This window comes from Rhynchophorus ferrugineus, unplaced genomic scaffold, assembly GCF_030347505.1.
Source record: "Rhynchophorus ferrugineus isolate W39M unplaced genomic scaffold, kcgeb_rfMv2 rfM9, whole genome shotgun sequence".
Classification (NCBI taxonomy): Eukaryota; Metazoa; Arthropoda; class Insecta; order Coleoptera; family Curculionidae; genus Rhynchophorus; species Rhynchophorus ferrugineus.
In genome coordinates, this window is record NW_027472588.1 from 27497023 (window position 1) to 27942558 (window position 445536).

Here is a 445536-nt window from a genome sequence, read left to right on the forward strand (position 1 = left end):
AAAGGTGTAGTTTATTATGAGTTGCTAAAACCAAATGAAACTATTACTGCTGTCATGTCTGCTGACGCGAAATAAATAAATTAAACGACCTGTTGCAAAAATATCCGCAAAAACTAGTAACAGAAGCAAAGTAATCCTCTTACTTGACAACACTCTGCCATGTTATATGCTTTGTAAAGATTACACTGCTGCAGTCCAAATTAGAATTTCTACTAGACCCAGCGTACTCACCAGGTATAGTGTCTTCTGTTTATCATTTATTCAGGTCGATGGAGCAAGACTTGACTGCCACACTATATTCTGAATAAGTGCTAAAATGGTTTTATTATTTGATTGCTACCAAATCAACATCGTTCTTTGGAAACTGAATTATCAAAAAAATTAAGCACCCTTGACGAATATCAGTTCATTTTATTATACATTCAAATTTTTTCGTAATACTGTACATTATATTTTTAGGTTGTATGATTTAGAAAAAGTTGTGACAGCGGTGGGATTCGAACCCACGCCCTTGCGGACTGGTGCCTAAAACCAGCGCCTTAGACCACTCGGCCACGCTGCCGTGCCCTCTTGTTAATAATAAAGATTAATGAATGATTTTTTAAATTTATCAATCAAAACAATTGAATTAAAAAAAAATATGAATAATAAGAATCTCACAAATTGTATAAAAAGTTTAATTCAGAACCACTCTTGCCAATTACAGACAGAAATTATTTAGTTAATCAGTAATGTAGATATGACGTAATAATAAGCCTGAAAATATTGATAACATTTCATACTACATAAAACAAACTACTACATCAATTGACTGTTAAAGTGAAGAAAAATAATTACCGAATTACTACTATTATATTTTAATGTTTGTATTAAGTTGCACAAAAAATAATCGTTTTTTTCTTGATGGCATAAAAATGTATTTCTCAAGTAAAACTTGTTCGATGAAACCACGCCAGAGCGCATTAGAATTTTCTATGTTAAGAATAAACCTCACACTGGTCGACTAATCGTTGAAAAATTCGAAAAAAGGACGTCACTTGTTTATTAAAGCTTAAGTATGCAGTTTATTTCAATATGCAACTTCTGATTTAGGAGATTTTAAATATTACACATAACAAAGGGTCAAGAAAAAATAAAGAAAATAATGCAATATCAAACTTGTTAGTTAAATAACTATAAATCAACATAAGCCATAATGGATACCTCATGATCATAACGTAATTAACATCGTAAGTCTATGAATTATTTAAATAATAACTAAGAATTACATGAAAAAGCAAACTAAAGTTATGTATTTAATACAAAACATGTTTTTAAAACAGTAATGGTGCCAGCAAGATATTTTAAGATAAGAATAATTTCAAAACTACTCCAGCTGAAGTTTTACACAGAATATCTTGAATCAATGCTTATTTTGGTGCTAGTTCGGTAGAACTAGCTTTTATTTACTATCACTAGCTTTTCTATAATAATAAAACTACAGATAGGACTTTTATCAAGCTCCTAATGCGTTAAAAACAAATAATTGTCGATTTTATACAACATATTTTTTATTAATCTCTTAGAATTTAACAATCCCAACAATCTGCCCGTGGACAATAAGTATTATTATACATAATATAAAATATAACTATCCTGTCATTTAGAAGATCAGTTCAGTAAGTGATCTACTGTACTAATTATAATCTAAATCTTATAGTAGATACTATTCTAACTTATATTAAATTCTAACCAAACTTCTTCTAAAGACTGTTCTAACTTATACTAGAGATTATTAAATCTCACTCTATGTGTTTATTAATCAGTTCGTATGGTGGTTTATGCGTATGGAGCCTATGCACTACACTGTCATCACGCACATTTAACTGCTTGGCGAGTGCCTTGGGATGCACTAAAAGTCCTTAAGAGCACTTCGCACTAACCCTTCGAATCACACTCGTTATGGGTTTTAAGGAGATTTCGCGCTGAATCAGTTTGTTAGACACGTATTATGCATTCCTAGATATTTAATGTTGTCTGCTTGCGGAAGTTCATAATTATTCAATTTTACTGAGGGACTAGTTCTTCTACAAGGGGTGTGATACGCAACGTTTTCAACCACTAAAACACATATATATTGACATTTTGCAACCATAACTATTATGAAAAATATTTATGAAGTTCAGAGCTGAGTTATAAGGGATCAGATAATTTGAAACACAATATTATTTATCATCCATCCATCTAAAAAAATTAAATTTATTTCAGTTAACAGTAACAGCTAGTCATTTCTATCATCAATCGCTCGCAATTATTATTTGGTGCTCTATGGTAGTGTATACTTCTCGGCTCGGCTTCCCTTCTTCATTTGTTGGTGTTTGAAGGACCACCAGTAACTTTTCTGCATGTCTCACGACTGTTAACCGTGGATGACATTGCCTCAGATATATTTATGAACTTACTCACCCTGATCTTATTGTTAATTACTTTTTTGTACTGATCACTGCGGCTTTCATCCAAAAGGACAATTTCTATAACCAGTCGATCAAAAAGTCTCTGGGAAAGTCGTTTGATCCTTATTCGACAAACATACCAAAACCAGTGCAGTCTAATTCTTTGAATTTGATCTTTAACTATACGTTGTAGTAGAGTTTTAATTGAATAACTTTTCGCAAAGCAACCCACTAAATTTTTAATGATGAGTCCTAGTAAAGATTCAGAATAATAAGAATGAGAGTAGTTGAGAGATTCTGATTTTATTTTCTGTGTTAATGAAAGAATTGAATATAGAGCATAAATATTTTCAGTTATTTTTAGGAATTTATTTTGCGGCTAAGTACAATATTTTCTGAAACCAAAACTCCAAGTTAAGTATCTTAGGTTATACCTGCCTAACATTTAGTAATACTAATTTCAAATTAGTTGTACGGTATATTTCCCCTCGAGTAAGTGGTTATCGCATTTCAGTCAATATAAAATACAGCGGCCCCTATCAAATTCATTCATCGTCTCGTGAAAGTAAAAAATAATCAAAACATCAAACAAAATATTAAGTTATTTTTATGTTTCAGCTCGAAAAGCGCTCGAGTCTTCTTCGGGATTTAATTAATATCAGATTTCATCTGAATTTTAAACAGCGGTATCGAACGGTTTTGATAACAGCCCATTAAGAAATTATGGTGATTTTAATAGACGCCCCAAGGTAGATATCGTTCCCCCTTCTGTTTGATTTTATCATAAGAAATTTTCGAAGTTAACTTTATATAATGAGCAAAAATATTTTGAGTATTTATGATATTAATGGCGAATTAAAGCTGCACATTTTTGAAACCGGTATGAACATATATATTTATTCTAATTAAAAAAATTGTAATTTAAAATATTTATAGTAGTTATGTTTATATTGTCTTCTTTTATATATTGTGTTTTAGCAATACTTAGTAGTAAAACAGCCCTCATACTGCTGCTATAGTCGTGGGTTCGAATCCTGCTGGGGCATGGTGGTAAAGGTATGTTTGTCATTAGCTAGAAGGCAAAAGTCTAGAATCCGACTAGGAAAATGGTTCCAGTCGCATCGGTAACCAAGCTGTATGAGACCGGGATGATCCGTCTTCTGGGATGATCCCCCAATTTGTTTGCTGACCAGTCGGTAGGCTAAACCACGAGGACCGTAATTCTGAGACAACGTGTAACAGATCCAGATAAAACTTGGTTGGTAAAAAGCAGATTTAAAATATGATTTAAAAAAATATGACATTGTAAAATTTTAAAATGAAATATTGCTAATGTTTTTCACTTAAAAATATAAATTTTCATATTCATATTTCTGTTTGCTGATAAGAGAGCTTTCAAACATCCTTCTAATTATCCATTTAAAACATATTCTTGAAGATTCTTTATAATTCTGATTTAATTTTTGTCAATATACTAAGCTTTAGTGTACGTATCTTTAGTGTAAGGCGTATCTTTCTATGATGATACATTTTACAAAATAACTTATTTCTAAAAATGTATTCACTCGAATATTACAATCTAAACCGGCATAGACGGATCAACAGCTCCGTATTTAGGAATGAAGTATTTACGTTTAATGTAAAACCAAACAGCTTTTGTGTAGATACCGTAATTTCAAAGTTCTCACTAGCAGCAGCTAATTTAAAATATTTTGTCTCTAATAGTTTCGATTCAAAAAAATTTAAATGAGATCTACAGTTTGGTGTAAAGAAAACATAAAGCATTGAAGTGAAAGGTTACCAATCTCCGGAGAGTGAGGAAGGTAGGGCAGTTAAAAATGACATAAATTGGTAAAAAGCATCTAAGTTGATAATTATCTCAAAAAGATTTTCTCAGTCATAACTGTCAGAACAAAGAATAATAAAAACAAATATAACAACAAACATAAGGACGAAATCTGAACAAACTCATTAGTGACGAAACATTGTACAAAATGTTCAAGATTCTATATCTTATAAATAGGTGTAAGATTGGATGCAGTTGTAGATGTTATAAAATAAAAAAAGTGTATTAATGTGGTAGAAATAAAAAGTCTGTGACCCAATCTCGTCCTCATTTTTGATCATTAACGATATTGAGAATGACTGAACAGTTCAAGTGTTTCTAGCAATCTACAGTGTTAATGACAAATAACTTCTGAATTATAAAACTTACGAAAGCTGAGTTCTAAGTCGCAATTAGTTATATAATTATATAACTTTCTAGTGTATGAATGAAGTTGGACTGTTGTGAATTGTCAGATGAAAGCCACTAAATTAATGTTAAACTGTTCTGCATACATAACAAATTACTGTAGATCTTTTAATAAAAGCGTCTTCATTATCAATATTGAAATCAAACTAAAGCGAATTTAAATATGATTCGTAGTTCAATAACTGCGATATTCGACTATTCAACTTGTCACATCAAAAGAAGTTACAAAATTTGTCTAACATCATAACATCATAAATACTAACATCAGCCCAAATAAAATATCACACTATGATTTATTAACCGGAAAAGTGCAGCAGTATCTACTAAGAAGAAAAATTACAAAACCATGGATTAATACAGCATGATCATTACAAAATTCTAGTAAAACATGGCCCAAATATATGGGAGGCGGCTGAAATTATTATGTTCCCAAAACTAGAAAACCATTAGAGGCAGTAAAATTATCATTTTTTTGCTGCTTTGGTAATACAACGGCATCTAAAAACTGTTGCTGAACAGTATGAAAGGTATTATAGAAGAAACTATGTAACAGCTATACATTAGTTTGATCTTACATTCAACACTCAACAATTAACCGGACACATTCGATCACAGACGTGTATAAAAAAAGTCTATAAAGTCCACGAAACTATATAACTTACTTTCGTATAATCCAAGCCTCATCCATAAATAAACTCTTAAAATATCACTTCTCAGCCAAAATATGTATATTTTAATAAGTGAAACCCAGTCTACAACAAAATATGTTAAAAAAGGTGTACTACAAGAAGGTGTATTGTAACTAATTCTTTATTTACATTGTATATGAAATCAATACAAATTAAACATCTTACCATAGCTACATTTTCTTATTATACATACTGCTATACTTGCTGTTGGAGACAATAGCGAAGAAGAAGGCGAGTGGCAATATAATCGTATCCAGGTATGGAAAATAAAAGTAATGACCCCCATATAGTAGCAAGGTAAAATTGAAAGGAGCACATTAAAGAAAAGAAAGAAATTGGAATTTAAATATAATAAGATGTTCGTTAACCAGATGAAAATTTTAATAATCGATCATAATAAATTCCAAAACTCACATGAATTTACGGAATACAGTTTTGAAAAATAAAACAGGGACATGAAGTAAGAATCCATTCATGTTCTAACAGGATACAGATCAACTTTTGTTGACCTATATTCAGAGCGCTCTAATCTTCTCTAGTCTAAATTAATTTCTTCTTAGTGCTTTAAACCATATATACCGTATGTAAGAGCTCGGCTTCACCACAAAAGATTGATAGAAAGCTGTACATTCATTCTTTGACAAGCTTGTTCAAACCATTACAATCTGCTTCTTCGAATTTGTTTTTAGGCTGTGTATTTATTGTCGTATATTTAATGAATAACTATTAATATAATTACAACGATATATAAGTAGCAAATTAACAAATTCGTCAGAAAACTATTTAAATCAATAATTGTAAAAGTTAGTATTACTCGAACCAGGTCAACATTAACTTATCATAATGTTTATTTAAATATTAAAATCAATAATTGCTCCAACATTTATCAAGTACGCACACAGAAAAACAAGCTGTTAAAACAAAACAAAATAAAAAACAACAAACATAAAAACAAAAAAGTCAAGAAGAGCGGCCCACACACATTCGAACCTCCCCAGTATTGATTATTAAAAAGCCCATAGTCAGTTCAGAATCAGTCAAAAAAAGGGGGCGAAGGGCCAAATGACGGGCGTGTCAATACATCACAATAGATTTTTCAATTTAAAAAATGAATGCGAAAAAGGGAGGCCCAATAAGAAAAACCCTCGACAGTTTCGGCCGTGATAAATGTCAGTATCGACATAACATATACATAGCTTGTCAGTAGAACTTAAAACTGATTGACACTGATTACGGGTCTTTATAGACGTCCATCTACGCTACTAATTAATCTCGAGTTCATAAATAAAATCCGAACGTAATTCAGATTCAAGTTGGCGTTTATTTTATTTGTGTTCGGTTTATACTATCAACTAGCTGCCGTTTGAAAGAAATCGAGGGGGGACTGTATAATTTTCAAAAATAGATGATTTTTAAACTGATGCCCACATTAAATTTCTCAGATTCCATTTTGCTTTTTTTTAGTTCTAAACTATTATTGTGAAAAATTATTTAACAAAGTTTAATTCTAAATTGTAGAATAGTAGGTAAAATATAAAATACGTGTAGTAGATATAGGATAAATAAGGCTTTTGATTAATTTTATTTAGTAGTTTATTTATAGGACTATTATGAACATATTTTATTTTAAAATGTTTTTCTTTTAGGTTAAAAGTCCAAATTTCATTATTTTTAATTTCTAGTTAGTGCCTTATTTATTTTTTGGAGTCGGTTCAATTTTTTATTAATTCTATTTTATTTTTCTCTTTTTTGTTCTCTTTTTAGTGTTAGATATTTAACCAAAAATTATCCGGGTATTTTAGATAAAAAATATGTTAAAAAATTGCTCCCCTCCCCCCCAACAGATCCTTATTTTCTTCCAATGGGACCACCTCGGAAGTGCAATTTATCGAATAAAAAAGAATCTTGAAAATCGGGCAACAGTTGACGGAAATATTGACGAATATACATTTAAAAATATATATACAGCTGAACATAGAAACTCCTCCTTTTCCGAGGTCAGTATACTCAGAGGACATATAATATATATAATGTAATATATATGACACAAGTACATAATATATATATATATATATATATATATATATATATATATATATATACATATATATATATATATATATATATATATATATATACATATATATATATATATATATATATATATATACATATATATATATATATATATATATATATATACATATATATATATATATATATATATATATATATATATATATATATATATATATATATACATATATATATATATATATATATATTTATGGGAGAGAAGAATTTAGAATGAATCGTTCATATTCCGTGAACTTTGAAGTCCGTGAATTTTTTAACAATATATAACTATAATAATTACATTACCTGTGATCAGTTCGAACTATATTAATCCCCATGTATCTGGTATTAAATACCTAATTATCTTATCTATACAAATTTATGTTCTCTTTTATTCATTTTTTATAACAAATACAAAGGCAATTACTTTAAAGAAAATTCAAAAAACATTTGGCAAGTAGAAATTAATAAAACAATTATGCATTACAATGCAGTAATGTCAATCCATTGCTTCTAAATATGTGTTTCTCGTTTTTATTATAACATTTTCTAAACAATTTTATTAAATTATTTGTTTAGCAATAGCAATAATTAATGGTATATTACATTAATTAACTAATTGGGTATAAAAACCAAAACATGTTTCTTATTATAACATATTCGAATATAAAAAATATTTTGCAACATAAATATCGGCAAAATAAGTTATAAAGTTATAAAATTGAATGTGTCATTATGTCAACTATAATCTTGCAATCTTTCAGTTCATTTATAATACATATTTCAAGTATTCTTATAAATGTAATTCTACAATAAATAAAATTGTAAACATAAACAATTTAGGTAAAATGATATTTGTTTGAAACAAGATCATTGATTGTAACCAAGGATCATTTTAACATTAAAGGTTTTTTGAAAGCAATGTTGATACAAGCATGATAGCAACTTTCCAAACCTATTTTACTAAGCCTCCTCAATGAATTTAAAATAATTCGCTCACAATGACTTTATAGGTTTAGAGAAGTCAGAAATCGGAAGAAACTGAACCAAACGCATGGGGAGCTTATCAAATAAATAATATTCCTTGTTTACAATTTCAATACAGTAGAAAGCACTTGTAGTATACAATGTCACAATTTTAATGTTTGGTGACTATAATAATATTCTTGTAGATAATCTATTTTCAATCGGCATATCCATATACTATATAAATATATATGGGCATACGGAATTGAATTAGGAGGATAGCCCACGAAGAATCATATAAATACATTACGCGTTATCTAGAAAAAAGTCCTAAAAAGTATTCTAGGTGCACCAAGATACTATAGGACTGCTTACTTACTATTATAGGATCACTTGCTGCTATACTACATTGAACTTTCAGATACAGTTTGTCATAGAGGAAATCAAGAGATTCGAAAAGAGACATGAAGATTGACACCATTCTCATGCCAATATCAATGTAACTCAAATCTTCGATAACACCAGAAAAGGACTTTTTAAAACAGGACAGAATAAATTTTATTAGAGATTAAGTTAGGGCCGATGGATTCTCCTATATTTAAGTTATTGTAAAGATAAATTGTCGGTTATTCGGCGACGGCTGGTAACAATGTAATAAACAAATTTTAAAAAAGTAATTTTGTTCATTATATTCGAAATTTGAAAATTGTTTTTTGATATTTTTGCAATAATTAACTACATTTTGATGTTAAATGTACTTAGCAATACATTTTTTGGTAATGCAAAGTAGAATATAATTTAGTTTCAATTATTATGTTAATTTGATTTTTAAAAACAAGTGATATAGATGGTTCAGAGCGCGAAGACTTCGTAGGTGCGGCATATACTTCAAGTCAGTTTGAGGAGCAGTTTTTGCTTTCATCTGTGAGCAGTATTTTCTCCGCGAAGCTGCTGGCTATCTACAAGGCCTTATCTGTCTTGGAGAAGTCATATGATAAGCGCACCAATACTGATAATAATAGATTGAAAGAGTTCCTTGGAGAACCTGAGATCGGCAAAGACAGCCCACCCTCTGGTTATATATATTAGAGAGCTGCACACTACATTTCAAAAGACGTAAGTAAGGATTACATACTTCTGGGTCCCCTCCAATAAAGGAATATACGGAAATGAAAAAGCCGACTTTCTGCTGAACAAGAAAGAAGACTCGACCAAACTAAATGTACTGTTTTGCAAGGATGACGCTACAACATACATGAAAGTTCTCTATAAACAATTGGACCAACTAAATTGGGAGCTACTTACGAAGAACAATAAGTTATGGGGGATCAAGAGGATATTTCACCAGCTTTCCAACATCAATAACATTAGTAGATTCAAATTGAATATGATCGCTAGACTGCGAATAGGGCACTGCAGACTTACACATGAACACTTGTTGAAAGGATGATGCCCACCCCTGTGTAACCAATGTCAGACTCAGCTGAACATCAGCACATCCTTCTAGAATGTTGGAAGCATGGAGTTCTAAGGCTAAGGCAGCAACACGGGATGCTGAGGTCATTGAAGCAATTACCATTGAAGAACCCAAGCATTTAAGCCTACTGATTAACTTTTTGACAGCCTCGGGACTTGCTCCAGCACATACAACATCCACTGAGAAATTAGATAAACTTACATATATATATATATATATATATATATATATATATATATATATATATATATATACACTGTTCGTGTTCTCTTATGTTATGTATTTACCGTATGACGTAAAATATTTAAACTAAATGCTACATTGTAACCGACCCTAAATAGTCCAAGAGGCTGCTTGGTCGAAAAACAAGTTAACAAATAGATAAATAACAAATTAAAACAAGTGATAAAGTTTATTGACAATAACAGTAAGCAAAACTAGAGCAGCTACAGCAAGTAATTCCTTAGTTTCAATATATTCTGCTCTATATGGATTAGGAAATCTTCTAGGAATGACCAGTTTTAGAACGTGTAATAAAGACATTACTAATTTCCATATAAGCCAAATAAGAAAGGAGAAGACGTAAAATAATGAATAAACCCAGTTATTTCATCATGTACGAAAACTGCTGTTTTCATAACATTAACATTCCACGATATAAACCGTCCAAATGAAAATTGGACGGTGAAAATGGCCTTTTTATTCGCGTCCATAAAGGATTAATTGGAGTCTTGTTTATGTCACATAATATACAGCGTATAATTTTCCGTTTGGCCGTCGCTGGTGACAGTATAGAGCGACCTCTAATTGTGGCAATAAAGATGCGCCGTTCGCATATCTTCTGTCCCCTTCGGTCCGCCGACTGGAAAAAGGTCGATATTTATACGGGCCGACGACGAATATAAACATGAAATACCAAACGAGGTTGTTGACGAAAAAATGGCCATACGACTGAATTGTTTTATTTTATACGGCGCGGAATAATAACGCGCCGACTGCCGCGAATAGTTGAGGAAAATTTACGCCCAGCGGCCGAGACTCTCCGAGACCATCTCATTGTTCTCGATGAATATGCTAAGCGACCTGGAGGAATCTCGAAGGCCGCCATCGCCGTATCGCCACCACTCTGCCCCCTTATACTTATTTTAATCTGATTTGATTCATTTATAAAACTTTTTTAATATAATAAAAACACTCAAACTCTCATCACCAAAAATGGGGCATATTTTATTAATCACACTGATTACAATGTACACAGTAAAATTACGATCTGAACACTTACTTATTTAATGAATAATTTTAAGCATTCCTGAATAACTATAACTAAAAAAGATTAATAATTTTCCATCAACTGGTTTATAGTATATTAACGTGCATGCTAACGGTATGTTCTGCTTTTGCACTTACACCTCACTACACCAAGTCAAAAGGATTGGTAACCTCGAGATGTCTTATCCAGTCATCACTGTCGAGAAGAAAGAAACGTCAAGAAATGGCTGTCTTCAAATGCACCAAAATCCCAAACCTTTGTATTAACCAAAAATTAGTATGGATTAAATAATTGTAATTTTTCAAACAAATTGTACTGATAAATTTAAGCCTTAGATATTTTATGTAATCTTCATGCATACATTGGAAACATTTGATTCATTCTCCACCCTTCTTGTTTTGTGTACGGAAAGCATGTTTGACAAAGTGTGAGTTTTATTATCGTCGTTATCTTCTTCGTCGGTAAAGTGAATTGTTATAAGATGTTTCCTCGTCAAAAGACTTTTTGTCGCTTTTTTCGCTTTTTCTAATTTTTCTTTTTTCCCGCTGTTTTAGTTCTTTTACATTTTTTTTAAATTATTACTCTTAGTAGTTCCGCAATCTGCCTAGTGTGCAATAAGTATTTGCTATATTTATATTATAACTTTATCGCATGTAGAAAATCACTATATTAAGTCATATCATGTATAAAATACTATTTTAATTAATTAATTTAATTCTATAGCTTAGTCTAAAGTTTAATAATCAGATCGTATGATGTTCGACGTTTTAGTCTACGCACTTCACTGACATTTCGCATATTTATCTGATTTGCCAGTACATTGAGATGCACTGACACTCTTTCAAACTGCTTCAAACAAACACGTTGCATTGCACTCGCTGTTGGTTCCAGAGCAACATCGCGTAGTATCACTTCATTTGAAACATAGTACGGAGCATCGACAATCGCACGCAACATTTTATTTTGGAACCGTTGTATGATAATATTAGACTTGCTAACAGTTCCCCGTAGTTAGATTTCATATGAATAAATAACCTTGAGTATAGATTTAGACAATAATATTTTGTTATCTAATGATTGATGAACTTGGATTTTCGCTCGATAAGTCAATACATTTGGTAGAGTTTAAGTCCAAGTTATTTCCGAGTTACGATTATCTGCCTCTTCCAAGTTAGGCGTCGATCTAGGTAGATACCAAGATATTTAGCATCCTCTGCTTGCAGGAGTTGACAATAATTGATATAGACTGGTGAACATGTTCTTCTATGGAACGTAAAATAATATGACTGAAAATGTTTTACTTCCGTTCCTTTTTTTTTGGTACTCTATCATCATACCCAACCTGCTTCTTTTCTGGATCTATCATTTAAGTTTTATCATTATCGTTATATTATTACTAATATGAAATGAATTGGGTATGAGAAAGCTCTCTGCAAAGTGGGTGCCGCGCGAGCTCACTTTTGACCAAAAACAGCGACGAGATGATTATGAAGATGATTAAACGTAATAAACCTGAGTTTTGGCTTCGATGTGTGACAATGGATGGAACATGGCTCCATCATTTCACTCCGAAGTCCAATCGACAATCATCCTAGTAGACTGCACACGATGAACCCGCTCCAAAGCGTGAGAAAACGCAACGAAGTCGGCTGACAAGGTTATGGCATCTGTATTTTGGGATGCGCATAGAATAATTTTCACTGACTATCTAGAAAAGGAAGGACCTAAGTTAGTCCTAGGGCTTGTTTCTTTGTCTCCTTCTATCTTGCATATATAATTAAAATTATTGAAAGAGATATTCTTTTTTTAAACCATATATCAAAGTCTCCTTTTTGCAAACGAGGGTATATTTAGACTGGACTTACTTCTAACGTGGGCTCCGTACCACGGTCGTCAGCATTAAGCCTACTGACTAGCCAATGAACAAGTTAGAGGTCACCCCAGAAGACATCCGGTCTTACCCTGCTTGGTTGTTGGTGTGACTGGGATGGTTGTTCCTTGTTCAATGTTCCACTATTACCTATAAAGATATCTATCAATCAACTACAATTACAAACATAAAGTACATCCATGCCCCAGCAGGATTCGAACCCTCGATTATCGCAGCACTAGGAGGACCGTAAGGTCACCTTGACCACTACACCCACGAAAACCTTTCCTTGAAAAGTCTAATCTAGAAATTTGAAAGAATCGTTTTTATTTTCAAGTTTGCAAAATTTAATACTTTCAAAATTGACCATATTTTCGTATATATAACTGCTTTTAGTGATACGGCATCAAAAAACGCATTTTTTCTGGAAACTAATTTTTGGATAAACGTACATATTTATATAATATTCAACATATTACAAATTGTAAATATCTAGTTGTATTATCTTAAACTTAAAAATAAAATATTAAAATGGGCGTTAACTTGTAGTGTGATAATTCAAAAAAATATCATAATAATTAACAATTATTTAATTAATTAACAAGTAACATAATACAAGAAAACGCTGCCATGAAGGAATAATTTTATTTATTGTACTAAAATAATGAAATATACATTGTATATATTTCTGTTTGCTGCGGCTGGTACTATATGAAATAAACAAACGAGGCAATTAAACAAGGCCGCTAACCCAGTAACCGTTTGACAGGATACGATGCAGACCCTTTTCGTCGCAGTAACGGAGACTCTAAACTCAGTATATGCTCAGATATGTGAACCTCCCCATCCATCTACCGCCACATCGTAGACTCTCTATCATTATATAAATACACCATTGGGAATGGACATATTCGGCTCGGGCTGTCACTCATTTATCTAAGATACCCCACTATTTAATCACTGCTATCATTATTCCTTCCTCTCGTGCCCAGCAGGAACAGATACATAATCGTTACAAGCCGCTTACGAGCGCCGGATCATTATTATTATTATTCCCAAAACGTTTGAGAAGAAGCAATAATTGTAGCCGGCAAATAGCGGCAGGGGTCGAAGGAGAATTACCAAAATTACCTTATTTTAACGACGTCGGACGGAAAGACCATTTTTCCAACTAATTGTGGATTGTTTCAAACTTATGGAAACTGTAATTATTATACAACTAGGTGTAATATATCAGTGGATGTATTACGAGCCACCCTTGTTGTATGAGTGGTCAGTAACAGACGTAATATGTCTTCATTTTCGCCAACAGTTTAACTTACTTTAAAACACGTATTTTTGGTTGGTTGGAAAAATACTAAAAAAAAATGCAAAGTAAATGAATTTTTGAATATCCCGCGCAGTAACTTTAAATGTATCAGTCCTGCATCCAACTGTCATCTACTAATAGACTACTGTGAGATTTTAACCAAGCTGCGTCATATAGTTTGTTTGACAAAATCTATATATTAATCGGCGAAAATTGTGTCTCTCTTTTTGAGAAAAACTGGGGCACCGAGAGGCTGAAAATTTGGCACAGCTAAAGCTTAAACGAAGGGTGAATTTATGGGCCTAATATTTTTATATATTCCAGTAAAACAAAAGACACCTATATCGAGCAACTAGGAATAGTCATCAGATCGGTGACATAAATTATATAAACAGACCCTGCGGGTAGTCTTGTGGGTTGAGAGTTAAGCTCTCCGACACTAACATACTAGGATTGAATCCCGCTGGGACCGAAAATTATCAAGAATAGTTTATAAAATAAAGATAGTGTTCGTAAAAATTAAGTGAACTTTTAAAGTCGCTAAACAACACGACTATAAATAAGTAGCTCACTTAACTACTTACATAAAACCTACTTAAAAATATTATATTTAAACAAATATTTTAAGATCTGGACAACACGCTTCCAGCTTCACCTCTTCAACGGTAGCTTATTTGTTGTTTCTCGTTGTACGTAAATCAACCACGGGCGTGTAATATTTAAGATCAAAATCTGGCAACGTTGTACCGCAAAATACCCGCTGGAAATTTTGGATCGGAATCCTTAAATTTTACACTTGAGGCATTGTTAAAAAGTTAGTGGTTAAAACACTATTAAATGCACCAATTTAGTTTTAAGCAGTATCTTAAAAGAAAGTCTGAAGTTTGGATAAAAAAAACTATTAAGAATAGTGTGTTCACGTAAATTTATATTTCACATTTTTTTGCAGAGAAAACAAATTAATGTGTCCGCTTTATCGGAAGGTGTGAAAGACAAACTCATCGTAAAAATTTCATCCCATCATAGATTAATAAAATTAGAGGACAAATAAAAATAATCGTCAGCTTTCTTTGCTTACAAGATATTTATGTTTTGGAAATCAGCGTTTGATTTAGTTTGATGCCTGATGAAGAAAAAGGAAAAGAGAAAAATCGTTCTTACTTAAGGACTGTTATTAATTAATATGGTTCTGGAGACATAGTATATTAGAGGTAATTTTAAAGGCTTATAAGAATTTTCAGTAAATTGTAGTGGTATTCTGATTAATCTCAGCCTTTATTATTAAATGTATTTCTTAACAAAGTACTAACCGAATATTCCAGATAATGAATACGTTGATTTGTGCATTAAGAGTTAAAATGAATGTTCCATAGAATATTAACGGTTATAAAATAGTTTCATAGAATTTTAATTTCTCATTTATTGGTGTGCTGCTAGTTCTCATGTGAGATATAAGACAAAGTAGAAATCCAAAGATATATAGAAAGCCATAGAAAACAAAATCAAAATTATCTGCCAGGGCGAGATTGAAGAGTGAAATAATTGAAGAGCAAAGAACAATGCAATTTTATTTAAAAATTTATGTAAAAGATTTATTTTAATCAGCATGGTATATTTATTATTTTTGTAACATATATTTTCGGTGACAAATATGGATAAAAGATAAGGACTATTTGAATACATAAATAAAATAATGCAAATATGTAGGAGTTAAAATGAAACTACATAATTTGAATATATGGAACACAGGACTAATAGAAAAAATTATGAATTATTAACAGTGTACTTGTAAACATTTTAACATTAATAAATATTAAAGTGTTTAATTAAAATCAATATGATATAAATTTTAGGTTTCCAAATTGTAGAACATAAATTACCTAATTGCCTAATATAATAAAATATATAATATATAATATATAATATATAATATATAATATATAATATATAATATATAATATATATATATATATATATATATATATATATATATATAATAAACTTAATATATATATATATATATATATATATATATATATATACATATATATATATATATATATATACATATATATATATGTATATATATATATATATATATATATATATATATATATTTATATAAATTATAAAGTCAAATTATATATTATTATATATAAGTTTTATTGATAAATTATCTGTTTTAATATACAAACATGTATTATTTCATTTCTCATTCCATACTTATGTTTATTTACATAAAATTAAAGAAAGATCATGAATTTTTATATTTAATGCTTTAAAATTCTTGCTTAGAAAAATTATATTATAATGTTCAGTAGCATAATAATTTACACCTATTAATATTTGTTAAATGTTAGCTGAGTTAGTGAGTGTTAGCTCTTGAGATTGTTTGCATTTTAATATGTTGTAATATGCAGACATTTATTAATTTAACTAGCGTTATATATCAAATACATATCTGAGTTTATATTGAGAATACTGTAACAACAAGCTTTAGTAACATATCATTTTTAAATTAGTCCTTTTACTCTGTTATGAGAGAAACATGATTAATTTATTATATGGTGGTCGAAGGCCACAGGGCGATCACTAGTTTTAACAAAAATGGAAAAGTGGTTGTCGTATGCCGATTAAACGTTACTTTTCTCGAAAAAAAAACATCAGCAACGGTAACAAAAGGCTTGATAAGTACTATGGAGACTTTGCACTAGCAATTTCAATGGTTAGGAGTAGCGTTGGGAACTATCGACTGAAAACAGTCGAAACACTAGATAGTCGCAAGACATTCGAAACAGTCGATAATCAATAAAATAGCGACTGAAAATAATAATTGCTATTTTTGCTTTTTGAATTCTTGTCTGTATAAATTGTGAGCTAGGAAAGGACGGAGATAAATGCTTGGAGCAGTTAATTTTAAAGTAGTTATATTTTCCAAGGGTAGTATGAGCAAGACAAAGATGTATATATACTCATTCACGTGCTAACTTAAAAAAAGGAAAGAAACCATTACTAATTTCTATTAACATGTAATAAATAATATAATTTTTGTTTGAGAATATTATCATGTTCAACTTTTCTCCCGTGAAGCGATTTCTTCGATCGTATTTATTTTCCCAGATTTTGAAAATACTCATTCTGAGGGGACAGATGTTGCGGGTATAGAGGAATATTTTACGTGTAAGTAATATAATTCAGGTAGTGTCATTTTATGGGCTTGCCTAAAACAGTTCGGTTTGGGTTTTCTAAATGCCCAATAAATGGCATTTCCATACTGCTTAATCTGTAAAGTTGCTGCAGTACTTGGAGTAATTACTTCTTTCGTTCTAGCCATTTTTTTATCAAAATATCTCCAGATGTCAATTCATTCTTGGTCAGTCCACTTATGTTACATATAAATCTATATAAGCATAAATTCGGCACATTACTTTTAAGGTCGCGGCTAGGACGACACAGACACATTGTCAAAAGTCAGTCGAATAAACTAGTAGAACCCAAAATAGTAACTAAAAGTAAACGACTGAAACAGTCGATAGTAAATAGTTATAAAATCAGTCGGACTGAAAATAGCTATTGAAAACAGTTGAACCAAAAATAGCGACTGAAACAGTCGATAGTAAAAAGTAGTCAATCACTAAACAGTCGATAGTCGATTTCAGTCGATTGTACCCAAGACTAGTTAGGAGGTAGTTTACAGAACTCTATTGTGAACTCCTCTAACGTCTCAATATCGTAACTTAATAATATTAAAGGAAAACTGTTATTTTGTCTAGAGAAATGTCAAAACTATCAAATTTAAGATATAGGTTAGGTTGTTCAGTTTGCATTTTTACCACTAGATATCACTGATTCAAATGCACGGAGGCTAATATTTAGTTAAAAATGCTAGTCCAAATAAACTACTTAATGCCTTAATCTCTTGCAACAATCACAGTAGCATCTATTATCAGGTTGCTATTATGCTATTGATTTTATTTTCTAAATTATATGTAACATTTCATATTAAATTATTGAATAAATTCGCACTGTGCACTGCACCATCGCCACAAACTAAAAATTACTTATCAGGGGATCTAAAAATTTCAGTCCCCCACCCTTTTAAGCCTAAAAAGTAATATGAATACAACTCTTGAACAGCACAGGGAGTTCAGAAATAAACCAAGAAAATGTTACTTTTGTTAGGATACAAAACTAGACAACGAAAACCTAGAAAAGATTGGATCGTTAAGAATTTATCAAATGTTGTAATATCCGCCTGGTTTATCAGAATTGTCTCCCAGATATTCTGGTCCTCATCTCACATTAAAATATGTTTCCCATCAAATCTTTGTCACCAAAGAGGTAATAGTCATCTTATTTTGCAATCATAACGTAGAAATTGGAGATATTTGTAACGAATTTATTGATTTACTCTTTTTTTATCAAGCTTTCAACATTTTTTGTTCTCTTTCTTATCAACGAAGGTTTATCCGGATTGGACCTACTGTTTAACATGGGCTCCAAACTACGGTCCTCGGCATTAAGACACCTTGTCGGATTTTCCACTGCTACCTGTAAAGACATTTATAGTTACAGTCACAAACATAAAGTACATCCGTGCACTAACAGGATTCGAACCCGCGACTGTCGCAACAGTAGCGTGTCGCCCTACGTAGAATGATCGTTCTGTCGCCGTAACTACTGCACCACCAAGCTGGCATCATTTATTTTAAAATTTACATTTACATTACACATACTAGTTGCCGAATTTCACGTAGCCAATCTAGTAATTTTTTTAAAACAAACAACAGCTTATTATTTTCTAATAGGAAAGGCCTTTTAACGGGCTTTTAAAGGGAAACGATAATCGTCCTTTTTATTATCACCACGACACCGTAAAAGGAACAAATGGTTTATATTGTTAATGTACAATTTTCGTTTCTATCTGGTATCACTATGCCGTTAGTCACCCCACTTAAGCATTTTCCTGCATAATGAAATTACCGTAGTTCTTCTTCGGCCAACCGTTTAGCGTGTTAAAAAGAAACCGAACGAATATATAATGTCCATAGTGGCAAAACATGAAATGCCGCTTACGTATGCGTCTTAATAGCACAAATAATTACGCGAATGTCGTGTTTTCCTTGTACAACTTTTTCGAACCACCTGCTCATAATTATTTCTATCAAAGTTTCGGCTCCCACGCTTTAAGGCGATACAGTTGGTTAGATCCAGCGCAACGCCTTGGGGCACTGCTTTGTAAATTACAGCTGATAACGTTCCTTTGTTTCGGCTGAGAATAAACAGTTTTATTTTCAACATGAACTTTCGTATCATCTATTAGTTCACTTATCGATTTATTTCTTCTGTTTGTCGGATATTATTCTTATTCTTTCTGCAAGGTAGATACAATCATGTGAGCGTCAGCTGTCTAACACCTTAGTTTTTTAAAATTATTTATTACATTGTTACTAGTCATTATCAAGTAACATACAATTTAGCTTTACAATAACTTAAATCTAGGTATATATCAAGGAGGACCTATCTTAGTCTCTAAGCTACTAATGTTATGTATTAACTGTGCTGCTTTTCTATTAATTGCATCTGACTGCAATGCCTACAAGCTCAAACGGTTTGGTTCATTTCATGAGTCTGTTTCTTGTTCTGATGTTATACAAGAGTTACATTACTTCGATATTAACATGAGGATGGAGTCTCCCCTGATGCCTCCTTGCGATTCTCTTGATTTCCTGAGTTGGTATCTGGAGGTCTGGGTGTCCAATCAATCCTGTAATATCTCGGTGTACCTACAATACTTCCATCAAAACTTTGTTGTGAATAATTTGTATTGTATTTATATTACTTTTTGCAGAAAATAACTGAGTTGTGTTTGTCCATATATGTTTCAATACTCGCTTGTATAATAGCAATTTATATTGTACTGATAATTGTGATTTTATTTCAATTAACCATTATATTTTCCTATATTTGAAATTCAGTTCTTTCCTTTTCGTTTTACGTATTCCTTGTAGCGAAGTTCTGCATTAAGATTCATTTCGAGATACTTAGGGTTGTTGCTATATGGAATGATATTATTATTTATTGTTATTGGTACTTATACGGTTTGATTATACGTGAACTGCACATTCACATTCACATTTCATTAATTTTTATTTTACAAGTTTTTGCCCAATTATTAATATTGTCATTTACCTGTTATAATTTTCGGCCAGTTTTTCACTATTGTCTCTGACAGCAACTAACGCAGTATTATCAGCAAATGTATGCATCGTGATATTTTCCATTTTTGGTTTATAGCATATGTATAATTGGAAAAGAATTGGCCCCAATACACTTCCTTGTGGTACACCTGCTTTAGCTTCTTTTAGGACACGTTAGTGATATTAATCAATAGTATCGTTACAATTTTGTACAGATTTTGACATTGTTTGTCCATGCACTGGACTAAAAGTAACATCATGTCGAATCAAAAACATCGTCAGTAAAGTGAGCAGCATCCATTGAAAATCGTCAAAACCTAGCAAAAGGAAATAACTTCACCAAAAATATGTTGTGAATACAGTGGTTAAGTTAGAACATCTTAAAGCATTTTCAGTATATTTTTAAACAATATTCTGACTTATTGGATCTCTTGTGAAATGTTGTCCTGTAAATAATATTTCTTATGTCACTAATATATCTTGACACTATTTTTGTGGGTTCATAAAGCCTTTTTGCTGAAAAGAATCATGTTTTATTTTGCAATAATTCAAGTTGTGTCCACTTGTTGCAATATTTTAAGTTGTGAAAGATTATATCTACTGACACTTTTTAGAGGACGTTAACTAATATAATATAAGTCACAATTGGACATCAATTTCGTTGTATGGTGTAAGATCTAAAACTTTTAACCCAATTAAATCTTTATAATCTAAAAATAATAATGCACTGGAAAAGAAAATTAATTACCTAATTCAATAAACTTAGTGTTGTAGTTGTAGTTTCATTTTTCATTTAGCTGTAGTTTCATTTAGTTTTGATATGCGCTATCCATATGATGATAATCAATGTGTAACTTTATGCTAACCCAATATATTTGTATTTAAAATCTTGAAACGAAATCGACTAGTATATCTTAAGACAAATTACATGAGCACACGTTATACGCATATAATATATCAAAAACATAGTTTGTAAGTCAAACCGCTGTAGGTGCCTGTTGTCTCATTTTCCGTGAGCAAATATGGCCATTATTTCTAGCTTGTTCTCAATATTATTGCTTCAACCGGGTTTTTTTCCTCTTCTTTAGTATTTTCTTGGTACCTTACTCCCAATTTCATTTAGGTAACCTTATTTAGGACTACTTTAACCTACTATCCACGTTATGTGACACCACAAATTAAGCTGTCTCTTTTTCTGTATCTTTGTAATACTTATATATTGACGATTTTTTAAATTTATGTATTTCTAACGCTGTCTGTCTTTGAGGAGTAACTACTCTCATTCTACATTACCTCTGCATAATTTTTTTTTCATGTTTTGTAACCGAACATTCCCTGCCTTTTGTATGGTTCTATTTTTGTTTTCGTTCAATGTTTATTTTTTTCTTAGCAAATATACGGTTTATTATGAGGTGTACCTTTTTTCAATTTATAGATTTTCTAATTATGGTGTATCAATTTCAGTTAATTCATTCACCCATTTAAAACAAATTCATTCCAATTCAATAATTTTCTTCTGTTATATTACTTTCAGTTTATATTCCTGTTTATAAAATGCATTAACTTGTTCTATCATAATATTTTGAAATTGAATATTCTTCTGAAACTCCAATCATCATCACTTTCGTATTATTTTGTTTATTATTTAATGCCCTTAATAACTACTAAACATAGATCTGCACACAAACAACAGTTTTGCTTAAAGTTTTCTCTAGGTGGTATATTAATTATTTTCAGTACATAGTCTACAAAATATAACGGTATATCTGTTTATTTCATATTCTTCCTTCATTTAGTACATATATTTAGTTCTATCGTTTCGATCAGATCTTTCCTTATTATTTCGTACAAAAGGAACAACTTCACTTCAACAACTTCTACTTATATATTGACTTAATTGTTTCTGAATTCTGCGAATTTCGATATCTTTGAATGCTAAATATATTTGTATTTTTCCTCGAATACTTTTTCTACCACCTGTCTTAGGCCGAATATGAATATGATCTTGTATACTTCTTCCTTTTTCGTGATCCGCAGAATGATTCTATAGTATAATAAAAAATATTTTATTTTATTGCAGATAAAACATTGTTCTAGTTTTATTTCTAACAGTAGCTTAACTTCATATAAAATCGTATTTCGACTTTTGTATTTATCAAAAGATTAGATTCGTTGTTCGCGGATATACAAAAATTTTAACATCTAGTTTATAAAATATGTAAATAGTATTTATTTTATTGTAGTAACCTCAATATTGAAGTTAACCATTTAGTTAAATTTATAATTATGAAGAACAATTAATAACCAATAAATTGAAAGATAAATAGTAATATTATACCGTGTCTATTAAAATTATAGAAAATAATCCGTCATAACGTTCCAAAATGTTCGTAGTCCTACTTATTTATTAGACCTACTTATTTATTAGCCTACTTTATATTATTTTATTGGTTGAAATAGTTTGAGTAAAGCACTTATATATTTTTGAAAATACCTAGAAAATTATTCAGTTTTGAACATAGATGAGTTCATATGACGTTAAAAAATCAGGTCACAATATATAAATATATACCGTAGAGATGCCCAAAACTTGAAATTACTAAATGGTCCTTCAATATTTTTATTTTTTATTTTTATTCTTAAAACTATATATCATTATGAAATATTAGTACAAGTTATATTTTTGTATGTTTTTTAATCCTTTTAACTACATATCTTTTTCCATCAATAAAATATCTTTTTCATCAATAAATTCCTAGATTCGGTCGTAAATAATTCATGAACATTTCAATGAGTAATTAGATATTTTTGAATCAATTTACTACTTCAAGATGACAAAGAAGTTTAAACTTCCCGATTCAAAACTGGTTGTATCTTGTAATCTCTACTCGGTGAAAGCAGCAATAATGTTTCATTGTTTACCTAATATTGTGCATTTCTATACAACTACTGGATACTAAAACATCAAAGGGACACCAACTAGAAATTCTACAGGCAACGCAGGGTATCATTTCTAAGCCTTTCCACAAAAAGGCCACATTTTTAAGATCGTAATCTGAGTGAGTTTGCAAACATCTTCTTAAGCGGCACAAAAGGAGGATCAGCTGGATTAAAAACAAGCCAGAACCGTGTCACCGACGGCATCAAAGAGGACCGCCACTTTGCACCTATTTAGGGTTATTTTAAAGGGATTTACATGCCGCTTAAATACTTTACGCTTGATCGAATTTTGCTACATAAGAAAGAAATGATTTGATATGGGATCAGTTTTAGACAGTGTTACGTAGAAAAAACAGGTCAACGGTGTGTCATAATTGTTATTACAGGAGTATTTTCGTTAAATATAGTTCCATTGGATATTTTTACAACACGTGGGTTAAGATTAACTTGTTGTAATATATTGATGGTAATAGTGTCATAACAATGACCAGTTAGAGTAGTTTCATAAGAAAATGTCGTTACACCAAGGGACTGAAAAATTGGTGTCTCTCATTTGAGAAATGACGGAGTGGTGTTCTCGTATTTACGCTAAACGATTTTGTTTATATTATAATGAAATTGGCTCAGTAATATCGTTCGTAGTATGAACCATCAACAAGCTATCACTTTCCTTTCCTTTCTTTTGAAATAAAATAGATTCTGGTAAATTAAAAGAATTTGTTTTAATCCACCTTTACAACTTGCGACAAATAATCGGCAAATGAAAGTTTTAATTAAATGAGAAGATGTTAGTATAATATTAACTTATATGTGAAAAGTTTTCGAGAGAAAATATCGAGTGCAACACAACGAAGGGTGTTTAAGTGTCTTGGTTCTTTTGTGTAGAAAAAAAGTTCAATTAGTTAAACAGTGTTAATCCTAACTTCCTCGAAGTTACTTCTCATCTTAAATCATGTTTTTAATTATCATGGCTCTTTACTGGACTAGATAAGCCTTTAGGTGTATCTTGTTTGGACCTTATAAGGACCCCCTATGCTTCGACGAGAATTATCTTTGACCTATCAACTCCATATGTACCATGGTCTATTCTGGGTATTGCTACTTATTGCCAATACTGCCTAATTTTTGATTGACAGTATTGCCTAATTGACAATACTGTCGCCTTTGGTTCTAATTTTTTACTTGGAGGCAGCCCAGCACTATTTAATATTGCTGTAAGTTCCATCTTTCATTACACTTGTCAGAAATATTAACACTCGTCTCTTTGCTGAAGATATTAGAAACTCTATTTTGTTTGCCGTGAAATCTACCTCCAACATCACTCAGAATTGTCTAGATGCTTTGGCTCAATGATACATATTGTAAGGATTCATCTCACTTTGGGTCACAATATTATGCCAGTACTGAACTGTCTGCTAAGATCATCATCAGAATGAACAACTCTCACTCTTGCACCTCCCTCTAGATTGCTAATTGCATAATGTCACAATTTCGTACCCCATGCAGTAATTTATTAACTATTAGGAGAGGATCTGTCTTATCTAATTCATTGTGAAAAGTTTTCTTTCCACAAAATCTGTCAGAATTACTTGATTAACATAAAAACAGATTAATTTTAAACTCGCTTTTCCGTATGGACAATATTTTTTAAAAACCTATATTAGTTTTACTCTTTAACTCTATTATACTATCCATATCCAAGCTTTTACTTTTTTATATTAAAATTTCTAACTTCTTGATTTACTATTTTGAATGTTTGTTTCCGTTTTTAGTTTTAGTAGTTCACATCAAGTTTCCAAAAAATTTAACTCATTGAAAATAATTTAGACCACAATATTAAGTAATTTTCACAAGTATTCTATTTTCTAACTAGTTATTTATTAGTAAATTTAGATCACTCTTGTGGAAGCCTAACTAAATTAATCTTTCATTTTTCAGTACAGGCAATTTAAAAAGAGATCTATAATCTATAATGTATAGTTTCTCTTAAATAATACAGCCAAAACTACATTATGCTCAATAATGACCAAAGAGGACAAAAGAGTCTAAAACTTCCAAAAAACCCCGACTGAAAAATTTATAAAATCTACATAATTTCGGCTAAGGAAAAACTTATTTGGAAATGCTGAAGTGCTCTACACTAGTTGATCACTCTTTTTATGATCACGCAGTCTTTCTTGATGCTTTTCCGTAAACCTTTAATATTTTCTCTGACCGTTGGTACCATTAGACTTTTGTGGATTGTGGATGATTTCTAATCTATGATGGGACATTAATAATACTGCAAAAAACTTTGATCTGGTAAGTTTGGAGCATACTAACGTTAGATTTCTTCACGCAACTTCATAATTGCACATAGTATGTCCACACTGGCTTCAATATTTGCATGTTTAATAAAAGAAATTGTGAAGTGTTAATTCAGATTATCGTCCATGTAACCATTTTCTTGAGCTTAAATCCTTCCAATCACAATTCAGTTTCACAAAAGTGTTAATAAAAAATGGAACAGTTGCTTGTTTAGCAAACTAACATAATTGTAATTGTTAAATAATAATTTCTTATTCAGTATTATAAAGTTATTCAGCGTCCATATACTAGAATCATACGACAACCAATTGCATTTATTACATTATTATTTAATTTAGAAAAATATGTTGTTAAAGACCACCAAACACATTTAGAAACTATGGTGATGCTCACCCATCATACCCCAATGTCGGTTTTGGCTTCATTAATTTAAAGGTGTATACTAATAGATTTTGTTATAAATAATGAATATTTATATATTTGTATAGACATCCTTTATAGTTTGCATATAAATTAATTAAAACCACTTATTTTGTAACTCATACATATACATGAACAGTAAATCAATTAAACGCTAACATGATCGGGTTTAAATTATTAAAACCCAAATCGACGAGAAAAAAGTTCGTTTTGTTATAAGTTCTTATATCAGGTCACGTATATATAAACGAAAATAATTTATGTTTATCGACCTTTACTTGGAACGCTCAACCTATTTATTTATTTTTTATTTCATCTATCTAAGCCACTTGTCATGTAAAACAAGCAAACGCCATACGTTATAATTATATTTTAGCATAATTTAAGTTCACTATTTAAATAAAATAATTAAATTAAACAGGTAGACGCGTTACGTTAAATTGCGATTTTTTTATTTGCCTTTAACATGAGCGCAAATTAAAAACGAACCTGACTGTCATACGAATTTAGTGAACATTTTAAAAAACCTATTTTACATATTTTTGTATATTTCTCCTTACAGAATAACGTTATTTAGGAGACATTTTAGTGATATACAAGAAAAATGCTTCTGAAACTGACAAATGACTCAACACTTTCTTTTTTTTTATTTCAGATTGAGCAGCTAGAACTAAATGAACTTTTGCTGATGTCGCTTCGGGTTTAGGATAGAGAAGTGTTTTCCGGACAACAGAGACCCTCCGTTACGACTGGGATTGTCGTAGTTGGTTTAGCTATCGGGGCTTGTGGATGGGTAAGGATTTGATCAGGTTGTTATCGTGTTCTAAGGCGCTTACGGAGAATAATGAACGAGATGCCTAATTCGAGGTGAGTATTCACGTTCATCATAAACCATAGGGCATTGAGTAACGTGCGGACTTTTTTGGATTGGACTTTGAGGAGTGCAAGTTGTCTCTCAGAGACGTACCTGTACCACACCTGTGCTCTCTAGAGGCAAACTGGACGGACTAGTATCTTATAGAGGGGTGGCTTTCTGGGGGAATGGAAGTGTGCTTGTTCTGCATACGAGTGGAGATAGTAGGCTGTACACGCCATTTTCTTTGCAAATAGTGTGCTGGATTTAGGAGCCAAGGGGTAGGAACTTTATCTATTTGGAAGCGATAAGCGCGGAACTTCTTCTTACAGTGGAACAGAATAGCCTGAGTTTTGCTCCGGTTAATGTGCAGTCGCCAGAATTTGTACCACGCAATCGCTTGATTCAGTTGAACTTGTCTGTCGCGGATATCGTGGGGACTGTAACCGGTGATGAAGAAAGCGCGCATTATCTGCATAAAATACTGTGTGGGAATGTTTGTGGAGTGGGAAATCAGCCATATAAGGGCTGAATAAATCAAGGGCTGGTGGAGTACCTTGCGGGACACCTGCGGAGATCTATCTTCGAGAGGAGACTACGTCGTTGATCTTTACATAGAAGGTCCTACCGTCCAAGTAAGAATCTATCAGGGAGATTAGGTTATTTGCTAGACCCAGCTGGTTGGCTTTGACCTCAACATTTCCTTTCACAAGAGACTACTTATGGGGATGCCTGGCATGCATACTAAATTTTGATTCGATTTTAGCACGTTGCCAGTTGTCATAAATGATATGTATTTAGAAGATTATAATATATATTTTTGGTTTCAATAACTAACCTGTAACATCTTCAAACAAGTTAAATTTCAATAATTGACATAGCGCAAATCGAGTAATACATCTCTGGACTAACATTAGAAATACAATTGAAATAATTGATAGAGAGCATAACCTTCTATTACCCAAATATTCGTGAATTATATGATGTACACGTTCAGAAAATATCTTTAGAGCGTCTGCTATTTGAGTTAATTTCAATTTACGGTGATTCAAAATCATTTTGTGGATTTTTTAAATGTTTTCGTCGGTAACAACTTCTTCTGGGAGTCCACTGCGTTCACCGTCTTCAGTGATCATTTCGCCACGTCTAAATTTAACATAGCAATCTTTCGTGTTTGATTTTCCCGGGGCAGTGTCCGGAAACTCGGCATCAAGTCAAGTTTTTGCTTCAGCTGTATTTTTTCCCTTCAAAAAGCAATATTTTATCAATACGCGAAATTATCAAATCATTCACAAACTAGTGATCCGACAGCCGTCAAATCTATATACGTATCTTTTGAGGGTTAGGGAAAAACATCTATGTGTCAGGCCGAGGAATTTTTAATTGACCTGTTATAATTCATGACGATCTCCTATATTAGTTTCTTGCGATTTTATCTTATCATTTATCTGGGTCATCTTTACCTTCTTTCGACCATCCCTATCATCGATCCTCTATGATTAATTTAATGTATCATATATATATATATATATATATATATATATATATATATATATATATATATATATATATATATATATATATATATATATAGGCCGGGGACTTTTCAATTGGCCTGTTACAACAAGATCGAATAACACTCCTAGATCCTACTTATAAAATAAAACAGTAATTAATATACTCGTGTTAAATAATATTATAAATGAAATAACGATAAGCTGAGAATAGGGCATAATAAGTAAAGTAAAGAATATAAATAATATCTTTATACGTGATATTAACAAGCCTAAAATAAAATGGCGGTAATCTGTTGAAGGGACTCTCGATACCTCTCGATTGCTTGTAGATGGCAACGATGCAAAATGCGGCGGAAACTGCTGAAGTTCACCGAATAGTAGCTAGACGCCACCTTTCTCCTTATGACATCTCAATTTTCTTTTTTCAACACCAAATCAATTTCAACAGGAATGACAAGGTTTGCAAGACCATATCTGATAAATCAACATGCAGCCGCAGATTCATCCATCAAGGCCTAACTTGAAGATCTGCAATCTGAGTCTAATAAACCACTGCATAAGCCTCAAGTCCAAAATATTAATATCCCCGAATAAAACTATACAGTTACAAAAAACCTCAAAACCTTTTTTTGTACACCCTATATTCTTCGCTTTAGTTTTAAACTTCATAAATATCTCACTTCATTACCGAAGCACAGATTTAACTGATTCTCTGATGCATTGGGATGCATAACACTCTCTAACACTAACACGATGGATTACTTCTTTGATCTGTTCCAGAGTGATATCGTATTGAATCACCTTCTTAGACACATAGCGCAGCTATCGACTGCATGCCATCAGCACTTCTTTTGGAGCATTTGAACGGTGTTACTACTGAAGTTACCGGTATTAGCTACTAAGTTAAAATCTGAATAAATACACACAAAAAGAAGATTAAGACAATTTAGGAATTCTTTTAATTTATATTGTTTGTATTTTATGATTTTTTCATATATGTCATCATGTCTGAATCATTTCTCTGGATTTGGCCAATATCTAGAAATATAAAAATTGATTTATCTAAATTTTTTTGAACTGGAAATATAGGAAATATTAAAACCAAATTACATAAAAGATCGGCCTTTAGATTAGATACAAAAGAAGTATATGGAAAGAAGTATATGATGTAAAAAGTTATGTAAAGAAGTTTTTATTAACTGCGCTTTCTTGGCCGATTTTGCTTTATGAGACAACGAATTATCGTGCTGTAAAATCATTTTTCCGTGTTTCAGTGTTTTCGGGTCCGTTTTTCGATCAATTCGTGGTTCAAACTGATCATTTGTTGTCGGTAGCGATCGCTGTTGACTGTTTCACAGTAATACACCTCGCCACTCTGGTCCCACCAAACACAGAGCACTGTCAAACGATTTAGCCTTTAGGTCAATCGGCCGGCTTAGCTAGGCAATAACCATGATTTTAGCGCTTAGAATTTTCAAAATAAATCCACTTTTCATCACTCGTCTATTCCATGCAGAAATTACTTTGACAGACAGACGCTTTTTCGATTTCCCATTTGCCTGTCATTCAATTGATGTGACATCCATTTTCCCATCTTTTGTATTTTCCCCATTGCTCGAAATCGGTCGCTAATCATTTCTTGGGCCACATTTAACGATGCTCCCAATAGTTTATGAGTTTGTATTGGGTCTTCATTAAATAACTGTTATAGTTTCATGGCTTGAAATCCTTTTGGTCTACCAAAATTTTCTTTGCCTTACACATCGAAATCATCGCTTTTGAGTAAATGACTTTCAGTGCCTTTTTTATTTTGACCAAATAAGGAAACTAATACGTGGCGCACGTTCTCAGGCACGTATCTTGAAATATTCAAAGATATATACATCAATAACGTTGTTACTTTGACAAACTATAACATTTATAACTTTGAAGCTTAATATTCATGTCATAACATTACATACTTAAGCCTAACTACATCTCTTAGTAAAACCGTTAATATCTTTCCGGTATAGTTGGTAGACCTTAGAAAAATCTCACGTGTAGAAATCAGAGATCGTGTTTATAAACCAATTAAAACCCCATAAAGCACTAACATAATCATAAAATGTTCTCATATTCTTTCAATATTTTTCCTCCAAAGTATCACGTCTTGTGAATATTATGTTTTCACTTCACTTCTTAAATTGGCAATTATTAGAATTAAATATTCTAGATATTAAAAATGCAAAACATATTATCAGAACTGAAATTAAAGGGATAAATAAGAAATTCTTATGCAGGAGAATTCTTGCAATCGGCACTTTTTGCTAAAATGTAAATAGAATTCTACAATCTGTACGCATTGAAATAATTTGAAGTTTAAATTAAAACATTATTACATCTATAGATTATTTAAGTTTTTTCTGCGTTCCATATAAATGGATAGAGGATTAACTTACATCGAACCTCATGGAAGTAGATTAAAGCTATGTACATTATGTACTATATACAACAGAATAAGTTACTACAAATTATCAGCATATCTGCTGCAGTTGTTCGACAATTATCATTGCTAGGAATTGCGATGAAAATGATTAGGTTCAAGTTAGTTCATTATATTTTATCCGTAACAACTTAATAATACTAAAAAAAAAAGAAATATTGGGCTGATTAATATTTTTTGATATTTTGAATAAATTGTATTGAATAGCGAACCCCTTAATATTAATTGAATTTGACGCATTTATAATTCATAAAATATTATCAAAACATTTCTAATATAATCGAAAGCTACAATTCTAATCACTAATTACTGCGGCTGTATTACATTATTTTGATTATCAATGTTATACTTACTTAATTTACACATGACATTAAAAAGGTCAAATGTAATAAAATTAATTAAAAGAAATTCTTATGAAAAAGAATTGTTGTTATCTGCTCTTTTGTAAATATTGATTATCTTAATAACTGTAGTTTGCAAGAGTATTTTTTATTCAATTTAAATGTATAAAGAACTACATTAAATGCAATTTCATACCTGGTCCCTCTAAAATAATAGTGAAATATCATTATCTAAATAAATATATATATATTTTAAAATTATTATTTAATTAATACATTTTTACTACTCGTTTCCGTCTAACCTACAATTTGTCTTTATGATATCCTAAATCTAAGTATATAACTAGGAGGACCCAGCGGCCCTATCTCAGTCTCTGGTGATATAATGTTTATACATGTCACTGCTGAATTCTTTAATATATGCACCTCACCACACATCACTACACAAGATAAGATAGTTTGATTCTCTTGAGTCTGTGTCCTGTTTTGGTGGTTTCCAAGAGTTATATAGCAATATTTCAATATTCGTATGAAAATGGAATCTTTCCTCGTGCCCCCTTGCAATTCTTTTGATTTCTTGACTGACTATGAGTATCCGAAGATCTCGATGTAGGTAATCAGTTCTAAAGTATTTGGGTGCACCACAATACCTCTCAGAACTTTGTTCTGCAAAATTTGTATTTTATTTATGTTACTCTTTGCAGAACATCCCCATAATTGAACTTCGTATGTCTATATAGGTGTTAGTATTTGCTAATATAATAGCAATTTATTATGTACTGATAATTATGATTTTCTTCCAATTAGCTAGTATATTTTCCTATATTTCCATTCCAGTTCTTTTATTTTCTTCTTTATATGTTCATTCCAGCGAAGTTTTGCATCGAGATTCGTTCCGAGATATTTAGCGTTGTTGCTACATGGAACGATAGTAGATAATTTAATATTATTGGTACTTGTACGGTCTGTTTATAGGTGAACTGTACATGTATAGATTTATTTTCATTAATTTTTATTTTCCAAGCTTGAGTCCAATTATTTATACTGTCACTTGCCTGTTGTAATTTTCGTGAGGCTTCTTCACTAATGCCTCCGACAGCTATAATCGTAGTATCATCAGCAAATGTAGCCATCGTAATATTGTCCATTTGTGGTATATCTCAAGTATAGAGTAGATAATGCATTGGTCCCAGTACACTTCCTTGTGGTACACCTGCTTTAGCATCTTTTATTGTAGAGTAAGCTTCTTCTTGTCTTCTTGTAATTCTAAACATTCTGGTTGTAATGTATGATATTAATAGTTCGGTGTGTTGTTTTGGTAAGATTTTCTGTAGTTTATGAACAAGGCCTTCATGCCAAACGAAGGCTTGTGCTACATCTAAGAATATAGCTGAGCATACTTTTTTACTTTCGTAGGCTTTTTAAATAACATCTGTTATTCTGTGGACCTGATCAATTGTTGAGTGCTTGTTAATAAACCCAAACTGGTGTGTTCGTATTAGGTTTTTTTTTCTCTCTATGATCGGTTTTATTCTTTTTAACAGGAGTTTTTCAAAAACCTTAGATATTACTGGCAGCAGTGATATTGGTCCATAGGCTTTTATATCGTTTCTAAAGCCCTTCTTCATATCTAAATATATGACATCAAAACGTTGAAATATGGCTGCATCAACTTTTGTTTTTAATTCATGTGAGTTTGATATATAACCATAGAATAGATAGACAGGCATAGAATGCGATCTACTTGAGGGATATTAAAAAATTGTATTAAAGATATTTATATTGCAGTGGGAAATTGAAAAACACAGTTTTAATGAAATATTTTGTTTAAATACGAGTTAGTGTTTTCAAAATACATCAAAAACAATTTGGTAACTGATAACTTATTTTATAATTGTACATTGATATTGTCTTAAATATTATAAAATTATTTGTCCAAAATTTACTTAAATATACAATATTTGAGAGGGGACCTCCTTGCCAGTTTAATGATCTCATTCCTTTTGGAACTAACTAACTCTGAGTATTTCTTGGGTTTAGAACTTTAAATCAAAGTAATAACAAATATTAAGCACGAATTTGAAATTTAGTGAAACAAGCCATGCTCGAATAATATTGCCAGTATATAACCTCTAATACTTTTTTCTGATGTTTTGACGAATTTTGCATTGACTTTTAACAACCAGGCGAATATTATAGGCTGATTCAGTTACGTGTGTCGAATCAAATAAACAATATTATTTCTTTTTTTGACTAGAAGGAAATGAGAGGAAAACGCAGTCTGATATTAAACAAAAAAAAACTGCATTAAGAAATGTATTCGACGTCGTGGTGACACGAATTCACTGTTATTTTGGATGGACTATATCCTCAACTTTTATTATAAAACCAAATGAAGTCGACTGTAAAAATTGAATCGTTCATATAACAATCTTAGTGTCGTATTAAGTATTAGTCGAACATTTTATTCGTAAACCTTATTTCGGTAAAATAACGTCGGCGGTGCAATATTTCGCCAGAGTTCTTCGCCGTTTTGTCTTTACTCGTTCTTATTTCTCCGCCTGAAATGTTGAACTGTTATGGTTAATTAGCACGGCAAACAATGTCTGCATAGTTCAGTGGCAGTTGATATCTGTTACGCCATTTGTTATTATATTTGCGGACCACACAGTGTATTTCTATATTCTTACAGAATAAAAGTATAAAAGTGTAAGTTTGTGAGTTGAAGGTTTAGCTGCCTCTGCTATGCAAATATTAGCAAATCCCTAATCTCTATTAGACAGTCTAGTAGCATTCAGTCTATAAGTGTCTCTTAACATCTTATTTTCAAAACAATGGTGGTCATTTTGTTTCGATAGTTTCTGTTTAATATTAAATAGAAGAAGAAAGAAAAAAAGTGATTTTAAAATGTAGAATAATATATAGGTTATTTGAAAGAAAATCCAAAATATCAGTACGTTATAAGTTGCTGCTCTACAAGCAGATACTAAAACCTATATCTATATCTAAAACCTGTATCTGAAGGTCTCGTAGGTAATCTGTCCTGTAGTATTTGGTGCGCCCACAATACCTTTCAGATCTTTGTTCAGAAGAATTTGTATTTTGTTTATATTACTCTTTGTAGAACAGCCCCATAAATGAACTCCGTATGTCCATATAGGTTTCAGTATTTGCTTATATAATGGCAATTTATTATATACTGATAATTGTGATTTTCTTCCTATTAGCCATTAGATTTTCCAATATTTCAATTCAATAGCAAAGTAATACAAATATTTCAAGATAATGTCCTAGAAGAACCATCGTGGATACACACAAAAACAATTACTTACACTGAAAGTTTTGTTTCCAATTGTCATTGTGTAAATTAAGAGATTCGCAGCAAGATATGCGCAAAGAAACCACTTCCCTGTAAAGCCAATGTGCTGCAATCCTTAGCAACGCTGAAGGATAACACACTATGAGAGTTGCACTGATGTTAACTCAGCAGAAAATCAAGCAGCAAGTGAAAACGTAAATGCAATTTTGATTTATATCAAAGACATTGACTGATTCGTTTTTAACCCTACTAATATTAAACTTCTTATTTAAAAACATATTTATTGCTATTAAAGCATTATTTTATTGTTTGTTTATTGTTTGTTATCAACGAGCGATATGCAATATGTTATTTCTTAGATACGTCTTACCTTAAGACACTGCGTTAGGTATTTAAAGTATGTTTATATTGTGCTATTCCACGTATAATTTTGATTCTGCAACTCCGGTTTTATACCACTTCAATACCGACTCGCATTTATTATGAGGCTTTATAAGTTTAACATTTCGAATTAATTTTCTTTGTATAATACAAATTCTACAAATAATTGGGATACGTTAAATTTAGTTTTGCATGTCTGATAAACTATCATGCTGTTTATTGAAATCACAAGTGCAGTTGTTCTCATTTTCTGTCTTCAGAGGTAAAGCGATTTAGAGAGTGCTCTATCTGCTCTCCTCAACCTGCTTTATTTTTTAGCATTAATTCATTCATTTTCAATACAACGTAAGGTGTAATATCTCTTCAAGAAAAAAAAAAGAAAAACCAAATTTTTCAAATTTACATCAATTTTTTATTTTATATAGTAGATTTTAAATAATGCTATGGCGAAATCAATACTTAATAAATGTCAATTAGTTATAACGTTCAAAGGAAGAATTAGTTTAGCAAAGGTATGGTAAAAGATTCAGAAAAATCTTCATCATTATGATAAGCTGAATTTATAATGCCACTGATGGCAATTGAACTCTAATAACCGTTGAAATAATTACATTCCAATTTTTAAAAAATTAATAATATGATTATAATTAGAAGGAATAGCAAAAATTTACAGGGGACTAATAACATACTAAAAATTTCATTTGAAATATCACTTCACCACAAGATAACGAAATAACCAGGAAATGATTAAACGCTCAGAATAATTACTATACCTTCAATTCAAGTGGTTTGGTCAAACCTCCATCTCTTGGAATGCAAAACTTTCTTTGTTTAAATCAAACTGCTCTTTGCCTAATTTGAACTAAATGGTTAACTGTCAATAAACAATACAGAAATATTTTATAGGTTAAATATTTTACATCAAGAATTTTCTATTTAGCTGTCAATTGGTATGTTTAGAATTTCAAATTATATAAGTTCAAACTGTTGGCCAAGCAACCATTTTTTGAAGAATTATTTGAGTGCCATTTCCCGAAATACCTTGATTAGCCTACATATATTTCTATATTATTACAGATATATTTTTAAACCCCTTTTTTATTTAAATAGAAACTATGGGAAATGTTCGAAAGAGGAATAAAGATACAATTTTTTAAACTGTTTCAATCAAATTAATGACATACTTACTATCAATTAAATTTGTTTTCTCATACAAAATAAAATGCGTTGTATAATATAATAACTTGAAATTTGTTGATACTATATGCGCAGATTTGAGCTACGCACATATAAACTTTAGCACTACTGATGAGGACATGACGATAGCTTCATTTAATATTATTTAATTAAAACCTTTGCGAAGAACATTTTTTAAACATAGTATAATGCACGCCACTGGTTATTGCCTTATGTCAATGGATTTCCTTTTTCACCCTATAAGACGTTAAAATCCTCTTTATGTAAATGCAATATAGGTATGCGCAGGTACCGAGCTTGGTCATCAGTAGAGAAGGACCACACTGGTATGAAGCATTAATGACCATTCGATGTTGCTATAATTTATGAGAATCTCCGTAGACGCTACGAGTGGGACGCTTCAGCCACTTATCGGCGTTTTGCCCCATTATTCTCAACTATTAGATGAGCTTCTAACCTGCTCGCGTACAGCCGCTTTATATTTCTAATTATCTCGATGATGTCCTTCGATTTTATTGATCCTGTCGTATCGTACTGGTAAAAAGTCATCAGATGTTCCGAAGCCCCAATTTCGATAGGTATATTTAAACGGGTCTAATACCGAATTGCTCTGTTACTATATATTTTACAGAAATGTGTTTCTATTTAATTATCTAATAAAATATTGAGATATGTATTATTATTAAATTGATAAAACAATGAATAACTTATTATTGATATGTGTCAAATTAAGAACCATGGGAACTAAAACATCTAAAAATCATATGTAAATTTATAATTCCCTACTGAACAAAAGTTATTGAGACTGTTCTGATATCTGGTTATTGTTAAAGAACTGATGATCCATTGGCAAATACAATGTTATAAATAAAACAAAGATAGTTGTCTATATTTCTTATTTTATATCTTACGATATTCTTTTTACCAACTAGAGTTTTATTTCGTATAGAGCATCTTCTTAATGCTAACTCTTAATTTTATTCTTAGATTTAGCATTGGTAATAACAAATATGCATTCAAACACTTCAACCAAAACGTTATATAATTTGTTCCCTATATTACAGGTATATTCTATAAATGGAGCAACACATTTAGCAGCATTTGTACACTTTTGACTTGACTACATTCAATAAAAGTGTTGTTGTATATATAAACCAGCAGTAGTCCCGCATGGTCTCATATATATTGGTATGACCCTTGATCTTAACAGGGTGCAATTTAGGATAAAAAGAAATAACTCGTTAGTGTTAATTTGCCAGGGCTGATCTAGTAAATAATTTTAAAAAATATTTAGCATCAGTAGTATACTACATACTTATTTAATATAAAATATTATCATTACTAAATTGAAATATGTTATAAATATTGAAATATTACGTAGATGTTTCATACTTATTTATACATCGTTTGCTTCTTCAAAGGCTAAAAGTGGCGATTTGAATGAGATTTTTTTTAAGATTTAAGATTATGTAATATCTGCGATGTTTTTTCATTTATCAGCAAACATTATTCAAAAATAAAATGTATATTATAATATACACTTATACTTACTAAAAAATATTTAATTTGGTGGGATTAAAATTTCATGATATATGTTTGGGAAAAATAATTTTGGCTTTTCTTAATAGAAGAGCCCATGGAACATTCTGAATACAAAAATTGTTTCATGGACTTACTGATTTAAAAATTAGTGCGCTTTTAAAGTAGTTCTCTCTAGTTGGTTATTGAAAATATTGAAACACTGAACAACAATTGAGAGAAATTGGCTGAAAAGTACTCATGCATCCAATATCATTTATTCCAATTTCTGCAAAATTCTCTTATTGATATAACGCTGACCTATACTTGTCAGATCTTACTCCTATATACTAATCACTTCTTGGTACCACAGTAATTAGCGATATTGGATTGGTAGTACTAATTGTCATTATCTGAAGCCAGCTCGGAAAACCCCAAAAGCAAGAAGCTTTCACACAAACTAGTAACTTCTGCGATCATAAATAAATTCACAGTTGACAGTGGTCATTTCTAGCGTCCGGCCCAGATAAATCGTAGTTACGTTGAAAATATTTTAACATAAAATGTCATAATATACATAAATTTTATTCAAAAACCTTTATTTATTTTGCACCAATTTTTCGAAATATTTGAAAGTTAATTAGAACCGAATTCAAATAGTGTGCAATTATTTAAAAGGACGTTGGCAACCCTTTGATGTGATACACAACCAACAACAAACAACATCTAGTTTATGTCAATCACTCGTAAATTCCCTTAAAAACCGCGTTAATTGATGCCGCATTAGAGAAAAAAAACCGCTCACCCACCGAAATAATATAGGACAATCCGATAGTCAATGAAAATATAGGCCTAATTTATACGAGCTATAAATTAAACGCTACAAACGCTCGCGGCGCTAGGCCGTACCGAACGGGCGAAAGTTTATTTATAAAATAACAAAACCACGTTGACCACTGCACGATTTTACTATTTATACAATACCAATTAGCCACTGGTCGGTTCGAGCACATTCATGCCGCGGCCATTCAATGAATTGTCCTGGTGAGGAGATTTGGCAAAAAGAACGATTTACACTTCCACGCTGTTTATATTGTTGCTTCGATTTAATCGAATTTTTCATGCGAATACTGGTATAAGCAAAGATATTGTATCGTGTACTAATAAGGATAATATTAAAGAAGACATGTTATATAGTAATAAGCTACACAGACTTTGTAAAATGTGTATGGAAATGTTTCAAACTAGTTTTCCACTTTATTATCATAGATTTTCATTCTTTGAATAATCCAAAAACCGGAACAATGCCTCAATTTATCATTAGATGTGTAGCGACCGCTACAACCCTTTAGGCCACCACGCATTCACCTACAGCAAGTTCAAAGGTTGGTAACGTTGGTAGATTGGTACCATAAGGTACCCGGCTATTAAAGACCTTCACGACGACGTCTCGCTCTCTTTTCTTTTCTCTACCCCCTTGTTACAGTACCACTTCCACAGCGCTACTGCATTTCCCTTACCTTAACCTAATATCCTGTTCACTCTCCCGTTGACCACATGTATCAGTCTAAATCAAAATAAACAAGAATTTCTTCAACTAGTGTTTTTAGTTCTCGTGCAAATTCCTTCCACAAAATAGTAGGAGTGTTCGGGCATCGGACAATCACATCGACAGCCACACATTCCGACCGACCGAACGAACATTCCTACAGATAAATATAAGCCCTGTATTACATGTATACATCTCAAAACGTTCTTCATGTTTTCTCTCGAAATAAACTTTTTGGCCAATTTACGGCCAGAATCTTGACTTGATCTAACTCAGTGTTTTGACAAATTTCCATTCAGTTCTCGGCAAAAATGAATTGGGCCATATCTATTATATCGGTGATGTTTTTTTATGAATATATCTCTTCTCTATCATCCTGCCAGTTTCTCCTATGTACACTTTCTCACAGTCCTCAGCCTACCAGAGTCCCCAGCCTACCAGAGCAAAATATATTTTTTTGGCAAAATTATTTTTTTATTCAATATAATTCCTTTCAAGAGTGATTATATTTGTCCTTTGCTTCAGAATAGGCCTCAATTTCTGCGATCACCTAATCTTTTGACGAAAAATTCTTCCCAGCGAGCATTCTTTTGATATCTAAGGACAGGAAATGATCGCTGCGAATCAGATCTGGAGAATAGAGTGGAGGTGGAAGCAATTCGAAGCACAATTCATTGGTTTTTGCAAACATTTTCACTAACTTGTGACACGGGGCCTTGTCTTAGTGAAGCAGCACTTTCTTTTCCTTAAAATGAGGTCGTTTTACGGCGATTTCATCCTTCAAACGGTCTAATAACGTTACGTAATAGTCGCTGTTGATGGTCCTTCCTTTTTCAAGGTAGTCAATAAGAATTATTCCAAGCGCATCCCAAAATACAGACGCCACAACCTTGCCCGTCGACTGTTGCGTTTTCCTACGCTTTGAACCGGGTTCATCGTGTGCAGTCTACTCGGATGACTGTCGATTGGACTTTGAAGTGAAATGACGTAGCCATGTTTCATCCATTCTTACATATTGATGCAAAAACTTGGGCTTATTACGCTTGATAATCTTCAAACACTGCTCCGAGTCATCAACTCGTCGTTGTTTTTGGTCAAAAGTGAGCACGCGCGGCACCCACTTTGTACAGAGCTTTCTCGTACCCAAATATTCCTGAATGATAGGATGTACACGTTCAGTTGATATCTTTAGAGTGTCTGCTATTTCATTCAATTTCAACTTACGGTCATTCAAAATAATTTTGTGGTTTTTTTATGTTTTCCTCGGTAACAACCTCTTTTGGGCGTCCACTGTGTTCACCGTTTTCTGTGCTCATTTCACCACGTCTAAACTTAATATACCAATCCTTGATGGTTGATTTTCCTGGGGCAGTGTCTGGAATCTCAGCATCAAGCCAAGTTTTTGCTTCAACTGTATTTTTTCCCTTCAGAAAGCAAAATTTCGTCACCACGCGAAATTCCTTTTTATCCATTTTTTTCACAATAACAAAAGTTGTTTCACTAAAAATGCTATAATTCTCAAACTAATGATCCGACACCTGTCAAATTTATACACGCATCTTTTGAGGGTTAGGGCTAACAAAAACACATATGGATTTAATTCTAGTAGCGCCATCTATTTGTCAGGCCAGAGACTTTTCAATTGACCTGTTAACACATCGAGGTTCATTATTAATCCGCCTATACAACTTTTCAGAAATTTCATGCGATCTTGCTGATAGACTCCAAGGACCACCACGTACCAATCCGTATCAAATTATAAGTTTGTTGATATTATAAACAAGGTACAGATTCTCCGAACAAATTCAGGCACAATAAATCACATAATACGCCTGATGACGTAGTCAGTTTCCATCAGTTTCCAGAAGTTTCCATCAATGAACCTTTAGAAATAACAAAAAGACATCAAAAAGTATGCCAAGCAACCTCTTCTTTCTCATAGAACTTTATCTATACAACCCACATTCCTACTTCCTAGAAAAGCTGTATGAACAAAATCCTGCCACTATTAACTTCCCCATATGTCGCCAACATCTCCATGGAGAAGTTTGAAAACTTAAGGTAATGAATATATGCAGTTCTTAAAATTAAACTAACTACATAGTTTGCATAGATGGATCGCATAGGACAAATAGAAGAAATTATGAATTATTAACAGTAAATCTGTAAACATTTTACAGTATTGATAATTATTTAGTTTTTTAAAAATTAATATTATAAGATATGATATTTTATTGTGTGAACTTTGTATCAATTATTTTGATTATTTACTTTATAGACCTAAGCTTAGAACAAGTAAATATTCAATTTAATTATTGTAAATACTGTGGCTTAGATTGGAAATGTCATGTTATACAAAAAAAACACATTGGTACACTATACTGGTTAGTTGGAAGATAATCTCAACTTGATCTAAACTCAAAGAGATTGATTTATCAGACAATCATAAAACCAATTTGGACCTATAGGGTGCAAATATGGAGTTGAATTAAAAATTCATCCAACGCTGCCAAAACAAAATTCTTCGATTAATTACCAATGCCTATCGCTACGTAACGAACGAAGAACTGCACAATGACCTGGAAATTAAATGAAATTAAATGAAATCCAAGCAAAATTAAGCAAAGTTATCCAAGTTTCGGCTTAAAACACGAAAGAAAATTACTAAATCATACTAACATGGAAGCAATAAAACTACAGGACAGCGCGTAGGATATCAGAAGATTGAAGCGAACCAAACCATATGAACTTACTTATATAAAATGTATATTTTTAGTGTAAACTATGGCTTATGTTATTATAATTTTATAATTGAGGAATACGTATTGATGTATTTATCTCGCATTCGTCTTGCTTGTGAATTAATCTAAATACAAATGAAATGTTGTAATAAATTAAATTATAATTGAAATTGTACTAAGCATACCTAATATAGATGTCAAAAAAATACTCTAAGTTCTAAATTTAAAAAAAATAAATTGCCTAATTGTGCTCGTTATAGTTCTAATATTTATGCTAAGGTGAAATATCAATGTCAAAAGAGTTTTATTCAGATATTCCTTTTAATATAAAAATACATATTAATTCATTTATTATTCTAAATGTATGTGTATAACATCAAATTGAAAGGAGATCATGTATAGAAGAAATTATGATATTTGATGCTCTGAAGTTGTTATACTTTTAAAAACATTATTTTAATTTAAACTTACCAAAATATATTGATTACTGTTAATTATTGAAACTTAATGGAAATTAGATTTATCCAGTTATTTTAATATACAGACATTTATTATTTCAATTGTTATATACCAAATCTATTTATAATCTTAATTGAAATTTTTTGTAACATGTCGTTTTTACATTATTCTCTTTACTCTGTTATACGAATGAAGCCACAGGGTTGTCACTAGTTATTGTATTATATTAATTTTAGTTAGAACTGAAAAACTATACGCAAAGGTCTATAAAATGACGTCAATGCAATTTACCTTTGTCACAGGGTGCAGCGTACGTCCCGAAGACAAGCGAATAAGAAGAAAGTCTCTTTCCGGTCTCTCCGGTCGCCGTTTATCAGTCGTCGTTTTTGGTGGACAGGTCGCCAGGTATATTGGCCATTATTTACGGCCCTTTTCACAGACAATCTGATATTATCACACAAAATCCTAATCAATGCTAATTTATAGCGGTCCGGTACCAATAAACATATGAACCCTTTGTTTCATCTTGGGGTCCCTTTTAAAGCGCCCGATCGTTTTGGGCTCGAAAAAATGACGCCCATTAAAATCCCGAACGTTTGAAATTTCTCCAGTGTCATCTTATAATTTCACCCTACCAAATTTAATGAGCTATGATTAACATAAACGGCCATCACTTACCATATTCGGAATATTAAGTGCTAAGAGCAAAACCATGTTTCTACTTTTGTTTTTTAATATGCGTCCACTCGTCCTCTCGTTTCTTACAATTTCGATCTTATATTACTATCGAAATGTATCTGATGACGTTTATTGACTCATCGGAAGTTTTATGTTGACCGTTTTATCATCAGGTGTCACACGCTCACCATTTATTACTTGGAAACAGACGAGTAAACACTCTTTCTACGCACGCCGTTGTTTTACTAAAGTCCTGGACGTTACCATATTTTAACGAAGCACCCAGTAAATTTTATAATGTTTTTATTTCAACGTTTTTTACTAACTAATAGAATTACCCATCACTTAAAATGACATTAAATTTATTATTTATTTGAATCTTTGGTTTAAAATAATTTAAATGCCAGCTTGCAACAAAAAGCTTATCAAATTTCTAACATTTTTCTCATTGATAACGTAGAAATGTTACGAGGGGTAAGTAAAAAATAAGGTTTCCACATTTTTTTCCAGATGTAAGACATTTTTTATTTCAATAAACAAGTATACCATCTGAAAGCATGTACTTTAAACTATTTTTTACATAGATTGATATTTTATGAGATTTTTCTACGCATTTTTCCTGACGAGTTATTCACTTCTGAAAACCCGCTTCTAAGAACTCCGCCGCTAGACCACCGATGAACTTGGTGACCGTTTCCTTCACCTCTTCATCTTTACTGAATTGTTCACCCAAGTGTTGCTTCAATTTCGGAAACAACTGGAAATCGCTGGGAGCAAGATCTGGGCTGTAGGGAGTATGATCAAGCAATTTCTAGCCGAATTTGTCCAGTAGGGTGGTAGTCTGTCGAGAAACATGCGTTTTCGTGGTGCAGCCCTTGGTCAATCTTTCTCTCCGGCGATTTTGGATGGCTCTTTTGAGTTTCGTCAACGTCGCGCAGTACCTGTCCGAATTTATTGTGGTCCCTTGAGGCACCAACTCAGTAAGCAAGACGGCTTCTCGGTCCCAAAACCCCGTAGCCATTATTTTTCCTGCGGCCAGACTCTGCTTAAACTTCTTCGCCCTAGGCGATCCGGGATGACGCCATTGTTTCGACTGTTCTTTTGTTTCCGGACTGACGTAGTGACACTACGTTTCATCTCCCGTAATAATGTAGTTCAGGAATTCTTCGGTATTCTCAGCATATTCTCAAAGAAAACCCTGAGCACAATTGACGCGATTGGCTTTGTGGGTTTCTGAAAGCATGTGCGGGATCCACCGCGCACAAATCTTGCGATAACCAAGTTTTTCTCACATTACTCTCCGATCCTCGAGGAGAATGCGCTCAATCTTCGCCACGACTTCGCAGAAATCACTGCCCATTTGCGGACGTGTTGGACGCTGATGCAAGCTTTGCCATAAACGTCTTCCAACTGTCTATGCATTTCAATAAATTTAAGCTTCTTTGAGTTTAAAAATCGAATCACTGAACGGATTTCACACCTCGTGATAGCGGGCTCCATCGCGAATGGTTGTTAGGCCGGCAATGGGCGTCGCAGCGATCGCCACAGTAGTGGGAATGGAATGGAGGGTGAGCAACAATCAAAGCGGTGTTGCCAGATTTCACCTAACATCTCGTGCGATGAGTGTACACCATTGGCAACCTAATTTTTGCTTGCCTCTCGTATATAGAACGACTGATGCTACCCAGATTCTTACAAAAGCGATATATTTTATTAAGGAAGTGTTTAAAATTAAGGGCTTTGCTTATATTAATATAAGACTGATTGAATTGGAATCAACTTATTTATCTTCAATAGAAAACAGGTTAACTTCATATTACACAAAGATTATGACATATTTTGATATAGCTCGTGCTAGATTATCGCAGTATTGTCACCGGAAGGTCGATTGAAAGTGCTCGAATTCCACGCATAATAAACTATAGGAATTAGGAAACACTTTTGCCTTGAAGAACAGCCCTAATCCATGAACACATGGTTAAGTCCTGGCGGTACAGGGTGCAAGGCCATCAAAGGTTGAGTGAAATTGCTGTAAGCTATTCCAGAATATTGAAGTGTGGGCAGAAACTTGCAATTTAAGGTGTATGGCTACCAAAGGCGGATTGGAGGACTATTGGAAGTTGGTGATACTTAAAACTTAACAATGCTACATAGAATATATCATATAAATTTGGATAAAACAGTGCACATCAGAAGATGTATGTCGATGCCAACAAATAATGTTATTCCATCTGCAAGTAGTTCAGATAGGACAGCGATCAGATAGATACATTGCTTGGATCATTTACTAAAGGGTCTGATTACTAAGAAACGGTAGATTTGTCTAGATATGTTAATTTAGCTGACGTGAATAACTTCACTTAACACTCTGTGATAGCAGCGATTCTAAAATAACTTTATAGATCCTTTGGAGTGAGTGAATCTATATCTTTAAATCTATTTTGTATTTGCTGTGGTGATATTCCTAAATGTCAAAAATTAACAATAACATTTTTTGACGAAACTGCACTACTAATCACAAGTAACAATATACACTGTGAATAGATTACATATAGCTGTTAATCACATTACCGAGTGGACGAAAAATGGCGAATAAAATAGTATGCTATGAAGTCTACACACTAAAAATTGGTTCTATTGAAGTTCCGTATGTGAACCAAACAGAACACAACTTGGGCATTACACTGGATGCCAAGCCCAAGTGATAAGAGCATGTTAAATAGAAACGAGGAGAACTTTGTATGAGGCTGAAAACTAATTACGGTTTCTTGTATGACAATCCAAATTGACACTCCGCAATAGGTTGTTATTAAGGAAAATTTGAATTCAGAATGAACTTAGGGTGTGCAATAGAGTGTTTCACAAATTAATCGAATTTGTTCTATTTTGGTTGGAAAATTTGTCGGATCACCTAGACTATATATGGTCGAATTGTTGAGTAGGAATTCCAGAAAGCAAATAATTTTCTGTTCCCAAGAATAATTTCTCAAAGAGTTTATTCATAACTGGCAATAATGAAATATGAATCCAAATTACATATATTCTTTATCAAGTTTTAGTATCATTAAAACCTCAGCAGTTTTCCATTCATCTGGAATATAATTTAACTTAACTTATTAATATAACTAATATCAAACACGTCATTTAAAAAAACACCATCTGTATTAAATGAACGAATAGTTGTCAAAATCAAAAATGAAGTGATCGAAAAATTTATAATTTCCTTGTTAATTTTATCGAATGAACTAATGCTAAAATTAATCAGGAATAAAGTCCATTTGCCAAACGTCTGAAAATTCTTCAAAATATTACAATTACGGGTTATAAACCGGCAAACGTTGTTTTAACTCTTTGTTTTAACAAAATTGAAATCGCCGCGGTTTCTATAGCAAATATATTTTGCGCCTTGCAGCTGCACTGTATATTAGTATGGACACGGTCAGTAATATATCTCAAGAAATAAAAAACAATATAACCTTAAATTCGCCAAAAAACCGTGTTTATGCGAAACAGGTAACGAATCAAAACCAGCTTGGTGTTTTAGAGATCAAATATACGAAATGTATAAAACAGTAAGTGTTTTTTTCAATCGAAACATAATTTAATACAATTATTTCAGAGATGTAGAACATCCGTTCATATATTGTTAGATAATATAGGACTTAAGTCGTGTAAACGAAGGGGTTTAATGGAACTTCCAGAGATTGCTTTTAAAAGAATACAATTTTAAAAATCATTAACAAAATCAAGGAAGAAATATATCAATTTATATATTTAAAAGAGGCATGCATATTTCAGAATGGTACATTGGGTTGCTCATGGCAATAAAATGTTGGAATAACTATAGATTAGGTTACATTAGCCATAACATTTATTCATTGCAGATATATTGTTTTTCATGCTGTTACTTGGAAAATATAAATGAAATATTCAGTTACATTTTATGTAATTTACTTTTTATAAATAATCCTGAGAAAAGATACATAGTAGATCAGATTACTGAATGTTATGGCCCCAGAGTATTACGTCTTCCTCCCTATCATTGCATTCTTAAACCAATTGAGTTGATAAGGGGTATTGCAAAGAACTATTAGAAGATATATTCAGGTCGAGGAGGAAGTTCAAACCTAAACTGTCTGGACTTATGGAAAGAGGCATTGTTGAAAACAACATCTTCGGTTTGTGTGAGCTCGATCAGACACATTGAAGAATAAATTGACAAATGGTAGAATCTGGCGCAAGTTTTTGATAGATTGGAAATAAACAGCTTAGTTATTCACTTGATTAGTGTTCTTGAAAGTGAGAGTGATTGAATAAAATCTTATGAATGTTGGTTCATTATTCAATGCTGACGATTACCAAGACAGGGTGATGAAAGAGGAAATCACTAAAGGTCAGTATGCAATTAATATACTTTAGTTGTAGGGAATTATATTATAGAGTGTGAAAGCTTTATAAGCATATGTGTTGTTGTTCATAATATACATGAACGTTTGGTGAACATGTATGAGGAGAGAAATAATACTAACACTTTTGCAGATGTAGCAAATGCATTAAGGAGAATGCAGTGATTAAATGTAGTTTTATCAAGAAAGGTGTATACAGATAGGACAAACTAAAGAGAAATATAGTGATATCGTAATGACTTTACAAGGATACATTGCATCGAAAGAAACAAGAACTAAGCGTAAAACATAAATGCGCTCTCATGAAAGTAAAGATATACAATTGTTAATTATGTGGATTAGGCCTTCGGAGGCCAAATTGGCACTGCATTCAAAAACGCGCCTAGAACCCTACCGATAGTAGTGCAGAATAAAAGCTCTGTGTATATTTGATAAAACAACTCTAACTTATAAATTATTGCGGTTGTAAAATTAATTGTAGTTTTAAGTTCTTCGATAATAAATGCATTTGATATACTGTGATGTTAAAATAAATTATATTTAATAAAATATTTTTTCAATTATTTTATTTATATTAAAATGTTGTTATATGTCAGAACCAAAATGTACTAAAACACAGAGATGACGCGGCAACATTGCGACGTTTTGATAGTTCTCCCGTGTCACTGCTATTTTGAATTGACTATAGTTGTATTTTAGACGACGCAAATTGAATGTATACAATTCATTTAATATTTCAATCACAACACTTAATGCCTAATTAGATATCGTATCCTCGACAGAGATAATATCAATACATTTTATCTCGAATATTTGAGGGTTTTTTTTTGTTCATTTTCCAAGCAGCAAATAAATAGAAGGTAAAACGCGGTAAGCACGATACATGATCGACCGATATCCCGAATATATACCGCTGGTGAACAGCATAATTCTCACGGAGCTGTCGGGCCATCTTCGGCAAAAATCGCCGTCAAACGTATCAAACTTTAAGCGTCCCGCTAGACCGTAACTCGTATTTAAATGTCAGTCGGCTAGTTTCACGGTAAAAACTGCCGTTTTAGGGTAAAAGAATCGAAGAACGGAATGGAGGAACGGAGAGACGGAGAGAGAAGGCGACCACAACGAGGAAAACTGAACTTGCAATCGAGAGAACGACGCGTTAAAAGCGTGAATAAGAACGAGGAGATATTTCAGATCTAGGTCTACATCTACTTTGTAATATTGTCGGCATGAATTGGTCTCGGTGGACGGCACAATGTGAGAGGTAGGTGTCAGGTGGAGAGCACTTGACAAATGCAGCCGATATTTTGGATTGAAATTGTGTCTGTATGGGATTTTCTCTCGGTACACATGCACACAAACATTCAAAACGATGCTCGATAATTTCAATACGGTTAACAGGGATCTAATCAGCATAGTTTCCACTTAGTACCTTTCACGCGCCAATTGAATGGCATTCTTTTCATCTCATTTCCATTATAAACGTTATTATATCGCGACTGAAACGAATTAATAGATTCCAGTAAGTTGAAATTATTTTTAATAAATATACAATATAGTTTTATCATTATAGAACATCCTAATCCATAAATATGACTATAGTATTTATCATAATACGTATGATAAGCGATTGTACTAAATATTGTGGGTTTAAACTCTTAAACTTCTTCTCTTAAAATAGCTTCATCATTATAGAACATCATAATCCATAAATATGACTATACTATTTATCATAATACATATGATAAGCGATTGTACTAAATATTGTGGGTTTATACTCCGTACTAGACATCATTTATATAATAAGCTGTAAACTCAAACATGCAATAAAATGCAATGCTATAAATTAGGCTGTTTAAAACCTGCTGTCTATTGAGCTAACCTCCATATTGAGTTAGAAGAAAATTCACATTTTACCTATATGTAGAAATAGATACTGTAGACACAGATATATAAAATATTTTTAACAAAAAAATTGAAATGACTACTATATTCACACTATTAAGCTTAATTCTTACCTAGGCCTATTCATCTATTTACAATACTATTTTAACTACTACCAACTGATCACTTTGAAGTTGATGCCGAGCAATAAATTAGATTTGTTTTGTTCGCAGTTTAATTTTAAGAACCCAACCGAACCCAAACAGTTATTAATTTAGATTTGTTTCGTTTATAATTTAGTTTTATGTATATGTCACAAAATTATATTGTTATTTTTGTATTGTTTGGGCTAAGCACCAACTTGGTTGGCGAAGTGGTCATAGCGACGCATAATAGGACGGTCCCCCTACTATTGCGATAGTCGGGGGTTGGAATTCTGTTGTGGCATGGATTACTTTTATGTTTTTGATTGTTAATAATTGTGACCGTCCAGAAGACAATAGTATAAAATCCGACAAGGAAAATGATCCCATTCACGCCGTTAACCAGACTGGGTAAGACCCGATGCCATCTGGGATGATTTTTGAGTTGGATGCTGGCCAATCGGTAGGCTTAATACCCAAGGCCATGGTTTGGAGCCCCCGTTAAGCAGTAGTTTCCGTCCTGATAAATCCTAGTTGGTAAAAGGAGTCTAAAGTATAAAAAAAATTGGGGTCCTAATACAGGTGCGATAAAAAGTAATGTCCCTTTTTTTGTTATATCACCTATATCTTCTTTATCGTTACTTAAAGCTGATTTGTTTCCTTTAGAAATATATATTAATTTAGTTATATTAATAAAGCATCTTACAGGTTGATAATAGTATACACAAATATGTAATTAAGATAAATTTGCTTAATATTTTGCTAGTTTAAAAAATATCTGAGCTGAAATATCATCCATCTGTTGATTCAGTTGTAAACTATTGTAATTCTTACTTAATATCTAAAAAGAGAATCCTAAAAATGTTTAACAATAGTTCGACAGATTCAATGTGATGTGTTCGACAAGACTTCTTATCACGTACCAAAATTAGTTCATTAATTTAGAAACAGTAATGTCAGAAACTTCACATGGTTGTTGGAGATTGGATATTAACTATGCCACTCTTAGAATATAAATATTGTAGAGTGGATCAATGTAAAAAATAGGCCAGCCAAGAGGAAAATCAACAATGAGCTGAGGAAGATTGATGCCGCACTTATTGAGTTCCGATCAAAAGCAAATGTATAAATAATATTAGTATCAATCTTTAGACTAATTCTTTAGGAATCCGTGGATGAGATTTGGGTCCTTTAATAAATACCAAAAAAAACACATGTCAAATATAAAACCGCAGTCGAATCAGTGGGTTAGAAAGCCAGTGATTTAGGAAGATAGCAAGAAATCGATCGTAACTACAAGAAAGTTCATAGATAACGTGTGTTTTTGAATGTAAGACGATTCCTGTTAGGTGAATGTGTTCTATAGCCCATATATTATCTTAATTTGGTATACTGGGACTCTGATCTGTTTCCAAACCTAAAAAAAAATGTTTCTGGAAAGCCCTTCATATTAAATGAAGAACTTGTGAGATTTTTTATCTGAAAATTCCGGTCTTTTTTAAGCCGAAAACTTTTCAGACTACCTTGTATGTATAAATAATACTTTAAATAATAAATAAGATTCAGAAAGGCATAATTTCACTAAAGAGATTTGTTTAAAGTTTATTTTAAAATATCATAACTAGACTAGACATAACCATTTTTCTGATTAAAAAACTGAAAAAAAAAACATTAAAATTACAAAATAATATTTATAGTATTGATAATAAGTAAAAAACGACAGAAACCAGCCAGTTGCGCGTCTCATGGAATCCCAAAACAATAACGCAACAATATATTAAAGTTATGTGTAGAATTTAAAAACTATTAAATAAAACCAACAACAAAACTTAAACACAATAAATATTCAAACAAATCAAAGGCCTAGGCAAATGAATGGATAATTAAATAAATTAACAAATATAAACAAATGTATAGATAAAAGTTATTGTAAAATGTAGCTATGTTCAAGGTAAAATTGTATTTTAAAATAAATACCGATACTCTTAAGGAAATCAAATAATTTTTGGTTTTGAGGTAAGAACACATCCCTCAATGAATCAGATAAGCTATGACTTCTTCTAATAGTCTTGTAATTTCTGCATATTGTTCAAATATGGGACAGAGACAATTGGGGCACTGGGGACTCTCAGTTCGATCCATTAGGAAGGAGTTGGTAAATTGACAGTGGAGGTCAGCAGTATTTTTAATAAAATTATATTAAATTATAAATTTAAAGTTTAATAAATAATTGTCAATAAACTTTCTTTTTTCTAAAGAGATATCAGGGGAAATGAAGTTATTCCTAATGAAATAAAGCTTCAAGAAATATTTCTATGATATAATGTATTTATAATTTGTTGGTCATTTGTAATATCATTTTTTACTAGATTGTCATCCACTCTGTTTTCAGGTGTGAATCCAGACGAATATGATACTGTTTTGTCGAGAGATTATCAAACTTTAATAAACAGTAAATACATAAAACAAAAAAAATATAAAAAATGCATTAAAGCATGGGCAAAAGTGATGAAATTTGTTCATCCTCTGCACACATTGGCTATATAAAAGTCTGCGAATTCAAAGCTGCCTCCAAATTTTAAGTTTGTCTTTGGAATTTAAGTAGTTCTTTAGACGCGATACATAACAAGCTAGTTACATGACTAGATTTAAAGTCGAATTACCCGATTTATTTTGACCATGTAAAGAAATATTTAAAAGTAATATATAGTCTATTCAAAGTATTTTTGGTACATACGTGATCAAGATGTTTAATGTATTGCCTGCCGTAATTTGTAAATTCGTTTTAAAATCAGACAATATTTTTCTTATCATTTTATTCTAGTTAAAAAGAGACACAATCTGTCTGATTAGTTCGAACACGTAAACGAATGAGTCTGTCAAAGTCGTCCAGATATCAAATGTATGAAAAATTTTTGAAAGTAATAGTGATAAGAGGTTATAACTCTAACCTATAAACTATTATGGCTGTATAATTAACTGTAGTTTTTAGATGTACTATAATGTCAAAATAAATTATATTTGATAAAATTTTTGCTCAATTATTTTATTTAGATTAGAATTTTGTTGTATGTTAAAACCACACTGAACTGAAACAAACTATATATTATTCATCCAAACATTTCCATGTGTGTATATATTAACATTTTCATATAATAAAACTATTCTTATCAATATATTGATGCACGAGATCAATCTGACTGGTCACGACTTTATATGACGCCGACGAGATATCTAACCATAAACGTCCATCTAGTCAACGAAAATATATGTCGTAAAATCAATACCTTTATTTAAACGCGTAATCAGATCGAGAATTTCGGTGTCCGGTCGTATATCTTAAAAATATGCACAGGAAAATGGAAATAAACTCGAAGAAATAGATTAGATGTTATCTTTGAAGAATTGGTAGAAAAGACTCGACCCGTCTTAAAAGCAGTTCATTTTATTTTTAAACCTACAAATATCGAGTGATCGTTAAATTTTTTTGTGTTTTATCTGGAATTGATCCTCAGGCATCGGACTGTAATGGCTTGACGTTAGTTTTTGAAATGAGATCTGGTCTTCTGCCTGCGCAACAATTATAATTATATATTATTTGTTAAATAAAAACTATAAAGAGAAATATTCTTTATAAATTCTGTGAGAATAGTGTTGGTTTCTTATTATTTTTTATTAAGTACTTAGATGTATTTGGATCAACAATATATGAATGAATTAAAAAGATCAAACTATGTTCATTTTACGGACGTCTTAGAACTTGATAAATTAGTTGTTTTCAATCGTTTATATGCGATAGGAAAGATCGATTTGACGACAATATCCTTTTAAACCATTTTAACATCTCGGTTTTATTGATTACCAGGTAAAAAGAGGAGTTTTCTATGGTGTATTATAACTGCCGATGAAAAGTGGATCAAATACTACAATTGTAATTAGAAAAAGCCATGGATTAACATAGAGAACCATCCACATAAACACCGAAACCCAATATTTAGCTGCATAAGTAATATATTACGAGCGGGTAACCGAATGCTGTTATTGCAGTCATAAAAATTCAACGATGTGTTGATATAAAAGACCAATAATAACGAGTAACATACAGAAAGTCATCCTTTTGCATGACAACGCTATTTGAATGAACTATTTCGCCAGTTTAAAAATTTTCACCAAGCATAAAGTAATTATACTAGCTCAAATTTTCTGCACGTTTTTCAAGTCCCAACAGTACCATTTCTATTTAAACATAATAGTTGCAGAACAATCGATTATAATTACATTATTGGGAAATCTCAAACTCTTAATTATTTTCACTGATAATATAAATACAATTAATTGTTACATTAGTTTAAATACAATAATAAGTGTCGCAATTGTTGCGGATCAATATTTAAAACCTATCTAAAGAATCTATCTAACATAATAGCGCAGCAAAAAGTTGTTATTTTGGTTTGAACTTGATGCACAAATTAATGTATTATTACATGCAATATTTGGTTATGGCTTTATTACAAAATGCATTTACTATTACTTATAATAATTACTGAAATTTTACAATTATCTCTAATACAATATTATGCTATGTCTTCAGAACCTTATCAATTACTGCCAGTAGTTAGCAAGACCAATATTTCTTGGCTATTTTGAGTTTACTAGACTTTAGTTTATATTACGAATCCCAAAAAGCTACTTGTGCAAATTTAAGTACCTAAGTTATAAATGGAGCGCGGATGATGATGTTATTTTGGAATTTTGTTAATCTATGTTAGGAAGCAATTTTCGCATATGTTTTGACACAGCCAAATATACTTTCCAATAAAACGAACACATTAATTTGTTGCCTCTACAAATAATGCAAAATGTAACTTTTCATCGTTAAATCATAACTACCATAATTCTTTAATAATTCTCACAATTTGGAACAAGAAGTAATACAAAATCTTATAAAACACAGCTTAAAATTCAGTAAAATTATTTAACGATATTTTAATTTACTTTCCGTGATAATAACGTTTCGAATGAAAAGGACTTATCTTCCTATTTAAACAACATAAAATACACGTTCTTAGTTGAGAATTATAACAGAAGTATTAGTATAGAGAGAGTCGGCCATGTCCGATGAGAGTAGAGCCTAAATTATTTGTTTAATTTATTTATTTATTTATAGATTTATATATCTATTTAATTATTATTTATTTATTTATTTTATTATTAATAAATGTATTTATCTAAATAATTTATATTATGCGTCACCGATCTGGCGGCTATTCCTGGTATCTTGATTTGGGCGTATTTTGTTTTACTGGAATTTATTATTTGTAGAGAACATTATAAAAAATTATAAATTTTTCCATATAGGCGCTAACCATACCAAATTTCAAGTATTTCGGTACTCCCGTTTTCCCCAAAAAGGTAGGTAAAATGTGAGCCAAGTCGATCAATATATAGAAGGTAAGATTGGTTTAAAATTGTTTACTTTCAATAATTTTATTCATCTAAATATTGTTTCAGTCATGTTATTTTATTATTTCTCAATACTTGTTCTAAAAAAATTCAACAATCGATATAAAAAAATAATTATAAATGTGTTAAGAATTTAAGAAATGCTCGATGGACTTGTAATAAACATTTCCTTTTTAAGCAACGTCGAAACCGAAAACGATTATGAAAAAGAGATGGTGCTGCATCGGCCGCACAAAAACCAGCAACGACACATGTACCATTACAAACTGTCCGGCAGGGAGCAGCTTTTTTTCCTGCGAGCGCAATTATATTTTTCTTTGGCAGCGGCTGTCTCATTAGACCGGATCAAATATAGAAATACAAAGTAAATCGCACGTGGATAGCTAACTGATTATTGAGTGGAGATGTTATACTTGAGGCATGCGAATTGCCCGTCGAGAGAGGCAGCAGCGACCGTTCTTAAATTATCTACCGTTTATATGATTTCGTATTCATTCCTTGTCCGCTCATCAAATACAGTGGAATTTCAAGATACTTCTAGATACTGTAGCTACTTCTATATATATAGTACTAGATCGCATAAAAATGTACATTAAAACTTCATCACTTAGTACATTTTGATCGTAAAAATGGATAGTTAAATGGAAAACATCAGTTGAAACAAAAGCCAGAGCAGAGCAGACTAGTAATAATTAATCAATCATTTGTTTCAGAATCTAACGCAGGTGTAACACAAGGGAGTGTATTGGGGTCAAATCTTTATCTACTCTACACATGAGATATACCACAAATGGAAAAAATCACAATGGCAATGAAAGTAAATCACTGCATGTGCAGTTCATGTATAATCACACGGCTCAAGCACCAATAATAAATAATAATACCATTCCATTTAACAAAAACCCTAGGTAGCTAGGAATGATCCTTGATGTAAAACTTCGCTGGAAGAAACATGTAAAAAGGAACTGCAGTTAAAATATAGGAAAATGTATTGCTTAATTGATAGAAATTCATAATTGATAGTACATAATAAAATATTATTATAGAAGAAAATATTGAAACCTATATGGATATACCGAATACAATTATTGGGATGCTCCGAGAAAACTAAAAGAAATACAATAGAAGTTTACCAGAGAACTACACTGTAGGTGCACCGAGTCAACAGAATTGATTACTTACATCGAAACCTCCAGATGCCGACTGTTGCCCAGGAAATTAAGAGAATTGCAACGCATAAATGAAATATAGCTCAACAGCAGCAAAACTTAGAAAAGATAACAGACGCGATCTTATATATTTGTACAAAATTCATACCAACTCGTCAAAATTAAAGATTTCGATACATTCAGCGATTACCAAGTAGCTGAGAACCTATCGAACAAAACAAATTTTTCTTCGTGATTTTCGTTCGAGTTTAAAAGTATATTTTTAGAAATATTAATATTTTTACGGTCTCTTATAAAAAAGTAGTCTCAAAAGCAATAAATCAATCACTTTGTAGTATTTTTGGTGACGATGTCATGAGTTAGGAAGTCTGTATTAAGTAATTATTAAAACAAAGGACGAACTACACAACCGTAACATAGAATTATAAATTTTGCAGCTATATCTATATTAGTGAAAACACAAACTATCGATTTTAAATTCAATAGTTTTGATATATCTCTACATAAAATAATAGCTTCCCATTTATTGAGTTTATTATTGAGTTATTCACTGTGTTTAAATACTTATCATGGAAGACTCAAGTTTGTACTTTCGACATTAATTACTTCTATTCATTGATTTGAAGAAACTTGCTGCGAAATTTGCCCATTAAACACTTTTAGACGAGCTCTAATGGTGGGTGAGGCTGAGTCATGTTAAAATTGTCGGTCCGCCAGTAAGAAATAAATGTATGGAGAACCAAAAGAGTTGTAAGAAAATTAAATGTAAAACTTACTGTACAAACACCCAGCATAAACTCTATTCTAAAATAACATTCAGGAAGCTTTATAGTTAATAGGTCATCTATCTCCAGATGGTTAAATATGAAATGAATTGATTAATGGTTAATTGATGGTGTTTAATAATTTACCGGACAAAAATGAATAGTTTTCTGTCGTGTGATGTGAGTGGAGATCAAACGTAAATATACTATGATAATTATGACCACAAAAAGTCATAGGTTAATCCAGAGGGACCATCCATATGGACATTGAAGCGGAATATTCATAGCCACGTATGTTTATGGCCGAATAAGCAAGGTGTAGTCTATTACGGACTGTTAAAATCGAATGAAGACATTCTAAAATTGATAGATGATTGGATCGCTGCCATACCTATGTAATCACGGTATCGATATTTTGCCAGAAATATCAAAAGAAGTCTTGAAAATTAATGGAAAATATATAATACCAATTTGTTTTAATAATTACCTACCAGTTTTACCAGTTTGACGTAAATGATAAACTTTTTATGGAAAATTGTGATAGTCGATGAGAGTATTTTTGTACGAAAATACAAAGGTATAATATCATGAGCAAATACATGACAACCAAGTACATCGATGCTAAAGTAGTAGTTCGATCATCCACTTAACAAAACCTCTACTGTATATGTAATGATATATTAAGATGTTGTTTTTGCAAAAATTGTAAGAAATACACATTATGCACCCAGTAAAATAAAGTATTGAACTTTAGTTAACGATATAGTAGAAAATATAGTAGAAAGATATAGTAGAAAATGATATAATAGAACAAACATATATAAAATATATACTTTAAGTAATACGGTTCAGAATATTCGGCCATATGATTTTTTAACAACCAGACTGGTGAATGAGTGAGACAGGTTGGTTTGTTTTTATCCTCAGTGTCGTTTTGTATCGCCGTTCAGCCAGTCGCCTCTTCAGCTCTTGATTAAATCAGTTTTTAAGTAAATTAATTATTTTTTTGTTCAATACACATTCACGAAATATAATAGGCAAAGTCGGTAGGATTCCGAGGAGATTATAAGACTGTTCTCTTTTGAATTCATTCAATTAACCAAAGTCAAAATAATTATGAATAAAAGACGACAAGTTGATGTTGGATTAGCTATCATTACTCAGTTATTTAAAGTGTTTCTTTGTATAATTAAGTGAAGTTCATGAAAAAGTAATGGAGCTGAAGCTATAAGATCGCAAAAGGTGGATTAAAAGTTCTCAACGGCTCCAAAGCATAATCATTTCAAAGTAAGGAATACAGAAGTTTTGGAAAATACTCCGAGTCTGTGGATCGGGCGCATGCATCACAATACCCATACGTAAGGCCATCAAAGACAGACTAAAGTTGCTATGAATTAACATAGTCTACTGGAATTTGGACAGAATCGTGCAGTTCAGAGTGAACGGTCACCAAAAGCGCACTGCTGCATTTCAGTTTCTTAGTCGTAGATTAATGGAATCTGAAGTTCAAAATATTGAACACCATTCGATGCTCAAAAACAATTTTTATAACAAATATAAGCCATCCGGAACAAGGACCTCGTACATCGCTGTGGCCGTTTATTTAGGAGAGAGGTTTTATGTAAAATGGCCCAGAGTATTGGGCCATCTGTTTTTCTAACTACCTGGCTGATAAATAAGTGTGACTGGTCTGTTCTTACCCCTAGTGTCGATTTGTATTGGCGTTCAAACAGTCGTCTCTTTTTTCTAAATAAATCAGTTTTAAATAACTAATGTTTTTAATTATTTAAAACCCTGTCATAAAATATAACTTATATTCATTTAAATAGAGTTAAGTATGCTTTGTAATTGTATTTCAGCAATATAGGCACCACTCCAGAATACGTCGTCTTACACAAATTGGGTATTACAAACAAGGTGGATTTACAACCACCATATATTGCCATATTTTGTTAGGAGTTAGTATAATTTTATCGAATGAAAAATGGATAAGAAAGCAACTGCAACTAATTACTCTGTGTAAGCTGTGCATAAGGAAACGTTGTCTTGTCCAAAAGCTACGAAGGTAATAAAACCTTGATAAAATATCGTGGGAGTCGGCTGCCGAATAACGGATTAGTTAATTTGAGGATTTAATGGCACCGAGTCGGTCGTTTCGAAGTTTATGGGCAAAATTTGATAATCCTTATTCGAACCGACTATCGAGTTATTTCCAATTAAATTCACAACTAAAGCTCCACAATTCGAACATTAATAGTATCCCGGTAAATTAATGAAGTTGTTGGACCTCGCTACCAAAACTTAACTAAGATTACTAAGTTTGCCTGTCTGTGACGTTTGCCCTTAATACATCACCAATTGTTATGGGCTGAGCGTCGACTATTCGCCCTAAAGTTAAGTTTTAGTTTCCGAATTATTCCAAAATCAATTATATATATGATATAATCAATATAAAACCACGTCGTTTAATAAGTTTAATGGTTTTTTATTACATCTTACATTTGATAAGCTCCGTACAATCGCTATTTACAATTTTTTTAAAAAATGATTTAATTATTACATTGTTACTAGTCGTTTCTGACTAACCTACAATTTGTCTTTATGATAACTTAAATCTAGGTATATAACTAGGAGGACCCATCGACCCTATCTCAGTCTGCGGTGAAATAATGTTTATACATGTCACTGCTGTATTTTTTACTATATGCACCTCACTAAACAACACTACACAAGATCAGATGGTTTGATTCTTTTGAGTCTGTGTCCTCTTTTGGTGGTATCCAAAAGCTCATGAGAATGGAGTCTTTCCTCGTGCCCCCTTGCAATTTTCTTAATTTCCTGACTGATTGTCGGTATCTCAAGGTCTCGATATAGGTAGTCAGTCCTGTAGTATTTGGGTGAGCCCACAATACTTCTCAGGACTTTATTGTGAAAAATTTGTATATTGTTTATCTTACTTTTTGCAGAACATCCTCATGCTTGAAATCCGTATGTCCATATAGATTTCAGTATTTCCTTATATAATAACAATTTATTATGTACCGATAATTGTGATTCAATTAGCCAGTACATTTTCCGATATTTCATTTCCAGTTATTTCCTTCTTTACATGTTCCTTCCAGCGAAGTTTTGCATCAAGATTGATTCCGAGAAATTTAGCGTTGTTGCTATATGGAATGATAGTATTAATGAATTATTAATGATACTAGTGCTTGTTCGGTCTGATTGTAGATGAATTAGATAGACTTTCGTATCTTTCTTTCGATTTTCATTTTCCAAGCTTATGTCCAATTATTTATAGTGTCACTTGCTTGTTGTAATTTTCGTATGGCTTTTTCACTATTCATCAGCATAAGTAGCCATTGTAATATTCTGCATTTGTGGTATATCACAAGTGTACAGTAGATAAATTGATTGTCCATGTGTAAGTAAGCTTCCTTGTGGTACATCTGCTCTAGCTTCATTTATAGTAGAGCAAGTTTCTTCTTGTTTATCTCCAAAAATACTGACTGTAATGTATGATTTTAGTAGTTCGGTGTGTTGTTTTGGTAACATTTTCTGTAGTTTATGAACAAGGCCTTCATGTTAAAACTTATCGAAGACTTCTGCTATATCTTAGAATATGGTTGAGCATACTTTTTTTCTTTCGTAGGCTTTTTCAATAACATCTGTTATTCTGTGGACCTGGTCAATTGTTGAATACTTGTTAAAAAGCCTAAACTGGTGTGTTGGTATTAGGTTTTTCTCTCTATGATCAGTTTTATTCTTTTCAACAGGAGTTTTTCAAAAACCTTAGATATTACTGGCAGCAGTGATATAGGTCTATAAGCTTTTATTTCGTTTGATGACTTTCCAGGTTTTTGGATCATTATAATTTCCGCCATCTTCAAAATTCTTGGGAGATGTTTTAGTCTAATTGCTGTATTGATCAAGATGGTGATCAAGTCAATGCAAGTACAACAGAACATACAATACAATACAATAAAATAATTTATAAATTAAAAGTATACTAAGCATATCTAATGTAAGATATAATTTATAAGAAAAAACCATGATATGACCAAGTGAAGCTTCAAAATGAAGGTAGTCAGTGAGGCTCAACATGAAGTTGGTTACAAATGTACCACATGCGATTTAACTTTGTAATACCATGTGTTGTAAATTCTTTAATACAAATTTATATGCCATAACAATATGGCCATCAGAGTTTACCAACAAAAACCTGTCATTCTTAAAAAGACCCTATAGTTAAAAACATTCATACGTTGCCCGAATGTATGGTATCTGCTCTACCATTTATTAATTATCCAATGTACATTTTCAAAATGCCTTGTATACGGAAAAGATTTGGCGAATTCTAACTAGTGTAATCAAGTAGAGGGAAACCGATCGTATAAATCCTAAAATAATTTACAACCAAAGACCTTGTCATATAATTTAGCGTGGAGCAACCTCGCTACAAGTACACGGAAACTAATTATACAGAAACAATATTATATCCGCAACATCGGAGATTAATTATCTTCAATACACAGAGAGGGAGCCCTGTACAGTTCGGTATAACAAGCAATAGTAGCAAATTTATGTAACTGCATTATAATGCGGCAACTTGTTCTAACGTGTGTACTTTTGAGGGTACAGTTCGTCGACCAGAGTGGAGCAACGATGTAAGTTCGTTACTAGAACTGTTACCTTAATTGAAAACTCGCCTAAATTGGTTTTGTTAAAAATATACAACTGTAATGCAACTCACGTGATTATTCTATTTAGTTTACGAAATTTTTCCTTACAAATTATCATTAATAAATGGCTATGACTATTATAAATCTGTTTAGAAAATACAAACATGCCTTAATATATACAATAATGGTCAATAACTTCACTAAACACCATTCATATAATTTTTTGAAATGTATTCATTACATTGTTAGTAATAGTTGACGACTAACCTACGATTTATCTTTAATTTAACATAAATCTAGGTATATATCTAGATAGGAGGACTCATCGGCCCTATCTTAGTCTCCATAGGATCCATAGGATTCATATATTAATTGTGTTTCTATTAGATGCATCTCATTACACTACACTATCAACTAGTTTGATTCTTTTGAGTATTTTTCCTGTTCTTGTATTATACAAGAATTATATTACTTCGATATTGACATGACAATGGAATCTCTCCGCATGCTTCTTTACGATTCTCTTGATTTCCTCATTGACAGTAAGTATCTGAAGGGCTCGGTATAAGTAATGAGTCCTTTATCTTCTGAGTGCACCTACAGTACTTCTCAGGACCTTGATCCAGAAAAGTTGTATCGTATTTATATTACTTTTCCCGAAATTTCCACATAATTAAATTACCTATATCCATATAGGTTTCAATATTCGTTAGTACAAGAGTAATTTATTAAAATTATTGTGATTTTCCAGCATATTTTCCTATATTTGCTCTCCATTTCTTTCTTTTCTTATTTACATATTCCTTCCGCCAAAATTTTGAAACCGAATGAATTCTGATATGCCTAACGTTGACTATATGAAACATCATTCAACTGGTAAAACATATTGGACCAATTAAATGTAAAATTTACAAAAAAGTAGCCCTGATTTGGAGGAAAAGAGTAAATTAAGGTCCAAATTGCTTCAACATCCAACATATTAACCAAATTTGGCTCGGTAGAGACAACATCCTATAATGAGACTTACACTAAGGGAATCGTTGGAACAAGTATTTTTATAATTTTAAAGAATTAAAACTATAAAACTTTGATGAAAATTATATTTTTAAAATTTCCAGTTGTTTACCATAGAAGCGCTTTTATATTATATATATCCATTATAACTTCCTTTATATTAAATCTTATTTTTACAGTCAAAATATCACAAAAGTCACTCTGTCGATTTCAATATTCATAAATGAAAACCTTGAAGATAAAGAAGTCTATATTGGAATTACTGGATGAACCTGTAGCGTAAAAAATCTATAAGTAAATGCCTAAAATTCATTGAAGTCATTATCGGAATGGAGAATTCATACGACGGCGTAAAAAGGCTGTAAATGCAAGTATAGTGTTATATTGTTACAAATATAGGAGAGAAAACATTCTGATCTGAAATATAAGATACAAAACAACGAGGAGCTGGTCAGTATATACTCAGTTTAATTCTTTTGATACTTCTAAATCTCTGGAATAAGTTATTTATCAGAAGTTAGAAAGGTTTTCTGATATATATGTTAATAATAATAGTAATAATAATATCAAATACTACATTAAAATTAATTTAAATCAAGAGCATTTTGTATCATCAAAATGACTCCAAGGAATCTTGCTGAATCGGTCACCTTACAAAGCTCATCAGTAAAATAGCATCCCTCACCTGCCAAATGTAGTAAATAGAGTATTTAAAAATAGAACGAAAATGAATGAAGAATTAGAACACTTCAAATATGAACGAATGAGCAAAAATTCATACATAATACTGCGTCTTATCAACATTAGGTGGTAGGCAAGGTTTATAGAGAGTACTGGTGCTTGTATGTCAAATATCAATCAAAATACTATACTTGGTGCTGCAGGCCATTATTCAACTATTCCTATCTTCTACCCATAAATATTCTGAAGCTTCTATATTTTAGATCGTTCTCTAGTATTTTAATTCATTTTTTTTTGGAATTACTCTTGTACTGATCCAAAATATCGACTTCTCCACTGATATCTATATTGATTTACACTTCATTTGGCACACATGTCCATCATCATCATCAATCCATAGCAACGACTAGGCTACTGTTGGTGCCTTCGAACATTCTTCACAAAATCTCGAGACATTTGACGGTCGGCCGCAGCTCTTCTGGCCTCGGACATTATTAGTCTCTTATTTCTTGATAATTTTCTATGATTTCGGTCCATGTCTGCTTAGAAGCTGTTTGCTGTATCTTCTACCCAGCCAATTACCATCCAAGGCAGACGTTGCTAGTCCCTTGAAATCAGGCTTTTAGGAACCATTACATAAGGTAGTGTTGATTCATTAAATTCATTTAAATGTAATCTGCTTTAGCATTTGCTTTAAAAAATCATTTCGAACTTACAGATATATCTTAGAACCATGCAAACAAGGGACAAAAAAAGAATTCGCAGGAAACTAATTTTAGTTTTAGTTAAGCAAAGCGTGATTTAATTGTATTCAAACGGCACGTCATTTGATTCTATTCTAAGGACTTGAGCACTTGGACTTAGTCAAGTCTTATTATACCAATCTGTCTTACCTAGCCTAGTTACTAACATAATAAGAATGGCTATTTCTTGTCTTATATTATACTATTATCTATAGAAAATCACAAATACAAACCAAAAACAAAAACAAAAACATAAATGTAGATTCACATCTTAATTTAGGTAAACATTTGGCATAGTATATTATGATATATATAATAATATATTATAAGCACTATAATCCTTTCAAATACCTTTAAATTCTAAACAATCTCCTAGAAACATTACAACCTTCTTTTAAAACAATATATATCTTGCTTATAAAATCAAATATGTCGTGATATTTAGCATTCATTGACTAACTAAAAACTTCGATTTAGATCAGAGCAATCCAACTATACATATTTCGTTCTTATTATCGCATACTCTGACCAGCATTATTTGACATTTTATCTTAGTTACGAGGAAACTTAAGCTGGTATAAACGAGGGCTTTTTCAAAATCCACAGAGGATCAAGGACTTACATCTGGATTTAGGTCAGTAAAACATTGTTAGGTGGGATCTAGGAATATAATACAAATGCAAATGTGAGCTGCGAGGTACCTAAAGCACAGCTCCTAATTATTCGGCATTAGGTGTTTTTAATTTCAAATTTATAAATAATATTTTTCAAAAATTATACAATATGGTAGGTGGATTTGAGCTGCGTTCTCATTAAAAGAGTAGAAAAGTCTTTATGACTGTGGAACATGTGACATGTGAAAAGTCTAAGCAAATTTTTAAATGGCTTGATTTATTTATAACTATCTATAGGGATCTCTATTTATGAAGTACCATGTGGCATTAGCGGTATTCTCAAATTATTTGTTTCTAAAACTGCTGAATTATCTTAAAGATGCTTACCTGGATGCCATACCTCCACATAGAATTGAGAATTTACCTATAGTCTACTCAAAGTTTTTTTGTACATACGTCATCAAGATGTTTAATGTATTGTCTGCCCCAATTTCTAAATTCGTTTCAGAATCAGACAATATTCTCCTTCTCATTTTATTCTAGGTAAAAAGAGACAATGCTGTCTGCTAAGTCCGAACATGAAACAGAACTAGCCTGTCAAAGTCGTCTGGTTGTCAAACGTACGCAAAATTATTCAAAATATTAGTTATAATTACAACATGTTACAAACCTGCAAACGTTGATTATTTTGATAAATTTTAAATCGCTGCCTAATATATCATATCACTTTGTTGATGCCGAAAACTATAGATAGTCAGAAATTGACTTTTTCTTTTTTAGTTGTTTTTTTTAAATATGCGTAAGTCATCATCATTAAGATGGCATTGGTGATGAGATTTTATGATATTATAAAATATGACAATTTAGCAGCATTCCAAGTTTTACCACTTCGACTATTTTCTATCTCTTATATATATATTTTAATCTAAAGTAAACGTTAATTAAGTGTACTTACACACTTAATTAATACTGTTCTACCTGGAAGCTTCTTTAAATTCTCACTACAATCAAGTCAAATTCAGGGGCCGTCCTAGAGTTAAAGTTCTCTTCTAATTCTGTTGCTATTTCTCCTGCATTAATAGCCTCTTTATTTTACTTTTCTCCTTGTCAACATTATATTGAAAATATTTTGAACTGTCAGCTTTTTGAGTTTCAAGCTCTCTGTAAAATCAATTTATTTATTTATTGAAACTTAGATTTATTTGATCTAGACCTACTACTTATCGATAATCTGCATCAAGGTCCTTTGCACCAAGCGTACCAATGCAGTACTTTTAGGTCATTTCTTGCCAGATTTTGTTCTCTATTATAGGCAATCACAATTAATAACGTTCATGTAGGTATCGAATCCACGACTATCGCCATAACTATGGCAGGACCTTCCAGTCACATTTCCCACATACCTGCTAAGTCGGTTAACATACTTATAATTACTGCAACTAAGATATTTACCAAATAAACATAAATTTTATCAGACTTAGAGACCGGTAAAAGGTTAATCATAATTGAAATAAAAAGTAAGGACATATTAATGAAAACGCCTTTCAAATTACACCAAACTGGGTTGTCATTATAAACAAATTATGTAGGTTATAAAACGTACATTGTAGTATTTCGTTATCAGTAAACGGCCACAAATTAATCGATAATTTATGTGACAGTTAACAATCCATCTGTGACGTTCGCATAATGCGAAATACAATTTTTATTACTGGACAAGAAAAACTACTCGACAGGTAAAATCAAACTGGACTTCCTAATAAATGAAAATTGCGATAAACATATTTTTTCACTTTCATTTAAACTGTAAATTTTGTACATCATTTCAACTACAAAAAGTTGATATTTTCGACTCTATGCATAAAAAAAGTAAAGGACATGTGTTATTTAAATTCGATTTCAGTCAATAAGTTTCCATAAACTTTGTTTTCGTTGTTCGTTCGAACTATATACGCGTTCGAGAGTAATTATTATATTAAATTATTATGAGGCAATTAATAAAAGGCGTAAATATAAAAAGATTATAATTAAATGTAATTATCGAGAAGGTGAGAAGGCAATAACATGAATTCGTACTCTAATAACCGGATCATCAAGGAAATGTTGTTTGTTATAGTTTAGTAACATCTTGATAAAAGGAAAATATTTACATAAACATAAAACATTTAAATATATGCATAAAGTTAATAGTAACAATATAGTACATTATCTACAGTGCATTAAGTGAAATTGCATTAGAAAAAAAACCAAATTAGAAAAAAACATTAGGTTTCATTTAACTTCGTCAAATTAACCATTTTGTTATTTTTATATTGAACATACCTTTATAATCTAAATCTTTTATTGAGAATAATTTTTATGTCTATCTTGTAAACGCAAAAACCATTGCTTAATACAGATATAGTATAACGGAACACCAACATTCATTTTACAGTTACACACGTTATGTCTTAATATACAAAAGAAATATCAATACAGTGCAAAAAGAAGAAAAGTTCGTAGAAGAGAAAATACGTATTGGCTCTGGATGTCACAAGGTTCTTTAAAAAATAAACCAGTGTTACGAAAGATATTATTTTATTTGTGATCCAATAAAGGTTTTGTAACCAAAACTGATTTTGTAAAATGCTTAATAAGTGCAAGTCATGTCCCTTTCATATAATTTAAGCTAACTAACCATGTGTCAGAGAATGAAATGATAAGAGAGCATCTTGTTTCTTTCCTTCCCCATAAAACAAATAACATTTTAAAAAAATCATCCAATATGACCAGATCATACATCTACATCCTAGATTCTAGATTTCCAATTTAGATTCAGGTTTTCAACAAAAAAATATAGTTACTAAATTTTGAATCTGATCTGTACAGTCTAATAAAATGTTTCCAATTTAGTAGACCATTGGCATTTGATTATTTTCGGTACACAAAAACTTCACTGTAGGAAATTGAAGCAATGAGAACTGGAAATCAGTATCAGACCAAAAAAGAGAGTCAGTCAAGTTACTGAACAGCTCAGTCACAGATGCTTAATATATAGATCTATGTCCTTATTTAAATTTTTTATAAGTTTAGTGTAGATTGTATAAAATTAGATATTATTTTTAACTTTTCCTGTTAGCAATAACATTAGTTTTATACGTATTTTATATGTCTGTTAATACATTTAGTAATCTTATTAATGGGTAAGTTCTGCAGAAAATAATCCTGGATAGCTTTCATAAAGTTTCATAAACGCATTAACACTGTACTGTTGTTACTATTTAGGGCAACAATTGTTATGTAAGTTTATTTTAGTTACTGCACTAAATCTCTTTAAAACTACTATCGGAAATATATTGTGCCTTATTGCCCTAGTCCTAATTAAAAAATATATTGGTTACCAGAAAGCATCACTGCACATTGGAGACAAAAAATTCACGCCTAAGAGGCAAATCACTAAAACCATGAAATAATGCTTGAGAGTAATAACATTTTCAAATAGTGACAGTGATAAATAAATGGAGTTAGAGATAATCAACCTCCTAAACTATGAAAGCAAAAATTATTTCGTATTTTATATACAAGCCAGATAGTATTTTGTAATTTGTATTTTAATAAACCAAATCATGAATTTTGTCCTGTTTAAATATACTAATTCAATATACTATCCATAAAGCCACAGAAATTATTTTTAATTCATTTGGAATATTGGTGATATTATTGTTTTGTTCGTACACTTTTCTAGAAATCACAGGGCACAGCTTTTACAACTAGTTACTAGATATGACTAGTTACTAAATCCAGATCTAAGATTCTAAATTTAGCATTTAGCGTGTAATGGATATACTGGTGCATTTTACATAATTTAGCTATTTTTACAAAGCATCTAACTTCTTCACTGATCATTGATATGCTTAGACATGTGTATCATGGTAATGTTAGATTTCTTTCTGCATCTCCGTACTTGCACCACAGCTCCCCGTTAACTTCAAAATTTGTTTATACAATAAGAAGCTGTAGAAGCTGAATAGAGTGATAAGTCATATTTTCCAAACAACAGAGCATTTTGAGCCTCGTACAATATTCCGGCCGTTTTTTTAAACACTTTCTTATATGACTCACTATAAAGTAAAGTGTTAATTATACGAAATACTTTTAGGCGGGTATATTACTCATCAGTAGTACAGAACAACCATAAAACCCATATTCCAGGTCCAAAGTCGTCGATTTAATTAGTGATCCGATCTGGTACGGATCACTAGCCGAAAACCGATCGGAACCAATTTTTTAACGCGAATTTATCGTACCGAAACCCAGGCGAATGGTCGATCCTCCGTCTCTCGTTCGTTTATTTTTGTACGGCGCGTACACACAAAAAGGCCGCGAGAATGCATAAAATGCCTTTGATAATCTTTACAAAAGCAAAGCCAACGACAATTCCAATAAATAAATTGCCCCGTATAGGCCATTTTCGTCCGCCAATGACTATAACTCTCCTATGGGGAATTTGCGTCCCTTCTGCATTATACTCCGACCAGCGAGAGCAAGCGAGACGGACGACACGAGAAGGAGGCAAAAAAATATTTAACCGTACACGAGATAGAATGCGATATCGGGGTATAATGAAAATATTTAATCAATTTAATTGTAAATTTTACCTTCTCGAAGGAGTTACAATAGTGTGTGGCCGATGCCGAAGCAGTTTTTGTTCCTGCGCTCGATGTCGGACGGTTTCAGTCGTCACAATTTTCATTACAATATGTTTTAATACTTTTTGTCCTCCTTCGTAACAAGGTAGAAAAATGCAACGTGTCGTTTAGAAAGCAAGAACGATACTCTGTATATAATTATTTAATCAGATTGACGGGTAATTTTGAAGAACTAATATTGGCCTAAATTGGTTCTAAATATTGGCCTAATATGAAAATAAGAATAAAGAGTTTTTTTTTAATTGCAAGTTTATGAAAAATCATTACAAACAGTATTTTATTGGATTATTAAATATTGTCCATCGATAGCTAATACGTTTTGTCTTCTTTGATGCGGTCCACTAATCGACCAAATTTTTGGTATCTTCATAGGGAGTGAAGCGCTGCTCATCAGTTGGCTCAAACTCATATGTTGAAGGAAATTGTAATCAGAAAGAGCAATGGAGCCTAGAGAATACAGTGGGTGGGCTAGAAAATTTCAAGTATAATTTAACCGGTTTAGCAAAATGTGGTCGAGCGTTGTCATACTGAAAAATAACATTGTTGTGTCTTCCTTCATATATTGACCGTTTTTCGTGCAAAATTCAGCTCAAACACATCAATTGTAGTCTATACCGATCCCTATTGATGGCTTCATTAGATTTTAGTAGCTCGCCATGAATATTCGGAATATGAATTTATCGTTCATATTGATAAGTAACAGGTGGTCCCCAAGATTTTTGGATTATCGGAATGGATCAACTCTTATAACCAGAAATTATACGAAACAAAAAAGCATTTCCGATTTGTCGTCGGAGCAGCATTTCGCATACGACCAAACACATTTCGATATCTTTTGACTTCAATTCATACGGTGTAAATTATCCAAGATTTTGAATCTTTTCTATGTTCTTCAATCGAGTAGAAATGGTTTATAATGCTACTCCGAACAATTCTGTATATTCTTCAATACCTGTTATTAATTTTTTTTTCGGTGTCTAATTGCTACTTTTAAAACGCCGAAACCAATATTCACATATTGAAATTTATGAAGCATGTTTGAAATTAATATTTTGAAATCGAAGTAAAAGAGTAAAACTACCAGCAAATGCGATTGACGAAATACAAATTCTGATATTCTATCATATCACTTTCAATTTATAATACATTTATAATTTAACTATTTTATATTGTGGTAGAACTAACATATAATATTATTGAAAATCAATTGGCGAAAATTTCCACAATGTTTTGAAGAAATAGGAAAATGAATGAACGTACACCATTAAAGGGATACATTCATACAACTAGACTAATCTGACAAACTTAGATAATACCAATAAATAATTAAACGACCACAATTAGTGGAATGAATATAAATATATTTTAATAAATCCATTAATCAGTTTTCATTAGATACATAAAATATTTTTGTGACTTTTCATTAATTTTTTTACCAATTATTAAATTATAAAGACATTTACTGAGAAAACTTGATACAAATTACATTGGTACAATGTTCAAACAGTTCGAAACGGTTCATTTGTGTGGTAGCCATTTCTCATCATTTTATCTTGCCATAGCATGCAAAAATCTGGAAATATTTGATACATATGCTACGAAGCGGTCTAAATTTTTTTTGAATATTGGAGCTGGGCTTTGTATTAACAATACTTACAATTCGTTGTCTTCTAGCGTTTTTTGGCTGACTCTTACTCTTAAATAAGTGAACATAAAACCGAAAATGAACCAAAATATGGCTTCGATTGATGAGCTTCAGCGACATCATTCTTCAAATTGAGAAATTAAATTAATTATTATCGAAAATGCAATATCACTACGTTGAAAAATTTATTTGATGGAAATAAATACAAAAATGATCGTAAATAACAGTTAGGTTATTTAACTGTTGTTTACATTGGTACTTTGCTTTATTTTCAAAAGATATTGCTGATCAAAATGCATACAAGTACCAGAAGATTTATCATATATTACAAGAATATCTGCTAAATATCAATGTTTTTTCTTTTAAAGTAATTTAAGTTAATGTAATACAAAATTAATAAGAAATAATTGGTTTAAGTAACTTAATACAGTTAACGAGTTTCATAGATTAAATTTATTTTTCAACACCCCTGATTTTCATAAGTTAATATTTTTAAAATTAAAAGTAATAAGGCTACACCCAGACTTTTTCTAGCATTCAAATGGCCTTTTGGTCATTGAGGAATTTTTTAAATTTAAGGAATAGGTATACGTTCCAAGAAAATAATTCAACAATCAGAACCATTGCCTAATGACATGAGTTAAATTTTTATTGATAAAATTGTGCTACTCACAAATGATATTTGTCTCACACAGCATTGTTTTCAAGTTCAAGATATTAGCAATGTGGTTGAATTTATTCTCATAATATAAAAATTAAGAGTTATTTATCCATAAATCCGACCTCCAGATACCAAAAACTCGTTAATAAATAACATCTTTTTAAAAAATTAACATTGATAGAAGTTTGAATTTGAAATTTGTATACCAACACTATTATTTTAAAGTATTGAAATATAATAGCATATAATGTGCATATATATATATATATATATATATATATATATATATATATATATATACATATATATATATATATATATATATATATATATATATATACATATATATATATAATTGTACACTATACTAAAATTTAAAATATCTACACCAAAATTTAACAAAAACTTATAATATGGATATAAAAATACAAATTGCTATAATTTGAAGAGACTTAAACAAATATTTAATCATTTCTAGTTAAGCTTAACGATGGACATATTCAAATATATCCAAGGATGGAAAAAAGCGTAGGTAAAACGAGTTGTAATGCAGTTACCAGTTACTATTTTATTATTATTTTTATCTGGTAATTTCAGGTCCATGTATGATGGTGCTCTAAGAGTATTTACACATAATATGGAACTAAATGTAATAAAACGAGTAATCTTTGTAATTACGTATACATACGTGTAATCGCTGACATTACGATTTAAAATACCATTGCTATTTTATTACATTATTTGAAGAGTGTTACTAATTTGAAAGTATTGTTCAACAATATTATTTTGGTCTTATATTGAGTATAAAGATCATAATAAAAGCAAAGTAGTTTTCTATTTCATCATTAATTAATGTCATTTACAGCACTACTTACAGGAATCTATTGTACAATGGTTAATCCATAAGTAATATATTAAAGAATATAATACATAGATTGTAATATATTATCACTATTTGATCAAGATAATCATTTTGACTCGTGGTCGTTATGTAAACAAATAGAGCTGTAGGATTTAGATTTCTGGGAATCAACATGTAATAACAGAGAAACCCGCCTTTTAATCGAATGGTTTAGACTGTAGAAATAAAGCCACAAATAACTGTCGATTGTTACCGGAAAATGGGCTACCGCCAATATACTAAGCATAGTAACTTAACTAATATTTCAACGATTAATAATTATATTTTTCTATAAATAATTTGAACAGTCTTGTACAAGTACTACCATTATCAAAAAAAAACTGATGATCCATCCTCTAATTCTTTGATTTCAGAAATCATATAAATTCCAACTATTCTTCTATATCTTTGGCATCATTATGCCCTTGACGACACTAAACATAGAAAGATTACTTCATTGTTATTGCAGAAAATTATTATCAATTCAAAACTTCTTCACTCTGACAGGTTAATCCTGTAAATCGGCCGGATTGGTGGCGCAGTAGTAAAGGAGACAGGACGGTCCTCCTACTGCCGCGGGTTCGAATCCTGCTGAGACATGATCCTAAATGTATGTTTGTGATAGTAGAGTGTAAAATCCAACAAAGAATATGATCCTAGTCACGGCATAACCAAGCTAGGTAAGACTGGATGTATTCTGGGATGATTTCTAAAGTTGGTCACTCGCCAGTCGGTAGTTTTAATGACGAGGACCGTGGTTAGGAGCCTAAATTAAATCGTAGGTCTAGTCCAGATAAACCAGTAGTAGGTAAAAGGAGACTTTAAAATATATAAAAAGCAATCCTCTATATCTGTATCCTTTTTAAAATATTTCTCATATAAATAAGATAATAAAGTGAAACTAAATTGTATATTAATAGTAGATGTAGTGATAATATCAATTAATTCAGTTCTTGTAATGTTTGGCTTTAAATTGTCCTTGAATCATAGTTAGACCTAAAAGGATTATTTGAATTCATTGTAACCAAAATAAAATAAAAGCTCTATGATCAATTAAAGTCAAACTTTTCAACAGAGTTATTGAAGGTTCAGCCATAACCATGAAGTCGGAGCCTAGTTTAAACAAAGAGTTCTAAAATAAAGTAGACTTTAAAATAACCTAGTGGAGCACTAAATTGAATATATTACTTTTGAATGAATTTTGTCTGAAATTTGTTTTATTAGATAGCCACAGGACTTAATGAGTTATATTTTAGAACGTAAATAACGTTTCATTGACTTCATTAGGGACTCTTGTAAGAGATAGCATAGAAAACATATGCTGAAATGTAAGTGATGTTCAACCAAAATACGGGATATCATTTGAGACATTTTTTAAAAATCTTTTAGAACTTCAACAATCTGCCCGTGGGCAATAAGTATAATAATATGATTTCCGTTATACAATATAACTCTAGTGACATGTAGAAGATCGCTTCAGTAAGTGATCTGCTGCACAAGCTTATAATCTAAATCTTGTTCTAGGTACTATTCTAACTTATTCTAAACTCTACCCTAACTTATTCTAAAGACTGTTCTAATTTATTCTAGACATTTTTATATCTCACTCTATGTGTCTGTTAATCAGTTCGTACGTTTGAGCCTACGCAGTTCATTGTCATCACGCACATTTAACTGTTTGGGGAGTACAATGATATGCACTAACAGTATTTCAGAGTACTTTGCACAAACACTTCGAATCGCACTCGTTATGGGTTCTAAAGGGATATCGCTCTAAATTAATTTTTTGGAGACATAATATGGGGCATCGATGATGACTCGCAACACTTTATTCTGGAACCTCTGGAGGATATCTATGGTAGATTTGCTAGTAGCACCCCACACATCAATACCATAAGTTCAAATGGGCCCAAGTATTGACTTATAGAGCAAAACCTTGTTATCTAAGGATAATTTAAATTTACACCCTATCATATAAGCCAATACATTTGATTTAGTTTAAGACCAAACTGCTTGCATTTTGTCACTATTTGTTTTTTCCATGTTAAACGTCGATAAAAATGTATTCTCAGATATTTAACGTTTACTGAGGGACAAGTTAATCTACAAATGAGGAACAACACATGGGTAGATTTTGACTCATTTGCTCTGATACGCCATATTTATCTGAGACAAATGATTATTGCAAAAAGCAATATGAAATGAAGACAGTGAATACCCTTCACTTTATATTCATATGACATGCATCGACTTGTTGCAAAATCAATTTGTCACTTATCTGCTTGTATAACAACAATTAGTTTTTCAAATTCTCACCTACATTGATACCTACGAAATCTCTCAGAAGAATTTCGTTCAATTTAAATTGTCAACAAACTATTTCCACTGATCGATAAATTAAATAATCGCTCGAAATAGTAATCGAGTAGTTTAATGGGATACTAGAATTGTTTATAATTTTATATAAAATTAGCAACAGATAACATGAAGGTACATCTCTAGTGCATGAATTATTAGTAAAATGTAGCAATTTTGTAATACTTATTTGTAAATTGCTATCGAACAAAGAGGTATATATTTTTTTAATTCAAAAAACAAGCAACCAGGCGTAGCCGTCTGAAGAATTTTATTTCATTTTAAGCAGTGTTGTTTACGATTTTGTAATACTTGTGGTTATTCCCGTATTGCTGGATATATTATTTGATTATGGTAGTTATGATTTAAAGATTAAGAAAAGTATAGTCAAATAAAGTAAAATTTTATATTATTTCTAGGTACAACAAATTAATGTGTCCGTTTTATCCTGACATATGCGAACATTTAATCCTAATATATATTTGAAAAAATCTAGAATAAAAAGATTTGTCTCTGTACTGCTTGTAAGTTATTTAGATTTTTGCAAGCATATTTTTCAGATTTATAATATAAACATTAATAAGTCCATTTTTTATTTTAGGAATTTTAATTAACTTCATATCAGACTTTTGTCCGACGCTTTGATGGTGAACTCAGAACAGCTAAGAAAAATTGATCTTTCTTAAGAATTGATAGTAATTGATAAGGTTCTGGAGACATAGCATATTATTATATTAGAGGTAATTTTAAAATTTGTTATAATTTTTCTGTAAATTTTATTGACATTAAATACATCAACTTGTAAATCAAGAGTTAAAAATGAATGTTATAAACAATATTAGAATTTGTTGTTGAGTTTTTAGTCACCATGTGGGACACAAGACAAAGTAGAAAGCAGTTGATTAACGAATCTCATAGATTGATATTAATAAATTTACTCAGAGGGAAAGATATGACAGCTACTGTTTTAATGATTGAATAATAAAATAAATAAGTAGAGAACGATGCAATTTTATTTAAAAATTCAAATGGAAATTATTCTTTTGTTAGATAATCCTGGCATTTGTTATTAAATTTTTTTATATATGCATTTCAGGTGAAAAATATGTACAACAGCTAAGAACTATATTAACATATAAGTGAAGTAATGAAAATATGTACATAAAATGACTAACTACATTTGCCTAAATAGAACACGACTAATCGTTAAATACGACGCGCTAAATAGAATGAGACGTAGAAGAAATTGTAAATTATTAACGGCAATGTGATAAATATGATAAATATGAAGATATTTATTGCAATAAAATATGAATGTGACAATTTATTATTTGAATGTTTTATCAATTATTTTATTTATTTCTTTTGGAGACCTAAGTTCTGAGGAGTCAATATTAATGATTATAAATATATTACTTCATATTATTTAATATTATTTCTATATTGTAAAAAATAAAATGTCTCAGAGTTATTTGTTATTGCTTTAATTATAAATATTAATATGCATTACATTATTTAATATCCCATGTTTATATTTATATGTTAATATATTTATATTCAAAGCTCTTATAGTTCTGAAAATAATCTTACTTTTGATACTTTCTAATGTTTAGTGGTGTAGTAATTTAAACTTATTAATTCAATGTTGATTATAACAACTTAATGAAAATTAGATTTAATTAAATGCCGTTTAAAAAAGACTCACTAAGAGAGTAGTATTTGAGATAGTTTGCGTGTATTTTAATATAGAGACAATTACTACTGTAATTAATGTTATATATCAAATGTATTTCTGATCTTATATTGAAAATATTGTAAACATTTTCTATTATAAGAGAAATATGATTAAATTAATAAATTGTGGTCGAGTCTCGACGACAGGGTTATCACTAGTTATTATACATGTTGCTATCTGATAATAATTTTAATGTATTTAAAATTCGGTGGATACGAAACGGAGAACAAAACAGGCGAAAAGGAACAGAAAAAGGAGGAGGATGAGCACAAATAAAAAAATACGGAGAATAAAATTTTCATTTTAAATTTCGACACCTTTTTTCTGGTGAGCCGGGAACCTGTTTCTCATGCGGCCCTTCCGAAAGTTTTATGACGGTCTCGATTCAATAAATAGTGGTTAAGTCTGTATAAAAGAAATTCGAAGACTGGGTCGCAGAGTCGTCCGTTCGGTTCGCCTTTGTGTCATTGGCAGGCCAAAACAAAACCAAAACGGCCCCGAAACGTTATCTAATTAGGACCGGGGGCCCGATATAATATAGATTTATGTTTAGTTTTCGAACAAAAACAAAGATTGAAACGTGATTTGTTAGTGGCCAACATATCTGTTCATTAGACCAATTTTTCGTTCGGGATATTTACTTAAAGGCTCGTGGGCAACCCTCAATTTCTTTCAATAAACAATAAAAAATAAATGTCTTTTAATTTTATACAATAATGTAATGTGAAGACATAATATTACAGGATATGTTAAGAAAGTGACTTTATTACAAATTCTTAAACCGGAACTAACCTTCGACAAGACAGTGTAAAATCCGATACAGAGTATCTAGATATGTATCTATCAAAACTAATGCTGAATAAAACAGGATGATGAGTATCTATGTATTAAAACAACCACATAATTTTCAAAATGATAGAAGAATTCACTTATTCGAAGTATTGGCCATTTGATTCTATACATCATGCTCATCAAGCAATTTATGGATGCCTTCCTAAAAAAACCGTTTCGACACATTTAAATCCTATATTATCTAACAGTGTGTGAAGGTATGTTCTACATCCCATATGTTTTGGCTTTTTATGAATGCCTTCCAGCCTAACAATTTTCTCTGAAATTGTATTACATTAAAAACTACTTACTGTTTTTTTTTTACATTTCGTATATTTCATCTTTGATACGCAACAAGCTGATCTTGATTCATCACCTGTTTCGCATAAACACAGTTTGTTTTTGGTGAATTTAAGATTATATTGTTTATTTTTTGAGATACTTTAGTGACCATGGCCGAACTAATATTCAGTGCTGCTGCAACGCGCAAAAAAATATTTTCAATAAAACCCCGGCGATTTGGAATTTATTAAAACAAAGCGTTAAAACAACATTTCCCAATTTATAACCCGTAATTATAATATTTTGAAGAATTTTGCAGATGTGTGACAAACGCACAACTTTTGCAGCCTCTTTGGGTGATATGATCCAGCGTCTCTAACAACATTCCATCTGTTTCTAAATAGAATAAAATGTGTTTTTAAAGTATGTTCATCGATATTTCCGTCAATTATGGGGCGATTTTCAAAATTTAATTTCATTGGACCAATTTTTCGTTCGGGATATTTACTTAAAGGCTCATGGGCAACCCTCAATTTCTTTCAATAAACAATAAAAAATAAATGTCTTTTAATTATATACAATAATGTAATGTGAAGACATAATATTACAGGATACGTTAAGAAAGTGACTTTATTACAAATTCTTAAACCGGAACTAACCTTCGACAAGACGGTGTAAAATCCGATACAGAGTATCTAGATATGGATCTATCAAGACTAATGCTGAGTAAAACCGGATGATGAGTATCTATGTATTAAAACAACCACATAATTTTCGAAATGATAGAAGAATTCACTTATTCGAAGTATTGGCCATTTGATTATATACATCATGCTCATCAAGCAATTTATGGATGCCATCCTAAAAAAACCGTTTCGACACATTTTCTAATTTCTTCGAAATTGGCGAAGTGCTGCCCTGCAAGCGCGTGTCCCATTGATACGAAGAGTCGGACAGAGAAAAGTCTGGGGAGTAAAGATGGTGAGATAATAGGTCCCATCCAAGTGCTTTTAACGCTTTTTGATCCGTTTTGCTTTATAAGACAGGACGTTATCGTGTTTTAAAATGATTTTACCACATCTTCGGGCCCATTATGGACCTTGTTGTATCAATGCACGCTTCAAATTGATCATTTCTTATCGGTAGTGATCACTGTTAACTGTTTCACCAGGTTTCAATAGTTCGTACTATACCAGGCCACTCTGGTCCCACCAAACACAGAGCATTGTCTAGTGCCCGAAACGTTCTAACCTTGGAGTCTATCACCGACGAGTTTTATCACTCATCATTACTCAATTCAGAAATTGCTTCCTATCATATGTTACCTTTGAAGCAGCATTCCACAGACTCTTTTTCGATTTTCCATTTACCGATCACTATAATGATGTGGCACCCAACTTTCCATCTTTTAGATTTTCCCCGTTGTCCGTAATCAGTCGTTAATCGTTTTTTGGACCATATTTACCGCTTCTGCCAATTGGTTGTGGGTTTGGGTTGGATCTTCATCCACTAAATCTTGCAATTTCGCATCTGCAATATTTCTCGGTCTACTAGAACATTCTTTGCCTTGCACATCGAAGTCGCCACTTTTAAATTTTCGAAACTACTAACATATTTTAGACATTATTCACATGATTCTACCGGCAAACGATGATTTTCGGCGGCTTCCTTCTTTTGAATAAATGAAAAAAGCACTACGTGCCTCAAATGCAGGTTTTCAGGCACAATCCTTGATATTTTCAAAGAGTTATAAAGCGGGGATGGTGTTACGTTCGCAAAATATAACATGTACAGCTTTGCAGCTTGATGTCTATATACATTACAAGTGTAATAGTGTTTGTATAGTGTATGTATACCCAGTGTTTTATATATGTTGTTATGTGACAGCTAATATAAGGTATCAGTAGAATTTGTCAAAACAGCTAAACTCAAATTTAACTGCCAGAGATCGACGAACATTAAAACAACTATAGTCAAACAATATAAAACTGCCATATAAAATTAAAAGTGATAGCACAACTCACAACTATAATAATACTGTTTTGATAGAAATAGTATGGCGAGACCTTCACAAAGCCAACATGGATGAGCTACGTTTGCGAAACCATTTGTAACGAAAGTCAACGCTAAGCTGCTAAATAAGTAGTGCAAGGATCATTAAACCTAGACACTTAATAAGGACCAATGAATTTTTGGATTTATGTATAAACAACCCATCACCAAGCATAGGGAAGTTCCGTTATGATATGGATGGCAATACAGTGGTATTCAACTGGTCCTTTCATTTACATCACTGGACGGATTACTACGAATGTATGTATATATCGATATCCTCAATGATCGAGTTCGTTACTATGACTAGCATATTGCTACCAAACACTGCTCTAATACAAGATGATAATACGCCCATACACATACCCAAAAATATTCATTTTGAGTGTTCCTTACAATCAAAATGTCATCAAAGATTTCCTGACTAGCACACAAGACCTGTTTAAATCGTCATTGGGAATTTTAAAGTTTAAGTTCTAGAATGCTACTTTGAGACATTCTTGCTTACACTTATTTTAATTCATAATGTTCACATTAATTATATTAGAGTGGTCTATTGTTATAGAGATGTAATATCATTGTACATTATGGAGTGTACATCATTGTAGTATAACAAAAATGTAGGAAAACCGCGCAGCATGTACCAAAGATAATAAAATGGTTGGACCCTAATAAAAATACGAAAAAAAATGCATGAAGCATGATAAAATAAGTATGTCCTTCATTGAGAAATTTATTTAAACAAGTAATAAGCGAAAAATTGTAAATAAAACCCTGATTAAGCAAAATGATACAAAGACGATAAGCTAAACAAGGATATGACCTAGATAAAGAAAGAAGAAGAAAAAATCTGATAATATGTATTTTCTGGAAACAAAAGTTGAACAACCCAGAATAAATGAGAAACAAAATCACAGATATTATTGTGGATTCAAAGGTATAGAAAAATAGAAAGAAACATAAGGTGTTATGAGAGTCCAAAATCGGACTAAAAAGAACAAAGGAATAAGAAAAATGATGAATGTTTGAATGACGAAAGCAAAGATAGCAAATCAATAGGAAAAATATAGATAGAAAGGGGATGGAGAATGATCCACTCCAAAGCTTCTTCAGATTCTGAGAAGCTGCGACATCACCTCACAGGGTGTTAAGACAATGATTGAAAGGACAATGAAATTTTAAATACACAACGATCATATCAAAAACGACAAACGTTTTTATTAATACGCAACCAAGAAGGCAGTGGAGACAGCAACCAAAGAAAAAAAGATGAAAACGAAAGAACAGTAACAGATCGGACCGTCCCTTTATTTTTGCGAAACACTTCATAGGCCTGACATCCCACCATGACACAACAATAAGGGATTTTAATGCTGTCAGCGAGACTTGAATGAGACCACCAATAAATCTGTCATCCATGACGTTGTCGCCGACATGCAAATACGCGCATATATGATATCTGAAAATATTTTTCGTGTGTTTTTTTTACGCTCGGCATTTGACCGTGCGTCGTCGATGACGCCGTCCGACATTTCGGACGAGATTAAACGAATGAGAATGCGGCGAACGCGAAAGGGAGCAGCGGACAATTCCGATGACAGATACATAATATTGTTATGGAAATATTAATATAGAATCGAGAAGAAAGGAAGCATAAATCTAAGGCGGCTATGACGGGTACGCGGTCGCGTTCCCTTTCGTGTGTCCTCGTCCACCGATATGCAACTGTTTTCCGAGCCCTCTCGCCTCTCGATTTAAGTTCAGACCATTCGCCAGTTGGTTGATGGAATTAATTTAAAACTATTATATACATACATATATATATATATATATATATATATATATATATATATATATATATATATATAATATATAGAGTTGTTTTATTATACATACATTGAACGTTTTTCCACACTAGCATAGGTTATACTTGTAAAGTCATTATGATATTACTATATTTCTCTTTAGGTTTTTTTAGTTTAGTTTGTGCTTGAAATATGAATATACTACCTGTATACATATTTCTTGATAAAACTACGTTTAATCGCTGCATTCCGCTTAATACACTTCCATACCTGCAAAACAGTATTATTTCTCTCTTCATACATGTTAACCAAATTTTCATGTACATTCTGAACAATAACAAAAACAATAACACACATGCTCCTAAAGCTTTCACACTCAATTTGTAAATTCCTTCTTCAATGTGTCTGATCGAGCTCACACAAACCGGAGATGTTATTTTCGACAACGCCTCTTTCCATAAATCCAGACAGTTCTGGTTTAAATATCCTTCTCGACCTGAATGTCTATTGCAATACCCCATATCACCTCAATTGGATTAAATATGCAGTGATAGGGAGGAACATAATAACCTATGGCCATAACGTTCAGTAATCTGATCTATCTTGTATCTTTTGCAATTAAATATTTCATATATATTTACCGAGTAACAATTTGAAATAGTTCTTTCTTTAACATGATTTCCTCGAAACTTATTTTATGTACTTTAAGTCATTCCTTAATTGCAGCCTTTGTTGATGCACTTGTTGGGATTTTCCCCACCAGTATACTATATATATGGTAGATATGGTGCATTGTACATAACAATAACTGATGGTTCCTCCAAGTTCTTTAAAAGCTGATTTTAAAACTACTGCAAAAACAAGTTATGGCTCATTTTTCCATGGTAGGCATCCTTGGACTTATATATTGGTAGGCATCCTTGGAAAATACTAATTCTGCACCAGGAATAAAAGCATCCCTCAAATAGCTGTATATGTTTTGGCTTTTTATGGATGCCTTCCAGTCTAACAAACTAACTTCTCTGAAATAATTGTATTTATTACATTAAAAACTACTTACTGTTTTTTTTTACATTTCGTATATTTCATCTCTGATACGCAACAAGCTGATCTTGATTCATCACCTGTTTCGCATAAACACAGTTTGTTTTTGGTGAATATAAGGTTATATTGTTTTTTAGTTCTTGAGATATTTTAGTGACCATGGACGAACTAATATTCAGTGCAGCTGCAACGCGCAAAAAATGTTTTCAATAAAACCCCGGCGATTTATAACCCGTAATTATAATATTTTGAAGAATTTTGCAGATGTGTGACAAACGCACAACTTTTGCAGGCTCTTTGGGTGATATGATCCAACTTCTCTAACAGCATTCCATCTCTTTTCAAATAGAATAAAATGTTTTTTTAAAAACAAAAAAAAATGATCGTCGATATTTCCGTCAATTATGGGGCGATTTTCTAAATTCAATTTCAATTTTTTATTCGAAAGAGTACATTTCCGAGGTAGTCCCATTGGAACCAAATATAGATCTGTTAGGGGTGGGGAGGAAATCGAGAAAACGCTCATATTTCAAAGGCTCGTACATACATTTTCACATACTTTTTATCTATAATAATCAGTGATTTGGGTATAATGTAACTGCTGGGCTGATGTAATAGAAAATCAGAAGTCGTTCAGTGCAGAAGCCATTCAATTTGCTTTTCAAGCACAAATCGTAGCATATAAAACGTCGTAAATACACTGTACACTACTGCTACTATGGTGTAATGAATAAAGAGGTTTCCTCCCTAACGGAGGTCGCAGGTTCGATTCCCGGCCGGGACAATAACTATTTGTTGTTTATTTAGAACATTTGTCAAATCACCTAGATTAGGTAGCGGGCCCTCGGGGCCTGAAGCGCTACTTAATTTCAATCATTGATTTTTTTATTCCTATTTTGTCCCCATCCCATTACTTGATCTACCCATTATAATATTAAATAAAATAAGTGTGTAATTTATTGAGTATATCTAACACTAAAAAGAGAAAAATAAATTATTTTTAACAAAGAAAATTTACCGATGTCAAAAAATAAATACTATAACTCACTAAAAATTAAAAAATAATCAAACTTAGATTTTTAAAACAAAGAAATATTCTAAAGTAAAATATGTACATAATAATCGTAATAACTAAATAAAAAAATCAAAAACCTTATTTAACCTACACTTATTTAATATTCTGATATATACACACAATTTAGCTTAATGCCTACCTAAACCTATTTATCTATTTACAATACTATTTTAACTACTACCATCTCAGATCAGTTTGAAGTCGGTGCCGACCCAAACCATATAAATATAAAAATATAATTTTGTGACACATACAAAGAAATAAATTAACAACAAAGCAAATCGAAATTAATATAACAGTTTGGGTACGGCGGTGTTAATTTGATTATAACCTAAGTTTGATTTTTAATTCTTAGTGAGTTCCTTATTTATTTTCAGTCGGTTCAATTTTTTTGTTAATAATATTTTCAAGCTTCATTTGGTAAAAGTTTTGTTCCTGTTGATTATATCTTACATTAGGTATGCTTATTACAATCTTAATTTATTAATTAATAATTTACGTAATACTTGCATTATTACACTACTGATTATGGAGTATACATCAGTATTATTTCCCAAATTAAAATAAAACTAGTCTACTTTAGCTAAACTTAAAAATACAGTAATACACTAAGCAAGTTCGTGTGATTTGGTTCGATTCAATCTTCTGATTTTCCACGTGTTGCCCAGTAGCTGTATTACTTCCGCGTTGCTGCGATTTAGCAACCTTCTTTCATGTTTTAAGGTGAAATCTTGGATCGTTTCGTGTATCCATTTGATTTTGAGGTCACCGTGCAGCTCTTCGTTGGTAACGTAGCGATAAACATTGGTAACTAACCGTAGAACTTTGTTTTGGGTGCGTTGGATTACCAATTGGTTTGATGTTTTAATACAACCCCATATTTTGCACCCCATAGGTCCAAACTAGATTTATGCTTGAACGAAAAACTAATCTCTTTGATTTTAGGTCAATTTGAGATTACCTTCCGACTAACCAGTACAGTTGCTAGATTTGAGTCTAATCTGCTCTACTTTTTTTAACATGATTGTAGTTTCTATATGATCTGTTGGAATACGTTAGCTAAATGTTCTGCGAATAATCCAGTTTTTCCGCCAGTTTTTCGTCGTTGCGTCTAATGTATTCATTTTGATAATTTTAATAAGAATTACTCTAATAATTGGTTTTTTTTAAATCTTCTAGGTGCTTTCCATAGCGAGTAGTCTTTGTCTTCTTCCCGGCTTAATTAACTTACATATTTTTTCAATCAACTCTATTTTCTTATTGAATTGAAAATGTTTAAACAGTTTACGAAGTTGAGCGAAATTCTATTTTATTGCTTCAATCTGAATAAACAGGCGAGTGAAAGTCTTGAATGATGTGTAAAGCTCATGGCAGACGTATTCCATCGATTTCAACATGCAAATACTGGTTTTAGTGTTTATCACATGTTTAAAGTGGTAATTTTGACACCGAAGACAAATAGCGTTCTGCTCAGTTGAAAAAATTTGAAAACGAGGATATAAAGCCATTACTCAATGATGATATCTACAAAACGCTAGAAAAATATGCAAATTTGTTAGGAGAAAGACAAGAAACCATTTTCAATCATTTTAAAAGCATGGTATCCTTCCCTAAAACTCCTTCCCTCCTCCTGCCTAAAGCTTAGATAATATGTGTCGTATGGGTCGAAGACAGAAGATATTGAAAGGCATTTGGTCATGCCTGAAATGCTGTTTCTTCGGTAAAATCGCAAAGGCGGTGAGACGGTGAAAATAGGTGATGAGCTACAAAAATATTCTGTAAAAGCGAAATCTTTTGTTAAAAATTCAAGCAAATTCATAGATAATATATATCTTTTTAGTGTAAGTACAATTACAGTCTAGACTATGTTACTAGTATGAAATATGTTAAAAAATATATGGGTCTTTTCGACTGGCGTTTGCACCGTAGCGGATATTGCAACAACAAAATATAATAGTTAATAGTAGACCATTTACCAGTAGAGCAATTACAGCAAAAGGCATAGAAAAATTATAAGGAACTGTCAACAAAATCTCCAAATGGACTAGAGATTGGAAAATACAGTTTAATAGTTCGAAATCCGCTCAAGTCAATTTTTCGTTACTGCTAAATGACAAAAGCTTAATTAAAACACAGAGATACCCAATTCCTCAAGCAGAGTCAATAAAACCTTCGACATACCCTCGGTTAAACTGTTAAATTGGAGACATCGCGTTAACCAAAAAACAAAGCAGGCCCGACCTAAATCAGAGAACTGTACCGGTTAGTCGGAATATATCCTCAACTTGACCTAAGATTGAAGATATTAGTTTATCAATCAATTATAAAGCCTATATGCAAGATAGATTTACATTATTGAATATAGTTGTAAATTCGTTTTACAATCAGACAATATTTTCCCTCTCATTTTATTCTATTTAAAAAGAGATAGAATGCTGTTAGGAAAGTTCGAACACGTAACCGAAATATTTGTCCGTTTATCAGACGAGAAGAAAATTCTTCAAAATATTGTAATTACCGGTTATAAACAGTTTCAACGCTTTATTTTAATAAATTTCAAATCGCTCCAGATATTATTGAAAATATTTCTTGCGCATTGCAGCTACACTGAATATTAGTTCGGTCATGGCCACGAAAATATCTCAAAAAATGTATTTATGCGAAACAGGTCAGGAATTAAGATCTGCTTGTTGTTAGCTGTACTAGAGATCCAATATACGAAATGTATAAAAACAGTAAGTAGTTTTTTCAATCGAAACATAATTTAATACAATTATTTCAGAGAAAATTATTAGTCTGGAAAGCATCCAAAAAAAGCCAAAGGATATACAGCTATTTGAGGGATGTAGAACATCCCTTCATACATGTGTTAACCCACGAAGGGGTTTAATGGAACTAGAGATTGCTACTAAAATAATAAAATTTTTAAAAACATATAACAAAATCAAGGAAGAATTATTATATCAATTTATATATTTAAATGAGACATGAATATTTGAGAATGGTACATTGGGTTGCTCATGGCAAGATTATAATAAATATAGTACAAAGACAACAAAAGTTGATGGAAAAATGTAAACATAGGAATAACTATTCATTAGGTTTTGTTAGTCATATCATTTATTAATAATTTATTGCAGACATATAGTTCTTCATGCTGGAAACCGGAATGGTTTCATTCCTGGCGCAGAATTAGTCTTTTCCTCTAAGTCCAAGAGTGACTACCATGGAGAAATGAACCATAACTTGTTTTTGCAGTAGTTTAAAAATCAGATTTTAAAGAACTTGGAGAAAGCATCAGTTATTGGTATGTACAATGCACCATATCATAGTACACTAGTGGAGAAAATCTCAACAAGTGCATCAACAAAGACTGCAATTAAGGAATGGCTTAAAGTACATACAATCAGTTTTGAGGAAACCATGTTAAAAAATTGACTATTTCATATTGTTACTCGGTAAATATAAATGAAATATTTAATTTCATTTTATGTAATTTACATTTTTAGAAATAAGCCTGAGACAAGATTCATGGAAGATCAGATTACTGAACATTATGGCCACAGAATAGAGAGTAAAGACTTTTCCTCCATATCACCGCATATTTAATCCAATTGAGTTGATATTGGGTATTGCAAATAATCATTATGATAGACATTCAGGTAGAGGTGGATATTCAAACTGTCTGGATTTATGGAAAGAGGCATTGTCAAAAATAACGCCTTCGGTTTGTGTGCTCGATCAGACACATTGAAGTAGAAATTGACAAATGGTAGAATCTTGATCAATTTTTTGATAGATTGGAAATAAGCAGCTTAGTTATTAACTAGATTAGTGTATCTGAAAGTCACAGTGATTGAATAAAACTTTATGCATGTTGCTTTATGATTCAATGCTGACAATTACCAAGACAGTGTGATGAAAGACGAAACAACTAAAGGTCACTTTACAATTAATATACTTTAACTGTGGGAAATTATTTTATAGAGTGGAAAGCTTTATGAGCATGTGCGTTATTGCTCAGAATATACGTGAACGTTTAGTTAAAATGTATGAGGAGAGAAATTATACTTATTTAATTATATTTAAGTTTGTTGTGTTTGCTATTTGTTAAGAAAGATGTATACAGGTAGTAATAGGACAAACTAAGGAGAACTACACTAATATCATAATGACTTTACAAGGAAACATTGCATCAAAGGAAACAAGAACTATGCATAGTTAAAGAAAATACATTACTCAGATATACAATTGTTAATTAGGTGGATTAGGCCTTCGGGGGATACCACTACATAAAAAACGTGCTTAAAACTCTACCTATATTACTGTGGAAAAACGTTCAATGTATATATAATAAAACAGCTCTATATACTATTGTAACTGTATAATTAATTGTAATTTTAAGTTCTTCGATAATATATGCATTAGATTTACTATAATGTTAAAATAAATTATAATACATAACATTTTTGTTTAATTATTTTAATTAGATTAGAATTTTGTTGTCAGAGCCAAAATGTACTAAAACTGAGAGTTTCTGCGGCAGCATTGCGACGTTTGAACAAATCAGGTGCGTCAGTACTGTTTTGAGTAGACTATATATGGAGTTGTGCTGAAATGTGAGTATCAAAACGCCTAGAAATCTAACGCTGCTAAAACAAAGTTCTCTGATTAATTACCAATTCTTATGACTACGTAACCAACCAAGAACTACACTATGACCTCGAAATCAAATAGATCTTCGAAATTATGCAAGATTTAGCCCTAAAACTTGAAAGAAAGTTAATAAATCACAATAAAGTGGAAGCAACATAGATACTGGAAAACGCGCAGAAGAGAAGAAGATTGAAGAGAGCCAAACGTCATGAAATTTTATAGTGTATAAATATTGCTCTCTATTTGGAACATATATCCTAATGTATCTATACAGCACTCGTCTTGCTTATGTATCAATATACAAGCACAACAATAGAATAATAGATTTTAGTTTGGTAAATTAAGATTGTATTAAGCATATATATAATATAAGATAAAACAATAAAAAGAAAATTATTAGACATAACATTTTTATTAAAATATAATTATTAAGAAACAACATAATGTTAATAATATTCTCTATTGACTCGAAAAACAATTCACTGATTCGACGTTTATTTATTAAACAGAAAAAATAAAACGCCGTCATGACTATTCGAAATGTAATCATCTCATCCACAAATTCATAAAAAGTTATCATAATAAACCGCTCCGAAAATATTTTGGTTTAATACGATTCGATCGTCAGCTACTCCAAACAACAGAAACGACAAATTAAAGGGTGTTAATAAACGTTTCAACAACGTGAAGACAATACAAGTGCCTAAATACTATACATCCACTTGTTATGAGTATCACCGGGTGTATACATCTGTTATGATCCATCCGGTCCAACAATAAAAATTTATTCCTCGTCTGTTTACTTACATCTGCTACCAGATAAATATATACGAAACGGTTTCGGAACGCGTACTTCGGACCCCACATTAAGATCTTGGTGCATTTTTAATTTAACAAGATATGTAACACCGAATTTGATTGTTTAACTTGTAAAATTATTTCTAGTTATAATATATTTAATATAATAGGTTGGAGAAGACATAATTTCGTTTTTTTTTTCAGATACCTTAACAAATAGTAGCCGGGCGGAGCAAGGTCTGGGCTATATATTCGCTTTGGTTGTTGAGAACAGAATGTCGAATGGAGTTGGAATGATGGTTAAAATAGTATTCTAAGACATATCGGCATTCCATTTTTATATAGAGCTTGTATTGATCACAAAATATTTGGATATCATAAGTATGTTGCTAATTATAAGATAGTCCGAATCAATAGACCAATGAAATCAAACCATTTCTCATTTCTCGAATCTTCTCTGCTATCTACAGATCTTGCTTCCTTTTGTTCAACTTCTCATTACACGAGCTAAACTTCGAACTGTGATGCTTTATTCAATTACACATACTTGAAATAAAATCTTGCTATACTTATATTATTACATTTACTTCCATCCAAGTAGAAATATTTTGATCTCATTGTTTTTTCCACGTTATACAAATATTGTAATACACAGATTTTTGTATCATTCGAAATATCTTATGATATCTTTTTTTCCTCAGTGACAGTTAAAGTTGAAATGTCTAACTGTAATCATTCTTACCCTATATTCTTAGCACTTTATCAAAAAATGTATTGTATTTATATGCAGAACAATATACAATGGCAACTAATAAGTTATATAGCATCAACAATAACAACTTATTATAAAAGTAAGCAGCTGAAAACATATTTTTTTAATGATTGCGTGACGTATATCTGGTCATAGAGACTCGCTATTATCTTGCATTTAATAATAGTAACCGAACCGTCGGTCGAATAGAAGACATAGACTAGATACGTGACTTCATAAAGACATGAATGTTGGTTGCAGTGTCGATCTTTAATTGAGAAACGCTTCTTATGGAAAATTATGGCCTGGGTTTTCCGAGGGTTGATTTACAACCTCCAAAATTTAAACCACTGTATGGATCGAGTCCTAGGACATTGATGCCGCGAAGAAAGCCGTATCGTCAACGCAGAACGCGACATAAACGTGTTCTGTTTTCGGTAGATCTAAAATAAATATTTTATATAAAGCAGAGGCCATAGGTGAGCTTTGGTGAACACCAGCGTTGATGAATCTTCGAGTGGAGAGAGTTTTCCTGATCCTCACCTGAAACGATCTGCCCGAAAGGACTTCTACTAGACCTAGCAGGGCATATTTTGCAATTGTTTAATTCAAATTCCAAACATCGCGAAAAGCTTTGAATAAGCCTAGGAGGACTGCCTCAACCTTCTGACTCTGTTTAAGAGTGTGGTGGATGTTTGCTGACAAACGGGTGGCCTGTTGGACGGCTGAATCATGTGCGCGACACCCGAACTGTTCACCAGAGATGATGTGGTTTGCTTTGGTATAGCCTGTTGAGAGCACAGAGATTAGCTCTTTCGGCAAGCGTTGAAATGGATCTGAGCAACCTGATTGGACTGTAATCAGAAGGAGAGGATTTGACGTCAACAGCTTGAACTACGTCTAAGAATACAACCTTTTTTTCTACATAGTCCGAAAAATAGTGAAATATTGTCAATATTTATGAAGCACATTTAATTTAATTCAATTTATGTCTACAATGTAAGTAGACTAATTTAATTTTAATATAGAAAAAAACTACAAACCTTTTCCTGAACCCTAATATTATATGTAATATATAATGTTAGTGTATTATATTCGACAATAAAAAGTAATATTCTATTCTCATTAATGTTACATCGACACGGACGGTTTTTCTGAGCCATAACGAAAAGAATCTCATTATAAAACGTGTCGCTGCAACATTGCTCGGATGGCGGTAGCAAATTATCGATGTCCGAAAACTTCAAGCGAATGAACGTATTTTAATGCGCGAACTAGATGTTTCGACTTGTTGTTTTTCCGCCATGTCCGTTAGCGATTTATGTCGTGCCTTTGGCGGGAATATCAGCGTCGAAAGATCTCTAAAACGCACGTGCTTTCGATTCAAATCGTCATAACCTTCGAGATATGACGGGATTAGTTTCGACAAAAAGGTTTCGGTATCCCTCTCCGTTTCGCTGCGCTTTATGCTACGCCCGCTATCGTTTTCTTGTTTGAATAGCTTCACTTTTTTCATCTTAGCATCATTTCGTCGAATCGACCTTCTGAATTTTGAATATTATTAGGATTTTATGGTTTCATACGATGTGTTATTAATTTAACCGCCATTTTAATTGATGACCTTTTGCCACTTGTTCTGGTCAAACCATATTTCCGTCACTGTAGAACTTAAATGAATCCGGGTGAGATATTTGGACGTAAAACTAAATAAAGATTTTTATCAGTCTATTTTGAAATAAACTTTAGACTATTAAGAGAGTTTTTCCGAGACTAAAATAAAGTCCGAGCTATAAGGTGAATACATACACACTCACTCTGTTTCTTGTTTGAATAGCTTCACTTTTTTCATCTTAGCGTCATTTTGTCGAAGTCAGAGCTATAAGGTAAATGCAAACACACTCTCTCTATGTATGGTGTTTACTGTTATCGCAAAGGAAGTTAGTGCCTGTTTTATTGATCGATTCATATCATATTTCCCCTAATCACTGCCTTCGATCGCATTAGTTATTGGCCGTGAAAAGTTAAATTTATAGTTCAATAATGTTCGAGTAGTTTTGATTCCTTTCCAACAATTAATTTTTTCATTAGGAATATAAATGGAATCCAAGTAATCAAATCAAAACTTTCTATTAAGTAAATAAATGATGCTAATTTTATATATAGATGTTCTATGATTGTTAACTTTCAAATGCCCTATACAGTTGCTACACCAAATAAGTAAGCATTTAAAGATATATATTAGGAAAAGAAAATAAATTTTTCGCAAACTTTATTCAAGAACTGTTTATGCCTGATGTTAAGATGTAAGAAAAAGCAGAAGATGAACGACAGGATAAAACATATATGGATAGATAAAATGAACCACCAATGCTTGAAGAATTATTTGTTGTGAATGATGTTCAACTCGGTTCAAAATGAATATCTCTCCTCCCTTCATCATAGTAGATCCTCATGAGAAGGGTGTATTTACTATTTTAATTTATAATTGCTACTCATTTTTTTGTATGGCTCTGAGACTCGGACTGTAACAGTCTAATATGTAAGTTTAAGGCCTTTAAAATGCATAATTTAACGCAAATTCTGCATGCTTCTATCCGCGTTCATATTAGAAACGAAGAAATCCGTTTAAGATACTACAAATAGAGCACAATTGGTGAACAAATTCAGGGACGCAGTTTACAAATTCTTGGACATTTATGTTAATGAAAGGTTGATTAAGTCACAGACTTATGTAGTGTGTAGTTTCTGATAATATTTTGGATTCCGCAAATATCGCTCTGACTTGGATTCATTTAGTTAGACTTGTATACATTTTACGCTAGTATGTAATGCCTGATGGAATATTTTTAGACTCGCAAGTCCGTGTATCTGTCTGTGTTGGGAACTGAAAATGAAAACAGGACTATACCAAATTCCTGCCTCCTAGATTAATCTATATTAACTTTTATCCATAGCATTAAAATTTAAAAGGAAACATTGAAGTGTGGATCCCTTACAGATTTTTAAAGTTGGGGGTTCCCATTTAAATAAAAATATTACTACTTCTAAATTAGAACGTGGTCTATCATGAATTCATAAGTGCATCAAAGGGTGACAGGTGAGAGTTACTAAAATCAGATAAAAATAAGTTTGCAACCAAACTAGTTAACATTTTAATGGTTGCTATATTAGACGTAATCCGAGATAATTTAAGTAGTTTCAATTTGACAAGACTAGATTTATTGACTCATAAAGATTTATATAATATTCAGCAAGCAAACCAAACGAATTCAACAAGTATGAAACATAAAAGTGTTGAAGCATGGGTAAATGATGTCAAAAATACAGGATAAGCCACAATCTTAGTTTCTGGGTACCTACCCTAATTTGAAGAAAGAAGACACAGGCTTAATCCATATCTACTTAAATTGCATTTCTTGCTTTTACTGAATTGAGGGAAGGGTTTCCAAGATGTTTTTGAATATTGAAGAGATTGGATGAGGAAACAATGAAGGTATTTTTGAGTGTTGTTCAAGATACATTACTGAGTAATTTTAAAGATACATGAATGTTTGTGATTTTATATATTGATAAATAAATTATATTGGTTACCTTACGTGTTGCATAATTTTCTCCTTTTCCTTCTGAAATTAAATATGGTAAACGCGACAGGACGATCCTCCTACTCTTACGATAGTCGCGGGTTCGAATCCTGCTGGGACATGGTTGTAAATTTGTGTTTGTGATTGTTTAATATTTGTGATTTTTCTAGGCAAGAATGTAAAATCACAAAGGCAAATGTTCCCAGTCACGTCAGTAACCAAGCTGAGTAAGACCGGATGTCTTCTGGGATGATTCTAAGTCGGTCACTCACCAGTCAGTAGGCTTAATGCCGAAGACCCTGGTTCGGAGCCCACGTTAAACTGTAGGTCCAGTCCAGATAAACCCCTAGTTGGTAAAAGGAGACTTTAAAATATGTATATAAGAAAAGGTTAAATAACTGAAACATACTATATAAATTAAAAATTATAGACAGTAAATTTAGTTAAATTTGAAATGAGATTTTGGGTTAATTTGTGAATTTTAGGATATATGTTATAATATATATTTGTTATTGTAGTGTCTATATATTGATACACAATAACATATTGTTTTATTTTCTCTTCTTTCTCTTCATTATATTCAAATAATTTCTAAATGAAAGATGTTTATAAAAGATACTTCATATTATAGTTTGTATATATAAATATACCATATATTATATAAAAATAATATATACAGTAATATACTGGCGATTAAAAATATACTAAAACATTTTAACTTAGCTCTTAACAGAAATATATTTATAATATATCTTCTATTTATATTATATTCCTGAAATATACATATAATTTTCAAAAACTGGCAAGGTTGCAAATTCAAATAGTTGTGCGTATGTCAGGATTCTCCACAGCTAGACTTTTGTAACGTTAAGCTGTAGGTCTAGTAACTAAAGAATTTAAAAGTTCGACGTGACTAAAATCCATACACATACACATATAAAATAATTAAATACATTAAATTTTGAATACAAATAAACTTGTTAATAAAAAGGGTTCGGAACGAGACACATATTCCGTTAAAATTATCCGGTTAAAAGTTTTCCCCGGAGACGGCGACATGCACAAGGATCCAGTCCGTTTAAAAAACTCTTACCGTTCTGAGGTTCATTCCCGAGGGCGCCAGGGGGCCGAACCCGACACTCTCAGTCACACTCGTAGTGTTTGCGTTCGTATAAATTGATGATTTTGTCCGCTTTATTAATAAAAGGGGAAGCGGCAAACGCCGGCGTGGGTTTCTCACTCTGTGCCGACGTCTTTGTCATTCAGATTTTATTAATAATCCGACAGTTTTCAATTTATCTGAGTAAATAGTGGGGCGTCGGACTGAATTGGTGACGAGCCATTTGTCGATTTGTAAATTAAGTCGGGCATATGGATGAGTGGATTTGAATATTAAGTTGGATCATAAGCGGAGATATTATGTCCATTGAGGTTTTTATTATGGTTGTATTATGTCTAATTATAATAATTATTTTTTTAATTAATTACACCTTACATTAGATTTGCTTACTCCAATCTTAATATACAAATTAATTTATTTCTACTATTCTGTTGTTCTATTGGCTCTATGGTAATGCGTCATGGATATTTGTGACGTCGAAACATTACAATATTGCCGCACCAACTCTGAGTTTTAGTTCAGTTTGGCTTTAACATACAAGACATTTCTAATCTAAATAAAATAAATGAACAAAAATGTTAGCAAATATAATTTATTTTAACATTATAGTACATCTAATACATATATTATCGAAGGACTTAAAACTACAAATAAGGACAAAGGTATAATATTTTGTAGGTTAGATTTGTTTTGTTTACATTGAACTCTTTTCAACACCACTCATTAGGTAGAGTTCTTAGGCAGGTTTTTTATGCAGTGATATCCCCCTGGAGGCCTAATCCACATAATTCACTATTGTATATATGAGAGACGTATTTTACTTTCATTCGCATATTTCCCTTTTTACGTTTAGTTCTTGTTTCCTTCGATGGTGTGTATACTTGTTTTTTACCGAATTTTGAAGTTCGAAAAATTAGTCCTGGGTTTTCTAATTATTATTTTGCTCGGGATTAAACTAATCCGTGAAGCAGAATATTTTGTTTGAGAGAGCAGCAAAATCTCTCTGGATTTCCTCGATCGCGGCATCTCTTGTCATTGCTTCTGGGGCTAACTGGCTGGCTAGTCTTTTTCGTCCTTGATTTTCCCAGGCGTATATCTGATAAGCTGGTGCAGGGATTTGTTGAAGTTTCGATCCTTGACTCTTTGGCAGTGGTCAGTCTTGGCTCATTTTCGCAGTTAGAATGCTTGGATGACTGTTTTCTTTTGTCGTTTGGGCAGGATCTGAACTCATGGTTACCAGGGCATTTGATGCACTTTGGTGGGGATCGCCAGTTCCTGGAGGAATGTGCATACAGCTGACAGTTGAAGCATTCTAGAGGCTGTCCGATGCCTCGTTGGAACTCAACTGTTACTATCTGATCCAGCAGGTATTAAATTTTGAATATGTGGTGCTCATCTCTGCGCACTGTGATCTGGTTGGGTGGAATGGCAACTCCCCCCCCCCCATTTAGTGCGTCCATCTGCAATATATTGTTCTAAATGTAATATGCAGGTATTGTTTCTTCTTCTTTACATAAACTTAGCAGTCCAGTTTTATACTTTAATATTTTGCTGTATTATAATGTTTGCATATCATCTTAATATTATTTTTCTAATAGGGATGTATTGATTTCTCTTATATGTATAATTGGCGTGGACATATTTAGTGTTTTAAACACACTGTTCAAGAATTGTTAATTCTATTAACTAAATTGTCCGATTTCATTGATGCTTCCTAGTGGTTTTTGCGTACATTCATTATGGAAATATTGCCAGAAAACGTAATTTTTGTTCTGGTCCCTACACACTATCGTGCGACACTCTGCTATTATTTCTTGCAATTCCGAAGAAACAACTTCTTTCTTAACTTTAGAGGCGCTCCCCCAAATATTAGATTTAAACAATTCTTAAGACGGTTTAATAAATAAATTAATAAACATAATATTTTTCTTAGTACATAATTAAACATCTCATGCCACTCAAACCTTATCAAAAGCCTTCACCACATCTAGTAGAACGGTAGAACAAGTTTAAGTATCATAATCATTCCCACTATTTTCTATATCTTGCGTACATATATTAAGCAGGAAAATATAAATAATAAATCAAAATTTTATACAGGAATAGTAACTTTAGCATTATTTTGTTTATTTAAGAATGATTCTCCATAGGTTCAAATGATAACGAATTCTCATTAAAAAACATGGACCGGCTACTTTAGCAGTTGCATGAGTACGATAGGCAATTAACAGGATATCAGAAAGTCACAGTTTATAAATTCGTTCATATATACGACGGTGGTTCAAATATAATCGAAACAAATACTCTGACAGGTTTATATAATATTGAAAAAAAATACAAAAATGTACGGTTTTTCTAGGTATGTCCCCTCTCTAGTTACGCATTTTGTCCATCTTTCTGGGAGTTTTTTGATGATGGTACCGAAGAATTCCTTGGGCAACTCGGATAGCCATGTGCGCACGAACACCTCTACCTCGTCGTCGGTCTTAAATCTTTGACTTCCGAGACCTTCTTTCAGTACTCCAAACATGTGGTAGTCGCAAGGTGATAAATCAGGACCGTAGGGGAGGGGGGATATTCCAAAGTGAGATGCGCTGTATGAGGGCGCGCGTTATCCTGGAGAAAATCGCACTTCACGCTGGAATGTTCCTACGTTTCGAGCGATAAGCGACTTTCACGTATGTTTTCAGATGGTTAGAATAGTATGCAGCATTAATGGTGCATTGGGTGCGTAGTCTTCGCTTTGACTGACACCCCTTCTTCCTTCTTCCTCCACTCTTTAGACGACATCTTGCTTTCGGGACTGTAATAGTGTACCCATGTTCGCAATCGACGATCGTGCGCCTCATTCTTGACGGTTTCGCGGCAATCATTGAATGCTTTGGCCCATTTAAACACGGCAGCCCTACTCCGGCACTCACTACCACACTAATTTCGCAAAATCAGGAAACTTGACGTGAACTCGACACTTGACGTTCACTCATGGTCGTAGCACACGCATGAAACATGCGCTTCCCACGAAAACTATGCCACCCAGCTATGACATACTCAAGCCACGACCTTCAAAATATACGCGCGCACCATCTACAGTGTGTCTCTCTATCAAATTTGAACCACCCTCGTATCGTAAAGTTAATTTTGCATATTTTTGAGATTTTAGATTATAGAGGCTTTAGAAATCCTCGACAAAATTATTGTCAACTCTCCCAGACTTATCGAGCTAACTAATAATATAAAATTCCCAGATTCCTAAATTTAACTATAACCGTATCAACTTTAAGATGATTAAAACTGAACTATTACTCAAATACATTGTTAATAAAATTATATTAACATCCAAATCGGCGTACGCATTTAGTAAGTCCGGGGCTTGACGTACAGATGACGCTACCTCCTAACCTAGTACTGAACTTTAAACGAAGCGTATGAAAACGTAATGACAAACTGGCATTCAAAACTTATCACGAATTATTAACTACTCAATTTCAAAGTTAAGGTTGAAATATTAGTGAAACAAATATTATTACAGCAAGCGCTCGTTAATGTGAACAATGTATCAATCTATGATTTTAAATTTTTAATCATGTTATTTAAAAAGTAAATTTTAATGTGTAAAAATTAAGTAAATGTTGTATTAAAAGGAGCAAATAATCGGTATATGTATATTTATAACAAACTAAACAAATATCGCTACAACGATAATTATTGTGTAGTTTTAAAAAGATAATTCGTAACTTTAATCTGCCTTAATTGGCGATCCTACGAAATTTGTATTTACATTAAAACAATGCTTTTGTTATAGAGCGCTAACGTTATCGCGCGTCTACTATATTTTCAAAACAATTTAATAACAAAATAGAACTTATGCTTTAAAACTACAGAGACAAAATATGCTTTAAAATACTTTATCACCCATCCAATAATTCGGAAAGAAGTTCGGATTATCCTCAAATGAAGAACATCTGCTTATTTCAAATATCGAAAAACTTATTCATCTTGGTAATTATTAATTTCTAATGAAACTAAAATCGATCTATTGACTTACTATAATAATATTACTTGATATAAATAAATCTGTTGCAGCTTCCCATTAATACTAACACTATTTTCCGTTTTGGCAAATCTGCTGTCAACAACAAAGAACAATCAAAAAATTTACAAGACAATCAATGGAAAGACAATAAGAACGAAAACCTAGGTCAAACTCTCAGAGAAAGTTCACACATCTTAGCAGGTAATGAATTAAAAAATAAGAGTTTTCTGTGAAGTGTTGTTACTGGCCATAAATAGTGGGATATACTACGATAATTTCATGCACCATAAATCATGTGTTAGTTCACGTGAGCCATCCACATCGACACCAAAGCGTAATATTCATGAGCAAAAAGTCTTGCTTTGCATACGATGCAATCAGTAAAGTGTAATATACGAATATAACGAAATTAAACTGTTACTGCATTGAAATTACTGCAGATGTTTACCGGCATTAATTGAAGAAATTGAACGATGTATTGCTGCAGAAAAGTTCAGCAATAGCGCTGCCATACTCAACACATTGATATAGCACTAACTGGCTGGCATGCAGTTTGGATATGCAGAAGAAGTGCGACATTGGACGGACTATTGGTACATAGTATCACCATGTTGCCAGAAAGAAGAAAGGAAGAAATATAGGAATTATTGAATTGTGTACAAATTTTTCTCAGTAAATTTCTGTTTCAAAGTGAAAAAATGATCAGAATACATGCAATTAGCTAGAAACAATGTAGTACCACGTTACGAATAAACGAATAACTTCGTTTTTCAATGTTTTTCACTAATTAACAATGTTAACATTAGATTTAAATTTGTCAGAGAATGATATCCAGCCAAAGAAAATTACAGCAGAACAACGCTTAAGACAAATTGACAAACCCAAAAACTCTAAGACAACATCTACCGTTGAAAATAAAAAAAACCCAAGAAACCGTAAGACCATCGGTCAAAAATATAAACGCCACCAAAATATCAAATGATAAACAAATAGATACGAAATCGCAGAAAGCTGCGGTCAACGAGCCAACTATCGTCGACATGAAGAAATAGCTCAAAGAATTCCAGACTGAAATGAGACAGAAATTTAGTCAGTTAGCAGACAGGGTGGAAAAATTGGAGAAATCCAGATTGGGAAAAACTACCCAAAACAAGCTAAAGGAAAACAAAAATGAGTAATTCGTTTTAAGAATTATAACTTGGAACGCAAACGGACTAAATCAAAGAGTCCGGGAACTAGAATTATTGTTAAAAACAAATAACATAGATATAGCTCTCATATCCGAAACACATTTTTCTAAAAAAGAACTATATTAAAATACGGGGTTATGATGCTTACTAGACACTACACCCTAGTGAACGGGCTCGAGGCGGAACAGGTTTAATAATTAAACAAAATATACAACTTTTCGAACAAGAAGAGATTAAAAATGAAGAAATACAAGCTACAATAATTAGTATCAAAAACAAATATTGGCGCTATATATTTTCTACCAAGACATAAAATGACACAACAATATAAAGATATCTTTTCAAAATTAGGCCTAAGATTTATTATTGGTGGAGACTTTAATGTTAAACATACAGCTTCTTCACGAATAATAACACCTGGAAAAGGAAACGAATTACTCAAAGCCATTAATCTTACAAATTGTAATTATCATTCAGGGCGCGAACCCGCTTACTGGCCCACAGACAGTAAAAAAGTCCCAGACCTGCTAAATTTCTACATTACAAACAGCATCTCATTAAATCAAATTAGTACAGAAAGCTTGTGCAATCTAACAGCTGATCACACTCCAGTATTGTTAACACTGGGTGCGACAATCTTAAGAAAAGCAAAAAAGCCTAATGTTACCAACAAATATACTGAATGGGACAAATTCAGATTAATAGTACAAGAACAAATCAATTTAAAGTTAGACTTAAAACTATAGATGATCTTGAGCAACAAACCAAACATATAACTGAACAAATTCGGTCAGCTGCAAAAGATGCTACCCCAATAAATTGTTACCGCGTAACTATTGTCAATTACTGGAGTCATATTTATTCGGAAGAAAATTTAGAGTATCGCATGAAATGGCGTTCTCAACATTTAAAAATATCTCGGCTGGAGTTCCACAAGGTAGCGTCTTAGGACCTCTCCTGTATCTGCTCTACACTGCTGACATTCCAACAACAAAACACTTCTTGGAACCTTTGCAGACGACACAATTATTATGGCAAAAGATAATCTCTGCCTAGGGTAACAGAAAAAGTGTAAGTGGCAGTCAACAAAATCTACAAATGGACGAAAGATTGGAATTCAACTTAATAGCTCCAAATCAGTCCACATTAATTTTGCATGGAGGAGAAATAATAAAAACTTAATTATATCACTCAATGGATGCCCGATTCCTCAAGCAGAATCAGCTAAATACCTTGGAATCCATCTTGACGGTAGATTAAATTGGAAGCATTGGAATTGGAACAAATTCGGTCAGCTGCAAAAGATGCTACCCCAATAGCAAGAGAAAAATCAGAATATGAAGTACTTTACCCCCTCGAAATTAGATAAATGATAAAAGAAAGGCGAAAAGCTAGAAAAGTGTGGCACAGAACCTGAAATTCTGCAGGCAAAACTACTTTTAATAAAATTAGTAATCAGACGAATCAAAAGATCAAAGAATATAAACAAAATTGCTTTCAAAAGTATGTAAGTGAATTAGACCCACAAGCAGACAAAGATTATTCGCTATGGAAAGCAACTCGAAGATTTAAAAGACCAATTATTCGAGTACCGCCAATTAAAAATGATCGAAATGAATGGGTTCGACGCGATAAAGATAAAGCTGAATTGTTCGCACAATACTTAGCTAACATATTAACATATTTCGACCTAATGATATAGAATCTACCATAGATACATCTCCTGTTTATCAACCCGATGTAGATCTAATTTCTCCACTGAAAGTTGCCACTGAAATTGATAACCTCAATCCTAAAAAGGCACCTGGTATAGATGACATTTCACCTGGATTATTAAAAGAACTGCCACGAAAAGCAATCATCATGTTGACATATATATTTAATGCCTGTTTAAGGCTGAAGCATGTTCCGGAATGATTTAAAGTGGCACAAATAATTATGTTCAAAAAACCGGACAAACCTGCAGAACAAGTCGAATCTTACAGACCTATTTCGCTACTACCTGCAATATCAAAGCTATTTGAGAAACTGATATTTAAATGTGTTAAACATTTGATAACAATAGCAGATTTCCAGTTTGGTTTTCAATCAAGTGCACAGAGTAACTGAGGCTATTGAAAGAGCATTTGAGGAAAAGAAATACTTTCCTGCAATATTCCTGGATGTCTCACAGGCTTTTGATCGGGTTTGGCATTTGGGATTAATCTGTAAGATGAGCAAATTGTTACCGCGTAACTATTGTCAATTACTGGAGTCATATTTATTCGGAAGAAAATTTAGAGTATCGCATGAAATGGCGTTCTCAACATTTAAAAATATCTCGGCTGGAGTTCCACAAGGTAGCGTCTTAGGACCTCTCCTGTATCTGCTCTACACTGCTGACATTCCAACAACAAAACACTTCTTGGAACCTTTGCTGACGACACAATTATTATGGCAAAAGATAATCTCTGCCTAGGGTAACAGAAAAAGTGTAAGTGGCAGTCAACAAAATCTACAAATGGACGAAAGATTGGAATTCAACTTAATAGCTCCAAATCAGTCCACATTAATTTTGCATGGAGGAGAAATAATAAAAACTTAATTATATCACTCAATGGATGCCCGATTCCTCAAGCAGAATCAGCTAAATACCTTGGAATCCATCTTGACGGTAGATTAAATTGGAAGCATCACGTTAGACAAAACGCAAAACACATTAGAATCAAAATAAAGCAACTATACTGGTTAGTCGGAAGATACTCTCAACTTGATCTAAAATTAAAGAGGGTGATCTATAATACGATTATAAAGCCAATTTGGACCTATGGAGTGCAAATATGGGGTAGCACTAAAAATTCAAATCAACTAGTCATACAACGCTGTCAAAACAAGGTTCTTCGATTGATTACCAATGCCTATCGCTAAGTAACTAATAAAGAACTGCACGATGACTTGGAAATTAAATGGATTTGCGAAGTTATCCAAGATTTCGCATTGAAACACGAAAGAAGATTAATAAATCATACTAACATGGAAGCAATACAACTGCCGGACAGTACACAGGATGTCAGGAGATTGAAACGAACAAAACCATACGAACTTATATAAAGTATATACATTTAGTGTAAACTATAGCTATAAGTTAATAATTAATAAATAATTATAATTTTATAATTGAGGAATACATACTGATGTATTTTCTTGCACTCGTCTTGCTTCTTAATTAATCCAAGTACATACGAAAAGTAGTAATAAATTAATTATAAATTAAGATTGTACTAAGCGTATCTAATAAGGATGTTATAAAAAAAGAGAATGATAAATTCCCTTGATCAGTAAAGAATAACGCAATTCAAAGTAAATCCAATATAATGCACGGTTAATAATTGTTACAACCTATATGTGTTATAATAAATTAAATTAAAACTAAACAAATCCAAAAATAATTACAAATATGGTGTCCGAATACAAATGTACTGAACTTTTACTTTTTCGTCTACATTGTAAACTGCTAACCACTTGTTCAATCTTTGACTCCTCCCATTCTTATGAACAGCATATTTTATTGGACATGTGCTCGATTAAAAAAATTACGTTATCTACCAGCGAGCCAGTCAATTAGCGTTTAATTATTTTGCGATGTGGTTTTTGCGGGGCGTCAGTTCAGTTTTTTCCTTGGGGCTGGATTCGTTACCGGACATTTCGAAATATGTTATATGGCCTTTCCATATAATTGACAATGTATCCGATTTAATTAGTAACGTAATCGTTAATTAAATATTTAGATAGCATACTCAGTTTGGTATGTGGTACAATGTCTCATATGTCCCCGGTTCTTGAGCAAATATCAATATATCTTTCTATACAGTTTGCTTCAAAAGAGGCCCCTAAATTGGTTTTAAAGGATTTTTTTAATGTGAAGCTTTATTGTGAAAAATTGGTACAATGTATATCCTTTAAGGTATTGTCCATCGATATCCAATCATTTTTTCCTATTTTCAAGCGATTTACGGATTCAATCAAGGATTACTACGGATAGAATCGACCAATTTTTTAGTGTCTTCAGAAGTGAGTCACCGCTCAGATAGGCCACGACTGATGTGTCGGCATAAGCATTAATCAGAAGGAGAAAAGTCTGGAGAATATACCGGGTGTGGCAACACCTCCTATTTTAATGTTTTCAAGTTTGTTTTCATCGGTGTTGCAACAAGTGATCTAGAACGCTCCTTGACTTCGGTATCAAAATCGCCACTTTTAAAATGCTGAAACCAATATTCATATGTTGAAATCGATGAGGCATGGTTGCCACAAGCTTCACAGAGTCATTGCATGACCTTCTTCATCAAATTGAGGTAAAAAGTAAAATTTCAATAAATACTTTATACTACCGATATATTTTAAGACATTTTTAACACACTAATGTTTCTTTCTCACACGAAATTAGACATACAAAATGTGAAGCCGTGAGATTTCAACACGAAGTTAGCTACAAATGTACCCAATACAACATCAAACATGGTAATATAACAAGTCAATTGAGAAGTCCCCGGCTTGACACATAGATGGCGCTACTAGAATTGAATCCATATGTTTTTAAGTTATTCCTAACCCTCATAAGATGCGTGTATAAAATTGACAGCTATCGGATGATTAGTTTGTGAATAGCAGTTTGAGTGAAGGAACTTTGGTTATTGTGAAAAAAATTGATAAAAAGTAATTTCGCGTGTTGATAAAAATATTGCTTGTTGAAGCGAAAAAATAGAGTTGAAGCAAAAACTTGGCTTAATGACGAGTTTCCGGACACCGCCCCAGGAAAATCAACGGTCAAGGATTGGTGTGCCAAGTTTAGACGTGATCAAATGAGCACCGAAGACGGTGAACGCAGTGAATGCCCAAAAAAAGTTGTTACCGACGAAAACATTTTAAAAATCCACAAAATGATGAATAATGACCATAAATTGAAATTTAATGAAATAGCAGACACTCCAAAGATATCAACTGAATGTGTACATCATGTCATTCACGAATATTTGGGTATGAGAAAGCACTGTGCAAAGTGGGTGCCGCGCGAGCTCACTTTTGACCAAAAACAACGATGATGATTCGGAGCAGTGTTTGAAGTTGATCAAGCGTAATAAATCCGGGTTATTGCGTCGATATGTGACAGTGGATGAAACATGGCCCCATAATTTCACTACGAAGTCCAATCGACAGTCATATGAGTGGACTGCACAAGATGAACCCGCTCCAAAGCGTAGGAAAATGCAACATTCAGCTGGCAAGATTATGACGTCTGTATTTTAGGATGCGCATGGAATAATTTTAAGTGGCTACCTTGAAAAAAGAAGGACCATCAAGACTGACTTTTACATAGCATTATTGGACCATTTGATAGACGAAATCGCCGAAAAACGGCCGTATTTGAAGAAAAAGAAAGTGCTTCTTCACCAAGGCAATACACCGTCTCACAAGTCAGTGAAAATGATGGTAAAAATCCATGAAGTGGGCCACGAATTGCTTCCTCATCCACCGTATTCCCCATATCTGGCCCCCCAGCGACTATTTCCTGTTCTCAGATCTCAAAAGAATGCTCGCTGGGAAGACATTTTCGTCGAATGAAGAGGTGATCACCGAAACTAATGCCTATTTTGAAGCAAAGGACAAATCGTACTGCAAAAATGGTATTGAAATCTTGGACGGTTGCTATAAGCAGTGTATCACCCTTGAATGGAATTATGGTGAATAACAAAAAAATAATTTTGCCCAAAAAATTTGTTTTACTATAGTAGGCCGGGGATTTTTCAGTTGACCTGTTAGTCTGTTCTAAATTCCTAAAAATTAATGACAGTTTGGCAGTTTTATAACAGGCATTTTCTATTATTATTTCTATTATATGTATCTTATGCATTTGAAAACAAATCTGCAGCTTCTAAACTATATGCAAAGAGTTATAGGTACGCTATCGCTCTAATGTTTCGAAACAGCCTATTTTTCCTTGAAATAAAATAAAACAGCTGCAATAAATATTTAAATAAACATGTTTCTATTGAAGTTTATGATTTTTATAGTCGTATTTCTTATCAACTATTCCATATTTTCGAAAGACCGGTACACGTGTTTTATTGCTCGGCAAATTTACTGCACTGTCATTTGTTATTTCTTAGAATTACTTGTTTTAGTCAATGTTTGTATATACTGAGTATATATTTATAGTTACATTGAATTTATATTTAAAAGACAGACATCTTTTAGTGATGCATACTTTATACTCTTATACGAAAACAAGCTACTGGAGGAAATCAAGACGGGAAGAGATCAGAACATCACAAATCTACATCATAACAAGAAGATAAGTTTTGTTATAATGTTATCGAAACGCAATTGATGTCTAACTCTCCCTTAAGTTATAACTACTTTAAATGAAACATGAGTAAAGCTAGTTTAAACAACAACTGTGATGAATTTTAACTTTTACAACGTTTATTACTTACTGGCTTAAGAGAAGCAACTAAAAAGCGAGACCAACTAGTATTCATTCGAGAAATAGACTAAACTGCCCAAATTCAGATTCAGATTTTTGGATATAATGGGCCGATCAAAGAATAAACAGACTTCAAAATCGTGCACTCGGTTTGAGGTTTGAGGGTGATGGTTTGAGGATGCTCTATCAATAATATGATATGATTGCAGGCGTATGATTGAAATTGATAGAAAGCTAAATAAAAAGGGATTTCCGAAACTACTTCAGGAAAATACGATTGCTTCTAGTTTCGATTCTTATATCCTTTAGCCTAATTTTGTTTCTGTCAACAAGGCATTATAACTTATATCAGGTGTTCCTAAAGCAAATATGATACTATAACATTTGAAAATAATGAATTGGCCTTCAGATTCGCTAAACCGCTCCACCTATCGAACTAATATAGGATGAACTTAAAAGAACATAGGGAATCGATGTCCTTCGAATAGTTACAAAGTGAATGGAAGATATTAGACTTACATAACTTTAATTAGCTTTAACTACTACTAGTCTAAATAATAACTTATTTGCTTTATAGTCACTTTCGCCTTATTTTTTCCAACTTTTGAAAGGCAATGTATATACATCTAAAACTAAACTAAAAATAAAGTTTTTAGACCAGAACCTAGTATGATTTTTTAAAAATAAATGTAAATGAAGTAATTATAATATAAAGCTCTTGTAAAATACTAATAAATAAATAAAACATAAGTTATACATCATATAATATTTTAACAATATTTATATATACAACGTGTCTTGCATCAAAATGGATTTCTTTTCAGAATACTCATTTAAACTAAATATATTTCTCCTTTCCTTGTCAATAATCGCACATAAACAAAACTAGTATACGAACACACATTTTTGTATTTTACGTAAAACTTCAGAAACTAGAACTACTATTCAATATTTATCGAATTTTTATTTATATCTTTTATACTGGCGTAAAATTTGTATCAAAACTTTGAAAATATCAATATTTACTACCTATTTATATGTACTACCTAAAAGAATAATCTGATGGTTTCTGACTATTTTAAGCAAATTGAATATGAGGCTAAGAGAATACGAAATGATAATAAATAAAAGCTAAACGAGAGTCACGGTGAAGAGAGAGCTAGAGGTAAGATAACAGAAGCCATAAGTATCAAACAAAAGGACAATTGACATATTAAAAGGCAAGACACATGCCATCCCTAGCATTCAGGCATTGTCAACGAGAAATAGAAGAAAGATACAAGCAGAATAAATGAAATACACTAGAAAAGACAAGAAGAAATATTAACAGAATCTTAAATACCTTAACATTGAATCAGTGGAAGGGTAAAAAGAAAGGAGACAACTCCAACTAATCTTCCAGTTGGTGCATAGGAGACACAAGATAGGTAAAGAGAATCTGGAAAGCAAGGACGGAGAGGAGAATGATCTGAGAACGAACTCAGGGAACCTGAGACCTGAGATGAATGTATCAGAGAGATGAAAAATTCGAATTGCATCAAGAAGGCTGAACGAGGATTATTTTGTTATCAAGTACTCAAACCGAATCAAATCATTACGTCAAAATACACTCAGTTGCAGTTACTAAAAACTGAAATTTAAACATGCGTAAACCGGATAAAATATTTCAGTAATGTGACAGATATCCGTGATGAAAACAGCTGAAACTTACCTGAAAAAGATTCCAATCACCGTAGTCAGCTAGTACTGTTTTTTCCCATTATTACTTGATCAATTGAATGGATAGGTATTGTCTTAGTTAGATTACCAGTTTTCCCATATGGAATTTACAAGTGGTAAGAGCTGCAACACTTACTTGTTTTTGGTGAAATAAACTCTAATTATCTAAAATGTTGACGAAAAAAAGTGTTGTACTTGTGTAAATCGCAGTAAATCATATAATAACGGGTGAACTAATATGTGAATGACTTGTATACTGTACAGAGCAAAAGACTAATATATACTATGTGAATTATAATTTATATTATATTAATTATTTGAACTATTTCCTAACAAACAAGACAATCATTGTTTTTTATATTCTTACCGTCATGGCAGTTATATATTTCGAAATATGTTATGTAGGGTTTCATTATAATGACAATGTATCGGATTTAATTAGTGACGTAATCTTTAATTAAACATTTACGCGGCACACTGAATTTGTTTAATTCTTAATACGAATGTTTGGAAATATGTTTATAAACTTACTTAATATACTAATTTTTATTACATGCCGCATTTATTTTGTATATATAAATGTATAAATATACTAATAAATAACGTAAATATACGTATTTATTGTATACGACAGTAACTAATTTTTAAGAGATATCGCTGAAAATTCCAGTCTTTGTATTATTCTATAATTTTTCATAATTTTACTGGCAGCATTCCTATTCTACATCGGAAAAGCGACATGTCATTTTCAGACAAATTGTGCTTATATCTTGTTTACTTTCAATGTAATTTTACAATCAGTAACAATCACTCATGATGATTCTATTGCTGATCTACGAGCTTCTTAGGACTAAAGAGAGCGTTTTTATTAGATATGTAATTACTAATTATTAAAACATCAGAAAAGGCCTTGATTGTCTCTTAATTGCCGAGGAAATTAAATACATCCGTAATTAGAGAAAAATACGTTTGAACATCGTATTATTAATAATCAGCAATGTAATAAATCTATAGTAAGATAACATTATATAATAATTTAATGTGACCGAACTAAATTCAAAATTAAAAATGTGTAAAAGATGTCCGAAAGCCAAAATGAAAATACCTAATTATAGTCTAAAAAATTTATTTATTTTTTAGAATTGTTTCCATTATATTCCAATTCCTATCCTCTAATTCCAATTCCTCGTCTTCCTCCAATTGATAGACCTCCTAATTTCTTTAGAAATCCTTCAAAATTTTGCGCAAAGAAGAAACGAACGCTGGTACTGTGGAGTGGAAGTACGAGGTGTATACCGCCCTTTTACCCCTTAGATTCATAATTATGGCTATGGCCCGGGTTTAATATAATGCTTAATTAAAAAATAATGCACAATATTATTATAATCCTTAAATAACAGAAATTATTTTTGGTATATTTTTGGCGGATAAGGCAAATATCAAATAACTAAAATTTCCAAATCAAATTTATTCATGAAATTTTGTTTATATTTTTTTATATATATGAGATATAAAATGGCGTTCAGTTCTACTATTTATATTATTATTATCTTTAGATGAATATCTTTCCGAATGTTAATGATAAATGATCTAATACAAGGACATAATAATTAGCAAAATTATTGTGATGAGATCAAAAACAATTAACACTATTTCGTTTTTAAACATTTTAACATAATATGCAGTGTATACAATTTATTTATTTAACAAAAACACTATTTAACCAGTGATTGTATGCTTATTAATTATATGAATTAATTGTGATTGAAATATTTATTTTTTATCTAACAAGGATACAAACAACAGGTAGTTTCTGCGATCATAAACGAGTAAATGTCCTGATTGAGTACAAAATAATTTTTATATATATTTTAAAGTCTCCTTTTACCAACTATGGGTTTATCTGGACTGGGCCTAAAGTTTAACGTAGGCTCCGAACCACGGTCCTCAGCATTAAGCCTACCGACTGACGAGTGACCAATTTTAGAAATAATCCCAGAAGACATCCGGTCTTACCCAGCCTGGTTACTGGCGTGACAGGGATCATTTTCCTTGTCGGATTTTACACTCTTGCCTAGAACACTCACAAATATTAAACAATCACAAACATACATTTACGACCATGCTCCAGCAGGATTCGAACCCGCGGCTATCGCAACAGAAGGAGGACCGTCCCATTGCCTTTACCACTGCGCCACCAAGCCGGTTATAAAATAATTATATGTACGTTGGCCAATAGTAATATTAATGTAAGGAATCACATTCATATATATATTATCAAACAATCCTATATGGAACTGAAATGTAGTAACAAGACATAGATGATACTCGATGAACTTAATAAAGATAATGTAATGATATATTAATTAGTATACTATTATTATAGTAAACTATATATTTTTACAAAAACACTAATCAGCTGTATAATTATGAACTATATAAATTAATTGTATTAAAATATTAATTTCTTATCTAAGTCTAACAAAGATAACTGATGTGATCATATACGTAGCAATTTACTTGATCAATATAAAATAATTATGTGTACGTTGACTTTAAGCCTTAACTTATATCAATATTAACAAAAGGCTGATATAAATATCCTCTGATACATAAATTATATAATATAAATCTTAAATTTATCTATTAGATTATATATTTGTTTTTCAATTATATATTAATAATGTCATGATTAAGATCTTTATTAATTGTTAAGATCCCTGTAACCTCTAGAGTAAAAGATTGTTATTGAGTATATAGTATAATACATAATTCCCTTATTAGATAATATAAAGTAGTTTATTTTTTATAAGACCAGATATGTTTACATCAATATAAACTTAACATCTTGAAGTGAATAGAGCTTTTGAAGTGGCCGATCACTATCAATATCTGAGATGAATTATTGAAAAACAAAACCAAGAGAAGAGATACATTAATAGAGAAATTATTTCAATGTATCCACCAGATTATATATTTGTTCGTCAATTATATATTAAGAATGTCGTCTTATAATTATTATGGAGTAATATTGAATATCAAAGTATCTTGACATAAAATTTTACAAAATCTAAATATATTTAAACGCCTATAAAGATTATTATTTTAAATTGTAAACATGATTGAAAACAATAATATTTTTATTAATGGCCAATATCTCTGTAACTTGTACGGTGAAAGATTATTATTGAGTACAAAATATAATAAATAATTAACTTATTAGATAATAGAATATACTTAGAATATAGAATACCAAATATAGTTACAATAACAGAAACTTATCAAGGGTATATATATTGAGAATTATATTTCAAGTGGCCGATCATTGTCAATACCAAGATGAACTATTATAAATCAAAACGAATATGTAATTATCTCCTAATATAGAATTATTTGAATTTTTCCACTAGATTATATACTCAATCAATTTTATATGTAGGATGTCCCGTTATAATTATTAAGGAATCATATCGAATATGATCCTTACCGATGACTAAAACCCCTGTAAAAGTACTATTTTTAATTATAAACATTATTGAAAACAATATGATAAACTATACTATGGATTAAAATGTTTATTAACTGGTAATATTTTTGTAACCTGTCTCGCGAAAGATTGTTACTGAGTATAAAGGGTAATAAATAAATCAGTTATTGGATTATAAAAAAAAGCTTACCTTTCAAAAGACCAAATATTTTTACATAATTATAAACTGATCGAGTGTTAATATCCTGAGAAGTGCATAGAGCATTTCAAGTGGCCGATCATTATCATTATCCGAAATGAATTATAGAAAATCAAATCTTAGAGGTGAAATTGTCTCCTGGATTATATATTTGTTAACCAATTATATATTAAGAATATCCCGTTATAATTATAATGGAATAAAAATAACATTGTAAACATGATTCCAAAGTAATATGATAAACTATAATAATGATTAAGATTTTTATTAATGGTCAATATATCTGCAACTTGTAGAGTGAAGTATTGTTATTGAGTATATAATATAATAAATAATTAACTTATTAGATGATATAAAGTAATTTATTTTTTAGAATACCAAATATATTTACAATAATAGAAACTTATCAAAGGTATATATCTTGAGAATTGCATTTCAAGTGGCTGATCATTGTCAATATCCAAGATGAACTATTGGACATTAAAACGAATATATAATTATCCCCTAACATAGAATTATCTGAATTTTTCCACTGGATTATATACTTGTTAATCAATTTTATATATAGAATGTCCCGTTATAATTGTTAAGGAATCGTATCGAATATGATCCTGACTGATGACTAAAACCTCTGTAAAAGTACTATTTTTATTGAATTATTGGAAACAATATGATAAACTATAATATGCTATTTTTTCGAAATAACACAAAAATGCTATTATTTCGAATTAAAAACAATATAATAAATTATAATAACGATTAATAATTTTAATAATTGTTCTTATTTTCGTAATATGTATCGCAAAAGATTATTACTAAGAATATAATAAAATTTAATTCACTTATTAGACAATATAAAGTAATTTTTTAAAACACGAAATATGTTTACATTAATACAAACTTATCGGGCGTAAACATCTCCAGAGGTGAATAAGAGGATGTCCAATGGCCGATCATTATCAATATCCGAGATGAATTATTGGAAAACAAAACGAAGAGGTGGGAGGTTATCCCGTCCCGACTCGGCACCTCTGAGGAGCCGAAAAAATGCGACTATATCGGTGATTTATGAATGTGGCGGCAAGCGATCCTCGCGCTGAATGAGCTAGTCGGTCGGCGAGTCCCCTTCCCAGGTAATCCGAGAGGGGCGGTGCTTACGGGTCCGGCCTGGCTTGTGTATCACTTAGTCAAATACCGCACGTCGGGCCACTAGCCAGCGGACCACTGCGATACCGGCTTTTCCGAAAAAAAAATCCCCATCATCACATCTAGGAGCGACCGGACCCGCTTCCATCCACCTGAAGATCGGCACCGAGGAGGGAAAGAAATCCCGACCGCGAACACGATATTTCCGAGCGCGATCCTGCCGAACGATCATCTCTCCACCATCGAAAATTGCAATACGCCAACTCGCGATCCGACCACTGCCGACGTTCGACGAGGGTGGCTCGGTTGCGCCGCCCTTATTGAGTCCCCACCATTCCCGACGGCGCCAGCTTAGATTGCATCGCGACGCTGCGGCATAGACGTCGACCGCTGCTGCTGCATCCCGTACATTGATATCATCAACAACGAGAAAAATAAAACATCATAACTGGATGATGAGTGCGCTATGTTGAGTGATCCCGAACTGTGACAGTGTCATTGTGTAGTGGGTACGACATGTCTCGCCGAAAACAAGCCAGACCGATACGACTACTGGAGGATGAAGAGAACGAGGCTGCCAGTGGCGGTATCGGACCTGGTGCCGCGGTTTCTCCAGGTTTTCCACCAGCTGCTTCCACTATCGGTAAGTCGAGGAACTTGTTTCTTCGTCTAATCTCGGACATCGCTCCAACCGTCTTCGCTGCAATTAAATATTTTCTTATGGCATCAAAACAAACCGTCTGTACAAGCCCTATTAATATATATTACATACAGTAATTCATTTTACGCATATGAATGATGATGGATAATCCAATTATCAACAATACAGTATTTACAGCGTCATAACAAGACAAATATATTAATGTTGTTGTATATGAATAACAACAGAATTTTATAATAACATCCAACATTGGTGCAATCCTCGAAGTTTATAAAATAAATAAATATAAAGCAATTTATTTTAAATTATTTTATTAAACGGACGCTAAACAAAAATATTTATAAAAATTAATGTAGTTAAAGGAGCTATACTCTTTTCTGTATGCACTATCAGACAAGTATTAAGTTATCTACTATTGACTTCTTGTGTTACATCAAATACTGATAAAATATAAATAATAAAGCTATTCGGACTTGGTACAGAGATTTATCCAGATTTTTCGCCAAATGCTGCTACTATGAATCGAGAAATGTGTTGTGAGTTGTGTTTAAATATCCTTTATGATCTAATACCACACCGATAATACCTAAATATATCATTCTTCAGAAAACAATATAATGTTTATTTACGGCATCAAATACTGATGTGAGCACTAACAATATCAAAATATTTATAATATTAAACTATGTGAAAATATTGCAATATTATTGTAAAATAAATATTTTAAATGTTGTTGTATATGAATAACAACAGAATTTTATAATAACATCCAACATTGGTGCAATCCTCGAAGTTTATTAAATACATAAAGATAAAGCAATTTATTTTGAATTATTTTATTAAACCAACGCTTAACAAAAATATTTATAAAAATTAATGTAGTTAAAGGAGTTATACTGTTTTCTGTATGCACTATCAGACAAGTATTAAGTTGTGTTACATCAAATACTGATAAAATATAAATAATAAAGCTATAAGGACTTGGTATAGAGATTTATCCAGATTTTTGCCAAATGCCGCTACTATGAATCGAGAAATGTGTTGTGAGTTTTGTTAAAATGTCTTTTATGATCTAATACCACACCGATAATACCTAAATATATCACTCTTCAGAAAACAGTATAATGTTTATTTACGGCATCAAATACTGATGTGAGTACTAACAATATCAAAATATTTATAATATCATAATAAGTAATAATAAGTAAAATAAATATTATAATTGTTGTTGTATGAGTATAACAACAAAATTGCATAATAACATCCAGAATTAAATATATAACAATTACTAACAATACCAAATTATATATAATATAAAACCATATGAAAATATTGCAATATTATTACAAAACCACTGTTTCAAATCTTGCTTTATAACAAACAACAAAATTACATAATAATATGCAGAATTAAATATATAAAGATGAAACAATTAATACAGCACTGTTGAAATTAATACAATTATTATCAACAAAAATATTTATAAAAACTAATAGTGTCAAAGGAATTATACGGTTTTTTATAATACAACACTACCATGCAAATATTAATTTATCTATTATTGACTTCCGAGTTTTGATCAAATACTGATAAAATATAAATCACGAACTAAGATACGGAGATTTATCCGGATTCTCCGCCAACAGCTGCCTCCACTCTATTTAGTTACCGTATCAAATGTTTGCAGCAATAAAAATCATTTCATTGATGATAATGGTGGTTATTAATAATACCAAAACATACATAATATAAAAACGTGAATTAAAACCAATGTTTTAAATGTTAGTTTATATGAATAACAACAAAATTTCATAGTAACATCTACAAATAATATAAGTTAAGAGAATTATATAATATTTAAAGACAATTAATTACTTATTAATTTAGTTATTAAACTGTCGCTGTCAAAAATGTATATAGTTTAGAGCTATATAGCTGTTTTTTTTAAGTTATAACTATTATTTAACTATAACACAATCATAATATTATGGATTTATTATTGAAAATTATTAGTTGTTAATTAATGATTGATATAATATTAAAAATAAAATAATAGAACATCCACTTAGTGTTAATAATTAACGTTTTTATTCAATTCAATTATATCGAAACAAGTGCCATGTTAACTAACAATCGAATAGTGCTATAAATAGTAATCAACATGTACCGTGGATACACCAAGACGTGGACATGTCAACGCATAATTCAGTTGGTCAGAACAGCCAGTATCTTTTTTTAATTCTTGTCTTCGCAAGGCGACTAGTTGGAAACCAAAATATTTTGAAAACTGTCCGACATGTAAGAAATTATGTCGGGTCGTTTTTTATACGTCGCAGGAATAGATATATAAACGCGGATTTCTGGAGATTTGTATTTAAGTTAAAATCACAATTTCCACTTGTCTCGATTTCGACGTTGTTTATTGGTGGTCGAGTCGACGGTAACAGAAAATCGATTTAATTTCATTTACATATGTTCCTTAGTATTTAGTAAATATTTATCCACAGTTGTTTATTAATAAAAATTGCAAGCAAACTGTAAGAAACTTAATTTACAAACATATTTTCGTTATATCAAATATAGTTTATAGAAAATATTTAATTTTATTCTTAATATAATTATAGATATAATTATATATAGAAAAAAATATTGTGTTAATTTTGAGATAAAAAATTATTATTAATATTAGGGATCTTTAATTTCGTGTTTTCGAAAGTATTGCGAAGAAATATAAACTCTATTAATTAAAAAAAAATTTATGGAATTTTTTAAAATTACTACCTAAAATATTCAGTGTGTATAACCATAAACTTACATATATTTATTTCCATCATCATTCAATCCACTACTACACTATAGTAAAGTTGTTTTTCAAAATAATTGATGTCATGTCATTGATGAAGTCATTGTAGACATTTATTATTCCTATTAATGAAGTAGAAGAAAAAAATCAGAAATTATTATTAAATTACTTTGGACCTGTCTTAGTTATATTCCGTTATGACACAATATTATCTAAATACCTCTTAATAGTTTTTATTTTCACTAATATGTAAATTCATGTTAAACCGGCGGTTAAAATATTATTTAAATTGATATGTTGCTATATAATTGTAGGAACAGTTATTAGTAATAAAAACAATAACAATACACATATGAAGCTTATATGACCAATAGAACAACTGAGAGAACAATATGAGAACAACTAAAATTTAAATTGAAAATATATCAAAAGTAACTTCTTTTAAACATATTAATAATTAAAAAAGTTTACATCACTATAAAGGTATATTATTAACATTTTTCTTGCAGTGTTGAGTCTTCAGATTCTAACTTCAGAAGTCTAACTTTAAGCTACATGTTTCATATTTTATAAATTTTAATGCATATTCCTCTTTAACTAAAATATAATATAACAATACAAAAGATTACCTGTGATATAAACAAAATATAACTAATTGCATATAAATAGTTAATTCTTATTTTACTCCTTTAATAACAGTATCATAGTAACTATAATCAATTCAAAACAGTAGTGACACATATGTCAATATGTGTCTATCTAAAGTTGTAAATTCTTTGTACAGTCGAACAATGTTATCCTTCTCATTTCATTTAAAAAGAGATAGAATGCTGTTAGAGAAGTTCGATCATGTAACCGAAAGAGTCTGCAAAAGTTGCCCGTTTGTCAAACGTCTGCAAAATTCTTCAAAATATTATAATTACGGTTATAAACCGGCAAATGTTGTTTTAAAGCTTTGTTTTAATAAATTGCAAATCGCTGGAGTTGTTATTAAAAACACTTTTTGCGCGTCGCAGCTGAACTGAATATTAATATGGACACGGTCACTAAAATATCTCAAAAAATTCTTCTTTATCTCAAAAAACAATATAACCTTAAATTCACCAAAAAGAAACCGTGTTTATGCGAAACAGGTGACGAATCAAGATCAGCTTGTTGTTAGCTGTCTCAGAGATCAAATATACAAAATGTAAAAAACAGTAAATAGTTTTTTTCAATCGAAATATAATTTAATATAATTGTAGAGACCGCTATGGCCCTTTAGGCCACCACGCATTCACCTACAGCAAGTTCAAAGCTTGGCAATGCGATTCCCGGCTATAAAAGACCACCACGACGTTGCACAGGCCTCAATGGAGCACAGGTGTGGTACAAGTATGTCTTGGAGGGACAACTTGAACTACTCCAAGTGTTCCAATCCAAAATAGTCCATGCGTTACTCGGAGCCCCATGGTCTATGAGGAACGTCGATACACACCTCGAATCAGGCATCCCGTTTGTGAAAAATTTCATAAACATGCTCAGTGTGAGGTTCTCCATAGGAACCTTAGAACACGATAACACCTTAATAAAATCCCTACCCGTCCACAAACCCCGGTAGTAAACAAACTACGACAGTCCCAGTCGTATCCCAGAGTCTCTGTCGCCCGCAAAATAATCATATCCCGAACCTGAAGCGACATCAACCGCAGGCTATTTGGTTTTAGCTGGCCATTCTAGTAAGCGAAAAAAAAACGTCTCACACTATTTTCTTTTTTCTACCCCCTTGTAACAGTACCACATCCACAGGGCTACCGTACTTCCTCTACCTAACCTAATAACCTATCCATTCGCCCGTCGACCACATGTATCGTTTAAAATCGCAATAAACAAGTATGTCTTCAATCAGTGTTTTTAGTTCTCGTGCATATTCCTTTCAAAAATAGTAGTGAGTGTTCGAATAAACAATCGCATCGATAGTTACACATTTCGACCGACCCACCAGACGAACATTCCTACACAATTATTTCAGAGAAAATTGTTAGCCTGGAAAGCATCCATAAAAATCCAAAACATATACAGCTATTGGAGTTTTTTATATTTACTATAATGTTAAAATAAATTATAATACATAATATTTTTGTTTCATTATTTAATTTATTTTAAAATTTTGTTATATGTTACTATGTACTCAGAGTTGCTGCGGCAACATTGCGACGTTTTGACAGGTCGCCTGTGTCACTACTGTTTTGAATAGACTATATATTTAATATAGACATAAACAGTTATACTTGATTATTAATATATTATCCTCTGGGGTTATATAAACAATCTAACTAAATTGCTCATATTTCGAAGCAAGATTTTTGTGTCATGTCGGAAAAGAAAAAAGAAGCCGTCCCACACTAATTAAACAAGACTATAATAAATATCTTTAACTAGCACCTCAATCACACCTGATAGAATCTCTAATAATAAAATGAAGCGTTATTAAACACAACCCGTAGATTTTTTCAGTGTTTTCAAACCAGAAGGGAAATGTATAAATGACAATGATCTCTGCCCAGGTGTATGTGAGAGACAACGGCCCGTTTTATGGTCACATAGTATTACTTTACATCTGGTTTTTTGATAAATTCGATTCAGCGATCGTGAGCATAACTCCGGCCTTTATCGTTCATATTTCTGCAATTGAATATGAAAATCGGTCCGGCCATACGATCTCTAAGCGTACACGAGATTGTACGGGTTAGATATAATTCAGTAAACTTTCTAGAAGTTTGTTACGGTCATCTGATATCGCACGATCGCGAAAAGGTTATGAAACCGTATTGGTTATAACTCTTGATGCCTGAATCTAATAAGAATATTTCCCAGAACAATTCCGCTCCGGAATTATATTGCCCCGTGTGTCGAGCGCAATCTACGAGGCCCGCTCTATCGATAATGGGTAGTTCTTGCTTATTTTCATTCTTCCATGAACGTCACTCCATAATAAAATGAATAAAGTTTTTTCTTCTATATTTTAAAGTCTCCTTTTACCAATGAGGGTTTATCTGGACTGGACCTACAGTTTAAGGTGGGCTTCGAACCACGGCCATCGGCATTAAGCCTACCGACTGACGAATGGCCAACTTAAAAAATCATTACAGAAGACTTGCGGTCTTACCCAGCCTGGTTACTGGCGTGACTGAGATAGGTTTCCTTGTCGGGTTTTGCACTCTTGTCTAAGGACAACCACAAATACTAAACAATCACAAACATAAATTTATGACCACGCCCCAACGTCCTGTCGCCTTTACCACTGCGTCAACCAAGCCGGCACTAATATAGTTTAGAATTATATAAATAGAAAATAATGTTATAACGTACACTATATATTCTAGAACTAGTTTTGGCGCGATAGAATAACGGCTAACCCGGCTAGGTGAAACCAAAGGACCTTGTCAAAAAACCTTCTCGTTCATCTCATTACATAACATGTTTAATTAAAGAGACTCTCAATTGTTTGTGTTTAAAAAAAATATATCCATTATTGTCTATAACATTGTTCTCCGTCTTTATTATTTATTAATTTATATTAACATAGCAAATATTTTACACGAAAAATTACCTTCCATTTTATGCGCCAATATGAGAATAGAAGATTATTATGCAAACTAACACTTACCTAATTCAATTCATTTGATACCGTCCGGCTTAGTAGAGTGGCCAAGAGTGTAGTGTGGTTGCGGCGATTTTGAGTTACCTTCTAAACTTGAATAATTTTATTTTATGTTTGTAAGTTTGTCTGTAGGACAGAATGTAAAATTCGACAAGGTTCAGCCATCTAAATCATATCAGTAACTAGGCTGGATAAGACCGTTTTGTATTAGGCCTATAAATTAGTTTTAAAGTTTTTTTATTTGAAGCTTTATTTGGAAAGTCCCGGTAGAAGTTACAGTGTGTTCTCATCGTTCAGGAAATTTACGGATTCCATTTCGAAAGAACGATGTATCTTTTGAGGCTATTCACGAATCGACTTATTTTTTGAGTGGGGTAGCACTTTCCATTTTAATATATTCAGCGGTTTTGCAACATGTGGTCGAGCGTTGCCATGCTGAAGGACATCATTGTTGTATCTTTGCTCATATTACTGCTTGGTCTATAGCGATCCCCATTGAATAATGCCTTAATTGCACGTCTTCAAATTATTTCAGCAGTCATTAACGGTCTTTATCTTCGGCGTAAATATCATCATTTTTAAAACGTCAAAACAAGTTTTCACTTGTTGAAAACGATGTAGCGTAGTTGCCATAAGCTTCGCACAGCATTCGATAACCCTTTTTCTATAAATTGAAGTAAAAAAGTCAAAGTTCCCGCAAATGCAATTTATGTGCCACACATTCAGACATTTTCAACGGACTGAAAACATTTTTTGTGTGACGCAACATGAAGTTGGTTACAAATGAACCTGTTTAGATTCAATACACACTGAAACCATCTATTGTAAAACCTTAAAAATTAATTTACAGGCCCATTCAGATAGGTAAGTTAGTCACTCGACATTCACTAACCTAGGTCTGGGAAATTGTGGTTAAAAACCTTTGTGGACGAAAGAAAGCTCGAAAATACAATTAAAATATCTTAAAATGGTTAAACTGTATAAAAAAGAATATACTTATCTTCGTTCATTAAAAATCCATTAAGTGCCAAAACTAGCAAGAAACATAACAATATTTATGCTGCATAAACAGAAGTTATATTACTATAATTTAATAAAGGATTCATTATGGTACATAATGAAAGCAATAGTTGAAAAATGTTTAAAAACGACACTTAATTTAGGATCTGAAGGTCCCTGTTAACTTATTTATATTATATTTTAAATATTTCCTCATAGCGGAAAATTTCTAAACTGTCTATTCTAAATATGGCATTTTTTTCCTTGATCTATGAAGATGTTACCGAACTACATAAGTAGACAGGCGACAGACAGTGTCGTAGTTAAGATTGTGTTAGCATTTTTTCCCCTGAAAACCTATCATTTTGTGGCACGAACGTACGTAACGCATTTGAGATATTTAAGTGAAAGTATTTGATATTTATTACGCAGAGAGACAGACGGAAATATGAAGGACGTAATATGAATGTGTTTGGATTTATGTAAAAAATAGAATTGTTGGACAGCCGAACGGTTACATTTGCTCTAATTTCGACATTCCGTTAAGTCAATCCTATGAAGCGGACGCCACTGTATCGCATAGCGACAAGGAAACGACAGTGCAGTCCATGTTTCTATTTTTTTTTTGTTCGGTTATAATTGTTGTTTATAATGGTAAACGTGAAAACAAGCTAATCTTGCTTATATATCTTCTCAGTGATTAATATATTCAATGAATTGAAAATGAACAAAGAACAATAATAATATTTTTTTAAAACAATTATCATGCATTTACTGTATCTATATTAATCATATTTAAATATCCCCTCTTTATCTTCGACAACTAACAAAATATCTGCTCATTATTTATAGAAGATTAAACAAATACCTGAACAGTCTAGCAATTCCAACTACAGTCCGAGCAAATATACAAACGATTCTGATACTAAACAATCATTAAATGATGGAGCAAAGATAACGTAATCGTTATAACATAAGTTGTTGAAATAAACGGCAGTCAAATAAATATATCTGGGGTATTGTGTTTTTCTCCTAGTTCTTCTTGAGAAATAAAATGTTATATATACACTAACAAAGTATCAGCCTACTTTAATGGTCAATTATATGATATTGCTTTTCGATATGGTTGGTATTTTAAGTAATGGAATTTCAAAAACATTCTTACAACTTTATATGATAAATAGTAGGTATTACATATAGTTCCTCATTATTATATAAATATGTGCCCTCTCTATGTCCTATATGTAAAATTTAAGAAGAAAAAAGGTATATTTTTCGTTTTAAGTTATCAGTCCGATGTGGTACTGTATTTTCAATTGTATACATATTATTTAAGAATTTCATATAGAATCCAAATGGGTTTAATAATTTCATCCTTATAAATGTTAAAAGTTCTGAATTTAATTTAAATCAACGTTCGAGAAATTCTTTCTTTTTATATATTTCAAATGTAATTTCTCGAATATTTTATGGATTTTCTAATTTATAACCTTAAATATATTCTGTATACTCTTAAATTAACTCGGTAATGATATTGCAGGATTGTTTCGATAGATATTTGGGCTCTGATTAAGCTCATCAACAGCCACAACTAGACTGTATTAACAGTAGAAATTTTTACTAATAATAATAACGATGATGTTTTCACACGATATTTTTCAGAATTAATTAACTTATAACAGGTTAATTGAAAAGTCCCCGGCCTGACATATAGATGGCGCTACTACAATTAAATCCATATGAATTATGTCTATTTATTAAAATTATTTTTTAACGAATTATTAAATCCATATTGAATGCCTATTTCAATACTTATTTTACGATTTTTTACTAAAATGCTGTTTCTAAAACCAAGTAGCAAAACCAAGTTTTCTGAGAGAGTTGTAATGTATAACTTGTGCCAACGATATAAAATAGAATAGAATATAGATTTTTTAGTTTATTAGAGTCGTATATTAAGAAGTAAGCATAAAATCTAAGATATTGCATTATTACCAAACCAGTAATAAATAAAACAATGTCCTTTTCACCGGTAGCAATCATATATTATTCATTAATCATATAATATTAGTTACAAATACAATAAAAGAAAACAAATTAAAATATTTTACTATATACTCCAGAGGTTTGTAGAATCAACTGTGTATGAACTTAAAAGGATTTTTAATAGATGGCGCTGAACAAACTTCATGTTCAGAGTCTTTCATTGTTTATGTCAGGCGCACCGAAAAATCATTACCGCTTTTTCGGGAAAAACTACACGTTTTCAATAAAATTGAAACATTTATTTATTCAAAATATTGGTCATTTGATTCTATATATCTTGCCCATCTTTCAGGCAATTTATGGATGCCATCCCAAAACAAACTGTTTGTTCTTTAAGCAAAACCATGCATCGAGTCAGTTTCTAACTTCTTCGAAATTAGTGTGAAGTTGAAAATGCTGCTCTGCAAGCGCTTGTCGCATTGATGCGTAAAGTTGATACTCGGACAGGGCAAGGTCTGGAGAGTACGGCGATAATATGACCCATTTAAGTGCTTTCAACACTTCCTTGGTCAGTATTTTTTTTTAGTCGATTTAGGCGGATCGACTGGCCAATTCAGCCAGCGATAACCATGTTTTTTTGCGTTTAGGGATTTCAACATAAATATTTATATATATATATATATATATATATATATGTATATATATATATATATATATATATATAATAAGTCAAATTATAACATTGTATAGTTAAGCCTAGCGATATTTGGAAAACCGGTAATGACTTTCCGGTATACGTGGTAATTAGGTATTATATGGTGGAATTGTCAGACATGCCTAATTAAAGGCTAAGAAATACTATAAAAGTATTTAAACAAATTAAATGGCTTTAGATTGCCTTCTATTATATTTTATCTTATTAAAGAGGACATTAAATCATCTTCATATATATAGTTTATTTGCGTTAAGCACTCGTCGAAAGTTAACAACGAGTTTATTCATTTTTTCCTCGCCTCGTTCGTTTTGTCTCCTTTTGACTTTTTCTAGAGGTCGTCCTCGAATTATAAATATTATTGGTCCATAAATTGTGCGTAATTTGTTCTTATTACGGTAATTTCAAGAGTTTATTTGTGTCGGGGACTGCGGGGAATTTGGAAAATTGAAATTCCGCGGGCGCGCATCGACATCAAACGAACCGTCTCCAACACGTATCGGCGAGATACGGTGAAAAGTCGCGCGTAGCGGAAAGGGAAAGCTTTCGAAAAACTGATACACGTGTGCGTTTCCCCCGCGACTTTTCCGCGGTTTTCCGATAAATCTCTATCGATTTGGCGCCAGACACGCCCCCATATTTAACTCAACTTTACTCTATTATTTATAGGAATAACAACAAACCTCCATTAAACTTCGAAGAGTGAGATATCACAGGCAGTAATTAGATTGAAACTCAGATAAAGGTTCTTGTTGTTATTAAGAACAAAAGTTCAATTGTAAGAATTAATAATTTTCTTATTTATTTGGTTAATTTAATAGTTTGGTTTAATCAAAATCTGCTTATTCCTTTATATTAGATTCGAAAAAATGCTTTAACTGAAAATTAATCTAATTACACATTATGGGATTTGTAATTATCGATAAAGTTTCGCACTTTTTAGTTAACCCATATCGATATTGCTCTCTGGTTAAAAAATTAAGTGGTTGGTTGACATCGAAACAAGTGATGATCAGGGGATGCTATGCTTGAACTATACGGAGGATACAACTAAGCTTGATGATCAAGGGTGATCAAAAAATGGGTACTTGGTATTGTCATGATATAAGGGTTTTCACTCGTTCTAAACAATTTTGTCGTTCATGCCTATCTCCATACTAATTTAGAGAAACCTCTTATTTCATATTATTGATGTTGGCGCATCAACTCTTACATTTATACACTCAGAATGGCGCTTGAACTCAATCTCCTTTCAACGAGGGACTAGAGGTATAGTAAGAAATGTTTCCTTCCCAGTGGTTAGATCATTTTTGAGGTCATAAAATATTACCATAATTACTATTAAAATTAATTACTTTAGAAAGGGATATTATATATAATGAATATATCAGTCCATTCATATTTTGTAGAGGTTTACTAGTTTATAGAGAAAATTGTGGAATTTCAAAAAGTATGTAAAACTAATTTTATCTTAAATATTTCGTTTTAGTCCATATTTAAAAAAAGATAATAACAAAATTATAGAATTTCTATAAACGTCAAATCTACGATCATAATGCGTTCGTTTAAATTAAGCTGTCTAGATGAACTGTTGGCTTTCCAACGAGCGTCAAGAAGTGCCGCAAAAATATTTCGATTGTTTGAGGTCAAAAAATTTGAATATTGCAATCAAGAATTACAAAATTTATCATGGATAATGTTTCCTGTTTTTGAAAACTGTTTCATTCACTAAACAGCATTCTGTAAATGTATTTTTCTGTTCGTAACTTATCATTAAAATATTCTGTGATCAAAATAACAACAAAAGTTTTCAAGTAATAGTTGCCTAAAATATCCTACGATATCTATACTAGTCCATTGATATTATATAAAGATTTAGTACTTTATAGATATTTAGTAATTGTTGAATGTTAAAAAATAAATAACAATAATTTTATCTTAGGTTTTTTTCTTAATTTCATGTTGTTTCTTGGATGAACAATAATTTAGAGCATCATTGGATTCTATAAACTCATGGCTTGTTTCTATTATTTTATATGTTTTATTTCTAACAAATTAACAACAAAACCATACACTTTCAAAAAATTAACAACCCTTAGAATCAGAATGAACCCTCTTGAAACAATATACTTAAATATTGGAGTTCATTGTTGTCTAAAATACTCTTTATCTATATTATTTCAATCACAATTTATGGAGAACTATTACGTTATCGAGAAAATAACCAGATTTCTTAGATGAAGAATTATTTTGAGCACTACTCACTTCCCCTACATAGCCAGAACCCATTGAATATTTTCTATGTTTTTATATATTTTAATTTGATATTAAATTTGTACATTCCTTTATATCTTTTATTCTTAATTACCGCCATAAATCCGTATATTTGAATGTTTCTGCGGCGCGAACTTAAATAAATCATATTCAATTATATCAATCTACTAAAACCTTATAGGATTTGTAATTATAGAAAAAGTTTCGCCATTTTTCTGGTGCCAGCCAAAATGGCATTGCTCCCTAGTTAAAAAATTAAGTGATTGACACCACTAAAACAGCTTTGCAGACGCCGAAACAAGTGGTGGTCAGAGGGTACTATGCCTGGACTATATGAAGGATGAAATGTGTACTCGTATTATTTTATAGCAGTGATTATTTCATTTCTTGCTTAGGATATATTTCCATGCTTGTCCAAAGAGATTTCTTGTTTAGATAATTTTATATTCAACATCTAGCTCCATACTAAATTAGAGCTATTTTTCATTAAAGTTGCTCTTTCCGAGTACCAACTTTGATATTTATCCACTCAAAGTAACGCTTGAACTATTTCTTTTCAACGTGCATCTAGAGATGTAACAAGAAAGGCTTCATTTAAAGTGATCAGATTATTTTTAAACTAAATAAATTTTAATTGCTGTATTTATTATCTAATTATCTTCTAATTTTTAAGAGTTGCTCCATTCATTATGCAGCTTTCTACAAATATATATTCTGTTAACAATTTGTCTGATTTATATAATTTTATATCTTATAATCTTATTCATAAAAATAATAAAGAAATAGTAGTTAAAAGTAAAGCTTGCCTAAAATGTCCAACGTTGTCTATATTATATGTTTTATAAAGATTTAATACTTTATAGACAAAACAATTGAATGTCAACATGTAAGTAAAATTAATTTTACCTTATATCTTTTGTTACCATTCCTTTTTTTTTTCTTAGATGGAAAATTATTTAAAACATTATTCACTTCTTCTATACAGTTATAGCTCTTTTTTTGGGAGGCTTAAATGTTTTATTTATAACAAAATAACTATAAAGTTATAAAATTTATAAATTATAACCTTTTAAAATTATTGAAAGTATTATTTGCTCGCTTCCTCTATATAGTCGGAACTCATTAACAATTTTCTTTATTTTTAAATATTTTATTTAAAATCCCTATATTTATACATTTGTTTCTACGGCGCGAACTTACATACGAATCATATTCAATTATTGAAACTTTACGGTGTTCTTATTTTTAATGGATCCGTTGCAATGTATAAGTTGGAAGGCAATTGTTCTCGGTAAATAATGGTTATGGCGACAGGTGGCGCGATCGCCCGTCCAGTGACAGCGTGCGCGAACCGTTTGACGGAAAAAAGAGTTATAATTGTTTCATAAAAGCAAAACCGACAGCTCACCATATTCGCTCAAAGTCATTCTTCGGAAAAATAATTTTCATACCAGGTGATTGGTTTTTGTGTTGGGGCCTGTTAAACTGTTTATGTTTCCTGTCGACGTAAACGTTTCGTTATAGGTCATCGTCGTAAAATTTGATAGTTCTTATTGTAAAGGGCACACATGTTTTTGTACTACTCCGAAGGCAATCATCATACAATTTTATTAATTAAATGTTCACTGGCCACAAAGTTACAATATATCGATTTTTAAATATTTATTTAGCATTATTTGAATACTTGGTTCACTAAAGCACATTTGGAAGAATCAAAACCGGATAACAATGCATTTGAACACTAGAAATTATCACATGAGGTTTTATTCTGTTTTGAATATATTTGTTCTATACGATCAGAACTGTTTCAATGTTTACATGCTGGAGTGAAATCACTGTCGATGGTCGGTGATAGCACAAAAATAGAAAAGAAAGTAATATATGTTGGCATTACACCGGTAAAGATATTAATTAATTGTCAGAGACAATAAGTGCTATATTATGACAATATATTTTTATTATTGCATTGTTACTAGTCTTTATCGACTAACCTAAAAATTGTTTATAATAACTTAAAACTAGTTATTTATCTAAGGGAAACCCATCAGTCCTTATACAGAAATAATGTTCACGAATTAACACTGCTATTTTTTCAGTATGTGTCCTGCTCGACCGTTATCTGAAAATTGGAATACTTGAGTCTGTTTCATGTCTCCTAGCTTTTCTCTTAATTTATTGACTTACAGTCGATATCAGTATAAATAAGAGTCCTACAGTATCTGGATGCATCGATGATATCTCTTAAAACTTTGTTCTGGTAATTTTTTATATAATTTATGTTAGTATCATTATTAAACGATACATGTTTCTATACTTCAAATCCAGTTATAAAATTTTCAATAATATTTTTCAGGAGTACTGTATTCTTCTGAAATCAAATTCCATGCTAACATATTTGACGACACTGCAGTATTGTAAAAACTGCGATTCTAAAAAAACCAAATCTTTCTAACAGATATACTCTCTGAGATATGTTCACCCTAATTAGAGGGCAATTTTTTTTTACTTCTTCAAACAAAGATCTTTTCCTTCTACTTTAGACGATCTTCGGTTACAAACACAAAATATGTGAATATATCAATATATAAAATATATATATGCAACAGCGGAACTGATGCAATTGTTGGACAATTGGAGACATAAAGATACAGCATAAAGTTTGAAATTGGTCCCTGTCAATTTTTCTTTGAGGGAATCCATCCATCTCCATGGTGGTAGTCTAAATTTTCACTGTAAGACTGGTTAGTTGGGAAGATATTCATAAGTTGATCTAACCTTCAAGAAATTGATTTATTAGCTTATTTAGGTTATATGAGGCTGCAATAAGTCAATAAACCGACTACAATAAATTACCAATACTTATCGCTACGTAACCGACGAAGTATGATAAGCTCGATATTAAATGTATCTACGAAGTTATCCAAGATTTTTCCTTACTAAATCATAGTGCGAGCAACATTAGTCAACGAGCAGGAAATCAGAAAATATACTATAAAAATATTACTCTTAACTTCTGGAGAGTAAATATTCAGGAAATACCGTACTAATCTCTTCCTAAATTGATAAATTGGTGAGTACAAAAAGCGTATCTAATAAAAGATGAGAATGAGAATTTAATTTGACCAGATGTACAACAAAGACATTAAGTTCTATTAAAAGTTATGATAATTATTAATAACTACATTAAAGCACTTAAAGAAGAAATACAAAAGCAGTCGCCATTTTTGCCAGATATTACCCCTTGCGATTGTAAGTCTTGTTTGGAAGAATAATACATGACTAATTTAAACAACACTTCCATGCTTATCAATGTACACGAAAATAAGCACATTTTCTTGAGATAAATAAATTATATATTAATGTGTGTTCTATGCAATAATGATGTTCCTTAGAGAAAGTTTTTTATCGATAATGATTGTAATACATCACGTCAACGTATACACCTTAGCGGGGTAATTCGTAAACACCTATCCTGAATTATAAAATAAGAACATGAACTTCTCTGAGTTTCGAACAGAATATCTATTAGAATATATTTATGACCTGTACCATATACCAGACCGTAAAGCTGTCGAAATATAAATCTGATTTTTTATTATCGATGAAATAAAATTAAGTGACCTAACTAAAATGATCAAGATCCAACGCCGAAGACTATCCGTTCGTTGTTTTAACGAAAGACCCGAAAGAACCCAAAACCATATCACATGACAGAATGAACGATCCGTACCTTACGGCGTACACCTGGCAGTTTTACCTTTTCTCTATTACCGTCTCCTTAAATATTCTAAACATTACGTCTCCGCCTTTCTTAAGAGCGGCTTAATATGAATATTATTTTATCAGAGATGGTATCGGGACCCGGGATTAATAGCTGCGACGGCAAAGACAAAGGTTTCAGCTCGGGGCCCAAAGGATTTTCGGTCTTCATGTCCAGAGTGATTTTGTCGTGTTGTGAGTGTGTGTGAGAGCGTCCTTGATTGGTGTTTTGTTTACTGTTGACGGGTATTTTTTAGTTTCGTTAACAGAGCCAAGCAAAATTTTAATCTTATGTGACGCCTCCGTTTATAGATTGGATTTGGGAAAAAGTTCGGAGCGTTTTTAGCAAAATTTAACAACTATTCAAATAATATGTAAATGAATGAATTTAGACTTATTAGGTGCTTTAATTAATTCTAATAATTTTTTCTCTTTAAAAAGGCATTTATTGGGAAAAAATGGTACAACATATCGGGCCTGTAAACTAATTTTAAAATTTACAACACATGATGTTACCGTGTATTAAATCGTATCGAGTGCATTTGTAACCAACTTGTTAAAGCCTCTGAGTATGTATCATTTCATGGAAGTATGAACAAAAATGTTTTCAGTGCGTTGAAAATGTCTAGTCACCGAATGCCGTGCAAAACTTATAGCAGCCATGTTCCATCGATTTCACCATGTAAGTATTGGCTTAGACGTTTTAGAAATGATTTAACACAGAAGATAAATAATAATAACCCATTCTGGATATCTGAAGCGATTTGAAGACGAGAATTTCAAGGCGCTACTCGGAACCATCAATGGGATTAATGGGGACTGTTATCGACTACAACTAATCCACTTAAGCCGAGTACTGTGCGAAAAACGGCCAGAATACAAGCACAAACAAAAAAATGTTATTCTTTAGCATGACAACTCTCGATGACAAAAGATACTTGGAAACCTTAAAACGTAAAGTGCTATCTCACCCGCCTTATTCTCCAGATCTTACTTCTTCTAATTACTGCTCGTCCCGATATATGAGTCCTGATTGGTCTGAGCAGCGCTGCACTTCTTACGAATATACAAAAAAATGGGCCAGGCCATCGATAACCTTAAAACATGCATAATTCTATCGTGATGGAATCCATATATTAGTTGAAAGATGAAAAGAGGTGGTAGCTATCAATGGACAATACTTTTAAACAAAATATATTGTATCAATTTATTACAATAACACATCAGATTTTGCAGCATGACGTCTAACGTTGTCATACAAGAGAATTACTTTGCATCTATTATTCGATATTCCTAGTTTTTTTTTTTTTGACCTAATACACAATTCGGTTTATGCAATTGACGTGGGTGGACATCTGTAAGATCTGCATTCGGTTTTAATAGCTAGTATACTACACCTTACTGATTTCACTATAGGCAGGTTATGAAGATTTCGTCTAGGCTTTTCCGGCCTAACCTGATGACTTCTTACGCTTAAGATTTTCGTACTAGACCCTCTTTTCATCGTCCCTTACAACATACCACTTGAAACTCTTCTTCTCTGGAAAATAATGAAACCGAGATTTAGTAGTTTATAGAGGAAATGTTAAGAAATAAGTAACACTAATTTTATCTTAGGTCTCTTGTCTTAATTCCATGTTTCTTCTTTGATGAAAAATTCTTTAGACCACGATTCGCTTCTATAAACTCATAGCTCGTTTTCTTTGCTTTTAAATATTTTATTTTTGATAAAATAACAACACATATTTCCTTAAATCAAGAATCTTAAATGTTTGAATTGATGGTTGTCTAAAATACTCTATATCTATATTGGTTTCTACGGCGCCGACTTACATACAAGTCATATTCAATTATTGATATCTACTTAAGCCTTATGGGATTTGAAATTATGGTTAAATTTCGCCTTTTTCTGTGATGCCAGCCAAAATAATATTACTCTCTGGTTATAAAATTAAGTGACTGATACCAATGAGACAGCTTTACAGACATCGGAACATCTGATGGTCAGGGATTGCTATGCTTGGACTTTGTGAGGGATCTGCTTGATGATCAAACGTGATCAAAAAATGAACTCTATATTGACATAATGTAAGACACATTTTGAAACGATAGAAAATGACACTTTCGGTCAATTCATGTGGTAGCACTTGTCCATTCTTTTGGATTTTCCCCAGCATACATAAACATCTTGAATCAGTTTGTTATATATAGTTAACGGTATATAGTTAACTCGGATCTTGGAATTAATTTATTTTGAACATTTTTCATCGTCCATCGTCGTCGTCTTTGCCATTGTCATAAAAATCGCTACTTAAATTGTTGAAACCAAAACCGACAAATGAGATATGATTCTAAAAGCGTTTGAATCCTTCTGTATGCAATTAATAATTCGATAATATTAACTGGGAAACTAAAAAATGTTAAACCCATCGAATTTAACAGTTAGTTTATGTTAAGTTGCTTACATTGATACTTCGCGTATTCACCAATAGATATTAGAATGCAAAGAAGCACAAAGGAGAAAAATATACAATCATTTAAATATGAATTCTACTAATAAACACAAAATTCAACAAAAAAAGTCAAACATATTACCATTAAAAGGTTATTTTAATAAAGTAATCAAAAACTAATGACTAATCAACCTGAAATAATGTGATTTTCAACGGACATATCTAACCTAAACGCGTACCTACGTAACCAAAGATAGTCAAAGATTCAAGTAAAGTATCGAAGAAGCACAGGTGCGCTAAAAGACTATTTCGGTCAATACAAGGCAGCATCATAACTGTTTTATGATGGAACGTAATAAAAAGCGCAGGCTCAGTAGTCTAATTGATGATGGATGGCCGTCGGTGGAGAACAAAGCACCATAATTTGCTGTCGATTTCTGGATATATTGACGTCAATAATTATGTGGCGGTCCCTTTTATCCCGCCAAGTTCCGTCTTTTCTTCTGTCCGGTATACCGAAGAAGGGTTTTTTTATTAAAATAATAATTCCTCAATGTTGTCATTTGACCGGTGGTCTTAAAGGCAGTTTAGTTTTTACCATCTTCGACTTGTTCGATACTCTTCAGTGAACACGACTTTTTCTTCTCTTCTCTTAATAATTTCAACTTTTACAGAAATTATATATAACTGAATTTATGTCGGCATATCAAAATTTAAACGAAATCAAATTTTAAACATTCCTGAGTCACGTTTAATAAAATCTTATATATAATCTTTCCAATTAGATAAAATAAAAATTATGTTTGAGCATTAATCGTCAACAATATCTACGTTTTATTTGAAATAAGTTAAAACTAAAGCTGAGTATTTAGTAGTACATCTTAGATATCTTATAGAAACACAGCCAAATTATACTATAATTGATGGTAAATGGATATGAAAACATTTTCTATATTAATTTTGAGTTACATTATATCATATATTATATCATTCTGTATAATATTATAATATTTAATTTGCTAAATAGCTTATAAAAATCGTAGTAACATTAACTAAGAAATATCAGCTATAACTATTTGCTAACCTTAAAAGTTTTGGCACAAAAATTAGAATGTATATCGTCTTGAAAATCCAGTTATGGTACTTTAAAGTGTCCTAAATAATTTTGAGCCAAATTAGTTGTACCAATTACTATTTCACTTAGTTCATACCAAACTGCGAAAAAAAAATCGGATGTTTTCTGCATTAATCTCTAATTGTCAACTGATAGAGGCTTATTGCAAATGTCCGTTTAAAGTGGTTTGGGCCTGACTAAGAGTAAGTCTAGTCTAGTTGGCAAAAATAATACCTAAAAAAATATGAAAAAAAAATTGATACTGAATTGATATAAATTTAGTTTTCCATTAAAATATTCTTAAATAAGTAGCGCAGATAAGGTTGGCGTTGATTGACAATCAATCCGTATTTATCTGAAGCATTTTTGGACATAGTTTAGTGGAGCTCAGGCAAAAGTATCGCAGTTCAAGCTGTAGTTACCAATGATCAAAGGATTATTTTTAATTTGAAGCTTTATTGTAAAAAATTGGTGCAATTTATTTTATTCAAAGTGTTGTCCATCGATAGACACTATTGTCTCCCACATTTTAGGCAATTTACACGAATTCCATCTCAAAGGGACGATGTATCTTTTAAAGCTATCCACGAGTCGATCCATTTGTGGTACACACACCTTCATAAGAAGTAAAGCGCTGCTCAGATATATCACGACTAATATGCCAGAACAAGTAGTAGTCGGAATCGGAAGGTCTGAAGCAGAGGGCAGGTTGTCTTGCCTTTGCTAGTATTCAGCGCAAATGCTTCAATATCGACTACAATAGCGATCCCCATTGATCTTTTCATTAGGATTTAGCAGCTTATAGCATACCACACCGAGCGGATGCCACCAAATACAGAGCATTAACTTAGAACCATAGATATTCGGCTTTATCGGTAATATTGACACCTTTCATAACCAGTAGCTATATAACACAAACAATTCTATTTTGCTGTTGAATTTCACACATAACCAAATACATGGTAATGTTTCTTGGCACAAAATATCAGTAAGCGATTGAAAGTATATATTTTGTCTCACCCAGCGATTCTGCATATTCTTCTTGCGTGTTACACGGATCATTATCGAGTAATGCCTTCAAATGCTGGTCTTGACATTTTTTGGTTGTCCAGAACACTCTTCGCCTGCGGTGTCAAAATCAGTATTTAGATATTGAAATCGATGAAGCATGGTTGCCATAAGCCTCACATAATATTCGAAGAACTTCAGCCACCTTTACCTTTAAACTAACATCAAAATTAAAGGTTCTCGCAAATGCAATTTACTACGAACTGAAAATATGTTTTGTTCACACTTCGACGAAATGACACATTATGAAAAATTAAGCTGGTAAGTGAGTCTTCAATATGATGTTGGTTACACAATAACACCATCTATTGTAAATCGTTTCAAATTAATGTCTAAGCGTAATAGATCAATAGAGGTATCAATGCTCTCAAAGAGAAATCATATTGATGAAATTGAGAATTGATGTGAGTTATCAAGTCCACTAACATTTAGGATCAAGCTACGGCTATACACCGAAGGTGGATTGAAGTAGCTCAGTTGCTCAGCTGCAGACTACTGGAATTTAGGGTTACCAAATGATAGGAAACCATTTAGAACCATTTGTTGTAAATATAAAAATAGTTTTCAATCAAATTATTTTTTGTTTTGTTTCACACACTACACATTTTATTAGTTGTTTTATATACTATGATCGTTTGATTAAACAATTAATATACCGGATCTTATTCATAAACTTAAGCTCCGCCCTTAATTTCCATTACGCGCCGTTAACATCCCTCCGCATTCCAATATAGGGTACGAATTAATAATGGTGTCTAAATTTTAATTTGCAAATATTAATAAAGTCGCCATTTTGTAATACGGGGCCCTCCCTGGGCCCGACCCTATAATAATCTCATTAAGGGGGATGATGGGGCGACAGCTCAAGCGTGAAGAGCCGACGCAAAAGGGGTTAAAAGGGGTCCGAACGGGTTGAGGAATCGACGCGGTACATCCCTCGGACATACGCGCTCACACAAATTGTACGCCGGTAATAACAAGGGTGGTATTTAATCGTTTTCCATGCTTTGATATTTGATTTTTACCTCCCGCCCGTCGATGAAGCTCCGACCGAACGCGTCCGGCGGATAGGGGAGAGGGCGCGCGAAGACATCCACGAAACGACGTTACGATTCATTTAAAGATACCCCTCCTCTTTCATCGTTGTGAATTGAATCTGGCGAATTTTAATGTGCGTGCCTAAAAAGCAAAGTAAAATATTACGGTTTTTATTGGTTTTAGGAATGCTCGGTTTACAAGTCGTATCCACCCCCGTCGCCCCCGTCGCTTTTTTTTCACTTCCCCCTGTTTAATGTAATTGGCAAACGGTGACTAATTTACGTTAAAGGAGTTTTTAATTTCCATCCACAATCGGTGATCGTTTTATCCAATTTATTGTTTAGTGAAAGATAAAAGTTACTCAATGCTGTTTTAATTAAATGCCGTTATAATTATTTTTATTTCTTATAATTTATTGGCAATAATTACTAAACTGATCACCTTAATTAGACTTTGCCACAAATAGAAGTAAAAGTTATACCATTACATACTCTTAAATTTCAAGCATTTATCTTTAAGAATTGCCACTTAACCAGTAAAAGTAGCATAAACCTATTAGTAGATGTAGTATGTTTTTTCAATTATTGGTCTAATTATGATCTATATATAATAATTATTGATCAACTGACTTTTATTTAAGGTTGTTTCTAAGTCGAATATTTAAAAAATGCCAACAAAATTACTACAAATTCAACTAAAATTGATATTACTTTACGATATCCTTTACGACGATTTACGTATATTTATATATTTACGTATACAAAATACTGAAAAGCGCTACAAACCTTACTTTTATTTTAGTAGAGGCTAAGTAAATAAGACTAATGGGTCTTCGTAGATATGTACCAAGTTTTAAGTTCCTGTACGGCAATGGCTAGTAATAATATATTAATAATAAACTTACAAAATGTAATTAGTGTAAAATCATTATATTATAATTCATATTACCTATTGAAAATATACAAAAATACAAATATATTTATTTTATTATTAAATTTACGTCTTCACTATTCACTTCACAAATTCAACATATAGATTGATATATTAAAAGAATAAAAACGAGTTAACCGTGAAAATATATACTTGATAACAATTTATTTTTAAAGAGTAAAGAACTAATTTGTCAATCGATGGTTCTCACAAGAACGACGCGTCTGACATTGGAAAAAAATCGTCTCGATTTCACTAAAATCTCTCCGATGGTCGATCATTACAAGAACGAGACACTTTTTCCTCACTGCTTAACAGCTATACTCCATGGTTGACGGATTTTCGACGTCACCAGCACCCACTGCGGTTTTCAGTTTCATTCATAAATCGAACAATTCATTCTTGGCTCCGATAGATGCCGAGTCATATACCTACCTGATGGTTTGCGTTCTTTGCGAGCGACAAGACAAAAAATTTCGTGTGGTTTTACCGGCTTCGGAACGGCTCTCCAATATTTTATTAGGTCCGTTGATGGTCGGCGAGGAAAATCTCAATTAAAAAAGAGGGTTTTTTTTTGATATCCGAACATCATTTTTTGTCAAAGATTCACTTTTCAATAACAGTGCTTATTTTCCTTGTTATTAGGGAGTTTGTTTTATTTTGATTGTCCCGATGAGTGAGTATGAATGCGTCCAAATTGTACATGAGTGATTACACACAATTAATTTGCTTTTATATTCGCTAACATTTTCAACTACAATGAGCAAATAGAGAAGCTATATAGCAAAAAAATAAACCACATCCTCAGAAGGGCAAGTTTAGCAGCGGTACAAAATAAATTTAATAATAATTTTACCATTTTTTATATTGTCTTAGAGCAAATATACGTTTTCACTGATTATGATAACATACAAAACTTGCAACTCTCAACCTCAACATAGTTTTTAAAGTATTAAAATATCTTGTTATATTTCTTTTAAATAATTGAATAATTGAATAACTCTATTCAATAGGGCGACTGAAAAAGCGATTTAAGTGATTCGTTGAGTAGTGATTATTAAATATTAACAATCTGAATAACAGATGAGTATCCTGATCGATCCATTGCATTAAGAGAGAATCATTTTGCAAAATAAAGTCGCTTATTGTTTCATTCCTAACCTTTGAAGTCATAACGCTTTCTCCGAAGCTGATTTTCTTTCCATGTAACACCAATATTTGATCCCTTTTTATGCTTGATAAAAAAATCTGGTCTTTACTGATATAAAACGTGAAACGATTTTTACTTGAAAAGAAAATAATGTTCTGGTCAACCATAGAAATTATAAACTGAAGAATTTTAACATATACCAAACAAAACAAATTTTAAAAAGATTAACTGGATTAATTTAAATGAATCAATCAATGTAAAAAAGCATCAGTGTAAAGAACTATTAAAGAACCTAACCTAATTATTAAATTTATATATAACCTGAAGGAGCAAAAAACATTCGATTCAATGATTACAATGAAAGAAACATTGCTGAAACTGTTAAAAAACTTTCAAACAGCTTAGCAGGTGATGAACCAGCTGTTACCAGATGTCTACGTGAGATGGGAAAGATCGAAAATGAGTCTACAGATATGACGGTCTCATTGCTTCCTGAGTATAAAAAGAAGAGAGAATGCAGAGTTTTCTGTGACTTATGGTGACTGTCAATGAAAAGTGGATGTATTAAAGAAATAACAAGTACCAATACCTAGGAATAAATCAACCAAGACCTAAGATCAATACAATTAGTTACTGTAATAACATCAAAGTATTTTCTAATTAATCATATGAGTCTTTACAAAGAAGCATCTTTTACCCAAAGTGTAAGAGCTCAGTAAAATAATTTAATGTTTATAAAATATATAATTTCATCTGTTATAGTGAAAATAGAATATTCAAATTTATTCAACTCCTTTACAATAATTAAAACTTAAAACATCGCTTATATAGAAAGAACGGATATGATGCATTGTTTCTTTAAGTCTTTTTACCAAATTCCAACAGGTAGGTGACTGGTATCTACCTGAATGTATATTTTTTGTATTTTAATTTTATGTTGGTACTCTGTGGTAAGTTTATATTTTTTTAATTATATCTTACATTAGGTATTCCTAGTACAATTTTAACTTATAATTTCGTTTATTACTACTCTTCTCTTGGACCTGCATTTATACGTATACAAGGCGAGTGCAGCATATATTCATGAGTACATATTTTCTAAGTTAAAATTAAATTAAACTATTTACGCTAAAGTTAAGAGTAAGTTCGTATAGTTAAATTCACGTCAATTTATCCACGTTGTTCTGGTTTAGAGCCTTTTTGTTAAGACGAAATCTCTGATATTTTAGAGGTGATCCTAAATTTTTTCATTGATTACATAATGATAACTATTGGTAGTAAATGGAAGAACTTTGTCTTGACAGTATTGGATTACTAGTCGGTTTGATGGATCAGTGCAACTCCATATATTCAACCCATAAGTCTAAATATTCTTTATAAATGATCAATTAACCAATCTCTTTGATTTTAAATCAAGATAGGAGTATCTTTCGATTAACAAGCAAAACTCCTTCATTTTGAATCTGATTTACTAATTTTCTAAAGTGATGAATTTATAGGATTCCTGAATATTTAGAAAGAATTCGAAGGGTAATATTATCAGATTTCAGCAATTAAATTTAGTTTTATATGCAACTAGAAATAGAAAAAGAAATATTTGAATACGGCAATAATATTCTGCAAATATATTTATATAAACACTCAATTATGTATTCTACACAGACAGAAATAAATACGTCACATTTAAGATAGAAAAGATATTGATTTTTGCTACACAGATTACTAATTATTTTCACCTTTTGATGATGTTAACTTACTGTATAAAGCGTGCTTCGAATAAATTGAGTTATATATTATTGTTGATTTTTTTGGCGGCGAAATTATTCTTGTTATCTATTATCATCCACCATAGTACACAATACTAGGACTAATATATGTTTCCATCATTCTTCCAATAACATTCTTATAGCTAATCTAATGCCTAGTGCTTTGATCTCTCTCTTTGGTTTTTTGGTTCTTTTAAAATAGCTCTTCAATACATTATTCCTTGATTCAACAATTGTGTTAACAGGAGTTTCGATCCTTTGGTTCAGTTGCAAAAATCTCGTAATGGTGTTAAAAATTATCCTCAAAAGAGACTTGTGAATATCTCTTGGTTCACTCTGTCGGCCAGAAATCTAAGAATATTTACAATGACACAAGGTTATTGACAAAAACGTAAAAGGTAAAAAACCTACGATAGTTTAATAAAATTTGGCAAGAAGCAATACGTTCAACTATTACATCTCTACATCTCAGCCAGGATATGTAGAGTTAATCAAGAAGAAGCTTAGACAACAATGAACAAAAGAAACAAAAGCAGGTATACCATAAGGCAGTGTTTTCAGGCAGTATTGTAAGTGGGTTCTGTTTTTGCTTACTCTACACATGTAACATTCCATAATTAGAAAATGGACAAATACAGGCAACAAGAGTAGAAAAGCGACCAGAAAACTGTAACATGCAATGAATAATATAAAAAAGTGGGCCCAGGCATGGAGAATAAACGCCAACAAGAGTAATTCAGCACACATTGAATTCTTATACAAACTATTCATATACCAATAAATATTAATAATATATTATCCCATATAGTAACAATGAATAAATAATGTAACTTTGGATTAATTTTGTGAAGTTGTGTAGCGAAGTGTATTAGAGACTAAGTAAGGGCCAATGGGTCTTAGATAATTGAATAGATTTAAGTCACAGTAGAAACAAACTGTGAGTTAGTCGGCAACAACTAGTAATAATATATGAACACATTCTTACGAAAGGTGAAGATTATATCAGTAAATTCGCCTTGAAAGAACTTCAAAATACTGGAATTACTTTTTCCCCAACCCAATTTAATTATTATTTCCGCAGGCATCAATCTATTTACGATTTTCTTCTGTTTTAGGTAAGTCAACACTGACAGCGTCTGTCGCTATGATTGACAATGGCGGGTAAGTCACACGATAAAATATCGACGAGATGAGCTTAAACAAATTGAAGACAAAAAAATGCGTCGTAAGCCCCGAAAATTCCCCCTCGACTCCTACGGACCAGAAGCCTCAACTAGCAAATTGCCCTTAAATGTATGCTAATGAAATAACTTTGCTCAGTCATCTGGGTAAGAGACCGTTAAGTCAGTTTCGTAATAAATCAGACTTTGCCGTTAGGTGCGGCGGGGGTGGGGAGCTGGCAAATTAGTTGACTTTTTTGTCGCGGGAGGGTGCTGTCGAGCTTCGTTCATTTTCATATTCCGACGAGCAGAAACGGATGACGGCATGACCGACAACATTCAGGTTTTTTCCCCATTTCGCTGCAGTTAATTAAATTTCTGTTATTGTTTCTCGTTGGTCTGGTCGATCTTCTAGTCATCGACGAAAAGAAAACAATTAGCTCTGCTTAGTTACAACAATGAAAAAAAAACACGTCGAAAATGAAAAAGACACGTTCTCGCAAACGTTAATAGAATTTAATAATACTATCGGATTTTTTCGGGATACATAATTAAAACAACAAATCCGCTAAAAATCCCCTGTTTACAGAACTAAAATATTTCCTGATACAAATACAGCCCAACGCTTTTCAATTAAAATTTTTTGAGATCGTTTTTCATTTTAATAAAATGTTTTTCGTCAAAATTTATTTTCAGCCTAATATTTATGTCTGTAAATAAACAGTAATCACTAGAGGCCGTTTCTGTTTTTATAGGTGCAGAAATAAATTATTTACTTCAAGTATCTTTGCCATTCTGTTAAACCACTTTAGATATACCAAATGTTGAGTTTGGATTTCGAAATCACCACTCAACAATCAACCATAGTATAAAGTAACCGCGGTTATTAAACGAATGTTTGAAGAAAATAAATACTGGACTAATACTGCAATAATCCTGGACATCTCACAACATTTTGACCGGGTATGGCATTTTGGACTAATTCACAATATGAGCAATTTGATACCGCGGAAGTATTGTCAATTACAAGTTTCGAATAAAGGGTCATTCGCAACATTTAAACATATTGATATCTTAATAACAATAGAAACAGTACTTCATTTGCCAAGTACAAAGTCAACAAAATACTTTAAACTTTACTTTTGCTTAAGTAATCCAATTTAATTTTAATTTTGGAATTCCTGTTGCACTAAGCATATCTAAAGTAAGATGTAATTAAAAAATGTGTTTTGCCATATATTCAACGTATTGGCTCTTTCCAATAATGATGTCAATTGATGTTTATGTCAATTCAGCTGAGAATTCTTTATAGTGTAACAAAAAAAATGTGCAACTTTGTGTTGCTTACAATTTCATAACTCTTTTGAAGCAATGTTTCTCATTCTCAAATTTTCTTTCGATGTATCTAAAACATCATATTTATTTTTACCTTTTAAAATCACTTGTTTCAAGGAATTTTTAAACTTCTAGATATTTTAAGAATAAATAAGGTACAAATTTCGCATGAAGGGCATTCTCAACATTTAAACATATTTTGGGTAAAATTCCGCAGGAATAATCACTTTGGGTACTGTTTGTACCCTTATTTAATACCATTTTAATTCAGAAAAAACTATTATAAACTAACCAAATTAGAACAGATGACATAACTTAGAGAAACACCTTGTACTGCTCGCAGCGTATTTAACAGCAGTATAACAGTTATTATGGTATCCTGAGACAGCCCTAAGAGATATTACTGATATCTACATGTATTTTCAGATAACATAACGAATTTACATACCAATATAGAGTCTCAGAAGTCGTAAAATTTTTTTTCAACATAGCTTAAACATAAAAGTAACAACTAACATACCTGAAAGACTTCGAGAACAAAATGGAATATATCCAAAGAATTATAACACGTTATTTTTCATAATACCTTCTTCATTAAAATATTTCAAATATATTATCCAGTTATTGTTATACTGTAGTCTAGAAAATTGATTTTTTTCATAGTTTTAAAGCTTAATCCTTCAATCTTAATCCAAATCTAAAAACGAAACTTTAAACGCGTTTTTATGATACTACTTTCTTCGAAATGATTGACATGATATCTCAAATTCTACTAAACCGATTTACTCTTTTGCTTCTATATACATTTTCTATCGTATTTGTATGGGGTTAGGTTTTGAAAATATGAAATTTTTATTCAAATTTCTAGACTAGAATACCCCCTTAATATTTGTTAATATGTTGACTTGCCGTTTTAGACCAATTCTCAATCTCTCTGTATTTTATATGTTCTTCATTTTACACTTGGATGATAAATACATCATTCATGTCTTGCAATCAATTATGTATTATACGATTTATAAAGGATGAATTTCGCATTCCGCATTATGTAAACCGAATAACGAGACAGATACAACGGAATAATGTAAAGGCGAATCATAATCAGGCGTTATAAAACATAAGGCAACCCAAGTAAATCACGGACCGCGAATACAAAATTGTAAATATACAGTTCGGATACAGCGAGATTATTAAAAGGCAACTTTCGGTACTTATCTAATAAGATGACAGATTTACTAGTGTCCATTAAGCGATACCTGGGTCCAAACAGGTTCTTCCTTTTCGCCTACAAATGTTCATTACCCGTCTCGGCGACGACGAAGGCGACGAAGAGGACGCGCGCAGTCAATGTCTATATGACTAAGAGGCGAGAAAATCCATTCAGGTTCAGTGAAAACTTTATTTCGAACTTAACCTCATCGTTCATTAATATTTATAGATGTGTAAAACAACAATATTATTTCTACTACATGCAAATATTTTACGTTTATGTGTTTATGTATCACACAATTTTGAATGTATTTATAAGGATTTCTAAAATTTCTAAAATTACTATGAAATGAGTTATGACTGTTATTCTTGTTATAGATACAATACTAGCTTATATTTATATTATACAATACTACTTTTACATTTTTTGCTATATTCTTCTTTTGCTCTTAGTATAATTAGTTATTTTTTGCATTTTCTAACGATTTTCTAACCAGTTTACTATTCCTCCCCTTTCATACGTCCATAAGCATTCTTGTTCTTGTGGCAGTTTCTAATTCTGATCATGATAGCGGTGTTAAACATTAAGCTTTAAACACATTATGCCTATAGATAATCACAACTATAAGTTATCTTTAGAGAAATATGTAAAATCGAACAAAGAATAATTATTCTATTCTATTAACTAAATATAATTTACAAAAATAAATGTGAATAAATCACCACTGTTTTCATTCTTCAGTGCCGTTTCAGTCGAGCTATACAACACCTCCCTTCTGAAGAAACTATCAAGAGGATGTAGGTGGTCGTTATCCCATCTGGACCACTTACAGTTGCTGTTAAATTATTTGTGGGTATCATCTGTACTTTCGTCCGCGTATATATATATATATATATATATATATATATATATATATATATATATATATATATACACTTATCACATATTTAGATTCATCACAGCACAGAAATTAGATGACAAGTCGCAAGCTCATGATATGCTCAAATGTGATCAACAACCGCATTGACGGTGAGCGCTGATGTAAAGTGATGTCCTCATCACTGGTACAGACGGTTTCTTAAGAAAATCGAAGAAAACTTAAGAACAGAGAACCAAAGTCGACTAACCAGATACTATAGCTTTGTTTTTAGCGTCAACAAAGGATGAATGAAGAAATTGTACGGCAGTGTCAAGTTTCAAGCATTCTCGGAAGGAAAATATGTAAAAATGTTATAACTCATAAAGTTATTGGCATTGTTAACCATGGCGGCCTTACACTCTGAACTGTGGCCTAATATACTTGTGACACGAAACTCACGACTAGAGGCATATTTTAAAGCATCGATGTCTCGTAAGTCTAATAGTTACTACGCTTCAACTGAGGTAGTTTTGCGAGACTTTAACTGAGAAACAATTGCAAATCAAACATCAACCTGTTGTCTTTAATTTGATCAGTAAGTTGATTATCTTGACAAAGTAAGTTAATTCCAGTCAAATAAATAAATTTAGAAGTAAACTTACTTAAAATTAATTTTATTTTAACAGAATGAAGTTGTGATTTGGCTTAGAAGCCAAGACAACAAAACAGATAGAGTCCAAACGAACACGTTTTTTTTTTAATTTATTTAATCTAACTACTCAGGGACTTTAAAATGAGGGAAAATGTAGTCTTTTATTATATAAAGACTGAACAGAAATAAGCGAATTTTAGATATAATGTAAATTAATTTAAAATTTTTTTGTGAGAAATACAAAAATTGCATTACTCATTTTTGGTTCTTGGTTCATGACCTTGACGTCCTTATTATGCGCCTTCTCATCCATAACTGTCATCCGATTCGTGTCCAGTCTACAAACGTCCAATCGAAATCAAAAATTGTGTCAGTGCATAACAAGGTGATTGTAATAAAATATATTTACCGTACATAAACAACGAAATAAAAGCATTTACAGTATAATCACGTTAAGAATATGAAATTCTTCGTCAAAGACCGTTAGGTATACACATAATATAGGCACGTATCGATAAAAAATAAAACGTACATATAAAAATGAAATGTTCCTCAACGAACCTACGTACCAGATAACCGAAAAAAAAAAACATTATAATTGCTTGATTCTTTATTCTGTACTTATCGGGGACCGTTTGAATGTTTAACATATATTTTACTAAATTTGAATTGGTAATAACTGAAAATATGTGTGTTCTTTATTTTATTAAAAGACTAAACCGAATTCATATAATAAAATTTTTAGGTCGGTTTTTAAATAAACGAGTCGCATAACATTAGATAATTTTAATATTGTCAAACACGAAGCCGCGGTACATTCGTTCAACGATAAAAAACGACCCTATCAGCAGGTCTAGTCAACTAACCCCGTAATTTTACATAAGTTGTCGTTGTTATCAGCTTATTTGTATTAATATAACCGATTACCTTATTATACGGTTAGTAAATTCATAGAAAATGTTTTCACAAGGGTGAATTCATTAGTAATGATGATTAAATTGTCAGTATTTCGTTTTTATGGTCACAACATATATGTCACCAACGAAAAAAGCATCAAATTTTATCTAAAACATGGAAGTTTTTAAATACGTTAAAAACATAGTTTCTTCAGCATGTTAAATGAAGATACAAACTTTTTTAATAAATATATTTATCTACATTTTACGATATAACGTTTTGCATATAATATTTTGCAACGCGTAAAAATCACTGTTCCAAATTGCTAAACAAATTAATAGTATTGCAGCAGCTTAAAAAATGAATATTGAAAGGCATTAATATATTGTTGAGCTTCAGATATAAAAAAGCATTATTATTGTATTTGTTAAATTATGTACAAATTTACAATTTTTTTTCTTCTTTCGATCTTTGTTGATCTCAATAAGTAAGGTTAAGTAAACCAGTTGGAAGAGAAGTTGTATATTCAAGTCACGAAAAACTTAGGAGAAAAAAGGGGTCTAGCATAATATTTAAATTAATTAATAAAATCATATTTTATAAAAAAGTATTTAAAATGTTCGGGAACCAAAATACAGTTTAAAATCATCAACATATATCTTATTATCATTGATAATAATTATCGTAATGTCTATTTAAATTGAAAATATTGATTATAATTTTATTACATGTTATTATCGATATATCCAAATGGGACCCTCACTTCATTTAAAGGGCACATTGACATATCCTCGATATTAGAAATCCCATGCAGGTTTTAGACTCCCTACTGTTGATTCCGATGCCGATAATAATGTTCGACTTTTCATATTTTTGCCAACGAAACCATTTTATGCATGGTTTGGATGGATGTATATTATTGAATGTAAATGTAGTGAATGAATTATTGGGATAATGCGAATATCTTTTAGATTCTTCCAGTGCTTCTGTAGATATATTTATTTTGGTTTTTTTCATTATGTTTTATAAGTAGATTCTTGTTGTTAAGAAAGCCAACATCGATAAGTAATACACTGTTTTCTTTCTTATGAATCATTGTAATGTCTGGTGTATTATGGTTGACCAGGTGGTCTATAAGCATTATTTATTGGTATTCTAAAACAGACCCAAGTTTGTGTAAGAAGTCTCAAGACTAAATAAGTTCTTATTTTATGGGCGTAGTTTCAGTAAATCAACAAGTTGCTGGTGGATTAACTACCACCCATATATATATATAGCTCAGTGCAGAACCCACTTACTGAATTCTTCTTACTGAATAATATCTGCCTTTATTAAATATGTTTTATAATTATATATTATATTATCTCGCTTCCATAGAATTGTTCAATTATATTATTTATTTGTATAGTGACTACTACAATATTTCTTGATACGCAATATAATTATCTTATTAGGAATTCGAATTAAATTCAATTAACGATTTAGAAGAAATATTTTATTTAAAATAATACTATAAAAATGCATTGTTTTCTCAAACTCTGAAAAAAAATCCTCCCATGATTATCAGGCCCAAGTATCCAAATATTATCAAAATATCTGTGACCGTTTGACGAGATGCTTAATGGAGCAATTCTTCTAATTTTTCAACGCTAAACTTTTCCGCGCTAAGATATATTGCAGCTTCGAAATTCCATCTTTCTTACTCATTTATAAAATTAATTATAATCTTGTGCAAAAAATACCACCCCAACACGAAATATTTGTTAATAACCACTATATTGCAATTTATATTCAATGAAATCTTCGTAATCATCAAGTAACGTTCACATTTGCGAACAGTTATATGGCCTTATAATTGAAATTGCTTTAGAACTTTTTCCCACAATTATTTTTTGAGTTTTTGTAATTAAATTTAGATTTGTTAGCAGACATGTATAATCAGTCCAGCTCCATATGATGTATCCAAGTGTTGGATTGAAAAGGATTTGATAATTTTCGAACACAACTTGTAATTTTAAATACATTGACAAATCTGTTTAATATACGCTTTCCAATACAAGTAGGCCTCCAAATGAACACCCGGATATTTGATTGATTTAATTTTAATTTTATTTCAACTTTCTGTTATTTCCTAGTGATCAGATAAAATTATATTAATTTTTTATTGCCATTGCACAGTGTAATAACTTAACGATGTGTATTAAATATTGTTTCTAATGACCCAGTTTTTTAATGGCAAAAAATGACGTTCAAATAATAACACATCAATTACAGTATGCAATTAGACGTCTAAGTCCTAATGGCGATTATTACATCTATTGTAATAATTTACAGTCGGTACATGAATAATAGGATAGTATAATTTTTATTATATTCTTATTTAGCAATTTAAACATGCCTATAATACATTTGACGTTCTGTGACAATATGCGGCATCAATAATAAACTGTTATGTAAATTGTTTAGGCTAGAACATATATGTGTCCGGAATGTCTAATTAATAAATTGTTATCGTTATATACGTGTATATTAGTAGGGTGGGAAAAAAACTTTTTAGGTCGTAATTCATTTATTTGAGTCATTTTCGCAGAAATTGCTTTTGAATCGAATTCCACTAATGATATTTGTTGCATATTAAAGATATATGTCGCCTATTATATTTTCAATCATTTTATATCATACATTAATCATATTTCATATTAAGATATTTAACAAAAAAAAATTAATATTCTTCCTTTCTAATATAAAATTCAATAAATTCTAATTATAGTCTATTCTATAATCACTTAAAACAATTTCAATCCCAATTAAGTTCATTTAGTTTACTTTCATAAATTTTTTTACATAGTCCCGGAAAAGAATATTTATTTCACTAACAATTTGTTCATTCTATCATTCTGTTTTAATTTGTTAGATTCTGTTATCTATTATAAAAATCACACACTTGAGATAAAGTGACAAAATCAAGCACTGCAAATAAAATAATTATTTCATAGTACTTTCTTGACATAATGTATACACGACAAATAGTTAGCAACACTTTTCATATGAAATTAGTATTGCTTTAATTCTTCCTGGATCATGGTAAATGTAAATTTATGTGTGTGCTTATCTACAAGGCAAGAGAGCAAAATCTAGATAAACCCTAGTTAATAAAAAGGACACTTCAAAGTATCAAAACAAAAATGCTTCAACAATTGCAATATCAGATTCAGAAAACACTGAAAATTTATTCTATAATTTCTTACAAACCCTTTAATTATTTTGTCAAAATATGTACGTATCATTATATTATATTTGATAGTATACTAATGCTTAGTGAGTCTGAGATTCTTACCGCAGGTATTAGTTTGTTGTTTAATATAAATAATTCTGTAAATGATAACTGAAATAATCACTATATATTAATCTTCTCAATAGGCGCTTAAAATAACTTTGAAACAACTTTTTTGACTAAGTCTACATATTTTCTTATTTTGCGAACACAAAAATAATAATTCAAACGTAATCGTAAGCTGAACCTATCATATATGGACAAATTAATTATTTGAATAATGGTAGCAAACGTTTTTCAAAATATAGTATAGAAAATCGATTTACCAAAAATAAAAAATATTGTTTGCTTTAATTGAAATACCAACTAGGTTAACTGTTATTTACAGCAGATTATCGTAAAACACCTGTATGACAGTTTTACCATAAAAGAGCAACTTGGGTGTATAAAAAATAAGTCTTTTAAAAAACCATAAAGGCGACAAGCTTTTTAGACCGTCTGTCGTTGAAGAAAATGTTTGGTGTCGTTGCATTCGTTACGGAAAATGACAGACCTGTCCGTAATTTATGAGAGTCAATATTTTTGACGATATGCACCTCTCGGACCATGGAGCAGCAGGTGATCGAAATTTAATTTATGAATAGTGCCCATGCCAGTAGAGATTTCACCTGCACTGGTTTGTTTCGGTATTTCTACGGATTATGGTCAATAAAATCGGACAAAACAACGCAAAAACATCGTGGTTTCTGTAGTTATATTTCCTGATTTACACGAATTAAATTAAAACACGAATAAAAGGTTTTATTATAATTTATATGTTATTATTTCCTGTATAGAGAAGTACATTTTAGTTTTCTAAAAAAACTATAAATCAATCAATTTATACAAAATGCTTAAACCAAAATAGAATAATGATAACTATAATTGAATTAAATAATTTGCATATAATTTTAACAATTTTAAGTTAAAAAGGACACACGTTTTTTCGTGTAATGGTTTATCTGCGCTTTTAAAATAAGTTTTGCCATAACTTCGTAATCACTTCTTCACTTTAGCCAAGCTTCCTTCCTTGGAGCATAGTTTTGAAGTTCTCAAATAACCAAAAGTCACTAGGGGCCAGATCCGAGCTATAGGGTGAGTGGTAAATGAAATTCGAAGCGTTCTTTTAGTTCAGTTTGACCTTTGTCTATATCGATTTGTGACACGGCATTTTGGTGAATATTTTTGTTAATGTCAAATTATCGATTAACTCCATAGTTTTGCCATTCTCAAGGAGGTTATTGAAGAAAACTACATGCATATCCCAAAAAAAATGAGACTAAATGAGCCACAGACGAACTATTGCTACATACCGATAAACAAAATGTTTAGTTGGCTTAATCGCTTCGATTTGTCTACCTAAAAGGTGAAATTTCAGTAGCTGAAATCCCGGACGAAAGAGAACCTTTTTTTAACTTAACTTACAGTCCTATAGACAATACTTTGTCAAAAACCTGATATATCTAAGAATGTAGCCAATTAATATATTTTAGCTTTTAGGTCTGCATTTATCCGGCTTATCAGCCATTTAAATGTTCTATAATCATGTGCGTATTACAAAAATATTAAAATTTCTATTTAGCCTCTTTTACTAAGCCATGTATTGTTTCTTGCTTTTGAGATCACAGGCTATAATAAACTTCCAAGCTGATAGGTGACCTCTTGTACATTCAGCATGAAGCGTACTTCAAAATTACGAATAATTATATCTATACATGTTAGCAAATCTGTAATAATTTTGCAATTTTATTTTGGTAAAAATTATTGTTGCGATTTAACTTGCGAATGCGAGAAAATACGAAACCGCAAACAACATTAATAAACATTTTTACAGAGAGCAAAGACAAAGAGACTCGTCGATGACGTTTCGTATTTCTTCGCGGCTTGCGCCTGATTTTGCGCTTGAATTTTTCGGTTTGTGCCGTTTCTTTTTTGTCGTCGTCTACAAAAATCAGTGTAAAATTTCTTAATTGTTAATGTACCGCGACTATATAATTTTTACTGGAAATACCGCCACTTTGTGTTGTTTTTTTCTTCAATCTTCGCTGATCGACAACATTATTATTATTATTTTTCAATGATTCACCGCCTATTACAAGAACACTTGAATAGAAGTTCGGCATGATTGTTTTGTTAAGTTGTTCTTGGACATTTCTATTTGTATTAGGTTTTCAAAAAATATTTTTTTATTTAAATAATATTGATACAATACTTTTGATTTTTTATTATTTATTTATTCAATATAATCACTTAAAACTAGGTATTTATCTACGAGGTATTAGATAATCTCTAAAATAATAATGTTTATGTACAAATTAGCACATTACTTTCCGATAAATATATTTCGCCCCACAACTAGACAAGGTGGTTTGATTCCCATCAATCTGCTGTCATGCTACTCCAATATTATCAAAAAGTTGCAATACTTCGATTTTGATATAGGTGAATACTATACCTTTTGTAATGCATTTTTTATATTTGAATTAGTCTTATTTTCTATATAAGATTGAACCCAAGACACTTAAGCGAAAGTTTAATACTTTAGTAGTTTAATAAGAGTAAAAGGCAATATTATTATAGGTATTGGCAATAAATAGAAACATTTTGTTTCGCCATCATTCGATACCTAGTTGGTTTGATTGTTTACTGCAACCCCATATTTGCACCCCGCAGCGCCAATTTCATCTTTGATTTTCTGCAAAGTTCTCTTTTGGTCTAACGCGATGCTTCCAATTTAACCTAACATCCAGAAGGATGCCAAAGCATTTCGCTGATTCTGCTTGAGGAGTTGAGCATCCCTCAATTGATTTAATTAAGTATTTGCCCTAAACCACGCAAAATTGACATGGACAGAACTATTTGGTTGCATTCCTCCTTTATCTACTTTATTTGAGCCCTAAGCAGAGGTATGTCTTTTGATGTAATGATTGTCCAAGGTACTATTTCTTTTGTTGCTGAGATATGAGCAGTGTAAAACATCATGCGATACTCCAATTTTTCTTCCGAAACAATTTGCTTAAATTTCAGATCAGTTTCCGATATCAGAGAGACCTCCAACTATATGGAATGATGATATCATTCATGGTTATTACTATATGAGCAGTTTGATTCTATGCGACAATATGCATCGATGTGTTTTTATTTTCCATTTTACATGCGTGTTTCAGTATTTTCTTATTGTAATATAATACATGTATAAGGTTGTGTCCAATAACAGCAGAATATTATTTTTATATTTTGTATATGTTTTGTTCTTGCTTTGTATTGTCAAAGCTTTTGAAAGTATTGGAGTGAATCTGTTGAGAAAAATTCAATATGCTTCACATTTAATATCTATAAGCATTAAAATTCAAGTAAAATATATTTTAAGATATAGAACCTCTATGCTTTTAATAGTTTTTTGCATGTATTTGCTCCAATTTACATTTTACTGGAACGAAAACGCAACATAATAATTGAAATGTATATTTTAAATAGGCCCAAATAATAAATGCCTTGTTGCATATTAAAATGAGTAGAGTTCCTTAGAGTTCACTTAAAACAATAACAGTTACATTTTAATACATTAATTTACAAAGAAACTATTTGGTAATAAATAATATATTCGGTAAATATATTCTATTAATGATATAACAAAGGCAGAACATCATCAAAAAATCGTAATCGTTTGTTAATTCTTGTAAAATCCTTTATTTAAATTAATACAGCTAATAGTGGTTAAAATGTTTTTTACTATGTATTTAGTTATTTAAATGTTCTTCAAGGCTATCGAGTGTCACCATGACCAGCATGACACAAAGGAGTTTATTAAACAGCTGTATAATATCCAAAATTATATATGATAAGTTGATATGTATGGTCATCGTAAAACAAAGCTTGTTTTATTTTCAAAATATAAAAAATATATTCTATTGTGATATTTTGTATATATTTAAATATTTAACAAAAATTATCTATCTAATACTGACTATTTAATATATTAATTTTTTTACAATCAAATTGATATCGGCTAAATTAAAACTAAAGCCGCTGTATTTGTTCTTATCAGGAGATATATTTAAATTCAATAAAAAGACAAATATATAGTTTATACTAATGTAATGAGGGATGTAGATATTTGAAACACTACCGCACCAATAGCAACACATTGTCAGAAACATTATTCCTAAATAATTTGGTTATTTAATAAAATCACTAGAATAATATTTGAGGACTATCCAGTCAGTAAAACTCTTATGAATAGAACTAAAGTCAAGAAAATATAATTAATGATAATATAAACATTTAAAAATATAGTTGTTGCATGCAAATACGGGTCATATCTCTAGTAATAGATTAATACATTTTCTAAGACGAATTCGTTATCTAAAAATAAAAACGTTGTTGATAACTTAGCTATTTAGGCTTATTTAGACGAAATAAAATGTAGTATTAACATTATTGATTAAATCAAATATATATTTTCACATCAACTGATGAAACCGCAGTCAGTTGAAATATTAATCTATAATATTTGTTCCAAAACATTATTTATATTAATAAAAAGTTCAGGTTATATATGAGTATAAGAAAATCACTGTTACATAAAAAAAATTGCTGACGACATAATCATTACGGAAAAAAAACATATTTTTGCCTAGAGTACTTTTAGTGGTCCAACAATTTATCTAGTGGGCTCAATATTATATATATAACATGTAGAAAATCACTTCATTGAGTGTGTAAAATATTATATAAATTAGTTAGTCTTAATCTAACGTCTTTATATATCCTATAACCAGATTGGATGGTGTTAAACATTTTAGTTTACACACTTCACTTTCACGTCACATATTTAGTTGATTAGCAAGCACATTAGGGTGCAATTAGAAACAGAGACATGGTACGGAGCATCGACAATGGCACGCAATAATTTGTTTTGAAACCATTGAATGATTGCTATATCAGACTTGCTAGCAGTACCTCCCGTTGTTTTCGGAAACAGGCTTAAACACTGATTCATATATATTCATGTATATCTTGTTATCTAATGATAACTTGGATTTGCACCAGACAAGTTAATACATTTGATATAGTTTCCAAATTGTTTTCGTTTAGCAAGTATGTGCTTCTTCCAGGTTAGACTTCGGTCCAGATACAAACCAACATATTTAACTTTACAATTATACAACAATTATTGACATTGACTGGTGGGCATACTCTTCTACGCAGAGTAAATATAGTGAGTAGAATATTAGTAGATTTTATTTCATTTACTTTTGTACACCGTGACTTCAGCCACATACAATACACTTGTACTTGTATTGTATCTTATCAAGGTGTGTTTGGAGGTTCTTTTACATGTTCATCGTCATTTTCTATAGTGAAATCTCGATCTGGAAGGAATTATTTTAATATCTAAAAATGCGAATAAGAGAGGAGCTTCTTTAATTTAACCTGCAACTGTGCTCCATATTTTATCAAACGCCTGATATATTATCAGGAATGCATCCGAATATCTTTTGGTACTTAAGTCCATATTTTGAAATAATAATGAGATTGATTGAGATAATATTGAGATTGAGAAATAATATTTATTTTTTCTATTTATTTAATTGTCCTATTAATAACATACTAAGCGTCTGTAAGTATAATTTACCAAAAACTATCAAGATTATCGGTGGTAAACTTATAGGCTGGTAGGAGGTGATAGGTTCTGGTGTTTTCCCTGGTTTCAGAACCGTTATTATTTTTGTTATTCTCCAAATGGTAAGAAAATAATTAATTCGTGGTATTGCGTTAAATGCAAATTATAATAATTTTTCACTCTTCTCTGATAGTTCTTATAAAGTTTTACTGATTGCTGAATCAAATGCGGGAGCTTTTTACAATGTATCTCTCTCATCATTGTTTCGTTAACTTCTCTGACTGTAAAAAATTAAATATGATGATCTGATTTTAACGCAAATGAATTCAAAAATGTTGACAGGCAACGACGATGCCATCGGGAGGGACACATTCGAGCCAGAAGTGACAGAAGCGGTGGCCCACCTGCGTGGCGTGTCCTTGTCATTAGTAACTGGCACCATCCAGACGACTCTAATTGCCGATCCAGCCTTGTCATAAAGCGCGAGCCTCTCGCCCATTTGTCGACGCTTTTCGCCATCGTTATTAATTAATATCTCACGCGTCCGTCATCCGCGGCTCATTAGAGACGAAAGAACCAATTTACAGATCCCACGGGCTGTTTACTAGCCCGAGATCCGTATTTACGAGATCTCGCGATAATTAGTTTAGTACGGCGATCTCGTACGTTCCGAAAATAATTCTCAGATATGTACTCGTTTTAGGATAATTTATCGTAGCGTGACTGCGCGTCGGATTATCGGCCTTTTCTTAATTAAACCCGACTATTTTGATATTTCGGATTCTTCGCTTTTCATACTAAATTTCATAATATATTAGTCGAACACATCCAGCCATGTTCATTGCTAACACCCAGATACTAAATTCCAACGACATGTACTTTGACGAATGAAAAATAGCTCGGGATAATTATGAGAAATTGTAGAAGATCCTCCTAAATTGACCAGAGTTTGTCCTATGCCGCTATCATTTGTTCTACGTTTCCAAATTCAAATTCGTCTACAACTTTTTCGCAAAGGCATCTCTATATAACTTGAGTAATGGCACAAGGTCATAGAAAACAACGGAACATATTTCCAGTATTGGTTGTTCATGTTTATTTTTTTTTTAAATTTGCTAACTCTACAAATTAAATCATACCAGTAATATTTTAATATTTTATCAAACATTTAAAATATAGCACTAAACTAGAAAGAATCAATCGATTTGCTGAAAATGAAACAAATCAATCATCTCTCAAATATTTTAATATTTACGATTCTTCGCTTTTATCAGTAAATTTAATATAAATTAATAGGGTAAATTAAGCGACGTTCAATAGTGACATCGCGATACTAAATTCCAACGACATGTACTTTTACGAAAAAAAAAAGCTCGGGAAAATTATGAGAAATTGCAGAAGATCCTCCTAAATTGACCAGAGTTTGTCCTATGTCGCTATCATCTGTTCTATGTTTCCAAATTCAAATTCGTCTATAACTTTTTCGCAATGGCATCTCCACATAACCTGAGTGATGGTACAAGGTCATAGAAAACAATGGAACATATTTCCAGAATTGGTTGTTCTTGTTTATTAAAAAAAAATTTGCTAACTGTACAAATTAAATCATACCAGTAATATTTTAATATTTTGTCAAACATTTAAAATATAGCATTAAACTAGAGAGAATCAATCGATTTGCTGAAAATGAAACAAATCAATCATCTCTCAAATATTTTAATATTTACGATTCTTCGCTTTTATTAGTAAATTTTATATAAATTAATCGGGTAAATTAAGCGATGTTCAATACTGACATCACGATACTAAATTCCAACGACATGTACTTTGATGAAAGAAAAATAGCTCGGGATAATTATGAGAAATTGCAGAAGATCCTCCTAAATTGACCAGAGTTTGTCCTATGCTGCTATCATTTGTTCTACGTTTCCAAATTCAAATTCATCTGTAACTTTTTCGCAATGGCATCTCCATATAACCTGAGTGATGGTACAAGGTCATAGAAAACAAGGGAACATATTTCCAGTATTGGTTGTTCTTGTTTATTAAAAAAAAATTTGCTAACTGTACAAATTAAATCATACCAGTAATATTTTAATATTTTATCAAACATTTAAAACATGGCATTAAACTAGAAAGAATCAATCGATTTGCTGAAAATGAAACAAATCAATCATCTCTCAAATATTTTAATATTTACGATTTTCGATATTCTTTTCGATCATTAGTAGTAGTAGTTTAACGAATTTAATGAAAATTATTCAAATAAATAATTTCTAAATTATTTTGATATTTATTTTTGATTCCTCGCTTTTTATGATAAATTTTATCATATATCTATTGAATGCATCAAACATAGTTAATTATTACCATTCTATATAAATTATATTTAAATTCCAACTATATGCTAGTATGATGAAAGAAACACTACTAGTCGAGTTAGTTATGGTAAATTAGACAACATCATTTTTTATAAGCCCACACAAACTTGAAGTAAGGGTCATAGTTAAGCGCTAGCAAGCATCACAAATAAAGCCGTGTCTGATAAAGAAATAAAGATGTATCTACAAAACAACTTTAAACGATATCAGAATTAAAAGAACTTCTTCGAGTGGTGGTGAAACAATAGAGGTAATTTTACATTTTTATTAAAGCAAATAAGGAAATGCTTATCGATGTCTTCATCAAGCCTATATGGTAGACGACTTCTTTCCATTCTTCTTTATAACGTTACGTATACTTGGAAGTTATACTGTATTATTTGTTCTAGTATTTGCGCTCTTTTTTTTAAATTTTGTTATTTAAGTGGTATGAGTGTATTATATTTAGTGTATTTTATCGGCTTACAAATTCTAGTACTTAATTCTTGAAATATTTTAAAAGTTTCTTCTTCGATTATTTGTCCTGTGTATGAGTTCGGTTGTGGTATGTGCATGAGTGGTATGTTCTCTGTCAATTTTTAATTTTCATTAGTTTTATTATGCGGATTTGCAGAGTGCAATTTGCTGGTTGAATTCTGAACTGTGATCTCTTTGGGTAGAAAACCCAAAGGATGGAGCAAGTAGGTTTTTTTTTTTAATTTCTAGACCCGACCATTGGGGAATAATATGAACTCATTTTTTTATTACAAACAGATATACTGTTGAACCATATACAACATGGCGATGATAATGATGCTAGTAGAGTGTAGAGGAAGTTCCTTTCGTGAACTTTTCGGTGTTTGAGTTTGTGAACTCAGAGACAGTTGTTTTTGACATGCCATGGGAGATCAGAATCAGAATCATCCTGAACATCTTCTATTGGAATACCTGCAGCTTTTTTTCTTGGTGGGTTTAAAGAATTGAGACCATACTTGAGGAATGTATAAAGAAATCCTGATATACAAAGATTTTAACTGAGGCTAATGTTTACTTGAGCTACACAGGAGAGTGAAGAATGCAGTTGATATGTCCATGCTGTCGAATTTCTGAGTTTTATAAGTAACTTCAAATTTATGATGGTATCCACCGTATATCTTTGTTGATTAAATTCTTGAGTTGTGGATATTTTCGTATCTTCTCTTATTGTCATTACTATTAATTAGTCATTACCTATGATTTTTGCTCTACGTATTACTCTATTAGTCGTATATAATCCCTATATTCTAATGTCCTATAGCCGCTTTTTTACTTGCCTTATGTATAATGGATTTTCTGTTCATAGAAATATGAATTAATTACTATCATATTATGCAATAGACCACAATCTAGCATTCTTGTTCTGTATTGTCCGATAATTGAATTATATGTACCATCCATCTTTTTTACTATTTTGTTAAAATCCTCTTTTATGTATAATATTCAATAAGCTTCATCAGATAACCGTGTAAAATCTTTCCAAAACAATTTTTTCTGAACAGAGAATTTGTCGACTTTGACTTGAAGTACGTATAATTATTAGTATTTATGTTGTATATAATTTTTCTGTAATATTTTTGTAATAACATTTTACATATTAACTTGTAAAAATAGCATAGTAACTTATTTTTTAGTAGTTTAGCTTAGCATAGTGAACATTTTTTAACGTTCTTAATGTATATTTGCTTTTGTCTACCAATAACGCCAGTAACCAAGCTGTTTGAAACCGGATATCTACTAACTGTGCTCTCTTACTGTTAAATATAATAAAAAACGTCTTACTTCTTCATTTACTCATTAAGCTTCAAGTTCAAAGAAACAAACGTTGAATCAAATAAGAAAAAAAAATCTTATTAAAATATCAAAAGCATCCCGGTGTAGTTAGAAAGAGCGATATCAAACTTTTAATGCGCACAAAAAAAGACCAACCAGTTTCGACGAATGACAATTTAAAAGCGTTCAATTCAGAACGGTCTAGTAAGATTTTACGACATTTATAGATACTACAAAGACGGTCTTCGGTCAATAAGGTTGTATATTTTATGGTAGTAGTAAAATGTTCGAAATGTTGACAAATGCGATGACCGTCATTTTGCATTTTACAGGTTTAGCTGAACAAGTTCGACCTTGATATATCAAGGTCGACAGCTGAGCCACATGTGCACGTTAGGCAACAAACTATGAATGAAACGGTGATCTTAATTAATTATTCATTGTATAATTGCATTTCTAGTAGCCGATATTAAATCCAATACACAACAATAAATTTAATTATATTACACATTTTTAGGACATGCATTAATGTATCAACAACTTGTCGATGAACTTAATTCGACTTTTCACGATATTAAATGACCATGGACTAGCGAAGGCCATTGAAATTTGTTTATTTTTATGTCTGCGACTAAACAGTTATGTGATCAATATGAGACCAAATCATCATTGAACGTTAGTAGTATGGTAACAAGCCATGTTCGTGATACCAACTGTAAATTATGTAAGTCAATTTATTTGATTTATAAAAGCCATTATTTCCACTCTCATCTAGATGATACTATGTTCTCTTATACATCAACAACCTTAATTCTACTTATTATAAACACTTAACAATGTTTTTATTTTTAATATTTTTTTAAATTATTTAATTATTACATTGCTACTAGTCGTCTCCGACTAACCTACAATTTGTCTTTATAATGACATAAATCTAGGTATATGACTAGGAGGACCCATCGGCCCAGATCTGAGTCTCTGATCAAATAATATTTACACATGTCACTGCTGTATTTTTTATTACATGCATCTCCCTGCACAACACTACACAAGATCAGATGGTTTGATTCTTTTGAGTCTGTGTCCTGCTCTGGTGGTACCCAAAAGTTACAATACTTCAATAATCTCATGAGAATGGAGTATGCCATGCCCCCTTAATATTCTGTTGATTTCTTGACTGTGGGTATCTGAAGGTCTCGATGTTGGTAGTCAGACCTGCAGTATTTGGGTGCGCCCACAACACTTTTCAGGACTTTGTTTTGAAAAGTTTGTATTTTGTTTATGTTATTTTTTGCCGAGCATCCCCATAATTGAACTCTGTATGTCCGTATAGGTTTCAGTATTTGCTTATATAATAGCAATTTATTATATACTTGTAATTGTGATTTTCTTCCAATTAGCCTATACATTTTCCTATATTTCAATTCCAGTTATTCTCTTTTTTTTTTCTTAATATGTTTCTTCCAGCGAAGTTTTGCATCGAGATTTATTCCAAGATATTTAGTGCTGCTGCTATATGGAATGATGGTATTATTTAATGGTATTGGCGTTTGTACGGCCTAATTGTAGGTGAACTGCACATGCACGGATTTATTTTCGTTAATTTTTATATTCCAAACTTATGTCCAATTATTTATATTGCCTCTTGCCCGTTGTTTAATAAATTGTTAAATAATTAATTGCAGTACTAATTGCAGCAATTTTTAAGTCTCAAGAAAATTGTTGCAGTATTTTTATCGAAGGGAAGAACGAACCTCATTTATTGCAGAACTTAGTGTTGGCCTCTACTTGTGTTTATTTTGAAGTAGAAGGTTGAACAATACCCAGCCAAAAAGGAACTCTTAATTTATGTGCTGTTTAAACCTTACAGTGCACATGATAATGTTTGGTTGAGTAATCAATGTAGCAGGCTTAGTTCATATAGTGGTCAAGGCGACAGTCTCACCATCCTGTTGAAGAATAGTTGTCAATTTATATTTTTGATTGTTCATAAAGCAAACTACGACAAGATAAAGTAGTGATGCCAGACCCTGGTTGGGTAAGACATGCGGCCGCCTTCTGGAATCTGGTTTGGAGCCCACGTTATTACCGCATAAAGTCTAGTCCAAATAAACTCCAGTTGTTAAAAAAAGAAAGACTATTCTAAAATATAAAAAAATCAATATGAAGTAAATACCCACGGTTTATGATATCTGCTTTAAATTCTGCAAGTCTTCTAAATTTCTTCTTTTATTGTGGAAGAATCTGAAGCCATTGTTTCAACTTTCCTTTAAACGGTACTATCGATATTTACTTCCTTAATTTATGATAAATTCTAATTGTTATTGATACTCTACAATATGTCTTTGCTTTTAACAAACTTATAAATAGTTAGTTGCTGGACTAACATTAGAAAACCAGTCGTTAATAAGTTATTTTATTTTTTTACTCATTGCAAATTCTTCTAGCCTTTTAATAAAGTGACTTTTTGTTGATTTCAGAACCTAGTGACAACATTTACTTATATTTTTTTTAAATGCAAGGTTTAAGATTACTCAATTAAACAGAATTTCTTTATTTGTATGCTACCTTATAGTGCATATATGCATTATGCATAGTGCATTTTTTATATTAAAATTAGTAAACTTCTTCATATATTTTGGAAGTATTTATTTGAAGCCATTGTTTCAATTACACCAACAAACAATATTTAGTTTAATAACTCGCATCTAATTATTTAATTAAATAAAATTATTTAATAATAGAATATGACTGCGTATGTTGTATTTGATGGATCATGTAAATTTATGTTTGTGATTGTTTATAATTGCGAATGTCCATAAGGCAATAATGTAAAATCTGACAAGGAAAATCTTTCCAGTCACGCCAGTAACCAGACTGGGTAAAATCGGACGGGCCACTAGGCTTAATACGAGGATGTGGTTCAGACCCACGTCAAGCAATGCGTCCAATCCAGATAAACCCTATTTCTTAAAGATGACATCAATGTAATTTTTCAAATAAATTTGTATTTTATAAACGTATATTTTGAATAGTTACCGGTTTGTCATTTAAATTTGTCCTATGAAAAAAATATAAAACCTCTCTTTTCGCGATTATAACTTATACAAATGTGTATTTAATCATTTACTGGTTCCCTTTTGACAGAGTTTAGCCAACAGTAAAGACTAATCGTATTTTTTACGGTATTTCGTTGGAAATAATACGTCAAAATAACCGTTATGAGCTACGTTACGACACACAGCACGACACCAAATGTCACAATTTAATTCAAATATACAGAAATTTAATCCGCACGAACAATACACGTACAACCCTCAAAAATGTTGCGTATTTATTCGAAATTACAAACCAGAATCGTCCTTGCTAATCTTCTTCGGGAGTTTTGGGGAGGGAGGGGTTTAAATAAAAATGGGATAGAGCGGAGACGGTAAACCAGCTGTCAGATGTATGTGATTGTCAAGCGTATATATTTCTGCTGATTCATGATATCAATATATTTGTTATTTGTATTTTTTTATTACAAGTTAAATATGTTTATGATTTATTTGCTAATCTTAAGTGTGTTAGATTCATTCGGTTGACAAATAGCCATTGGATCAAATATTTTGAAACAGAACTCGAAGCAAATACAATAAATAATGCATTATAATATATCAAGAAACTTCAGGAAAAAAACTTATAACAGAAATGTACTATTCCTTGTTGATAGTTGGTACCTAGGGAAGAAATTTAATATATAATGAGCAACACCAATATTTTAATGTTTTGCTGTGATTCTAAATAGAAAAAGAAGCCAGGTTCTACAATATATCGAATCTTCTTCTATTAACTCACCTGCGTTTATTCACCTTCACACTCTTCATTCTTCTCAGATATGCAATAGAGTGTTAACTAAATACACAAAACTGTTTCGGAATCAAATTGACGTGAAACTAAGAAAAGTTTTAAAATTAAAACAAATTATTTTTTTATTTCAATCATAATTGGTTAAGAATATTAAGCCATTTCTTACACCACCAGATAAAATTTTCGCTGCTGTATACTGTCTTTAAACTAAAAATATCTCGCTTGATGGTATAGACACACAGAATACAGTTTCTTTCAGCCAAATCACATAATGGAAATAAAACACCTATCAGGAATACTTTCTTCAGAAAAAGATTAATCAAATAATGTTAACCGTCACTCAATAAAGAAGGGCCTGTAGATAATTAACTGTCAAATTCAACTTCATACGTCACATATTCCTTCCTCCAAGAGCATTTATTCAATTGCTTCGTCATTTGAGGTAAATCTTTCTTGCAGTAATAAATATTTAATCGATCAAAACGTTTGAAAGTATACAAGTAACAAATCATATGATAGTTATATTTGGATATAACTTGATATCTCCAATGAAATATGTAGTATAACAAATTACTACTAAACACATCCTCTTAGCACATTTATAAATGGTCGAAGAAACAATACTACGAACATATGTTTAGAAATGACTGATTCATCAACTTTTACACTTCCGGATAGTTTATTGAGAGTTTGTGCCAGGTTTTCGTCTAGTAAGTCTTCGAATTTATGGTCTTCGAACTTTGTTGGTCATTCAGGTTGTTCCTTGTCATTTACATCGAAATTACCACTTTTAAATCGTTGAAACTTAAACCGTCAATTCGGATATGACAGAACAGCATCATCATATTTTCATAGATTTATAAAAATGTTAGTGGCCTGGCTTTGTCTGAAAATTATTTAAAATTTAAAAAACATCAATAATGAATGGAGAAAATGCAATTTTAACAGCTGTATACACAAATACATATAATTGGTCATATAAAACTAAATGGAAAACTGTTAGTTCATATAGAGAACTGTCAAAACTATCAAATTTAAGAGATATGTTGTGTTAATCATATATATTATATTATATAATATAATATCTAGATATAATAGTTATAAATAAATCGCTATGAAACTATGTAATATGAATGAACTGTGTCGGATTTAATTGAGTCTAACTGTAGATGCTCAGACGGTAGGTGCTTGAACGTTTAAAATAAATGAATCGGGATTGAAAGGGACAAGCGAAAATAATCCATATGGCACGTCGTGTCTCCTGCCGCTTGCCAGTTATCAAAATCGACGATTAAAATGTCAAAACCTGAGCTGGAAACTTAAATCATGCCACTTAAGATGGCGTTGACATGGTCGCGTCTACTTCCAGCTTCTTTATTTAAGCTGAACGCGTCCCAAGCCGGTTATGATATAGACGGGAAAATAAAACGTTGACAGTCTAACGTCTACGCATACGGGGAGTGTACGCAGACGGCCGTTAGGATGTGACGGGGGACACGAGACACCAAGAGCCGTGTTCCTAATATTAGTTCATCGTTGAAAGTTATCGGGAGTGACGAAGACGTTAGCCCACCTGCGTAGCTCATGTTTGTTATTTAGCAAGTAGCTACAGACAGACAGGAATAATTGGTGCTGACAGTTCAGTCACGACCAGAATATTATTGGACTTTTAAGGCTTTCCACACTCTAGATGAAAGATTAATTTTCTACCCAGTAATTTAATTCGAATATTAGAATTTAGTTATTTATTATATAATTCTTAAATCAAATAATTTAATATTTATGAACGAGCGAGAAAGAGATAACTAAAATATATTTTGGCGGCTTATATTTATTATTGTGTATGACTGTTATTATCAATAGGTTATATACTTTTTGTGGATGTCTTAAGATGAACAGAATATAATGGAAGTTGGGATTGAACGTAAAAAGCAAGTAAATCTTACATTCAGCTATGATCATTTGATATCTTTACAATAATCGAGCAAAACTGATTTACAATAACCTCACAATATTTTAGTATGTTAACAACAAGCTGATAAATTATAGGTTAACTATATGAACAAGATGAAAGACTTTTCGTCGCTTTTGCTAAAGAGAAACACAATATTAAGTATGAAAATACATTCTGCCAAAAAGTACCGGTAATTGACCATTAAAATTTACTAAAAAAAATGCTTTGATATGCTAATTTAAGTATTGAAAAGCGAAAGAAATCCTCCAGGTCTAAATCTGGCGAATACGATGCTCTTTATTGAGTTTCGTACAGAGAGTTTGGCAACTTTTCTCAGATGGTGTATTGTTATGACGGAAAATTCAATGGTTTTCAAAACCTAATCATTTTCAACGAATTTGTACTTTTTCAGATTTTGTTTCAGCGTTTAATTTTCTCTAGCGGCGTAAAGTTCAATGGAACACTTTGATTACCAATCACTTCAATTATACTTCATATTACCTTATTCACATATTTATGATAAATTCGATGAATCGATAAGCATTACTCAACAGTTTCAGTGACTTACCATCTGAAATTCCATTTACAGTTTACAACAATAGCAAAAGCAAAAGAAAGCAAGATGAAATAGAGCATAGTCACCAAAATTAATGGCAGGTAGCGTTTAAACTCGACGTCAGTAATAAAGTATAGTTGAATCAATCTCGCGACAAAGAAAACTTTCATAACCTCTAAAGTGGGTAGTTTGTGACCGAATGTTTAAATACACTTGATATAATTGATAAACATGGAATTCTGAAAAAACCATAATAACACGCTTACTTCCACGGAATATATCTGATTCCACATACTGAATATTATCAGTCATTAAAATAACCATTTTATTTGTGATTTATTTTATTATTTGTTATTTCATACAAATTTTAATTCATTAAAACGCGCATCATCAATCCATGATGGCACTCGAAATGAGTGTCTGAAACACAGTTGAAAATCGACTGCAACGGTTCTGGCCTGGGACAATGTTAATCTAGGGCAGTTCATAGGGAATTCGGTCATCTTTAATTTCGCACACACATGTTCAAACTACTGTAACGTGTGTCTCTAGATTGGCAGGATAAACGTTCGAAAAATGCGGATTTTAATTTTGATTATAATATTTCCTATATTCCACGCGCACTATCTTAGAATTACTAACACAAATACCCGAACTTATCTACTTGCTCTAACTGAATTCTGTTAAGATTTATAATAGCAGGTGTGCCGTCAGTTGTCAATATTATTGTATTTTCCTCATTAAGCCATATAGCTCTGTAGTATGAAGTACATGATGAACAATGCTATTATATATATATATATATATATATATATATATATATATATATATATATATATATATATATATTTATATATATATATATATATATATATTTATATATATATATATATATATATATATGTATATATATATATATATATATATATATATATATATATATATGTATATATATATATATTCCATCCAATAAAACAATCAATATACATGATCAAAATTTGTAATGCAACATTGCTGCACTAAATGTGTGTTTTCGTTTAATGACAATAAAATACTAATGTAAATAAAATAATGAAACAGAAATAACGTTATAAAATATAATTTATTTTAACATTATAGTACATCCAATACATATTTATTGATGTATCTAAACTAAAGTTAATTAAATCTACAATAGTTTGTGGCTTAGGGTTCTTTCCTTATATTATATTTGCGATTTGGTCACATCTTCGGACGCAACATACCACATTATGTTTCCTTTTTTCTAGAGTAAAGCTTATTAGTAAAATGAGAGAGAAAAATGCTCCGAGTTTAAAAGGGATTGGTTGTTTTATTGGAGGACAGAGTTTTTAGCGTCATATTGAACGTCATGTCCTTTTTTTCTTATATTCACGAAACAATACCTGAGCTCTCAAAATGTCGCAAAATGAATTTGACAAATCATTTTTCACAAAAATTGTTTAGAACCTAATGGGAAGAAAATATTTTTTAGTGACAAACAAAATATGATTGACATGTTCATAAAGAACTAAAATCAATTAACATTAATAAAAATATGGAATTGAATATAGAATTACTGTTATATATAAAAATATAAGAAAACCATCGATAAGACGTATTTTAAATCGAAAAATGACAGTATCCGAAAAAAGCGGCTTATCTACCCGACCCTCCACTGTTACGTAACAAACCTTATGAAAATTCGATCTTAATACCGACGGGCGACGTGTATTTAATAAAAAATTTATACAGTACTCTTTCCGATGTTGATGTTTGCATGTGTTCGTTCCGAACCAGATCTCGGGGTCGACCGACGCGGGCCCCAAAAAAGTATTGCCGTTCCTGGCCATTCATGTTCTTTCGTCCGTGAAATTCGCCCCCGTTAAAAGAGGGAGCCTCCGGGCTCCCTTGCGACATATTAGCCGCTTGTCATATTGTTTACATTATCTTCTTATTGTGCAATAGTACCAGTTGGATGGAGATGTCATGAGAAACCCCGTTTCAATGGGACATTAGCTGGGAGGGGGGGGCTTATATTTTTTGTTCAGGATTTCTAAGAATAACAGCTACTACTTTATTAGTTTCAGTTTATATATTGTTATTATTTCAGTTCACTTAATATTGTTGAATCTAATTATATATATTTGTAGCAATCTAATGTCGTGAAATCGCATGTCACAGTTCGCTCGTAGTTTATGATGCACATTTTCCTAGCTTCACTAAAATTAAATCAAGCTAGTCAAGCTGCAGGAATATCGACTTCTTCGTGATGGTATATGATGGATTAGACTCCAACCATTTCCTCTAAACTGCTGCAGTCAATCATTGATAAGTTACAGGTATTCTACATTCTGCATATGTTAAAAACATATTTAAATCGAGTGGTTAACCTGAAGAATATATATAGAAGATAAAATTAAAAATCTGCACCGACAATATAGTGAATCATACGGATCAAGCAATCAGTCACAAAAATACTATATTATATAAGTATTAAAACTGGATGAATGGTTTTATAAAAAATTATTTATTTTCACGTCGGGATCGAGATTGATAATTTATTTGATGAAACATAACCATAAATGCAGCAAATCGCCATGATCGCCAATCAGAGCGAATTCCTTCACTATTCAGAGATAGATGCCATAGATTTAGTACCCGGGTAACCAAAAAAAGGTCCTTAATAGTTCGAAAGGTCCTTGGCCATTTTATTTCTATTAGTGCCCAATCACACTTCATTCACACATGATGACAGGATACTAATATTAATATCTGATACTTAATTCAATGTTTAATAATTGTCATTTAATAATCATATAATACCGGGCAAAATTTTTTTCTGCAGACATAATATACTTTTAAGAAATAGCAGACAAATTCGAATATTTTAGAAACGTTCCATATTTGCTGTTTTCGTTACAATGTTCTCCATATATATTTACAATATTCAAATAAGATTTATATCTATTGTGAACTGTGCATGGAATTTTAGCCAAATGTACGTCATGCATTTTAATATTAAATGGAAATGAAAGAATTATATGATGAAAAAAAAATACAAAACGATATATATATAGTGATGATGAAAAGCTCCTAACAGTATATTGTTAACAAAGTAATATCAACTACCAGAATAACATTCAATATACATATTACATGTATCCTGATGTTTAATTATTATTATCGGTCAAATCAAGTAGAACTAAAAATATTCACGTCCACGTTAATAGCAGAGCAATCAAGCTGCTTGATGAATGCCAAAAACTAAGTTTAGTATCCTTTCAAACGTCACCAAAAATATTGATGACAGACTAATATGAAAATTAAATAATATAGCTTAAAATTAACATAAATTTAAACTCAATCATACTTAACAATTCATATAATTTAGTTATAATCAATTATTGAAAATGACAGTACCATATCTCATGGAAAAAAGCATAAATAAATAAAATTAAATAGCGATATTACTTGAAAGTTTTAATAAAAATGTTTCTGATAAAAAATAATCTAAAAACCCATAGGAAACAAATTTGTGCGTATTTATAAGTGAGCAAGATAAACGTTCTTCGACACATTCAGCATAAATCAAAAACCGCCAGTGTACCATTAATCTGTCTCATTTTACGCTATGCGGTGTTGGTGACATAATACAGAAAAAAAACAACTTAAATAATCCGCCCAAAAAAAATCAGGCATCATTTATAAAATGTTTGTTCTTAGATCATCTTTTGACCACTGCCTTGTCATAATTTATTACTCGAACGGCGTTTAAATAAATGGAGCGATGTACGGCGACAGTAAGAGTAACAAATGATCAGTATCTATGGTGATGTTAGTTGAAATTTGGCACACTGTCGTTCGGACAGCTGCTGGGCCTAAAAGATTCTTATCACTACTTTCTGTTAGCGAACAGAGCATATGTCATTTTTGGTTTGAAGCGTTCCTAAGCCAAAAGCATTTTTATAATAGAGTATATAGAGGCCTGAAAGATCTTTAGTGCATGTATGATCATTCAACAATTCAGTTTTGGTTGGTTTGCATGATATTTGCTATTCCATTTGATCGTTATAACATATTTCGTTATAACAGCAATAAAATGTGAATGGTTCTTGCGATTAAACAACACCAGACATTATTTTACTTTACCATATGATTTGCACCAGTCTCATAACCAAATTTTTATGTAAATTCCTACCTGGACCTTCAATTTACAACCGGTTTGGTAGCAATAGTAATCAAGGCAGCGAGATAATCCGCTACTGATGTAATGGTGGCAGTTTTTAATCCCATCAAACTATGAATGTAACTATAATTATTTTATTTCTATTTTTTATACATATTTTAAAGTCTGTTTTTATCAACGACTGTTTATCTAAACTGGACCTACTGTTTAACGTGGGCTCCGAACCACAGTCCTCGGTATTAGGCCTACCGACTGGCGAGTGACAAACTTAGAAATTATCTCAGAAGCCATCCGGTATTACCCAGCCTGGTTACTGGCGTGACTGGGATCATTTTCCTTGTCGAATTTTTACACTCTTCGCCTCGGCCACTCACAAATATTAAACAATCACAAATATAAATTTACAACCATGCCCCAGCAGGATTCGATCCAGGGACTATCGCAACAGTAGGTAGGACGGTTCTATCGCCTTTACCACTGCGCCAACCAAGCTGGCTTTATTTCTAATCGTCCAATGCAGAACTGCTAACGAAATGCCTAGGCAAAGAAAAGCTGAGAAGGTCTCTAAGTTAGCTTACACTAGATGTTTTCAACAAAACAAGTTTGACTAAATTAAGAATATTTGAACAAATATGACCAATATTTTAACATATTCCTTTTTGCATGTATTTTGATCAGCGATATCTACTGGTGAAAACACATCAAATGAATAAGTATTAATGTAAACAGCAACCCAGCCTAACTCTTAAATTCAATGGTTTTGACATTTCTCTACATAAAATAATAGTATTTTTACTTAATATTATGGAGTTCTTCGTACGCCAATCGTGAAAAGCTCAAAAATACCTTTGTTACTAGATTCGGTTTCCACGATTCGGAAGAATGGCCTTAAGGATTAAAAAAGTTCAAGCCACTGAATTCCAAGACTTATCAGACGAAAACCTAGATTAAATTGTTCAAGAACTTTGCGATAGTTCAACAGTTGAAGAATTAATTGTTTACATGCGATGAGAAAGATCCAAAATGAGCGAAAATTGCTATCATGCGAACTGACAGAAAATGAAACCATTTCAGCATAAATTGAACGACGTATTGTTGTAGAAAAAAAACAATAACGAGTAATGGACGCAACATCCTATTACATTCGTCCATCTTCAAGTTTCGTGTTGAAACAAACACAGTAAAGTTAATTGGGCCTTAAACAAGATATTAGTATTAGAAAAAAAATATCCTCATTGGAATACAAACGTGATAGGTCAAACAAGAAAAAATTAATACAATGTTAAAACTCTTCAGCTTTATGATAATTAAAGTATTTCATAGTTTAAGTGAAATTTGAATAATGCTCTCCAAAATATTTGTAATAAATGATGGATCATTATAAAAAACCTTATTAATTAAATATTAATGATAACAGCTTGTATAAAAATAACTAAGAATCTTGCCACATATATTAATGCCAGATTAACACAAGAATCCCAACCCCAATGCCAGAACACTTTTATATCCAAATATTTTGTCGAATCTCATCGTCACGTAACCACACAGCTTCCTTTTAAAGGCACGCTTCCTGAAGAAATAAATGCCCTTATCGAACAGATCCGTGTCCCATTACCAATTTAATAAACACATTTTAACGAAGTGTGAATTATACGATGGATTTGTTTTGTAAGCAACCCCGCACGTGAAACCGTTTTTTATCTGTCATCGTCCGAATACTGAATAGAACATTGTATTAAAAATGAATCTGTGTATAATATTATTTTGTGCTCATCTTGACATAAACGGTTTCACAAATCGTCACCTTTCTAATAGCCGATAAGGGTAATAAGTTTTAATGATGTTTTTAAACATCCTGTTCGAGTGCTTCTGCAGAGTCGCATTATAATTTCGGGGGTAAAACGTTTTATATAATTTATTTTATATAAACAATACTTGCATATGTTTCCTGGGGATGTTTCAATGTCTAAAATATATTCTTCATTACTCTTAGTAATTCAACAAATTATCCAATGGACAAAAAGTTTTTCTTATGATAACACATATCTGCAAAAAATTGTAAGAGCTGTTCAGGTTTCGTTACCTAATCTGTATATCTTGGATGTACTGAATCCGAAAGTGAGTTCCTTTTTGTCATAGGACTACAGGTTTATTGAAAATTGAGTAACTATGTTGGATGAATAATAACATTAAAATAAAAGAGAATAGGCTTGAAGAATATTATTTTATTTACAAACCGTTAACGATATCTATTTTATATCTAATATATGTTCACTACCATACACTAAAATCGTTTATTTTTCCAGTGAGACTCTTCCTTATGTATTTTCGCTTGTGGAAAGAATCTGGTGTCTCTGAAGAGTCCAAGAGTGGTGTGATATTATTTGCTTTGGCAATGGTAAAATTATAATGAATGAATAATTTTGAACCAAATGGAATGATATCGACTTGAAGGACATATGGTTCCAACAAGACAAAGCCACATGTCACACAGAGGACGTCATAAGACATCGGTAAACATTTTATGAGTTTTTCTGAAGTCTCTGCTAAATACCACGGAATACATCTCGATAGTAGGTTAAATAGGAAACATCATGTTAGACAAAAAGCATAGTAGATACTCTCAACTTGACCTAAAATAAAAGAGATTAGTTTATCAGTCAATCATACAACACATTTGGACTTATGGGCTGCAAATATGGAGTTACACCAACTAATGATCCAATGCAACCAATACAAAGTTATTCGATTAATTGCCTATGCTTATCGCTACGTAACCAACGAAAAGCTTTACAATGACCTCTAAATCAAACATATATACGAAGTGATTCAAGATTTCGCGTTAAAACATGCAATAAAGTTGCTAAATCACAGTAAGATGGGAGCAATACAACAAGGAGAAAATCAGATGATAACTACATAATAACTAAACTACATAATTTTTTTTAGTGTATAAGTGTATTCTTAACTTTGTACAACACAACACTAGTAATAAATTAATTTGTGAACTAAGATTGTACTAAGCATATCTAATATGAGATGTAATTAAGAAAAGCAATGCATTGAAACAGATTTATAATAATATTCACCGTCAAAATCGAACTAAAACAAATAGTATACCGCGATATAGTTGTCACGAAACTTGTTAAATATTCACACGATTGTGAAAACGAAACGGAATGATATAGTGACATTTCTTTGAATGTTAAACGTTTACCACGAAAGTCTAATTTTTTCTAGGCCTAAGTACAAATAAGGCATCTAATTGAACTAAATATCATTCAGTTAAAGGTGAAACAACAATTCATCTGCATGACGATATGGCGCAGTCGTCAATAAGACATTACCATATTCGTTCTAATGTCTCATAAACCGAAAAAATCAGACCAACTTATGAAACCGATTCATCTGACAAACGCTGTCTCTTCTCGGTATATAATTGCTTGTAATGTTTCAAGTGGTTTTTGAACTGATAACTGGTCTGCAAACTAGAGTCCATCGGGTCCTTATTTCGTCACAGAATAAAAAGATCTACCTGTAAATGAGCGCCATTAATATCGACGATTCCCGACTGAAAATTATCATTTTTCACCCATCAAATTCCACGCCCCTTCGCTGCTAATTGTTCAGGTTGCGACGCTAGCAGAAAACACAAACAAGCAAAAAATCTGAATATAAACGCGCATTCATATATAATAAAGGCTGAAGGAGACAGCGAGTGAATGAAAACGAACAGCTCAATTCTCGACCACCAAAACACTGAAATTAATTGGGGTACTTCGAGTTTGGGTTTTTATCTGAGGGTTTAATGATTCTATATATCATGAAGCTTAATAACGATGTTAAAAGATATTACCCCTTTCCGGGCCGAATCCTTCAAAGTTGTGGATTTTTTTCACTATAGTCGTCTTTATATTATTATTATATTATTATCTATATATTTTTATCGATTTTTGATATATAAAAAATAAACATAAGGTGTATTTGCCCAGTCCGATGTATAAAGTTTCTCTAGAGTTCAACAGCGAAGTAAAACAAAAGACAACCAAACTGTTTATTCTAAAATTTTAAAAAACAGTTTCTGTGTTTTACTAAAAGTAAATATATATTACATATGATGCAAAAGCTAGGATTTTGTTGCTGCAGCCTTCCAGTTTATAACGTCCAGCTTTTTCTTATCAAATTCAGCAAAATGGCCATAACCATCGAATCTGAAGTCGCTCGGCGATTTTACTTCAATGTGAGCTCTGTTAGCTATTGTATTTTCTACCAGGGGATTCCTTGTGTAGGACAAGATATTCACCAACTTTCTGTCAAAACGCTAAAAGATCCAACACGTTTTTTTTTACTTCAAGGAGTTCGGTTTGTTTTCAATACTCCTTCCGAGAATTGACCAAAGCTAGATCAAGAGCACATATTATCATCCACAGTGTCCACTTTCTTGATGTTACATCGGACTGCCACAAACTTAATAGAAATTCTAATATATCAACTCCTCCCATGTTGCTGTTATACATTTTTATACATTCTGGAAGGTCATCTTTGATGTAGTTTTTTCCTGATTTGTCTCAATGACGATATTTGTCATATGTCCCTTTTCCAAAAAAAAATCGTTGCAATAATCATGGCTTTGTTGCCACACCATTTGGTAACAAGAATTCCGGCTGAGGTGGCAACCGAAATATTTTGTATATTTAATTGTATCTTTTTTTGTCGTATCTGTGGTCTGTGATCTTCTTTAGGTTCCATATCTAACATCCCCACGTTTATTACTGTGAATGAAGAAAATGAATAGAATACCCGATATATATATATATTATCGTAAAAAATTACCTATAATTTTTAACTCGTCCCTTCATCTTGCAGTATATTCTCGAATTATTCTGATTTCCTTCGTATCCTTTTGATTTGATTTTTGATCTACAGATGACAAGAATATACTTTTTTCACATCTAATACGTAAAGAAAATAATCGGACCTTCAGAATCGGCATGCTTTTCGTAAGAATTTTCCAGTTCCCACCCATCATCATCATGGGAAAATACGTCTATATCTAACTAATCATCATTTTCAAGTATTTGCAGCAGTTGCTGGTCAGTTTAAAAAGTTTTTTCGAAATCATCTTGCGCTAAAAGTAAAAGAAATTTCTCGATACATAAGACCTAAAAATCTTTGTCCATCTCAGTAATTCGATTGTGTCTTGGAGGTACATCATATTGTAGGTAATTTATATATATATAGGTAATTTATATATATATATATATATATATATATATATATATATATATTAGATTCATTCATTTAATTACGTTCTGTCAATAATTCGATCTATATCTGCCAATATTTTCACTTTTTGTCACTCAAATAGAAGGTCGCGTTTTCCTATGATCACAAACTACGAAACATGGCTCTTTATAATATCGAACGAAAGTCATCTCTGTTTATTGATACGTTAGAAGGTCAGATAATCAAAAAACTACATCATTTAAAATGGCTTGGTTTGGTTTAGTTTGATATTTGGCCAAATGGACCTATGAGGTGTAATAAATTTTCGATACATTTGTCATTCAATTATATCTCTCCTGTGAGATAGTTTAAAATTTTAAAATTATATACTTTAACAAGCAAATATGATAAACACAACATGTATGTTTCTTCATATCAAATTAAATTGTTAAAAGAGAATGTGTAATTTGGTTCATTTCATTATTTTGATGTCTTGGTTTGGTTTGGTTGGTGTGATTTAGTAACCTTCGTTCATGATTGTTGCGAAATCTTAGAAAAGTTCGGGGATCCATTTGATTTCGAGTCCATCGGACAGTTCTTCGTTGGTTACGTAACTGTTTTGGCAGCGTTAAAAAAATAGTCGATATGATAACTGAGCGAACCCCATTATTTACAATACATAAGTACAAATAGGCCTTTTTGTTTACTGTTAAATCAATCTTTTTGATCAAAAATCTAGTTGGAAGTATCTTCCGCCAGACCAGCAGAATTATTCAATTTTGAGTCTGATTTGCTCAGAATTTTGTTTAAAATTTGGTGTCTCCAATTTTGTTTACCCTTGAGATGGATGAGTGAACAATAAGTCACAATTTTTTTTATAACATCTTTATTATATACTATTATATAATTTATTACTACTTTTCCTATGTACTTGGATTAATTAACAAGCAAGACGAGTGCGAGAAAATACATCAGTATGTATTCCTCAATTATAAAATTATAATTATATATTAATTATTAACTTATAGCTGTAGTTTACATTAAAAGTATACACTTTATATAAGTTCGTATGGTTTTGTTCGCTTCAATCTCCTGACATCCTGCGCACTGTCCAGCAGTATTGCTTCCACGTTAGTATGATTTAGTAATCTTCTTTCGTGTTTCAAGGCGAAATTTTGGATAACTTCGCAAATACATTTGATTTCCAGGTCATCGTGCATTTCTTTCTTGGTTACGTAGCGATAGGCATTGGTAATCAATCGAAGAACCTTGTTTTGACAGCGTTGTATGACTAGTTGATTTGAATTTTTAGTGCAACCCCATATTTGCATTCCATAGGTCCAAACTAGCTTTATAATTGTATTATAGATCAACCTCTTTGATGTTAGATCAAAGTAGTTGAGACTATCTTCCGACTAACCAGTATAGTTGTTTTATTTTGGTTCTAATGTGTTTTGCTTTTTGTCTAACGTTATGCTTCCAATTTAATCTACCGTCAAGATGGATTCCAAGGTATATAGCTGATTCTACTAGAGGAATCGGGCATCCATTGAGTGATATAATTAAGTTTTTATTATTTCGCATCAATGCAAAATTAACGTGGACAGATTTGGAGCTATTAAGTTGAATTTTCCAATCTTTCGTCCATTTGTAGATTTTGTTGACTACCACTTGCACTTTTTCTATTGCCGTAGGCAGAGATATATCTTTTTCCATAATAATTGTGTCGTCAGCAAAGGTTCCAAGAAGTGTTTCTTTTGTTGTTGGAATGTCAGCAGTGTAGAGCAGATATAAATCACAATAACAATTCAATCTAATTAAATATAGAATATAACAAAGTGCACATTTTAGTTAAACCGCACAGAAAATATTGAAAAATTAAAATTTCTAATTTAACAGCAAAAATTCACAAATTTTGTTGTGTAACCAGTCGATTTAGTCTCTTAAATTAACATTGATGCATTCAATTTGGATTTTAATTGTCAAATTTCATTCAACCATTCTCGATTTAAACATAACTCTCTGACTATGAATATTGCATAGTGCAAAAGCATTTCATATTTAAAGAGTACCCAGTGAAAATCACGTAGCACTTAAAAATTAAATATTCCCCATTGTCCGCCATATGCCGCTCGCTACAACAGATGCCTTAAAAACCTACAGGTTCGTAAATAAAATGATGTTGATAAATTGTCCATTAGCTCTACGCCAATGGACAAAGCGGCAATTGATTTACCATTTCATTAAATAATCAATAGTCACTGAAACACAAACTGCCATATGTCGTATCTTTCCAGACATGGTGGTCCGCCCTTTGCCTCATCTTACCCCCTCTAACCGCCTTGACATAAATAAGCGTACTGTAGTTTTGCTTACGTATTTAGGCTTTTTTCGGGCATAAAGAAACAAACAGATCCGGAATTTTCTAGATGTGTATATATGTATTAATATAGTTCTATAATAACAGCAATAAAGTTGGTTATTTTAAATAATTTTAGATGTGGCAATTTTAAAATTGAGCCTACTACTAACAGGTCAATTGAAAAGTCCCCGGTCTACCATAGTAAAACACATTTGTTTGGCAAAATTAGTTTTTTTATTCAACATAATTCCCTTCAAGGGCGATATGCTGATTATAGTGACCCTCCAACTTTTCGATACATTTTTGTAGTACGATTTGTCCTTAGCTTCAAAATGGGCCACAGTTTCGGTGATCACCTCTTCATTCGACGAAAATTTCTTCCCAGCGAGCATTTTTTTGAAATTTGAGAACAGGAAATAGTTTGCTGGGGGCTATATTTGGAGAATGCGGTGAATGAATAAGCAATTCGTAGCCCAATTCATGGATTTTTGACACGGTGCATTATTTTAGTGAAGCAGCACTTCCTTTTTCTTCAAATGCTGCCATTTTTCGGCGATTTCGTCCTTCAAACGGTCGAATAAGGCCATGTAATAGTCGCTGTTGATGGTCCTTCCTTTTTTTAAGGTAGTCAATAAAAGTTATTCCATGCGCATTCGGAAATACAGACGCCGTAACCTTGCCAGCCGACTGTTGCCTTTTCCCACGCTTTAGAGCGGGTTCGTTGTGTGCAGTTCACTCGGATGGATCACCTTCCAAACACTGCTCCGAATCATCAACTCGTCGTTGTTTTTGGTAAAAGGTGAGCTCGCACAGTACTCACTTTGCACAGAGCTTTCTCATACCCAAATATTCGTGAATAATATGATGTACACATTCAGTTGATATCTTTAGAGTATCTGCTATTTCATTCAATTTCAATTTACGGTCATTCAAAATCATTTTGTCGATTTTTTAAATGTTTTCGTCGGTAATAACCTCTTTTGGGCGTCCAATGGGTTCACCGTTTTCGGTGCTTATTTCACCACGTCTAAACTTAGCTTACCAATTCTTGATGATTGATTTTCCTGGGGCAGCATCCGCAAACTCGACATCAAGACAAGTTTTTGCTTCATCTGTATTTTTTCCCTTCAAAAATCAATACTTTATTAACACGCGAAATTCCTTTTTATCAATTTTTTTCACAGTAACAAAAGTGTCTTCATTCAAAATGCTATAATTAACAAACTAATGATCCGCCAGCTGTCAAATGTATACACGCATCTTTTGAGGGTTAGGGCTAACTAAACAACATATCGATTTAATTCTAGTAGCACCATCTATGTGTCAGGCCGGGGACATTCCAATTGACCTGTTATAGCGCGTTCCAAAGGTAAAAGTAATTTTCTAGCATTTTCAATATTTATTAGCTTTTCATCTACTCAATCAAAAATTGTTACTCTTTGAATATGGAGAATACAAACATATTTTCGTAATATTTGCAACGTTGAGTTTTTCAATAAACACCAGTATTAACACTGGTTTATTTATTTTCTTTCCGAAAATTCTTATTAAAAATATTAGAAGATGAACCTCATCATAGCCGACCAATCTTTGAATAAACTGCACATGTGCTGTACATCAAATTGCCAACTATATTTTTAATTGTAATCGTCATTGTTACACGGTTATTTTCACAAGACTTCTAGCTTCAATTAAGATTATTAGTACGAATGTTGTTAGAGCAATAATTGTTATTATGGCCACTTCTGTCTAATTTAATGTCTGTAATATTCAAATGCTGCAGGATTTCAAGTTGAGACAGTTTTCTGTTATTGCATCACAACCAAAATATAAAATGAATATGTGAGAAGTTTATTAAACTGTCACCTGAAATAAATGGAGTTCTACTAACCTTATGCTACTGCCCTGATTACAATATTCGTTCGTTACCAGAAAGCATCACAACTGATGCCTTATCGAAAAATGAGAAATGACATGAAATAATGCCTGGGAGTAATAAGAGTACTAGATACACTAAAAGAGCTGATGGTTTTATTATCTTTGCACTCTCCAACAAGAGGCTGTTTCTCTGATAGTACATTAAAACTAAATTCTTGATTTATTAAATAATAGTCTAGGCGGGATTAGTTCTATTTCATTTAAGTAACCTAACGCCTGATTGCATTTTGTAACATATATTGTGTATTTATGCAAAAATAGTTAGAACAATGTATTTTGTATTTTAGATTTCCAATACATGACATGAAATTCTTTGAATTTAATATTTTAAACAAATGCGAAAGAATATAAGCGGAATGTAAATAGAATTTTGCATTTTATATTTTAACTAAGAAAAAAAAATTTTCGCAGTTCTACTCAGATATCACTCTATATACATAATTATTTGCCTGATATTTAGCACTGTGATGTGTTACCATAACCAATCGATTTTTAAACTAATTTTTGCTATATAGATATATACTGTTAATTAATATATTTGTTAAATTGTTTCGGATATTATTTAAGAGCATGTATTTAAAAAAGTCTTCATTTATTTATACCTGACATTCCAACAACAAAAGACACACTACTTGGAACCATTGCTGAAAACATATTTATTATGGCAAATGACATATTTCTACCTAGATCAGTAGAAAAAGCACAAGTGGTAGTCAACAAAATCTACAAATGGACGAAAGATTGGAACATTCAACTTAATAGCTCCAAATCTGTCCATTTTAATTTTGCATTGCGGTGAAATAATAAAAATTTAATTATATCATTCAATGGATGCCCGATTCCTCAAGCAGAATCAGCTAAATACCTCGTAATCCATCTTGACGGTAGATTAAATTTGAAACAACATGTTAGACAAAAAGCAAACACATTAGAACCAAAATAAAACAACTATACTGTTTAGTCGGAAGATACTCTCAACTTGATCTAAAATCAAAGAGGTTGATTTATAATACAAATATAAAGCCAATTTGGACCTATGAGATGAAAATATAGGGTTGCACTAAAAATTCAAATCAACTGGTCATCCAACGCTGTCAAAACAAGATTCTTCGATTGATTACCAATGCGTATCGCTACGTAACCAACCTTGAAACAAGAAAGAAGATTACTAAATCATACTAACGTGGAAGCAATACAACTGCTGGGCAGTGCGCAGGATGTCCGAAGATTGAAGCGAACCAAACCATACGAACTTGTATAAAGTGTATACCTTTAGTGTAAACTATAGCTTAAGTTGTTATAATTTTACAATTGAGGAATGCATATTGATGTATTTTTTTATGTATTTATTTTCTATATATTGTAACAACTCGATATATCAATAATTCAGCAATAAATATCAAATCTCCTATTAGTATTCCATAATGTTCCAGAGCTACAGAATACTCCATTTCATGACCAGTACTATAATATTATGGTTTTAATTTTTGTTATATTTTATTATTGTCTTTTAGCTTGATTGTATAGCTTTCCATTTCCAGTTTAATTAAAATAATTATCCATTGAGTCTATTGAATATATATGTATTGAAAATGTATTTTTCTTATCTGAAAATTAATCAAATTACCGTTAATTTATTTTGATTATTTAAACAAAATAATACCCAAGAAGGATTAACAGCAGCGAAATCATAAAAAGACCCAGAACAAAAATCCCTCCATAAAACATTAACCGATCGAAACCGTTTTCAAATCATTGATTCGGCAATAAACAAGCGAACAAATTGTTTGTTTTAAAAGTATGCCCCCCGGTCTGCCCTCCCCCGAATCGATTCCCAGCCCCAATGCTTTAATTTCATACAGATTTATATAAAAAAAATCCATCGTAGAGCCTCTCGGGCAGAACGACTTTTGTCGGAAAATTGAATTAAAAATTTATCAAACAGAAATATAATTTCGTCGGATTTCATCTGCGTCCTTCTTTTCGTCTTTCGTCCTCTCTTGATTTTGAATCGGCCAAGGATATCTTCCTTATTCGTTTCGTTTTATTAGGGCGTAGGGCCGCTAATTTATTTGATTTCATCCCGGATGTTCGAACATTTCACCTCTCTTTTTTATTTTCAATTAATTTTAAGCTCTTTGATAATCATATAGAATGTATAATCTAATGTATAATATGCCGATTCGGTTTAATCTAATGACGAAGATGATCTCATACGGTCGAATTAAATTTAGTTGAACTGTTGTAACACGACTTGCTCGTATTTATACCAAAAAATCTCTTTTAATACTTGTCTCATATTTAGATATACTCATGACAATATCTCCCATATAAGTAAGCATATATCATACCGTATAATTCCATAAATAATCTTTCAACTGCAGCTTTCTTTAAATTAAATAAAGTTCCCATAAATGATGCTTATTCATCACAACATCCGAAAAGAAAAAGGTTTTTGTTATGGACAGATGTCTAACCTTAGAACATATAGTATTATGCTAGAGATTTACCATGGTGTATATTATTCGATCGAATGGTGGAAATGTATTTGTGCATCCTCAGATATACTGTAACACTGTGTTACAATATTCATATGACGTTAAGAAGAAGGCGGAGTTTCAAGAGCCTTTTCGAACTTATGAGCTGCAAATATGGGCTTGCGCTAAAACATCAAGGGATCTAATAATTTAACGCTGCCAAAACAAAGTCCTTGGATTACTGCATGATGACCCCGAAATTAAATCTATTTATGAAGTTATCTAAGATTTCGTCTTAAAACGTGAAATAAAGTTACTAAATCGCAGCAAAGTAGAAGCAATACAGCTACTAGACAACGCACAGAAAATCCTTCTGATTTTCGAGACGAACCAAACCACACGAACTTGAGAACAAATTGAGGAGGTCAATACAGCAAATTTAATAAAAATTTTGTTGTAACAAGTAACAGAATAATTAGCCGGCTTGGTGGAGCAGAGGTAATGGCGATAGAACGGTCCTCCTACTGTTGCGATAGCCGCGGGTTCGAATCCTGCTGGGGCATGGTAGTAAATTGAGGTGTGGCGTATCGAGTTTGTAGTTGTTTAATATTTGTGACTGTCCGAGGCAAGAGTGCAAAAACAGACAAGGAAAATGATTCCAGTCACGCCAGTAACCAGGCTAGGTAAAACCGGATGTCTTCTGGGATCATTTCTAAAGTTGGTCACTCGCCAGTCGGTAGACTTAATGCCGAAGACCGTGATTCGGAGCCCACGTTAAATAGTGGGTCCAGTTCAGATAAACTCATAGTTAGTAAAAGACTAAAATATGTAAAAAAAAGATAATAATTATTTAATTTCAATACCTTTATTTTTTAAATGTAGAACTGTATAAGTATGTTTTATTCGATATATTTATTTCTCTATATATTGATAAATCAATATTTTTAGCACAATATTTTTCGATATTGATCGATTATTTTTTAAAGTATAGAATGCGTATCGAGTTTTTAGTTGCAAAGTAAAATAACGATATTGAAAGTCTAGGGTATTCGAAGAAAAGTATAGAACTTTTGTTTAGGTATTTCCTGAAATCACCTAATCATAAAGTGAATTTTGTTTGTATTACATATATATATATCAATATTTAAAAAAATCGAAAAATCGATATATTGATATCCGACCTTACTAATTCAAACAAGTAATATTTAGCACTAATTTCTTCAATCCATAATATGACAATAAAGAAAAGAGAAGAATATCAATAAAAATAAACAATATACTTTCCGTTAAATTGAGACAAATACATATGCTACAACAAATATGATGAAAAAACTGATAATGGTGAAAAAAATTATTATTAAACAATGCAAATGCAATGCTAGAGGATGAGATAAAATGAAGGTATGCTTAATTAGTTCTATTAAACTACACTTGCATGATTGCAATATGTGATTAATTTATAAGCAAATAATAGAGGAAGTGTTGGAGAAGAATGAATCCTGAAGAAAAGAAATAAAACTTTATATAACGGGACATTGTAAATATGCTGTGATGGAAATATGACTCAAAAAGTAAATGAGAATGGTCATGATATGCAATATTGTTAATAATGTTTATATTTTAGTACCAAAAATGATTCACGATTTCACGGATATATAATTCTAATATTTATATATCTATATATATCTAATATTTATATAAAATATATATATATATATATATATATATATATATATATATATATATATATATATATTGGAAATTAAGCCAATTAAATAGGAAAATTATGGCAGCAACAGGAATGGGAAACAGTTCTCATATTACCTGGCGGCATTAAAGAACCGGAATATATTGATAATGAATTCCAATATTTCTAAAATTAAAATATTAAATAAACAGCGGCGGACTAAATCGATTTAAACAAAAAATCGAAAATAATCTTTACTATTTCGACGATTGGACCCCAGTTTATAATTTAAATATTTTATTGCTGTTAAAACAAACATTTCCATACTGTAGAAGTTTTGAAAACTATAAAAATTAATTATTATTAGAACATTCAGACCGCAACCATATGCCAGTTGCGGAGCCATAAATTTATTAACTTTAGCCATCAGCAGGGCCCACCGTGACGAAGACCAGTCAGTTTATTTCTTTTATTTTGTTTCAACAGATATGTCTGTTTAGGCTTTTCTGTTTGGTTTTAATGGTTTAATAACTGGGAATGTGTTTTCCGAAATTAGTTTCAACTTCTCATTGATGACGGATTGATAGTGGGTAAATGATAAATGAAACGAGACGCAACGTCAATATCACACGTTATACTTGATCCGGATGTAGTTTTCAGAGAATCTTTAGTTAATTTAGTCGTTAAAAACTTTATTAGCTACTTATAATTAATTTTTAAATATTAATTTATAATTAATATATATATGTTTTTATTTTTTCTATTCATATTATTTTTGAAATTATAAAAAATTATTATTAAATAATTTAATTATTATTAATTGATAATATCATATATTGAAGTCTTGAAATGCTCCTGCCAGCCAGGGTTTATATTGACTGGGCGTACTGTTCAACGTAGGCTTCGAACTACGGTCATCGGCCAACTGGACAATGACCAATTTAGAGACAAACCCAAAAAAACATTCGGTATAGCCTAGTTATTGACGTGGCTCAGGTGGATTGTCTATGGACTAATTTTATAATTTAATTGAAAAAAACTGTCTCAATGTCATTACGTTATTGAAACATACAACAAAGAAATCCTACCATTTTCAACTAGCTTAAGAAACTCAGAAGGACTTCAATATTGAAAATAAGACCAGTTTATTAGCAAGTTATTGATTGAAGATACGAGTTGCAATAACAACATAAGGAATTATTAAAAAGTGTTTAAGAATATTGTTGTGAAATCATCCCTACTGATTTACATAGTTTGTCGAACACAAAATAAACTTGATGTCTTAATTATCAGCCACTCAGTAAAAAGTAAAATAGATATTATTTAATATAACAAGAACTAACTTCATGAATATGTGCTTGATGAACAAAAAAAAGTTTTACATCGTGATGAAATATTCTTTTTTTACATATATATTTTAAAGTCTCCTTTTACTAACTATGGGTTTATCTGGACTGGACCTACAGTTTAACATCGGCCTCGAACCACGGTCCTCAGCATTGAGCCTACCGACTGGCGAGTGACCCACTTTAGAAATCATCCCGGAAGATATCCGGTCTTACCCAGCCTGGTTACTGGCGTGACTGGGATCAATTTCCTTGTCGGATTTTGCACTCTTGCCTACGACAATCACAAATTTTAAACAATCACAAACATAAACTTACGATTATGCCTCAGCAGGATTCGAACCCGCGGCTATCGCAACAGTAGGAGGACCGTCCTATCGCCTTTACCACTACGCCACCAAGTCGGCGATGAAATATTCTTAATGATATATCTAAAAATTCTAACCTTAATAAAGAGACAAAATACTGCTATCATCATCATGTTTGTTAAGATGGCATCGGGAAGATATGCTAGTTTATGAACTTGAAAGGTGATGAAACCATTAAGCAGGGAAACGTCGTTTGTACGCCCCATCCTGCTGTATTTACATGATATCACCAATTCTGAATAATCGACATAGTGAAAACAATGAATGGTATTTCTTCTTCATTTCTTGCAACAAAAAAAAAACAAATTAACACACAAATATTATCACTATTAATTTTTTTTATATTTTGGAGTCTCCTCTTTACCAACAATGGTTTATCTGGACTGGGCCTACTGTTTAACGTGGTGTCCGAACCACGATCCTCAGCAATAAACCTACCGACTAACGAGTGACTAACTTAGAAATCATCCCAGAAGACATCCGGTCTTACCCAGCTTGAGATCATTTTCCTTGTCGGATTTTGCAGTCTTGTCTTAGGACACTTACAAATATTAAAAAAACACAATCATAAAATTACGATGCCCCAGAAGGATTCAAACCGGAGACTGACAGAACAACAGGAGGACCGTCCTGTCGCTTTTATCACTGCGCCAACAAAACCGACTGTTTGAATAGTACTTAACGTATTATAAAACTATAAAAATAGGTCAATTATCGGGTATAACATCAAAGTACATAAATTAATAATTCTTTCAACATAGCAACAATTTTCTGTTAGAATATTGGCAAAAAGTAATAGGAATCGACTGATTTGTATTCTTAACGAAAATGCGAATACTTATTTGTACACCCTATAGATTATATTAAGTTTAAAACTCTGAACTATAAATGTGTTATATACACAGTTAAAGCTATAATAAAAGAAAACTGTTCACACCTCTCCACTATCGAGCTAAATTTTATATATTTCATTACTGTCTGTGTTGTTGCAAATTGTTTCGTGATAAATTCATGACGGTATAATCGTCGAAAGATTTCTGTTAAAATGTTAATTTAACACGTTTTTTTAAATGCCCCTTGATTTATCTAAATATATTCAGCTTTTAAGTCCGATATATAAACTGAATTAGCGATAAGATATGGGCAAATGCAGGTATGTGCATAATACGACTGTCAACAACTGTTCGTACGTTTATGATGATGGGTCTTCCCTTTCACTCTGCCGTAGTGATATTTACAAGGTTTTTTCTAAATATATATCATACAGAATATTATATGTTTGTAAAATGAAAAATATAGATATTATAATTTCTTCAATAATAGTCAGTAATTACTTATAAGTTTTTGTACCAAAAGTTTAGTTTTGTACCAAAAGATTAATTACATCTTACATTAGATATGGTTAGTACAATCTTAATTTACAAATTAATTTATTACTACTATTCTGTTGTACTTGCACTAATATACAAGCAAGGCGAGTACGGGATTAATGCATCAGTATGTTTTTCCTAAATTAAAATAAAACTAATCTACATAAGCAAAAGTTAAGAATACACTTATACATCAAATAAGTTCGTGTGGTTTGGTCTTCTGATTTCTTGCGTGTTATCCATTAGCTGTACTGCTTCCACGTTGCAGTGATTTAGTAACCTTATTTCATGTTTTATGGCGAAATCTTGGATCTACAAAGTGAGTATTCGTTTGATTTCGAGGACATCGTGCGGCCCTCCGTTGGTTCCGTAGCGAAAAACATTGATAATTTATCCTAGAACTTTGTTTGATTACTAGTTGATTTGATGTTTTAATACAACCCCATATTTGCACTCAAATTCATAGATTAGAAGTTATTTGAAAGCAATAAATAATTGACTAAAATTCATATTATTAACTTACTTGTAACCAATTTATCCTGATTTTTTTTAATACAAAAAAATCGAATTGGTTTATCCAGTATTTTATTCAAATAATCCTTTATTTATCTTTTAACTACATAGAATAATTTGAGTTTGATAAATTACTATAAAGCTTTATATGCTTTAATAGCTACTTTATATCTATTAAACATTGAATATATTATGCCAAATGCTTCTATTATCACTAATAATAACTTTGCTAATAGCGCTAATATTTAATAATACATATTTTAAGATACTCTATGATTCAGTTTTATTCAAAATATCATATATCGTACGATTCATACGCTTTCATTGGAAATAAGTACTAATCAGTAATGAAGGAATAATGCCCTGTAAATTATTTTTTAATATGTAGTTGAATAAAACGTTTTAAAAGAAATTGATCGCATTTCATTTAAGAAAAACACATCAATTAGAAACTGTTTTTCTTTGATTGGTGTCTTTTGATTTCGACCGTCAAATTGATAACTTTAAACACTCTTAATGTTATATCGGATATGATACTCACTGATGTTTCTCAAACCATTTACAACTTAGTTTGGTTATACAAGTCTTGCCATGTATTTCAACATTCACCACAATTTAGACTTATTAGATCTTCAAAAACGAAAACAAAATTGTAAAAAAACAAAAAATATATATTTATACAAAGTCGCTAATATTTTACAGTGACGATATTGAAAGGCATCCGAGCTTACAACATAGCATTTTATATACGTCTCAAATTTTAACATAATATAATTCATTGGTCCTTTTGTCTTACGGTAGAGACTTATTTGCAAGTCTAATAAACTTTCAGTAGTTTATGTTAAAATGAAAATTGAAAAAACCCTTATCATACACGGTTTTTTTACGGCAAACACCAGTGGTACTCCAACGATTCACCAACACTTAAAAATATCCACAAAATCAATTAGGCAATAAATAAGTAATTTATATATTAATTTATAACAATTTTCAACCCAACAGCCCTAAGGACCATTTGGTTTCAATTCACAAATATTGAGAAATACAATACATAAATAATATACGTAATATACAAAATAAATAAGTAAATAACAGATAGCATGAAATAAATATATATTCAGCTCGAGTATAGATAGGTTTTAATTTCAAGTCTTAAACAATCATTGGGGGTCCTCCGCTCACACCCTGTACTGAAGAACTGAAACTTTATGACACTGTATATTTTACATACATGATTAATATATGTTTTAATGAGAATTCCGGGTTTCAAAATCTATGAATAGTAATTTGGCTTTTAACAAAACCTCATACGTTATTTTCGTGTCGCTTATACGCAGCAAAGTTAGCAGATATAGATTTTTTCTTTGATATATTAGCTTATTATTCTCGAAATGATCTCAATTTAGTTAATTTAGTTGTCTATACAGCTGAGTTGTTTCAACATTATTTGCATCAGTAGATGTTGTTAACTAGTTAGCTTCAGTGCAATTGTTTACCAGATACTTGTAATTCACACGTAAGAATTTGATTTGCTTTTATTTATAGATGACTAATATGACGTCCATATTGCTTAGAATACTTATAACCAGACGGCTCAACCACTAATAACAATAAATAATAATATCGTTCCATATAGCAACAACGCTAAGTATCTCGGAATGAACCTTTATGCAAAGCTTCGCTAAGAACAATATTTATAAAAGAAAAGGAAAGAACTGGAGTAATATAGGAAAATGTATTTGTTAATTAGAAGAAAGCCACAAATATCAATAAATAATAAATTGCTATTATATAAGCAAATATTGAAACCTATATGAATATACGGAATAAAATTATAGGTATGTTCGGGGAAAATGAGGTTTTCCAGAACAAAGTCCTACAAGTATTGTAGGAGCACCGAGATACTACATAACTGATTACTTACATCGAGACCTTCAGATACCGACTGTCACTCAGGAGATCAAGAAAATTACAAGAAGACATGAGGACAGTGTACATTCTCAGGTCATTATCGAAGTAATATGACCCTTAGATAGCACCAGAACAGGACAAAGACACAAAATAATTAAATCATTTGATCTTGTATAGTGTAGTGTAATGAGGTGAATTTAATAGAAAAACAGTAATGTTAACACATACATATTATTACGTCAGGGACTAAGATAGTACCGATGGGCCCTTCTAGATATATACCTAGATGTAAGTTAATGTAAAGACAAATTATAGATTAGTCGGCAACGACTAGTAACAATGTAATAAATAAATTTTAAAAAAATGCTTAGAATTTAAAGACGCCTATTGACGTAATTCCCTTTAAAATGTTATAATTTGAAAGATGTTCAGTGAGTGTTCGAGTACCAAGAGCAGAACAAAGGCCTGATGTTAAATAAGTTGCAGGCTACTGCAATATTAGCGTGGTCTGCTCTCTTAGAGCCATCACTATACACCCGCTTATGAAATAGGGAAACAAATAATTGTCAGTGTGTTGAACACTGTGCTGAGTGAATATAGAGGCTAGAGTGTATTTAGTTTCCATCAAATGCTAATATGCCATAGGTCAGATATCTTTCAAGCAGATCCATAAATTATGACTGCTGTATGGACAAAGCAATTAGTAAACCATCCAGTATCATTTGAAGAGTATATAATTAAGTTAATTACCAACTCAGTTGATGCAGTGGTTAAGGCGACAAGACGTCCTCCTGCCGTTGCGATAATAGTGGGTTAGAATCTCGTTAAGGTGTGGTTATAAATTTATGTTTGTGATTGTTTATAATTGCGATTGTCCATAGGGCAAGAATGGAAAATCTGACGAGAAATATCATCCCAGTCACGCCAGTAACCAGGCTGGGTAAGATCGGAGGTCTTCTGGGATGATCTGTAAGTTTGCTACTCTCCAGTCGATAGACTTAACGCTGAAAACCATGGTTCGGAGCCCACGTTAAGAATTAGGTCCAATAGAGAAAAACCCTAGTTGGTAAATAAAATCTCTCAGAGAGACATTTTCCTGCGCATTTTCCGCGATTGAAATTATCGCCATTTTAGAAACATTCCTATCCGGATAGATCGATGACGGGAAGACTGAGCATATAATTTTGTTTTTCTTACGCCATTCAAATCACGACCGGGCCCCGACAGATGAATTTATTCACGTGTTTCGATAGCGCGTCCGTGAGACCTACAAGTGGCTCGGTACACCGGTCGTCTAGAATAGGTTATGGTTTCGTTCTTGCCACTAAAGAAAATTCTACGGATGCTTTCTTTTGCCGTCTTGTTAATTCTCGGAACTTAACGGACCATGCGACCGTCGTGCCGTCCAGTCTTATTTACATTGTTAACCCGCTCTAAACGCTCGTTACGTTCGTTTATAGCAATCATCTAATTAGTTGCGTCATAAATATCGAGGTAAACGGTTCCATATCATAACTGATCAAATCGGTTCGATTGGTGTCTTCAAGAAATCAACCTTGTTGAACGGACATGTGATAACATTGACGTCATATAGCAAAAACTACATTATAAGTGGCGTTGGGAACTATCGACTGAAAACAGACGAAACAGTCGATAGTTAAAAAACTAGGACTGAAAATAGTAATTACTATTTTCAGTCACATGCACGGCTCGACTGTTTTTTTCAATTCGTGATGTCAGACGAAGATGTACGAATCTTTTCCTGTATAAATTGTGAGAAAGGAAAGGACGGAGATAATTGCTTGGGTAGTTAATTTTATATGTGGTTATATTTTCCAACGGTAGTATAAGCGAGACGGAGATGTATACATTTCTTCAGGAACTAACTTTAAAAAGGAGAAGGAAAAAAATTATTACTAAATACTATTATAATAATTATACTTGCAATTTATAATTTAAATTTAAACGAAGTCAATTACTTTTATATTTGAATGATCTGTGGATCTGTAAAAAGAAATTGAATTTTTCTATGGAATGGATTACTACCCCACAAATATTTTACTGTATTTTAATGTGTTAATTGCTATTTAATAATATGTAATTAAATATGTAATTTAATTATAATGGAAAAAAAACTAATCCATGACATAATTAAAAATCATCTGAATGAAATAATATAAATGCTTTATTTATTATTAAACGGAAATACTTTTTATCAAAAATCGAGAGAGTAATCGAAATATTACCTATTATTGCCATAGAAAACATCAAAATATTTCATTATTTATCATTCCCAATTTTAATCTTCTTAACCTATTATATTAAAAATCTTGAAAAATATCGTACCAAAATGTTATAATATTGATATACAATATATTGTTATTTACAAGCAAACTACCAAAATAATCATAAAACTACATATATATATATATATATATATATATATATATATATATATATATATATATATATATATATATATAAATCTATGCAAGCCTAAATTAGGTACATTTTTGCCAAGGTCGCGGCTAGGACAACTTGACCTTCATAATAAATGCTTTCATTGTTTTTAATTATCTCTCTATCATCGACAAATATTGACCAGAACAAATAGTTTTCAAACGGTACTAACTATGGAGCATACATGGGCGTGCCGTAAATTAGTTTCCGTGTTTTTCGTTAAAGAAAACACGTTAATGCGAATTTATATTTAAAATGGATGCCTTTCCAAAAGAATAGTTTCTCCTTTGAGCTAAATCATTCACCCAATCATTTTCTAACTTCTTTAATTTAATTAATGTAGTGCTGTTCTGAAAGTGCATCCCACTTCGACGTGAAAACATAGTAGTCGGATGGAGTTAGGTCTGGGTAGGATTACGGGTGCGGTGAAACTTCCTATTCAAATGACTTCGATACTCATTTGACTGGTTTCGTTGTATGAGACGGTGCGATATCACGATACAGAATCACTATATCATGTTTTTGAACATATTATGGAAATCTAAACTGATCATTTATTGTCAGCTGTGATCAATACTAACTATTTATCCAGATTTCAACAGTTTATATATACGACACCAATCTGGTCCTATCAGACACAGACAGACTCTTGTGACCAGAGCGATTTGGCCTTGCAATCGATGGGCCAACATCGCCAGGTGCCAGGTAGCTTAGGATTTTCGAAATAAATCCATATTTAATTGGCCGTGATATCCGAAGCATTTCACTGACGATTTTAGGATTCTATAATTGCTGTCTCATTGTTAATTAACTCATATAACAGCCACCTCGTCATGTTTTGGATGTTCCCCATTGCTTGTGATCGTTCAAAAATTGCGACTACTCTGCTTCAACTTTTCTGCCACTTGTTTTCGAATTTGTGTTTTCGGCCTACCAAGACATTATTTGTCTTAAACTTTTAAAAAATGTCGTTTAAATTGTCGAAACAACGTTCCATAGCTTCTTATGATTGAAATATAGTAAGTCTCTCCCATATTGATATTCTTATTTCTTTTTGTCATTTTTGTGTATATGTTGAGTAAAATTTCAAATTTTAAGAAATTCAAATTTCAATTGCAAGTGCCTTCAAGTGCCAATGCAAAATTTACAAAACTAAAGAGTTCATTTTACTTTTCAATATATGTTGAAAATATGACATTAAAATCTTGGTACTTCAATAAAATATATTTTATTGAAGTTAAGTCCATATTTAAGTCCATAACAACGTACAAATAAGGCATACGTTTTAACAAAAAATATATATATATATATATATATATATATATATATATATATATATATATGTAGAAGTAGAAAATATGTCATGCATAATGAATGATGAATAAGTGGTTATATTTAATGTCGAAGAATAATTATTTAATATATTTATATATTAATTTAAGAATAATTTCAGTATATTTATATTCAAAGATTACTGAATTAATTAATATGACAAAGTTGCAAATAGCGGTTATAAATGAGTACCCAGCAAAAACTGATAGCATTCAATAAATAGAAAGAGTGAACAATACAGGAGAATGCACAGAATCTGAAAATTTTCTTCCATCTAGTATATGCTCAACTACGGTGAATATGCTGCAAGCGGATGAATCTCCCACAGCGAAGAGAATCTTCAGAGTCACACCAGCAAATGTGTTGTCATGCTGCTATGTAACTTGTGAAAGGAACGTGTTCATACGATGACCTAGGTAGTAGTCGGTCTATACCAGCCTTCAATATTTTTTAATTTTTTTTTATTTGGCCCAAATTTTTAGGTCTTAGCATATATAATCGTCCATCTGTTATTATTGTTAGCAGTTTTAATTATTCATTAATGTGAATAAATACATTTAATGTATTTTATGTCTTTAACAATCGGTAGGGTAAAAACGCGAATTGCTACAAAAATATTATTAATTTAAATATAATTTCAAGCACATGGCCTAACTGACGTTATATCATATCGGACACATTCGGAAACACCTTCGTACCAGGGATCTTTGTTATCTTTTAGCCTTGTTTTTCATAATATATCATTATCGCAAAGTATAAAAAACTACATTGTTTAGGTTCTGGAAACACAGAATTATAAACCAACAAACCGAATCAACTAAATACGAAAACTGTTACTATTCCTGTCTATTTAAAAGAAAGGTGTCAAATTGCTGAAGCTTATTTTTAATTCTACAATATTACTTATTTAATAACCTATTAATTAATATATTATTGTCTTGTTACAGGTAAGATACTCAGGTACACCACATCAGACAATTTCAATTTTAACGATACCAATCAAGGAAGAGAAGCTCTTTCTACAAGTATTGCACAAATTCATTGTCAAGGTAATGCCAAGTAAACCCACATTTTATCGAATATAATATTAATTTTTGTTTGTTTTCTTTTTAATTGGGTTATAGTGGACAAGGACGTGGTAACCTTGGCGCACAATTTTATTATTCGTTTGTAAATTTTGCAATTAACGATAATATTTGGCTTATTATTAAAAATCATTCCGGGGTTAATTGAACAATTAATCATTTGATTAGCATAACGTTGAATATTATTTTTTGTTGCGGCACTTTTTTGGAATTCATGATTTCGTTATTTCGCAATTGATTAGTCATCTAGTCATTTGAACGGTGCATGACCTTTTAATTAGTTTTTCTCACTATACAGATATACTAGGATATTCGTTATAAATAAATTACAAAGGTATTTTATTATTAAAATAATATTTCTGGACTTGAATACACTTTATGGTCTACATAGATTCTATATGATCTAAAATATTACAAAAATTATTTAAATTTATTGTGATGTAAGATTGAACTAAACAAAATATATCTTAAGTCAAATACGAAGTCCCACGTCCAAGGCGTTCCATAGCTGGATTCCATCTCTGTGACGTAGGTTTACAAATGTGATCGTTTGGCACTTGTTCTTTGTTTTTAAAATGTCATTTACCTATATACTTATGCTACTATCAGATCATTGCAAGTAGTTTGACCAGTAAAATGTTAAAAAACCTAACCAAACTATTTAATTCGATAGTCTTGACATTTCATTACATATTTTTTTTATTATTTACTATTACGACATTTCGTATAACTGGAGTTATTCGTGGAAGATTTCAAATTGTATTTTTAACATGCATTAATTTTGTTGTTTGGTTTGAAAAAATATTCTAGCAGACCCAATAAAACATTTTTAGAAGCTTGTGTTGATGCTGTTTCATCATATTCCAATCGTTGGCTAAGGCTGAGTGGTGATTCTGATCAGTGACAAAGAACGAGGGAATTACAAAGTTTACTGGACCCAATTTGAGTTAAAACCCGCAGAACTTTGAGATATCGTAGTAGTAAACAGAAGGTAGGACAAGTCTGAACCACATGCTGTAATAGTTATGAAGGATACACTGTTGCAGCACGAATGGGAATCAGGGAAACAGGCATATAGTCTTCTGTTTGTTACCTGTTCAGATCAATGCAGCATGGCATGGCTAGCAGAAAATGAATCGATGACCCCTTCTTTCGACACAATATTGGCAAATTCTTCTAGTGAAGCTTAGTATAGCGGATTTACAAACTGTAGGGCCAAGAAAAGTCCAAGAGAGTCACAGAATGAAATTTGGTGGCCTATATCGGAAACTATAAACAAATATAGAAAATGTTCTCTGAAATCATTCACTTAATATAGTGGATTTAGCAATGGTGAAGCGGAAGAATGATAGGAAAAAGTTGTGAAAAGAGAATGATGGAAAACGTTTTGAATAATAAATATTGTACCAATGTTTGTCAATAAATTCCATGTTATGGTGCTTAGCATACTCACAACTGTCAGTAATAATATCTATCAAATGGTATAAAAAACGCATTTTAATGACAAATGATTTAACATGTTGTTTTTTAAATGTCGTGTTTCTTTAGGGATTTAATTATGTCAATTTTAATTATAGCTTTACTAGATTTTCATTCTTCCTCCACATTTTATGTTAATCATGTTGAAAAGCACGACAAAACAACAATAAGAAATATTAATAACCAAAAATGTCGAGTAACAACTAACAGAGCAACGTATGATCATAGGCAACGTATGAACGCTGGCCTGGAGCTGACATACGTCCAATTAGTATATGTTTAATGCCAACCGAACGGACCTTAAATCTTAACGGTTTGACGCGTCACTGCCAGAACGCAAAAGGTCTCCTTTTTGCGATCTTGACTCGCGTTCCTCCAGCGCACCGACTCTTCTCTCTCAAATTGATTTTGATCTGTTTCGAGGTTATTACGCCATTGTTCCTTCTGTCCGTATGCAAACCGGCGACTGTTCGAGATCAACTTCTCGGAAAATGTCGCGCAAATAAAATGAAAGGAAGAAGAAAAACGACAGCGGATTGCGAACGCTTTTCATAAGTTTCATTGTCAACCTTTTTACAGTTAAATATAACTGATATTTATTTTATATCTGATCAGTAGTATTGTTCTAACTTAGCTAACCTTTTTTCAGTCTTCATTTTAGCATTACATACCTTAATGTGTAAGACTGTGTATGCCACTATCTTCAATATTGTTATTTTGAATTATTAAACATTGTCATTAATCCTATGTTCCATTTAAGTATGAAATGAAATGCTGAATTAAAATATGTTATTGCTTTTCTACTTCAAAACTAAATACCGTAATTTTTCCATCTCCCACCCCCGGCGTTAACAACTGGTTAGGAATTCCTCACTGTGTGGGAAATCTCATGTTGATTTTCGATTTATTGAGGATTAGCATTATATCGTAATAATGCAGAGAATTTGATATCTCATCCTAAATATAATATCGATAGTCTGTGTCGGAACATTTCTACAAAATATAAATTGAATTAAAAGTTGGAGGAAGTATGAAATAATGACAAAAAAATTAAAATGTATCACGTGCTGCTATTGTAGAATTCTATATATTCTATTTACGCCGAGAGAGATTTTATACTACATTGGCGTCAAAGATTACCAAACAATTTGATATCAGCGATCCTTTATTTTCTTTTATATCTGCCGATAATCCATCAGAAGCTCAACAGTTGCAAAATAAATCACCAGCGCCACTGCTGAAGCGATTTCTAGTGCTTCATTAATATTGTGACAACTGAAACATTGGATGATAAGTGTTTGGTTATACAATGCTGGATTTCCAGCACCAGAACATTGATGATGAATGCTACCAGAGTAATGTATTAAAAACATTGTGGAAGAATACTTGTTTCCTAACAAAAAATTGAGATGTCTGTACTATGTTACTGGATTACCATTTTCGAGCACATCTGTCGAGAAAAATATAAAGTCCTTAAATATTTAAAAACAGAGAATTTCAGTCGACTAAATACTGATACTATAGTGTCTTAAGCCTCATATATCTCCTAACCCTATTTCTTAATTCCATGTTCGAAAAGTGACATAACTTGTGACTCAAACTATTCATGAACCAGCTCACTGAAATATATGTATAAAAATTATCCAGACTATGCGTCATCGTTCAAATGGCTACACAAGAGCTAGTAATTCCGGCTTGCTTCTCTCAGTCTGAGTGTCTTCGCGAGCTCTTTAATATACATTTTATACAATTTTCTTGCTTCAAGAATTGATAGAAGACTCATTCCCCGCTACTTCTTTTCGTTTTGGTACTTCAACAATCTGCTAACATTTTTTTCATTTTAAAACACTTTCTCACATTGCAACTTCTTCCGATGTTTCCTGCAAAATTGCAATACCATGTCGAATAACAATTTTAGTTCACCACTTCTTCAGCAGTTCAAAGAGTATACCAACTGCAATACGTTGCATCGACCTAAACAAGTGGTAATCAGAAGGTAATATGTCTGGTAGGTACGATGGGTGCAGCAGAACCTCCCATTTGAGCGTGATTTTGAAATGTATGTCTTGCAACGTTTGGCCGAGTGTTATCATGCAATTTTTTAATTGACGTCGGTAGACATCTGCAGCAACAACTTCAACAGGTTTTAGAATCTCTTAATATTCTGCACTTTGCTGACACCAATATATATATATATATATATATATATATATATATATATATATATATATATATATATAATTCCATATATATATAGATGGGTATCCTAGACTAACTCCTGCATCACCTTTCACTTTGAGTGAGAAGATATGCACTTCAATCCATCCCATAGCCATTGTATATCCTTTTGGATCTTTTCTATATCACATAAATATTTGGAAACAGTTAATTCATCAACTACTAAGCCGTTTAAAAGTTCTTCGAAAGTTTAAACTGGATTTTGGCCTTACAATTAATTATCTTCGAACTGTTTCTTCTTGTTGGTTAACAGTTAGATTAGATTGTTTAAGGGTTGTTTACATTAATTCTTCGTATTTTTACCAACAGGCTACCAACACCTAATATGGTCGCTGATAAGGATCTAAAATAATTGATTTTTTATGAACTAATGATTCTAAGAGCGTGATGATGTTGAGACAGTATTTCGAAATCAGGAAACATCTCTTTCATCTGTTGAAGTGTGTTTGTGTGTGTATACATGTATTAAATAAGCTGGTTTGTTAGCATAAACATTTCTCGTTGGTAGGAAACACGTAACGTTTGACAAATTCGGTTTAATAGAGTAATAAATCATGGTAATAAAACGAAAATTAACACGTGTTTTAAAACGATTCGACTGCACGAATTTATATTTCATAGGAAATGAAATATCATTCGGATTGTTCGGGGATATACGGTGGCCCCGTCCATTATCGATCCGTATTTCGGCCAGGAATGTTTAGGACGGCCTGTTTTGCGGACTATGAATATTTAATAAAAAATACTCGATATCCGTTTTTAATAGGACATGGATATCGTTTTTCCATTAGGTAATTAGCCGCATGCATTTCAGAGTGATTTATCAACACGGTATTTACGTGTCGAGCCCCTATTACGGTCAACGATTTTATTACTGTTAGGTTATGTAACAAAATAATGACGCGCTTTTAATAATCGTGCGTCCCATCAAAATGTTACTGAAGAAGATATACGGCTTTACGCGTTTCCACGATATGACCAAAGGGTGGGAAATACATGCTGGAAGTCGTCACAAAATTTCATTCAAAAATTCGAAATTTTCCAAAATGTTCATTATTTCGTTTTTATTTTCGGTTTTCGAAAAAAATGGTCATTTTAATTTTAAAATTATAAATTCGCGCCAACATTTGGTGGTTTCTTTTTTATTATTACCTTTTTCTCTCCGACAATTCACCCTCTGGGCAATAAGTATTTCTTATAGTAAATATTATATGCATAACATGTAAAGAAAATATCTTAATGATGTATAAACAATAAATAAATACATAATATATACTAATTAAACATAAATAAACACTAAATATTAAACTAAAGTTAAGACTAAACACTTAAAACATTTAAGCACTATACAGCTTCGTATGATTTGGTTCTTTGCATTCTTCTGATGTCCTATCTATAGTCCAGTAGCTGCGCTGCTTCTACCTTGCCGTTATTTAGTAATTCTATTTGACATCTATGGCAAAAATTTGGATAACTTCGTAAATTTATTTGACATCGAATCGATTATAAGCATGAAATATAGAAAATAACTTCATTACGTTTATTTCCTTGCAAAGCACATTTAGCTCATTAGCAAATGCATTAGGTGCATCAACATTCTGTCCAAATATTTTCGAATACAAACACTTTGAATTAGACTATGACTTCATTAGCTATGACTTGAATGATGGATACATTAGACCTGCTAACAGTATCCCATAGTTGGATTCCATATCACCAAATAACTCAATAATAAATCAATTTCCAAACTTCTGATGTGACCTAATATATGTCCATATATGCAACAAATCAATATCTTTTGGCATTTAAGTATATATTTATTGTGTTTACCACTCTATATACTTATTACATAGTTTCGTGCTTATTATGATACCTAAATTGATGTTCTGATATTCACTTAGTGAATAATGAACGAACAAACTTACTTATTTTCGTATTAATATGAATTTTAGAGAGTATATGTGGTGTATGCTCTTGTAATAATACAATAATACTTGTAATAATAGTAATAAAATACCCAAATATTGTCGAGAACGATACAAAATAAAATTATATTTACATCCTAGACTTGCTAATTTATATACTATATATATATATATATATATATATATATATATATATATATATATATATATATATAGTAAACAAACAACAAATAATAAATCAATAAATAAATAAAATATATATCAAATATCATCAAATCCATATATTTTCGAAATCCAGATTCTCTTTTGTATTATCAAAGTAGTCAATTTAAAATATATTTTTAACAAATAAAGATACAAACATATATATCTCTATTGCATCCATTACTAAACACTGACGAAATATATACATATAAATCAATGAAATATATACATATTAAATATATAATTCATTGATTGATTTTATTGATTTAATTATTTTGTTAATACATCTTCTAAGTATATTTTATTAGTTAATACAGGTCTAGAACGTAGATACGATATAAAAGAAATTATTTATTACGAAATACTAGAAAGTACAACTATTCGTCAGCCAATTTTATTCTGCTACAATCTAATAATCGCGAAAGGCGATCGAACAACGAATTCAAATGAAAAGCCTTATAAATATGTATCTCCCCGTTATAATATGCTTTATAAAGCTTCAGTGTAATCAATATATATTTTATATCGTGACTCCTTTTTTTGTTTTTTTCGATATTAAAGAAACCTTTCAACTGCCACTTTTGCAGGAAACAAAGCCAAGCTATCGTCCAGTTTCTACATAATATGGCATTATGGTGGGAAAGTACACGCTAATCAAACTCTATAAAATATATTGTCTCTTTCTCTTTTTATAACAGTTAAACTATATCCAATAAAATAATTAGTTGTTTTAAAAGATAGCTTTATTTTTATCAAGTTTCCTTTCATACCATTAGTGAAAATTCTAGACTTTCTTGCAGTGCAGCTGAGTTTGCTTATAATATATATAATATATTATCTCTATAATGGTTAAACTACATCCAATAAGTAAATTTCAAATTATAAAATATATAATTACTTTTATTTCTCTAAAGGTCTTTCCCCCACGAATATTTTTTGTTATAGGCCTATGCATTTTATGTAGTACTTTAATCATATTGTTTTATGTTATTATAAATGTTATATGTTAAATCTAACATTTTTACATGATAGCAATGAATGAATTATGTAGAGTTTGCATCAAACAAGAGTGAGCTAGCACAATACTTGACCTGTAACCATTATTGATTAAATACTTGAAATTTTATCATTAATTCTATAAAATAATTAATGAATTTAACGATTATTAGTCAAATCAAAGTCATACATTTTTGTTTTCTACTTATTTTATTGTGCCTTAACATATAAAGTCATACATTTTTGTTTTCTACTTATTTTATTGTGCATTAATATATAATTTTCTAAATTAACTACGTAGTTTCATATGGTTCTTTAATAAATGAAGATGAAATTACCTTTGTATAAAACCATAGTTTATATTAGATGATTCGTATATGTTTATATCATAATTTGTAGCGTAATAATTGTTATATAGTATAAATAAGATTTTCAGTTATAAAAGTTTTAAAAACTACTGCTAGCTTTACTTTTGCTGTTTCATGAAAAGTGTAGTAAAAGTATCAATTCAGTAAACATTGAACTATAAACTAATAACTTTAAAATATAAAAACAGGAAAGGCTTAGGTCTTTAAATTTTTAAAATCTTTAAATTAGACAATTATATTTTGTTGTTTTGAGCTGTTTTTTCCGATTTTTATCCAGGTATTGTATAGTTCCTAAGAAGACTGTTATCTCGACAACGTCTTGTCAGAATCACATCTGACATCGTCAGATTTTATTATATAACGTCTTGTGATATAAGCAGATCTTTTAAGAAAGGTGAAAAATATAACTAATAATAATCAATATATATTAAAAAAAATTATAGATCATGCGATCAAAGGTGGAACTGGACATTATTACTCATCGTTAATTTATTTTTACAGTCGCTGAAAGCTAGGTATTGATGTAGGTGAACTAATTAAACAATATTTAAACTCTAAGGGATTAAAATATTGTTTAAATATTTATAGCACCTTGGTGTAATATTCCTTTTGAGAGCGCTTCATTCCATAGGATGAGACTGCTTGATTCTCTTTAATCTGCTGACTACTTCAGCGTTGTCCAAGAATTTCAGTACTTCCGTATTACCATGAGGAATCAGTGAGAGAATTCAAAATATAGATAATGTCAATATAAATAATATTTACCATAATGTTTTTTATAAATTACATTTGTAGTAAGTCTTATGAATGAAATATTACTTATGTTTTATTTACGTATATGTAGATCTATTTCGGTTTTCTGCTTGTTTGAAGAGCAGTAACTTCTTGTAGATAATTGAGATTTCTTTATGAAATAATATATATTATATGTTATTAATTACTAAATTAAATTAAAATTATACTTTTCTTTTCTTTTTAATTTTCTTTTATTTCAATAAAATTTCGTTACAAAATTCACCTCAAAGTGTTTATTCCTAGTCTACATGCAGTCTACATGGTTATATTAAATTAAATATATTTAATAAAATAAAAGTTAGTAGCAGCTTTAGTAGCTCAGTGTTTTTACCGTTTAGTGCACTTCACAACACTAGTTCGCAGGGTTTGGTTCTCTTGAATCTGCGTCCTAGTTGAGTATTATCCAAGAGTATGTACCACTTCGATGTTAAGCTGAGTATGGAGTTTTCCTCATGTCTTGTTGGGAAATTCTTAATTTCCTCTTTGACAATTCCAATCCGAACTTCTCGGTGTAAGTAATAGTTTCTGCAGTATATAGGTGCATCTACAATACTTCTCAGGACTTTTTTTCTGAAATACTTGTGTTATGTTGATATTACTTAAGTTATTTGATATTATTTAAGTTTCTGCATTATGATATTAAAAATAATTAGCTGATTCCAAAGTGTTAGGATAATTTATAAAATTCTATTGTCATTCTCTGAACTATAAAAAACCTTGGATAACCAAATTGATAGTAATATATTATTTAAAGTATTTCTGAAAACATTCTACTATTTTTATAACCGTGTAGAAACCATTATAAAATAAAAATATATCGATAGGTGAACATACTGTTAATAAAAGAAGACGCACTCATTTAATTACTGTGTACCTCCTGAAGATATCGATTAAAAGAAAAATCAATACAACGCGCGTGAACAAATGTAATACGAGTTGAAATAATGGTATTATATATTCTCAGCCGCCATCCATTACTATGGATATGGAAGAGCTTATCTGATGATACAAATCTCTGACTGTGGCTTTAAATATGGCCGCATTTTACAGCGCTCGATAATATCAAGGGTTCGGTTCGGACCGGGTTATTTTTGATGTAAATATAAATCTCTCCTTTAATTAATGTCTATTCCGAGATTCTTACTGTTTTTATAATTAGAATGCGTCTTTTCTTTTTCTCCTCTCTTCTCTTTTACGATTTTTTTTGTTGTTTGGGCGGCAATGCGCTTTTATCGGATTGGTGTGCTCATGGTGTCTTCCCATTCAGGTAGGACTTTCATTCAGAATATCCTTTCAAAATAAACTGGTCTTTATTGGTTGTGCCAGTTTACATTTACATAACTGTCAGCCAGGGTGTTTATTAAATATTTCTTCTTTCTGGTATCTTAAATCTGATTATTTCAACTATTTTTTTTCTCCTCGAAAAAGGGTCATTCATTAACTTTCATGGGGTTTCTTGTGTTTGAGAATAAATAAGATACTTGTCAATACTATAAAAAATATAAATGCTTAAATATTTTATCGTCAACAGAAAGTCAATTTCGTAAGGTATAACATCTATACAAATATTATACATCTAATAACGTATAATATTTTTATTGTTGCATTATATTTTTGTTGAATACAAATATTCCCTAATGGTTTTACGATCTATAGGATTGAAGTGTTTGGTTTTAAAATGTATTTATATATCAATATTTTATAATATATAGGCTCAAAATAATATTATATTTAAAGCATTTTTTTTATTAATTACATCTAATCGTGTATATGCTTAGTAGAATCTTAATATACAAATTAATTTATTACTACTGTACAAGGTCGTGTGGTTTGGTTCATTTCAAACTTCTGATTTCCATCATGTTGTCCAGTAGCAGTACCGCTTCCACCTTGCTGTGGTTTAGTAAACTTAGTTCATGTTTTAAGATGAAATCTTGAATTACTTCGAGTGTGCATTTGATTCCGAGGTCATCGTGCAGCTCTTCATTGGTTAGGTAGCAATTAATATTGGTAATTAATCGTAGAACTTTTTTTGGCTGCGTTAGATTACTAGTTGGATTGATATCTTAATGCAATCCCATATTTGCACCCCATAGCTCCAAGTTGGCTTTATGATTAACTGATAAAACAATATACTTTTTTTAGGTCAAATTGTGAGTATCTTCCAACTAACCAGTACAGTTGCTTGACTTTGAGTCTAATCTGCTCGGCTTTTTGTTTAACTCTATGTTTCCAATTTAAGCAACCATCGAGATGTATTCTGAGGTATATAGCTGATTCTGTTTTGAAAAACTGGGTATCCGTCAAGTCACATAATTAAATTTTTGTCATTTCGCGGCAACGTAAAATAATCATGGCAGATTTGGAACTATTAACATCCGGTCAATGACCGGGCACACGGGTATCCAAAATTGAAGTAATTTGAAACCCATTTTTCGTCAAATTTTTTAACAATCAATTAATTAATAAAAGTTATTAAGTATCAACTTCATACCTGGTAATTGAACGAATGGTGAAAGTTTGGTCAGTGACCGGACGGTTAAGTTGTATTTTCGAGGCTCCATTTGTAGATCTTGTTAACAGCTACTTTTTCTACACCGTCACTCAAAGATACATCTTTTGCCATAATTACTGTGTCGAAAATGCTCCAAGTACAACTTCTTTTGTTGTGATATCAGCAGATACAGTGGTGGTCCAAAGACACTATTCTGTGGAACTCCAGATGGAAATATGTTTATTATGAGTTGAGAGTTTGAGACTATCCCTTCATGTGGGACTCTAAATTTTCGTTCGAAAAATATAATTTCAGCAATAGACCATAATTCTTACGTAGCAATTTTCCCATTTTGTGGATTAATCCCAAATGCCATAACCGATCAAAAGCTTGTGAGACGTCCAGGAATATTGCAGGGTAGTATATCTTCGTTTCGAATGCATTTTCAACCACCCCTGTTACTCTGTGCACTTGGTGGATTGTAGAGTAGTAATTTAGCAATGGAACGAACGTGGATATCTGGAAACGTTTTATCAGCAATTTCTCAAATAATTTTTTAACACAGGTAGTAGCCCAATAGACCTGTATGATTCAACTTGTTCAGCCGGTTTGTTACGTTTTCTAAGCATAATTATTCGGGGAACCTACGAAGAAATTGCGGAAAATGTATTCATATATCAATTTTTGATTATTTATAAACTCAAAATTATATTATATTAAAAAAATTACTAATAAATGAAATAGCAATATTTTGTGATTCTAATATTTTTTAAGTTTAATAAGTTCAAATAAGTTTTTCCGTTATAGCTTTAACTAAAAAGCTATTGAAGTCGAATTGTGCATTTATTTTGATTAGCGATATCTGCTAGTGAAAATTCGATGTACCAATGTAAACAATAATAAACAAAGTTAAATTCGATGGTACTTCTTTTTCTCTACATACAATTTAGTTTTAGATTTAGTTTTTCAGGGTATACACACATTATTGTAACTCTCAACAGATTCCAAATAGTTCCTTTCATAGCTAAATAAAAAGATGTATTTCGTCTATATCTGATAACTTCATCCTTGCCAAACGACCAAGAAGACCTGTGTTATAGAATGAAATCTTAATTAATTAAAATAAATCATAATTCACATGAAATCAATAAAAAAGACCTATTTTCTAATTAATCTTATATTATAATATCTACCTTCTAATAACATGAAACAGACTACGTTACACGATACTATTTGAAAGTCATCGGTGTAAATATATCCAAGTAAGCGATAAGCGAAAACCTAAAGCTTTAACATAGCCCGCTCCCCTCTCCGTTAACTCTTTAGAACTCGAAAACATTTGACCGAAGTCCTTCAAAACACTTTACTCGAAACACGCTACAATGGTTCCGAAAAGGCGGCAGATAATATGTCGCCTGACGTCTCAATAATGCGAATAAATACGTTTTAAAATGTCCTCCCATTCGTAGTTTATCGCTCGTGAATCTGCTATGAATGAGGCCTTATTATTTTTTTTATTTTTATTATTGTCCCGGCATCTGGTTCCGCTTCGATTGGTTTTTGAGTTTTCGGACTCAAATCGTCGGTTTTGTGTTGGGTACTATTTGATATATTGCGACAATAAAACCGAAAAGGACTGTCCCATAATGTCACAATAATGGGAAGAAGCTCTGGGAATGTCAGCAAAAGATGTCGGCGTCTCTTTTGTGCTGTAAGATGATCTAAAACGGCTTACTGAGGTGCACTATTCTTACATAACAATACAGTTCATAGAAACTGCAAGATTGTTTTTTAATCTGGTAATTATATGTTTATACTTATATTCAGAATACATGTAATAAGTTAATAACTATTAATCTCATAACGTTATTCGATTCCCATCTAAGAAAAGCGGTCGAAAGACAGTACATTTTTTTTGTTTACCAGTCTATAAACTTATTGTATGGTTTCGTGCTTATTATGTTAACCAAATGGTATTCAGATAGTGAATGTATAATATTGAACGATCAAACTCATTTATTTTTCGTGTTAATATAAATTCTAGAGAGTATATGTGGTGTATGCTCTTGTAAAAATTAAGATAACATGGTCAAACGATTAGAAACTCAATTATTGTCGAGATTGGGATAAAACAAAATGTCATTGGAATTTTTTGGTATTATAGTAATAAATTTATAAGGTGTTTTTAGAAAATAACTATATAATAATATATCCCTATTGTTATATACGTGAATGTATCATAATGAACTATGAAACTCATTTATTTTTCGTACTAATATGAATTCTAGAGAGCATATGTAGTGTATGATATTGCATCTGTTATTACACACTGGCCTAATTCGCTCTGATAGGTACGCATTTTGTCATGACGGATTACCGTATTTCCTGGTTATATATTATGAAATATATACTATCAATCAATAATCCAAATATGAAGCAAATGCATTTATTACATCAGTTAATCTTACTGCATTATATAAATACAATATTTTTGGACATCTTGGATATCTTCAAAGATTTTGACTACCACTAATCTACAACGTAATAAATTTATTATACCTACAGAAATCGATGATCTAGTCTACTTAATCCAATCATCCCTGAAATATAAGACTTTCCTAGCTTTTAAAACCAAAAAAATAAGCGCCGGAGTCCTCAGGATTCCTCTCTCGCTCCCATGTTCTAAAAACTTTTTTGTCCCAATTTTACACTGATGACACTGCTTTCTCATTGCAGTGGATATAAGGTGGAAGCCATTCACAATAGATAATTTGTCTTTGATGACTTCAGATGTCCAGTAGCGCAGCTTAAAAAAGTCACGTACCTAGGTCCTCACTCAACCATCGTTTCATATAGTCTGTTCAAATTCTTAAGAGATCATTTGCAAAGAAAATGACATATACCATCATCTATTCCCCTCCAGTTCAGAAAACATGCACTCTCCATAATATGAACTCACAGTCAGGGCACATCGTCATCTTGGAGTATGGTAGTGTTTTGCAGAAATATGCTAGTCATAGCAACAACTTCATCATTGAGAAAGTCGATATATTGATTTGCAGTAATTCGGTCAGTGATGTCGATGAGAGGACCAACAGAACACCACAATATCCTCACACAAATAATAACGGAACCTCCCCCATGTTTGACTGTAGGAAACAGGTAGGAGTACGTTTGGAATTCTCCATACATTTTTCTGAAATAACTGAAAATTTTGCATAACGCGAACATCGAACATCATAGGCATTCTTACAATAGCATCTCAATTAAAAATACCAGTTAATAATGATTAATTGTCCTAATGCAGAGTATTCATAACGCCGCTTGATCTAGAATTCATAACCGGAACTTTTAATCTACGCATATTAATTTGCTAGAAGGCTTGAACGCATGTCAAGCGTGTTAGAATAACAAAATATGCGGTATTTCCTGTGTTTCAGTTCGCGGTGGCGACTCGATCATAAAAATCATAATATAGTCTCGGCTTTTTGCCTTATCAAGCGACAAAGGCGATAGATCGCGTGCTTGCTTCGGTTTAACACTCACAACTATTTCCGTCGACCCCCCTCTGACGCTGTGCGTTCGTCTGCCGCGTGAGTGTGTGTGCGACGGCTGAACTTCCACGTTTGCCGTCAGGTTAAAAGCCAAATATTATTTCATCTTTTCCCGGTTTCGTTCAGTGACATGTGCGACGCAAAAATACGGAATATCTCTCCCTTTTTCTGAATTACCCCTAAACGTAAGGATGGTTTTATTTATCCTTAAAATACACAGCTCGTTATTATTGCTATGTTGAAAGTGTTCATTTTATAACGAATTATTTACAATATATATAACAAGTAATCGCAAATCATTAAATTAATTATTAATAAATTATGAATAAAAATAATTGAATATGTATGTCACTGAAGATTTCCAGCTTTTTTATTTTATTAAATAATATATCAGTAATATTTCTAAAAATTGTCATCTGAAGAACTCTAGTTCAACAAATAATATTGTGCAAAGTTACTAAAAAACTACTTCCATTTTAAAATCCCTTCAGATACATAAACTTGTTTGTACTATCTCTATGGATATCATTATTTCGGAAGTGTCAAAGGGCATCACACATCTCCTCAAGATGCTGTTCTAAAACCACAAAGTTATGTCAAGTTTTATCTTATTTTTATGAAATTTGTTTAGATTGAATGTACTATACAGTAAATTATTCTAAATTTAAGATCCAGTTCTTCTTTTTGTTTATAGTATCAACATTTCGGTACTGCTTTGAATCCAGCATCATTCCTAAATAGTTTGATGTGCTAACATATAGCTCTTGGGGTACAATTTGTTCTGAAGGACAGTGACAGAATAAACTCATCTTTTTTCATATAACCATTCAATTACAGTCGTACTTTTATGAATTTCATCTATAGTTGAGTTTTTTTTAAGGCCAAATTGTTATGCTGGGATTATGTTATTAAAAATTATAGTTGATCTAATTATTTGCCTCTTCTGAACAAATATTTTAAGTTTTGGTAATTATTTAATGAAAACACCTGTCAAAAAAACAACCAAGATAGATACAGGAAACTGTAGTTAGAGATGTCATATAACTATATTCAAGAGGTATTATACCAAATTTCAAGACTAAAAGGGAAGAATTCACTTATATGTCACATCATAGGATCTGGTTGATGACATATGAATTTTTTTGGCTATAAAAATAAAAAAAAATCCCGAATACAAATATTTCTATTACAATACTGTTAACTGAACTCTTTTTAAACTAGTGTGGTGAACTATTGACTGAAATTGACTATCCAGTATTTAGTAATTGATTACTTTTTACTATCCAATGTTTCAGTCAACTACTTTCAATCGCTATTTTCGGTACGACTGATTTGACTACTTTTTAGTATCGACTGTTTCAGTCGCTATTTTCTGTCCGACTAGTTTCATTGGACTAGTTTTTAACGTTTTGGCTTTGCTGTCCCCCTAGCCGCGACCTTTAAACTAATATGCCAGATTCATACTTATATAAATTCATATGTGATATATATAGTTTTATGATTTATTTGTAGTATGATTGTAAATATAAATATATTGTAACATTTTGATTGATACATAGTAAAATAATTTCTACACAATCTATGTTGTCTTGGCAATTATCAGCTTCCTTCTTGATTCAATTTTTCTATTTTTGAGCCTCTCGATGTTTGTTCAAACATTTTGAATCTCCGTCTGTTAACATGAATAGAAAAACAAACAGTCAAACTATTTTCAGACGCTAGTATTTTTACTATCGACTAGTTTCACTGTTTTGCGACAATCGACTGCTTTCAGTCGATAGTTTCCAACGCTATCTATAAACAAGATTGTGCGTCCGCCGTTATTCGATAGTTCAGTTATTCAAAAAAGGCATCAGAAGACATAGCAGAGCATATAAAACGACTAAAAAGGTATCGGTAACAGTTAAACAGGTGCCTGCGTGCGAGGGTGGTTTCCTTGTCGTTCCAGTGGGCGCAGATGATTAAAATACGGACAGGTGGGGTGGAAAAAATATTCCACCGAATACGACAATTAGTCATGTCCAAAGTGTACGCACAGGCGGTGTCATCTGGCGGCGTACGTTGGTTTTTTTTAATCGTCCGTGAGGACCTCTCCGTTTGTTGAATGTAAATTTGTCTTTGGGGGCATCGCGATTCAAATAAAACTAATGACAAATTATATGGGGACCTTATGTTCTTCGATGGGAGGAATAAAATTTGGATTGTGACGATGTTCAGTCGATAACGGCCGTTGAACGTTCATTTGAATGAAGTTAATTTTACATGTAAATTGTTTTTATTATTTTAAGTATTTCTATGTCGCTGCTTCTATTGAACGGATTTTATCGGAAGTCTTTGGTTTGTTGTATACAATGTATGCTTATGTTACCTCTTAGGACTTTTTATGGTAGAATATTTCTATAAACTATGACAATAATTTCTTTTCTGATAGTATAACCGGTAGATTTAAATTAATACATATGTATGGGATAATATTATTATGTTATTTACAATTTTTAGAGTTATACTTTTCCTGATAAGTATTGATGAAGTTTACTCCTTAATTACCTCTTGAGTAGAATCTGCAATAGTAGCACGAGGTAAATTTTGAACTTTTTTCAAAATTTCCATTCATTCTCCAGCTTCTAATCTAATATATATCCAATGTTTAAAATACTTGCGCAGAAAATGACCTAGTTAATTTTCATGAAGTTAGCAGGCAATGTTTTCAAAAACTTCTCCACTTCTAGCTTCAACTTGTAAAGAAAGGTACGTTTATGATATGAAAGATATAAGCAAATTTATTAACAGTACATAAAAATTAATTCTAAATATACCACAGTGAACTATGTTAGTTATCAATATTATATTTACTGTGAGATCAGCACTTTTTCCCTGCATAATGCTAATTTCCGATAAAACACCAATCAACATGATATTCCCCTCAGATTGGGAAATATTGGCAGTGCTAATTAAAGCTCTTGCTATAGCCGGATATAACCCATTTATATTTTTTGCAAATTATACATCTAACATAATCTTTTGTAACTCAAATATTGATTATATTAGAAAAATATTGGACCAGTTAATCAAAAGATTATTCTTTATTGTTGTTGAACAAAAGTGGCATTCTCTCGAAACTTAACAGAACTACCAATAATTTCCGGAAACTTTTAATTTTAATATTGCCCTCGTGCCTCCGGATTGTCGTTTGATGGCTGCTCCTCGAAAACAATCCATTGGTTTCGTGGTAAATGGGGTGTAGACGAACGAAAACGGCGAAACTTTCAACAATCCTTGATTAAAAATAACAAACGCATTCGGCTCGAAGGGCCAGATAACCCATTAATAAAATTGGGACCATCAGCGCGCATGTCATTGCTCAACGAACTATCCAATATTTATGTATTTTCGTTTATACCCCGTTCCTAAGCCCGGGAACAAAAAGAGACGTCAAGATCTCGTAAAAAAAATACAAAACGAAATAGTTTTTTTTTGGGGAATATGGAAGTCGGATGATATATACACCATCAATTTTATACGGCCTATTTTGCATGCTCAGAAGATTTGCATTGTCATAAAATGTAGGTCCCGATCAAGGCTTTTCCATCGGAGATACGCTCGTTATTGGAAGAAAACAGCGTTAGTAACGGTTCATTGGTTATTTTTGTCCTCCTACAAACAACACTCATATATTTTCGTATTAAATCCCTGATATAAAAAGCTTTCCTCTGACTACATTTTATTAACAACTATTGTTTATAAATCAAGACAGAGTATATTTAAATATCAAAAATATCAATGATTTGGTGCTTTTTGGTTGTTGTAATAATGACTTCTTTAATTCTTCATTGCGTTAAAACTTCTGCCATCGATTCCCGACAAAAAAACTGATTGTGATGCTATTGGGGTAATGAGTAATTGTGAAAAACATTGTATCAAATATTTTTACAATTTCTTAAGTTCAGCCAATTTACACAGAACCAAATCATCAAAACAGGCCGGAAAAATATCGATATGTCTACAGAATATGTTTCTCCAAATATAAAAACGGTATTTTTCAATAAATCGATAAATTATCCAGACCAAAAATCTTTTATTTAATTGTCGTAGTAGTAAGTAAAATATATCTTTTAACTAACGATATTTACGTCTTTTTAGAAATAGCCACTTCCAGATATTTGCTTCCTTTGAACTATTCTTGTAAATGTTGCTATATATTTTAAAGTAATATAGGAGTTTTTAATAAGCGCATATCGATGTTTAAATGGAATTAAACAATGTGAAGTATTAGCAAATTTTGTAAAACTCATGCATATCATTTGATATTATCCAAAAAGCATCTTTAAAATATCCGCCGCGGCTTGTCACGGTGTAGTATGAACCAAATCAATTTTCAAAGATTTCCTTATGAATTCGCCTACATTTCAATGATGATCTGGATGTCGACTTCAACAGCACTTATGGATTGCTGCTTAATGTTGTATCTTTCGCATCCATAATGTTCAAATAAATTGGTTATCATCGTTCTGTAATACATGTTATTGACGGTAATGGCCTCGCAATACCCAAATTAACCAACGATAATACTGATTAAAAACATGCCCCAATAATAATTTTGTTATGGATACATCTGGTGAATATCGTAATAGTTGACGTAGTTCCATATATGTTATTTATCTAAAATGTCTCTCGTCACTGAAAATGCATTTTGGCAAAAACTGAGGTCCTTACGATGTTGTTAAAGGCCAACTTTAAGTTCCTGGGTCAGTTGTTGGATCTTCCCATGGGTGCAGCTCTTGGGTCTAGCTCTTGGTAAAAAATAAAAAAAAGGTAGAAAAAAGCAACATTACTGCCAGCTCGGTTGGCCCAGTGGTTAAGGTGACAGGACGATTTTATTAGTGTTATAATAGTCGCGGGTTCGAAGCCATGGTGGGGAATGTTTGTAAATTATTAGACAAGGTATTGCCATAAGAATCAATACTTAGGCATATTTAGTCATTTAGAATCTAACATGGGGTACTGCTAGCAAGTTTAATATCCACTCAACGGCTCCAAGACAAAATATGTGTAATTCAAAAGGTTTGTGTTAAGTACTTTAAAAGACTGATAGTGCACCCCATCTCACCAAACGATCCTATTTTAGGACATATATAGACTTCAGAATAATATTTATTCTAAATAGACTAACAAATTAAGATAATCTTTTACAAAGGTTACACAGGTCATGTATATAATATGATCCTAAGAAATGCTTCTTGCCCATTGGACATATTGTTGAATCATTAAAAGTTTGTTTTTTTTAATTAATTACATCTTATTTTAGATATGCTTAGTGCAATCTTAATTAACAAATTAATTTATTATTATTTTTCTGTTGTATTTGAGCAAGGCGAATATGGAATTAATATCATCAGTATGTATTTCCCAAATGAAAATAAAACTAAACTACTTAATCTAAAGATAAGAATACACTTATACACTAAATAAGTGCGTGTGGTTTGGTTCGCTTCACTCTTTTGACTTCCTGTGTGCTGTCCAGTAGCTTTATTGCTTCTACGTTTCTGTGATGCTGCAACCTTATTTCATGTTTTAAGGTGAAATCTAGTATTCCTTCGTATATCCATTTGATTTCGAGGTCCTCGTACAATTTTTCGTTGGGTACCTAACGATAAGCATTGGTAATTAATCGTAGAACTTTGTTTTGAGTGCGTTGGATCACTAGTTGGTTTAATGTTTTAGTGCAACCACATAAGATCACACTTTAGATTCAAGTTGGCTTTATGATTAACTAATAAACCAATATTTTTGATTTTAGGTCAAGTTGGGGGTATCTTCCGACTAACCAGTGTAGTTAATTGACTTTGAACCCAATCTGATCTGCTTTCTGTCTAACATTATGTTTCCAATTTCATCTACCATCGAGTTATATTCCGAGTTATTTAGCTTAACCTAGTAAGAGTGCAAAACCCGACAGGGAAAGTTACCAGGTTGGGTAAGGCCAAATGTCTGCTGGGATGATCCATACGTTGATCAGTCGTTACCCGGAACCTCGTAAGTAATAGGTATATTCCAAATAAACCCTAGTTGATAAAAGGGAGGCTTTATAATATTTAAAAAGAACATTACAAAATTCCATGAGTTAAAAATCCTTTATCAATAAGTACCACGCCTAACATGCGTAAGTTTCACATTTACGATAATAATTTCATTAGTATCTAATATTTACGTCCGCGATAATTAAAACAAGGATGAGCCTGTGTGGAACCGAATAAGGAACAGTTTCACCCCATCCTAAACCAATTTCAAGGACCTTTTGGCATGTGTAAACGCGCCCGCGTGTAAACCGAAACCGGTGCTAAGCCGAACACATGGCAGTTTATTAAATCTGTGTTTTGGTTGCTTTAGGCACGAGCCGAAAATGACGAATATTTAGAAATGTGACACGACCTCCGTTTACTCAAGGGGTGAAAACGGAAAAATGACTTCCGTATCATCGTGGCGTTCTAGCCCCTCCGCCCCCTCTAACCCCTCGCACTGCCACGCATTGCCGAAAACGTCGATGAGTGGCGATTAAACGGGAGAACGTCCCCCGTACGACGTCGACAAATTTATGGTCTCGAAAATTTTAAATTTAAGTAAATTAAAAAGTTTTCGGCGCGACGTGCCCTTTTAACCACCCCGGTCTATATTTAGCCGGTAGACGAGGCAATTTCCGAGCGTGAAGAATCGGAATTATCTTGCTCAAGTAGCGTGAAATATTCGGTGGTGCTCATAAATTCATTTTTATCAAACGGGACGCTCGATAAAACTATTGTTAACATGAACTCTTTACGTTTCTTCATTAATTATACTTTTAAAATATGTTTAGCGGTTTATGAGAGATAATGAATCGATTCGGAGATGTTATTAACTTTTTCTATGTAACAGTTTAATCTCAATAAAACAATTTTTATTTCTTATTAATATATTTTAGGTGCATACGTTTAATATATTTTAATTATCTTATTTAGATTAGCAATCAGTGTAATATATTTTAATTATCTTATTTAGATTAGCAATCAGTGTACTTTTAACTAGAATACAAAATTGGCCTTTTCCATTGAATTTTATTTAATATTTTTATGAGCAATGATATGCCAAAGAGCTTTCCGACACAGTTGATAATATTACTTTCAATATTTCATTCCCTCTATTTAAACTTATCATGTATCTGAATCTGATATCGTGGTAACATCGTGTCTGTTTTTATATAGTGAAGACAGACTTATATCAGTTTTTCGTACTCCCATAAATTATATAAAACATTGAAATAATATTCTTTGCAACAGGTTATTCTATGGGAAACAACTTATAATAAACATGGAAATTTTTACGTCTTACTATTTTTAACCAAGTATATTTCCTGACATACGAGGGTGGTTCAAATATGATGGAGACAAACGCTGTAGATGATATAGAGAAACGCATGTATGTTTTGAAGGTAGTGGCTTGAGTATGTGATAGTTGGGTCCCCTACGAACAGTTTGGCATAATTTTCGTCGGGAGCGCATGTTTCACGCGCGTGCTACGGCCATAAGTGAACGTCAAGTGGCGACCGCCGTATTCGTTTTTTAGTGTGGGAAGGTTTTGTAGTATAAAAAGACGGAATTTTTTCTGCGTTTGCGAAATCAGTTCGGTAGTGAGTGCCGGAGTAGGGTTGGTGTGTTTAAATGGACCAAAGCTTTCAAGGATGGCCGCGAAACCGTCGAGAATGAGCCGCATGATCGTCGACCGCGAACCAGCATCACACCAGACAACATTCGCCACATAGAATAACTCATTTTGGAGGACCATAGGTTGAATTTTCTAGAAATTTCGGCTGAACTCGGCATCAGTATTGATAGTGTAGAGTCTGTCATCCACGAACACCTTCAATATCGCAAAATAACGGTGCGATGGGTTCCTAAACTGTTGAACTTCGAGCAAAAATTTACGCGGTTGAAAGTTTATCGCCGCTTGCTGACGCGATACGTGGCGGAGGGGGACGGTTTTTAACGCAAATCTTCACTACAAATTAGACATGAGTACAGTATTACACTCAGTACAGTGGAGGAGGAAGGAGAAAGGAGCCAGTGTAAGTGAAGACAACCAGGTCCGCGGGTAAGGTTCTGTGTATGGCGTTCTGGAACCGGCGGCGCGTGCTATACATCGGTTTCCTGCGCACCCAACATACTATTAATACTGCATACTACTCTAACCTTCTCAAAACACACGGAAACCCGTTTATTGCTCGAAACGAAGGAGCATTCCAGCACGAAGTGCGATTCTTCTCCAGGATAACGCGCGCCCGAATACCGCGCGTGTCACGCTCGATACAATATCAGAATTAGGGTGGGAGGTACTGGAACACTCCCCTCTTCAGTCTGGATTTATCACCCTGCGACAACCACATGTTTGGACTACTGAAAGAAGCCCTCGGAGCTCAAAGATTCAACTCTTAAGACGAGGTAGAGGAGTTCGTGTACACATGGCTGTCCATGTTGCCCAAGGAATTCTTCGATACCAGCATCAAAAAACGTCCCAAAAGATGGACAAAATCTGTAACTAGTGAGAGGAAATACCTAGAACAACTGTACATTTTTATAAAATTTTTCAATAGTAAATAACCGTGTGAAAGTATTTGTCTCGATCATATTTGAACCACCCTCGTATATTTATTAAATACATTACATTGAACAATACATTTGAAATACTTTAGTCGGCTAAAACTGTTGCCTGAGTAACATATTTAAACATGTCAAAATCATAATTATTTGCAACATTTTAGTGATTGTTTATATTAGTTTGATTCAGGGCCTAATGGCTTCTCCATCATACCTTGTGTATTTTCGTCTCTAATGTTACATATTAAAGAATTGCATGTAATTTGATAGGCGATATCTGTTAATGAAAATTGATATAAGTTATCAATATAAACTACCATTACAGATAAACTGCTGTTAATACCCTGCATAACAATATACAGAGGCTAAATATGAAACATTCAAAATTGAACTTTCGACATTCATTAGTTTTATTTTTTTATGTGAAGATATCTCCTCCGAAAGCTCATTAAACACTTCTATAAGGTTATGGTGATATTGCTCTCATATCCTAATTATCGGTTTTGATTTTATCATTTTAAATCTTATTATTTTGAGGTCAATGACAGAGAAGTGCCCGAAGATCCAAACTAATTCCAAGACAGTGAATTGCAAGAGTTGACAAATACTGATCTCTCCGCAATTGATGAATCAACGGTTTCAAGATATTCACATGCGATTGAAGGGAACAAAGAGGAGGGAAAACGGCTACCAAACGAATTGACTGAAAATACCATCGACATCTATTTCAATATTGCGATTTCTTTGTTTGCCATGCAAAAATGAGGATCTTCCTGTTGCATGTTGTGACTTGTAATGAAAAGTGAATTTATTACTCTAATTCTAAGCGCAGAAAATCAAGGGCTAGTTCAGAAGAGGCATGTTGACATCGAAGTTCATGACCATAAAGGCCCTTCGTGCATATGTTGGTATCAGATAGATGTATATTATGAATCGCTAAAACTAATGAATGCTGATTGAATAAATTGATAACGTATTGTTGCAACAAATCCCAAGATAATTAAAAACAATCGCAAAGTTACACTTTTACATGACAATGTTCGGCCACAGGTTGCAAGGATTGTGAAGGACACCGCCGATGAAGCTCGAATGGGAAGGGCTGCCACCCCCAACGTACTGCCCTGACATAGCAATTTTTGATCATTACAGCGTGGCACTGACACACGAATTCAATACACGATTCGTAGAGATGCAAAACCAACATCGTTCTTTTGACGTGATATCGTTATGTTTGCAAGAACGTTGGGAAAAAGATGCAGAAAATTTTGGAGGATATTTTGACTAACAAGTATTGTACCAGTTTTTCTCAATAAATACCTTTTTAAAGTTAAAAGAAGATCAGAAGGAATGCAAGAACCTAATAACTTACAAGATGGCATAGACATCTTAAATAAAATTGATTTAATATATTCATTTAATGATAATGATGCAAATAACACTTAGTTTTTACAGAAAAATACAATGAAATTCATAAATGTGTTTACTATCTTAAAGAACAAACAATAGTGATCAGTACAAAATAGGAATTGGAGAAAATTTGTAAAGAGCACCCGGAAAATACGGACGTCGCCCGATCGTTTCACTTCACATTTGCGTCGTTCGACGATGATAATCTAAATGATGAACGGAGAGTTCGATCCACGAACTCTTAAAGGTCTCTCACATCGACTGGCGGAAAATGTTGGTCACGACTCCAAGATAATCCGATTTCCGACTGATGGGTAAACGAACTGTTGAATTCAATTAAACCATTGAAACATCTTAACTAACAATAAGCCGTTCTAATATTTATAAACTACCGAAGGTGAGGATTATCCTATATTTGTGCTTGTTAATACTTCTTAAAACAATGAATTGATTATTATTAACAAGTTATTTGATTAAAATATGTTCTTTGCTGATTATGTGATAGTTATTTGACATTAACTAGAAAAAGAACATTATTGTAAATAAGATAACACGTCAATTGAAAAGTCCCCGACCAGACCTATATGCCACAGATGGCACTACTAGAATTAAATCCATACGTTTTTAGTTAGCCCTAACCCTCAAAAGATGCGTGTATAAATTTGACAGTTGTTGAATCATTAGTTTGTGAATTATAGCACTTTGAGTGAAGCAACATTTGTTATTGTGAAAAAATGGATAAAAAAGAATTTCGCGTGTTGATAAAATATTGCTTTTCGAAAGGAAAATATAATTGAAACAAAATCTTGGCTTGATACCGAGTTTCCGGACAAAATCCATCGTCAAGAATTGGTATGCTAAGTTTAGACGTGGTGAAATGAGCACCGAAGACGGTGAACGCCCAAAAGAGGTTTTTACCGATGAAAACATTTTAAAAAATCCACGAAATGATTTTGAATGACCATAAATGAAATAGAAGGCACTCTAAAGGTATCAACTGAATGTGTACATCATTTCATTCACGAATATTTGGTTATGAGAAAGTTCTATGCAAAGGGGGTGCCGCGTGAGCTCACTTTTGACCAAAACAACGACGAGTTGATGATTCGGAGCAGTGTCTGAAGATGATCAAGCATAATAAACCCGAGTTTTTGCATCGATATGTCATAATGGATGAAACATGACTCAATCATTTCACTCCGAAGTCCAATTGGCAGTCATTCGAGTGGACTGCACCCGATAAACCCGCTCCAAACAGTCGGCTGGCAAGGTTATGGCGTCTGTATTTTGAGATACGCTTGCAATAATTTTCACTGACTACCTTGAAACAGGAAGGACCATCAACAGCGACTATTACATAGCGTTATTGGACCGTTTGAAGGACGAAATCGCCGAAAATCGGCCGCCTTTGAAGAAAAAGGAAGTGCTGCTTCACCAAGACAATGGTTCGTGTCACAAGTCAGTGAAAACGATGGCAAAAATCCATGCATTGGGCTTCGAATTGCTTCCTCATCCACCGTATTCTCCAGATCTGGCCCCCAGCGACTATTTGCTGTTCTCAGATCTCAAAAGAATGCTCGCTGTGAAGAAATTTTCGTCGAATGAGGAGGTGATCGCAGAAACTGAGACCTATTTTGAAGCAAAGACAAATCGTACTACAAAAATGGTATCGAAAAGTTGAAGGGTTGCTATAATCAGTGTATCAGCCTTGAAGGGAATTATATTGAATAAAAAAAACAAATTTTGCCAAAAAATGTGTTTTACTATGGTATGCCGGGAACTTGACTCTTGAACTCAATTGACTCATTATTATGCTATTATAAATCTCAACGATATCCAGTTAGGGTAATTGCAGGAGTTTAAATACTTGGATCAACAGTACAGGAGAAGAAAGTGGCATATATGACTAATCTGATGATGCGTGTGAAAGAGAGGATGTATAACAAGCAAAATTCAAGCCAAAATCAGGTTATTTCGAATGCTTGTTATGTCAATCCTTCTCTATGGCACAAGGACACTGTCAATCTGATTTGAGCTTAATCTACAAGCTTGAAGTGATCTGTAAACTTCCGAAAGCGATGCTTAAGGAACATTCTACATGTTTCTCTCCAAGATCGTATTAAAAATGATGTTATTAAATTAAGATTCGACAACAATATGCAGTTGAGAAAGAAATCCATAGGCGCACATTGCAATGGTTTGGACATGTCTTGCGAATGAAAGGTGGACGAATTCCCCACAGACTTTTCTGTAGCGTTTGTATGGAAGCCGCAACGAGCAGTTTCAACAAAGACATTGATTAAAACTACTCGTATAAAGTGCAATCTGAAAAATAGAAAACGGCCATAGTGCCGACATTTGACGAAGAAAATTGTCTATTTCCCCAAAACACTACTACGACTACGTTCAAGTTTCTTGTCTCATTTTTGTTTCGTACAGTTTTTTAATATGGTTATTTATTTATGCAGTGATCTGCATAAAACTAAAGTACAAATAATTTCTTAGTTCCAAAATTGGCAAATAGGATGTATATGAATTTGTATCATATCTACTATATGATAAAAACGTTTTAAGAGAAAAAACCAACAATCGCAGACGCAATTTCATATTGTACTATAATGCAGCTTTAGTAGTGTTTCAACCTTTCCAAGGTGCTGACTAGAGACAAAAATTAAATATAAAGTTTACAAGCTTGAAATACAATGACAAAAATCGATAATTGCTTATTGTTTATTATGACATTCTTGTGGAAAGCTTCTCGAGTTGCAAGTGCAGACATGTTCAGATAATGTATCACATCAACGACTTACGAATCTCTATAATTCATTATGAAACTCTAAACTTATTTTGGCCCAATATCTGACAATTACCATAAAGTTTCCACAAGTCAATGTTATCTCATCATGATTTATTTTCCTGTTCTGAGTTTTTTCAAAATATTGATGCTTTATTGCAAGATTACAACTCACAATTTCTTGGCTACCACACATTGTATATAAGAGTAACCTTCAAGGATATCTTTATCACATTGAGCTTCCAGCAAAACAATATGTTTGCGTAACATATTCATGTTTAATAACATCTTTCTTCTTCTGAACAGACGTTTTCATAACTCTAAGATGATATAGATGCTTATCGTCATTTAAAATTAAATAATATGACGTCATAACCGTTTAATATCTGGCTTTTTCAAGATATCATCAAGAGGCCGTAAATCATAGCATCCATCATCTTCGATGCTTTTACCTTCGGTTCGATATTACCAATCCTTTTAAGATGCCTATCTATACTGATAAAATGAATCTAACGTAAAGTTGGTTTCGTCTTTACGACCAATAAAATTTTAACAGCTCAAATAACATGTAAATTATTAAATATATTAGGTATGGTATTTAAGTTTAAAGTGTCTTTATTAAAAACTAATTTTTGTTTTGTAAACAGATAATGATTTTTTTAAGCAGACATAGTTAACATTGCCGTCTAATATACTCACCTCATTTATCGATCTGTTCAAGAGTTTGTATTGAAATATTGCGTGGATAGGTAGATGTACTATTGGCGGAAATAAGTGATTAATGTTTTTTATAATGATCGATTGCAATTGTTTCACAGAATTTCAACAGCTATTAAATAACATGACTTTTGATCCTACCAAAAACATAGCATTTATTGTGTGTGGTAGTATTTTGGCGTTTATACTGACGCTATAATAATTATACGACAGTAATAATTATTTCCATGACAAAAATTGTTAATTTTGTTATCAGTTACAATTCAGTATAGACAAAGTGCAAGTGGCAGTCAACATTCTTAAATGGATTAGAAACTTACGTTGCATCTAAACAACAGAAGCCTTATTATATCACATGAGGCATGCAGATGATGATTGAAAACATGTTGATTGATCTATCGGACTTTTGACGGGTATAGCATTTGGTATTAATCTATATAATTTGGTACTAAATTGCTACAGCGGAATTACTGTCGACTGAAGTAATCATCTTTTCGAAATCAAATTTAGAGTCCCGTATAGGGAGCGTTCTCAACATTTAAGCCTATTTCTGCTGAAGTTCCCCAGGGAGTGTCTTTGATACCATTCCTATGTCTGCTCTATGCTGCGAATATCCCAACAACAAAAAAAAGTACTTGGAAGATTTGCCAAAGACACAGTTATCCTAGCAAAAAATGACCGATTCCTCAAGCAAAATCAAGCTAAATTGGAAACGTCATGTTAGTCAAAAAGCAGAGCAGATTAGACTCAAAGTCAATCAACTGTACTGATTAATAGGACTCTCAGCTCTATACTCTTAACTTGACCTATGATCAAAATGATCGGTTTATGAACTAATGACCTCGAAATGATATGAATCTGCGAAGTATTTCTTTTAAGTTAGGTTAATTTAATTTTAATTGTATGAGAATACTGTGAATCCATACTGTACAAATACAAGAAAGCAGTAATATTCAATTACATATTTTGAAGATTTTTTATTAATTACATCTTACACTAGATATTTAATCTTAATCACACAATCTTAATTTACGAACTAATGTATTAGTACTGTTCTGTTGTACTTGCATTAATACACAAGCAAGGCGAGTATTGGATTAATATATCAGTATGTATTTCCCAAATTTCAAAAAATTTCACTAAAAAGTTGTAATTCGGATTCAAAATATATCACCTAAACGTTTGAAGGAATTGAAAATAAATAACACCGATCAAATATTAATGTTAAAAAATGACTAACTATTCTTTTAACAGTTTTAAATACGACCTGAATCTAATATAAATTAAATATATCAAAGCCATTTAGATATTTCATCGATCATGTTCTATTTAAACATTTTCTTGGAATATGATTAGTGTGTTCTGCGCCTTATGCTAGAAAAAAATCGCTCTGATCTGATATGGCGTGTTCGTCCATATGTCGCAGTCCAGCTCATAAACCAATCTAATTTGTAGCGGGTCTAGCCAGTGGTACACTTCCAGAAGATTTGGCCCGACGCCAAACCAAAATGTAATACTTCATATCCACGATAGTGACATTTATGATAAATAAACTCGCTGTACAATTAATTTAGCGGCCGTTTACAAAATTATATTTCTACATATTAAATAGGTGTGTCGACGAGACGGCTTTCTTTATGAGACGGGAAAATCTTTTTGATTTATGACGATAATTAATCAGAGCGAGCTTACGTAAGTATATCCGCGATCTTTGAGTTAATATCAGGGAAAACGTCATAAAATTATTTCGGTTTTATTAAATTCAATCATTTATATGTTCTCCAATCAATGATTAACCTATTAATGGGTGTGTGAACAAGTGATTTCAATTTTTTTTTGGTTTTTTAAAGCAATTTTTTTTGATGGATGATTTTTGAAACTTTTCTTAATGAAAATAATAATTATAATAATCCATTAATTACATAAATAAGTGTTTTCTACATACCTCTTTTGAAGCCAGCTAAACATCAACAAGAGAGTTTTCCTGATAATAATATTCGGACGAAGCAAAGAGAGAGCTATACATGCATGAAAACTATCCATATATATATATATATATATATATATATATATATATATATATATATATATATATATATATATATATATAGAGTAATAGAAGGCCACATTCATCTTTAGTACCTCTTCTTATTGATCAATTCTGGCGAATATATTTAGTTGTTGAAAACAGACAGCTAAATTAATTATGTGGTGAGCAATTTCTAGCAGTTTATGTTGAATAATACGTTATCAATCCCAACAAACAATTACCATCATTATTGCAAACACTTATACAGGCTTTGTAGTAAATTATGAAACTTCTCCGAGATCCGTTAATACTCTTTTTCGCTTCTTGTCGTACTTAACGCACTTTCACTCTATTCAAAAATGGCTGTATTCAAGAATGAAACGATTCATCGGCCAGGACGAGGGTTCATCTTTAACATCAATATTTCTTGAGGGAGCAAACCAATACTGATATTGGCGTTCACTGATACACTCATAAATACTACCCAATTTTTGATGAATTTGCGTTGCACTTTTATATTTTTGAAACAAAAAAGGCCTTCTGGAACCTGCATTATCAAAGAGCAACAACTATTGACCGAGTGAAGCTGGAGTAGAAGAATAACGCTACTTTAATATCCAGAGCCTTCTGTGGACTGGCGCTATATAATGGCTTTATTGTATAAACATTATCAGAGATATGCGACTTCGTTAGCTTTACATTATCTGTTGATTTTATAATAAATAGTGATTAAAAAAAATATAGTCCTAATAGTATTAGATATATTTCTAACTATAATGGGAAAATGGTTGCACAATGACAACGTGAATCTGCTACAAATTCGAACTGTATTAAATTTGTCTAACTTTTTTTTTCTCTTACTGATCTCAACGTGTGTTCTCACTTTAAGAACATCTCTCATCATACTGATGATCATTGTTCATGTAATCTTATTGATTAGTCATTTTTATTAAATGCCTATTCTCCTGTTTCGATTTTTAGACCTGTCTGATACAGATCGTATGCTATCCTTAATAGGAAAAAAGAGGTTAAATCCAAATTTAGAGAATTTTAGAGAATACTGAGAGAATTACAATATAATGTCGAAATAACTTTGTTTTGTTAGTGCGCTCCAGAGATAAACATCATAAATCTACACAGATATCAAGATTTTTTTCATTTTTGGGAATAAATCCAAAAATGATTTGTGTAGATAAGTTAAAATGGCGCCAGAATATCCATTTGATTTTCCGAATTTGTAGGTACATGGTCAAGTAGAGTTACTAGATACAGAGAATATAATATGTGTTAAATTCATACCGCATATTTTATCGTTTCATAAAATCTACAAGGATTGCAATATAAAGACAAGAACAAAATATGATCTTCCGTGTAAATTGAAAGAAAATATATGTTGTTCATTCATTTCTACTTGTAACAAGCACAATTGAAAGTCCTAATTCTTGATAGTTCCTTGTGTAGTTTATTTCTATAGCTATTAGTTTATATAGTTATTTCCAAGAGAGATAGAATCAACTTAGTGTTCAACATATCTTAATTCAATGTTTATTTTCAGTAATAAATCATTTCACAATCATGTGTCAATTGTGCAAGTAATTTTTGAGTATTTGACATTGAAAAAAACTAGCCGTCCCGCATTTCAAATGAGAATATGTCCTGGATGTTAAAGCTGTTAAATATATTATTGTATATAATACTTGATACATTATTTCTCAGAAAATCTTTGTTAAAAGAATTTTAAATACTGTGTAATATCCTCATAACCAAATTTTCTTATAATATCTACTCAGTTATTTAAATATTCATGAACAAGTACTGCACCAAGTCGTTTGCGATTCGATTGTCCGTATCCAATGATAGAACGGTGGATTTTATCAGTAACCATGGCGTGTGAAGACACCATCGTTTAATGATGGTTTTAAATAGATTTTAATAGGTTAGGTGGCTATTATTCCATAAAAGTGGTTCTATTTTCGACATCGTAAGGTCACTTAAAATTGATATTTTCCCGAGCTACGACCCAGATCGATTATGCCGACGTAAAACATTTAAAACGAAATAAAGAACTGGACCACACGAAACGTTCCCTTTGATCCCGAAATGATAATAATAATAACAATAATGGATAGCATACGGTTCCGCTATTTATGCCTCATCTTCATAAATCCAGACATGCCACAATGTTTATCTGATTTGGCAGCTTATTTATATTTAATCGGGCTTTTATCTTTCTAGCAATTAAACCATCAACGTGGAGTTGTCTTTCGTTGTCTTAGTACTATATGTAGTTAAATGAGACTGAAATAATATGGATATAATAAAGAAATACTAGCAAATATAAAAAAACCTAGTTATTTCCTTTATTGGCAAAGTCATATGTTTTTTGAGAATACATATTTTAATACTAGAACTCAACTGACGTGATCTTAATAAGCAACCTCGGACGTTCTTAATTAATATAATTTAAAATATCGTGGCTATATTACTGGCAATTCCTGAAGGCGCCATCCACAGACCTGTTTCGGAGCTTTCCGATTTGGCTTGATGCCAAAAATACGACAGGCAACAATATTTTAACAGTACAGTTGGATTTTTCTGCTCATCAATCTATAATTAAACTATATTTTTTTTTACAAAAGTCTCCGGTTTATATATTTTTCAAAACAAATCGTTTCCATCGCAAAACAGAACATTTTTTCCATAATTTGGTTCTCTTAAGTAAAGGCAAGCAGTGCATTTAATATTTTGTCTGTTCACAAATCTATTATTAAACTATCTATGTCTGTTCAAAACCATCAAGTAAAGGCAGTACATTAAATCATCAGTAACTTGCTGGTTTAATCTTACTGATTTCTGATATTTAAAACACTATGTAAATTTAAAAACAATTTATTTTAATGTCACTGAAACATTAATAATATCCAGCAGTTCCAACATTCCTGTCTCAACATTATTTTGGGAATCTTCTACCTCTTTTAAAGTAACTACTTCAAATGTCCATATACTAACACTAACACAGCAAAATATTTAAGAATGATATTGAATAATCTACGCTTCAAAGCACATGTAAAGAGCTGATGTTTAAGCTCATATGGACAGAGATGACCCAGATATATAGGGTTGTGCAATCTGGACATCTAGGCAGCGGTTTCAGAACAAAGTATTGAGGAATAATGCTAAATCCTCGTAATTCTTCTGAAGTAGTGATATTCATAGAGACTTGCAATTGTCCACCAAGTAATCAGGCCATTAAAAAACTTACCCAGAATCATGAACAGAAACTTCACCATGTTTATGTCGGGGGAGTGTTAATCGAATAAGGCCTCTTCAAGAGACCTAAGCCTTTTGACCTGTTGTAGTATAGTGTAGTATCGTGCAAGAACACAGAATATGGTAGTGCTAGTGTACACGTTAATATTGGTGTAAAATAGAATAATATAACAGCAATTAGATGTTATAAATAAAAGCTTTTTTCCGTAATAACACTCCTAAAAGGTGTTCATGTTCTAATTTTAATATCACTAAAATGTTATTTGATTTAAAAAAGTATCATACTATGTGGTATTTTCAATTCAAGAAAGACGCTGTAATTTGATTGCAGTCGCAAAAATAGGCACACGTTGATGTTGATTTTGTTGATGGGCTGATTCTTTCGAGTATCAGAACAATCTCACTTTTGCTTGAGATGTCATACCCCTAAATCGTTCATTCAAAATTTCCATGGTTACATCCATTGTTTGGCATATAACGTCCTATAACGGCATAATCCTGCTACAACTACATATCGTTCGTTCACGTATCATGTACTTGCTACCTCTTACTTACTTCCTAAGATTGCTGCCATTCATCATCATCATTGACCCATACCCAGCGATTTGGGATAGTGTCTACTTGTCAACCAATACGCTACTGTTGATAATGCAGGACTTCGGTCATTCTTCATTAATTCTAGCCACGGTTGGCGGTTGGCTACAGCTGTTCTGGCCTCGGGAAATGTTAGATCACTCTCTATAATTTTGGTACATGTCTTTTTAGGAGCTATTTACTGTGTCTCTTATTCAAAAGGTTGGTTTTGCCAAAGTATATTGCGAATTCGCTCATCTTTCATTCGGCAGACGTGACCAAACCATTGTAATCTGGGTCTTTGTATGTGTTCTTAAGTAATGGACTGATTCTCACATCGTAAACTTCGCTTCTAATATCATCTCGGTGAGAAACAGGTAGAATTTGCTTTATACAATGCATTTGGAAGAACTCAAGCTTACAAATGTCAAACTATGAGGACAGAACAAACATACAGAAGGGGAGATCATTCAAGAATTTCAGTAGAAGATTCATGAATGCGCCTGGACACTAAAAATGATTTTTCAACCTGGAATCACTTGGTCCTCTTCTAAACGTCAGCCGAAAAAATACAAATGCAAAACCAGACGCAAAATTCGTTATTCGTTATTTGCGAAAGGCAAAATTCTTATACACGGCTAATAATTGACTGCTTCGGATTTTAGTGTCCGTATTCTTTTTCATAAAAAGTTGTTTTCATGAAAATGCTGACTAATTGGTTAGCAAACTGGTTATCTTTCTGCACCACAAAAGGCCACAAAATGTTATTATTTGGAGCTATAGCATTTGGCATGAGTGACTCTATAATAAACAACAATTTAAACAAACAGCGGTCAAAACAGCATTTGAAATATATATTTATGATGTATACCAATAATTTATTATATAACATTATTCGTATTACTTGTTAATCCGATTGCACACTTCTGTAATAAACAATACACCTGGAGATACCACAGACCTTCAACTGAATTAATGACATGTAGGCTTTCGTTGACAATTTTATAAAAAAAAAACACACACATACAGGTTAATATTAAAAACATAACGCATTTGTAATTCAAAGCTCGCAAGAACTTATAACCTGCCACTTTAATACGGGCTTACAGTTCATTGTATTTTACGTAGTTTTTTTTTTTGGTCGATTACCTACTAGAATTCATTTAACACACATGGTCCGTACAATTCCGCTCAAATAAAGAACATTTCCAACTCCGTACACTTTTTTCCTTTTTCTTACGGCTAATTGTTGGCCGTGCCAGAAAAAAAATCGAGCAAGATTGAATTTGATCTCAATTTAAAAGAGCAGGTCGTACACCCCACATTGATAACAGGAATAATAATGACGCTTATAGAAGTTGAAATTGAAATATTCTCGTCTCGTGAGGCTAAAAGTAATTTACGATTTTATGGTTCGTAAAAGGATAATATTTAAAATGTTATTGAGCTGCTTGATTGGACGTTTTGTCATAATGAAATATTTACTTATAAAGTGGTGATGCTTGCTTTGGGATTATGTAAGGTTGTATAGAAACGAGTATCAAGGACGCAAAGAAAAAATATATTAAGTCATTAACAGTACGGCGAGGATATCGTATTTACACATTTTTATAATTCGTTTTCGAGGCATCTAATAACATAAAATTTTACACCGTTTTAATCCAAGTCTCCATTTCTTTTTTCTTCAAATGCTTCAAATACTTATTTAAGAAACAGATTAGGAAGCAAATAATATTTTATTCCATTCTATAATTTCAAGAACTCAGAGGTACTAGATATTATTTTTATATAGTTTGTTTGTTTCCACAAACTTTTCTGAAAATTTAAGACGGATCGATCAAATACTTTTTGATTCATAACACAATACTTTAGGAGCACATTTTGAAAATACAGTTTCGAAATAATGAGCTTTAAAGTTTCAGTACATTAATAGAATTAGTTTTACTCACTTACCGATAAATCGGCAATACCAAGTGTCCACAAGCTGGGGGCAAGTGCAAGAAGCTGAAAATATTGAAAAAGTTGTAAAATACAGTTACCTCAAACTACAAAAAACATTGCCGTGACCATTCCGAGAGTCATTTAGAGCTTTTGTAGCAGTATAGAAGAGTATATTACACGATTATATGAGAGAGATTGAAACATGGATTCACTATATCGCTTGAATCAAAAAATCACGATAATATACGATATATATATTTTACGAAAGATAATATAATTATGTTTCATTAATATGTTTCAGTACAGTTTTTGCAATTTGCACGATTTAATTAGGAATTTTATATTTTAAAAAATGACAAAACAATATTTTTAAAACTTTCTTGCATTCTACGGTTTATCTAATAGCTTAAATAATGTTCATGTTATATTAATTTGTAAGTACGTTTTCTGTATGTTATGTATTTTTAGTATATGTAAAAATATTGAAGATATATTTTTAACAGAGTTTTAACGAGTACGATTACATTTATTATGACCGTAATTATGAAATGCGTTTTTACTTGAATACAGAGATGGCATTACTTATTTCATTTATTAATCTCCTAGAACGCCAACAATCTCCCCGAAAGCAATAAGCATTATTATATGATTTCAGTTATATAATATAACTTATAATCTAAATCTTATTCTAGATTCTATTCTAACTTACTTTAAAGTCTATCCTAACTTATTCTAGAAGCTATTCTAGCTTATTCTAGAGATTATTAAATCACATTCTGTGTCTATTAATCAGATCGTATGGCAGTTTGCATTTTAGCCGACGCACTTCACTGTCATCCCGTACATTTAACTGTTTGGCGAGTGCATTGGGATGCACTAATAGTCCTTCAGAGTACGCACTAGCACTCCGAATCACACTCGTTATGGGTTCTATGGGGATATCGCGCTGAATCTGTTTGTTGTAATATTATATAATCGACGATGTTAAGAATTCGACTTTGTTAAGATGATATGTATTACTATAATATGCTATACGTTTAATTCATATATATATATATATATATATATATATATATATATATATATATATATATTGCATACAGTTATAATTAAATCAATAATGTTTCAACAATTTTAATATTTTCTGTTTTTCCATTTCAGGTAAGTTAATTCACAACTTAACGAATATATATGCCACAGTTCTCCAAAGTCACACCGTTCTCAATAAGGCAATAAAAAGAGGGTAAGCACTTTTACTACGTCCAGTGTACATTTAAAAATATTTTAGCACGCCCATCAAAAAACAAAAACCAAACATCTACAATAAAAACTAAACAGGAATGGCCGAAAAGTCGAATGAAATACATAAAAACGTACAGCCCTGTATTATATTAAACACCTAAGACCGTTTACACCTGTTCACAGTCGAATCGTTCGTATTTTACGACACCAAACACTGTATTCATTGTTGGACCCAAATAATACGCTTTAAAATTGTGGAAAGATCACAACGGCAAAGGTTCCGCCTATTCGGTCATCTTCTGCGTTTTTTCCATTAGCAGAAGGGTTGGTCGTAAATCGTAGCGTGTCAGATGCGTTTCTCTTTTTTCTCCGTAAAATTAGAGCGGAACAAACTCGAAATTCTCAAAATTCGACCTCGTCCTCGGAGGGTGCTCTCTTTATTATTGAGTCTTCAAGGTTCCTCGACGTTTCGAAAGTGCTTCCAAATGAATTATGGCCTACCACGTCGCCAGGGACATTTCCGATAAATAATAACTGGCAAAAGGATTTAAATAAGAAAAAAAATTAGTTAAATGACCATGGGGACAATGTGCTGTCAAAATGGACCATATTAAAATTAATGTTGCGTATATTATTCAAATATTTTACTAATTGTATTTGTCATGAATTGCTCCCTGGGTGCTTGTACCGTCCTTGTCAAGGTGTTCCTTTTGATACAGAGAAGAACCGTAATGTTTTCGACATTTGTTATATTGTTACCGAGTAAATGTAACTGAACTGTAGTTCTTGTCTATTCCACTCATTTTTCCTTGTATTATTTGAGATTACAATTAATTTTGTACACCGCAATGAATTTTTTCATGATAATGATGATGAAGAAAAAAACAAGCTTATTTAAAGATTTAATATTTATAACAATTAATTTGAAATTCGATTTTCTTTAAGATAAAAAAAGGTATTTAAAATTTACCAGAGCTTTTGCTTTAACTTCCAGTCTTACTTAAAATTATCGTATATCAGGCTATGGCACCTTCCGTTTTTCTATGTAGTTCACAAGTATGGTCTCGTTTCACCAAACCTACTAAGATCAAAAAACTGCACATGTTTCAAAATGTAATGTTGGGATGACTTTAAATACCCCATGTCAGAAACAAAAATATACACCGAGAAACGGTGGTATCATTAATCTCTGACTTGTTACAAACTCATGTGTATATATATAAAAAAACTGAAAAAAAATATGAACTTATCAACATTTAATATAACATCATATATCAACATAAGCACAAAAAATATTCATTGATTCTTCAACCAACGCCGATTTATCAAGAATTGGTAAATAATTTTTGATAATTTGAGGCCATAAAATGTTACATAATAAGTTCAGATTTGTTAGAGTCAATTTTTAAATAAAATCATATATTTCTTACAGTGGTTAGCTTACAATACTAATAAATCAAGGCTATTCGCAGGATTTTGTATTCTATGTTTTAATACTTTGGTTAAAAACTTTTTTTTGTCTTAAATTTTCATGAAAAATACGATCATCTTTTGTAATATTCGAAAGACGGTTATTTTCAGTTACTTTGTTCTGAAATATTCGGCCTTGTTTGTGAGCCTTGTTAGATCTGGCAGTGAACAACTTACTACTTGGAGTCTATAACTCAGGAAATGTATTAAAAGCTTTCTTTATTATGAATCGATACCTATCGAAAGTGATACAATAATTCTTCCTCTGATTATGTTTGCAATTTCAGAGACTAATAGCTCCTCTATTTCTTTTTCTTACATATTATAGGCTATTGGAAATAATCTTAGATTAATCTTTAACACGTTATTTCAGAATTGGTTTCAGAAAGTGAATGTTTACTGTAGAAAATTATTGCCACTAATATGCAGCTTCCAAAATTTGTTTTATTTCAGTCTTATTGGAATTTATTTCGTGTTCTTGGAGTTTACAGCATATATATTGATGAGATGAGATGGATGATTGAGAGTGTAGAAATAAGATAATTACTGTTAATTGGCTCTTAATACTATATCCCAAAAGCAAGAATAATTTTAAAGTGCGTTTTTTAACAATAATATAAAAACGCTGAATATTTGTAATAAATTTAACAAAAGAATAATTAACCAACATTATAATTTGTGGAGTATTTTAAAAACTTTTTCGATTTTATCTTGAAAAATATGAATCATAACTAATATAATTATATACTATTTATTCATAAGTATTGTAATTGTATCAATCTATGACCAAAACCAATCAAAACTAAACCCGCCGGTCTTTCCTAACGGAAATTTCTCATTTTTGTGTTGTGAGTGAACAAAACAATTGTTTCAAAAACTGCGATATTATACAATTTAGAAAACAAAAATAACCAACGGTCCGATGCAACTGAACCATGAAGAAATTAACGATTGTATCGTAATTAAAAAATTAATTTTTTACGCGGAAAAATTAGGTATTAAGATTCGAGATGATATTCGTTGAATATTTGAACAGAGCGAACGGTAATGTAATATGGATTGCTCAAACAAAAAAACCCACCTCCTGATAAATATTTAAAGCTTGTACGAGCCTAATTAAATCGACTTTCTACTGTCAATAAGTACCGATCATTATCAGCTTTCATTTCTAATTTTTTCCCAATTGTTTTACTCTCGTTAATTGTTATCGTGAGAATTTTTGTTTTAAAACAATTTTATTGTACTCTATATCGAAAGAGTGGTGGGGGAAGGTGAGGCTTTTTACACGGTTTCCTAACGAATTGTTCACGCCTAATATATGCTTGATTGAGTTTGACGATTGTTTTTGAACAGTTTTTACGAAAGATAATTTACGACATTTTTTACTTTGGTTTACTGATTTTTTAAATTAAAATCGAAAACATTTTGACAATTACTGGTATTATAATATTTATTTAATTAGTTACTGATATTTTAGAATGTTTAACAGCAAGACATGCTTATTACGTTGTAATATTCATTGAATAAGAATACGTTCTAACTAATACAGATAATTACAGAAAAATTTCCAAAACAAAACAACGTCTAATCGCCACACCAAATTATTTTTTATCCATTGGTCTTGATATTTTATGGAATTTGTTGTTCGGTCTTCAGTGTGCCATTAACCAGTTGATTTAGCGAATGCGGACGGGGTAATTGGAGTTAATTAATTTCTAGTCAAGATAAGGCGAGAAAGTTATAAAGAGCCTTTGTTATTTAATAAATAGTATATCTTGGTATATTGTACAATATGATGTTGCGGCAACAGAGTAGGAATTGATTGAATTAAACTCCAGAACTTTCTTTTATGAACTTTTTGGTGAATATATGATGTACTCGAAGACTGTTGGCATCCCCCTTTCTCTGTGTATTTCGTTTATTGACAGGTAATACATCATATGAAATGACGTGTTGTCTTGATGCAAAAACACCTTTGATGTCTTTGGGTATATGGCGAACGTTTTTAAATCAATGGACAGTATTTACAGTTTTTCCAAGTCTCAGCAGTTCGTAATATACAACACGTTGGTTTTGTGACCAAAGCTGCTTGACCTTGTAGTTGGCGGGCCAGTTTTGCCAGCTAATTATTTACTTCGAATTTTGTAAATAAATGCATTTTCCATCACCCATTTCGATATGTAAATAATTGCCTTTCAATTCCTGTGGCACACGTCTTCCCATCCTTTGGAATTTTCTGTCAATTATGTTATAAGTTTTGTTATAGTCTTCATTCGATAACACTTAAAAGTTCGCCAGGACTTCCTTTGTGCTTTGAACGCTTTCTTGGCCAGTTTTGCTTTATGGGACGACACGCTAACTTGTTATAAAATAACATTACCGTGTCTTGGGGCCCATTCTGGATGTTTTCCGATCAATACATGGTTAAAATTGATAATTTTTTGTCGGTAGCGATTACTATTAACTCTTTCAGTAGATTTCAACAGTTCTAAACACAACACTCCACTATGGTCCCACCAAATACAGAGCATTTTCTTGTGACCAAAACGATTTGGCATTGGAGTCGATCGGCTGGCTTCGATAGGTTATAACCATGATTTTTTGCACTTAGGGTTTTTACCCGTCACTATATGATGTAGAAATCACTTCCGATCATACCTTTGAAGCAGCATTTCACAGGCGAATTTTCGATTTTCCATTTGCCAGTCATTCAACTGATGTGGTACCCAACTTCCCATCTTTTGGACTTTCCCCATTGCTCATAATCGGTCGCTAATTATTTCTTGGGTCACATTTAAAACTTCTGCCTGAAGCAATTAACGATTGAAATTGATTTTCAAAGAGGTATAAATCTATGACGATGTTACTTTCGCAAAATATACCGTGTATAGTTTGATGACTGTAAAATAAAATTAAATATGTATCAAATCTTTATACATAATAACTTTACATATTTCAGACTAGCGACGTCTGTTAGAAACTGGTACTGATTTTCTGGTACTCCTGGTTCATCAACAATTATACCATCTCTGTAGACTTGAGGCTTTCCTATTAGTATCCTATTCGATATTTTTGTTAATTAAAATATGATGAAACCGTTAGATAGCAACAAAATTAAGATAAGACAAAAATGTCGGATGAATATATTGAATAGAACAATAACAAATGGACGTTTGTATGAAATAAATGGTAAAATATATCAGCTCGAACAGGGATTTGTTTCGATTAATGAAAATGTAGTTTCAGCTGAATTATATCTGATTAAATAAAACAGTTTAGCTACGAACAAGCTAATAAATTGAATTCTTCGCCCCCTCAATAAGGAGAAAGACGCGGACAGAGAGAGAAAGAGACAGAAAGAGAGTGAGAAAAAATCGAGCGCGGACATCGTGCTTCCATCCGAGCTATTGATAAGTGCAAGAAAGTTTATTTGGCTGGCTGGGACGGCCAAACATTATCTTGCATCCTTTGCTAATTAACCAAAGCCGTGGTGGACAGCGCTAGAAAAATTCTTACCGGGAATTGCAGATCTTATTAGTCCGCTGGCTTCTCTGTAGTACCTTATTTGTAGCGGTTTAACCTTTCGTAATTGTAAATTATACCCATTGATTTGGCCGATTCCTTATAGGGCGCCACGAATAAATTGGAATAAAATAACACTAAAAGTCGAACACCAGGGGAATATTTTGACTGAAGCGCTTGTTCTTCTTTTTTCTCTTGTCCGTATTCCTCTTATGCTTTGTCGGTTCCACGGCGGATGAAGAACGTACTGGATGATGTTTATTTTTTATCAATTTTAGCTGGTTTTGATCCATGTGTCATATTAAACACTTAATATAGAACGAATCAAACTTCATTTTGTATATATTATCAATTTAACTAATAACACTACCTTTCATAGATTCAATATAAAACAACCTAATAAAAAAGCTGCAAATTTAACGTCAAATTTTAAATTAACTTCAACTAGCAATTTTATAATTCCAATTGACATTATTGTACAACATATACTATACAACAATACAGCAATACAGTTCGCACGTACGGCACTTTCCTCAAACAGACCAAAATAAAAAAGAAACTTTAAGTCTTTTGCTTTATGGTATATTAGAAATAATAATCAGAAAGAGACAGAGCTGTAATTAGTCTCTGAACCCATAAGTGCTTACTCCGATCTATACCTTACAATATACAGTTCAGCAACTAATTGCTAATATTCAGCAATATAATTCATTCATGTTTTTGATAAAGAATCAATTTTAGGGTAAATGATGTGGCTCGGTGAATGGAGGTAAAACGAAATGAAACAGTGGTGTTTACATTATGTGACCGTTAAAATTCGACATGCCTCAAGGTCGCTACACAATAATTAGAATTTTAACAAACTGAAATAAATGGTATAGCAACTTACTATACTAAAAATTATCGAAAGAATCATTAAAAATACCCGATATCTTCAAAATGTTCTTCAATTAACTGAGTTAACATGTATATTGTAAGTATTTCCATCGATCTGTGAACACGCCTATATTTCTGTTATCACGAGAAAGGAAGACAAATCAGCAATAGCTGTTGGCTAGAGGGAAGGAAGCATATATATGAACTACCACCATCTCGGTTTTCTGAGTCCATTTTACAAAACTGATGAGAGTAATATTAATGAACTGATAGGAAAAATCAAAAACTGCTCGCCTATCTATCAAGCTGCGAAATAAACCACACTTTTAAAGACAAGTACTTCATAGTGTCTGACTTCTTGGATTTCACCAGGGCCCTTAACACAGTATGGCATCGTGGTTTCATTTTCAAGGCATCGAAGTTTGGTACACCCAGAAATCTTGTAAACATGATATTTCATATTTGAAAAACCGATCATTTCAAGCCATAGACGGTGATTATTTTTCAACTACTGGATTCATCCAGCTTAAAGTTCCCCAGGACTCCTCATTCGTTTAACATCATATAATATCTCAAAAGTTGCAACAACATAAATCGCGCTTTATGCAAATAATGCTGCCTTCTTTCTATACTGTCAAACGTTCAAAAATAACACGAAGAGTAACTAAATATAGCATTTAAGTAGCTCTACTTTAGGAAGCCGCTAATTGATCCACAAAGAACAACCAAACAATATTTCCATCATGAACAACCAATTTACCGATTGAAAGAAAAAAAATTAAGATCATTCTGAATGCCCCACCAAAACAACCAAATACATCAAGAAACTGAGATGATAGTAGTCTCTGAATTTAAACACACATTAATAATAGTTTAAATCCATTCATTCCCACAACAGAATACCATAGAGTAACATAGTGGAAGGTCTTCATGCACTAGTTATCTTGTCCAGAAATAATAAACGCCCTTAACTCATCCTTTGGGTTCCCTACCAAAATACCAACAAGAATAAATCATTTTTATATAAATTATATATGGATAGTATTTTAATAAAACTAGGGCAACTTCTCTCCTGTCTTTGTTATCAAATATCAATTCCTATCGTTTGAAATCTCCACACACCTGGAACCATTAATGAACCCATCATTGTTATCGTTAATTCCCTCAAATAGCATTTAATACCGACACCCTACGCCTTGTCAAACGTCAAATCGAGGTGGAATGCGGAATTATTATCCGGAACTAAAATCTGCCCCCTTTTTGTACGACCAAAGCGGGGGTGGACCGCCGAATTATTATTGTTATTATTTTCACAGTGGACACGTGCTTGACCATCGCGTCTAGGTAGGCTCTGGACACATGTCATGCAGCTGCACGCCGTCTTTTGTCACCCACGCGCACGCTTTTCAATCCCCAACCAAAACGATCTAATTTACTTCCACTTCAGCGTACAATTTCAGGAATATTTCACACATCTGGGAATAATATTTTCGTTAAGGATTTTACCACTCATCGTTTGAGATTGATTAGTATCTGGAGGATCGAGATCTATTAACATTGACCATAATATTTATCGATGCGAACTTCCATTATGATAGTATTTATTAATATTTCGTCCTTAGTTTCTATAATTCTATTCAGGACATGTATTCCTTATCGATCCTTTCGTATTAAGGTGGAACATAATCCAACTGTAGAAGTTTTTACATATTCTTGCCAATATCAAATTATTTCTCACAGATAGCTGTGAGTTTGTCTCATATAATAAAAGATAATTTAACTCATTAAAATGTTTAAATATGAACATACATCTTTACTAATAATGTTTCCTGCTATAATGTTTAAGAATAAATTTTGATGCAAGTCAATATCAGAACATTTCATTTGAATTCGTCTACAAAAAAAAAAGCGTGTGCTTATTTTAATACCTTCTGCTAGCATACTATTTATTTTTTACACACGATTTTACCACGATCATTTCTATTTAATATTTATTTCAAAAACGTGACGTAATATACTCCCTTATCGTTAAAATATGTCTATGGTGCCCACATATAAAATGAAATATCATGGAGTAAATGGAAACCAAAACCATCACTGCACAGCGGATTGGAGGATTTTAATCTAACTAGATGTAAAAAACCATAAACCAGATATCGAAATAGTGTAGGGGTGTGGCTGTTTTATAGCTCTTGGGGCACCGATGCACCCAGCAAAAGTCAATCACTAATAAAGCTGCCCGATATCATAACACTCCGAGGCCCAACCTTAGTCACCGTGACATTAATTAAAACATATATCAGAGTGGACACTGGCCATTTTATATGTTTACGAGGCCCTTTACTTAGCTGCGTTTTGTCAAAACGAAATTTATTACGTCCAGGTAAAGCAGAACTGTGTAGATAAAATATAAATGATGATCCTGACTGTATCGATTCTTGTGATTTAAGGCTATTTCCGCGGAAACAGAAATTTCATTTATGTAATGGACATTTTCGCTTTATTTCGTCATGAAAATTATTGGTATCGAATATGCTTAATTATCTATTATTATCGCCTGTTATATCTTACTGTATAAATTAACAATATATTGATATTTTATTTTGAAGCTTTATTGTGAAAAATCGGTTCCATTAATTTTAATCAAAGTAATGTCCATCGTTAGCCGCTACTTTTCCCACCTTTGAGGTCATTTAGAAATTCCGCTTCGAAAGAACCATGTATCTTTTGAGACTATCCACGAATCGGCCCAATTTTTTGGTATATTCATAAGAAGTGAAGCACCGATTAGATAGGTCACGACTTATAGTCGGTATAAGTATCAATCAGAAGGGGCACCGACTGGAGAATATGGTGGGTGAGGTAGAACATACCATTTTAATGTTTACAGGTATGTTTTTACAGGCTTTGTAATATGTGGTCGAGCGTTGTCATGCTAAAGAATAACATTGTTGCATCTTTGCTCGTATTTCAGTCGTTTTTCGTACAGTGCATAGCTCAAAGGTCTATCAGTTGTAGACGATAGCAACCCTCATTGATAGCTTCATTATAAAATGCCTTGAAATAGTCGTCTCCAATTTTTTTAACTCTCCAGAATGCTCTTGGTTTTCAGTGTCGAAATCGCCACTTTTAAAACATCGAAACCATTATTCACATGTTGAAATTGATGGAGCATGGTTGACAAAAGCTTTACGCCCTTCGACGAATGCCACATATTGAAAACTGAAGTCTGTCAATGCGTAAAAATATATCCAATGCGATGTAATACTTAGTAATAATATCGATTTTAAATCATTTAAAATTAATTTATGGGCCATACATATATTGTAATTATAAATAGTATTCCATTTTTCAAATAAAAGATGTTTCAAAGAATTACCAGCTAAGAAACCGAGATACCTATAATCTATGAGATACAGATGCAATCATCAAAAAAACTACCATAACGTCATGTACAATTTTTAACAGTATATCAATTGATGATAAGGAGGTCCTTCAAACCTTTCCCAAGTTATTTTGTCTCATTCTTTAAGCTCCCGAAAAGAACCCTACAGTATGTCATCAGAAACACCATCCAGAAGTATTTTGTTTTCATAATTTATAAACTTCCTGCAATGAAATACGCCCATTGTTAATTCTAAACTTTCCTGCTAGGGCATGGTCGTAAATTTATGTTATAATTGTCTAAAAATGTAAGAGATCAAGGCAAGAACACCAGTAATCAGGCTGGGTAAAACCGGAGGTCTTCCGGGATTATCTCTAAGTTGGTCACACGCCAATCGTTAAGCTTAATGCCGAGGACCGTGGTTTTGTGCCCATGTTAAGCGGCAGTTCCAGTCCAGATAAACACTAGTTGGTAAACAGGGGAATAAAATATAACAAAAAAATTCTAGGTATTTTTCACAAAATACAAAAGAAAAAATTTTCTCGCCAAAAAAAATCATCTTTAATCCTTAATGCAAACAAGTAGCCTTGACAACTTGTTAAAATTACATATAGTTTAGTAATAAATAACCTAATAAAGAAAGAACATTAACACTTTCTACTGTTTACTGAAGAACTAATTCAAAATTTAAAAATGCTATCCTAAATATTACAAGATTTAAAGAATATTTTTACTATCACTCTATATCTTTTCTATATCTAATTATTTGGTGCTATATCGTTGAGTATAGTAACTAAATTACGTCAAAATGATATGAGAAACCACAAATTACTTGAAAATTTAATAGCATAGATACCATAATTCTCACCATTATTTTACTGGTACAATTAAAATGAGTTTGATACTATTACCATAACGGCAGAGAAATGTAAACATATGCAACAGCGACGGTTGAAACGGTCACCGAGGTGTCGGATTGATTTTAAACATGGTGTGAAATCCGTTCGGTCTATACTGCGGGCTATCGTCGAAGAAGCTTACGCGAAGAAGGTCCCACCATGTCGGAACCACGGTTTAAACAAGCGGAATAATTAACAGCCATAAATGTGTCGTAAAACGTATCACGCACTGAACGGTCCGCATATCGTTTCATCAGAAAAACTCTTTTTCCGAAGCTCTTCTTCGCAATACTCTCCACCAATCTATATGCTAATGGGTGCGTGTCAATGACTGGGCATCTCGTTTTAAGTTGGCAACACTTACTAGAGCCTCAGGTGCGGCATCATTCGCTCGCACACAGAAAACAATAAAGCAAATGGATTGTTTTCGAGCCGTGCCAAATCGCTTTATGACGAACAGATGACCACGGACGACCTAAAGGAAACTGCTACCATGAATAAGTTAACTAGGGTTATTATTTCTTTATAACCTCGCTTAAGGGCAATGTCATTTTGTACGGCTTCTTTTGATTTCGGGGTCCATTAACAGTTGAACGATTTGCACCGGTCTAATATTCGTTTTTTATTGTTCTAATTCATGTTATTATATCGCAATGCTAATTACTAACAATAAAGTTCCATTACAGATCAGCTTTTGAAGGAGCTATTAATATAATTAACATATATTATATTCAATAAAACAGCCGATGGACGTCATCAAATTTTATGATGTCAGGACGTCGCAATGTTGCCGCATCAAATTTGACTTTTTGTTTATTTTAATTCCGACATTACACCATTTAAATGTTATGTTTCCTAACAGTGTATGAAGGAATGATTTACATCCCTTAAAGAACTGCAAATCATTAAGTTTTCTATGAATAATTCCCAGACTAACTTTTTCTAAAATAATTGTATTAAATTATACTTATATCGACAAAACTACTCATTGTTTGTACACATTTCATAAATTTGATTGTGAATACAGCTAATCAAGGTGATCTTGCTTCGTCACCTGCTTCGTATGTGGACGCTTTCTTTTTGGTGAATCCAAAGTTATATTGTTTTCATTTTCTGAGATATTTTAGCCACAATTCTGATATTAATCTTAAGTGCAGCAGCGATGTACTAAAAATATTTCCAATAAAACAGCAGCAATTTAACCTAATATTGATACTATTGATACTACCTCTCTAATGTATTTTACAGGCTTAACATTAACTCGTTGCTGCTCAAAGTAATTGACTGAGGACGCCAGCTATGATGTACATTGGCTGGTTGATTAGAAGGACTAAATATATGTTAAACACGATCATTGTACTTTGACATATTATCTGTTAAGCAAAATATTTCAAGACTGATTTCAATGTTTCAAATAAGACATAGTAACGAAGAACTCAACATGTACGTGTTAGATTAGGTGCTAAGATTACATCTGCACTTTAACCATTCTTTAATTAATAACGTTTAGATTAATTGACTCAAATATAATCTTTTTTTTTTCTAATGTCACCAACATAATTTTTCTTGGCTTTAAGTTTATCGAAATTCAAACCAATCATCACTTGCTTTAATTTATGTTTTTTACTTAGTTAAACAAAAAGTACAGCTGAAAATTATCCAGAACTACTGAAAATAAAACGAATATTAATTTTAACGTTAGAGAAGTGGATATTTTCATATAGTTAATATGGAAAGCTCTAATAAACATGATGAAATACGAGAATGATAAATTCAAGCCCATACCTCAAAAAATCTCTATTGAAATGTTTAAGTTTGAACCGAAGCACTGTCATGCGCATCTTATATAATCTCTAAAAGCCGATATATGGACGATTAAGTGCTATTACCCACTCTACTCAGCGGACATCAGTCTATCTGGATAGCTCCAAAAGCTACAAATGTTGTTTGAAAAATTTTAAAAAAAGGTAGTTTAGTGAATGTTAGTGAAAAAACCATAATTGTAGTCGATAAGTCTGTGAGAAATAGCGTCGAGATTCAGATTTTGGGCTGGTGGAGTAATTGCAGGAAAATCTTCAACAGCAAGTACTACAGAAAAATGATAACCGATCTTTTGACTCATATTGACCGACATGTGCGTGAATATTATGTGAATCCAATAGGATGGTGTCACGGATCACACAACTGAAAACACGATGTTAGTTATCAAAATTGAATTTTTCCTGTATGCTGTTCTAAAGTAATATTTGGCCAATATCCAAAATATTGTATTAATGGTTTATTGATGAACTTTGGAAGTAATGGTAACTATATATAAGAAGAAAACCAGATCTTAGAACTATAGTCTAAGAATATCAAATGTTTTCATATAAAAAATTAAAAAAAAAGAAATTAATGAAAAGTATGCTTAAGTATAATATGATATTATGATGTATTAGTTGATTGTAAGTATGCGGTTCGTTTCCTCACTTTAAAAAGGTATTTACTGAGAAAAGTTGGTACAATATATGTTAATCAAAATATTTCCTTTGTTGACATAAATATTTAATGCCTGTTTAAGACTGAAGCATGTTCCCGAATGCTTTAAGGTGGCACAAATCGAATCTTACAGGCGTATTTTGCTACTATCTGTAATGTCAAAGCAATTTGAGAAAATAATGTGCACAGAGTAACTAGGGCAATTGAAAAAGCGTTTGAGGAAAAGAAATACTGCCCTGAAATATTCCTAGATGTCTCACAAGCTTTTGATCGGGTTTAGTATTTGGGATTAATGTGTAAGATGAGCAAATTGTTACCGCGTAACTATTGTCAATTTCTGGAGTCAAATATCTTTTCGGAAAAAAATTTAGAGTATCGCACGAAATGGCTTTCTCGACAATTAAAACTATTTCGGCTGGAGTTCCACAAGGTAACGTCTTAGGACCTCCCCTATATCTGCTCTACACTGCTGACATTCCAACAACAAAAGAAATACTACTTGGAACCTTTGCTGACGACACAATTATTATGGCAAACGATATATCTCTGCCTAGGGCAATAGAAAAAGTGGCAGTTAACAAAATCTACAAATGGACGAAATTTGTACAGTCCACGTTAATTTTGCATTGCGGCGAAATGATAAAAATTTAATTATATCTCTCAATAGATGCCCGATTCCTCAATCAGATTAAATTGTGATGATTCCAAATTCCGTTAGACAAAAAGTAAAAGACATTAGAACCAAAATAAAACAACTATGCTGGTTAGTCGTAAGATACTCTCAACTTGATCTAAAATCAAAGAGGTTGATCTATAAGATAGTTATAGAGCCAATTTGGACCTATGGGGTGCAAATAATGGGGTTTGTTGATCAACTAAACATTCAAATCAACTAGTCATACAAAGGTTAAAACAAGGCTGTCAAAACAAGTTATCCAAGATTTCGCCTTGAAACACGAAAGAAGATTACTAAATCATACTAACGTGAAAGCAATACAACTGCTGGACAGCGCGCAGGATGTCAGAAGATTGAAGCGAACCAAACCATACGAAATTATGTAAAGTGTATACCTTTAGTGTAAACTATAGCTATAATTTTATTATTAAGGAATACATATTGATGTATTTTCTCGCACTCCTCTTGCCTGTGAATTAATCCAAGTACAAATGAAAAGTAGTAATAAATTAATGTATAATTAAGATTGTACTAAGCGAATGTAATAAAGATGTTATGAAAAGAATATTTCTTACAACTATTTGCCATCGTTCTGGTAACGTTGGTATGGCAAAGATCCAATAGAAACAAAAAGGTTCGAAATGGTTTTTCCAGTCAATTCGTGTGGTACCCATTTTCTCTTGTTTTGGATCTTTCCATATTCGCATATGAACGGACAGAAAAAGTTTATTCATCAACTTCAAAGCTGACCAAAAGTTATTTGAAATTTTGGGCTAGCTTTTGTGTCTTGTGCCTTCCAACATTTTTGAACCTCCAGACCATTCTTTGTCATTAAGACTAAAATCACCATTTTTAAATGGTTGAATCCAAAACCGATATGTTGGTTATCATGATGCAGTAGAGTTCTCCAAAATAGTCTTTAAATTAAACAACAAAAACAATTAATGTCGAAAATGCAATTTTGAGTATTCCATGATTAGCGTCTAAATCCAATAATACTAAATCTAAAACTGTTATTTTATATAGAGCAATGTCAAAATCATCGAATATAATAGTTGGATTATGTTGTTTATTTTAATACTTCTCATTTTCAAAATGAAATAATCTTGTTGATCAACTATTATTTTTAAAAACCTATACTCTAATAATAATGTTATTCTCAATTTTGTTAAGTGTATAAATTGTTTCTATTTTATTAACGGTACAGCGTGAACTAATTATTTTCAGTATAAACTGTTTAAAAAGTATAACAGAAGAAAAACGTTTGAATTACGAAAAATGAATATCGAAATGACAGATAATAAACCCACTAACCCTCTATAAATAACATAATATATAGTATATTAAACCAAATACCGATCAACCATTATTTTCTCAACAAATAATATATTATTCTGCTTAATATTATTGCGCTATTTGCGGATGAAATATAGTTCGGAATCATTTCGATTGGCCGGTCATTTACATAAACTCGAACAAAACGAGCGATTATTCTTTTCGGATATAAAGGAAAATATTTGACGCCGTTCCATTATTTTAATGGCGCATAATTTCGTCATAAATCGAAACCGAACGTACGTCGACTTGCTTAATTCGTAGATTATGTCGGATTGACGTTTCCTTGTCATCAATCTTGGCTGTCTCGCGATGAGGTTACCTTGTATTAATCAGTTCTAGGTTATGTTTCTGCTTCATGTCAGTTTTAATATTGTTCTGGTCGACCCAATTAATTTAGACCTATCATTTATTCAATAAATTTTTGTGACTTGGTGTTTTGAACATTATGGAAATTCCCACATAATTAAGAAATAAATAAATAATAAGATATATTTAAAATCTTCCGAATATTTCTTTTAATTAAACAATATATAAAATACAAATAGTGTTCTATAATATTTTTATTTCGTCGTTTTTTCAAAACTTCTATAGTTCCTTCTTAAATTTATTAAATAGTAAACTGTCCATCTGTTCACTGGTTTTTTGATTAACGTCCTAATATAGTTTCTTCATCAACTCTTTGCTAAATATACAAATAAGGGCTTCATCTAGCTTCTTCTTCACCAAGACTTATCCATCCAAAACTCTGTTGGTAGCTCATCTTTGTTCTTTAGGTCTTTTTGTATTAAAACACTCCAGTTCTTCGGGCGTTTCTATTGATTTTGCTGCAATTTTCTTAAACATTTTGCTTTTTTTGTCGACGAATTAATCATTTCGCGATTAGACAATAGTAGTCTGTTAATATATTTGGTTTTATTAACAAAAGAACAAGAACAGATATAAATGTGTACATGGAATGAAATAATGTTGAATACCATTCAACAAATAGGGGAAAACTATATAGATAAATGAATAAACGTGTTGTTCAAATATGAAGGCCGTTTGATACGTCACTGAAATTTTGAATTTCCCGCGCAGTAACTTTAAACCACTGCTGTTCTCCACTGTCATCTACTTATCTACTCACTTACTGTGAGATTTTGAGCAAACTGTTTCGTTTAGTTTGTGTTTGATAGCTTCAGCATACAAACTCTTGAATTTTGACAAACGTGAAAAACAGTGATGTTTTTGTACAGAAAAATATCTCCAAAATCAGGTAAAGGCTTAATAAATATTATAAGAAATATCAGTGATGTTTATACTATAGAAACTATCAATGAATTGAGTAAATATATGGGCAATGTACAAACTTAAATTTGGAGAATTAGTTGTCCACAAAATCTTGCACAAATGTAAATTTGACACATGGCATTAACCTGGTGAAATTATTCATATAATTTCATTTGAAAACTTCTCGTCACTTTCTTTTGTTGTTGAGTTTAAAGGCCATAATTGGATTGCACATCTAGAATTTTAGTTTAGGAGGGGTTAGACTAGCTGAGAATAAACTCTAAATATGTCCTGGAAGAACAAAGATGCTTCTGAATCCGGGTCTAATATATCGTCATTTTCACAATACCATAGAAAATACAGCCTTGCCCAAAGTTGTATCCAGGTAAAACCTAACCTAATTTCGTGTCTGATTCAGCTTTTAACATTTATATTAAAACATGATTATGTTTTAGCTTTTATTATTTTTCATTATATGGTTATATTGATAAAGCAAATCTTCTTTGCCTCAAAGTTCACTGCTTTCGTGCATTTTGTTCAGAGATATTTAATGGTGAAACTAACCTAACTTCTAAATTCGATGCTTTAAACATTTTTCTACATAAAATAGAAGTTTTCTAATTATTATTTTTGTTATTTAATTCCAACTAATCTGCTGCCAAAACCCATCAGACACCTTTAGAAACTTATAGTTTGCTTTCAAAGTTTTAATGTTAATATTTTTCCGTTGATGTTGCCAAGTTAATGAGAAAAGTTATAGAAAATATTTTGATTTATATATATATATATATATATATATATATATATATATATATATATATATATATATATATTGTACCTATTTTTCTCAATGAATGACCTTTTAAAGTGAAGAAAATGATTAGAGAACAGACAAGCGCCTAATGAATACAAAATTACCAATTTAAATAAAAATTAAAATAATCTAATAGTGTTAAACATTATTCACCATATTTAAATATTTATGAATATAGTTTTGCATCGATATACAGCCAAGTAACACTGAGATAGTAAAACGCGGCGACTGATATAAAACCCATAAATATAAACAGAATACTGGACAATGAAAAGACTGATCTAAATCGCTATAGAAGTATCTCTCGATAAAGATCGATAATGTACAGGTCAGATATTTGTAAGTAGCTTCACTATTTTCTTAGCGTTCGCAGTTACAAATAGGCGATGTACCTTTATCTCGAACCATTCTACCAATACGAATTTATCTTTCAGCTAGAAATCCGCTCGATCCTGTCTCCACGTGTGTGTATGTATGTGTGTGTGTGTGAACGCGCCTCTGTGTGTATTAGTGTGTGTGTGCTCTCTCTGACTCCGCCATTGCATGCTATCGAAAGTTGTTAACTGCAGACGTTACAATGCGCCGAATCGTTATCCAGCACTATACCATCGATACCCAAGCGATACTACATCAACGTTATTGCTAAATCGTGAATATAGCAGCTATGTAACCGTCCCACGCCTCTTCGGCCTGATGTAGCTCACTTCATTATGCTAAAATGGTCGGCCAATAAAAAACTAATCAATAATCTTTAAACAATTTAGATCTGCAAGGGTGACCGATCAGATAACAGGTCCGCATTTTAAATGGTAATCATCGGTAGCCAGCGTCCATGGTAGCGTCAATGCTATACCCTGACGGTGACTTGACGCAATATGAATATAAAAAAATTGTTATCTCCAATTCAGATAATTATCTCCTGGTTTATGGCTTTCTACATTTTTATATACTGGTTATTTATAGATAAAATAATCAAACTAATACTTGAATATTATAAAATTAAATTATGTCGTATTAATTAATTATTTATTATTAACTGATTTATTGCTATTCTTCTATTTCACTTTCATCACTTTACAAGCAAAACTAGTGCGGGATAAATTCATTAGCATGTATTTTCTCAATGAAAATTAAATTAAAGTACTTACGCTACAATTAGAATAACATTTATGTACTATACAAGTTCATCTGATTTGATTCGCATCAATGCTCTAATTTCTTGCGCGTTGTCCAATATTGCTTCCTCGTCGCTAATCTACTAAATCACAGTAACATTCTTTCATGTTTTACGGAGAAATCTTGGAGGACTTTATAGACCCATTAGATTTCGAGGTCATCGTGCAACTCTTCGTTGTTTACGTAGCGATATCAGCGTTGAATTACCACTTGGTTTGATGGTTTTGTGCAACCCAAGTAAGAATCTTAGGAAAAGTTGAGGGTATCTTCTGACTAACCAGTATATTTAGTAAGTTTTGAATCCGATCTGCTCAACATTTTATCCTACGACAGATGAATTTATATAACTAGAAAAAATATTGATATAAATGTATTGTAAGCGAAGCTAATTACATTCCAAGAGACATTTAGCTTTTGATTTTAAAAATTAAACTTAAGAAGTACTACTTATATTAATAACATCCATATAGATTTATAATACATATAGTTATATTGGCCACAAAATATATACCAGCCATTGAGAAAAAACATCTTATTCTGGATCACCCAATTTAATTTCAGGAAATAGCATTCCACGATTGATCAGGTTCACATAAAAGCCGGTGTCATAAAATATCACTTGAAGAAATAAAGCAAGTTCTCGATAAAGCCTAAGCCTGGCCTAAGGTTAAAACGCTTCTTCCTGACTAATACTCAAAAATTTTCATCATAGCCATATGTGACTGACCGATATTAAAAAGACACATAAAAAGAGGCCTATTCTAAGTTAGGCATACAACCAGGATACCACTGGGGTGTGTAGTGATACCGGTTCTTTATCTGCCATACACTTGAGATTTACCTACCTTCAATGAAAATGTTGTTGTTACATTTGCAAGTGATACTGCAAAGTTAGCCATTAAAGATAATAACACTGAATTAACCGAAAAGTTACTTCTAAACTTTTAAGAGCTATTTTCAGACATCTATTGCTGGATAGAAAAATCAACCCATATGGAAATATAGTCAAATATCTAGGCATTATTCTTGAAGTTAAACTCATGCAGAAGCCACACATTCAAAAAAAAACGTACTGGATATTAGGTAGCTGGATATCAGCCTTGTCAGTATATGGGATAAGCATTTACTTTACCAACAAGTCCTGAAACCTCAACTCCGAGGTTGTAACAGTCAAGCAATACAAATACTATACAAAGATTCCAAAGTAAGGTACAACGAGGTATTGTTGATGTTCCGTGGTACATTCGTAATGACAATCTGCATAAGAAGCCGAAGATAGTAACTGTCGATAACATTATCAAGGACTATTCCCAAAGACATGAACAGAGTTGCATCAGCACATCAATGTTGATGTTCTTCAACTCCTTGATAATGACTGCTAGTCAGAATACTTAAGAGAGTAAAACTACTTGATCTACTACAGTAAAATTATAGGTAAAACTCAGTGCACGTTGAAAACAGTGAATTAGATATTCAGGCCAAAGTAACTGTCATAGAATATGTACTTTGAAATAAAAACCAATAGCCTATTAATGTTAATTTACTAGATTGCTGTAATAAATATTATAAAAGAGATAATCAAAGAGTTGTAATGTAACCCTTTCGACTTTATATAAACTATAATAAAATACTAAACAATTTAAATGAAACTTAGCTTATAATAATAACCATATTAATTCAATTATATATTATTCAATTATATTATTTGTCATATCATAATATAATATAGAATTAAATATAAAATATAAAATAGACTAAAATATGGAGATAGATAAATTATAAGTATTTAACTAATTACATTTGTACTTTAAATTTTATGGATATATGAACATATTATTGATATTAAACTCATTAATCAAATATTTGCAGTTGCTTTACGCTCTACAATCTTAGACGAACACCGAAAAACAAAACTCAAAGAACAAGAACTGGACGAAGAGACCCCGTGAGACTGAACAGTACCAATATGTCTCTTCTGGAAGTTACCTGAATACCGTGTATGTCGTATCTCGTTTGTGGGTCTGGGATGGTCTTCGGCGTATATCGCCACTACTACACCTTCGTATTTTAATTTTAATTAGGTGGAATTGATCATTAACAGGAGAGTCTGTTCGACGAGCTGCGTATGCCTCGATCGGGTTATGGGATCGTCTTGGACTGAGGCCGCAGCCATCCACTTCAAGGTCGCTCCAACATAACCTCGTTCGATATGTTTATTACCATTTAATTGCAAATGTATTTAATATTCGTTGCATATATTATCTACACGTTTTATTTTTATTATAAGTTTTTGAGTTCTTGATTTTTTAACGGTCCATCCATAGAGACAGCACCATATTAATTCAATTATCATCAAAACAATCATTAATTAATTATCTACAAATTGAAGCATTATAACATTTGGATATTTGTTGGGTCTTTCCTACTAGCTAATGGTAATTACTCTTAATTCCTCTTTAATATTTACTATATAAACGTTAGCAACATTTCTAACAGTAGATTATAGAACTCTTAAAGGTCTTAATAAATAATTACTTCCCTTCCTCTAGCCATCAAAGTTATTAATTAATTAAAACAATGTTTATTTCATTATATCATTATTTCATTGCGAACTGGAAATAGTCAGTTGGTTCTTTTATGTTGTAGTGAACTATGGTTATAAAATATAAATACAAAATTACCAATAGGAAAAATGTGTAGTGTTGATAACCATTATTCAGTCCAACTAAATATTAGATTATATAGGACTGCCTGCCGACGCAACTATCCACTTCAAGGTCCTCTGAAGTATTATATTATAATTTAATTGTTTAGCATATATTGTATTTACCTATACATTATATATTTAATATAACTATGCATTTCTACAGCTAAAATCGTTTTCTAATTTTTGATTTCATTAACAATATATCTTAGTTTATTGATCACTAACAGTACTACCTTAATTCAATGATTCGCTCGCCCAAAAATTGCAGCATTTCAATATTTTGGTATTTACTGTAGACATTTTAACAAAATTTCTTAACGCTAGATTCTAGAATTCTTAGAGGCCTTAATAATCACATGCCTTACTATGTACCTATATTTATACATTTTGTTCCGAATTGGAAATACTATTTTTTTCTATTATGGTGTTTAGTATTATTCTTTTTATTGCCCTTAGTGCTTCAGCAATCTGCTCAGTGAAAAATATATATTGCTTATGATAATTAATCGTATTTTGATAATACATGAAATGTAAAAGATCACTTCAGTAAATGGTTTCCTGTGTAAAATATATTATTCCAAATCTCGTTCTAAAATCTATATCTTGTCAGGTCGGATGATTTGGCATTAAACTTTTGAACTATATTGACAATAAGTGATAGAGACGTAGTACTTCGACTTTGATTGGGAAGTGTTGAAAAACAGCTATCAAATATGATTAGAATAAGTATTAAAGTATAGCATAGAATGATATGCAATGGAATTTGCATATAATGTCCAAATCGCAATAAATGAGATTAAAAACAAACTTAATTAAAAATGCTGAATTATATGGCATCTATATAATATAATAAAGTCTCCTATTTAGCAACAAGGGTTTATCTCGACTTGACCTACAGTTTAACGTGGGCTCCGAACCACTGTCCTCGGCAATAAGGCTACCGACCCACTTATAAATCATCCCAGAAGACATCCGGTCTTATCCAGCCTGGTTACTGGCGTGACTGGTATCATTTTCCCTGTCAGATTTTGCACTCTTGCTTAGGACAATCACAAACATTAAACAGTCACAAACATAAATTTACGACTATGGCACAGCAAGATTCGAACCCGCGACTATCGCAACAGTAGAAGGACCGCCCTGTCGCCTTTACCACTGCGCCAACCAAGCCGGCTATATGTCATTAATAAAATATAAATGCACAAACTTTTGTTATAGTCTTTGCTTATTGTTATTTTTCAGTAAAAATATTAAAATAGCATATAATAGTCGTAATTATTTTAATTAGAATTAATATTCATTTATAATTTATGATATAAAATTTAATATCAAAATTTAATTATTAAACATAATCAATGAGCTGTAATACATAATAGTCGTAGTTATTTCAATTAATGAACAATGAGTTTATTGATAAACTTTATACCATATATATTCTAATAAATATTTTTGGTATGTTATTTTGCAAATTAAGCACTTATTGAATAATTATATAATTTATGTGTAGTTTAAAATTTACATACTTAGATATTTATAAACTGTTAAAATGGTCGCTGAGATGAATTTCCAATACAATGGAGAATCTTCTCGGATTGAATGTACGGTAAAATGGTGGAAAGGTTTTATTGATGTACCAAACAGAAAAAAAATAATGACAGCCGAGTATACCAACGACAAGTATTGGTCCGATCAATACCGCACATAAAACAACTTGTAGACGGCCATGATCAGCGACTTTTAAACTGGTTCTTCTTTCTAAGGGATCGGTTAATTGCCCCTTAGACGCTACATTAGAAACGATATTTAAAGCCTATGTATTTATTAGCGGTGCAAACGCTCTGGTCGCCGCAGCCGGACGGACACATACGGCTCCTGTGGCGCATACCTGAAAGGTAAGGCAATAAAGCAGCTTATGAAGGAGTCAAACAAAGGCAGAAGAAGGCGGGACCCACGGCTCAGGTAGAGCCAATCTAACTTCATCATAACTCGTTCGCTCGACCAATGAGCTTTCGAATACTTCTTTGACCATTCACATAAACAACCTTTGTCAAGTAATATACATACACATAAACTGTACGCGATCCGGTCAGCATCGACCTTCTGAACAGGCGCGAGAGCCCAGATTTGCGAACGTTCCGACAGTCGCAGAGAATGTTCGCATGGTGTTGGGGAATGGTTGTGGCTAAACACGAATTTTCAAAAATCAACCATTTATTTCCCTGAAATAGTCTATGTTCATGAAAATAAAATATAAAGGCATCTCCAAATTATGGATTTATCATAACTAGCGATCGCCCTGTATTTGTTAAGTTAATCATGTTTCTCTTATAACAAAGTAAAGAAAATAACTTAGAAATGATATATTAGAAAAACTGGTTTTCACAATATTTTATCACACAATATAAGATCAGAAATATATAACATTAATTAAAATAATAAATGTCTGTATATTAAAATAACTATCTTAAGAACTGAAATCACTAACCTTTTTTCAATTGCCTTTAATTAAATCTAATATCTATTAAGCTTCAATAATCAACAAAATATGGATACATTTAAAGTACTACACCACTGAACAATAATGTTCAATAATGTTTGTAATAACAAAGTGTCATATGAAAGATATTTTCAGAACTGTAACAAATTCGTAACAACTTCAGAAAATCTAATATAAGTATACAGGATCTTTCTTTACTTTTATAAACATTAACATGGAATAAAAAATGAGACAATATGAATAAAACAATTTTGATATTTGGCTTTAGCATATACATCAAAACAATAAGAAACACAATTAGATAATTCATTTTTACAATTTAGATATATATATATATATATATATATATATATATATATATATATATATTACGAAATAAATTTAGCACAATGACGAATCCAAGTATATTGAATTCACCAACAAAAGAATCAAGCACAAGCCAGTATATAAATCAACAATTAGTCCCGTATGGAAATATAGCCAAATATATTGCCATGACTTTTGATGTTAAATTGAGGAAGAAGCCACAATTCAAGAAAAAATGTTAAGAAGTTAAACTGTACAAAAAATGTATTGATAATTAGGTAGATATTCAGAACTTTACTAACAAGTCTTGAAACTAGTGTGAACTTATCGTGCTGAACTCTGATACCAGTCAAAGCAACATAAATATTATACAAAGCTTCGAAATCAAGGTACTGCGAATTATTATTGATTCTTCATAGTATATTCGTAATAACAATATGTAAGAAAATCTTAAGGTAGAAACTGTCGATAATGCTATTAAGGACTATTACCCCAAAACATGAACAGAAGCATATCAATGTCAAGGTTCTCTAGCCCCTAGATAATGATGGCTTAGACAGAAGATTAAAGAGAGTAAAACGATTTGGTCTAGTTCAGTGAAGTTATTAGCAAAATTTAGTGCACATTAAAAACAATGACACTGATGTTAGGCCCAAAGTATCTATCGTAATTAATCACCATAAAGTTATAACGTAACTCTTTAGACTTCATTTAAAAAAATAATTGATAAATTTAAATTACTACACCACTAAACATTATAACAAAGCTTCATAAGAAGAGATTATTTTGAGACCTGTAACACATCCAGGAAATCAAATATAAGTATACATACATATGTAATAAGGAATGTATTTGCAGTCATTGAATTACCTGTTGATTTTTAAAAACTTAGGTCTATAAAGTAAATAATTAAAATATTTTATACAAAGTCCAAACAATTAAATATCATATAGTTACATATCTTATATGTTATAAGATATGTGAATATATGTTAATCGTTGCTGGTTTATAGTATATGTGGTTTATAGTATTATTATTTTTTATTAACCTTTGTACCTCAATAATCTGCCCAGTGCGAAATAAATATTTCTTATGATAATTATTATTTACATGAAATACAATAGATCAGTTCAGTGAGTGGGTTCCTGTGTAAAATCAGTGAAATTCCATCTAGTAATTTTCAAAAATAAAGCATTTATTTCGCAGAAATAGTCTATATATTCATGAAATTAAAATATAAAAGCATCAAAGGCATCAACAGAATAAATATTTGTTATACTTTATATGGTTCATAAAGCTTTCTTCAAAAAGAAAAAAACATCTTAAAACATTTTGTTTTTATTTAAATGATGTTTAATACCAATATCTGTACAGTTTATAATTTCAGATTTCTCTAACATTTGATCTTATTTTTAATATATACAAACTTAACATTAAACCAGCATAATCATAAAAAAAATTTCAGTTTAGCGTATGTACATTTTCATTTATTTGAACTAATAAAGCCTGAGGTAGTACGCGCTCTTCTGGCAAGCTATACGCAGGCACATAATCTTTGTTTTATAAATTTTAGTCTATTTTTGTTTCTATATCACTCCACATTGAAGAATATTTAGCCACATTAAATTAAAAAGCTATAATCAAACCTATATTACGATAACTAAACGAAGTGCCATATTTCCTTAAGTAGTGGAAACACGTTCAAGGACTAGCAAAGATAGTAATATGAAAAGTTGTCATTAATTTTTTTTCTTAACTATTTTAAATTAAATACTACCCTCTGAAAGCCAAATGTATATCTAGATGTCATTCATCTATCTTAAAGCAAAATCTTCATCTTACAGACGTCGTACTTTTCACCTGAAAGAAGTCCCCACGTAATAAACCATTATTTTTACAAAACAATAAACTATTTACCTATGCTCTTGTGGAAAAATATATTATTGTTTCGTGTTTATTTTACTCGGCCACCTTCAGAGTAATAGTCATTACATCATCAGTGTGTCATTGATGGTTAATGTTACATGTTTTATATATTCGATTTAGATCAACTCTTCAAAGTATCGTCATCTACTATTATTGTATCTTGCAAATCCTATCTAATATCTTCCGTTATTCTAATTTCGCTTTCTTCGCCTTTCGCTCAACTAATTCTAATAACACTTCACCTATATACCCTTTGCAATGTTTTTATTTCAACAACAAGAAAAATTTTCTTATCTGCTTCTTGTTATCGTTATTAAATCTGCAGCTATAACTTTTCTTCCTACTTAACATGCTCTATCACTAATCATTTTAAAAAGCAACATTACTCAATAGTTTTAAACAGTATTTTGGAGTAGTACTATATCGTTTACACAATTAATTGATAGACAAAAGTAATCATGTAATCATGAGTATTTTTAAAAACACTTACTACCCTCAAGAATTACTACAATCACATCTGTATAAATTAGTTATATATAGTTATATAAATTAGTATATTATCCCTGTATAAATCCAGAAATAATACAGTAATATTTGTACACTGCAGTGAGTTGCTTCTTAATAACCCCACACATAGTCAGAAGAAATAAATGCAGAATATGTAGAAGTGTTAAAATATTTTTACGAATTTAAAATAAACAGTTCTAGAGTATATCGTGAGCCATATAATCTGATTTACATTCCCTATTTGGCCTCACCGACTATACCCTATTGTTAGTCCCGATGTTACGTTTATATTTACACTCGGAACATTGCTTTGTTATAAGCAATTTATTGTATTATTCAAATTTACTACTTTAATACGCAAAGTCAGTATTCACACTGTTGTTTTAAGTGAATTTATATTTTTGCATTTCAAAAAACTCACAAATCTAACGGCTACAAGCAATACTACCTCTAAGGTTAATTGGACTAGAATATTTCCTCGTTTTTATTATAATCAAATCAGTTTAGATGCAAAAGAAATATTAAAATAAAAATATACTAAAATATTTTTTAATATCGACAAAAACATCTTAGACATCTCTGTCAACGCTAATACAAAATATATTAAACAAAAATTCGTTCTTAACAAAGATTTGGACTCCGCCCAAAATTCCAATTGGCTAAAAAAATTAACTGGCTTATTTATATCAATTATTAGCATCAAGATGTCTTCCATGTCTACGCAGATGCAAAAAAAACCGCGAATGCATTTCTTTACGTGTCAAAATTCTTTTCTGGAACGTCGTATTTTTAATGCTTTGAACATATGTTGTTCTTAAATATTTCGCATCTTTCATATCGCTTTTTATGTTTTTTTGAAGTAAAATGTATATATAATCATATATTTACAACGCCCCCATATATTTGCAAATACCGGTGTTTGAAACAAAGTCATTAGACTGATGTATGTGCCAAATATATCTAGTTGTGATTTATTATCTTGTGATTTATTTTTGTAAAAATGCATGCTTTATTATAGAAAAACTTATAGCATAAAAAAAAACTTTTGTTTTAAGATTATTTAAGACACGGCAAAAATTTCAACAACTTTAATATTTTCATACGTCAAATAATAAGGCTTAATAGCTCAAAATCTCTGCATATTAGTTTTGCGTTGCACCGAAATAACAACAACTTTATGATATCATTTAGAGATGCAAAACTCCTCGGTAGTAGAATTAACTGGGAAAAACTCATTATATTGAAAGTAGTGCAGATTAGACTCAAAAAGATGGAACTATACTAATTTGAAGGTACACCCAACTTCAACTAAGATCAAACAGATTGATTTATCAGAGCCAAACATGAAAGTTACGTGAAAGTAATATAGTTAAAATAGAGTGTTGTATATGTGTTGCTATATAAGGTTTACTCGTGGAATAAATATAACTGCTGGACAACGTGCAGGAAATCACAATATTTAAGGAATAAATATATACAATGTAAAAGTCCTAACCTTAACTCTAGCTTAAGTGGTCTAGTTTAGTTTTAATTTGGCAAATACGTACTCATATATTTAAATTGCACTCATCTTACTTGATTTTTTAATTAAAATTGTACTAAGTATATCTAACGTATGCCAATAAATATAATTATACTTACCATCGGTTGTATTCGATTTGCAACTAATGTCTTAATTTTCGGTATACCAAAACACGTTTATCTTACTTCAAAGTACTTAATTATACTTTTCCTACACTATATAATCCTTACAAATACCAAACGAGGAAGATATTTTGATTAGTTAACCATTAGTTCCTTCTTATCCTAAAAATAATCAAATTTGTACTTAAGATAGCGCTAATTTAAGAATTATTTGTCAGCCAGTCCCATCTTTAAAAAGCAATTTTCACACTGACCATGAGAATCAACGCAAAAAACGACGGTTGCATGTTAACTTCATTAAAATAACCATGTACCAGCTTTAATAGCACATAATTTATGCGCTCGCAAAAAGAAAATAAGGAAGCTGAAATATAACCGCTCGCAGAAAAGTTATTTCCCAGCAATATCCGAAAACGGACGTCTAAACCCTCCCAGGCTCTGGACCAAAAAAGAGGACGAAAAAAAAGACACATACACACACACGAGAAAACAAAAACGACCAGAACAAAAAAGACGAACAATTTTGGCCAGTCTGACTGAAAAAATGCGACTTCTTATTTATATACGAGGCTATTAAAATGAAACAAAAGTATATAAGTCCGCGGTGGCATGAGGATGCGATAGACGAAGATCGTGGACAGGCCCAAGACTGGCTACAAGAACCGAGGAGCGACGGCACAGAGGAAGGGGGGGAGGAGGAGATATGGCCATTGTTTAAAAACCACTAATTACAACTCGAGCGAGAAGCTCAGATTTATTTTTCTTGAATATTGAAAGCTCGGACTGTTGCTGTCAGTTCGCCTGTGTTATAACTCAGATCATCTGACAACGGATGAGAACAAGTTGCGTTTTTTTTTCGGTCGATTTGTTAATTCTTCTTCTCTTCTTCTTCTTCTCCTTCTTTACTTGAGGTACTTAATATAAACTGGTACATAATAACAGGTATATAACAACCATATTAATTAAATAATAGATGGTATTCATCGTGTTTTCGTTCTGGTTTACTGCTATATTTCCTCCATCTTACTACCCTATGTATTATATCAGTAGACAACCTGATTAGCATGTGCTTAACTAATGCAATAATCTCCATTCAACATATTCAATCAATTATTCCAAACAATTCTGGCAATAATTAGTAAAGAAAAAAAATCAATATTAATATGCAATCATTTCGAAATATGAAACTCAAGGAACTACAAAATTTTATGTACTCCATACTAATAGAATTCCTAAATATGAAGGTATAACAATGGACACATTTGCTGATCATACTGCATTCGCTACAATTAATAATGTTGAGACAATTATAGATATAGCTGATGGAGTCTAAACAGCTGTCATTGACATTACTATGAAATAGCGAATAAAATGTAATACTACGAAGTTTACATATGTGGAAATATACATATACAGGAATAAGGATAAGAATACAATATAAGAAAAAGAGAAATATACATATACAAAATAAGAATACCTATCAGTGATAATTAGTTCTAGAATAATTCCGTATGCAATCACATGAAAATGAGCTGAAACTGAATCACAAGCTCAAGCTCAAGACATGAAAAAAACACTTTAAAAAGAGAGGATCTTAATTAACACTTCACAATAAACTCTGATTATGGAAGCAAATCTTGAAGTCAGCGTGGACCTAGGGATTTTACAAAAAAAAACTAATATTAACATAAACCATACCAAAACAAAGTTCTCTGCAGCGTAGTTAACGTCCCATGGTATATTACTAATGAGAACTTCTTCTAAGATCTAAGAGTACAAATGCCCATGCGAAGAAAGATTGCGTGATCACAAAAACGTTGAACTACTACAACCGCTCGAGAACAGTGGACTTACACGAAGGTTAATGAGACAAAAACCCTTTGAACTAATATAATTAGGAGTGAAAACTGTGCAATGTTTTGAAACTATGTTAAGTGAACCAGTGAAAACTGTATGAAAGAAAAATTACTTGATACCTCTAAATAATAACTAGTTGGGATATGTGTGCCATGTGCTTTTAAATCGAAAAAAATATTATAACAAATATATCGATATATTAGATATATCATAACAATAATAATATAAGAACTTCATAATGTTAAGTACTAAATAATAAAAAAAATTTAAAATATATAAAACAAACATATTATATTGTAACTAATCATAACACTGGAACAAACTGAGGAAGTAATGATACCAGAACACATTTAATGATATATAATTTTTTATCAAAAGTGGATAGTGATTCATCACAGGAATGAAAGGATAAATCCACAGAGTCACAAAAGACTTACCAAGATATAAAACCAACCCCTCCACACCCCACGAATTTCGTTAAAAAGTGTTTGATAGAAAATAAATACCTACAAAAAGAGTCTTAATAGGATATAGTTATTGCAAAAAAAATTAGATGAGTTAATGATCGTTAATAATCGTATTAAGATATTCATTGACAAAAATATCTCATATATAACCCACGACAACATAAATAAATAAAGGCTTGGCCCAGCCTTGACCTTAAAAACAGTAGAAACCGGATATTTTTAATTTATTTTTCTAAATTTTTGGCACGGCGTTAGAAATGGTGGCAAAACTATTTTCGCACAGTAAAACCCGAACACAAACGAAAAGTTTCCTACATGATCATGTTTTTAAATCCGAACTTATCAAGAAAAAACCTCCGGTTAAATTAACAATATATTTTACTACTAAATAATTTTAAACGGTAATTCAAAACAGGACGTATCTTATCATCTGGTTCAAACTCATGTTGTCGAAGGACCAGAATGAACATATTCCACTTTATCGAGACCATCAAGGCAAAGTTGAAACCGGCATAAACGTCCACCATCCACTATACCATACACGGCCATTCAAAAACGAAACGATAACCTCACCAAATTATGGGCGTCATAAAAAAATTTACATTCTCAGAAGAATATCAAAACAAAATGGAAAAGCCACAACCATTCATATACAAAAACAAAGAGATTCGTCCAATAATATTATTTATATATACAGGGGGTTATTGTTTGGGAATACTTTTTTATTAAAATGTTTTCATTTTTCAACTTTACTATCAATTTCTAGTTTCCAATCAGAACAATTGTTTCATTAACCTGTTCTTAATTTAAACTTGTAATTTGTAAATTCGTTTCAGAGTCAGACAATATTTTCCTTCTCATTTTATTCTAGTTAAAAAGAGACACAATGCGGTCTGACTAATTCGAACGCGTAAACGAATGAACCTGTCAAAATCGTCCGGTTGTCAGACGAATGCAAAATTCTTGAAAGCAATAGTAATAAGAGGTTATAGCTCTAACCTATAAACTATTGTGGCTGTATAATTAACTGTAGTTTTTAGATATACTATAATGTTAAAATATATCATATTTGATAACATTTTGTTCAATTATTTTATTTGTATTAGAACATTTACATTTTTAAATAATAAGTTTTTTGAAATTTTATAACGTTATCTTTTTACTATCAAAAACATCGATTGAAAATATATTGCTTCTCTAAATTATTTATCCCCCTGAATATCTTTGAACTGCGTTTATATCAAGATGATAAAGTATGTGCTTGGTAATCTCCATTTCCAAACACTTATGAGTAGTGTTTTCTAATTATGAGATCATTTCTATAAAGAATATTAGCATTTCTTCTTAACGACACTAATTAAAACAAACCGCAAGCAGCAAGAATGGTATGCATTTCTGGTTGTTGGTCCAGTTACTGCGGCTTTTAGAATTTTTCACAATATAACCCTTATTGCTAAGCCATTCGCATAAGAACATATAACAAGAGCAAGTACACGAACTTAAAGTTATTAATCAAAAGAAAATCGTAAGACGTACATAAAACAATGGTTTTAAAATAATTGACTCGAATAAAAACATTTTTATACTGTAGCATCAGGTTTTTGGCCGGGAATAAAAACGAGGAAGATATTTTAAATACTTCACTACCAGTTTCGACTTATCCAAATTATCGAAGAACTTAAAACTACAATTAATTTTAGAGCCACAATAATTTATAGGTTAGAGTGGTTTTATTAGCTTTTTCCACACTAGTATCGTTATGGTTCTAGAGGTGTTTTTGTATGTAGTTATCCCCTGAAGACCTAATCCTCTTAATTAACAATTGTATATCTGAGCAATGTATTTTACATTCATTAGAGAGCATATTTATGTTTTACGCTTAGTTCTTGTTTCTTTTGATGCAACGAATCCTTGTAAAGTCATTATGATATTACTATATTTCTCTTTAGTTTGTCCTGTTACTATCTGTAAACATCTTTCTTGATAAAAGTACATTTAATAACTGCATTATCCTTAATCCTTTTGACATATCTGCAAAACAGTTAGTGTTATTTCTCTACTCATACATGTTAACCAAACGTTCATGTATATTCTGGACAATAACACACATTCTGATAAAGCTTTCACACTCTATAATACAATTCCCTACAATTAAAGTATATTAATTGTACACTGACCCTTAGTGGTTTCCTCTTTCATCACCCTGTCTTGGTATTCATCAGCATTGAATCATAAACCAACATTCATAAAGTTTTATTCAATCACAGTCACATTCAGAAATACTTATCAAGTTAATAACCAAGCTGTTTATTTCCAATCTATTATAAACTTGCTCAAGATTCTACAATTTGTCAATTTCTTCTTCAATGTGTCTGATCGAGCTCATACAAACCGAAGGTATTATTTTCGACAATGCCTCTTTCCATAAATCCAGACAGTTCTGGTTTGAATATCCTCCTCGACCTGAATATCTGTTGTAATAATTCTTTGGAATACCCCATATCAACTTATTTGGATTAAAAATGCAGTGATAAGGTGGAAGATATAATACTATGTAGTCTTAACATTCAGTAATCTGATGTACTATGTGTCTTTTCTCAGGCTTAATTCTAAAAAAGTAAATTACATAAAATGCAATTAAATATTTAATTTATATTTACTGAGTACTAATTTGAAATAGTTCATTATTTAACATGATTTCCTCGATACTTATATTATGTACTTTAAGCCATTCCTTAATTGCAGCCTTTGTTGGTGCACTTGTTTGGATTTTCCCCATCAGTGTACTATATATATGGTAGATATGGTGCATTATACATAACATTAACTCATGGTTCCTCCAAGTTTTTTAAAAGCTGATTTTCAAACTACTGCAAAGACAAGTTATGGTTCATTTCTTCATGGTAGTCACTTGGACTTAGAGAAATACTAATTCTGCAGCAGGAATAAAACCATTCCTGTCTCCAGCATGAAGAACTATATGTCTGCAATGAATTATTAATAAACGTTATGACTAACAAAACCTAATCGACAGTTATTCCAACGTTGACCTTTTTCCATGAACCTTTGTTGTCTTTATACTATATTTATTATCATCTTTCCATGAGCAACCCAATGTACCATTCTGATATATTATTAGCTCTTTTAAATATATAAATTGATATAATTCGTCCTTGATTTTGTTATATGTTTTTAAAAATTGTATTCTTCTAAAATCAATCGAAGTTTCTTTAAAGCCCTTCGTGGGTAATCTTTACACCACTTAAATCCTATATTATCCAACAATGTCTGAACGGATGTTCTACATCTCTCAAATAGCTGTTTATCTTTTGGATCTTTGTGGATACTTTCCGGACAATACAATATTCTCTGAAATAATTGTATTAAATTATGTGACGATTAAAAAACTACTTACTGTTTTATACATTTCGAATATTCTATCTCTTTTTAAATAGAATAAAATGACAAGAATAATTTTGTCTGGCTGTAAAATGAATTTACAACTTTAGACAGACATATATTGACACTCGTGTCACTGCTATTTTGAATTGACTATATATGCATAGTACAATTTTGCTTTAAAGACTAACGTAATACTACTGTACTACTGTACTTACACAAGCGTCAATACACAAGCAAAATGAGTACGGGATATATGCATCGGTATGTATCTACCATATTAAATTAAAATTAAACTATTAAGCTAAAGTTTTAACACAACCTTATTTCATCATTTAAGCCGAAATCTTGGATAACCTCATAAATTCAGTTGATTTAGTGGTGAAAAATAAAACTAAAATGTTGTTGGTAGTCTCAAGAATATTTTTTAATATTCCGAATCATTACCAAACAAAATCGTCTAACCTCTTCCAACTGATTGGACCTCTATAAACGAAACAACCCCCGTATGCCCAATAACATTTTAATTTGGATCTCAGACATTTAACGGCCTTGAAGAAGCGAGCCATCGTCCCGATTTTGGGGTTATAAAACTTCGAAAAAAGACGGAAGATTGGTCCGCCTCATTAAAATAAACACACAAAACTTCCAAAATCCTCTGGCGACCCATAATATATTGGGTAAGGACCGTACTTTATTTATAATCTACCATTTATATTTGTGTTTAAGACGTGCCTTTTAGAGCCGTTTCTGTCTTTGTTCTTCACGGACGACCGTTTTAGACGGGCCTTGTTTTTTCGATGCCTGCCTCTTGTATTCGTTCCCCGTCTTTTTCGGAGGTAAATTTAATATAGAATAATATAAGGTGACGATAGTAATGTGGGATTTTAATATTTAAAGACGGTCGTGTATGCTAAAACCCTCGAAGTCTCTCGTTACTTTTGATGTTTGGGAATGTTTTCATTAATTATATTTATCTCCGGCCATCTCTTTATTCAACACCGTCATTTATTAATTAAAAGCAATTATTTACCAAAATCCATAGCGTTGAAAGGACATTAAAATACGGGAAATATTTTGTATGTGTTTAAACATAGTATCATTTACTGAAAAGTGTTTTTCAAACTTTGAATATTAATCTTTATAAACTTAAAAGCGGAATAATGTAGAATATATATCAGTAATATATAATACCATAAAATATTATTTTTATGTAATCAATTAAATGAATCTCTAGAAAAATAAAGAAATAATTATGAGGCTGTAACAAGGCTGGGCAAGTACGGAAATTTTCTGGGATAGTCTCTGTAGGGGTAGGTTTCATGTCAGAGAACAATAACATATAACAGTAATAACAACTCCTTTATAACAACGTAATAACAAGACACTCGGTCCAGATAAACCCTAGTTGGTAAAATGGTAAAATGATCTCCAAAACATAACAAAATAATCAAAAATGTATGATAAAAAGTGCATTTTCTGAGCTCAATAAGAAGCGTAAAATCAATATAAATGTATATAGAAATAAAGTAAACTAAAATATATGAAATAATTCAGGCCAAGATTCGTTGAAGAAATTAAAACTGTTCTAAATAGAAGTATCTAAAAATTTTAAACAACACAAAAATCACTAGACTTTTGAATTATAATAACTGGGAATATTTGAGATACTAGTGATTCCTCAAAAATTTGTAACAATTTAATACTACTTCTTTTACAGATAAAAATATAATAACTGAAATTGTTAGAATTTAAAATGCCCTAGAAAATTAGTAGTGCATTAATGAATTATTATAAAAATAACACTTTATAATGTGTAAAGATAAATCGTTCGAAACATAAATTTATTTATAAGAAAAAATACTAAAATATACATCAAAACGTGAATGAAAAGCCATATGTTTATAGTCTTGATATTTTTCTACATAAAATAATAGTTTGCCATTCAATATTAGTGAGTAATAGAATATATACACACTTAAAAACTTACTTAAACTTATTTACTTATAATTTAACTTAAGGAAACTTAAGGGAACTTTAAATTGCATTTTTGACGTTTATTACTTTTATTGTTTGACTTGAAGTTCTGCTTCTGAAGTTTATCAAATACCTTTAAAAATGTTTAGCTTTGATGCTCAGTAATATATCCATTGTCAATTTTAGTTTCAACGACTTAATAGAAATGATTTTAATTTTAGTAACAACAATAAAAAAAACAGCGAGGAGAACCAAACAAGCTCGGAGATAGGAATAGATAGAATTGCAAGTCTCAATGAACGACATCCCAGCTCAAACTTTTAAAGAAACTTCAGGCAGCTTAACAGTTAATGAGTGTACACTTTCCAGACGTTTCACTCTATGGGAAACATCAAAAGGAAGGAAAAATAGCTATAACATAAAATGACCAAAAATATCATTTTAAATCGTTTAAACATCGTAATTTTATTGCTTAAAATATTAATATATGTTAATAAAATATCAATTTTTTTTCTCCGATATATCAATATTTTAATATATAGAAATATCGATATTTTTCTGGATCGCCGACACCCCTACTCTATAATAATTCCAAATTCTAAAGCAGTTTGGTCGCTTATACAAATTAAAATACCATAATTGTCATATACAAATCATGAACAGGTTTTAACTTTTTCTAACATATTGTATTTCTTGTGTTCATTGATCTGAATAACGAGCAAGTACACGACAAAACTATTTTAAGCGAAAAAAAGACGTCATACCGATTAATCTCGTTTCGAATGTCGCCGAAATATTGTGAACCGTCATACAAAAAGCCTCTACCCCATTATTAAACGATTATAAGAGACTGGTGCCCTGTGGCATGCATTCGGCCATGGCGAAAGAATGAATTGCGTGGATGTATTTCCTTTCCATTCGGTCTTATACCGCAACAAATTGTCGTTGACAATTCACCGATATGAGCCAGTAATACGATATGTTTATATGCGGTCAGGTAGAACGCGACGGACGGGACGAGGAGAAGTACCACGCCGACCACGAATGAAGACAAACAACGACATTTATGTCATTGTACTGTCATCGTAGCATCCTTTTGTCCTAAATATGCCCGGGATTATGTCAGGTAGTAGTTCTCTTTTTTTACCTAGGACAATCTCAACAGAGTGCAGATGCGAAAGATTACGAAAGATGTAACAGGAATGACAATTTCATTTGGCAAAGGAAACAATTCCTTCACTTTTTTAAACCAAAATTCAACGATCAGATTTTTCTTTGTTCTAACATCCCAAAAAACATTCGCAAATAATTATATAACTTTAAAATACTATATAGAATTAAAAAATATAAATAAACAACTATAAATATATCACATTCCAATACGCTGACAATGAATCACTTTAAATAGAACATATATTTTTAACTAACAAAAATATTAATAGTTTCTTTAATCCGTGAATGAAATTATCACGCATCTACTCATTAATCTCTTCAAATATCACCGGTTCACAATGATCACATAGGAAATAGGTCGAATTACTGTATTAAAACCGGTTATTTATATTTCCATGTTTATTTCGCTTTCTTCCAAGCACGTATGGCAAAGCTCTTTTTAGTTCTTCAAACAAATATTGAAATCGATTTAAAAAAAAAACCTTCTTCGCTTTAGTTTTGATGTTCCAGTGGAAGGATTTCCAACAGAGCTAAATTAGGCGAATAGAGCCATTACAATATAATATAAGTTGATTTCTCTCAATATAATCAACATTAAGCCAGAAACCTAGTAAGCATAAGCATATATATATATATATATATATATATATATATATATATATATATATATATAAAACATGAAAGTTAAAAATTATAGTAGAAAAGATGTAGTAACATTCATTATCAAAGTTCTTTGAACTCACGATACTAGTCGAAATTAAAATTTATAAATAAAACCCATAAAAACATCACTTTACAATAAAATGGAAATGAATCACTCTTTACATAAATCTATTCATAATAAGCAAAAATAGCGAAAATTTTATCAACCTATGAATGAAATAAATTCGAGTCGATATATCAAACTCTAAAAATATAGTATTATACTGACCTCTAGTAATATATTAGATTATTGATGAAACTACGGTGGCTAAACAATAAAAAAATAATATAATAAAAATAGCTGTTTATATCTTCGAACAATAAAATAAGAGAAAGAGATATGAGTGAAATTATAAATATATTGAGTAATATATCGTCGAAATGACGTAAAAGTAAAACTAAAATAATATTTAAGTTGTTTAACCTAGAAATAAAAATTCTTTAAATATTTTTTTTCGTGAATTATTTCAAAAAATGTCAATAACAATATTTTTAGCTGTTATTTTTAACAAATTTAATAATTGTTTAACAAAAATTATCAGTTTTTCTAGTATTTTCTAGCAAAGTTATAAAAATAGTTGATAGGATACAGGGACAGAAAAAATGTGTAATTGCTAAATCAAGGGAACAAGGACTTAATCCAAAAATAGTAGGTTTCAGATAATCCTGGATGTACATAACGGTATCGTGTCGCTGTTATGTAGACAATACAGCGTGTTATTTTTAATCTTTGTTTTTATTTTAAGCACACTAGTCTATTGAGTTACAATCACTATTTTGAATGGTTGCACTTTCGAATTAGTTTCTCCTTGTCCAGATTAAGTCCCACTGATTTTTTAATAGATCTGTTGACCGATCCGATCTATATATATTAATATGATGTTTGGCCACCATTTACTTTTAAATAGTTGCAATTCTTTGCAGAATAATCTCTCCATATATTTCCAATATATATTTCCATATATTTCCAATAGGCTATTTCCATATATTTTGGTGCAAGAATGGAATATTATTCCATTATTGCACCAAAATATATAGAAATTGCCTCAATAATATCGAGGATATAAATCTACACCTCAGTGCTCTAAAATTTCCCATAACGGTTCGGTTCTGGCGATTGTTCTGCAGAGGGAAATGTTTAATGATATTCTGATGATTCTCAAAACAAGACTGAAATTTTTTGACTATGTATGTGGGTAGTATTAACTTGGAATATGGCTGTGTTTGGTAGCAATATGCTAGTCATCGTAACAATTTCATCATTGAGAAAATCGAGATACTCATTCACAGTAATCCCAATCCCAAATCATAACAATATCTTCATCATGCCTGAATGTAGGAAACTGGCTGGTCGGAACATAAGCTTCTTTTGGGCTTCTCCATATATAAACCTGGTAATTTATAGAAGACAATGTAAACGATAATTCATCAGATCGTATCACATTCTTCCAATTATCAAGTATCCAGGTTTTATAGTCGTTGCACCTCCTCTTTCGCAGCTTAGGCTTGATTTCCGTTATAAAGGATTTCGCAAATTCACAGAATAACTAATATTATTGTTGAGTTCTGCTGCCACTTTACGGATATAGTTTTATGTTATCTGATCACAATCATTTTTAATATTTCTCGGCCTCTGTCAGTTAATTTTGAGTTTCATCCACTGCACTGATGATGATGTTTTACCATGTTTTGTATATGATGGCCATTTGAAACATCTGAAAAAGCCTAGGATATATGATCGCTTAATTCAGCTATCGCATAAGGAAGAAAATAAGCTAAAATTGTACTATATCGCATGGTGTTTATATTATTTTTGAATATATTCTGTACATATACTTAATATTTTATAGATCCCGTGTAGTTTCATTAAAGTTTTGTTCAATGTTGAACCTCTTGGTAGGGTCTAAAATTAGAACAAATCGAACTGATTCAATCTTAGTAGTAACAGTGACCTATTGACTCTTATATTGAATTGGGCAATAAAAAGTTTTGTTCTCATCCCCTTCGATTCCTAGTCGATCGAATGGGATGGCCATTACGCCACCCCACGGCAATAAAGCATCAACGGTGACTCCGCTCGACAGTTGCTCAACTGACCGTCTATTAAGTTCATCCACCCCCGCAATTTGGTGATTTATTGGTGACTGAAACGTGGACGATCACGTTCCTCGCTTTACCGACGCGACGCCTCCCCCCTCGTCTACTAGTCCCCCTTGGCCCGTTTTTGTTATAATGCACCAATATGCTGGTACCGAGGTAACCGAGGTAAATGAAATAATTGTGGGTTTTTAAAAGCGACATCTGGGACGACTTGACGTAATGAATTTTTGATGAGTTCGGTCGCGCATTTTAACGGATATTTTCAAAGTTAAATATCAATTGTGTGCGACGTATCTACCCCTACATGCCTTTGTTTGTGGACTATCGTTTGGCTTATGTTTATACGTGATCGCGCAAATATTTATATTGTTATGACCGCGCTTATTGATTATATATTGGGTTTGTAATCATATGATCTTCAATTAACATCGCCATAACCATATTTATGATATATCCAACGTAGATTTCGAACTATCACGCCCTTATCACACATTTTGACCCAAAAAAATATTGTCATTGTTCTCAACTCGTCAAATGTACCACCAAACAGTCAATAGAACTCAGTGGATGCATTTCGACCTCATAGGCCTCATGTGGACTGACGGAAATTATGTTTGTTAATATTGAGTTTCATCCGAGTATGCTTTTAAAAGATTTATCATTTCGAGATGTTGCTCCAACCAATGTTGCCTAAATAAAATAGCTGCGTTGGACTGATATCATCAGCCCATCCTTACTGAAGAACCTTTTGTATGCTTGATTCGATTATATTTTGAGAATAAACACTAATTATAGGCTATATAAATCAAGTGAAAATTGGAAATATCAAGAATATTATTCCAAATATATATATATATATATATATATATATATATATATTACCAAGTTTGGTCGCTTCATTCAGACGGTCTAATTATTCGCAGCATAAGTGATAACTAAGTGCTAGACCATAGTGTAGTAGCTTATAACATATAATTCCTTTTTTTTTGGCTTCAGAAATGGATGGGTTTTCTTACAGATGGAATTTCGGATCATGATGTCTTTCTGGTTTAATTTGTGTGACAGTCATACATAGTTTCTTATTCGAAATGGTTTTGTTTGCAACAACTTGAGCTCCTAATCAATAGAAACCATGGTTTGATCGATATTTTCGATAATTGATCTTCCAGAGCGTGATACATCTTTCACGAAACCAAAACTGCACTTGATTGTCAGTTACATTATCAGAATCGTAGACTCTCTTCACGCTTTCAGACACCTGGCTAGCCTTTTAGACTTTATCAGAGAAAAACTGTAAAATATAGCGTATTTTATTCTTGCTGGTAACCAACCCTTGACGTGAGTTATGACAAAACTGATACCAAATAAGTTATTTTGAACAAAATGTCAGCTTTCTAATGCCATCCAATGTAAATTGATCTACTGAAAAAATTGTGGACTTTTTTAGAACTAATATATATAAGTTCTAGTTTATTAAAAACATATATCATTATATATTCAATATTTTATTTAGACAGATACTACCTATTTCTGTATGTGCTATAGTGATTCCCAAAAAAAGAATCGATCTCGTCATTTTCCGTGATTCAAACCAGAAACAATCTTGTTATCCTTTTTCGGTTCTTTTTTTGTAGTTTGTTTGTTTTAACAAGAATAAACGGAATAAGTAAAATTTCCCAGTCTTCCACCTTCTGTTACCCGAAAATTCCGTAATACACACACACACACACATGAGCACGCGCGCGCACGCACTCACATACACAAACAGACACGCGTTAGCAGTCAATCCGAAAATAAAACCGGTAATGAAGCAAACAAATGTTATTTATTTAGATGTCTGCATTATATAGATTATGTTATACTATCCTGTTAAACGTATTCACGGAAAACGAAGAAACTGTATATTTTTAGAAGACGGTCATATTGTGTCTGGATATTCGACAGTTACAAATTTTATAGTGTCATCGTGCCGTTTGTCCATATCCAAAATAAAAATGGAGAATGCCGATACGGTGGCGAGGAGTGAAAGGAAAAAAGAACGTCCTTTTGTCAAAACTCTAAACATTGATCAACGTCAGTTGCACGAAAATTATTTGGTAGCTTGTAAACGTTAAGGCAAACGCTGATAACTGTAAATCCTGCCGGATTTGCGTTGACACTTTTGAAGCAGCTGAGCGTTTGACATGGCGATTGTTATTCTCGGGAAATTATTTCGCTTGATAAATGGTCGCTCAAAATAATCGCTACATAGCCGATGCACTCAGCTCATAAATCTTCAAACTTATTGGATGGATATTTTAATAAATATTGGATAAATTATTGGATTAGTTAGATTTGAGAGGTTCTATATGATCACCTAATATGATGAAAAAATAGAACCAACAACGGAAATATATATATATATATATATATATATATATATATATATATATATATATATTGAAAAATTGCAAACTCTATAACTTACAGTAAAGCTAAACTTTTTCTAAAAAACATGAAACAGAGATAAATTATTTTTATGTCTCAGTATACTTGTTCCTCAGATTGCCAACGTTATACCAACAATATATGTGTATATATATATATATATATATATATATAATATATAAAAAGTATAAGAATATATAAATTATCACTATAAAATACTCATCAAGAAAATATAAAAGTAACATAAAAATATAAACAAAAATGTTAACCTCTTAACATTTTCGACTACTTTGAATTCATTTTTAGGTTTTTTCAATTCAGACTAATTATTGAGAGAAATTGTTTAGATATTCATGGGATATTCCAAAATGACTCTTGCTTCTCCGTATAATTACTTTCTACTGCAGATTATTCTAAGGGACTAAAAAAATCAAATAATAGCTGTTTTAACGGAAGATATTCAACCTTTTTGAAGAATAATTTTTATAGTGATATACTGAACATTCATTCATTCATATGAAAATACAAACAAGAACAACAAAAATAACTAGATTTTTCAATTACTGTGGATTACTTTTGAAAGTTTTTTTCAATTCGGATTATTTATTGCATTATTGATTGGATCTGATCAAGAATCTGATCTGATGAATTTGTTTAATTATTAATTGTTATAATTGTTCTTCAGCTTGATATCAACAATACATTGTCCATTATAGATTATCATAAGTCAGAAAAAATCAATTAATGGCTGCTTTTATTAAAAAAAAATGAGACTTTTCAAAGTCATAACTACTGTGAATTAATTTTACAAATTATTTACTGAAATTACTGAGCAAAAATTGTTCTACAAAAGAGAACATGAAAAACATTTATTGTAATTCCTCGATACAACTATTCTTCAACTTGATATCAATACAATATTTAAACAAGCTTTTTTCACAATTCTCTTCAAAATGAAAGTGCTGCTCAACCATCGGTGACCATATAACTAGCACATAACCAGTGATGAATCAAAAATGATGACCGGAAGAGGCAATATCTCGTGAATAAGGCGGGTGGAGTAAGACTTCCTATTTAAGCGTTTCATGTAGGTTTTTATGAATTTTGATATGTGGGCGTAAATTATGCTTTTTACAAGAGGGTATTTTTCTTGAGCTTTCAATTCATCATCCTTATATTATTTTAGTTGATCAAGTGGTTCTTTGTCACCCGCTTTGGAGACTAACATTTTTTACAACATTCAATCACTATATAGTGATTATAGGTTTCTTTGAGATATGTTCTAAATGTTTTTATGAAGCTAGTATATATATATATATATATATATATATATATATATATATATATATATATATATATATATATATATATTCTAGAAAGAAACACATGAATGAAGATCACATATTACTTTGATCATAAGATTTAAAAAAAGAGCATGTATGAACTACTAGATGTAGGCTATGCATGAAGATAATACGCACTGAGAAACGTTGAGACACTCAGTCTTGTCTCAATGTCGGGGGTCTAATATGACGTAAATATGTACCCTAGCGGCCCTCCAATTGGCCCAAAACAAATATATCCCGATGGCATAGGAACGATCACATTTAAATTTCAAATTTCCACAGCCCTTCCTTAATATTTCGTTTGTGTAATAGCACAATGGTCGAGATGGAACTGCCCGCCAAGCTTTGACAACGAGCCGACAGATGGAAACTCTATATCTCGGAAATCATTCGTCGTGACATCCGGCCAGATTTTGTTTTTTTTTATTGCGCTCTTGCGTATGGAAAAAAAGCATCGATATAGCGGCTACCATCACAGGCACAAGGGAAATTTTATGTTAATTGTTGGGGTCGATTTTACATGAGTATCAACATCTCGGTTTTTAGCTACGTCGTTTGTATAATAAGGTATATGAATAATTATTATCGCTCGATAATTTTTATTAACCAAGCTACTAGGAAAAAACCTACTTCTGTTCCAAATTGACCAAGCATCAGGTCAAATAGTTTCATCAAGTAAAACTCTTCACTTGCCAACTATGGTTCTATATTAATATGCTCGAGTAATCCTTTCTGAATTTTTGGTGTTCCCAATACTAATATTTAAAAATCCCCATCGAGCCACACTTCGAACAAGAACATTACTTGAGTACTACATAAGGTTTATAGGAAGCTATTCATAATATTTGTTTTTACGCGGATTTTTCACTGGAAATTTAAATCATATCATTTCAGAATCATCTTATTTATACTGTATAGGTCTGTTGACATTCTTAAACTTTAAAATATCTGTTCGGGTTATTATTATCTACCTGCCCAATGGTACAATGATATACTATTTTGAGAAAAGTAGGAACATTTCTGGTCTTGCTCATAGTACGCACACGCGCACATTCATGAAATCCATATAAAAAATCACCCCTCTAACAAACAATAACGGGAGCGCGCCCACGGAAGTATATATTTAAATACGAATCCAAAAACAGTTGACGGTATGGTGTCAGCTTTTTTCTCGAAAAACGGAAACTACCGAAATCCCGATGCCATCAACCCCACAATTTGTCTTTCTCCCCATTTAAAAGCGCATAGGGACGGAGATTAGACGTTTCTGTAATCATACAGCTGGTGATGTATGTGATGACTTTTATAGTTTCTCAAAATCTATTTTTATGTTAAAATTCAAATACTCGGAAGTCAAAATAATTTAGTCGCTTTTCTTTAATTGATTATAATAATCTTTAAAATCAGAATAAATATTTTTACATAAAAATTATATATAATTTCACCCGTGGGGAACAATATTTCTGTTTAAACATGAAAATTGAAGTGATGATATAAAATTTCACCTAATTATCCACATATTTATGAATATATGTACATACAAGCCAGTTAAATATCGCAAATAGTAAACAATTTTTCTGTTAATTGATTATTTATGTTTGAGTCATAAACTGATTTGTTATATTGATATACTTATCTAAAAATAATTTCGATAAACTCATAGTTTTTCACTAAATAATATTTAAAATCAGAATAAATATTTTTACATAGAAACTACATATAATTTCACCCGTAAAATTCCACCTAATTATTCACATATTTATGAATAGATCTATATAAAAACGAGTTGAATATCGCAAATAGACAAAATATAACTAATCGATGTAATTAGAGTTGAAATACTCGACTATAACGCATTGGAGTTTGCATCGAAAGCGTATATATAACTATATATAAATATTTACCACAAGAAAATCTATTTTCATCGTGCAGTCTCATGGTCCCGAACTATTATATAGATAAATATATATTAGGTGCACATTTAGAATCTGTTTTATATACGTGAACTATCAATATTTTATCTAATTTTGGTCTGTCAACAGTTTATTTCAAGAGAAGAAAAAATGGGATTTTGATGATCAACCGAGTGAAATTTATTGTCGTTATGTACGGCGATTGTCGAGTAACTTAAATACCGAATTGCCAGAAGATAAAATATCCTTGGACATAAAATTCCTCCAGTATATACAGTCGGGGAGAAAACAACCAAACAAGACCTAAAATATTACTGTTTCTGTGTAGTTATTTTGCCATTAAAAACTAAAAAAAATTCAAAATTATAAAGGTGGACTGTAATTTAAAGTAAAATATTTCAAGATTATGTCATTTTAATGTGAACGAAACATATAATTTTGTTATTAAAATTGAGAAATTGGTTTTTTAAAAAATAATTGTTATTCCAATAAGTAATCCAAAATTAATTAAAACGTTTATTGTCTCGAATGCGAATTATCGAATTATGAATTATTTCATCACAAGAACAAGGGAAATTTTATGTTAATTCTTAGGGGTCGAATTTACATGAATATCAACATCTCGGTTTTTAGTTACATAATTCGTATAATAAGGTATAGAATAATTATTATTACTAGATTTTTATTAACTAAGCTGCTGTACGATTTTTCTATTACAAATTAACATGGAGATTCAAGTAAAACTTTTCAATTATCAATTGTGTTACTCTATTAATATCAAAAAGTATTCTATTATTAATGTTTTTTGTTTAAAATACGAATATTTTAAGATTTGGAAATTTTGTGTGGGTGTTTCTTGACTTTACTTAACGCTTTTTTGTACCCAACATAAAATTAACCTACTGAAAATCTTCTTCGAGCCAATCTACGAACAAAAGAATTATTTGAGAAGTTTATACGAAGCTATTCTTTCTTCATCACGATAAGGCGTCTTCTTATGCATTAATATTTGTTTGTTCGTGAGTTTTTACGAAAGATTTAAATTATGTCGTTTCAAAATCTTCCTATTCATACTATTTAGGCTTGTTGCCTTTAAACTTAAAAAAAATCAGAAACTTGTTCGGGTTTTACACTGACAATCTGGCCAATATGGTACAATGATTATCAATTCACTTAATTTTGACAAAAAAAATTATAATGGTGGTCTGTAATTTAGAACTGAATATTTCAAGATTTATTGTCTGGAATTTCGAATTTCGATTTTCTCCCTCACATTTTACCGATTTTACTTTTTTATTGCGCTCTTGTGTATGCAAAAAAATAATGAAATTTTATGTTAACTGTTGGGTAAATGGGTTTTACGTGAATATTTTGTTTTCTTTTGTATAATAAAGCAATAATTATTATGGCTTGATAAGTTTCATTCACTAAGCTGCTATACCTTTTTTCTATTCCAAATCACCAAAAAATCTTCCAAAATTCAAGCTTCATCTATTAAAACGTGGAGATTGCTTAAAAAGAGGTTGATTTAAATAGTTGACAATTAACCGTGCTAATATCAAAGAGAATTTTGGCTGTCGTTGGCGTTTTTGAATGTTTGGTGTTTAAAATACAGATATTTTAATTCTTAAATATTATGTGTAAGTATTTGTTAAGTTCAACTCTTTCTCGGCTCTTTTTTTTTGTATCCAACATAAGAATAGCAGAGTGAAAATCTTTATTCAGTCAATCTACGAACAAGGGCATTATGTCAATATTAGATGAAGTTTGCACGAAGCTATTCTTTCTTAATCACGATAATACATTTTCTCACATGTCAATATTGGTTTCTTTACAATTTTCGCTTAATTTTCATAAAAAAAAAGTCAATTTAAAATGGAATATTTCAAGATGTTGTTATTTAATCTGAACAAAATGTACAATTTCGTTATTAAAATTGAAAAATAGGTTTAAAAAAATATTTGTTATTCTAATAACTACTCTAAAATTAATTAAAACGTTATTTGTCTGGAATAGAGTTTTTCTCCTCAAAATTTACAACCGATTTAATACGATAAATAATACAAGTGCCCCTCTTGGCAGAGCCCAATCGATAAAATCAGTGTCGTAGAGGAAGCGCGGAAAGCATAGACGAGCGTATACATTCTTAGGCCGCCACCGAGAGACAGAGATGCCAACCACCCCGTTACCGACGGCCGACTCTCCCCACCGTTATGCTTTATGGTTATGAAAAATATAACGGGGGTGGGGGAAGAACGTAGAGGCGGGGTGGGCGGTCGTTATGAACGAGCAACAAGTGAAATCTTATTTATGATGGCCCGGGCCCCGCCCAGCTGTCATAACCGGCTCGGTAACTGGCCGGCGACCTCCTCGTATATCATATTCTGCGCCTGCTCAACGGGCCCCTTCATATTCGGCCTTTCCCCCACTCTTTTCATATCTCATTTAATAATATCTCGACCTATGCAGGCCGTGGCTCCCTCCCCGACTACTACGTAGTCGTCTACGTTCACTGACACGCTATGTGTTCGAGAGAACGGTTGTGGCCGAAACTGTTGCGCCGACGTGTCGCTCCACGCTTAGCTGACTCGGTCGTTGTTTCGTTTGCAGATGGCCTCGTTGCCGGCGCCGAAGACTTGCCCGAGGAGGTTCTCATGTGTCAGCGCTGTCAGGAACAGTTCACCGAGCTGCAGGAATACCTGACGCACAAGGGCGAGTGCGACAAGAAGGCGATCAAGCACGACGACCCGGCCCATTCCGATCCCGAGGACATGGTGGTGTCCGGGGATGAGGAGGACGACGACGAGACGGGCGGCAAACGGCTGGAAAGGATGCGCCGCCACCGACAGGACGCCGCCAACAACAACAGCGTGGAGGAGTCGTCGCCCGACGAGAACAGGATCGGATTCCCGTTCCCTATTCCCGTGGCGCCAGGACACGTCACCTTAGAAGCGTTGCAGAACACGAAAGTAGCCGTAGCACAGTTTGCCGCTACCGCCATGGCGAACAATCCCGATAACGAAGCCGCATTCCAGGAACTCGCCGTATTGCAGTCCACGCTGTTCACCCTGCAACATCAGCAAGTCCTGCAGCTTCAACTCATCAACCAGCTTCAGCAGCAACTCCAAATCGACCGTACCAAAGAAGACGAGCACGCGTCGCCGCCGCCGTCAGAGAACGGAGAAGCGGAAACTACGCCGATCGAATCGCCGCAAACTCCACCGCCGAAACAAGTGTCGCGCGAACCCTCTCCCGCTACTACGCCAGTAACCAATCAACAGACACCTGTTTTACAAACGCCACCTAGTGAAATGCAAACGGAAACAGTGACAAGTGCGCCGAGTCTCCCGCCACAGATTCAACCTCCCATGTGTTCGATATCGTCATCGTTGGCGTCCACTATCATCACTCACAGCAACGATCCTCCATCATTGGAGGAGCCTAATACATTGGAGATGTTGCAGAAACGTGCCCAGGAAGTGTTGGATAATGCCAGCCAAGGACTTCTAGCTACTAATTTAGCGGACGAGTTAGCGTTTAGAAAAAGTAAAGGTTCTATGTCGCCGTACGACTCAAAAGGACGCAACGAGCCCTTTTTCAAGCACCGGTGCAGATATTGTGGTAAAGTGTTCGGATCCGACTCGGCTTTACAAATTCACATCAGATCACACACGGGCGAGCGACCGTATAAATGCAACGTTTGCGGAAGTCGGTTTACGACAAAAGGCAATTTAAAAGTGCATTTCCAAAGGCATAGCGCAAAGTTTCCACATATCAAGATGAATCCTAACCCCGTACCAGAGCATTTAGATAAGTATCATCCACCACTTTTAGCTCAGTTGGGCCAACAATCTCTCTCGCCAGGCGGCCCACCGCATCCACCACATTTGGGGTTCCCTGGCGGTCATCCGTTTCCACCAACTACCCTCCCGTTGTATCGTCCTCCAGTTCCTCCGCCACCAGAATTAATCACCACTCGTTTACAACCGTCGCCTCACACTCCACCCCATCGATTATTTCCTCCCCATCCGCTGTTCATCAAGCGCGAGGAACAAGAAGCGCCCGCCGATCTGAGAAAACCGCATCGATCTCCATCGCCGAGCAGAGAAAACGTGCAGTGTAAAAGTGAACCGGAATGTGACGAACCCAAGCAGGACATGGAAGAAACACAGAAAGCGGAGTTGCCGGAAATGACGCCAAAACAAGAACCCACTGACAACGAAAATGAGCATGAAAACGATCAAGAAAGATACGGTTCGCCGAACACCTTCGACGATTGCAGCAATCAAAGTAAGTTTAGTAACGATGACGAACAGAGAAGTCCCGATAATCAATCGGAAATAATGCAAGACGAGCCTGAAAACCTTTCGAATCGGTCGAATTCGGTCACGGCGCCTTTAAGCATCGCCACAGGGCAAAGATTACCCGTCAGTTTTTCTCTGGGTCATACCAGTTCACCTCCGAGCAGTACATCTTCGGGAAGTTTAGGACATTTCCCCACAACCCCCCTTCCCGACATCACGAAGGATCCGGCTATTTACACGAATTTATTACCGAGACCTGGAAGTAACGATAATTCGTGGGAGAGTTTAATCGAAATAACTAAAACATCGGAAACGAGTAAACTGCAACAACTGGTTGATAATATTGAACATAAATTGTCTGATCCGAATCAGTGCGTGATTTGTCATCGGGTGTTGTCTTGCAAGAGCGCTCTACAAATGCACTATCGTACACACACAGGGGAACGACCATTCAAGTGTAAAATATGCGGCAGAGCCTTCACGACTAAAGGAAACCTGAAGACACACATGGGAGTTCATCGAGCGAAACCACCGATGCGTGTTCTTCATCAGTGTCCGGTATGTCACAAGAAATTCACTAATGCTTTGGTGCTTCAACAACATATCCGTCTGCATACTGGAGAACCGACCGATCTCACTCCCGAACAGATTCAAGCAGCTGAAGTGAAAGATTTCCCATCGCCTGGGGCATTTCCGGGTTTACCGAACTCGATTCACCCCTTCCTGGGACAAGGCTTCATGCCGGGTCTCTCGCCGCTAGGCAACCCTTTATTCGGCTTGAAAATGGATAAAGACGGTAGATCCGAACACGAAAGCATGGATGATGACGACGAGGACGATGACGACATGAGCACCAACACCGATAATCAAATGATGCCTCCCTATTCGTCGTCACCTTCGAATATCACAAACCAGGTCATTCCGAGCACGTCGATGGCATCCCAGTTCAATAACAGCGACTTGCATTGCTCCACCGAAGACCTGGCGTCGGCCCGAGGAATAACTTCGTCTCCACAGATGCAGAACGGGGAGAAATCCCCCAACCGATCGCTTACTAGTTCCGAAAGCGCGGAAATTCAATCTCCGCAAAACAACCGAATGACCACCACACCCGTCCAGGTAATAATAATTATTTTATTTTCTGGGAACCGTAATAGGGTTGGATTTATTTTTATAGATACCCAGGCCTTCGTCTCAACAAGCCAGTAGCCCGACATTGTCCGAATGTAACTCAGTGGGAGCGCTAGATTTGACACCTAAACAAAATCAGAATCAAAATCTACCCATCGCCAGTCCGAGTCCTGGACCGCCACCATCTTTGTTCTCCGCCTTCGGGTTGTTACCTCCGGTAACACAGACCAGTGCGCCTCTGATGTCCTCTGCACTATCTTCATTGACGTCCTCCGTTTTAACCTCTACCTCGTTCAGCCCTTTGAGATTAGCAGTTGGTCCAGGAGCAAATCTCGGTAAGTATGAATCTACGCAAAATTTATCATAACGGTACAGTAAACAGCTGTTCTTTTAGGACGTGGAAATACGACTTGTAGTCTCTGCTTCAAAACCTTTGCCTGTAATTCAGCTCTAGAGATTCACTACCGAAGCCACACCAAAGAACGCCCGTTCAAGTGCAGCGTTTGCGACAGAGGATTCTCGACCAAGGTAAGTGCTGCATTAAACATCAAAATCAAAAAACACTTATTACTGGTGATTTTTGGAGTTAGATAATGTTAGAGGTACATGAATCACAATGTTTGAGTTTGTATAGTTCAGAATTACTACGTTTTCCTTTTAACAATCTTTCAACGAGAACAAAATAATGTCTTGACAGCAGAAGCACTGGCCGATAAGCCAGCTGATCGCAGGCGTGAAACGCGATCTGAAATAAAACAAACAACACAGACCGTCGGATCGATGCCCCATGTTTATGATTCATTTCGGACAGAGAATAAAATAATAAAAACGGATTTAATTCGAAAGATTCTTTATATGACATGATTGAAACATTATTCTAAATTTATTCGACACAATAGATTGAGAGATAGCTCGGCTTAGTCGTTGGCAATGGGCCAGCTATAAAGTTATGCCGTATGTCTAAGTGGTCTATTTTTGATTGAGATTCTTATTTTTGTGTTAAAATATATTTTTCAACTTGTCGTTAAGATCCGCGATGATTGCCGTTGGAAAATGCAGACGGATTCCGCGGCGGTCCATTCTGGTCGCCATTCAGCTATTTCCGTTTGATAATTATTCGATGTTTATGGCGGCTTTCCATTCGATTGTTCGATAATAAACGGAATAAAAAAGTCGCACCGCGAATAACGGATTCCTCCTGAAGCTTTCATGAACTTTAGGCTTATTTTTAAACCGGCCATTATTCATCCTGATGGACCGAAAATAGTTCGGCGAGAATTAGCAGCATACCTCACAGCCGTAATAATTACAAACGAGATTCAAAACGATGTGATTCATTTGGACCGGCTCTTTGTTTTCGTTTCAACGTTTTTCTCGATAGCTGTTGCTCTACTCTTTTATTTTCTCCAACACTACGTTTTATTTCATTTATATTTATTTTTATCGACATAACTATTTCTCCAACCCATCCATCATTACAATATCTGAAAAATAAATGTTTGAACAAAATCTCATTCCCATCCGTTATATTATAAATATTGGTTTTACTTCAAAAAATAGTCTTATTTTAGTTCGTACAAGCTTGGTAAATTTTCTCATTCCTGTCAATATATTGTCAAAGATAAATATGAAACTTTAAATGCAGAACCACTAAAACCTCTATAATCTAACAACTAATTATCAAAAAATGATGAAATTTTAAAAATTATTCTGTGAATGTTGGTACTTTCGGGATATTTTTATCGATATAATTATTTCTCTAATATTTACCTAAATAATTGTTTATTCAGCATCCATCATTGCTTTATTTTCACCATAAAAGTTCGAACAAAATAACATTTTCATCCGTTGTGTTATAACACTCATATTGTAGTTTTTACAACAAACTTGGTAAATTTTCTCATTCTTTTCAACCTCTATAACTTAATAGCTAATTATAAAAAAGTCATGATATTTTTGCAATTATTCTCTGATTATGTTGATTGTTTCTAGATATTATCTATAAGTTTATAGATATAACTATTACTCCAATGTTTATAAAAAATTTTATTGAACATCCATCATTGCTTTATTTTAAAAACAATGGTTTGAATACAATCGCATTACCCATCTGTTTTGTTATAAATATTGTTTAAATTTCAATAAATAATAGTCTTATTTTAGTTTGTAGAACAAGCTTTGTGTATTTTTTAAATTAAGATTTCTGATTATCAAACATAAACTTTAAATTTAGCTCCACTAAAATCTCTATAACATATCAACTAATTATCAAAAATATCATTAAATTTTTAAGATTCTTCTCTGGTTGTTTTGGGGTATTACTTTTATTAATAAAACTTTCGTTGATATTTATTCATTCTTTATTGAGCAACATATGTTATTTACTTTTATGATTCATCATTGCTTTATTTTAAAAATAATGTTTCAATAAAGTCATGTTACCATAAGTAGTACTATAAATATTGTTTAAGCTTCAGTAAATAATACTCTTATTGTCTTGTATTTTTTGTATCATTGTATCACCTAAAATGTTCTCAATGCTCTTATTCATCACATTTGTTAAACATGAATATGATTTTGTATATTGATCCGACAACATTAAAAGTATCATAACTAAAAATACTATAATCTATAATAACAATATATAATATACAATCTATAAACTATAATCTGGCACAATTAAATATTAAAAATCATGAAATTTTGTCAATTGTTCTCTGAATGATGGTACCTTTGAGATATTATATTATTTCTTTCAATAAAAAGTTTCGTATGTTCAGCTGTGACATCAGACAGTGCTTTTTAGTATATTCTGTAAGTGTGTTCTCTAATGGTGACAAATTTTGATAATATTGTGATTCATTTGAGCGCCTCTTAATTTTAGTAAGTTTCATGTTGAACCTGTAATTTTAGGATAGTTGCAATTGCGACAAACAGGGGCGTATCCAGGAGGATGCGAAGCCGTGGAGTGCTCGATTCAGAAAACCTCCATCTCGTACCATCCCTTCAGAATTCCCTTTACCGATGAGCCCCGGATACGCCTCCTCCTGGATGTTGCTGGCGGTAAGCCGGTCCACTGACACACGCTAGGTAGCAAGCGGAATATTTCTCACTGAACGTGAAACGCCCTATATCAGTCATTGTTTGATGCGAGAGAATAATTTGACCAAACGGCACCGAAATCAAAATTTCAAATACCCAATTCCGAACAAACAAAGACTATAGAAGGAACATGCGGATATTCGTTGCTACTCTAGACCACCACACAGCTCCCGATCTAACATTATCGAAATTATTTTCTTCCAGGGTAATATGAAACAGCACATGCTCACTCACAAGATCAGAGACATGCCTCAGCACATGTTCGAGAACAAGACGCCATCGCTAAGCGGGGACGAGTCAACACCGTTGCCGGCCAGTATGCCTCAGAGGGAACACCAACCCAACGACAGCGAACCTCTTCAGAACCCGCCGCCTCCACCATCACAACAACAACCGCCACCACAGCAGCCTCTGCCTCAGGTTCCCGCCTCGGCCACGCAGTCTCCCATGCCGCCACATATGATGGTGCCGCAAGAACAAAAAGAACAGGCGCAGATCAAACGAGAACCAACCGAAACCGAGCTGCCTCTACCCAAACGCCCACCAAGTATGTAGAAATTTAACTTAAAAAAGAAACTGCAATTAAAATCGTGTAAAGGTTAATTAATTTCGAAACGTTCGGTAATTGTTCAAACCGACAATTTACAAACAATGGTTCGAATCCATTATGCAAGAATTCGACAAATTTTTAATGTGCTCTCCTTTATATTTCTACTTTATTTTTTTTTACAAATAACGCAAAGTGGTTTCCTTTAATTTGATAAAGTACGGTGTTGGTAATATCCATGATTGAAAAAAAAATTAAATCCTCAATGTGATTTACGTCACGAATTTTAACAAAAATCACTCGCACAACATTTATGACATATATATAAGCTATAAATATCCGAATTACAATGAAACATATAAATGAGTTCATATTATTTATGGTTTAGTAAAAATTTGTTTATAGATATTTCTTTGGCAAGGGTTTTCTTTTGTTTTGTCAGCGTCGGCCAGATTTATTGAAAAATTAATATCGGTTATTGTTCTGGTAGATTTGTGAAATATTTGTGGTCGAGAAAAAAAACCAAACATTTATTTTTATGATGCCCTTGCCCGCTAGAAAGTTTCGACAAAATCTTTTTCGAAGCTGTAGCGTTATAAAAATTAATTTTCGGTTTCGTTGTGAATCAAATTAATTCGCGGATAAAACAGCAGAAAATTCACTGATTTACAAATTAAATTTGTTCGAACTTGCTCTTGGACTCAATGGAACACTGATCGATTATTTCTGCTTAGTTCTTGTATAATTTATACGAGGACGCCAGTTTTAATTCGCGAAAAAAAACAACTCCTAATAAATTTTTAATAGGCCTAAACCAGTCATCTTTATTTAAATCAGACAAGCTGCGTACTGCGTTTAAATCGAAGGTATTTCGTTACATAACCTTTCGACCTTCTGATAACCTTGAAACTAATTAAATTAAGTTCTTTTTATTGTTATTACACCAATAAAACGAATTTTCATACAGATACAAAAAAATCCGATTTGATTGGTTTAAGTCGTCTTTGTAAATAAAAAAAAACAATCATCAAAAAACTAAAAAAAACTACAGATCATCTTGCTTGCACTAACTACAAGCTAGGTTGTGGGCTAACACGTGTGCTATGCGTATTTTTTGCAGGCTTGCAATCAAATAAGCATTTGTGTCCCGTGTGCAATAAGAACTTCTCGTCCAGTTCTGCCTTGCAGATCCACATGCGCACCCACACCGGCGACAAACCGTTCAGATGTACCGTCTGTCAAAAGGCATTCACCACCAAGGGCAACCTCAAGGTACGTATTGAGAGGCTTCGCTTACTAACGCATTCTAACTTTCACTCTCATCCTATATAGTTTATCTTTGTGTAGATATAAACAGTTACACTACTGCAGATTTGATGCTTTCAGAGTAGTATCGTCTATCTATCAGAAGTCAATGAAAAATCGCAATATTCTTTGTTAATACGGAATAGTGTCGACACCCTCTAAGATAAATAGAATAGTTTGTTTGAACTGTTTAGTGTTACGAACATCGTATTACATCTCGAGAAGGAAAATTACCCTAACCAATTAAAAACAAATAAAATCGACACGGTACGGTGTTCTTTCGTGAAATGATCTCGTGTGTTAACTACAGAAATGTATATTTTTTCATTTACGCTACAATATTGGAACCGTTTTCTATCAATAAAAATCGAACAGATCGAAAATCGTCGACAGTTATATAGTGTGCAAATATATGTATATGTAACTTTAACAGCATAGTGTTAGTATTAATATATTTCTTCTGTATGTTGATTTATTGCAAGTATTGGAAACTTTTGCTGCAACTATATCTATTAACTGTACGGTCGAAACTGATTATGTTTATACAAAGAAATAATACGACGAAAGGTGATCATTGTCAGAACTATCATTTTAAAATATATTTTCAGGTTCACATGGGTACCCATATGTGGAGCAACGGAGCCTCACGCCGAGGACGACGCATGTCTCTAGACCTTCCCCCCATCCCCATGACACCCAAGGATTCCGAATTTCTGCAACGGAGACCAGATCTCTTCTACCCGTACCTTCCGGGTCCATTCCTTAACGGCATGCAACAAAAGGTAACAATTGAAACCTAATTTCGATCGTAAAAGTCTAGTTCCGGAGAATCCCCGCACGCGCACAATGGTTTAAATTCGCAACGTTGCCAGTTCTTGCAAATTGTAAGTAAATTTGAAGAATAAAAATAGAATATTATAATATAGAATAATTTGAAAATATAAATAGAATAAATTATCTTCAGTTCATAAGTTAATCTAATATCATAGAACCTACATATTTTTTGTCGCCTATAATATAAAAATGTAATATGAAAAATGTTTTATAGACATTTTCCATGAAGAGAAAAAAGAGAAAATAAAACGATGTGTAATTATTTATCAGTTATAAACACTACACTAACAAACCAAAGTTATATATATAGTTCTTGTATATTATCCGTATGCTTGAAAAGTGTAGTATATTCTGGAATTCCCTTGAAACTCAAGTTCTAATTTAACTAAGTTTACCGTCTAATATTTTAAGTTTTTATAAACATATCTAATTTTAAAATGAAAAAGACAAAATAAATTGTCCTTCATTTATTATGATTAACATAAAATCTTTTTTATTTGAAATAGGATAGGTACTCAAAAACTAAGATTTTGGCTTATATAACACACATCCTGTATTTTTAACCTCATTTACCCAAGCTTCAACACACGTACCGTCGCTTTTATGTTTTGTACCTGTGGAATTCAATTGGTTCGCTTGCTGAATATTATATAAATCTATAAGTCATGAGTCAATAAATCTAGTTATTTCAAATTGCCACTATTTAAATTAGCTCGTGTTACATCCAATATAGAATCCATTTGAAGTGTAGCAGCTAGTTTAGCTGCAACCTGATTTTAATAACATTCACTTTTCACTTTTTGATACACTCTAATACATTCGATTACACTCAAGCTTACAAACTGTAATAATTTTACCAAAATAGGAATCCAACCGTAAAAATCTTCAAGCAAGATAAACTTCAATGTTTCTTGATCAATTTTAATGCCGTGGAATGACTATATGATCAACGAGCTGTGATTCTGATGAGATACACTCACAAAAAGGACATCGAGTCATATTTGCTTAAACTTGTTCAAAGTATTGTAAAATAGCCTTTTGATAGTGTCCACTAATCGATGATTTATCCATTACTACCTACCATTTATAAACTTACAAAACAGAGTTCTTACCAACGCCAGAGTCAAAGCCAAAATAGCTTTTGTAGTACTTGGATTAAAACTCTCAATTGTTCGTAAACGGCAACGTCGCATAATCAAGCGGAAACTACCGAACTTCTCCGAATACAGTTGGGATTCTCCAGAATTACTATTACGAACCGATTAGTTCGAGAATAACCGAAAAAATAACCTACAGCTCCATCTATGACACGACGACTTAAATTATTCCGTGTTTCGTTGCAGTTAAACGAGATGTCGTCAGTGGGCACCGCCCAAAACGGACTCGCTCCGTCGCCGAAATACGGCGGCCTGCTAGGATTCGGATACCCGCCGCCAGAGGCCGTGCGCGCGCAGGCAAACTCGCCCGAGCGCGCCTCCGACCGGCCGCCGAGCGAACCGGAACCCCGTTCCGGCCTGTGGGACTTGCATTTCGATCGGAAAGCCGCAGAAGCCCCCCGCGAAGATCTACTGTCCGCTTCCAGGGAAGGACTGGCCGCCTGAAAATGGGACGATCCCACGGTCCCGGTCTGCCCGAAATAGCAACGGACTCGTTCCTATAATCAAGTTAATTCAGCTAGTCTTATATGCGGCAAGGATATTTTCAACCATCGGTTTAAGGTGCAGAAAATTGCATTTCTCTTTCGTTCTCTAAGTATAAAGACTGTAGTAGCTCATGTCGTCCATCTAGGTCACTGAATATGACATTCCACGAGTGAAAATATGACTAATTTCGCGCGATAGATACAAATCGGGACTTTTTTTTAGAAGAACAGAACGTTGTCTCACAGAAATATCAAAGCATATCCTCGTTAAAACTGAGCCAGTGACTCTAATCAATCTAGACTAACCGCGAACCCTAATTTGTATCTATCTTGAAACATTTCGAACAGTTAAATGTTTGAAAATTCCTTGCCAACGGTTGGGGCAATGCATTCTGTGATATATCAAGTATATATAAATTACGTATATAATGCTGTGTAATTAGAAACTATTTAATTTAAAAAATTTTAAAGATGAAGAAACTTTAATGTTTAGGTGGTATTGTCTGTATTATAATAGCAAAAAAAAGAAATGTATGATATAGCTAAGAACAATTTTTATCTATCGTTTTTTTTTGTTTATGTGAGTTTCGTCGATGATACTATTGTTAATGAGGAAAATAAACAAAATTTAAGGAAACGTATTAAATATTTGTTTGCAGTGTTAAATGTGTCCAAGGGACACTGGCAATGCCAGTATGTAGCTTTATCAATTAAACCACTGTACATACTAGTTTTAGTATCACTGTATTGTTACTAGATGTCCATTTTATTTATATTGTAGTCATCATGGTAAGTGGAATCATCATGGATCTCGATGATCTAATATATTTCTTGCCTAGTACGCAAGGTGAGCCACTGTAACGTCGAAGAAAATACATCAATAAATTTTAAAAATAATTAAACGAAAGCAGTGGATTACCCTGTTGATGTTAACATATCGTAAATAAAACAAAAAAAGATGTATTTATTGTCGAAATATATTAACAGATAATTAATATTAAAAGATTCGTAAAGCTGTAATTTTATTTTCGTTTCTGCTTTGATGACTACACTATTTAGTATGGTCAATCCAATCAAGTACATGTAAATAGTTAATCATTATGTATGTAACATGAGACTGGTTTTTATTATTAAATTTACAATTAAATTGCTTAAAATCCCCAGTACAAAACCATCGAGAATCATTTTTTTCCTATGTTTTTTTTTGTATCGAAACGCTACCGCGGCGATTCTTACTGTCTCCAGAGTGATTCCTCCTGAGGTGTGTCGTTTTTGTTCTGGGTCTATGTACAAATATTTTTTAACTGGTTAGCGATATGTATTACACACGGAAGCCAGTTTGATTCTGTTTAATTATAAAATATAAATATTTATCGCATATAGTTTTTTGTTTCATTACCTCTCCCATGATCATCCTTTTTCCCATTAACTATTACGGTAATGCATTGAATAGTATTTATTAATATACACAATATAAATTTCAGCATACAAATTGCCTAAGCACTATAAGAATTATAACCTGATATGACTTACCTAATAAGTTAGTAATAATTATGTTTTAATCAACATAATAATAAATTGAATCTAAATGATTGTACCTGTAGTCAAACGTTGTGAACGATCTTAACATGTTGAATATGATTTTAAAGTTAGCTATAGATAGTAGAAAGGTTACAACGGTAAAAAACAGATATAGATGTTTAGCAGAGTAAAAAGAGATATATTATAGGTTATATTGAAACAAAATGGAATAATAGATAAAGTTAAATGCTAATTCAAGAAATATATACATAGGATAAATTCAAATTGCTAAACTCCAAGCCCAATAATATTTATGAATAAAATAATCGATAAAAGTCGAATCGATACTACTTCATACAAGATATGAGAATTTAAAAATACAGAAGAAACCTATTACTGAAGTACTAATAACGTCAATGATAGTTCAAGTCACCTAGATAAAACCCTAAGGAGATGGAACACGGTACTAAGGGACTATCTACGTGAACCTATGACGAAAACATCAGCGAAATACTGTAGAAAAGAAAAACTGGGCCAAATTTGTATACGGAACATGATAACACAAACCAAATATAATACACTTACACCACTTAGTGGTGTAGAAGATGTTTTTCATTTTAAGAAAATAGTTTTTGACTAAAAGAAACCAAAATACCACTACCACCGCCTATAAAACTACTTATTATAAATACTGCTTGTACTGTTATAAGATGCAAAAAAACATAAAATAACCGTTTAGGGTAAATGATGTGGCTCGGTGAATGGAGGTAAAACGAAATGAAACAGTAGTGTATACATTATGTGACCGATATTTATTGGCTATATAAAAAAATGAGAAAAATATAATTAGATAAAACGGATGGCAGCGGTGTTACCTGAAGACGAGGTTTGGGCAGTCGATGGTGGCACGTCTAAACCAAACGATGGTTGAGCACTGAATGAATGGAAATACCCTGCAATAACATCCCAGATCACGTCTCGGTGTTGCCAGCTATTCGTTATCGGGTTCTAGTTGGCGCTGCTGGTACCCCGCCCGTGTTCAACATCTGGGATTATATTTCTGGGTATTTTGTAGACCGTTATTCCACTATGTAAAATTCGACATGCCTCAAGGTCGCTACAACCACATTGAAAACCAATGCTCTAGGTTTAATGAAATGGCGATATAGAAAAGGTTAAATGATCATTTTCAATCGAATTCATGGTAAAAGCCTGAAAACCTGAACCTAAAAAATTAAACCGCTACACAGAGAAATATCTCTTACGCCATGATGTCAAAATGTCAAACATTTGGAAACATATACTTTTGTTAAAAAAAAAATCAGGTGTGTTAAGTATACAAGACGTCATCTAACCAAACACTGCAAGGTACATCATTTTGCAAATGCTAAATGACTGCAAAGGGAAAAAAACTTATGTACTACAAACAAATATGGAAATATGGAAATTTAATTATTCTACCTAAAAATATTCCAGGAAAATAAAGTAATATAACAGGTAATGCTTACACACAAATAGTTAAAAGCAATCAGCAACCAAATCTCACTGAAGAAACTATTATAAATGAGATTCAATAAGTAATATTAAAAAAAGAGTTCAAACACTTTAATTAGTAACAAGAAAGCTATCAAAACCTAAAAAAAAAGCTAAAGTAATTATTACCTAACTGCAATTATAATCTGAATATTTATATGGTTATGACCAATGACAACATTTCAAATGACGATTTCGAGGCTCAAACACTTCATATTTGAAAGAGCAACACATATATTCTGACATGGAAAATTATCATTATTATTATACCATTATTATCATGAAATTATCACGGTCATCACAAAGATAAAGTTTTGGAAATCATTATAATCTTATCATTATTAAATATGACAGTATGACTAAATGTCTAGTACTTAATCCCAAGACCAAATAATGAACTGAAATGAGAGTAGGACAAGAGAAGAATTAAATATTAATAAAGCAAAATTGTTTGTGGTGAATTTCAAAATAAACTATGGAAACCTTCAACAAATAAAATAAAAAACCTATTTTCTGAATAGCCTTTCAAAGGCGGTTAAGATATTAGGTCGAAAGAATATTAGCAAAAATGTGTATACTTGTGGTATTCGGTATTATATAAACACATTTTGAAACAAATGTGGTACTACGATGTGTATCTATGAGCATGTGTAAAAAAATCCAATGTCAATATAATAAAAATATATCAGAGCAAAATCCTTCCAAGTACAATTGTAGTACATGCAATTAAATATTATTTCTATTAAAATAAACAGTTATAAAAATGAATTATATTAATTAATAATGAGTGTGAATATGTTAAAATGAATACTTGCTGTATATATGTATGCCGTATACTGTAACATTGGCTATAACAAATATATAAACAAAACATTGATAATAAATAATGAATATGAAAAATGTAATTGTTTCCCTATTTTATTACAAATTGTGTTAAAATGTCTTTAAACAAAACTCTTTCCGAGATACATACTCATTATGACCCCATTGTGTAAATACCCCTATTCTTCGCACTCCTATTTTCTGCAAGAAGTCAAATCTAAATATGAATAGAATGAAATAATTAGTATAGAATAGAAGAAAAAAAGAATCTAAACACTTCCTTGAAATACATTCCTTCATCGAACGTAGAATATCTTATTGAGTTGCTTTTACTTTTACTGATATGGCTTTTTTCACAAGCGTCTCGTAATGGAAGGTAATTAAGTAACATAGTTCCGCCACTTAAGAAGTTATGCGGTCTCTGAGCGAGAAATTGATATACAAGCCTCTTTTGAAACTAGCTTTGCACCATTAAAAAAGTTTTCAAATTGATTGATCTCATTTCGTGTCAGAAAATATTGACCATGTAGAACTCAAGTCATCGAGATTCTTTTGGTATTCAGTCTTATGTAAATACTTCAAAGGTGGTTTCACTCAATGGCGTTCACTTAAGAACTTATTACCGATGCATTTTTCCATTTTCTCTTTATCTATAATGGTAGCTTTCAAAAGCGCTATTATGTGGCTTCGTTAAATGAGTATCGGTAGAAAAACTGTTAAGAAATTCCAAAATAACTCGCTTTAATGGAACAATTTTTGCCAATTTCAAATTGGTTGAAACAAACTATGGTAAATTGAACAAATTCCTTTGCCATCCACTGTATAGTCCACCCTAGCCTCTGTTAATATTGACTATTTGTAAACTTCAATAGAATACTCGAAGAAATAAGTATTTCTCAAACTAAGTCATTACCGAATCTGAAACCTCTTATTATGAAAGGTGAAAGCAAAGGCTAGTAGTTTTACAAAGGTATACAAAGGTAGAGGAGAGCTAGCCTGAATGTACTTCTCTTGAAGGAGTGTGTCTGGAACTTGACGAAAGAAATTGAATTTTGCTTAAAAGTTATTATTTTAATTTTTAAAAAGTGTATAATATTTTACTACGGTATTTGTCTTATTAATTGGCATTCGGAAGAAAATAATCCATATGAATTCAGAAAAGATAAAAAGATATAATCTGTATACAGAACCCTTAAAGAAGGGTATTTTATTTAAAATAAAATTAAGTAATAAGTATTTTAATTAAAATGCAAATTACAAAATATTATCTCGCATGTATTTAAAATGCGAAATACAAAATATATTTAAGTCATGTATTTTAAATATAAAATACAGTATTTTCACTATTTTTATTTAAAATACACAATAAAAATTACATATCAGGTATTAGGTTATTTAAATAGAATAGAACCAATCCAGCCTATTAATTAGTAAAATATCAATTATCTAAAATGAACACTAGATTCTTAAATGTACTATGAGACAAACAGCTTTTTGTTGGGGACTGTAAAAAACTTGTTAAAGAAAAATTATTCTACATTAAATTATTTCTACAGCCACAACCTGTGTTATATTGTACGAAAACTTTTGATATTTGAATAATGTTCAAGAATAGTAAGCTTTATGTTTTTTTTATCGTTTAGAAAATTGGTTAACTCTAACTCCATTTTTGATATCTGTGGTTGATCAATATTCCCGTTCACAAAAATAATACAATCATCATCTTCTTTACCAATACAGCTACTCCTGTTGCTCTCAGACATTATTTCATATTTTTTACAATTTGCCTCAAAAGTGCAAGATTTTGAAGTATTTGCCTATCATCTGCTTTCTAGCAACTAACGCAAACTAATGTTCTGAAATAATTTTTCTTTTTTCTATTATATAGTTTAGCTTTTTTATGTATAATTTCTCTAAACTTATAGGTCGGTAGGAGGTCACATCTTCTGGTATTTTTCCTGGTTTAAGTATCATTAATATTTTAGCTACTTTCCAGATACTAGGGAAGTAATTAATTCGTAGCATAGCATTAAATATAAATGTTAATAGTTTTATACCATTTTCTGATAGTTCTTTTAAAATTTTGCCAGTAATTAAGTCATAACCAGGAGCTTCTTTAATATTAATCTCTCTCTTTATTGTATGTTTAACTTTTTTGACCATTAATTTCTCGTGTATAACTCTCGTGTGGTTATATGTATAATAACCCCACATTAAATGTTTTGCATTATAATCTCCTCCTGCTATAAATCTATTACCTAGCGTACTGAAGAATTCTTGAAATTGTTCTGCCTTGTTGTTATGTTTGGGTGGGCAATAAATCGCAGAAATTGTTAATGGTCCATGGGCTTCCTCTATGGTTATACTGGTGGCTTGCAGGTAGTCTTTGCGGAATTTTTCTTTTTCGAAATGCTTTATATCATCTCGAACTATTATGGCTGTATCTCCATGTGCTTTATCATCAGGGTGATTTGTATGATAAAGCTTATATTTAGGAATTTTCAAATAATGTTTGTCTGTAAAGTGTGTTTCGGAAACCATCATAACGTCAATATTTTGTTCAATTACGAACATTTTAGTTCCCTGACGTGTAACTTAGCATATAACTCATTAAATTTCATAACTTCCCATAAACGGCACTATAGGATCATAGGATTCCATCTTGTGGAACACAAATACTAACTGAAGTCCAATACTGTCTTTTATGACTTCAGCCGATTTGGGCCAAATGATAAGACAGATAATTGAAATGCGCCATGTAAATTACATTTTTAACAGGTAATTGAATTACAAATGCTAAATATGCTATTTGAAATTCAATTACGTACAGTATTTGCAAGTTATTCAAATTTCTCTCAACTTTGGTGATGTCCTTGAGGATTTTTATATTTTAAGAATAAGATATTACCAGTAAGAAAATAATATAATTGAGTATTGTGTTCTAAATAATTATATCTTTCAATTTTTACCTTATACATAATTAATTTCTTAAACAAAGGTATGAAATTATTTTCGAACTACTCAACAGAGGAGAGAAATATTATTCAGGACCATCAATTTGGCTTCCGTAAATAGAACACGGAACAATAGAACAAATATATAGATTAGTTAGCCAAATTAACAAAAATTTAAACGATAAAAAATATTGAATTAAATAAAAAATTCTCAGGCCTTCGACAAGGTACGACACACTGGACTGCACGTTAAATTGAAAAGGCTTTTGCCTCATACGCACTTTCAATTGCTGAAATCCTACCTCTTAGGCAGACATGTTCAAACAGGGTGACGAATACACTGACTTATAACCCATATAATTGGGTGTTTCGCAGGGCAGTATTCTCGGCCCATTGTTATATCTTATGTAAACAGCTGACCTACTGACCTTACGAAACATTACTGTTGCAATGTATGCCGACGATGTAGTGCTTTTATCATCACACGAGGATCCAATATCAGCCACAAAAAATCTCCAACTTCATCTTAACAAAGTCGAATTGTGGTTGAAAACGTGGCGTATCAAAGCAAATGAGACAAAATCTACCCATATGACATTCGCCGTTTGCAGAAGAACATATCCCTCAGTAAAATTGCATGAACTTCCGCAAGCAGGCACCGTTAAATATTTGGGAATGTATTTTGATCGACGTCTGACTTGGAAAAAACATATAGTGACAAAACGCAAACCGCTTGGGCTTAAACTAAACCAAATGTATTGGCTGATAGGGCGTAAATCTAAGTTATCATTAGATAACAAAGTTTTGCTGTACAAGTCAATACTTAGGCCCATCCTGGACCCATGGTATTGCACTGTGAGAAAAGAAAGTGTTGTGAGTCATCATCGATGCCCCATATTACGTGTCCAACAAACTGAGTCAACGCTATATCCACATAAAACCCATAACGAGTGTGATTGGAAATGCTAGTGCGAAGTACTTGAAAAACTATTAGTGCATCTGAATACACTCGCCGAACAGTTCAGTTAAGATAGAATTTAAAATAAATTAGAATAGTATCTAGAATAAGATTTAGATTATAAATTGTACAGCAGATCACTTACTGAAGTGATCTTCTACATGTTATGGTGGTTATATTATATAACGCAAATCAAACAATAATACTTATTGCCCACGGGCAGATTGTTGACGTTCCAAGAGATTAATAAAAAAAACTTCATACAACAATTCTATTTCAAACCAAGCCTTTCATAGCAGCAATTAAGAAAAAATACTGTCCATGTGAACTGCGTATATTGCGTATTCTAAAATATACTGTTAATCTCATACGTTATTATCAGAAATAATAAAATGGAAGGCTGCTTTATAAAAAAATGAAGCGAACAATGGGACGCTTCATATATATTTCAATTAACTAATTCAATCTAAACGGATTAAAGACTTACAAATACTTTTTGATCCAATTACAATCCAATACGTTGTTTGTAAAAAGCTAGTATTAATTTTGCTTGGCGTTAAAATGTTTCTGGTGAAAAATTGTTTAATTCTTACGATCTTATATTTAGCAATAGAGCAGGTAAATACATCATTTATTTATACTACGAGTAAAGCATAGTAATCACCAGCGGACTCAACGAATGTTGTCTTTTGGACTCTTGAAACATTGGCTCTTTGTGTGGATGGAATAAATTATTTCGATTATTAAACAAGATGATCACAATAAAATCTAATTATTGGTTTTATTGTGAAATCGAAAAATGTTTAAAAGATAAAATAAATCATGGAACACTATCGCAGCGCCTCCTACCTGCTCCAGAATCGGTTTTAAACGATTTTCGAATCCACATAAACATACACAAAAAATCAAAATCAGTCCAACCGTTTAGGAGGAGTTCAATGGCACACACACGAACAAAACAATTATATATATAAAGATAACCATATTTATATTAAAAACGCATCTTTTGTAGCATGCCACCAAAGAGTATCGTATAACTGACCAAATTTACATGGACATAGAAATGGAAGGAAAACCTTTCGGGCGTATTATTCTAGGGTTATTTGGCGAGACAGCTCCAAAAACTGTTAAAAACTTTAAGCATCTTGCACTGAAAGGAATCAATGGAAAGAAATATTCTGGAACGAATTTTCTACTGGCAATAAAAAGGGTTATGATTTTAGGTAAGAAACTAATTTTATAATTAACATAATCATATCGTTGTTGTTTATTGTAGGCGGTGATATTGTTTATAACAATGGTTCAGGATCATTAAGTATTTATGGTGAATATTTTGAAAATGAAAATTTTGAAATTAGTCATGATTCATCGGGATTATTAGCAATGGTAAATTTGGGAGGTATAAAGAAGACGGAACAATATTTTTTTATCTTAATGTCCATCAAAAATTCTAGCTCCAAATTCTAATGGATGTATGTTTTATATAACCACTATGTCTACACCTTGGTTGAACAAGAAAAATGTAATATTTGGTAAGGTATGCAATTTTATTCAAAATTTCATGATCTGTAATATATTTGATTGTATTTATTATTTGGTATATATACTAACATATATTTTACAGTATACAAAATAATGAGAATAATACAGTATTTATTCCAAGAGCTGCAGTAGTGTTGTGTAATAATAAATATAACTATTTTACAGTATGGAGAGTTGCATATTGACGTTTTATATCATAAGATATATATCATACTACTTTTTATCAAATATTAAATGAATAAAGCAATAATATGTATTTCAAAATAGTGGCAACTGATGAATTTCTCTCTTATTTACAAGTATTAAAGCTTAAGCTAATATAATAGAATATATATCGTATACTTGGTTACATATTCACAATAATGTATGTCATTTTATAGTATTTTTTTATTTACTGCATTATGATTGTGATTTAGAAATGGTATAAATAGGAATGATAACGGGAATATAATTTTTTTAGGTATTAAAGGGCCATGATGTAGTTCATACCATAGAACATGTAAAGACGGACGCAAACGATAAAATTATTAAAGACGTTAAAATAACAAAATGCGGAGAAATAATTATTGCCCCTTACTATGAAAGTCATACAAATTATGAGTAAGTATATATAATTTTTTAAGCGATTATAAATCTTTCTTTTTCAGACTAACCTTTTGGGCTTGGATTAAAGCTGGATGGTTTCCTTTAAGTTTTTCTTTCATCATTTTGGGATTCTTTCATTTGTTAATCAAACAACTCAGCAAATATGAATCAATCCTATAACAATATATCCTTTTGTTTTATGATGTTAATATGTTTCAATAAACAAGTATAATTACATGTTCTTTTAATGACAAAAATATGACATCCTATGTATAATATATAAAAAAACTGAATTATTAGTTGCATATATTCAAGTAACAAAAACAAACCAATTTTATCTTTTTAAAAAGAAAGAAAAAAATATAGGATTTGAAGGTTCTTAAAAGTTGAGTAGAAATTGTTGTTTGAAGATATTTAAAAAGGCAAATTTTAATCTGGAATGTGAAATAATAAATGTCATTAATTGAACTACTAACCTTACAATTGTCTTTAATAAGTTAAGTGTGTTTACATTCGATATGAACGAAGAAATTGACGAAAGTGATTTTTACCATGAAGATTTTACAACTGCTTCAGATTGGGAAATATTTATTGCCCATATGGAGGAAATTATTAATCAGTGGAGGTCAAATGACTTGAAGGACAGCGAATCCAAAGTATCCACTGATGATTCCTGGTATATTAGGTCAGAGAAAATTGTTTTTATTGACTGTAATTTTGACTTAATATGGTATAAAAAGATCAGTGATGATTATACTTCTGAAGGTACTGATGACACCTTGAAACATCCTCTTAATACATGGCATGATTTTGTTTTTGCCAGTGGACTTGATACTGGCCACAAAGATATATGCCTTGCTGAGTGGTATGGATTGAATGAATATATTGTTATTAGTCCAGCTGGCGAAATTGGAATTACCAATAATGAAAGCAGAGCCAAGGTATTGCTGAGCTCTGCATGTATGTTAATAAATAATTTATCATTGGAAGTACCAATATTTATTCAGATAAGAGAAAAATGGCAAAAATTGTACATGGGGGTATATGAAGCATCTGGAATTAGAACAAATTTTGATATAGTACATCTTAAAAAATGCCCCCATTATTGTCACTATTTGCCAGGGCTTTTAGAAATATTTAAATGTAAAATAATGTCACCATGTTCAATCGAAGACATTGCAGTATCTTTTCAAGCTACATATGTGTTAGAAAACTTTGGGAATTTTACTTGGAAGCAATCACATATTGATTATACTGATGTAGAAAATTTATTTCTACTTCCTTTTGGTGTCTTTAGTGAACCAGTTAATGCTATCATATTTAAAGCTATTTGGAATCATATATCAGAACATTCAGTTGTTGATACAGAAAGTTACAGCGATTTTACTCCAATAAAAGCCACAAAATGGTATTGCTCAGCACAATTTACTTCAGATCCAGTATGTTTATTAGGGGACTGCTTAAATGAATTTTCTGAAATTTTGAACATTAATCAGACAGTTTATGATGTTTTGGGAGACTATGCTGTAATGCCAACACCAGAAAGTAATCCTTTGGATATTTTGACTGAATCTGCTGTTCCAACTATTTCAACAATGTTACATCGAGCAACCCGAGTGAGTGGAAGAAGTAGGAAGGGTAGTCCACCATTGTCTGATAATCAATTAGTACCATTGTTGTATTATTTGTTCCCGGATGCTGATCAAAATTCTCAGTTTGTATATGGGGAGAAAGATGATAAAGAAGGGTCAAGGCAGGTAAATATTTTATATCAATTTTTAATATTATTTCATTTAATTCTATGAAAAGTGTTATACTTTATCTTGTTGAGAGCATTATAGAGCTGTAATTTAATGCTTTGTAGATTTTACTCTGGGTCAGAATTTCAAATATTGTCTGTATATTTTACATATACTTGTAATTATATAAAATATAGGGTTTTTCAATTTGGATAGTTAGACAGTTTGTTATCAAAATTACTGTTCCTTATGACCAATTTTTGCTGATTCATTATATTTAACAAGGAGGCCTATTTTTTCCACAAGAAGTTCCCCAGATGACAATGATTTCCATAAGTTACTGCGTGGTGCGGATTTTCGAACAGCACCGTAATGGGTCCATATTTTTTCGTTATAGATTTTTGTGAGGGTTCACACAGCTCTGCAGAAGGCTTATATATTTTTTATATGAATGTGGATGAGAGTTGCTTTAGCTGGACAGCAATAACTATCATGTAGCGGATAAAAAGAGCCTTAAGATCAATGCAGTTTAGGTCATTGATCAAATTCAGACCAATTTATGGCACTGTCATTGACAATTGGACCATATGAATCTGTTCCATTATAAGAAGTCACTGCAGACATTTGATCAATTTTGTAGAACCTACAAAATGATACACAATAACAAAAACTTTCTTTAATACATCACATACAGCTTTCATTTTATTCTAATATCAACTTGCCCTTATTGAAAAATCCTATATAACAAAATAGACTAATTTATAGACTGTTAATTTATTTTAATAATTCGATAATAATCATGTTTACGTAATAATTTTTTTTTAGACATATAGAACATAATATATATTTTTGTAGATTTTTAAAACTATGTCTGAGGAATTTAGATCTTTCAAAACTTGCCCTGAAGATTCTCTGATATGGCGATTATCCATAATTTTGTCACATTGTATTGAAAGTCTGGGTGGCATTAAAGCTTTTTGCCATGTGTGGTACGAATTTGTACAGGAGATGAGATATAGATGGGAAAAATGCAGCATGATTCCAGGGTAAGTTTTTATATTTTATTTTTATATATTGGTGGTTTGATTTTACTGATTAAAGGAAGTAAACATTTTTAATTTAAAGCGCAGATATAAGAATGAGATGTACATAATTGTTTATTAATGTTTTAAATTACTACAGATGTTGTCATTTTCCTTAAAATATTACATTATCAATAACATTTTAAATATAACAAAATGTTGATATTGATCAGCTTTTAAGAAATAGACAAACATTTTGGCAGTGACTATACTTACATCATCGTCTACCAATATTTTGAGCTTCTAGTTTTAATATTAAATAATTTTTGTGCAATTTATTAAATATTTATAATTTCTATTACAAGATTTATAAATAAAAGTAAAGCTACTTTATTAATTATATACACACACGAAGTTAAATGTCTTTTTTTTTGTACAAATTGATTATTTGCAGTCCGTCACAGTTTTTTGTCTAGGTTGTCTCTTTTAGAGCGGAACTAGTCCGTTTCGTGTAGTGGGGTTTCTTGCCATATAAATATCCATATCGTGGTCGGTCCAGTTGTCGGAATTGTCGCCATAATTATTTAAAGTATGGGTGGATCCAGCTGTACTGTATCGGCTGCTAGGTCGATGATGGTCTCTAGATCTAGATCGTGGTCTTGATCTTCTCGTTGAGGAAGTCACAGAATGAGCCGGTCCGGCGTGGGAGGGCATTCGAGTGGATGCCCGTTCGGGCTGCATGGAAAGCGATTGCCTAGATTGGCGAAGGTCTAAAATATATAGCACGGTTAGTGTTTGTGCGTGTTTCTTAATGCTGTCAACTATGAGTCGTCGCTTTTCCCCCCAATATAATGGCTATGAAAGTTGTTGTATGATTATTGTTATTTGATGGCTGTGAGTTTTTATTGGTCAGTTGTGAAGCATTATTATCAGAAGTTAGTACATTTAGAGTGTTGATGTTATTTTATGAAAATGATGTTTTAATGCATATCTTATATGATTAGTCCTTTTGAGCTGTGAGAAATTTTAAAATTGGTTTTATAGTATTTAATGTTATTTTAAAAATTAGGTAATATAAGATTACATCTTTAGGAATCTAAATAAGGCACTAATTTTGTTAATTTACTTAGATTGTCGTGTAAAAGTTCAGTGATGGATATATATCAATATATATTTCTAAATGTGTTAGTTAAGTTAATGGTATATTGATAGCCTTTATAGAAAAAAAATCTTTATTAGTAGTGTATATAGTTTGGTGATTTTATGGCTGAATAGAGATTTACTGATACATTGTTGAGATAAAGTTGTAATATATAATAATTTTTATAACTTGATGGAAATTTTTTCTAAATATCTGATTGATATCTGAAGGCGCGCGTTTAGTTACCTTGTCTAGAAGCTAATAAATTATTAGGAAAAGCGTTAGCGGTCAAATATCTCCCTGAATGATTGGAAAAGCTATTTTGCGATTGGCCATCTGCGATGGAGCGTGCCTTACTTTTCCCACTAAAGTGAGAACGCATATCATCTAAAGATGGTGGCTGGTCCATATTGTACATTCTTGGTCTTTGCGAGTGTATGCTGTAAGCTGACACTTGGTCCCAATCCTGAAGTTAAAGCGCTCTATTAGGCAACATTCAAGCGTTGTTTTGTTTTTATATAACGTGAGATCAAGGACAAACTTACCTTGCTGTTGTTGTAAGCATTCAGGGCTGCTAGCGAAGACAACGGTTCACCAGGACTGGCGGGCAGAGCACAGCAGTTGACTGGTAATCCTGCTACGGGAATACCGTGTTTCATTCCGTTTAGTTTCTGCTGATGCAATTCTTGCAGTTTTCTGGATCTTCTTCGAGAAGCAGCTAAAAGAATTTCGTAGATGTTAGGATTTAATAATAATGTTAGAGCTAATTATATTACCAATAAAAATTATCACCGCTACGACGATAGTACCGCAGATGGCGGCACTGGCAGCAATGGTAATTTTGTCCATATTAGATGAAGCCGAGGACACGGTTCTAACTTCTCGGCATTGCCTATATGGCACGTTATCGGGAGAAACATTTAGTTCTTCTAGGGATACTACACAAACAATTATGCATTCCTAAAAGCAAAAACTGCTCATCAGAATTTTATAATGATTTAGGTATTTGGTATACGTGAATTTATCATGTCTTTTTTAATGTATTTTAATTACTACATTATTTTTATTCCATTGGTATATTATAGTTTATATAAAATATAAATTCCATAAATTAGCAAAAAATGTGTGATTATATATACTTCCAAGCTACACCATATATTTTTATTGAAATATATATAAAGGTCTTTACGATCAATTCGGTCCTTTCGGAATTTAGATTGGAGAAAATTCGTGACAGAATTTAGGCCAGATATTAGAAAGAAATATAAAGGACCGTAAGGTCAGGCCAGGGCTATATATTTTTTATTCACGTTTTTGTGGAATAAATATTAAACGTTTGTATATTTTACCTGTTAAAACAAATGATTACCTGTGATGGAACGTTTTTAATTTTGAACTCCCTTTCGCTAGCCTCCAGCGGTGGTCCTTGTTTGAAACTTTTATCTCCAAATAGCCTGTAGACGACTCTGAAGCCGAGGATGTTTGCTGTCTCGGAGCCCCACTGTATTATCACGGAATTATCTTGTCTGAAGGCGTTCTTGACAATCACCTCTTTGGTGTCGTCGGCTTTGCTGCGAGCTGGGAAGCCTGACATGACCAGTGATGGTCTTTGGGTAGTTTTCCAGACGCTTGTTACTTTTGGTTTCGGTTTTGTTGTGGTTGTTTGCGATGTCGTGGACGTTGTCGTTGGCGTAGTGGTTGTTGTTTTGGTGGTTGTTGTAGATGGCGTTGGTGTTGTTGTCGTAGGTGTTGTTGATCTGGTGGTACTGGGCTGCTGGGTTGTTGTCGTTGTTGTAGTAGTAGTGGTGGTACTTGTGGTAGTTGTTGAATGGGGACTCTGTTGTGGAATAATGAGATCATCCAAATTAGCACTAACAACAGTAGCTACGCCTATGGGTTCATTTTGAACTTCGGCTTTCTTTTTTTCGGTGTTACATGCCAGCTCTTCCGGTTGGATGCTGTAGAAGTTTCGATCTCTGAATTTCGGTGGACTGCCACAAAATTGTGGATTTCTTTCTCTCGAAGTGACCTGGAGATCACCGTTTCGAATCCAGTCGACCACCCAAGACAACCGACAGTCGCAGTGCATGAATCTACCCCCCAGACTTAAACCCCTCAAGGTTTTGTTTAAGTGAGCCAGAGCCTCGAAAGGTATCGTAGTCAAGGGATTTCCATCTAATGCCAACAAGGTGATGCTAGGGTTATTCTTAAACGCGTTGTTGGGTAGATCGGTGAGCAAATTAAAACCTATATCCAGCACTCTTAGTTCCCGTAAAGTACCCATAGCCGCCGTAGGGAAATCTGGCAACAAATTATTCAGCAAACTCAAAGAGCTCAATGTCTTTCGTACTCCAAGGAAGGCATTTTCTTTCAGGTCTTGCAAGATGTTTCGCTCTAAGTTTAGAGCTGTTAAAGAATCGAGCCCAGCGAACGCAACCTCGCCATCGGATCCCGGAAGTTCCTTCAAACTATTCTGCGATAAATCCAGAAACGCCAAGGTCTTCATTCCCTGGATAGCCGCAGGAATTTTTGCCTGCCTTGTTCCTTTTAAATTTAAATTCTTCAAACTCTTCTCCAGCCCATTTAGAGCTCCATTTTCTAAAGTAACGTTATTGTCTGAAAGTTTTAACGTAGATAGTTTGAGCAAAGTTTCGAAGGCACCTGGAGGCACGGTTGAGATCCGGTTATGTGACAGATCGAGGAGTTGCAAGTTCTGCAATGGTTTCAAGCTTTCCATGGGCACCGAACTCAGTTCGTTGTCCTGCAGATTGAGGTTTTTCAGATGTTGTTCTTGACCGTTAAATGCCGCGCTTTCTACGGTCCGGATTCTACATCCAGACAGTTGGATGTTGTGAATCTTCAGGTTAACGAAGATATTGTCTTGGAGCACTCCAATCGTTGAGTTGTTTACGTAGAGCAAGTCTACGGCTGTTGAGGTGGCGTGTTTACTTAAGGCGGATAGTAATTTGGGCCAGTTAACCATGTCACATTGGACTGATAGCTCATGTCCCAAGTTATACGAACACAAGCAGGATGATTGAAGGTCTGGAATGTCTCGATGCCACGGACATTCTGCCAATGTGTACGACACTAACAGGGTCCATGTCAGCAAGGTTGTAAAGTTAAATTTCTTCATTGCCTGGAATAAAATAAAAAAGTTATAACTTTTATATTCATTAGCCTTTAGATATGAATTATTTAATTATTTAATTAAAACGAACAGTAACTAGTTAAAGTAGTTAACAGTATAATAGTTAAGTTATAATTTTTGGGTACATTTAAAGTGTGTTAAAGTATTCTTGTACAATATCTAGTAATTTTTTATCTTTTTTCGAACAGATTGGCCAAACATTGATTCTCAATAAAAGAGCAATTTTGAATTGAGACTAATTAAATAATGATTACTAGGTAGTTGATGTCATGAGAATAACATTTTTATTACTATTTGTGATTCAACAATATGCTCAATGGCCAATAATTCTTATAATAATAATTATGTATATGATATGTAAAACATCTCTTCAGTAAGTGATTTCTGCAATATATCTTATTCTAAACCTGGCTCTAAACTCTATATCTGTCTATTAATAAGATTTTTTTAGTTTACGCTATCTCTGATATTTAGCAAGTACATTTGGATTCAGTGCATCATTCAATCGAAGTATTTAACACTTTGAAATATACTCGTTATAGTTTCTAGACGATATTATGCTGTATCACTTGGAGCATCTGCTATTGCAGCATCGACTATAGCACACAACACTTTGTTTGGAATCATTGTTTTGCTAGAAGTCTCCAATAGTTGAATAAAATATATAAAAAATGGTTATCTACAAGTGTATATCTTGGTTGTGTGCTTGGTAGTGTTTAATAGCAAAACTCAGTTTTTAACTATGAAAAGTTGAATATATTGCTGGAGTACTAACAAGAAGAAGAAGAAGAAGAAGCAATCGAAATGAAAGACTTGAAGAGGCAGAATCGGCTGTGGAGGTTATAAGGTAGTTCCATCTGCTGTTGTGCCATTTAATTTGTTTTTGGGATGTGTGTTGAATAAATTTCATTTTTTATGAATTTATTCAACGTGAAGAAACTCAACATTAGTGCAATATCATGCGTTATGTGCAAATTATGTCAAGCTATATGGCTTGAAAATTATTGAAAAAAATATTAACAAAGTATTGACAATTGATGACTGATTTCAATGGGTTTAAATACTTGAGATCAAGAATACAGGAGAAGAAAGTGGCATCTACTGCAAAAGGAATAAACCGAACGGATCAAATTGCAAGAGCTTTTGAGATAATGCTTATGGAAGAGAGGAAATATTATGGTCCCTAGACTGTATGGACACTTTTACAGCCTGATATTTGTAAGCTTGAGGTCTTTAAAAGGCTATGCTTGAGGCAATATCTACAAGTAGTTCGATAATATAGAATATTAGCATATGTATGGGGTAGATCTTGCATTGTATAAACATTTAATCAGCAGTCTGGTGTTCCAGCTGACGAATTACCCGAAATATATTTTTTTCTTGCGTTATTTTGTATTCCCCTTACCATTTTTTTTCATATGTATTTTCAAGCTTGTCAACTTAAACTAATTTTTATTGTCGAATGACTGTCTTCGAGCATAGAAATGTGGGTTGCATACTGTTACTGTCGTGTCGACAAGCATTAAGTTCAACTTCGTTCTACTAGTTAATGAATCCACGTTAAATTACATATTTTCGTTTAAAAAATGACGAGGTTTAAAAATTGTGCGTCGGGTTAATTGCTGCCGCCTATTAAAGCTCACTTCTATCATATTTTAAACGATTTTCGATGTTAACCGAACGCACAGTTGCATAATTGATTTTCTGCCTCGATGTGTGTCACCGCCTGACCTTGTTGTAAATTGTTCTTCCCGTTCGTTTCGCCGAGTGCTTTTTTCTCATCTATCGCCGTAATAATTTATCTTTAATCGTTTTATCGACATATTTGTAACGAGGGGAGCATTTTTTGAACTCAAACGAAAGACGATATGAAAGGAGCGCCAATGAAGCTTTCGCTTTTACATTTTTTAAATGATCTCTGATTTAGGTGTCTTTTCTAAAATACGTTTAAAGAATATATTTAAATACAAATAAATTTTACTTTATGGTCTTGGTAATAGGACCGGAAAGTAAGTGAGTGATATAATGTACTCTTATTTCGATAATTTAATTGTTTTATGTAAAAATCATTAAGTAACATTAAAAAAACTCAGTGGAATGTATATCCAAGGAGCCAGATGCTGAGGAACTTTCCAGTTAATGAAGATGTTAATTCGGTGCACATCAATTATTGAGCTGTTTACGTAGGTACTATAGGGGCAGTTTGTTTATTACGCTAGACTATGTAAGAAAATAATGTAACAGGTTAACAGAAATTATAAAGAAATGGGGGTAAACGTTACATGGGCTCAGCAAGTAGATTAGCCACTGGAACTACTTTACTGCGTCAGTTCCATTGCGTCATTTATGACAATATTGTTAATTCAACAATGGCAACATTATTTTTGATATGGCATCTAACTTCTTGAACTGGTCTTACAAATATTTTTTTTTACCATTAAAACACTAGAATAGAAGATATTTTCAGGCATCAGGCGCTCAAATTTTCACCTTTAAAAATAGATCAAGGCCACGGTTATCAAAGCATCCTTAAAACACCTATGTCATCTGCAGCTACATTAAAATTCATAGGAATTAGCTGAAAATTATGGCCAAAGCAAAATATATCTGATGGTGTAGTGATTAGTATGCAATTTGGGCCAGTTGACACATGTCACATTGGACTGTTAGCTCAGGTCCCAAATTATATCAGTACAAACAGGAGTGCTTAATAGTTATAGTAATTTATCCATACATTTCTAAATAAAGTGAATATATTTAAACATCTTTTTAGAGTATTTTTTGCTTGCCTGAAAACGAGCCTTGTCAAAGCTTGATCTACTTTGCGATAGTCATAAAGATGAGGTATTCTTCAGCTTTAGTAAACATCTTATATAAGCGTATTCAAATATGTTTTCATAGGTTTTATAACGTGGTAATTTTCCATACAGTACTCGATACAATTGCATCGTATCAGTTGCAATATAATAACACGGATGATACTTCTTGATGGATCCTTTCAGCTTAAGCAGCTACTAGCCAATTATACGCAGTTGCAGAGAAAATAACCTTTAATGACGGTGTTAACTAATAATCTTAACTAATATCTGTATGTTTATACAAGAAAGCTTGTTTCCACAGAATTTTAGGCTTGCAACTTTTACCACCTGCTTATAAAATATTCACGTAGCTCTGATAACGTTATCTGTTATCTTGATGGATCTTTTCAGCTTAAGCAGCTCCTAGCCAATTATACGCAGTCGCAGAGAAAATAACCTTTATTAGTGGTGTTAAATAATAATCTTAACTATTATCTGTATGTTTATACAAGAAAGCTTGTTTCCACAGAATTTTAGGCTTGCAACTTTTACCACCTGCTTATAAAAATATTCACGTAGCTCTGATAACGTTATCTGTTGTTTATAAACATCGAGAATAAATAATACAACAGTTAAAATAATACATTCAAAGTCACATATTGAAGTACACATATTGATAATATAATGGCGGATGCGCTGGTGACATGGAGGAGACTTACCTAACTAATGTAGGATTACTAATCAGCTATAAGCTAAATTACTATAATAATTACTATATTACTGTAAACTAAATATGGGATCAATTTTAATTCTTAAGAGAATAGTTTCTTCTAAGAGATAATACACTGCAATATGACACAAATAGTTAGTTAATTAAGGAACTTAAACAGTTACTGGTATAATCGAGCCATATCGATTATAAGTAAACATTAGATCACTTGGTTATAGAAACTGATATATTTTCATTAAAATCGATAATGTAGTTCTGTACAGTAACAAACAAACGATTTTCTGTATTGATTATTTCAGTTTTGAAGAATGCTTTTTTAAGAATACTGAAAAGGTATTCTTTTTATGTGAAAAAATGTAAAATGTATGTATGTAAAAAATCTCTAGTATACGAATACTTTGAAAATGAAGTAACTTAATTTTTATGACAGTAAATAGATTCTATGTGGAAATACAGCTAAATATGGGAGCAGTTCTATTTCATCAAGAGATAATACAATGCAATATGACACAAATAGTTAATTAATTAAGGAACTTGACAGTTTTCAGCTATTTTACTTGTTTTGACGAGACATAACCTTATATATCTGAATTATTTAAGGCAGTTTAATTTTAATCAAACATATATATGACGACATATTTACCAAATACCACATTTCATTAGTAAATAACATAGCTAAACAAAAAAATTCCCATAACAACAGTAATTACCGTTTTTCTTAAATTCTTTTGACGCAATCTATTTTACAACATCTTGTTATTTTCCCTATGATCACAATAGATCCAAAACTATGCCATTCTGTTTGGATTTTTTCACACTACATTATCTGGGTTAGTATGGTAAATAGTTACAGAGAGAAAAAAGGATTGGTAATAGGCGAATTCTCAAGCGTTATCTGTCAATCTTCGTTTGCATTCACCGATGTTGTTTCAACCACTCCGTTTGCCAAAATTGGTTAGTTAAAATTGCAACAACTTAAAGAAATTACTTTATGAGTTTTTAACGACAAAAACAATAGTCGGATTGTTATTTACTATTTCTCCATTTGATTGTTATCGCTTTTAATAACCAATAGTTTTTTCTCCAATTATTATACACTTCCAGCATTCTATAGTAATTGAAAAGCTAACCTGAAATGTGAATTACTCTTTTTGTTGTTAGGTGCTTGTATTTAAACAACTTTTAAACACTATTAACTTTGATTACACTTAACTATTATAAATTCGATGGTTTTGACATTATTTTCTGTTTTTTTTTTAATTAGTGATTTTAATGTATTTGAAAAAAAAATGGCCTTCAGGACCAAAAAAGTATCGAAGACAGTGACTTATTGGAGGAAATCCTAGTTCAAACTTTTCAACGAACTTTCAAACAGCTTAACAGTTGAGGAATCAACTGTCTATAGTCGTTTACATGCGATAGGAAAATGGAACTGTTTCTATATGGTGGTTTTATTGCTTGTTAGGCCAAGTGCCAAGAGATAAAAAGAAGATCTAGTATCCCAAGCGTAAAAAATCATGGTTTAGTCCAGGAGATAATAGTTTAATGTCTTTGGTTAAGCCTAACTCTTATTTATATGACTTATGTATTAAATCCGCGAACTAGATTTAACATAGTTCGGGATGACATTGTAGGATCAAGATATAGTTTTGGAAACGCAATTGGTCGTATTGTGAAAACAATTTAGAGAACTTGATGTCTACTTCACTAATCAAAGTTATGTATTTTTTTTTAATCCTTGTAGGTGGTTTTTAATTACTAAGAGATTTTCTACTGCTAGTTGCAGAGGGGTCTTAAAAAATCTTTCGTTTTTTGTAAAAAAATCTTATATCTAAGAGTATTTATATTTATAGGAAATGTTAACATCATTTTGACCCTTATACAATAATCAAATAAAAATACGGGAAGCCTCTTTGATTATATCATAATTAGGAACAAATTATTTATAACATTAGGTTTAAAAGAAGAAATATTAAATATATCTCGTGGGTCTAGTAATGTCATTAGGTGCCTTGCAGCTGGCGGTATATTTTGTAGACTAGCTACAATACTAGTAGACTGCTAATTAGATGCAATTCAGAATATTTAACTTCGTTGCTTTGCTGGCAATAAGATACGATAAGATAAGAGTTTTTAAATATTAACATGTGTAGTTGATTTTTTTGTTTGTTCACTTTTCACTTTTTTATATTTCATACTTTAATCTATATGATTATTTTGGAGTTTTAACGGTAATTATCACTAGTTTGATTCATTAACCAGTGATATAGATTAGTTTTTGTTACATTGGTTATTTTGGAGATTTACTAGAAAATACCGGTTTGGTGTAGTAGAATTTAAAATACACGAAATCCAAATTTGTATGTTAAATTCTATAACATGTTGTAGTATTTATTCTTGTTATATTCCTAGATTATTATTATCCTAGATTATTAGGAACATATTTGCTCTTTGTATTTTGCTTTTGCTTAAAGGTGATTCGTTGCCCTTTAAAGGTTTAAAAAGACAAGGTTCAAAAATCATCAACCGTCTTAATGTTTTTCTGTTTTCTCCAGGTCATTTTTTGGACATACTGCTTATCGTTTTCTTATGGCTTTAAGAACTTTTCTGTTTTGAATGGAATATCTGAGCTAAATTTTGGAAAATTGTGAGTACATAAAAACATGGAGCTCTGTCAATCAATTAGTGTTAAGATAGTTAAAAGTACAGTACATAACACATTGTTTAGTTATTAACTAAATAATACGTATAGACTCCAAAAGGCTAGATGGTCTTAAATAAATATCGACTATAAGGTACAAATAAGTTATGATTTTACTATATAAATTGGTAGATTCAATGTATTATATTTTCTATTGTTAGCCAACTTTTTTAGCTTCTACATAAGAAGTGAATTTCTGCTAGGTCAGACCATGAGTTATTGCAGTTCAGACTAATTGGTAATCCAAATGAGGAATATCTGGAGAGTACACCGGGCAGGGCTTTTCATTCAAGCATTTCAACGTGGAATTTCAAGACTTTTAGTAATTTCGCCTAACGCGTATGAGATTTCATCTTTCCACTGTCTTTTTTTTTGGACTTTTTACGCTAAGTCATCATCTTCAAACTTCTGAAAACATTTCCAGTAAGTTATTTTACCTAAATCAATATTACCATGTGGTTCTAACATTAATCGATGTTCCTGATCTGTAGATTTAGTAGAAAATAAATTGTTTGATGCGGATATAAAGTCGCTACCATTTGAAAGTTATATTATTGATCGGTATTCTTACTATATAACATTTTAAGTCATTAAAATTTAACGTATAATTTTATTTACATTATATTATCTCTTCTGTATCTTCTCTACACTGCTGACATTCCAACAACAAGGGACAACACTTGGAACCTTTGCTGACAACACAATTATTATGGCAAAAGATATATTTCTGCCTAGGGCAATAGAAAAAGTGCAAGTGGCAGTCAACAAAATCTACAAATGGACGAAAGATTGGAAAATTCAACTTAATAGCTCTAAATCTGTCCACGTTAATTTTGCATTGAGGCGAAATAATAAAAACTTAATTATATCACCCAATGGATGCCCGTTTCCTGAAGGAGAATCAGTTAAATACCTTGGAATCCATCTTGACGGTATATTAAATTGGAAGCATCACGTTAGACAAAAAGCAAAACACATTAGAACCAAAATAAAACAACTATACTGGTTAGTCGGAAGATACTCTCAACTTGATCTAAAATCAAAGAGGTTGATCTATAATACAATTATAAAGCCAATTTGGACCTATGGGGTGGAAATATGGGGTTGCACTAAAAATTCAAATCAACTAGTCATACAACGCTGTCAAAACAAGGTTCTTCGATTGATTACCAATGCCTATCGCTAAGTAACTAATGAAGAACTGCACGATGACCTGGAAATCAAATGGATTTGCGAAGTTATCCAAGATTTCGCTTTGAAACACGAAAGAAGATTACTAAACTATATTACTAAACCATAAAGTGTATACATTTAGTGTAAACTATAGCTATAAGTTAATAATTAATAAATAATTATAATTTTATAATTGAGGAATACATACTGATATAAAAGCAATTATATTATCAGTATTAGATTTATTTGTGTATTAAATTGCATCGGATATATTTGCAACCAACCTCATTTTGAGTCCTTACTTTTCCGAATGTACCATTTCGTCGAAGTCTGACCAAGCAATTATTTCAGTGCGTTGAAAATGTCTGAATTTGTACCGAGTAATTCACATTTGTGGGAGGTTTTACTTTTTTCGTTTGGATTTGAAGAAAAACGCAGTTGAGCACCATCGAATGCTGTGTGAAGCTTATGACAATCATGCTCTATGGATTTCAATATGTGAATATTGATTTCGACGTTTTAAAAGTGGCGATTTTGACACCAAAGACAATGACACAAGAATGTTATGACTTCTTCAGCATGGCTACGCTCGACTATATGCTGTAACACTAGTGAAAACTGCAGTATTCTTCAGACTTTCTTCCGATTACTAATTGTCCAGACATATGAGTTTGTGACCTATCCGATCAGCACTTCACTTCTTGTGAAGATACCAAAAAATATGTCGATTCGTGGATAATCTCAAAAGATATATCGCTCTTTCGAGATAGAATCCGTTAATTATTTGAAAGGTGGGAAATAGTAGCTGCTATCGATAGACAATACTGTGAATAAAATACATTGTACCGATATTTCACAATAAAGCTTCAAATTAAAAATAGACCTTTAAAACTAAGTTATAGGCCTGATAGATATTATACCAAAAGAACCTTATTTATACACCTAAAAGGGCCTGTCAATACTTTATTAGAAACTATTTTTGAGGGAAATGGGGAAACTAAAATAATGTTTGCAACATAAATATCGTATTATATGGTATATTATTTCAATTTCTTGATGAAGCCTCCTATAGAACAGTAAAAATCGGCAGAAATGTGTGTCGCATTTTTTCGTGCCTCGTTAAAAATCCGCAAGCGACTTCCTTAAACGGAAATTAAACCAACATAACTGCACTCACCGCTTAATTCAGAATCGGGACGCGGTCATTATCGATGGGTCATCGCCGGATCTTTAACTTATGACCGTACTACGGTGACGTGATGCTAGTCCTGTGGTGGTTGGTCGCTCTTTATAGTTGATTTCGATCAATTTGTCTTTGTGTAGGTTCGGTATGTTTCAGGTTCTGTCTTGACGCTGTTTTACGTTAGAAATGGAAACTGTAACAAAATATACTTATATAGAAGCTTGTCTTTGTTATGGTAATTTTAAGTTAGTTGCTTTTATTTGAAATAATATTTTAGTTTAGTTTAGTCGCTAATAATCGGGTAACATCCAACATCCATGTTAATTTAATTTCCTTGTATCGACTTAAAAAAAAATTAATATATACAATTACAATTTTTCTTTACAGTAACTTAAAACTAGTTATTTATCTAGGAAGACCCATTGATCCTTACTTAGTCTGGATTATTAACTAAAACTGGTGGAAGTTTCAATGTATGTCACAAAAAACGGCCTGAAGATCCAAAAAAGTTTCGCAGACAGTGAATTGCAAGACTTATTGGAGGAAATCCTAGCTCAAATTTTTCAACGAACTTTCAAACGGCTCAACAGTTGAGAAATTAACTGTTTGCAGGCGTCTTCATGCGATGGGAATTGCCAAATGGAGGACGATGTGTTTTTAGTTGGTTATTCTATCGCTTGTCAGACAAAGAAGATATTTCTGTTACCTTTTGTGACTGGAGATGAAAAGTGGATCTGACCCAAGCGGTTTTTGTTTTATGCCGTTTAGCGCACATCACTACACAACATCACAGGGTTTGGTTCTCTTGAGTCCGCGCCCTCGTTCAGTGTTGTCCAACACTTGTAGCTTTTCGGTATTTCCAGGGCATGGAAGTGGAGTATTTCCTCTTGTCTTGTTGGGAATCTCTTAATTTCCTATATAATCGTTGGAATCCGAAGGTGTCGGTCTAAGTAACTATTCCTGTAGTACCTGGGTGCATCCACAATAGTTTTAGTATCTATCCTGTATAGCAGCATTATTATGTGTAGATAATTTAGATCTTCTTCCATATAACCGATACTTTTTTGAATTTTAGTTCAAGTTCCTTTTTTTTTGTAATGTTGTAACTTTATTTTAAAAGACAAAAATATATATTAGTTTATAGCTGTACAGTTATTTTTCAAATGAAAACTGGCATAGTCTATGTAACTTGGAGGTAAATTAACCAGCTGATTACTGTACAAAAAATTTAGAAAAAATTAAAATTCACAACGGAAGATCCGAGATATTCGGTTAGTTGATAGTACTCGAATAATGAAAACTGTAGACAGGTTTGTCACTGAGGTCATGCACTAACGACGAGAATGTAGGTGAATATATAGAGTTATTACATCTGAAGATAGATAAAGGTTACTAAAGATTTGAACCATAGACCTGATGTCATAGATATAATGAGTGTACTAAAAATAAATTTATTATTTTTGCATGAAGTTGCAGGTCCGATTTAAGATATTCAGAATGATCCTATTTAGGTCAAATATGAGCCATTTTGTTCGATAACTTGTTACCGTTTTGACCGTTACTACCATTCCGTTGTTCGTCACTCATAGAAGCTATTGTTCCTATTGCCAAAAATTTGAATTTGAATTTGAAATTTTCACTAGCAAAATAGTTCGCAGGTGGTGAATAGGAACGTAATTCACGGATGGAAATTCGGTTTATAAGGTTTTTTCGTTGTTTAAATCATGTTATACCCTTTATTGAAGAAAAATTGTAAAATATAGTGTTTTTTTTTGTTCATGTACATTTTTAACGTGATTCCAAACAAAAATCAGCTATTCAACAGAACTCTTATTATTGGAACATGAAAAGAGGCGGAGCATAACTAGGTTATGAGACATGCTAAAAGATATAATGGGAGATGGCGTTGAAAACTTCGTGGCGTTGGAAACTGTACAATATATAATTGAGGAATGTATATTTTATTAGAGAAAAGAAGTTACGTGAAAACCTAATTAATTTGAAATGCTGGTGTTTGGGACTTTATAATAGGCCAATGGCGCATTGCCTCGAATATTTTATTGAATGAGATTTTCTTTCAAAAGTTACAATAGATTTTTAAGGTCTTTATATATTTACGAATGGGGCAAGATTCTTAAAAGATATAAGTATATTCTCGGGATGATGGTCGGTTCGCTATTGCAGTGCAGCTAGATTGCATCGTCTAGATTTATTCGTAGTTTATTAATTGTAGATATATATTGCTTGGTTCGCTTATCTTGCATTTATTTTAGTTGTATGTGTAGTGAGATGTTTTTTTTTAACTTCTCTTGTTGAATATATGGTTGCGGATGTTTTGAAATATGATGATTAACATGGCTCTTCAGTTAGACACCAGGCTGCAATTATCTGATATCAATTTACAATGGTGATGGCAAGTATCAAAAAATGTAAGACCTTACAAAAGTCTTCAGACAATTTCTCGAATAGGATAGAAAATTCTTAACAGCTTTTCATAAAAAGTATATGGACAGTCAAAATTATTAATTTGTAGTGAAGAGAGAGATATGTAATAAAGGTATAGGATATAAAAATACGATAAGGGAGGATGTCAGAAATATAAATATTGTTTATAGTCCTGGTAGTTTTTCCAATACAATAATAATTTGTTCGACTTCATTTTTGTGCTTCCTTTATGAAAAATTTGAATTAATGTATTGTATAATCTGTATACTACCAGTTATATAACCAATGAGTTTCAAATCCACGCAAAAGCAAGAGGGTTTCTATATATGTGTGAAACACTAAAGATGTTTTTTTATTAGTCTTAGTAGTTCCACAGTCTGCCCAGAGGGCAATAAGTATTTGTTATGCTTATATTATATATACATGGCATGTAGAAAACCACTTCATTATGTAATCGTCTGTACAAAATACTATTTTAGTTAATTAATCGTATTTTAAAGCTTATTCTAGTCTATATATGTCCAATAATCAGATCGGATGTTGTTAGACGTTTTAGTCTACACACTTCATTGTCAGTTTGCATATTTAGCTAATTAGCGAGTACATTGGGATGCAGTGACACTTTTTTGAAGTAGTTCACACAAATACGTTGAATTGCACTCGTTATTAGTTCTAGATGAATATCGCGTTGTATCACTTAATTTGAAACATAGTACGAAGCATCGACAATTGCAAGCAACACTTTATTTTAGAACCATATGATGGATATGTTAGACTTGCTAGCGGTTACCCGTAGTTGAATTTTATATGACTGAATAGGCTTGAGTATAGATTTATACAATAATATCTTAGTATCTAATAATAACTTGGATTTTCGCCCGATAAGCAAATACGTTTGGTAGAGTTTAAGTCCAAGTTGCTTCCGTGGGGCGAGTATGTATTTCTTCCAAGTTAGGCGTCCATCTAGCTGCATAGCAAGATGTTTTGCATCCTCTGCTTGCGGGAGTTTGATGATAGAGCGTGGGATCCACAAGATATACACAGCAGATAAATAAATAACTATATAAAATAAAATAATAAAATAAATAAAATAGTAAACTCCGTCTTTCGGACAAGAAATAAGCCCAAGTTGAAAGAATTCTTTCTCTTTAGATACAATCCTTGTATTCATCCATTTTCATTAGAAGTGAACCAATTTCTCGATGAACTATGTGCCATTGATTCGAGTAAATGGTTCTCTAACGAGGCAATATCTGGAGAATATGGTGAAGTAGGAACTTCCATCTGAACATCTGAACGAAAAAGTACATTTTTGCTTTGTTTTGAGGCACATAGTAATACACTATTGTGTTGCAAAGTTATTTTTTGTTATCTTTATGAAATATTTGGACTTTTTGTACTTATACACGTTTTAAGTTCATCAAGTGGTAGTAGGTTTATCACCAGTAATGGTAAACCCTTCTGATCCTACCAGGTACATTAATTTGTAATACATAAACCTCTTTAGTTGTTTTGCGGGGAAGAGATTGTCGTAAATTGCTACAAATTTCAGAAACATTTAATAATATTTACCTTTTTTGGATTTAAATGTATGATATGGTGCATATTTTCATAAAGATATCTGTGTGTTGTTCGTAGAGTAGTTCTATAGGTTAGAAAGCACCAATGTATTTCTCGTAAAGGTTCCTCGTTAATCTTACTATAAAGAAAACTAGTTTTTAACGCGTATGAAACCATTTTAAATAGACTAGCCGGTGTTCAAGTCGGTGTTTTCAATGGGCGTGCATTACAAGCACGATTACACGTTCACGGTTCCATGAAATATTGCCGCACCTTAATAAATTACATCTACAACTTAAGACATATTGAACACTAGTATACACTACCTACTGACCTGTGAACTTGACCGAAAATTCTGAATATACAAGCGGCGTGAGAGAATCCGCTCTGTTGGCTTTATTGTTGTTTTTTTGTTCGTTTCGATACGATATTACTCAGAGTTATATATACATTAGAAAATCTACGTGTTTTATAATCATATGTTTTTCGATTAAATAATTCTAAATTTCAACTATATCGATTTCACATTTGGTAGATATACGATAAAATCTTACTCTTAGTTTATAAACGTTATAGAGCAGGCACAGCGTATTTTTCTTCTGTATTTTATCTGGGACAATTAGAGTTGCCAACTGTTAAAAACAAAAATAACATGTACATATATTTGAAGCATTTTAACAGTAATATTATGTTAATTCCTTTTTGGGTTTAAAGTGTCCTAGAGCGTCTAAATAAAATTGTTGATTAGAGAACCGTTGATTTTATTTATTTTTGTGATCAAGCCTTTGGTAGATATATAGTATGTATACTATATATATATATAGTATATAATATATATACTATATAAAGTACAGTTCATATTCTGGCATTTTAGTTAGGGAAAGAAGGTTTTTGTTTAGATTTGGTCCAAAAATGCATTCACAGTGACAAAATCCAGTAATTTTATTTTCATAAATCTGGTCTTTTTCGATGAGTTTTGCTCCCTTTCTGTTTTTTTACTCATCATTTCCTGCATCTTAGTAACGTTATCTTCAGCTAGAGATGCTGATGGATACCATCGAAAAATTAACCCCTTGCTTTTTGGAATGATTTCCTTTCAGTCTAGGATGTATTTTGTTTGTTTATTGGTCTTAGGTGTGTAGTGGTGATTTGCTGCCATAACCGTTTATTATTGTGAGATATCACCAAAAACTTTATACTTTAAGCATGTTATTACAACAATAATAAGCCTATTTTTCCAAATATATTATCAATATGCGATGATTATCTAATACCGTTTTGTTTAGCGTCTTCACTATTTCTGTTGTAGTTATTGCATTTTATTGAATTATATTAATTCGTTACAGGGTATAAAAAATCGTTCAAGTTTTATTATTTAATGTTTTTTTGATCTGACATCTTCGGTTTTGTCGAAACAATTTTTGTTTTCGAAACAATGAATAAGATTCATATATTGATGGTGGTAAATGCTGGAAGACATATTAAAGTCCACAACCACAACGATTTTAGATGAAATGTTGAGCGAGTCAAGTTCCTGGAAGTGAGTGGGTACCGTGTTTAAGAGACTCAAAACTCTAGATGGCAATAGAAACCATTAAAAGCAATAAAAAACCAATGAATAGTTGAAGGAGTGTTACCTATACCTATATTATTCCTCTTATTCTCCTTATTCCTATTTTCGTGCGATGATTTTTTTACGATTTTCGACGTAGATTATAACAACAAGAGTGCATCAATCAACTTAATTTGACTTTTGGCGATGAAGCTCCATCGAAAACCACCGTGTATCGCTGGTTTAGTGAATTCAATCGTGGTCGTAGTTCGCTATCCGACGAGTTTCGTGAAGGTCGTCTAAATCAGCTGTTGTACCAGAAAATATCGATGCTGTGTGCGAAATGATTAAGCAAGGTCGTCATGTCATCTATTGTGAGATTGAGGCACCCCTACGCATTAGTTCCACAAGCATATATGCTATTTTACATGAACACTTAGCTGTGCGAAAGTTATGTTCGCGTTGGCTCGAGTCGATTGGTGCCAAAAAATGCTTAAGAAATTTAAGAAGTTCGAAAGACTTTTATAAAATCGTGACAGGTGACGAATCGTGGATATATTCGTATGAGACCGAAAGTAAGCAGCAGGCGACTGTATGGGTGTTCAAAGATGAACCAAATCCAACAAAAGTTGTTCGTGCACGAAGCATTTCAAAGAAAATGGTGGCCTGTTTCTTCGGGAAAATTGGTCATATTGCCTCTAGAGGATCGTAGAATAGTAAATTCTGCTTGGTACACAACCATTTGTTTGCCAGAAGTCTTCGGTAAAATAAGGAATACAAACAAGAGACGCCAGATTGTTCTTCATCATGACAATGCGAGCTCTCACACATCGGCTCATACACGAGGCAATTTGGGCACTCAAAACATCGAATTGATGGGTCATCGGCCCTGACTTGGCACCCAATGACTTCGTTTTGTTTCCATCCTTGAACAATAAACTGCGTGGTCAACGATTTTCATCGCCCGAAGAAGTTTTTGAAGCTTTCAAAAAGCATGTTTTGAAGCTACCTCATTCGGAATGGAATAAATGCTTTGAAAATTGGTTTAAGCGTAGGCAAAAGTATATCGATCATCGTGGCGAGTTCTTTGAAAAACAATAAAAATATATTCGCAGCTTAACTATATGTCTTTTTCCTATTCCCGAAATGTACCTCGTAGATGTACCTCGTAAACCCTCGTAGATGAGTTAATATAATAGTTACTGTTAACTACTATAAAAAAATATTACTTTAAAAATAGTTGATAGGAATTCCTGAAGAAGTTTTACAAGAAGTGATTGATAGCTTGGCATCGTACAATTTTTTATCATCTACTATTAAAAAAACAATTAATAATCTTTATTTATAGTTCTCGTTGGTTCAAAACCAGTCAGATTTCATTCCATATCGCCGTACACTCCATATCAAACCCGTCCAAACCCACCTATTTAAATTCCTACGTTACGCTTTACTATTTAAATAGCCCAAGGGTAAAACGATTAAAGACAAAATACCACGATATTCTACCTGTAGCGTATTGGGTTAGTGGTACAAGAAAGGTGCCTTATTCTCTTATGTAACGTAAAAGTAAATCTTAATTATGCAAGTAGAGCTTCGCTTTTGATTTCGTTCAATCATATCTCGTAGGTCCGTGTTGAGTTTCTCGACTGGATTTCTTGCTCAACATTATTATTCATTTCGGGCAATTAGTAAAGGTTCGGTATAATTTCGATCATTTATATGACAATTTTATGTTAGCTTTCACAAGCGGTCGTAAATAAATTGTCTTAATTTGAATGATTGCTGGTATCATAAAATAATTTCTTTTAATATGGTTTACATGTATGCTATCATGTCTTATTTAGTGTAATATTAATTACTGTTATATTTAACTCTACAAATTACCAAGACCGCAATAAGCGTTTATTATGATTAGATAGTGGCTTTGTGTATAGGATTTTGTTTATTGTTCAACCATATTTTTGTATATAGAGTTCTATAATTGAGAATGATGCCTAAATGATAAAATGTTCAAAAAAAAAATCAAAATGACTTTTAATTTGACAGAAAGGTAATCTTTAGCGATTAATGGTTATGTTAACACGCATAATTACCTAATATGCATTAACAGGAGTTATTGTGTGGTGCGAATTTTGAGGCATTTGTCTGTAGTTCGTGATCTTATCAACAACGTGCCTATAATTAGTATCGTTTAGCCAAAATTGAACGATATGGAGGTTAACGACATATAGTTCCAACAGGACAACCACATAGCTGATGTCACGATCAGTATTTTGCATGGGCAAATTGAGGGTATGGTTACTGCTCAATATTATCTTTTGTGTGTTGCTTATTTGAGACCAATGCCCAAATTCAGCCGAACGAACGAAGTTGTTGAGGAGAATTGGACCACTCCACAGGTTCATAATGCTATACGCGAGCCCTTTAAATAAGAAATAATTTCATTAATAACGATATAAGGAAATAACTTTTGACAGCAGTGTTTTTTATATTAAAATGTCGAGTCCACAAAAACAGTTTAGTGGGCTCAAAATCCGGTATATTTAACAAAGTACTATCTATAGTTTTTTATTATTTAATCTTATATAATTTATTGAAATAGATCCTAAATAACAGCTATATGATATTGTATTTATAACGAAAAACAGCATTTGCACTACTAAGTGTAAGTGTGTCCTTTTTTCTTTCTAAGCTTTACTGTTAATGTCCATTCTAATTTATTATTTTATTTCTTGTTCTAGCTTTTTTTTGCACTCTTGCTTTTTATCAACTCTACTACTAATAAACTTATAGCCATTATGCATTTTATAAATGCCAATCTGCTTTTCGTTTGGATTATCACTAATATGTTTATCTTAATTTTTAGAAATTCTTCCTTCTGCTCATCTTTCTAATCATACTGATCAGTTTGTGATGTTGTCTCCCCTTTATCCTTTTTACCCTTGTTGAATTTATTTTCATTTCTTTTTTTTTCTTATTTTTTGGGAATTTTTTTAAACCTAAAAAAAAATACTATAATATTACTAAAGTTTTATTAAGTCTTCATTAGATTTAACAATATTCCAAACTAATTTATTTAGAAAATGGTATTTTATATTAGGTAATTAACACGTTCATATTTTTGATATTTTATTTGGTGCTTTTTAAATAAGGAAGATAATTGATTAAGTTATATAAATTCTCTCTCTAGAAATACAATAATAGTTACGTAGTTACAGTAGTTCTGCTAGTTTAAAATCTATTAATATGGTTGTGTATTTGGTATAATATTCCTTAAGAATCAATATATAATTTTCCCAATGCCTTATTTGTGACGAAATTAATCGAAATATGTGGTAGTATCAATATATTTGAGAATTAGAGACATACGGTATTTCCAGAATTTGTGCATTGTAAAAACATATGTTTAAAGTCTAATTAAAATGTGTTTAAACATATTAAATATTAATAGTTTAAAACAGTCATAAATTATTGAATTTTTAAACAATTTATGATTGAAATGAAATAAAATATCGGCATTATGTCCTCTTTAGTTAATTGATACATTAAAGTATTTAAATGTTACATTTAGTATTCCTCATCAAGTTTTTATTGTCGTAAAAATGTCCAATTACTTTTAAACAAAGCAAATGGCTTGGTTAATCTTGTTTCAAGATAAACAATGTGACCGGTGGTAGCCTGATGAAAAATAGAACTCTTTTGATTTATGGTAATTATCTGTAGAAAACGAGTTTCATAAATTCTTAAATCTTCCTGAAACTATTAAATTTATGATTAAAAACGAATTATAGTTAGTTAGTATATTCTATCAGATTTTCAAAAGGGTCAACAAGTGTTAACTGGAAAGAGCCTCTGATGTCTGATGAATACAGAGGGTGGGATAGGACTTCCACGACTTTCATACTTATAACTTAAAAATTAAGTGCAATAAAATTTTCTTCCAAATTACTTTTACTCAACTGAAAACTAAAATTAGAAAAAGAAGAAAAAAGCGATATGGTTATAAAAATATATAGACGTTTAGATAATATTAATCATAATGAAATACGTTTTCTTCGCCGAACTAGTGGCGCATTATTTTGTTAATCGTACAGACTTTTTTGGATACCAAATATTTCGTGCCAAAAACCATTTTAAAATTATATTTTACCTAATAGTGGTGAACATTTAATTTAAATCCTAGGAACTAATTAAATCCTAGGAACTAATTAAATCCTGGATGTTTTTTAAATATGTTTTTTAGATGTTCTATAAATAACTATTATTCACTACGAAACATTTTTTGTTGATTTTTCTGTTGTTGTCTGTTGTTGGCATTTAATATTTTGCCAATTGTTGTGTTGATTTTTTTACAGTTTTTTTATGATTATTTATCGTAGTTTCAATATATATAATTAATATCATTGATTCATTAATAATTTCCAATTATAGAACTTATATAAAAATAGTAATCAGGATATTATGTTAAGTTATGACATGTGGAGTCTTGAATATTGCAGTTGTTCATAATAGAGGAGTATATATTATAATAGTAGTTGAATATTTCATCATGTTTATACACTTAACAACTGTGATATACTTGAGCACACGATATGAGCATTTTAACATCTTATTAGTACGTAAAAAGTGAATTGTAAATTGCATATTTTATGAATTACTTATACACACCTTCATTTTTTATACTCTGGTTTCATGTTCTATTATTAAAATTATTCCAAGGTCTACTTAAAGACATATCCATATTGGTGAACATGTGTTAACAAATCTTTCAGGGTGTATCAAACAACATTGTTTTATGTAACGCTAAAAACAAATGTAGGCTATTTAGTTAATAATCTTCCGCGATTTTTTTAATGTAATATAAGATTATATGATATTCGTTGACAAACACTCACCAGCTACTTCAGTTATTAATTTATTATATCAGTTAACAATTTATCATGATTTATTTTGTAGGAAATTACTGTTTTCTTAATTGAGACTATAGCTTTCTTCTGATCTACTTTTATTTATGTCCATGATCTTTGAGTTTTTATCCTATATATGTTACAATATTTTACTACAGTGTAGTAATATCTATTATATTTTTCATTATTTATCTAATTTGTTATTAAACTATTATACATATATGTTAACGCAATTGTTATATGCAAGGTATTGACTGACAGATATTGCTTGTGGTGAAGTAGGAGTTAATTCTAAGTTTGTTCAAAGTTTTTTTGTACATACGTCATCAGGATGTTTAATGTATTGCCGGTCGCAATTTTAAATTCTATTCAGAATCAGACAATATTTTCCTTCTCATTTTGTTTTAGCTAAAAGGAGACAATGCTGTCTGATAAGTTCGAACATGTAACCGAACTAGTCTGTCGTGGTCCGGTTGTCAAACGTATCCAAAATTCTTGAAAACAATAGTACTATGTCGTTATAAGTCTAACCTATAAACTACTGTGACTGTATAATTAACTGTAGCTTTTATATGTACTATAATGTTAAAATAAATTATATTTGATATCATTTTATTTCATTATTTTATTTATATAATTTTTTTTTATAGGTCACAGATAAAATAAACTAAAACTCAAAGTTGATGTGGCAACATTGCGACGTTTTGACGTCATAAATTTAGATGATGGATGTACAAAAAAACTTTGAAACATATTTTAATATATATTTTTCTTTCTTTCTCTCTTACCGTTCCGTGGTTTGAGACATGATCATAGTTATCATATCTGACTTTTCTTTTTTCTTTATTTTTCTTTCTTTCTTTCTGGCTTTCACACGCTATGGTTGGAGACTTATGATTATAGTTATTGTATCTTACTTATATTCAAATTTTAATTAGTAAACATGGAATCTCTTGACGCTGAAATTAGAGAAACCCCATGTACAAATATTCTTTATGTTCAAATTCTAGCATACTATTCTGCAACGGATGCATATGCAGCTCTATTAACTAGAACGTTATTAATTGTCAATAAATTTATAATACTATCAATCCGCCGCATATAATATAATCTGTAACCACATATAGTGATATGGAAATATATTAATGTGTTATTATCTTGTAAAAATGATAATTAGTTATTTTGTGAGATAAATAACTTTGTTTCTAGTACACACCTAAATTCCTCAATGTTTTGTTATTTAAATTATCTCAATGTCGAATTTCACTTTTCCAAGAAATTCATAGTTGTCGATATAGTGTTAAAATATCTTAGGCTTTGAAAAAAGTTAGTGTTGTTTCACCCAATAGATTGATAAAGGAATAATGGCAAAGATTTTTAAGTATTACTGTTGTTACTAGTGGTACATTCTGTACATTTTGCCACACATGGCATAAAGTAGGCGTTGTCTTTGTGGACGAGGTGTTTAGACACTGGTTTGAACATCGGTCTGCTTGAATCGCTTTTTCTCTTGTGGTGGATGTGGAGTTTTCTTCGTTCTTGCTTTTCTTAAGCAATGCTGTATACTCTTGTAAAAACTGCGTCATGTACGGTGTAACACAGGTACTTTGTCAAAATGTGCTGTGCATAAGTGACTCACTTATTTTCGTTCCGGCAACTTTGATGCTCTCCAATTATCATTTTATATCTTGAACAATATTGATATTTGTAAGAAGCTAAATTTTGATCCTAAAATTGTTCTGAGTTACTTACAGAAAGCTGGATATAAAACAGGCTATGTAGGAATTTTTCGTGAGTGTGAAAAACATGACAGACCATCAACATCTGCGGTTGTATGTTGATGAAATACGTCAATGGGAAGGCAAAGATGGTGGTGGAGAGTGATTTGTTTACTATGCGCTATTTTTAGCTGGTCAAACGATTGATTTTTACTGTCTGCTATCTACTGCTAGAAATATTACGTCAGGCAATTGAAAAGTAGATTTGAACAGGAATGATTTAGTCTTCCGTTATAACAATGTTATACTACTCTTTTGTTTGATTACCAGGGTGATGTTGGGAGATCTTGGTTAGAAACAGAACACTCTCAATGGAACAAAGTTGCTTTAAAAGGAAAACCATTTAGTTCAGTTTTTCATACCGAAATCCCAGAATTTCTTTGTGGATGGTAAAGCGAGTCAATCTGAAAGATGGTAGAAGCATTGTCAATAATATTAGAGCATATTTGGTTTAAATTAATTCCTTTTTACGCTATAAACATCTAATAAAGATTAAATTTTACTAAAGAAACTACGAACTTTTTCCAGGCTTAATTTTAAACAAAACTTTAAAATGTTGTAGTAAACGGAGACCGACAAATGAGGATAGCTTTTACGAAATAGCGTAGTCGAGTAAATACTGAAAGGTAATGTATTATTGCAACATTTCAAATTAAATTTACTTTCATCGTCTTTCGGTATATTAAACTATTCAAAAATCCTCGATTTTTGTCGTTTTGCAAAATACAAGTCGAGATTTCCGGAGCTCGTTGCAGATATGAGCGGTGTTTTTTGCTTTGCTCGTGTAATTCAGAGTTTCGCCTTTAACATTTTAAGCGTGATTATCGTAATTTTATTTCACTTAATTTTTTTTATTCTTATGTTCACTCCTAGATAAATGTTTTACACTATGAGTTGTTTCTTTCGCACGGTTATTCAAAGGATAACAAGTTACAAGACGAGATATTTAAAAATTAAAATTAATTTCAGTTAACGTTCTTGTTTTAAATCCTTTCAAGTGTTGTAATTAAAGATAATTAAAATAGTTACAGAGTGATGTAAACACTCAGTAATGCACTACTAAGTATATGTCGGAGGCTACTGGTACTAGTATATTATGTGACAGCCCCGTGTACACCTATCACTTTCATCCACCAATTTTAGGTTTTGGTGAAAACACTTTTTCCTGTTTATCACTCTAATGTTCTATATTCTCAGCAAAATATATCCAGGTGGCTATGGAGAAAATGTAACTTTATGCTCATATTTACTCGTAAAGTTTCGAAGCTCGCTAAAACCTGTTGCACAATTTATTTATAAATAGGTGCTTTATACTTTGTAGTACCTAGAAACTTTTCTACCATCAATAAAAAAAAATGTTCCCAAGATTCCCTTTTTGAAACAGTCAGTATAATCTTATAAAGTCACCTGACTTAATTTTATGATAATATCTATGACTTTATGTTAATATGTAATGGTGTAAGCATGATTTATCTACTTACTTCTTTTCTCTTCTTACAATGGCTCATTACTTGCATTCAAGCTTTTGATCTATTATGGCATTTTGGTTTAATCTACGAAATGTGCAAATTACTACCGCGGAATTACTGTCGATTGCTGGAATCGTATATTTTCGTAAGAAAATTTAGTGACTCGCATGAACGGGCATTTTCAATACTTAAACCTATTTTTGAAGTCTGCTAGGATAGTGTCTTGGGATCACTCCTATGTCTGCTCTATACTGCTGATATCCCAACAACGAGAGAAACAGTACTTGGAATATTTGCCGACGATATAATTATCCTGGCAAAAGATATATCTCTACCTAACTGTATATAAAGAATAAGTAGCAGTCAATAAGATCTGCAAATGGACTAGAGACTGGAAAATATAGCTCTAAAATTTCAAATCTGTCCATGTTAATTTTGCATTGCAGCGAAATGACAAAAACCTAATTATATGATATATCTGGATGATAGGTTAAATTGGAAATATCATGTTAGAGAAAAACCAGAGCAGACTAGACTACGCTCAAAGTCAAGCAACTATACTGGTTACTTGGAAGATACTCCTAACTTGACCTAAAATCAAAGAGATTGGTTTATCAGTCAATCGTAAAGCCAGTTTGGACCCATGGGGTGCAAATATGGAAAAACTTGAAAATACAGAATTCCATGGAGATATTTATGACAATAAGAAAAAATATGTTGAGTTGTGTAATGATTGATGTTACATTCCTAAAATTAATGACTAATAGCATGAAGCTAAAGTTATGTTTTAATGAATAGGAAATCAAAAATTAATCCACCTAAATAACAACTAATTATAATTCAATGATTGTTCAACGCATTGTTACGAACGACACACCTTCGATACGCTTAGGTATGGTTCCGTCGGAATTTCCACCCACCCCTATGACTTCGAATAGAAAAACCGAAAGAAAAAACGAGTATCATCAAGGTAAACCTGATCTGGCAACTCGTCTTTAGGCCCGACTAGAGCTGAGAAAAAACACGCTCTCGGCTCGTTCTTCTGTTACGTCTCTGATGCGTTTGTTCGGGTTTCAGGGCTAGGCTTGATTTAAACGTTTTTCAGTGTTCGCTTAAGTCTCGTTCACATTTTTCCTATTTTTGTTTAACCTAATTTATATAGGAGCGGTCTGTTGTTATTTATTATTATTACTGTCTATTTTTCGATTGTTTTTGCAGGTTTTCTTCATAAATTCAATGTTTTATTATGAATATTGTACTTCGAAACAATATCTGATGAACACAACAAGAGTGGTAGGACTTTTTTCCGTGGAATTTTTCACGAAGAGCGTTCCTGCTTATGTGTTTTCGGTTCAAATACGTCCTTTACATTGATTATTGATTATTTAGAATGATTTTATTCAAAGTTCCAATTTCTCATTTTTTGTTTTTCTTATCCATATTAACTTTTTCTATTAATTTGGACATATTTACTATTATATAAGTTTTCAAGAGCAATTTTTATTGAACTAAACGAAAAAAAACAGTTTCATTGTTTTTCAATCCTATTCTTTCAAAGCTAAGAGAAATATGAATATATGAAATATTTATACCTCAAGGAGTCCTCAAACATGTGGTCCCAAGAGACTAACTTATAGAACTCCAGTCAAATTACGAATAGAAAATGAAAAGTATTTTTATCTAATTATTTTTTTATTTCTAAATCAAATAACTTCTTATGATGGTTGTTTTATGCGATAATAGAACAAATAATATTTGTGTTTCTTGCGTTTTGTGCGTTTTCTCATCAGTGTAGATAAGACTCTAGATGTCTCACAAGAGGCAGGGAGTGGTGTTAACCTGGCTGTTAAGATTCCTTCCTTCGTTAACTACCTGTTATAGAAGTGCTACTTTTTCGCGGATTGCTATCAAACGAATAGTAATAACTGTATTTTACAGAAAAACTAGTACATTGATCGATATATAATTTGCGATAGGTTATTGAAGTTGACGGAATTTATACAGAAAAATACAGTCACAATTTGAGACTATAAATACATTTTGTTATTTCCTTCTCTCGAAATATTAAAATGGACACTTGAATAATAGGATAAAAAATTTATATTTGGGTTAAATTGTGTTTATTTTTTTCTCTCAAAATATTAGTTTTCTGCATAAATAGGAGAGAATTGATAGTAACAATAGATCAAATGAGTACTAAATTATACAATTCTTGACTTTTTATCAAATAATTTTTATATATTTTATAATTTTTTTCAAAAGCTGTGCAATAGGATATATCAGAGGATAGTATATGGACAGATTCCTCTGTTGGAGTGAGCAATTTGGCAAGAGTTGCTTTTGATATTAATATTTTTCATATTTTTTTCTGGGTTCTTATGTGTATTTTGTAATAGTTCTTATATGTAAATTGACGGCGACTGTTTAGTACTATCGAGTTCTTCAGTGTATACAGATGCTAATCATGGAACGCTCAAAATTACATTTTCTACATTTATTAATGTTGTTGTTAGATTTAATCAAATCTGTAACTGAAGCCGATCCAACAGGTTTAAAAACTAATTGTGATGCTTCTCCATCATATCCAAGTTATTGGTTTTGGGCTTCAACAATTTAAAAATGAATATTTTGATGATACAATAAAAACGTTCATTGAATTGCAATGATCTACAAGGAGGGAACTGCATTCTTTAAGAGGAAGCCTATCTATAATAATTTGTAGAATATAATGACTCTATACATATTATTTCTAGTAGTTTTATAGTTTTTTATGGCAAAGTAGGTTTATAACACGGTTTGAGGAGACAAAAGCAATAAACATACAGAAGGAATGCCACATTATTAGACGCATCTTGTCTTTTATTCCGCATCGTATTCATCTCCAGTTATGTCACCTTTTGTCTCAACGCGATGGTTATGTTTCTCTCTTTCGTACTTTCTATCGAACTATGCAACGATACGCCGCGAAAGATCTTGCAATAAATTAATATTACAAATAGGATTGTCGACGGTGAGGTATGGATTATGCAAATTTATTCGCATCTGTCACCTTCTCCGTGTCTCCGTGGTCGCACCTATTTTTTACCACACAGTTATTTATGTGTTTTACATACATTTCCATTTCATTTTTCTGACCTTTCGGTAGAATATATTATCTGAGGTCTGCTTTTTATTTGGTCTAAACAATATATTTTTGGTAGCTTCGAAGGTGTCAAATTATGAGTCAATAATACCGACGATATTTTGTAAAAAACATTGCTCTATTCGATTGCAATAAAATATCTCTAAAAGTCATCAAGTGTATATTACGTAATTTGCGCTAACCCTACTGATGTTTTCCAGTATATTCAGATATTGTGCAGGTCCTGGTCCATTGTTATATCTATTGAAAACATATGACCTACCGACCTCAACAAGCACTACTGTTCAACATATGTGGGGATTTAGCGGTCTTATCATCGCACGAGGATCCAATATTAGCCACAAGAAACCTCCAACTTTATCTAAAGAAAGTCGCATTGTGGTTGATCATGTGACATTCGCCTCTTATAGAAGGACTCCCCTAGTAAAAATGAATAATTATGAACTCCTGCAAGCAGACAATGTTAAATATCTGGGAATCATTGGGAATGGATTTTAATCGACTCTTGACATGGAAAATACATATAGTGACAAAACGCAAACAGCTTGGGCTAAAATTAAACCAAATGTACTAGCCGATAGGGCGTAAATCTATATTATACTTAGATAATAAGGTGTTGCTGTATAAGTCAATACGTAGGCCCATTTGGACCTATGGTAGTGATCTATTGAAGTGTTGCGAACTATTGTGGATACCCCATATAGTATGTCTCGAACAAACTAATTCAGCGCGATATCTCTTTAGGATCCATAACGAATGTGATTCAAAGTGTTAGCCTAAAGTACTCTGAAAAACTGTTAGTACATCTCAATGCACTCGTCAACAGTTAAATGTGCGCGATGACAGTGAAGTGCGTAGGCTCAAGCGCAAACTACCATACGAACTGATTGATAGACACATAGATTGAGATATAATAATCTCTAGAATAAGTTAGAATAATCTTTAGAATAGTTAGGATGGACTTTAGAATAAGTTAGAATAGTCTCTAGAATAATATTTAGATTATAAGTTTGTACAGCAGATCACTTACTGAAGCGATTTTCTACATGTCGGTATAGTTATATTGTATAACGGAAATCATAAAAAATACTTTTTGCCCACGGGCAGATTGTAAAGTTCTAACATATTAGTTTAAAAAGACTTTTGATGTTTGAAAGTGGAGATTTTTGATATGATTGTCACACCTCATCATCATTATCAATCCATAGCCGGCACTTGGGATGAGTGTCTACTTGTCAACCAATACGCTGCTGCAGGTGCCTGCAGGACTTCGAATGTTCTTCACTAAATATAGCCACAATGTCACTATGGTCATGGTTCGTATTCGGAGTTGTCTTCTATATCTTTCATCCAAAAGGTTGATTTCGTCAGAGATGCATGTGAAGAATTCGCTCACTTCTCATTTAATAAATATATCCAAACCTTTGTAATATGCGTCTCTGAATTTATTGTTGAATCCCTTGTTTGTTAATAGTGCAACGGAACATCTCAGTTAATAAAAAGAGGTTCTGGTGCCTAAATCATTGATGTCTTTTCACTTTATTCTGTTGGACATTGTTCACAGTCAATAGGCTCCCTCCTTACAATTGTATCGGTCATAATAACTTTAAAAATATTCAGAATGGCAGCAATCCATTTGGACTCCATCAATTTTGGAACGTTGAAACCAGTATTCGCATATTGAAATTGATAATAAATCGAGTATAGTTGCTATAAGGTTCACAAAACATAAAGTTGCTTTGAAAATCGTGAAAAAAACGAAATTAATTTTCCTCATATAGTTAATCATAATTATAACAGGTCAATTGAAAAGTCCCCGGCCTAGCATAGTAAAACACATTTTTTTGGCAAAATTATTTTTTTTTATTCAACATAATTCCTTCAAGGGGAGAATACGGTGGATGAGGAAGCAATTCGAATACCAATTCATGGATTTTTGCCATCGTTCTACTGACTTGTGACGGTGTATTGTCTTGGTGAAACAGCACTTTCTGTTTCTTCTTTTCGGCGATTTCGTCCTTCAAACAATCCAATAACGCTATATAATATTTGCTGTCATTGTTCCTTCCTTTTTCAAGGTAATCAATGAAAATAATTCCACACAGCCGACTGTTGCGTTTCCCCATGCTTTGGGGCGGGTTCATCGTGTGCAGTCCATTTGGATGGCTGTCGATTGAGTCGATGAGTCGACTGATCGATGACTTTAGAGTGAAATGATGGAGCCATGTTTCATTCAATGTCATATATCGACGCAAAAACTCTGGTTTATTACGCTTGATCATCTTCAAACACTGCTTCGAATCATCAACTCGTGGTTGTTTTTGGTCAAATGTGAGCTCGCGCGGCATCCACTTTGCACAGAGCTTTCCCATACCCGAATATTCGTGAATGATATGATGTACACGTTCGCTATTTCATTCAATTTCAATTTACGGCCGTTCAAAATCATTTTGTGGATTTCTTAAATGTTTTCGTCGGTAACAACCTTTTTTGGGCGTCAAACTTAGCATACCAATCTTTGATGGTTGATTTTCCTGGGGCAGTGTCCGGAAACTCGGCATCAAGCCAAGTTTTTGCTTCAACTGTATTTTTTCCCTTCAAGAAGCAATATTTTATCAACATGCGAAATTACTTTTCATCCATTTTTTTCACAATAGCAAAAGTTGCTTCACTCAAAATGCTATAATTCACAAACTAATGATCCGACAGCTGTCAATTTTATACACCTATCTTTGCGGGTTAGGGCTAAATAAAAAACATATGGACTGAAACAACTGTGTCAGGTCGGGGACTTTTCAATTAACCTGTTTTTAAATTCTAATTGGTTAACACTAGTAATCTGTAATATAATGTAATTCTTTTCATTAGCTTCTAAAAAATCAATAATATTAAATGACTAGCACATTTTTGGTATTTTACTCGGTATACGAAACAGTTTTACAATATTAAAATGAACATATACCATCGAATCTGTTTAAAATATTTTGTAATCACTTTGTAACGGAAATTTAGTATTTTGTATTAATATTAATCGTTTTTTTACTAAATTAGTGGTTTTTGATGGTCAAAATATGTATCTAAGTATATACCAATTGCGCAATGGACGAGGGTTTATTTTTTGGCCTTATATCCGACAATTATTTATAACAATCATTAAATATACGAAGGTTGTTTGCTATTTAGAACGGCGTCTGTTGCAAGTAAAATCTATCGCTCCAAGTACATTCTCGACAAAGTGGAAAGAATGGGTTGAGTTACTCTCACAAACTGGTGAATTTTCTGCATAACCGCATAAGGAAAATTGCAAAACGCTATAATGTTACGTGGTTTGATAGCTGTCGGAACCAATTTACAGTCGACACAAATAGCGTCTTATATTTCAATAAGCAAATATTACTTTTCGAAAAGGTTATATGAATTTTTACTTATTTCGAAATAAAATAGGAAGTAATATATTACTGTCCATTTCAGTATCTATGTCTATAAATAGTACAGTAAATGTTATTATATTCTTCGGTGAGGATGATGGTGATACAAACATTCTTCAAGATATCGGCTGTATTTTCAGGCCATATGGCTGGCGGATAAACGATGTATTCAAAAGTACCAACAGATGCGTCATGGGTTAATGTAAACTTCAAAAATATTCAGATTAAATGGGCATGAATGTTTAAATATTTGGAATAAAAACGGAAAACACATTTAATTACATTATTCCTGACAATCCTTGATGATTATTTGATCAATTTTGTTTCATTTATTAGTATATTACTACAAGTCGTTGCCGACTAACTTATAATTTGTTTCTGCGGTTTCTGTGCTTCTCTAGGAAGATCAATTGTTCCTTACTTTGTCTCTAATAAAATAAAAGTTAGTAGTACTTCTCAGTGCTTTTACCATTTACTATGCATCACTATACCATTACACAAAATTACAGGAGTTGTTTCTCTTGGGTCTGCCACCTAGTTCAATGTTCTTCGGTGTTAACATGAGACTAGAATCTTTCCTAATTTCATGTTGCGAATCTTTGGAATCCGAAGGTCTTGGTGTAAGTAATCGTTTGTATAATATCTGGGTACTTCTCAGGATTGTATTCAGAAATATTTGTATTATGTTGATATTTCTTTTAGTCGAGCATTCCCATAAATCGAATTTCATAGGTCCGTATTGTTCTCAGTATTTGCTTGTACAGCAGCAACTTATTATATACGTACAATTTAGATTATCTTCAAAATAACCAATATTTTTTTTGTATTTTTTCAATGAAGTTTTGTATCAAGATTCATTCCATGATGCTTAGCGGTTATTATTGTACGGCATAATATTCATATTTATTGGTATATGAGCAGTTTGGTTGTAGTGTGTATTCTAAGTCCATTATTTATACTGTTACTTGCTTCTTCAGTTTTCGGGTAGCCTCTTCGTTATTATCTTTAATTAGAAGTATTGCAGTTTTATCGATCAATGTAACCATAGTAATACACTGTGTAACACAGGTCACATACATACAGTAGGTAAAGAGCAGGAGCCAAAACACTGCCTTGTCGTACATTGCTTTTGTTTTTGTAACTGTTGAGTAAACGTTTTCTTGGGTAACTTTAAACATCCTGGCTGAGATGTAGAAGTTAAGAGTTCAATGTATTGCTTCGGTAATATTTTGTGAAGCTTATGCTTGAGTCCTTTATCGAATGCTTAGCTTAGAAGTATATAGCCGAGCACACTTTTTTCTCTTTGCAGACTTTTTCGATAATGTCTGTAATCACTACATAGTATAAATAATACATACATGGAATATGTACTTAATCAATTGTTTGTCTTACAACATTTGCTCATGAAACCAAACTGATGTGTAGGTATTAGATTTTTTCTATTTCTATGATTGGGTTTAACCTTTTTAACGAGGAGTTTTTCAAATACTTTGGATATTACTGGTAGCAATAGGAAGATTTTCAAATTCGCGGTCTGAAGGTTTGTTTTAAATGGCAGGCTGGTGTTTTAGCTCTTGCCAAAAAAATGTCAAAATATGCAGATTTCACTGGTTTTAATTGTAATTTCAGTGGTGATGCAAATACATTGTGAAAAACTGCGTAATCGACACCAAATATATGTGGATTAATGCCGAATAAAAACAAACGTTCGTCGTTTTGAACAAAATAATTTTTTTGAGGTACGACATAAACTTGAAGTTAGATAGAAGCAAATTTGGCAAGTAAGCTGTATATTGAAATTATACCTTTTTAGCTGTGTGATGAAATGTTTATCTTTATCAAATGAAATGGTAAAATATAGTTTATTTTTAACCATTACAAAACTATCAAATTAGCCTCTTTAGTACAAAATTTGAATTTTATAATGTCGTCTAGTCTAAAATGTATTCAAGCCATATATTGGAATAATATGTGATCTTCATTTGTCCATTTTATACTGAAACCATCGAATTTAATAGTTGTTTACATTAATTCTTCGCGTTTTCACCGAAATACGGATTCGATTACTTCAAGCGTTTCAATTAATAATCAGTTAATTCGATAAGATATTTAATGTTAAAGTAGTATGTTATAATAGCATAAAATCAAATCAATTGTCGTATTAATATTTGTGATGTTCTTACGAATAATTTTAAATAAACGAAGCTTATAATGTAGATGCTATGCTACCCTAACGGAGTAAACTAGCACAAAATGGAATTGGTTATTAATTAGCCTAGTAAACCTTCAGTTAAATGTTAGCTATTATTTTAATTAAATTAAACCTTTTGCCGTAGTAGAAGTAGCGTTGAAAATCCAAACAAACTCGAACCGTCGAAAAAACAAACCTAATTTAATATTTCAAACAATTTCAGGGGAATCGATATTCGGAAAAAAGCAACGGAAAAAAGTTTACAGATATTATGTAAATCGTATCGAAGCGTAACCGAGCAGGTTTATTAAAAACACATCAATAACAGAGCGAGAAGATTAAATTTCAATTGTAAAGGTTCTGTGTTTTTTGCGTACGAAATCATCGAGCAATTTTCTCTTTTAAGATTGAATTTTGAAGGTACGAAGCGTACAGAATTCCTTTTACTACGAAGCTAGATACTAATTAACTGAATATTATAAGTTTCTGCTTAGGTGCATTAGAAAATGGGTCTCTCGAGTAACTGTTTCGATACGATAGGATACGGCCTAGATAAAGGCTACTTTTTCACGGTCGGCGGTATACAAGAGCCGGTTCGAAACTTCGCCTCTACGTACGTCAATACGGTCTTCACTGCTCATTAAATTATAGCTTTTTATATACACGTAATATAGAGTTATTTTCAATAAGGGTGGATCGATGTTGGCAGTCTGCTACAGTTGCTCAGTAATCTATAACTGATGTCATGCATTCTGATCATTTATCACTATAAAAGAACATTTATTGAGAAAAATTGGCACAATATGTATCAATCTTAGTATTTTCAAATGATTTTCTTAAACTTTTTCCGATCTTGTTGTTGTGTTGGAAGAACTGTGTTTAGTAATGATTCCATCATCGATACATTTTTGCACTTCTTTAGCATTTTGAATCTATATTAGCTAAGCGATTCTGCATCAATCTGAACAAGCCGTAAAAAGAAGACCCTAGTCCATGTGTCTGATGGGTGCTGCTGGGTGTAGCAGAAAGCTGTAACACTGTATCTTTCTCAACTCTTCTAACGTGTGCCCAAGCGTTGTTATCCAAAAGGTTGACTTTACGACTATTACTCGCTTTTGTTGTTCGATGTGGATGGCTCTCCTGGATTCACTCATTACTTTTTCCGTTTAATATGGTCATAATAGATCCACTTTTCATAGCCAGTCACGTAAACATCGTGATGTAGAAATTCTTCATAGTGGCATTTTCAAATAATTCCTGTGGTATCCTTTTGGATCGTTCTTATTGCAAGAAAACGTTTGGAAACAGTTGATCCATCAATTGCTAAGATGTCTGAATGCTATTTGCTAAGTTTCTTATAGTGTTTGTTGGGCTTCAGCAGGAGATTTACACAAATCAAACAACAAGGTACTGAATGTCGATAAAGCGTTCCAAAACTTGAATAATACTAAATTGAAAACGGTTATTTAGAAAAATTCCAAAACCAGTTAGATTAGGTTTCTTATTAATATGTTTACATGAATACTTTCGCAGTGGTTAAGTGAACGCCAGTGTCGGAATTGGTTTTCTCCTTTTCGTTCCAGGAATCTTGATGTTAAAGATGTACCCGCTTTACATTTTTGAATCGTTGCGTGATATGTTTGTTGAATCGTCTCTTTCGATAACATATTTAGTGATAAAAATATTTCAATTCACTTGACTGAAATTGACTTCAAGATAATACCAAATGTATTCTATTGCATATTCCTTTTTGCATAATGATGATTTTTCAATTCAAAATGCTTTTCAAAGATTTTATTAAAAAATATTTTTTAATAGTTAATCTATTATTACATGAAACCATACATACAGAGACTGCTTTTTATCAGAGCTAACTATGCGCCTGGTTATTTTCAATTAGTTATTATTATATTATTTTATAAACAAAATTATTTAGTATACTAAAGAAACAACAAAATATGTATAAAATTAGAATAGAGATCTAGTTTTAATATGAATTTAAATTTATTAAAATTTCTACAAAAATATTGTGATGATTTGAACTATGATCTTTGAAAAAAAAGTGGGCTTTAGATTACGTAAAGCCACTCAAAAAATCACCTTCATATGATATCATCATTTAATATTTAATATGCGTGCATTTTTTAAACATTGTGCAAATTTAATGCATATACATATTTATCAAAATTCCTTTTAAAATACTAATGTTAGCTGACCTTTATCAGCGAAACATCAAAGTAGAAATGTTGTAGTAAATTATATCATCATTATAGTAAATTCTGGGGATATCAAGGTCTTTAATTCTATATGTTTAGTTCATACATATATTTTGTATTCATAGCAGTGGTAGAATTAGGACTTGTATGTTTTTAGTGTGTCGTTGGTATCAAGGTTATTCATATTGTTTTGGAATGTCCCATACGCAGATTTTTTCTATTATATTTTTTTCGACAGATTAGTAGAGATGTTTCTGTTCGAAGTATTATATATATATATATATATATATATATATATATATATATATATATGCTTGGATTTATTTTAATCAGTGAATTCTTCAATATACACTTGCTCATAATGGGATACCCGAAGATGCATTTGCGACATTCTTTATTTTTGTTGCTTTATTTGAAGAAATCTTCTGCCTAGTTACATCAAACAATTTTAAGAACCTATTGTGCTGCTGCCCTGTCACTGCCCAATTCTGGGTTTCAGTTTGAACGATTTAAAAGTGACAGTGATTGATGTCAATTGCAATAAAGTACAAGACTAACGTAGCGTTGAGTAACAAAAAAGAAGGTAGTATATAATGAAGCTTTTTGATGATTTTTCTGCTCTAGGAAGTACTAGTAACAGTAAATATGAATCAGACGAATCAGGTTAATGACGCAGATGTGACTGAAGTGGCGATAAACAGGATTTTTATAGACGTGTATGACATATTTGTACTTTAGTGACTAAAATTTACAAAGACAAGTTTTTCATCATTGGTTAAATTTTATCTCTATAAGTCCTTTTTACTTAGACATCAAAAAAATCTTAAAACACGGAAACATGAATATTTTTTCAACTTAAATAGAGAAAAGGAAGAAAATGTTTGATTTTCGCCATATCATGTCACCATCGATCTTCATTAAATGGACAGTTTTCATCGTTTATTTTAACATAGGTTTTTGCAGAGCGTTTGCTTCCGCTAGTTATTTCATTCACTGATCAATTACACAATTCACAACCGCATCGTTTTCTATTAGGGTGGATTTACAATAGAGATTTTTTCTAATTTTAGAAGGTATGTTTTAGTTTATTCGATTTAGATCAAGATTAATTGTTTCAGTTCTAAATATATACTGATTATCGTCAACAAAATTATGTAAAATAAATTAGATGTATTGTTTCGCATTCTTATTTTTACTGCTTGCATAATAATTTGGTTGTAGATCGGTTTTTTGTCTATTACATCATGCCGAAAATATAATAATAGGTAATATTAGATTAACTAATATTATTCAGTTTTTTTTTTAAATTGATGTGTACTAATACCTGGTAGGTCGACAGGTCCTTTTACTTTTAATTTATAACATTTGTTCCTAATGTAAATTGTAATTGAAATACAGTTTGTGATAGAGGCAGAATTTAAATCCTTGGTTGGTGGCTTATCGCCCAAAAAATTAGAATTGGATATGGCATTAAATTTTACTCAATAGTGCGTTCGATATATACAGAACAGGGTAATTTATTGAGTACCAAATAAACGAAAGGGAAGAACAATTGAATGAAGAATAAATGAACGTGGTGCGATGTGACGAAAAAGGAGTTTCGTTAATTCTGCAACAGTGCCCTTGTACTCTTTATATATTCTTGTAAATATACATGTTTACCTACGATGGTAATTAAAATAAAAACATTTAGGTGGAAGTGAGGTGAACATTTCTCGGTCTAATAATGAAAAACTGAAATTTTCAGTTAAGAAATGATTTTATTTTTTACATAATCTCCGCTGTCGTTAACATACAGTATTCTTGTCTGGAAATCATTCATCTACGGCCTTTTTAACTTCTGCATGTAGCGTTTTCCAGGAACAATTTTTATTAAATTTGGGAATGGACGGCAAGCCACGGTGCCATGTTTGCATTATACGTATATTTTTAACGTACCCCACAAAAAAACGTTATTTACTTTGCCTACCATTATTGTAATATTGAAATTTTTGAATAATTCATACTTCATAATATCGGCTAGTTCTTTCAATAAATTTTATAACTATTTCATAGTTACTTAGTGGTATTCTTCTTGTATTTTTGCTAGCATATCATTGCATCAGTTATTTTAATAACTAAATAAAATGGAAAAATGTATTTAATCAAAGTATTGACCATTTGATTCTATATATCTTGCCAAACTCTCAGGCAATGTATGGTTGTCATCCCAAAAAAAAAACTATTTGTATTTTGAGCAAAACCATTAATCGAGCGATCGAAACTTCTTCGAAATTGGCAAAGTGCTGCTCTGCAAGCGCGTGCCTCATTGATGAGAAAAGCTAATAGTCGGACGTGGCAATATATGGAGAGTACGCGGATGCGATAATATGTCACATCCAAGTGCTATCAACGCTTCCTTGGCTGGTTTTGTTTTATGAGACGGCGCGTTATAGTGCTGTAAAATCACTTTACCATGTCTTCAGGCCCACTCCGAGCTTTTTCGAGTCCAAATTGACCATTTCTTGTCGGTAGCGATCAGTATTAACTTTTTCACCAGGTTTCAACAGTTTGTTATACCCACAGAGTGCATTGTCTTGCGCCTAAAAAACTTTGGCCTTGGAGTCGATCGACCGGCCTCTCCAGGTGATAATCATTATTTTTTGCGCTTAGGATTTTCAAAATAAATCGAGCTTTCATCACCCGTCACTACTTTATTCAGAAATATCTTTCGATTATACGTTTGAAGTAGCATTTCAGAGACAGTTTTTCGATTTTCCCCATTGCTTGTAAATCGTAAAAAAGTTTTGGTCCTTAATCGTTTCTTGGGCTGCCAATTGTTTTTGGGTTTGGGTTGGGTCTTTATCCAATAACTCTTGCAGCTTCGCATCTTCAAACTTTTTCAGTCTACCAGAACGTTCTTTGTCTGGCATATCCAAATCACCATTTTTGAATTTTTTAAATCTTTCTTCGCATGACTTCTAAGGTTGGATCGTGCTTACCGTGAGTGCTTGCCAGCAAACGGTAAATTTTTCTTTTGATCTAATAAGAAAAGTAATGCGTGCTGCAAATGCGCGTTTTCGGCCACGAAACTTGAAATTTTCAAAGAGGTATACATCTATGACGGCATTACTTTCACAAAATATAACATGTATAACTTTGAAACTTTAAAAACTTTGAAACATTAAAGTTATTATGAAACAATTAGTTACATAGACACAAATTTCATTGATAGTCGGTTTGTAAATAATTTTTTCTTTTAATTTTAGAAGGTCTAGTTTTAACTATTGTGTTTAAATCAATAGTAATCGATGCAATTCTAATTATAAGTCAATTACTAGTAAAAATTATGCAAAACCATTTAGAGACATTGTTTTTTATTTATGTTTTACTGTTTGCCCAATGATTCCGCTATAGATCAATTTGTTTTTGCACGTTACATCATGATAAAAAATAGTAGCAGCTAATGAAAGTAAAGCGATTTGAATATATAGAAACATAAAAAACAAATGGAAATTTGTCTTGTAGCGAAAAGATCGCGTTACGTAATAATCACGAACGAACGGTTCCAGTGATCCATTTCCTTCCGCAATACTGTTACTTCTATTTTTTGTAAGACTCGACAACTTCGGAAAATATTATTTTTGTACTAGGAACATGTAAATTATCATAACGAAACACTTCCCGGAGAGTTGTGCTGTGGCGTTCATTCATATTTTCATACGTTCGTACGTACACTGTGGATGTGCTTTCTGAATATAAAAGTAACGGCAAGCCGGGGTATTATTAACGAATATTAAAATGCCGAACAGGTGGTAGTTGATATTTATTAACAGTTATCTAACGTTTTAAAATTCTATTGCATTGTATGTATATTAAACTGAATAGGGAACAATAAAATGTTCATATGAAACTACGAGATACCCTTGTGTTGTTCAAAATTATATACAATTGCATTTACATAGTTAAAATACCCATAGTTCAGCATTCTAAATAAAAATGGTGTCTCTCTCTCTCCCAAGAAACATTGAAGGCTGACACATGACTGTTTAGGTTTAGTCAAAAATGGGGCGTTATAATAGAAAAATAAATCTATGTGGTTTTTTTGTTGCAGTACTATATCGAATATTAATTAATATATTATTCCATCTTGATTGTAGATGGAGGCATATGGTTTGAGTACTAACGCGATTAAGTTTGATTATTCTTTAGTAGTTTTTTTTTACCATACTATCGAACACAGATTGTATTTAAATAAATTCTGAATTGGCTATTTCATACTGGTGGTATTATTAGCTGGTGATGATCTCTATTGTCATAATACCAGTAGTTTGGGTAGACAGTAGAAGAGCTGCGTTTGGAATTTTTATTAGGCAGGTACTGAATGCTAATAAGATGTGTTTTCAGTGTTTACTTAGTATGTAAAAGATCTATTTATTTCAATTTATTTTAGATGTTGTTCAAGCTTTCGATAATGTTTGGCATGAGGGTTTAAAGTAGAAGATGCTTCTCCCTGACCAGAAACGTATTCCAATCGAAAATTTTGTTTCTATATTTGTAGATAATACTGCATTCTTAGCTATTAGAGATAGCAACAATGAATCAACCGAAAAGTTACAAATGGCTATTGCCGAAATATAATGCTGTATAGAGTAATGGTGCATCAGAATGAATGAAAATCAATCAGTGTATATTGATTTTACCAACAAAACAATTAAGCACAAGCGCCAGTATATATAAATTAGCAAATAGTCCCGTATGGAAATACAACCAAATATCTTGGTATGACCCTGATGTTAAATGCAGGTGTAAGAGAAGAGAAAAGATTCCAAAACAAGATACTACGAGGTATTGTTGATGTTCCATCGTATATTTATAACGGCAATCTGCATAAGAACCTGAAGGTAGAAGTTGTTGTTATTACTATCAAGGTCTTTGCCCAAAGACATAAACAGAGGCTCTGTCAGCACATCCTAGATAATGATGGCTTAGTCAGAAAGTTATTGAGAGTAAAAATTGACCACTGTTATGTTAATATATTTTATTATATTTTTATAATATGGTTTTTATATATACTCTATATTGTAATATGTATATACAGGATGTCCCAAAAAACTGTATGATTATTATATCATATAAATTTAGCAAAACAACATTGGAATAACAATAACAAGGACATTTAACAATAATATACTCAACCGGTTTCGAAGTGGCCTCCTCCCGTGGCGATACACAGATTTAAATGTGACTTGACTGACGATAATGGATCCCATTTTCGACGCAGCGATTGCTTCACCGACTCCAATCTTTTGTGACACCGAACTGGTGCTGAGCCCACGGAAGTACGACAGCCTGGAGAATGTCGCGTTTTTTGACTGATTCTTACTCCTTGACCCACAAAAATGAGGGGAATCTTGCTGATTGATTTTTCCGCAAATTCCACTCTAGACCATGGTGACTTTGACGGCGTTCAATGATGGCCGACGCGCCTAATGTCTCATCCGAGCAAGAGCAAACTTATTCTAAAGCCTATATTTGTCCAATTATCGGATCGGATGGTTTTAAACGTTTTAATCTATGCACTTCACTATTACCTTGCATTTTTATCTGATTAGCGAGTACATTGGGATGCACTGACACTATTTCGAAGTACTTTGTACAAACACGTTGAATTGCACTCGTTATTGGTTCTAGAGGAATATCGCGTTGTATCTCTTCATTTGAAACTTTATTTTGGAACCGTTGTATGATGGATATATTACAATTGCTAGCGGTTCCCGGTAGTTGAATTCCATAGGATCAAATATGTTTGAGTATAGATTTATACAGTAATATCTTGTTATCTCATGATAACTTGAATTTGCGCCCGATAAGCCAATACATTTGGTTATATTTTATGTTGTGTTGTTTATAGTTTAAATGCAAGTTGTTTCCGCGTGGCGAGTATGAGCTTCTTCCAAGTTAGGCGTCGATCTAGGTGCATATCAAGTTAGTTTACATCCTCTGCTTACGGAAGTTGACATTTATTGATATAGACTAGTGAACATGTTCTTCTACGAAGCGTGAAAGTTATATGACTGTATTTTTTTCGTTGGCTTTAATACGCTATGTTTTCAGCCACATTGATTTGGGTGTGTTTGTAGGCTGATTCTATGGCTGGATCTTCATGAGAGCTCAAAATTACCGTGTCGTCTGCGTATCTTGCCACGGTGGTTATTTTTGTTGTAGGTAGATCGGCTGACTACAGAAGATGTAGTACTGGACCCAATACATTACCTTACGGAATTCCTGAATATATTTTATGTAATTCTGTATGTTTCTCACCTTGTTTTACAGTAAAATGACGATCTTTGTAGTAAGACTTTAGAAGCCCATAATCCGGATGAGGAAGGAGTTTCTTTAATTTAACCTGCAATCCCGTATATCATTCTGTATCAAGCGCCGAGATATGTCTAGAAATGCAGCTGAACAATATCTTTTGACGTTTAGGTCCATATTTATTTTGTTTACAACTATTGCGAAACCCAAATTGTTGTTCACGAATGATCTTTCTTTTTTTATTATATAATTTAGCTTCTTTATGTACAGTTTCTCGAAGATTTTCGAGATTATCGCTAATAAAATTATAGGCCGGTGGGAGGTGACATCTTCTCGCGTTTTACCTGGTTTGAAGATCATTATTGTTTTGATTTTCATATGTGAGGAAATTAACTTTTTCAGCCTTGTATGCCTTGAGTTTGAGGTTCTTTTTGGATATATTATGAACCGACGACTTGCTTGTATCTGTCTCGCGGACGATTTTTCTCATTGAGATTCTCGAATTTCGCTGTACTGGCTTCTTATGATCTTGCGGTTAGTGTCGGTGATGCATTTTCTTTCACTTCCTGGACCCCGACCATTAGGGCCAAGCTTCTTGAAAGGATCTATTGCCCAAGAAAGTGTCGACGGCGTAACATTGAGCAAACGAACAATTTCAAATGGGCGTTTTCCTTGTCGAAACATATTTAAAATGTCTCTACGTTTGTTTGACATCCTAAAAACACGACAAAATGAGTTAGCATGAAGTCGAAACTTAACACAATGGTACGTAAACTGTTGTTACGGTACAATAACTTCGTGTTAGGATAAATTAAACTTTCATACAGTTTTTTTTTTGGAACACGTTGTAGTTATATACACAACACTGCTTGTATATACAGGTATAAGTTAATAGGAATCAAATATTACAAATAGTTGAAATATTAAAACGTGAGCGGTCTAAGTTATCCGAGTTATTCTCACCGGGTCAGAGTGGCGAAGACGCGAGAACTGGGTCAGGATGGGTACAAGGATGCAGATCGCGTACTTGAGCCGCGCGAACTCGACTGTTCATTAAATATCGTACGATGATTTGTATTCTTCGTCGGTCGGCGAAGGAAAAAAAACCACCTAAATCGAATGCCTCAATCTGTTCACCGGTTCGTTGACCCATCGCGAACCGAACAGAACCAATATTTAAACAATTCAATCAGCGATATGCCCATCTTGTTGTTTCTCTTTAACGTTAACAGTTAGGGACAACAACATTTTTATAGCTCTTTAGTAGATTTAATATAGAAATTGTATCTAGTCGATGATTCATTTTTATTTTGTCTCATATTTCCAAGAACCAAACGATTTATTTACTAGATTAATTTCCTTCAAATCAGCACGAATGTTTATAATAATTAGAACAAAAAATATTGCCATAACTACATATTATTATCCAAAGCTACTAATATTATTTAATAGCTATGGTAAATGCAAAAACTATAAATATAAATTTCAAAATAATTATATATTAATATTTCGTTACGAGAGCTTTATTTTTTATTATTAGGATTACTTCCTGGCATATTCACAGCGTTAATTGAATTAATTTGCTCATTGAATGTTCAAAAATTTCGTGATAATGCGACAAATAATGTATTTCTTATTTGTCGTGTTAGTTTAGTTAAGGTTCTTAGTTTTGGTTCTCTTCTTTAGAGTTTGGAAAACATTTCTAATGTAAGAGGTAATAAAGAAAAATTCCCTATTAAATATTGACCCATTCTTTTTCTATTTTTCAGGTAATTTCTAATTTTAAATATATTGACTTTTTAAACCAGTAAACTATGTAGCCAGTTTAATATAGCCTAGATTTTAATACAATCCTATAGAAACATTGATTGATAATGTTGAACAAGCTAAGTAAAATAATTATTTTAAAAAATATTTCGAAAAAATAAAGACTATTTTAAAACTATACTAAATAATACTACTTGATCAGGCGTAAGTCAGAAAGAACAATGGGGTGAATTATAATAATATTGCAATTACAGAGATCAACTTTTTTCAATGCTTTTTAATAGGAACCTATCTCAATTTTTTCAAGAACCTGGTATAATGTTATTGGTCATACATTATGTCGAGCAACTACCAGGAATTTATTACTGATTATTTGAAAACGCCGTTTTAAGAGATTATAATATTTTGTCGCTAACATACCCCAATTGTCTACTATATCGACGAAGTTTAAATCTCGTCTTTCATTTAGTTTATTTATGTAGTGCTTTATTTTTTTATGATAGTGCTCTACTTTATCAGATAATTTCAAGGGCGTTAAGAGAAGTAAAGTTCGTCGAATATCTTTAGATTTGTGAAAATCGAGCTGAAATTTTGTGATATGTATCTACGTGATATGATAGTTTAATTGAAAAGTGCCCGGCCTGACACATATATCGCGCTACTAGAATTAAATCCATGTTTTTTAGTTAGCCCTAACCTTCAAAAGATGAATGTATACATTTGACAGTTGTTGGATCATTAGTTTGTGAATTATAGCATTTTGGGTGAAGCAACTTTTGTTATTATGAAAAAAATCGATAAAAAGGAATTTTGTGTTTTGATAAAATATTGCTTTTTGAAGGGAAACAATATAGTTGAAGCACAAATTTGGTTTGATGCCGAGTTTCCAGACACTGCCCCAGGAAAATCAACTATCAAGGATTGGTATACTAAGTTTAGACGTGGTGAAATGAGCCCCGAAGACGGTGAACGCAGTGGACGCCCTAAAGAGGTTGTCACCGACGAATACATTAAAAAATCCACAAAATGATTTTGAATTACCGTAATTTGAAACTGAATGAAATAGCAGACATTCTAGCGATATCAACTGAACGTGTACATCATATCATTCACGAATATTTGGGTATGAGAAAGCTCTGTGCAAAGTGGGTGCCCCGCGAGCTCACTTTTGATCAAAAACAATCAATGAATCGTCAAGTTGATGATTGGGAGCAGTGTTTGAAGATGATCAAGCGTAATAAACCCGAGTTTTTGCGTCGATATGTGATAGTGGATGAAACATGGCCATCATTTCATTTCACTCCGAAGTCCAATCGACAGTCATCCGAATGGACTGCACATGATGAACCCGCTCCAAAGCGTGGGAAAACGCAACAGTCATTAGAAGACATAAAATAGAGAAACAGAGCACAGTGAGAACTGAAGCTTTATCTAGAAAATGCATTTAAAAAAGGTATAGCATTTAGATTTTTGATTGCCACAAATTTAATTTTTTTTTTGAAATGGTCCCGTATTTGTTGAAGGTACTATAAAATTTAGATAAATAATAAGTATTTTATTAACCAATTATCAATACTTTTTTGGCAAAATTGTATTAAAAATGCATTACTATTTGATTGAAGTTTCCTTTTTACCAATCAAGGACTTTCTGGATCGGACCTACTGCTTAACGTGGGCTCTGACCCACGGTCGTCGAGATGACCTACTGAAGCTACATTAAGACAACAATCACCTTAGAAACCATCCTATAACACTTTCGGTCTTATTCATTGTGGTTGCTAGTTTTACTAGGATACTCTTTCTTGGTCGGATTTTACTGTTGTCTAGAGATTTTTTTAATAAAAAACATAGAGCTCATCCATGCTCTGCTGGATTCGAACCCGTGAATATTGCTGCAGTAGGAGCATCGTCCTGTCGCCTTACCTATTGTAGCATGATCTAAAGCCTTGATTAATTTTAAAGTAAAATATTCTAAGGATTCTGGAAGTAATCCGTTGGCCCTTTTTAAGTTATAAATCAAGACGTGTTTACGACACCACGGTTAATTTTGGATTGTTGTGTTCTGCGTTATTTCTATCTCATATACAATATATTTCCCATTTCATTTAAGTGCACCCTTGTTTTGTTGCTTTAAGTGTTTTGATGAAAAATATTCACAAGTTTCGCAGAAATGTAACTAATTTTACCTATTGGTTTTTAGCTCACGCAATAAACATTATTCTCAAAAATGCGTTAATGTGCTAACAGGAATTTGTTATTACAATAAAAAATCTTGGCTATTTCTAGCGCATTGTTTTGAAATAGTGTTGTTTAATTAGTCCATTGTGATTTTAATAGAGCTATTAACAGTAATCCCATGCAATAAGTGTTTCTGTTTCCGATTCTCACGTATATTTCATCAAAGTTATTACGCGTTCATAATGCAACTGAATTATTTAAAAGGAAATAAGCGGCTGCTTTTATTTGACCTGGTTCGGACGGTAGTAAATGTGGTTCAAGCTGATAGTGTGCTTTGCAGAGACGCGCAAGAAGACGTAGCAGTTACTAACTAATTTTAATGTACTCGGTTCCGTTGATTTTTTTTTGTCTTAATTCTGTATTACGGCACTATTAATTCTATTCCCGTTCCATAGTACTAGTTTAATATTAAACGGCTATGAAATGGGAATAGCTAAATCATATAGCACATTTGGATGACGGAATGGTTAGAGCAATCATATAACGTACTGGAATAATTGAAATCATATTTTAAAACTTAAAATTAATTGAGTTTTTTATTACATCTTAAGTTAGATATGCTCAGTATATTCTTAATTTACAAGTTAATTTGGTTCGCTTCAATTTTCTAATTTTCTTGGCATTGTGCAACAGGTGTAGCTTCCACGTTGCGGTGATGTAATAAATCTGTTTGATTTTGAAGTCATCGTTCAATTCGTCGTTGGTTAAGTAGCAATAGGCATTGGTAATTAATCGAAGAGTTCGCACCATAAGTCCAAATATGTGTAACGACTAATTTTTGGTTTAGTTGGATTTGAATATTTATAACTGATTGATTAATCAATCTTTTTGATTTTTGGTGAAGTTAGGATTGTCTTCCGACTAGTATAGTTTTTTTGGATTAAGTGTCTTCTTTGTGTATATATTTGGTTATAATATAACCATTATTATTAGCTTTGATAAAAATTGGTGATATGATTAATATTGATGAGAAGCTCAATAAAACGGGCTATTTGAGAATCCTTCAAGGAAATTGGATTCCTTTTGGAGTGAATCTAACTGGAAGAAGACAATGACGCTAAATATTTGTGCAAATGATGCCAGGAGGTCCTAGAGTAAATAGCAGATGAAGAAATGTTGCTGTCACAATCGCCGGACATATGTCCCTAATTATTATGGGGTGAATCTTTGATAAATATTTAGGTAAAATAAGTCATAACTTATCAGTTTTTTTGTCCTTTTTCTTAATTACTTTGTTATTTCTAAAATGTTGAACTGTAATGTGTGTAACTAGGCTTAAATTCAATATTTCAGTTAAATATGTTTGATTTTCCGGTAATAAAATATTTTGCGCAAGCAGCTTTTTTGCAAAAAAGTAATGTTTAACACTTGAACTATATTTTAGTTAATTAGTAAATATGAAATTAATTAGTAAATAGTTCTTTAGTGTCGATATACCCTGAATTTATTATATCTAAATTTCAGTAGACTAGCTTAGTTCACGGCAACCTCAGTATACATTTGGTGATTTAACGCGCTAACCTGCAATGATTGTTTCAGCAATCCACGAAGTAGGAGTATTTTTCGAAGAATGTAATGTTTCTTAATTCCAATATTTAATGGCTAGACCACTTTCAACAACTTCAATCCACCTTTGGTGATATTGTAGCCTGAACTGTGATACCTTTGCCCAAACTCTAATAAAATGTCCTGGAATACTTTAAATAACTGAGGAGAGATTGTGAATCTAACATCCCCTTTTCTTGATAAGTGAGTTGATTCCATATATATTTCCTGATTTTCCTGCAATCTTATCCAGTATTCCAGCTATAGATATGTAGTATTTAAAACAAAAAGTGTAAATTTACTTGAAAACATTTATTATATGTGCTATAAAATTATATGTGGGAATATATAACTGCTATAAAAGATGTCGATAATAGTTCTTGTTCTAAGCTATTACGTATATGGAGATACATTTTTCTCATGAAGTGAAACAAAAATTGAAAGAAATTACCATACGTGTATGAGGAACTAATATAGGGCTATTTCCACATCCATTAGCGCTATATGGTGAGAATTCCTTATGAATTGTTAGGTAAATAAGCTTTTCTGTTTGCATAAATAATGAAATATGCGACGTTCTTTATTTTACTTTTACTCGTGTGTTTACGTGTATACATTACGTTGGGTTTCATAACGTCCTGTTTTGTACAAACAAAAGGAAAATGAAAGGGCCTTTGTGGACGACATAGGCGACACATTATTTTGATTTGTATAAGAATATACGTCAGTTTCTATACAACATATTGTGGCTAAAAATTATTTAGTAGGTCGTTAAAATATTTTAGTTTAAATAATTTTAATTTAAATATCGAATCAAATATACTAACGTGTTCAATAGGTTTACTGAAAATGAATCAAACATTTTCAGAAATAGGATCCCATTACTATAAGGGTTTTGTTTGATGAAGATCATATTAAATAAAAGTAATTTGAGTTGAATTTTGAGGCAATTAATTTTTCTGCATTCTAAACTAACAGGTAAATTGAAAAATCCGTGGCCTCACACATAGATGGCGCTACTAGAATTAAATCTCTGTTTAATGTTTTTTAGCCCTAACCCTCGAAAGATGCGTGTATAAATTTGACAGCTGTCGGATCATTTGTGAATTTTTAAGTGAAGCAACTTTTGTTATTGTGAAAAAATGTATAAAAAATAATTTCGCGTGTTGATAAAATATTGCTTTTTTAAGGGAAAAAATACAGTCGATGCAAAAACTTGGCTTGATGCCGAGTTTTCGGACACTACCCCAGGAAAATCAACCATCAAGGATTGGTATGCTTAGTTTAGACGTGGTGAAATAACCACCGAAAACTGTGAAGGCAGTGGACGCCTAAAAGAGGTTGTTACCGACGAAACTATTTAAAAACTCCACAAAATGATTTTGAATGACCGTAAATTGCAACTGAATGAAATAGCAGACACTGTAAATATATCAACTGAACGTGTACATCATATCATTCGCGAATATTTGGGTATGAGAAAGCTCTGTATAAAGTGGGTGCCGCGCGAGCTCACTTCTGACTAAAAACAACAACGAGTTGATGACTCAGAGCAGTGTTTGAAGATGATCAATAAAACCGAGTTTTTGCGTCGATATGTGAAAATGGATGAAACATGGCTCCATCATTTCACTCCGAAGTCCAATCGACAGTCATCCAAGGGGACAGCACACGATGAACCCGCTCCAAAGCGTGGGAATAAGCTATAGTCGGCTGGCAAGGTTATGACGTCTGCATTTTGGAATGCGCCTGAAATAATTTTCATTGACTACCTTGAAAAAGGAAGGACAATAAAAAGCGACTATTACATAGCGTTATTGGGCCGTTTGAAGGACAAAATCGCCAAAAAAAAACAGCCGCATTTGAAGATAAAGAAAGTGCTGCTTCACCAAGACAGTGCACCGTGTCAAAAATCCACGAATTGGGCTTCGAATTGCTTCCTCATCCATCGTATTCTGCAGATTTGGCCCTCAGCGACTATTTCCTGCCCTCAGATCTCAAAAGAATGCTAGCTGGGAAAATTTTTTCGTCGAATGAAGAGGTGATCGCCGGAACTTTTTTGAAGCAAAGGACAAATAGTACTACAAAAATGGTATCGAGAAGTCGGAGGGTCGCTATAATCAGTGTATCACCCTTGAAGGGAATTATATTGAATCAAAAAAACTAATTTTGCCAAAAATGTGTCAATTGAACAGTTACTAGGTAAGATTGTAGTAAATGTTGTGCAGGGATGTTTTGTACTCTAGACTAAGACAAATGAGAGTCAGAAGCAGGGATAACTGCGGAATACGACATGTACGACATGTATGTGGTCATTATCGTCTAAAAAGGTGATCCTGGTCGTGTCATTTGATATATTCAAATATTACCTAAATATTTTTTTATGTTATCTTATCGAAGCAATACGAATGGAATTTAAATTCCAGCGACTAAATCGTTAATACACATTACCATGGAGCAGTTGAATTAGGAAGTAGTTATTTAAGTTTGCCAACCTCTAGAACAATCTCATCTGTCCTGTATGGGCTCTTTTTATTTAGGAATAGGTTGCGTATGTTGAAGATTTATATCAACTATTAAAAAAAGTCGAATATTATTTTTATTAGGTCATAAAGAATGAATTTGCTTTATTTCTGAATCACGTTGAGCTGACAGTGGTGTTATAATATAAGTTATATATAAGTAATTATTATGTTTTAACGAAGTTTATTTTTTTCTGTTTTGGTAATAATAGACTGACAAAAAAAATCTTGATCTCATGTTTAAAGGAATATGAGCTGCATTTTGTGTAATGTGATGTTGTTTCTCTGAATCAGAATCGATAATAAATTGATTCAGTACTATATACGAATAAGAACGCTGGTTGGTAAGGTAAGACGTGACAATATTAAAGTAGTTAATTATTATTTACAAACAATCATCCACCGGAAGGCTTTCATATTTGTCTCCATCTCCATGGACTATTACTTCATCAACTACTTCAAAAAATAGTAACAGATAATTGCCATTATTATATAACATTATTTGATCAAAAATAATTGAAAATTTAAGAAAAATATATAACAATTAAATCTTCTTTTTCACAAAAAAGACTTTTTTTGTGGAACGTTCACGTTTGTTTTAGCAACTGTACCAAATATATTTCACTCTATATAAATATTAACGAACATTGTACCAATACAGCGACAGTGTTGTGTCACAAGTTGCCAATAAACAAATAAATGGGCTCTTTCTATAGATTAGTGTGCCACCAAAACAGGTTTAATTTCTCGATTATCGACATTCTTTTTTTAAGCTGTTAGCGTTACAACAGTTACCTTTGCGGTATCGGACTTGTCTCCTTATGTTATGTTGTGCCTCCCGTCCCTCCTCCTCTTTCCATCTGTCTCTTCCCCCCACCAAACGTCCCTGTTCTTCTTCGTTCAACATCTGACCAATTTAATCTCGTTGGCGATCTTTCAGACAGAAACCAGCTGTTCCTGGACTGAAGAGAATTTCTTTTACGGGTATCACCCAGTAGGTTTTACAGTTTTTTTCGTTTTGATGGCAGTAACGATGATCTTATTATATACCATATGTCATAATTTTAGTGCTTGGGAGCCTGAATATTTTTATGTAGTGAGAATTTTATTACTAGATATTATACGAACCTTACACAATATTATTCATTATATAAGGAAGAATACCGAGAGAACAATTCATATCATGTCAATAGAACTAGGTATAGAAAAAGACGAACATAGAGAACATATTAAGGAAACTAGTAACAAAATATGGATGAAAAATATTGTAAAACGATACTGTCCGTCTTTGTTACACCATACATCTTACTTTTATCCCTCTTTGACAATATCCATCTCTTGCAACCAAAATTATTAGTATTAACCCTCAAATGGATTTTTGCACTTTCATTTTTAGATTTGCTTTATATTTTCTTTTTATTTATGAATTTGCTATTTCTAGTGAAGTACTAATTCATGGTTTCTCAAATTTTGACATTCTTTTACATATCAATTTGGATATTTATTACTTCTGGTCTCCTGTCACCATGATATATTATATTATATCAGTTATTATTATTACATTATGTGCAAAACTTCTACTGACATTTATTTTCCCATATTTTTATTTCTTATATATGTATTTTATATATCTGTTTTGTGTAACATTATTGACAGGTTTGGCTTTTCGCCTTGCCTTAGTATCGCTTGGCTTTTGACTGGTTTTGATTTTATTTTGTCTGCATTGACTGCAATTGTATTTATCTTGTATATTTCTTAAATTATGCTTACAATTTTATTTCTTACACATCTATGTTCTAATATAACCTACAGTGTTTCCATTCTTAGTCTCTCAAATGCCGTTTTCTAATCAAAAAAGCTAGATATATCTGTTTTTTGGGTTGACATTTTTACACTATTTGTCGCAAGGTAATAACATAAAAGGTCTTGCAACTTATTGTATATTTTTACAATGATCTTTTTCAATTATTGTTTGGCTTTTTTCGTATTTTTTCAGCTTTTTCCAAACTTTCGAAGACTTCTAGCAATTCGAATTGTCATATACTATTCTAATGCCATTATAGCTCTGTGACCGATAATGCCGAAGAACATTTGCTTTATTTAGCATTTGTTTATATAATCTTCGTTTTTATACAAATTTGTTTTGTTTAACTCGCCTTGGAAGACATATTTTTGTTTTGTTTAAGGCTTATAAGCAGATTGTTATGCACCTTGACTAATACCTTGGGCGGTCTTTAACATTAATATCCTTTTATATAAAATCGTGTAAAACATCTGTGTTTTCTGACACAATGAGCTATTTTTTAGTCCTGTAGGCGCCTTGTCACGGGATAAAGGATTAAGTTTATCGATAAACTATTGTCTTGTTATCCCATGGAAATATTCACGAATTAATTATTAATTTTTTACCCAAGATGATTTTTTAAGTTACTATAAACAGCACCAATAGTGCCTAAATAACAAAATGTTCTGAAGAAGATTTTGTTTAGCAATGTCGATTTACCAATGAAAATGTCGAATGTTGTCTGACAATTAGTACAGCTTTGGTCAGAAATATAAATAACAACCTTCTTGATCAGTAATATAAATAGCAACCCTCTTTATGTGACTTGTATTGATGCGAAAGGTTCATTACAAAGAGGGAAATTTTGCAACCCTCCTGTGCCATAGACTTTTGGTTATTGAGTAATCCACGTGCGCCGTAGCTAGCACGTGCGTGGTGAAACGACGGTATCAGAGATAGTATTTTCGAAACTGTCTTTAAACTTAAGATGTCAACGAATTATTTCCCTTTATGGGGTGGAAGCAGAATCTTTTAGGTATATTTTTTGATTGCATCCACATTATATAAAAATGAGACATTTCAACAAGCCTTAGGATATTGGTGTTCTTTTCAGTCATAATTGCGGCTCTTAATATTTCGCAGATTTGTAGATATTTCGACAGGGTTCAGATTCAGCTGGTTTCCAATCCAAAGCCACTTGAGTACCAGATACAGAGACCCATCATAAGGGCGCCAATAATTTGTAACTATACAGATCAGGGCATAATTGAAAATGAGATGACAGTCTTAAATGTACAGACACAATATTTATTTATTAGTAAGGGTTTCAGCTAGTTTTTCGCAGATTTTTAGATATTTCGACAGAGTTCTGGAGAATGTTATTCCATATTTGTCATCCGCTGATTGCTCCAATGATGCTGATAGAAACAAACTCATGTCTATCTGCTCTAAAAGCACTCTGATGTTCTTCAAACCAAGACTGAACCTTTTTGTTATAGTAAAGTCTTTATTAATGAGGACATCGAGATAATAATTCGCAGTAATCTGGCTAGTGATGTGAATAAGAGAACCAACTGAATGCCACGATATTGGTGCCCAATTCATAACGGAACTTCCTCTATGCTTGATTGTAGGAAACAGATAGTTCGCGTCGTAGCCTTGATTTGAGGTTTTTCATATAAACCCAGCCATTTATAGGAAATAATGTAAACGATTGATTCGTCGGACCATACTATAATCTTCCAATCATCACGTGTCCAGGTTTTATGATCGTTGCACCTCTTCTTTCGCAGCTTAGCATTGGTTTCTTTTATAAAGCGTTTCGTAATCATAACCCTTCCATGAATGATAGCTTTGTGGAGTTCCGGTCGTATTGTTTTTGTCAGAACAATATTACTCAAATGAGTGTTTAATTATACTGTCAGTTTTGTCGCGTTAGTTTTATATTGTCTGACCACAATCCTTTTTAATGTTCGTCGTTCGTCCACTATTCTTCTTCGTCGATGATGTTTTACCATACATATTGGTCGTATGTGAAAAAGTCAATAATCATTCAAACTGATCGCTTATTTTAATTGTCGCAGAATAAAGGTATAACTCACTGAAATGTAGTCTGCAAAGTTTGGAATGTCAACTGAGTAATACATACGCGTCGCACTACTACCAACATTCAACCTTTTGTTTATCCCTTTATAATCTATACATTTATAATTTATGAATTATATTTTTAATATTTCACCCACTCTTGCAAATTACTCATTATTTATTTGTGTGTAAGTAACCTATTGCTCTCAAAAAATCGTAGGAATAGAACATATAAAGGCCTTAAGTAGTTTTTAAATAAATACCAACTGTTTAATCGAAAACTGTTCTAAACCGTTATTTTCGTGATTTTTGAAAAGCTTTTCTGTAACCCATTATATAGATTTATACGGCACGTCGGAAGACGGCACGCACTATGAATTCGAAATTTTCGGGCGTTTTACTTCCTTTTTCCCAGACGTCACAAAAGTAGAATTTCTCGAAATATGCAAACTCGCTCCACTTCCTAGACAAATATTATCATCGTAACGTCATAAAACACGTTGCGGTTTCTTTGTCGACGTCGTGGACTGAGCGAACTACATTTGCATTTGGTGCATGTGAATTATTCTTATACCGTTGGAATTACACGTTATGCGACGTAAGGCTGAACGAACATTGTAATGATATACGTAATATTCATCTGTTACCATCGATATGTGTGTTATACTTTCTGTTCTCATTACTAGTTCATTATTAGTTAACGAGTCTTGGTAATACCGCCTGATATTTATTATAAGTGCTACGGGTTGCGCTTTTAGTTTAATAGGAGGCAGTACTGTTAGAATGTGAATTGATTTTGGGCGAGTTTCAACATTAGGTGCTTACATGTCTCTGGCATTACAAGTGTCATATTTTTAATATTAATTTTTCATTTCAAAATGGCTTTTATTGAGGAAAATTGGAGAAATATATACGGGGGTTGCTACTTCTTATACTTTGAGATATGGTAATATTAAGTGTTAGGCTCTTTCTGATGTTTTGTTTAGACAGTGTCTTGAAAATTTTGTATTTGTGACAAACTCGAAAAATTATACTAGAAAAGTGGTTTTGACAATTTTTTTTACTTAATTTTTTACCGTGAACTTTTACTGTATCATGATCATTCATGCATTTGCACGGAAGCAGTGTTACCAACATACCACTAGATCTATTTTATTGCAGTTGTTTATGTTATTTTATCTCCTGTATATTTCAATATTTTTGACTGAAGCGCTTCTCATACTGAAAATATCTACTTTTTCTTTGCAAGAATTATTAACATTGAAAAAGAAACATGAATAATTAATTTGTCAGGTGGGATATCAGATTGTAATAGTGTTATGCTATTAATGATCTTATGAAATATGAAATTCCACTCATATTCAAACTGTTGCTCAATTAACAATAACGAATAAAGTTGAATGAATCTAAAACTGTTAATGGCTAATATAATGTGTTAATATATTATTGTTAATATTGTTGTTAAAAATAATATCCAAGTACTTTTTTGCGGGAAACTATAGCAAACTATGTGGTTTGTGGTGGGTTTGATGCCAAATATTTTGAAGGTATTGTTCGGTTTTTTTCAAAGTTAGTAATATAACTTATATGTTAATTAGTTTGATGTATATACATACCAATATAGTAGTCAGATGGTCAGCTAGGTGCTTCCTTGTCAAGTCCGTTAAAAAAATCTGAAATAAAAATGTGATCGATCAGTTTTATTTTTTGTGTTTTAAGCTTGTTGGCGATAGGAATATTGAATAATATAGTCAGAGTATCGCATTCCTGTGATGTCTTCGCATTGGTTAAATCGTGTAATAGGTAACGAGAATAGCTTTGCAAGTACCGTTGTATATTATTATTAATATAAAAACGTATGAATTACAATTTTCAAATATTGATCTACATGTTTTGTTACATCTTTGGTCAGTTTTATTATTTTGTTATACCGCATTTTATCTTAGTGTGAAGTTCAAATCTCTTAGTCTGAAGTATTTCCGTTACACTTTACAATTTTAATGTTCACCAAGACCAACTACTACTGAGAACTAAATTGCTGCTTTGATAGCACATTCATGATCATTTGGAATCACAGTTTTTCGTAGTACATTGCTTTAAAATCGCTGTTTCTAGTAATACTTATTCAATGAAGCCATACTATTACTTGTTATAATCGGCACAGAAGTAAACATTTATCATATAATACCTTTGAACTATTTAGTAAGACTGAATACCAAATAATTCCATTTGTGAATTGCCGCTAAAATATGATAATACTATGCGAAAAAGGTCGTTGTCTAAGAGATAGGATAAGTGTTTAATGGGATTAGGAAGAAATTCTTCATCATTAGTAGCTTGACTAATTTGAAGAGAATATTAGGACCTTGCGTGTATTTTGATCAGAGATATATTGCATGACAATACCCGACCACATATTGCAAGAGTTGTGAAGGTTACACTTTTGCAGTTCGAATAGGAAGTTCTGCTGAAACCTGCATACAGCGCCTTATGATTACTACTTACTAAGGTTACAAAGATGGCTTTGTTGGCATACGTTGGAGATTCTGAAGAAGAGGTTGAAACCAACATTATTCTTTCAACATCAGTCATTGTCATTACCATGTTGCCAGACACATTGAAAAAATCTGATGGAAAATATTTTGTTTTACTACTTTTTGTTACTAAATGCTGTATAACATTTCGGAATAAGTGCCTTTTTAAAATGAAAAAGGGTTAAATTCCATGCAATGGGATTGAAGCAAATAAAAAAGCTATATTTGCTATATACAACCCAATATATGTGTTATAGATTTCGTATAAAAACGAGATCAATTATTTCTACTAATGGTGCATCTTTTAAAGGCATTTTCATTAAATTAATACCCAATTAAATTAATAGCAGCAATTAAATACCAGGAACAGTTGATGAAGGTTTATTTTTAAATCAAGTTGTCGCTTCTGCTATAACCAATAATATAATCAATCCAATTAAAATAAATATTTATTAAGGATGGGTCTTTTTCCGTCGTAACATCTAGTTAGTGTGGATCGGTATTGTTGTATTACTGACATTTTACGTCTCTAAATACCAATTTACGTTGATATATTCACGACATCCTTTCGTTCATGTCGTAATTTCGCACAAATAAAAAACATGAATCCGGATCAAGAGTCACCAGTATCAATTTTTCCTTGAATGGAACGTACTAATTCCCTGTTACACCATCTTCTTTAACCATTTGATCGTTACAAAAAAAAGTTAAATGTCACAAGAACTAGGTAAGGCAGCAATTGAAATGTGCCTATGTCATCAACGATCTTTTTATAGAGGTTTATTCGAGGTGTCATGTAGTAGAGGCAAATTATATGGAAAATTTTTAATATGACTTTAGTTTGAGGTGTATACTGATTTTTAGTATCTTAGTAAATTAAGTCTTAGTAAATTCTAGCACGATTGCTGTTGTAACTTTAGGGAGGATTTATCATTTTTTAACCTGCTTCAAAAAAGGTGGAGGTTCTATGTTCGGCTGTATATATTTTTTCAATGTATGTTCGCCTATTTCTCCGTTAATATGGACGGATTTTCGAAATTCTTTTTTTGTCCCATTGGAATCAAGTTAAGTTAGAATCTGGTGAGTGCAAGGGGGGGAAATCGAAGGAAAACATCAAATTTCTAAAGCACGCACAATGTTTTCACATATTTTTTTATCTAAAATATTTAGATATTTGGGTATAATGCTGAACTGATGTTACGAAAAATCGGAAGTAGTTCGGTGTAAAAGGTATTAACTTTGCTTTTTATGCAAAACCCATATCATATTTGAAGTCGTAGAATCGTTATAGGCCACTGTTTCTATGGCGTAATGGTTAGAACGTTAAGAACGTTAAGCGGAGGTCGCAGGGTCGATTCCCAGCAGAGCAACAAATTAGATTTGTTTTGTTCGTAATTTAATTTTGTATTTATGTCACAAAATTATATTATTTTTGTATTGTTTAGGATCGGCATCGACTTCAAACTGATCGGTTGGTAGTAGTTAAAATATTGTAAATAGATAAATATGTCTAGGTAGGTATTAAGCTAAATTGTATGTATGTAGTAGAATACAAAATACGTGTAGTAGATAGGTCTTTTGTTTAGTTTTATTTAGTTATTCCAACTATCATTATGTACATATTTTAACAAGTCCATGTTCAATTTTTTTGTTAAAAATATTTTTACATATATTATGTGTTTATGTGTTTTAGTATATGTTATTTATTATCTTTCTATCATTTACACGTTTGGTTTTTCACATAAATGAGGTCTAGTTGGTGGTGAAGTTGTGGTGGGGTGAAGAAAATATGGTTAAGTGGTTGAAATAGTATCTTTCATATATCAATTTTCAAAAGAACGAATCTGCTGAGGTTAATATTAGCGGAGAAATTATAATTGCTACTTTTTCTTGAGCGTCTTCCAAACATTTTCGAGTAAAAGAATTCTATTTAAATCAAAACTATATCAATCAAGATGTTATAAAATTAGTTAAATAAAACTTTCAGTAAACTTTAATAAAGTCTCTTTTTAGACTGTATAGATTGACTTGGGTTCCATAAAGAATGGCAAAGTTTTAAATATGTTTTTTTTATTATTTATTGTTGCAGTCTAATAAATTAAGATTAATAAGCTATTTGTTTTTATACTAATTTGCTACGGTTTTAAAATAATAAAGTAGTTATTCTACGATAGACACTTTGAACTTAACATCTATGTCGCTCTTTTTTAATGTGCACTGAGTTTTACCTATAACTTCAATCAACTAGACTAAATGGTTTTATTCTCTTTAATCTTCTGACTAAGCCATCATTATCTAGGAGCTGGAGAACAATTATATGTTGATGGAGTCTTTGTTCATGTCTTTGGGCATAATCCTTGATAACATTATCGACAGTTTCTATCTCCAGGTGCTTATGCAGATTTTCGTTACGAATGTACCATAGGGCATCAAGAATACCTGCCAGTACCTTGTTTTGGAATCTTTTAAATCTTCTTCTCGAAGTCCACACTGGTTTCAATACTTATTTTGATATGTCATTTTTCTGTCCAGGGTTGTATTTCGGCAATAGCTTTTTATAACTTTTCGATTGATTCCGTGTTGTTATTTCTAATGTCTAGGATTGCAGTGATATCTACAAATGTTTCAACAATATTTTCATTGAATATAGGCAAGTCGCGACTATACAGCTAGGTTCCGTATATAGAGACAGTAATAACCCGAAGTATACAGAGATAATGGACTGGTTCCAATACATTTCCTTATGGCCTGTACCTTGTTTTGGAATCTTTTAAATCTTTTTCTGGAAAGTCCACACTGGTTTCAAGACTTATTTTGATATGTCATTTTTCTGTCCAGAGTTGTATTTCGGCAATAGCTGTTTATAACGTTTCGGTTGATTCCGTGTAGTTATTTCTAATGTCTAGGATTGCAGTGATATCTACAAATGTTTCAACAATATTTTCATTGAATATAGGCAAGTCGCGACTATACAGCTAGGTTCCGTATGTAGAGACAGTGATAACCCGAGTATACAGAGATAATGGACTGGTTGCAATACACTTCCCTATGGCACACCTGCTTGTATTTTTCTCATGTTAAAATAAGCATCTTCTTGTTTGGCTCTAAATCGGTTCGACGATCTTTTAACTTTATTTTCCTTCAATTATTGGATTTATTTTTTTCAATAGAAGTTTTTCAGATAATTTGGACATTTTCAGCAATTGTGATATTGGTCGATATGAGGATATTTTTAAGATAACAAACTACACATCGTTAAACTTTTTTCTTTCTAGCGTGGATAAAATCTACATTGGTTAACATATGGAAATGAAAATGAATGAATTCGATTACTAAAACGCTGTCAATGTCAATTTTCTTGTCCTAGTTTTAACTAACGTTTTATAGTATTCAAATATTTGGCGTATTCAGATATTCACATGTGAGTATTGCTAAAGTATATGTGTATATTCGAAACTCTAGATTTTTGAAGAATTTTCGTAAAGCGTCACCGCGTAATTATTATATCATTCCAGGTTATACCATGAAAGAAAGAAAAACGATATAAACATCATGTGGCGGAGAGAATTAATGCCTTTGACATGTTCTCTATCGAGGCCAAACAAATATGAATAATGGTACATACAGAAATAAATAATGGAAATATCTACAGATAATCACAATAATTAATCACATTAAATCTGTTAGATTGACGAGAGTTTTTTTTTAATATGATAATGTTTAGCCACCTGCTGCAAAATTGATTAAATATTGTTTTACCAATGACACATTATATATATATATATATATATATATATATATATATATATATATATATATATATATATATATATATATACTGCGGACTGCGTTGTGAATAAATCAAAGAAAAAGCTAACATGTTGGATTATCCCGAAGTATACTCAAGTTACACGGAAATTCATTTATCTTATATCTATATCGGTTTTATGAATGAAACAGTATTAAAAAATGAAAACTAAACAGGTTACATAAGTTATGGTGTTGCGTACAATCAACAGAAATCTTTCTCATCTCTTCGTGTTGCCATATAATCTTATACATTAAGCGCATTGTTATAAAATTTTTAACAGCTACCATATAGTTGTTCAATTTAAAATTAACCATGCAGATGACAACATCTTCGAATAATAATTCAATATAAAAGAACGATATGCATCTTATTGTATGGTATTAGTTAACAATGGTTATATAATACCGTATTTGATACCGTATTTTGTTGTTTTAAGGAATTAGTTACGAGGCTTTTATTAGAACTATAACAAGATTTCAATCATCAAGGCATGTTAGATTGCTTTTACAAAATAGCATTGTAAATTGTTTATAAAGGTCACCATTATTTTATTAACTTACGGTATAAGAATTTATAATAATCTAATATTAGATTCGAATTTGATCAAATTAAATCTCATAAATATCAGAGCTTTTAGAAATAACTTATATAATTAAATAAATAGATTGAATGATTTAAATGATTGAATCAATCAGAATAGATTAAATAGTAACGAACAATGTTGTAATATATTACATCTGATTATGCCAATTATATATACAACTGAGGTCAGCATATTGAACTAATAAAATGTTCAAAAAGCGATGATGGAGAATTTGTAAGAAAAACTGAAAAATAGAAGAAATATCTGCTGATGTGGTGTCTAGTGATTTGATGTGATAAGTGGTACATTAACATTATAAGAATATCTTAAGAATAGGATAGAAGTTAGGATAGTTCGCGTTTGAAGCTATATGGCTTCTAAAGATGGAGTGAAGGTCCTCAAAGTTATCTAGTCATTAACTATTACAATTAGGAAATATATATGCTTTGAAAAAAAATACTCATAGGCCGTGGATTCTGTTCAGAGAGTAACGTCGCTAAAGGCAGACTGAAGTTGCTTGTCTTCTCGATTTTGGACAGGGGCATACAGTTCAGGGTGTACGGCCACCAAAGTTATATTGCAGTAGCTCAGTTGCTTAGTCATAGACCATGGGAATTTCAAGATACCAAAACTTGCGAAACGTGGAAACCTGGCCGACGAAGGTACATGTGATATCCAAAAAAGGTATATCCACATGGTTATTTCTTCAGGAAAGAGGTGTTATATACTGCGACTGATGCGAAATCTATGTGGTATTTAACAACCTGGTGTTTTTCATTATGATTTCATTTATGTCAACATAAGTGGCAATGTAGTTTGTACAGTTGGTTCAATATGTCGCCATTTCCTCGGACTTTTCGCCGGACCCTTTGCGCAACTAAATATGTTATTTTCCTTTGTTGTAAATACATTCATGTCAATTTTCAATAGTTTGTAAGTAACAAATATATAGATAGATCGAAATGAAATTGGAGGAATTGCTTCTTGTATTAAAGTAACATATATCTGGTCTAATCTATAGTCAATGTGTAATGTATATGTACAGATAGTGGAATAACGAGAAATGTTGTATACCTCCAAACATTGTGAAATTGAATTGAATATGTGATTCTTCTTAAGTTCTTGTCCATTAAACGAGACTTTATCAACAACACATGTTTAATCACTGCAACACATGTTTAAAAACGTTTTTTGTTGTTGTTGGTGAGTTCTATCTATATCCATTTGGTATATTCAATGTTTATATTTGAAATGATTTAAAATAATTATTAGGTGCTTGCATGTATTTTGATCAGCTATTTTTAATACTATTGTTAAACAATTATTAAACAACCTAACATAATTCTTTACTTCGATGGATTTTTCCATTTTTTCCATTTTCAACACTTTTCCATTTTCCAATCATAAAACAGTTTTAGAAACCTATAGTTCTAGCATATCCCAATTGTTGGTTTTGGTTTCACTTATTTAAAATTGATGATTTTGATGTCACTGATAAAGAACGGCTTGGAGGATCAAAGTTCCAAATTTGAAGGCGGTTAATGTAATACTTTGCTCCAAATCAAACCCAATCATCCTTCTATCGATACAGTATCGCCATGTTGGCAGAAATACTGGAAAAAGTTGTAGAAAATATATTGTGTTTTCTCAACAGCATATTGTACCAATTTTTCTTAACAAATATCATTTTGAAATTTTGAAAAACCAACAATTCCGTATATTTGAAACAACCCAGTATAAAACCAATTGTACTGACATTTTATCGAAAGAAGATGAGCCCATACCATAGTCATAATTTAAATGCTTTCATCGAGGTTAACATTAACACACCTTCAGGTTGTTTAGTGTTTTTGTTGTTCTTTCTACGTTCGATCCTCACGAACGTTGCAGTTATGTGGTCGTGCTTTTCGCAAAGCCGCACCACGTTGCCTCTATTGTCGGTGTCAGCCTTGACATTTTTCGCGTTCTTTGTCCATTTCTCATTGTACAATTGCCCCAACCTGTTGTATAATTTGCAAAAAAATACAATTATATTTTTCTGAATTTTTATTTTTTATATTGGTTATATAATATTTTATAAGCTTCATTTAAATGTAATTAAAATTTCCTTCTGAACACTTTTTAATAATTCTTTTAGTCTTTTCAATATGTGTTTTATAGCTGGTTATAAGTATAAACATTAATAAAGTCTATGAACTGAAGAATGATGATTATAGAAATAATCCCCAAATAATTTATAAATTATAGTTGTTATAGTTTATAATTATATTAATTATAGTTATGGTTAAATAAAATTGATAAAACACCGCTGATAAGTTAAAAAAACACATTTCTCAGCGTTCTTTAATAACATTTGTAGGAAGTAATAGGTTTAGACGATGTACTTGTCATTCAAATAAAGCTCGAATTTATCGGTCTAAATCATATAAATATTAGATGCTTGCATGTATTGTGATCAGCAATATATATTGGTGAAAAAGCGAAGTATCAATATAAACAACTCTTAAATTCTATGTATTGTATTCTTTATTATTGCTGTTTCATTTGATGAAATCTGTTGTCGATCAAACACTTATGGTTATGCTAGTGTGTTATACCCTAATTGTCGGCCTTTAATTTAAACGAATTGAAAAGTTGTGATTTTGATGTTTTTGACAAAAATAGATCTGAGCGACCAAAGGAGTTCGGAGTCAATAAATTGTAAAACTTATTCCACGAAAACCAAGTTAAAACGTTTACTGTTTCAAACAGTTTTGCAGTAGGTGATTAAATTTTTTCCAGGAGTTTACATGGCATAGAAAGGGTCAAAAATGAATAATATTGTCTAGCATAAAAATTGGTAGAAAACACCCTTTTAAGGTTGCTGTTTGATTGCTTATCACGCAAAAAAGGAGAGTTTTTGGGTAGCGTATTATAACAGACAATGAAAAGCAGACGACAATCGCAATCGTATTCATGCCGATAGTGTCTTGCTATAATATGGTGGGATTAACAACTTTATTAGTAGGTAGTGTATTATGATCTGCTAAAACCAAATAAAAATGTTTCTGTAGGTGTCCACTTAAGAGCAGCTATAGCGAAATGTAAATAGAATTATCTTGCATCACAGCGATCGGTCACATATTGCAAAAGTTGTACATTGTTTAAGCTAGAATGTAAGGTTCTGCTATACCAAGCGGACTCAGCAGGCATATATGTCTGATTACTATTTGTTCAGATTGTTGCAGTATGGCGTGGCTGGCATACGGTTTCCAAATGCTGAATAAAATGAAAACAGTTGCTGTGGCTTACCTAGTATTCTCAAATATTTACGGATAGGCTATTAGTAGTAAAAAACGTATCGTGATTGGTCACAATACTTCTGAACCTGTGAATTGCGCGTTGAAGATTGAATGATATTATTCTTAGATTGCCATAATGCATATTGAAAGAAAAATGCTTTCTACACAGACAGAATAAGTGAATATGCAAAACGACAACCTAATTTGAGGCTAACTCGTAAAAATCTATACAGAGGCCGTTAGAAGGTAAGCCAGTTATGATGTTTTGTCTGATTTACTGCCGTCGACTATAGCTTTTTTTTTTGAGACAAGTGATTTTGCAAATTGCTTCATGAGCCTTCCAACTTTTATATGGAACGGTAGTAAAATAACTTTATATGGAGGTATTAATCTTTTCAGCAACTTTAAGCTTCCTTGAAGGCGAAATTTTTTGGTCCAGTAATTTGCTCGATCTTTGCTGTCCACATAAACAGAAACAAACAATAAACACAAAGGTTGTTTGGTAAATTAGAGAAACTTGGTAAAACCAGAATCTTTGCTGTCCACATAAACAGAGCAGTATCTGCTATAGACACAAAATGCAACGATTGTTTGGTAAATTAGAGAAACTTGGTAAAACCAGATTTTTATCCGACCAACATGCATACAATTTTGAAATAGCCATACACTTGCATACCATGGTCTCCATATTTTAGTTTTCGAAGAACCATTAAGTTTTTGTAGTTTTCCTTGATGTATATATAATGACCTACAGGAATGGAATCATAAAATAACTGCTTTAAGGATTCTTTTTGATGAATCTATGACCATTTTATTAATGCAGCAAAGCCATTTCTAACGTCCTGGAATTCTTTCTATATTATTATCGATTTCAGCATACCGTATATACATAGAAATCAGTTGAGAATACTCAGATCTTTTTTGTTGCAGGTCTTATGCATTGTTATTATTATAAGTTTTTGGGCCAACTGAATGGAAACATCCAAATACATAAAATGCTATAATAAAAATTACTAGTAATATTAAAATTAAATGGTATTATAAGTTTAATGTTTAACTCTATTGTACGAAATAAATAAGTAAATCATTATCGGATACTACAGGAACATATGAACCGTAATTCTACCATATGTGGATCTAGCTTATTCAATTTACATTTCAGCATTTACAAGACTGTGGAAACAAGATAGTTTGAATGGCAGTTCACAGATTTAAAATTCGCCTGGTTTAATATTAAAATATCAGTTAAATAAAATATCAGATGTGGCTTTCTGAATGATTTTGTGACTTACTGATTGGCTACAACACTTCTAGAATTGTTGATTGTGTGTTGAAGACCAATAATTTTTTATTAGATTGCAATAATACCCACTGAAAGGAGAATTGTCTCCCAGAGGACATACCCCAACGACAGAAATCATCATGTGATTTTACAAAACGACATCGTAATATAAGGTTAGCCCGTACAAATCCATCTAGGGAAGCAGGGGATTTTAGGCATCATTCGTTGTCTGATTTTATTTCATGCAACTATCAGTGGTTTCGATTTGGCTCCGAGGACACGCACACGTTAGATGATATGTGAGTTTGATCTTCTGAAGAACTAAAAAATTATGTATTCATAAATAATTTCAAAACATATTTTTTTGTTATTATATCGATTATTATGTTTTTCAAAAGATATAATATTTATTCCTGAATTTTTAAATCAAATGTAAAAGTAAACTTAAATACCAATTAATTTTAAAAAATGGTTTATCCCATTGGGCATCGGACCATCTATAAATGAATGCCAAAATTCCTGAAAAAAATTTATAATAATTGAGGACCTAAACAGTTTATAGTAACAAAGCTGTAATATTAAATCGTTCAAACCACTGATCTCTTTTGTAATTCTAAATTCATTATGCAAAAAGCTATTTAATAAAGAAGTTGTGGGACCGTGAAGAACAATTTTTTACAGCTTACGGTTGAAGATCTTTTCATTCGAATTGAGCCATCAAAACGTCTTTTCAACAGTATGAAATGGTCAGCGATAATAAAATTTTACAATAAAATAAAAAATCAGGCCGCAATTAAGTACTAGACATAATTGTTGGGTAATATAATTGGGTATAATAATTGATTTGAAATATTATACATATTTCAATAGTTTGTGATTAGCGTGTAGTCTAATTATTGAGATTTAAGGGTATTTATTATAATTATTATTATATAATAGAAGACCGATAGTATTTCATTCTTCATGGTAATTTGAGTTTAATTTATACTAAATGATCTGGATCTTTAAAGTTGGAAAAGATAGCCGCTATAAATTATAGCGAAGTTGAGACGTTTTGCAACTATAAATATTTTGTCCGATTTATTTAGTTTCCTTCAGGAACTTATTAAATATTCCAGTATTATAAATCAACACTAAAATGTTTTTCCGAAATGCTGCTTTCTCTTTAACAGTTTGAAAAATATCACTGCGACATCTTCAAAATATTTGAATAATGCTTAAAATAAAACTGCCAAAACCACTGTGGTACCACTGATTACGTAAAACATACATAAAGATATAAAAGTGTATTATTAGATCTATATTTTATAATAGTAATAGAAAACAACTGTTTGTTGTGTACATTTGTTTATCTATATTTGAATGATTAGTCGTAATAATATTGTATAACTAGTCATAGGTAATCGAGACTCAATTTCATACAGTTTCAATAGGGTTTATTGAGTAATATAATTAGGTATGATAATCGATTTTCAATAGTAAATATAACAGTTTTATTAGGATAGATTTCCTTCTAGTTTGGAATTATTGCTTTTTGATAGTTGAACCCACCCATTTCTAATCCAATATGTATTATAATATGTACCTAACTGTTGTAAAGTTATTTCATCCAACACTTGTATTTACTACAGTTACTAAAGAAGGCATACATGTGAGTATGATTTATTGGTTCATTATCATTTATTATAAATAAAAAGCTTTCAGAAGTTAACAGACTGACTTTCAGAACAAACTCTCAGAAAACTTGAGAATTTGTCAGATTATGAGGGATCCAAAGCGAATATATACTTTTACGGTCAAATGATTATGTATGTTCTTATTTATACTAATTTTGGACCACCTTCGCGCATTTCGCCCTTAAGCGAACTGTGGCCATTTACTGGTGCTTATTGAATTCGTTATATCAGTGTTTGACTTTCAATAGTAGGCTCTTTTATCACGGTGTTAAGAACTAAGTTGATCTGAAGTATGTTGTTTTGATAATCTACACAATCGGTGATTAAATTTTCAAGTGTCTGTAAAGAACACAACAAATCGTGCTTTAATTACAAAGTTCTCTGAAGAGAGTTATGTTCAACAATGCCAAGTTTACTAAGGTTAAAAATATAAGTAACAACCATCGTACTGCCTACGAACTCGGAAAAGTAGTAGTCAGGAACAATACTTTTATTAATCTTTTCAAGCATATTCTGAAGTAAATGCATTTTTAATTACAAACCACTGGCCGAACTAACATGCACTTCAATAAAATCAAATAAATTAATATAAAAGATTCATAAAATGTCAAACAGTAATAACTACTAATGATAATTACTAATAGCCGTAAAGTTAAATGAAAGAAATTGTTATAATTTATTTTAATAATATTTAAGTGTTTTATACGAGATAAATAAGTGAATCATCCAAATTCACTACCAATGGGAGAAGAACACTTTCAAATGATTTTAAAATAATATTTGAAGCATTTTGTGCATCATTTCATGAGACTTGACATTTACCGCCATGATCTTGATTATACTAAAATTAAAGGCATAGTAGAACTTCATATTTTTATTGGTTTTGGTTCGTTTTAGAGGATATTCAAAGTTGAAGCCAAAAAATTCTCATCATCAGTTTTTAGAATTCAATAGGAATTTTATTCGTAGATTATCAAATTGATAAAATAATAATGCTAAGAGTAGTTTAAGTTTAATTTTTAACCTCTATATTTTTGGTGTGCTGAATCCGAAATTGAATTCTTTTTCTCAGATGACACGTTTCTTGTCAATTTGTATAACCATGTTAAACGAGTTATTATATTTAAATAAAGGACAACAGAAAATATTATTTTATTTTCAAACCATTGACTCTGTATATTTTTTATCTAATATGAGTTTACTAGCACACGCTATTTTTTATTTTTTTATTTTTCCTAGTGAGGGTTAAGATACATGACAGGGTTCTTTCCAAACGCTATCTGAAGCGTCCAAGAATAGTCTGATATCATATAGATGCTCCATTTTCTTGTTTTTCTCTCCAACAACGAAATTTTTTACTTTGTTCAATTTTTCATTCAAATCTCCCAAATTGTATGAGAAGTAGTCGAAATGGGAATGAAGAAAACGTACTTTTGGATTCATTGGACACCCTAAGAATTATAATAACACCTATATCAGTAGGATTAAATGATGGAGATGACAATATAATTGTTATATTATTTAACACTATTGTACGAGATAAATAAGTGAATCTAAGTGAATCATTACCGGATACTACACTAACATATGAACCGCAATCCTACCCTACTTGGATCTAACTAATTCAATTTACATTTCAACATTTACAAGACTGTGGAAACAGCGATCGTTATTAGTTGGCCTGTTGTCGGTATATCATTAACTCGCACCACAATATTACTCGCAATTTACGAGCGGAATCGTTTCCTAATTATTTTAATGAAATTCACGAAATAAATGGAGCGTGACACCGCGCCGTTTTTAACTAATTTGGGAGGCTGCAAACCGTTTCTGACGATAAGCCATTGTTTCGTTTTTTCTTCGGGGGCCGTTTCCAAAGATACATTATTAAATTGGACGGAGGAGACGAGATGGTACGCGTGGAGTTGGAACGAAAAATCGGACTAGAACATTTTGAGGTTAATGATGGCGAATAGAATCAGGTTCGACGTGCTTGGTTAGCTAATGGGTCCTGGGTCATTCAGTAGGTTAAATCTGACCTAATATACTAATGCGAAAATGATATTAGATTATTTTGTAGCTGTAAAAATTACTTTTCTTTATACGGGGGTCACTAATTATATTTCGGGAATTTGGAACACTAGTGTTATGTGAGTCCATCGTAAAGTTTAACATTTTTGACAATATACGTACTCAGAACATTTTGTCACACGGATGCTATTTATTTATTTTAGATTTATTTGAAACTTTCTTCTCGGCAAAAAACGGAACTGAATCGTTAACATTTTCGTGCGATGATTTTTTACGATTATCGACGTGGATTATCACAACAAGAGTGCATCAATCAACTTAATTTGACTTTTGGCGATGAAACTCCATCAAAAACCACCGTGTATCGCTCGTTTAGTGAATTCAATCGTGGTCGTAGTTCGCTATCCGACGAGTTTCGTGAAGCTCGTCTAAAATCGGCTGTTGTGCCAGAAAACATCGATGCTGTGTGCGAAATGATTAAGCCAGATCGTCATGTCACCTATTGTGAGATTGAGGCATCCCTAAGCATTAGTTCCACCAGCATATATGCGATTTTACATGAATACTTAGCTGTGCGAAAGTTATGTTCGCGTTGGATCCCACACAATTTGACAATCGCTAAAAAAAGGCTCGTGCTGATTGGTGCAAAGAAATACTTAATAAATTCAATCGCGGTACTTCGAAACACGTTTATAAAGTCATGATAGGTGACGAATCATGTATATATTCGTATGAGTCCGAAAGTAAGCAGCAGTCGACTGTATGGGTGTTCCAAGATGAACCAAATCCAACAAAAGTTGTTCGAGCGTGAAGTACTTCAAAGAAAATGGTGGCCTGTTTCTTCGGGATAACTGGTCATATTGCAATAGTGTCTCTAGCATTTGTGCACAAACATTTGTTTGCCAGAAGTTTTCGATGAAATAACGAAAACAAATGAACAGACGGATTGTTCTTCATCATGACAGTGCGAGCCCTCACACATCGGTTCAAACAAGAGACTATTTGAGCACTCAAAACATCGTATTGATGGGTCATCCGCCGTACAGCCCTGATTTGGCACCCAATGACTTCTTTTTGTTTCAACGATTTTCATCGCCCCAAGAAGCTATTGAAGCGTTCAAAAATCATGTTTTGAATAAATACTTTGAAAATTGGTTTAAGCGTATGCAAAAGTGTATCGATCATCATCGCGACGAGTACTGTTTTTTTTGTTTTTTCTATTTCCGACATATAAATAGTGACCCTCGTAACAACAATTCTCTAATGTACGGATCGGATGCAGAGTAGAACCTATATTTACGCTTCTACAGGAGTTATTACTGTATTGTTCAATAAAATCGTTTTCTATTTATTAGTTTTTTGACGTTCGAGAAAAGCTATAAGTCACAATCAAAACATGCAGGTTTGGTCAGTATTTGTAATTGGAATGGAGGTATCTGGAATTACTGGTATTTTAATTACTTCTTAAAAATGTAATTTGTAACTGGATTTCTTAAATATCTGACAGAGACGTATTTTGCTGCTAGTGTTTCACATACCTATGGCTGCAGAATACCTTTAAATATAAACACATTTAATGATCTTATTAATGGGAGCGTTCTTCAGGAAATGACTCTCGACAGCAGTTGACATCTGTACTATACCCGAAATTGTCAAGTATCTTGTCCATTGTTATTTTTATTCTTAATGATATGACGATTTTATTCTTAAATGTTATGACAAGAATTGCTATTTCAAATACAAAATACAGAATATAAAATCTTGCAATTTATTGAGACAAAGAGAGGCAAATTACAAAGAGTAAAAAAATTAAAGTAAAGCATATACTTTGGTCAGTTCTGGCTGAATCTCAAATCTCAAATCAAAATATTAAATAGAAAGGGCATGGCAAAGAGAAACGACCAGAAATTTATATTTGACTGTACCTGCTTAGATGAAAATCTTAGCTGTCTCTACTTAACAAGTTCTTATGATATTAGAACTACAAACTGAAAACCGCCATAATTTTTTAACTTTATTTCTACTATAATACAAAGCTTTATTACATAAAATTTGAAATATGCATATTCCGCAGCGTTAAAATTGGTCTTTTTTGGAAGTGATCCAAGAATTGCCCCAATGTTTGTATTCAATTCTCACCATATTATCATCTAATCTGAAAGAGCAATATCTGTACAATACGACGAGTGTAAAAACGCCCTTCTTTCCCATTGGAACAGTTGCTGAGTCATGAAGAAACGCCGTTAAGGTTTCTTCAAGTTAAATTTAATTTCGTTGCCAATGTCCGTAGCCGGCCTGACACATAGATGGCTCTACTAGAATCAAAATCAAAATCCATATGTATTTTAGTTAGCGCTAACCCTCAAAAGATGCGTGTATAAATTTGACAGCTGTCGGATCATTAGTTTGTGAATTATAGCATTTTGAGTGAAGCAACCTTTGTTATTGTGAAAAAAAAATTGGATAAAAAGGAATTTCGCATACGAAGGAATAAAATATTGCTTTTTGAAGGGAAATAATACAGTTGAAGCAAAAATTTGGCTTGATGCGGAGTTTCCGGACATTGCCCCAGGAAAATCAACCATCAAGTATTGTTAGCTAAGTTTAGACGTGGTGAAATTAGCACCGAAGACGGTGAACGCAGTGGACGGCCAAAAGAGGTTGTCACCGACGAAGATATTTAAAAAATCCACAAAATAATTTTGAATGACCGTAAATTGAAATTAAATGAAACAGCAGACGCTCTAAAGATATCAACTGAACGTGTACATTATATCATTCACGAATATTTTGGTATGAGAAAGCTCGGTGCAAAGTGGGTGTCGCGCGAGCTCACTTTTAACCAAAACGACGACGAGTTGATGATTTGGAGCAGTGTTTGAATATGATCAAGCGAAATAAACCCAAGTTTTATAGCGTCAATATGTGACAAAGGATGAAACATGGCACATCACTTCACTCCGAAGTCCAATCGACAGTTATCCGAATGGACTGCACACGATGAACCCGCTCTAAAGCGTTTGAAAATGCAACAGTCGGCTGGCAAGGTTATGTCTTCTGTATTTTGGGATGCGCATGGAATAATTTTCATTGACTACCTTGAAAAAGGAACGACCATCCACAGCGACTATTACATAGCGTTATTGGACCGTTTGAAGGACGAAATCGCCTAAAACGGCCGCATTTTAAGAAAAGGAAGTGCTGCTTCACCAAGACAATGCACCGTGTTACAAGTCAGTGAAAACAACTTTTGTCTAGCAGTGCCTCCAATTCACATAATGACTTAAAGTAGTGCTTATTGTGCTTACTGAAATAGTTGCAGCATCTACTTAATATTTCCTAGTCAGTGTCATCCTATATTTTTGAGAACATTTTTGGTGTTGATGCACGTGTTTTCACATTTTTTCATGTGTATCATATTTAAGGCATATTCGGCTACTTTTAAGAAGACAAGTAAGAAACAACTCTCTAAAGACGTAAATTCACGCAGCACATTTGCGACGATTGCTAACAATACTTAGTGTTGTTAGGATCCCTCTGACGTTTCTACGTGGAATTTTCGTCATTTATAACCATAACATTATTCATAACGTTTTGTTATTCGAGCACAACTTTGCTGTTAATCAGTCATGATATTTCAAGATCATCATCCTCGGGCATTAGCATGTCGAGCTTGACAAAATATTTCTTCACGTTGGGTCCCGCACAATTTGACAGAAAAATAAAAAATATGCACGTTTCAATTGTTGCTAAGAGACGGCCAAGAAATCTGACCCCGGTGCATCAAGAACTGTGTATAACATAGGCAACTAACCTTGTATCTATGGGTATGAACCACCGTTAAAACAACAATCCGCTCTATGAATATTCTAAGACGAATCAAATCTGAGAAAAGTGATTTGTGTGCGAGACACTACGAAGCAAATGATCGCCTATTTCTTCGGAATAACTGGAAATGTGGCAGCCGTTCTGTTAGAGTACACACATCGGCTGAAGAATTGACTGAGCAAAAAGGCGAATTGATGGGTACAGCCCTGATTTTGCACCAGCAATAAAATCATTTTCAATCAGTAAATTATTGTGTTTTCGTTATTATTCTTAAAACATAAATAGCAACCTTATTAACAGTGCACGGTGTTAAAGATGCAATTGACGTATATGTGGTTTTCCGGGAGTGTATTGAATAACCAGCACCTCTTCACAATAAATAAGGTTTCATCGCTTCCTGTCACGAATTATCTTAACCCAAACGAAGCCATTAACATTTAGTAGACCATTTTAATAACACGTCCCCTATCGGGTAAAGAAATTAGACCTGGTTTACTCCAAAACAACTGATTAGATCGATGTGTGTGTACTTTCTCCCCCATCACGTATTCCGTACTGGTCGCCAGCTGAATAAGTAGAATTAATGTCATCGGCCGTTTGAATTTAGCGACTAAAATTCATTTCAGGAAAGTGTCACGCCGGCCTGATTTGGACGCGTTTAAATTTATTATCGTTAAATGTTGCACATGAAATATTATTTATAAAGGTCATTAATAATATCGGAACGATTATTGGGCGTTTATCGAATTTTACTTCCAATAATTTTCTTTAAATGTTGTTTAGTGCGAGTGCACTGAAATATACTTTATTCAATGAAACGGTTGAAACTTAACAATCCATGGAATATTGTAGCTATAAAACTTTTTAAATTAATTACATCTTACATTATCTAGATTTAGTACAATTTTAATTTATAACATAAATTTATTACTATTGTTCAGTTGTACTTGCATCAATAATACAAGCTGGATGAGGGAGGACTAATATAGTATATATTTCCCAAATTAAAATTAAATTATACTACTTAAGCTAAAGTTAAGACTAAACATTTATACACCATACAAGTTCAAGAGGTTTGGTTCGCTTCAATCTTCCGATTTACTACGTTTTGCCCAGTACCTGTTTTGCTTCTACGTTGCTGTGATTTAATAACCTTATTTTATGTTTTAAGGCGAATTCTTAGATTACTTCGTAAATCTATTTGGCTTCGAGGCCCTCATATAGTTCTTTGTTAGCCACGTAGCGATGAGCTTTGGTAATTAATCGAAGAATTGGCTTCTTTGGATTACAAGTTGGTCTGATATTTTAGCGCCCCCATATTTGAACACCATAAGTCGAAAAAAGTTTATGTCAAGTTGGGAATATCTTCCGACTAACCAGTATATTACTTTATTTTGGGTCTCATCTGCTCTGATCTTTGTCTGGCGTAATGTAAATATAAAGGTAGCGTTGTCCGTTTACTCAGTAGGAAGTTATTATGCTTTGAAAATGGAGATACTAGTTATAATCGGCACCTTTTAACTCTTGCTTCAGAAAAGGGATAGTGCATCGTAAGCTTTTCGAAGGTTATGTGGCGACGAGCGCCACATAACCTTCGAATAGTATAGGTTTGCTCGTGTATGTTCTACAAATTTAATGTTAAACTTGGACCGACCTTCTACTATCAGCAATTAATACTATTGAAGCACGCCATTTAAAAATTGACCAGAATTGGTTACTTGTTATTTATACATCCTTGATTAGGATTTTAAATGTTTATTAAGTTTCTCCCGAAAACATGGAAAAGAAACTGAAAATACTTTTTTCCAGCCTTATGTAATAGTTGGTATAAATATAAATATAGATCATATGTCTTAAGAAGTGGTTATTTTAAGTTTTAATTACGTGTAACATTATTTTATTTAAGCAAACAACAAAGTGCATGATACCGTGTACTGGTTTTTCAATAATTTTTGTTGTTTGGTAAGAAAATCACAATTTTGTACTTCACTTTATATTTATTCGTTTTAATATTCAATATAATCTTCTTCAAATTCAACAGTTATTCCAGAAATCTACTAGATTGTTTCATAAGCTCACAATATCATCTATTTGTTAACGGTTGAACAAAAATTCAAGAATCATTAAAATCATCAAGTTGGTGCGTCAGTATATTAAGTCTAAAATATGAAAAAATCGTGTTTTTTTTCAAAATTTCAAAGCATAACCCTTGAAAAATGTACCTTTAAGGGGATTTTTTCAAAATTTAAACTATTTTCGAAGATATATTCGGAGTTTTGGTGACGCGGCCTCAAAAAACGAAACTTTAAGTGCATTTTTCTTGAAACTGCTTTTTTGGAGACGGTTTGTTGTGAGCCTTCTCTATACATGTTTCTAGAGCGTCACAGTAGAAAAAAGGCCAAATAAAAGTAACAAGAAGTATTTTTATATATTTTTTGATATTTCCGAATTTTCAATAAATAGTAAGATCACAGTCGCGGAAGGTTATGCTTAGGGTATATGAAAAAAATCGATTTTGTCAAATTTCCAGATACACCAGGAACATTCAAATACTATATCAATATCAGAAGATATTTTAAATGGACAGGATATGGTTTAGGAGAATTAACTATTGAATGACATATATAGAGTCGAAACTTTAAGCATTTCAATTAAACATTGTTTATGTAAAATACCTATTAGAGTTAAGCTAAAGAAGGTTGAGAATATATCATTGGAACGAGAAAAATAGACGGCAACCTAGACAAGGACTTAAATGGTACCCGACGCAAAAAATTATTATTTACAACAGTAATGATCATCGAATCGCTAATATATAGCTTCGCACTTAAACAGTGAAATGTAGAATAAAAAACAGGTTAATGTTGGTACACAAACTGTAAACTTCTCCTATAAATCAATATGAATGTTTTTTTAGACGTTTTAAATACATCGATATTGCGTGATAAATCCAATAAGAGAACAATGAGCATGATTGAAGAATACAAATACACAAATATTCAGAATAGGATTGCAATTACTAATTCCTATATCGATTAACTTCAAGGTTTATGAAGCCTTAAGTGTTTTACTATACGAGTATGACATTTTTTCTTTGTGATTTACATGAAAAATTCAAACCTTGAACTTTCTGATGTCTATCTAATAAATATTTGATTATATCTTTGGTTTTTTCTTGATTCAGGATATCATTTGTATAAAAAATAATGACATTATTAGATTTCAGTGAAGATGATTGATATTTTATCAATGGGTTTTTAACGTTGTTATTAATGAATAGTATTTCATAACTAATGATTGAGGCTTACCTTGATAAATCTTTTTAAATTTTTCTGATGTCATTTAGTCTAAACCCATTGAAGATGGAGTTTTTTAATAATAAAAATGAACTAATGAATTACAATTATATCTATTTAATTTGGGAAAAGATAATTTCGGGTTTTTAACCGACTTCGAAAAAAGGAGGAGGTTCTATGTTCAGCTGTATATATATTTTTTAATGTATGTTCTCCGATTTCTCGGTCAATTGTGGGCCGATTTTCAAAATTCTTTTTTTATTCGAATGAGTGCGCTCCCGAGGTGGTCCCATTAGAGCCAGGTTAGGATTCAGTGGGGGGAAGGGAGGGAAATGCTTACATTTCAAGGGCACTTACAATGTTTTCATATATTTTTTATCTATAATAAACAGATATTTGTGTATAATGCTATTGCTGAGTTGATGTGACGCACAATCAGAAGTCGTTTAGTGCAAAAGTCGTTCAGTTTGCTTTTTAAGCACTAACTATAGCATATAAGACGTCATAGAAACATGTAGACAATTATTTCGATGGTGTAATAGTTAAAGTGTTTGGCTTCCAAACGGATATCACGGGTTCGATTCCCGACGTAGACAATAACTTTTTGTTGTTGTTTAGTTAGAACGTTTGTCAAATCACCTATTCTACGTAGCAGACCCCGGGGCTTGAAGCGCTCCTTATTTTCAATCATTGTTTGTTTATTCCTATTTTTGCTCATACGGCATATAGAAAGTCATAAAGGGCACCTCTATTTGGCTTGTCCATTGTAATATTAAATAAAATAACTGCATAATTTATTGGGTAAATATCTAACACTAAAAAGAGAAAAATAAAATATTTTAATAGAAAAATTGAACCGACTTCAAAAAATAAATAAGGAACTCACTAAAAATTAAAAATAATCAAACTTAGATTTTTACATAAAAAGAACATTTTAGAATATATGTACATATTAATCGTTGTAATAACTAATTAAAAATTAAAAGAATCCTTATTTAACCTATCTGCTACATATATTTTATATTCTACTATATACACACAATTTAGCTTAATACCTATAGACACCTATTTATCTATTTACAATATTTATTTTAACTACTACCACCTTTCAAAAAACTTTACAAAAAATAATTTTTTTTTTAATTATTTAATTAATATATTGTTACTAGTCGTTTCCGTCTAACCTACAATTTGTCTTTATGATAACTTAAATCTAGTATATAACTAGGAGGACCCATCGGAGGACCTATCTCAGTCTCTGGTGAAATAATGTTTATACGTGACACTGCTGATTTTTTAATATATGCACCTCACTACACAACACTACACAAGATCAGATGGTTTGATTCTTTTGAGTCTGTGTCCTGTTCTGGTGGTATCCAGTAGTTGCAATATTTCAATATTCGTATGAGAATGGAGTCTTTCCTCATGCCCCTTGCAATTCTCTTGATTTCTTGACTGACTGTGGGTATCTGAAGGTCTCGATGTAGGTAATCAATCCTATAGTATTTGGGTGCACCTATAATACCTCTCAGGACTTTGTTTTGAAAAATTTGTATTTTATTTATGTTACTCTTTGCGGAACATCCCCATAATTGAACTCCGTATGTACATATAGGTTTTAGTAATTGCTTATACAATAACAATTTATTTGGTTAATTTGGATACAAATACAAATACAAATTTGGATAATTGTGATTTTCTTCCAATTAGCCAGTACATTTTCCTATATTTCAATTCCAGTTCTTATCTCTTCTTTATATGTTCCTTCCAGCGAAGTTTTGCATCGAGATTCATTCCGAGATATTTAGCGTTGTTGCTATATGGAATGATAGTATTATTTAATGTTATGAATGCTTGTACGGTCTGTTTATAGGTGAATTGCACATGTACAGATTTACTTTCACTAATTCTGATTTGCCAAGCTTGTGTCCAATTATTTATATTGTCACTTGCCTATTGTAATTTTCGTGAATCTTCTTCACTGTTGTCTCCTACAGCTATAATCGCAGTGCCATCAGCAAATGTAGCCATCGTAATATTTTCCGCTTGTGGTATATCACAAATGTAGAATAGATAAAGCATTGGTCCCAGTACACTTCCTTGTGGTACACCTGCTTCAGCTTCTTTTATTGTAGCGTAAGCTTCTTCTTGTTTGACTCTAAACATTCTGGTTGTAAAGTATGATTTTAATAGTTCGGTGTGTTGTTTTGGTAGCATTTTCTGTAGTTTGTGAATAAGGCCTTCACGCCAAACCTTATCGAAAGCTTGTGCTACATCTAAAAATATAGCTGAGCATACTTTTATACTTTCGTAGGTTTTTTCAATAACATCTGTTATTCTGTGGACCTGGTCAATTGTTGAGTGCTTGTTAGTAAACCTAAACTGGTGTGTTGGTATTAGGTTTTTTCTCTCTATGATAAATGCCAATATGATAATATAATTGGGTGCCATATACATATAACTGTTTGGGTTCGGCAACGACTTCAAAGTAGTTCTAAAATTGAACTAAGTAAAATAACCTTTTCTCAAGCCGGCTTTACACCGATAAGCGAATTCTGCTGAGATCTATTATCGTAAATTGTAGTGGTACAGGATAAGGTTCAGGTTATATTCTCAATGAGGATTATTGATGATCTGGTGCTTCTCTATTTCAACCAATTTTAAATGGTTATGCATTGAGAAACATCACTCTCGCAATTTGTTTATTAATTTCGGTAATTCAAAGAAGTTATTGTGTATCAAATCAGGTTTTTGCCAATTTGTGTGATTGTGTATTGCTAGTGTGCGAAGAATAATGTATTTACAGGATTTTAAAATCTGACAAAATGTATATATTTGATGAAATTGTATTTTAAATATATTTTTTGACTTAAAATATATTTTTATAGACAGAACATACTATAAAACTAAGAAGGTGTGTGAGTCTTTTTTCCTTTTAGTTACTTAGTACTGGAATTCTTACTGATATGGGAGGTTAATCACCCCAAGTGGGTCCTAACTTTTATTGCTTGTAGGTAACGAAGGCCCAGGTATATCTCAAGGTTGTTATATCTTTATTACTAGCTTGAAATCATAAATAAAAGGCACTATATGCATACATTTGTTGAGAGATACCTTTGATAAACTTCTTAAATTGTCTGCAAGAACTCTGTGCTTGTACATTCCCGACAAACTAAGGGCAACTAGGAATATGTTATAGTAACTTTATATAGTACTTCTAGATATATGACTATTCAGTTAGTTTTTTGTATATGAAATTTAGTTGGTAAAGCGGTTCCATCGTATATTTTCAGTGGAAACTGTTTATACGACTTCGAAATTCGTAGCTGTTTGTGTTATAAGTATGTAAGAGTCTATTTTAAATATATAAATATAATTTAAAAATATAAGGTTCATGGCTTTACATATCTTAATATTTTAGAAGTTAGAGCATATAGTTAGAACTTTTTGGCATTATTTTTTAACTTCTGTATCACTTAATAACATTCTATTAAAATTTTATAAATAACTAATAAATAATATTGAAAATGACATTGAATTTGTTAAATCACTTCAAAATTGAACATCAGAGGTAATATGTTGCATTTTAAACCTGTGAAAACTTTTGAGTTCTTTTGAAATCTTGGCTCTTATACAGGTGTTAAACTTGGTCATATAATTTCAATTTCCTTTATTCCGCCATATTAAATGAAGTATGTTCCAAAGGATAATAAATAAGAACAATGTACAGCTGAGCAACTGAGCCACTATTTGCTATTCAAAGTGAATACGTGGCAAACTTTTGTTAGATGGATAAAAAGGAATTTCGCGTGTTGATGAAAGGGAAAAATACAGTTGAAGCAAAAACTTCGCTTGATGCCGAATTTCCGGACACGGATTCCAAGGATTGGTATGCTAAGTTTAGACGTGGTGAAATGAGCACCGATAGCGGTGAACGCAGTGGACGCCCTAAAGAGGTTGTTACCGATGAAAACATTTAAAAAATCCACAAAATGATTTGAATGACCCTAAATTGAAATTGAGTGGAATAGAAGACACTCTAAAGATATCAACTGAACGTGTACATTATATCATTCACGAATATTTGGGTGTGAGAAAGCTTTGTGCAAAGTGGGTGCCGCGCGGGCTCACTTTTGACCAAAAACAACGACGAGTTGATGGTTTGGAGTGTTTGAAGATGATCAAACGTAATAAACCCGAGTTTTTGCGTCGATATGTAACAATGGATGAAACATAGCTCATTTCACTCCGAAGTCCAATCGACAGTCATCCGAGTGGACTGCACACGATAAACCCGCTCCAAAGCGTGGGAAAACGCAACAGTAGGCTGGCAAGCTTATGGCGTCTTTATTTTGGGATGCGCGTGGAATAATTTTCATTAACTACCTTGAAAAAGGAAGGATGATTAATAGCGACTATTACATAGCGTTGTTGGACCGTTTGAAGGATGAAATCACCGAAAAACGACCGCATTTGAAGAAAAAGAAAGTGCTGCTTCACCAAGACAATGCACCGTGTCACTAGTCGGTGAAAACGATGGCAAAAATCCATGAATTGGGCTTCGAATTGCTTCCTCATCCACCGTATTCTCCAGATCTGGCCCCCAGCGACTATTTCCTGTTCTCAGTTCTCAAAAGAATTCTCGCTGGGAATAAATTTTCGTCGAATGAAAAAGGTGATAGCCGAAGCTGAGGCCTATTTTGAAGCAAAGGTCAAATCGTACTACAAAAATGGTATCGAACAATTGGAGGGTCGTTATAATCACTGTATCACCCTTGAAGGGAATTATGTTGAATAAAAAAAACTAATTGTGGCGAAAAAAATGTGTTTTTCTATGGTAGGCCGGTGACTTTTCAATTGACCTGTTATAAATACATATATAGTATTATAAAAAATATAATAAATTAATTTCTGATGCAATTTTATAGAAATATTTCTTCTATAAAAATCTTTGGTTGCGTTAAATTAACCTAAGATTAGAAGTTATTTCCTTCAATTTCATTTTATGATTAGGAGTAAGCTTTTAATTATTATACTAATATCGTAAACAAATCATTATTATTAACAGAACAGTTTTTCTCCAAAAAAATATTGAATGATGACAATACATTCTATTATTTTGCACAATTTCGACACCTACTTCAAAATATTATCCTTTCATAATTGATTTTATAACAGAACAGGTTTTTGAGTCATAATAGCGTCATTCATATTCAGAAAAGAATTCTGAACAGTTAGGTAACATGCCGTCTCCTTCATCCACTTTTAAATTAAAATTGACAACGCTAAGCTAAGCGGATATAGTCGATCGGATATTTTTTGAAAATATTTTCAACTTTAGACACAATACGTATTAGTAATAGTACTGCTGTTTAGTGATGAATCTCGCCGAGATCAGAGAGATTATTTAAGGAGAACGATGCTAATAACTGGTTATTTAATGCGCTGACTGAAGAGAGTGTAACAGCCTGCTCAAGGTTACACCTTGTGGTGTTCATTCTTGTAATGACACAATTTTAAGCAAATATGTACCCGTTATTCGTTTGGTATTCTGTTAATTTGCATACACATGGTTTGTGACGTGAGTTTTTCTCTTCTAATCTGTTGGAGTCAATGCGCAGATCATTCCCGAAATCTTTAAAAAAAGCAAATTTTTATAGTTGTGGGGTTTATATAATTATGAACATTTTATAATCAATTTGTGTGATTGTTTTTCATCAGTTGTTGTGGGTCAGCCTTATTAAATATATCGGTATAGATATTGGTCTGTTAACTGTAGACACAGCCTGTATGTCACAATTTGGTATTTTAGTACTTGACGTAGTTGTAAATGAAAGGAAAACACTCTTCTGTTACGATGCAACGTTGTGTGAACATTTAAAGTAATTCCATTGACAATTTTCTGAGTTTTCTGGACACAAACATACGGAATCTGAATTTGTATACATAAAATAAAAACAACTGATAATAATTATAATAACTTAGTTAAAATATTCTGGAAATAATTCACAGTCACTATTATTATTTCGAGAATAATTTTGTTTCTCCAGATTGGAAAAATCATAAAAAGACTAAAATTTAACATGTGATCAAGATTTTCAGCCACACCTTACGTCATGAACTGTTGAATTATTGATTTTTGAGATCGATTATATAGCTGATATTGGTATTTCATATAATATCGACATATGGAAAACTTAAATATGGATTCCAATTCGGAATATATAAAGGCACCAAAGACAAGATGACCAACGCAACCAAAGCTACAATCATTCCCACCAAGTAAAGGAAAAGGTAGGAGTTGTGTTGTTTGTAAGTGAAAGCTGATCAAACCAGACAATGACGTCGGACAATCCCTTGATCACCTTTTTCATCAGAGTTGACTAAACTACTGATGAAGATAAACGAATGCAGTATAAATGTGGCTTCAAATATAATAGTTAAAAAAATTTTAGTCGATTATAACACTGATGATCTAACAATTCTTCTAGCGTTAAAATTTAGAAAGTTTGTTTGTTCTCATCAAACATCAAGACTGAATTATAATTTTTCAACAAGTACGCTCCCTGTTATTAAACTTATAAGGTAGAAATGATTTTTGAAGAAGTTTTTGACAATTGAATGCCCGAATTATTATGGCTCTTAAATTGGCCTATGAGGGGATATCGTTGTGCCTGACGAATATTTCTTAGTTCTTTAAAGTAGACAAGAGAGTTTCTCTCAACTTATTATTTTATTTTATTTATTTTTTCAGATTGTTTTCATCCTTCTTGCGTGGTTTTCATCCCTTCGTTTATAAATTCTTTGATCTAATTTTGTTCGTTTTTTCAGTTCTTCTATTTTGATTTTTCTTAGTTTTGATTTCTCTTGGTTTTGTTTTATATTCCGTTTTTTTTTTGGTATTAGTGTACTCTGTAATTGTTTTAATTTATTTAATTTAATTTCTTGCAATTTCTACCTTCATGTTATTGCTCAATTTCTTCTTGCTTATTTTAGATTCACTTATTATTTAGTATTTTACTTTTGTAGCTAATGTGAAAAATAATTTTCTTCCACGGTGCTTCCGATCTATTTACCATATTTTGTTCTAGACGGAATTAACAGCCTGCCCTTACTTCTTTCATAATTTTCATGAGTTTGTTTCTCGGTGGTTATTTGTTTGTCGTACTGAAGCCTTATATTATCGATTTTTTGTTAATTCTTGTCTCCCTTCTGGTCCATCTATTATTTGTTTTCCCTCTTGTATTTTTTTTTGTTTTATCAGATTTTTATCTATTTTAGTTTTACTTATTAGTTTTTGATTATAGTTTTACTATACATCTCAATGTAAGAAAATGTTCATCTGTTATGCTCCTCTTCCTCACGTTTTTCCTCTTTTTTTATTATACCCTCAAATTGCATCATTACTGGCTTGCTAACCTTTATTTAGCAAGCTAGGATTTTCAATCATTATCTATTTTATTACAATATATATGTTAACTTTTACTGTTACTGTTAAATTTTAGTTTGAAATACCTATAACGTATATAACGGTCTTTTTTCCCATCAAGAAACAGTTTGATCCACTGTTCTAAAAATAACAAAAATAGTGTCATTTTTAGCACAGTAACTCACAAACTTTTGAGTAGAATATCATGAAATTTTAACAGCTTTCTTTTAAAGTTACTATAAATCGAAAAAGTGGTGAATGCAATAAAACTAGCGCCATCTATGTTATAGTTTTCAGCTATGTGTTATGTATACAAATCTTCAAAACCAAGAAATATTTATTAGCCATTTTAATCTATTAATTCATATTTAAAAACATCTTTGTTACAATTTAATTCTCTATTAGTCTAGCATTATATTTAAATAATATTTATGGAATAGCTATCATACTATTTTTAATATTTAATATATTTTGTTATACTTTTACTATTACTTATAGTTATATAGTCCCAAACTACGAAAGTTTAAAATTAAAACAAGAGTGGTATTATTATTTTGCGCCTAACAATTAAACGATACCAAGAAGCAGAATTAATTGAAAAATAATTATGAAACCGAATACCTCTCGATCGAATACATATTAAGTAACGGCGATGGCTGTAAACGAGAAGAAAAGAAAGTCGCGTATAATGAATTTTTTATGATGTTTGACTATGTATATTATATAAATATGACGAATTTGTGCGGTAAAAGTGTTCGGCGGTAATTTGTAAAGGTCAAAGGCCAACCCTGGAACAAAAATAGATATGTTAAAATCCCATCTTATTACCATAACAGACAGGCTATGCCGGAATTCACTTAGGACACGAAAAATGTCTTTACCCGCGTCAAGAACCGATGGTTTGATAACAATCGCTCGTTTGCCTTTGACGACAGGAAGCAGTCCCGTTTGTGTCATATAAATTTCCTTGTTTTTTTTTTTTGTGAAGAATTAACATCATCATTGCCATTTAACACATTAGATATTCAAATTTTTTATAGAACTATTTTCAAATTATCAACCTCTTTTTTAAAAACTACTATTTATTGGCAGTGGAGGTAAAAACATAGAGACCTTTCCTACAATCTCCACTCTAGATTTTGGATATTTTTGAAAAATTTTTATTTGGAAAATTAAAGTGTGTGAAGTCAGTTTACGATAAACGGTTATGTGATATTAAGTAAGACTACGTTAAAATTAAAGAAATGTTTATTCTTCATTCGTTCTTCAACCATTCATTCGATCTTCAATCTTAATTCTTCTTCAGTCACTGGGCAATTGTTATTACTACAAATAATAATTTCTCGCTTTTCTTATTTACTATTTGTTGAAATTAACAAAAATATAACACGAAATTAATAACATATTACTGTGATTATTTAAAAGTATTGCTTTAATATGTGTGCTCCTTTATATGGTTTCAGATAAAAAATGATATCTTTAAGAAATAACATACTGATATTGGTGATATTGCAAACTTATTTTGAACTTATGCCAGTGTTGTTTATCAAAATGAAATTATTTTGATCGTCCTTGATCGAACTTGAGCCTTTTTAACATTTGTCAACCTAAATTTGATTATGTGATGATTGCTATCAATTATCAAAGCACTTTCTATTTCCACAAATTTTGGATAACTTTTATTTCTATTCTAGTCAATCTCTTTAATTTTTTTTCGAGGATTATTGCTGTACGTGATCCACTTTTCATCGTAATCATTTCCAAGAAGATTCGATTCTGTTACGTTCCGATAACCATTTACAATGGAACTTATTTTATCAATTTAATCAACTGTTAATTTATATGGAATCCTTATATCGAGCTTCTTTTGTTATCCAACTGTATGTCTGCTTCAGTATATTTGAAAATGTCTTCAACTGTTCAACAATCGGGTCGTCTGGTCGGGGTTCATCTTTAATATCGACATTTCTAGAGCTAAAACGTGCAAAGCAGTTCTGAGACTGGCTTTCGCTTATACACTTATAATTGCTAAACAATTTTCGGCTTGCCGTCATTACATTTTCTCTTTTTGGGAATAAACAAACCTTGAGCTTAGCGATGCTACATTTAAATCTAGGGTGCTCCTTTATACGTTTCAAATGTGGTATAGTATGGTTTCATTGGATAAATATTTCCTGTTAGGAAAACACACTCACTTAGGCACACACTTTTTTAAGCAACTTTATATAATGTTTTTTCATTTTATTATTTATTGTTCACACTGTCATTTGTTGGAAACGGTTGTTTAAACATTTTCATCATTATCATCATCAGTTCATAGACAGCGCTAGAGGAGAGTATCTACTTCTCCCCAGAACTCCGTAAGGAATTAGTTTTTTTCTTTTTTTTTTCACTTTTTATTCAAGAGACATGTCGAAATCATCTCTGAATTGAGTTGACTATATTGAAGTTGAAATGACTGCACTTTTAGCATGATTTTTGAGAGAAACTTTTAGAATTTGCCGTAAGCAGCACATTTGCTGTGTTAACACAGTGTTTAAGTTTCAGAGGAATACAGCAGGATTAGTAATATGAGCATTCGATAGAAGCAAATTTGTCTTGATTGTGAAAGTTTTTTTCTACCAGATGCACCAATGTCAAGTTCCAAGTTCATGAATTCCTTACTTACTCTAACTGTATCCCGTTGAACTTTACAATAGCAGGCCATCCGTAAGCTTTCATCCTTATTTTTTCTTGATAAATTCTCAAGCTATATGGCTGTGCAATGCGAACTAAATTATAAAGAATGCTAGAAGCCTCAATATCTATATCAGAGGATTTAGCGCTATCATTAGGGAACATCAGATCGACTAAGGAGTTTGTAACATGATTTTGAACGCCATGGCTGTTTTTAATAACTTTTCGCGTAACTGCATCCACGACTATGTTGAAAAACATCTTCTTGGCAAATACAGATATTTATATTATTATAATTATGTTATGGCATGCCAACATTTCTTTTGTGGCTTTTAAATGTTTGCTTAAATTTTTTTTATCCACGTTTACAAACTTTTAATTTTTACGTTTTAGTTTTGGTTTTTATAATTTATTTCCTCTATTTTAATTTTTATGTATTTTAGTTTCTGCAATTCCGAAATATATATGAATCTCTATTTAAATTTTTAGCTTTTAGCAGACAAAGCTTTTCCACCTTAACATCCAATAATCAAATAATGATTTTTTATAGCTAATTCTCCTCCAATATTTTTATTGTAATATAATTTAAACACTTTTACATTTAAAATGACTACTCAGAATGTAAAGTTGCAAAACATTATTTCATATTGATGGGTATGAACTAAAAATGATTCTATGATAATAATGATATTATTCATAATAAAGTCAATGTATGAGTTAATTCGGTGTAATTAATTCTCGAGTTCCAAGGTTTGGAATCCATGTTAAATTGTAGATCTAGTCTGATTTCTAATACTTAATATTGACTACAAATAAATACATATGTACAGAAATTTGTATTTTGCTAGTTGTAGATTGCTTTTTTAAATGAATAACAAATTTAATCACAATAATTATAAAAATTGTGGTTCTTTCCGAATGATTCTTACAAACACATTCTTTTTTTGGTTTTATTTGCTTTGGTAAATTTAAGGTCAACTGTAACCTAAACGATCACTCTTAGATTTTATTTCGTAATTAATATAGCTGACGAACAAAACTAAAACATTTTAACTGCAGACCAAATACTTTTCATTCAGCGTGAAATAATGTAAATGTGACCTTGTTAAAGAAAACGGTTGTATCGGTTGAAATCAAGTGAAAATAGCACCTACATTTTCAGTGACTGTTTGGAGAAAAATAAACAATTAAAATATTACTTACGACAGATGGCCTTTTCTATGACATTCTAGGACATGTGTTATACGCACTAATTGATTATTTAGTCAAAAAAATCATTGATCAATATAATAATGCTACTACAAGTCAAATATTTCAAGTTTTATTACGTAGAAGAATTTTTGATGCCTATATTTATTAATGATTTTATCTATATATCGAACATTAAAGTTTCTTGCAGTTGTTTGTAATGTCATAACTCAATAATTATTCTTAGTATTTCTTTGGAGTTTTGTAATATATTTTGTGTCGTACAATTAATGATTATTTGGCGCCAATTTAACGGCAATGTTCAATATATTTTTAAGAAAATAGTAAGTATAACAATTTAGATTTTCGATATTTGCGCATGACGGTTGACTTTTATATTTCGGGATTTTGACAAATTAATATGACCAATAGGCAACTGAAGTGAAATCTGATCTATTAGAATAAATGTATTTTGCTTTATTTTTCTTATTTTCAATGTGTATTGAGACAATGGTACACTAGCAAGCATATTTCGATTTAGACGGTTTAACATTACCTATATTATAGGATCTTGGTAAAGATCTACAATTACAAGAAGATTGACTAAGACATATCAAGGCTACCTTGCAGCTTTGAATAGTAGAGCCGTATATACAATAATAAATGTAATTTGATTTATAGTTTTTAGTAGATTTGTATTTATATTAGTGTTTAAGAATTTTATATGGTCAATGCTCGCCCGTTTTTTGTTGTTGTTTACTTCACATTAACAAAAGATATTTTTCTCAGCTGAATGATTTTCGAAAATTACTTTCTTTTGCTTTAGTAAATTTAAGGTCAACCGTGAAGGAGTATTGAACCGAAGAAACCAAGACCATTGATATTATATGAAAAAAAAAGCATCAACAGCTAATATTTGAGGGTATGTTTTGGGAACGATGACCTCAGAATAAGACTGTTTTCGAGGATCAAGTAATATAAAGTGTATCATAGGTTGCAAGAAAAATTTTTGCATAGTGTAGATATAACTGTTTTGTAATATGAGTGGGGTTAAATAAGTAGGATTAATAAATACATTAACCAATAATAATTTATCAAAAAATATTATGAATATACATTTTTAGCAAATACCTTTCTGGGTTTTTTGTCGATTATTTTATGTCGATTATTTATTAAATGTTATTTAATATTACGTTAAATCGGAATTTAATATTTTATATGCACTCAGTGATAATAATAGAGTTCAATTTAAATCTTTAAGCGAACATTTTATGCCAAAGTTTTATATTTGAATCATTATGTATTTTCTGGTTTTATCTTACGTGGATATTGTAATGAGATGGAAATATCTGATAAACTGGACGTATTTTTTAAGTCTTATTAAATAAATATATAAATATTGATTTAATTTAAGGACAATATATTTTAATCACATATCACTAATTTTTTTTTGCAAAATCTTTATTGATTGAAAATTATATTCATTGTAATATTTTATTTACTTTTTGGGTATCTTTTTTGTTATGTAAAAGTTGCTTACTTACCGGTAACTGTACTAAAACCTAATATTAACTTCCCAATCACATAAAACACTACAAATATAACCTATCGACCGACATTCGATTCTCATCGGTTTCTACGATGCGACCACATTCACGTTGAACAAGACTGAAAAAAAAATAGATAGCCGAAGGTCTTCACTGACAACAACCAGAAGCGCTAGCTGATCGAAGCCACTTCTTGCGTGGTACTGCTAGTGGTTACCGCTAGTTTGACGGTTCGCCGTCTCATACGGGTACTACCACCTGCGCTAGTCTTCTGTTTAGATTAGGCGTGGTATTGTGCCACACGCTGATTTATTGTGATGTTTTAGATATGGAATTTAAGATTTAAGGGACAGGCGTATCAAATCGCCGTTTATATATTCGTTTTATCAGTTTTCATATATTTATACAAATTATTTTTAAAGCTAGTGAATTTTTCAGTTTTTACCATTCTGTGGGGCTTACTCAGATGGCAGCTTTCTTCTTTTGATTTTATTTGTTCAAACTCTCTGCGAGCGCTATATTTAACGTCATTTATGCTACGAGTATCACGTTAGACAAAAAGCAAAACACATTAGAACCAAAATAAAGCAACTATACTGGTTAGTCGGAAGATACTCTCAACTTGATCTAAAATCAAAGAGGTTGATTTATAATACAATTATAAAGCCAATTTGGCCCTATGGGGTACAAATATGGGGTTGCACTAAAAATTCAAATCAGTTAGTCATACAGTGCTCTCAAAACAAGGTTCTTCGATTGATTACCAATGCCTATCGCTATGTAACCAATGAAGAACTGCACGATGACCTGGAAATTAAATGGATTTGCGAAGTTGTGCAGGATTTCGCCTTAAAACACGAAAGAAGATTATTAAATCATACTAACGTGGAAGCAATACAACTGCTGGACAGCGCGCAGGATGTCAGGAGATTGAAACGAACAAAACCATACGAACTTATATAAAGTGTATACAGTTAGTGTAAACTATAGCTATAAGTTAATAATTAATAAATAATTATAATTTTATAATTGAGGAATACATACTGATGTAATTCCTCACACTCGTCCTGCTTGTTAATTAATCCAAGTACATAGGAAAAGTAGTAATAAATTTCTTGCTGGTACAATTTCTTACAAGTTTTAGGTAACAACCGGTGTATATCTGAAAGGTCTATTTAGATCAAATATTTTATTTTTCTCAAACTGGAACGTAGATTAGTAAATTGCAAAAATCGCAATGAAACATTTCATCTATATTTACCTAGTAACAATTTGAAATAGTTCAGTTTTTAATATAGCCTCTTCAAAACTCAATTCATATTTTGAAAGCCATTCCTTCATTACAGCCTTTGTTGATGCTATTGTTTTCAATTTTATTAATTGTTTTCAACATTATTCTCTGAAATAATTGTATTAATTTATTGTTACATCGATAAAATAATTTGTGTATTCACTGTTCTTATACATTTCGTATATTTGCTCTCGAATAGAGCCAGTATATGATGGCCAATATAGATGGTCAAGATTCGTCATCACTTCGTATGTCGACGGGTTTTCTTGGTTGAATCTAACGTATTCTTTTTTATTTTGTAACCGATGTTATTCACAGTACCCACATTATTATTCAGCGCAACAGCAACACGTTAAAAAACATTTTCAATAAAATTGCAGCAACTTATAATATTTAATATTATCAATAATTACCTCTCTAATGGAATTTACGGGCAAAAAGTTTCTTTTCGAAATAACTTATTAGAGCCGCAGTCAACTTGTAACCCTGAATATCTATTATTTTCGGCATTTTCAAACAAAGTGATATGATATATTAAGAGATGATTTAAAATTTATCAAAATAATCAAAGCGCTAAAATACCTTTTGCCGATTTATAACCTGTAGTAACTATAACTAATATTTTGAATAATTTTGCGTACGTCTGACAACCGGACGACTTTGACAGGCTCATTCGTTTACGTGTTCTAAGTAATCACACAACATTGTGTCTCTTTTTAACGTGAATAAAATGAGAAGGAAAATATTGTCTGATTCTAAAACGAATTTATAAATTGCGACAGGCAAAACATTAAACATATTAATGACGCATATACAAATAAACTTTGAATAGATTATACATTAGATTTTGCATGTGTATTTAAGTGCTGTTTTAGAATTTATTAAAATTATTGCTTGTCTCATTTCATTATTTATTGTAGATCGGATTTCACTTAAAGTTGGTTTGATGGAGAACAAGAGGCTGATGCGTGAACTGGAATCTGATTTGTTTTTATTCAAACATTTTTTTTAATATTCAAATTAGTAAAAAAATAACTTCCGAACCAAATGAATGAAAACATTTCTGAAAAAAAGTACCCAATTTACAAAAAAAAATTAATAAGCAAAAAGACGCATTTACTCATATCGCTTATAAATATCACGACATTCACGAAGTTGAGATAAATTATATTAAAAAGTCATATTTAGAGCTATAAATATGTTTTGTTTCATTTCCGTTTTTGTCTCGCGCCCTTAGTGAACAACTAAGTATATATGTGCTACTTATATAAGATAAATTTAAGAAGTTCTAATTTATTAGAAATTGTGATGGATTATAATGGGAGTTCTTCAGTTTCGGAGATAGTTTAGATAACAAAGAAAAGTTATATTCATTTCCGTTTTACTATCCGTAAAAATACAGTTTCGACTGAGTGAATTTGAGAAAAAAACTTGTTTCGTTGGTTTCACTTAATTCCTTTAAGGTCATTGATTATATAACAATGTCCACTTTTATATCAACTATGTTAATTAATATGTTGTAAATATGTTTTAATGAAGAGGCACATCTTTAAATATATTTAAATACGGAGAATAGACAAAATAATATGAACACCATACAATATACCTCATACATACAACATCTTAAAAGTAAAGTTGGTTATATTTGCATCAGTGTATTATACACTTTGTTCTGCGACAGTTAAAATAAGCCAACTGTCAAATGTATGAAATCAACTGAATTGTCTACTTTTTATAAGAGACGTTTCATCTACGGCAATGACAGAATACACAAAACATGGTAAACTCTCATTGGCGAACAGGAATACTGGAAGAAATTTCAACAGACAGTGGCCGACGAACATTAAAAGTGCACTGCACTGGGAATTCCATAAAGTTAAAATTCATGGAAGGGTTGCGATTGCGACACCCTTTATAACGGAAGCCAACGCCAAGTTACAAAAGAAATGGTGCAATGATTATCAAACATGGAAGAATGTGGTATGGTTTGATCAATCACCGTTTGCATTTTTTCCTACATAACAGGTCAATTGAATAGTCCCCGGTCTACCATAGTAAAAGTAAATTTTTTGTCAAAATTAGTTTTTTTATTCAACATAATTCCCTTCAAGGGTGATACACTGATTATAGCGACCCTCCAACTTTTCGATACCAGTTTTGTAGTACGATTTGTCCTTTGCTTCGAAATAGGTCTCAGTTTCGACGAAAATTTCTCCTCAGCGAGCATTTTTTTGATATCTGAGAACAGGAAATAGTCGCTGGGGGCCAGTTCTGGAGAATACAGTTAATGAGTAAGTTAGTGAGTTTTCACTGACTTGTGACACCGTGAATTTTCTTGATGAAGTAGCTTTTGAACTTTCTTTTTCTACAAATGCGGCTGTTTTTCGGCGATTTCGTCCTTCAAACGGTCCAATAATGCTATCTAATAGTCGCTGTTGATGGTCCTTCCTTTTTCAAAGTAGTCAATGAAAATTATTTCATGCGCATCCCAAAATACATACGCCATAACTTTGCCAGCCCACTGTTGCATTTTCCCACGCTTTGGAGCGGGTTCATCGTGTGCAATCCATTCGGATAACTGTCGATTGGATTTCGGAGTAAAGTGATGCGCCATGTTTCACCCTTTGTCACATATTGACGCAAAAACTTGGGCTTATTTCGCTTGATCATCTTCAGACACTGCCCCGAATAATCGTCGTTATCGTTTTTGGTCAAAAGTGAGCTCGCGCGGCACCCACTTTGCACAAAGCTTTCTCATTCCCAAATATTCGTGAATGTACACGTTCAGTTGATATCTTTAGAGTGTCTGCTATTTCATTCAATTTCAATTTACGGTCATTCAAAATCATTTTGTTGATTTTTTAAATGTTCTCGTCGGTAACAATCTCATTTGGACGTTCACTGCGTTAACCGTCTTCGGTGCTCATTTTGCCACGTCTAAACTTAGCATACCAATCCTTGATGGTTGATTTTCCTGGGACAGTGTCCGAAAACTCTGCATCAAGCCAAGTTCTTGCTTCAACTGTATTTTTTCACAATTAAAAAGGCTGCTTCACTCCAAATGCTATAATTCACAAACTAATGAACTGATAGCTATCAAATTTATACACGCATCGTTTGTCGGTTAGGGTTAACTAAAAACATATGGATTTAATTGTGTCAGGCCGGGACTTTTCAGTTTATGTCTTCGTTTCAGTCTTGTTATAATCAGTCTATGAATGAGGAATCCCAAAAGAAGTCTATGATTTGGATTAACTGTTTTGTAGAGTCAAGCATGGGGGAGGTTCCGTTATGATTTGGGCGTCAGTATGATAATATTCAGCTGATCATCTCATTCACATCATTGATCGGATTAGGGCGAATAAATATATCGACATTCTCAGTGTTGTTACTATAAGTAGCATATTGCTGCCAAACACAAATCTCTAGTATCATTGAAGCATTTGGCGAATTTTGTTTTGATTCAAGAATTGAATACATTCCATTGGAAATGGCTCAACACCTTATTAACCTTATTAATAATTTATTGATCATCACCCCCTGAATGTCATGGTAAAATATGAGCTCTAATATTATCTTTCTCATTCATTTCTATATTTCGTGTGTTTGTCCTCTTAAATTAAACAGTCTACCATCAGATAAGATCTTGTAACTGATCGGTACGGCAATAATTTTCTCAATATCATGTTTTTCTTTCGCAGTTATCAAGACTCTCAACTACCAACCAATTTCTATTTTTTTTAATCCATCTCTTGAACTGTCTCAGCTATTTCCGTTATGATATTTACTAATTAATAACTGCACATATCTATGACACGTTCACACAGTATTTTTGTTCTTTTTTGCTATATAAATCTTTGTTATATTACTACTAATAATTAGTATAAAATCGTGAAATTTCACGGTTATTTTACCATGGAGATTCTTGAGTATTAAGATTAAATTCTCCCATAAATTATATCAGAACAAGTACAAGCAACAATGCGGCATAAAACTATTTTATAGCGACGTCTTGTGGACGATATGATCCTTAATTAAGATATTTTGTGCTCAAGAAAGTTCAAGAGACTTAGCACGTCTAATTTACATGTTATTACTTGCTAAGGAAGGATTAGGATAGCGAAGTAAAGACGGGCCTTTTACCAGGACCTCTGTTTTGCTACCAAACCATATTAAAAGTTCCTCATATTTTTTTCTATTTAATTTACTTTGAATATAAAAAACAAGAGTCTATGTTGAGTTACTGTAATTATGTCATCGTTTATTTATTTTCGTCTCGAAATTATTAGCTTAGCTGTAATAAAAAATTGGGTTTTCCTATGATGTATTAATAGCTATTATGTTTAGCGAAGAAGTGATTATTATTAATTTATTTAAATATTTTTACATATCTTATAATTGCAGTTATATATATGAATCAACACTAGTGGGCACTCAGTGGTAGAAATTTGATTGTAATTTATCTAATTGAATCATATTTCTTTTATATAGAACTCTCATAGTGGTACTCATAATTAATTTAACAAAAAAGTAGTTTAGGTGCACTAAAACTTAAAATAACCTATTTCGTTCCTTAAAAAATATTTCCTAACATGTTTAACATCACGTATAATTTACAAATATATCAATTAATATAAATCTCCACAAAAATTAAAGTCCTTTAACTTGACTTTAATATTTTAAACGATAAAATACACTCACCCTAATTAAAAACTGAAACTGACTGAGCCTGACTGAAAGCATTAGGTTAGAGAAAGCAATTCTCTAATATCTAGAAAATATTATTTTCAAAATTTTTGTTTTATTAGTTTGATTGTTTGCCCAAAACCACCTACTATAATGATAAAAGGAATATGTTTCATATAAAAATGCCTCTATTTTTTACATAATCAAACATAAATACTATTCTAAAACTAAAACAATATTTTTTATACTTTGATTTTACTACTAAAATATGTAGGAACATTTGGCGGTTATGTTTTGAGCTATCAAAATAACTTCTGCAACTAACATAGTCATAACAACTTTGATGACATTGAATGTACCTGCCATTTTGACGAATTTTGAAAATGAACTGTTTTTCTTTTTTATCCTACTTCTTTATATTATATATCAAACCTAATATTAATTAATATTATATTGTTAGTCGAAAAGTGTTGTTTGTAGGAATCTAAAATGACTTAGAAAATTCTCTTGTAGACAGATAGGGCAGATGATTTTTCTCATTTTCGAACTTTGATAATGAAGGATGATAGTTTGTTATGTTTTATTTTCTTCCTTTCTTCTGAATATACGTATTGAATGTAACAAAACTGGCATATTAAGTTGTCATTACAAAAAATCCAAAATGTTTTTACTTTCCATGGTTTTATACTATTTAAGATATTTTTGAAAATCGTTAATAATTATATCACTTTATGTACTACTAAGTAGTATAGGTACGTATGTTTAGTATCTGTTCTCTTTTGCTTTATGTGCAAGTTCCGCTAATTTCTGTTTTTGCTCATTCTTCGGGCTTCGCCAGGGGGTTTTCTTCACCTCTGCAATATCCCAGGTTGTCTTAGGTAGCCCTCTGACCTATCTCCTGTCCATCCTTACTTCCCAGATTCTCTTTACCATTCTTGTATCCTTTATGCGCTGTAGTTGTATCCATCAATTGAGTTGTCTCCTTTTTATATACCCTTCCACTGTATTACTGAAGTCGTTTGTTTTGATGTTTTTATCTTTACTTCTCATTCTGTCTATCGTTGTAACCAGGTGTGTAATAGTACTCCTCTGTGATATTTTATTTCTTCCGTTTATATCTAACTTTTATTATTTTAAAATTTTATTAACTCCTACATCTCACAACCTATCATTATGGCTGGTCTGTAAATTGCAATTGCAAGTAAAATGATCCGAAGTGTCAGTATAAAATGCTCTGGAAGAGTATCAGTGCATCCGAATGCACTCGCCAAGCAATTAAATGTCCGCGATGTTAGTGAAGTGCATAGGTTAAACGTTTACGACCTTTCGACCTATTTAATAGACACATAGAATAACATAGAATGTTAGTTAGTGCAATTATGTGTAATACTAGTTTATGAATTTGTACAGATCACTTATTGAAGCAATTTTCTACATGTCATTGGATAACATAAATTCCATAAATACTTATTGCCCATTGAACAGGTTGTGCCTAAGAGATTAATAAAAAAATATGTCATGACTGAGTCTAAATTGGTGGCTTTGAATTTGATATCTTCAAATAGTTATTGTTTTTTGTGAATTACATAATTACTAAAACCTGACGACCAAAAACAGGACATTTGAAACGCAAAGAAGAAAAACATCAATATTTCATCTTTCCACGCACTAGTTAAGAAATCTTCAACACTATGCTCCACTTGTCGAGAATTTGCCGTGACGCATTCTAATAACAAACCAGCAACAAAGTGGCGTTCTCTGTCGCGCTCTGTCCTGCTGAAGTACAGAGAAGCGAATCGCCGAGACCGCGAAGAGAAAAAAGAGAAACAAACCTAGCATGCTATCGCGGTAATTTTCCAATCTCGTGATCATTTATTAACTAAATTACACGGATTTGTACCTTTTTGTTTTCTTTTTTTTTGTCTGTTTACCTCAATTATAGCTCCATTTATTTGTCATTTGACGACTGTTAATTGCTCATTTTTATTAAACATTAAGTTGCTGTTTAATAAATAGTTTTCGTCGCGTTCTGTAGCTTTGCTATAAACATTTTGAAATATATAAGAAATATCGCTAATTTTCATCTTTTAGATTATTGGTAAATATTTTGATTTTTTTTTATAGAAACATATAAAATATTTTTAACAGAAAAATTGACTTCAAAAAATAAATAAATAAACGACACAAAAAAACGTTTTAACATAAAAAATAAACGAAAAAGTTATTTAACCTATCTACTACACATATTTTATATTCTACTATATACATTCAATTTATACTAATACCTACCTAAACCCATTTAACCCACAATATTATTTTAACTATCACCAAATGATTTCTTTGAAGTCGGTGCTGAGCCTAAACAATACAAATATAATAATATAATTTTGTGACATACAATTATATTATTATATTACATATACCTAAAATTAAATTACGAACAAAATAAATCTAATTTGTTGTTCGGATTTAGAAAGGGATTTCATAGATTTAGGTAGGTATTAAGCTAAATTGTGTAAGAATATAAAATACGTGTAGTAAATAGGTTAAATAGGTTTTTTGTTTGTTTTTATTTAGTTATTACAACGATTATTATGTACATATTTTATTTTTAAACATTTTTTTTTGCTGTTAAAAATCTAAATTTGGTTATTTTTTTCTTTTTGGTGAGTTCCTTATATGTTTTTTGAAGTCGGAGTTTGAAGTAAATTTTTTTTTTGTTAAAAATATTTTATTTTTCTCTTTTTAGTATTAGATATTAATTCAATAGATTACGCATTTATTATATTAATTTTTACGTTGGATAGCCCAAGTAAAAATACAGCCCGTATGAGTAAAAATAGGAATAAAGAAACAATTATTAAAAATGATTGTTTCAGGCCCTGGGGTCCGTTATTTAGTTTAGGTGATTTGACAAATGTTCCAATCAAACAAGAACAAAAATAAGTTACTGCCTTGTTGGGAATCGAATCCACGACCTCCGCGTGTGAGCTCAACGTTCTAATAATTTGCCTACAACGTTTCTACGATGTCTCATATTATATGGTTAGTGCTTAAAAAGCAAACTGACTGACTCTTACACTGAACTACTTCCGATTTTTCGTCATATCCGTTCAGCTATAACATTATACACCAATATCTGATTATTTGTGAAAACATTGTACGTTCTTTTGAAATTTGAGGTTTTCCCTCGATTTCCCCCCTTCCCCATCAGATCCGAACTTAGTCCAACGGGACCACATCGGAAGTGCACTCTTTTCGATTTTTAAAAGGTCCGTAATTGACGAAGAAATCTGCAAACATCTATACATATATATATATATATATATATATATATATATATATATATATATATATACTTTTACTCAAAAACAGTTAGATTTTGGTTTCTAGATATATTAGACACCTTTTCAAAATATTGCGCTATAAATAATTAAACTTCTTCAGGCATCTTACGATAGTCGCATTATCGATATGCGCGTAGTGCGAAATGATTTCGTACATCAGTTTCAGTTCCGAGCCGGTGTTCCCCAAGAAGCTGTCGTCTCTTCAATGCTTTTCAACATAAAAGTGGAGACAGTTATGCCAAAAGTTTTTAAAACTATCACGACATTCAACATGATGCACTTCGCAAGTTTTTTACATTTTCATAGTCTGATATTTGTAAGCTTGAGGTATTCAAGTGCGATACTTGGTAAATTCTACATGTTTATCTCCGAAGTCGTGTTAGAAATGCAGTCACTGATGAGAGTTTAAAATGGGACAGCCAAAGGATAGTTGTTGAACAAATTCAGCGACGCAGATTGCAGATTACAATAGGTTGGACATGTCTATCAAGTTAAAAGTAAACGAATTCTTCACAGACGTCTGTAGCGAAATCGATCTTTTGGGTGGAAAATACTGCGAAAGCCTCTTTTACAGTTTTTTTTACTTTCCGGCGTCTTTTGAGTCGTCGGTTGTTGAGGTGATATGTTTTTTTAACTTGGAAATATGGTACGTCAAAATTACTCATAATAAAAAATAAACTGCCTTAGTATTAGAATTTTAGTGTCATTGCAATTAGAAAAGTGTTTAAGGCCCTAAAACATAAGCTATACTAACTAAAAAAAGTAATAATAAATTTTCACAAGCACAATAATATTTTTTCATATTCTAGTATCTGCATATTTATCATTCTAATTCTTTCTTTCAGATTACCACCTGGTATGCCAGACTTACGAACGTGTCTACTGAACCAAAAGCTGCAATTATTAAACTGTTGCATTGATAGAAAAATGGCTCGGGAATTTGGTCGATACTCATCCGCTCAGGAATCGGAAGATTCTGACGATGAGTTCTTTGACGCCAATGAGGATGGTGAAGAGGATGATCGTAAAACGTATTCTCTCTGGGACAAACCAGTAGGCAGGCTCAGCAAGTTCGGCGAACTGAAGCTGATAAAAACCGGAGATCCTCTATATATACCATTTACTCAAGATCCCGTATTGAAAACTGAAGATCAATTAGAGGAAGACACAGGTAAGACGAGGATCTTTGAGATCTTCCTATAATAAAACATATTTTTGTACGATATTGATTTGAAAAAAACGTAATTGCAAAATTAAAAATTGCAGCAAAGAATATTTAACAGTAAAAATGCTGACCTCTCTAACGAATTTTGCTGGCTAGTGGTGGCTTCCACTATCTCGTTCGTGTTCAAGGTAACTGATCAGAGACGCAATCTGTTCTGTCTGGCTTCGGAATTTTCAATCAGAGTAATAATAAGCAGCGATATGAAATTTATAAAATCAAGCAAGACATTAAAATAACATTTGCCGGTTTAGAACCTCCTATCACTGTTGTTTTGTAGAATTTTGCATACGTGTAACAACCGAACGACTTTGACCGGCTAGCTCGGCTACACGTTCGAACTTATCAGACAGCATTGTATCTCTTTAAACTAAAATAAAATAAAAAGTAAAATATTGTCTGTTACTAAAACGAATATACAAATTGCATCAGTCAATACATTAAACATCTTGATGACGTATGTATAAACAAACTTTGGATACACTATAGGGTTTTAGTTCATACTAGTTCTGAAGAAATTTTCTTTCGTTGAATATATATTTGAACTAAATATTTGTATTGAGTGTTTGCATGTATTTTGATTAGCGATATCTATTGATGAAAATCTGAACTTTATCAATGGAAACAATTGAAGATTGGTTTTCTGCCTAACCGACGTTGCCAGAAAGATAGGGAAAAGTAGTAGAAGTTGATCAAAGATATTTTGATTAATATATATTCTACCGATTTTTCGTTTTTATTATAAAATGCATTTCAACACATTTCCTTCAAAGGACGTTGATGAATAATTTTACTGATTGATGACGTAATTGAATATATTCAGTTGACATATGATTTTTTTAAAAGAAATTAAATCTTCACGCTAGGCTTTTTTATATCATCACTGTATATATTGAAAACATTCAATGCTATTAAAGTTTTATGAATATAACACTCACTCAGATGTTTTATCCGGTGTCACTTATTACTTGACAAATAGTCATTAATCTGCGGTCTAATTTTCAACATCGATCTTTAAGATTCATTCTACATAGCTAGACCCTTGTTTAAATCCATGTCAATCTTTCTCCTTAACCGATATCATTAATTTTAGTACATTACTTAACTTAGAACAGCGTTTGGAACTAGTAACCGATTTTTTTAAAATTTAACTCAATATAAAATCATTTGTGTATTTCTAAAAAAAAATTAGTTATTATGACTAGGTTAATATAATATTATACTTCACATATTTAATGCTAACTTTGTATGAAGTGGTTGAAATATGATGGGTTTTTAGTTTTTTTATGATCAAGTTGCTAGAACTGATGTTTTCTCTCTGACTTATTCGCTATTTTTTGGTTCAAAGTGCTATTTTATCATCAGATGCTTTAGTCTGTTTATAGATATGCGGTGCACTGCAACATGATAAATAATTCACAGCGTAGCATTGTATCGTAATATTCTTCAGTTTAGGTCTATTACTAACAGGTCAATTGAAAAGTCCCCGGCCTACCATAGTAAAACACATTTCTTTGTCAAAATTAGGTTTTTTAATCAAGATAATTCGCTTCAAGGGTGATACACTGATTATAGCGACCCTCCAACTTTTCGATACCATTTTTGTGGTACGATTTGTCCTTTGCTTCAAAATAGGCCTCAGTTTTCACGATCACCTCTTCATTCGACCAAAACTTCTTCTTAGCGAGCATTCTTTTGAGATCTGAAAATAGGAAATAGTCACTTGGGGCCAGATCTGGGGAATATGGTGGATGGATGGATTTTTGCCATCGTTTTCACTGACTTGTGACTGCGTATGGATAAAAAAACGTTACAATCACTACTAAAATCCGCCTTTTTCCAACGCTTACCTCATGAATTTTCCTGCATGACTTCGAGATTTGGACACTGATACAGTCTGATATCTGCAAGCTCGAAGTATTTCAAATGAGATGCTTTAGGCAAATTCTGCATATTTCCCTCCGAAATCATTTTGGAAATTAAATCATCCGTTTAAGATGCTACAATCAGAGCACAATTGAGGAGCAAATTCGGAAATATAGATTATAATGGTCACAATATCTCAGAATGAAAGGTAGATAAATTCTTCACGGACTTATCCGGTGAAATCGTCCTTTTGGGCAGAAGTCACAGACAACATCTCCTAAAAAGGTATGGATCAAGATCATAGAAAGCGATCTGAAAATGGGAGTCTAACATTGTCCGAGGTCTGAATAATTGTAGAGTTGTTGCAGCACCAACAGCCGCATATTGAACTATGGATTGATGATGGCCATGCCTTGGTCAATTGTCAAATGTTTTTATTTATTGGCTTCAGTTTGCTGAATAACGTTTTCTCAAAAATAATTGAAACAACTGTTGGCAGAGAAATGAGGTTATTTGATTTATAATCACTTAGTTGTTTGTCGCCATTTCCCAGTATGCAGGTGTATATTTGAATGAAAAGGTCGTGTTGAATGCGTAGCTTATTATGATTTTTCTTGTCAGAGGTTTTAAGGTTTCTCTAGTATGTTAATTCTATTTGATTTTGAGTTGAGGATCAGATATCTTCTTGGTTAGTTATTTTCGGGTAACTGTTATAACCATTTCAGATTATAAGTCATCACTGTTAATTACAGAGTGATTCGTGCTTGTTTCGCTTGGTTTGGTTGCTCTGTTCTATTACAAAATAATACGTTAAGTATTTTTGTTATTATTTAGTAGTGGACTCATCAGAATCAAAAATTGAGGTTCTACTCAACTAACTAAACAGTATAGGGTGAAGGGAATTTGTAACACTGTTACAACGACTGACCAGATATAGTCTAATGTTAAAAGGATAAAACAAACGTATAAACGAAAAAAATATTTCACTAACATATTATACTGTGCAAAATAATATGAATTAAAGCTTGAATCACTGAACTATTCATATAATATCATCTCCATGGATTTTTAGTTAAAATATTGATTTATATTTGATAACATTTTTGTTCAATCATTTTATGTCGATTAGAATTTTGTTGTTCTGCTAAGCTAATCTGAACTAAAACTCAGAGTTGATGCGGTAATATTGCGACGTTTTGATGTCACAAATTTAAATGTCGTATGTCTTTAATAAACGTAACCTTAATGTTCGTAACTCGTGAAACGTTCAAAACTTCAGCTGGTTCACAGATGCTCCCGCTAACCAACCATTTGCCCGTTAACCGAAATTGAAATATAACTTACAAGACTTGACATTAAACGAAAAAATACACCAATATGCAACAATATGTACTATATTGGACGGTGTTCATATTGTTTTGTCTACCTCCTATAAAAATACGGAAGCTGAAATTTTATTTATTAATATACACATATTTATAACATTTTAAACATGTTTTAAAATATTGAAAATAACGGTGTTACGACAAAACTGGAGAGATCTTTTCAACCGAAGCATTATATATTTGTTTCTTGTAAATAAATAACGTGTTGTTTTAACCTTCCTTATCTTTACTTAAGAATTTGTGTAACGACTATATTACAAGTGGATTTCATATTTCCTTACTAATAACGTAGAGGAAGCGGATTACTGCTAACAAGCTTTCTAATAATTTAAACTAGATCGCTTGCATCCAAAAATAAAGCAGTCTAAAATCAATGTTATGGCACGTTTAGAACACGACTCGAAAAAATTCGGACTTGTTTTGATATAGCCAGTAGAAAGTGCGGAATCGATTCGAAACAAAACGTAATAAATCCAGGGGAAAGTTGTGAATATTGTATTGTAAAAATAATGTAAAAGTTATTGATCAAAATTGATATCATTTTTGTCCTTTTTCTAAATTCATATATCTACGCTGATTTATTAGTAGTGAATGCGTACCGGTCGATCAGTGTATTTTTTTTTAATTTGCTATTTCGCTATGAGTATAAATATATAATCTTATATACCCTGTATATTGGTGTTGTTGGTAGTGAGCATGTACCAATTTGCCATTATTTTTATTTGTCTTTATTTTCTGTACTCCCTAACAAATTAAAAATTGGAAGAAAAAGGTTGAACAAACACTTATTGACATTTTTTTGTCATAATTCTTTGCCAGTTATATGATTTTTTAACATTCAATATTTGGTTTGTCCTTTATACCTTTTCTTACCTGAAATAAATTAATTTGAAACTAATTGCGGAAATATAGAGAGATATCCTAAATCGTAACCTTTGGGATTACATACATTATACATATGTTATTACTCGTTAATCTTACAGTGTCACCTATCATTTCTTTAACAAGATTTTTTTTCTGCTATCCTATGTTCCCAACGTCGAATAAATGATTTATGAATCTAAAAAAATGTTTGCAAAAATTGCAACGACTATGAAAATTCCACTGCTATGAAACGGGAGTGGTGCCTTTATAAAAATGTAAAATATTTTAAAACACTATTTATAACAGTTTTTTATTTGAACTTGCTTTTGATCCAATTCCTCCAACAATCCTGGAATAATCAAAAGTATCACAAAAGCTTAAACAGTCTTGCTTAAACTATGATTCGGATTATAGTGACAACAAATCAGTTACCGCTGGGAAAATGACAATCGTTTGTTAATATTCTAAGGCATTAAAATACAGCGATTAATCTACTGGGTTGTGTTGTGCCGGTGTAAGATTAAATTGTCCCAATTAGTCCCACTACCAGATCCATTACGTTCATTAGTTTCTGAGATGTGGAATGATCCTAACCATTTCTTGGCCAACGTTCAAAAATGTAACAGTTGTTTCCAAATGACGTCGTTTATCACGAGGCATATTGTAGAAGAAAATTTCATATCCACTTTCAAGGCATTATACCATAAAAGTTATTTGGTTACGTTCACAGTTTTATCAGAAATAAGTTAACAAAATCTTAAACAATTGCAGATCAAGAACAAATTTATCACTTATTAGGAGCGCTGTTACCTCTACCATATGCAGGTGATCAATTTTTGCAAATTTATTTTGTGGATAATTGTTAGGCGTTATACTCTATCTATATACTCAATCCATCAGTGATGCGAACTGTATTCCGTTCAGTAAAACAGTGAACTTTTGTCATCCAAATTTATGACTTCAAGAAGTCTTCATGTTACCGCATCAACTTTGAGTTTTAGATCCTTTTGGCTTTGACATCTAAATAAAATAATTAAACAAAAATAATGTTATCAAACATACTTTATTTTAACATTATAGTACATCTAATACATATATTATTTCGTTACCGTTTGTTGTAATTTATTAGAGACTCAATTTGGTTCTGACAGACTATATAATGGCTTCGACATTTTCAACCAGAGTAATAATAAGCGGATCTTTGAAATTTACCAAAGCCAGCAAGGCGCAAAACAACGTGTACCAGATTATAACTTGTAATTATTATCACTTATATAGACAATATTTTTGAGAATTTTTCGGACGTTTGACGACCAAGCGAATTTCGTAGGCTAATTCGGTTACACGTTACATTTTAAAACGTATTTATAAATTGCGAAGGGCAATACATTAAACATTTTGATGACGTGAGTTCACTGTTATTTTGAATATACTGTACAAACGTATTTTCAAAATACCATTACATAGGGTCTCTAGATCTAGTTTTTATATAAACGTTAGATATAAGAAGTTATCGGCGGATTAGGCGACTGAAATACATATTATTTTTTGAAGTACAAATCAACGTACGTTGAAGCAATTTCCGTACAGCACCTGGAACCAAAGAAATAATTTTGTTTATATAACTTTTTCTGAGATTTTTTTGTATGTTCGAGGAGGTCATACATACCTCAATATGAGCCTGGTTTCGAGAAAATCTTTTGATTATTTCCCAATACTTTATATATCATGTAAAGTAGAAGGAAAACCCAATGTAGTATAACTTTAATAATAATCACTAGTAATATTTAATTATAGTACACAATGGCACCTTTATATTGTCTTGCTTCCTCAAGCCAGCCAACTCCTAATGTGTATTAGTTTAAGAAATTGATATAAATAATATTTCTTTACTCGGGGTTGTTAAAATAATATTGCCCATTGTATTATTAGGAACATTATTTTAAATGACATAACTCACATACTTATTAGACGCATTATAGAAACGTTCCAGTTCACTCTATACAGTCCGGGACTACACAGAAAAAGCTACAATCAGTGTTGCAATCTGAATAGTCGGAATAAAATGTGCGGCCACGACCAAGAAAATCATTCACCTTTATGGTGAAGACATTCCCGCATGAGTGAGTTCTTATATTAATAATAACATAATTGATACAATCCACTGATTCTGAAGAAAATTATATCTAATGATTTTGCAACGCTATGACCACCGGTAATTAGGAAAGTTTATACATTTCTCTATTCTGTGTATTCTCCCCCGTACTTACAAGTCGTAAAAGCCCTTGACCTATTCTTTGTAGCCGTATACAAATTCCACTCCAACATTAGGATTATGCGGTTTAAAATCGAGTATATGGCACTGAAAAATATTTCAACGGATATCAGTTATAGTCTATATTATTAAAGCCATTTTTTTAAAACCAAAAATGTAATTGTTTCTCAATGAAGCATTTTCCAATAACTTATATATTATTGCAGTTTGTATGCAATATGATATTATAACCAATATCTCGTCTATGTTTTTGATCGTATGTTTTTCTTTATATATGGTATCTTATAAGTAATACTTCTCAACTATTTGGTAACGTACACTTTTTTGCAAATGAATTTACATAAATAGTCCAGAGCTTTGTTTTTTTTTGTTAAGAAGTGTTATGAAACCAAAAGAAATTTACTCGGAACTACTGTTAATGATTTGCAGAGGTTGGATCGAATTGTATAGAAGAGTTCAAGATACGTTTTAATTTATTCACCGTGCACTTAATCATAGCACTGATTCAAATATTCAGTAAATGTTATATTATAGGAATTCAATTCGATATAATAAAAAAATAAATATGTGATCACAAAATATAGGCATTTACATCGACTGTAATAAGGAAGTGTTATTAAACTGTAAGTTTTTGATAAGTACTACAATTAATTACGACCATTGAATCTATCTATTTAATTTTAACTATTCTAGAAGAAATGTGATAGGTGCTATTTAGTATGAACTTGTATGGTGTATTACAAATAAGTCTACACTTTTTCATCAATCAAAATAAATTTTTCAGGTTGGAAGAAAACTACAGAATATCTACGATTTGATGCAGTTTTCTGGTAGCGTCATATAGTCAATATAGTCAAATAGTTATTAGAGATTCTATGGGTCATCGATCGAAATATGTATTATTGGGAACGATCAAAGACTGGTAAAGCTTACAGGGTGTTTATGTTTTACGTGAACTTGATCCTATTTTCTTTTATTTACACTTTATTTCTATAAGGATCGTTTTTCTTCAGCGCTTAACTCAAAACGTAACAATTTCAATTTATAAGGACCTCCTTTGATTATTTAGGTTAGTCTGAGTTTTAAATTTATTGCCATCATATACCCTTGGCTTCCCTGTCCATGTTTTGTCTACCATTTTTCATAAAAAATAATGTATCATTTTGAAAAAGGGTCATTTTTTTGATCATCATCATCATCATCAAATTATAATCTATATATTCCATTCTATTCTGATGTTCACGAATATTCCAAGACATTACTTGAACATTTGCTTGCGTTTTCTTATGACAATTTTTTTAATTTTATTTTTATCAGCATTATTTTTGACTTCTAAAAGAAATCAATGTGTTTCATATTCAGCACATTTCTTCAAATTAGATAAGTAAAACTTACAATACTTAAATAATGTTTGCTCGTCTCAGAATTCAAATACTATCAAATATTTTAAAAAAATTAAGTCATCGTTGTAATAACTAAATAAAAATCAACAAAAGCCATATTTAACCTATCTACTACACGTATTTTATATTCTACCATATAACAAGTCAATTGAAAAGTCCTTGGCCTAACACAAAGATAGTGCTACCAGAATTAAATCCATATGTTTTTTAGTTAGCCTTAATCCTCAAAATATGCGTGTATAAATTTGACAGCTGTCGGATCATTACTTTGTGAGTTATAGCATTTTGAGTGAAGCAACTTTTGTTATTGTGAAAAAAATGGATAAAAAGGAATTTCGCGTGTTGAAGGGCTATATATTGGGGACAATATTGCTTTTTGAAGGGAAAAAATACAATTGAAACAAAAACTTAGCTTGATTCCGAGTCCTGACACTGCCCCAGGAAAATCAACCATCAAGGATTGGTATGCTAAATTTAGATGTGGTGAAATGAGCACCGAAGACAGTGAACGCAGTGGACACCCAAAAGAGTTTGTTATCGACGAAAACATTAAAAACATCCACAAAATGATTTTGAATGACTGTAAATTGAAATTGAATGAAATAGCAGACACTCTAAAGATATCAACTGAACGTGTACATCATATCATTCACGAATATTTGGGTATGAAAAAAGTCTGTGCAAAGTGGGTGCCGCGCGAGCTCTCTTTTGGCCAAAAACAACGACGAGTTGATGATTCGAGTAGTGTTTAAAGATGATCAAGCGTAATAAACCCGAGTTTTACCGTCGATATATGACAATGGATCTAACTCTATCATTTCACTCAGAGGTCCAATCGACAATCATTCGAGTGGACTGCACACGATGAACCCGCCCCAAAGCGTGGGAAAACGCAACAGTCGGCTGGCAATGTAATGGAGTCTGTATTTTGAGATGCGCATGGAATAATTTTCATCGACTACCTTGAAAAAGGAAGGACCATCAGCAGCGACAATTACATAGCGTTATTGGACCGCTTGAAGGATGAAATCGCCGAAAAACCCGCATTTGAAGAAAAAGAAAGTGCTGCTCACAAGTCAGCGAAAACGATGGCAAAAATCCATGAATTGCGCTTCGAATTGCTTCGTCATCCACTGTATTTTCCAGATATGGCCCCCAGCGACTATATCCTGTTCTCAGATCTCAAAAGAATGCTCGCTGAGAAGCAATTGTCGTCGAATGAAGAGGTGATCGCCGAAACTGAGGCCTATTTTGAAGCAAAGGACAAATCTTGCCACAAAAATGGTATTGAAAAGTTAGAGGGTCGCTATAATCACTGTATCACCCTTGAAGGGAATTATGTTGAATAAAAAAAAATTTGGCAAAAAATGTGTTTTACTATGGTAGGCCGGGGACTTTTCAATTGAACTGTTATACACAATTTAGCTTAATAGGTATTATTAATCATATTTATCTATTTACAATATTATTTTAACTATTACGAACTGATCAGTTTGAATTTCACTTTGAATAGTAATATTAATTTAGATTTGTTTTATTGGTAATTTATTGTATGTGTCACAAGTCGAAGTTTGATTATTTTTTAATTTTTAGTGAATTCCTTATTTATTTTTTGAACTCGGTTCGATTTTTTTGTTAAAAACATTTTAGTTTTCTTCTTTTCTAATATCAGATATTTACTCAATAAATTATACAGTTATTTTATTTAATATTAGAATGGGTAGGGCAAGTACAGGTGCAGCCCGTATGAGGAAGAATAGGAATAAAGAAACAATGATTGAAATTAAGGAGTGCTTTAGGCACCCTGGTCCCCTACCTAGCCTAGGTGATTTGACAAATGTTATAACTAAACAACAACAAAAAGTTATATTCTCTGCCGGGAGTCGAACCCGCGACTTCGATTTGGTAGCTAAACACTTTAATAATAGTATAGTTTAATAGTGTAATGGACTATTGAATCAGTTGTCTTCAATGTTTCTACTTAGGTCTTATATGCTATAGTTGCTTAAAGAGCAAACTGAATGGCATTTACACTGAATTACTTCCTATTTTCCGTCACCTCAGCAATAACATTATACACAAATATCTGATTATTTTGGACTAAAAATATGTGAAAACTTTGTGCTTGTCTTTGAAATTTGAGCGTTTTCCTCGATTTCCACCCTCCCCTCAGAACCTGATTTGGTATATCACTTGATATATATATAAAATAAATATATATATATATATATATATATATATATATATATATATATATATATATATATATATATATATATATATATATACAGCCGAACATAGGACCTCGTTCTTTTTCGAAGTCGGTTAAAAAAAAGGAATATGTGATTATGTTATAAAGTGTCTAATACCTTGAAGCTTATTTTGTTGACAAATATTCAATATTGAAATATGACGATTTACATTATTTAAATATTTACTTGTGGGGTCTGACTTTTTCGAATAGTGAAGTCTTAATTGTTGCATGTAATTCCAAACAATAGATTAAGGATAAAAGTAAATTCTCACGCTCGAAAAAATGAAAATTATTGTTTCAATGTCTATAGTAAATGCAATTTCACACATAAAAACTCTAGGATGTTGGTTTTTATTTGCATTCTGTTCTAAATAATCCACACCATTAACCGTCAATCGCGAGCAAGTGCAATTTTCGTCATCAAGTCGAAGAAAAAAGAATTGACAAAAACCGAAAGTAAACTAATTAGATCGATAACTGACGTGCTACTAGGTTGTTTGTAACAAAATGAAAACAAAAAAAACGAGAACCATAGAAAGTATCACTTTTAAAACAACACGCGATAGAAAGCTCAAAATATCAGCGTAAATGTTAATCTTAAACATTTAACGTGATTGATTAATAATTGTTGTTAAAGCATGTTTGCATATTTTCAAGTGGTTAACATATACGTGTATATATATATAATAATTCTGGTTTTTATCACGCTCAATACACCCATACTGGCGTGTTTTAATTGATATATTAAGTTAGAAATTGAAAACTACCGTTACTTTTTATATTCAAAGTTGTGTGTAATCCAAAAACTATTACGTATTTATTCAGTGAATTACTTGCAACCACTAACCATAACCTCAACCCATCTTTTCTAAAATTTGTCAAAAAAAGTTTTTGGAGGTGATCCAAGATTCCACCCAATTGTGTACCATTCGCTGGAATACATGATAATTCGAAGAAGCAATATCTGGATAATACGGTGGGTGGAGTAGGTTATCCCATTTCAGCGTTTCAAGATAAGCTTTAACCTTTTGAGCCACATAAAGATGGGAATGGCTCAAAGGCAGCTTTAGCAAATCATATTACACCACACCGAGTTGGTCCCATCATATACATAATAATATATTCATGTCATGAACATTTGGCTTCATCATGGACTTGGAAACGTGGCCATGGTTTCTTCATGATTTTTCGTGTGGATTTGTTATAGTGAATCCGTTTTTCATATTCAGTAACGATACAACGCAAAAACAGTTATTGCTTTAATTTATTTGAAAGCTTCAACACATTTAATCGATGGGAAATAGATTCATAATTATCAAATGGAGAAATGGAATCAGTGGAGAAGTTTTTGAAAAATTTGGTAACAATCTTCGTCAATCAACTTCTCCAATGTCACGCTTTCAAATTTATTTAATGTCCCTGGAAGATCTTTGTATTCCACTGACTTGAACCTCTGGAACCATTCCATTACGTCTTCATAAATGCAAATGCAATTCACAGCAAAATGCAACGCTTCCCGCTAATGGCGCTTATTAGGCTCAGAACTGCTGGCATTTACGGACTCATATCACATTTTATCTTATTCGCAAATTTAATAATGAAAATTAAAAAATTCAAAATCCAGTTTCTAATTTTTGATGGGTCATGAACTGATTACATCTGTATGTTCCTATTATTCACTTCCTCGGGATACAACCGTTGAAGCTTGAAAACAACTGACCAACTAATAGTGTGGAAGGAAAATTGTTGGTGGTTATTTTACAAAGCAAAGGAGCCTGGGGCAATACCCCAATATTAAAAAATAAACCAACAGAATATTTGTGTTGCGTAAATTGAAATACTTTCTGAATGTCTCAAGAACTTGCAGACGATTGAGAGTCTAAACATTCTCTTTCAAATGTTGCTCGCAAGCAAGCTCCGTAAAGCTCACCAATCCGTAAAAAGATAGTGAGAAAGCGGAATTATTTTCTGAGTACTTGGTAACTAGCTTCCAAAGCCACACTGCTGGCGTATTCCACACGTATTATTCCAAATAGAAACGAGCATAGAGTTACAAACCCAAACCAAACCCCGACTCCAAAGGAAATTGCTAACGAAATTCACAAAAATCTCAATGTCAAAAAAGCTCCAGGATATGATCTAATAAGTACCAAAGTATTTAAGCAACCACCAAGAAAGGGCATACAACTAGCACGTCTATTTAACGCTACACTGTGATTATAATGTGTACCCATGCAGGGGAATGTTACGGAAATTATTATGATCCCTAAATCAGGTAAATGGTCCAGCGGTAAAACATCATATCGACCAACATTATTGCTATCACTCATATCTAAAATATTGAAATTCTACTTACAGCACCTCAAACTAACTAATGAAGAAAATTAACTCTTTCCGGCTCACTAGTTAGGATTTATATACAAACATTTTATGAAGTACATCGTATTAGGGATGTAATTAAAAAAACTTATAAAAATGAAAAAATATTAGATGTGGTCAGCTGTATATCTAGAGGTAGCCCAAGCCTTTGATAAAGTATTACCTGGCTGGAAGATAGGTGACGAGTATTCAAATTTGAACTCGATTTATGCGGGTGTACCTCGTGGTAGTATCCTTGGACTGTTATTGTATTTACATTATAGTAGTGATATCCCTAAATGTGATGTAGTTTTGAGAATTGCCACATTTACTGATGGTACTACACTACTCACTGAAATTACCAATATTAATACAACTGTAAATACAACAAGCTGTCAATAACATTACTGATTGAACTAACACGAGAAGATAGTGAACAAAAATGCATTGCTACGAAGTCTACATACAATAATAGGTTTTAGATCAATTCTAGAATATATCCGAAATAAGACTCCACAATAAACTGTTATTATACAAAGAAATCTTGAAGGCAGTACTAATTTACGGTGTGTAATTATGGGGTTGCACAAAGAAATTCAATACCAACATGATACAAACTTATCAAAACAAAGTTGTTCGCAGCATTGTTGACACCTTATGGTATATTAAAAATAAGGACATCCATAAAGATTTAAGGATACCAGCGATCAGCTAAACAATTAAACTTTTTGCGAAAAAAAAAAACACCAAGAGAGATTTCGTGAACATAAAAACATTATATCTGCTTGACAACAGTGGAGTAACCCGGAGTTTCAAGAGACATGCTATTTAAATTTTGTCAATTCGGTGAACATAGTATATTAATTCGGTCTATTTCAGTTTTTCACATTCCACTCTCGAGGAAACTCTACATCCAGCTATATCCAACAACAACAAACAGCTACATCCATATCGACACTATTTATTTGTTTATATTGTTCGACTTTTTCAAGAACGGAAATATTTTTCTTGCCACTGAGTCAATTTCATTCATGCCATTCATCATATTTCATTCGTGACTAGATTCAATTCCCAACCTCATCTGATCCTTCAAAATTATGTATTGGATTTTAGAAATGTCACAATCGACATCATGTTAGCATGTTGTTTAATATTCTTACTATGGTTCCGTTAAGAACATTTCACACAATTTAAAATATATTTGATCGGTAAACTTTATACATTTTATTACAGATGCTCTATTGAAGCTGGGGTCCAACCAGGAGGCATCTGAATTAAGAGCAAGAATTATGAGCGCCAGTTTGCTATCAGATATGGAGTCGTTTAAGGCAGCTAATCCAGGAGCTATAATAGAAGATTTCATTAGATGGTAAGTAAAATATTGAGTGTATAACCTAACTTTTAGAGATTGTTTCTTCGAATCATTCATAAGAGTAATGCAAGCCAAGAGTAATTTTGAAAATTATACATGATAAGAATAAAATAACGTGTACGTCAAATTAATCTATTAGAAAAATCGTTAATGATTTTCCAGTACCTACTAGTACTCAGTGGTGCCTTGACAAAATTTGCAATTTTTCTGAATGAAGACTTAAAGGACAGCAACAACTTTTAGATATTTCCAAACGTTTATACTAAATCGGAAACGTTCCAAAACTTGCAATGTACCTACCAAATGTGTTAACAGAATACAATTTAGGTCATTGTATGATATATATATATATCTTCCACTGCAGACGCGACAAGAAAAAAAGACCTTTTTGTCGATAATTGTTAGAGTACATAACAGGTCAATTGATTAATCCCCGGACTAACATAGTAAAGCACATTTTTTTGGCAAAATTAGTTTTTTTAATCAACATAAATACCCTCCAGTGTGATACACTGATTATAATGACCCTATAAATTTTCGATATCATTTTTGTAATACGATTTGTCTTTTGCTTCAAAATAGGCCTCAGTTTCGTCGATCACCTCTTCATTCGACGAAAATTTCTTCCCAGCGAACATTATTTTCAGATCTGAAGACGGAAAATAGACGCTGGGGGCAAGATCTGGAGAATACGGTGGATGAAGAAGCAATTCGAAGCCCAATTCATGGATTTTTGACACGGTGCATTGTCTTGCTGAAGCAGCACTTTCTTTTTCTTCAAATGCGGCCGTTTTCGGCGATTTCGTCCTTCAAACCGTCCAATAACGTTATGTAATAGTGCTCATTTCACCACGTCTACACTTAGCATACCAATCCTTGATGGTTGATTTTCCTGGGGCAGTGTCCGGAAACTCGGCATCGAGCCAAGTTTTTGCTTCAACTATACTTTTCCCTTCAAAAAGCAATATTTTTTCAACACGCGAAATTCCTTTTTATCCATTTTTTTTCACAATACCAAAAGTTGCTTCACTCAAAATGCTATAATTCACAAACTCATGATTCGACAGCTGTCAAATTTATACACGTGTCTTTTGAGGGTTAGGGCTAACTAAAAAACATATTGATTTAATTCTAGTAGCGCCATCTATGTGTCAGGGCGGGAATATGTTAATTGACCTGTTATATTTAAGAAAGTTATCCTCTAGATACTTGGTCCCATAGTACTACCATTTGTTCCGGTCAATGCAGCACGCCTTAGTGAATAGACACTTTAAATGTTTAGCGAGATGTGTACATAAATGTGTGTCGATCACTTTACCACCTCTCTAAGCCTATATGTTTCTTTCATGGAGGAATTTAATATTAACAGAGAGATGACACAGGATCATAAAAACAATGGACGGTATTTTCAAGACTAATTTTGTTGTTTATTTTTTTTAAATATGATATACATTTAATGATTTTCCCGAGAAAAATCAAATATTCTTTATTCAAAATATACCTAACATATCTATATAATGAACGTATATGGATTATATCTTTTGATTTTATTTTCAGGTATTCACCAAGAGATTGGATTGAAGAAGATGAACTGGATCAGTATGGACAGAAGAAAGGCCATTTAAGCACAAGGATGCAATTAGCTGATAATATCTGGGTACAAATGTGGAAGATTGCTCGGCCTGTCCCAGCCAATCGACAAAAGAGACTATTTGATGATACAAGGGAAGCTGAGAAAGTTTTGCAATTTTTAGGTATGTGTTGTTCTTGATTAGACCTTATGAAAATAACTCAAAACCGGTCAATGTAGGAATAAAATATTTCTTGATCAAGTATCAAATATATTTTTAAATTACAACTTTTTTAAGGATACATTTCAACTTTCTCTATGTCCTTAGTTGACCAGTTAGATTTTAATATCATGCCGATACCCTTGAGTGATAAATTTCGAACATTTTGTTTAGCCTATTGAGGTTATAGAGTTTTAGTAAATAATGAGCTGAAAATTATGTTTAATCAATTGCAAATCAAAATTAACTGCTTGACTTGAATTGTATAGGATGGGGCAAAAGTCCCGTTACTATCTTGATTGTGCGCCGTCTTGATTATGTGACGTTTAGTTCAGTTTCACATTAACCATTGTGTTGTGTAGACGTCTAAATTTTATTCTGGGAAACATATGCCACAAGATTGAGCAGAAATAGTAACAATATTTATTGAAAATAATCGTTAATATCCTAATCGTCCAGTGCCTCACAAAACCACAATTAATTATTTATATGCGAATTTTCGACAGTACGGTACGACAGCAGACAGGCTTCGTTCTGGAAGACAACAGACGTCTCGTAACGCTGAAAATGTGGCTCTGATGCGCAGAGTCTCCAGAAACATCAATTCGGAGACGTGGTTCCCAGTTACATATTCCTGCACGCAGTTTAAGGCTAATGTTGAAAACTGATTAGAAAATGTTCCCGTACAAAATTCAGTTAGTCCAAAAATTGCTACCGAGAGATCCTGATCAACGAGTTGATCTGGTGAAATTGAGGATTTTTCGTCTAAATTGATAATGAGCGATGAAGCTCATTTTCTTCTCAGTAGCCACGTCAATAAACAGAACAATCGGTTATGGGGAACACAGAATCCACAATTACTTCATTAAATATCTATTGAGATGCGGGAGAGAAAACAAGGTTGTAAATTAAATACAATTTATTTTCTCTCTTCCTTGAGTAAATTAATACCCAAATACGAGTTGTTTAATTGATAATCAAGAATACACATATGTACATTTAAACGATATTACTAATACGTCATGGAAAAGGATTATGATTCAAATCGCATGTACTTACTATTAACGCAAGGTGTGGATTGGCTAATATAGACAGAAATTATATGCTTTCAATAATACTTCAATTAATACAATGATTTCTTCAATGTTTCTTCAATTAATGCTCATTCAATTCTTTCTTCTGCATTCAATTCAATATTTTCTTCTTCAGACAATTCAATACTTTCTCTTAGCAATACTTTATTTTTCTCATTTTCAATAAATAACACTCTTTGCCTCGGTGTTCATGCAAATTACTGTCAGACTGTCTTCTCGTTGTGGATGCATGGTGTTTTATCACTGAAGCTCCTTCCTCGGGTTCTTAGTGGTGGTGGACAAGGCTGGTCCAAGAAACCCTTTTCTGTACCCCGATTTGCTGAGAATATCTGGGTGGGAAACACTCTACGAGGAACTAGGAACTTCTCACGCTGATAAAACATGTGCATTTCGAACTCATAAGGAATTCCCAAAAATTCCACGATTTTGGGTCTTCTTGGTATATTTATGGTTCCATGCCATAAATATTAAAAACTTCAGTTAAAAGGTCTAATAAATTAGAACCTCTAACAATAGAACCGAAAGAATTCTACATTTAGCGTAACTTACATTTTATAGGGCTGTGCCAACCATTCATAATAAATTTGCAACAATATTATTGCATCTACTAAAAACAATTGTATGGTGGTATTCATGCTGGAAATATCATTGGTCTCTTTTTTTTTTTTGAAAATGAACAAGTTGTTGGAGTTGCTGTTAGTACTGAACTGTACCAATACATGATTCGAAATTTTCTTGTGCCTGAAGTGGAAGATCAAGGACTAGAGGACACGTTCAGCAAAATGGTGCACAGCACACACAGCTCATTCAACAATTCAATTATTGAATGACATTTTTCCAAGAAGACTAATTTCGCAAAGTGGCGATTAAGCATGGCTATCCAAATCTCCAGATTTAACAGTACTAGACTTTTTCTTATGAGGTTTTTTAAAATCAAAAGTTTATGTGAATAAGTCCCAAGGGATTCAACATCTCAAAGACAATATTGGTTAAGAAATTGACCAAATAAACTTTTTATGTAAACCAAACTTACTTATTTTTTCTTTGAGTAAAATTTTAGGCAATCAAAATGGTAGCGCGACTTTTGGCCCACGTTATATTTGTTTATTTTTGAATTACATAAATTTTTTTATTAAATCTGATATACGAAATATATTAGGCTGGGAATTCCTCGGATATCGCTTGGATTAATACGGATCTGATCTTAGTTTTGGTTTGGTTGATATCCTCGCTCATCTAGGCTAGCCTGTGTATATAAATCGAGATCACTGCAATTGTTGGAAAGCTGCTTTAAGTTTCAAGCTGGAAATAATTCATATAAAACTTTCGAAACCATACAAAAGTTTTGACTGGATAAGTGATTAAAAAAGTCAGTCTTAATTATAATATTTCCTCTTTACAATACGCACCATCTTGAAGTAGCAAAAGCTAGTGAAGTCTTGCCAATTTGGCATATTATCTCAGCAGCATATACGTCCTTTTCCATCTTTACTGATCCCAAATACTTCGTCCGTTACTCTAATTGGATGCCGTTGAGGTTTACAATAGAAGCTGATATGTCAGTTGTCAATAATTTGGCTTTTGTCAATACATCATTAATTCCCAAACCATATGGCTCTGCAGTGCGAACTATAGCATGCGATTCCTCCAGACTTCTCGACATCTGTATCAGCGAGTATGCTCTGTCATCAGTGAATATCAGATCAGTGCAGATGTTTGTAGCATCGTATTGAACGCCATGTATATTTTTCAAGACTGTTCGTATTATTGCATCCATTACTAAATTCTCTACAGTCTACAGTTTTTGGCTAGTAAAAATATTATTGCTGTTTACGTGCCAACACGAAGCCGGTGAAATATAATGGAGCCCAGTGATCTTACCACACTTTAGTGATCCAATTATAATCTCATGTAATATCTGTAGAAATATCTCAACGGATATAATAACGGAAGTTGGTGTAAATAAATTTATTTTCACGCTATAATAAAGACAAATTTTATTAAAAAGAATCATGAACGTTTTCCCAGATCTAATATATTGTTCTATATATATATATATATATATATATATATATATATATATATATATATATATATATATATATATATATATATATATATATATATTATGCGAAATTGTCCAGCCTTTATATGCTCTTATATAGTAATTCAGATATAGTATAATAATTTCATTACAAAATATCTAGTTAATAGTTAATTAGCTGTATAAAATTGATGTAAAACGTTGCATATCGTATAATCTGTTCAATGAATATTCAATGCAAATAATTATTTACCCTATTTTAATTTGTAAAACCTGTCCGTCATTAACAGGAAATAACATTACAAAAAGAATGTTGAATGAACATGGTGTAACCTACTAAGACATGTTCAATTCAATTTCGAGCAAGTGCCTTTAGATTTCAGAACAGTTGGTCAGATAGCGGAACTGATTATACCGAACCTGTCCCAAGCCGCCATCTGTCGGCTCATGGACGAGATCGAGCACGTCGCCGCGGTACTGCCCAACGCAATCGGTGTTCTGTCGAATCTTCTGAAGCACGGCGAGAAGATATCACGCGATCTGAAATGGCAAGCCAAACGGTTTGATGTGTTCGTGCAAGATGTCGCCGCTTTGGAGTTGTCGGTGTCTCAAGCTAATTCTCTGCTTTATAAGCTGAATCCGTCCGGACAGGATGATGAAGAGATCAATAAGATAATCGGTAAGTCAAATATAAATGTTGTACGTATTTACACTCCGCGACAAAACTTTAGCACACTATATTTTTTTTTTTCCACTTTTAATACAAACTCATCATGTTTCTCACATAATGGAATAAAGAGAATAATTTAAAAATAATATGTTATGCTACTAAAAGTTGTTTTGACAATATTTTCAATGTAATACCAGAAATACCTTTCATATATAATATTAACTAAAGTAATATTATATGTCTGTATATTAACACAGATTAAAATATAAGCAGACTATTTGCAGACTATTAACCTTTTTTAAATTGGATTTAATTAAGCCTAATTTCCATTAAGTTTCAATAATCAACAAGTATTAATAAGTTTAAATTACTGCACCACTGAACATTATAACAAAAGTATTGTAAAATTATCAGACGTGTAACAACTTTGTAGCATCAAATATAAGTGTATATGATGTTTGTTTACTTTTATGTTATAAACTAAAATGTGGATTAACAAATAAAGTAACACATATTTGTATATTAAAACAGGGATAAATATATGCATAAAACAGTTTTGAAATTGATATTTAACTTTAACATGTATATTAAAATAATATTTTTGCAACTTAGAAATGTATATTAAAGGAAACTTTGGTCTATAAAGTAAATAATCAAAATAATTTATTCAAGTTAAAGTAGTTACAAAGAATAAAATGTAATATAATTATATATCTTATTATATTAATCGTTATTACCTTAATGTTTATCAATGTCTTAAAGTGTTTTCAAAATTACAGTCAATAATTCATAATTTCTTCTATTTGTTATATCTATGCAAATGTGTATTCTATCTACGCACATTATGGATATAATTTCATTTCAATTGCTGCATATTTTCGTTACTTCATTTATGTGTTCTTTATCTTTTATCCATATTTGTCACCTAAAATAACAGGTCAATTGAAAAGTCCCCGGCCTACCATAGTGAATCACATTTTTTTGGCAAATTTTTTTTTATTCAACATAATTCCCTTCAAGGGTAATACACTGATTATAGCGACCTTCCACCTTTTCGATACCATTTTTGTAGTACGATTTGTCGTTTGCTTCAAAATAGGCCTCAGTTTCGGCGATCACCTCTTCATTCGACGAAAATTTTTTCCCTGCGAGCATTGTTTGAGCATACGTGATCTGGCAACAGGAAATAGTCGCTGGGGCCAGATCTGGAGAATACGGTAGATGAGGAAGCAATTCGAAGCCCAATTCATGGATTTTTGCCATCATTTTCATTGATTTGTGACACGGTGCATTGTTTTGGTGAAGTAGCACTTTCTTTTTCTTCAAATGCGGCTGTTTTTCAGCGATTTCATCCCTCAAATGGTCCAGTAACGCTATGTAATAGTCGCTGTTGATGGCCTTTCCTTTTTCAAGGTAGTCAATGAAAATTATTCCATGCGCATCCCAAAATAGTGATGTCACGCGGCACCCACTTTGCACAGAGCTTTTTTCATTTTTTCAATTTCAATTTACGGTCATTCGAAATCATTTTGTGGATTTTTTAAATGTTTTCGTCAGTAACAACCTCTTTTGGGCATCCACTGCGTTCACCTTCTACGATGCTCATTTCACCTCATATAAACTTACCTTGATGGTTTATGGCATACCAATCGTTGATGGTTGATTTTGGTGGGGCAGTGTCCGGAAATTCGCCACCAAGCCAAGTTTTTCCTTCAACTGGCTTTTTTCCCTTCAAAAAGCAATATTTTATCAACACGCGAAATTCTTTTTTATCCATTTTTTTCACAATAACAAAAGTTACTTCACTCAAAATGCTATAATTCACAAACTAATGATCCGACAGCTGTCAAATTTATACACGCACATTTTGAGGGTTAGGGCTAACTAAAAAACATGGATTTAATTCTAGTAGCGCCATCTATGTGTCAGGCTGGGGACTTGGGAAAAAAATTCTTTAAATAAATAACATTGCATCATTCTTTGCTTATTTAGTCCACTCTTAAATCTTGTTAGTAGATCAGTAGATGTATTTATTTCAAGCTATTTTATGTATTTGTGCAAATCTGGAATGTGACCCTTGGCGATGAAAAATTAAAAATGAGGATTTATTACCTGCAATATTCGATTAGTGCTTTGTTGGAAAATGCCTTTACTAATGAAACCTCAAATGAATTAGAAGTTAATACTACTAAAATTTTCAGAAAAATCTTAATAACCTTTTGAATTATTTTTTATTATAGTACAATTACATACTCAAGAACCATATCAATTACTCAATTAAGCAGTTTTTCTACGTTCACTAGACAGACAGTTCTTCAAAATCTGCTTGCTGTTGCTTAAAAGACCTTGTAAACAAAGAAGACAGACTATTTTTGTTATTATCTAATTTTATTAATCATTGTTAGTATGAAATTTTTGCATATGTCGGGTTTTTCTTCCACAGTTGTATATACTTTCCAATAAAGTGGACACATTAATTTCTTCTCTCTACAAAAAATGTATAATGTAACTTTACATGATCACACTATTCTTCTTAATCGTTTTTTAACCCAAACTTGTCATAACACTTTAATAGTTTAAACAATTTGGGAATAACCGAAAGTAACACAAAATCTTAAATAACACTGTTTAAAATCAAATAACTTTAATTAATATTGATTAATATTGTTTTAACCCGCTCACTTTTCATTTTAATATCTTTTTTTGTCTGAGAAGCAACTGAATCATGTTGTTTACGCGTTTCGAAAAAGTATTTGCAGTGTCTCTGTGATAAGCTATCTGAAAATTCCTTGAGTATTTGACTAGGGTTTTAAATAGTTGTAACCAAAACTATAATTGGAATGTGACGAAGCAACTTCACTATAAGTTTCTAAAAGCGTTTGATGGGCTTCGGCTTCGAAAAAAACAGAAAAATTTATGAAAAAACAAAAGAAAAGAAGGAAAGAAGTGTCACAAGCATTGAATTTTGAATCATTTAATAATTTGATTAGTTTGTCTAACAGTTGCTTATATTGATACTCCGCATTGTCATCAATAAATATCGCTGGTATTTATACATCATATATCTTACAATATTTTATATATCTTACAATATAAATTTTAATAAACACCATTTCCGACATTCCAAATTGACCAGACTAATTTCGATTTTGTATGGGAGGGCTTTATATCGGCGTTGTGATTTTTTTTTGGATTAATATCAGTCGCAATTGGGTTAGGATTGTGCGGATTTTGTTTGAGCTCTTAATTCAGAGTCAAATTGAATGTGATGCATAAAAGTGAATTCCACCATATTGTTTTTAAATGATATTGCTATAAATAGGGAATTTTTCAGGATCCATATTGATTCACTTCAATTTTATAGTAGCGTATGCAAGATGTAAAACGTCAATTGAAAAGTCCCCGGCCTACCATAGTTAAAAGTACATTTTTTGGCAAAATTAGTTTTTTTTTATTCAACATAATTCCCTTCAAGGGTGGTACACTGATTATAGCGACCCCTCAACTTTTCGATACCATTTTTATGGTACGATTTATCCTTTGCTTCAAAATAGGTGTCAGTTTCGGCGATCACCTCTTCATTCGACGAAAATGTCTTAACAGTAAGCATTCTTTTGAGATCTGAGACCAGCAAATAGTCACCGGCGGCCAGATCTGGGGAATACGGTGGATAAGGAAGTAATTCGAAGCCCAATTCATGGATTTTTGCTATCGTTTTCACTGACTTGTGACACGGTGCATTGTCTTGGTGAAGCAGCACTTTATTTTTCTTCAGATGCCGCCGTTTTTTCGGCGACTTTGTCCTTCAAACGGTTTAATATCGCTATGCAATAGTCGCTGTTTATAGTCCTTCTTTTTCAAGGTTAGCAATGAAAAGTATTCCATGCGCATCCCATAATACAGACGCCATAACCGTGCCAGCCGACCGTTTTCCCACGCGTTCATCGTGTGCAGTTCACTCGGATGACTATCGATTGGACTTCGGAGTGAAATGACCATCCATTGTCACATATCGACGCAAAAAATCGGGTTTATTACGCTTGATCATCATGATTGATCATGTGTTTGAAGATTAAACACTTTTCCGAATCATCAACTCGTCGTTGTTTTTGGTCAAAAGTGAGCTTGTGGAACACCCACATTGAACAGAGCTTTCTCATACTCAAAAATTCGTGAATAATATAATGTACACGTCCAGTTGATATCATTAGAGTTTCTGCTATTTCATTCAATTTTAATTTACGGCAATTCAAAATCATTTTGTGGATTTTTTAAATGTTTTCATCGGTAACAACCTCATTTGGGCGTCCACTGCGTTCACCGCCTTCGGTGTTCATTTCACCATGTCTAAACTTAGTATACAAATCCTTGATGGTTGATTTTCCTGGGGCAGTGTCCGGAAACTCGACGTCAAGTCAAGTTTTTGCTTCAACTGTATTTTTCCCTTCAAAAAGCAGTATTTTATCAACACGCAAAATTCATTTTTATTCAAATTTATAAACGCATCTTTTGAAGGTTATGGCTAACTAAAAACTTTATGATTTATGATTAAAATGAATTTAGTTCTAGTAGCACCATTTATGTGTCATCTGTTACATATTGTACCAATTATACTCAGTAAATGCTTTTTCAAAATATTTTTCATTCACCAGTATACATGTAATCACTGTCTCCTGCTTTATTTATAACATATATTTGCCATAATAATAATATACATTGCTTAACATAATCTATCATTAAAACACTTTTTAGCAAAAATGAACATCAAGAAAAACATTGGGACAAAGAACTTTTACTAATCTTAAAATTTATTTTCAAAAGATAGGTTTTCGTCGTTATAAAAGTCATAATTGTGCCGCCCTGTCGAACTCTGTACAAAAACTCCCAGTAATTATCAAAATTGATTAATTTTGGTTTTGTTCAAGGTGATCTCGTAGCTGGCAAAGAAGTGAACATCCAGGATAAGGACAAGTCTCAGGTCGGTTCCCGGATTATATCGATGTTCGGGGACCTTCAGCGATCGTTTAATGAGCATCCGGATTCAATTAGGACCGCTCCGGATACGCTGATGCCAGCCCCCGTCGACCGCGAGTTCGTACTTCGCGCTAATTGCGTCAGGCCTAATTTATATTCGGCCAGATCGCCGCAATTCTTGCGCGTCATCTTGAGCAAGAACGAATTTCGATTAGTCGGCGCCTTTTCCGAAGACACGGCCTTCTTTTAAACCGCATAGAGTCGACGTCGACCTAAAGTTATCGAAAGACAGATAAGATATAATGTAACATATTAAGGTTGTTAATTTCAGGTCCTAAAATTCTGTTAATAACGAAAAAATATGTGGAAATATTGCATTAATTGATATTTAATTATTAATCTAGTTCCATTATCTATTGATTGATTTTATGGCGACAGAATTAATATCTATTGAAAGAGAAACTCAGTTCTATAGGCAGCATGTTCAAGTATGCGAGGGTAATCTAATAAGTATCGGTATTAAGACGGATTATTATTATAATTGTTTATTTTTCAGCTTTATAGGTAGTCAGTTCTAGAGACTTGAACACGAAACAGTACTGTCTTCTTCACTAACAGTCTCCATATTTTATTATTACATAGTGATTTGCGTCTTAAAAACTTAACGCGATAATGAAATGGCCACCTAACTCTTCGGTGGTCTCCTTCAGAACAGAGCCATTTAACGCAAAAGTACTGTTCTTATTATAGCTTTATTTTTGGAATATAATATGGAACCAATTTTTTTTATGGTTAGGAATCTTTTGGAGGTCTCTTAAATTGTCCTAAATATCATGTTGAAGTTAAAATGTACACTCGCTTGACATTCAAGGCATCAAGATTCTAATGTAAAATATAAATAACAAGTTTCATTTAGACTTATAGCCTGTCCAACAAAACATTTGCTGCACGTTATCAAAATATATGACATCAACACATATTTGATTTTTCGTTTAAAAGGTTTGCCAGTTTATAATCTCTAATTATTATCAGTAATATTTTGAAGAGTTTTTCAGACATTTGGCAACTGATTCGGTTACATATTCCGTCGCATCAGATAGATTCTTTCCCTTTTTTTAACTAGGATAAAATGAGAAGGAAAAATCTGCTCCGAGTTTAAAATGAATTTAACCTTGTTACAAACTGCAATTGACACTATAATTGACGTCATTTATGACGTGTCTGTTTTTTATTGCACGTGCTATATAGTTTTAATATAGAATCCCACAGTTGTAAATTCGACAATTCATATAGATCTGTAAGTTTTAGTCTCATTGCCGTACATTTAAATTTGTTTGATATTTTACTTTAGCTGTTACTTCCAGTTAAATACGGATACTTATTAAACCTCCCCCTTATTTATTAAAATGATATATTGGTAAATAGAAAAAACAATCATGAACCTATAGTTTTAATATATACTCTGAAAGATCAATTTTGTTATTACAGTATATGTTTATCACTAACAAAGTTTTTTCTAACAAAAGAAAATCACATTTGCATTTACCATTTTATTATAATATATTATATGCTATGAAATATATGACATACCATTTAAGTATTATTTTTAAAATGGTAGTGGTTGAATCTAATCTTTGTATTAAATTGGTTGAGGGTGAATTTTATTTAATAAATATTTTATAAAATTTAATGTGTTTTATTTTTCCCAATCTATAAAATATTTATTATATATATTTAATAATTCAGCCATTATGAAATGAACAAATTTCCGACGTTTCTGGCTCCACTCTGTATACAAAAAAATCTTCCACAGCACCGTTAACAACACAGAACGTTAACAGACTTTACCAGTCAGGTGCGACCAGTAATAATAAAACCAAAATATCCTATTAAGTCTCCTTTTTAACAACGATGATTTATCTGAACTGGACATACAGTTTAACGTAGTCTTCGAACGACGGTCCTCGGCATTAAACCTACTGAATGGCGAGTGAACATCTTAGAAAAATCATCCCACAGGATATCCGGTCTTACCCAGCCTGGTTACTGACGTGACTGGGATCATTTTATTTTGCACTCTTGCCTAGGACAATCACAAACATAAACTTAGGACCATGCCCCAGCAGGATTCGAACCGTAAATATCGCAACAGTAGGAGGACCGACCGTCCTGTCACCTTTTCCATTGCACCGACAAAGCCGGCTTTTTAAAATATCAATATAATTCAAGGACCATGGAAGATATATGATATACTTTGGTGCATAAAGTTTAGGATGATTACAGGACACATCATTAATTAAGTGACACGATACAAAATTAAAAAAAGGCTCACTGCGACATTTTAGGTTATAATTCGCGAAGATAGGTTTCTTTTTCATTTTTAAAAGATCTTAATTCTTCTTCTACAACTAATATTTTAAAATTTTTGTTAATAGGGAATCATTAAATATTCAGTTGCTGCTAACTTTATATGAACTATGTTGTATATAAAATATGTTGTCTGATCATTTATAGTAGTCAGAAGATCTTAACCACCGGATAAGATTTTGCACACTGTGGCTAGATATTATGGAAGAACACCACTATTTTTATATCAAATTATAATGTCAAATGAGACCCTTTTTCATATAAGCAAATATGTCAATAAACAAATAATAACGTTAGATATGGAATAGAGGAAAATCATCTTTTACTAACGCTGAATCTCCTTTATAGCGACAGCAGTTTGGCGTAGAGTGTGTTCGTTTAGAATTTTCGGGATACGCTTTTTGAAGATGAAAACGCAAAAATATTAACGGTAACATCCGAGCCAAACTGTGTAGACAATATAAAAGATTAATCGCGACAAATGTATAGAGCCGAAAAGTTATTGCTTTTTGAAAATGGAAATTACAGAGGCTTTTCGTTATATGTTTCTAGTTTCACTATCGAAGAGGTTAAAATACACAAAGGACATGAAAAGTCTTATTCTTTGGTGACGAGTACATAAGTGAACGCCAATGTTAGAGTTAATTTGCTGGTTTCGTAATATTTACGTAATAGTTTAAGAATTGATGAAAATTTATCTAAAGGAGTTTCTTTCTGAAACACTATCCATACAGTTTTGAATCATTTAGATACGTTTTAATACTAAAACAATATCTCTATACTTTTTGAAATGAATGAGTGACAATTATGAAAGAAAAACATCGTGACCAAAGCTTAGAGGGCATGACCATTATTAACGATGCTCAATCATGAGTTGCTTGAACTTACAAATCGTTAATTCGACTTTTTAGTGTCTTTTAAAAATTAATGATAATGAATCAGGCAAAGAAGTATTCCATTCTACAACTTTTGACTACACATATCTTTAAGAATTCGGCTACAACTGAGAAAAATTAACTGGAAAGTTTTAATGTATCTATCCTATAGACGTTACAGGATTTTTTGTCAGACTAGACAGAATTGTATTAGTTTTAGTAAAAATCTCTTAATGGTGTAAAAGATCGAGTTTCAAAAGAGGCTTGTAAAAATTACTTCATTAAAATTTTCACCCAGTAATCTCAGAGGTTCTACAGCATCAAAATTGTCTTTTATCAGAAAAGTGTCAACATGTCATCGTTCAAAACAGTATAGACTAGTGTTTGAAATACAAATGGATATCGTTTTGAAAAACATGAAGAAACCGAAATCACCGAACATAATATTAAAATAAATTACCTTAAATAATACAGATTTACAAAAAAAAATCTATTTTTTTTGGTTTTGTTTTGAAACGTAACATTTCTGGTCGAACGACACGTTTCTTTAAAATTTGGGTAAGTATATTAAACGAGTTATTAAATTTAAATAAAATAAAATAGACCTGAAAAATATTATTTTATTTATAAACCATTAAGGATACATAACATATTTCTGTGAAGCTCCTCTTTCTACATTTTCATAATAGTCAGATATCATCGAGACCTCCTATTTTCCTTGGTATATTTTCTTCATCTCTTTAATGTCTTAATTGAAATCTCCCAAACTTTCTGGAAAACAGTCGAAGTGTAAATGAACGAAATGTACTTTTACACTCTTTAGGCAACCTTAAACTTGAAGTACTTTTAGCATTCCGCCAAACCAATAGAAATAGAAATAGAAATGTATCGGATCTTAAATGCATCCCTTAAACCATCATTGGTGCAATAAACCAATTCCTAGTGTCCTGGACTGTTTTCCATATTATTTTCGTTTTCAGTATACCAAAATACATAGAAATTAGTTGATAATACTGAAACAGATTTTTTGTACAAGACTTGTGTAATATAAATAATTTTACATTACAGTGTATCATAAAATACAAAATATAAAACTGTTACAAATTAAAATCAGAAAAAATATAATCAGAAATATGATTATAATAAATAAGTGACAATGAATAAAATCGATCACAAAGAAATCCAAGTTAACAGACGCCATGAGCGCAAATTTTCGTCAAAATTAACAACTGACAAAAAACAGACCTTCGAAACCGAATATCCCACGTCTTGTCAACTCTAACAAGTCCAATGGGACATGCAAAACCGTAAGGCGCCGGAAACAAGACGGGAGAAAAATCCTTCGTTCCCCTTTATCTGTTTGAAGATCTGGCCGAATATAAATTAGGTCTAACGCAATTAAGTCTAAGTAGGAGCGCTCTCGAGAGGGCAAACGTTGAAGGTGCATCTAGAGGATGCCTAACTTAATAAAGGTGGCTATTAAACAGTGTTCGGGCTAATGGCTGAGAGTGAGAGAATATTAGATAGATTCTCCAGGTTATTAAATGAAACATATGTAAATGTATGAATGGTATTTGACAATATATAAAACAGCATACATGTTACTTTTATGTTATATTAGAGGTTTTTGGATTTACAAATCGTTCTGCTTTTTATTTTTCAATGAATTAATTTTAATGCTTTCTTTCTAATTGTATTGCTTCTTTACTAATAGCGTCATGTTTGGGAAAAATGTGAATAATCCTATGTGAAATAACATGTATTGGTATGTACATCAGTAGACATTGATAAGAAAATTAATATTGTCAGTTTACCTTCAAAAGATATAGAACATGCACAGAGGATAAACAAAATAATATGAACACCATATAAAATAGTAAATCTTGTTGCATGTGAGCTTCCGTATAAATAATACGAAGCGTATGTAGTGTTCAGTTTACTAAACAAGCGATCGGTGAAATGCGCTATCTTTCAAACTTCAAAAGGGGGCAAATCGTTAGTGCTCATCTAGCGGAGCATCTATGATGAAAACAGCTGAATTGTTTAATGCTTAACCAGCCACAGTATCGATGGTAGTCACAGCATACACAAAATATGGTAAATCGTCATCAGTGAAGAGGAATACCGTGCGAAATCCAATATTAACTGATAGAGACCGACGAACATTAAAATGATTATGACTAGACAACGTAAAACTACCGTCACAAAAGTAGCAGCAGAACTGAGCACTCACTTGAGTAATACATTCTTAACAATAACAGTACGGTGGAGGCTAATATTCATGGAAGGGCGATTCCAAAACCCTTTATAACGGTAGCCAACACTAAGCTGTGAAAGAAGTAGTGCAATTTTAAATCTTGACACTTGATGATTGGAAGAATGTGGTATGGTCCGATGAATCATCGTTTGGATTGTTTTCTAAAACGGCGGGTTTAACAAGTCAATTGAAAAGTCCCCGGCCTGACAAATAGACAGCGCTACTAGAATTAAATCCATATGTTTTTAGTTAGCCCTAACCCTCAAAAGATGCGTGTATAAATTTGACAGCTGTCGGATCATAATTTTGTGAATTATAGCATTTTGAGTGAAGCAACTTTTGTTATTGTGAAAGAAATGAATGAAAATGAATTTCGCGTGTTGATAAAATATTGCTTTTTGAAGGGAAAAAGTACAGTCGAAGCAAAAACTTGGCTTGATGCCGAGTTTCCGGACACTATCCCCGATCAGGAAAATTAATCATCAAGGATTGGCTTGCTAGCAGATACTCTAAAGATATCAACTGAACGTGTACATCATATCATTCACGAACATTTGGGTATGAGAAAGCTCTGTGCAAAGTGGGTGCCGCGTGAGCTCTTTTGACGAAAAACAATGACCATTTGTTGATTCGGAGCAGTGTTTGAAGATGTCTGTATTTTGGGATGCGCGTGCAATAATTTTCATTGACTACCTTAAAAAGGAAGGACCGTCAACAGCGACTATTACATAGCGTCATTGGACCGTTTTAAGGGCGAAATTGCTGAAAAAGAATGGACCGTATCAGAAGTCAGTCAAAACGATGGCAAAAGTCTATACATCCACCGTATTCTCCAGATCCGGCCCCCAGCGACTATTTCCTGTTCTCAGATTACAAAATAATGCTCTCTGGGAAGAAATTTTCGTCGAATGAAGAGGTGATAGTCGAATCTGAGGCATATTTTGAAGCAAATGACAAATGGTACAACAAAAATGTTATCGAAAAGTTGGAGGGTCACTATAATCAGTGTATCACCCGTGAAGGGAATTATGTTGAATAAGAAAACTAATTTTGCCAAAAAATGTGTTTTACTATGATATGCCGGGGACTTTTCAATTGACCTGTTACGTATGGAGAAACTCAGCAGGAGCCTATTGATGATTAAATTTTCATCTTCAACATACCGGATCTCTAATGGGCAGATGGTTTGTTATGGACATATTGGACAAAATTCCGTTGGAATCTGTATAGACACAAGTCATATATTCACATTATTTTGTCTATACCTTGTATATACAAAACAGCAAGTATAATTCTCCAATATATTCAGAAAACACTCATGAAGAACTAGAAAAATGTTAATGTCTTTCTTGCAATTAAATAGAGTCTGTTAAATAGAAACTTGCAGATTAATTTTTCTGACATTTGAAATCATGATGATAATATTTTGACTTATGAGTTCTCACCGTCTAACCACATTTCAACTATGTTCTTAAAAAAAAATTACGAAACAATCAGATATAAATTCAGAATTATCATATGATTCTTAAATCTTATGGGAATCTAAATGGATGGAGTTACTGAAATAAATACAAATTATAAATGAATGGCGAAATACTGCATTGTATGCGACAACATACTTCACAGCCTGTAGACGAGTTAGAAACTAAAGAGCAATGAATAGGACTATAAGGTTTGGTACAGAATACATCACAGTGGTTAACCAAAGTATGTTATCTTGAAGCATTAGAAGATTAGAGGGTTTTAAAAAGCTATAGACATACTATATTAAACCTAGGAATTGTTCGAAATGTTATCTGTTCACTATTTTGATTCCCAATGAATTAATGTAATTCGCCAACATTTAAGAAGGTGGTACTAAAACATTAAAAAGGTGGTAATAGCGTATATACATTAATTGCTTGGTGACAAGTTTATTATATTCTGAACAAGTCCAACAAGGCAGGTTCTTAAGAAAGAATTAGAACCACCCTACAAATATTCATAATGGAATTATAATATTATGCCGTATCATACAAATTATAAATTTTATGATGAAAGAGAGTACTATATTATCACAGAACTTTCGTCGTAGTCAAAATATAAAATGAAAATAGATCTTAGACTTCATTTAAAAATGTTAGACATGTATATAAAAAATGGAGATTTATTAGGCAAATCAAAGAAACGATATTTAATTATTATTGCCTTTAAAAAGAAAGAAAGCTTGAAGAAATAGCTACTTGGTTTCATCTTGAAGAACTGAGCCACATATTTATATTCTAGCCTAAGTAGCGCTGAACAGTGAACTATAATGTTAAAATAAATTATATTTAACGGAACGTTAACAAACTGCTCATTTGTAGCTTTTACCGATGTATTATAACTGTTTAGCTATTGTTTACAAGATGGCTATGCCACATTAACACGAGATCACAATTTCGGCGTTTTGCAGAACTTTTAGATTCGATGATATTTGGATATTCAATATTTTGTATTTGATTTGAAGATATCTGATAGCGAAAATCATCAAAAACGTTTAGAAATTTATGGTACTGCTGTTCCATTATATCCTAATTGTCGATTTTGGTTTCAGCGACTGGTGATTTTGTCTGAAAATACCAGTTATTAATGTACCAAGAAAATCAATCATATTTACATTCGAGTGAAATATCCTGTGCTATAAATTTTTACTGTGTATATAGTGGGACTACCAAGATGTACTGTATTATCAGCTGCCAAAAGCGAATGAAACTGTTACTTTAGCTGTATGTCTTTAGATCAATATCAGTTGAACAAACTGAACAAAAATTGCAATTAACAGATGACAGAGAGTCATAGTCATCCTCTTCCATGACAACGCTCGGCCACACATTGAAGTATACACTGTTGCAGCTTCGAATGGGATGTTCTGACTGACCCAGCGTACTCATCAGACATAACGGCTTCTGATGGCCACTTGTTGAGATGGATGCAGCATGTTTTGGCTCGAAACCATATAATTGAAATTCCTAATAAGTGCGACAATGGACCTATGATTTCATAGCTGCCAAAAGTTGTACAAACTGATGGAAAATATTTTTATTAATATATTTTATACCAATTTTTATCAATAAATAATATTTTGAAGTGGGACAATTATCAGAATACATGCAAGGAACTAAAATTGCAGGTTCCAGCTGTTTATTTAAAAATAATTGTTAATAAAATCAATTCTAAATTACAGTCTTCAGGATGTTGATATAAATTATAAAATATAGTATACTATTAAAATTGATATTTGGCTAGTTTATGAGGGTATGCACTATATTATTGCTGCTATATATATAAGCTATCAGTAGAGGAGCAGTCAATATTCCATCAATAAACCATTTCCAATGCATAGTCGATATTTCTACCGGCTAAAATTTTAAATATAGTCTAGGCTGACCCATAAAACAACTTTTCAGCTTTCCTATATGTAAAATAAAACATAGTCATAACTGATAAAATGTATATTATCCTACTAAAACAATATGTTTTTTCCTATTTTACAAGGTGTTTTAAAACAAAAAGTTTATATTATTTTACTGCATAAATGCATTGAATCCTAAGGACCGGAAGGTATATCTAACTGGTAGCTGTGTAATCTGTCTCTTGAGAATCCAGTCGCTATGGAGTATGGAAAAGTGAGAGAATAAGTTAAGAAAATTATTAGAAAAAAATTAAAATCGGGCGACTAATAATGACAATAAAACATAACACAGTATTAATCAGACTCTTCGTGACAATTCAAATCTTGAACCTTTTGCTCAAAAACCTAAATTTGGACAATCCTACCTTCGGAATCCTACTGGAATTCAGAAGCATTCAAATGGAAACATCTGAAACCCTTTTATTGGCCTATATATGTGGGTAGTTCGATAAAAACAGAAGAAATACGAAAATTTTGAAAAGTGGCGATTTATTTCTTAACATAGTATCCGTTTAGCTCGACACGCTTCTTCTTCACTTCACAACTTCTTGAACCCGCCTGAAAAATATGTTTCCTCGAGGTCTACAAAGTGGACCTACGTGGCGGCGATGGTGGCTTATTCGACTCACATTTCTACCCTGCGAGTGACTTGTTCAAGTTCGAAAACAAGGAGTCGCACGGAGCCAAATCCGGAGAATATTTCAATACGAGAGTATTGGCGGTCTGCCAATACGAGATCGTGGATTTCTATCATGTTATCCTACGTGGTAGCCGTTTTCGGAGCACCTGGCTCATCAAAAACCGACGTGCGACCACGTTGAAACTCGTTAAATGAATTTTCTCCATCAAAAAACAGCATTCTTTACACTTGATTTCGAGCTCTTTGATTTTATTGTACGATTTCTATTTTTCTAAAATCCGCGGACACGCAGGCTTCCACACGCGGCCAAAATGAAACTACGCATTCGATTCGGCTGAAATTTCAACAGTAGGCGTCTACGAGAATGGACGACACGATAATAAAATAGTTTCTCTTGTGATGGTGGCGTGATCGGGCACCGAGAGCCTAAATACTTATCGGACCGCCCTCGTATAAGACGCCGTGTCGACACGACGAATTATATACTCTTTCAAAAATGGAGGTTATGCGTTTAGTTTACATTTTAATGGTATCATTGAAAGAAATAAAATAGGAAATTGTGTAATCTGATAATTATTAAGGGCATGTACTCTGATCAATTTTTTAGTCTAATAAGACATCCATTGAGAAAAAGTGGACAACAGATGTTAATCAAAATATCTTCCATTATTTTCTATTTTTTCGCATTTTTTGTGTGAAAAGTATTAGTATTTCTCGATCCACTGAGCCTCTATAGTTTATGCTTTAATTTCAGTATTTTTTTAAATTAAGAGTCGTTTATTAAGTTGTTTTTCACTGACTAATACCTTCTAGCATATACGAATCTTATTAAAATTGGCTTACTTTTTCCCAGGAATATCTGCAAGAATGAGTCATCAAACTTATTAAGTCAACTATGTTTCATATAATACGAAATTAAATAATACAAATATAACAGAACGATTCGAATAATCTCTGTTCATTTCGATACGTAGAACCACAAACTTCTGTAATAGCAATTATACATGAAATACATCACTTTTCATTTCTTTTCTTTTTACCATCGATATTTTTAAAAAACAATGTAGAGCTAGAGCTGCTATATTTTAAATTTTAGGAAGAAATCTATACTTTTAAAGGATAACAATGTTTACTATCTATGTACAGACTATTCATTTGTTACTTCATCAACAGTAACTCTAAATATTCGATGCCATTTTGTATATTTCATATTTCATACGTCTTTATGATGTGAATTTTCTTAATTAAATTAAATTTAATATGAAGATTTTAGAAACAAACTAATCTAGATGCCGTATTCCTCAACAGTGGAATAAAAACATATACAACTGGGACCGCATAAACGATTAAAATGATTTTATGTATCGTTTCATTGTTATAACATTTAGACAGTTAGATTAGTAGTTTATGTTAGGTGGACCTGGGTGTATCATCACAACCTGAATAATAGCAACGGGCTAAGAAGTGTTGTGTCGAGTTCGTCTTCAGAAAGAGGCTATGAAAGATCGTAATTTTTTTTGGATACAAAACGTATTTTAACCGTGGATTACTTCAAAACAAGCAACACAAGTCTAATTGTTTGATCATCCAGCTTAATTACTGGATCTAGCTCCTTTGACTTATGGCTCTCCTTGTAACTCAATTTGCTTTTCACGCAATCATTTTTTTTTCATTTCCATGAACTTGTTAAAGAACATAATTCTGATAATATTTTTCATTATTTTGATTGAGAATGCGTAGGCTAAACAAATAGTCAGTCATAAACAGATTACGTCTCTAATCAATAACTTTGATAGGAAATGAGGTAATGGCATCTTACCATAAGAGATAAGTTCTTACCAGTAAAATGCGTTCGAGAGGTCAGTACTTGCATTGCAGCTACACTGAGTATTAGTGTTGGCACTATTACTAAAATCTCTTAAATAATTTGGATTCACCGAAAATAATTCGCTGCAAAATGTGATGCTAGAAACGGGAATCCAATAAATACATCCCACAAAGTGGTCAGCAAAGACTAATTAGGGATTGGAATACAAAACATAAAGTAATAAAAAATTTTGAATATACCATGTTATGAAATGAAAATTTTTTTGTTTTATGTAATTTATTTTTTAGAAATAGGCCTGAAAAAAGATACACAGTAGTATATATCTGAATAAAATGGCTATATTAAATCCTATTTTGTGTTTTTGTTCAGAATATCTATGAGCATTTGGTTGAAATGTATGAAAAGAGAATAAATACCAACAATAAAACACAACAACGAAGGACCCAAGAACTAAATATAAAACGGTAAATATGATCTCTAGTGAAAATAATATACAAAACTTCGATATACAATTATTAATTAGATGGACTAAGCCTCCGGGGGATACCATGGGTGGTTTGGTTTGAAGAGTCCAATGAAAATATAATAAAATAACTCTAACCTACAAACTATTGTAGCTGTGTAATTAATTGTAATTTAAATCCTTCGATAGTACATGCATTAGATGTACTATAATGTTAAAATAAATTATGATTTATAATTTTTTGTAAACATATAACACTTTTGTTTATAACATTTTTGTTTTATTATTTTTTTTATATTAGATTGTTGTTATGTATCGGAGCTAAAATAAACTAAAATGTGTAAAATGACACTGTTAATGTCAATTTCATAACAATGCACCGTTTTGACATCATAAATAGAGATGACGTGAGTTCACTGCTACTTTGGATATACTATAAAAAATATTCATATCGTTTCCAATTGACCTTGTCCAGAAGTTAACAAATACCCTTGACCCATCATTCCTACCACAATCCCCATCCCAACCAGTAAATAGCACAGTGCAAGTCTGAATATTGAAACTAAAAAAATATCCACAACATGTATGCATTTGTAGCGACCTTGAGGCATGTCGAATTTTACATCATGGTATAACGGTCTACAAAATACCCGGAAATATAATCCCATATGTTGAACACGGGCGGGGTGCCAGCAGCGCCAACTAGAACCCGATAACGAATAGCTGGCGGCAACCCCGAGCCGTTTATCTGGGATGTGATTGAAGGGTATTTCGATTCATTCACTACTCGACTAGCGTTTGGTTTAGACGTGCCACCATCGACTGCCCAAGCCTCGTCAACAGGTCACTCCGCTGCCATCCGTTTTATCATTTGTATTTTTCACATTTTTTTATACAGCCAATAAATAATGGTCACATAATGTAAACACCACTGTTTTATTTCGTTTTACCTCCATTCACCGACCCATATAATTTACCCTAAATTGGTGATCCCAACGTCTCTTTCGCAAAATTGGTTTTGGACTAGTGAATGGAGGTTACGTGCAACATGGTGTATTTTACGTGGCACGTTATATTTTTTGTTTCAAAATTTTCAATATTTTTAATTCGATTCGTTTTCGATTTTACCTTCAAGATTCCTTTTCATTTTATTCCTATTCATTTCATTATTTCCAATTCATTTTTTAAAATTTTTTGTCAAAATTTTCTTTCACAATCTTTTGAACTCATAGATATTTTTGCATCACTGCTTAATCATCAGCGTCTCAGCTAAACATTTCTTTCGGCGCTATGTTTAAATCATGTCTTCCTGCGCTCGCCGTCTCCTTCATAATGGCAGACATTTTGATTTGAAAGGCTTTGGGCAGCTTCGGTCGGATACCGTCGTTATTTGTTTTTTTCTGAATTACCGTAACGTATGTGACTACGGATTAGTAACCGAGCAGCTCCAGAAGCTAGGTACCGATTGCAGTCACCGTAGACTCGTCATGTCTTCGCCGAGGTACCAGAATTGCCAACGTCTCGTCGTCGAAGAAAATAAGCTACCACGTCGTCAAACAAACGATCCTCCCACAAAAAATAGCTTGTTCTCAACGTCGTCGATGGACATGTATGCCACACTCAAGTGCCAAAGCAGCGGTATCTGTAGGACAGGAAGATATCAACAGCCGAACCAGATCGCAACCGTACCAACCACAACCGTTTCGAATTATCATATTTTTCAAAGCCCTTTTCATGCAACACATTTTGTTTGGTATATTTTTTTTTGTATTTGATATTTTTTCATACATTTTTGTATTTTAGTTGCTTGCAGTAATTGTATGTAAAATTCTGGCAGGGGAGTATTGTAGCGACCTTGAGGCATGTCGAATTTTACATCGTGGAATAACGGTTTACAAAATACCCAGAAATATAATTCCAGATGTTGAACACGGGCGGGGTGCCAGCAGCGCCAACTAGAACCCGATAACGAATAGCTGGCGGCAACCCCGAGACGTTTATCTGGGATGTGATTGAAGGGTATTTCGATTCATTCTGTGCTCAACTCTCGTTTGGATTGGACGTGCCACCATCGACTACCCAAGCCTCGTCACCAGGTAACACCGCTGCCATCCGTTTTATTATTTGTATTTTTGACATTTTTTTATATAGCCAATAAATAATGGTCACATAATGTAAACACCACTCTTTCATTTCGTTTTACCTCCATTCACTGAGCCACATCATTTACCCTAAACATTATTTTTTCTCTACCCTCGTAGCAAGGTATTTATTTGAATCTGATTGTTATAAAAATAATATAGTACTTATGGATAAAAATTGTTGATATCTCACTAACAACACAATGAAATATCTTATTTGATGAAAAATATTAAACGCCAACCGTTATAATTCGTCCAAACAATATAGTTTTTATTATACCGAATGGTTGGAATCTACAGTCAAATATATTTTTTTTTAGAATCTGTATATGTTATGCAAATCAGAATTAGAAAAAAACCTATCAATTTTGAAGCAAACAAATTATTGGAAGATTAATGTTATCCAGATGATCGGATCAAAATGGATAATGAATATATAAGTTGTAATTTTAAATGCCTGAGCAAGCTGGTGTTTCATTTACTTAATCATACACTTAATGGGTAATTTTATACGCACTCTTAATTAATGTTTTGTCATTGTTACATTGATTTTTATGTTTAATTTAAAATTCAAATAGCATACATCAAAATGATTATTATCGTTATAAAAAATTACAAACTAGTTTCTATATTAGAATAAATGTATTTGTAATTAACATGTCTTAAACATTGCTAATGATGCATCCTTACTGACGGAGAAAGTTTTTTTACTTTTACAGGATTAACTATACGGCGGAAAAAAACCACATTTGATAATAAAAATGGTTGTATTTCAAAGCATAACAGGGTTTTTGTAACCCCATTGTAACATTCATAACACACTGTGTGTGCTAAAGCGATCAAAATTAGGAAACCAAGCGATATTCTAGGTTTGGGGAAATAGGGTTACAGACCAAAGATCATGAACTAAATGTTGACTACTAAAATGCTTGGCAATCGATGCTCTAATAGGGCAATTCAAAAGTCCCCGGCCTGACACATAGATGGCGCTAATAGAATTTTTTTTAGTTAGCCCTCAAAAGATACGTGTATAAATTTCATTAGTTAAATTTGGTCATTAGTTTGTGAATTATAGCATTTTGAGTGAAGCAACTTTTCTTATTGTCAAAAAATGGATAAAAAAGAATTTCGCGTGTTGATAAAATACTTTTTTCGAAGGGAAAGATACAGTTGAAGCAAAAACTTGGTTTGATGCCGAGTTTCTGGATACTGCTCCAGGAAAATCAATCATCAAGGATTGGTATGTTAAGTTTAGACGTGGTGAAATGATACTCGTGCATTTTCTTTTTTTAATAACTCTATGGTGTATAACATTGTATCCTAATAACATCTGAAATACCAACAAACATTGATTCATCAAGGATGAATTTTATGCCTTCGTACCATTGGATCCGAAAAGGTGACTCGGGGAGGGTTTGATTTCAGTTCCTACGAGACGCGACATGGTGTGAGCGTCTGTCGATTGGCGAGACTCACCCGAAGGAAGAGTAATTCCAAAGAAAAACAATTCAGTTCATTGGTTCGACCCACAAACAATAGATTACCCCGACGAAGAGCGCCGCTTTCTTGCTTAGGTTGTACTGATATTTGTGTAAAAGAATAAGAAATGTGTAAAAGTCACCTTCAATATATATTACATATTCCAAGAGCCGTGTCCCATTATGGCATGTACAAATGAGCCTAGTAGTACGATTCCTATTTTTCTATAAATCTTAATTTATTTAAGATGAGTCTTGATTAAGTAGTTTCTCTAATTCGTCATTACTAAATTTTGTCGATTGTCTATATCATTCCCTGTATAGCAAAATCAAATCACCGTTTTTAAAACACGCAATTCACTTATAAAAACACACAACACTTGTAAAATGGTAAAGTCTTAAATTTTTTAAAAATTACTGTTACTTTTCAGAAAAATTACATATAGTGATAATAAGCGGTTATTACTTGTTGTAGAACTAATTGTATTTTTTTATTTTGATCAGCGATATCTTTTAGTTAAGATACGAATTATTAAAATAAAATAATGATTTTACAATTATATTTTCCTATTATTATTGAGGTCATAGAGATCTTGATTTCGTATACATAGAGGCTAATATAGAGACACAACATAAATATTGAACTACCTAAGTTGCATTTTCGACATTTATTACTTTGGTTGTTCAATTTGTAGAAATCGGCTACAGAATACCATGAAACACTTATGGTGATGCTGGTCCGATACACCACAATTTTCGATAAATGTAAAAGTGAAAATTGTACGAACAATTTAAATGTTGCGATTATATTATCTAGGCCATAAAAACCTCTGGAGGATTAAAATAAGGTGACGCATAAGGTTCCTGGTACTCATTTTCGATTGCCGGCGGCCTTGGAAGCATCACATCAACGAACTTAAAATACGCAATTCCATGCAAGACATGCAAATGCTGCATTGGGAAACTATACTTAAAATATATTCTTCCATAATCCTTCCTAAACTAGACTATGACTACCTACGCTTCGCTGCTATTCCAACTTACCTCAAATTCCTAGATGCCCTTCAAGATACTGCACTTAAAATGTCGCTGGATGATTTTCGATACTTCCCTGCAATTAACTTGTAAAGTCTTACGTCCACCTCACTTTCTTATCGTAGGGATTTATTTTCACTGAAGTGCGCTGTGAGGTCGCTTGCTCTACCATCTTCCTTAAATCTGACCTCCATTTGAAGTCATCCACTCGTCTTGGACCGTCTTATCCCTAACACTACCCCACTCGTACCTCTCATATATTTGCTGATCTCCTCTCTAGGAAAAGAATTGGCTTGTTGCGTCGCTTCCTTATCCACTACCCCAATTTTCCCCATTGGACCTTCATTACCCGCTTCATAAACATCTCTTTATGTTAATTTTATAAAAGAAAACATTGCACTTACCTTATTCAGTCCAAATTCTGTGAACATCTCCACTCTTACCGCGGTCGCAAGCGCATATATACCGATGGCTCCAAATCTCGCAATCTCGCCGGCTTATCAGTGGTTTTGTGGTGAACAACCGGGCATTCCGTTCGAAGCTCCCTGAACAGGGTTCAGAATTGACCGCTGAACTCTTCGCGATATTCAAAGCTTTATCCTACATCACAACACAGTCCCTCATAGAATGGCTCCCGAAATGTTCTCGAATGTTTTCTGGAAGAGAAATTCAACCATCTCCTGGTCACCGACTTACTGTTTATCATCCGTATCCCCTCTATTTGAATGGGATCAGGAGAAGTTTACTGTGGATTACTCACTTTGGTATACCGCGAAATGAGTGCGCGGATAGTGTTGCTAAATCGGCAGCCTCATCTCCCTCCCCATCATGGATGTTTGTGTCCATACTGGCCTTATCCCATTCATTTCTTGTTTTACAAATAGGGGTAAAACGTCGTTAGGTCCAGGAGGCCAACCACAACAAGCTCTTTGAGGTTAAAGCTGATTTTTTCTCTTCTCTTCGCGTTCCTTCTCTTCGTCACCATGCCTAGTAGCTTCAAATCGACTGACATTGGGCCACTGTCGTTTTTCGTTCGGTTATTTGATGACTTTGAGCTGCCCACTGCGAGTTTCGTCACCATGCCCCTATTTCAGTCTACCATATACTGAACCACTGTCCACGGCTCACCCAAATTAGCAGTAAGAATGGGCTTCAAAATTTTAGAAATGCCTTAACAACCTTAATACAGACAGACTCCTCGAGTTTCTACGAGAAATCAATTTTTTCCATAGAAATATATGCTAAATATAGTGTTACTGACCAAATAACCATTACCTCTTCGGTATGGGTGCTGATGTGTGCTGTCTGGATAGAACTTCTACTTTATTCTGGTTGTGTTTCTAGTCCTATATTTGTGTTTATTTTTTAAATTGTATTCTACGTAAGGTGGAAGATAATGAATAATTGTAAGACTTATGAAGACTTAAGAACGAAACTCTAGCGACATCACTTGAACATGTTCACTGACGAATTGCTGTAAAAATACAAGTAATATTAACTAAAAGATACCTCATCCATGAAAACGCTTTGCCACAATTTGCAAGGGGTATGAAATATATACTGTTGCAAGTGGAATGTATAAGTTCTGCCGTACCCCGCGTACTTACCAAAATATAACGCCTTCTGATTGCAACTTGTTCGGATCGATGCAGCATGACTTGGCTTGCATACGGTTTTGAAATTGTGAAGAAGTACCAATATTATTTTGTAATTGAGTCCTTGCCAACTAATATAGTTCTTTCGCCACAGTATCGACCATGTTGGCATAAGGGTGAGAAAAAGTTGTACAAACGACGGATGGGTGAATTTTTAAGGTGAAACAATGATCGGAATATTCAGAGCATACCTGACATGTACGCAATGTTTATTTATTAATGTGTTGAGCAACCATTTGCTTTTAAAACAGCTGCAATTTTTCTGTGTCTCGATATATTCCAACGGAATGTTGTCCCATTTTGTACCAAAGCATCTGCCAATGGGTTCAATGATTTTGGAGATGGAAAACAAATCCGTAACGGAGTCTAGCGATTATGCTGATCAGGATGTTGTCATAATAATCTGATGCTCTTCAAATGAACACTAAACCTTTTTGGTTGTATTTATGTATTTATGATTTTTATCATCTTATGATAGTGCTTTGCAGCAATATGATAACTATACAATAGTAAGCACCTCACCATCGGCGATGCTGAAGTTACATTTGCTAGCTGAATACCACGATATAGCCGCCCGACTTGACTTGATAACTGACTCTAAAAAGCAGGCAGTCTGGACCGTAGGTTTCTTTTCATGTCTTCATACTAAACCTGATTGTTTGTAGATGATGTCTCGCCATACTGTTTTTATTTACATACAGCGTTGTTATTGAGTATTGAATACGCCATACAGCGTTATTATTGAGTATTGAATTTTGCCCTCACTTTTGGCCCTGTAGTTTTATGTTGTCTAGCCACAATCGTTTTTAATGTTCGTCAGCCTCTGTCAGTTAATTTAGGATTTAGCCCATTATTTGTATTTGCTGATAATGTTTTGCCATGTTTTATGTATACAAATCATTAAAGCATTAAACAATTCAGTTCAGTTGTCATATATGCTCTAGCTAACCCAGCATCAACGATTTGCCCTCTTTCGAAATCTACATTTCACTAATCGCTTATTTTAACAGTCGCAGGACAAAACGTACAATAAACTGAAATATAATCTATAAAACTTGTAAACTCAGCAATACATACTCGTCGCACTATTTACACGGAGGCAGTGTTCCCAACGCATAAGATCTACAATATTGTCTGGTGTTCATATCATTTTTTATATACCCAAGCATCTAATAATAAAAACGAGAAAATTACTCCTGTTAGAAAAATAGAAAAAAAACTGTTCTCTCCTATCTCGC

The 445536-nt window shown here is 32.1% G+C and overlaps 4 protein-coding genes and 1 non-coding gene across 10 annotated transcripts; 3 read left to right on the plus strand and 2 right to left on the minus strand.

The window, feature by feature from the left end:
- Positions 1–482: 482 nt before the first annotated feature.
- TRNAL-UAG (transfer RNA leucine (anticodon UAG)) lies at positions 483–562 on the minus strand. The gene has a single exon. It is a non-coding gene; the product is annotated as a tRNA-Leu (tRNA).
- A 112500-nt stretch (positions 563–113062) lies between these two features.
- LOC143202570 (homeotic protein spalt-major) lies at positions 113063–288970 on the plus strand. 4 transcript variants are annotated; one of them, XM_076414171.1, is made up of 9 exons: positions 113063–113668; positions 277334–280146; positions 280205–280493; positions 280553–280686; positions 283072–283221; positions 283465–283807; positions 284928–285079; positions 285721–285894; positions 287290–288970. In XM_076414171.1, exons 1-9 carry the CDS (start codon positions 113542–113544, stop codon positions 287545–287547), a joined length of 4440 nt encoding a protein of 1479 aa, XP_076270286.1. In that variant the 5' UTR covers positions 113063–113541; the 3' UTR covers positions 287548–288970. The 4 variants fall into 4 exon arrangements, with proteins under 4 accessions (XP_076270286.1, XP_076270289.1, XP_076270287.1 ...); XM_076414174.1 differs by lacking the exon at positions 284928–285079 and having other exon boundaries at positions 113064–113668; XM_076414172.1 differs by lacking the exon at positions 283072–283221 and having other exon boundaries at positions 113064–113668.
- Positions 288971–295892: 6922 nt separating this feature from the next.
- Positions 295893–297738, plus strand: LOC143202573 (peptidyl-prolyl cis-trans isomerase, rhodopsin-specific isozyme). The gene is made up of 6 exons (XM_076414180.1): positions 295893–295994; positions 296389–296599; positions 296653–296775; positions 296831–296913; positions 297379–297518; positions 297566–297738. The coding sequence occupies exons 1-6, from the start codon at positions 295938–295940 to the stop codon at positions 297681–297683; spliced, it is 732 nt and encodes a 243-aa protein (XP_076270295.1). The 5' UTR covers positions 295893–295937; the 3' UTR covers positions 297684–297738.
- A 127-nt stretch (positions 297739–297865) lies between these two features.
- Rab3GAP1 (RAB3 GTPase activating protein subunit 1) lies at positions 297866–427811 on the plus strand. Its single transcript, XM_076414176.1, has 7 exons — positions 297866–299260; positions 300098–300288; positions 401401–401726; positions 415416–415551; positions 417112–417308; positions 420859–421161; positions 426078–427811. Exons 1-7 carry the CDS (start codon positions 298022–298024, stop codon positions 426374–426376), a joined length of 2691 nt encoding a protein of 896 aa, XP_076270291.1. The 5' UTR covers positions 297866–298021; the 3' UTR covers positions 426377–427811.
- On the minus strand, positions 300639–313275 carry haf (leucine-rich repeat and fibronectin type-III domain-containing protein hattifattener). Of its 3 annotated transcripts, none has more exons than XM_076414178.1 (6): positions 313136–313275; positions 302775–304544; positions 302182–302365; positions 301951–302123; positions 301763–301871; positions 300639–301034 (listed from the first exon to the last, which is right to left on the minus strand). In XM_076414178.1, exons 2-6 carry the CDS (start codon positions 304539–304541, stop codon positions 300751–300753), a joined length of 2517 nt encoding a protein of 838 aa, XP_076270293.1. In that variant the 5' UTR covers positions 304542–304544; positions 313136–313275; the 3' UTR covers positions 300639–300750. The 3 variants fall into 3 exon arrangements, with proteins under 3 accessions (XP_076270293.1, XP_076270292.1, XP_076270294.1); XM_076414177.1 differs by having other exon boundaries at positions 301652–301871; XM_076414179.1 differs by lacking the exon at positions 301763–301871 and having other exon boundaries at positions 300800–301034.
- Positions 427812–445536: the final 17725 nt, after the last annotated feature.

Excerpts from the sequence above, each read along its gene's own strand:
- LOC143202570 (XM_076414171.1), top strand. The coding sequence starts at position 113,542 with ATGTCTCGCCGAAAACAAGCCAGACCGATACGACTACTGGAGGATGAA. Across the intron at positions 280,494-280,552 it reads TGGTCCAGGAGCAAATCTCG|GACGTGGAAATACGACTTGT; the intron begins GTAAGTATGAAT and ends CTGTTCTTTTAG. Across the intron at positions 280,687-283,071 it reads ACAGAGGATTCTCGACCAAG|GATAGTTGCAATTGCGACAA; the intron begins GTAAGTGCTGCA and ends CTGTAATTTTAG.
- LOC143202573 (XM_076414180.1), top strand. The coding sequence starts at position 295,938 with ATGTTTCTGGTGAAAAATTGTTTAATTCTTACGATCTTATATTTAGCA. Across the intron at positions 296,600-296,652 it reads AAAAAGGGTTATGATTTTAG|GCGGTGATATTGTTTATAAC; the intron begins GTAAGAAACTAA and ends TGTTTATTGTAG. Across the intron at positions 297,519-297,565 it reads GAAAGTCATACAAATTATGA|ACTAACCTTTTGGGCTTGGA; the intron begins GTAAGTATATAT and ends TTTCTTTTTCAG.
- Rab3GAP1 (XM_076414176.1), top strand. The coding sequence starts at position 298,022 with ATGAACGAAGAAATTGACGAAAGTGATTTTTACCATGAAGATTTTACA. Across the intron at positions 300,289-401,400 it reads AAATGCAGCATGATTCCAGG|ATTACCACCTGGTATGCCAG; the intron begins GTAAGTTTTTAT and ends TCTTTCTTTCAG. Across the intron at positions 417,309-420,858 it reads GAAAGTTTTGCAATTTTTAG|ATTTCAGAACAGTTGGTCAG; the intron begins GTATGTGTTGTT and ends AAGTGCCTTTAG.
- haf (XM_076414177.1), bottom strand. The coding sequence starts at position 304,541 with ATGAAGAAATTTAACTTTACAACCTTGCTGACATGGACCCTGTTAGTG. Across the intron at positions 302,366-302,774 it reads TTAAAAACGTTCCATCACAG|GAATGCATAATTGTTTGTGT; the intron begins GTAATCATTTGT and ends TTTTGCTTTTAG. Across the intron at positions 301,035-301,651 it reads TTTATTAGCTTCTAGACAAG|ACCTTCGCCAATCTAGGCAA; the intron begins GTAACTAAACGC and ends TATATATTTTAG.